The 561,615-nt window shown below is 42.9% G+C and overlaps 6 protein-coding genes across 23 annotated transcripts in view; 2 read left to right on the forward strand and 4 right to left on the reverse strand.

The window, feature by feature from the left end:
- Positions 1-70,678: 70,678 nt before the first annotated feature.
- WSB1 (WD repeat and SOCS box containing 1) lies at positions 70,679-87,290 on the reverse strand. Of its 5 annotated transcripts, none has more exons than XM_089900770.1 (10): positions 86,962-87,290; positions 81,392-81,636; positions 80,282-80,450; positions 79,176-79,444; positions 77,731-77,862; positions 76,316-76,416; positions 73,882-74,054; positions 73,262-73,375; positions 72,105-72,212; positions 70,679-71,834 (listed from the first exon to the last, which is right to left on the reverse strand). In XM_089900770.1, coding segments are annotated over exons 2-10 (1,227 nt in total). In that variant the 5' UTR covers positions 81,393-81,636; positions 86,962-87,290; the 3' UTR covers positions 70,679-71,674. The 5 variants fall into 5 exon arrangements, with proteins under 5 accessions (XP_089756896.1, XP_089756897.1, XP_089756898.1 ...); XM_089900771.1 differs by lacking the exon at positions 86,962-87,290 and adding an exon at positions 86,104-86,935; XM_089900772.1 differs by lacking the exon at positions 86,962-87,290 and adding an exon at positions 84,468-85,545.
- Positions 87,291-187,145: 99,855 nt separating this feature from the next.
- NF1 (neurofibromin 1) lies at positions 187,146-443,031 on the forward strand. Of its 9 annotated transcripts, XM_089900773.1 has the most exons (60): positions 187,146-187,685; positions 243,677-243,820; positions 245,572-245,655; positions 249,496-249,686; positions 254,392-254,498; positions 259,051-259,118; positions 259,363-259,438; positions 260,191-260,348; positions 277,347-277,520; positions 277,989-278,111; positions 278,368-278,442; positions 283,415-283,546; positions 291,059-291,193; positions 294,765-294,878; positions 305,204-305,283; positions 306,831-306,954; positions 308,579-308,740; positions 310,222-310,471; positions 311,023-311,096; positions 311,324-311,407; positions 317,486-317,926; positions 318,329-318,468; positions 318,732-318,854; positions 319,329-319,412; positions 320,150-320,266; positions 321,447-321,628; positions 321,748-321,959; positions 322,122-322,178; positions 325,094-325,255; positions 325,393-325,496; positions 331,266-331,401; positions 335,298-335,360; positions 339,976-340,134; positions 340,672-340,769; positions 342,015-342,161; positions 344,515-344,661; positions 347,338-347,448; positions 394,747-395,179; positions 395,766-396,106; positions 398,502-398,704; positions 407,710-407,903; positions 409,289-409,429; positions 409,585-409,864; positions 410,346-410,560; positions 410,799-410,860; positions 411,000-411,114; positions 411,648-411,749; positions 412,998-413,138; positions 416,125-416,251; positions 418,012-418,143; positions 419,156-419,291; positions 420,455-420,612; positions 423,860-423,982; positions 424,392-424,522; positions 424,681-424,781; positions 426,059-426,201; positions 426,552-426,598; positions 427,840-428,056; positions 432,935-433,000; positions 439,342-440,303. In XM_089900773.1, the coding sequence occupies exons 1-60, from the start codon at positions 187,161-187,163 to the stop codon at positions 439,482-439,484; spliced, it is 9,114 nt and encodes a 3,037-aa protein (XP_089756899.1). In that variant the 5' UTR covers positions 187,146-187,160; the 3' UTR covers positions 439,485-440,303. The 9 variants fall into 9 exon arrangements, with proteins under 9 accessions (XP_089756899.1, XP_089756904.1, XP_089756901.1 ...); XM_089900778.1 differs by lacking the exons at positions 322,122-322,178; positions 432,935-433,000 and adding an exon at positions 442,821-443,031 and having other exon boundaries at positions 439,342-439,458; XM_089900775.1 differs by lacking the exon at positions 432,935-433,000.
- Positions 370,065-376,809, reverse strand: OMG (oligodendrocyte myelin glycoprotein). Of its 2 annotated transcripts, none has more exons than XM_022595557.3 (2): positions 375,070-376,809; positions 370,065-371,760 (listed from the first exon to the last, which is right to left on the reverse strand). In XM_022595557.3, exon 2 carries the CDS (start codon positions 371,752-371,754, stop codon positions 370,429-370,431), a length of 1,326 nt encoding a protein of 441 aa, XP_022451265.1. In that variant the 5' UTR covers positions 371,755-371,760; positions 375,070-376,809; the 3' UTR covers positions 370,065-370,428. The 2 variants fall into 2 exon arrangements, with proteins under 2 accessions (XP_022451265.1, XP_022451264.1); XM_022595556.3 differs by lacking the exon at positions 375,070-376,809 and adding an exon at positions 372,606-374,198.
- Positions 376,924-385,589, reverse strand: EVI2B (ecotropic viral integration site 2B). The gene is made up of 2 exons (XM_022595555.3): positions 385,493-385,589; positions 376,924-378,681 (listed from the first exon to the last, which is right to left on the reverse strand). Exon 2 carries the CDS (start codon positions 378,664-378,666, stop codon positions 377,311-377,313), a length of 1,356 nt encoding a protein of 451 aa, XP_022451263.1. The 5' UTR covers positions 378,667-378,681; positions 385,493-385,589; the 3' UTR covers positions 376,924-377,310.
- Positions 388,194-392,237, reverse strand: EVI2A (ecotropic viral integration site 2A). Of its 4 annotated transcripts, none has more exons than XM_022595559.3 (3): positions 392,078-392,237; positions 391,552-391,606; positions 388,194-389,551 (listed from the first exon to the last, which is right to left on the reverse strand). In XM_022595559.3, exons 2-3 carry the CDS (start codon positions 391,552-391,554, stop codon positions 388,832-388,834), a joined length of 723 nt encoding a protein of 240 aa, XP_022451267.1. In that variant the 5' UTR covers positions 391,555-391,606; positions 392,078-392,237; the 3' UTR covers positions 388,194-388,831. The 4 variants fall into 4 exon arrangements, with proteins under 4 accessions (XP_022451267.1, XP_022451266.1, XP_022451268.1 ...); XM_022595558.3 differs by having other exon boundaries at positions 391,552-391,621; XM_022595560.3 differs by lacking the exon at positions 391,552-391,606 and having other exon boundaries at positions 392,078-392,236.
- Positions 443,032-529,640: 86,609 nt separating the features above from the next.
- Positions 529,641-561,615, forward strand: part of RAB11FIP4 (RAB11 family interacting protein 4) — a 38,729-nt gene continuing 6,754 nt past the window's right edge. The window contains exons 1-9 of one of the 2 annotated variants that reach the window (XM_089900781.1): positions 529,641-529,930; positions 535,300-535,380; positions 554,968-555,197; positions 556,915-557,109; positions 557,648-557,782; positions 558,058-558,093; positions 559,236-559,335; positions 559,571-559,674; positions 560,775-560,915. In XM_089900781.1, coding sequence (XP_089756907.1) covers positions 535,357-535,380; positions 554,968-555,197; positions 556,915-557,109; positions 557,648-557,782; positions 558,058-558,093; positions 559,236-559,335; positions 559,571-559,674; positions 560,775-560,915 — 965 coding nt within the window. In that variant the 5' untranslated portion in view covers positions 529,641-529,930; positions 535,300-535,356. The remainder of the gene's footprint in view (positions 529,931-535,299; positions 535,381-554,967; positions 555,198-556,914; positions 557,110-557,647; positions 557,783-558,057; positions 558,094-559,235; positions 559,336-559,570; positions 559,675-560,774; positions 560,916-561,615) is intronic. The other variant, XM_022596230.3, reaches the window with a different exon arrangement.

A 561,615-nucleotide genomic window follows, 5' to 3' on the forward strand; every position in this document is an offset into this window, starting at 1 on the left:
ATCCCTCCTCCGGGCTGGGGACTTCCCGCGACCCCCCGGATGGGGCGAGGTAGGAGCCGGCGGCCCGTTGGACGGGAGGGAGTTTCGCCTCCTGCAATTCCTCGACCGCAGCGGAACCCTGGAAGACAGAGACAGTGGAGGTTTCAGAATTACTGTGTGGATTTAGGGGCCGCCATCTAGTGGGAAGGGGCCTAAGGTACTTGTCCTGTAGGTGGTTCGCAAATTACTGGACTCCCGATTGTCTACGCCAGAGGAAAGGCACAGGCTTGGAAAGACGTAGGGCTTTCTTCTAGATGCTATTTACCCACCAATATAAGGGTCCCATCCCTCCGCCACCTCAACCTAGCAGGCCAGCCCAGACGCTTGGGGTGACCCCTTGATTTGTCGTGCGTTTGGGAGCGCTCTAGACGGGTTCAAACAGTCTCTACCACTGCCTAGCTGTGACTTTAGGCAAAGTTGGCTCACCTCTGAGTGTCTGAGTTTCCCCATCAGTCAAAATGGGGTGATAATAGTACCTATCTGATAGGGTTCACGTGAAGAATGAGTTAATGCGTGTACAGCACCTAGATTGATTACTGCCACGTGTAGGCACTAGGTAAAATGTTAGCAATTGTTACTATTCAACCTCAGACCTCCTAAGCATGCCTCCACACCTGAGCAGTGGGCATGGGCGAAATACTGCTCCTGGACTGGTAGTTGTCTGTGCCTTTTTGTGCCTCCTAACTCAGCATTCCATCCCCACCCCATCCCTCACCCTCCCCTCCCACCTCCTGCCACTTCCCCTGAGCTCTATTATCTGCCTAAACTGAATAGACAAGACTCTGATCAAAGGTCCCACACATCCATACTTCCAACATCTGCCAACCAGAAGAAATCTCTCTCCTAAGCCCCTTGGCTGCAGAAGCAGCTGGCTAATTTATCTTGGTATCCTCTTCACAGAGCCAAATACAGAGCATGGCACACAGCAGGGGCTCCATAAAGCTGTGCAATCCAATTCATGAGTTCTTAAGACAGGTCCTATGCCCTGAAAGAGAAACTGTGTAACAGTGGCTCTCAAACTTGAGAGTGGATCAAAATCTCCTGGAGGGCTTGTTCATCCACGGAATGATGAACCCCACTCACAGAGGTTCCCACTCAGTAGGTTGAGGATGAGGCTGGAGAATTTGCATTCTAACAGGTTCTCAGGTGATGCTGATGCTGCTGGTCTGGGGGCTGAACTTTGAGAATCTTTGGCACAGAGAGAGGTCACAGGACAGGAGAACTATCTCGAGGGACCATCCATAACGAGGCTGCAGCCTGGTTGGTTCAGAACCTCTGTTTGTTCAGCAGCCAGGGCCGCCAGGCTTGAGAGACTGGCTCACTCTATTCAATTCACAAGAGATTTCCTGCTAGACGCCTACTCTGCAGTTACGGCAAGCTTGTAACTGGGGCCTGGTCAACACATTTTTCTGCAGGGCCACTTTACGTGGAAGCCATATCCTGCGAAGGGCCACTGCCAGCCTGTGGCATCCACACCTACCCATGCCGTTACGGCAATGGTGTCAGGGCTGGAGACTGGACAAGCCCCAGATCCCTGGCTACTCTCCCGCCAGGGCATGCAGCCGGTCCCTCTTCTGTGGACAGAGTCTTCCTTCTGGTTGGTGGAGAGCATTCAGTAAGCTGCAGCTTGCCTTCCCACTTCATCTCAGATGCACTCCAGCCTTCTCAACTGGGTTTGGGTGGGCCACCCGTTCACAGAACTGCCTCTTAGAGATACAGAAAGCGAGGATTTTAAAATAATCCCTTCATTCATCCTTTTAACATCCCGTAAGTATTCATTAAGTGTCTACTTGAGTGGCAGGCCCTGTTTCGAGCTCTGGGAAACAGTAGTGAACAAAACAAAGATCCTTACCCTCCAGGAATTTATATTCTGGTGTGAGAAGACAGAAAATAAATAAAGAGAATGCACAGTGGGTTAGGTGGTAACAGGTGCTGTGCACAGCATAAAGCCTGGAAGGGGACCGGGAGGGTGACGTTTCAGAGCTGTTTTAGAGACTGGGGTTCTCAGCGTGGTCTCTGAATCACTGTATGACCTTGGGCAAGTCTGCTAACTCATAGCCCTGGTCCTCATTTGCAAGACGGAGATCATACGTTGTGAGGATGAACAGAGGTAGTTATGCAAATGATGGTCACAAAGTAAGGGTTCCACATACTTATTTTTATTTATTCAGTCAATAAGTTCATCATAAATTCCTTCCCCACCTTCCAGAGTGAGTCTCCTCTAGTGAGATGACTTCATCTCTCAGGTGATGATTCTTAGGTTTGGCTTCAGCTCTTGAGACTTTTTCTGTGACACCCTCAGTATAGAAAGTTCGCCTCTTCCCTCCTCCCTCCCCTCTGCTTCAGGCACCTCCGTTAGCATCACTGTAAGTTTCCCCAGCTTGGACTCCCCTACCTGCATCTCAACACCCCAGCAGCCATACAAGCACATTCATGAATAGACCCACAAACATGAGAAACCAAGTTTTTATTCGCGTGAAACAAATGTGAGAATGAAGACAGGTGACTAACAAGTTAACAGGTAGCAATACAAATATATTGCCAAAATAAATTCACAGAATGATAAGTGCCGTGAAGGGGGAGAAGAGCAAATAGTGATAGCAAATTCCCAGGGGATGAGGTGCTTCATTAGATGAAGTGGTCCAAGAAGGACTGTCTAACTGATCATTGAACTAAGATCTAAATAAAGAAAAGGAGCCGGCCATCTGGAGCTCTCGGAAAGGGGCATTCTAGGCAATGGGAACACCACGTGCAAAGGCCCTGAGGCAGGAGCAAGTTGGCACACTCCAGGAACAGAATGAAGGCCGGCCGGTGTTGCTACAGCGTGATGCAAGAGAAAAAACAGGGGTTGGAGATGACGTGGGAATGCTGGGCAGAGGCCAGATAAATTAGGACGTGGACAGGAAGTTTGGATTTTTCTCTAAGTCTTTGTTAGTCCTAATGTGGTCCAAGATTGCTGCGTCGCCCGGGAACTTGTTAGAAATGCAGTCTCAAGCCCCACCCCATATCAATTGAATCGCAACCTGGATTTTAGCAAGATCTCCACGTAACTTGAATGTATTTTAAATTTTTGGAAGCATAGCTCTCTAAGTACATGGAAAGAAAACCACATTCCTTGCAAAGTGTTTTAAAAGATTCCTCTGGGGAGTTCCCCGGTGGCCTAGTGATTGGGATTTCCCTGCCGTGGCCCGGGTTTAATCCCTGGTTGGGGAACTAAGATCCCGCAAGCCCTCGGTGCAGCCAAAAGAAATAAAAGATTCCTCTGGCCAACACAAGGAGAGTGGATATGGTGAAGAGGCAGGGTCAGAAGCAGAGATGCTAGATTTGAGACTGCTGCAGGGGCCCAGGTGAGGTGCAGGGGGAGGAGGGGGGATGGAGGACACGTTTTGGAGACAGAGTCAACAGCACAAGCCGATGGGCTGAATGTGAAAGGAGGAAAGAAATCATTTCGGCCGGCACTGAAGGGTGGGAGGAGCCCTACCCTTCAGTCAGGTGCGGCCACACCCTCACGTGCCACGCCCACTCTCCCTTCCCACCTCTACCCACAACTCAGGACTCAGGCAGTATTGTCTTAGAACCTAGAACAGTGCAGGGGGAACTTTGGATTCCTGGATTTCACCTTCAGTCAAATTGTCCAGGGAATTTGTGGAGTTGCCCTGGAGAGATGAACTCTGTTATTACATACTCCTGTGCTCTTATTCATTCAGCAACTATTTACTGAGCCCCCAATATGTGTTCAGCACTGTGCCAGACTCTGGGAATAGAGCAATAAACAGTACGTCCCTTTATCGGTTATAAAAGGACTTTGACTTGAGCTCATAGTAGCCTGTGTTATCTTCCTGAGGCCTGTCCCATGTTGGTCCCCATGGGCTGCTGATGACCTCAGAGCAAAGTATGAATTCCTGAAAGAAGTCCTATGAGGTCCTTTATTCCCAGGCCCTACAGACCTCTCCAAGCCCATCTGCTACCCAAGGCTTTTTCGAGTCAATGTCCCCCAACTTAAGAATCTGATGAAAATAAAATTGTCTCTCCAGAAAAGAGTAATGCAAGGGGACTTCCCTGGTGGTCCAGTGGTAAAGAATCCACCTTCCGATGCAGGGGACGTGGGTTCGATCCCTGACCAGGGAACTGAGATCCCACATGCCGCGGGGCAACTAAGCCTGCGTGCCACAACTGCAGAGCCCATGCACCACAACTAGAGAGAAGCCAGCGTGCCGCAACGAAAGATCCAGCATGCCACAACAAAGATCCCTTGCAACTAAGACCCGAAGCAGCCAAAAGTAAAAATAAATAAATAATTTTTTTAAAAAAAAGAGTGACACACGTCTACTCACAATTGTGATACAACTTCAGGAGGTTTGTGGGTCCCCCTAAGCGTATCCTTGAACCCCTGGGCTGCAGACAAGGTTAGAAACCCTGCTCAACTGCTGATACTTGCTGCCTTTACTCAATAATCTTGGGTCACACCGTGGAGAGTCATGTCACCGTGCCTTTGCTCAGGCTGGCACTAGTGCCCACAGTCCTTTCTCTCCATCTCCCCAGATACATTTCTGTTCATCGTGTAGATCTAGCTCACATGCCCCGCCACCCCCTCCCACAATAGGAGCAATCTTTCTAACTTCCGGATTCCCACCGAACTTTGCAACTTCACTTATCTTTGGTTCTTTCTCTGCCTGTTTCCCTGACTGGATAATGAGCCTTCTTGGGCTCAAATAGACTCTATATGACCTTGGGCAAGTTTTTCACCTCCCTGAGCTTTTATTTCCTCTTCTGCAAAGATGAGGATAATAATCTCTCCCTCCAGGGTGGCTGAGAGGGGTAGGTGAAATAAAGCAGATAGGCCTGGCACACAGCGGTGCTTCATATGTGTTCGAATAAACAAAGGATGGATTGCATTTTACAGGTGAAGAAACCAGGGCCTCTGTTGAGGGATACCGACCCCTGTGGTCTTAGGTGCTCATTCTAGGATACATCACCACCACCTGCGCCGTGTGGTCAGAACCAGCTCTGGGTCAGGTCACAGGAAGGAGCCAAGTTGACAAATGGCCGTCTCAGCCCTGAAACTGAAGACACCCAAGTTGTCATGGGCTTTTCAGGCCACCTGGCAGGAGAGGGCTGTTCCGGGAGATGCAGGGAGAAACCAGTCCAGGGAAGGCCCCGAGGTGATGTGGGTGCCCTCCTGGCCCCCAGTTACCTTGTCCAAGCCATTTATCCTCCTCTGCTTCCAATCCTTGTCCTTCTGAAGCCATCAGGGTCCACTGTGTGCTCCCCCACCTTGTGGCTTCTTGTACCAAAATCTCCCCATCACTTTAGGTCTTCTGTTGTGGGCCCCAGCTTCCTCTCCACCCCTATGCTTCAGCATAGCCCCCATCCATTCCCATGATCACCTTTTCCACTATCACCTGCTCATGGCCTTCCTTCCCCCCTTACCCCATGCAGATTCCACACTCTACCACGACTATTGCTCCCCAGCGAACCCCCTCCATAAACTGCCCTTCCCTTCCCACCATACGCACCTGGCCAAGTCCCAGCCCTCGTAAAGCCCCACCCTCCACTTTCTCCAGGCCTGTGCCAGAGCAGCTGACGGGTGCTGGGGAAAAGCACACAGCCTTGCTGACGGCTGCGCTTTAAATTCATGACCACAAACCTCAAATTGGCGCTCTTCATGCCTGGCAAGCCTACCAGCCTTTCCTAGAAAGTTCATTTTCCTGTTCTCAGAGGTGGCTATTCCATGCTTTCCTCTGCCTCCACAAACCACCCTGCACTCCTCGATGGATGTACTTGGTTCATCCTTCCTTGAGAAGCTGGAAGCCATCAGACCGAATCTACCAGCCCCTCTGCCCTGTGCCTATGCTCCCTGCCTCTCCTCCTGTAACCAGTCTAAGGCCAACCACCTTCTGCTTGGACTCTGCATCCATCGCCTCCAGCAGGCCTGTGGCCTCCACTCCAGGAAGTATACTGCTTTTCTCTGCATTAGCATCGTCTCCCTTTCTGCCCTGTTATTCTCTTTTGTACACAGACATGTTCTAGTAACTGACTTCATGAAAGACAGAGAGAGCGGGAGAGGGAGGGAGAGAGAGGTAGGGAAGAAAGGAGGGAAGGAAGGGAGGAAGGAAGGAAGGGAGGGAAGGAGGGAGGGAGGGCGGGAGGTGGGGGGGGGAGGGAGGGAGGGAGGGAGGGAGGTGGGGGGAGGGAGGTGGAGGAAGGGAGGGAAAGCACACCTCTGCTTCAGTTAGGGTTCTAGCAGGGAAACAGAATTCACGTAGATGATTCAACCGACCTCAATGAAAGGGCTACTTGCAAAGTTAAGGGAAAAAACAAGGATATTGGGTACCCAGAGACAAGCCAAGCTCGGTAGGGGTGATAACTCTTAGCTCAGAAAGGACCAAGGGAAGAAATAGTGTTCTGAGAGCCATGGGGGAGGGGCAGCCCAGAAGGACCTGCAGGCACAGGGGACAGAACTCCTGCCCGGAGACCAGGTGCGGAAGCAGGGAGGGGTTTGGGGCGAGGGACAGAACACAGACCTCCCTTACTTCCAGCCTTCGGCTCTCCTGCCTTTGCCTCCCCTGGGCTGACCCCACCTGGGCACATTCTAACAGGAGAGCCCAGGTGATGCAGTAGAGAAGGGCCACCCTCCCAGAACCCAGAGCAGAACATAGGCAGAGAAGGGATCTTGGATGGGAACTTGGCCAGCACACCCTCCCTTGACCCCAAACGCCCTTCCAGCTTCTGCCCCATTTCTCTGCCGACCTTCACAGCAAAAGAAAAGAGTTGTCTTCACTTCACATGCTTTCTCCAACTCCCTAGTCCACCTTTGTCTCCACTGTTCAGCCTGACAAACTTTCCACTGAAATTCCTCTTCGTGAGGTCACCAGTGGCCTCCACGTTCCCAAATCTGAGAGACAGCCTCTCCAGCACAGTTGCCACACCCTCCCTGTTGAAACAGTTCTCTTGGCTTCCCGGCCCCTGCTGCATCTCGTTTTCCTCCTCCCCTCAGGCTGCTCTTTCTTGGTCTTGCTTGCGGTCCCCTCATCCTCTACACTGGCTGGATCCAGAGCCCAGCCCTGGGCCTTTCCCTCTTCTCATGTGGACCGTCACCTTTGTGTCTGCTCTCTGGTCGACCAGATGCACAGGGCCTTCTCATCCTTCAGCTCTCAGCTCAGGTGCCGCCTCCCCAGAGAGGCTTTCCTTGACCAAACTCTCCAGAGCAGCCACTCCCTGCCCTGTCACTGTGTCATGCTGCCCTGTTTGCTTCTTTCATCAACTTTATCACCATTTGTCAACCTGGTTGGTTTAGGGATTTGTCTCCTTGTTTATATAGGCACTTGTTATCCAGAAGCCTTGCCCGTTCCTATATCCCTAGGACTTACTGCATGGTATACAGTAGTAAAACAGGAGGGAAGGGGGCAGGGCACAACATTTAAAAGAATGACATAGCCATAGGACATGAAAAAAACTGGTTAGAACTAACTAGATCCAAGATGGCGGAAGATTCAACTTCCAGTAGACCTTGAGCCTCATTTTATGCTCATTGTAATACACTAACATACTAAATGACACACCTACCAGTGCCATGAGAGTTCTGAGGCTAACCATAAAAGGCCAAAAGCCGGCAGTGGCCCCATTCCTGGAAATCCCCGCCCCTTCCCTGAAATAGTTGGAATAATCCTCCCACTCATTAGCCTATGAAATTACCCAGCCCATAAAAATTAACCACCCCATATTTCAGAGCCTCTCGCCTTCTGATATGGCCCACCCTCTGTCTACGGAGTGTGTTTCTGTCTAAATAAATCCACTTCTTACCTATCTCTTTTTCTCTCACTGAATTCTTTCTGTGATGAAACATCAAGAATCTGAGCTTCATTAAGTCCTGAGATCAGGTGTGTGGTCTCAGTTAAAAGACCATGGGTTCAAGTCCCAGTCTGGGTTGCACAGTTTCAGCAGGCACTAAATAAATCGTTGTTGAATGAATGGTCAGGAACCTTGCAAGTGTCACAGAGCAAGATAAAATCAGTAATTTAAGAACACTGTTTTGCTTTTGCAAGACTGAATGTCTTGATAGGCACTTAAATATTCTACTGGGTCATTTGAAAGAAACCTCCTTTCCTATTAAATTTATACTCACATACATCACATATAGGTGTAAAAGTAACCTGAGCAGAGAATCTGGCCATAGGGATTTGGAAGTAAATGAGGTACCATGTTAATGTCAGGTAATTTTGTTAAGTGAAGACTCCGAATGAGATCATCTCTCTGCCCGCTCTGGTTCTAGCCTCCAGGAGTCTAGCACAAGGAATGGTCAAGGGCCAGTGCTGTGGAGTGAGGCAGACCGGGTTTTAATTCCATTTCTAACCCTCATGCACAATGTGACCTCAATCAAGTCACTTTGTCTCTCTGCGGCTCAAGGTTTTCCTGAGTAAACTGCCCAGGTAGGGCTGTCAAAGGGATCAAGGGGACAATGCATAGAAAGTCTTTGACCTCTGAGCCTGGTACAGGACACTGTTTAGTATCAATAATTTCCAGAGCTATGATATGATTTTTTGATTCCAGAAGCTTCCAAATGATCACAGCCTGCAAAAGGGAGTGATGAACATAGTTAGGGAGTTGAGTTGAGGTTGAACTGTTTCTGGAAGGTTGTTTGGAAAGGGGTAAGAACTGACTAGAAATTTAAGATTTTGTACTATCCTTTCCAGGGTCAAAGCATTGAAAAAGATGATGGTGCCCATTCCCACAAACATGAATCAAAATCAAAATCAAAACCGTAAAACACAAAATCTGGATGTATGCTGAAATGAAAACAGCTTCTTTCTAGATTTTCTGATTGCATCATTCTAGATAAATTCATTGAAGCCAAACTCTTTCTTTTTCCAGCGCCCCTGCTGTGTTGCCTGCTTCCAGGTAACCAAGCACACATCTGATTCCAGGTTCAAAAATTCCTAGGATCTGAGGGCCAAGAGCTACTTCCCCCACCTCTAATATAATTAATGGTAATGAGAATGCATTGCATCTCTATTGTCCCATCATTCTTGAACTCTTCAGAGTTCTTTGACCTATGTTACTTTGCTTGAACTGCACATTTCCCGGATGTGGTTAGTAGCTCCATGGGTTTAAAACCAGAGAAATTAGGTGACTGTCAGGGGTCACCCACACATTCACAGAATAACCAGAAATGTAGCCTCAGTCCCTGGACCTATCAAATCACAAGCCAAACGACCTTCACCTTTATTCATGCGATCCAACTTACCACTCAGGACTCGGGTGCCACCTCCTCCTGGAAGCCCTCCCTCACCTCCTGACTGGCCCAGCTCACTTCCTCCAAGCTGCTAAAGTTCTCAGAACTTGCCCCTGGCATCTTAAGACATCCCTGGCTTGAAGCTCTTCATTTCCTCATCTGCCTCCTGCACTGGACCGGCCTCACAGCCCAGTGCTCCCAAAGTGTGTGATTCCTTGTTGAATTAAATGAGACAATTTAATTAATAGATAGATCTTTCTCAAGCTGGATTTAATATCCCGGGAGGACTTGCTTTACCGGAAGCAGAGACAGCACTGACCTAGTCCCAGGCAGAAGGCAAAGACTTGAAAAGGTTCCCCTGTGCCACCTCCATCCCATAAGCACAACCCACACCCTGATAACTGTGGGCCCTGAAATGCCACCATTTGAGAAGAGTTTATTGTCTTTTTCTACTGACATTCTTTTTTTTTAATATAAATTTATTTATTTATTTTATGGTTGGGTTGTGTATTCGTTGCTGCGCGTGGGCTTTCTCTAGTTGCGGCGAGCGGGGGCTGTTCTTTGTTGTGGTGCGCGGGCTTCTCATTGCGGTGGCTTCTCTTGTTATGGAGCACGGGCTCTAGGTGTGCGGGCTTCAGTAGTTGTGGCACACGGCCTCTAGAGCACAGGCTCAGTAGTTGTGGCACACGGGCTTAGTTGCTCTGCGGCATGTGGGATCTTCCTGGACCAAGGCTCGAACCTGTGTCCCCTGCATTGGCAGGCAGATTCTTAACCACTGCACCACCAGGGAAGTCCCTTTTTTAAAATATTTTTTTTAAGTTTTTTTTTTTTAAACTAATTATTTATTTATTTTCGGCTGTGTTGGGTCTTTGTTGCTGTGTGTGGGCTTTCACTGGTTGCGGCTACTCTTGGTTGTGGTGCACGGGCATCTCATTCTGGTGGCTTCTCTTTGTCACAGAGCAGCAGCTCTAGGCACTCAGGCTTCAGTAGACGTGGCACATGGGCTCAGTAGTTGTGGCTCGCATGCTCTAGAGCACAGACTTAGTAGTTGTGGCGCACGGGCTTAGTTGCTCCGTGGCATGTGGGATCTTCCCGGACCAGGGCTCGAACCCATGTCCCCGGCATTGGCAGGCAGATTTTTAACCACTGCACCACCAGGGAAGTCCTCTACTGACATTCTTATTCCCCTAGATGGTACTAGAGTGAGGCAGGTGAGGGGGTGAGTGCCTAAGAAGGGAGGGGGCTACTGAAAGGTACTAGTCCTTACACTTATTTACAGATCTGCAGCTATTTGTCCCATTTTATGGAGGCCGAAATGGAGCACACCTGCCTCTCTTCCCCTTGCCCTGGACCTCTGAGAGGGCTTCAGGGCTCAGGAGCAAAGAGCGAGGTCACATTTCTATTGAATAGCACAATTACAAGGACTTGAAATGCTCACCCTCCTTAATCACAGGCTTCAGCCAGGCCCTGTCCCTGGGGGTGTCCAGGCCTCCCCTTTGGGGGCCAAGCCTGTTGCACAAGCCCGCTGGCTTGGGGATGGGCCTCGGCTAGTCCTAGGTGCCAGGTGCCAGGACCGCCTGGTCTAGTAGGGCTCCAGCCCTCCCCGAGATGCTTTCACCTCACAACTAAGACCAGAAGTCAGGTTTAGCAATTTCTGAGGAGGGTCAGAGAAAAGGTGTTTATTTTTAGCTAAGATATACTTGCAGTGTCTTGAGCACTTTTACTGCGTCGTCCTAGAGCCTCACCCACCCTAGGAAGGAAGGGTAACTAACCACTAATGCCTAGTGATACAAGAAAACTGAAGTCGAGGATGACGGCTGAGCCTCCCTGGATACTCCTTTTGGGTCTCTTTGCTGGGCTTCCCTCATGGTCCAGTCTCCAACTGCAGAGGCCTGAGGCAGGCCTTGGTCCTCCCCTCCCCTCTGGACTCATCCAGGAGCTGACCTTGCCCTGACTTCCAAGTTCCACCTGCTTCTCTGCATATCCATGTGGATTTCTACCAGACAAATTCAAACTCAGTGTGTCCAAAACAGAGCTCCTGATCCCCCAAGCTCATATTAGACCATGCTACTCCCCCATATCAGACCATGGCAACATCACCCTGCCATCTGCGCAGCCAAAATCATTGGAATCGTTCTTGATTTCTCTCTTTCTTTTCCCCACATCCAATGCAGTCCTGTCAGCTACACTTAAAAGACATATATATATATATATATATATATATAACCCCTGCTAGCCATTCACCTCTGTGAAGGTGAGGCTGTGTCCATCTTGTTCACCAGCAGACCCCCAGCATCTAGCCCAGAGCTGGGGGCACAGCATGCACTAAAGAAGTATTGGTTGAAAGAGAGAGGGAGAGAGAAAGAGAGGAAGGAAGGAAGGGGAAAGTTCCATCCCTAAGAAATGCAGCATTCTTAAGATGATAGAACATGAAACTCAATTAATTAAATCAGGCACATAAATAGAGGTTCTATGTATGTTCATAGGTTCACATATGTCAAGGTTCTCTTTGTTCTGTGACAGCATAAAACCGGCACATTTTTCATCAAGATGGAAACAACAAACAAACACAAAACCACGTGCATCGGGCTTCCCTGGTGGCACAGTGGTTGGGAGTCTGCCTGCCGGTGCAGGGGACGCGGATTTGTGCCCCGGTCCAGGAAGATCCCACATGCCGCGGAGTGGCTGGGCCCATGAGCCATGGCCGCTGAGCCTGCGCGTCCAGAGCCTGTGCTCCACAACGGGAGAGGCCACAGCAGTGAGAGGCCCACGTACCGCAAAAAAAAAAAAAAAAAAAACAACCACGTGCATCATGTCCTGGTAAGAACTTCTGCCACTTGATCACAGTGAGCCCCTCTGTGAATTCAGTCCAGACAGGAGGACAGGGTGGGCCCCTAAGTACAGACAGACCTGGTCTGAGTTCAGGAGTTGGGACCCAGGAGCCTAGCTGGAGGTCAGGAACCAAAGGCAAGGAGATCAGACATAGATTAACTATCTCGTCTACAACAACTACCGGACTTGGTGGTTGGCTTGTTTCATACTCACAGCAAGTCTGTGAAGTAGGAACTGTTATCCCCATTTTATAGATGAGGAAATTGAGGAATTTGATTCATGTCACACAGTTCCATGCCCACAGTTTGGGGTACACAACTACACTTTGTTTTTAGTTTGTTTGTTCTCGGTTTGGTTTTGTTTTGGGCCGCACTGTGCGGCTTGCGGAATATTAGTTCCCCAAGCCGGGATGGAACCCAGGCCCCGGCAGTGAAAGCACCGAGTCTTACCCGCTGAACCACCAGGGAATTTCTCACAAATACAGTTTGTACTGAGATCCACCTGACCTCAACAGCCACGCTCATTTCTCCCTGTAGCTTCTCTGAAAAGAGGCAGAGGCACCACCAGCAACTGTGGGTACAGAACAGGCTTTGAAAGTCAAGGCATCGATGGGCCATATCTGCTGGTTTTGCCTGTCTGACAGCCCTCCTCCTTTCTGGCGACACGCCACTCTTTCTGGGAGGAAGTTCATTCTGTGAGGTTCTGGGGAGCTGACCCTGCCCCTTTGCTCACGCCAGCTCCCAAAGGTAGACATACACCCCATTAGAATACCCAACCCTACCTGCACAGCTAATGCTTCCGATCCAGGCATGTGATCAGGCAGGGTCAGTCAGAGGCCGCCCCTGGAGTTTTGTGCTGAATCTACTGGGAAAGGTGGTCTTTCCCACAGAGGTGTTAAGTGAGTAGGAAACAGAATTGGGGCTGCCATGGAACATCTTTCTTACTACATGAAGGTCAGCTGGGGACTATAAAAGGGCAGCAGAAAAGACAGAGAGTCCTAAGACCTTGTTTGAGCCTTGCCTGCCCTGCCCTTGGGCTTTCCAGATACACAAATTAATCAATTCTCTTTTTCACTAGAGCTGAAGAAAAGTAGGCACACCAGGATGGAGAAGATGAGAGGGTAGACCAGGAACTCAGCAAGGCCTGGAGCTATCAAAGCAGGACGGAGAGGGGCAGGGAGGGGAGGGGAAACAGAGTCTTCCAACTCAATTTGGTGCCATCCCTTACACCCACCCAGCAGCCTGCCATGTGACTTTGTAGCCGGGGGGTACTTCTCTGATCTCAGGCCTGCCATCTGCAGAGGGATGTACTAATTTGCAAAACCACACCAGAGGTGGCTTGTTCCTGGGAAACTGCAGAGAAATGAGAAATTTTCCAGTGAAATAAATGTAAAGAGATCTTTCCCAGTCCAGAGAGGGAGGAGGGACCACACATTTTCTAAGTCCCTAGTGCGTGTCAGACACAGCCAGGAGGTACCTTATCTGCTTACTTGTAAGCTACTAAACTGAAGGTGGGGACACAGTGCTTGATACTCAATGCATGTCACTCGCTCAAAAGGGAAATATTTTTGGAATGAATGAAACACTTATACCAATTACTCCTCATAAGAGTCCAAGGAGAAGAGAGCTAGAGACAAGGAAACTGACCCTCCAAGAGGGTCGGAAACTCCCTCAAAGCCACAGAGTTGGTAAGTGGCCAAAGCAGAATTCAATGCCCATCTTTCAGGCCTGAGAACTTGCATTCTTGCCATTACCCTAGCCAGAGAGAAAATATCACCTCTATAGGACATGCCCATGCAGGGCCTCCGGGAACTAGAACAGAGCAGTTAGAAAGAACAGGTTGAATTATATGACTTCCATAAGTAGGAGAGAAAACATTAGATGATGAAGCCTGTGTAATTGCTAAGATGGAGGAAAAAGCCACACGGAGTGTAGGGGGCACGGCGGCACCCAGTCAGGGCCCAGGAGGACTCTGGGAGGAGGTGGGGAGAAGCCAGCATTGAAACACAAAGTGATAGCGGGGAGAGGCTTGGAATGAAGGGTTTATCTGAAACCGCTGGCCTTGAGGATGGAGTTCTTATTTGGGGAAGGAGAGAGAAGCTGAGAGATGGCTGTGGTCAGGAGTGCCCGAGACTGCCAGAGGAGTGAGCGTCTCCGCCTAAGGCAGAGGAAGCAAAGCAAGAGGGACAGCAAGAGAGACCCAAGGTAGACAAGAGGAAGCTTCCTTCAGGGCAAGAGTGAGGGAGCCCTGGGCTGGCTGGATGAAAAGACTTAAGACAGGAAAGCCTGCTGGTTCAACATAAAACTCAAAGCTCTGGGGCCAGGCAGCCTGGGTTGGAATCCCAGCTCAGCCTGTCACTAACCGTGTGACCCTGCGTTACTTCCTTCTGAGCCTCCATTGGCATCTGAGAAGCAGTACAATCCTTTACCAAGCCTGGCACAGAAGTGGGTATAACAGGAAAATGGCAAATAGAAGAACTTAAACCTTACACCCCAGGGTTTGCCCCAGAGAGGGGGCAGTCTCTCCTACTCCTCTGCCTTCCCCCCAGGAGGGCTGGGCTTGTGGACACCTTTCCACGTGCAGAGATCCCTAGAGGGGAAAGGAGGGGAAGGGGGCCCGAAGCCCAGTGCTTTACCCTTGAGTCTTGTCTAAAACATTTATCTGAGACTTTTGAAACTTTTTCTTAGAGGAAAAGAAATATAAACTTCAAAGTTTCCTTGTTCTCTGTGTTGGGGAAGGAAATGTCTTAAATTAGACTTTGGGGCACCAGCCCCTCTTGTTTTTGGAAGAAACACTTCTATGGGCCTTGGCTGACCAGGGGTTACACCAGATCTTATCCTGGAGCGAATGTGCAAAGGTGGGGGCTTCCCTAAATGTTTGTTGTTTAAGCCATCCAATCCATGGTCTTTTTGTTGTAGCAGCCCTGATGGACTAAGACGTACGGCAGTGTGCAAAGAGCTTGCTGATCCTTCAGTACCATCTCAAGAGGGTTGGTTGAGTCAATTAAGTCCAAAGGAATGTCTAAAATAATTTTATATTAGATTTTATTTGATACGACAAAATCCCTGCGTTGGACCTGAAAGGCTCTTGGTGCCATAAGAAACTGGGGTTATTTGGGGGTAAGCGTCAATGGGGAATACACCATATGTATTTCTTTTTGCTTGTTTGCAAGTTCCTCAGGATGAAAGACTGTGGCCATGCAGTGGTCTGATTTCTCTGCAGCAAGTGGTTGCGGGGGGGGGGGGGTGCTGGAGCACGTGGAAATGTGCTGCAGTGGAGGAGACAGTGGAAAAGAGAATCTTAACTCCCCCACTTATGAGTGGAGAAATCCTGGGAAAAATACTCAACCTCTTGGAACCTCAGCTTCCTCATCTGTAAAATTAGGAGGAATCTTTCTCGTAAGGTGGTAGAGGGCAAATGAAACAAAGGAATGAATGAATGAATACCATACACAAGCCCCTAGGAGGAAGATAACTGCCGCATAGTCAATGCTCAACTAGCACTGGGTCCTCCCACCCACCTTGTTTCCAGATCACAGGTTGCAATGCTGCAGAGGACATTCTAGCCTTGTAGGAGGAGGGGTTGGCCCACAGAACCAGTCATCTGCATTGTACCTCTGAGATTCCTTATTCCCGGCCTCGGCAAGTCACAGGAGAGCGACATAGAGAGGATGGGCAGTTAGCATTCCTGCTAAGGGCCCCAAAGAGCCAGCCAGCTTCAAGCAAGCCTGGCTCAGCTCTGTGGGACTTTCTCAGCCACTGCTCCGGTGTTTCCTATCGTCCAGCTCCAAGTTTGTCTTCCCCTTCACCTCTGCCCTCATTGGCTCTGGCCATGGGAAGGCAAACACAGCTTAGACAATGAGGGAAGCTAAAGGCTGGACAAAATTACAGATGGGCAATTGGTACTTTTTCTGATGTTTCTGTTCTCCAACCAGGGATTTGTTTCTTTCACTGTCATCATTTTATCTTCCAAGCCCGGGCTTTACAGGAAGCTGGATAATCAACTTTGGGAGACAGAGTGTATGACAAGCATAACTTACCCAGGACAATTTATGTGTGAGACTCCATCAAATAGATTTCTATGTTCTACAAATTAATATCCACAGGGGAAAAAACTTTCCCCCTAGCTCACATCACATACAGAAATTAATTCAAGACAGATCACATACCGACATGTAAAAGATAAAACTGTAAAGCTTCTGGAAGAAAACATAGGAGAATATCTTCTTGACCTTGGGATTTCTTTAGGCAGGACACTAAAGGATTAAGTATTTTAAAAAATTGGTAAACTTGTCATGATCAAAATTAAAAACACCAAAAAACACACTTAGGGAAGTAAAAAAGCACACCACAGGCTGGGGGAAAATATTCACAACAGATAAATCTGACATAGGACTCACATTTAGAACATATAAAGAACTCTTACTAAATCAATTTTTTTAAAAAGATAAATACAAGAGTTAAACAGATATTTCTCAAAAGAAAACATGTGAGGGCTTCCCTGGTGGCGCAGTGGTTGAGAGTCCGCCTGCCGATGCAGGGGACACGGGTTCGTGCCCCGGTCCGGGAAGATCCCACATGCCGCGGAGCGGCTGGGCCCATGAGCCATGGCCGCTGAGCCTGCGCGTCCAGAGCCTGTGCTCTGCAACGGGTGAGGCCACAGCAGTGAGAGGCCCGCGTACCGCAAAAAAAAAAAAAAAAAAGAAAACATACGAATGTCCAGTAAGCAAATAAAAAGGTTGCTGGCATCTTTCATAATTAGGGAACTGAAATTAAAACCATGATGAGCTACCACTTCATATCCTTGAGAATGACTCAAAGTAAAAAGGCCAACAATTCCAGGTGTTGGGAAATGGACTACTGCTCACCCACGAAAAGGAATGAATTACAGATACATGTGACAACATGGATGAATCTCCCAAACATTTTATGCTGAGTAAAAGAAGCCTCACGCAAGAGCACACTCTGTATGAGTCCACTCCATTTACATGAAGTTCAAGAACTGGGAAAATTAATCTCTTAGTGATAGAAATCAGAACAATGGTTGCCTCTGGGAGTAGGATATTCACTGAAACAAGGGCACCAGGGAACTTTCTGGGGTGATGGAAATGTTCTTACCTTGATTCACATGATGGTTACATTGGATGGTACTTTAAAAATCTAGTTTTTTACTGTATGAAATATACCTCTTCAAAAATATACAAAAGTTTGAAAAGTTTGAAAGACTCCTAAGACAGATAAATGGAGAGATGCATCTGTTATGCACAGTGTTTAGCCATTTGCAGTACAATTGACCCTTGAACAACACAGGCTTGAACTGCATGGGTCCACTTATATGAGGATTTTTTTCCAATAAATATAGTCCCTGTATTTTCAATTTACAGATCTTTTTTTTAAAGCCTTTTTTCTTTTATTATTATTTTTTAATAAATTGATTTATTTATTTATGGCTGTGTTGGGTCTTCGTTGCTGCAGGCTGGCTTCCTCCAGGTGTGGCGAGCAAGGGCTACTCTTCGTTGTGGTGCAGGAGCTTCTCATTGCAGTGGCTTCTCTTGTTGTGGGGCACAGGCTCTAGGCTTGCGGGCTTCAGTAGTTGTGGCACGCAAGCTCAGTAGTTGTGGCTCACGGGCTCTAGAGCGCAGGCTCAGTAATTGTGGCACACGGGCTTAGTTGCTCCGCAGCATGTGGGATCTTCCTGGACCAGGGCTCGAACCCATGACCCCTGCATTGGCAGGCGGTTTCTTAACCACTGTGCCACCAGGGAAGTCCCCATTTTACAGATCTTTAAGTTAACTAAATGTAGGGAAAAGTTTGCTTTTGATTAGACATCACAATATGTGGAATCAAAAAAACTAGAGTTTGAGACCTGAAAACATCCAAACTGTTTCAGCTTCTCGCCTTTGAGTGAGTCATTTATCAATCCCTTTGTTTTTGAGACAGAGATAGCAGCACGAGGATATTCAAGTGCGTGTGGCAGCGGGGAGAGGAGTATTGGCGCCCCTAACCCCTGCGTGGTTCAAGGGTCAACTGTGCATTTTCGTATCCATGGTCCTAGTATTCGAAGTCCTGACTGGGGTCTCTATTTTCTCACCAATTTCCCCCCATAACGTTCACCCCCAAGTCGCTCTGCTCCAGCCCCAGTGACCACTAGTTCCTCAAAGAAGCCAGGCACATCCCCATCTCAGGGCCTTCTCACTTGCTGGTCTCTCTGTCTGGAATTCTCTCCTCCCAGAGTCCAGCTTGCTCCTTCACTTCCTCAGTTCTCTGCTCAAATATTCCCCTGTCTGGGAACAGCACACACATCCTCCGTTCTCTCTTTCCCCTCTGCTTCATTTTTCTTCATTACCCTTATCACTCCCTGACATTGTACACATTTACTTGCTTATTGTCTGTCTCCTCTGCTAGAATATCAGCTCCACGAGGCAGGGGCTTCGTCTTACTCACTGCTGTATTCTCAGGACCTGGAATAAAGTGCTCACTTCACATCTGTTGAGTATTTGCTCTTAGCGGGCACTTATAGCAATCCTGGGAGATTTTTTTAAAGATTGTAAAGTTTAAAAAAGGATACTAATTGTAAGCAGAAGGCCTGACACACGGTAGATTGTCAATACGTGTGAGTTCTTTTACCTCTCAAATTCTTCTCTAGGGTGTATAGGCAAGGATCCATCATCTTCCTTATTTAAAAAAAAAATTTATTTATTTATTTTTGGCTACATTGGGTCTTCGTTGCTGTGCACAGGCTTTCTCTAGTTGCGGAGAGCAGGGGCTACTCTTCATTGCGGTGTGCGGGCTTCTCATTGCGGTGGCTTCTCTTGTTGCGGAGCACAGGCTCTAGAGCGCAGGCTCAGTAGTTGTGGTGCACGGGCTTAGTTGCTCCGTGGCATGTGGGATCTTCCTGGACCAGGGCTCGAACCTGTGTCTCCTGCATTGGCAGGTGGATTATTAACCACTGCGCCACCAGGGAAGCCCCTTCCCCATTTTTTAAGTTAGGAAAATCAAGTTCTGAATGGTTTCGTGACTTCCCAAGGTCACTGCAAATGGCAGCTCTCAGTATGGAGTCAAGGCCTTAATGCAGAGAGCAGCCATCAGTTAAATGGCCAGATTATACAACGGAAGGCAGAGATATTAGCACATGGACTAATTTGCTGCCCACTAATGGATACTAGCTAGGTAACTCTCCCACTCCTCCAGTTTCACACCCTGGAGACATTGGCAGGATACATGTAACTCTCTATTAACTTCTTGAGGGAGGAGGGAGGCCTGGTGGTGCTGTAGGTAAGCAAAAGGTCACAGGCATTTGACACCTGACTATATCACTTAATCACTTATTTTCTTTTGACAGCAGGCTTACCTTCCCAATTACGTAGGATCTCAGTTACATTCACATGAATTTTCAGGTCAAGGCCATGTACTCCATGTTTGCAGAACATTTGAGTTTAGGGCAGTGGGATTAAGGGACATGAAAGAACTCAGTTGATTTAAGGCAGCCAACAGGAGAATAAGTGTGTGCCATCAACTCTAAAGTACATGCTCTCCAGAATGGAAAACAGCAAATCACTGTGAATGGAATAAGTGAAAGTTAACAGACCAACAGTACTTGGCCCTGTAAGTGCTAATATTGGACCCATCTCAGTGTCTGATTTGGTAGCACCTCTCATCTAGCCTCTCACTTCCTTTTATTACCCTCTTTTCTTTTTCTTTTTTTATTACCCTCTTAATTCGGAATCATTCGCCTTGGCCCATCTGACCTACTCCCCAAGTTCACTGGTGACTTCACTACCCACCAGATCGAATGCTCCAGACCTCTCTCCTCCGACAGTGCGGTTTCTTCAAACCAAAGCCTGACCCAGGTTCTGGGGATTACGCTCCCAGTGCTGATCTCGAGAGGGTATCTGATATTTAATAACAGAAACCCCAAAGCTAGGGAGGACTCTGCAATGCAAGCACAGGATGGTCATCTTTTCCTAAATCTGAGACGTGTAATTTTTAGCAAGAGTCACGAACCCCTTTGGGAATCTGATAAAACCTGTGAGCCATTTCCCCAGGGAAAAGCACATTCACCCAAGAATTCAGGGAGTCCTGTGTTCCATGAAGCCCATCCACGGCAACTGGGTTAGGCACATCTGCTTGAAGTATAAAAGCATCTATTTCTCAGAGCCTGTGTTATATTCCTTGAAACATTCCAATGATCTGCTGCTTTTCAACCTTAGGATGATCGGGGGTGTTTCCCCCCACTTAATTACGGAGGAGTTTGTGTTGGGAGAAGGCAGATCTAGTGGTAAATGAAGCTTAGGACTTGTCTGGGAGAATGAAGATGAAAAGAATAGCTCAAGTCTCGTGTTTTGGCAGAAGGAAAAGGAACAGGTCGTCCTCACGCTCAAGCCTTGTTCTAAACTTAGCCAGCTCCTGTGGTTCCAAGTTGGCAAAATGAGCTCCCACCGTTCTAATAAACACGCCATGGTGCAGTGACTCACGAGATAGCAGCCGGGCATGGGATTCGGCTGCTTCTAGCCAGCCAGACAAGGGACATGGTGGGCTAGACCCCCAACACAGCAAGGATGTCCAATGTAGGGGGGAGGACAACCTGGGCACCGGGCTGCCCTGAAGAGCCAAAGAGGCTTGCCAGTGGCAGAACCCAATTTATCAATGCACAGAAGAGCAGATGAAGGCCTGGGGGGTCTAGGGAGTGAAGGGGAGGACCTGGTGAGGTCACACAGTGAGAGAGGGAGCCATCCTGGGGGTGTCATCTGATAGGACTTCACACCCATCAGGGCATTGAACAAGGGAGACAGTGGTGCCACATGGGTACATCTAAGGAGGATGGCATTCCTAGATGCCAAGGGTATTCTGCTCCCTGTGACCTTACACGTCTAAGCATCAACAGAAGGTGGACTCTAGAAGGTAGATGGGTAATGCTCCTCTGCTCTGCCTGGCCCTGCTGTGGCCAGGCTGCCCTGGTTAGGCTGTGCTGGAGGCCTGTGCTCAGCTCAAAGTGCTGCACACCTGGGGAGGGTGGGCAGTTAGGAGGAGGTGGGTGAACTTGGGGTTCTCCACTGGATGGGAAGGGGAGCCGCCAAGGCATCATACAGCATCACCTGAGAGGTGATAGGAGGGTGGGACAGGTGGCCCAGACCAGGGAGGTAAGAGACAGGCTAGGGGCTGGAATGGAGCAGGACAATTGTCCTGAACAAGCAGGAATGGGCAAGTTTGCCCTGAGTGGGGAGTGGCCTCCTGGCACCAAGGGAGGTCTGAGGGCCCAATGACCTTTCACAGCTACTGAACAATGAAATGGGAGGTAGTGAGCTCCCTAGCACTGGAAGGCTTCAAGCAGGTCCACTTGGTGGGGAGAGGAGAGAGCAGATTCAAGCATCAGAGTCCCTTCCAACCTTAACAGTCTTCGGCTTGGATTCCCCCAGAAGACTTGTTGAGAGAGAAGAGCAGAAATTCATTTCTTCTTTTCCAAAGTGGGAAAGTTCAGACCCAGACTGAACACTGCACCCAAGGTCACACAGAATGGCAGCAGAATTGGGAACAAAACCCACATCTGCGTCTTCCCAAGCCCCAGACTTTCCCATCTGGTTTCCCAAATGGTGTCCCAGCCTGCGCTATTTTGGGCTGGCTTCCCCACTGGGACAGAGGTCGCCTATGGGACAGCATGGCCCTGCCTGCCGGCTCCCAGGTGAGGCTGGTAAACGAGCACCAAAGGTCCAGTCCTCTCTGCCCAGGTCCCAAAGGGAGATCAACCTTGGCTCTGTCCCTGCACCCTCAGGAGGGAATGAAAGGATGCAGGGCACTTATTCTGACTCTCGCTCTCTTCACAAAGAAAAACCATGTTGACTTCCTTTGGGGAATTTCCAAGATCCGCAGGTGAGGACTTCCCTGGTGGCGCAGTGGTTAAGAATCCACCTGCCAACGCAGGGGACACAGATTCCATCCCTGCCCTGAGAAGATCCCACTTGCCGTGGAGCAACTAAGCCCCAAGCCACAACTACTGAGCCTGCACTCCAGAGCCCATAAACCACAACTACTGAGCCCACGCGCCTACAGCCTGTGCTCTGCAACAAGAGAAGCCACCGCAATGAGAAACCCTCGCACCACAACGAAGAGTAGCCCCTGCTCGCCACAACTAGAGAAAGCCCACACGCACCAACAAAGACCCAACGCAGCCAAAAAAAAAAAAAAAGATCCGCAGGTGAACCTTGTCCTCCAGGCCACCAGGGGGACCCAGCTGGCCTGACTTAGACCTTTGTTTCCCAAGTAAGTTCCTTAGAACACCAGTCCTTCAAAAAGCTCCTTGAGGAAAGGCAGTTTTGTTTTTTGTGCTTTGGAACAGCTTTATTAAGATATAATTCATATGCCATACAATTCACACATTTAAGCTGTACAATTCTATGATTTTTAGTATATCCAAAGTTGTGCAACCATTGCCACAATCAATTTTTGAACATTTTCATCACTTCTAAAAGAAACTCCGCCCTGAGACTATCACCCTCTAATTCCCCACGTTCCCAAGCCCCAGGCATCCACTATTCTACTTTCTGTTCCTATAGGTTTTCCTATTCTGGGCATTTTACATAAACAGAGTCATATAATATGTGGTACTTTGTGTCTGGCTTCTGTAACCCGGCATAATATTTGCAGAGTCCAGCATGTTGTAGCATGCGTTGGTACTTCATTCCTTTTTATGCCTGAATAATATTCCATTGTGTGGATATCCCACATTTTGATGATGTATTCAGCAACTGGAGGACACTTGAGTTATTCCCACCTTTTGGCCAATATGATTGAGGAAAAGTCTGGTGTTCAAACAAATTAGAGAGTGATGCCAACTCTATGTCCCTCTTCGAGATTCACAGTGTCCCTTAGCATATTAAAGGCTCTGAGAAGTCCTGCAATAAAGGCAACTGTTCATCTTTACGTGACCTGGTGTAACCAGACTTTCTTCACAGTCCTTCACACAGAGAAATCCCAGGGATTGATGTGTCAAGGTATATACTTGGGAAGACAGAGACCAGACTGAAGAGAAGCTGCCAACCTGGAAGCTCAACTGAAAGGAAGTGAGCAATAGAAAGCATTCCAGCTCCTCCCACTACTGCCACTGGAGGGACTGTACTCCAAGCTGAAATGTCATGAATCCTGAGATATCCAGTTAAACTGGGAGACCTTGCCAGGCCAGTCCATTCATTTGCTCCTTTGGTCATTAAACATACACAGTTTGAGCAACTATGGGGCTAGAGCAGAGGCTTTCAAGAATTTCTGACTATGGGTGAGGGGTCTGGGAAGCAGTGGGGGACAGAGAAAGGACCTAGAGCATCTCATGTTTCTGCCTTAGCAACCCGGTGGACAACGGCGCCTTCAGAAAGCAGTCAGGATTGGGGAGGAAGAGGATGAGTTCAAGCTGTGACATCTTGAATCTGAGGGGCTGTGGGCCATCCTCAAAAATGTGGGGAGATTGGAGTTTTCCTTGGTCCAGGGCTCGGAAGAGAGATGTTGGGCTGAAGGCTGAGTCTTAGGGGTCTTGTTAAGGCTTGGGAGTGAATGAGAGACTTGGGGAGGGTGGGAAGTGTTGGGAAAGAAAGTGTGAACACAGTCTTGGAGAACACTAGTATTTTTTTTTCTAGCATCTTTATTGGAGTATAATTGCTTTACAGTGGTGTGTTAGTTTCTGCTTTATAACAAAGTGAATCAGCTATACATATATATATATATATATATATATATATCCCCATATCCCCTCCCTCTTGCGTCTCACTCCCTCCCACCCTATCCCACCCCTCTAGGTGGTCACAAAGTAAGTATTTAAGAGTGAGTACTTGGGGGGAATTCCCTGGCGGTCCAGTGGTTAAGACTCGGAGCTTTCACTTCCCGGGGCACAGGTTCAATCCCTAGTCGGGGAATTAAGATCCTGCAAGCCCCGAGGTGCGGCAAAAAGAAGAAAAAAAAAAGAGTGAGTACTTGGGAAGGGATGGAGAGAATGCAGCCAGTGAGATCTGAGGAAGACAGAAGGGTGGGGCGTTACAATAGTGATGACGTGGTCAGAAAGGCCAACCGCCACAGAGATCACAGGGGATGAAACCAGAGACAGGGGACAGGAGAGAAGGGTCAAGAACTCTACGGCAAGAGGTGAAAGGGCAATGATGAGGATGTGAAGCCAGGGTGTGTAGACACACTTTGGAAAAGCATGACTGAGAGAGGGGAGAAGGAGGGGTCCGTTCCCTAGGAAACAGGAGCCAGAGCGGGCAGAGGGCAGCAGAGCAGGTAAGGCGGCCTGGCTTCAGCCTCTCAGCACAAGCTTCCCTCACAAACCTTCTTGCTACTTGGAGAAGAAGCAGCCTCTTTTTGGCAACCGTTTTGCCCTTACTCATGCTTGGATTAAAAGCAAATTCTAATTTCCTGGCCGACTCATTTCCCACCCTTCAGGGAGCCTGGCAGGAGGCCCCGACTCTTTCCCTGCCCCTCTACTTCCAAGCAAGAGTGAGGCTAGGGGAGCTGCTGACCGTTCATCAAGGTCCCCCCCACCCCCGATTCCCCCTTCTGGGGGGATGAGTCAAAGCTAAGACCCGGAGAAGGGTCTGTGGTTTGCCCAAAGCCACAAAGCTGTCCCCACACCACTGCACAGACCCTCAGTGGCAGATGTCCCGGAAGGCTTGGGTGGGAAGGGGGTGCCCAGCCAGTCTGGAGGCCCCAGGGAACACCTCCCCACTCAACAGGAATGCTGATCCCTCCAGCTGAAAGCGCCTCGAGAAAAGGGAGAGATAATAAAACAACTCTCCCGTGACTGGTTGGCTGGTTGCCCTTGATTGCTTGAGTGGGGAGGGGCGGGCCCAGCCCTGGGCCTCCTGCCAGGCTCCCTGAAGGGTGGGAATGGAGTCTGGAAATCAGAATCCCCCGTTACCCTAGGCATGAGTAAGGACACAGGGGTTGCCAAAAAGAGGCTGCTTCTGCCCGGTGTAGCAAGAAGGTTTGTGAGGGAAACTGACACCAAGAGCCCAGAGCCAGACCCCGTTACCCACTCTGCTGCTGTGTGGCTCTGTGACCTTGAACCTGCTTAGCCTCTCAGGGCTTGGAAATGCCACCCATCACCTCTGGCAGACACATGTTCCTTTGCTCATTCATTCATTCATTCATCCAAAAAGCATTTCTCAGCATCTGTTCCCTTGGAAAGGGATGTGTCATGGGGAGAGCTAAGGATTCGGAGTCAGAGACCCAAATTCAAATCTCCACCTGCCACTTACTAGCCACGTGACTTTGGGCAAGTCGTTTAATCTCTGTGTGCCTCAGTTGCCTCATCTGCAAAATGGGGGTAAGACTACCTACCTCATAAGGTGGTTGTAAGAATTAAGTTAAACTAGACAGACAACAGTCTTTAATAAATGCTGAACACAGCAGCTGTACTTAGACAACAGTGGCAGCCAGGTGTTGCTACTGGCTGTGGTAGTGTAAATACTCTGTAAAGCCTAAGCCAGATCCTGAAGCATAAAAGATGCTCAAGAGATTTTAGTTTCTGTTATTGTGTTACTGTTGACATTAACAATCATAACACAATAATATCATTGTATGTACAGTGCTGAGCCATACTTCCCGATGTGGCAGCTACTCCAGAAGTGGTTGTTATTAATGCATTCATTTCGGCAATGGCATCATGATATGCCAGTGCCCAGCACCTAGCATGTACTCAATGTGTGAGTTCCCTTCTCATCAGCAGGGACCTTGGGGCATCCTTACCCTGATGAAGCGTCCATGGTCATCTAGGATGGAGTTAAGCACCGTTGGGTACCCAGAGCAGGGTGCACGTGAATCCCGGGGTCCTGCGGAGGCCTCCATCCTAGGGCCACTCAGGACCCAGATCTCTCTCACAGCTGTTGCTGGAGGACACAGATCTTTCCAGCAAACCTCAAGTCTGGTTCCAGACCAGCCACTGTCCCCCATCCCCACTCCATGTTTCTCAGACCAGGAGTGAGCTGGACTCTGCTCTCCCTGCCCAACATTTACATTCCCAGCTATTTATAACCCAGGCTTAGAGCAGCCATGGCTGGGGCTGAATGGGTAGTGAGAAATCTGGCTTCCCATCACGTGCGCAGCCCCAGAGGCCCCTGGCACCCATCAGAGCATTTCATTTTCCAAGCCATCTCTTTAGCTTTCTTTCTCCTTCCCTGGCTCTGGTCCAGCATCTCTGTAACTTGGGTGATTTGGTTCAAGAAGAGGTCATTTCAGCCCTCCCTGTAACTCTGCTTTGGAGTCACCTGGGCCAGGGGGTCCTGGCCTGTTTGTGGCCTGAAGGCGATGTGCTTCCCTTTCAAAGCCTCCCTAGCACCAGGGAGGAAGGCGGCCCTGACTGCCTGCTGGGAAGTGGAGGAGAAGATGAGAAGTAACGTCTAATAGCTTGGGGGGTCGGGATAGGAGGAGGGCACCGTGCTGTCTACAGCGCCAGGGAGAAGGGTGGGGGCACCAGAAGCCCCTGAAATGTGGTGAAGGGGCAGGAGCGCAGGTGCTGGAATCCCAGATCTGCTACTTCCTAGCTGTGTGCCCTTGGACAAGTTACTCAACCTCTCTGAGTCTCCATTTCTTACCCTGTAAAATATAAAGATAGTCCCACAACAGAGTCACTATCAGGACTGAGAAAATCTTTGAGGAGCTCCCACAGCACAGCGTCTGGCATGCAGTTGCCAGGTCTGTCTTCCTTTTACCTCCCCTCAAACACAGATTCCCTGGACCACTGAAGGCTAGAAGAGCTGAATCCATTGCACCTCATGGTTTCTAAGGTTTGCAACTGAAAAGGGCATCAGCTTGAAGAAGAGAGCCTTGGCCTCAGCTTCTGCTGACTGGGGTCTCCCCACCTAAACTGCCTGATTTGAAGCTGGCCTGTTGGTTGAGGGCAGCAGCCATTCTAGCTTGAGCCTGAGTGACCACAGACCCTCGGGCCTGGGAAGGAGGAGGGATGGAAGGGGGAGAGGGTGTCTGCATGAGGAACTCTGGAGGCTCGTGGGAGAAAAACGCGACCTCAGCTGAGAGTTGGGGCTCAGGCCTGATCCAAGAGTCTCTGGGTGGCTTTGTGACAACATCAAAACCCGGCATCCTGAAGGCGGATAGGTTCTCCCTACAGGGCTGAAGCAGGAGGAGAGAGACATGGTGGCCCAAGAGGCTAACGTGAGGCTCACATGAAGCTCACATGGGAAGAAATCCCCCAAATCCCTAAGGGGCAGAGCGCACAGAGCTGGAGGGCCTGCCATCACCCTAGGCTCCCTCCCCGGAATCCTGCTCACGGCCCTTATAGCGCCCCCTGGTGGCTGGGGAGAGATGCTTGGCCCAGGCTGAGAGCTAAAGTAGGTTAATATCCCATGCCACTCAAAGAACAGATGGACTCTGTGTGTGCGTGCGTGCACGTGTGTGTGTGTGCGCGTGTGTGTGTAAGTTGGCACTGGGGAGACTGGATTTAAAATTTACTCCAGATCACTCTGAGTCTCCTCAGGAACCGCACAAGCCTGCGAGCTCTGGGAGGGAAGGACCACCTCTAGCTTGCTCAGTGTGGTCTCCCCAGGGTCCAGTGCACAGCCTAGAACTCAAGAATGATGAATGGATGAGTAAATGATGTGAGAGAGTGGTTTTCAGGAAAAGCTGCCAGGACTTCCCTGGTGGCAAAGAATCCGCCTGCCAGTGCAAGGGACACGGGTTCAAGCCCTGATCCGGGAAGATTCCACATGCTGCAAAGCAACTAAGCCTGTGCGCCACAACTACTGAGCCTGTGCTCTACAGCCCGCAAGCCACAGCTACTGCGCCCGCGTGCCACAACTACTGAAGCCCGCGCAAGTAGAGCCCATGCTCCGCAACAAGAGAAGCCACCACAATGAGAAGCCCATGCACCGCAACGAAGAGTAGCCCCCGCTCGCCGCAACTAGAGAAAGCCTGCGCACAGCAACGAAGACCCAACCCAGCCAAAAATATATAAATAAATATTTAAAAAAAAAAAAAAAAGGAAGAGCCTGCCAGGTGTGGGCAGAGGAACAAGACCAAGAAGGCCTTGGTCTGTGGTCCCCGTCCCTCCTCACACCCAGCCGAGCCACAGCTCAGGATGGTAGAGGCAGCTGGTGGAGGCAAGGGGCATCCCAGCTCTATACCGACATGCTGGGTGGCGCCTCAGGCTCCTCCTTTAACCTCTCTGAGCCTCGTGATCCACATCTACAAAAAAGAGACCCCAAGTAGCTGTCTGGGCAGAGGTTTTTTGAAAATTAAGTAAGTTTGATGGATAAAACAGCATAGCGTGTTCAGGGCTCCGTGCACGGGCATTGCCCTGGCAAAGCAGGGATGGGTGGGCAGAGCCTCCCCCCTTCACCCAGCACCCTTCCCTGCTCTGTCTTCCTGTTGCATTGCAGTGCCAGCTCCCCAGGAGAGGCTGGCAACCGCTGCTCCGGCTGCTGCCTGCTGGCCTGTGTCCAGGCCCAAACCAGCCCCAGGTACAGCTGCTTGCTTTCTTCCTGCCCCTCTTCCCTTCCCACTCACCAGCCCCCACTCCCCCATCTGTGCCTTTCCTTCTTCCAGCAGCAATTTCCCCGCCTCTCTTTGTGTCCCTTCTAGACATGGCTCCAGCCCCCTCGCTGGAAAAGACTACAACGGAAACTCCTTCCTCAATTCTCCTATTGTGACAGCGCTCCCAGCCCCCTCCTCCTGGGCCCCTGGACTCCAAGAAGCCCTCCCACCCATGCACCCACCCCCTGCTCATGAGGCTCAGCCTGAGACGGGAGTGGGCACCTCACCAGAGTGGACACATCACTGATTTAGGGAGAGGAGCTCAGGGAGCTGCCCTGACCTCCCAGCTCTGCTACGATCTCAGGTGGCGGTGAAATCTTCCTAGGTTTGGGTGTCTTTTCCCACAAATGTGGACCCAATCACCCCACTCCAGGCTCGTGTGCCACCGAGGCTGAGGTGACAGAAGCCCTGCCCGACGAGGGAGGTCAGCAGCATCCTCTCAGGGGCCCAGGCCCTTACTGCACCATCTTCTGGGGAAACACCTCCTGTAGCATCCCACCGCGGCCACCACTACCTCAGGGTCGGAGAAAACTCTTGCGCGTCTCACAGATGAGCGCTCACTCTCTCTCAGGCACTGAGCTTTGACCTTCATATGAAGTATCTCATTTAACCTTCACCATTTGACCTTCATATGATGTATCTCATTTAACCTTCACCACAACCTTTTGAGGTCAATATTATCGTTTCCCCCATTTTACAGCTGAGGACACTGAAGGGATTGCCCAAGGTCACATGAAAGTCAGTGGCGGGATTTGAAGACAGCTCTAACTTCAAAGTTGACACACTTTGATCACAATTCTTTCTCTGGACAGAAAATGTACAAACCCAGAAACAAAAACAAAAAACCCCCAAACCCATATAAATAAAATCCCCTTCTTAACTGGAATCGATTTTATGCAAAGGAAAAGTCAGAGACTCTGCAAAGCCCCACCATTGTCACCTGAACATTAAGAAGTTCTGGGACTCAGTTGGCAAATAAGGGGTGGAAAACAGATCGTGTAATAAAAAGTACATACAGGGACTGGAGCAGGTTAGCCCAGGGTCTGAATGCTGATTCTCCAATTTGCTGCCTGCGTGGCCATGAGGTGGGAATGATACCTCTCTATGATTTGGTTTTGGGGTTTTCTCTTCCAGTGTAACCAAATGAGATCTTACTGAACTGACCCTCCCACAGATAACAACTGTTGACAACACACACACACACACACACACACGCACACACACACGCACACACACACACTCAAGGCATTGGAGAGTGAATAAAAGCAAGTAGACTCTGGAAAAAGGGAACAACAAGGGAGAATTTAACCATTTTTTATGGCTTTGAACTTGAGAGCAGACCATAGCCAGCACAGCACAGATAGAAAATCTGCAGTCTTTCTGGCTTGAAGAACCAAAGGACAAATTTCATATCAACCACAGGTACTAGAAAGTGAAGGCGTCAGCCTTAGCCAAAGAGGGAGAGCCTTGGGTCCTGTGCATAAACTTGGTCCAAACCTCCAGTTGATCCCTGAACCACACATGCATGGAAGTGACTTCAGCTAAGGGGGGAAAAAAAAATTGAATTGAGATTTGGGCTGCCATCCAAAGAGCAGAGTTTGAAGTTAATTGCTTAATAAAATATCAACACATTTTGAGAATATAACAGAATCCAGAGCCCCTACAATGAAACATGCACAATGCCCAAGATACAATCCTGTTCCTTTATAGTTATGTTCTCAGACCACAGTGGAATTAAACTAGAAATCAATAACAGGAAGATAGCTGGAAAATCCCAAAGTATTTGGAGATTAAACAACATACTTCTAAACAACACACAGGTCAAAGAGGAAGCCTTAGGAGAAATTTTAAAATATTTTGAACTATATGAAAATGAAAGTACAAAATACCAAAATTTATTTGACGCAGCAAACGCAGTGCTTTAAGGGAAATTTATAGCATTGAATACATGTAGTACAAAAAGAAAAGATCTAAAACCAATAATCTGGGCTTCCCTGGTGGCACAGTGGTTGAGAATCCGCCTGCCAATGCAGGGGACATGGGTTCGTGCCCCAGTCCGGGAAGATCCCACATGCCGCGGAGCGGCTGGGCCCGTGAGCCATGGCCGCTGAGCCTGCGCGTCCGGAGCCTGTGCTCCGCAATGGGAGAGGCCACAACAGTGAGAGGCCTGCGTACCACAAAAGAATAAAAATAAAAATAAAATCAATAATCTAAGTTTCTACTACAAGAAACCTTCCCATGACCTGTGGAAGAAACTAGAAGATGTTAAAACATGAAGAGTTTAAACAAGAAAACAATTCTATTTAAAATCGCATCAAAAAGAATAAAATACATAGGAATAAAGTTAACCAAGGAGGTGAAAGACCTATACTCTGAAAACTATAAAATATTAATGAAGGAAATTGAAGATGATTCAAAGAAATGGAAAGATAACCCATGCTCTTGGATTGGAAGAATTAATATTGTTAAAATGTCCATACTACCTAAAGCAATCTACAGATTTAATGCAATCCCTATTAAGTTTTATATATATATATAATGGGATATTACTCAGCCATAAAAAAGAGTGAAATTCTGCCATTTGCAACAATGTGGATGGACCCAAACGTATAATGCTTTGTGAAATGTCAGACAGAGAAAGGCAAATACTCCATGTTATCACTTATATGTAGAATCTAAAAATCAAAACAGGGAATTCCCTGGTGGTCCAGTGGTTAGCACTTTGCACTGTCACTGCCGTGGGCCCAGGTTCAATCCCCGGTGGAGGAAGTAAGATGCCACAAGCCACTGCAGTGTGGCCAAAAAAATCCAAATAAATTAAATAAAAAACAAAACAAACAAATGGATATAACAAAACAGAAACAAACTCATTGACGTGGAGAACAAACTAGGAGTTACCAGTGGGGGGAGGGGTGGGGGAAGCAGCAGGAGAGGGAATTTAGGCGCTACAAACTACTGTGTATAAAGTAAATAAGCGAGAAGGATGTATTGTACAGCCCAGGGAAGTATAACCATTATTTTGTAATAACTTTAAATGGAGTATAATCTATAAAAATCCTGAATCACTACGTTGTACACCTGAAACTAATATAAAACTGTAAATCAACTATACTTCAATAAAAAATCAAATCAAATTCCCCTGTAAATTAAAAAATAGATAAATAAAACATGAAGAGTTTTACAAGAAAAAGAAAACTTCAGGGCTAGGAAGGGCCTCAAACAGTGACTTTTCATGATGTCTCCACCATTTAATAGGTAAGAAAGCTGAGGTTAATAGCTAAAGAAAATGGGCTTTGAAAGTCAGGCAACTCAGGGTTAAATCCTGGCTGTGTCGTAGCAGAGGGTCACTCTGGGTGATGGGCGGCTTTCTCACTGATGGTCGGTCCTTTGGCCTCTTCATCATCTCCTCTAGTCATGGGGAGCTCATTACCTCTCCCAGCAGCCCCTGCCACTACTGGGCCAATCTCCTTGATAGAAGGTTCTTCCCTGACTCAGTCCTGCTCTTCCTCAGTTTCACTTCTCCCCTGAGGGTCCTGTCACACAGAATAGATGAGTGCCTTGTCCTCATGACAGCCTTCAAATGTTTAAAGACTGTATTCACCCTCCCCTCCCCTCCCCACCCCTGTCTTCTCTTCTCCCAGCCAAGAGCTCTAACAAGCTCCTAAACTTTACTGACAATCACTGTGTAGAAGTCCAGGCTCAGAGAGGTGAAGTAACAACCTTCCCAAGTTCACACAGCTAAAACGTAAACAACCGTTTCTCTGAACCCATGATTGTCTAGGTCTCTCTGTGGTTCTAAGCTACCAGTACCTTTTTGTTAACTCTCTCTCTCTACCCCATATTAGTTTCCTGTGGCTGCCATAACAAATTACCACAAACTGAGCGGCTTAAAACCACAGAAATTTATTCTCTCATAGCTCCAGAGGCTAGACGTCCAAAATCAAGGTGTTGGCAGGGCGCTGCTCTCTCTGAAGTCCCTGGTAGAGGGTCCTTCCAGCCTCTTCCTAGCTTCTGGTGGTTGTCAGCAACCCTCGGCATTCCTTGGCTTGCAGATGCATCACTCCAATCCCTGCCTCCGTCTTCACATGGCCAAACATCCTAATCAACTTAGATTAATAATATTCGTTTCAGCAGGTTACTGGAGGATTCAACAGAATTAGGCCCTCCGATTATGAGCTTTTTGAGGACAAGCTCTGTCATATCCATATGTGTGTTCCTAGTAGCTGACCCATAGCAGATGCTCAGATGTTTGTGGAATGAATAAATGTGCTTAAACGTCCCTAAAAGCTTATAAGATCCTTAATAAATGTTAGTTAATATCATTATCCCAGCAAAGATAATCTCATCATCTTTTCTTGTTCCTATTGCCCTACGTCTATGGCAATATGAAGAATGGCCGTGTTCTCCGCCAAGAATTAATTGGTTCCTCCAAATAATTAAATAATTAAGTTAGCAATATCTGTCGATGGCCTAGTATGTTCCAGGGTTGGCCAGTAAAAGTTCGGTGATGAACAAAAATGACACATAGAAACGGGCCTCGTGAAGTCCCAGCAACTATAAATTGTGTATGACAAGGTTACCATAGAGGTAAATTTAAGTGCCCAGGGGACACAGAGCAGGGACAGCTAACCCTGACTTGGAGGATTAGACAAGGCTTCTCAGAGGAAGCGTTGCTGGGGGCTGAAGGCTGAGGAGGGGTTACTATGGTAACGGGTGGGGTAGGAGAGTGCTCAGGGGAGAGGAACCAGCCAGTGCAGAAGCGAGGAGGTATTAGAGGAACTCAGACCAGCCTGGTTTGAGAGTGCTGAGCCTGGGCTGTATGGCATTGATGAGGCTGGAAGGATGCAGGAGGGGCTCCCACAAACCACACTAAAGGCTTTGGATATAGTCTTAGAGCAGAAGGAAGGCACTGAAGGGGTAAGAGGTGGGGTGGAGCATGTTCAGACTTGCAGTGTTGGAACACTGCTTGGCCGAAGTGTAAAGGATGGTGTTAAAGACCAAATGCTGGGACTTCCCTGTCTGTCCAGTGGTTAGGACTCCACACTTCCACCGCAGGGGCACGGGTTCCATCCCTGGTCGGGGAACTAAGGTCCCTCATGCTGCGCGTGTGGTCAAAAAAAACCCAAAAAACGACCAAATGTTTGTGTCCCCCCTCCCCCCAATTCATATATTGAAATCCTAACCCCCACTGTGATGGTATCAGGAGGTGGGGTCTTTGGCAGGTGATTAGTTCACGAGGGCACAGCCCTCATCAAAGGGATTAGTGCCCTTATGGAACAGATCCCAGAGAGCTCCCTCGCCCTTTCTACCATGTGAGGACACAGAATATGGTCATCCATGAACCAGGAAGCAGACCCTTACCAGGCACTGAATCTGCCAATGCCTTGATTCTGGACTTCCTAGACTCCAGAATGGTGAGAAATGAATTTCTGTTGTTTACAAGACACCCAGTCTCTGGTATTTTGTTACAGCAGCCGGAATGGACTGAGACGGATGGGTTGTCTGGGCAGTACACCCAAGGTGGTGCAGTGGTCCGAGGGAGATGCTGGTGGCCTGAACCCAGGGAGAAGCAAAGGGTGGAGAGAATTGGGCTGATTCCACAGTTGTTTGGAAGTGATGGAGAGGATGTTGGGAAAGAGGGAAAGGGAAGACTCAAAAGGCAGTTGGTAGAACCACGTGGCCGTTTCCTGTGAAAGATCTGGACAGGAGAAACAAGGATGGCCATTCACGATTGCCGATTCCTTCCACTGCCAAGGAGAGCTCTCTGGCTCAGCCCATATCCATCCTGGGCTTTAGGGATAAGCAGGGGAACTGCTGTGGTTTCCATGGAAAGAGCTGAGGTTGGGGGGGGGTGGACTGGAAGCCGCTGCCACACATGCAGGAACAAAAAGAGAGAGACGTAAAGAGGCACGTTCAGAAGGACAGAGAAAGAGAGAGACAGCTGGGGAAACAAGCTTTTAAAAGTTCTGCTGAATTATCACAGTAATTCCCTGTACTGGTTTCCCAGGGGCTGCCATAACAAATTGTCACAAGTCTGATGGCTCAAAACAACGGAAATGTGTCCTCTCATAGTGTCAGAGGCAAGAAGACAAGTCAAGGTGTTGCTGGGGTTATGTTCCCTCCAAAGTCTCTAGGGGAGAATCCTTCCTTGCTCCTTCCAGTTTCTGGTGGCCCCAGATGTTCCTGGGCTGCATATCATTCCAATCTCTGCCTCCATCTTCACGGCCTTCTCTTCTCTACCTATCTCTCCTCTGTGTGTCTCTTATTAGGATACTTGTCCTGGATTTAGGGCCCACCTGGATAATCCAGGATGATCTCATCTTTAGATGCTTAATTACATCTGCAAAGACCCTTTCTCCAAATCAGGTCACATTCACAGGTTCCAGGGGTTAGGATGTGGACATAGCATATGGGAGGGCCACCATTTAACCCACTAACTTCCCTTCTAGTCTTTTCTCAAGGAACAACAATGAAGGTTTCAAATCACTTTTTTATTATTTTTTGTATCAGCTTTATTGAGATATAATTCACATAACATACAATTCAACACATTTAAAGTGTACAATTCAATGGTTTTTAGTACATTCACAGAATTGTTCAATGGTCACCACAATTTAAGAACATTTTCACCATCCCCCAAATGGTTTATTTCCCTTTAGTTGTCACCCTCCATCTCCCCATCTCCCACAACCCTAGGAAACCACTATTCTATTTTCTGTCTCTAGGATTTGCCTATGCTGGACATTTCATATAAATGGAATCATATGTGTTCTTTTGTGACTGGTTACTTTCACTTAAGCATAATGTTTGCAAGATTCATCCATGTAGTGGCATGTTTCAGTATTTCATATAGGCAAATAATTTTTCATTGTATGGATAGACCGTATTTCGCTTATCCATTCGTCATGGACATCCTTGCAACGATGGACATTGCTCATCCATTCAATGATAGATATTGGAGTTGTTTCTACCTTTTGCCTATTATGAATAATGCTGCAATGAATAGTCATGTACAAGTTGCTGTATGGACATATGTTTACATTTCTCTTGGGTGTATGCTTAGGAGTGGAATTGCTGGATCAAGTGGGAACGCCGTGTTCAACTTTTCGATGAACTGCCACTTTGATTCCCAAAATGGCTGCACCATTTTACATTCCCACTAGAAGTATATGACTAACACTTGTTATATCACTAACACTTGTTATTATCTGTCTTTTCCATTACAGTCATCCTAGTGGCTGTGAAGTGGTACCTCATTGCAGTTTTGATTTGCATTTCCCTGATGACTAATGCAGTTGAGCATCTTTTCATGTTCTTCTTGGCCAATTGTATAGTGTCCTTGGAAAAATATTTCTTTAGGTCCATTTCCCATTTCTTAACTGGGTTACTTATCTTTTTATTATTGAGTTCTAAATGTTCTTCATGTATTCTACATACAAGCCCCTTATCAGATAAATGACTTGCAAATATTTTCCTCCCATTCTATGGGTTGTCTTTCACTCTCTCGATAGTATCCATCGAAACACAAAAGCTTTTAACCTTAATGAAGTCCAGTTTATCTATTTTTTTCCTTTGGTCTCTTGTACTTTGGGTGTCATGTCTAACCATTGCCAAATCCAAGGTCATGATTTACCCCATGTTTTCTTCTAAGAGTGTTATAGTTTTGGCTCTTATATTTAATTATTTTTATGCCTACTCAGTGTTTTGAATATAACACCTAAGAAGGATCCACAGGTGGCCGACCAAGTAAGCTGCAGCCATGCTTACTTGGGAAGGGCCCATGCAGGATTTGAAGAAAAGTTTCCTTATGCCTTTCCTCCGCCTTCCCATCCTCATGCCTGGTGGTCCACACTCTATGGGGTGATGTCATCTGAGGATGGAGTCCTCCTCATGGGAGAGAGTCCTGGAGCACAGCTGAGAAGCCTGGTATAGATCTGCAGGGGTAGACACGAGGTATAGATAAAAACTGCAGGACGAGAGTGGAGGACCGGAGAAGCTCGTTCTCCAGAATCCATCCCAAACTGAGAGAGCTGGAGCAGACAGCAGGTGAGATTGAGCCTGTGGTCAAAATGAAATACTCCACCCACCAGAATATCTGGACAAAGAAAGACAGGTAATGTCAAGCATCGGTGAGAATGTGGAGCAACTGAGACTCTCAAACCTTGCTGGTGGTGGTGACTATTGTCACCACCACTTTGGAAAATGGCAAGTCTCTCCTACGATAGAGCATACACCTTGCCTATGACCCAGCTACTCAACACCTAGGTAGATACCCAACATGAAGGTGCACACATGCTCCCCAGGACATGTACAAGAATGCTCATGAAAGCACTAGTCTGAATAGCCCCCAACTGGAAACAACCCAAATGTCCCTCAACAGCAGAATGAATAAATTATGGCATATTTGTGCCACAAAATCTATAGCAACAAGGATAACTAAACCACAACATGAATAAATCTCATAAATACAGCACTAAGTAAAAGAAACCAGACTCAAAAACTATATAATATATGATCATATTTATATAAAATACAAGGCAGGAAAATTAATGGTGAAAAAAGCCAGAATAATGGTGACCCTTGGGGGGGAGCAGTGCCTGGAAGAGGGCACAAGGAGGGCTGTTTATCTTCTCTTTCTTGATCTGGGTGCTACTGACATGCGTGTGTTCGCTTTGAAAATTTGCCTGACTGTACGTTGATTATTTGCATTTGGGGGCATGTAGGTTAGATCATGAAATTTACAACAAAAACAGTGAAAAACTAGAACAAGCAGAAACTGGGTATAATGCTCTGTTCAGGGATGGGGTGAGATGAATGTCAATTACAGCCGGCCCGGGACCAGATCCTCCTATGTGAGGACTGACACACTCCCAGCAGAGGGGGTGGACGCTGACAGCGGTGGGACCCTGCTAGGCAAATGTGTGGTAGGAAAAGGGCAAATTAACTAATAGTCTTCTTCTTTTTTTCCTTCTCTCCCTCCTTCCTTCCTTCATTTATTAATTCACTCTTTTATTACAATCTCAGGACCCATTTATTGAGTAACCACATCAGCTACACCCTAGGTACACAAGCTAAGTGATATACAGCCCTTGTCATCACGAAGCTCACAGTCCGATGTGGGAAGCAGATCATAAAGAAATCAATACAATCTAGAGGGAAAGGGGAACTGATAGGCATCTATCCAGGCAACAGCATGGCCAGATCAGGCTGACTGGGGACCACAGAAGGGCAGGGGGACAGTTAGGGAAGGCTTCTCAAAGGAGGTGATACAGAACCAGGGGCCTTAAGCAGGCTACAGAGAGAGGATGCTCCTGGCAGAGGAAAGAACCAGCCTGGCTCCCCTCCTGTTACACCAAAGTGGACATGAGTAGGAGGTGAGTATGAAAAATTGGGGGTGCAGGTCAAGAACCATAGAGAAGGGGCCTGGGGATAAGTCCATGGTAGAAGATCATACAGGCTACTGTGTTCTTAACCGCTGGCTGGATAGGAGCCCAGAGTGATCCTGGTAGCAAGAGGCTGTGATGATTTTCCAAGAAGTCATCTTCTTGCATTCGCATCTGGGAAGCACACAGATGGCCTACTCAGGGGTCCACGAAAACAAAGCAAAGGTGCTCACCTGGCTGGGTGTGAGGCCGTAGGGTGTGGTGGGGTCTGCAGACCTTGACTCTTCCGAACTATCCATAAGCATTCAGATTCTGTTGTTTTCAAAATGAGGTAAAGGACAAACGGAACAATCGGGTCCCTGAGTCCCATCCAGCATGTGGCTGCCAATTTGCAGCCTCTGGACAAACTTATTTCCAAGGTGCCTCCAGATTTAAAGGGTGATTTCAGTAATTTCATGTATGGGTGATGCAGTCGCACAAGGTAAAGCATCCTCTGAATCCCTTCGTCTCCTGACAGAGTCTCTCAGTAGACAGGGCCACCCTGGGAGCCTTTGTGCATCTTTCCTTGACTGTCAGGGGCAGAACACAGAGGGACAGGTTGGTTGGTTTGTTTTTAATATTTATTTATGTATTTGGTTGCACCGGGTCTTTGTTGCAGCAGGTGGGCTCCTTAGTTGCAGCTCGCCAGCTCCTTAGTTGTGGCATGCGAACTCTGTGCACGTGGGATCTAGCTCCCTGACCAGGGATCGAACCCGGGCCCCCTGCATTGGGAGTGCGGCATCTTATCCACTGTGCCACCAGGGAAGTCCCCAGAGGGGCTAGTTTTTAACTGTGGAAAAATACTGGCAATCATAATACTGGCAGATCTTGATCCAGGTTCTGGAAAATCCCAGAGGCCAAGAGCCTTGGATGCACAGTTGTCCCATGACCAGGGCAGGAAGAATTTTGGAATTTGTGGGACAAGTCATCTTCCTCTCTGGGAAGACCTATTTTGTGCCAATTATTGGGCTGGTCCCTAAGCCCATGTCATCTTTTTTTTTTTTTTCTGTACGCGGGCCTCTCACTGCCGTGGCCCCTTCCGTTGCAGAGCACAGGCTCCGGACACACAGGCTCAGCGGCCATGGCTCACGGGCCCAGCCGCTCCGCGGCATGTGGGATCTTCCCGGACCGGGACACGAACCCCCGTCCCCTGCATCTGCAGGCGGACTCTCAACCACTGCGCCACCAGGGAAGCCCCCATGTCATCTTTATAACAATGTCTTAGGCTGTTTATTATGATTATCCTCATTTAACAGAGGGGCAGAGAGGTTCAGTGACCTGCCCAAGGTCTCACCATGGCAAGCAGCAGAGCCATTGCAGCTAGAACTCCACACAGCCCCGAGCCCACTCTAAGACAACCACATCCGTGAGGATGAGCCTGTGTCTAGTCCAAGGCTCAGACAGGGGAGGTGACTCTTGTTTTTTGTTTTTTTTCTTTCCAGAGAAAGGAAATATCAAGGTATATTAATGCCAGGTGAGAATATGAAACCTGAAGCTATCCACAGATTTCTGATCAGATTCATGTCACACTTTTTTTTTTTTTACATCTTTATTGGAGTATGACTGCTTTACAATGGTGTGTTAGTTTCTGCTTTATAACAAAGTGAATCAACTATACATATACATATGTTCCCATATCGCTTCCCTCTTGCGTCTCCCTCCCTCCCACCCTCCCTATCTCACCCCTCTAGGTGGCCACAGAGGAGGTGACTCGTTTAATGCCACACAGCTGGCAAGTTAGTACATTATTATCACGCTCCATTTATTCTTTCAAAAAGTTTTCTTGAGGATCTGCTATTTATTCAATAAGTACTTTCTGAGCACCTGCCTGACACTGCTCTAGGCTCCGGGGACACAACAGGGAACACAACAGACAATAATCCCAGCCCTGGCGGAGCTTACATTCCGGAGGGGAAACAGTGAACAAATCCTGAAGTAAGTCAGGTGAGAGTCAGGGAAGATAGGCAGGGTGTGTAGGAGGTGTGAGCATTGCTGGGTTTAATAGGACTCACTTATTAAGCCAGGGCTCACGTCCTCACTTCCTTGGGTTTTATCTCAAAGGTCACCTTCTCAGTGGGGCCTTCCCTCACCTGCTTTTCATCTCACCTGGTGTGTGGAGACAAATGCTACAGAGCAGGGGCAGGGGGGCCAGTCAGCAGGCCATCTCACTGACCCAGGCAAGAGAAGACCAGACTCACCCACTCACCACAACTAGAGAAAGCCCACACGCAGCAACGAAGACTCAACACAGCCAAAAATAAATAAAAAATAATTAAAAAAAAAAAAGATGGGGCTCTGTCAGGGTGGCAGCAGCAGAGGTGCCGAGAAGTAGGTGGATCCCAGGCATATTTTGAAAGTAGAGCTAACAGGATTTGCTGATGGATTGGACATGGCAAATGAGACAGAGCAATGATGATATCAAAGTTTGGGGCCGAGGGACTTCCTTGGTGGTGCAGTGGTTAAGAATCCGCCTGCCAATCCAGGGGACACGTGTTCGATGCCTGGTCTGGGAGGATCCCACATGCCGCAGAGCAACTAAGCCCGTGCGCCACAACTACTGAGCCTGCGCTCTAGAGCCCACAAGCCACAACTACTGAAGCCCGCACGCTCTAGGGCCTGTGTGCTGCAACTACTGAAGCCCGCGTGCCTAGAGCCCATGCTCCGCAACGAGAGAAGCCATTGCAATGAGAAGCCTGCGTGCCGCAATGAAGAGTAGCCCCCGCTCACCACAACTAGAAAAAGTATGAGAGGAGATGGTTTGGGGAAAAGTCAGAAGTTCAGTGTTGGGCATGTTAGTTTGAGATACCTCCTGGATTTCCGAGTGGAGATGCTGAGGCAGCGTGGTGCTGGGGACTGTGGGGAGGAGTCAGGACATGGGAGGAGGTCCATGAACTTAAAGCGCTCTCCAGATAGTTGGGAAGGCCGGACACTCTGGTGAACCTCCCTGGGGCCTCTTGATTCCAGCAGCACCCTGACATCAGGACACTCTGATGTCCCTCATGGTGGCCTCCAAGATGGCCCCAGCGGTCCCCGCTTCCTGGTATTCACGCTCTTACCCATTCTCTTCCCACACAGAATAGGGCTGAACTGTAACAAATAAGAGATGGCAGAAATGATGGTTTATGATGACCAAGACTAGGTCATAAAAGAAATCGTGGCTTCTGCTTTGCTTTCTCTTGGGTCCCTTGCTCTGGGGAAGTAAGCTGACATGTCAGGAGGACACTCAAGCATGCCTATGGAGAGGTCCATATGGCAAGGAACTGAGGCCTCCTGCCAACAGCCATGAGAATGACCCATCTTAGAAGTGGGTCCTCCAGTCCCACTTCAGTTGTCTGCAGGTCTGGCTGATAGCTTGACTGTAACCTCATGAGGAATCCTGAGACAGAGCCACCCAGATAAGGTGTTGCCAGATTCCTGACCCACAGAAACTGTATAAAATAATGACCTTAGATTGTTTTAACCTGCTAGGTTTTGGGGTAATTTGTTACATAGCAATAGATAACTAATACAAAAAAAAATTTTTTTTAATGCCCAGAAGGGCAAGGCAGGCACTTTTGTAACTTACTCAAGTTATTAGTTATCTGCTGGCTGACCCTGATGAGCGAGGCAGCTGCCCAGCCTGCCACTGCCCAGCTGTCCCAAGACCATCCTGTGGCTTCTGAGACTCCTGGGTCAGGTTTGTGCTTAGCATCTCCACAAAGAATGTCAGCTTCTCCTGTAGGAAACCTCCATCATCAAGGTCAGAGGCAAGAAGAACTAGCACAGGTCTCAGTCCATCCTCTCAGGTTCCAGCTTATCCTCACCCTCCCCCACTTTACATCTGTCTTCTCTTCCCAAATGCCTGCCCTGTGGACATAAAGCTCCATCATCAGACACGAAGAGAGCAGCTTTACAGAGGCTGTTGACGCAATTAGTTATGTAATATCAAAGGCCATAACAAATCTCTTTACAGAGCTAAAGGTGGTTCCGCTGCTCTGACACAGCCCTTCAAGCCTCCGAGGGCACAGAGGCAGAATTCAGATTTGGGGAAGGTGAGTGCATGGGCCCAAGTGGGCCTTGTTCATATTCTTGTCCTGGTATCTGGTCTGAGCTCCACCCAGAAGAAGCACCAGACCTCTCTCCCCCATCCCCCAGCAGAGTGTCAGGATGCTAGAGTCCAGTGGCAATGGGTTTGGAGTCCTCAGGCCTGGGTCTAGAATCCCTACTTGACAGTTACTGGCTAAATGACTTTGAGTCACTTTACCCATCTAACCTCAGTTTCCTCAGCTGTAAAATGGGTATTTAATGCTGACTTAATGGGATTACCGACATTAGATAAGCTGTGTTGACCATCCATTAAATAGTGGTGATTATTATGGTTTGATCTCATGGCTCAAGGCCGGCTGGTTGGGGCTTGGACAGGGAAAACCCAGCACTTTTCATGTCCCTCCAGTTCCTTTTGGTGATATCAAGTGCCTAATCTTTTTTTTTTTTTTTTTTTTTTTTTTTTGCGGTACGCGGGCCTCTCACTGTTGTGGCCTCTCCCGTTGCAGAGCACAGGCTCCGGACACACAGGCTCAGCGGCCATGGCTCACGGGCCCAGCCGCTCCGCGGCATGTGGTATCTTCGCGGACCGGGGCACGAACCCGTGTCCCCTGCATCGGCAGGCGGACTCTCAACCACTGTGCCACCAGGGAAGCCCCAAGTGCCTAATCTTTATCGTTACCACCCCTCCTGGGGCTGTTGGGGGAACACAAATAAGCGTTTATGTGAGTAAATGTCTTAAAAGACGCTATCACAAAGGAGGGGTCTCCAATGATGCATGAGTGGTTTGAGCCACAAGGACCTCTCTTTCAGTATCTGCAGCTTCTTTGTGAGTAAGAACCATCTTTTACAGTCCTCAAACCTTGAATTTCACTGGCGCAGCCAGAGGAATTTGGGGTCGGAACTGGGAGGGGAGGAGGTTGGTGGACCAATTTTCAGAAGAAGTCTGGGAGGTATAGAAGGGAAGAGCTTGATCTAGCTGCTATCTCTATATCTATTTATGCACATATCTATTTATATATGTCTGTTTTAATCTATCTACATTTCTAGTTATTTAGTAAACATTTATACAGCACTTAACTATGTGCCAGACAGCACTTTATACAAATATTACCATTTATTAAGCACCTAGTGTATAAGTGCGAGCACCTGGCACACGTGTTCCCATTCAGCTCTCCCAGCAACCCTGCAAAGGAGCTATTATTGTCCTCATTCTGAGGTTAGCAAACAAAGCAAGCAAATGGGGAAGCTAGGATTCTGAGTTTTGTGAGATGCCAAAACCCACATCCTCCCACCACTCCTGACATGTTAGAAATCCAGGCAGGGTGGAAGCTGCCCGGGTGGAAAGATTCAGCTAGTTTGGAGAACTAAAGCTGAGATGGTTTACAAAGTTCTTCCACATCGAAGAATGTTGACAGGACCTGCTAGCAGGTGTTTGAGAATACCTTTCCCACTGTCTTCATATTAAAAGGGAATAAACTGGGACTGGAGAAGTCAAGGGAGTTGCCCAAGGACAGTTGTGTTCCAGCCACATACACTGTTAAAAAAGAGTTTTCAGATGGGCAGGGAAAAAGTGAAAGGCTTTTTATTAAAGTCATCTGTAGACCCTTTCAACATTCAGCATTCTTTTCAGGAATGTTCTCATCTCTTCCCAAGAGGGCACAGCCTGGCCACTGAACTAAAGCGAGTCAGAGAGAATGGATGTTCTTTCAGCTCTTACTCTGCACCAGGCATTGTATACACATCACCTTGCAACAATTCTAAGTAAATATTTTTATTCTCCTTTTATACCTGAAGAACCTGAGGTTCAGAGAAGTAAGAGGATTTGCTGAGGAAGTGGTGGAGGTGGGATCTGAACTCAGATCTGGTTGACTCCAGAGCCTGCGAGGCTCCTTCCACTGCCACTCACTTTCTCATCAGAGGGCAGCCAGGCCACCAGGCAGGACGGCAGGGTTAGGTCAGAGCTATCCCACCCCTCAGGAGGACATGCAGACCAGAAGGCTCAGGAGCATACTCCATTCCCCTGAGCCTCTGCTCTCAAGGCATCATGGCTGCAGGGCCAGGAATGGGCGGTCTCAGAGATGCCCTTTGCGTTGCTGTTCATGCCTCTGAGCAGCAACCTGAGGTCCACCTCGCCCAGGTTCCCGTCCTGAGGTAAACCCCCATTATGCCACCCGCCCAGGGTGCTAGTCCAGAACCTGCTTGAACACTCCCAGGGACAGCAAGCCCACTCCCCACTAGCTGTGTTAGCGCAAGCCCTCCAAGCCCTCATCAGTCCATTGATAGAAATAGGGCCACACATAACAGGAATCGGGCTTTCTCTGGCTCTGTCCCCAGCAGCTCCTGCGCACCTTCTGGGAATGCCCTGCAGGTGTCTCACAGGTGCTCCGCCTTTAGAGGTACGCTTCCCAGATATCAACCACCCACTTCAAAAATGCTGACTTATGGGGACTTCCCCAGCGGTCCAGTGGTTAAGAATCAGCCCTTCCAGTGCAGGGGGCATGGGTTCTATCCCTCCTTGGGGAACTAAGATCCCGAATGTCCTCGGTGCAGCACTCCCCAAAAAAATGCTGACTTTTTAAAAAAACAATCTTCAGTGTCCACAGGAGATATGAAGCCACCACACTGTCATAAAGCCACCACTGATCACCCTGCTTCCCAAGTGGAGCCCCAGCTGCCCTCCGCTCCTGCTGCTTGCAGGGGTGGCCTTGTTTCAGGGCCCACAAATGATCAGAATCTGGGAAATATTATTGTCTGCAAACTTTGCACGGGGTGGGGGGTAGGGGCGAGAGGGTAAAATTAATGCCCGCGGGTGTGTGGGGCGAGAGTGCTGAATTCCAGTCCCCCGCTTCCCAGGATGGGCTGCGCTGCCTTAGTCAAGGCACACGCCCTCCCCCAGGTCCCAGTTTCCCCATCCATGACCGTCAGGGATCTGATTCCGGGCAGAGGGCGGGGAAGAGCCGGGTCAGAGGCCTTGCTCGGCTTCTCCCGCTCCTCGCCGGCCGGGGGAGCTGAGTCCTGGCAGCCGAGGGAAGCCGGCTCGGCTCCGGCGCACGGGGAAGGCGCTGCGGGCTCGGGCACCCCCTGCGGGCCGAGAAGCGCCTCGCAGTGCCGGCGATCGAGGCCGGCGGGGAGGGTGCCGGGCCGCCGCCCGGGCCGGCTAAACTGGGCGCAGGACTATGTCACTGGGGAGAAGGGAAATGAGTCATCGCTCCCCGGGGCCGTGAGGAGGGCCCGGGCGAGTGCAGAGTCGCGGCTACAGGAAACCGGGACAATGGCAGGAAGTGAGAGGAATGTGGGCCTGGCTTCGGCAGCGGGGGCCGCCTCCGCCTCTGACGCTGGACCCTGCAGAGGGTCAGGCGACTAGGGGGAGAGGGGGTGATACGGTGCTGGGGTTGGGGGGTGTGGCTGGACGGATGGAGGTGGCCGGAGTGGGGAGGTGGACGTGGGGTGGCTGGAGGACGTAGGGGGCAGAGCCATGCCCGGGATGCCCCAACCTGAAGCACAGCCCAAGTCATCTTTCCATCAGCCTAGCCGGACCCCTCGGTGGCTCCTCAGTACCCTTGGAACAGCGCTCAAATTTGACCGAACGTGAGAATAATCCCAGGGGCTTGTTGAAGCCCAGATCCCGGGGCCCCAGCCCAGTGTAGGTCAGAGCTGAAGCAACAGGAGTGCATTTTTCACAAACTCCTAGTAGGGGATGCTGAGGCAGGGGTCCTGGGACCACTCCTTGAGTAGCTCCATCTTAGAATAGACTCCAAGCCACTTAGCTGGTCTATTGTTCCTCCAGCCTCACCTCTCCCCGCTTCCTACCCCCTGCACACATGTTCTAGCAAAACTCAACTACTTACTTTTTTCTGTTTCTTTCCTCTTTGTGTTTACACAGGCTGTTTCCTTTGACGGAAACAACTTCCTCTCGCTCCACTGCTGCCCAGACTGGCTGACTTCCACCAACCCTTTAAAATCTTCTCCATGGTGTACGTCAAAGGGCACAAGTAACACAGTGGAAAGGTAGCCCACAGAACCGGAGGAAATATTTGCAAACTCTATCCATGATAAGGGGTTTATATCCAGACTATATAAAGAACTCCTATGAATCAACAACGAAACAACACACAATATGATTTTCAAATGGGCAAAGGACTTAAATAGACATTGCTCCAAAGAAGATATAGGACTGGTCAATAAGCACAAGAAAACATACTCAATATCACTAATCATAAAAGAAATGCAAATCAAAACCACAGTGGAATACCACTTCACCCATTAGGATGGCTATTATCAAAAAACAAGAAGCGTTGAAAAGGATGTGGAGAAACTGGAACGCTTGTGCACTGTTGGTGGGGATGCAAAATGCTGTGGCTGCTGTCAAAAACAGTATGGTGGTCGGGACTTCCCTGGCGCTCCAGTGGTTAGGACTTGGCGCTTTCACTCACCGGCCCGGGTTCAATCCCTGGGCAGGGAACTGAGATCCTGCAAGCTGTGTGGTGCAGCCAAAAACAAAACAAACAAAAACCGTATGGTGCTTCCTCATTCGATCTGGGTGTCCGCCAGAAAGAACTGAAAGCAGATACTCAAAGAGATGTTTGTACCCCCGTGTTCATAGCGGCATTATTTTTTAAATAAATTTATTTATCTATTTTTGGCTGCGTTGGGTCTTCATTGCTGCGTGCGGGCTTTCTCTAGTTGCGGCAAGCGTGGCCTACTCTTCGTTGCCGTGCACGGGGTTCTCACTGCAGTGGCTTCTCTTGTTGCGGAGCACAGGCTCTGGGCGTCGGTCTTCGGTAGCTGTGGCTCGCGTAGAGCACAGGCTTAGTAGTTGTGGCTCACGGGCTTAGTTGCTCTGCGATATGTGAGATTTTCCCGGACCAGGATTCAAACCCGTGTCCCCTGCATTGGCAGGAGGATTCTTAACCACTGCACCAGGGAAGTCCCACAGCAGCATTATTCACAATAGCTAAAAGTTGGAAGCAATCCAAGTGTCCATCTGCAGGTGAATGAATAACAAAATGTGATATATACATACAGTGGAATATTATTCAGCCTTAAAAAGGAAGGAAATTCGGACACACACTACGACATGGATGAACCCTGAAGACATTCTGCTAAGTGAAATAAGCCAGTCACCAAAGGACAAATACTATAAGATTCCACTTACAGGAGGTACCCAGAGCAGTCAACTTCTCAGAGTTAGAAGAATTGCCAGGGACAGAGTGGGGGGGGCGGGGAATGGAGTTATTGTTTAATGGGTATAGAGTTTCAGTTTTACAAGCTGAAGAGTTCTGTGGATGGATGGTGGTGATATTTGCACAACAATGTGGGTGTACTTAGTGCCACTGAACTGTACACTTGAAAATGGTTAAATTCATAAATTTTAGGTTATGTGTATTTTCCCGTAACTAAAATTTAAAAATAAACAGTCTCTGTGGCAGCCTCTCTCCTTCTGGTCGGAGAGAGCTTGACCCCGTGGCCCTGCCCCACTGCACAGGATCAGGAGACACAGTCCTTTGCTGGGGAGCCAGGTTACATAGGGTCTGTAGGCCATCGTAGGACTTGGCTTGTACTCTGAGTGAGGGTTTTGAGCTCACAGTGACTTGATCTGATTCGTAAAATATCCCTCCAGCTGCTGTGTTGGCAAGGTTGAAGGAGGGGAGGAGGGAGAGGGCAAGAGCAGGGATCCGTCTGGATGAGCTGCTTTCTTGGCTTCCTCCTGCCCTCAGGTGGAGCTGACCTCTTCCTCCCTTGTTCCCTGAGCTTCCAGGACACTTCTCATAGTTGAAACACTAGCTGTTTGCTTATCAGTCTTCCTCCAGATCGATGTATACACAATCCCTGGCCCAGAACAGGTGCTCAGCAACAGATGTGGCAAGCAAGTTAGATGCAATTGAGATAACAGCTGGAACCTGGGATACTGGTCAGGGTTCTTCGATTGCAAGCAACAGAAACCAACTCTGGCTGTCTTACAGAAAAGAAAAGAAAACTTGGAAGGTCCCCAAAATCCATAAGAAGGCTGGAGAACTAGGCTTGGAAGAAGTATGGGAAGCTGAAGAGAAGTTCCTTGGCAGTTAGGTTATGCTGCTGGGGTGAGTATACCACTGTTTCTCCCAACCTTGTTTCAAAGTCCTGGAAAGGGGTCTGACTAGCAGGCCTTGGGCCGTGTCTCCAGGCTTTGGTCTCATTGGGGCAGAGAGAGGAACAGCTGTGGCTGAGAAAACCTCCAGACACCCCTTTGATTTCCACGAGGGGAGGGCAAGTTTCCCCTGATTCATTGTCTCAGCAAGGCTGTGCTTGTGGGGGGCAGGTCATGGGAAAGGAAACCAGAGAGCTGTTAGGGGAAATGAATGCTGAGTGGCCAAGGGCCAGCAAATGTCCACTACGATTTCCCAGGGCTAGAAAAGCACAGAGGCATGAACTGTGACCTGTGACCTATGACCTGTGGACTGTGAAGGAGATGCATCTTCCTTGCCTTTGCGTCCCCGGTGCTTAGCACAGCACCTGGTACCCAGTAGGTGCTCACCTAATGTTTATCCAGTGAGGGAATGGATGAAATGACCAGCTATGGAAGCCCAAGGGCTATTAGCGTTTCTTGAAACATCCATTTTATGAATAAAATGGGATGAGATAGCAGCAGCCTCAAAGAAGAGATCTGCCAAAAAGTAAAAACAGAAACAGTCTCAGGGGATAAATTATAGCCCTATTCCTTCTGGCCCTTCCCAAAGGCCCTGCCAATCTAGCTCTGAGCAGGATTAACGTTTATTTAAAGCAATTGGCCCCATGCAGCCTTGGCTGATTGCAGTGGATATAGTGGAGAGACTGGGCAGCGGGGGTGGGCCAGCCTCCAAACCCTCTCAGAAGCCCATAGATCTGGCCCTGACACGGTGTCCAGGCTTGGGGCCCGGCAGTCTCAAAGGAAGAGCAAAGCGGGAAGTTACGATTGCGTGTGCCATGAAGTTGATGTCTTCCAAGGAAATCCACTGGGCTGGGCACCAAGAAATGTCCCCATCCAGGTCTGGGCGCCTGACTGTAGAGCCGGCCTGGAGGCCATACAGACCAGATGGCTCCTGGGCCTGGGACATCACTAAAATGCCCCAGGTGCCCCCCCAGGGGGGAGGGGGAGGAGGCTGTACATGGAGCCTCCGACCAGTCACCTTCAACCAGAGCAGAAACACACTTTCAGGTTTCCCATGGAAGTTCTGTTTGCATAAAGAGTTCATCTGTGTGGGCTTCCCTGGTGGCGCAGTGGTTGAGCGTCTGCATGCCGACGCAGGGGACACAGGTTCGTGCCCCGGTCCGGGAAGATCCCACATGCCGCGGAGCGGCTGGGCCCGTGAGCCATGGCCACTGAGCCTGCGTGTCCGGAGCCTGTGCTCCGCAACGGGAGAGGCCACAACAGTGAGAGGCCTGCGTACCGCAAAAAATAAAAAAAAGAGTTCGTCCGTGTAACAACAAAGTTTAAGCTTTTGTTCGCTCAACTCGTGCACCCCTTTTCACAAAGTGGTTTGGGTATACAGGTGGAAAGGACACTTATTACTTACGTGACCTTATTAAGCCTTAGTTTCCTCATCCATAAAATGAGGATAGTATCAGGAGATTGTGGTGAGATTAAACAGGTTGTATATATTAATGTATGTGGCTCATGCAAGTGTTCGGGACACCTCGGCCAGAGCAGTGGGGAGAGGGCCCTGGTCCAGAACCAGAAGGAGGGTCCCGTGGCCTGAAGGAGAATGACAGAGGCCCCAGGAGGCAGTGGGAGCCTGGGGGGAATGGTTTGGGGATGCCCTTGGGCTGTGACAGTGACCCTGAGGAAGTAACAGGAAAACATCGGACCTGAAGGATGGGGGCCTGCAGACGGGGGCCTGCAGACGGGGCAGGAGAACCTCAGAAGTGACTTGGGAATTGTTTCACGAGAACCAAAACGCCATCCTCCTACCACGCATTATTGCATTAAGATCTCAGAACTAGGATATAGCTCCTGGAAGAAGTAATATATTTCCCCCCACCAGCCTGATGGAAAAGGAGTCAGAAATGAGGCACAGTTGTAGAAAATAAAGAAACTTCTATGTCTCCTCCCCACCCCTTGAGATGCCTGGCCACTGAGAGAAAACCCAGCCTGTGGATCTGAGGCCTGGAGCCCAGAGCGTGGACTGCGCATGCTCTCTCAGTCCCTCCCAACACTTTCCTCTAAGTCTCTGCACTTGGTGCTGGCCCCTCCCCAGGCCCCATCTGTTCTGTGGTTACTTCTCGATCTTGACTTTCTCTGGAGGGTGGAGCCACGTTTTATGACCCCCTGTAAAACACTGTGAGCTGTTTACTTCTTCCTCTGGGTTACTTAGATTCTTGCAGGAGCTGGGGAGAGGGCAGTGAGAAAGGAAGGGGCAGGCTGATCTTTCGAGGCTCCCCCCCAACTCCTCAACACAGCTGTCAACAGGGAGATGTGGCCCGATTCCAAGACTTGGCAAGACAACCACAGACATTTGCAAAGTGACAAAAGGGGAGGAGGGGCCTAAGAAGAAAACATCTTTCACACATGAAAAAGCCTGGAAAAGTTTTCCAGACTCATTATTCTTCTCTGGGGTGATTTTCAAGGCCAACAGAGCCTGGGGCCTACAGCTCCAGGAGGTGACTCAAGTGGCCCAGCAGACACACAGATGCTTCCTCTCTGCCGGGTGTGTGTGTGTGTCCATCGCAGGACAGGACACTCTCTAGATCTTTAGAGCCAGTAGGGCATTTAGCCATCCCCTAAATTCACTTCTTTTAGGGCATGTGGAAACCAGGGCCTCAGGGACATAACCCGCCTGAGGTCACACCATTCTCCAGAGATAAAGGAGGAAGCGGCCAGGGACTCTGAAACCATCTCACCTGTGCCCCAGCACTGGCTCCTCCAGCTTGGTGGAGGTCACTCTCTCACGATGGCACAGCCAGTAGATAAAGATAGCGTGGTTGGACTGCCCAGCATCGGTCCTCACCTAGGGCCAGGCCCTGTGCTTTTTTACATAGGTTACGTTGTTCCATGTACTCCTCACCCTCATCTTCCAAAAGAGGCATTTTAATCCACATTTCAGATGAGGAAACTGAAGCCAGGTGGGTTTTATTTCCCACAGCCCATGCCGGTCCTATTTATATTATCATGATTGACATTTCGAGCACATACCCTGTGCTAGGCACTATCTACACACTTCACACGTGTTAGTTCATTTCGTCCTCATCCTGGCAGGTACTAGGACTAGCCCTATGTTATAAATAGGTCCCTAAGGCACAGGGTTTGAGTAATTTGCTCCAGGTAAAAGACAAAACAAAAAACAAACACACAAAAAACAAGGGGAGGAGTCGGAAATCCAACATGCGGTGAAGGAGGGGAGGTGAGACAGGGAAGGGAGGAAGGCCCCTGAAATCTGCACTCATGAGGAAGTGACCACTGTGGGCAACTGGGGTCACTCCCACCGGGACCCTCTGAGGGGCTGCATAGAATACACATCAGGATATGGCAGAGGGGTAACGATGCTCCTCGTTGGTTGTGGGTCACAACCGGGGTATTGGCAATTCCTTGGTACTTCTGAGCTGCCCCTGTGTGGGCTCCATATCCAGGGTATGTCCTGAGGCAGAGATGCCAAAGCTACCTTCCTAAAGCTACTATTTGCAGGTGACTCCAGGTGGCCCAGGGGCAGCTTCTGCTACCAGCACAGTATTAGACCCGGCGCGTCGGTGCCCGACAAATGCTCATTCACTTCCCCACTCTCTACAGGTTTTGTTTTTTTTCATTCACTTCCCTACTCTCTACAGGGTTTGGATTTTTTTTTTCTTTTTTACCCAGGCATTCCTGGAAATCAATAAAATTGATATCATTCAATGTATGTCAAAATGTGATTTACGTTTACAACACCATGAAATTTTCGTATTAAAAAAGTCACAGATTAGAAAACCCGCTTTGTCAGATCGCTCCCCAATTATTACTTCATAAAAATCATCGTCTCTAAGAATGCTCATAGCACTATTCACAACAGTCAAAAAATGGAGGCAACCCAAAAGTCCATCAATGGAGGAACGGATAAGCAAATTATGGTATAGCCATACAATGGAATATTATTCAGCCATAAAAAGGAGCAAAGTACTGATACATGCTACAACATGGGTGAGCCTCAAAAACATTTCACTAAAAGTAAGAAGCCAGACACAGAAGGTCACATAATGTATGATTCCATTTATATTAAAAATCCACAATAGTTAAATCCACAGAGACAGCAGATTCATGGTTACCAGGCTGTGGGGAGAGAGGAATGGACAGTGATTGCTTAATGGATATGGGTCTGCTTTGGGGGTGATGAAAATATTTTGGAACTAGATGGAGGTGAGGGTTGCACAACACTGTGAGTACTAAATGCCAATGAACTGTTCGCTTAAATGGTTAATTTAATGTCAGGTGGATTTCACTTCAATTTAAAAAAATATCACGGTCACCTATCCATAAGGCGTAGAGAGAGGAGGCAAAGGCAGGTCTCAGGTGAACCTCAGGTGAGGAAACAGGTCAGCTGCCATCCCTGCCCAGGTGGTCCTGCTGAAAGGGTTTCCCCAGCAGCAAAGAACGGAAAATTAAGACAGAACAATGAAGGGGTATTTTTTTGTCTTTCAAATTGGGACCCGTTTTTTACAAATAATACTCAACCTTGGCATGAGTATAGGGAAAGGGCATTCTCATATTCTTCTGGTGGAATATAAATTAGTCTAGCCATTCTGGAGGAAGGCTTGGCATTTTGTATTATAAGAATTTAAAATGTTCTTGTACTTTTGTTGTTGTTCGTTTGTTTAATTTGGGCACACACTCGGCAGAGAAAGCACGGAGTCCTAACCACTGGCCTGCCAAGGAATTCCCCCAAATGTTCTTGTCCTTTTAAATGAAATATTTCCCATCCAGTTTTCATGTGCAGATGTCTCACTCAGGACTGCATTTTTAACTGGATCTTAAAGAATGTGAATATGTCCTAAATCCATGAGAAGTGGTCTAATACTTTTTTTTTTTTTTAAGAAGTCTATACGCTTTGACTTGTGTATAAGGGTCGGGGTCCTGGCCAGAAACGGGCCCAAGCATTTATTCTATAATCGAGGTGGTATTTCAAATCAGTAAGGAAATATTCTCCTAAAGGAGAAAGGCTGAATAATGGTATTTAGAAGTTAGCTAACCATTTGGAAAAAAATAAGCTTAGATCTTTACTTCACCCTTATAGCAAAATAAATTCCAGGATTTAAAAGCGAATGAAGGGACTTCTCTGGTGGTCCAGTGGTTAAGACTCCGCACTTCCAATGCAGCGGGCCCAGGTTTAATCCCTGGTCAGGGAACTAGGTCCCGCATGCTGCAACTAAGACCCGGGCGCAGCCAAGTAAGTAAATATTAAAAAAAAAAAAAAAAAAAGCTAATGAAGAAGGAGGAGCAGGAAAAAAAGGAGGAAGGTGGGGAGGGGAAGAAAAGAAACAAAAATCGAGCTGTAGAAGAAAATTAGGAAAATCTTTTGTCTGATACTCAGATGGAAACAGTCCTATAAGCAGAAAGCAAAGGGGGAAAGAATAAAGCAAAACATCAAAAGGTCCTCATAAAAATGTAACGTGTGTGTGTCAAAAATCGCTAAAAACAAAATCGAGGTAAACTCTAAGCTTAGAAAAATATTTGCAGCACGTGACAGACTCAACATGTCGGATAAAAATCAGTAAGAGAAAAAAATAAAAAATAGAAAAAATGGACAAGAGATATGAATAGGCCACTCACAAAAGGGGAACTGCAGATGTTCGCATCTATTTTTAAAATGCAGCAGACACGTGATTTCGGGGATGCGGAAAGCAGGAACCAAGCCAGGCTTTCACCAGAAAAAGACAGTGGCCCCGCCCCGCTCTGTAAAAGGGCTCCCCACGAGCGGGGGTCCGGGATGCCGGAGCTTGCCCTTTCCCCGAGCGCTGGACGAACAATTCCATCCTTTGTTGAGGCTTCACCCAGAACGCAGCCCACACCCTCGGGAAGGTGGTGACCCCTCCCTTTTCACGGGGGCGGACCGGGCTCCCGATCGCAGGGCCAGCAGGGCAAGAGCTGGGTGGGCTACGCCCCCGGGGCGCCGCGGCCGCCGGGGGGCGGTGCTGCCCAAGGGACGCGCCAGCCTCGGGCCAGCTCGGAGACCACAAAGGCCCCTTTCTTCTCCCGGAGATGAGTCACAGGAGTCACGGCCGGGGCCAAAGTCAGAAACACCGCCCGTCCAAGGCGATGGGAGAGGAGGGCAGCGGGGCCGCAGGGCGGCGCCTCGGAGTCACCCTGGACTCCTGCTCTGGCCTCATCTGCGGCTCCTCGGGCTTGGCTGGCACAGCGGGGAAACTGGGTCAGGCCGGTGGCCTTGTTTGCTGTTGAGCATCAGTGGCCCAGTGGCAGGATGTGAGTGGGAAGGGCATCTCCATTTCCTTCCTGGTGCACTCATGTGACAGATATCTGAGGAGTCCCTAAAGTGCCAGGCGGGTCAGGAGACACTCTTGACAGGCAGCTTCTAGGGAACTTCTAGAGCCACAGCCACAGGAGTTCAGAATGTGTGATCTCAGACCCTGGAGGCTGGGCTTGCCTGGGTGGGTCCCCAAATCACTGGTCTCCCCTTTGCATCTCAAGTTCAGCTGCCGGATTTGGGACACCTCATCCTGGCATTGGATTCCCTTGGGATCCACCTCTCTGACTGGCTCTGACACCCCCTCTCACTCTGTCACCCCCCTCCCACCATCCCACACACACCCCGCATCCAACCATTGGGGTCTGTGTTTGTATCCCAGGCTGCAGTGGCCACCGGTCTCCCATGCCCACTCAAGCCCATCCAGTCTTCCCTCTGCTTCTGAAACTGCCCTGGGATGTCTGCAGTCTGCATTTCTTTGTCCAAAATTCTCACTTTTTGCTGATAAAGAGGACACTTTTGTCGCTTGGTCCAAAGGTGTGAGCTACACAGTCTTCGGGAAGCTAGAAGCAGCCTGTCAGCCCAAGTCTGTTTAGCTGGAGATGGCTGGAGAGACCCAGGAAGACGGGACCTTGGAGAAGCTGGGGGCAGCGTCAGGGAAGGAAGCTCTGGGCCCAAGTGACATGAAGACCTCCCATGCCAGCAGGGAGGTCAGCGAGAGGGTCAGGTGGAGGAGGGTCTGAGTCCAGAAGAAACGAACTCTTCCTCTCCTCTCTCTCCTTCTCTCTTTCCTGCCTCCTTCCCCACCTTGAGCTTGAGTCTGACTCTGAATCCACATTGCCCTGGCCGTGAAGTCGGGCTGCTGCAAGGCCTCTCTTACACTGAGTTTTGCTAACACAGTGTCACCTCTGCCCGCATTACGTGTGGGCACAGAAGGGCTAAATTATGTGCCAGGAAACAGGCAGAATGGCAGAAAGGCTTAGCTCCCAAGCCCCCCATGCTCCCCACTGTAGAGAATGTGGCCAGAATAAAGGGGAAAGCAGCTTGGTGCTCTGCGCCCTTGCTGGGGTGACCTGTTCTCAGAATTGAAGGCAGAAATTTGTCTTTAGCATTTTTTAAATTGACTATTTATGTACTTATTAATTTAGGCCATGCTGTGCGGCTTGTAGGATCTTAGTTCCCGGACCAGGGATCGAATCCAGGCCCTCCGCAGTGAAAGCGTGGAGTCCTAACCACTGGACCACGAGGGAATTCCCTAAATTGGCTTTTTTTTTTTTTTTTGGCTGCGTTGGGTCTTCGTTGCTGCGCGTGGGCTTCCTCTAGTTGCGCTGAGCAGGGGCTACTCTTCACTGTAGTGTGTGGGCTTCTCATTGCGGTGGCTTCTCTTGTTGTGGAACACAGACTCTAGGCATGTGGGCTTCAGTAGTTGTGGCATGCTGGCTCAGTAGTTGTGGCTCGCGGACTCTAGAGCACAGGCTCAGTAGTTGTGGCGCACGGGCTTAGTTGCTCTGCAGCATGTGGGATCTTCCCGGACCAGGGCTCGAACACGTGTCCCCTGCATTGGCAGGCAGATTCTCAATCACTGCGCCACCAGGGAAGTCCTAAGTTGACTTTTAAAAAATGTTTGCTGTAAAATGTCCAAACAAGACAGAAGTATATAAAATCGAATCTGAATGAAAGTCTAATTCTCCCCCAACTGACATCTCACTGTTAACAGCTTGGTGTAAATCCTTCCAAGATTTTTCAACTATAAATTGAGCATACCATTCTAGAACTTGCTCTGTTCTCTTCCTACAGTTTTATTTCCTTTTGTACAGGCTCCTAACATCCCACAGACGGTTAACCCGGCCTTCTCAGATGGACAGTTAGGGAGTTTCCTGGTTTTACCTTTACAGTACACATCTGTGGTTTACTGCAGGCACATCTTCAGGGAATAACTTTCTAAAAGTGGAACTGTGATAGCAAAGGAAGTGCATGCTTCTGCTACTCTCTCTAAAAGCTTGTGATGGCAAAGGGCTGACAGGCGCAGGGCAGGCTGCACTGAGCCAACTCAAGGAGCAGTTCCAGATGTCAGCCTCCCCTGCTCCCTGGCCTGCCCCTCACCCTCCAGCCAGGAAGCAGCCCAGTCTAAAGTTTCTGCCTTTGTGCACATACCCTGGGGTCCTTCTGGCACACCTGACCTCCTCCCCCAAATTTCTTATTTGCCATCAAACACCTCCCTCTGGCCATCAGAACTGGTGGCCCCCACCATGGGGGGCCACCAGGGGCTCACAAAGCCTCCCTTTTGCAGCCTAGTGGCCCTGCCTACTAGCTTTGGTAACACATTTCCATTTCCCTCCTTTTAAGGAAGAGACAAAGATAGAGAAACAGTTTGTCTCCAAATGCAAATCAAACCTCCCCACTGCCACAGGGCTCTGCTGGGAGTGTGTCTGCCTATTGTCTTAATGCACGGTTCGCAGTCCACTCAGGTGGCTTTGAGTGACTGATGTGAGCTAATCAAGCTGCAGGGCTTCATGGAGCCCACTCAGCTCTGGGCCAAGCACTGGGGGTGAGAAAAGAAAAATAGAGAACACGAACCTGGGTCCACTTTCTCCCCAGTACTGTGTGTTCCCCAGATCCTGTCACAGCACATGATGGCTTTAAGGAGCTTTGCCTCCCTCCCGCCCATCCCCCTCCCCAACAAAAATGAGTGCAGGTGATTCTTCTTTCTCACAATGACTATACTGGGGCTTCCCTGGTGGTGCAGTGCTTAGAATCCGCCTGCCAATGCAGGGGACAGGGGTTCGATCCCTGGTCCGGGAAGATCCCACATGCTGCGGAGCAACTAAGCCCACGCGCCACAACTACTGAGCCTGTGCTCTAGAGCCCGCAAGGCGCAACTACTGAGCCCGTGCACCACAACTACTGAAGCCCATGCACCTAGAGCCCGTGCTCCATAACAAGAGAAGCCACTGCAATGAGAAGCCCGCCCACCGCAACGAAGAGTAGCCCCTGCTCGCTGCAACTAGAGAAAGCCCGCGCGCAGTAACAAAGACCCAACGCAGCCAAAAATAAATTAAAAAGAAAAAAAAAAAGACTATACCATGAGTGTTAGCAATCAGTATCATCTACGGCGGTGGGGAGTGGAAGCAGGGTGTTCAGAACAGTTTACAGAGCATTCTCAGAGAACCTTCTTTTGGGGTCCCTTGAGCCACTCACTGGGTATCACTGTCTACTCCCAGAAACTAGGTGGGAAAATGTCCCTGCCCTTAGGTCTAGCCTCACAGTCTGGTCACAAGACAGGAGCAGAAACAATCACAATACAATGAGATAGATGCAAGAGGAGGCGTGGGTAGGAGGTAGGTTGATGCCATTAGATGAAGGGGAATATTTACTCTTGGTGAAAATGTTTTGCGGGGAATGTGATATCTGTCCATCCACCTTCTTTTCTTTTCCACTTACATATTTTTGCTCGAGGTTATATGTTCTCTGCCTCTACCTCTTGCTCTTGAAATCCCATTATTGCCTCAAGGATACATTTTTATATTAGACAAAGGAAAAGACAGTAACATTCGCAGCCTAAAGGCAAAACCCCCCATGAGTCTGGCTCTCCTCACAGGTCTGCACGGGTCCTCTGTCTTCTCCATAAGCTAATAATCTTTCATGAGTTTTTCCTTTCATTCAGGGGTGCGGTGGGAATGCGGACCGCAGGAGGAAGCAGTTGTCTGTTGAACATGCTGGGTACCAAACATTTTGGGGACAAGATAACACCCAGTGCTGGTGAGGTTGCAGTGAAGTCATCATACCCACACACTTGCTGTTGCTGTGGTTTAAATGGAATCTACACTTTTGGAAAGCAAGCTGGCAGCATGCAAAAGAGCTGCAAAGTAAAACTTTTGACCCACTAGTCCATTTTCGGGATTATCAAAGCTTTGTTTTTCTGGGAGCTATTTTTAATAGGAGAAAAGAGGGAGCGAGCTTAAATATCTAACCAGAGGGAAATTGTTCGTTAGACTGAAAAGCTCCTTTGATACAGGGACTTCCTCCTATGCGTGAAGCCCAGGCTCAAAGAGGGCCCTCCGGAAAAGTCTGAGGGCCAGTGGAGCCAAGAGATGCAGCATAGTGGCTAGAGGTGCAGCTTCAAGAGCCAGCCTGCCCGATTCAAGTCCCAGCTCTGCCACTAACTAGCTGTGTGACCTACAGAAAGTCCTGTCCCTTCTCCATGCCTCAGTTTCCTCTTCTGTAAAATGAGGATGACGATTAGGGTTGGGCCATTCCCACAAGATTATTGTAAGAATTAAAGAAAGTTAAAAAAAATTTTGAAGAAAATAATTGTTTAAATTAGAAAAAAATAAAGAAAAATCTAAAAATGAAAAAACCAAGGGAATTCCCTGGTGGTCCAGTGGTTAGGATTCTGCACTTCCACTGCCAGGGCCCGGGTTCAATCCCTGGTTGGGGAAATAAGATTCTGCAAGCCGTGTGGAGCAGAGAATTAAAAAAAATTAAAACGAAACAACAACAACAAAAGAATTAAAGAAGGTAAAATATGTGAAGTATAAGTGAGCGTAAATGTTCTATTATTATTATCACGGAATAAGTCAAAACATTCTGAACTATCACGTAGTGATTATAAATGATAATAACTAATGCTACGTAGCAAAGTGGAAAAAATGTTAATGATGTCATCAGCTCCTCTCCACTCTCCCTGCCTCTTGCCTTGCCTCTCTGGTACCTTCTTCCTCAGCTGTCACATAGCTGACAAGCAGAATAACCCTGTAACTGCACTGCTGGGCTTTTACTGCTTCACTTCTCCTAAAATGCCTAGAAGCTGCTTCACACCTCTATATCTTTACTACCCCCCTCACCCAACCTGGTGAATGCTGACTCATCCTCCAAACTTTGCATTGCAGCTAGAGCCTTCCTTCTTTGAAACGCCTGACACTTTCTGAATCGTAACAATTGGATGGAGAGATGAACAGGCAACTGGCCCTGCCTGCCCTCCTGGTCTGGTCTCCAGCCATGTACACAAATACAGATGGTCTCTGACTTACACGGTTCAACTTTACGATGGTGTGAAAGCAATACAAATTCAGTAGAAACCATACTTGGAATTTTGAATTTTGACCTTTTCCCAGGCTAGCAATAGGTGGTCTGATGCTCTCTTATGATGCTGGGCAGGGCAGCCACACAGCTCCCGGTCAGCCACGCGATCACAAAGATGCACTTACAATCATTCTGGATCCAGACAACCATTCTGTTTTTCACTTTAAGGACAGTTCTCAATAAATTACCTGAGATATTCAACACTTTATTATAAAACAGGCTGTGTTAGATGATTTTGCCCAACTGTAGGCTAATATGTGTTTTGAGTACGTTTAAGGTGGGCTAGGTTCAGCTGTGATATCGATAGTTTAGGTGTATTAAATGCATTTTTTTCTTAGGATATTTTCAATTTATGATGTGTTTATTGGGAGGTAACCCCATCGTAAGTCGAAGAAGATCTGTGCCTTCACAGCCTTTCTGGCCCCTTGATCTCTCCCTTCCATCCTTCAGCTAAGGCTGAAGGCTGCTGTCCCAAGGCCTTGCTCTGACCACGAGCAGGCACTACTGCTGCCTAAGGAAGGAGCCCTGAAGAAGGGGGCCAGAGACTGTGCTTTGAACTAGAAGAGGCAGCCAGGTAAGGAGGCCATGGGAAGGATAGCAGCACCACCCCACGTGGTTTCCCAGCGTCCTCTTGGTTTCCCAGCATCCTCTCTGGTTTCCCAGCATCCTCTGTGGCTTCCCAGCATCCTCTCTGGTTTCTGGCGCTCTCCCCCATGGCCCCGCCTTTTGAGGGTCCCATTTGCTGTGAGGACCGCTGGGGCCATGGTTCCAACAGTAGGAGTGAAAGGAAACAACCCCTCACTTTCCCCGTCTGGGCTCTGCTGCTGACTTCGCCTTGTCTTGATGGAGTGGATTGACTTCAGTAAAATTAAGGGGTTTGAACCAGATCAGTGGTTTTCAACTGGGAACATACTTCTATGTGGCCTGTGTTGACTGAAAAAAAAGGCACAAGCTAAAAGTTGACAATTGTGTCTTATTCGGCAGACATACCGTGGACTTCAAGCCCAGGAGACAGGCCTCTCAGATCACGCTCCGAAGAGGTAACGGGGAAGCTAGGATATATAGGAGTTTTTGCAACAAAGACCAGGTAGTCAGAACTTTAAAAAATTACTGTTAATTAAAGAAAACCAGATATCTCAAGTTAAGGAATTTGGCACTTTTCTATGTATGGGGAGAGGCAAGAGTCTGGGCTCACTGAAATCATTCCTTTGATATGCACCTTAGCTCTCTAGGGCCAGTAGTCTGTGCTTTCTCCTCCTGAGTCTCCTCAGGGTGCACCATCGGGGTGGCTGCAGTGTCTGACTGCTAGATTGGCGGGCATCCTGTTTTCTCTTCTGAGCTCCTTCAGGGCTCACCCTCCGGGTGGCTGTAATGTGATAGCTTGGTAGCTGCAGCATCCTTTGTTTACTGATACGGCAGGCAACATTTTTTCATTGACATCTGGGTTGTGGTTCCAACTCAGAATGACCAGGGAAGGGGCCTGGCAGGTACTTTTTCCAAAATTCCACAAGTAACTCTTATGGTCAACATAGCTCATTCATTTTCTGGGGAGGGCCATGGGGCACGCTCACTGTGAGCTTGGGTGGGGTGGGTGTAGAACCCCATTGCTATACGAAAAACTTGCAGCGTCGTGAAGAAAACCGACTGAAACACACTGCTATATGTCAGGCTCTATTCCAGTCTTTTTCTTTTTTAGGTAAGAAGTGGATTTATTTAGAGAGAAACACACTCCACAGGCTGAGTGTGGGCTATCTCAGAAAGGGAGAGCAGACTCTATTCCAGTCTTAAATCCTTTAATCCTCATGACAACCCTATGAGGATGTAACTGAAACAGGAGGGAAGGGGGCAGGGGACAGGCTTTAAAAGAATGACATAACCCGAGGACACGACATAAACTGATTAGAACAAAATAGGTCCAAGATGGCGTACTAGTCGGCTTCCACTAGACCTTGAGCCTCAGTATATGCTCATCGTAACACATCAGCAAGATAAATGACACAACCGCAGGCAACATGACAGTTCCAAGGCTGACCATAAAGGTCAAAAAGTGGGCGGTGGCCCAATTCCTGGAAATCCCCACCCCTTCCCCAAAGTAGCTGGAATATTCCTCCCATTCATTAGCCTATGAAAGTACCCACCCCTATAAAAACTGACAACCCCATACCACGGCCGCTCTTGCCTCTGAGATGGCCCACACTCTGTGGAGTGTGTTTCTCTCTAAATAAATCCACTTCTTACCTGTCCCTTTGTCTCTCACTGAATTCTTTCTGTCATGAGACATCAAGAACCTGAGCTTCATTAAGTCCTGAGACCAGGTGTGTGATCTCAGTTAAAAGACCATGGGTTAGGGGCTTCCCTGCTAGCGCAGTGGTTGAGAGTCCGCCTGCCGATGCCGGCGACACGGGTTCGTGCCCCGGTCCGGGAAGATCCCACATGCCGCGGAGCGGCTGGGAACCGTGAGCCATGGCCACTGAGCCTGCGCGTCTGGAGCCTGTGCTCCGCAACGGGAGAGGCCACAACAATGAGAGGCCCGCGTACCACACACACAAAAAAAGACGGTGGGTTCAAGTTTCAATCTGGGTTCTGGCTGGTTCAAGTCCCAGTCTGAGATACACGGTTTCATAACTACTGTTATCCCCATTTGATAGCCAAACAGAGGCACAGAGAATCTCGGTTCCTGCCCGAGGTCCCACTGCTAGTTAGTAGAGAGCTGGGGTGCCTACCCTGGCAGTTTGGCTGCGGACTCTGCTGTCAACCGACTCTTTCTGTTGCTTCCAGTGATAAAGCCACTGAATAAGGCCGTGAAGCGTGATCCTGCCGATGGCCCATTAAAGCAGTTATGAGGTTTCTTTCCTTAGCTGTTTAGTTTGAAGATTTGTTCTCATCTGCTCTCGAGACTGCGATTCTTGGAGGGCAGGAACTGTCTTGGTATCCCCGGCACCAGCATGGTCAGGCATATGGCAAGTGCTCAGGATATGCTGAGTGAATAAAGGAAGGAAGGAAGGAAGGAAGACAAGAATGAATGAATGAGTTTGTGAATGACAGGTGCGGGGTTAGAAGGAGGCCCAGGATGTCGAGGAAGCCAGGGTAGGACAGCCACTGCCTGGGCAGAGGCAGGACTCAGGCCCAAGAGGGTGGTTCTGTGCCCTGATCAGTCCATACCCAAGGCAGCTAAACAATGTCCTCTGACAGTCTCTGCCCACAACCCAAGTACTGGTTCCAGCAAAACCCTCTGCCTCTTGGGGCTGCAGCCTCCCCACCGCCCTCCACCCCCACGCCCAGGCTCTGCCTTTTCCCCCAGTGGAAGGAGGCTCCTCCCAGGGTTCCAGGGCTTGTGTATTGGGGGCAGGAAGCCAAGCTCTACTTCTCTGCCTCCCAGCCCTCCCTGATCATCTGACTAGTCACATGAGGCCTGGAGTGGGGCGTGGCTGCTTTTAAGGCCTTTGGCATTTCTTTCAGGAAAAAAAAACAACTAAGAAAACTAAAAACAATGGCTCAACACGCTAAAAGAACATTTGATTTGCCTCAAATTTGCCTGGGGGAAGGGGATAATCAAAAACACCCAAGGCCCCTTCTTCTGTGGACTCTTAGGCATAATAACAGTTCCCTATCTTAGGCTAGGCCCCATGCTAAATGCTTTCAGGGCTTTTGGGGCTTGTTCTCGTATAATCCTGACAACCCTGGGTTTTAGGTACTAAGATGATTTCACAGGTGAGGAAGAGGAAGTTCAGAGAGGTCAAGGGACTTGCCCAAGGCCACACAATTTCGACGTATCAATAGTTAGAGCAAAGATTTTAAACCAAGTTATTTCTTGACTCTGAAGCTTATGATCTCATAGGTGTATAACCAGACTCTGCCTTGGCCTTGTCTGAGGATGTGTCAATGGCCTTTCAGTAATTATTTAGTGCCTAGAAAACAGGCCAAAGTGACCCACTTTCTCCAGAAAAGTTCCAGATGGACGCTCCACATCTCTCTCTCTCTGACCCCCGCCCCCCTCCCTCTCAATTATTGGACTGGCCAAAAAGTTCGTTCGATCTGATGGAAAAACCCGAACGAACTTTCTGGCCAACCCAATACAAAATGAGATACCAGGCATGGGATCTTCTTCTATGTCATTTCTAGGAGAAGAAATAGTATGCAGTTTTTGTCAACTTTGTAGTTTTCCATGTAGTTTGACGTGAAGAAATCACGAGCATTTGCCTTTCAAAACTGTGAAGTTATGAAGACATTACTTTAAAAGTACATGTGGAGGGGATTCCCTGGTGGCGCAGTGGTTAAGAATCCGCCTGCCAGTGCAGGGGACATGGGTTCGAGCCCTGGTCCGGGAAGATCCCACATGCCGCGGAGCAGCTAAACCCGTGAGCCACAAATACTGAGCCTGCGCTCTAGAGCCCACAAGCCACAACTACTGAGGCCCATGTGCCACAACTACTGAGCCTGCACTCTAGAGCCTGCGATCCACAACTACTGAAGCCCGTGTGCCTACAGCCTGTGCTCTGCAACAAGAGAAGCCACCGCAGTGAGAAGCCCGCACACCGCAACAAAGAGTAACCCCCGCTCACCGCAACTAGAGAAAGCCCGCGTGCAGCAATGAAGACCCAACGCAGCTAAAAATAAATAAATAAAATAAATCTAAAAAAAAAAAAAAAGTACATGTGGAGATTTATTTCTATTGAGCATATATTTACTTTTAGATCCTATTTTGCTCTGCCTGCCAGGAAGCTCGAAGTTGAACTTTGTGCTCAATTTGCACATTGAGTGTTTTACCTTCTTTTTGCCAGGACCTGGAGTCAGAAAGCCTGAGTTTGAATCCCGGCGCCACCATTTACTATCAGGTGGCTTTTTGGCAAGTTCGTTAACCCCGTTATTGCCTCAGTTTCTTCATTTATAAAATGGGGGTAAGAAAATCTCCTTCATTGGGTTGTTGCAAGGATCAAATTATGCAGCTTAAGCACTTAGGAAAATGCCTAGATCATAGCAAATGTCTATAAATGTTAGCTATTTTGCGATTTTAATAGATTTTTGTTAGCTGGATTTCATTGTCAAGCCATTTTTCAGGAAGGGCTAATGGATCCCTCTTCACTTGCCTCATCGAGTCTCACACTTCATTTACCATCTGCTTCTGGTATCTTCTACTCCTGACATTATCTATAACATCTCACGGATGTTTTACTTGTACGTAAATACCACTGACTTGTATTTCATCAAATCCTAGATGCCACTGATTATAATCTGTACCATCAGTGTGTACCACTTAAGAAAGAAAAAAATTTAAAGACAAGATCGATTTTAAAATACGTCCCAATTTCAGAGATGTTCAAAAGTGGAGGGATAAAAGTATAGCTTTCAATCCATGAATGGTAAGAATGATCTGATCCTTTATTCCTGACTTGGCCCCTCCCTGGCTGTGAACTGTCACTGCTCCTTCCATCGCATCTGGGTCAGTTGACCTGGATAACTCTTCCACATGGCCCAACGCCACTCTCATGGCTGGTATTCCCACTGGGTCAGCTCCAGGCAAGCATGTCTAACCTTGTGCACACAGCTGGTGCGAAGGGCTCAGGTTTCCCCTGGATGTGGTAATTTGTAACCTGACCTGGTGTTGATTGTTAAAGCCAGTAGTTTTAAGGTCAGCTGACTTTTTATATATAAATTTATTTATTTATTATTTTTATTTTTGGCTGCGTTGGGTCTTTGTTGCTGCGTGCGGGCTTTCTCTAGTTGTGGCGAGCGGGGGGCTACTCTTTGTTGCAGTGTACGGGCTTCTTATTGCAGTGGCTTCTCTTGTTGTGGAGCATGGGTTCTAGGCGCTTGGGCTTCGGTAATTGTGGCACGCAGGCTCTAGAGCGCAGGTTCAGTAGTTGTGGTACACGGGCTTAGTTGCTCCATGGCATGTGGGATCTTCCTGGACCAGGGCTCGAACCCGTGTCCTTGCATTGGCAGGTGGATTCTTAACCACTGAGCCACCAGGGAAGTCCCAAGGTCAGCTGACTTTCTCACCTTTAGTGACCGCTTTACTGCTTCCTGCTTTGGCCTGAGTTGGACTGTTCCCGTGGGCAATAAAAATGATTTGTTTGGGCTTCCCTGGTGGCGCAGTGGTTGAGAGTCTGCCTGCCAATGCAGGGAATGTGGGTTCGAGCCCTGGTCTGGGAGGATCCCGCATGCCGCGGAGCAACTGGGCCCGTGGGCCACAATTGCTGAGCCTGCGCGTCTGGAGCCTGTGCTCCGCAACAAGAGAGGCCGCGATAGTGAGAGGCCCGCGCACCGCGATGAAGAGTGGCCCCCACTCGCCGCAACTAGAGAAAGCCCTCTCACAGAAACGAAGACCCAACGCAGCCATAAATAAATAAATTTTAAAAAATGATTTGTTTGAGGTAAGTTCATAAGGAGAACAGTATGGGGAGAAAAACTAAACAACGTCCAGTGTAACTTCCCCAGGCAGTGGGCAAGGCACAGGGCTCAACAATCATTTTTCTTGTCTGCGTGGGTTTCAATCACCGAATTATATTTGGAGTCATTCCTTCTAGTTCATTTTTCCATGATCCAGGGAAAGGAGGAGTGTGTTGGGGGAGGTTAAGCCTGACCTCCGTGCTAACCCCAGGGGGTTGGCAGCACAGGCAGGGACTAACTTAGGAGTCTGAGGTTGACTGAGTGAGTGCCTTCCCTGAAGTCTAGCGTCTGTTCATGGCCAGTTTGGAGAGAGACAGGGCTGTGGAGGCAGAGTAACTGGAATTTAAATCCTGGATGTTGGGCTTCCCTGGTGCTGTAGTGGTTAAGAATCTGCTGCCAATGCAGGGGACCCGGGTTCGAGCCCTGGTGCGGGAAGATCCCACACGTTGCGGAGCAACTAAGCCCGTGCACCACAACTACTGAGCCTGTGTTCTAGAGCCCGTGACCACAACTACTGAGCCCGCGTGCTGCAACTACTGAAGCCTGCGTGCCTAGGGCCTGTGCTCTGCAACAAGAGAAGCCACAGCAATGAGAAGCCCGCGCACCGCAACGAAGAGTAGCACCTGCTCTCCACAACTAGAGAAAACCTGCGCGCAGCAACGAAGACCCAACCCAGCCAAAAATAAATAAATTTATTAAAATAAATAAATCCTGGATCTCATTTTTTAGCTGTATGACCTTGGGGAGTGAATTGGTCTCTCTGAACCTCCATAGCTATAAAACGGGGATAATAATACTTCAGAGTCATTGGGAAGCACCAAGAATAGCAATGAGCACACAGCCAACGCTCAACAAATGGTAGTAACACATGCCGAATGCCTACCGCATACCTGACACTGTGCGGAAAATAAAGCTAAACACCACTCATGGAGGAGAGGCACTATTACAGCATTTTTTAAATATCGAAACTCCGGAAGCTGCATACTATTTAGCAGTCAAGCCAGCAATCACCCAAGTCTTTCTTGAGATGCCGCCTTAGCCTGCCTGCACTTCTGCAAAGTCCTCTGGGCAGCTGGCCCTGGGGTGAGAAACTGGGCCAACGTACCATATGAACATCCTCCTGATCTGAGGCTGGATGCAGCCAAGCCTAGAAGGGCTGGGTCTTCGCCATGTGTTGAACATCATGCCCCAATCTGAGATAACTGCTTTCTCCACGCAGCACAAGCTGGATGGGCTGGTGCTCTGCCTCCCATCCCAACTCCCCGACCAGGGGTACTTCCATGACTGCTGATCAGGGGCCAGTCTCTCCTTTCCAAGGCACAAACAACCTGCCACTGTGACCCAAATGCCAGCCAGGGGCAGAGCCCTGTAGGAGAACGCTGAGAGCCCCGGCTAAGTTTGAGGCATTTCTAAACGGGGCACCAACCCCTAAGAAGAAGTAACCAGCAACAGGGCATGTCTGAAAGGCCAAGCAAATGGTGTGGAAATTAAGATGGATGGAATTCAAGAAACAAAGGGGCAAGACCACTCTGGGCTGGGGTAGCTTGTCTGTGACCACCAAAGAGAGACCGTCTAGGTCATAAACTCACATACCTACAAGATTTGGGCATGTCGTGAAATTGAGTGAAATAGGCTCGTGTCATAAAATAGGGGGTGGTGGGGACACCTCTGAACTGTGGGCTTGCAACACAGTTGGCCCACAGTTCCCATTTCTAAGCTAAACTGGTATCACTGAAGAGGGAGCTCAAAACCTACAGAATTCCTGCCACATCATCTTAGCAGGGGGGTCTTAGAGGCAAGGAGATAGTTGAGGAATACAAAGAAATGGGTATCTGTATGTTCACCTAGTGCAAATGTGTCTTTATGGCTTCCATTTTATACTAGCCTCATTCCTGGCTCTATTTTGTATCATTATCTTTCTCGGTTATCTTTGAATATTCATCATCCTTATTTTTTTTTTTCTGTAAGAACATTTCATTATTAATCAAAAATTGAGAAGCTTATACACAAAACTTACTGGAGTCGCCACTTCATCTATCTTTGTTGCAAGTCATTCATCTTATTCCTGACCCACACTTGATGATTTCTATGGTCCACACTTTGTTTTTGGAGAACAATTTTTAAAAAGAGCCATTAGTGCTTCAGCCTCTTTTAAAACAAAACAACAACAAAAATCACCATCATCACCGTATTATAGATTTTCCTAGACAAAGTTTAGGGTTTATTTTGAGACCAGAAGAGCAACTTCTCTGTGGTATTACAGGTAGAGAAAGTTCCTAGATTTCTATCGTATCTCTAAAAGAGAAACCACAAGGATAATCATAGTTGCAGTCTCTAAAAAGGAAAATAATGCTGTTCATCAAAATTGAATTAAATAATTTTTCCTTCCCCAATCCTAGCCTCATTCAATCTTTTTTTTATTTTCTGATTTCTCAACTGTTAAACCTTTAAGAATGCCATATCACAACCACACAAAGCTACCCAAACATCTATAATATAAATAGGTCATTTTATACTTGATTCAGACCAGACATTTTGCTTTTGGCTAAAGGCAAGCTTTACAGAGGAAAGAGCACGTTGAGATTGCTAACTGATCTTCATTCCTCCCAAGCATTTTACCATAAACATAAGCCATGGTAATGATCACCTTTCTCCTGGCTGCACTTTACTGTCACTACCAACAGCTCTCATTTCTCAGGGCAAAGGATTTATAATGTTTTAAATATTTATTTTTGGCTTAGTCAGGTCTTAGTTGCGGCACTCAGGATCTTTCGTTGTTGCGGCGCACGGGTTTCTCTCTAGTTGTGGTGCACAGGCTCCAGAGCGCACCGGGTCCTGGCGGCAGGTGGGATCTTAGTTCCCCCATCAGGGATCGAACCCGCGTGCCCTGCATTGGAAAGCGGATTCTTCACCACTGGACCACCAAAAAAACCAGTACTCCAAATGATGCTTTATCTATGATTTTGAAACCAACATACAATAGTAAACCCAAATATCACTCTACTGTAGATTTTTTTTTGACAGTCTAGGGTTGTATTTTTTTTTCTTCCTCTTCACTGCGGTGTGCAGGCTTCTCACTGCAGTGGCTTCTCTTGTGGAGCATGGGCTCTAGGCGCACGGGCTTCAGTAGTTGTGGCTTGCAGGCTCTGGAGCGCAAGCTCAGTAGTTGTGGCGCATGGGCTTAGTTGCTCTGCGGCATGTGGGATCTTCCCGGACCAGGGCTCGAACTTGTGTTCCCTGCATTGGCAGGTGGATTCTTAACCACTGCGAAACCAGGGAAGTCCCTCTACAGTCGATATTGCTTGTGTTTTATCTAAACATTCTATAGTTAAAATGCATTGTCTTAGGCCAGAGCTTGGTCAGAATTACTTGGACAAAACGTTTGTCACCCACAAACCATTCCGGTTTATCTGGAGATTGGATTCACCATCTCTATGATTTCTGGCTTATGAGACAATGTTTTACTTCTCATTCTTTGTATTTTCTTAGCCTTGCAATGGCTGGCCAACAGCCAAGTCCTCTGCACCAGTCAGATGCTGCTTCCACCCATAAGCATGCTACGGTTGCAGTCCAGCCTTTTTTGGTCTTGCTGCCCTGAAGACAGGGCAAACCAATCAAATCCAAATTTACCTCAATTGCAAGCAGGCAGGGAATTTCAAGGACCATACGTTTTTAAGATTTGCCAACCTCAGATCAAGTTACAGGTCATAAGTCATTTGAAGTTGTGAAAACATTGCTTGGCTACTGAGGGTGAGAGGCATTTTCCTATGTTCACAGGCACCCCTATGGGGTCCTAAAACAGGAAATGAAATCTGAACGTAAAGGCTCTCGTCAGTTCTCCAAATGACATGAGAGAAAGCAGCAGTACCATTTTAAAATTATGTAGCTAGAATCTGACCCATGTTAGTATCCCAATCATGTCTTCCCTACCTTCCTTTGGTCACTCAGTCTAAAGCATTACCATCCTGCTATTACTTCTTCCTGATAGACATACGGAAAATGTAAGCGTGTTTCTACTTATATTCTGCAATCTTCCTTTCATCTTGCACTATGGTTTTCATGGGGAGATGGCAAGCAATTCTGGCTTTCTCAGAGAATGTATCTTCCCAAAATGCTATTTTTACCTAATTGATTCTATTGGTTGGAGAGTAAATAATTTAATGGTGTGAAGGGTATTGGTATCTTACTGCTTTATAAAGTAGATGTATTAAAGTAAAATGAAAAAAAAATCACAACAGGTTTAAAGATAAGATACTTTTGTAAATACAGGTGATTCTCAAGAAGTAACTTGGGTAGATTTTCCACTGGCTTTTAAATTTATAAGCTACAACTATATACACCCCGAAAAGAGCAACTTGTAAGAACTTCAGAACAGTTTCTCAGTGGAGACAAGTCTTTAACGGTACGCATGGCTAATAAAAGTTTTCCTCATTTTGCCTCCTCAAAGGGCCCACACCACTAGATTTTTTTCTTATGGTTACTTTAGCCAGAAAGGTTTACTATAAGCCTATTAGGTCCCCTAAAAGATCATAATTTTCTTTTGCTCAGTAGTTATTTTAAAGTAAGCATTTCTGCAACAGTTCTCCAAGAACAAACCAAGTAAAAGTGGTTGCATTCATGAAGCATTAAGTCTCAAGCAGTGCCCTACAGTTGTGCTATTTCTTCATTACCCTTCTTATTTAATTTGCTTGTGGTGCTTCCAACATATTTAAGAAACATTTACGATAGTGGCTTTTTTGTTTTACAAGTCTTTAATTAAAAAACTCAACAAAAATATATAATCAAGCATTTTACATAATGCATACATTCTTAATATCTGCAGGTAAGATAAATAACAGAAGGCAAAAGCAGATATACTAATTGTATTGCTTCTCTTTGGCAAGTCACCAATATTATCCCCTGCAGAAACATAGGATAAAATGTGTAAAAAATAAACAAAAAGCAAAAAAACCCACCACGGTCTTAAAATAATTGTCCCTTAGTACAAACAACAAAATATTTAGCAATAATGCAGTAGATGGATTTTTCAAATTGACTAAAATTTATTATAATACTTTACTTATACCACAGGGGTTAAAGTAGCAAGCTGCTTTCCAAAATTAAGGCCCACAGCAGTAGTTAGGAAAAAAAAAAAAAGACACCCTTTTTTCCTGGTTGTATCCTGGCTATTTTTCATTTAATAATGTCACATTCAAATTCCACCTCTCAGATGCCACTCCTAAGGAAAACAAAATCCTTCCCTAGACTAAAACTGTTTTACTTGAAGGTCAGTTGTCTGACCACCCCCCAACCAAATACACATTTTGTTATGAGGCATTCAGCTTTCTTAAGTCAGTATTTACCATCTAACTCAATGTCCCAGAATAAAATTCCTTCCACTTTACAGCAAAGATACATATTGTGGCTCTACTAAAGCAATATATACATGTTGGAACTAAAAATAAGAAAAGCAAAAGGGTCCATTCAACACACAGCAGCTTATATCTAAATATATACATGTATGTATATGTTTTCACAGTTACATTTTAGAAAAAAATTTACATTTGATATGTTCAGAAATATTTCTCCTAAGGTCTATAAATAATATTTTAAAAGCTCAACTGATCAAAATGCAATACAAGAATGTATCAAATTAAATAAATCTCCTAAACCTTGAAGTCAGTAAAGCTTGGGGTTTGTGTAAAGTGTGTTGTCAGTCCCTAATACTAGGGAAGACAGCATCCTCTAAACGCGGTAGGAGAGGAACTCTAAAACTTTGGAAGGAATCGGCAGCTCCTGGACTTCTTGGGTGGGCATCACTCTCCGGATTGACATGCGACATAAATGTTGAAGGCTAGGGACTTGCCTTGGAGTGGCCCAAAAATACACACTTCCATCATGTGTCCTAAACAGAAGTAAACAAATCACAAGCTCAGTCACACAAATCCATGTATTTCATCATCCAAAAGCTCATACAACTACCACCGAGGCTGTGAATTAGAGCCACAGACTGCACATTAAAACCTAATTCAGGAGACCTGCCCAGTGATCTCCCTCTATGACAAATTAATAATATTATAAAAAGCCCTTATGGAAGATTTACTGACAATAAAATACAGGCTGCTTTGACTAAAAGCCACCTTAAATTGCCTCTTAAAAGAGAAAAATCACTCACCCAGCAGCTAAAACACTGCCATCAGTAGAAAAGGCACAGCAAAGACCATTGCTCAAAGGTGCAACTTGCACTGGATAATCCTCATCAATTCTCCAGAACCTCACCATTCTGGAAAGGAAATAAACCGTCCAGTGATTATCTAGTAGGAAATTTAAGGTAAAAGCACCTTTTAAAATTCAGAAAGAAATGCCACTCTGGGCTGAGTCACAAAATACACACACACACACACACACACACACACACACACATATCACTGGAGCAACGACTGGAACTTGCTTTATTAAAGATTTTATAGTTTATACCAATTGGTAATTTGGACTAATTCACACTAAGAGACTATAAAGCATGGCTGCCTTCACTTCCCAGTGTTCTGATCTGTAATATGCCCACAACCGGAAACTTTCTCCTTACTTCCTTACACTTAAAATATAATCGGTATCTGATCTGTTTGACTCTTTTCAAGAAGTTTATGAAACTTTTCACCTAGGTAGAGTGTGTCTAGGAATAGCAGACAACTGATAGTCAGGAACTAGCTGAACAAACAGGAAAACAATGGCTGCTGGCAAATAAAGAACTCTCCCCATACGTTTGCTAACATTCTAGAAAGATGGTAATGAGTCACTTTCTGAATGATGTGACCAAATTGCTTAATGCTATATCCATGCACATTGATAAAAGTATGAGAAAATGGAATGGCTACATCTAGTTTTTGCTTACCAATAAGCAGCAAATCTCACTCATGTGACATTTCATCTTTATAGTCTCAGTTTCAGTGGATACAAATGACTCTGTTTTAATCATTTATTTCACTTTGAAAATGTTCTTCTGTTTCAACCTTTATAAGATATTACTAAGAAAATCTGTCAGCTGAGCTAAAAAGCTAATTAAAAATGCACCCAGTTTGCCTGAACCAGTTAACAAACAAAGAACACAGGGAGAGGCACGCATTATCTTTAGTTTACATAAATACTGTGCAGGCCAATATTCTTTAAGACACATCAACATCTCCCAAGGTCTTGTCTAGAAAAAGGGCCATTAAAACCCAAACTGCAGAAAGGCCATATTTTTCATCCTTAAGAATGTTTTTTTATTAAGTAGAAGAATGAAAGGAAATCTTTACAGTAATAAACAGGTCAAGCTGTAATTCACACACTTACTTATCATCAGCGAGACTTGCAACATGCAGTCCGTCATGACTGAACGAGACAGACCGCACCCATCGGTCATTCGCTCCTCCAGCAAATATGGGAGTAGGTGGGGGAAACAGGTGCCTGAGGTCAAAGACATGTTTTCAGTGGAAATGAGAGTCACTTCAAGAAACAAAACTACCCAGGTACAGAGTACATCAGTCCTTGGAATAATGTTTAAAGTGGCCTTAACAAACACAACTGAGAAGACTGAGCAGAGCTAGTCTATCCACTTTAAACGAAGCGATTAAACCTAATTACTAATCGCCGTCTTACAGAGTGGTTTAAGACCAAGTCCAACTTTAGTTTTAACTATGTTTCCCAACAGGAAACTCTAAATATAATTACCACCTCGACAGAGTCATGTACTGTTAAGTAACAATAACAAGATCTGTATCAAGAAAGTCAAATTTATTTGTAGAATTTAGATGCATTATTAAAGGGCCTAAATGATACCGAAATTTTAAATTATGACAGAGTGCAATTTCAGATTTCACATGTTAATGATTCTAATCATCCCCATGACTTCTTAAAAGCTATACTGATAGTAGAGATGAATTACAGACTAAAATAATTCATGCTGTACCCACCCAAATTCCATCAGAATGTCTCCAGTGTGTGGATCCCAGATATAAACTCGAGTATCATAAGATGCCGTAGCCAGCAATGCTCCATCAGGAGAAAAGTCACAAGCTACAACATCATGGTGATGCCCTTCTAGTTTCCGTATCATGGTATATTTATCCATATTCCAAAGGAAAACCTGCAAAAAAGGCAAATGTTATAGCTTCATTCAGACATGCAGAGGACAAAATGGCACATCTTAAACTAAAACTGCTAAATTTAATTAAGATTACATTAAATTAAACATTATAAATTATGAATAATTATAAAAGAATATGCTCAGTGTCATAGTCAAAGATTAAAATCAGTTTTTAAGTTAATTAAAGTAAACATGCAAATTCTATTTCAAATGTTTCTGTTAAATGTTAATTTAAAAATAAGCCTAAACACAAAAAAGGCAATGCAATTTAACCACAAAGTTATACTGACATCCATTTATTCCAAAAACTAATTAACTAAAATATACAGAAATAAATAGGGTTAAGTACTACAAACCCCCTTCTTTTTTTTTTTTCCAGAAACTACCAAATTTTTAAAAAATATACAGACAGAAAATATAAGGTTAACAAATTGTTACTCCATTGGCATCTCCCTTTGAGATAATCACTTGTTTACAATAGGCTTGGGTCACCAACGTGAGCCTAGGAAGAGAAACAGATACTGCAAGCAAAGAGAATTTTTCACAGCCAAATGAAATTTCTTTGGCAAACAACAAGGATGTTAAACCACATTACAAAATGAAAATGCTAATTTACGAAAATAATACAATTAACAACATTTCTGTGAATCAAGATTTGCCAATCTTATTTTTCCCAAACCAACCACAATCATTAGTCATTTTAAGTATAAAACATTTAAATTACTTTAGTACAAGTTCACACATAGTTTTAGATTCTAAAGATCAGTAGTTATACTGTGCAGAATAGCTCTAAACAGGATTCTAATGTTTACTTCAATCTGTTATATTAAACATGAGCTTGGAGGTTTATTACCATCCTAATAAGACAAACTCTCCTCCTCTTGGAGTAAAGCAATCCTTTTTGCTACGTTTTTCTGCACAGACACAATATATTATTTCCAAAGAAAAATAAATACAAATTTTACATTGGATCAAAGACTTAAGGTATCTCTAGTATCTCAAAGAATTCCAAAAAATAGCACAGAGAAACCATTTGAAAGCCAACTACATTACATTAAATTGGTTTCACATGTTAGACTCCCAATTCCACCAGACTGGAAGATCAATTACATCGGAGGAGTCAGTTGGTTTCACTGTGGGGAAAATTATTTTTAAAAAGAAAAAAAGAAAGAAAGAAAAGCAGAAAGTGGACATCGACCAGCACCTGTGTACGTACAGTACACCTTGCAGCCGAATGCAAGGTTACTTCATCCTATGGTAAAGGTCGCCCCCAGCCCGGTAGCCAGAGATGCCACTCTTTCTGCCCAGCTAACACCATTGTGCGCCTGTGTGCGAGTGGTGCCAGCATAACCTCAATCACACCAATATTGCTGCCACCACCTGTGACAGGGAAAGCAAGAAGCATATGGAAAACACACAGCCTAAAATAGCAATGTCAACATCTAGCTTTGCTCTTCTTATGATTTTTAAAGAACTGAATATTTTTTTCTAAACTGCCAACATTTTCAACTATCATTTTAACACACTTCTTGGCTAAATAAAATGCATTTTAACCAGCCTCCCACCCCCCATTAATTCAAAGTGTATTGTGATCATCACATGTATTTGGACTTCAACCATTTTCATAAATACCTGAAGCTAATAAGATCTCTTTAACTATACTAACTCAGAGCTGGTAGACACTAACTAAAGGAGGGTTCATCAATAAGCATAACCCTCTTAAGCGTCACTTTATACTTAATCTGTCTACAGGTATGCTATGCAAGACAGATCATATCAAATTTAGATGAAATTCACTCCAGGACATACATGACTGTTATTTTTATTCTTATTAGATTTTTAAGTTACTTTTTTTCAGTTAAATGTCCAGGACCAGCTGGGACTTAAAACTTTAAACAGCAAACTGGACCAAAAAAAAAAAAGAACAACAGAGAAGAAAATAATTAGCAAGGGAATGTCTTAACATTTGGACTAAATCTCTTCTATAGCACATAAACTCTCCTAGATCTGAGAAAAAATAAAATTGACATACCCCTCATTTTATGAATATCATCTCTAACTAAAACAATCCAATTTCTCACTTTACAATCAATAACTATACTTATTTAATTTCCCTCATGCAAATTCTCCCCCACCATGGAATAACACATTTAAGATATTCAAGACACCGAGCACAGACTTAATAGGTTGCTTAGATTTAAAATGATTATGCACAATTACAATCCAATTCACAGTAAGTATACAAGAACTTTGACACATACTGCTTTACTGGCTCCCACTGAACACAGCATAGAAGAGTCAGGAGAGAATGCACAGCTGTACACCCAGTTCTGATGGCCCCTCAATACTTTCATCATGTTTCCTGAACAAAAGGAAAATACCTGGGTTAACCCTAGAATCTACTTCAAATAAGTAGCATTTCAAAAATGGCAGAATCACAGAATCACAAACTTCTACAGAGGCAGTGATTAATGTATTACAGGGGTTGGCAATATACAACAGTTTCTTATTTTTGTACCTAAGTTTTACTGGAACATGCCCATTGTTGTGACAGTAGAGTGGAGTAACTACTGCAGAGACAGCATGGTCCACAAGCCTAAAATATTCACCATCTGGCCCTTTAAGAAAAGGTCAGCTGACTTACAACTGAAAGTATGTTGAGAGAGCAAGTTCCATATGATATGCGAAAGAAAATAAAATTTAATTTTCAAATGTTTTAACTATTGGGATCCCTTCACCCCTCAATAGCTGAGCAATCAGAGAATTGATAAATGCAGAAGAGGTGCCACATAATTTGGTAATAGTATTAGTGTATTATTCTATCAGGCAATGGTTATTACCCATAAGCTGAAACAAGTCTCCAAATCTGAGGGGTTTGTTTTCTACTACATTCAATTTAAGCTACATTTCCCCAAACAAGCCTGTCAACTTCTAGCTTGAGGCTGGTAGAGCACTAGCAGATCTTAATTAAATATATGGTTTTAGTTAAAACTGTAAACTCTTTCATCAGAGGCTAAGAAGGGGGAAGAGATGCTCATCTCAGGCCTTCTCAAACAAGGTAGACAGACTCTCCAAAACTTTGTAAAAGGATCACAATTATCAATGTTTCCGAAAAAGCTAAAACTTGACACTGATATTCCTTTTACTATATTGGAGGGCAAATCTCTTACTTTTTATAATTCTTACTTAAACTATCCAACTTATTATTAGTAGTATTTACATCCTATAAATTCTGGTGTATAAATCATGTTGGAATTTACATTTTATTAATTACTAAGTTATATCTTTTGTTAGGTCAAGATCTACTTAAATTTTCACTAAGCAAATGACGGAAGTTAATAATCCTCCCCAATATAAAGGAAATAAAACACAGACCAGTTCAAATAAAACCCTAAGATTGATCCAGATTTTGTCCTCAAATAGTTGGTACAGATCTGTGTAGTTAGTTTCTGAGTAATATCAGATTGTTTACTTAGAGTAACTGCTGGCTCCTATTCTGGGTCACATTTATGGTTTTGTTTGATCTGCACAGGGAAAGGGACCAAAGGACTAAGCAGAGAAAAGGAAACTTTGATCATGTCACTTTTAATGTCAAATGCCCCAAGTGTTCGTAATACCTCTCAGTAGTAATATCCAGAAACTAATTCTTTTCCACAGCCTAGAAAGAAAGACATACCATCATCTTTCAGGTCCCACACTCTCAGAGTTTTGTCTCTTGAAGCTGACACCAGGATCAAGCTCCCATCTGGAGCAAAAGTTAAATCTCTGACTACTTCAGTATGATCTACCAAGTTAAGGAGGAGTTTTCCTAAATGCAATGGAAGGTGGGAAAGAGACAATGTTAATAATTTTAATCAGCTTCCATATTAAAAAAATAGGGTTGAGATCACCATTAAAAAAAAAAAGAATAGAAATATCTGGGTACCTCCTTAGTTTACCAAGTGTAAAATGACTTATTTACTAGTGCCTTTACTATTATCTTTAAAGATTCAGTATTTACATTGTTACAAAATAGATTATTTCCAAGATACCAAAGCCTAAATTAGAAAAATTAAAAGGGAATTCCTAAAATGTGAACAAACTCCTGGATCAAGTCAATTTAATATCAAGAAAATCTACATCATTTAAAAATCTTTGTATAGTATGATTTTAAAATACAAAATCAGAATTTTCCTTTTCTTTTACTTGGCTTAGACTACAAATGGACTGTCAAGCTCCCCCAAAGATACATGTTATTCTATAACAGCCTAAATTTTTAAACATAATCTCGATGAAAAAAAGGTACTTTATTCATCTAATATTATAGAGTTTTGTTCTTCTATGAAAAGCAATGTGCTTACTTTAAATGTTTTCCCAGAATTCAATCAAATTTACTGACTCATTATCCCCACTCAGTGTTAGTATCACTTGCTATATTCTAATGTACATAGTTTTAATGCTCATTTTAAAAAATCCTTTAAATTTTGGAGTACATACTATCAGCCAGAAACTTTTAGGTAGTGAACAACACATTTACTTTTTAAAAATTTATTTTATTTTACTTTATTTTGGCCGTGCTGCATGGCTTGCGGGATCTTAGTTTCTGACCGGGGATCGAACCCACGTCCCCTGCAGTCCTAACCACCGGACCGCCAGCGAATTCCTACAACACATTTACATTTAATTGCCCGAAGAATTTAACTTCTCAACCTATCTGGTTAAACTTTAGATAAAATGTCATTAAAATTTTCCAGAGGTTAGATAATGATTGTTGAAAACCAGATTTACCTTGAAAGCCTTTTAGCTATCAATCATTGAAAAAGTATTTAAGAAAACACCTTGCAATTTGAGTCATACACTAAATTACCAGTTTATAAGTGATAATTAACTAAACATTCCTTAGACACGCCCTTCCTACTATAATATTCTCTGAAGAGTGATTAAGCAATATGAACTCTATTTTCCTAAATTAAAACTGTGAGCTGAAGATGCTATTTAGGCCAAATATAAAGATACATTCATAGCATCAATTCTTGCTTCTCTGTGAGTTAAAATCCTCAAATTATGTATTCTTCCAGTGCCTATGAGCTATGCTTGCATCATAAGACAATCAGGTTTGCTTTCAAAACTATGACTCCATACCTGTATATACATCCCATATTTTGATACGCCCATTGTTTAACCCTGTGGCAAGGAGTAGCTGATCTTGTCCAAATCTGAATCGATGCCATTCTATGTTTACACAGCGACTCTGTTTTTCTGGAACTGAAGATCCAAAAGCAAGACTCCAGACTATATCGCCACAGTCTATAATATGTTCACGAGGCTTATTTTTTTGACCACCATCACTGTTTTGTCTTGACAATCTTAAACTGCTTGAATTGGTGATATTCTTGGTGCCATGCAAGAGACTGGGTAGAAAAAAAGGTCAGATTGAAATCTAGTTATTATTTACTCTGGACTCATGTGAATACTAAATAATGATAAGTGTTTGTTAAAATAACTTCAGTATTATTATAGTGATACTGAATAACAACAGAATCCTTATAGATGGGAAGCGGAAAAGTTGCTACAAGCTACATGGGCATGACCAAATAAATTCAGACTAAAAGAAATCCTCACTGTATGAGAAAAAGTTCAACAATAAAGCAATTTATAATTTATTCATTTCAAATTTTCAAATTTGTTTTAATATATCCTTATTGATATAGAAATCCTATCTCAACCAGGACTCCTTTAATTAACCCAAAAGTATAAACAAGCAAAAAACAAAAACAAAAAAATTCTGAGAACATTAAGATATTGTGAAGCTGACATCAGAAAACTACCTTAAACCCCATAATAAGTAGTTTCCCATACGTTCTAGACCTAATCTAATATGTAATAAGGATATTAATGACGAAAACCATAAAGGTGAACTAAACACAAAAAGGAGGGAAAGATTAAACTTAGTAGATACATTTTAGAAATTGCACTACCAAGGCACAATTAACTTGCCTTTTGATATATGGAAAAGAAAAATTTAAAAACACCAAAGTATCTGAGAAAGTATTCTATAATATATAAGGCCAGACAATTCTTCCCACAAATTTTCCAACAAATATATTCAGCTTATGAGTAAAATTCATTTACAACAGTCTCCAAAGGAAAAAACTTAAATATCGAAATAATCTTATTATTCCACACAGAGAAAAAAATAAAATCTAGAAACAGATAGATACAAAATACAAAAAAGAAAACAGTCTTACAAGTTCTTAAGGCACTGGGACCACGGAACAAGCTTTACTGCACGATGTCCTTGTGACCAAGCAAAGTATGAACCATCTGGAGCAAAAGCAACAGTCCAATTTTCACGACCACATTTCTTGTCAAAAGGAGCCGCAGGAGCTAAAAGTTCACCTATAGTACGTGATCTCACTAAAAGAAAAATAAAAAATATAGGATATCATATATAACCAACAATGAATTTGAGACAGCATCCATATTACTTTGGGATCCACTCAGCTCCACTGAGTTTTTCCTTTTTCTATGTAGACAAGGTACAATGAGTTCTGCATTCTACCCTTTGAGGGGAGATGTGTGGTGTGAAGACCCCGTAATGAGAATAAGCATCTTTAAGTTTTGATAAAGTGATCCTCCTAAAATTTCCCAAATCAAGAGCTTTTTAAGAAAGTTTCAAAAAAAAAAAAAATTGGTCAAATAACAGTAATGTAATGATCAATCAGGGCTAGCAATTATTGAAGTCCTGACTTTTGCACTGCCTTACGTTTTCCTCAAATTACTAACATTTAAAATGCAAGAAACTGAAGTTGCTCTGCAGGAAAAGTATCTTCCAAAAAGTTTGTAGCTTTCAAAAGCCATGAACCACTATAAAATAAAGTTTTATATCATTATTCAAAGGAAGCACTATAGGGACTTCCCTGGTGGCACAGTGGTTAAGAATCCAACTGCCAATGGGGGGGACAGGGGTTCGATCCCTGGTCCGGGAAGACCCCCACATGCAGCGGAGTAACTAAGCCCGTGCGCCACAACTACTGAGCCTGTGCTCTAGAGCCCGTGTGCCACACTGCTGAGGCCTGCGTGCCTAGAGCCTGTGCTCTGCAACAGGAGAGGCCATTGCAATTAGAAGCCTGCGCACTGCAACGAAGAGTAGCCCCCGCTGGCCGCAACTAGAGAAAGCCTGTGAGCAGCAACCAAGACCCAACACAGACAAAGATAAATTAAATTAAAAAAAAAAAAAAAAAGCACTATAAAATGGTCTAGTCAAAACATGAATTCAAACATGAATATTTTTATCTTTTTCAAGTCACAAAAAACACAAAATCCTCAGAAGTAGAAGGAACTTAAAGGTTACTTACTCTAGCCTCCCCAACCAGTGCTTTAAAATGCACTGTATTTGGGACTTCCCTGGCGGTCCAGTGGTTAAGACTCTGGGGTTCAACTGCAGCGGGCACGGGTTCGATTCCCAGTGGGGGAACTAACATCCCGCACGCTGCTCAGTGCCACCAAATAAATAAAATGCACTGTTATTTGTGATTCTCGAATAGTGGTCCTCAAGCGTCTTCCTAATGGGCCACAAACTGACCCCAAAATGGAAGTAATTCTTTTGGTTTTTAAGGACAAAAAAAAAAGAACAAGTTCATATATTTTAAATTTAGTTACCAGAACTTAAATTTAGCATTCATAACTAAAACTGGCATATTTGGGACTTCCCTGGTGATGCGGTGGTTAAGAATCCGCCTGCCAATGCAGGGGACACAGGTTCGAGCCCTGGTCTGGGAAGATCCCGCATGCCGTGGAGCAACTAAGCCCACGAGCCACAACTACTGAGCCCGCGCGCCTAGAGCCTGCCCGTGCTCCGCAACAACAGAGGCCACCGCAATGAGAAGCCCGCGCACTGCAACGAAGAGTAGTAGCCACAAATAAATAAATAAATATACTTTTAAAATAAAACTGGCATATTAAGAGTGTACAGAGAATTTTTCTTCTGCCTTTAACAAGAAAGATAATCAACAAGTTCCTATTGTACATGTGCACATGCAAACGCGGCTGCTATTTCCTCAATTCTGGAAAAGGATCTTTTTCTTTTTTGGCTGCATTGGGTCTTCGTTGCTGCGCACGGGCTTTCTCTAGTTGCGGTGAGCGGGGGCTACTCTGCGATGCGGTGTGCAGGCTTCTCCTTGTGGTGGCTTCTCTTGCAGAACACAGGCTCTAGGCGCGCGTGCTTCAGTAGTTGTGGCTCGCGGGCCCTAGAGCGCAGCCTTGGTAGTTGTGGCTCACGGGCTTAGTTTCTCCGCGGCATGTGGGATCTTCCAGGACCAGGGCTCGAACCCCTGTCCCCTGCATTGGCAGGCGGATTCTTAACCACTGTACCACCAGGGAAAGGATCTTAATCAGTCTATCACCACTGCTGTCTTGGGTCTGTCTTGATTTCAAATTTTGCTACTCTTCCTTTTTAGTTATAACTCACCTTCGGTTTAGTTTCCCTATTATCTATTTTGTGATCTGTTGCGTGTTCAACTCTATGGTCTATTTTTATGTTTTGGGCTTAAAGTTTCCAACAACTAAACATCAATATATTCTACGTACTGCAGTTCAAATGAGAACCACATATACTCCTATTGCAAGAGCAAATATATATATATATATATATATATATATATACACAAACCCCAACAATGTATTCGTTCAGTGACACTTCCAGGCTCCACGTGTGCTCCACCAACAGGGAGTGTAGCACCTGGCATGTGACAGGGGCTCAGAAAATATTTATTGAACGAATATGAAAGCATGTGTATAAGCTCCCATTCTTAAGCGATTTAAATATTTCCTCGGGATTTCCCTGGTGGCGCAGTGGATAAGACTCTGTGCTCCCAATGCAGGGGACCTGGGTTCGATCCTTGGTCAGGGAGCTAGATCCCACACGCATGCTGCAATTAAGAGTTCACATACCACTACTAAGGAGCTGGCAAGCTGCAACTAAGGAGACTGCCTGCTGCAACTAAGACCTGGTGCAATCAAATAAATAAAACAAAAATAAATATTTAAAACAATAATTAATAAATAAATATTTCCTTGCCCAATTCTTTGATACATTAACAATGAGATTATGGTTTCAAAAGTAAAACAAAGCAAAACTGAAATCTGTTTTCCTATGATATTCATAAATATAAATATGCACCTATTTTGGCACAGCTGAAATTATCGGAAAATTTCCTTTTGATGACTCAAAATCTTCCTCCGTGACACTCCACCCACTCAGTACTGGGTCTGATATAAAAGAATAAGCCTGATCCTGCTCTCACATGACATTCATATATTGAAGACGGCCATGACATCAGCAACTAAATCTGTTCACCAGGATAAAATCTGGTGAGTTTTCAATTACACGGTTTCAAGTCCATTCTCCACCTACACCTTCATACTTTTCTGGATAAACTCCAGTTAGTAATGGCCCTCAAAAAAGTGGAACTTTTTCAACCAAACACAATACTTCAAGTGTGGTTTAATCAAAGCAGAACCCCCCACCTACCCCTGCCCCACTTGTATCACATGACTTTAATACAAAATTCACAAACCGGTGACACTCTTATGCCTGTAGAATGATTTTTTTAAATATACAAATGAGGGAGTTCCCTGGTGGCCTAGTGGTTAGGATTCTGGGCTTTCACTACCGAGGGCCCGGGTTCAATCCCTGGTTGGGAAACTAGGATCCCACAAGCTGCACGGCGCAGCCAAAAAAAAACCAAAACAAAACCAAAACGCTCACACACAAATGATTTTTGAAAGGGCTGGCTGCTCCATGTCCCCTATATTCCTCCAAGCCCACAGTCTTTCATTTATGTGCCTGGGCCCTGAATTTGCAACCCCTGCCTAAATCTTTTTTTTTTTTTAAACATGGGTTTCTATAACCACATCTATCTTTTAAAATCCACAAATTTTAGGAGAAAAAGAAAATCAAAGTTCACAAATAAGGGAAGCAAGCTTTAAAATTCAACTGAAAAATGCAAGCATTATCTTAAAAAGAGAAAGCCCCTGATTAAACTAGATGAGTATACTTATATAACTTCCATCTCAAAAAACAGAGGACTGGCCCTTGCATTCAACTTCAAAAACATCTGGTAAATTAGACTAAAACTCATTTCTCCTTTGGCAAGCATAAGCAAGACTAACTTTCCTACAGAAGACTCATTTTTTAAAATCTGTATTTTAGGATCACTCTGTATTTTTCTTCTTTCACCTTGACCACAATCACAAAACTCCTCTTGTGTAAAGGGTGGTAATAAATTAACTAAAGAACTGGTTCAGATAACAAAGACCATGAAATAATAAGCTAATCTACTCTTGAATATATATATATATTTTTCAAGAAATAGGGCCACCCTAAAAAAATACTGCCAAATAAATACAAACAAGTACTGAATTAATAATTACCTTGTGTTTCTTTGCTTGTTAACAGGCATATAAAATGATCACTGCATTTTAATCAAATAATTTAAACACTCATTTAAATACTTACTGGTATACTATTATAAACTAGCACGAGGTTTATAATGAAGAAAAAATTTTAATTAAATCTTTATATACTACCTGCAACTGTTGAATGTAAGTATCCTAAGATACTATAATTTAATGACCTTGTATAAGGGAAAAGCTGCCTGCCATGGGAACTTGGCCATTGGATACAACACCACATTATTAATATCCGCACAGTAGTAACACATCATCTGAGTCACTGCTCAACCAAGCAAACCACATTCAGTTCCTTCTTCACATTCCTCCCTGCAATTTCATAACTAGAAAGGGAGGGTCTGTGGCAGAACCTTGTGAAAGAGGGCAGTAGCTCTAGGCAGTAACTCCCTGTCACAGAGACTTCTTTAATCATTCATGGAATCTTGCCTCCTCTTTCAGTACTTACTTGAGAAACCAAACAGCTATAATTAATACCCAAGAAAAAATGTTAGTCCTTACTGACAGATACAAAGCAACGCAGAGGTATTAGTGTTTAACTTTGTATTCAAATGATATTTTAAAAAAAGAAACAAAAACCTGGGTTTTAAAAAAAAAAACTTACAAAAGGCCAAAGTTCTTTTAAATATAGCAACTTTATACTATATAGTAACTTTATATAGTTATATAGTAACTTTATATTATATCCAGGAAATAACACTGAGACAAATATGCAAAAAAAATATATTTTTTAATTAAAAAAGCTATTTAGTGCATGGTTCTACCTTATGCAGGTATGCTAAGAACCTCTATCCATCCCTTAGAAGAGAGGATTGGTAAGTTTTCAAAATGATTCATCAAGATGAAATAAAATACAGATAAATGAAAGGCAGATCACTCATCCGCAATACTGCTGTGAGTAGGGAAAAAAATAGCACTGAATTGAGAATAAGAACTTTTGAGTTCTATGTTCCACAGTTAAAATAAAAATTGGACATGAATTTTGTTTTCTCTGTATGTTTAAAATAGTCATTAAAACCAGAGTTAAAGTCCCCTCCTAACCTGCCATTCAACCTTATCTCTAAGAGAACAGAAGTCCAGAACTCTAACACAGCTGTCTCTAGGTATAAAAATTCACCCACAAACAGGATACAGGGCCTTTTGGATACTTCAGCTTCTCCCTTTCTCTAGAAAACCTCCTCCAAGGATTCAATAAAGGCACACGTTTAGTTGAAGAACAAGAAAATGCAAAGGCTCTCTGCTCAGTAGCTACCTCCAATTTTCATTTAATTAACACACTGTATTGGGCTCTGGGGAGCGATGAGGAGATGCTAAATCTATTTTATTTTTTTAAATAAAAACTGTCTATCTATCTACTTATCTATATTTTTTTGTCCATGCCGCGCGGCTTGCGGGACCTTAGGTTCCCCGACCAGGGATCCAACCCGGGCACCCGCAGTGAAAGCGCCCAGTCCTCACCACTGCACCGCCAGGGAAGTCCCCAAAACTGTATGTATTTAAATAAGGTGTATAACATCACTTGATAAGTTCAGGGTTTACAAGCATAGCAATCAATGCACAGCACCCGCAACTCGCCCCAAAGTTCTTCCAGTTATATTACCTTGAGAGAGGATTTAAATAAAGTGAGGTGCTTTCTACTGAGTCAGTGGGTGGGTCCTGACGCAGGACCTTCAACATCTGTTGGCCTGTCTTCTGCTTGGCAGGGCTGGCCACTAAGCCAGTTTCTAGACTGCCTTTTCAGGAGTCTGCTCTTCCGTAGATCAGCTTTTCTCCGGTCACTCCACCCAACCACCCTGCTCCTCCCTGCTCCTCTGAGTGTGAGAGATAACCGAGTCTCCTCCCCAGAGCCGCTGCCTTTCTTAACGCCATGCCATTTTTTAAAATACTGCTTTTTCCAGGCTGATGGCACCTCTGCGGCTGCATTTCTCCTTATAATTGTTGGTATACACGAAGACCCATCCTTTCATAACAGCTCAGGTCACACAAGTTTACTTTTCCCCACTGGAAACTTTTTTAAGAGTCCTGGAGACTTGCCCAGCCCTCCCCTGCCCACTCGACGCCCCAGCCCCTTAGCCAGAAGAAATCCAGAAGAATGGCCCTGCCCGGACCTCCGATGAGAAAACTGTGGGGTGGGGGGGTTGGTCCCCGGGGAAGCGTGTCCATCTCCGGCCACACAATCATTGCAACCCTCGCCACTCGGCGCCCAGGTTCTCTTTGCCTCTAATATCCGCGCACCGCCTCCCTCCGTGCCAGGCGCACAACAGGCGCCGCATCAATGCACACCCCATTTACCCTCGGCGACACCCACTCGCAGGGCTGCTTCCTTTCTCTTCGCTCCAGGGCTTGGCCCCGGCTCACTGTTCTTCCTCAGACTCAGAGACGCTTCCTCCCGAACCTCTGCCTCTCCGCAGCCCCCGCGCGCTCACCAGCAACCCTCACCCATCTTCCCATTCCTCACCGATCTCTTTCTCGTTGACCCTCGGGGGAAAGCTGGCCATCTATGGGGCACCGTCTGATTCCGGGGGCGCGATGCGGACGCAACGACAGAGAAGGGAAAGGCGAGCGCCGAGGGGCGTGACGCGGGCTGGGTCCCTCCCGGTCCCGGGGACGGAGGGGAGGGGCGGGGCGGTCGCGACGGCTTCTGCCGACTGCCCCGGGAAAGCTCCGGGAGGCCTCGGACCAAACTACGGAGTCAAACACAGACAATAGATGCTGTTCCCTTCCTCACGCCTACGGACCAAGACGCTCCCCTCCGCACAACCAACTGCAAACGAGACACTGGAGACAAAATGGCGCGTGCCGCGGGGGATAGCAGGGCAGCGGGGGCGGGGCCTCGTGACGTCACAGGGTGATGGCCAGCCTCCCGACGTTCGGGACGTGACGGCCTCGGCTCGGCGCCCCGCCTTCTCTCCGGGTGCGCGCGGGCGTTGTCCTGGGGACGCGAAAGGGGAGCCGGAAGAGCGCCGGGGCGGAGGAGGAAGGGGAGGCTGCAGCCGCAGCCCAGCCCCAAACGCTGGGTTGGAACTTAAGGACTGTTCGTTTTAATTGTCTTAATTTCCCGGCCGGGAGGCCAGCATGGTATTTGTAAGTTGAAGAGCCTTTGAAAAGGCAAACACAGAATTGTATAATACATATTAGCGCACACCGTAAAGATTGCATGGAATTTAAACTGAACTGTAAAGAACAAAAAAGACGTTTCAGGTTTTAACTCGGTTTGGCCACCTCCCCGGCCCTCACGTGCCGGGGACTGGAGGTTGCAGTGATGAAAACAGAAGACAATGAACATCGCTATGCACCCACACGCCCGGCCGCGAACGTTCTGACGAGAGCCAGCCGGTTTTTGGAAGGGCCGAGGTGACCCGAATTCAGGAACAGGGAGACCCGGGCATGATGGCGTCCCGCCCCACCATGAGACCTCCCGGGGCTGTCTTTGTCCTGGCTGCTTCCTGCAGCTGGGCCTGCCTCGGGGCTGCAGCGAGGCTGGCGGTCAGCAGTGTCCCTGCCGCTGGCCAAAGCAGACCTCACTGTGTCTGCTGAGAAGCAGCCCTTCCTGCGCCCAAGGTCTAGGCCTCCGGGAGGCAGCTAACCATTCACACAGCAGAGCTGATAAACGTGTCAGTGACTGCCAGAAGCCAAGTTGGTACCCGTATACAGATGACATATTTGCATTTTAATTGGCTCTTCTGTGGACTGTAAACCTAGTTCCAAAGGAGGACAACTAAGGCTGGGAATTTCAAATATGCAGCAGATGCAGGTGGGAGAGGAGTTGCATAGCCAACCTCTTTTGAGAGCTCTCAAGTGACAGCACCTAGGCATGGCTACTTCATCTTTTTCTTTGCATAAGGATAATTCTTCCAATGGTGAGATGTTTAATACCAGGTACAAGAAATCATCCCCCCTCCTTTTTTTAAAAAAATCATTTTGTTACATTCAGTCAACATATTTATTGATGGCTTACTCTGTGCCAGATACTGGGGCTAGTTGTTGAATATTTATAGTAGAACAAAAGAAAAATTTTAATGCAGTCTTGTAGCTCAGATACCAATATTTCTATCAGTCCCTGCTAATTCTTCTAACGAACTGCTAGTACCTCTGTTTACATGTACTGTACCAAACAAATTCATGGAAAATACCAGTTCTTGAGTGTCTGTGAATTGTTTTGGTGACTTTTTCGTACAATTGTTTAATTCCACTCTAGTTTATTACTGCTAGTCAACAGACTTCCAGACCATTTCCTCAACTGGCAAAGTATGACAATGGAATGAAAAATAATTGTATGACTTGCATACTCATTAGTGATAATATGTACTATTTATTGGGTCCATGCTACATGTCAGGCACCGTGCCATGTAAGTGCTTTTGTGGATTAACCCATTTAATACCCACAGCAGTATGAGCAGCGTATTAATCATTTATATTTTACCAACAGTTAGTAACTTGACAATAGTTACAGAGCTCCGAAGTGATAAAGTGCTAGATTTGAACCCAAACTTGTCTACTGCCCTGCCCTACTTCCATGCTACCTTGTCTCTCGTAAATGAACCCTACCATGAGAAGTAAATACATACGTGGCATTTCATATTTATATTTGCTATGTCAATGTCAAATCCGAATGGCTCTCTTATCGCCTGCATATCCCATAAAGCTGAGATTCTCCAGAGTTTTATTCTTGTTCCACAGCTGTTTTTCTTCTTCCACACTCTCCCTGCGTTATGACAACCTCTCTTTGGGGTTTAATTACCAGCTCTGTGTGAAGACTCTCAAGTCCAGACCTGCCTTCTTTCTTGGGCTTCAGATTTACATATTCATATACTTACAATAAAGTCTGATATGTCACAACTGAGAACAATCTTCTCTCCCAAAGCTGCTCCATCTGTTATATTCCCTACCCTAGTGAGCATGTCTATCCAGTCACCCAAGCCAGAAGCTGGAGTGTTTTTAGACTCAGGCCCCTCTCCCCCAACCCCATGTGGCATGAATCAGTCCCCAAGCCCTGCCAGTATTTTCTCTTAAACGTTCTGGAGTCTGTCTTCTCTGTTCCAAAACAGCTGCCACTGTCTTAATTCAAGAGCTTGTCATGTCATCTCTCTTAACACTCCTTTATAACCCCACACCCTAAGAAACTGCCATCAATACCTTGGTGCATTTCCTCCTAGGCTTTTAAAATTTTACTAGCTGTGTGTCCTTGGGCAAATTTGTTAACCTCCCTATGCCTCAATCTTCTCATCTGTAAAATGGAGATGGTAATATTACCTACTTCACAGTTTTGAGAATTAAGTGAGTTAATATGAGAAAAACATTTAGAACAGGGTCTGGCAACAACAGAGTGTCAGATACTAAGAGTAAGATATAAGTGTTAGATACTATTTTTCTACATAATAATCCCAGCTACCTGCAAAAGTGAAAGATCAAAATCTCATAAAATATAAGGGATTGGCAAAGAGCCATAAAAATAACATCAAGTATATGTATAATCAAAATCATTAGTAAAAGTTCTGGAAAGCATTCACCTCCAAAACAAAGCTGATCCAACCACTAAAAACCCGTTTTCTTGAATCTCATTCTTGAGTTATTCAGAAAACATTGCTGCTGTGTGGTTATCTACTAAGGGTGATTTAGTCATGATTTTTTTATGTGGATATCATTTCTTTTAAAATTTTTGAACCAACATTTACTATCTTGAAATATAATTTTTTAAAAATTTACATCCTGTCTTATTCCATTTTCTCACCTCTCAGCAAAATGTTGCATTAACAGTTTGGCATTGGGAATTCCCTGGGGGTCCAGTGGTTAGGATTCCATGCTCTCACTGCTGAGGGTGTGGATTCAGTCCCTGGTCAGGGAACTAAGATCCAGCAAGCCACGCAGCTTGGCCAAAAAGAAACAAACAACAACAACAAAAACACAATTTGGCATTTTCATGTAGTTATATCTCTTAAGGATGTATTTTTCTACACTGTTTTCTTATACTGACAGAGAAGTACATAGCATTAGAGAGGGGAAGCAAAAATTATTACATTCTTTTGTTTAAGGACAATAAATATAACCATTTTATATGTAAATAATTAGAATTTTGGAGTAGAATACAATATAAAATTTTGTGTCATGCTTTTTTTCTTTCTCACGATAAAATAATAGTTTCGTATGTAGATAAACTTTTCACCACATCATTGTAGGTAATTTTAACTTCATTTGGAGGTGAGTTTTTTTCCTTTCCTTCTTCAGAATACATAATATTTAATAGTGCAGAAAGGTGGGCTTCTCCTGTAATTAAACTCTCATTACTCATATGGACAGTGTAGGTATATTCCCCTTGATGTTATGAATGTATCCAGTTCAAAATTGTGGCCTGTTTTGGGAGACTCCATATTCACCAAAAGTTAGAACAATTCAAGTGGGTTGTCTCTGAAGTTACAGACAAACCCCTAAATTAGCTTTAAATTGGGAAGGATTCTTGCAGGATCTTGTTTCTGAATATATATCCTGGTGAGAGTAGAAAGTAAGTGTTCCCTTCCTATAACTAAAGGGAAGCAATGTTTACTTAAAATAACAATCAAACATGACTTTAAAAAAAGAAACCCACTAATAATTGTACAACAGGAGTTTGAAGCCTACCACCACCAGAAAAACAAAACAAAACAAAACAAAAACAGAACAACAAACCAACATCCAAAATCCCGAATATTTTATTGTCCTCTAGTGTGGTTAAATCTCAAAGATGAAAAAGATCGCCATAGTCTTTTGACTCACTATTGACTGAGACCAAACAAAAAAAAGTTAAGAACAGCCTCATTGTTTAAGCAATAGGAAAGTTGCTTGTGTGCCTGTTTGTTTTGCTTTTTGGACCTTTTTGCTATTCTTGCTACAGCTCCCCCAGGCTAAGCCTAGGAATTCGCCCAAAGTTATTCAGTGCTTGGGTCCTAGAGCAGGAGTTTCGGATCTTGGGATTTGTGGAGTTAAGTCTGGGATCCTGGATTGAAGAGTGTGGAATTTGCTCAGAATTTAGCTGGACAAGCGTAATTTATACGCACAAACATGTGCATTAATAAACTGTAGTAGATACCTTGATAGTTGTAGAACATACCGAAAAAATAATAAAGCCCAGAGGAAAATTCTGGAGGCAACTCCTTTTGTCTGTGGTAGTCTTGCTGGGGATGAAGTGTCTAGAAATGCCCCTACTTTTACCCTGCTGTCTTATTTTTCACTTTTCCTCCTGGTTTCACATTTTTTGTGAGGTGTTTGACAGTGTGGTATGAGCAGAACGTTAGTATCAGGTTTTCAAAGATGTATAATTTGATCTTAGTTTACAACTATACCCAGAATGGCCGAAAGTGTGGAAAATGGTGTAGCCAGTCTAGATGTTTCTACATCTATGTCTGAGCCAGAACACTCCTGGCAGCCTATAGGAAATTATCGTATTATATCTACAAGGGTAAGCGGAGACCCTGTCTCCAGTGTTCTGTAGGATTCCCAGAGCTTGTTGCTGAGCTGACTCAGCTCCATCCCCTTCTCCTCTCCTTACCCACAAACTCAGGGCACCTACAGGCACGCAGGCTCAGTCCTTTAGCTCAGTCCTGGACCTTCAGGAGAAATCTGTATAAAATGGAATATTCCATGCAGTGATGGAGATTTTCCTCATATCAGTCATTTTTCTCTTCCTGTGATAGAGCTTTGCATTTTCATTTTTATAAATGTTCCTGCCTATGACCATCTGTAGAGATTATGAGGGAGAAGAAAATTATCTTTCACCGACTGCATGAAAGGCAAGGGTTTCTCTTACTTGTCCTCCCCTCTATTCTATGTTTGGGAAATGCTTCTGTACTCTTCTCAACTTCAGTTGCCTGACTTTGGGGGCAACTTTTTAAGTCAGCTGTTTCTTTCTCCCTTCTGTTGGAGGGTGCCAGCATTGGCTGGAATTTGAGTCCTTCTCCGGGGACCCAGAGAGTCCTGCGGACAGCTCACAAGCTATCTCTACTCGAGCTGCTGGCCCCAGCCAGTCTTGCCCTGGTGGAATGGATTTGAATGCAAGATCTTCCAACTGATACCTTTACTTGCTAACATATGGGTCATCGTTTCTTTTAGGCTGAGGAATTTCTGACTGATTTCCAACCCTCCTCCATATCGTTTCTTTTTAAGTTCTTTTTTAATCTTCCATATTGTTTTACTTTCTGAATTTGTTTTTTCCTTTCTATGAAATGAATTCTCTTGTTATAATGAAAATGTTTCATTTTCTCTACTTGGTTTTAGGTTCCTTGAGGGCCATGACTTTTCTTTATCTTGGAGTCATTTTTAGGATTTTGCACATAATTGATATTCAATAGATGTTTGTTGAATGGAATTGAATTGACTCTTTCATCTAACTTCCCACTAGGGTATTTGAGGTAAATTGAGAAAGGTGTTCCTATTACTGTCTTTACAAAAATCAAGAGAAATCAAATTCGAAAGTTTGCTAGTAGGAGAGTTCAAAGATTAAGGCAATTGTGATCGAAGCCAATAAAAAAAATTGTGTGATTTTGCTTATTATTTTTACCTGGAAAAATAAGTGTATTGAAGAAATAATCTCCAATGTATAGTTAGGAGTCTTCGAGACTAGCATTTAAACTAATTTCTCAGAGGCATAGAATCATTTTCAGATTCATAGCTGGAAGGGACCTTAGAGATAATACAGTGTAACCTTATTTTACAGGTGATGAAACTGATATTTGACTCTACAAATGAGTTTCTCATATTCATACAACTAGTTAGTAAAAGAAAGAAGATGGGGCACAGTTCTGCTCATGAGGAGCCTGGCACTTTTCACATTGCACTGTAGTTCTTTTACCATACTGTGGTTATTTGTATACATGTCATCTCCCCTCAAAGTGTCATTAGTTAATAGAAGACAGAAGCCATGTCTTTTTCATCTTGCTATTTATGGAAGATAAAAGGTATAATGCTTGGCAAATATGGCTGCCAAATGGTAGGTGCTCAATTAACTCCCTTTGAATTGATTAAATTCTTACCTGATGAAATGTGTTTCTTCTTGGCCTCATGTTCATGAGAAGCCACTTTTTATTTATTCATTAAATATTTATTGATTACCTACTATGTACCAAGTACAATGCTAGTATCAAAATGAGAGTTAAAATGAAGATCTCCTTGGGGAGTGGGGAAAAACAAATGAAGATCTCCTTTCAGCTCTGAGTCTATATTAAAATCATACTGTGGGGTATTAAATATCTCAGTTAGAAAGGAAAGGCAGTGAATTCTCAGCTGATCTACTTCCTTTTTATAGACTTGTTTGCATTTCATAGAATTTTAGTGCTAAAGAGAACTTAAGGTTACCTAAGATCACATTTTCAGTAAATGGCAAATTTGAGGACCAGAATGAATGTCATCTCCCTCAAAATCCAGTATTCTTTCCATTACAAAGAAGTCCTTCCTTTCTTTTGCATTTTTGGAACAACATATGCATTAGTTAAACTTATGAGTGTTAATAAAATGGAGATCCATATTTCTTTTCGATTAGGTATCGAATGCCTGAAGGGGGTTATGGAGAGAAAACAGGACAACTGATTCTTAACCAGAAAACAGAAAATGTCTTAATCACCTGCTTCAAATGATAGGATGCTAGAGCCGGAAGTTTCCTTAGGGACCAACTGAGCAAGCCCTGTTAGTTCCAGATGGAGATGCTGAGGCTCAGCTTCACCAAAGTCACATGGTAGGTTTCTACCAGAGGCAGGGCTAGAATACAGGTCCCTGGACTCCTCATCCATGAGGCCAGTGTTTCCCAAACTTCAGTCATTTGAAAACTACCTTTTCAATTTGTCCAAATCCACATATCATTTATGTTAGTATTTACTTAATATTTTTATTTGAATCAAGTTTTTTTCTTTTGTTTTGGTTTTTTTGGCCATGCCTTGCCACTTGTGGGATCTTAGTTCCCCAACCCAGGATTGAACCCGGGCCCTCAGTAGTGAGAGCACAGAGTCCTAACCTCTGGACCACCAGGGAATTCCCTATTTTTAAAATTAAAAATTTTCTAATATGTAATGTATTTTAAAACTTTCGGGCTTCCGTGGTGGTGCAGTGGTTAAGAAACCACCTGCCAATGCAGGGGACATGGGTTCGAGCCCTGGTCCGGGAAGATCCCACATGCCGCGGAGCAACTAAGCCCGTGTGCTACAACTACTGAGCCTGTGCTCTAGAGCACACGAGCCACAACTACTGAACCTGTGCGCCTAGAGCCCGTGCTCCACAACAAGAGAAGCTACCGCAATAAGGAGCCTGCCCACTGCAACGAAGAGTAGCCCCTGCTTCCCACAACTAGAGAAAGCCCACATGCAGCAACAAAGACCCAACACAGCCAAAAATAAATAAATTTATTTTTAAAAAAACTTCCATTTACTCTTAAGAAAAAAGGTTGCCATTATCATAAATGGGAAACCAGTGTTATTTGCTATAACTAGAAGACAAACATAAAAATTAAAACTTTGGAAATATTTCTAAATTCTCCTTAGTTCCTCCTCTTGCTGAAGGCATGGCTCCCAAGGTTTACTCTCTTTTTAAAGAGAGAAACAAGTATTAGAGACTCCAAATGAGAATTACTTCTGATGTAATTAAAGACAATTGAAAGGGAGTCACTTTCTCTCTACATATTTTTTGTCATTTTATGTGGCAGCCAAAAACTGTTTTGTATACCACCAGCAATTCAAACTCCACAATTTGGGAAACACTACCCTGACCTGTAATAGCATGTATTGAAAATGCATTTTGACCCTGTACTCTCATCCTTGGGTAACACTGTATTTTATAAACATTAATTGGTTCTTATCTAACCCGTGTCTTAAAGGCATAGATTGTATTTCTTCATCCCACAGAGGAATGAACTGAGTTCCAGAGAGGGTTGGAGAATTACCCCAGCACAGTGATAAGTTTGAGCCAGGGGCAAACAAGCCAGGTTTAAATTCCTGATAAAGATTTGGCCACCTTCCTTCCCTTGATGTGACCTGGGAATCTAGGAGTTGTGCAATCCTTGTGGCTTGCTCCACCTGTCAAGCAAAGGGCTGAGGAGGCTGGGGCAAAGACTGACTTTTAACTCAGTTTGGCCCTTGCCAGGTTAGCTCATTTAATCCTGCAGCAAATGTATCCCATTTCACAAAAGGAGAAACAGTTTCAAAGAGGCTAAGTAGCTTTCCTCAATTCTCACACTCCTAAGAGGCAGAGCCAGACTGTGAACTCCCCTTCCTACTTCTTAAGCTCATGTGCTTCACTGACACCATGAAATTATACATTTGGAGACCTGGGTTCTAGTTTGATTTTGCCACCGTTCAAAAAATCAAAGGATCCTGAGCCATTACTATCTCTGCCTGCTTTGCCCAGTCATGGGTTTCCTTAGTTTTCTCATCGCCTCACAAAGGGACACAAGTGGATTCGCGTTGTAGGCCCCTCGTTCCGTCTCTCTTCCCTGCATAAGTACCATTCGGCCCTTATTTTATTTTGCATCGTACTGTGACATGATTAGAGCAATGGCAAAGTTTGAGAAATTGGCTTAAAAAATTGAAGTTCCCAAATTAATGCTGCTAAGAATCAACATAAGCTAGACATGCTGAGAGAATTTATAAATCGACTTGGCTAGCTCCTAAATCTTACCAGGAAGGCCTTTGGTGAGGGGGTGGGGAGGTGAGCGGAGGCTGAGGGGGACCTGCTTGGAGGGAGACCATTAACGGGGAGATTGAAAGGGCCTAAAGTGAGGGGAGGGGGAGGAATCTTAATAAGCAGGAATTCAGAGGGACTTGGGATGAGGAGCAAAGCGAGGTGGGGATAGAGAGAGGGATGGTGGGGAGTGGGGAGACAGGAGACGATGTGGGAGGAGAGACAGAGACAGTTTTCTCCTTTCTTCAGCTCCTTAGCCTGACTGCTCTGCCTGCAGCAGCCCCTGTATATATCTTAGGGTCTTTTCCCATTCCTTGAGCTGGCAGTGCCCTCAGCCAAGTAGAAGATATAGACCTATTGCTCCTTTTTGCTCCCTTTGGGTAGCAGGTCCTCCAGCAGCCTGATGCCTTGGAGAATATCATCTTCTTTTCACATTTCAGCAGGTCATTCATAAACACTTCCTCCTTCAACTTCCATGGACGTCCCACCCTACAGTTCTCACACTGCCTCAGCCATGGTGCTGCCATCTCCATGGTCCATTGTATCATATATTTTAATGCATAAGTTTTGTAAAGTATCTGGGGAACACCTTCAAATGGGGAAATAAGTGTTCTGTCTTCCAATTTTATTTATCGAAATATAGCCAAAGGTTAATGGACCCATATCACATGAGGAGCTAGCAAGTGACATATCCTTCTTCTAAATTTGATAACATCACTAATTTTGGATAATTCATTTACCATTTCACCCCCAACACAGCCTATTACACACACACACACACACACACACACACACACAAATTCTAATCATTTTCTTTGTCAATAAATGTAAGGATTGTGGGTAGTAAATGATGTTTCAGAAGTTGGGACCCCATCTGATATCAATGCTTTAAAATATTTTTAAATTAGTCATTATCACCGGAGAGATTCCAATTTTATTGATAGGCAATTTGAAAGCACAAAGAAATTATTTTCAGAGTTGCAGAGCAGGGAATAGTGAAAGTCCTTGAGTCAATGAATAAGCCAACAGACAAAATCTCTCATTGTTTGCCAAGCTCTTGATTTCTTCTCTTGGAAAAAGTGATTTCAAACCAAAAGTGATTTCAAACAAACATCTCTCAAAGGGAATTAAAACTTGAGGTAGGTGAGAAGGAATTAAGAGTGTAGGTAGTCTCATAAAAGAGCTTGTCTTCAGGCCCAGACAATTCCCATCTCAGGAAAGAATCTGCAAATGTGACCATGACGCCAGGGTAGAAACTCTTTGATGAGAAGTCAGGAAGAACAGATGTTAACCGAATTTGTAACTAGTGGAGGATTTTTACCAGAGGGGTTGATAACAGAATGAAACTGACCTAGAGAAAGGTCTCTAGGAGGGATCCCTTGAACAGTCATCAATCAGAAGGAACCACAGTCTGGAAAGCACATCATTTGGATCTAGAGTGGTGCCAGAGTTCAGTGGAAAAAGTCCAGAACTTGAAGTCTGGAATTTGGGTCTCTCTTGCTGACAATTCACATGACTTAGGGTATGCAGCCTGCTGCTCCACTCTTAGAAATGCCTGCTGAGTAAAAGAGAAAGTATGTGTGAAATGCTTTATGTCTCTAGAAGGAAAAACTATGTATAAAGGCAGGATAGTAATGTAATACTTTTCATTCAGCTCTCAGGCTTCATTGGACTCATTAGAAATTTATGTAGCTGGAATTACCAAATGATTTAAGGAATAAGCTCTGAACGATGGAGGAGCAGGCAGTTCTAAAATGGATACAAGTGAATGAGTTAGATAAAACCTAACTATTTTATTGCTTTGAAATAGGACTAGTGAAGCTGCTGAATATACAATTTGTTTTTCTTCTGCCAGAGTAGAACCATTTTGCATGAACTTTTCTTTATGTCTTTCTTGTTGTTTTCCTCCCAACCTTATCTTTTTTCTCTTTAAAAAAACCTCTCATGCATTTACTCCTTTGGGGGAGGGCATTGTTAAGGGGTTAACTACCTAACTTTTTTCACCAATGCCTTGACTTAAATTAGTCCTGATATTCCCAAATTATGTTTCTATATGTGAACTTGGGTGGAAAATAATAAATGCTAAGGGAAAGGTCAAATTGAGGATGTGGAAGAATTGGCAAGAAGTTGAAATCCAAGGGCTTGAGTCATGAAAAGGAAATAAATGAGGCTAAAACATAATTAAGCTGTGAGAGGAATTAAAGTTTTTTCTTAAGTGAAAATTATTGTTTATGGCCGTCACTATACCAGTCCCAGAACTCAAGGCTCCTCAAGTCCATGAAACATGGCTCTGAAAGGAGCTGCTTCAATGTATTATCTTGTTTCAATAACTTCTTAAATTTTCATTCATTTAGCTCACAAGATACAGATAAGAGAAGGCAGAGAGCTGTGGAGGAGAGACACTTGTTGCCAAGATTTTCTTTTTGTAGCAAATGAGTCTTAAAGAAGGAAGAGCTCATCCTCTTATCCCTTGAAACCTTACTATTTCATATTCCTCCCCAAACTTGACCTTCCTTTCAACTTGTATTGGAACCTCTCCAGAACTAAATTCTACTGTCCAATTCAAACGATAACCTTTCCTATTTCCTTTCTCCTTCGTCTTCTTTTTTTTTTTTTTTTAATTAATTAATTTATTTGGCTGTGCCGGGTCTTAGTTGTGGCACGCAGGATCTTTGTTGCCATGTGTGGGATCTTTAGTTGCGGCATGTGAACTCTTAGTTGTGGCACGCAGGATCTATTTCCCTAACCAGGGATTGAACCCAGTCTCCCTGCGTTGGGAGCACAGAGGCTTAACCACTGGACCACCAGGGAAGTCCACTATTTCCTTTCTGTTTGCCTGCCCTATTACAAATAGGTGGCACAGAACTTGGCTTTTTATTAAAAATTTCTTGTAACAATGCTTATTTTTATCAAAATATTCCATTCAACTAGTTTAGGGAGTCAAATGATGCTTAAAAAGTCTTCTACCAAAAGCAGCATCTCCGGATGCCCTTATCATCACTTCCTGCCACCCAGAGGCAACTGGTCAACTGGTTAAATTGTTCTCTTCTGATGTCTACCTCCATATTTCTAAGAACAATGTGTATATTATCTCTTTTTATTTTGTCCCAGAGCAATTTTTATAAGTTACGCAATTGTGAAAAGCTGAAAGATGTGAACAAGCTGTTTATTTGATCAAGTTTATTGTTCTTCAAATTCAGGCATTGAGTTTAATTCGTCTTCAAAGTACAAAATGTACATAACCAACCTGCAGTACGCTATTCTGAATGATAAAGTGTTTGGAAGTGCAAACCCAAAGAAGATAATGCATTTACCCAACTATCATAAAATCAATGAAATACAATCAGCCAGGATCCAGTTGAAGCCTCAGAACCCACAGGAGCAGAAGGAGCAGAATGCACTAGGAGGTGCGTGTGTGTGTGTGTGTGTGTGGTGTGTGTGTGGTGTGTGTGTGTGTGTGTGGTGTGTGTGTGTGGTGTGTGTGTGTGTGCGGTGTGTGTGGTGTGTGTGTGGTGTGTGTGTCTGGTGTGTGTGTGGTGTGTGTGTGGTGTGTGTGTGTGTGTGGTGTGTGTGTGTGTGTGGTGTGGCGTGTGTGTGTTTGTGTGGTGTGTGTGGTGTGTATGTGGTGTGTGTGTGGTGTGTGTGTGTGTGTTTGTGTGGTGTGTGTGGTGTGTGTGTGGTGTGGTGTGTGTGTGGTGTGTGGTGTGTGTATGTGTGTGTGGTGTGTGTGGTGTGTGGTTGTGTGCGTGTGTGGTGTGTGGTGTGTGTGTGTGGTGTGTGGGTGGTGTGTGTGTGGTGTGTGTGTGTGGTATGTGATGTGTGTGTGTGGTGTGCTGTGTGTTGTGGTGTGTGTGTGGTGTGTGTGGTGTGTGTGTGTGGTGTGTGTGTGTGGTGTGTGTGTGTGGTATGTGGTGTGTGTGTGTGGTGTGTGTGTGGTGTGTGGTTGTGTGCGTGTGTGGTGTGTGTGTGTGGTGTGGTGGTGTGTGTATGTGTTTGTGTGGTGTGTGTGGTGTGTGGGTGGTGTGTGTGTGTGTGGTGTGTGTGTGTGGTGTGTGTGTGGTGTGTGTGTGTGTGGTGTGTGATGTGTGTGTGTGGTGTGCTGTGTGTGTGTGTGGTGTGTGTGTGGTGTGTGTGTGTGTGTGTGTGTGTATCATGTAAATCATATCTAATCTTATGCAATTGTGGGGCATCTTTAAGCAGTCTCTGTAAAGCTGTTGTGATCACACCTAATCCTGGAGCTTGAAGACTTCAGCAAAGACAGCCTGGAAGGGAAGATAGATATAAAGTAGGGAAAAGCAAGTACAACCTGGAACCTACAAGCTTGAGCTAAAACCCCAGGAGGACAGACTGAAACCATGTCACTTCTCACTGCCTCTAACCTTGATGGTATAGATAGCCTGTGGGAGAAGCTGTCCCCTTCATTATATATCTAACCCAGGAGCTGAAAAAGCTGGAGAATGATTCAGGGGAAGGTGGAGCAGTTGCAGGTCCAGCCACTGTCCCATGCCATCAAGATAAGCCAGCAGATAAGCAATAATGTTAGCTACAAAGTGGTTGCTTCTTGGGACTTCCCTTGTGGTACAGTGGTTAGGAATCCACCTGCCAATGCAGGGGACACAGATTCGAGCCCTGGTCTGGGAAGATCCCACATGCTGTGGAGCAACTAAGCCCATGTGCCACAACTACTGAAGCCCGTGCTCCACAATAAGAGAAGCCACTACAATGAGAAGTCTGCGCACCGCAACGAAGAGTTGCCCCCGCTCCCCACAACTAGAGAAAGCCCGCATGCAGCAACGAAGACCCAACACAGCCAAAAATAAATAAATACATAAATAAAATTTATAAAGAAAAAAAGTGGTTGCTTCTTTGCTTCGAAACCCCAGATCTGTGTAAAAATGTCTCTTGTAGTTCACCCTAGCCAGAAACATACAGGGAGGGAATTTTGAGTAATTATTATTATCATAATAAATAAATAGTTCAGGATTCAAGTATGCATCCTGCCCCCTTACCAAGAGAACAATGGAAAAGTCATCTAACAATCCTGGGACCATGTGTACTTTGGGAAAAATGACTTGCAAGAGGAAAAAAGGAATAGTGGTATTTCATTCCTGGAAATTACCTAGAAGTCCATCATCAGGGATATTTGCCCTGCTCCTTTTCTACTGCCCAAATTAAGATAACTGCTGGATAAACCGAGGTTTCTAAAATTGTATTCCCTAAATTTTTAATAAAAGATAGCAGAGCTAGGCTTTTACTTCAGAGCCTTTTCATTTTCAATCACCACCTTATTTAAAAGAAAACAAACAAAAGGCCTCCAAATGAATCATCTCTGTAGTAATCTGATTTATTTTCTTACCTCTTGGCATTTAGGTGAATTGTGGTTTTACTTTTTTTTAAAGTAGGTAGGCTTAAGTTTCTCTGTTATCACAGTGGAATTTAAGAATTGCTGTTTACACTGTTTAACAAGCAAGAACAATGCATACTGTTCAGTAGAGGGTAGGTGACACTGGACACGTATTAAATTTTGAGTATTAAGAAAAGTGCTACGGTGGAGCCAAGAAGTTAATGTTTTTAGATGAACAAACTGTTTCCATTTAGTATAACTCTCTCTCTCTCTCTCTCTTTTTTTTTTTTTCCCAGGGAAAGTCTTATAAAAGGAAGGACTATACCTAAATTTTAAATTTTAATTATAAATTAAGTTTAGGTCTCCCTTTTTTCTCCTAAGCTATTCATAGTGAAGTTCATCATTCTTTCCACTGTACGACATGGAATATAAGCAACAGAACAGAAAAAGCCCCCCCAAACAAAAACCATTGTATCTGTTTCTCCCAGCTTTCTCCATGTCAACAAAAGTTAGGAAACAAAAGATAGTCATAAAAATCTCCACTATGGGAAAACTCGTCCAAAATAAATTATGTCTTTTTTAATAAATTTATTTATGTTTTATTTATTTATTATTTTTGGCTGCATTGGGTCTTCGTTGCTGTGCGCAGGCTTTCTCTAGTTGCGGCGAGCAGGGGCTGCTCTTCTTTGCGGTACGTGGGCTTCTCATTGCAGTGGCTTCTCTTGTTGCGGAGCACGGGCTCTAGGTGGCGGGCTTTCAGTAGTTGTGGCTCGCAGGCTTCAGTAGTTGTGACTCGCGGGCTCTGGAGTGCAGGCTCAGTAGTTGTGGCGCAAGGGCTTAGTTGTTGCGCAGCATATGGGATCTTCCCGGACCAGGGCTCGAACCTGTGTCCCCTGCATTGGCAGGCGGATTCTTAACCACTGAGCCACCAGGGAAGCCCCATAAATTATGTCTTTATAAAAATGAACTTAGTAGACTAAGTTGATCATATCAAACACAAAAAGCAAGCAAAATTGTAAACCATATAAAGGAAATCAATCTAACATAAAATGGCATTCAACCAGTCCAATACTTTGTATAAAAATTGGATAACTTGAAGAATTACAGTGATTGTGTCACAAAGGTAGAGGTAAGATGTTTAAATTACAGGAAGTTTTAAAAATAATTTTTAAGTGTTTCTGCTTCGGACAAATAGGAGTTATCAAACCCCTTTCACAGACTTCTTTTCTCTGGATCCTAAGGTATGCCCCATTTTTCTTGCCTTCCTGGTTCTTGTGGGGTCCTGGCAGAGCTCAGCCTCATGGCTCAGTTTCTCAGTGAGCTCGTCTTACTGTGTTACGGGTATTGCCTCAGTCGTTCTGTGCCTCGGTCATTCTGCAGACCTCACATCTCTGAGAGTGTTTCTACTTTTTACAATGAATACCATAGGGCATTCGTCTTTGGTTGGGGGGGGCGGCGGTGGGGTCGTGGTGGTGGAGATTTCCTCCACCATTTCTTTACCATATGGGTTTTCTATATTCAGCAAGATTGTCATAAGAACCAATGTCTTCATTTATCCATGTACTGTACACGTTATGGAGTATGAGGCCCATTACCTGCAAAGATTTCTATAGACGCGTAGATTTAATGAGCTCACCTTCCAAAGGCACTGTATGTGCCCCTATTTGTTAAAAGTGGTTGAAAATTAGAAGTGTTTCTGTGATTGTTTTTTTATTTCGCAATGCCTCAAAGAGTGCATGTGAGTTTTTAAAAGCCAATTTTTAAAAATAAATTTATTTTATGTATTTATTTTTGGCTGTGTTGGGTCTTCGATGCTGCATGTGGGCTTTTCTCTAGTTGCGGCGAGCGGGAGCTACTCTTCGTTGCAGTGCGCGGGCTTCTCACTGCAGTGGCTTCTCTTGTTGCAGATCATGGGCTCTAGGTGCGTGGGCTTCAGTAGTTGTGGCACACGGGCTCAGTAGTGTGGCGCACGGGCTTAGTTGCTCTGCGGCATGTGGGACCTTCCTGGGCCCGGGCTTGAACCCGTTTCCCCTGCGTTGGCAGGCGGATTCGCAACCACTGCGCCACCAGGGAAGCCCTAAAAGCCAAATTTAATAAGCAAATTGGTGGTATTATTAAATAGCAAAGGATGCTATAATTTCACTGTGAACTATAAAACATCCACCAATAAAATTTCTGAATATCCCAGAAATATTTACATATAATCTTACAAATATCCTACAGAAGCTTAGCACGTCTCTCCATGACATCCAGGCTCTCAAAGATCAGAGCAGTTGCAGGTGGGGTCTCAGCAGCAAGATGTCAAGGTCACCTAGGGGATTAACACCCAGAGCTGGACTCCTAGGCTAGCTGGCCTGCCCTGCTTTGTTCAGGCAATAAAAGCCAAAATGATAGTCTCATTTAGTTGGGCTTCAGGGGAGGGAGGGAGAGTAGGGAAGCACTCAGGGAAAACCTACAAATTCTACCATAGCCAGAATTTCCATTTATCCCTACTTGGAAAAAAAAAAAAAAAGACAAAAGAGTAAAAAACACTTTCTCCATATGTTTCTCCATGGGTTCATTGTGCTCACTAAAACCAACTCTGTTTGCAATTCTGATCCAGGATGCAGTGAATCAGCAAATTGTTTTCTTTTTAATTTGTGGTATTACTCAGTTGCTTTGACATAAGCAGTGACATAACACTGACCATATTTCGCTGTGATACAAGCCAACATCTTTCTCTGCTCTGAAGCTTTAGACTTCCTGAGCTGACTTTTCTAATGCAAGATGTACTTCTCAAGGGGAACATGCTATGTAATCATGTTTAAATATTTGCACTGGCATCTTTAAAATCTGGTGCTGTCTTTGGGGCCTTTGTGGATGAAGCCTTGGAAAACCAAGACAACACCACTGTGGTGCTCACTCACTAGTATTCCCTTGTTATGATGAACAAAAGTTTCAATGTATAGAGCAAGGCATAGATACAAAGGTGAGCAAATTTGGGTGTCAATATTAAGTAAATTATTTAGGTAGTTGTGAAACGAGACCCTCTTTTTCTCCTCCATATTGCATTATTTTCAACGCATCTGAATTCCCAAGCTAAGAAACTATTGGCTAGAGATTGCCTCTGTTGCCACAGTCTTCCCAGTAAATACTGGTGAGAGCTAGGAACAAAACTTAATAAAAGCTTTCTTGTATGTTGTCTGCTGCCCTGGCATAGCATTAAATGGGTACGGATGGTCTTTCAACAATAGCCCACCCTGAAGCAAAAAGTAACCCTGAGCTAACCCCTTCTACTACTAGCTAACCCCATCCACTGCCTCAAAAAGCCACTAAAGAATATAACAAAAGAAACAAAAGGATGAAGATACTCACAGGAGTCACAACACCCTCTCCCCTGCAAGTTTAACAGTCCAACCTCCTCAACCAACCGCCAAGTTGGCTGTTATTTTGCAAAGTAGTCTGTGTTAGACCAACAGGTAATCCCTCTGTAGTTATTTCTGATTTAGGAAATAAGCATTTGTGTTTATTTTGTGGCCATAGTGAATCCTCAAGCTGTAGCCTCAAAGGTTAAAGCCAGATACAGCTGAAAGAAATGCTTTTAAAAGCTGTCCTTCAGGAGGCGGCCCTAGATCAGCTACATTTTGTAGGACAGCTTCCCCATGACCTCAATGAGAGTATCAGAAATCTTCTTAGTGCAATGCGATCTCTTCTGTGTGCAGTTGGCCCTTTGCTTTGTGGTTTGAGCTTCAGCAGAATTCCATGTGGCTGGTGGTAAAGCAGAGAAGAATCCCAGGAGGGCCAAGAAGAGGTGGATTCCTGTTGCCAAAAGCTGCCTAGCAGTTTCCAGTCCATTATGTTCATCAACATCTGAAAATCCCTGACAGCCAGCCATGGATATGTGGGAATGGCTGCTGCCCAGTCAACCAGGAATCCCTCAGCACAGAAGCTCTTGAAGGGGCAAAAAGCATATCAAAACACTTAAGTGGAAACACTTAAGTGGAAACTTAGGAGACTTAGGACTCTCGTTAAGGCCACAATGGCCAATGGTGGTATAATTTGACACAAACCTCTAACTAGGCAGAAGAACAACAGGAAAACTCTCTGAAAGAGACCTGGATTCCCTGTTACCTCATGCTCAAGATGGCAACTTGGCTCACATGTCTGGTACCTGGGCTGGCATGGCTGGAGCAGCTAGGCTCTGGGCAACGTGGCTGTCTCTCTCCACATGGCTCGCTCGGGTTTGCTCACAACATAGCTGTTTCAGGAGAGTTGGATTTCTTACATGGTGGCGGACTTGCCCCAGAGCAAGCATCTCAAGAGAAGTGCGCAGCTCCTTATGACCTGTCCTTGAAGATCCCAGACCTTCACTTCTGCCAAATTCTATTGTTTAAGAAGTCATGAAGACCAGCCCAGACTTAAGGGGAGAGGAATTCAAGAATGCCTCTTGAGGGGAGAGGAGCATGTGAGGTGGGAGGTATTGTGTAGCCATCTTTGAAAAACACCATCTTCTGCATCTCAGGACTCCAAATTTTCTAACAACTGTCTAGTATTAGTAATTCTAGTGCACTGTATTTCTGTAAGAAAAACCCTAAATTTTGCTCTTGGTAATGCTATTTGGACAAGTTGGAAATTTATTAAGCTTTTCAACTAGCCAAACTTCTGAATTTGAGTTTTAACCATATTTAAGTGTTACTATGATTTCAGAGAGGCTATTGATTCTGAAGTAGTGGACTTTGATTGAGTTGACTTAAAAAACAACACTATTTGGATCTTAACTGTGATATAGACATTATAGTAATAGATCATTGGTGTTCTACTGATTATTTCTATTCTTTTTTTTTTTTGGCTGCATTGGGTCTTCATTTCTGTGCACCTGCTTTCTCTAGTTGTGTCGAGCGGGGGCTACTCTTCGTTGTGGTATGCGGGCTTCTCATTGCGGTGGCTTCTCTTGTTGTGGAGCACAGGCTCTAGGTGCATGGGCTTCGGTAGTTGTGGCACACGGCCTCAGTAGTTGTGGCTCGCGGGCTTAGTTGCTCCACGGCAAGTGGGATCTTCCCAGAGCAGGGATCAAACCCGTGTCCCCTGCATTGGCCGGTGGATTCTCAACCACTGCGCCACCAGGGAAGTCCAACTATTTCTATTCTTGGGGACAAATTCAATGTATGCCATCATTAAAACTTAAAAAAAGAAATGAGGACAAGGTAAGTACAGACAAAGCAGCACCCAGAAAATCTTCTAAGAATAATTAGAGACAACTTCACTGAGACCCAATAAGACTCAATACGCTCAACATCCATTGTTGAACTTGGAAGGATGAGCCCAAGAGAAATCTAAGTTATTAGAGCCAATCTCCTTCTTGTCATCTTTTAGGATCCACTCAGCAGAATGGGACTTGCATCTAGAAATAAGCACAGTCACCAGTACAGAACAAAGACCAGGAGTAGGAGTGGATGGGTGGGGAGGAGCACTGAACCTTCTCTACACGAGCACAAATAGAGAAGGGTCAGTCTGGAGGGCAGTCATCAAATTATCAGGGTCGGGCTTCCCTGGTGGCGCAGTGGTTGAGAGTCCACCTGCCAATGCAGGGGACACGGGTTCGTGACCCTGGTCCGGGAGGATCCCACATGCCATGGAGCGGCTGGACCCGTGAGCCATGACCGCTGAGCCTGCGCGTCCGGAGCCTGTGCTCCGCAACGGGAGAGGCCACAGCAGTGAGAGGCCCGCGTACTGCAAAAAATAATAATAATAAAATATTATCAGGATCTCCCAGGAGACAGGTAATGCAAAACAATAGACCCCCTGGCTGGGACATAACAGGATGTCCATGAAAGCAGGCAAAAAACCAGTTAGACACTAAGGGGTCCCCGGACAGCAAGAACGCCACAAAGGCCCGAGATTCAGGAGTAGGGGTGGTGGTGCTTGTATTCCCGAGAGAGTAAACACACGAAAGCAAAGGACACAGTTCTTTGAAACAAAACAGAATCAATACCAGTTCTGTTCTCTTCTGCCTGAGGTTATGACTAGTCCTGGGAGCAGGGGCAGAGCTGAGGTGAAGATCAGCTGGTTAGATGTGGGAGTCCCCGGAAGCCTGTTTAAGGGGAGGAACTAAGCTTACTTGGTCAGAAATGAACACACTGACTCTCAAAGTTGAGTGTGTCTCAGAATAGCCTAATTGGGTTGTTAAAAGTCACCCTTTGAACTCCACTCCCAAAGACTGTGGGTCAATATGTTGGGGTGCATTTCAGGAATCTGCATTTTTATAACCACCCCAAGTGATTCTGCTGGCCCACATTCTGAGAATGACGGAAGTACAATCCTTTCCACTTGACCACAGGCTCAAGGATCACAAGGACAGCTGGGTTAAGGTTTTAGCCCACAAATAGCACAGTTAGAATTTGAGAGGACTTAAGAGGGCCTTCAACATAACCGAGCTTAGTGAATAATTTGTCAGAAATGATCCTATTTCAGAAGTTTTGCTTTTAAACAACTGCAGCAGAGCTGTAACTGCCACATCAGAGGTTTGAAATGTAGCTAGGAACATTTTGCATCATTAAAAAATGTCAAGCATTTGAGAAGTTTCCCGGCCTGATTTTAAAAGCTGCACGTTTGAAAATAAAGATACTTTTTCCCCTTAAAGTAAAAATAACCCTTGTTGATTGTAGAAACTTTAAAATTTAGATAAGCAAAAATAATATTTTTAAAGACCCATAATCCCACCACCCGGAGATAACCACAATTAACCCCTTTGTATGTATCTTTCCAGCCTTTTCCTAGACAAGTACACTCATATATGGGCTTGTTTTTCCTCCCCTTTGTTTTGATAAATGGGATAGTATTGTACTTTCCTGGGTAGTGGTGGTGGTTTTTAAAGTTTTTGTTTTAGAACCAGGCTCTGAGTTTACTCTCTAGCCCTTCTAGACCCTGTGGCCTTCCATCTCTACTTCCCTCCGTATCTTGGCTTCTTTCCTCTCTGTCTGTTGATCGGTTGTTACTTTGTGACCAAAACTGGGTGTTCTACAAATTACCGATAGATGGGGCAACATGCAGAAATCTCACAGGCGTTGTGCCAAATGGTAGAACCCAGGCGCAGAGGAATACGTGCTGTGTGATCCCTTTTGTACAGATGAGTTGGGAAAGGCCCAACTCATCTGTAGCGGCAGAAAATAGATGAGTGTTTGCCTAGGTATGGTTTGAAGGAGTTGATTACAAAGGGGCATGAGGGAACTTTGAGGGATAATTTAAATATTCTATATCTTGATTATGGTGGTAATTTCATGGGCGTGTACATTTGTCACAACTCTTTGAATTTAAGTTGGGTGTGTTTTATTGTACGTAAATTATGCCTCAACAAAGTTGATTGACCCTACACTAATTTATTATTCAAAATTCTAAGAGAGGGATTCTTACTGGCTCAGTTTGTGTCAGATATCCACTGTGAGTCCTATCAGCCAAGGGTGGAGGGCCACTGTAAGAGACAGAGATTGGGGTAGATTCCCAGCTCACAACAAGCTTCGCTTCTCCAAAAATAGCCCTGAGACTCAGGAGTGGACCCCAGTGGTCATGCCTGGGCTGTGGGACTCAGTCCACCTGTCACAGCTGGCTGATGCAGGGTGGGCACATGACACAAGTCAGGCTAGTCCTCCCGCAGGAGTTTTCAAATGGGAACTTAGGAGAGAGAACCAGCATCTGGCTGGTGGGGACCTCTTCGGATGTGAGGCCCAGGTGCTGCCAGTAAGCAGGTCTGCTATCTTAGAAAAGAGTCAACATGCAGAGAAGTGCAAGACAGAGCAAAGTACTGGTAGAAAGGATTTCTCTGCAGTCAAGTGGGTGTGGAATAGGAATAATTTCAAACAACAAAACTCTAAACGCACAGAGTCAACCACCCATTAGCTTCCCTCTTCCGGGACTAGAGAAAATTCCAGGGATGAGGCTTGATCTGAGTAGTTTATCAGAACTGCCAGAAGCAGGTATAAGAGGTATAAGCAGGTACAAAAGGGGAACCTCCACAGCCAGAGGAGCAAATGTAGGCATGTGATCTAAGCAACCAGTGGGAGATCAGACATAGGAGGGAGTTAAATTGTGCTTTCCATGCCTATTTACTGAGCACGGCTGTGTCCCCGAAACTGTTCTAGGCGCTGGCAATATAGCAGCGGATGAGCCAGATGAGGGCTCTGCTATCACGAAGCTTTCATTGTACTGGAGGGAGTAAGGCAATAAACAAACAAGAAACAGACACATGGAAATTCTAGATAGTGACACATTCAATGAAAACATAAACACAAGGAGATAATAGAAAGTGGCTTCAGGGGCTTCCCTGGTGGCGCAGTGGTTGAGGGTCCGCCTGCCGATGCAGGGGACAAGGGTTCGTGCCCCGGTCCGGGAAGATCCCACATGCCGCGGAGCGGCTGGGCCCGTGAGCCATGGCTACTGAGCCTGCGCGTCCGGAGCCTGTGCTCCGCAACAGGAGAGGCCACAACAGTGAGAGGCCCGCGTACCACCAAAAAAAAAAAAGAAAGTGGCTTCAGCAGAGAGCTAACCATCTTAGACAGAGGGGTCAAGAAAGGCTTAGCAATAGAGGTAGCATTTGAGTTGACAGAAGAAGGAGCCCCAAGCAGCAGGACCAGTTTCCACAAATGCTCTGAGGAGCTCAAAGGTGTTTGAGAAAGTCCACAGGGGTGGCGTGAAACCAGCAAGGAGAGCAGAAGCAGGTGATGTCTGATGGGGAGGGGCCAGACTACACGGGTGAGGGGTTTGGTTTATGCTAAGGATGACGGGAAGACCTTGGAATATTAAGAGAAAGTTTCCATTTGTAAAAGTTCCTGCTGGCTATTCTGCTGAACATGGAATGTAGGAGAGCAAAAATGGCAGTGGGGAGAACAGATAAGAGGTCACAATAGTAAGTCCTGTTGGACACAAGTAGACAAGTAAAGATTTGGGATATGCATGACATCAGGAGTTGAAAACAGCAACAACAAAAAACAGGTGTTGGGCAAGAGTTTAAAGTTGTAGACCAGTGGTCCCCAACCTTTTTGGCACCAGGGAGCAGTTTCGTGGAAGACAATTTTTCTATGGTCGGAGGGCGAGGGAGGATGGTTCAGGCAGTAATGCGAGCGATGGGGAGTGATGGGGAGCGGCAGAGGAAGCTCCGCTTGCTTACCTGCCGCTCACCACTCGCTGTGCGACCCAGTTCCTAACAGGCCACGGACCGGTACTGGTCCGAGGCCTGGGGGTTTGGGACCCCTGGTGTAGACTATGAACAAAGCAAGGTCATGTGACATGTAAGATCCAACTTAAAACAGAATGTAGCTCGCCCAGCAGGCTTGGGGTGTCTGAGTCATACTGCTGCCCTCAGTGCCCAGAGGCCCACGTGAGGCTCTGCTGCTGAAGTGGGGGAACCCCTCCACCATTTTTTGTCACATTTCAATGTCACCCAGACATCAAAACAATGAGGTTTGTGCCCTGATGTTTCAGATTTCTTAGGGACAACAGCTCTTTCAGCATCTTTGGAAGCCCCGCTCTCCCTAGCGCTCAGAGGGCAGTGTTGACTCCCCTCCCAAGACCCCCTCTGCTGGCATGGGCAAAGGTCATGCTCCTTCTTCAACAACTCTGTACAAATGGAGCCCCAAGAACAGACTCCTTCGGAGCCCCTACTTGCACTATCCCACCCCCATGGCCACATATGTCTAAATAACCCAGTGGTGGATACAGTTAGGTTCAAGCCAAGACTGCTACAGAAGTATTATTTTAATTCTCCCTAATGAATCTCCTCTAACATGTTCAAATATTAAGACCTTATTAACAAAAATGATATGGATAATCCAAGCTCAAAATAAGTACTTAACCAGCAATATCCCTAATCTGAGCTTTCTGTTGGACTTTTGAACATTCTCCTCCAATTTTGAAAAACAGAAAGACAAACCAAGTAACGGCAAATAAGACACGCTGTTGTAATCTCTAGACTACATGTGAGTACTAAACTGAGTGCCCAGACACCCAGATGTCAGTCCTCAGAGGTCAATCTCTTCCCACCAAGGTTCACTCTTTTCACTCTTTCCAATTTCTGAGCCAACTCTAATAGATGGATTATAGTTCAATAGCCTCAGCTTACTCAGGTTTAGACTATTAGGAATTAATTCACCTACTCTTCTAGTCAAGGGTCTGTTGGTTGCTAGAATCAGAGACTTATACCTGGAAAAACTAAACATGGGTTAGAGGAAGGGCAGCAACTGAGGCTGCTCTCTCACCTCCTTCTCTTTCTCAGCTGCCCCCCGCCCCCTTGCATGTGTGCATATCTCCTCCATTCCTCTCCCACTTTCTATTCTGGCCAACTTCCTCTGCTTAGTCAGTGTCTCCATTGCCTCATACTTTAGGCCTGCACATCGCCTGTTAGGGCCACCCAACCTTAATTCTTTATAACTTGCCAGAACGCCTACCTCCCCACCCTTAACCAACCTAAACCCTCCAGGGAGGAATCTGATGGCCTAGCTTATATATTCCAGCTAGGCCACAAGTCACGTCACTGACCAGACCATGAATTAGCTGCCTTTGGACCTGAGATGTATCTCTGATTATATGGGTTATAACCAGGGGGATCAGGATCACACGGTTTATGACATGATCACTCCAGTGCAACTGGATCTAGGGACAGCAGTCCCCCAGAAGAGAGGGTGCGTGGGCAGACATCCTAAAATGTCTTTTGGTACATCCCCCCCACTCTGGGGCCCAGTGGCCCAGTCATCACATTGGGTTCCTATGCTGCTACCCGAGTGCCCTTGCTGTCAGTGAAACCCAGGACAAAGTACTCCCATGGGTGTCCCTCCCCAAGCATCTAGCTGATCCGGTGTCACCATCCTCCCCCTCTCCCTCACCTTTGCTCTAATTGTCTCAGTCCAGAGTTAGAGAAGTTCTTCTCACACCCTAATGGGCATACCCATGAACTGGGGATTAAAATGCATACTCTTATTCAGTCAGTCTGGGGTGGGACCTGAGATTTTGCATTTCGAACAAGCTTCCAGGGAGCACCAATGCTTCTGCTCCCAGGACCTCACTTGAAATAGCAAGGTGTCATAGAACTCAGCCTGTTTCCAGCTCTTTAGTTCTTACTGGGTTTTTTTCTTAATTTGTTGTTTGGAAGGCCCCAGCCTTGGTTCAGTAGGAGAGCATCACACTGAAAAGGCAAATTATGTGACAGCTAGAACCTGATGGTCAAGAGACTTGAAATAAATCATCTTTTAGGTGTAAGGTGGTAGAAGAAATGATATTTCTTAGAATTCTAGAAGAACTCCTCCTCAAGAGATAAGCTGAGTGCAGAAGATCGCACCACGATCCCTGGGGAAGCGCTGATTAGAGTCACCCCTGACATTTGCAGGCCCTGGGACTAATGCACTCACAGAGGCCCACACACCCTATGCCTAAATGTTAAAAATCATAGATCAGGTGAACATACTGCTAAATAAAATGTGTTCCACTCTCCAGTCTTGACAACTGTATCTTTGAAATGACAATATTTAAAAATACATGTAAAGCTATAGTTTTATATGCCCAAATCAGTAAATTATCAAAGGTTACCAAGAATAGCTGTTGGAACTCTTGTCTTGCTGTTCAGTTGATGGGTCAGGGATGTTTGGGAGAGTAATGAAATAAAGCAAGCATACTTTGTAAGTTATTCTATATTTATTTCATGAAGTTTATTTTTTGTACTTTGTACCTTCATTTCAGCAAAGTTATAACAAAATTGTGATAATCAACATTTTTCACATAGTTGTGTTCTGTTGACAGTAATGACCTAAAGGATTAAAAAAATATGTTCTTATTGTATCCAAAGTGTAAAAAATTTGAATATAGTTTATCAAAATATAAATTAAGGGGAATTCCCTGGCAGTCCAATGGTTAGGGCTCTGTGTGCTTCCATTGCAGGGGGCACTGGTTCGATCCCTGGTCAGGGAATTAAGATCTCACATGCTGTGTGGCGTGGCCAAAAATAAAAAATAAAAATAAAATAAATAGATGAAGTATAAAATCAAAATAATTACTTTTCATAAACTTTCAAAGTTCTTATTTATTTATTTACTTTTGGCTGCGTTGGGTCTTCGTTGCGGTGTGTGGGCTTCTCATTGCCGTGGCTTCTCTTGTTGCAGAGTGTGGGCTCTAGGCACATGGGCTTCAGTCGTTGTGGCACGTGGGCTCAGTAGTCATGGCATGCGGGCTCAGTTGCTCCACGGCATGTGGGAATCTTCCTGGACCAGGGCTCGAACCCATGTCCCGGGCACTGGCAGGTGGATTCTTAACCACTGCGCCACCAGGGAAGTCCCTTATTTTACTTCTAAAATACTTAATGTTAGCTATTAGAATTAAAAGGCAATACAATTATATTTAATAAATATCAAAATTTTAAATGGAAATTACTTACATCAAGCTAAAATGTGTATTGGGTTTTGAAAATTTAGTTAAATCTTGTTAACTATTTTTATTTTTTAAATGAAGGGGGTCAATAGGTAAAATGAAAAATAATCTATGCATTTACCAAACAGATGGAACTTTTCCAAGTTCAAAATACCAATATGGTGCAAAGCCATCTCCAGGTCGATGTTCTGGCTGCAGTGCATCCCATCTAAAAGGTGCCTGCTACTTCTTCCTCTCCTTAGATTATTTTGCTTATTAGAGTCTGGTGTTCCCAGGGGATATAAGTGCTGGTGGGAACAAAAGCAAACAAGATGCCTTTGCAAACGTTCCCTGTTCCTTTGACCTTCGAGGGACCTGCTAGGAAATGGAAAGGCTTGCTCGGCTTCCTGAGAAAACTGTAGCAAAAGGAATTTTCAACTGGTTATTATTTTTGGGAACTGTTCAGATTTCTCTAAACCCATTTTTTTCCCCCTAACAGAACAGGAGTAAAGAAATCCAAAGATTATCTTGAAAATAGAGGCAATGCTACCCTGTCTCCCTGTGTGCTATAGCAGTTAGGTTTTGATAGTATATTTATTTGAGTAGGCCCTTTCTCCAGACATGGTCAAAACTCAAAATGTTATGAATATCTGATTTAAACTTAAAGAGCTTTTCTATGAATTAGAGAAAGAAAGAAAGAAATTATTAGTACTTTTGGATAAGATGGTGACTTTGAAGGCTAACATCTAATTCCATACCACCTTGCAACCCCAGTTCCTGAAAGAAAGGAATAAAACACGAGTAAGAGAGCATCAGTACCAGAGCTAGAAAAGGATATCATTGAAGAATTTCTACTGGATTACAGCAGGTAGTCTGCACTGAAGGAAAAACACCTTGACCTTGACTCTTTTTCCCTTCAGGAAGCAGAGTCCTGCACTAATTGGAGATCCTGGATCCCACTGACTCTCCTAATTAGAAGGAACAGAAAATGAAAGGTAAAAATTGGCCCTAAGTCATCACTCCACTTGCAATCTCTTTTACCTTTAAAAAAACAGTTGTGTGTGAGGCCCAAGGTTACAAGTGACTACCTCATAAAGAAGGTGGAGGGAGTGCCTTCCTGAGTTGGTGGCCACAGCAATAGGCTAGATTCTACCTGGGGCCTGGGGCTTGTCACACACCCATCAGAGAAAGCTGGCAGAGGTGCATCATCAAAAACCTAGAATCAAAATCTCTGCCCATCAGCTTATAGCCCTGGAGCCCTTCCTTCTACCCTTAGGCTGAGAATCAAAGAGGCTTTCAAATTAAGAGGAGCCTCAAAGCTGCATCTGGGAGAGGTGGGGAGGTGGGGGGAGAGAGTGATGGGATCCCAAGAGAATCACTTTACTCATTTCAGGGTCTTATAGGACATTTAGATAAATCTCTCAATTTTCAAAGCTCAAAAGGTAGAAAAAGCCCAACATGGGAACCATGAAAACCTCTTGTATGGTAAAGGGAAGGGAACATAGCACTCATGAGGAAAACCACGCTGTTGAGTGAGGTGAAGTGTAGTGTGCTGAGGAGAGCGGAATCTTCCCTTACGCGCTGAATACATAATTCCTCACAGGGAGTGAAATGTCTCTGTTCAAGAACATATCTCGCAGAGCATGTCTGGCTCTGAAGAGGAAGCCTTCTAGGCATAGCCAAGATGACTGGTGAACAAGAAGATGGAGAGATAAGAAAATGAACCTGAATTGGGAGGGGTTGGAGCAGATCAGAAGGGGCACGATGTGGGGAGAGTCTGAGGAGAAGGGCTAGAAGTTCAACAAGTTGAGGGGAAAGTAGGCCCTGAGCAGAGAAGAGAAATCTGGAGTAAAGTTTAGAAGACAACCCCATTTATGTCCCGATGTTGCAATCTGGAGCATCCTGACCCAGTAAGAAATGGGCATCTCTCTTAGCAAAAGAAAACTCTAAACTTGTCTCCCCAGAACTGTGTAGTCCAAGATGGTAGCCGCTAACCACACATGGCTATTTACATTTAAATTAAGTAAAATTTAATAAAATTAAAAATTCAATGCCTCAGTCACACCAGCCACATCTCAAGGACTCAATAGTCAGACATGGCTAGTGGCTTCCATATCGATGGCTTAGGTATGAAACATTTCCATCATCACAGAAAATTCTGCTGGGATAGCCGTGGTCTAGAAAATCCCTTATGCTCTCCCACCTAATAGAAATTAAAACAAAGGAAGCTAATTCTTTGGGTAAATATGATAGCCAGTGCAGAGATTATAAACATTCCTCTTCCTGGCGGGACACAGGGAAATTCCTTTGCCTTAAACTTTCTGTACTTAGTTGACTTTGGATGTTTAGGGGTTTTTCTTAGAACTTGTTTTAGGAAGGAAGACTAGAATTTTTTTTTTTAATCTTCTATTTGACTAAGTCGGAGAGAATTCTTTGCCAAAATTCTTTGCTACTTCCTTTTCTTTCTTTCATTTTTTGGACGTGCTGCGTTGTGAGGCATGCAGGATCTTAGTTCCCCTGACCAGGGGTTGTACGTGCACCCGCTGCGGTGGAAGCGCGGAGTCTTGACCACTGGACTGCCAGGGAAGTCCCCAATACTTCCAATTTTTAATCCAGTCTATTGTCTATTTGGAAATCCCAGGAGTTGATTTGATGGAGTTGTTTTCTGGGTCAGCAGGGGTCACAGTATTTTCTCAGGCCTTCTGCCTACTAGTTACTTCTCTAGGATGCCAAGAAGCTTGTTTCTTGTTTATTAGATACTGTATTTAACCTATCAGCTTGACAAAGATCAATAGCACACGTTATATGTTGATGTTGGAATTAAGTACAAATTGTTACAACCATTATAGAGAGTGATATGGTAATCTCTATCAAAATTACCAATGCACCTGCCCTTTGACTCAGCAATTCCCCTTCATGAATTTATCCTACAGATATATTCATGAAGCATAAAATGATATATGCCGCAGGTTATTCATTGTCATACTGTTTAGAAGCCTGGGAACAACCTAAATGTCTAAAAATAGAGGACTGCTTAAGTAGGTTATACTATCCATGTAACAGAATAGGATGAAAAAGCTCTTTATGTAGTAGTTGGGAACAATTTCCAAGATATATTGTTCGGTGGAAAATAACCTGCCATCATTTGCGTTCTTTAAAACAAAGGGGATGGAGTAGGGGAAGTATATGTGTAATTTCTATATGTGTATAGACTGTCTCTGGAAGATGAGGGAAATGAGGGGCTGCTGGGGAAGGGGATGGTGGGAAGGAAACTTTAATGTCCAAATAGACTAAATGTCCTATGGGACCTTTTGAGTGTTGTACTATGTGGACCAATTGCCTGTTAAAAATACACATTTTTAAAAAGAGAAAATTGAGTTTTCCAAAGGGCTCCTTCACCTTAAATCTTTCTTTCACAGTTTTTGTTAACCGATGAATATGAATTTAGAATTAGAAAAATAGCTTGTGTGTCTGGTAACATGGCAGACTAGCCAGCTACTGACTCTCCCACTGAGCAGTCAGTTACCACAATGAAATAGCAACAGTATCATCTGGAAGGTATCTGAAAGTGTCCAGAAAGCTAGAAATCCTCAGGCTAGGAGCAGAGAAGAGCAATGAAGGCAGCTTTGACCCTGAGGGCTTTGCCAGATCTGGTGAACTTGACTGACTTCATGACCTAGCGAGGCTCTGGGGCCTGCAGAATGTGAGGATTTTAGTAACAGAGCCCCTCACAAATACGGGGTTCCAAATGTGCACACCCTCATGGTAAAGATGAATTAAAGATGCCACCCTGCTCCCAGCAGTCTACAAGGAAAATAGCCTGTCTTAAATCTTGGCACTGAGGACAGTGGGGAACTCCTTCCCTAAGCCCACCCCCAAGAAATCTGAAACCCAAGCTGGTTCTCACCCAGGGATGCAGCCTGAACTTTAAAACCCCAAACTGAGGATGTACAGGGGTCTTTGGCAGACAGTGTTCTCCAGTGCCCGACAGAAACAAGCACAGATTCTTTCTGAAAAAATCCACTTTTAGGTTTGGGCTCAAAGAATTTCTCTAGATAAATTAGAAGAAAATTGAGAAAAATCAATAAACACATAAGGAAACAAGGCATCACAAATGGTAGCCTACAGGACACAAATGCAGAATCAGACTTGTAAAAACACCTGATATTGACATTATCAGAGCTGGGACGTTCAAACTGGCGCACTTAGAAGTCTGAGTAACAAGCAAGGGCTGTTGAAAATGAACAAAACAGAGCTTGTAGAAGTAAAATAGATTTACTTTATGCAGATAAAATCTCCAATGGAAGAGTTTGTCCTCCTCGAAAAACCTATAAAGCATGTGCAATGCCCACCAGAGACCTGTGTGTGGCAAGCATTGTTAATTGCTTACCCAACAGACCTCAGCTTTAATTGGGTATAAATAAGGTGGTGGTAGCTTCAAGGGAGGTTGGCCTCCTCTCAAGCCCCAGGGGCTGAATCCTGATTGGTCAGACTCTAAGCAAATCACAGTTGTCTGCTCCCTTTGCCTGTCATTGATAGGCAAGGGTATGTGAAGTCATTATAGGCATTAAGATGTGAGAGAAAGTCTGCTGGGGACTTTTGGGAAAGTCCTAAAAAAGAGGACTTTGCTCCTAAAGGGAGGTGAATGGCGAGAATTAGACGTTTTCTAATGCTAGGCATTGATATCTGCAGTGTGAAGCACAGAGCTGCAGCAGCCATCTTAGGACCATGAGGGGAGCTGACCTATGATATTGAAGGGGACAGGCCAGTACACTGAAGATGAAGTGGCAAGAACTTAAGTCCTTGATGACCCAACTTGACTGGTAAGTTCACCAACTCTGAAGCCACCCGACTTCCAGAATTCTTGTTCTGTGAATATACTTTTCATTATTGTTGAAGCAATTTTGAGTTGAGCTTTCAGTGACTTACATCAGGAAGCTTCCTGACCGACACACCAGGCTCTCACACTGCAGCACACACCTAGGGCAGCAGGTCAAATCCAGACAAGGGCAGCAGGGACTAAATTCACAGCCAGCTGGCAGCTCACCTGGAGCTTCTTGGAAAACTGTGATTGGCCTCCTACCAGCTTCCTGAGGACAAGGGTTCAGGGGCAATGGAATGTGTTTTGGCACTTAAGACTGAAGAAAAGTACCTGTTTTACACCAAGAGTCCAGCTTTGACGTCATTGATTTAGTTACTCATTATAAGTCTGTAGACACTAGGTTAGATATAAGGACAAACAGAGGTGTAGAACAAACACAGTGTGTCTTCTGAGTCCCCTCCCTTCCCCACTCACCAATCGCCTTTATGGTGCCATAGCCACCCCTCTCTGAGGTTAGAGGCACCCCTCCCTGACTTTTTCACAGGAGAGAGAATGATACTCCATCTGAGAGTTTGTGTATGGGCTGGATCCAACCCAGCTTGGACCTTAAAAACTAAGGAATCAGGCTGAACTCTCAGACAGCCCCATCCTGCACTGGGGTGAACTCTCTTCCCTAGCCTTATCCTTCTGTTCAACACGTCCACTCTGAACCTAAAGATGGGCTGGAATCAAACTCCCCTATAGGAATTCATGGATTCATCCAAAAGCCATTCATTATAAAGGCACAGGAGGAGTTCACCATGCTCTGCTATGCCTCTATGATCTTGCACATGCTATTAACTCTCCTTGTTCACCTGACAAGCTCATACTCACTCTTCAAGACCAGCTTGAACATCATCTCCTCCGTGAAGCTACCATAATTCCCAATCTCCCTTCTCACCAGTACCCCTTCTTGACGAAGGGAATTGCCCCTTCCTCCACACTCCCAGCATGCTTTGGACAATGTCTGTTCACTCAGTATTGAAAAATCTTTTGTTTGTGTCCATTTCTCTCTCTATGACTTATTCATCTTCGTATCTCTATTTGTGACATATAAGAAATCCTCATTAAACGTTTATTGAAATGAAATGAGAAGACCTGAAATAATGAAAGCTTTTCTAGATCGTGATGTCCGTTGCACGGTGGAATGTCCCATAGCCTCTATTCTGCTGTTGCCTGCAGAGTCATTTCCCCTTGGGGATGTGGACTTGAGGTAGTAGAACAGTTCTGTTTCCTTCCATTCAAGGAAGGCACAGAAACACACAAAGGAAATATCTTTACTGAGATTGAACAGATTCTTTTAAAGTCGCTATTTGGATCTCCTGGATTCCAGGGGTCTCTAGGGCTCCCATAATGTTGCACCAGGTTGCAAACACTTTAACATCCTGATAAACCCATCTATTTGTATTCTTTATTCAAACATGTTACTGCTCTAGTAAGTATGCATATGACTGAGAAAACAGTAATTTCAAAAAGATTAAAATAAGACCACCCCCACTAGAATATGTAATTAACTCTTACAATCTACAATAAAAAAAAAATACCCAATTAAAAGTGGATAGGGCTTCCCTGCTGGCGCAGTGGTTGAGAGTCCGCCTGCCGATGCAGGGGACACGGGTTCGTGCCCCGGTCCGGGAAGATCCCACATGCCACGGAGCGGCTGGGCCCGTGAGCCATGGCCACTGAGCCTGCGCGTCCGGAGCCTGTGCTCCACAACAGGAGAGGCCACAACAGTGAGAGGCCCGCGTACAACAACAACAACAACAACAACAACAAAAAAGTGGATAAAGGCTCTGAATAGACATTTCTCCAAAAAAGATATACAAATGGCTAATAAGATATACAAATGGCTAATAAGCTCATGAAAAGCTGCTCAACATTATTATTCGTCAAGGAAATGCAAATCAAAACTACAATGAGATACTATTTCATACTCACCAGGAGGGCTATAATAGAAAAAACAGATAATAACAAGTGTTGGTGAGGACGTGGAGAAATTGGAGCACTCATATACTATTGGAGGGAAAGTAAAATGGTGCAGCCACTTTGGAAAATAGTTTGGAATTCCTCCAAAAGCTAAACGTAGAGTTACCATATGAACCAGCAATTCCACTTCTAGATATATACCCAAGAGAAAGGAAAACATACGTCCACACAAAAACTTGTACATGAGTATTCATAGCAGCATTATTCATGATAGCCAAAAAGCAGAAACAGCCCCAAAGCCCATCAACTGATGAACGGATAAACAAAATGCAGTACATGCATAGAAAGGAATATTATTTGGCAATAAAGCAGTGATTCATGCTACAATATGGATGAACCTTGAAAACATCATGAAACTGCATATTATAGGATTCTATTTATATGAACGTTTTCAGAATAGACAAATTCATAGAGACAGGAAGTACATTAGCAGTTGCCTGGGACTGGAGGGGTGGGGATGGGAAGGGGAGAGTGACTTCTGGTGGGCACGGTGTTTCTTTTTTGGATGATGACATTGTTACAATGGTTGCACAATTTTTTTTTTTTTTTTGGCCATGCTTCGAAGCTTGCAGGATCTTAGTTCCCTGACCAGGGATCGAAACCAGGCCCTCAGCAGTGAAAGCACGTAATCCTAACCACTGGACCGCCAGGGAATTCCCCACAATTCTTGAATATAGTAAAAACCACTGAGTTGTACACCTCAAATGGGTGAATTGCATGGCATATGAATATGTCATTAAAGCTGTTTTATTTATTAGATAGATAGATAGATAGATGATAGATAGATAGGTGATAAACCAACCCCAAACAGAAGCAGCAGCCCGCCTTCTTCCTGTTTCCATGGCAGGGAGTCCTGACCAGTTTGTCTTTAATCCGTTTATCTCCCTGTTGACTGGGATCCACCCAGCCAGCAAACTCATGTTTGCTCTGCGGTAACATCCCTAGGATGTGCCAGGCCTCAGGCCTGACTTTTCTCTGCAGTCTAGGCTCCCTTGGACAGCATGCTGGAGTCATTTCTTCCAGTTGAACCTCCTGTTGCTGAGCCAGGAGGTGAAGCCAGATACCAGTGTGTGGGGCTGGAAATAGGAAAGCACTTCCCCAGGGCAGGGACAGGCTCTGGGGGCTCATTACAGTGAAAAGGAAGACAACACACACGACCAAGCACTGCCCAGTGAAGACTCTGTGCTATTTGCTTTACATACTGATATCATTTAATTCTTCCAATGACCCTGTGAGGTGTGAAGGAGGGACTTTTTAAATTCCTGCTTTACAAATGACGGAACTCAAGTTCAAAGAGGTTAAGTAACTTGACTAAAGTTGTATGACTAGAAGTATGTGAGCCAGGTTCTGCTCTTAAAAAAAAAAAAAAAAAGATTCCAACTAGCTTATACATCCCACGACAGTGGACTGGTTTAATTAATTATCCTTCATTTATACAGTGGGACACTATACAGATGTGAAAAAGAAGTAGGCTTGCAGGCTTCCCTGGTGGCGTAGTGGTTAAGAATCCGCCTGCCAATGCAGGGGACACAGGTTCGAACCCTGGTCCGGGAAGATCCCACATGCCGCGGAGCAGCTAAGGCCGTGCGCCACAACTACTGAGCCTATGTTCTAGAGCCTGCAAGCCACAACTACTGAGCCCGGGTGCCACAACTACCAAAGCCCACGCACCTAGAACCCATGCTCCGCAACAAGAGAAGCCACCCCAATGAGAAGCCCGCGCACCGCAACGAAGAGTAACCCCCCCGTCGCCACAACTAGAGAAAGCCCACGCTCAGCAACAAAGATTCAATGCAGCCAAAAATAAATACATTTATTAAAAAAAAGAGAAGTAGGCATGCATTAAATAATAATGTGGAATGATCACCATGATGTATTTTTAAGTGAGAAAAGCAAGGTACAGAATGGTATATGTAGTATTCTACCATTTGTCTAAAGGAGGGAAGCAAAGATACATATATTTATAATTGCTTATTTCTGAATAAAATAACTCTGAAAGGACCTATAAGAGGCTAGGGACATTGTTTGCTTCTGAGGAAGGTATGATTGTCAGGCTCCAAGATCCCCCCCAGATTTCTAGCCTTCTGAGAGTCACATCCTGTATGGGCTATTTTGGGCTGACTTGTTAGTCATACCAATAGGACATCACAGAAATGATGGTGTGTGACTTCCAAGGCTAGGGCATAAGACATTGTGGATTATGTCTTCTTCTCTCTTGGATAATTCATTGACATGTCATAAGGATACTCAAGCTGCCCTATGGAGAGGTCCAGGTAGAGAAGAACTGAGGCCTCCTGCCAACAACCATGGGAGTGACCCATCTTGGAAGAGGATCCTCCAGCTCCAGTCAGGCTTTCAGATGACTGCAGCCCCAGCTGACATTTGACTATGGCTTCATGAGAGACCCAGAGACAGAACCAGCAGCTAAGGTGTGCCCAAATTCCTGACCCACTGAAAGTACATGAACTAATAAATATTTACTGTTTTTTTTATAAGCTGCTAAGTTTTGGGTTAATTTGTTATGCAGCGTTAGATAACTAATATAGATTTTGGGGCTGCTATAACAAATATCTAAAAATGTGGAAGTGCTTTGGAACAGGGCGGTGGGCAGAAGCTGGAAGGACTTTGAGGGGAGAGTTTGTGAAAGCTCAAGATACCTTGAACAAGACTATTTATACAAACCCAGTGGTATTTGGAGAAAATGTGGACTTGTAGGAAAATGTTACTGGAAACTGGGGGATATGGAATACAGTTAGGGGACTGTAGGGCTAGGGGATGGGAGTGGGAAAGAGACTTTTCACTTTGAACCTTTTGAATATTTAATGTAGTACCTATATAAAAACATAAACTGATAATATTTAAATAATTGTTAAAATGAGGCTTAGAATGTGATCTCCATAATTCAGGGTGACTTCTAGGATCTCTGGTCACTGCTGCCCCTCTCCCTACTATGATGCACAGGCCACCACAGCTCTGAATGATCCCATTTTCAGGAGGACTAGAAAGGTCCAAGTGTCCCTGTCCCCAAAGGCCATGGTCAGTGTTCTCCTGGTGTACTTCAGGGGATGGAGGGAGCTTTGGGATATTTGGATTTGTTCCTTAAATGTCTTTTCTTTCCTCTTTTTCATCTCTTTTTTTTGTTGTTGTTCTACTTTCTGGAAGATTTCCTTGATTTCACTTCCAATTATTCTTTGGACTGTTTTATTTCTCCATCATATGGTCAATTTTCAAGGACTTTTACCTGTTCTCTGTTCCTTTTTTGGAGCTTCCTAATCTCATTGTATGATTATAAGATCTTCCCTTACCTAGCTGAGATATTAATTAAAACTTTTAATTATTGGTCTCTTTTCTGTGTTGTCTCTGTTCCTCAGAGATCCTTTTTTCTCTTTTTTCCCCTTCATTTTGTTTGCCTTTTCTCCTTTACAGCTTGAGGTGTCTAAAAACGTCTGGTGTGCACTGGTTCCCTGCTTATATTTTAAAATGATGCTTTAAAAGTCTCACTGGAAACTACATGTGGGAACAGGCTTTGTTCACTGAAGGTGGCTCCTTAGCCTGATGGGGAGGGAGATGATTTTTTTCTTACCAAGCTTCCTAATGTCCTCATATAAAGGGTTTTTCTCTGGGGTTTTTTGGTTTCCCAGAGGAAAATCCCTAATATACTACCTAAGATGTAACAACCCGGTTACAGGCGTTCTGGGAGCAGACAAGAATGGGAGAGAAGGGGAAGCTGAGGGTCCAACCTTTTGTCAAGTATTTGATCCCCCTGTGTCCAGTCCTATGCTTCTGTCTTTGCCCTCTCCTCTTCCTGGAGCCCTTTAAATTAATTTAGTCTACATTTTGGGGATGGGGGTGGTCTTACAGATTTTGCGTTAATTCCCCTGTCTTCACCCTCAGCCAGACCTTCCCTGTACTGCACCTTGTAGCCTTGACCTCTTAGGGGTTTAGGGGGAAATCCCCCTATTCTCACCAATCTCCCCTCTGCAAGCATTTTAGTTTCTATTTTCTTCTGCTCTGCTAGACCTTTTATCACTCTCCTGCCTTCCCCAAAACATCTTGAAATTTCTTATGTCTTCTCTCCTATTCTCTTTGTCCTAAGGCTTTTTAAAAAAAAAAAATTATTTACATATTTATTTAGGCTGCTCCAGGACTTAGTTGTGGCATGTGGGATCTAGTTACCTGACCAGGGATCGAACCCGGGCCCCCTGCTTTGGAAGCTCGGAGTTTTACCCACTGGACCACCAGGGAAGTCCTTTTTTATTTTTTAAAATTCCTTTACTAATGTTTAAGTTGTGTCTTTGTAAGAAGATAAAATCTCTTATAATCCATCTGCTCTGTTTAACTGGACATAGCTCACATTTTCCTAAAATGCAGTACAGACTCAACAAAACACACCTGTGCGCAGGATTCAGCTCATCACCAGTTTCAACCAAGATACTGCCAGTGTGGGCTCCAATAAGTGGGTCAAAGCTAGCTGCCAGCCAGATAAAGATCTTACCTGGATGGGGAGGCAGAGCCTAGGGATTTGGGGAAACCCTGAGGTAGAGCGATAACACCCTAAAAGGATTGACAATTGAACATTAAATTCAACTATGCTTATACGGCAACTGCCGTCTGATTGGGTTTATCTGGCGTCTGGTATTGACCTTAACTGGGTATGTAAATGTCCTTTCTTTTATCATTAAGAATATTTCTTGATTGGGAAAATAACTGGTAAGTATGGTGATTTGATTTCTGTGTAGATAAGCAGTTTCCTTTATACTAAGCACAGGAAGATGAGAATACCCAGGAAACTATAGCATTCATAAGGCATACTGATTGGACATTAGTTAAACTTTTTTTTTATTATTATTATTTTTAATTTATTTTTATTTTTAATTAATTAATTTATTTTTGGCTGTGTTGGGTCTTTGTTGCTGCATGCGGGCTTTCCTGTAGTTGCTGTGAGCGGGGGCTACTCTTTGTTGCAGTGGGCGTGCTTCTCATTGCGGTGGCTTCTCTTGTTGCAGAGCACGGGCTCTAGGTGCACAGGCTGTAGGTGCACAGGCTTCAGTAGTTGTGGTATGAGAGCTCAGCAGTTGTGGCTCACAGGCTCTAGAGCGCAGGTTCAGTAGTTGTGGCACATGGGCTTTGTTGCTCCGCAGCATGTGGGATCTTCCCAGACCAGGGCTCGAACCCGTGTCCCCTGCATTGGCAGGTGGATTCTTAACCACTGCGCCACAGGGAAGTCCAGCCATTTCCACTTTTTGACAGCTCTTCTACATTCAAAAATGAAGAAGTGCCAAAATAGAGATTGTCAGGCAGAAATGCTTTAGGCTACCAATTACCTAAAACCTGATTTATTGTTCAAGAAATGAGTTTGTTTCCTGGCATAGTAAGAAGTCCGGAGATGATGTTGGTATTGGTTCCACTGGACCCCAAGCAATTTCTATCTTTCTCATTCATCATCTCTAACAAGCTAGCTTTGGGACCCATGTACCACCTCTTACCCCTAAGATGGTCACTATAGTTCCAAGCATCATGGCCTCATTCAAGGTAAGAATGAGGGTGAATGGGGGTAGCACCAGCAGCTTTGGTCCCATTTGTCAAGGAAGCAAAAGTTTTCCCAGAAGCTCTCAGTGTTCTTCAGCTTCTACTTTATTGGCCAGAACTATGTCACGCAGCGCTCTCAGCTGCAAGGAATTCTGGGAAAGAGAGTATTTCCCCACCCAGACTATATGATGGAAGAGGCCAAGGAGAACGGAATTGGGAATTGGTATTAGATTAGTCAACCTGAAAGGTCTGATGCCTTAGCTTACAAAAATTGCAGCCTACTTTTTTTTTAAATTTTATTTATTTTTGGCTGCGTTGGGTCTTCGCTGCTGCACGCGGGCTCTCTCTAGTTGCGGTGAGCGGGGGCTACTCTTTGTTGTGGTGCGCGGGCTTCTTATTGTGGTGGCTTCTCTTGCTGCGGAGCATGGGCTGTAGGCATGCAGGCTTCAGTAGTTGTGGCGTGTGGGCTCAGTAGTTGCGTCACATGGGCTTAGCCGCTCCGCGGTGTGTGGGATCTTCCTGGACCAGGGATTGAACCCGTGTCCCCTGCACTGGCAGGCGGATTCCTAACCACTGTGACACCAGGGAAGCCCTGCAGCCTATTTTTAATGTTGCCATTTACCAAATTATTTTAGCTCTCTATACTGATACAGGTATACAGAAAATGAGCTATAATTGTGCCACGCTTGAAAGGCAATTAGAAATTTGTATTTTAAATACTTAATATGAAGTGCCTTGCTGGCAGTGTGGTCCAGAATGAGAAACAAATTTAAAGACTTCTTTCAACGCTATCAGTGAATTTCTGTGACTCTGTATAAATTGAATTCCAGAGAACTGACCAAGTCTAAAATCGAGGTATCTTGATTTAGTGATGTAGATTTAGGTGAACCAGGCAATGACCAACTTCCTAATACCATCCCCAGAATTAGACCACCGCCCACCCCACCGCATCCCCCCTGCCCCCCCACCCTCGCCACACCTGGTCAGAAATGCTGGAAGCCCTGTGCCTCGCTCCAGGGCTGGCTCCTTTACAGCTGTGCTTGCAGCTGGCCAGCTGGCCGGAGACCCCACTGGAAGCAAAGCAGGAGGCGAGGCTTAGGCAGCCCTGCACGGCCTGCCACCTCCTCCTTCTAAGAGAGGTTTGTGAGAGGGAGAGAAGCCAGGAGGGTGTGACAAGTGGAAAGGAGTCTTTCCCCGACCTCTCCCAACTTATCCAGATTGTACCATTTCCCTTTCTCCCTCGAAGTTGATACTCTTCTCCATATTACAGGAGATATGTCAGCTACAGTCCAGCTCCTGCCTGGCATTCAAAGAAGGCGAGTGTTTGTCATGCATTAGCCTCTTCCTCCTCCTCCCCCGTCAAATGATCTCTCAACCAAGCTTGGGAGAAATGAACCTTCCCTTCCTCCCAGAACATATTAAGGACTTCATTTCTCCTTGGGATTGCTCAATTTCCCTTCCTGTGTTTGCAATTTCCCCCAGCATGTGACTTGCATTTGGCAGCTCTTGTCCTGGCGTGTCGGGGACGGTGGAGTTACGCCTCTCACACCACGTTTCTGTACCACGAAGTCAAATTGCACTTTTTGGCTAGACCCGCCTGTCCGCTGTCCCTGCCGAGGGCTGTCCTCTGCCCAGCTGCCAGCTCCAGGACCTGTCTTCCTTGTGCACCAGCTCAAGTAGCTGGAGGACATTTCTCTCTCCCTCTCTCTCTCTCTGTCTCCTTTTTTTTTGGCCCCAGCACTTCCTATGTTTCAGTGGGGGAGAGTGTAGCAGATCTGGATTCCTGGTGTTGTGGGGGCATGGCACACATGAAGCTTCTATCTGGGGTGATGTTTCTGACTGTGTAGCTTTGAGCCTAGTTCTCAAACATCTGATGGTTCTGTGAACTGCCCATTAAGCTTTTGAGACATTTTCTGCTTAATTCAGTCATTCCATTTCTATGGATTCCAGCTGGGAACCATGACAGTCAGTAGTAGTTGAGTCCCTGACCTGACCTTCCAAGGCTGACTTTCTCATCAGTTCTCACTTGAAGTAAGAGAAGGGACCCAGACTGTCTGTCAGGGAAGGATATTAATGTACTCACATTGTTCTTTTGTGTTGGGGGAGGCCGTGCTGTGGACACTGCACTCAACCCAGAGTTGGAACCACATGCTTTAGTCTTCATTTTGTCAAAACTAACCCGGTGACCTTAGACAAGTCATTTTCCCTCCATGGGTTTCCTCATTTATCAGATGGTCTAAGTGAAGATGCAGATCAAAAGATGCCACATTTCCACATGGTTCCTGCTCTTGGAGCCTAAGTTTCATCACAGTGGCTCCACTTAATAGACTATTTTTGTTTTTCCTGTAATAACTTGTAACTATAGTTCAAGCAAAAAAGCTTGACGCATGGTTAATTTTATTGCCCCGTGCCAGTCCTGGTTTCCAACCCCAGATTCAGCTGTATCCCAGCTTTAAAAGCCCAAGAGCTGGAACTCTACAAAACAAGGATTAAAATATGTGTATTCAAGCTATTTATAGGGACTGGGTCTGGGAAGCGTGTCTTCATTCTACTTATGGGTGGCATGGTCTTTACTTACGGATGGTGACGGATTACGAAATCAGCCCGGGCTTGGGCCTTGAATCCTGGCTCTGAGTGGCCTTGAGTGAGGACCATACAGGTTCCCACATGCTGCTCCATGCTGCCAGCTAATGGGTTGGGACTGACTTACTGTCCCAAGAAGGCTGTGAGTTTCTCAGGAGCAGGAACCATGTCTTAAATGGATTTCATGTCCCCTCTTACCTCTCTCACTTCGACTTTTATATACCTATGTATATGTGGAACATCCCTGGAAAACCACCCAAGAAACTGACAGCAGTGGGGGCCTCAGGGAAGACTGGAGTCAGGAGGAAGTGAGAGATTAACTCTTCACTGTACACTCTTGAGTATTTGACCATGAACATAATGTAGTTACAGTATTTTTAAACTGCTTAATAGAGAAATAAGAAAACCCACATCTCCATTTTTATTTCATTTCACACAATAGTGTATTTGTTCAACCCCCAATTTGGGGGCATTCTGATTTCTCTCTCTGGTTAGGGGTTGTTGCTCACCTCTCTTCAACCTGGGAAGGCCTCCCAGAGGAGGTGGCTTCTGACGGATGAGTAGGAGCTAGTCAGGTGAGGGAAGGCATTCCAAGCAGACGGACCATTAATAAGGTGTGGGGCTTGTGAGAAAATGCAAGGAAGGTGGAATTGGTGGACATCAGCCTGAAGGGATGGGATAGGTCATTTAGGGCTCCTGAAGCATCCTGGCAACTTGAATCCCTGGACTTTATCCCCAACACAGTGAGAAGCCACTGAAAGGATTTTAGATTGGTGAGTGATACTGATCAACTGTATAGATCAGCAACTCAGATTATGAGCAGTTCCCATGGCTTGTTGGCAAGACAGCTGGATTCTCATCTCCTAAGACCGTCAGACTAATGGTGTGATCATGGGACCCTCACCAGAACATCAGGTTATACTACTTTTTGCGGGACTGTCAGTGTCTCTGCTACCTAGAGGCAGAGGGTCTTTAGAAGGTCAGTGTTACTGTCCTAGATGACATCTGGGGTGATGTTCACGGGGGATTTCATGGAATCAGATTTTTAGTGATGGGGAAAACTTAGGAATCCAATTCAGTTACAAATCCAAGTATTTTTGAGGAGCACTTGGGCTTCTGCAGTCATGTGTAACATTAAAACCTTCTTCTGATCCTAAATGCCTTGAAATAAGTTAAAGACCACCTGTGTAATCTTAGAAGCTCAGATTCTGAGACATTGTCAGAGGGATCCAGTTCTTCCTACAAATGTTCTCCGAGCACTGAGTCTATGGCAGCATGAAACCTGACAAGCAAATATCCCTGCCCTCTGTGAGGTCAGTCTAGCAAAATACAAGAGGATATGAGAGAAACGGGATAATTTAAAACAGGAAGTTTTACTGTTGAACTCTGATATTAAAGTGAGAACAGAGAAGGAAACATTTGTATATCTTCAAGTTCAAGCCAAGGTTTTTTTATATGTTAAGGATTTTACCAGTTTTCTCTGGGGCTAACATGGGTCTCACCAGTGATGGCCAACATTTCCTGAGGTATAAGTTGCATATCGTTTTCCCAGGCTTTAGCTGCAACACCATGACCATGGCCCTTATTTTCATTTGAGGGAGGCTGGGTAGATTAATTAATACTTACTTAGTTTCGCATTTAGTTTAGTAAAAGTTGGAATGAAATACATCTAATGCAAAAAGAAAAATGCAAAGGGTAATTTACAATTCAAACCAGAACACTTTCGAGAGTGAAAGGGATGCAATTTCGTAATTTCATCCTGAAAACAGGTATGAACTGAGGCTGTCCCAGGGAAAGCAGGCACCTTTGCTGTGTATCACTTAGCGAACTCACTCTGTTACCAAATTGGTTGACTGGACCTGCCCCGGGGTCCTAGCCTGGACCGAGACTCCTTGTCTTGACCAGGGAGGTTCTCTTTCCAAGTGGATTCGCGCAGCCAGTAACGAAACCCATGCTGAGACTGGAACAGCACAAGCTTTATTCAGTGGTCAAAGGACAGAGGAGAGGGAGCTTTGTTTGCAAATCAAAACTTCCCAACCCAAGTCAGGCAGAGACACCAAATATATAGGAGGGTTGAGGTAAAAGGGAGGGAACTGGAAAGAGTGGGAGGATTATTCATGACATCCGAGAACAGTGGTGTGGTTTGGCCCCGGAATTGATGCAGCACCCCTCTTCAGTCCTTGCTTGGGCTTTTCTGATTGTTGTCATGGCAACGGTCAACTGTCATGGCGCTGGTGGGTGTGTCATTTAGTTAATGTATTACAATGAGCTTATAATGAGGCTCGAGGTCTACTGGAAGTCAAATCTTCTGCCACCTTGGGCCTAGATGGTTATAACTAGTTCTTGTTTTTTTCTCTTTGCAGCTTCCTCCTGAAACTTAGATAAGAGCTGTTGGTTTCCATTTGAGGACAGGGCAGGGGTAGGATTCTGGGGCTACAGCCTTGGTAACAATTCTGCTTAGAACCAAAGAAAGGCTAACTATTAGTTTATTCATAAATAAAGGTTGGTTTATTCATAAATAAGGGTTGACCACGCCCCACCCCCATAAGCAGCCTGGAAGTGGGGTGTTGCTGGTGGCCCAGCGGTCCCAGAGTGCAAGGGTGGAAGGCTCTGATTCCCTTGGCCTTTCCCTCCAAGTGCCAAGATGACAGATCCAGCCACTGCAACCACGTTGGAAGAAGAAAAGGTGCAGTCCTGGGACCATGAAAGCTGAGGCTTTCCAGAAACCCTAGGGGACTTGTACTTATTCACCACTGGCCAGAGCTGTCTTGTAGCTTCCAAGTGCAAGGGAGGTGAGAAGGTGTGTTTTCAATGAAGGAGAAAGCCAAGGAAAGAGAAAGTTGGAAGGGCTTTGGGTCCAACTTACAGAGTGTCCGCCATGGGCTCCAAGTGGGAAACACACACAGAGCTGTGGGAGCAGAAGAGAACGCACCTAACTCTGCAAAGGTGATGAGGGTGATGGAAAGACTTCTGAGGCTGGAAACCCAGCCTCCGTTGACTCGATGGATGGAGAGCTCTGCACATGGATGCTGAGGGTGAGAAAGGGTGTCGTAGGCAGAGCTAACCACAGATAGCACAGGGCCAGGCTCAGGAAATTAGGCCCAGCAGGTAGGAAGGGGCCAGATGCTAATGAGTTTGATTTTCATTGGTTATGAAATCATCTGAGGGCTTCCAATGTAGATTTCAGGGTGTCCCCAGATCTACCTAATCAGAACCTCCAGGGGATGCCCGGCAAGTTTGGGAAAGCTGGCTCCAGTCTCGACCATGGGTTCTCAAAGTGTAGGTGCTGCCTAAAGCCACCCACAGCACCACCACCACCACCCCGCCCTACACACACACCAGGCATCAGAATGGCAGTCCTTCTGGTGAGGGAGCTGCTTGGTGAGGGGATGGTCACTGGGTCACTGCTGTCCTGTCAGGTTGGCTGGGCCAGGAATGAAGGTGGACCAGTTCTGCAGGTGGGGTGAAAACAAAACCCGGAAAACAGCCACAGAGTTATCCAGGTTCTTTCTGAATGTGACTGAGACCATTCCTGAACCGTCCCAGCCAGGGGCCCTCCTTCCCGGGGAGCCAGAGGGAACTGGGAGAAAGATGAGTCCTCAGTCTCTGGCTGGGGTTTCCAGTGGGGCTCACCCACGCTCAGGGCTCCCCCACCACCCCTCCCTCTTTAAGCTCTAACTCCTCACCTCTCCCACTGCGGAGTTAGCCTGGGGAAGATGGTTCAACAATAACTACTGGGCTGGAGGGAGGGAAGGAAGGAGGGAGAGGACCCAGATGCTGGTGCTTTACCCCCGGGCTAATTTGGAATTAACCTGCTATCAGCAACACTAGTTTTGCAGGTAAAGCACCATTCGTCTTGAGTCAGATATATATCCCCAATAAATCTCAGTGACCTCTGGGACTCTGGGCTGGCATTGGTATTGGTAGCTAGAGAAGACATAGGAGAAAACCACAGCACTAATTTACAATGTGTAGTGCTGGCCCTCAAAATGTGAGGTCGGTCACCTTCCCATCTCCCCTTTTATTTCATCAACAAACAATCCTTTGAGAACTTGCCATCTGCAAGAGGCTGTGATGGCCCTGAGGCCCCAAGAAGAAAGGCAAGCCCTTCAGTTTGGAGCAGAGGAGACAATAAAGGTGTGATAAATAAATAAGCAAAGGAGACTTCCCTGGTGGCACAGTGGTTAAGAATCTGCCTGCCAATGCAGGGGATGGGTTCGACCCCTGGTCCAGGAAGATTCCACATGCTGCAGAGCAACTAAGCCCACGTGCTGTAACTACCGAGCCTGTGTGCTGCAACTACTGAAGCCCGCGCGCCTAGAGCCCGTGCTCTGCAACAAGAGAAGCCACCGCAATGAGTAGTCTGTGCACCGCAACGAAGAGTAGCCCCCGCCCTCCGCAACAAGAGAAAGCCCAATACAGCCAAAAAAATTAAAAATAAGTAAGCAAAGAGCTGTGACAACACAACACTGGGGCCGTCAAGGAGGGGCATTAACCTGGAATAGAATAGGGGCAGGGGGTGGGGTGCAGGCAAGGAAGTCTGAGCCAGTCTTGAAAAGTCAGCTCTAGTTGACCAGCCAAAAGGAAGTTTTCTTTTCCCCCAGAGGGATCACATGGGGATTTCAGGGATAAAACAGGTGGTGTTTACAGACTTTTCTTCTCCCACCTTCACCCCCCACCCAACCCCAGAAACTTCACTTCCATGCCCAGTTAGACTAACTTTTAGTACTTTGTGATCCAGACATTGAGCAGAAAAGGCCCAAAGGGGAAAGTGTTTACTGAGGGTGGAGTGGGGGGGAGAGAGAGTCTTCTGATAAAGAGTGGAATGGGGAAGAGGGAGGGAGGCGGGTGTCACTCCTGGCTGTTGAACTGCTTCTGGAACTGGGCCCTGCTGTAAGTTAAATCAGTGGGCTTGGAGGTGGCTTTCCCTCAAATCTTGGCATCTAGAGCCCTATGGCTCTGCTCCGCCCATCAGCCACGCTAATCACAGTAGCCACCCATTCATTCACTCATTCATTGAGACAGAAGATACAGCCATGGGCAAAAGAAAACCTCTGACCTTATGGACTTCTGTCCCAGTGGGGAGACAGGCAAAGAACAATCAAACCAGTAAGGGATGAAGAGCAGCAAGAAAGAGAGGGGGAAAGGGAGGGGGAAAGGGAGGGGGAGAGGGAGGGGGAGAGGGAAAGGGAGAGGGAGGGGGAGAGGAGGTATACTAGTTTACTGTGTTGGGGGAAGGCCTCCTCTGTAATAAGGTGACAGGTTGGCAGAGACCTGAAGGAGTGATGGAGGAAGGAGCCGTGTAGATAGGTATCTGGGGGAATCACATTCCAGGTGGAGAGAGCAGTACCTGCAAAGGTCCTGAGGCAGGACTGTGGGGGGAACCCCAAGCTTGCCAGTGCTGCTGAAACAGGATGAGCAAAGCAGGGAGCTCCGTGTAAGAGAAGAGACCCAGAAGGAGTTTAAGAGCACCAGCTTTGCAGTCATGCATGCCTGGGACCTGCTGTTTAGTAGCTGTCTACACTTAGGCAAATTGCCTAATTCTCCCTACGGCTCATTCTCCTTGTCTATAAAATGGAAGGAACAGCGTTATTGCCCTTTTGGGGTTCCGGTTACTGAACCATACTTGGGTCTGCTTGCCCGAAGCGCAGCAAAGCCAATCCACTGACACTGGGTTGTGGTGAAGGAAAGCACAGTGTTTATTGCGTGGCGCCAAGCAAAGAGAACGATGTTCAAAAGACCCGAACTCCCCAGTAGCTTTCAGGGAAGGGGTTTTAGACAGTGTGATGGAATGCGCCACAGGATGCGTGATCAGCTCATGGACAGTTCTCTGATTGGTTGATGGTAAGGTAACAGGGTGATGTTTCAGGAATCTCAATTGTCAACCTTCTGGTCTGGGATCTACATCCTGGTGGCCAGCATGCAGTTAACTTCCTCCACCTGATGGGGGGGTTCAGTATCTTTAAGACAACTCAAGGTCATGGCTCAGATTATTATCTATAGCCTTTGAGGAGGAAGCAAAGGTCCTTTGTTTTTATGGCTAAACTATTATTATTTTGTCTTGCTTGACTGTTTTCCTTTGATTCTGCATGTTCTGACTTCTCTGATTAAATTTGCTCTTTAGAACTTGGGGAAGGCCTAGGAGGCTAAATCTTTTCCATCAGCAAAAGACGTGGGACAAGGGTTTGGGGCGGGGAGGTCTATCCCCGGGAAGGCCCCACAGGGTCCTGCTCAGTTTCATTCCACATACTTTTATTATAAGTACAATGTGTACATGTTCATTATTTACTTTAACATTTTCCCAAAGAGATTTTTCCAACAACACATGCTAAATTTTTTTCTTTTTTTCCAATGTTTTAAATTTGAATTTTATTTTATTTATTTATTTTATACAGCAGGTCTTTTTTAAAAAATTTTTTTGGTATGTTTTATTTTCATTTACTTCAACGTATTTTTTTTTAAAGATTTAATTTTACTTTTGGCTTCGTTGGGTCTTCATTGCTGCGTGCAGGCTTTCTCTGGTTGTGGCGAGTGGGGGCTACTCTTCATTGCAGTGTGCAGGCTTCTCATTGCAGTGGCTTCTCTTGTTGAGGACCACGGGCTCTAGGCGCGTGGACTTTAGTAGTTGTGGCACGTGGGCTCAGTAGTTGTGGCTCGCGGGCTCTAGAGTGCAGGCTCAGTAGTTGTGGCGCACGGGCTTAGTTGCTCCGCGGCATGTGGAATCGTCACGGACCAGGGCTCGATTCCGTGTCCCCTGCATTGGCAGGCGGATTCTTAACCACTGCACCACCAGGGAAGTCCCAGTATGTTCTTATTAGTTATCTATTATCCAATTTTTTTTTATTGCAGAAAAATATACATAACGTAAAATTGACCATCTTAACCACTTTTAAATTTGCAGTTCAGGAGTATATTCACGTGTTGGGCAGCCATCACCACCATCCACCCCCACAACTACTGTCATCTTGTAAAACGGAAACTCTCCATCCATTAAACTGTAACTCTACATACCTCCATCCCCCCAGCCCCTGGCTGCTACCATTCTACTTTCGATCTCTATGAATTTAACTACCCTAAGTATCTCATGTAAATGGAATTATATGGTATTTGTCCTTTCATGACTGGCTTATTACACTTTTTTTTTTTTTTTGGCCAAGCCACAAGGCATGTGGGATCTTAGTTCCCCGACCAGGGATGGAACCCGCTCCCCCCAGCAATGGAAGCGCAGTGTCTTAACCACCGGACCACCAAGGAAGTCCCTGGCTTATTTCACTTAGCATAATGTCTTCCAATTTCATCCACGTTGTAGCATGTGTCAGAATTTCCCTCCTTTTCAAGGCTGAATAATATTCCATTGTATGTCTATACCACATTTTGTTTATCTATTCATCCGTAGATGAACACACTTTGGCTGTTGTGAAGCATGCTGCTGTGAATGTGGGTGTACAAATATCTCTTCAAGACCCTGTTTTCAATTCTTTCAAGTATATAGCCCCAAGAGGAATTGCCACATCATATGGTAGTTCTATTTTTAATTTTTTGAGGAACCTCCCTACTGTTTTCTGCAACATCTGCACCCTTTTACAGTCCCACCGAAAGTGTTCCCGTTGCGGAGCACAGGCTCCGGACGCGCAGGCTCAGCGACCATGGCTCACGGGCCCAGCCGCTCCGCGGCATGTGGGATCTTCCCGGACCGGGGCACGAACCCGCGTCCCCTGCATCGGCAGGCGGACTCTCAACCACTGCGCCACCAGGGAAGCCCAGTATCTTTTTTTAGTTTTATAAAAACATCTTAAATCACATGACAACTGCGTGTCTCCCATGCTGTGTTTGAGGTACGTGGGCATCACGTACCAGCAATCACAAATTACTCTCACTGCTTCCCCCATTCTTCAAGGCGGGGGCTTGCCATTGTTACCCCGGAGCTCTGGTAACAGGCACCAAAAGCAAGGCCAGAGGAGTACAGAGCTTGGCTGGGTCTCAGCAAGACAGTTGCCAGAGTCAGGGTCAGGATTCAGTTATCTTCAGACAGAAGCAGAACATTTCTCTTTGAATCAGTACTTCCTCCCACTTTCTTTTCATTTTGAGTAAACAGAAACCCTAAGACTTAAAACCCTTTCCAAGGAGCTCTGAGCTACGGTCAGCGCAAGGAAGCAACTGTCTTGCTTTTAATCTTCAGTTTTGAACTGGAGTCATTGGGAGGTCCCTTGGCTACTGGTCCTTGGAATGGTCTCTGGAATGTGGGCAGATGGTAGCAAGTCCTGTCTCTGCCCATCCCTGTTTGACCCCTGTCTCCGCCAGGCATTGCACACCATATCTGGTCTGGAGGGTTCCGTGTAATCACGCCCCCTGCTCACCCCCTCTGAACTTCTCAGGAACCCACACCCTGCCCTGGCCCCGCTCACTGCACTGTTTGTACACTTCATCCTAGAAGCACAGCATGACACAGCTTCTCTCTCCTCAGGACATACCCCCGGCTCCCTGCTCTTCTCGGCCCCCTGCTCTTGGCTGTCCTCATAATGCAGTGCATCCTCCGTGGCTGGCCCACGGGTCTACGACGGTGGGAGAGACGGGCACAGGCCTCAACCTGGAGAAGCCTGGCATAGCAGGAGAAACATAGTAATGACAATCAGCAAATTGAGTGCTGCATTAAGGAAAAACTAAGTGCTGCATTAGATAAAAAGTAAAGGCCCCGAGGCCAAAGGTGGAGAATCGGGAGGAAGAGCTTGCCGCTGAGCCGGGAGCAAACGTCACCCTTGCAGGTGAGGCTTGGGAGGGGGGAAGGTCCCTGTCCGTAGGGAGAAGGTCTCCGACTGTTGCTGATGGGCTGGCAGGAAGTGTGATGGGCATCGGGCATCCAGTTTCCTCTGCTGGACTTCAGAGGTGCCCAAGACGGGGGTGGTGGTGCCAGTCGACGGGCCAGGTGACCAGGTCAGGGTCTGTCAGCTGCGATGGCTGCATTACACAGCAGACATTGAACCTAGTCTGGGATAGTCAAGATAAAAGGTTTAGAAAAAGCCATGGTTAAAAAAAAGTAAATGGAAAAACATTAAAAAAAAGAAAATAAAACAAGAAAAGAAAAAGGCATGTGATTTTCTTCCTTGTTTGTTTTTTTACTAAAAACAGTAACTCCTCACCAATAACATATGATGGCAATAGCTCTCTCCTAGTGATCACATGGTAGGTGGCAGATGCTTTGCTAAATTCTTAACATGTATTATCTCATTTAATCCTCGGAACAATCTTAGGAGGCTTTATCACTATCTTCACTTTATAGATAAGTCTACTGAGGAGTTTATCTCTTAGGGAGGTTAAGTAACTTTAACAAGGTTCAAACGTAGATCTGTTTTACCCAGAGCTCAAATCTTTAGCCACCTAATTCTGCCTAAGTATAGGCATTTTCTTTAAACAGCTGGGATGGGTTTGACCTGGCCGCAGGGCTTTCTTTAATTCCCAACTCCTTCGCCTCAATTCACATTTAAACCAGTCCACCAGTTTCTGCCTAAAACAGCAATGCTTATCATATTTAAATATTTACTAGAAGTCTCCATCTCTGTAATGGTGTATTTCCCGAATAATTTTTCTGATGGGGTCCAACCCCATTGTGAGAATTTTTCAGATTTTAACTATGAGAAGTGACGGTTGCATTAACTAATCTTATTGTGGTAATCATTTCTCACAGTATACATATATCAGTTCATTAAGTTGTACATCTTAAACTTACACAATGTTATCTGTCAATTATATCTCAATAAAGCTGGGGAAAAAAAGAAAAAATTTTGGGGAACTCCCTGGCGGTCCAGTAGTTAGGACGCAGCGCTTTCACTGCTGAGATTGTGGGTTGGATCCCTGGTGGGGGAACTAATATCCCACAGACTGCGTGGCCAAAGAAAACACACAGACACACACACACAAAAAAGGAAGAGTTTTGCTGAGGTAAATATTTTTCAAAGTAAATAGGTCATTAAGTAGGGTTAGGAATCCTTTGTTATAAAGAAAGATTTTTGATGAATGGAATTTTCTGTAGCAAGCTTACTGTTTATATTAACTCTAAGTATACCTTTGTATCACCTCTGTCAGGCAATTTACCTTTGCTCACCGTTTGGGAAATGGCTTTACATTTGATAAAGAGGCCCAAAACAGACAATGCATCTCTGCTTTAATCCTTTAAGAAAAATACCTGCCTTTATGTCTGGCCCAACCTTAAAGATCAGGTAAATAACAGAGAGTAGGGACTCCGTAAAACTGTCCCTAAAAAAATGGACAGAATGGGAAAAACTGTATTTACACTGGTAAATACTGTATTTACAGTAAAACTGTATTTACACTGGTAACTGGGATTAATGTAGACCTCAGAGCTTTTAGTGACTTCTTCTGACCTCTCCTGGACACATTTGGGATTGCATGGCTCTCAGGTCCTTTAAAGCAACCAGCAAGATTAGAATTAAAGAGTTGAAGTCCAAAGTGTTTCATCTAAATCCCTCATTTTTTGAGATAAAGAAAGTAAGGAGGGACTTCCCTGTTGGTGCAGTGGTTAAGAATCCATCTGCCAATGCAGGGGACACGGGTTTGAGCCCTGGTCCGGGAAGATCCCACATGCCACGGAACAACTAAGCCCACGTGCTACAACTACTGAACCTGTGCTCTAGAGCCCGCGAGCAACTACTGAGCCCGTGCACCACAACTACTGAAGCCCATGCACCTAGAGCCCGTGCTCTGCAACAAGTGAAGCCACTGCAATGAGAAGCCCGTGCACCACAATGAAGAGTAGTCCCCACTTGCCACAACTAGAGAAAGCCTGCGTGCAACAATGAAGACCCAACGCAGCCAAAATAAATAAATAAATAAATAAATAAATAAATAAATTAAAAAAAAAGGTAAAGCCCAATGAGTTTATGTGACTTATCCAAGGTCATTCAGTTACATGGTGGCATATGCAGGACCAGTACCTAGATATGTATTATCTCATTTAATGATAAAACACCAATGTGCAAATAGTGGTGAACTCCATTGGGATGAATACTCTTTGGATTATCTACAGAGAACCATCATTATTAGAAATGGGAACAACTGGCATAGACAAAGTGGTTGATAACCAAGAATTAAAAATTAGGATTGTTGGGACTTCCCTGGTAGACCAGTGGGTAAGACTGTGCGCTCCCAGTGCAGGGGGCCTGAGTTTGATTCCTGGTTGGGGAACTAGATCCCACATGCATGCCACAACTAAGAAGTCCACATGCCACAGCAGAGATCCTGCATGCTGCAACTAAGACCCGGTGCAGCCAAAATAATAAATAGATAAATAAATATTTTTTTTAATTAGGATTGTTTGAGGAAGGTCATAATTGTTTGAGGAAGGTCATGTCCCATATCCTATAATCCCACAATTATCTTCAGTTACTATTTGATGATATATGTAGAGTAACAGAGAAGGATTCAGAGAATTCATTTTCACAAAAAGCTCTTTTTAGTTGCAAATTCCTCTTCTTGATTATGGTTTATTAAAGTTAGTTTGCTTTCCCAGAGGAAATTTTAACTGACTATAGGGAAAGAAAATTGCCCAGGGTTAAAAGGATTGCTCTTTTTAAGAAATGACTCTGCTAGTGTCCCTGCAAAGGCATTTGGGACCCAAAAGAGGTGTCCAGAGGCTTCTGGTGCTTCTTCGGCCATGAGTTCCAGGTCTCCCCTTTGAGGCATATCTGGATTAGAAAGCTGAATGACCACAAATATAAAGTCAACTTATTCCACATTTTGAAAGGTCCAGATGCATAGCATTATCTAGATGAGTAGAATATCGTATTTGAAAGAATACAAGTTTGGAGCCATGCAGTTAGTGGCTACTTACTAGCTGTGTGAGCTTAGGTAGATTACTTAACCTCTCTGAGCCTCAGTGTCCTCAGCTATAAAGTAAGACTCAGAAATGGTACCTCCCCAGAGAGTTGTTTGAGAGTAAACCAAACTGTGTGTGCAAATTCTTAGGGGAGGGATATCCCCCAAGGGGAGGGATAGTGTTGAGTTTCTCACATGGTCCTAAATACACCAAATATTTTTTAAATTTTATTTTATTGAAGAATAGTTGATTTACAATGTTGTGTTAATTTCTGCTGTACAGCAAAGTGAATCAGTTATACATATACATACATTCTTTTTCATATTCTTTTCCATTATGGTTTATCACAGGATATTGACTATAGTTCCCTGCGCTATATAGTAGGATCTTATTGTTTATCCATTCTGTATATAATAGTTTGCATCTGCTAATCCCAATCTCCCAGTCTATCCCTCCCCCACCCTTGGCAACCACAAGTCGTTCTCTATATCTGCGAGTCTGTCTCTGTTTTGTAGATAAGTTCATTTGTGTCATATTTTAAATATTTATTTATTTATTTATTTATTTTAGCTGCACCAGGTCTCAGTTGCAGCATGTGGACTCTTAGTTGTGGCATGCATACAAGATCTAGTTCCCCGACCAGGGATAGAACCCGGGCCCCCTGTATTGCGAGCGCAGAGTCTTACCCACTGGACCACCAGGAAGTCTTATGTGTCATATTTTAGGTTCCACATATAAGTGATTTCATATGGTATTTGTCTTTTTCTGACTGACTTCATTTAGTATGGTATTCTCTAGGTCCATCAATGCTTGCTGTAAATGGCATTATTTCATTATTTTTTATGGCTGAGTAGTATTCCATTGTATATATGTACCACATCATTTTTTATTTAAGTATTTATTTAGTTAGTTAGGCTGCTCTGGGTCTTAGCTGCAGGTTGCAGACTCTTAGTTGTGGCACACAGACTTCTTAGTTGCGGCATGTGGACTCTTAGTTGTGGCATGCAACTTGGGGGCTCTAGTTCCCCGACCAGGGATCGAACCCGGGCCCCCTGCATTGGGAGCTCAGAGTCTTACCCACTGGAGCACCAGGGAAGTTCCCGTACCACGTCTCCTCTATCCATTCATCTGTCAGTAGGCATTTAGGTTGCTCCCGTGTCTTGGCTATTGTAAAGAGTGCTGCTGTGAACACTGGGGTGCACGTATCTTTTCAAATTAGAGTTTTGTTGGGATATATGCCCAGGAGTGGGACTGCTGGATCATTCTATTTTTAGCTTTTTGAGGAACCTCCATACTGTTCTCCATAGTGACTGCACCAACTTACATTCCCACCAACAGGGTAGAAGGGTTCCCTTTTCTCCACACCCTCTCCAGTATTGTAGACTTTTTAAATGATGGCTCTTCTGACTTGTGTGAGGTGGTACCTCATTGCAGTTTTGATTTGCATTTCTCTAATAATTAATTAGTGATGTTGAGCATTTTTTCATGTGCCCGTTGGCCATCTGTATGTTTTCTTTAGATAAATGTCTGTTTAGGTGTTCTGCCCAGTTTTCTTTCCTTTTTTTTTTTTCCAGCACCACGTGGCATGCGGGATCTTAGTTCCCTGACCAGGGATTGAACCTGTACCTTCTGCAGTGAAAGTGTGCAGTCCTAACCACTGGACTGCCAGGGAATTCCCATTCTGCCGTTTTGTTTTGTTTTTTTTTTGCGGTACACGGGCCTCTCACTGTTGTGGCCTCTCCCGTTGCGGAGCAACAGGCTCCGGACGCGCAGGCTCAGCGGCCATGGCTCACAGGCGCAGCCGTTCCGCAGCATGTGGGATCTTCCCGGACCAGGGCACGAATCCGTGTCCCCTGCATTGGCAGGCGGACTCTCAACCACTGCGCCACCAGGGAAGCCCCATTCTGCCCATTTCTTTTCGATTGGATTGTTTGTTTCTTTGTTGTTGAGTTGTATGAGCTGTTTGTATATCTTGGAAATTAAGCCCTTGTCAGTCGCATCATTTGCAAATATTTTTCTCCCAGTCCATAGGTTGTCTTTTCATTTTGCTTATGATTTCCTTTGCTGTACAAATGCTTGTACATTTGATCAGGTCTAGTTTGTTTATTTTTGCTTTTATTTCTATTGCCTTAGGAGACTGACCTAAGAAAACATTGGTACAATTTATGTCAGAGAATGTTTTGCCTATGTTCTCTTCTAGGAGATTTATGGTGTCATGTCTTTAAGTCTTTAAGCCATTTTGCATTTATTTTTGTGTATGGTGTGAGGGTGTGTTCTAACTTCATTGATTTACATACGGCAGTCCAGCTTTCCCAGCACCACTTGCTGAAGAAACTGTCTTTTTTCCATTGTAAATATAGAAGATCTTGGTGAAAGTTATACTTGTTTTGTTTTATCCACAAAACTACTAATTTATGTATTTATCATGAAGGAAGTTTCAATTCTATCCCTCAAAGACCTAATAAAATCATCTAAAATGGACAAGACATATGTTCACAGAGGCTTTCAAAAGAGTAGTACGACATCCCCACTCCAATACTTTTTTGTTGTTTGCTTTTTGTGATTTTGTTGTGTCTTCTCCACAATAAAGAGTGCTCTTAAAACTTGGCAGTTAAATTGACTGACTGCGTATGTGTGTGTGCGTGTGCGTGTGCGTGTGTGTTTAAACATTTCATAAGCATGTGCTTAGCACATTTCTTCAAGAGGAAACAAATCTTTGTCAATGAGAAACTGAAGGCATGATGCCTGCCTGAGTTAATGAAGTCAACCCAGCCTGTCTTTTGCTGCAATGAGAGAGGGGAAGTGTAATCCTTTCCCATTATATTAGAGCAGAAGTCACAGTGGGGTGCTACTGAGAAAGAGCTAAGGGGACAGGATTCTGGAGTTTTGAAATTCTTTAGCCAGAGCAGTGCTGCATTGATCAGTTTTGTGATTTATCTGCTCCCCTCAGGAAGATTTTGTTTACGCACAATTTTTTTGTGTGTGTGTGGCTGAAAAATATTTGAACAATAGAACACAGATCAAGTCCCATTTCCTAATTTTACGTATGAGGAAACTGAGGCTCATGGAAGTGAAATGACTTACCACTATGTTAGAAGTAGTGCCCAGGTTGTGTATTGGTCAGAGGTCGTGGTTGTCCATTATAGAAGCCAATTCTGGATAACTCAAGCAAAGGCTCACAGGGGCTGTCAGAATTCATGGGAATCTGAGAGTCAGACCTGGAAACATCAGCAACTAAGAGCCCTCTGGAGGGCCAAGAAGCTGGGCCGTGTTCACAGAAAGTCCAGAAATTGTTTCATAACCAGAGGAGCCTGTTCAAAATATTGATGCCTCTTCCGCCTCGACTGCAATGGATGGCGCCAACCTTTCTTTCTTAGTATCATGTCTTTTTTTAAAAATTTATTTTATTTTATTATTATTATTATTTTTTGGCTGTGTTGGGTCTTTGTTGCTCCGCACGGGCTTTCTCTACCTGCGGTGTGGGGGCTACTCTTCGTTGAGGTGAGCGGGCTTCCCATTGTGGTGGCTTCTCTTATTGAGGAGCACGGGCTCTAGATGTGTGGGCTTCATTAGTTGCAGCTCGGGGGCTCAGTAGCTGTGGCTCACGGGCTCTAGAGCACAGGCTCAGTAGTTGTGGCGCACGGGCTTAGTTGCTCCGTGGCATGTGGGATCTTCACAGACCAGGGCTCGAACCCGTGTCTCCTGCATTGGCAGGCGGATTCTTAACCACTGTGCCACCAGGGAAGCCCAGTATCATGTCATTTGCTCAAGATTCAAAGTCCTCAGGGAAAGTACCTGGTTGACTGAGCTGAAGCCATGCACTCTTGCTGCAGCTGAACTTGAGCCAGGAGAGGCAGATCTGGCCCCTTGAGTTCCCATAGGAGAGCAGCACCGCAATGACCCATGCACAATCAGGGAGGGATAATGCCCCAGAAGGAAATTTTGGATACAGTTTAGTGGGAATGGATGTGGGCAGCCCATGGGGCAACCACAGGGAGCCTGGTGGCATACAGCGGATTCTAACCACATGGATAGATTGCGCCAAACAGGAAGTGACACAGCAGGGAGGAAAGGATCCTTGTTGATGTTTAACCTGACTCTGACCTTTCCCAGGGTGAGCCTCTTTCCTGCTGTTACATCCTTGGTACGGTTGGGAAAACTCCACCAACTTATCACCGACATGAAACTAGTTATTTAATAATCCTGTACCCATTGCTGAACAATGGCTCTTTTCGAAAATTATTTCTTAAAATGTAGGTCTACGTCCAAGGTTAGGATAAAGAGCTGGTCGGGTCTTTAGGGAAGTAATGATGGTCTATCAGTCCAGAGAAACAAAACCAATAGGTTGTGTATATACAGGCAGACCTCAGAGATATTGAGAGTTCTGTTCTAGACCACCAAAATAAAGCGAATATTGCAATAAAGTGAGTCACATGAATTTTTTGGTTTCCCAGTGCATATAAAAGTTATGTTTACACTGTACTGTAGTCTATTAAGTGTGCTATAGCATTATGTCTTTTAAAAAGCAATGTAGAGACCTTAACTTAAAAATACTTTATTAGGGGCTTCCCTGGTGGCGCAGTGGTCAAGAATCCACCTGCCGATGCAGGGGACACGGCTTCGAGCCCTGGCCAGGGAAGATCCCACATGCCACAGAGCAACTAAGCCTGTGCGCCACAACTACTGAGCCCATGCGCTGCAACTACTGAAGCTCATGCACCTAGAGCCCGTGCTCTGCAACAAGAGAAGCCACCGCAATGAGAAGCCCGCGCACCACGTGGAGAGTAGCCGCCGCACGCTGCAACTAGAGAAAGCCCGCGATCAGCAATGAAGACCCAATGCAGCCCAAAATTTTTTTAAATAATTAATTAATTAATTTTAAAAAATCTTATTAAAAAAATACTTCATTGGGACTTCCCTGGTGGTCCAGTAGTTGAGACTCGGTGCTCCCGACGCAGGGGACCCTGATTCGATCCCTGGTCAGGCAACTAGAGCCCGCATGCATGCTGCAACTAAAGATCCCACGTGCCACAACTAAGACCTGGCACAGCCAAATAAACAAATAAATATTTTTTTAAAAATAAAAATACTTTATTGCTAAAACATGCAAACCAGCATCTGAGCCTTCAGTAAGTCGTAGTCCTTTGTTTTGTTCTGCTTTTTTATTGAAGTATTGTTGATTTACAATGTTTCAAGTGTATAGCAAAGTGATTCATTTATATGTATACATAAACATATATACATGTGTATATGCATATATTCCAGCGAATTGTAATTTTTTGCTGGTGGAGGGTCTTACCTTGATAATGGAGGCTGTAGCAATTTCTTAAAATAAGACAACAATGAAGTTTGCTGTATGGATTGACTCTTCCTTTCATGAATGATTTCTCTGTAACATGAAATGCAATTTGATAGCATTTTACCCACCATAGAACTTCTTTCAGAATTGGAGTCAGTCCTCTCAAACCCTGCTGCTGCTTACAAATTTTATGAAGTATTCTAAATCCGTTGTTGTCAGTTCAACAATCTTCACAGCATCTTCACCAGGAGTAGATTCCATCTCAAGAAACCAGTTTCCTTACACTCAGCTGCAGAGCAGCATCCTCATTCTTCTTTGTGGAATGTGTTGCTACAGACGTTCAATTTGTAAAAAGTGGCAGTATCTGCGAGGCGCCATGAAGTGCAGTACAACAAAACAAGGTATGCTGTATATGGAGAGAGGGATGTATTTTCAGGAATTGGCTCACTTGATTGTGGAGGCTGGTGAGTTCAAAATCTGCAGGGTAGGCGGGAGGCTGGAGACCCAGGGAAGCATTGCAGCTTGAGCCCATTGTGGTCTGCTGGCAGAATTTCCTCTTCTTCTGGAGAAGTTGGTCTTTGTTCTTTCTTTTTTTTTATTAATTAATTTTATCTTTATTTATTTTTGGATGTGTTGGGTCATCGTTACTGTGCACGGGCTTTCTCTAGTTGTGGCGAGCGGGGGCTACTCTTTGTTGCGGAGCACAGGCTTCTCATTGTGGTGGCTTCTCTTGTTGTGGAGCACGGTCTCTAGGCGCGCGGGCTTCAGTAGTTGTGGCACGTGGGCTCGGTAGTTGTGGCTCGCGGGCTGTAGAGCGCAGGCTCAGTAGTTGTGGCGCACGGGCTTTGTTGCTCTGCAGCATGTGGGATCTTCCCGGACCAGTGCTCGAACCCGTGGCCCCTGCATTGGCAGGCGGATTCTTTTTTTTTTTTTTTTTTCGGGACGCGGGCCTCTCACTGCTGCGGCCTCTTCCGTTGCGGAGCACAGGCTCCGGACGCGCAGGCTCAGCGACCATGGCTCACGGGCCCAGCCGCTCCGCGGCATGTGGGATCTTCCTGGACCGGGGCACGAACCCATGTCCCCTGCATCGGCAGGCGGACGCTCAACCACTGCGCCACCAGGGAAGCCCGGCAGGCGGATTCTTAACCAGTGTGCCAGGAGGGAAGCCTGAGTTGGTCTTTTTTCTATCAAGGGCTTCAACTGGTTGGATGAGGCCCACCCACATCATGGTCATCTGCTTTATTCAAAGTCTACTACTTTAAATGTTAATCTCTTCCTAAAAATACCTTCACAGAAACATCTAGAATGTTTGACCAATATCTGGGTACCATGGCCTAACCAAGTTGACACATGAAATTGACCATCACACGTCTCAGAAAAACAGCTGGGAAGGTTTAAAGGACTTTACAGCCAGCTGTAGCCACAGTTGACCTTGGGCAGCCACTTTTCTCTTTGGGTTTCAGTGTCCTTATTTGTAAGGTGAGGGGCTTGAGTTGGGTGATCTCTAACGGCTTGGGGGTAAAATAGGAAGGTGAGTATAAACACTGAATTTATCCCCTCCCAGATTCTCATGGGGAATTTCCAACAGAGTTTTAAATGGTGAGAACTTGCTTCAGACGTGGAAACCAGGTAGAGTCCTATTTATGGGTTTCCTACCCAGCCCCCATTCCCTCCTTCCCAGCAGCACCCCAGCTTTTATTCAGGTTCCCATCTTCCCTCACATAACTGTGTGCTTCCAGAAGAACTGACCTCATGCCCAGCACCAAGAGTTGGCCTGCTTGCCCTGAGAGGACTTTTATCCCCCTGCCATTTATTGGTTCAAGAACCCAGTCAATTAACACACACCGATTCTCTGGACATGGGAACAAGTTCACAAAGGGGTTGGTAACCAGATGCAGCCAATAAGGTGTAAAGAGAAGTTTGCTGTAAGCTTCTGAAAAAGTTACATCCTCCTGCTTGAGAGATACCTACCAGAAGAGGCCATTTGGCTTCCTCTGGATGTGGTCAGGTGAGGCTCTGAATTGTGGCAGCCATCCTGCTACTAGTGCAAGACAAATCCAACTCAGGAGAATCCCAAGAACCAAAGCTGAAGCCCTGGTTGTATCATATCCAACCACCCCTAGTGATGAACTTTTCCAGTTATGGGACCCAATAAATCCTTTTTTTTTTTTTAAGCCAGTTTGAGTGGGGTTTGGGTTACTTGTAACAAACAGAACCCTTACAGACACAACACTATAAAGGATGCCATTGAAATGCTTCTGGACTTGGTGCTAGGCTAATTCTGACAGTGGAGGGTGAGAACAGGCAGACACAGCAGGACGGAAGCCTGCACAGCAGGGCTTTCTCTCCAAGCAGACAGCTGCACCAGGCAGTACCTGCATCCAGTAGGGCTTTCCCCCAAAACAAACAAACGGGGAGACATCACCGTATCTATGAAAAGATTCTGCAAATCCAAAGAAGAGGACCACCCTGGAGAATAAGGAGGAATTCTCCAATTTGAAGTAAGTTTACGCAACATTTTAGAAAATGTATGAAGTGGATGTTATTGTTTAATCTGCTCAGCATCCCTCCCCCACCTCTTTTGACAATTGGCTTCATCCAATGGACACACGTCTGGGAATGGGACCCAGGGTAGACCGATAAGCCTATCCCCGAAATATTTCGTGAAGCCAGAAGAGAGGAATTCTATCGCCTCTTGGGTTACAGAGCTGAAAGGGTATGAATTTGGTGTTACTAGTGTTCTTGTTTCTAACCAGAGGGCAAAAATCCAACTGCAGTAGGAGAAAATGAAGCCAGTAAGGCTAAGCAAGGGGAGAGAGAGAGAGACAGAGAGAGACAGAGAGAGAGAGAGAGCCGGCACCGTGAAGACCCTGGTTTCAATCCCTCTCTGAGGTCCCTGGAGACATCCTCGTTTCTGAGACTCTGCCTTCATTCTGTCAGCTTCCCCAGTGTCTTTCCAATAAAGTCCCCGTTTCCCTCAAGCCACTTCCAGCTGGGTTTCTGTTTCTTGCATGTGAAAGGGCCCTGGCTCACAGAGCTTCTGCTTCATGTCCTTATCCAGCCAAATTGAAGGGAACATTGGCCAATACAGAGCAAGAAGTCGTAAGGAGGGATCCCTCTGAGATCCGGAAACATTTTCACGGAGAAGGAAACAACAAATGCCAAATGAAAAACTTCTTGGAGGCAGAGCTGCCAAAAATTAATTTAGTGAAGAAGATAAACTTAAGAAATTCACCTAGAGCTCAGGATGCATATGAAAATTACAAAACCAAAAGTGATGCCGAGGGCTTATTCAGGAGATCCAAGGTAGACATACAGGCTAACAGTTCTTTATTCAAAACCCCTGGAGTCAGATGCGCTTCTGGAGTCGGCATTTGGGGGGTTTTAGGGAGGTGACGTAGTGTATCCACGGATAATACATACATCCCTCATGGGGTCTAGGTCAGCACTCTGCAATCAAAAATATTACATTTCTGCAGTGAAACACTGAGGGAAATAAATAAAGACAATAAATAGTCTCATATCATGCCTGGGCAGGATTTACTGCCAAGTAAGTGTTGCCACCTCCTGAGAAAATTTTTGGTTTTCAGAGAATTTGAAGATTTTGGAATTCTGGCTAAAGGCAACTGTAATAGGAATCTCAAAAAAAGAGCACAGAACTGATAAAATAGGAGAAACATTCAAAGAATCAAGGGGCGGGAGGAGCATTCAAGAGCTGAAAATAGTGACCCTGAAGTTCAAAAGGTCAAAGAGTGTGAGGTAAAATTGATTTAAACAAGACCTAAATGCACTCTGGTCATGTTTTTAATTTGAAAGATGAAGAAAAAAATCTATAAGAATATAGAAAATTCTAATAAATAATTTATTGCATTGATTTAATGACTCTATACCAAATTTTTACCCTATACACGCTAAATATCTTTTGCTTCAAACACATATATTACATCTATATAAATTGATCATCTACTGGGCTACAAGGAAAAGCTCAGTTGATTCTGAAAAATAACTTGACCAAGGTCGCCCAGCTGTTAGGTGATGGAGGTGGGTATTCAATCCAGAGCTCCACCTCTTTACTTCTTCTAACATCTTAATATTCTCCATGGACAACAAGGGGGTAGTAATTCATTTCCAGGCACTTGATCACAGAGATAAGTATTAAACTTGAGGATAAAGTCTACAACTGGCTAAATGTTCAGAACCATGTAACTATTCAATAAATGTTAGTTGGTTAAATAAATGAGTGAATGAGCTAATAAAAACATGAAATAAAAAAAAGTTCACCAAGGAATTTTGTATTTTACGCGGGAGGTGCTCAAAGGCACCACTCTTTTTTAGAACACATCTGAGACACGGTTGGGGAGGGCAGCTGTTTCTTTATAAAGCAAGCGATGTAGCCACGCTGCTATTAGGCACCGTTAGAGGAAGCATTAAGACAAGGATGTGCATGCAACCAAATTGCAGTAAAACTTCCCTAGGGTGACAGGGATCAACGGGAGATGGGGCCTCGAGAGCCTTAATGGGCTTCACTTACTCCCCCTCAAAACTTTTTAAGGTTCCCCCATGGTGACCAACCCCAGAATAACACACATTTAATTCAGCTGCTAATGCAGGAAAATCAATAGCTCCACACCACAGATAGTTTATTACACATAATCTCAAGTTTAACACATAAATAAATAATATACACAAACCATGGCATTTAAAGAGTACAATTTGGGGCTCCTCTTTTTCCCACAAATCAAAATACTTCTTACATCTTACTAAATATTTCACGTTAAAAATGATAAAGATTTTTTTAAAAATCTAGGCTGGAATCACTTGGAAAATTTTTCCTTTAAAATAATCATTATGGGGCTTCCCTGGTGGCGCAGCGGTTAAGAATCCACCTGCCAATGCAGGGGACACGGGTTCGAGCCCTGGTCCGGAAAGATCCCACATGCTGCAGAGCAACTAAGCCCGTGTGCCACAACTACTGAGCCTGAGCTCTAGAGCCCGCGAGCCACAACTACTGAGCCCACGTGCCACAACTACTGAAGCCCGCGTGCCTAGAGCCTGTGCTCCACAACAAGAGAAACCACCGCAATGAGAAGCCTGCGCACCACAACGAAGAGAAGCCTCCACTCACCGCAACTAGAGAAAGCCCTCACACAGCAACGAAGATATAACGCAGCCAAAAATAAAATAAATAAATCAAAAAAAATAAAATAATCATTATGATGGCTTCTATTTTAATAATACTTTACAAGTTGTTTTCATATACATCTCCATATTTTGAGCTTCTCCTCAAATCCTTGTGAGTTAGATGGGACAAGTAAACCTATTTAGCAGATGAAGAAACTTGAGAGGTGAGGAGAAAAGTCCAGCTTATAAGACCTGGGAGTCTAACATCTAGCCAAAGGTATTTTTAGTCCTAACAGGGACTTGGTTCTGTTTGGAGCTGGTGGGGCTGGAAGCAGTTTCACCCTGAATTGTGTGTACCGCTGGAATTCGCACATGTCTGGACTTGGTAAATTAGGCTCACCAGAGTCTTAGTTTTCTGGAAGCTTGTTTTGTAGGTTTTTGGAGACCTCAGGTAGAGAGAGTTGAGTTAATCATACCCCTTAATTCATGGCACATCACCATCATCTTCTTCTTCAAGGAATTGCTCTTATTTTGTTCAATTATAGTTTTCCTTTTATGCCCCATCCCCACTCCTTTTATATAAAGTTCAAAACGGGCAAAGCTATTCTCTAGTTACCAGGGTTGGGGGGACCACTGGTGTTCCTGAGGTGGTGGTAATGCTTCAGTTTTTTATCTGTGTCATGGTTATATAGAGTAACTCACTTTGCAAAAATTCATTGTGTTATATACTTGTGATTGGTGTGGGGTTCTATATATATGTTACACTTCAATAAAATTTTACTTTAAAAAATCCTGCTGGCATTTTTAATGGAATTACATAAATGTATAGATTAATTTGGGAGAGAACTGACAACTTAGAATTGCTAAGTCAACTTATCCGTGACCATGTTGCTAAAATTTTATTGAGGGATATTTGTCACGAGGGATTAAAGTCTGTAGTTTTTTCTGTTGTTGTTGTTGCTGTTTTTCTTGCAGTGTCTGAATTTAGCATCAGGGTAATGTTGGCCTCATGGAATGGGTTGGGGAGTGTTCACTCCTTTTCATTTTTCTGGAAGAGTTTATCAAGAATTGGTATTATATCTTCCTTAAACATGTGAAAATTCACCAGTGAAGCTACCTGGGCCTGAAGTTTTCTCTGTGGGATGATTTTTAACTTCAGATTCTATTTCTTTAACAGATATAGGGCTATTCAGGTTATCTATTTCTTCTTGAGTGAGCTTTGGTGGTTTGTGCCTTTTAAGAAATTTGTCCAGGGAGTTCCCTGGTAGCCTAGTTGTTAGGATCCCTGGCTTTCACCGCCGTGGCCTGGATTCAGTCCCTGGTAGGAGAACTGAGATCCCTGGAAGCTGTGCAGCGTGGCCAAAAAAAAAAAAGAAAAAGAAAAAGAAATTTGTCCATTTCATCTAAGTTGTCAAATTCATTGGCATAAAGTTGAATTACCTTATTATCTCCTTAATATCTATAGAATCTGTAGGGATGTCAGCGCTCTCATCCCTGTTTTCTCACTTCTGTCTTCTCCTTTTTTGCTCATTAGTGTGGCTAAAGGTTTTTCAATTTTATTGATCTTTTCAGAGAACCAGCTTTTGGTTTCATTGATTTTTTTCTATTGTGTTTCTTTTTTCTAGTTTACTGATTTTCACTCTAGTCTTTATTATTTCCTTTTTTTCCGATTACTTTGGGTTTAATTTGCTCTTCTTTTTCTAAACCCTTAATGTGAAGCCAAGAAAACTGATATGAGACCAGTAGATCAATGGAATAGAATGGAGTCCAGAAACAGAGCTGCACATACATGAACAACTGATTTTTAATAAAAGTGAAAAGACAACTCAGTGGGGAAAAGATAGTCTTTTCAAGAAATGGTTCAAGGACAATTTAGATATCCATATGCAAAAAAAAGAATTTTGATTCCTATCTCACAACATATACAAAAATTAACTCAAACGTATCACAGACCTAATGTAAAACCTAAAACACTAACATTTCTAGAAGAAACCATAGGAGAAAAGATTTGTGATCTTGCAGTAGGCAAAAATTTCCTAGCTTCTGTCTGAAAAAGTTGTACATTCTATTTTTATTCTTCTGGGGTTTACTTCTCACACATTAATATGTATACTCACCTCCATTTAACTTCTTAATCTTATTAGTAACTACTTGTTTTCTCCCAAAGAGACACGGACCAGGTACTTTTCACTAGCTCTGGTCTTTTTTATTTCTGCTCTTGGTATTGTCTGGAGATTGGGTTATGGCTTATTCTTTTTCTTTTCTTTTTTTTTTAAAATTAATTAATTAATTAGTTTTTTCTTTTGGCTGTGTTGGGTCTTCATTTCTGTGCGAGGGCTTTCTCTAGTTGCGGCGAGCAGGGGCCACTCTTTTTTTTTGGGGGGGGGGACCACTCTTCATCGTGATGTGCGGGCCTCTCACTGTCAGGGCCTCTCTTGTTGCGGAGCACAGGCTCCAGACGCACAGGCTCAGTAGCTGTGGCTCACGGGCCCAGTTGCTCCGCGGCATGTGGGATCTTCCTAGACCAGGGCTCGAACCTGTGTTCCCTGCATTGGCAGGCAGATTCTCAACCACTGCGCCACCAGGGAAGCCCCTCTTTTTTGGTCATCATTTATTCAGCTAGCAAAGAACTTGACTAATTTATTTCCATGCCATATATTTCAAAACATTCTCTGGCTTTATTTTTCTCCTTGCCAGAGAACTCCCTCCAACAATGTCTTCAAATGAGGTCTTTGTGTGAGAAATCTTCTGAGGGTCTCCTAGAGCACCTGACACTATCTTCAATTCATTCCTTCACTCAAAAGATAGCTTAGCTTGATATAAAATTCTAGGGTCAAAATTCCTTTCTTTCAACATTTCAGAAGCATCTCTCTAGTGTCCTCTTGCGTCCTATCGAGGATTCTGACGTCAGCCTACTTCCTGTCCCATTAGAGATTATCTGCTTTTCTCTCTGGATAGCTCCATGAAAACGAGACCTCTGCTTTACTCACGGCTTCATGTTTAATGCCTAGATCAGTCCCCAACCCAGTCCTTCAGTCAGCATTTGCTGGATGAGTGAATGTTATACCATTCTGCCTCCAGGATTAGTGTTATTGGCAGTGGTGTGCTTACACTGGTGAGCAGGGTAGGCAGGTGTGGTGGGATTTGACAAGAAAGCCACATAGAAGCCTCAGCTATTCTTCCAATGCTTATAATGACCAGTTGAAATTATGGCCCCCTGGTTCAAAGTCAATGTCACATTCAAGAAGCAGAGGACAAGAATTAATTTAAAAGAAATTTTCTCCCCCTCTCTCCCTCCTCCACAGGGATTTATTATTCCAGCAACTCCTTCCCCTATGTCCTTTTTCTGTTTATTCTCCGTACCTGCTTCAAGAAAGTTGTCTCTGACCAAAGTGTACAGTGAGTAGAAGCTGGGGACATGGACAAAGGAAGCAAGAAGTTAGTCTGGCAGCTAGAGAATCGGAGGGGGACCTTCTGTAAAAACCCTCTTGTTCGTAATTTATATTCCTGAAACTCTCCCCTGGCATTAGGTGTCTGCTGAGTATTTCCTTCTAGCTGGAACACTTCCTTCTCAGTCTATTCAACATCTACTTGCCTACAGCTCAGATGTTACCTCCGTGGGGCCTGAGATAACAATTAGATACTCATCTACACATTATATTTGAGTCCCTACCTGCTTGGTAATAAAAATATGTTTCATTTCACACAGGTGATAACATGTAATGTTTGGAAGGGACTTCAGGGAAGGTGTGATCTGACCCCCAGCCAGTGCTGTCAGTTTCTCAGCCCTGCATAGTAGATTCAAACCCTAGACCAATGAGATCAGAATACCTGCAGGTTGGGCTCAGGCATCAGGAATTTGTAAAAGCTTCCCAGCTGAATGTATGTGCAGCCAGGATTGAGCATCACTGCTCCAGCATCCTGACTAGTGGATATCCCAGAGGCACCGTCGTGCACTGGAATACAGCACAAAATATAAGGACTTCGGGTTTTTAGTTTCAAACCAAAGTTCAGAGATTTTCTAGGTATATGATCATGGACAAATTAATATTTCTGTGCTTCAGTTTCCATATCTATAAAGTGGGAATTTGAAAATACACCATCAGATCTAACTGCAGAATATACGTGGACATCCACACTTCCATTAGGTAAATTTGAGAATACATAGGAAATTGCTTATACAATTTCTTATCTATCTATCTATCCACCTATCTATCTATCTGTCATCTTTACAACCTGTACGTATATTCTTTCTGTGATCAAGATTAAAGTAATTTGCGAGACTTCTCTGGTGGTCCAGTGGTAAAGAATCCACCTTACAATGCAGGGGACGCAGGGTTCTATCCCTGGTGGGGGAACTAAGATCCCACATGCCGCGGGGTAGCTAAGCATGCATGCCACAACTACTGAGCTCGCATGCCTCAATGAGAGAGCCCACGTGCCGCAAACTACAGAGCCCAGGCGCTCCTGAGCCTGCGGGCCACACTAAAGAGAGAAAACCCACACTCCACAACTAAAGAGAAGCCCATGCCACAACAAAAAGCCCGCACCCTGCAACGAAAGATCCCGCGTGCCGTAACAAAGACACGATGCAGCCAAAAAAATAATAATGATAATAAATAAACAAATAAATAAAATGTATTCTTGAAAAAAAAAGATTAATTTGAAAGCCAAAATTTTTTTAAATAAATAAAATAAAATGGAGATAATAAAACACGCCATCCTCTTAAGGTGGTTGTGAGGGTTACAGGAGAGAAGCAGTATAAAACACTTAGCATAATGCTGATACATTGCTAGTGGTAGCCAACCTTCAAGACGATCCCAAAGATTCTCGCCACCTAGTATTCATCCCTATGTGTAGTCTCTTCCCACGTGACAATTACAGAAATAACAGAGAGGGATGTCTAAGGCTAGGTTGGAAAAGACATTGCCCCTTCCTCCTTGCTCTCTTTCTCAAATCACTTGCTGTGGTGGAAGCCAGTTACTATATTATGAGGTTGAAACTCAGGTACTACATGGAGAGGCCCTCAGTGGGGGAACTGAGGCCTCCTGCCAGCAGCCAGGTCAGGGAACCACCTCGAAGCACATCCGCCAGCCCCAATTAAGCCTTCAGCTGACTGCAGCCCCTGCTGGGATCTTTGCAACCTCAGGAGAGATCCCACGCCAGAACCACTCCTCTAAGCCACTCCTAAATTCCTGACTCACATAACATGCATGAATTAACAAATGTTTATCCTTTTAGGCCACTATGTTTTGGAGTAACTTGTTATGCAGCAATAGATGAGCAAAACACCCAACAAATCTATCGTCATTATTATTATAAAGCACTTCCTAATTTTGAGCTGAAATCCATCTTCTCATAATCTCCACCCTCTCTTCCAGTTCCGTTTTTTTTTTTTCAAGCCACATAGAAAGAATGTCATCTTTCTTCCTCATGGTCAAAATGTTCAGTGACTGTCTTCATGCCCACAGTTTAATTTAATCACACCTTAGCTGAAGAACAGTCATTGTGCCAGGCACTAGGGTTGCAAAGAAGAGTAGGACAGGTTCACTGCTCAGCCAACATCCCTCCTTGTGAATGAAGGGACTTGGCTCCCAGGTGCAGGAAGAGGAAGTCCCAATGGAGGCATGACTGGTTCTACTTAGAGAAGTGAGGGAAGGCTTCTCAGAAGAAGTGGCAGGAGCTGAGGCCTAAGGGATGAATAGGAGTTCTCCAGGCAGATGAAGGAGAAGGCTTTCCAAGCAGAAGTTACAGGCAGCAGACCCCACACCTTCACCCCTCCACCTAAGCCCTTTCTCCTCCAGGGCACTCATCTCCTCCTCTTGTCCAACTTTTGGCACAGTTTTGAGTCCCTCCACTGCCCCATCCCCACCCCCAATCTGAGTAATTCCACTCAGGACACACCCTTTCCTCTCACATGACGGGGCATCCAGACAGAGCCAAGCCTCCTCCAGGGTGGTCTGACCAGTGTGGGGTAAATTCAGCCATTCCCTTTCTTTTTCTGGAAGTTCCACTGGGTCCAGAGCTGCCTGAGGTTTTCCTGGCACCCACATCCTCCTGCTGACTCATGGTGGGCCTACAGGCGTCTGGACTGCTAAGTCCCTTTTCACACGTGCGCCTGTTAAACCACATCTCACTCAGCTTTGTATTTCTGCTGTCGTCTTGTTTTTACAATTTTTCCTGGGTATTTTGAAGTTTGATAATTTCATCTATGCAAACTGCTAATCTCAGCTCCTGGTTGGCAGGGGCCACACGGAAGCAAACTGGACCACAAAAACTCACTTTAGAACACGCCCTGGAAACAGAAGCCTTCTGTCATTCTAAGGCCATTGTGGTTAGGGGTGATTCAGACTGACTGCAACTCCAACCAGCTTCAAAGATCTCACTGGATAAGAGGCTGTCTTGGATTTGGAGATGCCTTCGATGAGGGAAAGGACATGGTGGGGTGGGGTATGGGCTGTGATGCTTTACAGATGGAAGGGAATTGGAAGGGGATGTTTGTCTGGTTCCCCACGGTTCCCACCTTCCCCAGTCAGGGAGAATCGGGCCATTGTCTAGGTGGAATGCTTGGCTTGTTTATCTTCTTAGGCCCAGTTTGGTACGAGGTTTTCACTCAGTTTTTCTTCTACCCAAAAAACAACCACAGGAAGGGGCTGACCTGCCTTTGGCAAGTGTCCAATCCATGTTCTCCTTCTCCATTTCTCTGCCTCTTTCCTCTATCACCGGTTTCTAAGAGAAAATTAGAAGAGCAAGCTTCCCCTTTTGTCCCATCAAGGCAACATTTAATCATTCGTTCATTCAACTAGTGTTTATTGAGTACCTACTATGTGCCAGGCATTGTTCTGGGTGCTGGCAGTCCTAACGTGAAAGACACAGCCCCTGGCATCAAAAGGTCACAGTTCTGGGAGGAATCTCAGTAGTGTTAGAGGCAAACCAGAGGAGGTGAGAGCACATGGTAGAAGCACTTGAGCCAGCTTGGGAGGAATTAGAAAAGTGTTCCAGGAGAGGAGACACATAAGCTGATCTTTTTTTTTTTTTAACTTTTTATTTTATATTGGAGTATAGCCAATTAACAATGTTGTGATAGTTTCAGGTGCACAGCCAAGGGACTCAGCCATACATATACATGTATCCATTCTCCCCCAAACTCCCCTCCCATCCAGGCTGACATAGGCTGATCTTAAAGGTAGAGTTAAAGTTAGTCATAGAGAATAATCATTATTATCATAGCTTTTGTTAAACATCTTCTCTGTGCCAGGCACTGTGTTAAAATCTTTACCTATATATTATTTTATGTTAATCCTTGCAACACCACTAAGAGGTTGCTACTGTAATTATTCCAGCTTCATGAATGAGGAAAGTGAGGTTTAGAAAAGTCAATTTGCTCACGGTTTTACAAAGAATAAATAGCAGAAGTGAGATTTAGACTCAGATTTCTCTGACTCTGGAGCTCATTCTTTAACCCAGGGCTGCTGTGTATAGCTGTGCATGTTGCACACTGCACAACTCCAGGCATGGCCCTGCTCTTAATGATGCATTATGCATGGGAAGGATATCCAGGCAGAAGAATCTTCCTTTACAGAAATACGAGAAAGCAACCTAGATTTGGGAAACTGGCTCTGCAATGTAGCCGTGTCAGGAACTCCTTGAAGATGGGCAGCTCCTTTGCACCTCCTGTGATTGCTATTGGAACTAGCTATTAACATCTTGGGAGAGCTCCTGGAGCCTTGTATATGGTGAGGGACCCACTTCTTCCTTCTCACAGAGCAGTGGAACTCTCTCCCATAGGTGACATGGATGTGCCTAGTTCCCTTCTGAGCTGTTGGTCACACACACTTTCCAGTTCATAGGCTGCATGTGGTCCCAGGTTCATGAATTTCAAAACACCAGATGGAGGCGTTTGAATCTTTCTGCTGTGCTGTAATATTTTCAATAAACCTTGGACAACCATAATGACAACAACAACGAAAACTTTATTTACAAAAACGGGCAGCTGGCCTGCAGTCTGTAATTCACCAATTTGATTTTTTAAAATATTGCATTGAAATATCACTTCCCTTGAGTATTGAGTTTTCCAGTATCCCTTTCACTCACCTCATCCCAGCCCCTGCCCTGCTTAAGAGCACATGTGTCCCTTGACTGGATCCTAGTTCAGAAAAACCAGCATCTATAAAACTTTTGGGGAACAAACCAAAAAAAAAAAAAAATGTATAAGATGATATTGGGGAATATTGTTACTCTTTAGGTGATAACGGTTTTGTAGTTATGTAGAAGATGTCCTTATATTTTGGAGATGACTTTGGCAAAAAGTACACTATATATACATATATATATACACACACACACACACACATATATATACATACATATGTATATATATAAAAATAGAATAACAATTGGATTTTGGTGGTAGGTATATGGATGTTAATCGTACTCTTCTTCCAATTTTTCAATATGTTTGACACCTTTCATGATAAGTGGCTTTTACAAAATCTTATATAAGCCAAACTTTTACAATAATATAATAGACTGAAGACTGCCTGGAGGAGGATGATTGCCCCACGCTGGGGAGGGGGACAGAGACACCTCACTTGCTCTGAAACTAACCCAACCCTACTCCTTTCAGCGCCTCCCCACCCACCTTACCTGCTGCCTGTCCTTGCTCCAGACCCATGAGGAATGGGGGGTAATGGCACAATAAATTTTCAACTTAGGCTGAAATACAGAATTTCAAATGAAGAAGTTTCTAATTAATAAATAGCATTTCGCGCACTTCTGTGTTGTCTTCTTTCTCGTGGTATTTCCCAGGAGTGTGCAGTGTGAAACAGGCGGGCCCCATATCAGACCCAGGAAGGAAAGGAAAACAGGATCCATTTCTATTACATAAGGCAGAGGTTGTCACAAGCGGGCCTCTGACCATCAGCATTAGCGTCAGCTGGGACCTTGTCACAACTCCTGGCTGCCTACCTCAGACCTGCCAAAGCTGAAGCTGCGCTGCGGCCTGTTTTAAGAAGTCCTCCAGGTAATTCTGATACATTCTCAAGTTTGAAAACTACTAATACAAAGACATGCAAAAATACTTATGAATAGACTTCTTAAATTTGGTTCTCAGTAGACTTAATAGATTTTTTGTTTGGCTGGTTTTTGATTTTTGGTGTTCTGTTTTGTTTCGTTTTGGTCTTGGCCACGCCATGTGGCCTGCGGGATCCCAGGTCCCTGACCAGGGACTGAACCCGCACCCTCGGCAGTAAAAGCACGGAGTCCCAACCACTGGACCGCCAGGGAATTCCCCATATATACTCTGTTCTATTCCACAGTGATGGATATCCATTATAAATAGGTCTAGAGTGACATTCACCTGTGTATAATTCTGATGAGGAGGTTCCATTACAGTGTGCTCAGAACCTGTAGAAAGTGTTTTATTTTTTTGTTTCTTTTGCGGTACGCGGGCCTCTCACTGTTGTGGCCTCTCCCGTTGCGGAGCACAGGCTCTGGAAGCGCAGGCTCAGCGGCCATGGCTCACGGTCCCAGCCGCTCTGCAGCATGTGGGATCTTCCCGGACCGGGGCACGAACCCACGTCCCCTGCCTCAGCAGGCGGACTCTCAACCACTGCGCCACCAGGGAAGCCGTAGCAAGTGTTTTAGAAAACTGCCCGTGTCTCTTTCAGGAGCCGGTCTCAGGGCACGTGAACCCAAGACGGTGTTGCCGAGTCTGTGGTGTCTTTGGACCTTGAGTGTCTTTTTAAGCTTGGTCGTATATTTCAGAGAGTCGGGACAGCTATAATGTAGGTGTCTTATTACAGCCATTTTCAAGTTTTTCTGAGGCCTCAAACGATTTTATTAAAAAAAGAAACAGTCCGATGAGGATGTTGGGAGCAGGCTCTGGGGAGGGAGTGATGTACTATTTCATCACGTAGGGCTGCTAGTCGGCCCCTACTTCTACATCCAGATCCATGTCGGGGAGCCTATGACAGCCAGGGTCCTCTCTTCCTCCCCGATCCCCAGACCACTACAGCCTCCATTTGGCCTCAAAACATGGAGCTACCACTGTTCCCAGACACAGCTGGCCCAGCTGCACCGACATCCCCTCTTTGGGCCTTCCCATGATTTAGGCATAAAGTAAACACAGATGTGGCAGGTGAGCAGCCGGAAGGCCAGGTGCACTGAGATTTCATAGAGGCAGGAAGTGTCCATGTTGTGCGATATTATGATGATAGTTTACCTAACAACAATCGAAAGGCAATTCTTACCACTGGCTCTGGACACCCCACCCCGAAGCCCCACCCAGGTGGGAATGGTCCTCTTCAGCTTAAAGCCTGGGCACCTCATGAACGGGCTCCTTTAACCATGTGCAAGAGGCTGCAGGCTCCTGATTAGACAGCATCCCCGTGTCAGTCAGAGAATATCACATTCTAAAGCCAAAGTGAGTTTTGAATCATGTGTAAAAAGTATGCTAAGGGTGACATGTAAATGTGTTTCTGACATTTCTCTAATATCAGCAAGGGGGGACTTCCCTGGTGGTCCAGTGGTTAAGGTTCCGTGCTTCCACTGCAGGAGGCTCGGGTTCAATCCCTGGTTGGGATACTGAGATCCCGCATGCTGCACAGCGCGGCCAAGAAAAAGGAAAAAAAATGGTATCAGCAAGGGGACTAAAGTATAACATAAATTGTGATTCAATCATTGCAATGGGTCTGAGTTAATTCACCCATGGTGTGGAGGGCATTTGCCAATGTTTGTGTCTATGTGTCATCCAAGCCCTCCCTCTGTTTGGGGGAACTTCCCACTGCGTGAGTCAAAGTAAGCCTCATGCCCCACAGGGAAGCAGAAAGGTCTAGGGACTAATCTCTTCCCCCACGTGCTCTTCAAATAAGGGCAAATAACCTAGGATAGCCAATCAGACGCTCTCACCCTAAACTTTAAATTGTGAATAAACGAAGCAAAGATGAATGGAAAGTTAGGATACGTGTGCGTTGGAAGGACTGGTCTGAGGTATTCTGGTTGGATTGTTCCTGCTAAAAGATGAGTATCCTGTATTCTGCTCCTTAGGCCCTGGCCCTACCTCAATTTTTGCCTAGCCTCCAGCTTCTTGTAAGTTCTTTGTAGCCCTACAATCTCTTTTCTGTTTACAATAAACCAGAGTTGTTTTCTGCTGCTCACAACCAAGAATCGACTGTACACACATGTTTTGAATGCACAGTCCCAAGTGCATTTCCAGGTGTTCTAGGGATACCGAGATGACTACAGTCTGGAACGTGCTGCAAGCGGTGGATGAGAATACAGGCTCTGCAGTGACACAGGCTTGAGTTCCAATCTTGGCTCTGTTCCTTACTAGTTGGGTCATCTTCCACATGTTCCTTATCTTCTCCTGGCGTCATTTCTTCATCTATAAAACGAGGCTGCTGCTCACAAGGTTGTTATGAGGGTTAAATAAAATAAGAGTGGTAAAGGGCTCAGCATAGTGCCTGGTATGGAAAAGTACGTGATAAATGTTGGCTCTGATGATGATCTTTTTTTTTTTTTTTTGCTGTACGCGGGCCTCTCACTGCTGTGGCCTCTCCCGTTGCGGAGCACAGGCCCCGGACGCGCAGGCTCAGCGACCATGGCTCACGGGCCCAGCCGCTCCGCGGCACGTGGGGTCTTCCCAGACCAGGGCACGAACCCGTGTCCCCTGCATCGGCAGGCGGACTCTCAACCACTGTGCCACCAGGGAAGCCCGATCTTTTTTTTTTTTTTTTTTGGCATGGGGTGGAGGTGGGGATGATGATTCTTAACTTCAAGGAATTTGTAGTCTTGAGTCTGGCTCATAGTCACTAGTTCTTCCCAAACTTCCATGGTAGAGATACAGGGACAGATACTATCACGACAAAACGTAATTATCTGCATGGGGTCTAGAAAATAGAGAGGCGTAAGCACATTAGTCAGTCATTTAACCAATAAGATTGAGAGAGAGTTATTCGGGTCTTTATTGAGCTCCTATTATGTGCCATGGCCTTCACTAAGCATGGCTTCAATGGAGGAATAAAGCTATATTTGGAAAAAACACACACTCTTTAAGAGAGCCAGGTTAATTCTCCAGCCTAGAAGAAGTAAATTCCTCTCAAAACCATCCTCTTTCAAATGCACTTCTGAATATTAACTAGTTTACTTTTCCAGGGACTTTAAGGCCAGGAAGTAGATATCCTGTAAGTCTGGTTATTGTGAATCATTTCCCAGATTCTGGGCTTCCATGAAAAACTAAGTTTCTAAACTTGCAAAGATGAAAGCCCCGATCCACCACTGACATTTGACCCCACTAAGAAGCAGACAGCCTGTGAGACCTAGTCTGTGCAGAGACATGCACAACCCAAATATTTTTTGAGCATGTCCTGTATGCCAGCCACTGGGTGAGGCACACAGGAAATGCAACAGCAAATCAAAGAGGATGGCCCCTGTTCTCTTGGTGCTTACTCTGTGGTGGGGAAGGGAGCTATTTACCAAAGAATTACATAAATAGTCATGCCATGGCAAATTGTGATAAGTTCTCTGTAGGAAAAATGTAGGGACCTATGAGGTCATGTGGTAGGGGGCACTGACCAAGCCTAGATGTTGGGGAAGGTATTCATGGGTAAGATCCCATTTGAGCTATGATCTTAAGGATGTGTAGTGGTCAAAGTGAGGAAGGAAGGAAGGAGCAGGTTAGGCAGAAAGAACACAGATGAAGGTGCTGCAGTGGGAGGGAGCAAGGCCTAGGTATCTACCTCCTGAGTGGTTGGGGAAACATATGAGAAAATACCTGTAGTCTTCAATAAATATGAGCTGATTGAATAAAATAATAATGTTCATAAAAACTAACAATTATTAAGCCCTTATTATGTTGTAGGAACGTTTAAAGTGTATTAATAAGGTTAATTAACACTAGCTGCTATGGCACAGAAGTCCCAAATCTCTGTGGTTTAGCACAACAAAGATTCATTTCTTCCTCAGCTCACAGTGGGTTGGGCAGCTCTCCTGGGCAATCTCCTCCAAGTGGTGACTCAGGGATCCAGGCCTCTTCCACATTATAGCTCTATAACCCCCCAGGGCATCCTTAAAATTCTTCCTTAGATCTTTTCTATTACAACCACCCAACTAGTGAAGAGAGAGAGTATGGAAGATTGTGTGAGGTGTTTTGGGGCCAGGTTTGTAAGTGGCATACGTCACATCTGCCCTCATTCAGCTGGCTAGAACCCTGGCATATGGCCCTAATCTGACTGCCATGGAGGCCAGGAAATGCAGTTGCCTGTGTGCAGTGTGACTGCAAAACCTGCTCTCTTGACAATACATAATATTTGCTGATAAATCTTTATCAAGAGGCAGACCGAAGTGCTTGTTTGTACACTACTATTCTGGATGAAGCACTAACAGAATTAGATAGAGATGGTTACCAGATTTGGGAGTTTACACTCAAAAAGCCAGCTCTGGCCCGGAAACTCACAAGTATGGCACATTCTATTGAAGAAAACTGTTAAACCAGGCGGAGATTGTCAATTGCCGGGGAAGGGAGATGGGACCAGGGAAGAGATTTCAAATCTCTGTGGATGCTTGTGTACTTTGAATAAGAATATTCTAAGATGACCATTGTTTTAATGTGCTTTAGTTATGATCCATTTATTTTGAAATTTTGAATACAGTTGGGGTGGGGTGTGAAAAGGGATATTTATATTGTTCTAAGGGGATTTTGAGAAGCTGCCTAAGGATAGGAGTAATTTACAAGGGGCTGAATTTATGTGGGAAAGCAATAAAGGAATAGGCACAATTCCTTCCCTTCCTTCTTCTCCCAAGCTGACCACATTTTACATGTTCTAAACTGATGAAAATTTCCTATCCAGTCTAGACTTTGGCCTCTGGAGGGACAAGATTAGGGAAAGAGCAGACTAGGAATGAAGAATTGGAAGGAAAGAAGGAGAGGAGGCTCTTACATAACAGAAAGTTGCTTAAGAACATAGGGAAGGAGAAGAAGCCGTCAAAAGCCAAATGGAGTACTTAAAAACGGTAGCCAGACTACGTTTAGGTGTTAGAAAGTGTTCCTGGGTGGTTGGAGAGCCCAAAGGACTGAGTATCAAAGAAGGGAGAAATAGCTTGGTGACTTGAGGAGTGTGACGTTACTCTAGACAGGACTTCAAGATCTGAGGTGGTGAGAGTGATTGATGGATAACAAAGGTATATAAGGTACGTTGAGGGCTGCTACTCACACAGACTGTGACACGGAGTTTACCTGCTTTTACTTTACTATTTTATTTTACTTTACTTTTATTTTATTTTACCTGCTTTTAATCATCACAAGAGTCCTGTGGAACATGCACCCCTGTTGGTCCCATCTGCCAAAGGTCACATGGCTGGCAAGTGGCCAAGCTGGGGTTGGAACTGTCCTTCTGGCTCCAGAGTCCAGGCTAGAGTGGATGTGCCTGGGTTGCATGGAGGCTTAATTAAATGCTGGTGTTTATACAGTGGAAACACACACAGCACAGTCAGTTAATTACTTCTAACAGCCTGGGCATTAAATACTTTCTCCTTTACCTTTCCTCCAGGCTCCCACTTAGAGAATCTTTGCATCCTTAAGGACAATCTACTTGTTTCCACTTGGACAGCTTGATTAGGAAGAGAAGGAACTCCTGGAAAGCTCACTCTCACAGCCAAGAAGAGCCAAGTGAAAAGTTGGTTCCATTTTCCCCAGAGGGTAACAGTTTGTATAATTCCGGCAATAAACTGGCTCCAGGGAGAAAGGACTGTTTAAAGGTCTGTGTCAATTACACAGTGATTATGAAATTCATGATATGACTAATCCAGTGGCTGAACCTATGATTATCAGACATAATCCAAGAATATAAGTGTAACACACTCTTTTCCTCCCATTAAAGAGAAGTCAGTGCTACATTCCAGATGACTTCTCTCCTTTCCTAGATCTCTTCTCTCTATGAAAGAGTAAATGTTTATCAAATGGTTTCTGAATTAAACTCAGTGTCCTGGAAGCTATAAGGGCTATTTTTCTTGGATGGCTTAAGGTCTGGGAACTCCAGTATGTTGATTTATATAATTTGAAGTACCATAAATGCCTTTGACCTTGAAGACTTCCTTTTAATGATTTGCATATCCTTGCCAATGATTAGACTACAGGCCATCATGACAAGCCTGTAACTTCCTGGAGAACTCCTTCCTTATTTATTTTTGGACATTTTATAATTTTTTTTCTCTTAAGGCTTTGTAAATAGTAACCAAAACCCATTTGTAACAAGCACCTATAAACGTACTGGCTTTTAAAATCAGGAGGTAAAAAATTATTGCCCAAGCTCTGAGGTCATTGATTGTTTTTGGTGAGAAGTCTATGACAGTCTCTGAAAGCCTGCCACCTCTCAGCCCCTTTCAGAGAAAAATGTTTGTGGTTCCTACGCACTGGGGGCTATGTTTTGGGTCCTGTGGCCACGCTTCCTTGGCCAAAGCTGACTGGACCAAGGATTGGCACGTGATTCAAAAGTTGTCCTTTATAGGCTAGACAGCAGCCAGTGAGATGTCCTGATACAAGAGCTTGGCAGAAAAGGAGGACCTTCTGCAGGATGGTGTCTGGGTGACTTGGACTGTGAGAGATGCTGAGGTAATTAGTAAGAAAAAAGAGGAAGGAGAGACAGTCATGATATCGGTGGAAGTCTAGAGTCGCAAGCAAAAGACACCTGTTGTTGAGAGGCCAGCACGATAACCAGGTATCTGTGTTGTATCCCAAATGCCAGTTGGTTTTCTTCTCTCCTATTCTCTCACTTCTCCATGTAACTTTATAGTAAGCCCCCAGACTGAGGAAACATGATTAGAACTCTGTTTCTGGCCCCCATCCCATATGTCCATATCCTAACCCCCAGAACCTGTGAATGTTACTTTGTAGGGTAAAAGGGACTTTGAAGATGTGATGAAAGATTTTGAGATGGACAAACTGTCCTGGATTTTCCGGTTGGGCTCGGTGTAACCCCAAGTGTCCATATAAGAAGGAAGCAGGAGGGTCAGAGTCAGTAGTAGGGGTTGTGACCATGGAAACAAGAAGTTGAAGTGATGTGAGGAAGGGTCCAGGAGGCAAAGAATGCAGGCAGCCTGGAAAAGCTGAAAAAAGCAAGGAAACATATTGTCTCCTGAAACTTCCAGAAGGAACCAGTCCTCAGGACATTTGGCTAAATCCCAGTGAAACTGACTCCAGACTTCTGATGTCCAGAGCTATAAGATAATATCAATAAACCTGTGTTAAGTCACCAGGTTTGTGACAATTTATTACAGCAGCAATAGGAAACAAATACACCACCTGACTGACTAAGCCAGGGATCCAGCATTTTTGTGCTTTTTTTGAGAAAGACATAAAACAAGTAACTTAAGCACTTGACAGTTCTGCCTATTAGTTCAGTATTGTGGGACGTTCCCTGATCTGCTCTGAAGAGGTCATTTCATTTTGCCAGGAGGATAGAAAGGGAAAAAATGGGAAATTAGGTATTAAATGACAAGAGAATTGTCAGCGTGGCCACAGTCACTCAGAGAAGATGCCCTTAAGAGCAGTATTTGTAGGGGGAAAGAATTTTACCTTATGCTTTTAAGACAACAAGATCAAAAACAGATGAGAAGCCCAGTAAAACTGAAACCACACTTCACCCAGGACTATACCCATCACACTGTCATTTTTCATTAATTCAGAATCTGTCTGGAGATAGATCTCAGTGCCCTTGTTAATGTCTTTCCAGGCATTCTCATCATTGTATTTGGGTGCCATCCTAGAGGGGAGGACGTTAATGACCATATACAACACACTGAGCCAAGTACGAATACACATTAACTAGCTTTCCAGGACTCCTTTCTGCTCTCCCATTATAATTTATAGAGAACACTCAGCCCGTTAGGTTCACCTGTCATCCTCCATAAAGACCCAAATGAGCATTCTCTTCTGGAAAGCTTCAAGTTTAATCAGTTCCTTCGGCTAGTTGTTCACAAAAGGCTTTCTGCCGCTGAAGAAAATTAAGCCTTAAAAACAACAACAACAAAACAAGTTTCCATACATGTGGTATCTTCTAGGATGAATGCATTTTGAAGGCAAGGACAAGGTTTTTTATACATGCTGTTCTTGATCTCTTTAGGAGACAATATACTTAATAAAGAAAACTTTTTGACAGTGGTAATTAGGATTATTCTGATAATTACTGTACTGATCGTTTGATAACTACTGTGTCCTTAGTTGCAGGCAACAGAATCCACTCTAGCTTGTTTTAACAGAACAGGATTGGAGCAGAGTACTAGGTAGATTAGAGGACTTCCAACAGTGCCAGGGAAACAGGCTAGGATACCATACAGCCAGAACAGTCCCAGGAGAAATGCCCAACCATAAACGGGACTGTTCTCATGGAAACCCCATTGTGGCTGCTCACCACTCAATACCTATGATACTAGGGGCTGGACACTGGAACTTTCTTTTTCTTTTTTTTTTTGGCCACGCGGCATGCAGTATCTTAGTTCCCTGAACCAGGGATCCAGCCCAAGCCCCTGCAGTGGAAGCGCGGAATCTTAACCACTGGACCGCCAGGGAAGTCCTGGACACTGGAACTTTTACCAAAGCTTCTCCACCATTGTGCTTGCAAAAAGATGGATCCACCCATGTGCAACTGCCACTCCGTTTGAATCATGTTCACCTTCCGGGGGCACACGTGCATCTGCTTAGCAGAACCTGGGTCATGTGCAGGACCCTAGTTACGAAAGAGTTCAGGTGCTGGGAGTTTTAGAAAGGGTCAGAGTGGACGTTGTACAAGCCAATCTATGGAATCTGTCACAATGACCATATCTACTTCAGGTAACTTGTGTGACAGAATGGAGGTAATCATGAGGGTCACAATAAAAATAATAGCTAGCATTTTTTGGAGTGCTTTCTGTGTGTCCAGCACTGTGCTAAATATTTTATGTACATTATCTCATTTAATCCTCAAAGAAAAGCTATGAGGTTGGTACTATTTGTACCCTCGCATTAGAAGCGAAGACATTGAAGCACACAGAGTTAATGAACTTGCCCCAAGTCTCGCAGTCAGTAGAGTCAAGATTCAAACTCAGGTCTGTCTAAAACGAAAGTCTGTGCTTTCAGCTAGTGTAGTGATGATGCTTTATTTTTTACCATTTTTTTTAGTCCATCCATGAGGGCCAGCTTGACTAGCTAATCTGTGTTTCCCAAGTTTCTAGAAGACTTTTGCAAACACTGGGACTCTGATACTTGTGTAACTGGAAAAAAATATTAGATCTTCTGAATGTGAAATCCAAAGAAGGGGTACATCTGACCAGTCCTGGATTATATCACCTTTGTGTCAGATCTAAGGTGACCAGCCAATGATAAGAGATGCACTAAATGGAAAAAGCCAGCTAAACAAATTGACCTTTGAAGAGGATGGAAAAAGCATGACAATTCTATATCCTGTACAACCTATATAGGTTGCTTTATTTAAAGTGGGGGGAACCCTTAAAAAGACTAACCTTAACTCTAGGCAAAACTTAAATGATTTTCTTCTCTTCTTCATTTTGAAAGCCAGAGCCAGCCAGACAAGACAGGGCGTATACGGCTGCACAAAATCCTGCTGTATTTTGAGCCTCCAGGCTGAGGAGCAAATGCAATTAACATTCCAAGGTGTGAATTATTTCCTCACCATATGAAGCCCTGAAGCATCTTACTGTGATTACAAAGGCTGGACTAACCGCAACTTTCTTAATGTAAAGTGTACACAGTAAAGATATACAGAAAAGTTCTTAAAAGTTATAAACCCAAACATTGCATAGTGCTTAGAACTCGTTTAATCACAGAACAGGAGACAGTTTCTAAAGAGCTCGCAGTTCAGTGCCTTCCCACCTCCTCTTTCTAAGTTAAAACAAAACAGAACAAAAAACTAAGACTCAAACCAACTCCACTGGAATCATCCTTTAATCTCATTCTAAACTTGTGTCATCCTGTTGAATAGAGGCCCACAGGGAACAGGGCCCAGCAAATCCCTGGACCTCCTGGTCTCTGGTAAAGACACGGTTCCTGCCCTGAACTGGCTTCCTTAAAGCTAAGGTATTTTCTCTTTTGCACACAGAGCAGTATTTTCCAAAATGTACTGTGGAAATCACTGGAGGGGTCAGGGGGTGTGTACACACATGAACTTTAAGTGGTTTATGAACAAGTGTTTTTTAATTTTCACATTTTTTAGTTTAAATGTATATTGAGAAAAATATATAACATCAAATATGAGATTCATGGATATGATTGCTTATAACACGGCTAAGAGTTTAAAAAAAGGAGGGACTTCCCTGGTGGTGCAGTGGTTAAGAATCCGCCTGCCAATGCAGGGGACACGGGTTCGAGCCCTGGTCCAGGAAGATCCCACATGCCGCGAAGCAACTAAGCCCTTGCGCCATGACTACTGAGCCTGCGCTGTAGAGCCCGCGAGCCACAACTACTGAGCCCGGGCGCTTAGAGCCCGTGCTCCACAACAAGAGAAGCCACCGCAATGAGAAGCCTGCGAACTGCAACAAAGCAGCCGCCGCTCGCAGCAACGAAGACCCAACACAGCCAAAAATAAATAAGTAAATAAATAATTAATTAAAAAAGGAGGAATCACTGCAAGAAGTACATGCATTAACCAAGTAGCTGTTAAATAAACCAGTCAAATGCTACTTTAGTCAGCAAAACTGCAAATTGCTCAGGTGATAGAAGTGTGGGAAACTGTCAAAGGGGAGGGTGACCGGATTCTGGCACCTACTCTGTTATGTCCAGCTGGGGAGATCTTGTTTTAATTTTTATTTTTTAACACAATTTTAAAATATACTCCATTGGGCTTCCCTGGTGGCGCAGTGGTTGAGAGTCCGCCTGCCGATGCGGGGGACACGGGTTCGTGCCCTGGTCCGGGAAGATCCCACATGCCGCAGAGCGGCTGGGCCCGTGAGCCATGGCCGCTGAGCCTGCGCGTCCGGAACCTGTGCTCCGCAACGGGAGAGGCCACAACAGTGACAGGCCCGCGTACCGCAAAAAAAAAAAAAAAAAAAAAAAAAAAAAATATATATATATATACTCCATTTATAGTTATTACAAGATATTGGGTATATTCGCCTTGTTTTACAACACATCCTCGTAGCCTATCTTACATCCTGTAGTTTGTACCTCCCCCTCCCCCACCCAGCCGGGGAGATCGTGAACAAGTCACTTCCTCTGGTAAACTTCAGATTGTAAAATAAGAGGGATATTAGGGGAAATGTTAGAAAGTGGGGCTGTTCTTGTTCCAGGAGCCCAGGGCTCCCCAAGGTGTCTGAGGGGCTGGCTGAGGAAGAAGGATGAGGCCAGCTGTCTAGGCTCCAGCCCCCAGAGCAGCTTTCATTGGTTTTACATATCAGGCTTCTAACAGAAATTGGTTTGAAAACAGAGTTTCACTGATTTTTTAAAAGTCTGAAAATGTTCTTCTCAGCCTGAAAATATAATATTTTTATATTTTGCTTTTATAAACCATAACTAACCAAAAAGCTAACGATATTTAAATAAGCTCAAGAAGAGTGAGGCTTGTTTCAGGAATTTTGGCCAAATAATAACAGATAACATGTTTTGATCACATAGTATGTACCAGGCACTGTGCTATAGATTTTGTTTTGTTTTGACAGAACAAAACTGAAAACAAAACAAAACCACCACCATGAGGTAATTAACTCCATTTTATAGATGAGAACACTGAGGCTCAGAGAGGTTATGCGCTTGGCTTAGGTCACCCAGTTTGTTTCTAGTCAGGATATAACCCAGGCAGTGTGAATCCAAACCCTTCACCTGTATTGCTGTTTTTGCCCCTGGGAGGAGAGAGTGAGGTGCCCTAGTCTGAAGGCCAGTATCCTGGGGGTTGGAGATCTCCAGCAATATAACCATCCAGGTAATCCCACTTATCTCAACTTCACATACAGCTGCCCTGCACATTTCCAGTTACCCAGCATCCATGAGCCGATTTTCAAAGACTCTACCCATTCATCTAGTCGTTTGGCAGCTGTGGTCCAAGCATGCTGCTTTTGGCTAAATCATGGGTGATTTCTATGTCACTGTACAGTCTTTGGTGTGAGGGTTCACCTGTGTGTGGGCTCACCAGCCACTTGCAGTGGAGCTCCTCATGTTCTGAAAGCACTCTGGGTTCTCAGGCTAGATCCCTTGTTCATATTCATTTTCATTCTGTACCCCAGTGCTGGGCCTACCTACTGTCTGATCCACAATTACATTCCTGCTCCTGCCCTCACCTAGTTTCCCTTTTCCCAGACCCATGACTGACTTGAACACAATTTTTTCCTCTCTCTCCACCCAACCCCCATTCTGCTGCTCCTGGGGAAAAAGCAGAGAACCCCTTTGAGATTTCTAAAAGTTTTTTTTTTTTTTCTAGTAACAATGGAGGGGACATGATAATCATTTTTATTTAACAATCACTAATAGAGTGCTTACCTTATTACCAAACACCACTCTAAGTGCTTTACAATGAGTAACTCGTTGATTCCTTATAATGACCCTATGAGGTAGGTACTATCATTATCCTTGTTTTGTAGATGAGGAAACTGAGGCACGGAGAGATTAGGAAACTTGCCAAGGGTCTCTTAACAAATAAATGACAGATTTTATATTCAAAACCAAGATTGTGTAGCTCCAGCTGGTGGGCACCTGTTAGCCACCACGTGCTGATGCTTCCCAAAAGAAAAACGTTAACAAAAAGTAACAAGAGAAGGTCGGAAGTTGGAAGTCATCTTAATTCTTTTTTTTTAAATCGAAATATAGTTGATTTACAATCTTGTGTTAGTGTCTGGTATACAGCAAAGTGATTCAGTTTTACATATATATTCCTTTTCAGATTCTTTTCCATTATAGTTTATTACAAGATATTGAATATAGTTCCCTGTGCTATGCAGTAGGGCCTTGTTTATCTGTTTTATACATAGTATTACAGTTTGCAATTAGCAGATACATCTTAATTCTTTATGGTCCTCCAAGACTTTCAAATGCCTCTTACAACATTCCTTCATGGCTTGTGCTGCTGGGCTGTTGATTCCCTCTTCATCGTAGTGCCGGGCCCGGGTCTCAGTAAACGACCATTAGAGAGGGCAGGATACTGGGTCTCTGCTGAAATCCTCCCAGATCTTTTTTATCATTTTGGTCATTTCTCCCCAGCTTCAAGTGTGCTTTTGTTTACAACAGCCTAACCTGTGACTCTTCGGGAGCCCCTGTTCCCTCAAGGGCAAGGTTTTGGAAGTGCTGAGAAGTTTTCATTCTCCTGGGGTAGTCCTTAACAGGTGGCCACCGGTGGGGAGTGGGAATGCCTTGCCTTCGTTTGGAAGAGACACAGGTGTGACTTGCATTCCAGAGTCCCCTGCAGCATCAGGCCAAATGGCAGCCTTGCTGGTTTCTTCCCTTTCCCCTTTGTCCACTCCTTTACTGATTTCTCCTGGGAGCCCTTCCTTAATAAATCATGTGCCCACAGGTCCTCACCTCAAGCTTTTGTTCTGGGAAACCCAACCTAGAAAAAACTTTAAAAAAAGAAAAACACCTTAAATGTTAAAAGAAATGGTGCTCCCTGATTTCAGGATAATTTAATAGAGCCAGGCCTGTTCCTTCTTAGCATCCTGATGGATTTAATGCTCAACTGAGCATTTTATTTACATTTTCATTCATCTTTGTAAGAGTTAATAGTGCCCAATCTTTAGGTTGCTCTTTTATTTCTTTGAAAGGTTTCTGCAATTCTTCCTCTCTCTAGGGACTCACTGGAAAGGATTGACTTAAACAGGGGTTAAAAATTTGTGTTACCCCAAACCCCTACCACCTTTCAGGAAGCAGTATCTCAAGTCATTCTTTGTCCCCCAGGACATGCACACGTGAACAAGCACGCACACACACATACATACAGATATACTCACATATATGTGCACAAATCATGTGCTTACATGCATGCACCTGTAATGCACATACAAATACACATGCACGCACACAACACTCATATATATGCACACACAAACCATGCACACACATGCATGCACGCATACACACATACACATATATGTGCCACAGTTAGGATACAGATTTCTGCCCGTCTGTCTGCCTAAGCGGTTCTCTGAGGAATCTCCTGATGCTTCTTTTTACTTGTATAGCTTCCCAGAGGAGTATGAAGGACCCTGATGGCTGTCAACAGAGTGTCAAGTGTGGCTCTGAACCAAATGATGTAATTTTAAATGTAATGAGAAAAATAGAAGGCACTGAGGAAAAAAAGAAGGCAAATTATAAAATTTCTTTGGACAGCTTTTAAAACACAGCTGGCCTGTTCAATCATCCTAAAAGTTTTTTTAAAGTCTAAGGGGGCATACAAAATTACCTTTAATTGAATGTTTACTACAGCTTACATATTACTGTTAGGTCAAGTTTATAATACAGTAGATTCTGAACAGAGCTGTATTTATTACTATGTTGTGTGTATGTCGATTGTTATCTCAATGAAACTGGGGGTTGGGGGGAAGGACTATTAAAAAATATTTTCTGTAGAAGCTAAAAGAATCCCTGCCAGGTGACTTTCACATCAAAGAGGGGAATTTACATGTGATGAATGTTACAGAAGGAACTGGATCCTCTTGGGAGGTGTTGCTTCTCTCCTAGCCCATGAGAACCAACAATGAGGACTCCTCATGTATGAGGTACTGTGCTAAGTACCCTATGTGAGTTATCTCAATTACTTCTCACAGCGCTGCTGTGTGGGAGATAGCATTATTCAGTGAAAAAACGGAGGGTTACGTGAGGCGACCAGCAATTATCTGACAGGTCTGGATTCAAATCAAAATCTCTAGCACCAAAGCCCGTGGCCTTAAACAATAAAAGGAATGAGGGGGAAATACGAGTATATGTAAGTGAACACCTGGATACCCCTCTACCCTTGTGTGGCTCTGCCTGCCTAGACTTAAAGTCAGGCCAGAGCCTCCAAGGTATGTGGCCCAAAGGGACCATGTGAATTTCTTATACCTTAGGACAGGTCACTCAATGATCGTAGCTGATACTTACGAGTGTTTCCCAGGTGCCAAGCACTGGGAAGATCTTCACAAGCATTATCTCACTTAAACCTCAAAGTCCAAAGCTGTGAGGCAGGTAGTATAGTGACCTTGTTTTACAGATGAACATAGGCCCAGAGAGGCTGATTTCCTTGCCCATGGCCACACAGCTCAGAAACAGCAGACCTGGCCTTCAAACTCAGATCTGGTCTGAGTTCAAGCCACATAATTAACCCCCTCTCCTATACTGCCCTCCAAAGTACTAAGCATAAGACAAATTGAATAGTCTGGGTCTCAAATACGTCCTTAAAACCCTACCAGGTCTCTCAATTAAAACTGGAAAAAGATTAAAAAAATAGTCCTTTTTTCAGATATTTCCAAATTGTGATTTTTTTTTTTTTTTTTTGCCTATGCAGCACCTAAATCTCATTCCCTTTTAGTTGGAATTCCATTTTTGGAAGGTCTTGAAGGGAGGGTCCCTGCTGGCAGCGGAAGCTCAGAGAGGTCAGATAGACCCTGTCCTGCTTCCTGGCTCAGCCAACAGGATGCTCCAGCAGGGAAAGATGGCTATGGAGGGATGGTGATGCAAAGACACAGGAGCCCTTAGAGAGCACTCACAGCAGTGCCTGTGGCCGTGAGTAATATTCCTGTGTCACGTCTTTGGCTGGGTTTCCTGCTGACTCACTTCCATTGGTTCCTGCCTGTTTCCTGGGGCCTGTCACTCAGCCTCCGCACCCATTCTATGACCCACCAATATCTTTCCAGTACTCTCTCTTTCTGTTCAGGTAAACTGCAGGTTGCTTCTGATGTGTGCAACCAAGAACCTGACGAGTACGAAATTATTCCTGCATTTGGAATTATATAGGTAGAGGCGAAGATAAACCCTTATCTTAGACTTCCACAGATGATAAAGAATGTACTCTTTTCTGAGATCCAAGGCTAGGGACATAAGTACGTCTTTGTACTTGGGTAACAACAATCTTTTGTACATTGGGGCTATAAGGAGCTTTCCTGTGAAGGCCAGAGGCTGTCAGTAGTACTCTAAGTATTAAAAAACAGACACACACACACACACACACACCCCAACACACACATGCACTCACACAAGATAAAGGTGTTATCTGACAATGATGGCTAGAGAGACTAACTCCTTTCCTAAAGAAACATGCTATGGAGAGGGCATTTGGAAAGCAGATCTTTAACTATTTTGTAGTTATGTGGTTTGTTCCTAAAAAACATCAGTGTGCACTCACAAAAGTGCTCATAGCTGCACACTTTTAAATTTGGAAGTCAAAATTTCTAATTAAAGGTAAGAAGTTCATGTTTCAGGGGATTTTGAATCCATTTGTTAGTTTAGAAAAACAACTGACTGACCTCAGGGAAAATGGAAATACACTAACTGCACTACAAGAGTAGCAGCACCCTTGCAGAGTTAGTGACTAGGGCTGAAAAACTAATACCATTAGAGGAAACTTGTGAGGGTAGCCATTAAAGAAGTAACAAAATAAACTGACCTTTAGAGCCAGAACTTTGAAAAGATCAATAAATCAAGATACTGAAAAATAATGAAAAAAGTCCCATCACAATGCTCTCGGTAAAAATATTATGATAAAGAACATTCATAATATTTTATGTTTTATAATATATTATAACAGTATATTAAATATCATTAATAATATTGCTACTATTAGACATTTGAGTGAGAACAAAAAGTAATATATTATTAAATAAAACACAGAATAGTTTAGAATATGTGTAGAATGTTTAAGGAAATAAATAAACCTCTACTGGGTATGAGTGCTTAAATTTTTTTAGTGATAGAAATACGCCTTCAAAAAAGTTTGAGTACCATGGGCCTAAACTATTACATTATAAAGCAAAATGACCCTGTGAATTGACCTTAAGGGGCCATAGTGCATCGCGTTTCTCAAACTCCTCTAGTCATGGAACGTACGGAGAGATGAGGATTCCAAGAAGCCTTCTGTGGACAATGCTGTATGACGGTTAAGAGAGTGGCCCTGCATGGCAGTCAGAGCTGGATTTAACTACCAGCCTCATCACACACTAGCTGAGTGCCCCGAACATGTTACTAAATCTTTCTGACCTTCTGTTTCTTACCTGTAAAATGGGGCTAGGAATAGCACCTCATATGCTTGTATAAACTTTTAAAATGATACTGTATATAAGTGCCTAGTATTGTATATAAGTGCCTAGTATTATATATAAGTGCATAGTACCTGACATCTTGTAATCACTTCTGGAAAGGAAGCTTCTATTATTACATGATACTAGAAAGTTAGGATAATTGTTTAGAGAGCTGTCATCTTTCACAACTACACTTCCTCAGGGCAAGGGTTGAGTCATCTATTACAAGTCCTATTAACACATAGCTGCCATAGACATTCATGAATGAATGAAGAAATGAATGATAGAAGCAGAATTCTCTGAAATGAAAGTCTGGGAGACTAAGTATAAGCACCAAAGACTGAAGGAAAAACATTTCCTTCTTGGTTGTCTATAACTCACCTTTTAATGACTAGACCAGAACACTCATATAGGATGAGTATTCATAGTAGCTTTTGTTACCTAGACAGTTGATAACAATTAGCCAGTAATTAATTGTTTCCATCTGCTCCCCTTTGATTCATCATTCAAAACAAACTTATTATGGTTCTCCTGTGGTTTGGTATTGCTAGGAGCTAGAAGTGTAGCACAACCTGAGATGAAGACAAGATGACTACAAGTGCTTTAAAGGTCAAGGGAGTAAGGACTGGGGTGGCCAGGGAACGTTCAGCCATGGGGGCATAAGATAGGCTTCCCCCTCCCCCTCCAACTTTATTGAGGTATAATTGACAAATAAAATTGCAATATATTTAAAGTATATAATGTGATAATTTGCAATACTTATACATTGTGAAATGATTACCACAATCAAGTTAATTAACTCATCCATCAACTCAGCATTTTTTGTCTTTTTTGTTTTTGGTGAGAATGCTTAAGATCTACTCTCTTAGTAATTTCAAATACACAGTACAGTATTATTAATGACAGTCACCATGCTGTACATTAGATCCTCAGAACATATTCATCTTATAACTGAAAGTTTGTGCCCTTTGACCACCATCTCCCCTCTTCCCCCACTCCCCAGCCCCTGGCAACCATCAGTTTACTCTCTGTTTCTATGAGTTTGACTTTTTTTTTTAGATTCCACATGTAAGTGATACCACACAGTATTTGTCTTTCTCTGTCTGGCTCAGGTGGGTTTTAAAGGGTAAACAGAAGAAAAATTATTTCAGGCCCAGATAAAACGAGTGAAGACATAATAGAGTCAATTTCTATCTCTCATTTCCCTTTGTGGGCTCTTCCCCAGCCCCTGCTGTTCCTATTACAGTGTTTAAATAGTTCTAATGATATAACTGCTACTCCTGATGTCATATTTATTGATCAATAAATAACTCAAATAAGTCCTAGGCTTCACATGGCCCAGTTTTGGAGTGGTATTGTATTCAGAAAAAGAATCCAGAAACCAAAAGTGAAAGGTAATTCCTATGTACTTTCTTCAATTTACAACTCAAAGTAACACTTGAGAAAGTCACTCTCGGTCAATTCCCCTGGTCTCCAATCAGCAGCGGCTAAGCCCTCTCTCTTTCCATTTCTTTCCTTTTTTTTTTTTTTGTAAATTAATTAATTAATTTATATTTGGCTGCGTTGGGTCTTCGTTGCTGCGCGTGGGCTTTCTCTAGTTGCTGCGAGCCGGGGCTGCTCTTCGTTGCAGCGCGCGGGCTTCTCGTTGCAGTGGCTTCTCTTGTTGCGGAGCATGGGCCCTAGGTGCGGGGGCTCAGTAATCGTGGCACACGGACTTAGTTGCTCCGCAGCATGTGGGATCTTCCCGGACCAGGGCTCGAACCCGTGTCCCCTGCATTGGCAGGTGGATTGTTAACCACTGTGCCACCAGGGAAGCCCCTCTTTCCATTTCTTAATACCCACTGGTGTCAGTTGGGGTTGCATTCAACTGCATGTAATGACACCTGTACGCACCTGTGTAACTAAATGGAGGTTTTATTTTCCGTATGTAACCAGAATTCCAGGGGTAGGCAGTTCAGGGCTGGTATCACTGCTTGAGGAAGTGTCCGGGACCACAGTTCCCTTTAGTTTTCATCTTTTGCAAAGTGGTTGCTTCACCTCAAGGCTTTGAATCTGTGTTCTCAGCAGGAAGAAGGAGAGGAATGAAAAGCAAATGACAAAAGCTTCATGCATGCCAGCTGAGTCTGTCTTCTTATTTTTCTTTTTTCTTTAAATTCAGGAGAATAATAGTTTTTTAGAAACTCCACCCCTTGGAGTTCTGCTTATATCTCATTGGGAGTATTGGGTTAATTGGCTATCCATAGCAGAAAGAGAGTCTGGAAAGGTAAGGATTTTTGTTTGTTTGTTTTTTTAAAGTGGGCACATTGTCCCCTAAGAACAAAAATGGGGGAGAAAGGAAAGAATGATGGTTAGGCAGCTGGCGATGTGTGCTGTATTTCTCTCCACTGAAATGCTCCCTGAACCTCTGCTAACACACAGGTACACATATAAACTCCCCTCTCATCTCCCCCTCTCTTTCCACTACTATTCTCTTCTTTCTTCCAGGAGTCAAACTGGATCTTTTTTATTCCAGCTTTTTGGGGGCTCCTCTCCTCAACTGGGAAATACCTACTGGATGACAGGCACTGTGCCAAGCCCTTTATCATATTATTTAACTCTCATTACAGCCTACAAAGCAGGTACTTTTATTATCATCCCATGTGTAGATGTGGAAAGTGACGCTTAGGGTGATGAATTAACTTGCCAAGGTCACGTAGTTAGTAAGAGAGTAAGAGGTAGTGCTGTCATTTGAACTCTGATGACTCAGGTAGAAACTGACTTTGAGATGGAGATTTGTAGACAGGAAGTTCATTGTGAAGTGCCTTCAGGATTAATACCTGTCGGGGAGCGAGAAAGCGGGATTGGCCAGAAGAAGTGAAGCTAAGACATAGTTGCAACAAGGGGTTTGGCCAATCCCATGAGGAGCTTTGGAGTTGAGAAGGTCCATCAGTGTAATCCCACCTGGGGGCAAAGATCTCAAGGGCCAGGCCTTTAGAAGTGGGGGTCCCCTAAACTGGAAGTGGGTTCTCATAGGGAGGGGGTTTGACCTTGGGCAAGGTAGTTCTCTTCAACTGATGGTAATTTCTCTATAGGGTCTCGGACAGCCATCAGCTACTAACCCTCCCAGCAGCACGGGTAGGGGTGGGGAACGAGGGCTTCAGTCCTGAAGTGGATACCATGGCGTCCACTATTGTCAAACCCTTGCACTATTCAAATCCACTTTCTTCATATAAGTTCTGGGAATAGTTCCTACAGATTCTGGTTGGTCTCTTTTCTGGGGGAAATTTACAAGAGTATAGTTAGTAGGATGAATTATAGCCCTCACCGCTGTCACTGGTCTTAAGACCACACTGATCATCTCCCTTCCCTTGCCTTTCTGGAGCCCCCTGACCCTAAGGTAGCATCTATGCTACTCTCAGTGGCTTTCATGGTAGGATGACCCAAACACACATCCCTGAGAGGGTCTGAGCCCCTAGTCACCACATCCTTTTCAGATGTGGCTGCTGTAGTTGTCTATTTACCATCATAACTGAACAAGGGAATACCAAGAGATGTCCCTGTAGATTGCCAGACATATTCTACTCTGCCCCCTGTTGTGTAATAGGAGCTCTACCTCTTCCTCATGATCAGGGTCAATTATCCCTGAAGATGTGACTTCTTTCCTTGCCTGCTAGTGTCTTAGTACGAACAGCCCAAAGTGACTGGGAGGCAGGCATAGCTTGAAGTCTAATGGGACTATTGCTGGGTCCCCTGGTGGAAGTGTTCTCCCTTTGGGAACAAGGATCTCTAGTCTTACAGAGCCCAGAGTTGTGGGGATGGGAAAAACAAACTCCCCAAATGGATCACTAGGGTTGATGTGAAGCAGGACCACTCCTTCTACCCCTCAGCTCTCAGATCCACGAATCCTACCTATTGGGGACATAGCAGTACATAATGGTCTTTGATTAGGGTGCATTATTTGTCCTGGAGGATGGTGCCCCATCCTCTCAGTGTATCATCTCTAATCTGGACCTCAGTTGTGCCTTCAAATGGCCATTCCATTACTCTGTTGGACTGACATTTTCTGGCCAGTGGGGTATGTTATAGGACCGATAGATATATGATCATGTATCCACCGCTTTACATACCTCTTTTATTGTAGCAAGGTTTCTTTGGTCCACTGCTATGTTATGTAGGATCCTGTGTAAGTGGATCAAGTATTCTGTAGACCCTTAGACGGTGGTGCTGGCTAAAAACAAAGAAACCAACCAACCAACCTGAGGGCAGGAAAAGCAACATACCCGGAATGTGTATCTATTCTAGTCAAGATAAATTACTGTTCCTTCTAGGATGCAGGAAGTCAATTTGCCATCAACTGGCTGGTTGGTTTCCTTTGAGGGATGGTACCATAGTGGGGACTCAGTTTTGCTCTCTGTTGCTGGCAGGTTGGGCACTTGGAGGCATCAGTAGCGCAATCAGCCTTGGTGAGCAAGAGCCCGTGCTGTCGGACCCATGCATAGTCTCCATCTCTACCATTGTGGCTACTCTCTAAGTGCACTCTAATCTCTGCATTCCCCCAGGGGATGCAGGGTTTGGTTTTTTGTTTTTCTTTTTATTGAGAATCTTGGATAGATTGGTGCGGGGCAGTTTCAGAAGCTTCCACTTGGCTTTCCCCACTATAACTACTCATCCCACAGGCCAAGGAGCTAATGTGGGGCTTCTGCTAACTACCAAGTATGTCTATTCTAATTATACATTCAGGGAGGACCAGAGGGCTCATTACTATACGCACTTACTGGAAATCCAGTCTTCTTTAGTCATTAGGCTCTGGGTCTGCACATTGGCTGAGGTCCAGAAACCAGGTAGAGGACTGTGACTTTTTATTGCAGCAGCTTCCCTCAGCCTCCTCCTCATTCATCCTTGAGTTTTAAAAGGTGTACACAAAATTGGGGCAGCCACTATGCAAAACAGTATGTAGGTGCCTTAAAAAGCTAAAAATAGAGCTACCGTGTGATCCAGCAATCCCACTCCTGGGCATATACCTGGAAAATATGAAAACTCTAATTTGAGTGTTCATAGCAGCATTATTTACAATAGCCAAGATATGGAAGCAACCTAAATGTCCATTGACAGATGAATGGATAAAGAAGATGTGGTATATATAAATAAACACACACACACACACACACACACACACACACACACACACGGAATACTACTAAGCCATAAAAAAGAATGAAATATTGCCATTTGCAGCAACATGGATGGACCTAGAGAATATCATACTAAGTGAAGTAAGTCAGACAAAGACAAATATTATAACCACTTACACGTGGAATCTAAAAAATAATACAAATGAATCTATTTACAAAACAGAAACAGACTCACAGACATAGAAAACAAATTTAGGGACTTCCCTGGTGGCGCAGTGGTTAAGAATCTGCCTGCCAATGCAGGGGACACGGGTTCGAGCACTGGTCCAGGAGGATCCCACATGCCGTGGAGCAACTAAGCCTGTGTGCCACAACTACTAAGGCTGCACACGTAGAGCCTGTGCTCTGCAACAAGAGAAGCCACCGCAGTGAGAAGCCCGCGCACTGCAACGAACAGTAGCCCCCGCTCGCCTCAACTAGAGAAAGCCCACGCACAGCAATGAAGACCCAACGCAACCACACACACACAAAAGAAAAAAGAAAACAAACTTACGGTTACCAAAGAGGAAAGGGCTGGGAGAAGGATAAATTAGGAGTATGGGATGAACAGATACAGACCACTATGTATAAAATAAACAACAGGCATTACTGAATAACACAGGGAACGATATTCAATATCTTGTAATAACCTATAATGGAAAGTAATTTGAAAAAAATATATGTAACTGTATCACCTTTGCTGTATACCTGAAACTAACACAATATTGTAAATCAACTATACTTCAAAAAATAAAAAGTGTGCACAATGAAGCCCGGTTGGCTGCCCATCTCAGTTTCCTTTAGGTACACAGTGTCCTGTTAACTATCTCCATAGCTCTCTGCGGGTCATGTCCCCTTGGTTGCCACTCTTAACAATGCCACTTAGTTCTGTTGGTTAAGCGCTGCCACTTGGTCTCCATTTCTTCAGGATCCTGTCAGGCCTGTTGTTACCAGGAAGCCTAGCTCTGTAACAGTAGCTTCTGTCATCGGCCCAGGCCTGCAGAGAGGAGTGTAGTAGTGAGGCTGATGTCCCTTCCCCTAGTGCATTCCTTGTTGGCTTGTGCTAAGTGGCAGACCGTAGTCAGTTGGTGGGATGTACGCAGTATATCCCTCTAGCCTGCCCACTTCCCTGCGTCGTTTGCTCCCTTCTTCTGTCGTCTGCCATGACAGCTCCAGCCTTTCTGTTTCACCTAAGGTGGACCACTGCTTTCTCCAAGCTTCCTAGAACCATCCCAGCAACCTGTTAGCACTATCTCCTGGATTCCTTGCCAGGATGTAAATACTGTAGAACGGGAATATGCTCATGTCAGTAAATTCTGCTTTGTCTGGTGTTATGCTGTCCTCTTTCCTCCCCAATTCAGCACACTGGGGACTTGATCCCACACATATACTCCCAGCTTCTGCAAGTGTATATACGTTAGCTAGGTCCTTTAGCTCTTTCCGGTTGCATAGTACCTCTCCTCCTTTGGCAGGTCCAGCAATTCCTCAGTGGGGTTATTTTGTGACTTGGCTTTAGTTATTGGTCTGGTAGGAAATGTACAGGTAGATCCTGAGAGCCTTGCAGGGTAGAGACTTCATTTCCAAGCAGGGGGCAGGGCACTTCTACAAACCCAGCGCTCAGGGTGATGTGGGATTTTAAGGTGTCTCAGTGCCTTTACCCAGATACCCCATCCGAAGTGTCAGGACCCCTCTGCTTCCTGGCTACAGCCCTGATCTTGGCATAGCACACTTCCCAGAGCTGAGAAGTCAACCTTTTGGGAGTTCTCCTACGCTGCTAACTCAGTCCTGGGCCTGATCCCCCGCTTTTCTGCCTCCTCCCCCTCCCCCACCTCATTTATATGCTGCTAAGGAGGCACTCTAGCTTTCATCCTAAGCCTTTAGTTGGTGATTAATCACCCTCAACTTTGCATTGTCTTTTCCTGAAGCTTAGATTTACTCCATCGATAGCTATCCAATCCCGTAGTTCTTAAATTGCTATTTCCCCCATAGAGGGGTAGGATTCAGTAGAAAGAGAAGCTGGACTAAATGCAGTCACAGCTGAGGCCTCAGCTGACCCCTTGGGAGCTGATCCCTTAAGGGGACTCTGGAGTGGGAAGGGCCCTCCAGGGTGGTCTCACCCCGAGGCTGCATCTCCTGGTCATTTGTGCGGGCTCCCCTGGGCAACGGTGTGACCTGCTCCAGGTAGTTGTTTGAATGAGGGCAATTCCCGGAAAGGGGTTCTGTTGAGCGCTGTTGGCCACCAACAATTCCAGGGCTGGGGAAATGGGCGCCTCGGTCCTAAGAAGTTGCTTGCTCCTTGGCATGCTGGAGATGGGAGAGAGAAGAGAATAGAGGGGATGATCCTCTTGAAGAGCTCGAAGAAAAAGATTGGCAGATTGTTGCCTGACCAAGAAACAGAAGATGAAGGAAAGAGATGCATTTCAAACTATATCAAACACTAGTAGTTCCCCTAAACCCTCTTGTGCGGGACGGTGCAGAATGGGGGATGTTAGGACACAAAATTCTGTTTTACTCTGAAGGCCATGTCTTCCTACTAGACCAGAGCTAGTCAAACTGGTGCTCCATGGGCTAAGTTCAGATAGCAGACGTATTTTGTTTGGCTGCACAGTGTTTAAAAAACTGTGAATTGGCTGCCACTGTGTAAAAATTGGAAGAGTTTTATATGTAAGTTCAGAGCTCCTGTGAGTGATGGAAGATCTAGCAACACTGTGTCAACATTCCTGCAGGGCAGGAATTGACTGGAGTTGAGTGACAGCTGCTCCTTTACCTGAGGGGATGTGCTCCATAGTTCACCCGTCTCTATGTGTGAATTTCTGAACTTCTTTGGCATTTTTGTTTACAATTCCTGCTATACTGTGCATGATATATATAATAGGTGTCTGGGCACTTAATATTGGTTTAGTGGAATTGAATGAATTTGATTGGAGAGGAGGTTTGGAGTGACGTCTAGACCTCCAATTGTAATGAGAGGCTTGGCACTCAGGGGAGGCCCCGGGACAACAAGTGCTGATTAGGATAAATTAATGACATGCTGGCTGGAGCCTGCGTAAAGCAAGATGAGCAGAGGGCAAAGGCCTGAAGTTTGGGCGTTTTACCATAGAGTTAGAGAGGAATGGGGAATTAGGGGAACCAGAGAAGGAGAGGAAAGGGAAGCACAGAGGGACCTTGGCAATGAAATGTCACTGGAGGCAAGGGAGCCAAGAGTTTGGGCAGTTACATCCAGTCTAGCAAAAACGAGAGGAATGGACAGGCAAAAAGCCATGCCAACAGGGAAGTAATTAGGGACTTTCAGAGGAAGTATGAGAAAAGGAAAGATAGATTGTGGGTCTGGAAGTTCGGCCCCGAAGTAGAGGCCCTGGGATCCTTCGTGGGCATATGAATGAGAGCCTTTTGGGGGGGTCCTAATTGGGGAAGGCATAGATGGACATTGGTTTAATATTCATCCTTTTCTTCAATACTGTTAGCATCATTTCTGACATCATCTAAAAGAAATTAGTCAGTATTCATGTTGCATCCTTAAAGAATGGACAAAAGAACCATCCAGACTCTGTCCTCTTGTTCTATTGGAATGAAATATTAATTAACTTAATATGTATTTTGGACAATCACCAGCCGGCAGAGACTGGAAACTTCTCTCACAGATATATCTCTCTGTGTAAGTGCTATTGGCTTTGTGGGTTTTCTGTGGTAAAATTAAAATTCTGGTTTTGCTCTACCTTGTCACCCAGTTAGTGACCTACGTGGCCTCACTGGCTCTTAATTAGTATGTGCTCAGAATGTGTAAACTCACTTTAACATTAGCCTAAGTAAAGTGTATTGAGGAAGATGAAATTAAAAAGAACACATTCCAAAGTTCACGTTAGATATAGATAGATCATCCATTGTTTTGGATGTAAACCTGGAAAACCATCATGACCCAATTCCACACGAAATCATTTCAACTCTGGTATTGGGGGCACAGGGAACGCCTTTGTTTCAGAAGAGCCACAATCTGTCTCTATTGTCTTTGGGGTCAAACCACCTGGGTTTGCATCCTGACTCTGACACCTACCAACCAACTCTATGACTTCAGCCAAGTCACAGAACCTCTTGTGACCCAGCCTCATTACATGAGGGTAATGATGCCTATTGGAAAGCCTCGTTGAAAGAGTTAAATGAGAGGATGAATGTGTTGAATTAATAATGTATGCCAAGCCCTTAAAGGCTTTTTGAGGATGGTGAAACTTGAATCTTTCTATTATCAACTAAGCAAAAGTTTTATTAACTCGGGTGCCTATCAGTTCAGCAGAGGAAGTCGACTGGGATTCCGGAGTCTGAGTACTTTGCCATTGGGTCTAGCATTGGGATTTAAGAGAACGTTTAAAAAGAAAAAAATCACCGAATCTCCCTTGGCCTTACTTTTTCCTGTTACTCAGCAGGCTATAGTAGCTACGAAGAACCTGGAAACCTGAGGTTGTGTGCTTTATTTTTTGAGAGAGCTTAAGGCAGAGCATAGCTCTCCAGAAATCAGCGGCAGAGATCTGTGTGCAGGGAGAAATGCTAGCCTCAGGGCGCCCTAACTTCCAACCCGGGGAGCAATCCAAACTCGGAGGCTGGCGGGGGACGGGGAGTCTGAGGTGTTGGTGGGATGGGAGCGGATGCTCCCGGGTCAGCTCGGACTCTCTCCGGCTACAACCAGAGCCCGAGTCGAGGTGAGCCCGGCGGCGTAGAGGGACGCGCGCCTCGGGGCCCGGAGGAGTTAGGTGACGTCACCTCCAGGAGGACTCGCTTTTTCATTAATGAAACCGGCCGGAGCGGGCGCATGCGCTGCAGGCCCCCTTTCCTCTCGCTTCCCCCTCCCCTTTCCCAGCCGCGCTCTCAATCTCGAGCTCGCTCGCTCTCCCTCTCCCCGGGCCGTGGAAAGGATCCCACTTCCGGTGGGGTGTCATGGCGGCGTCTCGGACTGTGATGGCTGTGGGGAGACGGCGCTAGTGGGGAGAGCGACCAAGAGGCCCCCTCCCCTCCCCGAGTCCCCCTCCCCCGTCCCCCTCCCCCCAGCCTCCTCGCCAACGCCCCCTTCCCCTTTCCCCCTCCCGGCCGGGCGCCGGCCACCCATCCCCACCCCCGTGGGAACGTTCGGCGCCTGCACTCCTCAGACCCTGTCTTCGCCTCTCCCCTCACCTCAGCCCCCGCTCCCCGCCCTCCTCCCGGCCCTGGGCGCCGGCCGCCCGGTCCCTCCGCCGCCCCCCGGCCGCGGGGAGGACATGGCCGCGCACAGGCCGGTGGAATGGGTCCAGGCCGTGGTCAGCCGCTTCGACGAGCAGGTAACGGGCCCTTGGCCGGCGGGAGGTGGGAGCGGAGCGGGGGTGGGGACGGAGTGGGTGAGGGGAGGAAGGAGCGGCCGCCTCCCCCGCGGCCGCCTCCCCCGCGGCCGCCTCGGGCTCTAGAGGAAAGACTGGGGGGATAATTGGGGGTGGCCTAGGGGGGAGGTGCGGCAAGGAAGGGACAGCTGGTGGCTCGAGCTCCCCTTCCCTCCTAAGTCGGGGGTGGGGCCTTTTCCCTGACCACCCCTCCGACCCTCCATCCCCTTTATCCTAGCCCTTCCGCTTGCTAATAGGGATGAGTGACCTGGGGACGCTTCCAGGGGCTCTCCATGTGGATTTAATCATCCCCCCCCTTACTATTTTTTTGTGAACGGAGGTGGGTAACATTTAGGGGTTTCCTCTTGCCTCAGTGGATCTCCTAACTGAGGGTGAGTAACTGAAGGAACCCCCAAGGCCCGTCTTCTGTACCCCCAATGGGAGAACGATAACATCCCGCCCCTCCCCCAGTTTCTTCAGCTTCCTCTCTTGGAGGGGGAAGAGTGGAAGAAAGCAGGGAAAGCACAGGTTTTGTTACTTTCTGCTCCGTCGTCTCAGCCCGCCCCTAGAGCTCCGAGTGCACACACTCTGCACGTCTTTTTGATGCCCCACACGGGCGTCCCCCCATACCCTGATAAGACAAGACTGGCTTTTACATTGCCGTTTGCAGTGGAAACCATGGCTCTGGTTCCCTGCTGCTTCTGAAATATTTTTCTTTTTTTTTTTTCCCCTTCCTTGGTAGTTGCAGTTTCCCCCTTTATTTTCTGCCAGAGATCTGAGAATGTGAATGTTGCTTTCTATAGTGGGAGTCTTGGGGATTAAGGGGAGAAGAGTGAAAGGAAAGTGGGAAACTGCATCTGAGCCACTGACAACAGAGAGCAAAGACAGCTGGGAAGTGGTCCTGAAGCCGTTAATTCTGCTAGTGTTTTGTTGTTTTTTTAAACTCTCACCTCTTAGCTGACAGGAGAACTTTCATTGAGAATATTTGAGATGGAAAAAAAAAGTTTCATAGCTTGGAGAGGTGCCTTTTTATTCCCTGAGCTTCAGACTCTAAATCCTGGGGCTGATCTGAATGAATGCACCCGGAGCCTTTTGTCAGTAGGATTTAGTTTAACTTTGTGTTGCTGTAGGTAGTTGGGGATCGTTTAAAGGGATGCTTTTTGCAGCTGCAGTTCTACCATGGGCTTCCTGTGATGAGGGAACTGTTTGAGATTGAGTCAATCTATTTTGTGTACTGGATATAATCATAAAACTGATTATGGGAGCTGAATGGGGGGAGGGCTCCACTTTTATTTGATCCATAAACATTATTTTATGGGACTTATAGTGTTTCTGACCTATCTGAAAGATATTTGGGAATAGGCAGAGGAATTGAGAAGAAATTTGAGAAGAAACTACTTAGATAAAATAGAATTATGAAGCTGTCAGAGACTTCAAGTTCTTTCACACATCCTTATGCTTCCAGACCAAAAAGTATGTAAACGACTGTGCTACTAATCTGTTTGAGGAAGTGAAACGTTACTGCATATATTGGATTGTATTATTGATAGAGCCTTAGATTTAAAACTTGAAAGAAAAGACTTTCTCTGTGTAATTTAAAAAAAGGATTTAAAAGACCCACAGAAGAACCCCAAAGCTGATCTGTGTGGACAGTTTAATCTGGGTGCGGGAATTTGATAGATTCACACCACGACTGTAGTTTCCAGGTTTTTTTTAGTTAAAAATATTTTCCAGTTTTTAAACTTTATTTCTTCACTTCTTACCTGTTGATCTTTAGGCTTATCTGCCACATATGACAAACATAGTTTTCTATATTTTAAAAGAGGAATGATTTTGATTATATGCCCAGTAATGGCAAGTAAATTTTTCCTTCTTTTTGTCCCCAGAGTTAAAAGACCTTAGGCTTTGTTGTTTGCTTTGTTATGAATATTGTGGAATCAAACTCACCACCATCTGTTAAAAAGTAAGGATGTAAGAATTTTAAACAGAAGCATTAAAAAAATATATTCCTTAGGTTGTAATTAAGAGAAAGATCCTTAGGACAAATTATTCCTCACATTTTTCTCTTACAAGGTTAAAGCCCACTGACTTTGAGATGTAAAAGTATAAGAGTTTCGGTGTTTAACATAAGGCATTTATATACATTAACTTATTATAGAAGTAATAAACGTTTAATTCAAATTAGAGTTTACCTTGAGATTGGAAAGCAAGAAAATTAAGGCTCAGAGTGGTTAAATGACTTTCCAAGGTCACATAGCAGACCTAATAATAAGAGCCTCAGTATGAAAAGCATTGAATGCTGGACAATCAGGAATAATTTTTCTGATAAGTATCCCATAGGATTTGTTTTAATAACCCAAAAGTATAGTTAGGAGAGAAGAATTTACCTTTTTATTTAGGGGGGAAAACAACCTGCATGTAGTGAGAGATATTTGTATGAGAGTCTTAAGCATTTCGACTATGTCTAAAAGTTTTAAATTTTAGATATATTGACTGTAATTTGTTTCACTGGGTCCGGGGGGAGGTGGGCTGCGTCCTTTTATTATAGCTAAGGCATGTGTTGAGGCAGAGATCATGTGCATGTCTAAAGATGGCAGCTCTGTTTATGATTGAATTGATGTTTTGGTTGGACTTCTAATATTTGTGGTGATTAAAGTAGAAATGCATTACTAGCCGCTGTTGATTATGTGTTGTACTCTGATGGGTATTGCTCAGCAACTTGGTGCAGTAGACCCAGTTTAAGCAAGTGGTAGTGTTCCATCTTGACATTTTGAGCTCAAGTCCTTGTTTCCAAGTGGGTAAAATAAAATTCCTGTAACCTGCTGGTATTGCAACTAAACCTAATATTTATGGCCTAAGTTGAACAATTCTTAACAATTTGAAAAGTAAGTACTGGACTTCCCTGGCAGTCCAGTGGTTAAGACTCCCGTACTTCCACTGCAGGTCATGCGGGTTTGATCCCTGGTCAGGGAAGATCCCGCATGCACAAACAAACAAACAAAAAGTAAGTACTTCCTTGATTAGGGATGGGAGTTGTGAAGGTGGACAGCTAGAAAGCTGAATGGATAAGTTATATCTTCTGCTTCTTCTTAACCTGCCTTTATGGTGCTGAGTGGTAAGTTTCTGAATTGAAATTGGCAAATTTTAGGTGTGCAGCTTTAATTTGTGGCTCATTATCCAGGTTACTTACAATGAGAGGGAGAACCTTCTTACATGCCTCACCTAGCTCCATATGCCCCACCAGTCTCTGTAGGACTTTGTTCCTGGAAAGGAGTATAGGAAAACTGGTCATATGAAGGTTTTTGTTTTAAGAAATTGAGAGAAGATATCACCAAATGATTTGCTTAAGTTCACTTAAGCACTTACATTTTCCATATCTGGTCAAGTAAAAATGGTATATAAAAAGCCAAAAAATAACATTTTAAAGAACATATTAGAGAGTAAACCCTGATTTTTTATTTTTAATAGTAGCATATTTGTTGTTGTAAATTGAACGCTAATCGGAATGTCCTTCGAATATGTGGTAGAAAATTCACGTTATAAAATGATTGGCAAGTGTCTTTGAAGTTACAAGCTACATGTTAATTGGCCAGATACATTTGTAAAACTTTGAAGTCATTTTGGATTAAAAAAAAAATCTCCTTAGCTTTGTTCTTAAAGCTTGTTCTGCGTTTGTAAGGCCTTGTAAGTAGTTGAAAATGAATATTCTTTTGACAAGGGCTGTGTTATGGTGAGTGAGAAGAAAATGCTTATTCTTTATTCTGGAACCCATCTTTTAAAAACAATTTCCAACTGGTCCTCAATTAGTTCTCTGTGTTCCCTCACTCCCCCCACCTTATCTAGCATCTAATTCAGTCTTTATGTGAGCGCCTTCCTTTTCACCTTCAAACTTAGATTTTTTTTCTTTTAAACATTTACTTGGTCCTGTAGCTTTCTGTGTACAGATCAGTCTTCTTCTTCCTTTGTTGCCAGATACCTGCTGCCTCTACTGTTATCCACCTATATCCTTCAGAACTCTCTGAAAACTAGCTTTTGCCTCTGCTTTCCTTCTGGATTGCTTCTTTCCAGAAAGTGATTTCTTCTGGCAAAACAGTGGTTTTCTGATCAACTGTAATGCCTCTGTGGTGTTCCGTTACCCCTGGAAATCAGTGTTCTCGAATTCCCAAGACACAATACTGTCTTGTATGTACGCTTGCAGATCCTTATATGTTGATGTTCTCATCAATCCTTGTGCTTTCTCTATCATACCATGCTGCCCATTGTTGAACTGCGGTTCCTAAATGAGGGTCTGAGTTTTGTTCTGCTATTTACAGCCTCAGTCTTTATGCTAGCCATTAGATCTCTGTGGATCCTAGATTTCCTCATCTGTTGGAATTGACTAGAAAATCTGTACGATTTCTTTCTAGTTTAAATATTCGATGATTTTAATACTTTAACAGCATCTACCTGTGCCACAACAGTCTATCGGGAGCTGACCCCACTTAATTTACCTAATGTTTTCTCATTGTGCCTCAGTGTGCACCTGTGTTCGAGGCAAGCTGGCTTAGTCTCTTCTGTGTATGTCAAGCTTATTCCTGCTTCTCAGCCTTTGTTTACACCAGCCCCTGCCTAAATGCTTTAATTCCGCCTTTATCTTTTTTTTAATTCCTGTCCACACTTAAATGGGCAGCTCAAGCTTCATTTTTCCCACGAAGTCTTTTTAGACTAAACTCACTGCAGCCTCACTTCTTGGTGTGCTTGTCACCTGGGGTTCTACAGAACCCCCCTTTAACATGTCTCCCTTTGGGAGGGTAGGCTGAACATAGTTCAGCATTGTTTTCTTTTATCTTTTTATCAGATAGAGTATAAACTTTCTTAAAAGCAAGAAGCCATGGTTAGAATTCCCCTAATAGTCACCCCAGGGCCCAGCACAGTTAGAAGCACACAGTGAGCCATTGATGGAATGTTTTTCATATGATTCCTGGTTCAAAGGTAAACTGGCTAAAAAGAGTGGTAATTTTGGCTTTGTTTTAAATGTAAATAACTGAATTTTAATTTAGTGTTTATGGTAGCCTCGGTCTTATTAAGTTAAGTGATATTTTAACTAGGAATAGGTTTTTAAGAAAAGAGAGCTTTAAGGAGGAACTTGTATATATTTATATTTCCTCCAACAGAGCTAACATTTTAAAATCAAGTTTCAGATCCAATTAACTACCTTTGTGATCTTGAATTTGTCATTTACTTTTAGTGGCAAGTCTCTACATAAGGAAATTTTTTGCAGTGGTCTGATAGGATAATGAATGTGAAACACTTTGAAAAGACTAAAATTATTCAGATGTAAAACTGATACATTTTCTTCACTGCTGACTGATTATTATGTTTTCACTAAATAAAGGAGATTGACTAGTCTCTGGATATGCCCCTGTATGTACCTTGGCCAATATATACCTTACTTTAGCATTCACTGACGAATACTTAGGGTACTGAGAGGGTCCTTAGGATGACTATAATCGATCTGTTTTCTTGTTTATCATCTAATTTGTGGCATACATAATATACAGCTCTTCAAGTTTGGGAAGTGTAATAGAAAAATGTCATAAGGTGTGTGTGACTTGGGCCAGCAATATTGTTGTATTACATTTTAAATATTTCTACAGTTTTTGACATTTTTGACCAATAGGAAATTAGAATCTTAAATCTTTTTTTTTTTTTTTTTTTTTGTGGTACGCGGGCCTCTCACTGTTGTGGCCTCTCCTGTTGCGGAGCACAGGCTCCAGACACGCAGGCTCAGCGGCCATGGCTCACGGGCCTAGCCGCTCCGCGGCATGTGGGATCTTCCCGGACCGGGGCACGAACCCGTGTCCACTGCATCGGCAGGCGGACTCTCAACCACCGCGCCACCAGGGAAGCCCCTTTTTTTTTTTTTTTGGATGTAATTAGCATGGAGAATTTTGTCCTTAAAGAAAAGGTTAGAGATATACTATAATAGTAAGCATGCCTTAGTTTTGCATCTTTGTTCTCTAAATTACTCAGACTGCTGTGGGGCATTTTTGTTTTATTTTCATATATGTTGTTATGGTGTTCCATATAGACTCTCTGTTGTTGCATTATAACAACATACTTTTCAGGGTGAGCAGTGTATTAAAAATGTGTTTTGCACATGTGTTCACTAGGCCTCAGTCTACTCTTCATTGGGGGTTTTGTGTGTGTCTGTATGTATGTAAGACAAGGGATGGGAGTTATAGGAAGGCTCATTTTTTAAAGGAATTTTAAGGAGAATGTTCTATAGAAGAAGTAGAAGGGGAGATTTGTGGTCAGCTTAAACTGTTAAAAGGCTTAGAATCAATACTGAAGTAGAATATGGGCATCTTAAGCCCTTTGCTGAGGATTGACTTGGATTTATGAAAAGCATTGGCTTATTCCGTCTGACATCTTTTAGAATACCCCATTTTCTTGGGTGTGGAGAGGGAAGGATGAGACAAAGTCTGTTTTGACCTTGAAGAATAGAAAAGTTAAGGTGTTTTTACATTGTGGTGACTGTGAATTAAGTTCAAGTTTTCAGCAATTTGTAAATTTCTGTTTCATACTGTGTGGTAGCGCCTTTAGGAAAACAGAGCACACACAGAGGTTGTGCTGAAGAAAATTTTAATGTTGTAGAATATAAATAACTGGAATTGATAGTGCCTCCAATAAACTCTCTCCAGGTGCCTGCTGTCGATGGCATATTTGACCACTTCAAATGTTACATGCCTGAAATGTGTAGTTACCTCCTTTGGTTCTCTGAGTGGCTTTTGAGCCATTGATTATGTCATCAGAAGGGCTACTGTTAAGACAAGAAAGCCCCAAGCTCATATGGAATCCCATCCTGTTACGATGAAAAATTGGAATTATCCTCTAAACTTTACGTATTTTTGCTATAAATGGTACTAATCACTTTGCTGTAGCAATAACTTGAGGTGCAGACTTACAGATTGCGTATTTTCTTTAAACCACAGCCTGGCACTCTTCTGATTTGGCTTAGGGTTGCCACTACGGTCTACAAGCTGTTGCCTGCCCCTATTCATATTTTGTAGTTTGGAGTGTCTTATCCTGTTGGATTTCAGAGAACTTACTTAACTTTTTCTGGTGAAATCCTCACCCCCTCCGTTTCACATCCCCCAAAGCAGGGTGTTGTGTCTAGTGCAAGAGGCATGAAGTTAAGTTAGTAAATAGCAGGACTTTTAGAAATTTACTTTAAAGGACTTTTATGTAACTTATTTTAAATCATAGTTTTATATCCAGATAATGGCCTTGTGGGTAATTATGGCTATAAGAATCTCAAGCGACCCTTTTCTGTTTAATTGTTGGCAGCTTTCCTTGGATAGTCCTCATAGTCATTTGGGCATGAGAAAACCACTCTTACTGCCTCAAATTTGTGATGGCACATAGTATACTATGTAGTAAGAGAAAGAGCTTTTGACTGTGCAGTTTTCAGAGTGACCTTGGGTAAGTCAGCCTCTCTGAACTTCAGTTTTCTGTTTTCATCTGTAAAATGGGGCTAATATCTGCCTTACTTACGTCATGGGCTTGTTTAGTGTCTTAGGTGTGACTCTTTTATGTGAAAGGAAGCTGTAAATAATCATAAAAGTGTATTGCCATGATTATTATCCTGTGCAGTATTTTTTCTATCTTTATATCAATAGTTTGGTGATCATTATTATTTCTATAATGCATGAAAAGAAAACTAGAGAGGCAAAGTAACTTGTTCACAATCATATGACATGTAATTAATTGAGTTTAAACTAGAGTGTGGGTGTCTTAATCCTTAGAGCAGTAACTTTCAATAAATAGAGCTTTATAAAAAGGCCTAAATTTTGTGAACAGATAGCACAAATATGTAGAGTGAGGAAAGTATTATTGCTTCTTCACTCAAAAATGACATGTTACGTTTTACCTTTTATGTTCATAAGAGAGTATCTGGAAATCTTTTTCGATTGGTTATGGGTTAGACATAAGTTTTTTTTTTTACATCTTTATTGGAGTATAATTGCTTTACATGGTGTGCTAGTTTCTGCTTCAAAACAAAGTGAATCAGTCACACACACACATATGTTCCCATATCCCTTCCCCCTCGCGTCTTCCTCCCTCCCACCTTCCCTATCCCACCCCTCTAGGTGGTCACAAAGCACCGAGCAGATCTCCCCGAGCTATGCGGCTGCTTCCCACTACCTATCTATTTTATGTTTGGTATATATAGACATGTTTTAAGCATTATATACTGATTTCATTGTTTATCATTCTTCTTTTCACCTTATCACAGCTTCCCTTGGCTGTTAGAAGTTGTAACATTGTTCCCTTTTATTTAGTTTTATAACATTTTATAACTCACTGCAGATTTTTAGGGGAGGAGAGTTGAATTCTGAAGGTGAGAGAGTAGAATTTGTGAGCGTACCAACAGGAATGTATAATTATAAATATGAGATTATGTTTTTATTTCATTCTTTTATCTGACATTTTACAGTCAAGTTTTATAAAGTTGCTTTTCATACTCTAAGAACATTCCATTTAGGATTTGATTAAATTTGAGACAACCTTTTAAACTTTGGTAGTGTTTGAATGCCTTGTTCTGTTGGATTTCTGGGTCTTTCTTTTTGTCTGTGCCCGTCTGCTTTCCTTCCTTGTTTCCTTCCTTTGTCTACTTTTTCAGCTCCTTCCCGCTCCCATCCCCAATAACAACTTTCAAATCATTCATCTTGTCTTTTAGAGTATCTTTCCAAATCTCCTGTCTTTATCAGTGCCTTTCACTTCTGTCCCAGCTCAGGGCTGGGAAGATGTTTTAACTTTATGCTCCAGGCAGGTCTTCTTCCTTTTGGGTAATGGACTAAGGGGGAAAGAAAAGAAGCATTTGTATTTCCTGTTATGTTTCAGGTTTTGGTCTCTGATAACTGAATTTACAGTAGGGAATGGGAGCGATAGAAAGCATTGTTTTGGTTAAATGTTGGTAACAAAGATCAGTAAAGACCTGTGCTCTGGTTTCTGCCCTAACACGAACTACCTTTGCTATATTATGTAAATCTCTTCAATTCTGAGCTATTTCATTTACTGAATGTTAAACAGGAAAAATACAATCTGACAGTCCAAAGCTTTTATAATCCTTAAAATGGGTTGATGTTTGTTTCATTTTTTTTAGAGCCAGTTGTTTTGACTAAGAAAATAATTGCAGTCACTAATTGATTAGTGACAGATCCTTAGTTAGAAGGAATCTGAGCTTACTTAAATCCACTTCTGCAATAGCCCGGACAGAAAATTGTTCAACCTCTACTTGGACATTTATTAAAAAAAAAAAAAAATAGAGTGGTAATTCGTATTCATTGTAGGAATATGAAATGTAACAAAATCACAATAAATGAATAAAAGTCATTTATAATAGCACAACTCAGAGGAGAACCACAGTTAAAATTCTGAAATTAGACCCCTTGGGTTTGAGTTCTTGAGCTTGGGCTCTGCCATTGCTTACTAGTCCTTGGCCAGGTTATTTAGCTTCAGGCTTCAGTTTCTTCACTTGTAAAAAGGGGTCAATAATAGTACTTACTTCACAGAGACTGATGTGAGATTTATATTAGGAAATACATGTAGAGCACGTGGCATAGTTTCTGGCAGTAAATGTTAGATACTATTGCTTTTATTAGGTTGTTGGGATTGAATGAGATACACTGTCTTATAATCTGCTCTTTTAACATAATATAACGTGAGCATTTGCCCAGATGATTATACTTTCTTTTACATTATTTAAAAATTTAAGGTATTATATGTAATTGTTATTTTTTCTTAATATTTTAAGAATAAAATTTGAATTTTCTACACTGAATATGTATTTTTATAATCAGAAAAACAATCGGTAACAAAGCAAATAAATGTTACTTTATAAAATGTAACTGGAATGTATTAATGTAAAAAGAAATCTCAATTTTTAGCACTGTAAGGTTAACATAAGAGTAGGATCAGAATGAGGTGACTATAATAAAATTATTAAAGTACAAGAACTTGTTACAGTGCCTTCAGCTGTCCAGGTGAGAGGGGATCATGACCTGCCCACAAGAGAAGCCTTCTTGACAGGTCTATTGATTTCAGAGTTTTCAAGGATGGTTGTATGGTTGTACCTCACAAAATTTGACCAGTTCCTCTACAGACAATAGGATAAATCCTTTTTTTCCTATGTGTTACAAATAGTACTATGCTATGCAATCTTATTTTGCCCTTTGGGCAGCCAGGGGTACTACATCTCAAGGTAACACATTCCATTAGTAGAATTGTAATTGCTAGAAACTGTCCCTTAAATTGAGCCTCCTCTGTCTTATTTGATCACTAAACATTCAAGTTCCTATTATTTGTGGTAGATGCTGAGCACTGTGGTAAATGCTGCGGAAATAAAGACAAGACATGCTCTTGGTCTCAAGGAACCTAAAGTCTAGTAAGAGAGAAGGATGAAAAGAAAATTATGGTGAATGTTATGATGGATGCATAGGATACAATGGGAGTGTGTGAGAGGAGCACTTAATTTAGACTGGGCAGCCAGGGAGAGCTTGACAGAAAGTGAAGCCTGAACTAAGTTGTGAATCTTGTAGGTTCTTATATGCCATACTAAAATGTTTAAGCTCTCATTTGAAGATTTTGGGTGAATGTAATTTCATCTAATGGCTTATGCTTTGGTGGGAGAGGTTGAAAAATATAATAAAGGGAAATGTGGAATGAAGTACCATAGGAGGTAGAAGAAGATAGGGATCTAAATTCAGGTGGTGGATTTAGAGACTGAGATGGTAGAGAAGGAAAGAATGGGTTTGGTCTATAATAACTGTTGGGGTAAATGAGAGAGAAAGTGCAGTTTAAGGGCACTTAGCAATATTGGGCAGTATTAAGGACTCAGCTGAGTTTGGAGACAATGTCTTTGTTATGGTAATAGTCACTAGAATTGAAGGGATCAAGGAATGTTGAGGACCAGTTTTTGGATAGGTGGTCCACCTTGACATTGAAGTCACCTAGATTAGGGTTCCCAGATTTAGCAAATGGAAATATAGGATGCCCAGTTAAATGTGAATTTCAGATAAACAGTAAATGTTTAGTATAAGTATTTCCCAATTATTGCATGGGATATAGTTACACTAAAAATATTACTTATGTTTATCTGAAATTCAAATTTAATTGGGAGTCCTGTACTTTATCAGGCAACACTCACCTAGATGGTAATGGATGTGAGGTAGAGGAAAAACTGAGCCAGGAGTCAAATTGTTTTGATGATGAGGAAAATACCTAGAAAATTTGTAGGTGACTGTGACAAGGTTTGTTAGTGAGTAGCACATGAGTCATGAGCCTCAAGGAAGAGTGGGAAGAGTAGAAAAGTTTGGAATTTGGCCTCCTGGAGTCTTCTATTCATTGTTTCTAATTCTGTTCTCTATAACTCTTCAGAATGTTTGTCTTTTTACATAAAAAATGTTGGAAGACAGCTCTTAAGTATTCCTCAGGGTTGTCTCCCCGACCCCAAAATATATTATTCATTCAATTATTTATAGTATAAATTGTTAAGATATTTCACTATCATGGTTGTTTTTTCTCCTGGTGCAGTGGTGGTCAGTATTCAGGCATATCGTTTGTCATCCCTTTTCTAAGTATTTTTGTATATGAGGGTGTTACGTGAGACTTAAAAAAAAGGCTTACAAAATGCTGAACTTCAGGTACTCTGTATTTTGGGTATTCATCTGATTACTGGTACAGTTAACCTATCAAAGAACATGTGTGTGCATGTGTATTTGTTTTTAAGTTTTATTATGAAAAATTTTAACATATACAAAAATAGAGAGATGATTATATGTGAACCCCCATGTACCCATTACCCAGCTTCTACTTAGTTTTATTTCATCCATAGTCCTACCCCTTTCCTGCTCTGTGCGTTTTCATTATTTTGAAGCAATCCCAGTTATCATTTCCGTGTGACTTATTCTTAACTCATGCTGACCTTAAGAGCTGTGCGATATAAATACAGTACTCAGTGGGGAAGGCTTGAGTTTGAGTCATAATTGTCTACTGAGGAATGAGTTAACCTGGGCAAGTCAAGCTATCTGAGTATTTTGAAGAGTGTGTATGAGGGTTGGGGAGGAGACATGCTACCTGCTCTTTTTCACAAATCAAAGATACGAGGGAATGTATGTGAAGGTAGTTTGTAAACTTGCTTTACACGGGTAAGATTTCATCATTGTTAGTAAATAATGCTTCCTTCTGTAAGTGCTTAAAAGTCATGTGCATAATAATCAGTCCTAGAATTATTTGGGTGTTGACATTAAATTAAGTCCATAATCCTAAAATGACCTTTTCACCTTTAGCCGCACCTGCGTTTTGAGGTGCCGTTGTTTTCTCATTCCCAGTCTGGCGCCTTTCTGTTTTTTGTGAGTTCTCAGAGTTCACAGACAGCATTCCCCTTGTCACATTTCAAAATTTTCATCTGTCCCCTTGGATTAATTCATATATACTTGAATTCAGATAAGCAGGTAGTTGGGGTCTTTATGCATTATCTAAGTGTTCTGATGGCTGTCAACAATGCTCTTTTTCACATTTGAAGATAATTTTGTTTTCTGCTAAAACAATTAGAAATAAAATTGAATAGTTCTACTTTCAGTCTCCTATAGGTATTATACCATGTACTCTAACTAATGATTCTTGCCTTTCCTTCCTCCTCTTCTTGATCGTAATATATTTTTTGAAGGCTTTACATATTTATTTTAACATCTTATCGTTAAAGCCTTTAGTGATTCTGAACTTTTAACTTTTTATATTCATGTATCAGTTTATCTGTTGTATGTAGTGTGTGTTCTTTCTCTAATGGCCTTATCAATACCGAGCTGGGGATGGGGGACAGGAGGAACAGGCACGTTAGTTTCTTCCTTTCTTTTTTTTTTGGCCGCACCGGGCAGCTTGCGGGATCTCAGTTACCGGACCAGGGATTGAACCTGGGCCACGGCAGTGAAAGCCCGGAATCCTAACCACTAGGCCACCAGGGAACTCCCACATTAGTTTCTTTAGAAATGTCGCTTTACCAGATCACTTAAGACTCTTGTTAAAAGTACAGATTTCCTGGCCCCACTGAACATCTATGAGTTCTAGAGGTGTGGACAATGAGTTGTAGTTTAAAAACTCTCCCCAGGTCACTTTGATGTAAAGCTGGGTTTGGGAATCACTGTATGATATGCAGGGAGACTTAAGCTTCTGAGGAGCCTAGTCATCTGTATAGTACATAGTACAGCCATCTGTATCACTGCAGGGAGTAGTAAAATCATATTTTAAAAAATATTGGAGGCCTGTAGAAGTAACCACGACTAGATTAATTAAAATTCCAGTTACAGAAGAGCCCTCTGTAGGTGAGAAGAGGATTGCTGACATTTGCTGATTCTGGACACAGACTGAAGAAAAAGAATGAACCAGAGCTGAACTGAGTCTTACTGAAACTGCAGCGTAGCACTGACACATTTCAATTCGTGAATGGATTGAAATGATGAGCCTCTCTCATCCCTTTTGCCTAATAGAGCAGATAGAGAGTGCTCACTAGGAAGATATATTCTGGGGTCTCTGAGGCTCTTTCATTTCCAGTATCCAGCGTACAATGAACAATTTCTAAAAATTTGAAAAGGTGGAAAACTGTGATCCTTAATCAAGAAGAAAAATAAATGGTAGAAGTAAACCTACAGGTAACTGAAATGATCAGACAGGGACTTTAAAATAACTATGATATGATAAAGAAAATGTAGGAAAACGTGGACAAAATGGAAAGGTGGAGAATTTCTATAGAGAATTGGAATTCATGAAAAGGAATTAAATGGATATTCTAAGAATCAAAAACACATCAGTAGCTTAAGGTCTGTCATTTATATGTTACTGAGAAAACTTTGGTGCAGGACTCTAGGATCTCAGTCCACCCTTTGCCTTACTCTTCATTTATCTAAAAAAATGGGAAAACAGGTCAATCGAATATATACCATTTAAGTTCTGTGAGAGCAGGGACTGTGTCTGTCTTTTCACTGCTGTGGTCCCAGGGCTTAGTGCCTGACACATTAAAAATAAAACAAAAAACATGCAACAACAAGAAGCCCACAGTATCTGAAATTAATTATTTGTTGGGTGGATTTAATAGACTATACCAATAAAAGACAAGAGTACAGAACTTGTAGACAAGTCAATGGAAAATAATCCAGTTTGAAGCACAGGAAGGAAAAAACAATGGAAAAAGTAGGACAGGACAAAAGAGATATGTGTAGCTCTAGTAAAAAGTTGAATAACGTGTGGGACTTCCCTGGCGGTCCAGTGGTTAAGACACCATGCTCCCAATGCAGGGGGTGTGGGGTTGGATCCCTGGTTGGGGAACTAAGATCCCACATGCCACTCAGCGTGGCCCCCCCGAAAAAGAAAGAAAAAGTTGAATAATGTGTAATTGGAAACCCAGAAGTAGAGAAGGGAACTTAGTGTGGGAGCAAATATTTGAAGAGATAATGGTAAGACATTTTCCAAAACTGATGAAGGATATCAACCCATAGATTCAAGTAGTTTAGCAAACCCCAAGCAAGATAAATACAGAGAAAAATACACTTTCTAAATACACTCAGACATACCTTAATTGATCTGTTGAAAACTAGAGACAAACTCTTAAAAGCAACCAGATGGAAAAAAAATAAGATGTTACTTTCAAAGAAACTAATATAACTGATGGCTGAATTTTGAACGCAACGGTGGAAACTGGGAAATAATGGAATGACATTTTTTAAGTGTTGAACAAAAAAAGCCTGTCAGGTTAGAATTCTGTTCCCAGCAGAAGTATCCTTCAGAAATAAGGGTAAAATAAAGACATTTTTAGACAAACAAAAGCTGAGAGAATTAATCACCAGCAGACCTGCTCTGTAAGACTTACTAAAGGAAGTTCTTTAGGCAGAGGGGAAACATGTCAAGTGGAAGGATAAAACTATAGAAAATAATGAAGAGCACCCAATTGGGTGTAAAATTAGTAAATATACACCCAATATGAATAAATATACAAAACAGTGCCTTTTATTCCCCCCCATGTTCTTAGGAACTTTTTAGGAACTTTATTTTAGGAATTTCCGTTTTTTATTATTATAGAAATTCTAGAATAGGATTTCTACAGTTTCTAGAGTGATAGAAATTCTACAGTTTTATTAAGGCAAACTTGCCATACAATAAATAAATAAACTGCATATATTTAAAATGTACAATTTGATGACTTTTCCTGTATTTTTAAGCCTGTGTTAACACCACAATCAAGATAATGAATATATATATATCACCTGCAAAAGTTTCCTCCAGCCCCCATAATCCATTCTGTACCTCCATCCCGTTTCTGGGCACCTGCTGAGCTGTTTTTCTCAATATTTATTCATTCACCTGTTGGTAGACACTTGGGTTGCTCCAGTTTTTAGCTACTGCAAATGAAGTTATCCTGAAGATTCATGTATATGACTTTGTGTGGATGTATACATTCATTTCTCTTGAGTAAATACAAAGGAGTAGAATGGCTGGGTCATATGGTGGGTGTATATTTAACTTTTTAAGAAGCTGCCAATCATTGTTTTCCAAAGTGATTATGTCATTTTACAGGAGTATATGAGGATTCCAGTTGTTCCACATCCTTGCCAACATTTATTTGCTTAAAAAATTTTTTTTTGACTAAAAATTTTTTAAATTATAGCCATCCAGTGGGTGGGAAATGGTATATCATTCTGGTTTTGATTTGAATTTCCCTAATGACCAATGAGCATCTTTTCATGTACTTAATTTACCATCTGAATATCTTCTTTGATGAAGTGTATATTTGAATCTTTTGCCCATTTTTTAAAAATTGGGCTTTTTTATTATTGAATTATTGAGAGCTTGTAATATATGCTGAATACAAGTCTTTTACAAGATATGTGATTTGCAAATAGTTTCTCCCAGTTTCTGGCTTGTTTTGTTTTTTTGCTTTTGTTTTCTTCTCAAAGTCTTGAAAGCAGATGTTCTTAATTTTGCTGAAGTCCAAATTATCAGTTTTTCTTAAAAAAAAAAAGAGGATCATGTTATTGATGGTATATCTAAGAAACCTTTGCCTAACGCAAGGTCACAAAGATTTTTCTCCTATGTTTTCTTCTAGAAATCTTGTTTTAGATTTTACACTTAGGTCTATGACTCATTTTTAGTTAATTTTTGTACTTAGTGTGCTTCTATATGCCTATTTTGTCTTGCCAGTCGACAGTCTTGATTATTGTAGCTTTATAGTCATTTGAAATCAGGTATTGTAAATACTTCAAGTTTGTTGTTCTTTCTCAAGATTAAGTTAGTGTAGATATTTTGCAAAGAGGAAGAATCAAGTCCTTTGTCCTTCCTACAGTCTTTTTTTTTTTTAAAAAAAAGTATTTATTTATTTATTTGGCAGCGCCGGGTCTTAGTTGCGGCATGCAGGATCTTTTAGTTGCGGCATGTGGGCTCTTAGTTGTGGCGTGCGGGATCTAGTTCCCTGACCAGGGATCGAATCCGGGCCCTCTGCCTTGGGAGCTCGGAGTCTTAACCCCTGGACCACAAGGGAAGTCCCACCTCCTCCAGTCTTGACAGGATTTCTTTAGTGTCCCCTTGGCAGAGGCCTAACAAGGAGCCAGCTAGCGAAGGGAAATGTAGTTTGCGCAGTAGCCCAGCCATCAGAAAACAAGGTAGAGAAGGATAGGTGTGAAGATGAGAGGCAGCAACTTAGCAGTTGGCACAGTGCACTCCTTTGGCTACTCAGCAGCCATCCGTGCCTTTATGCAGATATTTGATCTTGTATACAGAAGACAAACACTATGCTTTTGCCTAAGAAGATGGAAGTCTTCTTTATAAAAATGAAGATGTCCTGGGACTTCCCTGGTGGCGCAGTGGTTAAGAGTCTGCCTGCCAATTCAGGGGACACAGGTTTGATCCCTGGTCTGGGAAGATCCCACATGCTGCGGAGCAACTAAGCCCGTGCGCCACAACTACTGAGCCTGTGCTCTTGAGCCCGTGAGCCACAACTACTGAAGCCCACACGTCTAGAGCCCATGCTCAGCAATAAGAGAAGCCACCGCAATGAGAGGCCTGTGCACCACAAAGAAGAGTGGCCCCCCCTCGCTGCAACGAGAGAAAGCCTGTGCGCAGCAACGAAGACCCTAAGCAGCCAAAAATAAATAAAATAAAATTAATTAAAAAAAAATTGAAGATATCCTTACCTTCTTCCCAAAATGGGAAGCAAGTCCCAATACTCATTGTATCCATATTTGGGTGACTTTCACACTATCCATTTTTAGGCTATGTTAATTATGTCTCAAATTCATAGTCCCATCTGAATATCATGCTACCTAAAGACTAAGTTGTAAAGTTAACCTTTACTAATAAAATTTGTATAACATATTGAGAAGGAGAAGAGAGAAGAAATTGGTTTATACGTTCACGCAAAATCTCCTGTAGTAAGCAAAGAAGAATATACCTGTAACTGCTGTAGTCTTTGCTTTTGTTAACTACTCTCTTCTACTGCTCATTCCATGTTTCCTTTGCCCTCATTCAGGGCCTCAGCTGGTGGGGTAACCCAAACCTTCATTAGTGAAGAATATGTGTCCTCACATATTCTTCACAACATCCTCATGTATTCTTCACACATTGCTTTGTGTGTGTGTATTTTCCATTAACTTTTACTATTACACACGTATAAGAGAGATTTCAGAGACTCCTTAGGGTTCCACGCAGAGTCCTCCCCTGTCTTTATGTAGCAGTAGTCCTTTATCTCCTAGGTAACCCAGATGAATTACAACAGCTAGTAGAATGACCCTCTACTTTGCCTCTTCATGATGATTCCAAGTTTATTTTGATCGTTAGCTTTCTTTTTTTTATGAATGAAATTCTCTTCCATTCAGCCTGATTTTAACAAATGGCCATTAGTACAGAAGCTTGGGCTTCTGGCGTGAACTAAGTAGTAAGCTAAGCACAGTGGCAGGTTCTTGAGCTCTGTTATTTGAAAAGCTCTCCTTTCCTGGAATGAGTTTAGGATCTTATTTATTTATTTATTTATTCATTCATTCATTTATAGCTGTGTTGGGTCTTCATTGCTGCGTGGGCTTTCTCTAGTTGCAGCAAGTGGGGGCCACTCTTCGTGGCGGTGCACGGGCTTCTCATTGCAGTGGCTTCTCTTGCTGTGGAACATGGGCTCTAGGCACGTGGGCTTCAGTAGTTGTGGCACGCAGGCTCAGTAGTTGTGGCTCGCCGGCTCTAGAGCGTAGGCTCAGTAGCTGTGGTGCATGGGCTTAGTTGCTCTGCGGCATGTGGGATCTTCCTGGACCAGGGCTTGAACCCTTGTCCCCTGCATTGGCAGGTGGATTCTTAACCACTGCGCCACCAGGGAAGTCCTTAGGATCGTTTTAAATGTCATGTTACAACCAGCAAACAGAATTTTTGCCATTCAAAAAATCTTTTCTCAGCCTCAGGAAAGAGGTGAAGCCTGGTTTGGACTCTTCACTGACTGTTCTGACTTTTCTTCTGAAATTTTAAATTTATTAAAATTTGCAATTTGTGAATTGTATGAGAATATTTTGTTAATATGTTCTTAAAAATTTGAATGCCAGAGGTAAACACCATAAACATTTAGTGTGCATATTTGGACGTCCGTTTTCATTTTTAACATCAACTGCATTATTTCTTTACATAACTAGAAAAACAGGATGATTTGAAAGTTTGGTTGCTGGCTTTTAAAAAACTGTATTAGAAAAATAATTTTCACAATTGAACATAATTTAAATACTAGATAAAATGATGACCTGGAGGCAGATTGTTTTGGTAGGTAAACACTACATTGGAATTCTGGGGCTGCCAACGCTACCTGTGTACTTTTAGAATTTTGAATAATTTAAAACTTATAGAAAAGTTGCAACAGTAGTATAAAACGTCCCATATATTCTTTACCCAGATTTACTAGCTGTTTATATTTTGCTCTTTGTTTTACGTTTTATTATTTATTCTCTCTTTCTCTCTGTCCATGTGTCTGTGCATGGGTATGTATATAATATAAACACACACACACATAATATTCATTTGTTGCATGTGGAGGAGGCATTTGACAGTAAGTTGTAGGCATCATGTTCCTTTATTCCTAAATACTTCAGTATGTCTTAATAAGTAAGGACTCCTCTTACTTAACTACAGTACAGTTACTGAAGTCAGGAAATTTAACTTTGATAACTATACTGTTCTCTTTAATACACGGTCCATACTCAAAGTTTGTCAGTAACAAATTCCCAAATAATTCACATACTTTAAAAATCTATTTTGTTTTTACCAGTTTCCTGTGTTTCCTGATTTTTGAAGTGGTATTTTTTTTTTCTTCTTTCACCTTTGGGTTTCAGATGTGAGATTAATCAATATTCAGTACTGTAGACTCTACAGAAATTGCATACTGTGTTTTTCATTCTTAGGCATATGTAACGTAAGTCCAAGTAGGTATGCTAGGCTCCAACTCTTAAGCATATTTTGGGTAGTCTTTTTGGAAGATGATTTTATTTAAATTTTTTTGAAAAAATTTGAACATTTAAACTAATATGGCTATTATGGAATAGAATGCAGAGTTTGCATCTCTTTTTAAGATAAAGCATGAGACATCAAAGAAGTAATTTACCTCCCAGTAATTGAGAATAAGAATCAAATTTGCTTGAGGTAGAGGAAGTATCTCCCATTAAGATTAGGCTACTGAAGCCTAGGCACTTGGCTATTTAAAGCAAAAAAATTAATGTTTGAAGTTCCTTGAGCAATAATTTGAGGAAGTAAATCACAATTTAAAAATAAAGAATAGTAATGATTTATTAAATGCTGTTTTAGTTATAGCTCACTCACCCAGAGTGTTTCTTGATTTTCCTGGTTTTCTTCTGGTTGGTAATTCCTATCTTAAGTGTTCTGTGGCCAGTGAATATGGTTTGTATGATACCAGTACTTTCAAATTTGAAGTTAGCTTTATGAGCTTGAGCACTGTATTAGTTATTTATTGTTATGTAACAAATTCCCCCAAATGTAGCAATATTGGACCAGAAACATTTATTATCTCATATAGCATTTCTGTGTGTTAGAAATCCAGTAGCAGCTTAACTAGGTGTTTCTGGCTCTCAGTCTTTCATGAGGTTCTAGTCAAGCTCTTGGCTGGACTGCAGTCATCTGAAGGCTTGACTGGGCCTGGAAGATTTAATTCCAACCTGATCATTTACACAGCTGTTGGCTGGAGGCCTCAGTTTTTTGCTAGCTGGTTCTTTTTTATTTTTTGACATTTTTTTTTTTAATTCAAACAGAAAGCCACAAAAATTATAATCATCCTCATCAGTTCACTCAGTCCCATGTAATTAATTTTTTTATCTTGATCTTTTGTTAGCACTTTTATGAATTCATCAGTTTTGCATTAGTTCTGAAAATGCTTATTCATTCAGTTCAGCAGTGTAGTCAGTTACCAGAAACCTGTACTTGTCAGAGTCTTTTCCTTGAATTCCTTGAAGATGAAACCCTTTCATAGGAACATTTTTGCAAAAGCATCAGAGTACACCCAGGACTGTCTGTAAATGACGAAAGACTTAAAAATGGCCACGGTTAAAGATTTGATGAAAGTCCATAATAATGCAGTTGACAAGGAAATTTAGTTATTTCTGAGATATACATTTTAAAGCAATAACTAGAATTATGACTTATTATACAAGAACATATAAGGTTTTTAGGAATTTCATGTAATGTCTGAAACATTTATATTAATATATTTCCATACAAATAACCCAAAGAAAGTTTAGTATTAGTTTTTTTTTGAATTTTATTTTTTTATACAGCAGGTTCTTATTAGTCATCAATTGTATATACATCAGTGTATACATGTCAATCCCAATCGCCCAATTCAGCACACCACCATCCCCACCCTCCTGTGGCTTTCCCCCCTTGGTGTCCATACATTTGTTCTCTCCATCTCTGTCTCAACTTCTGCCCTGCAAACCGGTTCATCTGTACCATTTTTCTAGGTTCCACATACATGCGTTAATATACGATATTTGTTTTTCTCTTTCTGACTTGACTTCACTCTGTATGACAGTCTCTAGATCCATCCACGTCTCAACAAATGACCCAATTTCGTTCCTTTTTATGGCTGAGTGATATTCCATTGTATATATGTATCACAACTTCTTTATCCATTCGTCTGTCGATGGGCATTTAGGTTGCTTCCATGACCTGGCTATTGTAAATAGTGCTGCAGTGAACATTGGGGTGCATGTGTCTTTTTGAATTATGGTTTTCTCTGGGTATATGCCCAGTAGTGGGATTGCTGGATCATATGGTAATTCTATTTTTAGTTTTTTAAGGAACCTCCATACTGTTCTCCATAGTGGCCATATCAATTTACATTCCCACCAACAGTGCAAGAGGGTTCCCTTTTCTCCACACCCTCTCCATCATCTGTTGTTTGTAGATTTTCTGATGATGCCCATTCTAACTGGTGTGAGGTGATACCTCATTGTAGTTTTGATTTGCATTTCTCTAAAAATTAGTGATGTTGAGCAGCTTTTCATGTGCTTCTTGGCCATCTGTATGTCTTCTTTGGAAAAATGTCTGTTTAGGTCTTCTGCCCATTTTTGGATTGGGTTGGTTGTTTCTTTAATATTGAGCTGCTGAGCTGTTTACATATTTTGGAGATTAATCGTTTGTCCGTTGATTCGTTTGCAAATATTTTCTCCCATTCTGAGGGTTCTCTTTGCGTCTTGTTTATGGTTTCCTTTGCTGTGCAAAAGCTTTTAAGTTTCATTAGGTCCCATTTGTTTATTTTTGTTCTTATGTCCATTACTCTAGGAGGATCAAAAAAGGATCAAAAAAGATCTTGCTGTGATTTATGTCAAAGAGTGTTCTTCCTATGTTTTTCTCTAAGAGTTTTAGAGTGTCCGGTCTTACATTTAGGTCTCGAATCCATTTTGTGTTTATTTTTGTGTATGGTGTTAGGGAGTGTTCTAATTTCATTCTTTTACATGTAGCTGTCCAGTTTTCCCAGCACCACTTATTGAAGAGACTGTCTTTTCTCCATTGTATATCCTTGTCTCCTTTGTCATAGATTAGTTGACCGTAGATGCGTGGGTTTATCTCTGGGCTTTCTATCTTGTTCCGTTGATCTGTGTTTCTGTTTTGTGCCAGTACCATATTGTCTTGATTACTGTAGTTTTGTAGTATAGTCTGAAGTCAGGGAGTCTGATTGCTCCAGCTCCATTTTTTTCCCTCAAGACTGCTTTGGCTATTCGGGGTCTTTTGTGTCTCCATACAAATTTTAAGATTTTTGTTCTAGTTCTGTAAAAAAATGACATTGGTAATTTGATAGGGATTGCATTGAATCTGTAGATTGCTTTGGGTAGTATAGTCATTTTCACAATATTGATTCTTCCAATCCAAGAACATGGTATATCTCTCCATCTGTTGGTATCATCTTTAATTTCTTTCATCAGTTTCTTATAGTTTTCTGCATACAGGTCTTTTGTCTCCCTAGGTAGGTTTATTCCTAGGTATTTGATTCTTTTTGTTGCAGTGGTAAATGGGAGTGTTTCCTTAATTTCTCTCAGATTTTTCATCATTAGTGTATAGGAATGCAAGAGATTTCTGTGCATTAATTTTGTATCCTGCAACTTTACCAAATTCATTGATTAGCTCTAGTAGTTTTCTGGTGGCATTTTTAGGATTCTCTGTGTATAGTGTCATGTCATCTGCAAACAGTGACAGTTTTTCTTTTCCAATTTGTATTCTTTTATTTCTTTATCTTCTCTGATTGCCGTGGCCAGGACTTCCAAAACTATGTAGAATAATAGTGGTGAGGGTGGACATCCTTGTCTTGTTCCTGATCTTAGAGGAAATGCTTTTAGTTTTTCACCATTGAGAATGATGTTTGCTCTGAGTTTGTCATATGTGGCCTTTATTATGTTGAGGTGGGTTCCCTCTATGCCCACTTGCTGGAGAGTTTTTATCATAAATGGGTGTTGACTTTTGTCAGAAGCTTTTTCTGCATCTATTGAGATGATCATATGGTTTTTATTCTTCAATTTGTTAATATGGTGTATCACATTGATTGATTTGCGTATATTGAAGAATCCTTGCATCCCTGGGATAAATCCCACTTGATCATGGTGTATGATCCTTTTAATGTGTTGTTGGATTCTGTTTGCTACTATTTTGTCGCAGAGTTTTGCATCTATATTCATCAGTGATATTGGTCTGTAATTTTCTTTTTTTGTGGTATCTTTGTCTGGTTTTGGTATCAGGGTGATGGTGGCCTCATAGAATGAGTTTGGGAGTGTTCCTTCCTCTGCAATTTTTTGTAAGAGTTTGAGAAGGATGGGTGTTAGCGCTTCTCTAAATGTTTGGTAGAATTCACCTGTGAAGCCATCAGGTCCTGGACTTTTGTTTGTTGGAAGATTTTTAATCACAGTTTCAGTTTCATTACTTGTGATTGGTCTGTTCATATTTTCTGTTTCTTCCTGGTTCAGTCTTGGAAGGTTATACCTTTCTAAGAATTTGTCCATTTCTTCCAGGTTGTCCATTTTATTGGCATAGAGTTGCTTGTAGTAGTCTCTTAGGATGCTTTGTATTTCTGCAGTGTCTGTTGTAACTTCTCCTTTTTCATTTCTAATTTCATTGATTTGAGCCCTCTCCCTCTTTTTCTTGATGAGTCTGACCAATGATTTATCAATTTTCTTTATCTTCTCAAAGAACCAGCTTTAGGTTTATTGATCTTTGCAATTGTTTTCTTTGTTTCTATTTCATTTATTTCTGCTCTGATCTTTATGATTTCTTTCCTTCTGCTAACTTTGGGTTTTGTTTGTTCTTCTTTCTCTACTTCCTTTAGGTGTAAGGTTAGATTGTTTATTTGAGATTTTTCTTGTTTCTTGAGGTAGGCTTGTATAGCTATAAACTTCCCTCTTAGAACTGCTTTTGCTGCATCCCATAGGTTTTGGATCGTCGTGTATTCATTGTCATTTTTCTCTAGGTATTTTTTGATTTCCTCTTTGGTTTCTTCAGTGATCCCTTAGTTATTTACTGATGTATTGTGCCTCCATGTGTTTGTGTTTTTTACGTTTTTCTCCCTGTAATTCATTTCTAATCTCCTAGTGTTGTGGTCAGAAAAGATGCTTGATATGATTTCAATTTTGTTAAATTTACTGAGGCTTGATTTGTGACTCAAGATGTGATCTATCCTGGAGAATGTTCCATGCGCACTTGAGAAGAAAGTGTAATCTGCTGTTTTTGAATGGAATGTCCTGTAAGTATCAATTAAATGTATCTGGTCTATTGTGTCATTTAAAGCTTCTGTTTCCTTATTTATTTTCATTTTGGTTGATCTGTCCATTGGTATAAGTGAGGTGTTAACGTCCCCCACTGTTATTGTGTTACTGTCCATTTGCTCTTTTATAGCTGTTAGCAGTTGCCTTATGTATTGAGGTGCTCCTATGTTGGGTGCATATATAATTGTCATGTCTTCTTTCTGGATTGATCCCTTGATCATTACGTAGTGTCCTTGTCTCTGTAACATTCTTTATTTTAAAGTCTATTTTATCTGATATGAGTATTGCTACTCCAGCTTTCTTTTGATTTCCATTTGCATGGAGTATCTTTTTCCATCCCCTCACTTTCAGTCTGTATGTGTCCCTAGGTCTAAAGTGGGTCTCTTGTAGACAGCATATGTATGGGTCTTGTTTTTGTATCCATTGAGCCTTCCTGTGTCTTTTGGTTGGAGCATTTAATCCATTCATGTGTAAGGTAATTATTGATATGTATGTTCCTATGACCATTTTCTTAATTGTTTTGGGTTTGTTTTTGTAGGTCCTTTTCTTCTGTTATGTTTCCCACTTAGAGAAGTTCCTTTAGCATTTATTGTACAGCTCGTTTGGTGGTGCTGAATTCTCTTAGCTTTTGCTTGTCTGTAAAGCTTTTGATTTCTCCGTCGAATCTGAATGAGATCCTTGCCGGGTAGAGTAATCTTGGTTGTAGGTTCTTCCCTTTCATCACTTTAAGTATATCATGCCACTTCCTTCTGGTTTGTAGAGTTTCTGCTGAGAAATCAGCTGTTAACCTTATGGGAGTTCCCTTGTATGTTATTTGTCCTTTTTCCCTTGCTGCTTTCAGTAATTTTTCTTTGTCTTTAATTTTTGCCATTTTGATTACTATGTGTCTCGGCGTGTTTCTTCTTGGGTTTATCCTATATGGGGTTCTCTGCGCTTCCTGGACTCGGGTGGCTATTTCCTGTCCCATGTTAGGAAAGTTTTCGACTATAATCTCTTCAAATATTTTCTCTTGTCCTTTCTGTCTCTCATCTCCTTCTGGGACCCCTATAATGCGAATGTTGTTGCGTTTAATGTTGTCCCAGAGGTCTCTTAGGCTGTCTTTTTTTCTTTATTCTGTTCTGCAGTGGTGAATTCCACCATTCTGTCTTCCAGGTCACTTATCCGTTCTTCTGCCTCAGTTATTCTGCTTTTGATTCCTTCTAGTGTATTTTTTATTTCAGTTATTGTATTGTTCATCTCTGTTTGTTCTTTAATTCTTCTAGGTCTTTGTTAAACATTTCTTGCATCTTCTCGATCTTTGCCTCCATTCTTTTTCCGAGGTCCTGGATCATCTTCACTATCATTCTGAATTCTTTTTCTGGAAGGTTGCCTATCTCCACTTCATTTAGTTGTTTTTCTGGTGTTTTATCTTGTTCCTTCATCTGGTACATAGCCCTCTTGCCTTTTCATCTTGTCTATCTTTCTGTGAATGTGGTTTTTGTTCCACAGGCTGCAGGATTGTAGTTCTTCTTGCTTCTCTGCTAGGTGATTCTTTTGCAGAGGGTCTCTTTGTAACTTACTTGTAGATGTGTCAGGTGTGTGTGTGTGTGTGTGTGTGTGTGTGAATTATTATTTTAAAGTAGAGATTTTAAAATGGTATCTTCCAGATGGTTTGAATCTTGTGTCATTATGTAGTGATTCTCTTTATTTCCAGTGCTTTTTGCTCTCATTTGCTCTAGTTTTCTTTTGTTTTATATTTGGTTGGTAGTCTTTTTCCACTCTTTGACCAGTAATCTTTCTGTGCCCTTATGTTAGTCCATCTCTTATAAACAGCACGTACGTAACCAGTCTGAATTTTTTTTCTTGTAAGTGGAGAGTTTGGCCCATTGATATTCATTGTGGTTACTTATGTATTTGGATTCACTTCTGACATTTTATTATATGCCTTTTATTTGTCCAACGTTTTCTTTTTTTTTTTTTTTTTTTTCCTGAATCTCAGGCTTTCTTTCTGGGCTCATTTCTCTTCTGCTTGAAGCATATTTTTTAGAATTTCCTTTGATGGGAATCTGTTGTGGTAATTGCTGTTTTCCTCTCATTCAATGTCTTTCAGTGTCAGTGTCTTTATTCCTCCTTATTCATGAATGGTAGTTTTACTGGGAAGATAGAATTCTAGGGATTTGTTTTTCTCTCAGTATGTTAAAGATACCATTTAAGTATCTTTTTGAGCTCTACCATTGCTGGTGAGAATTTAGCCATAATTGTCATTACCTTATGGGTGATATTTTCTCTCTGGCTGTTTTTTAGCTTTGTTCTTTGTTGCTCTGCAGTTTCACTGAAATGTTTGTAGATGTTTGTATTTCTTATTTATTATGGTTTGGATTTTTGGACTTCCTGGAGCTGAGGATTGTCATTGTATAAAGTTCTAAAAAATTGAAGCCATTACCTTCCCCCCCCCCCACAGTTGACCTTGGCCTTCTTTATTTTTTAGAGCAGTGTTAGGTTTACAGCAAAGTTGAGAGAAAGATACAGAGATTTCCTGTATACCTCCTTTCCCCATACACGCACAATCTCCCCCATTATCAACGTCACTCACTAGAATGGCACATCTTTTTAAATTAATTAATTAATTAATTGATTTTTGGCTGCATTGCGTCTTCGTTGCTGCGTGTGGGCTTTCTCTAGTTGTGGCGCGTGGGCTTCTCGTTGCGGTGGCTTCTCGTTGCGGAGCACGGGCTCTAGGCATGCCGGCTTCAATAGTTGTGGCATGTGGGCTCAGTAGTTGCGGCTCATGGGCTTAGTTGCTCTGTGGCATGTGAGATCTTCCTGGACTAGGGCTCGAACCCGTGTCCCCTGCATTGGCAGGTGGATTCTTAACCACTTCACCACCAGGGAAGTCCCAGGATGGTACATTTTTTACCAATGATGAACCTGCGTCAATACATCATAATCACCTAAAGTCCAAACTTTACCTTAGGGTTTGCTCTTGGTTTTGTATGTTCTGTGGGTTTAGACAAATCTATAATGACATCTCCATTATTATAATATCACACAGAGTATTTTCCCTGTCCCAGAAATCTTCTGCTCTGCCTGTTCATCTCCCCAACTCCACCCTGGCAACCGCTGATCTTTTTATTGTCTCATAGTTTTGCTTTTTTCAGAATGTCCTCGAGTTGGACTCATACAGTATGTAGCCTTTTCATATATGCTTCTTTCACTTAACATCATACTTTTAAGTTTCCTTGTCTTTTCATGGCTTGATAGTTTATTTCTTCTTAGTGCTGATTAACATTCCATGGTCTTGAGGTAACCATAGTTTATTAATCCATTCACCTACTGAAGGACATATTTTTTGCTTCCAAGTTTAGCAGTTATGAGCATAGCTGCTCTGAACCTCCATGGCAGACTTTGGTGTGGACGTATGTTTTCAACTCCTTTGGGTAAATACCAAGGAGCATGATTGCTGGATCACATGGAAGGTCATTACCTTTTCAAATATTGCCTCTTGCCTATTATCTCTATTAACCTCCTTCTGGGACTACCATTAGATGTTTATAATGTTGTTTGAGGCTGAGCCAGCTAGTGTACTGTGATTGTGTTTAATTTCTTGTACAGTGTTTTGTGCCTCTTCAAGTTGGTAACTGCCTCATTTTTTTTTTTCCATTTGCTTTGTTTTTGGTTTACCAGTTGTTAATTGTTCATAGTATTAACATGCTTTCAGTACTGTTTTTCATACAGGGTCAAGCCTATTAATCTATCCATTGAAGTTGTTTTCCCAGAGGACTTCTTCTCGTTCTCCTGTTTAAAGATGGCTCCTTGTTAGGCCAGGTGTGTAGCTATCAGCCTGAGGTTCTCCCTTCATTGTCATTTTGGAAATTCCCATTGCTTGTGTCCTGTGTTGATTTCCCTGTTTTTTAGATCCTATTAGTTTGTAGCACATCCTCCACAGCTTGCTGAACAAAAAGGTGGAGAAGAGATAAATTTTGAGACCCTGAATGTTTGAGAATATTTTTATTCTACCTTTCTGTTATTTGATAATTTGTCTGGGTATTAAGCTCTAGAAAGAAAATTTTTCTTAGAATTTTGAAAGCATTTCTTCATTGTCTACTAGTTTATCACTGAAATTATTGCTAAATCTAATGACATTCTGGTTCCTATAATGTTGTGAGCAGCTTCTTTTTAAATTTTTTCTTTTGTAGAAGCCCTTGGGACTTTTTCCTTTGTCCTTGCTATTGTGCAGTTCAGTAATAACAGTGGTCCCCAGCCTTTTTGGCACCAGGGACCAGTTTCGTGGATGACAGTTTTTCCTCGGACGCTGGTGGGGGGATGGTTCAGGCGGTAATGCGAGCTATGGGGAGCAGCAGATGAAGCTTTGCTCGCTTGCCCGCTGCTCACCTCCTGCTGTGCGGCCCGGTTCCTAACCGGCTTCGGACCGGTACCAGTCTGCGTCTTGGGGGTTGGGGACCCCTGAGTAATAACATACTTGGGTACTTAATGGGTCTTTTTCAGTTTGGAGACTCATATTCTTCAGATCTGAGATATTTCTTGTATTATTTCTTTGGTAATTTCTTCCTTCCATGTTCTTTTTTTCTCTGCCTTTTTTTTTTTTTTTCACATTTTGGGATTGATTCATCATGTGATTTTTAAAACCGTTTTCCTCTCATAGTGTTTTCTTTTGTTCTTTTTCCGGGAGAGGGTCTTGACTTTATCTTCCAACTCTTTAATTTTTTATTTTATCCATTTGTGCAGAGTTAACATAGCAGGCCTGAGACTGTTACCCTTAGAAAGGTCTGCTTGCAAGGTTGGCCCTTGCCTGGTGTCTGGGACCTTGGATTTTGGAAGGGTTCCCACCATTCCTCAATAAGAGTGGTTCAGTGTGCTTAAACTGTTCAAACATGATTTATGCTGAACACCTGCTTTCCATCTGGGTGTCTGTAACTTTGGTATGGCTAGGCAGAAGGTACCTCCAATAAAAACCCTGAGCAGGGACTTCCCTGGTGGTCCAGTGGTAAAGAATCCACCTTACTGTGCAGGGATCCCTGGTCAGGGAACTAAGATCCCACAAGCCGCAGGGCAACTAAGCTCGCGCGCCACAACTACTGAGCTCTTGTGCCTCAACTAGAGAGCTTGAGTGCGCAGACTACAGAGCCCACATGCTCTAGAGTCCACGTGCCACAACTACAGAGCCCACGCGCCCTGGAGCCTGCGTGCCACAACTAAAGGAGAAGAGAAAACCTGCACGCCACAACTAGAGAGAAGCCCGTGCACCACAACGAAGAGCCCCAATGTAAGATCCTGTGTGCCGCAACTGAGACCCGACGCAGCCAAGAATAAATAAAATAAATAAATAAATAAATCTTTAAAAAAAAGAAAACAACCTGAGCACTGGGTCTCTAATGAACTTACCTGGTAGACAGTATTTCACATATGTTGTCACAACCCATTGCTGGAGAAATTTAGCATCCCCCGGGGGTCTGACTCCCTTGGAAGCAGAAGACCCTTCGAAGCTTGTGTCTAGTTTCCTCTGGACTTTGTACGTTTTCCTTTTGCTGATTTTGCTTTGTATCCTTTTGCTCTAATAAATCATAGCTGTGAATGTGACTGTATGTCAAGTCCTATGAGTCCTTCTAGCATACTACCGAACCTGGGGGTGGTCTTGGGGGCTTATGACACACTGTCATATTTAACTTTCCCAATGTTCTTTATTTTTTATTCTCACTTGCTCTCTCTTTTAAAAATAGCATCCTTTAAAATCTTTCCTAATGTCTTTTAGGATGTTAGTAATTAACTTTTTTTATGTGTGAAATTTTCTTCTCATTCCCGAATTTTTTTTTTTTTTCTAAAAATTAATTTGTGTGTGTTTACTTGGTTCCCTTTCTTTCATGCTAACAAGGCTTCTTTGTGCCTGGTGATTCTAGGCTGTCTGTTCTCACTTTAAATATTTATTCTTAAATGTGAGACAATTGGAAGCTTATGCACATCGGCTTGACTATGGGGTGAGTTGGTGGTGATCTAGCTTCACTGTTGGAAGCCCTCCAAATGCAGCTATTTTCTTTGGACATTCAGTTTCTCCAGGAAAATACTACCCAGCTGCTTACCTGGGAAGATACATGTCTAGTCCCATATATGTCTAGTTCCAGGATTGTGAGAGCCACATGAACGGGGGCTGGTGGTTTATGGTGTGGAGGTTTTCATTCAACTAGGAAGTAATAGGATTATTGTGGAAATATTATTTTATGGTTCACATTTGTAAAATATAGATGAAGGAAATGGTTAATTGGGTTTCTTCCTCTGAAGTCCCCTAACTCTCTGTAGACTGGGTGATAGACTAGTAGGGACCATCTGTTGTTCCTGGATGTAGTCTGAAGAACACTGCATTAGGTAATAAAGAGGCTGTTGTTAAGGGAAATAAGAGTCGGTGTGACACACTAGCTCATTCTTTTATTCAGCAAGCATTTATTAATTACCTTTTAAAACCCCTGACCTCAGGAAATAAAGTAGGTTACAAGAAAGATACTTCCCTGCTCCCTTGGGACTTGCATTTTTGCATAAGGATGGACATTAAACAATTTATCATCTGGTTATTTAATTACAGTTGTTGGCAGCTCACAGAGCATTCATATATAGGAGACCTGCTCTGGGGTTCAGGGATGGCATCTCTGAAAGTATGAATCAGGAAAGTGGTGGGAAAATGAGAAGAGAGTGGCAAAGAATGAGACTAAAGATCTTATTCAGGATAATAATAATTGTGAGATTAAATGAGGTATAGAATGTGTTTAGTGCCTGGTACTTGTGCTCAATAAGTGTTAACTAGTAATTATATTATTTGTAGGAATATTATTATATTGGATGATCAAATAGAAGACATTTGATTTTTAGCATTTAATTTATAAAAATAAAAGTTTTGTGTTAACAGTACAATAAAACAATATATTCATAGAATCATTTATTACTAAAAAAAAAATCCTTTGTTGTATAGAAATTTTGGTATTTCAGAGTATTGCTAGAGCAGAGATTGTGCTTAACTTCTTAACAGTTATATCTCCAGCACCCAGCATAGTGTCTGACACATACAAAGTGCTTAGTCTTTTTTTTTTTTTTTAATTTATTTTTGGCTGCATTGTGTCTTCATTGCTGCACATGGGCAAGTGGGGGCTACTCTTTGTTGCAATGCATGGGCTTCTTATTGCTGTCGCAGAGCATGGGCTCTGTGTGCGGGGTTCAGTAGTTGTGGCTCGTGGGCTCTAGAGCGCAGGCTCAGTAGTTGTGGCGCACGGGCTTAGTTGCTCCACGGCATGTGGGATCTTCCCGAACCAGGGCTTGAACCCGTGTCCCGTGCATTGGCAGGCGGATTCTTTTTTTTTTTTAAAAGAAGATGTTAGGGGTAGGAGTTTATTAATTAATTAATTAATTTTTGCTGTGTTGGGTCTTCATTTCTGTGCGAGGGCTTTCTGTAGTGGCAAGCGGGGGCCACTCTTTATCGCAGTGCGCGGGCCTCTCACTATCGTGGCCTCTCTTGTTGCGGAGCACAGGCTCCAGACGCGCAGGCTCAGTAGTTGTGGCTCACAGGCCTAGTTGCTCCGCGGCATGTGGGATCCTCCCAGACCAGGGCTCGAACCTGTGTCCCCTGCATTAGCAGGTAGATTCTCAACCACTGCTCCACCAGGGAAGCCCGGCAGGCGGATTCTTAATGACTGCGCCACCAGGGAAGTCCCTCAGATTCTTTTTTTTAAGACTAAGCACTTCAGGGGACTTCCCTGGTGGCGCAGTGGTTAAGAATCTGCCTTCCAATGCACGGGACACGGGTTCGAGCCCTGGTTCAGGAAGATCCCACATGCCGTGGAGCAACTAAGCCCGTGCACCACAACTACTGAGCCTGCGCTCTAGAGCCTGTGCCTTGCAACAAGAGAAGCCACTGCAGTGAGAAGCCCGGGCACCGCAATGCAGAGGAACCCCCGCTCGCCGCAACTGGAGAAAGCCCGCGTGCAGCAATGAAGACCCAATGCAGTTAAATATAAATAAATAAATAAATTTATAAAAGAAAAAGAATCCAAAATGAGTACTAGAAATTCCGGGTTACCTAGAAGCTGGGAAGGATATGTGATTTCAGATACAAGAAATACTTTACTTTTTTCCTTACTACGGCATTTGTTTGGTCGTGTTCCTTCAAGGGAATTGCAAGTGGCCTTTTGATTAGAATTTAAATATTATCCTTTTCATATATATTCAATACCTTTTCTCTAGCCAGCAAGGATCTGTTAGGACAAAGTACTTTTCTTCTCTTGGGGGAGTGTAATTGTTGCTCTTTAGCCCTCCAGCACTCAGACCTATGATGTATTAATTATCTATTGCTGCAAAACAAATTACCTCAAAAAACAACAGACATTTATTATCTCACAGTTTCTGTGGGTCAGGAATATGAGAGTGGCTTAGCTGGGTGCCTCTGGTTCAGGGTCTCATTTGAAGTTGCAGTCAAGCTGTTGGCTGGGGTTGAAGGTATCTGAAAGATTCGTGGGAGGATGTGCTTCTAAGTTCACTTCTCTTATCGTTGGCAGGAAGCCTTAGTTCTTTGCCAAGTGGACCTCTCCATAGGCTGCCTGAGTGTCCTCGTGACATGGCTCTTGGCTTTCTCTAGAGCAAGTGATGAGGAAGAGGCAGGGATTGGGGGGTGGAGGGGCGGAGAAAACAAGCCAGTTGGAGATGAAATCCTCCGTCTTTGATAACCTAATATCAGAAGACAGACATCATCACGTCTGTTGTAGTCTAGCGATTAGAATGACCAACCCTGGTACAGTGTGGGAGGTGTGAATATCAGGAGGTGTGGCTCATTGGGAGCCATCTCAGAGACTGCCTGCCCCACACTCAATCAGTGGGATCAACTTCTTCCAGCCTAGTGTATCAAATATATTTAGAAGTATAGGTTAATTAAACTAGAGCTTGATTAATATTTGTACATTGTTTCTGTTGTAAATTGAGAGTTCCCACATTTCTGAGCCTGTTGGTTTGGCATTTTTGCTACTCTCTCTTTTTTTCTCTTTTCCCACTTTCCCTTCCTTGTCCTTTTTATATTTCTCAGATTTATTCAGAAAATTGTTCATTGTTTTCTACTTTCAACTTAACGTTGGGGGGTACTAGAGAAAATTGGGTTACATGCTTATAGCTTGTAGGTCCTGTTAGATTATAAATTTCAGTCTCTTACAATAATGCATGTAGATAAAAATTCAATTAACAATCAAGCTAAGAAGAAAAAAAAAAGAGAATTTTATTCAAGCCAAACTGAGGATTATAGCCCAGGAGACAAACTCTCAAGCTTTCTGAGGTTCTACCAGTTAGGAGCTAGAGATGCAGTGTTATGCATTTTTGAGACAATTATGGATCATATTATACATAAAGTTCATCAGAGATGTTTTGGTCAGGTATGTATGTTTAGAGCGAGCCTTTAGGTCAGTGTGACCCCCTATATAGGATGAGAAAGAAATATTAATCTTAAAATTACAATGTTGGTATCAGAAGAAAGGGACCATTTTTCTCAAAGGTTGATTATATCCTCCTGCCTAGAGGAGGTCTGGTTAATGTGTAATGCAGATACACATTGCACATTGGGAAAGGCCCATCACAGATGGGGGCGGGTTGGGGCATGTTCGTGTGCGATTCAATTCTGACTTAGTTTGGTTGTCCTGCTGTAGAGAAATTTATGATTTTCCTTATGTGTATAATAATAATACTAATTTTGTGGTTTTAAGTCTTCAAGGAAAAGTGAATAAAGTAAATAAAAGGTATTATTTGTAGGTATATTTGATTTGACTTGTATGTGGTTATTATATGTTTTATTAAAAAATAAATGATTGCTGGGCTTTAGCACTTATGGATAGAGAACATGGGCCTTCTCTATAAATTAAGAGCCAGGAGATTTTTTTTTTTTTTTTTGGCGGTACGCGGGCCTCTCACTGTTGTGGCCTCTCCCGTTGCGGAGCACAGGCTCCGGATGCGCAGGCTCAGCGGCCATGGCTCACGGGCCCAGCCGCTCCGCGGCATGTGGGATCCTCCCGGACCGGGGCATGAACCCGTGTCCCCTGCATCGGCAGGCAGACTCCCAGCCACTGCGCCACCAGGGAAGCCCGAGCCAGGAGATTTTTGTTTGAATTTAGGAACAAAATTATTTTGTAGCTTTCAGAGGTACTTTGCTTCCTAAATCGTGAGCTTGAGCATCAGATTTCGGAAAGCTGAATTATTACTGAGGGCACTACAGCCCTCAGCCTGTGAATAGGTTTTATGCTGACACTTCACTTGTTAAATCTGTGTGGAATTCAGATACTTGATCCCTATGGAAATGCTGTTTTAAATAGTATTAGGTTCTCTTCCTACCCTCTAAACTCCTCCCCCTCTAAAACCTGAAGATTAGCCTGTATTGAATCAGAGCTCAATCAGAATTTTTAAATCTTTTTTAAAAATCTTAAAGCAATCATAAACTTACAGAAAAGCTACGAGTAAAGCACAAAGAATTTTAATCCCAAACCATTTTAGTCGTAAGTTGATGATATGATGCCCTATCACCCCTGAATACTTCACTGCCTTTTCTACAAATTAAAATGTTACTGTGTTACCCATAACACACCTATTAAAATCAGGAAGTTAACATTGATGCCTTATTACTACCACCTAATTCTCAGGCCCCATTCAGGTTTTATATTTGTCCAATAATGTCCTTTATATCAGAAGGATGAAGTCCAGAATCATGTTATATTTAGTTCTTACGTCTTTTTTGTCTCTTTCATTCTGGAATGAAATGTATCATCTGGTTATTTTGTAGACTGTTCCTCAATTTGGATTTGTTAACATTTCCTCATGGTTAGGTTTATGTTATACATATTTGATAGGAATATCTCAGATGCAGTGCTGTGTCCTTATATCCTATCAGGTGACACAATTCAGACTGTCCAGCTATTGATGATGCTAACTTTGATAACTTGATTAAGATGATGAGCCAAACTTCTTCATTATAGAATTACTCTTTACATTGTATGGGCATGCTTAGAAACTGTGTAAATATCTCACACATGGATTTTTTTTAAATGGATTTTTAAATGGATTCTTTTTTTTTTAAATTTATTTATTTTATTTATTTATTTTTGGCTGTGTTGGGTCTTCGTTGCTGCGCGTGGGCTTCCTCTAGTTGAGGCGAGCGGGGGCTACTCTTTGTTGCGGTGCGTGGGCTTGTCATTTTGGTGGCTTCTCTTGTTGCAAAGCACCAGCTCTAGGCGCACGGGCTTCAGTAGTTGCGGCATGCGGGCTCAGTAGTTGTGGCTTGTGGGCTCTAGAGCACAGGTTCAGTAGTTGTGGCACACGGGCTTAGTTGCTCCGTGGTATGTGGAATCTTCCCAGACCAGGGCTTGAACCTGTGTCGCCTGCGTTGGCAGGCGGATTCTCAACCACTGCGCCACCAGGGAATCCCAATATCTCAGTCTTCATCAAGCTTTTAGTTTATTCAGGGATTCCTGAGAGTACAGACTAATTGTTTCTGTTATTCAATGGATGATATGTTTTATCGTTATTTATTTTTATGCTCAAATTATTCCAGATATGGCCAGTGAGAGCCCCCTTAGTCTTGCTTCTGTGTCCTTTTGACATGTCTCCATCATTCTTTGAGCATTTCCTTTTTTTCTGACATGACAAAATGTTCCAGACTTCTCTGGATCTTCCTTGTGTTTCAGAGCTGGAAATCATCAGCTGTTTCTCTAAGGAGCCCTGGTTCCTTTTAGAGGAGAATGGTTTTTAAAAACCAAGATACAGGGGCTAGGTAGACTCATTACTACTGAGTTGTCCTTGTTTCTAAGTCTTAGTGAACAGAGTTAGGGAATAGACGTAGTCCTATCCACACATTCCAGGTATGTGTGTGTATACATATTTATATCAATATTATTTCCATATCTATATATTGAAAGCTCTGTGTTTACACTGCCTCTAATTTTATATCAACACGAGGGTCCTTTGTAGTTTTCTCCCTTTCTTTATTTGTAACTTCTTTCTCTGACAGTAAGAAACCTGGCTGTCATTATTCTTAACATATTTACTTCTTTGATTATTCTCCCTTCATGTAACCAATCTCCCATCACTGTCATTCCCTGTCACCACTTGCTCCCAAGTGCAGATGCCCTCCTCACTCTGCTTGGGCTCCAACGCCCCTGATTTTTGAACCGCCACCCCCACCTTATGTGGGTGCCCTCCTTGCCTTGCTCAAGCTCGTATTCCTTACCCTGTGCTGCTTCCCTATGTGGACATCCCTCTCACCCTGTTCTGTGCCAGAACACCCTCTCCCTCGTCATGCAAATGCCCAACACAGTCCAACTGCCCTGGCTGGGCCCCACTCTCTTGTCTCTTAGTCTCGCTCAGGCTTTGAAACCCACCTTTGGGCTATCCTCCTTATGGACACCCTCCTTATCCCATTTCAGCTCTGACACCCTATGTGGCCTGCTCTCCCATGTAGATACCCTTCTCACCCTGCTTAGATTCTAATACCCCATGCCTGGCTGCCCTCTCAATGGGAGTCTTTCCTTACTCCATTCATGCTCTGACACCCTTTGCTGGGCTGCCTTCCACATGTGGACACCCTCTTCGCCCTGTTCATGCTCCATTTCTTCTACACAAATGCCTTACTCACCCTGCTCCGACTCCTGCATCTCCTCCCCGAAGCACACACAGATGCCTACCTTGCTCTACCCCTCTTAATGGCTTTTGTATTGAATTATTTACTGAAGGGAAGGGAGAGGAAGGGAAAGGAAGAGCCAGCATATTTTATGGGAACAGTGTGATCCAAGTTTATGTTTGACAGAAACAAATCTTCCCCTGCCGTGGTAGATATCTGGAGACAATGGAAAGGGCATTTGGGAAGCTGCTTTTGGAACTTCATTAGTATTTGGGACTACTGGTATAAATAGGTTCTTTATTTGTGAATCAGAGACTTCTATGTATGGAAAAACTTGGGTAGTTGGTAAGCTCAGAATAGTAGGAAGGGAATAAACTAAAAGCAAGAAGTGTTTAGGGAAGGATGATGTTTGAATTCACTTCTTGATAAAATTGGTTTGGCTCTATGTTAATATCCTTGTCTACAAGTGTCCATATAGTCTTACAGTGTCCATTAAAAAAAACAAGTTAATTATTTAATAACCTGTTTTATGAGCTCAGTATTAAATTTCAGAATGTTATTGCAGTATTTTCTTACCTTTAATCATTTATGTACTATTAGTTTAGCCATATCCTGTGTCCTTTACTTAGCTTAACTTGAAGTTGGCTTACCTTTTTCACTTAGCCTTGTCAAAGGAATAGTATCTTTGTAATCATAGTGCTAATTATATATTTTTTGTATCACATGTTAAAATGAATGTAAAACTTAAAATTTTTAGAGTTCATTAGGTGCCATATAAAGTCATATTACAACCCACTGGTGCAGAGTCCACTTTGGGAAATGTGTTAATATAACCAGTATAAATATTCGATACATTTTCCTGATTTGTGTTTGTTACTTGGTATCTAGAGCCTATTTGTCTTTTTTTTTTTCGTAGCATGATTTTTTCTAGGTGTCTTTTCCCCCAGTATGATTTTTTTCTTTGCTTTTTTTCTCATTTAGATGAAGACTTATATTAAGTGAATTTTAATGTCATTCGCAACCCCATCATGGTCTGAGGGCCTTTTAGAAATTGGTTAAAATGTACACAGAGGCAAAGATTTTAGCCTGTGACCTTTTCAAGAATTTTCTGAGTGCAACTAGGAACAAATTATCCATTGTTCACAGTGCTTTGCTCAATGTTATGCCTTCTCTTGCTAAATCCTCTTACTTGTTGAAGTCTTCTATCTTAAGTAGCTAACAGCTTAATACAGATCGTATTAAAAGGTTATTTTTCTTCCTGTAGTTTAGGCCCTTTACATTTCTGCAATAATATCCAAAGGTTTATATAAGGTAGCATGAAGTGTTCAAAAAGTTTTTTTCCCAATTGGGAAAGTAATACATGCCAATTGACAGTCAGAGAAACTCATAAGAGTAAAAGAGAGGAAAAAAATTAACTCATTTTTACCTCTCAGATACAATTTATCTTAAAAAATAACTTAAAAAAAATATACCCACTCCAGGCATAGTCATTTCTTTATTATGAGTTCCAGTAGGATTTAACTTTATTTTGGAAAACTGTAGAGTCGCAAAAATGGTTTCATTTTATTTTTCACTTTTAAAATTATTAGTGAAATGAGCACATTTTCATATATTTATTGACTACTCATCTTCTGTGAATTGCTTCGTATTTCTTCAGTTTTTGCATTAAATAGTCTTATTAATATATAATATAACCTGGGACTTCCCTGGTGGCACAGTGGTTGAGAATCTCCCTGCCAATGCACAGGACATGGGTTTGAGCCCTGGTCCTGGAGGATCTCACGTGCTGTGGATCAACTAAACCCGTGAGCCACAACTACTGAGCCTGTGCTCTAGAGCCTGTGAGCCACAACTACGGAGCCCATGTGCCACAACTACTGAAGCCCGTGTGACTAGAGCCCATGCTTCTCAACAGAAGCCACCAAAATGAGAAGCCCACGCATCGCAGCGAAGAGTGGCCCCCGCTCACTGCAACTAGAGGGAGCCCACGTGTAGTAACAAAGACCCAACACAGCCATAAATAAATAAACAGATAAATATAGTATAACCTTATACTATATTAGTATGTAAACCTTTTGGCCGCTAGTTGTTGCACATTCTTTTACTTCCTGTTACTTGTCTTTTTCTTTGTAAGTAGTGTCTTGTTTTTTTAAAGCAGGATTAAAACGTTTTTATGTAGGTAAATATATTGGTGTTTTTTTGTTAATGGCTTCTGGATTTTGTCTTGTTTAGGAAAATCTGTCCTACCCAAATATTATGAGATTATTCTTCAGTATTTTTCCTAGTAATTTTATGACTGTTTTTCTTTTTTTACGTTAGGTTCTTAATCTCTCTCTCTCTCTCTCTCTCTCTCTCACACACACACACACACACACACACACACACACACACACACACGCATGTATTTTAAAATGTTCTGTTGACAAATCATTCTTTTACCTCTGATTTGAAATATTAACTTTATCATGTTAACTTTCTATGTACATACTAATATCTGCTCTGTGACTATAATTAGTTTATCCTTATAATATATTGGTTTTGTTATAAAAGCTTAATATTGAATAGAATGTTTTAAGTACCTGATAATGCAAGTCTCCTCTGGTTCTTGTTTTTCAGAAAGTTATTTGGTATTCTCACAAATTTGTCCTTTCAAGTGAACTTCAGAATCAATTTGCCATTTTAAATAAGCCCCACATCTTCCAAATCCATTATAATATCTTCTTACTACTTCTCCTCTACTTTTTTTTTTTTAAGGACATACTTTTTAAAAAAAAATTAATTTGTATTTGGCTGCGTTGGGTCTTCGTTGCTGCGTGTGGGCTTTCTCTAGTTGCAGCAAGCAGGGGCTGCTCTTTGTTGCGGTGTGCAGGCTTCTCATGGCAGTGGCTTCTCGTTGCAGAGCATGGGCTCTAGGCCCATGGACTTCAGTAGTTGTGGCACATGGGCTCAGTAGTTGTGGCTCGTGGGCTCTAGAGCGCAGGCTCAGTAGTTGTGGCGCACGGGCTTAGTTGCTCTGCGGCATGTGGTATCTTCCCAAACCAGGGCTCGAACCCGTGTCCCCTGCATTGGTAGGCGGATTCTTAACCACTGCGACAGCAGGGAAGTCCCTCCTCTACTTTTATTAGCGTAATTTAAGCTACCATTTTTCTCTTGCCTAGACTATCTTCTAACATACAGCAGCAAGAAGACTCTTTTAACAATTTTTTTTAAGATTTTTTTTTTTGATGTGGACCATTTTTAAAGCCTTTATTGAATTCTGTTACAATATTGCTTCTGTTTTATGATTTGGGTTTTTGGCCGCGAGGCATGTGGGATCTTAGCTCCCCAACTAGGGATTGAACCCGCACCCCATGCATTGGAAGGTGAAGTCTTAACCACTGGACTGCCAGGGAAGTCCCAAGAAGACTCTTAAAAAACGTAAATCTGATCATGTTGCTCCCTTGTTTACATCCCTTCAATATCTTCTTTCCCTCTCTTTTTCATTACCTATTGCTGCATAACAAAGTACTACAAAGCTTTATAGCTTTAAATGGCCTGTTTATTTTGCTCACAATTTTGGGAGTCAGGAATTCATGACGGGTTCAACAATGTTCCACAAGGTTTTGGCTGGGGTGGCTGGGGCTGGAGAATCCCTCCCAGTACAACTTCTTCAGTCACATGTCTGGCACCTCAGTGCTTCTTGGCCTCTGTCTCCACATGGCATCTCATTCTTCACGATCTCTCCACGTGGCGTGGAGTTTTCACAGCATGGTGGTCTCAGAATAATCACACTTCTTACGTGCAGCTGGCTTCCAAGGAGGAGGGAAAGAAAAACTGTCAGACCAGTTAAGGGCTGTGCCTAGAGCTGGCACAGTGTCCCTTCTACCATATTTTATTGGTCAAAACAGTCACAGAACCTGCCTAGTTGCAAGAAAATGGAAAAATAGACTCCACTTTTTGATGTGGGAATGGCAAGATCTTATTACAGGAGAGCATGTGGGTTGAGAGATACCATGACTGTATTTGAAAAATATAATCTGCCACACCATCAAACTCAAAATAAATTCAAAGCTTTTAAAATGACCCACAAGGCTTTTCATGATCTGACCCATCCCTGCTTCTCTCTCTGACCTCATCCCCTGTATTTTCTTCTTTTGTTCCCTTTAGTTTAGCCACAATGGCCTCTTTGCTAGGCTTTGAATGTGCCACACTCGTTCCAGCGTCAGATGTATTTTACCTGCCTCTGCTGCCTTGAATGTTCTTCTTTAGACCTTTGCATAGGTCTTCCCATTCTCTTCATTTAGGTCTCTCCTCAAATGTCAGCTCTTCCTGACCACCTTATCTGATAGAATCTTGGTCACTTAGTACCCCTAATCTTGCTTTTTCTTCTACATAGATTTTAGGGCTGGTATGAGAGCCTGGGGGGCCTGCATATACTTTTCTTCCCTCTTTGTTTTCTGAACAAGTTTAGAAATAGAAGACCAAAGGTAAAGACCAAAATATATATGAAATATATAAATATTTGTGTGTATATGTATGTGTGTGTTCAGTGTGAAGTTGGAGACCCAGTGGGCCTGCTATCTAAACCTCAGAATTAGGCAGACTTACCCACCTAGTCTCAGGCAGTGTTGGTTACTCCCTTCTGCAGGGTGAGTCCCCTGATCAACTCTTGGAATGTTGATATAGAGGAAAATTCTTGTACTCTGTAACAAGCCTGTTCCCAAGTAAAGAAGGGTAGAGCTGAGTTGTGTGTACCTATTTATTATTCTCATTTTTATCAATCTGACTGACTAAAGGAGGATGAAAGGAGGGGAATAAAGGAAGTGTCAGAGATGACTCTCAGATCTGAGAAATTGGTGGATTGTGGTACTGTTTACTAAGATAGGAAATATGGTAGGAAGATTATAAATTAAATTTTAGAAACACTGACTTTGAAGTGTCTTAAGATACCCACGTGGAGATACCAAATAGGCATTTGGATGATACATTTGAACATAACAGATTTGGTAGTTGTATTAGTTTTCTATTGCTATGTAACAAACTACCAGAAACACAGTGGCTTAAAACAATACAAAATTATTATCTCACAGTTTCTGTGGGTCAGGAATCTGGGCACTGGTTAGCTGGGTTCTCTGCTCAGGTCCTCACCAGGATGAAATCAAGGTATTGGTCAGGGCTATGATCTCATCTGAGGCTTGGGGTCCTCTTCCAAGCTCACTGGTTGTTGATAGAATTTAGGTCCTTACAGTTGTAGGACTGAGGCCTTCAGCTCCAAGAGGCCTCTTGCTGTTCCCTGCCATGTGGCCTTCCCCACAGCATGGTAGATTGCTTCTTCAAGGCCAACAAAGTATTTTTGGTGCTTCATGTCTCTTTTTTGGCTTCCCTGGTTAGGACAGACTCATCTGAGATAATCTCCCATTTAAGTCAACTGATTAGGGACCTTAATTGCATCCTCAGAGTCCCTTTTGCCATGTAATGTAACAGTCATGAAAGGGATATCCCTTCATGCAAGTCCTTCTCACTCTTAAGGAAGAGAATTATACAGGGTGTGTCCACCAAGGAATGAGACTCTTGGGGCTTAGTCATTAGCAGTCATCATAGTAGTAATCAGTAGGATAGTCAGTGAATACACAAGATTGCCCAAGAGAAAGGGTGAACAGAAGAGAGATTAGGGGATAATGTCAGAATTATTGGTACCTTGAGGGTACATTTATTCATCTTTGTGTTTATAGCACCTACATTGCTATCTGGTACATAGCGGATATTCAATAAATGTTTGTTAGAATTCTTCCTTGATCTCAGATTTTGAAAAACTAATGTATAAATTTATATTATGTGTCCTTCCCTTTTATGTATATAGTCATTTTTTCTTTTTCTGTGTGTGGTAAAATACACATAAAACTTACCATCTTAATCATTTTTTTTTTTTTTTTTTTTTTGCAGTATGCGGGCCTCTCACTATTGTGGCCTCTCCCGTCGCGGAGCACAGGCTCCGGACGCGCAGGCTCAGCGGCCATGGCTCACGGGCCCAGCCGCTCCGCGGCATGTGGGATCTTCCCAGACCGGGGCACGAACCCATGTCCCCTGCATTGGCAGGCGGACTCTCAACCACTGCGCCACCAGGGAAGACCCCATCTTAATCATTTTTAAATGTACAGTTCGGTGGTATTAAATACGTTCACATTGTTGTGCAGCCATTACTACTATCCATCCCCATAATTTTTCATCTTATAAAACTGAAACTCTGTACCTATTAATCAGTAATTCCACATTCTCCCCTCCCTTTAGCTCCTGTCAACCACCATTATACTTTCTGTCTTTTGATTTTGACTACCTTAAGTATCTTGTATAAGTGGAATCATACAGTGTTTGTCTTTTTTGTGACTGGTTTAGTTCACTTAGCATAATGTCTTCAAGATTCATTCATGTTGTAGCATGCTGGAGAATACTTTCCTTTTGTTTTGTTTTGTTTTTTTTTTGCAGTATGTGGGCCTCTCACTGTTGTGGCCTCTCCTGTTCGGAGCACAGGCTCCGGACGCGCAGGCTCAGCGGCCATGGCTCACGGGCCCAGCTGCTCCGCGGCATATGGGATCTTCCCGGACCGGGGCACGAACCCATGTCCCCTGCATCGGCAGGCGGACTCTCAACCACTGTGCCACCAGGGAAGCCCTTCCTTTCCTTTTTAAGGCTGAATAATATTCCGTTGTATGTATATACCACATTTTGCTTATCCTTTCATCTGTCAGTGGACACTTGGGTTCCTTCCATGTTTTAGCTGTTATGAATAATACCGCTGTGAACGTGGGTATACACATATCTCTTTGAATCCTACTTTCACTCCTTTTGAGTATATACCCAGAAGTGGAATTGCTGGATCATATGGTAATTCTATTTTTAATTTTTTAGAGAAAATTTCATACTGTTTTCCACAGTGGCTGTACCATTTTATATTCCCATCAGCAGTGCACAAAGGTTCCAGTTTCTCCACATCCTCACCAACACTTGTTGGTTTTCTGTGTGTGTGTGTGTGTGTGTGTGTGTGTGTGTTTTGATATTAGCCGTCCTAATGGGTTTTGATTTGCATTTCCCTAATGATTAATGATGTTGAGCATCTTTTCATGTGCTTATTGGCCATTTGTTTATCTTCTCTGGAGAAATAACTATTCAAGTCCTTTGTCCATTTATGAATCAGGTTGTTTTTGTTATTGTTGAGTTTTAGGAGCTCTCTATATAGTCTGGGTATTAATCTCTTACCAGATACATGATTTGCAAATATTTTCTCCCATTCTTTGGTTTACCTTTTTGTTCTGTGGATAGTGTCTTTCTTTTTCTTTTTCTTTTTTTTTCAGCCTCACCGTGTGGCATGCGAGATCTTTAGTTCCCCAACCAGGTATTGAACCCCATGCTCCCTGCAGTGGAAGCATGGAGTCTTAACCACTGGACTGCCAGGGAAGTCCCTGGATAGTGTCTTTTGATGCACAAAATTTTAAAGTTTTCTTGAAGTCCAGTTTGTTTATTTTTTCCTTTGTAACCTGTGCCTTTGTTGTCATATCCAAGGTATCATTAAGAAATTCAGTGTCATGAAGTGTCCTATGTTTTCTTTTAAGAGTTTAATTGTTTTAGGTCTAACATTTAGGTCCTTGATCCACTTTGAGTTACTTTTTGTATGTGGTGTTAGGTAAGGGTCTAACTTCATTCCTTAGCATGTGGATACCCAGTTTTCCCAGTACCATTTGTTGAAAAGACTATCCTTTCTCCTTTAACTGGCCTTGGCACCCTTGTCAAAAATCATTTGATGATATACAAGAGGGTTTATTTCTGGGCTGTCTGTTCTGTTCCATTGGTCTACATGTCTGTCTTCATGCCAATACCATGCTGTTTTGATGACTGTAACTTTCTAATAAGTTTTGAAATCAAGAAGTGTGAATCTTCCAAGGTTGTTCATCTTTTTCAAGATTGTCTTGGCTATTCAGGGTCCCTTGAGATACATATGAATTTTAGAATGGGTTTTTCTATTTTTGCAAATATGTCTTTAGGATTTTTGATAGAGAATGCATTGACTCTGTAGATCATTTTGTGTAGTATTGACAACTGAGATAATCATGTGGGTTTTTTTTCCCTTGATTTTGTTGATGTGGTGTGTCACATTGATCAGTTTTCATATGTTGAACCATTCTTGCATTCCAGGAACAAATCCCACTTGGTCATGGTGTATAAATAATCCTTTTTTTTTTTTTGCTGTACGTGGGCCTCTCACCGCTGTGGCCTTTCCTGCTGCGGAGCACAGGCTCTGGATGCGCAGGCTCAGCGGCCATGCCCCACAGGCCCAGCTGCTCCGTGGCATGTGGGATCCTCCCGGACCGGGGACACGAACCCGTGTCCCCTGCATTGGCAGGCGGACTCCCAACCACTGCGCCACCAGGGAAGCACAGTCAATCCTTTTAATGTGATGCAGAATTCTGTTAGTATTTTGTTGAGAATTTTTGCATCAATGTTTATCAGGGATATTGGTCTATAATTTTCTTGTAGTGTCTTTGGCTTTGGTATCCGGGTTATGCTGGCCTTATAGAGTGAGTTAGAAGTGTTCTTTTAATTTTGGGGGAAAGCTTTAGAAGGGTTGGTATTAGTTTTTCTTTAAATGTTTGGTTGAATTCACTAGTGAAGTGATCAAGTACAGGATTTTTCTTTTTTGGGAGATTTTTTGATTACTGATTCAATCTCCTTAGTAGGTATAGGTCTCTTCAGGTTTTCTGTTTTTTTGTGATTTAGTCTTGGTAGGTTTTGTGTCTCTAGGAAGTTTCCCATTTTATCTAGGTTTTCCAGTCTTTGTGGCATACAGTTGTTAATAGTACTTTCTTTAAATCCTTTTTAGTTCTGTAGAATTGATAGTAATGTCCCCACTTCCATTTCTGATTTTAGTGCTTTGAGTGTTCTCTCTTTTCTTGGTCCATTGAGCTAAAGGTTTGTCAATTTTGTTGATCTTTTTGAGGAACCAACTCTTGATTTCATTGATTTTCCTCTGTTGTTTTACTATTTTGCTTACCTCTGCTCTCATCTTTATTTCTTTCCTTCTCCTAGATTTGGGTTTCCTTTGTTCTTCTTTTTCTAATTCCTTAAGTTGTAAAGTTAGGTTGTTGAGTTGAAAGTTTCCTTGTTTTTTGTTTTTTTTAGTTTCCTTTTTTTAATGTAAGCATTTATAGCTATAAATTTCCCCCTTAGCACTGCTTTCACTGCATCCCATAAGCTTTGGTTTGTTGTGTTTTCATTTTCATTCATCTCTAAGTATTTTCTAATGTCCCTTGTGAGTTCTTCTTTGAAACATTGGTTGTTTAAAAGTATAATGTTTAATTTCCACAGTTTTGTGAATTTTCCAGTTTTACTTTTGTTACTGATTTCCAACTTCATTCCATTGTGGTCAGAGAAGATACTTTGCATATCTATCCTTTAAAATCTATTGAGATGTTATTTGTGTCCTTACCTATGGTTTAACCTGTAAAATGTCCCATGTACACTTAAGATTGTATATTCTGTTGTTGGGTAGAGTGTTTTGTACATGTATATTAGGTCTAATTGTTTTATTGTGTCGAGTCCTCTATTTCCTGACTTATCTTCTGTCTGTTTGTTTTCTCTGTTATTGTGAGTGGAATGTTGAAGTCTCCAACTATTATTGTAGAACTCTCTGTTTCTCCCTTCAATTCTGTCAGTTTTTGCTTCACGTGTTTTTTTTTAAATTGTGACCATGTCACATATGAAGTTTTTTTTAAAAAATAATTAATTAATTTTTGGCTGTGTTGGGTCTTTGTTGCTGCACACAGGCTTTTTCTAGTTGTGGTGAGTAAGGGCTACTCTTCGTTGTGGTGTGTGGGCTTCTCATTGCGGTGGCTTCTCTTGTTGCGGAGCACGGGCTCTACGCACACAGGCTTCAGTAGTTGTGGCATGTGGGCTTCAGTAGTAGTGGCTCGCAGGCGCTAGAGTGCAGTCTCAGTAGTTGTTGTGGCACACGGGCTTATTTGCTCCGTGGCATGTGGGATCCTCCTAGACCAGGGCTCAAACCTGTGTCCCCTGCATTAGCAAGCAGATTCTTAACCACTGTGCCACCAAGGAAGTCCCTGCTTCATGTATTTTGATGGTCTATAATTAGCTGTGTAAATGCTTATAATCTATCTTCTTGCTGTATTGAACCTTGTATTAATTTATGATGTCCTCCTTTGTCTCATAACTTTTTTGATTTAAAGTCTATTTTGTCTTATATTAGTATAGCCTACTCTCTTTTGATTACTGTTTGCATGGAATAATTTTTTCCATTCCTTCTTCTTTAACCTGTTTGTGTCTTTGGATGTCGAGTGAGTCTCCTGTAGGCAACTTGTAGTTGGGTCATTCTGCCAAATCTGTCTTTTGATTGGCGGGTTTAATCTAATTATATTTTAAGTAATTACTGATAAGAGGGGACTTACTGCTGTCATCATGCTATTTGTTTTCTATATGCCCTATAGCTTTTTTTGGTCCCTCATTTCCTACATTACTGTCTTCTTTTGTGTTTACTTTTTGTAGTGGAATGTTTAAATTCCTTTCTCATTTCCTTTTTGTATATTCTACAGCTAGTTTCTTTGTGGTTACCAGAGGGATTACATTGAATGCCCTAATGTTATAACACTCTCACTTGAATTTATACTGCTTAACTCTGAGTTTTGACAAATACACACACATTCATGTAATCCTCACCATGATCAAGATATAGGAAGTTTCATTACCCCCCAAATTCCCTCGTACCTCTTTGGCCAGGAGGGGAGGTGGTGGCAAATCCTGAGGGGACATCTGTTGTCTTGCAGGGGAGAGGCCTATGAATTGTCTTCAGACAGGCGTGGCGAATGCTTGCTGTTAGTAACAGTAATGGGCCACTTCTGTAGACTTTGAGGGTTCAGGGCAATTTGGAGATAAAAGATTTTGGGGAGCACCAACCCAGATGTTTCCTTTACATGTGTCAGAGTCTTATTATTCTTTGCCAACCACAGCTCTCTGATCTTGGCGTAGCAGACCTGCCTTGTTTGGGAGTTTAACTTTTGGAACCTAGAAACTCTGATAATTCTGGTTCTTGTCCTTAGGTTTCTTTGCCTTCCTGCTGGAGGAGAGGAGAGCATCTTTGTGTGCTTCCAGAGAGGCCTTCTGGCTTTCATACTTAGCTTCTAATTGGCAGTCAGCTTTTTGTTCTCTTTTTTCGCAGAGCTCAAATAGTTTAGTAATATTCTTCAAATTCAGTTGTTTTTGAGGTTACTATTTCTCCTTCATTGCCAGCTTTAAATTCACATCTTAGCACCTGCTCCATCTGCCCTGAGAGCCTAGTGCAGGATGTTCATTAAGGTGTTCCCTTGGGATGCACACCTGAGAGAAGGGAGGATTGCAGATGCAGAATTCATGGTACAGTGCAGGCCCAGAATCAGGTTTGGCCAACCCCTTTGGGGAGCTCTGGAGCTAGAATGGCCCTTTTGAGTTTCCCAGAATTGGGCTGAGGTGTTCCGGCCTTTATATTGCCATTATCAATTGGTCATTGGATGTGGGCTGCCCAGGAAGGGTTTCACCTGGGCAGGATCATTCTCTTCAGGTGAGGGGCTGACTGACAGCACTCCAGCAGTTAAGTTCTTCCCTGAATGGGGAGCTGAGCAGTGCCTCAGCAGTGCCTACCAAAATTCCCCTGTATCCACTAGGAGTGACCAGTTTGTTTTTTTAGTATCATTAACTCATGGATTTAAATATGTATTATATAGAAAACTTGCCATTGACTTATAAGTATGGAAGGACTCACAAATGTATGTAAATATACAGCTCAATGAATGTTTGCCAAGTAAACACAGCAGTGTAACCAGTACAGAGATCAGGAAATAAAATAATGCTAGCAATCCAGGAGTTCCTCTTTCCCCTTCCTTTTCCTTCTGGTCATTACTTGCTCTTTCCAAGGGTCTCTGCTATCCTGACTTGAATTTAACATGTTTTTGAAATTTGTGTAACAATCATACAGTAAGGGATCTTTTGTTCTGACTTCTTTCACTCAGTATTATATTTATGAAATACAGTTTATAGCTGTAAGTCATTTATTCCCATTGCTGTAGAGTTTTTCTTGGTTTGAATATACGATTTTTAAAAACCATTTCTGCTGTTGATAGACATTTGGAGTGTACCCATTTCTCTTGGGTATATACCTAGTGAAGCTGCTAAGTACAGTTGGCCCTCTGTATCCGTGGGTTCCACACCTGTGGATTCAACCAATGCATATAAAAAAATAGTCGGAGAAAAAAAATTCCAGAAAGTTCCAAAAAGCAAAATTTGAATTTGCCAAGCAACTGGCAACTATTTAAGTAGCATTTGCATTGTATTTAAAACTGTTCATGGCATTTATATCCTATTAGGTATTATAAGTAATCTAGAGATGATTTAATGTATATGTAAGTATGTGCGTAGGTTATGTGCAAATATTATGCCATTTTATATAAGGGACTTGAGTATCACAAATTTTGGTATCCTCTGGGCTCCTGGAACCAGTGTCCTGCAGACTTGGAGGGACGACTGTATGTATATGTTCCATTTTAGCAGATAATGTCAGTCTTCCAAAGTAATTACTGATTTACACTCCTACTTGTAATGTACAAAAGTTCCATTTGCTGTGATTTGCCCGTTTATTTAGGATATTACTCTCCAGGCTGTACAATTAAGAACTGGGTTATTTACTAGGGTCCCTCTCTCTTTAGCAGGTTCTGTACTCTAATCTTTGTTTTCTGAGGCTGTGAGATTTTGAAATTCTGTTCTGCTTTTCAGAAGTTTTTGGCTTAGCTTTTTTACCATTTTCCACCCAATTATGCATTTGAGACTCCCTCATGTCTTCAATTGTGTCACTCCAGCTCTCAGTGACAACCAGAATCTCTGATGGTTCCTCTTTCCCTCAGCAGAGGTACTTTGCTTGGGAAAGGCATATTTCTGAGTCTTTTTTTTTTTTGGGGGGGGGGGCAGATTCTGCAAATGCCCCAGGGCGGGAGGAAACAGCTGCAGAAGATCGCCTTGCTTCTCCATAGTTCACCCTTTTTCTGAAACTTAGCCTCTCTAGTCCTCATTCCTTCAGTAGCTCTCTAAAATCTTTAAACAGTTGATTTTTGTATTTTTTTCTTTTTTGTGTGTGTGTGAGTTTGGGGGAGGGAGGTGTTGTTTTGCTGTGAATTACTCTACCTTGGAAGCAGAAGTATGGATTAAAACATATTTGATGTTTCAATAAATTAAAATTGTTGTCCTTAACAATGTTCAAATTATTCCATTTTTGGTCAGTGGGAGCCTCCTCAAAATTTATTCCTGAGTCTTTTTGACTCGACCCTTTGATAGCTTTCTTTGGCAGCTTTCTTGCTATCTGGTATGACAAAGTGTTCCAGGTTCATCATGTACCTTTTTGCCTCAGATGTGGAATCAGCCATTTTCTGAAGGAGTCCCAATTCCTTTTACCAGGAAATGGAATCTCAAGATCATTACTGCAGGGTTGGTCGTTGTTTTAGGCATTTTCAGCAAACAAAGGGAGAAAAATATATTTTATTTTCTTCATACAAGATAAAACTACATTAAGAATTGATATAGATACTTCCAGTTCCAATTCAAGACTACAGGGTTTTTACTTTGCTGTTCCTCTCCTGTTCTGAGAGTCGCAGTTTTTAATGACACCAGTAGTGACAGAATTAAAATATCACCGAATCACTCATTTCCATGATCCCACAATACATACAGGATCAAGATTTATCTTCATTTTTTTGTCCCTAGATATATTCCATTAGGAAGTCAACCTAATATGATTTAAAATAACTTAGAATAGTTCTTCTCTTTGTGACTATGCCATTAAAAATTTGGATACAAATTTCAGTTCATTTGTTTATTTTTGATTTCTATTTTATTTTTTAGAATTTTAATTTAATTGTATATTTACATAAATTACATTAATTTCAAAATAAAATCTACAAAAACCAGGGAATATAGATTCTATCCTCAACACCTCTCCTTTGTTTTCTTTCACTTCCTAAAGGTAACCACTTAAAAGTTTTTAAGTTTCATCCTTCTGCTTTTGTATGTGTGAAGAGGTGTATGTGTGTGTATTTATTTCTCCTCCTACTTCTTAGATGCATGGTAGCATACTGTATACTCTTTTCTTCACCCTGTTTTTTTAACTTAAAGATACATCCTGGAGACTGTTCCATAGTTTGATGAATTTGGACTCATTTCTGTCATATTTTTTACGTTACATTTATATTTATACAAGTCTTTTATTTTAAGTCATTTTTAATTGTGTGGTCTATGTTATTTGCTCTCCCAGCATATTTTTTGGTAGTTCAGAAGGTTTGTGTATTAGGGTTCAGTCAGGGAAGCTGATTGTGTAATGTGGGAAGGGACTTATTATGGAAATTAGACCATACACAATTTTGAGAGGACTCGTGGGGTGAAGATCTAGAAGGGGGAATTGGAGGATCAGAGAAGGAGTCACTAGTCAGATCCTCTAAATTAGTGACAATGGGTAGACAAGTTGGAGCTTTTAGGGAAATCTGAGAAGCCAACTATGTCCAGCCACTGAAGTGCGACTGTGAAGGAGAAGCTTGAAGAGAGCCACATGGGAAACTCTTGCTGTGTTTAGTTACCCCCTCTGTAGGTTTTCACCTAAGCATCTGGTGATGGGCTTGTGCCACTGCTCACCCAGCACAAACCAGCAGTTTGTATTTTTGTTCTGTTGGTTACTTTTATATTGATGCCTTTGTATAGTACTCTAATTTCCTCCCTTTCTTGGGAGGGCAAGTTGTTATATAGTGGTTTTCTTCTGTAAGCAATATTGAAACAGCTAGTAAATTATTCTCATCTCCTCAGCCAGCGTTTGGTTTAAAATAATACCCTTTTACTCTTAGTACCATAAGGTAATCAGGAAACATCCAACTTTTTGTATACTCTCACTACCCTCTCCCCATTTTTGATAATTGTACTGTATCTATACTGTCATTATACATAGCAATTACATAGTATGTTTTTTCTCTTACTCTCGTCATTTATTCTCAGTTCTTTTAATAAATGTGTATTTAATGGTCCTTAATGTGGATGTGTCTCCTGTTATTTTGGTTGACTGAAGTATATTCTCTAGTAGATTCCTCAGGAAAGGCTTAAGGGAACAATATTTCTTGGGTTCTTACAGTTCAGAACAGTTTGATTGTCACCATTGTACTTGGGTGTCAGTTTGCCTGCATATAAAATCCTTGGTTTACTTTATCTTCTCTTGAGAATATTAAAATATTATTTCATTTTCTATTAGCATATAGTATTGTCAAAGTCTGATGACAGTCTAATTTTTGTTCTTTGTGTAAGTGGCTTTCTCTTTCTGCCTGAATGTTCAAAGGATTTTTTTTTCTTTCTTGTTCACAGAAGGTCAATAGTTGTACTAAAATATGCCCTGGTATTGGTCATTCTGGGTCAGTTTTTCCAGGTATGTGGTATGCCCTTTAAACATATAGTTTCAAGTGTTTTTGAAAAATTTCAGCAACGTTTTCTTGAAGTCTAGTTTCTAATATTCATTCTACTCCATTGATTTGATTTCCTTCTTTGAGGACTCCTGTTATACATATGTTGGATCTTGTTTGCCTGTCTTCTCTGTCACTTTATTGCAAATCCCATCTCATTTTTCTTTTCTTTCTTTTTTTTTTGATATTAGAATTTTCCTCCTATTTACCTTCTTTTTCTCTTAAAGCATTATATATATATATATTTTTTTTTTAATAAATTTTAATTATGTATGTCTGGCTGCATTGGGTCTTCATTTCTGTGTGCGGGCTTTCTCTAGTTGCAGGCAGGCAGGGGCTATTCTTCACTGCGGTGCACGGGCTTCTCATTGTGGTGGCTTCTCTTGTTGTGGAGCATGGGTTCTAGGCGTGCAGGCTTCAGTAGTTTTGGCACGTGGGCTCAGTAGTTGTGGCTCGCGGGCTCTAGAGCACAGGCTTAGTAGTTGTGGTGCACGGGCTTAGCTGCTCCGCAGCTTGAGGGATCTTCCCGGACCAGGGCTTGAACCCATGTCCCCTGCATTGGCAGGCGCATTCTTAACCACTGTGCCACTAGGGAAGCCCTATATTTTGTTTTATTTACTCTTTAATATCTTCTGGTTAGTCTTCACTTCTGAAATGATTTTTCTTTTTTTTTCTAATTCTTTCCTGAGTTTTGTCAACTTATTTCTATTTGTAATTCTAATTTGTTATTTCATATCTTTAATCATTTAAAAAAATTTCTCTTGGCTCATTTTGAATTAATAATTTACAGTTTCATCTGTTGGTGATCATATCTTTTTGGCGTGTTTTCATTTTCTGTTGCAATGTTATTCTGTCTCTTATTCTTTTTTCTCAAAATAACTTCACATATGATTTGACTACAGTGTTTTCTGTTGCTCATTTTTATGTGAAATTAGTTTTCCTGAATTGGTAGGAGAGAAATGTGGGCCAGGATAATTTCTATCTTCATGGCTCTGGAGCTCTTCTATTGCTTTCATGAAATTAAACGAATACGTCATCTCATTCTTTGTGAGCTCTCTTGGCTTCCTTCCTCTCTTCCACCTTTATCTGGATCTTTTTCTTTTGCCCTGTTGTTCTTGTTTCAGTCTGGAATGAATCTCAGCAATTTCTTCTCAGCATGGGCTTCATCCTTGAAGGAAGTGTTTCTTTAGCTGGTTAGTTTAGAACTGTGCTGTCCAGTGGGTACAATGGCTACTTAAATTTAAGTAAAATAAATTAAAATAAAATTAAACATTTGATTCATCATTTGCATTAGCCACATAACAAGTGCTTAATAGCCATATATGGCTAGTGGCTACTGTAATGAGCATTGTTGATATAGTATAATATCCTAACCACAGAAAGTTCTATTAGACAGTGGTGGTTTAAAGTGTGCTTTCTTCTTTTCAGACTTTATTATAGACCTTTTGCACACATGTGCCAATTGCCATGTGTACAGAAACCCCTGTATTTTAGCTAAGCTTCTAAACTTGTCCTGCTGTACTTTTCACTGAGGATCTAATGCAGTTTGGGGATTTTCCTTGTCAGACCCATCAAACATTCTGCTTCCCTCTGCTGTCTCTTGCACAGATGCTTATACCACACCAGTTTTGTAGCTGTAAGTGGTTTGTTCGTATTTGCTGCTTGTATTTTGGTTATTGTGGGGTGCCTTGTCCCCTAGTTTTGATGTAGATATATGGTCCATGGGTTTTGCGATTCTAGCTTCTTTGCTATTTTATGAGGGGGTGTATTAGTCAGGGTTCTCTAAAGAAACAGAACCAATACAGGGGAGATAGAAGGGTCTGAGGGCCTGAGAACCAGGAACACTAAGGGCAGGAGATCAATGTCTCAGCTTAAGTAGTTAAGCAAAAGGGACCAATTCTTCCTCCTTCTGCCTTTTTTATTCTATTCAGGCCCTCAGTGGATTGGCTGATGCCCACCCACATTGGACGGGGTGCAAACTGCTTTACAGAGTCCACCTATTCAAATGCTAATTTCATCTGGAAACACCCTCAGAGACACACCCAGAAATAGTGTTCAGCCAAATATCTGTGTGCTCTATGATCCAATCAAGTTGACATGTAAAATGAACCCTCACAGAGGGATTTGGGGAGATTCACAAGCTACATTGCAGCCACTGCCATCTTTTCTCTGTCTCTGTTTTTAAGGATATTAACAATTCTTAATTTTCTTAATATCAAATGTAAAAGATCTTATGGGTATTTATTTGCATTTTTTTTTTGCATTTTTTAACAGTTTATTTTTTAGAGCAGTTTTAGGGTCACAGAAAAATTGAGTGGAAGGTAAAGAGTTTTCCCATATGCCGTGTGCCTCCACACATGCACAGACTCCTTTATTATCAGCATCTCCCACTAGAGTGGTACTTTGGTTACAATTGATGAACCCACGTTGACATGTCGTAATCACCCAAAGTCCACAGTTTACATTACAGTTTCCTCTTGGTGCAGCCACTGCCATCTTCTACAGTCCTCTTTTTTCGGTCTTTCAGATTTTTTTTCTCTCCATAATGTTGTAACATTATGTAATTCTGTAGCTTCTGTTCTGCCCTATCTTCTAAACCCTAAACATGCTTCCCCTCTTTTATTTAGAATTTCTTTACCATCAAATTAGTCACATTATTAACTGACTAAGCAAACTTGGGCATGCTGCTTGGTCTCTTTCCACCTTTTGTTGCACCATTTTAAAAATGAGGAAGCTGGACACAGGTTTGTTTCTTCACGGAGGAACCTTGTCAGTGTTCTGTATTAGTGTTAGCAGGATCTAATATTTAAACAGTAAATATATTCGTGATGCTTTCAATACAGAATGCTGCTCTTAAACAGGGTAGAGATGAACTTCCTGGTAGTGCCACTTAGTTCATTCTCAGATAAATATAGGTAAATATAAATATAATATCTCCCTTAAAAGATATTTTCTTTCCATGAGATTTATCTCTTTGTTGTTCTGTTACTCCCTCAGCTGTGTACCTGAGGGTGATTATCTTAGCTGAAGCAGTCTTACTATGTATATTCCAGGCTCTACAGTTGGTTTTCTTTTCTGCACAATCTGCCGTTACTTGCCATTATTGACTAGAGGTCTAAGGCATAGATTTTCTTGGTCTGTTGTTCTTTTAATGCTTGAGTTCAATATATAAAAGAAAAGATTGCATTTTATTGCAGACATTTTTCTCTGAAATAATTTTTAGCTACAAGGAAGTAGCTCTATTTCTGTGAGTCATCATTCTGTCTTACATAGTGCTGGGTAAAGATTTAATTTGGTAGATAGAGATTTATGACTTCTAGAAAGAAAGCTACAAAAATTGAAATTTCTAAAGAATTTTAGATTTGCTATAAATTCCTTTATATATTGAAAATTGGAGCTTGAGATACAAATATAGGTAATTGTGGTTGATAAAATTTTCCTAATATCTCATGATTTTCAATGAGAAATAGAGTTCTTGGTAGTCATTTTAAAATGTAAGCTAACATTTTTTTTTTTTTTCCTCAGCTTCCAATAAAAACAGGACAGCAGAACACACATACCAAAGTCAGTACCGAACACAACAAGGAATGTCTTATCAATATTTCCAAATACAAGTTTTCTTTGGTTATAAGCGGCCTCACCACTATCTTAAAGAATGTTAACAATATGGTGAGTGTTTGCATTACTGTTTTACGGGAGAATTCGGTTTGTTTTTGATTTTAAACTTTGGAACAGCATATTTTGAAATATGTAAAGTCATTTTCTGTGGACCCTGGATATAAACATTCATCTTAATTTATGGATGAGCACAGGTAACCTTTTAACTTTCTTTTTAGATTTTAATTCTTTTTCTTAGATACTTGTCTTATTTGTGACCCTGTATCTACTGATCCATTTTTTCTGGAATTAGGATTTCATACAGATTTTGTCATATTTAAATTGACCATAGTAATCTATTAAAATCTTTTCCTTAGCTTCTCATTTGAATATTTACATATCAGATTGTCCCAGTCTTAAGTAGATGCTAAATAAAATATGACTTTGTAGTCCTAAAATGTGAGATTGCTTTTGTGAAGATGCTGTTTTATTTCCTTCGTCCTGTAACCTGTGAAAGATTCCATGGTAGAGAACCTGTGTTGAAACAGTTTTCCTCAAATACTTCATCAAGTATTTCCACTGTCAAAAGCTCATAATTGCTTCTTATTTTCCTGTTTCATAAAATCTGTTTACATTCCCTAGACTTCAAGGTACTCCAACTATTTTCTCTCTGTACCTTTGAACATATTATTTCTCCTCTTGCTGTCTGGTGATTCTTTCCTCTGTGTCAGTTTCTCTCTAAAATCTCCTTCATACTCAGTCCAGAACAACCGATCTGGATATTTCTTGATTAACTCCAAACTGCTCTGCTTGTTTTGAGCACTTATAACCACAATTTATACTGTTTGCATTGAGCAGTGAAACTGATTTCTGGTTGTAGATTATGAAAATCAGTACCATTTTCATAGTCACATCATCTTTGGTGTGTTTTCTTTTGAAAAAGTTGATTGGAAGATACCCCAGGCTTACAAAATTGGTAAACTGGAGGAGTGGGCAATCATATTTTCTCTTTATGGAAAAAAATTAAGATTTTCTGAAAAAAGGACCTTTTATAAATATGTAAAGTGACTTACAGAAATACATTTAAGATTTTATGGAACGCTTCTGTTGCATAGTGTGTGGGTCATACAGATAGGACTTTGCTTTTATAGATAAGTGGCCATGTTCTCATATTGAAAATGTTTTAGTATTTGGACCCTTCTTTTAAAAACAAAAACAGTATTGAGATATTGGCATTCATTTAGTGCTTATTGAGTAAACTGAATTGTGGAAACCATAGTCTGCTGTTAATAGTGTAGTATTTGATTTAAAGATTGTGGATGCTTAAAACTCGCTTTAATTGGTGTTACAGCATTTTGTTGCTGTAAGAGTTAGGCTTTGATTATTTTGTGGCATCAAAGTGTGGTTAAATGTTCAGTTCAAGATTCTGGTAAAGATCTATATGTGTACCTAAATCCTACATATTTTTTTCTATATTGTTCAAATCTAAATTTTACTTAAAAAATAACAGAACATGGGATTTTCCTAATGTTACCATCTCTTTAATGCTGTTTGTTTCAAAGTGCATTTACTACATATTTTTTAAAGTATAACCCAGAGTATCTTTTACTGTGGCAGGCTGATGACAGATTGTTTGCCTGAGAATTTATTTTGTGTGAGCATTAGGATAAAATCAGAAATAATAGATTTAAATATAGTATAATCTGGGAGATACAATGATTATTGATTTTCTTGATCCTTAGTCCCTCACTTTTCAGATGTGTGCTGATTTGTAGTGGAGAGTAATAACCAACTTTTAGTGTTCTGAATATCTTTTCTTTTAGAGAATATTTGGAGAAGCTGCTGAAAAAAATTTATATCTCTCTCAGTTGATTATATTGGATACACTGGAAAAATGTCTTGCTGGGGTGAGTAAATCTATTCTTGAATAGGCAGGTTTTGTGCATTCAGTTTTGAGAATGATCTGATGTCCTGAAGCATAGGTGTGGACAAGGAGAAGAGTCATGGACTTTTTGTCTAAGACATGAAAATGAATTTTGTTAACAGAGCTGACTGGGTAGCATAGAGAAGTTTTCAAGAAAAAATTATATTCTTATCTTTTGTAAATTAAATAGATATTAAGATTACTTATAAAGTGTTAAGCTTGAGTCACATCTCTCTCTCTCTCAGGTTTTCTAGAAAAAATTTTGTGGAAAAGTCACTATTTCATTTAACTGATTTCTCCAGTTGGTTAGGCCTGTGGCATTGCTTAGCTATCAAAGAATGTGATGTTAAAGACCAAGAGGATCTTGTTTCCCCCTGTGTGAATCTGATTTTATATTTTACTTTTCAAATCTATGTAAAAGAGAACTTAGAAAATTAAAACTATTACTATTACTGTGATAGATTCTACCTTAAGAACACTTGTTATGTAAATATGAACATATAAAATAGATATGTGGAGGAGTAGTTGAGTACAAAACAATTGTTTCTCATGTTTCCTCTAAATAGTTATCTCAGAGTTTTCAACCATGACTTACTTAGAAATTTTTCAAGAATATTTCTGGTTATTTATTTATTTGGCTGCGTCGGGTCTTAGTTGCAGCATGCGGAATCTTCGTTGCGGTATGCAGGATCTTTCGTTGCGGTGCGCGGGCTCTTCATTGCGGCGTGCGGCCTTCTCTAGTTGTTGCAGGCGGGTTTCTCTCTAGTTGTTGCACACAGGCTTCTCTCTAGTTGTGGTGCGTGGGCTCCAGTGTGCGCGGTCTCAGTAGTTGCGGCGTGCAGGCTCAGTATTTGTGGTGCACGGGCTTAGTTGCCCCTCAGCATGTGGGATCTTAGTTCCCCGACCAGGGATTGAACCTGCGTCTCCTGCCTTGGAAGGTGGATTCTTAACCACTGGACCACCAGGGAAGTCCCCAAGAATGTTTCTGTTGTATAAAGCATAGTGCTTCTATACTTCAGTAGCTTTAATTCTTCCTGGAAAATGGTAGGAGTTTACATAAATATATAAATTTAATACCTCCATTTTAAAGATCTGTCTATTCAATATGTATTGGGGTTAACTTATTTCTTCTGAGATTATAATCTCTCTTCCTTTGACCCTTCTTTTGCTTTTATTCAGAATTGCTTCTCTCTTCCACATATGTTATAATTGTTCTTTATAGTAAAACTAGATGGGAAGGGACTTTGACATATGAGGACTGATCAGTTGAGAACAGAGAGAACAAAGTGTTTAAAGAAGGGGTAGCGTAGGGAGTTGGAAAAGGGGTAGGGTAGGGAATTGGAAAAAATAATTACATTCACACAATGATGTATCCTTAGGGAAGAGAAGTATAATATTTAAGACTATAGGCCACAAAACCTAAGCATAATGTTTTAAATTCTTTTATTGACCCTCATCCACATTCCAAAATTGTGCTACAATGCTTATAAGTTTTCTTCTTAAATTGTGGACAAGCTAGTTCTGTTTTAGTTTTGTGCTATGTATTAATTTGTGATGGGCTGTTCATTTGTAAAATAGAGTGAAAGAGCAAAAAAGCTGTTAAATAGGATGACAGAATTTTGAAGGTGGACAATTTTTCAACTTCTCTTGAATCAATTCTTTGTAGTGGTCTTATTACTTTGATTGTAGATGCCAATATATCAGTGACACCCATGTTTGAATGGGGGTAGGCTGGTTTATTGCCTCTTCAGTTCTACATCTTTTCTCCATTAACATTTATAATTGAGAGGTAGTGGTAAAGGTATTTTGGATAATGATCACTGATATCATTGACCCCTGTTTAATTTGATACTCTTTGGAGATAGCTTAATTGAAGCCCTACTAAGTGGGCATGGTACAACTTTTATAATACATAAAATATATATTAGCTTGCTCTGCTCTATTGAAAATGTATAAAATTTTAAATTAAATTTATAATTAAAAATAATACTATTCATATTATTGAACAGCTGTGTTTTTCTGGATTGCCTTCAATGACTTTATGGTTGTGTCCTGATTTTCCTTTTTACTTATTTATTTATTTTATTTTTTATTAAAAAATTTTTTTTTTACAGTAGGTCCTTGTTGGTTATTGGTTTTCCTTTTTAGATCAAAGTAAGTTGAGACAGTTTAAGAACTGAGCCCTATAGTACATATTTATCATATTAGTAGTTGAACTAGCTAAATGAAAGTGAACAAATACTTATCAATATCATGATTAAAACCAAAATTTTATGAGTAAAGTTTTGTAGAATTTGAGGAATCTTAAGTATTTTTGATCCTGTATATATGACCATTATTCAAAAGATTGAACACGTCTATAATTTTTATTTGTATATTAATTGGAGTTGGGTTCAACACCCGTATTGTCTGGTTAGCCTATAAATAAGAAAGAGCATTGTAACTCAAATTTTGCAGGTTTTTGTGATATCTGTTTATTTACTGTCCAGATATTTCAGTGTATTTGCATCTGAAAGCTTTTGGAATGCAATTACAGATTTGATCATAGCACACTTACAAAAATTTGTTCTTTGTCATTATGCTTGATATTATCAAAATTGTCCTTCATATAAGGATACTAAAGCCGTTAGGCAAAATACTGATGTGGAACAGTCTATTTTCAACTAAGGGTAGCTTATCCATTGGCTGTTTTGTTAATTGTAGAGATTTATTTTACAAAGTAGAAACCTCAGTGTTAACACCAAAGTTATCAAACTTGGTGTCATTAACAGAGAGACCACCTGGCATTATGTACTTCTGATGTGACGTAATACAAACTGTAGTGAATTCTACCTAGTGTTTAACTTAAATCTAATCAGACTGTTATATTTAGATTCCAGCTTAACAGAAAATATAACAACTAGAAGAACAAGTTTCACCACTAAGACATAATCAGATCAATAATATACAACATTTTGTAAGGCAACTGGTCTATTTTCTTTAAAAAAGTCAGTGTTATGGAAAATAAAAATGATCTATATGGTGTGTGAGGGGAAAATAGTTTTAGGATAAAGAGACTAAAGGAATGTTACAATCATGCTGCAATCTGTGAACCTTTTTTGGATCCTGGTTGAATAAAACAAGAACAGCTATGAAAGACATTTACGGGGCAGTTGGGGAAATTTGGATACGGCTTGGGTATTAGCTGATCTAAGGGAATTTTTTTTTTCTCCTTGGTGTGATGATTGCATTGAAGTTATATTGGAGAATTTTCTTATATTTTAGAGATGCCGAAGCAAGTTAGTAGTGAAGTAATGATGTTTGTAATTTACTTTGAAATGGTTAAACCAAAACAAAATTATTTGTAATAAGTAATATCTATCTGTTTTGGTCAGTCTGCCCAAAGGTAGATGTGATTGCTCACCCAGGAATTAATTTGGATGTTGAGACAGATGACACAGTGCACTCACCAGTGAATATGCGTAAAGTTTATTTAGGACTCACAGTAAGCTAGGGATTCCCAGGAAGGGAAGGGCTTATGTAGGGATTTGATGAACAGGGGAACAAGCAGAAATTGGGGTGCTGAGGAGGATGGATGGGGGTACCTGGACTTTTCTTGTGATTAAGAAGTGAAAGATGGAACCACCCTCTTTATTTTAAACTAATTGTAGATAGATAAAGCAAACATGATGAAATATTAACAATTGTGGAATCTAGGTGATGAGTATATGGGTGTTCGTTATTCTGTTTCATCTCTTATGTATGTTTGAAATTTTCCATAATAGAAAATATTTACACGTAAGTTTAAGAAAGTTTTAGAATTATGTGATTATTTCTGTTTTAGCAACCAAAGGACACGATGAGGTTAGATGAAACGATGCTGGTCAAACAGTTGCTGCCAGAAATCTGCCATTTTCTTCACACTTGTCGTGAGGGAAACCAACATGCAGCTGAACTTCGGAATTCTGCCTCTGGGGTTTTATTTTCTCTCAGCTGCAACAACTTCAATGCAGTCTTTAGTCGAATTTCTACCAGGTTAGTGTGTAAATTTACATAGGAATGTTGTAAGTAATATAAAATTCGTCTACGTAAAAGTAAAAAGTTGACAGAAATGAGTTTAACCTGGGCTTCTGTTGAAATTTTATACATTGATTTCTTTGAAATTTTTATTTTGTAATGTTGTGTTATTGGTGGGTACACTTAAATGTGAGTACTATGATAAACTTGAAAGTCTAAATTTTAGGAAAAAAATGTCACCCATGACCAGGCTTTTTTTTTTTTTTTTTAATACTATTGATAGATAAAATTTTGGGTTTGGCTTTTTAACGTATTATTCCTTGTAATGAAATTAGTCAATCAGAATAATTGGTGAGTAGTCAGAATTCTAATGATCTTAACGCTCTGATCCTTATCACAAGCTCCTAAGTTATCAAAAAACAAAACAAAACAAAAAAACCAAACCAGCAATGTGGAAGCACAAGGAAATGAGTAATTCTAGAAAGTGAACTGTATTTTAAGTGTATGAACTGTGAAATCTCCCATTTGTTGAGCATTTACAGCATGTGCTATGCTGTTTGATCTTCACAGTATCCCTGAAATGTAGGTGACACCCCATTTTATAGGTAAGCAAACTAATACTAAAGAAGTTATCAAGATGCTGTGCCAAGTAACAGAGGACCCAAAACTTCGAAGTCCGGCTGGCTTCAGAGTCTGTCTGTTTTATTGTGCCTGGCTGCTTCCTGGTACTGCTATGTTAGCTGCATTTTGATGAAATCCTTTTTATAATATCCACTGCTGTGCTTTAAAATTGTATGATAAGTATAATTTAAGCTTTTATTGATGCTTAGAAATCATCATGTGATCATTCATTGTGATAAAGCTAGAGATGGAGAAATGGGTATAGAACTGTAGCTGATGGTAGCAGGTAACTCTGGATCTTAATTTCATGCAGACGATTTGCCTTTCTCATGCAAGTAGAGTCAAATGGGTCCCTAATTAAGACCAAGTAGGAAGTATAACGTAAATCACCTAGTGATTCAGTGGATCAAAGACTAACGCAGAATGCTTAATGGCACCTGCATCTTTGGTTTGTCTGTGTTGTGTAAGGAGTGGACGTCCATTAGCTTAGTTCATTCTTATGTTGTTTTCCAACAGATGTGAATGAGAACATACATCATAGTTTGAGAATTTGTGCTGTGGTTTTTAGGCGGAATTGGCTAACTTCAAAATCCTGCAGTCTTTTTAATAAAAAATGGCATTTCTTTGATGGTGATGCTGGGCAAAAGTATTCTTCCAACCTCTCATCAGAATTGTGGTGCAAAGAAAATTAAAATTTTATCTAACGTTATAATATGACTGATAATGTAGGGTAATGGTTATACAATAGAACAATGGCTTCATGAAATCTCTTGAGTGTTAACATCTCATATTCTGAGTAAATAGTACGCTGGTTGAAGCAGCAAGGTAGCAAACACCTAGGTAATAGGATGCATTAAAATGATAAAAAACCAAACCAAACCCTTTCTTTGTTTAGGTGACTACTAGACCAGTCTTACTGTTTGAAATAATCTTACATTGAAGGTAGAAAATGATCAAAAGGGTAAAATGTTTTTTAGTCTATCCAAACATGAATTGCTTTAATAAAACACAGCAAATGTGCCACCTCTGAAAACTCTAAAAATCTTCTGGTCACCAAAGGTTTTATTTTGCAGCATTGGCACGTGTAAAACTAGACAACTTTTGGGTATTTCCTGAATCTAGTTCAGTGTTTGCAGAGTAGAAGTTAAATGTCTCCAGAATAAGCCAGTTTCTTTAGCTTTCAGGGGACAGACTGCTCAGAAATGGGATCTATGAAATTCATGTTTCAGACAACTACATTTGCTGTTTCATTTAGTTGGTGCCAGAAATAGGAGCTGATCTTATTAGAGGGTCACTTACCTAAAAGACCATTATGATGGTTTAATTGAGATGGGGTTATCCTGTGACACTGCTGTCGTAGCATTAGGTGACAAAATATGCAAGGAACTGGAATGGCAGTTCTTTCTGAAGATTGATTTTATACTTCGTATGTACTAGATGAATCAGTATCATGAAAATTTGTTGTGCTTGACCATTCTACCTGTCTATGGATGTTCCTCTTTTAGGATTAACATCAGCTTTTGATATTTCTGTCCTTTGCTTTTCTTCAAGGGAATAATATGAGTTATAGATCATAAGATAACTTTTTTATTCTGCTGAAGTATACCATGTTCTGTGGCTCATAGTACTCTTTTATGTAGAGCATTAGCTGCTTTCTCCACAAAATTATTATACAATGCACTGGATCTAATTGTTTTGTAGTTGGAGGGTCCTGAAAAATACCTAATTTGACATATACCAGAAGCAGAAGACTCAATGACTTTGAAAGTTCTGTTTGATTCTTTTACAAATCTGCTGTTTTTTTAAAATGGTTTCTTATTGTTTTTAATAGTTTAAAATTTCTTCGTGTATGTCTAATTATTTAAAACATACTTATTATATATTCTCTTTAAGATTGTTAAGTAATCTCATTTGTTTGTGTGTGCCAACTGTCATTCACAGTGAATTTTTTCTCTCTGTTTTGTAAACCTTTGATTGCAAATTTATCTTTAGTGCAGTCTGTATTTTCTTTGGGAATCTCTTGTAGCCTGGGACTGTGGGAGTATCCTAGTGATGGTTTTGCATTTGCTTTTGCCAAGTGCCCAGTTCTGGACCTATATTTTTGTTAATTTCTCAGCCCCAGATTGTATGGGTAGTACAAATGTGGGCCTCAAACCCTTGTAAGGTGACAGCCCTGGGTGATTTTTTCCCCTACCCAAAGCTTAGGCAGAGCAGACAGACTTCTTGTGCTGGTAGATTTTCCCCCCTCCCTCTCTTTTCTCTATGTCTCTGTCTCTCTTTCAGTGTCTCTTTCTTTTTTTAAGGAAGTGCGTAGCTCTTTCTAGCCATGTTTTATGCAGGTCCCTGGTTCTACTCTCTGCATTATGAGGGTACAGGACTTTGTATCCAGTCCCGTGTGGATGTTTTTAGCCCCAGACCCCTAGGTTAAGGAGAGAAAAAAAATCTGACTCTCACCCTTCTTTTGTTGGCTAGATCATGCCTTCAAAACCATCTCTGGTTTTCAGTTTCCTTTCCATTTCTGGACTTGGGTGGGTACTTAGTGTTTGTTTTGCTTTATTTCTATACATTTAAAATATCTTTTTGTTGTTGTTCAGTTTACCTAGTTTTTCTAGATGTTTTAGTTATAGGTTTTCCACTTCATTTCTTTTGCCAAGAATACGCTTTATTTGATTTCTCTGCCTTATAAATTCACAGAATGTTCCTTCCTTGTGGTAAAAACTGGACTATAAAACAACCACAACCACTCACAAACAACCACAAGAGTTAGCTTTTCAAAAGTTGGTGTTGCTGATTTATTAAGTTGTGTTTCTTAAGGAGTCATATTCCATATTTTTAGGCTCTTTGCAGCAGCTGTGGAATTTGTAGCATGTAAATCAGTTTTGAGGACCTTCTCATTCCCAGTGTGAACTGCTAAGCTTTTCTCACCCTGATGATAAGAAGAACATTAGTGTAAGTGCTTAGAATAATTTTAATGTTAGCTATACATCTATGGGCTAAAGTGAGTGAAAGAGGAATTTGAGAAGGAAGAAATAGCATTGATTTCATTTTTAGCAACTGAAGGTTTAGTGTGATGATTAATGTCAATTTTAAATTATACTGAAATGGTTATACTTTGAGCTAATATTTTGAATAAGGTCATGTACTATTTGTGCTTTTTCACACATCTCTCTCTGCATTTATGAAAATTAGTAATTTCATCCTATTGCTTACATTTTTGATATCTATTAATTGAAATAAGCAAGCTTCATTAGGAAGCACACAACAATAGATTAGCAGTACCAACTTTGAAAAGCTGACCTCTGTGGTTGTTAGTGAAAAAAAAAGAAGAAAACTTTAACCTCTTCTATTTATTAAGCTTAAGTGAATTTCTTAGCAGTTTAAACATCTATATATATATATTTTTTATATTTTTGTTAAGTGCTAAATTTTTCTACATTTTTGGTAACTTCATATTTAATAAGAGGGAAATTTGGGGTTTAGAAAGATTATTGTCATTACAAGCTTAAGTTCTGTGAGAGAGGGACACTAGTTAAATAATCACGTAAGCACACGTACAGACTGAAAAGCGCAGTGCATGAAGGCTTACTCATTTTTTTTAATACAAAGTAAATGTATCCTGTGAAAGTAGATAAAATGTCATTCATGTTTCTGAAGTCTAGTTGATGTGAATAGAGGTTAATAAAATTTATCTTTTTTTAACTTATAATTTGAAATTTGAATTTTATATTATAGAAAAAATTTTAAAATACACATAGCAGAGAGAAAGTATTTCAAATACCATCTCTTACTGTGCTTCAGCAGTTATCAGCATGCTGTGATTTTTATTTTTAATAAAAACTCTGTATATTAAATTCTGTATATTTTACAACATGGTGATTTGATGTACATTGTGAAGTTTACTGGATTATCACGGTTTCTTTTGTCACAGCCCCTGAATTAGTTATGTTCCTTTAGATTTTCATAAAAAATTTATTCTCTTATTTTTATATGTGTATTTTCTCTTATAAACTCATCATTAGGGTGAGAAGAGTCTGTTGAATTCAGAATTTCAGACTATCCTAAGACTTCAGTTGATAAATTATTTTTGGTTTTTACTTTTCAGGTTACAGGAATTGACTGTTTGTTCAGAAGACAATGTTGATGTTCATGATATAGAATTGTTACAGTATATCAATGTGGATTGTGCAAAATTAAAACGACTCCTGAAGGGTAAGTTTAAATGTATGATATATCTGAAATTAATCACTGTGGGTGAAAAACCAGTATGTTGAATGTACTAATTATACTAATTGTGTTGAGCTAGAACATCAAAGTGGATTTTATAGTGCAAATGTCCTTGAGAAATGGACAGTAATACTTTATGGTTCAGTAATTTTTGAACCTTTGAAAACAATACATTAGCAAAAATTAGTATCTTAAGTCTTGGCAATGGAAAGTTTTGTTCAACTACAATTTTTGCTTTTAATAAAGAGAATGTGAGGATGCTGTTATTTAATTTTTCTAGAATTTCACCTCTTGAGGGTAGCGAGTAGGTTATCGAAGTTATTTGTTTAGCTATTGGTAGTGCTAAAAGCAGATAGCTTAGCAGGATATAAAAGTTTCATTGCAGATGGAACCAGAAGATTGTGGTCTTACGGTGAGAGGAGAAATTGAGTCAGGAATCTCATTTCTGACATTCTGTTTTCAATTCTGTTATTGACTTACTGACTGACTTTATAGCATTACAAAGTCTTTTACTCTTTCAGTGCTTAGTTTTGCTTCCTTGTAGAACATGTCAATAGTAGTCACACATGGGAATGTTATAATGCCTAAAATGTGTGTTTTTAAAGCTTTGGAAAGTGCTTTCTATGATTATGTTGATTGAAATAAACTATCAGAAGGAATTGAGAGAATTTTTGTGGTAAGCAGGAATGTGTTAATATAAATCAAATATCATTGAGTATTATTAATAAACTGAGTATAAATACCTAAATTCATTTCACAAAAATTGTATTTTAATTTTATGTAATATTGGATCCTGGCTAATTTAAATGTAGAACCTTATAGTATATGATTCACATTAATTTTTATTTTACTTTGTATATTGATATAGGAATTGTCAGTAATGTTTTTTAATGTCTGACCTAAAAGGAAATTTAGTTATACTAACTTTGAAAACCTCAACAGTTCTACAGTGTGTAGTTTTCAAAATAACATGTTTAGTTTTCTTAACATTTGCTTTAAACTCAACAACTATTCACCAGAGATGTAAAAAGGCTGTACCTATATAGATGAATACTATAAGGCTGTGTTCCAGCTATATTACCTTGTTCAGAATTTGTGATTTTAGATCGTTACCATTATAAAACCAAGCAACAGTTAAATCACTTTTTAGTAACTTTAATAAAGGAAAAATGGATCATTTTAGCGATTATGTCAAGATACGGACAAGTGGGCAGCAATTATTTTAGATTATAATAAACTACCACTCAAGTAGTTGAAATTTCAAGGTTTTAATATTTATCATTAAACATTGAAAAGTTAAGGAAGTGAAGGTAATATTTAGAGATTTAATCTTTGTATAATATTTAAGAAATGTAAGTGGGGTTTTGTGATTTTTTCTTTTCATAACTGTTCAGTGACATTTGGGAAATCTAGTCCAGGGTGCCTGTGGATTTTGTTTGTTTGTTTAAAAGATCAGTTTTCTTAGAAATGTTTAATCCATAATAATTAATTGAGATGGTTCTCCATGCACAAATGAGAGAAACTAAGTGTGTGGATAAATTACTTTCTTTTTATTGTGGTAAGTTATCCCCATTGAATGCAGCTTCCTTATGATCATAAATTTAGAGTTTATACTGATAAATGTGAAATATAATGCTAATATTAGATAGACCAGCAAAAGATGGTTCTACATGATAATAATAATGGTGAAAGGAATGGAAGCTTCCTGTAATATGGAATAGTAAAAGTAGTGATGTGTTTTAAATTCGATTCAGCAGCCTTTGTTGGGAAACTGTATGTAAGGAACCATGCTAAGTGCCGGGCTTACAAAGATTAATAAAGTATTGAATCTCTCCCTTTGGAGCTCATGGCCTGATTTATGAGACAAATATATTATCAGATTATTTGCAAAGCAATGTGACAAAGCTAAATAGAGTGAGCATAAAGTGAGAGATTAAGTATCTATGGGTTTGGGGGTGGGAGACGTTAAGAGGAAAAGAGCAAGATATAGAGAGGTACAAGAGTAGGTCAGATCATATTAATAAAAACATAGTAACATTTGTTGCATTTTCAGTATATGCCAGATGTCACGCTGTGCTCTTCACATGCTTTTTCTCATCAATACTCACAGTAACCCTGTGAAACAGATATTATTATTATCATCCCCTATATTGATGAGGAAACTGAGGCTTAAGTAACACTTACAAGGTCATACAGCTATTGAGTGGCAGGGTCACATCTGTGTGTCTCTAGAACCAAAGTACCTAACTGCTGTACTGTTTTGCTTATGGGTTATTAGGCTTTATTTTAGTGGCCATGGGAAGTGATGCAGAGGCTTTTGGGTGGAAATTACCTTGATCAGTATTTTATTTTAGATATGCCACTTTGCTTGAAATTTGCAGGATGATTTGATAGAAAGTTAAATGAACTTCTGGGACTTGGTTGTATAGTAACGTGAGGTAGAAATGATAGTGGAGGCCTGGATGGAATGGGGTAGGGTGGGGACCAATTAGATATGGTATTTAGGAAGTAGAATACATTGCATAGCTTTTGGTGATTAATTTAGGTATGTGATGTTAAAGGGAAGTATCACCAAGTGTTACAGAGCAAGCTGGTTAAAGCAGAGAAGAAGGTGGCCAGGAAAATGATAAATTGAGTTTTAGATCTATTGAGTTTGAGGTATTGGTAGGGTATCCAGTCAGAAACTTGTAGAGCTGGAGTAATAAAATATTTATACATTGGAATTGAGAATAGACTACTGTGTATAACACATTTAAAGTGTCATAAAAGGGCTTCCCTGGTGGCGCAGTGGTTGAGAGTCCGCCTGATGATGCAGGGGACACGGGTTCGTGCCCCGGTCTGGGAAGATCCCATATGCTGTGGAGCGGCTGGGCCCTTGAGCCATGGCCACTGAGCCTGCGTGTCCAGAGCCAGTGCTCCGCAGCGGGAGAGGCCACAGCGGTGAGAGGCTCACGTACTGCAAAAAAAAAAAACAAAACAAATAAAGTGTCATAAAGGTAAAGTTGATGAACATAGGAAGGCAAAAAGACTCAAGAGCACTGTAAAGTGTAATGCCATTGTTTGGAAGTCAGAGGAGAGCAAGAGCAAAGAAGGTTGGAAGGGTATGTTTTAAAACTGACTTGGAGAGCAAGCTGCTCATTTCCAAGTCTAGGAAAAAAAGTGACTTTTAAAGGATTATTTAGACAATTTTATAACTTGTAGACTCATCTCTATCTTATAAAGATATTTATGTAATTGTATTAAGTACCTGCATCCCTTCATTAAAAGTCCATATGGGGAGTTCTCTGCCAAGAGACTGTTACCAGTAATATAGTTTATAGAAGGGTCATCTTTTCCAGATATAAATCTTTTTATAAATGTGGACAATACATTTATAGAAAAGGAAATTAAAATATCTAATATATTTATATGGAGAAATGTTTAGTCTTATTTTAAAAATGCATTCTACTGCTTTGAACAATCAAATTAGCAGAATAAAAGAAATGAACACATTTAATGATGGCAAGGATGTGATAAGGGCACTTTCATATGCTGCTTGGTGGGAGTGGCCTTTGGCCCAACCCTTCTGAAAATCAGGTTGGCAATATTTATCAAGAGGCTTAAAAATATTCATCTCTTTGGACAGTTCTTTTTCTAGGTATTTATGTGCCTTAAAGAAATAATCGGAATGTGGAAAAGACTTGGATATAAAAGTATTAATGTTACTTATAATAGTGCGGTATTGGAAATAAATATGCAACAATTGGAAAATATTTAAATAACCAGTGACTTAATACAGTGACTTAAATATTCTGAAAGACATCAAAGCATACTGAAAAGACTATGGCTTTGAAGCCCAATTCAATCATTTATTAGATCTGTAACCTCAGAAACACAGTTGGCTCATCTGTAATACCTGAAAGCATTAAGATTTTGAAAGAATTAAATATATTAGATTGAAAATACCTGGCATGTTGTAATTGTTCAAGTAATAGTTATTATTGTATATAGAGCCATCAAATATATGTATGAGAAATTTTTAATGATATGGAAAAAGTTGGGGATATGATGTGAAATGTAAAGAACAGGTTTGATATGAACAGGTTTTGTTCAGTTATGGTAAATGTATTTGTCTTATACATGCATAGGAAAAGGGAAGGGAGAAAATTCACCGAACTGTTAACTGTGATTGTCTCTGAATGGTAGAATCATAGATAATGTTTTAAATTTCCCTTAGATTGCTGTGTATTTTTTGAATTTTCTACAATGACCGTGTATTTTATCCATTTTTTAAAAATGTAGTTATTATTAGAAACAAAACAAAGGAAAAAATTCACAACAACCTTTGAAGTTCAAGGTTCAGTTTGGTCTTTAGTGGACATAACCAGTGAGGTTTTGGCTTATACTAATTATCTTTACCTTTACATTGCTTATAAATAATACTGGAATAACAGTTTGTATATAAAAGGAAAGTTATTTTTACCAGTAGCTCTGAGTTGTATTTGTGTTAACTAATTAAACTAGAGTTAATTGTAAAACTTTTTTTTTTTTTCTCCAGAAACAGCATTTAAATTTAAAGCCCTAAAGAAAGTTGCACAATTAGCGGTTATAAATAGCCTGGAAAAAGTAAGTAATAACCTCTTTGATATTAAAGTTTTGTTAATTTTTGGTTATAAGTGTTGCTGTCTTCAGTATTTTGAATCAAGGAGTTGTGACTTGAGTGATAATTTCACATTAATTTTTAGGAAGACTGCATTGCAATATTCTTCTGAAGGAAATTAGAATTTTGTGATATAATTGGAGGCATATGTCATTTTATTTACTATATTAAGAAAATATGACATAAAAACATATGTTTTGTTATTTGTAGGCATTTTGGAACTGGGTAGAAAATTATCCAGATGAATTTACAAAGTTATACCAGATTCCACAGACTGATATGGCTGGTAAGGATAAGATTGGTTTTTTTTGTTTGTTTGTTTTTGTCTTTTAAACTCTTACTTATGAGGTAAGAACCTATCATTTTCCAAGTTGTTTTTGTGATTATGGTGCTTTTAATCTTTTCAACTTGTGTCAAATAGGAAATATTATTTTTTTCTTATATTTCTAAATTAGCCTCAACCTTTTTCCTTTGAGCAAATGGATAAGGAAGTTTGAAATGAAGCTTTGATCTTTAATTAGAGTTGTAGATTGGATACTGATGGCTCTTTGGTGTAGAGAAGCACCTTTTTTCTGTGTGTGCTCTGAGGCTTTAGTTTGTATTTAGAGAGATGTGTGTAAAGTAGGAATATCCCCACTTGGAATTCTCAAGACACAACTGCAAGAAGGAGAATAGACTCCTGGAGAGCTTTGGTAATTCCCTTTGAGAAGCTATTCAGTCTTCGTTTCTTGGATACATCACACTTTGCATAAGGCCCTGCACATTGAGACTAAATACAAGTCTGGCTATTCTAAAATTTGGACTTTTCTAGGATGGATCAAGATAGCTGTTCTAATACATAGACAATATAACCTCTTCTAATACATAGACCATATAACATTGCTTGAATTGAATGAATTTGCTGAGTTAAGTGAACTTCCAAGTTTATCTTTTAAAAATGTGGCCTTTGGGTTTTTGGATAGCACCAGCTTTTAATTTAATGCCAGAGATCTTCTTCTCATCTAATTATATCATTTAATATTTATATTTTTCACGTAGAGTGTGCAGAAAAACTCTTTGACCTAGTGGATGGTTTTGCTGAAAGCACCAAACGTAAAGCAGCAGTTTGGCCACTACAAATCATTCTCCTTATCTTGTGTCCAGAAATAATCCAGGATATATCCAAGGATGTGGTTGATGAAAACAACATGAATAAGGTGAGGAGGGCAAAGTTGTTTCCATCATGTCCAGATGTGAAGCAGTTTTTGTTATTTTGTTTTTTTTTTTTTAAATTTGGCCACACTGTGCGGCCTGCAGGATCTTAGTTCCCCAACCGGGGTCGAATCCAGGTCCGGCAGTGAAAGCACCGAGTCCTAACCACTGGACCACCAGGGAATTCCCATGAAGCAATTTATTTTACTCAAGGTGTATATTACTTTAAGCTTAGCATTCTGTAAGCATGATATTTCAGGTGACCATTTCTAGTTGCATCATTGTAGGTTTTTTTGTTTCCTGTCCTTAGCAGAGACATACTTGGACGTAGATTTAGTTGGAGGAAAAATATGATATCAGTGATAACAGTCATTGATTAAAGACTTAAAATAATCCTGTAGTTGCATTCTTTTACCAGAAAGGACAGTATTAAACATAGTTTTTTAATAAATTTATTTAATTTATTTATTTGGCTGCGTTGGGTCTTTGTTCCTGCACGCGGGCTTTCTCTAGTTGCAGTGAGCGGGGGCTACTCTTCGTTACGGTGTGTGGGCTTCTCATTGCGATGGCTTCTCTTGTTGCAGAACACGGGCTCTAGGTGCACGGGCTTCAGTAGTTGCGGCACGCAGGCTCAGTAGTTGTGGCTCGTGGGCTCTAGAGCACAGGCTCAACAGTTGCGGTGCATGGGCTTAGTTGCTCCGCGGCATGTGGGATCTTCCCGGACCAGGGCTCGACCTGTGTCCCCTGCATTGTCAGGTGGATTCTTAGCCACCGCGCCACCAGGGAAGTCCCTAAGCATAGTTTTTTGTTTGTTTGTTTGTTTGTTTTTTTAACATCCTTATTGGAGTATAATTGCTTTACAGTGGTGTGTTAGTTTCTGCTTTATAACAAAGTGAATCAGTTATACATATACATGTATCTCCACATCTCTTCCCTTTTGCGTCTCCCTCCCTCCCACCCTCCCTATCCCACCCCTCTAGGCGGTCACAAAGCACGGAGCTGATCTCCCTGTGCTATGTGGCTGCTTCCCACTAGCTATCTGTTTTACATTTGGTAGTGTATATATGTCCATGCCACTCTCTCACTTTGGGCCAGCTTACCCTTCCCCCTCCCCACATCCTCAAGTCCATTCTCTAGTAGGTCTGCGTCTTTATTCCCGTCTTGCCCCTAGGTTCTTCATGACCATTTTTTTGTTTGTTTTTTAGACTCCATGTATATGTGTTAGCATACGGTATTTGTTTTTCTCTTTCTGACTCAGTTGACTCTGTATGTCAGACTCTAGGTCCATCCACCTCATTACAAATAACTCAGTTTTGGGTTTTTTTTATGGCTGAGTAATATTCCATTGTATATATGTGCCACATCGTCTTTATCCATTCATCCGATGATGGACACTTAGGTTGCTTCCATGTCCTGGCTATTGTAAATAGAGCTGCAATGAACATTGTGGTACATGACTCTTTTTGAGTTATGGTTTTCACAGGGTATATGCCCAGTAGTGGGATTGCTGGGTCGTATGGTAGTTCTAGTTTTAGTTTTTTAAGGAACCTCCATACTGTTCTCCATAGTGGCAGTATCAATTTACATTCCCACCAACAGTGTATGAGGGTTCCCTTTTCTCCACACCCTCTCCAGCATTTACTGTTTGTAGATTTTTTGATGATGGCCATTCTGACCGGTGTGAGGTGATACCTCATTGTAGTTTTGATTTGCATTTCTCTAATGATTAATAATGTTGAGCATTCTTTCATGTGTTTGTTGGCAATCTGTATATGTTCTCTGGAGAAATGTCTATTTAGGTCTTCTGCCCATTTTTGGATTCGGTTGTTCGTTTCTTTAATATTGAGCTGCATGAGCTGCTTGTAAATTTTGGGGATTAATCCTTTGTCAGTTGCTTCATTTGCAAATATTTTCTCCCATTCTGTGGGTTGTCTTTTTGTCTTGTTTATGGTTTCCTTTGCTGTGCAAAAGCTTTGAAGTTTCATTAGATCCCATTTCTTTATTTTTGTTTTTATTTCCATTTCTCTGAGAGGTGGGTCAAAAAGGATCTTGCTGTGATTTATGTCATAGAGTGTTCTGCCTGTGTTTTCCTCTAAGAGTTTGATAGTGTCTGGCCTAACATTTAGGTCTTTAATCCATTTTGAGTTTATTTTTGTATATGGTGTTAGGGAGTGTTCTAATTTTATTCTTTTACATGTAGCTGTCCAGTTTTCCCAGCACCACTTATTGAAGAGGCTGTCTTTTCTCCACTGTATATTCTTGCCTCCTTTATCAAAGATAGGGTGACCATATGTGCGTGGGTTTATCTCTGGGCTTTCTATCCTGTTCCATTGATCTATATTTCTGTTTTTGTGCCAGCACCATACTGTCTTGATTACTGTAGCTTTGTAGTATAGTCTGAAGTCAGGGAGCCTGATTCCTCCAGCTCCATTTTTTTCCTCAAGACTGCTTTGGCTATTTGGGGTCTTTTGTATTTCCGTACAAATTGTGAAATTTTTGTTCTAGTTCTGTGAAAAATGCCAGTGGTAGTTTGATAGGGATTGCAGTGAATCTGTAGATTGCTTTGGGTAGTATAGTCATTTTCACAGTGTTGATTTTTCCCATCCAAGAACATGGTATATCTCTCCATCTGTTTGTATCATCTTTAATTTCTTTCATCAGTGTCTTATGATTTTCTGCATACAGATCTTTTGTTCCTTAGGTAGGTTTATTCCTAGATATTTTATTCTTTTTGTTGCAATGGTAAATGGGAGTGTTTTCTTGATTTCACTTTCAGATTTTTCATCATTAGTATATAGGAATGCCAGAGATTTCTGTGCATTAATTTTGTATCCTGCAACTTTACCATATTCATTGATTAGCTCTAGTAGTTTTCTGGTAGCATCTTTAGGATTCTCTATGTATAGTGTGTCATCTGCAAACAGTGACAGCTTTACTTCTTTTCCGATTTGGATTCCTTTTATTTCTTTTTCTCCTCTGATTGCTGTGGTTAAAACTTCCAAAACTATGTTGAATAATAGTGGTGAGAGTGGGCAACCTTGTCTTGTTCCTGATCTTAGTGGAAAGGTTTCAGTTTTTCACCATTGAGGACGATGTTGACTGTGGGTTTGTCATATATGGCCTTTATTATGTTGAGGTAAGTTCCCTATATTCCTACTTTCTTGAGGGTTTTTATCATAGATGGTGTTGAATTTTGTCGAAACCTTTCTCTGCATCTACTGAGATGATCATATGGTTCTTCTCCTTTTTCTCCTTGTGTGTATTGAAGAATCTTTGCACCCCTGGGATAAATCCCACTTGATCATGGTGTATGATCCTTTTAATGTGTTGTTGGATTCTGTTTGCTACTATTTTGTCGCAGAGTTTTGCATCTATATTCATCAGTGATATTGGTCTGTAATTTTTTTTTTTTTTTTGTGGTATCTTTGTCTGGTTTTGGTATCAGCGTGATGGTGGCCTCATAGAATGAGTTTGGGAGTGTTCCTTCCACTGCAGTTTTTGGGAAGAGTTTGAGAAGGATGGGTGTTAGCTCTTCTCTAAATGTTTGATATAATTCACCTGTGAAGCCATCTGGTCCTGGACTTCTGTTTGTTGGAAGATTTTTAATCACAGTTTCAATATCATTACTTGTGACTGGTGTGTTCATTTTTTCTGTTTCTTCCTGGTTCAGTTTTGGAAGGTTATACCTTTCTAAGAATTTGTCCATTTCTTCCAGGTTGTCCACTTTATTGGCATAGAGTTACTTGTAGTAGTCTCTTAGGATGCTTTGTATTTCTGTGGTGTCTGTTGTAACTTCTCCTTTTTCATTTCTAATTTCATTGATTTGAGTCCTCTCCCTCTTTTTCTTGATGAGTCTGGCTAATGGTTTATCAATTTTGTTAATCTGCTCAAAGAACCAGCTTTTAGTTTTATTGATCTTTGCATTTGTTTTCTTTGTTTCTATTTCATTTATTTCTGCTCTGATCTTTATGAATTCTTTCCTTCTGCTAACTTTGGGTTTTGTTTGTTCTTCTTTCTCTACTTCCTTTAGGTGTAAGGTTAGATTGTTTATTTGAGATTTTTCTTGTTTCTTGAGGTAGGCTTGTATAGCTATAAACTTCCCTCTTAGAACTGCTTTTGCTGCATCCCATATGTTTTGGATTGTCTTGTATTCATTGTCATTTTTCTCTAGGTATTTTTTGATTTCCTCTTTGATTTCTTCAGTGATCCCTTGGTTATTTACTAACATTGTTTAGCCTCCATGTGTTTGTGTTCTTTACGTTTTTTTCCCTGTAATTCATTTCTAATCTCCTAACGTTGTGGTCAGAAAAGATGCTTGATATGATTTCAGTTTTCTTAAATTTACTGAGGCTTGATTTGTGACCCAAGAGGTGATCTATCCTGGAGAATGTTCTGTGTGCACTTGAGAAGAAAGTGTAATCTGCTGTTTTTGGATGGAATGGCCTATAAATATCAATTAAATCTATCTGGCCTGTTGTGTCATTTAAAGCTTCTGTTTTCCTTATTTATTTTCATTTTGGATGATCTGTCCACTGGTGTAAGTGAGGTGTTAAAGTCCCCCACTATTACTGTGTTAGTGTCGATTTCCTCTTTTATAGCTGTTAGCAGTTGCCTTATGTATTGAGGTGCTCCGATGTTGGGGGCATATATATTTATAATTGTTATAACTTCTTCTTGGATTGATCCCTTGATCATTATGTAGTGTCCTTCCTTGTCTCTTGTAACATTCTTTATTTTAAAGTCTAGTTTATCTGATATGAGTATTGCTACTCCAGCTTTCTTTTGATTTCCATTTGCATGGAATATCTTTTTCCATCCCCTCACTTTCAGTCTGTATGTGTCCCTAGGTCTGAAGTGGGTCTCTTGTAGACAGCATATATATGGGTCTTGTTTTTGTATCCATTGAGCCTTCCTGTGTCTTTTGGTTGGAGCATTTAATCCATTCATGTGTAAGGTAATTATTGATATGTATGTTCCTATGACCATTTTCTTAATTGTTTTGGGTTTGTTTTTGTAGGTCCTTTTCTTCTGTTATGTTTCCCACTTAGAGAAGTTCCTTTAGCATTTATTGTACAGCTGGTTTGGTGGTGCTGAATTCTCTTAGCTTTTGCTTGTCTGTAAAGCTTTTGATTTCTCCATCAAACCTGAATGAGATCCTTGCTGGGTAGAGTAGTCTTGGTTGTAGGTTCTTCCCTTTCATCACTTTAAGTATATCATGCCACTCCCTTCTGGCTTGTAGAGTTTCTGCTGAGAAATCAGCTGTTAACTTTATGGGAGTTCCCTTGTATGTTATTTGTCCTTTTTCCCTTGCTGCTTTCAGTAATTTTTCTTTGTCTTTAATTTTTGCCAATTTGATTACTATGTGTCTTGGTGTGTTTCTACTTGGGTTTATCCTGTATGGGACTCGTTGTGCTTCCTGGACTTGGGTGGCTATTTCCTTTCCCATGTTAGGGAAGTTTTCAACTGTAATCTCTTCAAATATTTTCTCTTGTCCTTTCTGTCTCTCTTCTCCTTCTTGGACCCCTATAATGCGAATGTTGTTGCATTTAATGTTGCCCCAGAGGTCTCTTAGGCTGTCTTCGTTTCTTTTCATTCTTTTTTCTGTATCCTGTTCCACAGCAGTGAATTCCACCATTTTGTCTTCCAGGTCACTTATCCGTTCTTCTGCCACAGTTACTCTGCTATTGATTACTTGTAGTGTATTTTTTATTTCAGTTATTGTATTGTTCATCTCTGTTTGTTTGTTCTTTAATTCTTCTAGGTGTTTGTTAAACATTTCTTGCATCTTTTCGATCTTTGCCTCCATTGTTTTTCCAAGATCCTGGATCATCTTCACTATCATTATTCTGAATTCTTTTTCTGGAAGGTTGCCTATCTCCACTTCATTTAGCTGTTTTTCAGGGGTTTTATCTTGTTCCTTCATCTGGTACATAGCCCTCTGCCTTTTCATCTTGTCCTTCTGTGAATGTGGTTTTTGTTCCACAGGCTGTCAGACTGTAGTTCTTCTTCCTTTTGCTGTCTGCCCTCTGGTGGATGAGGCTTTCCAAGAGGCTTGTGCAAGTTTCCTGATGGGAGGGACTAGTGGTGGGTAGAGCTTAATGAGACTTTTTGTTTATTAGGAGCAGTAATCCATTATTTTCAGTTGGTTGTAAATATTTTTTCCAGACCATCATTTCTTTTGACTATATTATCTTTTTTGGCAGAAATATTTGAAGTGTACAACGAATATAACAATGACCCATACTCATATTAACATTATGATATATTGCTTATCTTTTTTCTATTTACATATGATTTTAAAAATTGAACAAATAATAGTTGCATAAATTCTCCTTTAATTCCAGATAAAGCTCAAGTCCCCTTTGATTCCACTAATCCCATTTTCTTTCCTTTTTCCCTGGGAACAGCCACTGTCAAGGGTTGGTATATATCCTTCTAGTCTACTTTTTAAAATTTTTATGAGACAGAGAGATTGAGATCAAGATCTAGTTCAGTGCTTCTCAGAGTGTGGTCTTAAGAGCAGCAGCATCTGCATCACCTGGAAACTTCTTAGAAATGCAAATTGTTAGGTCCCCGCTCTAGGTCTGCTGAAACAGAAGCTCTAGGCGTGGGGTACAGCTAGCAACCTGTTTTCAGCAAACCCTCTAAGCGATTGTTGTGCACACTAAAGTTTAATAACCATTGTTCATTTTGTTATGAAACAATAACTCCCCATATTCCCCTCCCGCTAGCCCCTAACAGCCACCATTCTACTTTCTGTCTCAATGAATTTGACTACTCTAGATGCCTCATATAAGTGGAAATATAGAGTGTTTGTCTTTTTGTGGCTGTCTTATTTCACTTAGCATAATGTCCTCAAGGTTCATCCACTTTGTAACATGTGTCAGAATTTCCTTTCTTTAAGGCTGAGTAATATTCCATTGAATGTACATACTATATTTTGTTTATCCAATTTCATTTGTCCCTGGACTTTTGGGTTGCTTCCACCTTTTAGCTATTACAAATAATACTGCTGTGAACATGGGTATACAGATATCTCTTTGAGACTCTGCTTTCAATTCTTTTGTATATATACACAGAAGTGGTATGGTTGGATTGTATGTAAATTCTATTTTTAATTTTTTGAGGAAGTTTTGTCTCCTTTAAGGTTACTTTTGACAGTTTATTCTTTGCTAGGAAATATATTTTTCAATTTTATTGGCAAGGAGTTACGTATATCTACATATTTTATTTATAATATAGAAATATATAGACACAATGTTTATTTATAATACTTATATATTCTCTTCTAATTATTTTCCTCAATATCCATGTTTATAACTCTTTCCTCATTTCTAATATGTCTCATGTTTCCTCATTCTTGTTTACTAGGGTTTATCTATTCTATTGGTCTTTAAAACCTGGCTTTTTTTTTTTTGGCTGCATTGGGTCGTCGTTGCTGTGCGTGTGCCTTCTCTAGTTGCGGTGAGCGGGGGCTACTCTTCGTTGTGATGTGCGAGCTTCTCATTGCAGTGGCTTCTCTTGTTGCGAAGCATGGGCTCTAGGTGTGTGGGCTTCAGTAGTTGTGGCACATGGGCTTAGTTGTTCCACGGCATGTGGGATCTTCCTGGACCAGGGCTCAAATCCATGTCCCCTGCATTGGCAGGTGGATTCTTTTTTTTTTTTTTTTGCGGTACACGGGCCTCTCACTGCCGTGGCGTCTACCGTTGCGGAGCACAGGCTTCAGGCGCACAGGCTCAGCCGTTCTGTGGCATGTGGGATCTTCCCGGGCCGAGGCACGAACCCGCGTCCTCTGCATCGGCAGGCGGACTCTCAACCACTGCGCCACCAGGGAAGCCCGGCAGGTGGATTCTTAACCACTGCGCCACCAGGGAAGCCCAAAACCTGGCATTTTGACTTTATATTTTCTAACATTTATTTTCTGAGGTAATGGTTTAGTTCATCTATTTGCAATTTTTCAAAAATTGTAGAAGTATCTGGAAGGCTTTGGATTTTACTTTTTAGCAGCAGTCTTGGTTTTCAGATGAAGTTTCCTCAATTTTAGTAATTATCAATTTCTAATTTCTGTTACTTAATGATGCCATATTCGACTTAGAGGAATGTTTTATAGTTTCTAAATTGTTAGTTTTTTGTGATTAAAAAAATTAATTGTGGTACATATTTGTTTAAAAAGGTGTTTCATGGTCATCAGAGTAGAATGTGTATAATTTTAGTAGGACACAGAATTTAATGCAAATCTTTAATACTACTCTTAGAACTACCCTGTAGGTGGCTTGAGATAGTATGCTGTGAGAAATGCTTGGTTTAGCTGGCTGGGCTCCCACAGGTAGCCAATTGACTTTGGCAGTGTGGCAGAACTCCTTCCAGGCTTTGGTAATCATGCGTAGTGCTTTATTATAAAGCAAGCAAGGCAACAAACAACAAACAAATAGAACCCTAAACAGATTGGATCAGGCTTTCATTTACACCAATCCTAGACTGTAGACTGTGTATGGAAAGCAGTTCTATTTTTCAGTTTCTAAATTTTATTATTTTTAGTTGTATTACTATCTTACTGTATTAGGGTAGGTAGTATAACAGCTCAACCAAATAGAACTTTATTATACTTAATGAAATAGTATTGAGCAGCCGAACTGCAGGACAGTCCTCCTCTTTGTGGTTTCTTAGGACCTTGGCCAGCAACGACTGCCATTTTCCATACATGGCTTCTGTGGGAGTTGTTTCCATTCTGTGAGCCAGAGGGAAAAATATAACATAGAGAAAAAGCATGCTGAGGATTTTTATGGGTCAGGCCCTTAAATAGCGTGCATCTCTTTCATTCACATTTCATTAGTTGAACTCAGTCATATAGCCACATTTAACTGTAAGAGAGGCTGAGAAATATGGCTATATCTGCAGGAACAAGAGGTGGACATGGGAACCAAGGAATAAAGGAGCTAGAGGAGAGATCAGCAGTCAAGGATGGCTTAAGACTGCTGTCTCCCTAGAATTCCCGGTTATTTTTTTTAAAAATAAATAAATAATATATATATTTAGCTGTGTTGGGTCTTTGTTGCTGCATGCGGGCTTTCTCTAGTTGCAGCGAGTCGGGGCTGCTCTTCATTGCGGCGCGTGGGGTTCTCATTGCGGTGGCTTCTCTTGTTGCGGAGCACTGGCTCTAGGCGCACGTGGGCTCAGTAGTTGTGGCTCACAGGTTTAGTTGCTCCGCGGCATGTGAGATCTTCCCAGACCAGGGATCGAACCCGTGTTCCCTGCATTGGCAGGCGGATTCTTAACCACTGCGCCACCAGGGAAGTCCCCGTTATTCCTTTATGGATAAAAAGTTATTTATCAAGAGTACCTGTTTACTAGGATAATAATACAGGCTATATGTGCTGTAAGGATTCAGATGAAGCTTGGATAGTTAGGAAGGTTTTATGGAAGAGGTGTGGAACCTTAGTTGAACCTGAAATAAGAAAGGAATTTAGATTAGAGAAAGAAAGTGAGTGTTGTTCAAGCCAGGGTAATCAAGAAAATGGATATAAAAATGTTGAAGGTATGTTCAGAAAAGTTAGCTAGAGAGTGGAAGGTTCACACAGGCAGTTACAAGAAGTGAAGATGAAGAGCAGATGTGAGTAATCTGGAAGACACTGTGAGCCAGTTTGGATTTAAACTTTATTCTTTAGGCAATTAGGAGAAGTCTAAAGATTAGGGTTAGAGGTGAGATATGCAGAATAGTGTTTGAGACTGATCAAAAGGAAGTCCAAAGTGGGAGTTGGTTCAGAGGAAATATGAGTTTAGCTTTTAAATTTTTATTTACTTATTTATGTTGTGGTGAAGTAGCAAAAAATTTACCCTTTTAACTGTTTTTAAGTGTACAGTTCAGTGGTGTTGAGTACACTCACAGTGTTTTTGTGTTGTTGAGTTGTAGGAGTTCTTTAAATATTGTGGATATTAATCCCTTTTCAGATACATGATTTGCAAATATTTTCTTTCATTCTGCGGATTGTCATTTCACCTCAATGTCCTTTGATACACAAAAGTTTTTTGTTTTTTTTTTTTTAAACATCTTTATTGGGGTATAATTGCTTTACAATGGTGTGTTAGTTTCTGCTTTATAACAAAGTGAATCAGTTATACATATACGTATGTTCCCATATGTCTTCCCTCTTGCGTCTCCCTCCCTCCCACTCTCCCTATCCCACCCCTTCAGGCTGTCACAAAGCACCGAGCTAATATCCCTGTGCCTTGTGGCTGCTTCCCCCTAGCTATCTACCTTACTACGTTTGTTAGTGTGTATATGTCCATGACTCTTGCCCTGTCAAAGCTCACCCTTCCCCCTCCCCATATCCTCAAGTCCGTTCTCCAGTAGGTCTGCGTCTTTATTCCTGTCTTACCCCTAGGTTCTTCATGACATTTTTTTCCCTTAAATTCCATATATATGTGTTAGCATACGGTATTTGTCTTTTTCTTTCTGACTTACTTCACTCTGTATGACAGACTCTAGGTCTATCCATCTCATTACAAATAGCTCAATTTTATTTCTTTTTAAGGCTGAGTAATATTCCATTGTATATATGTGCCACATCTTCTTTATCCATTCATCCGATGATGGGCGCTTAGGTTGTTTCCATCTCCGGGCTATTGTAAATAGAGCTGCAATGAACATTTTGGTACATGACTCTTTTTGAATTTTGGTTTTCTCAGGGTATATGCCCAGTAGTGGGATTGCTGGGTCATATGGTAATTCTATTTGTAGTTTTTTAAGGAACCTCCATACTGTTCTCCATAGTGGCTGAACCAATTCACATTCCCACCAGCAGTGCAAGAGTGTTCCCTTTTCTCCACACCCTCTCCAGCATTTACTGTTTGTAGATTTTTTGATGATGGCCATTCTGACTGGTGTGAGATGATATCTCATTGTAGTTTTGATTTGCATTTCTCTAATGATTAATGATGTTGAGCATTCTTTCATGTGTTTGTTGGCATTCTGTATATCTTCTTTGGAGAAATGTCTATTTAGGTCTTCTGCCCATTTTTGGATTGGGTTGTTTGTTTTTTTGTTATTGAGCTGCATGAGCTGCTTGTAAATTTTGGAGATTAATCCTTTGTCAGTTGCTTCATTTGCAAATATTTTCTCCCATTCTGAGGGTTGTCTTTTGGTCTTGATTATGGTTTCCTTTGCTGTGCAAAAGCTTTGAAGTTTCATTAGGTCCCATTTGTTTATTTTTGTTTTTATTTCCATTACTCTAGGAGGTGGGTCAGAAAGGATCTTGCTGTGATTTATGTCATAGAGTGTTCTGCCTACGTTTTCCTCTAAGAGTTTGATCGTTTCTGGCCTTATATTTAGGTCTTTAATCCATTTTGAGCTTATTTTTGTGTATGGTGTTAGGGAGTGATCTACTCTCATACTTTTACATGTACCTGTCCAGTTTTCCCAGCACCATTTATTGAAGAGGCTGTCCTTTCTCCACTGTACATTCCTGCCACCTTTATCAAAGATAAGGTGTCCATATGTGCGTGGGTTTATCTCTGGGCTTTCTATCCTGTTCCATTGATCTATCTTTCTGTTTTTGTGCCAGTACCATACTGTCTTGATTGCTGTAGCTTTGTAGTATAGTCTGAAGTCAGGGAGCCTGATTCCTCCAGCTCCTTTTTTCATTCTCAAGACTGCTTTGGCTATTCGGGGTCTTTTGTGTTTCCATACAAATTGTGAACTTTTTTGTTCTAGTTCTGTGAGAAATGCCAGTGGTAGTTTGATAGGGATTGCAGTGAATCTGTAGATTGCTTTGGGTAGTATAGTCATTTTCACAGTGTTGATTTTTCCCATCCAAGAACATGGTATATCTCTCCATCTGTTTGTATCATCTTTAATTTCTTTCATCAGTGTCTTATGATTTTCTGCATACAGATCTTTTGTTCCTTAGGTAGGTTTATTCCTAGATATTTTATTCTTTTTGTTGCAATGGTAAATGGGAGTGTTTTCTTGATTTCACTTTCAGATTTTTCATCATTAGTATATAGGAATGCCAGAGGTTTCTGTGCATTAATTTTGTATCCTGCTACTTTACCAAATTCGTTGATTAGCTCTAGTAGTTTTCTGGTAGCATCTTTAGGATTCTCTATGTATAGTATCATGTCATCTGCAAACAGTGACAGCTTTACTTCTTCTTTTCCGATTTGGATTCCTTTTATTTCCTTTTCTTCTCTGATTGCTGTGGCTAAAACTTCCAAAACTATGTTGAATAAGAGTGGGCAACCTTGCCTTGTTCCTGATCTTAGTGGAAATGCTTTCAGTTTTTCACCATTGAGGATGATGTTTGCTGTGGGCTTGTCATATATGGCCTTTATTATGTTGAGGAAAGTTCCCTCTGTGCCTACTTTCTGCAGGGTTTTTATCATAAATGGGTGTTGAATTTTGTTGAAAGCTTTCTCTGCATCTATTGAGATGATCATATGGTTTTTCTCCTTCAGTTTGTTAATATGGTTTATCACATTGATAGATTTGCGTATATTGAAGAATCCTTGCATTCCTGGAATAAACCCCACTTGATCATGGTGTATGATCCTTTTAATGTGCTGTTGGATTCTGTTTGCTAGTATTTTGTTGAGGATTTTTGCATCTATGTTCATCAGTGATATTGGCCTGTAGTTTTCTTTCTTTGTGACATCCTTGTCTGGTTTTGGTATCAAGGTGATGGTGGCCTCGTAGAAGGAATTTGGGAGTGTTCCTCCCTCTGCTATATTTTGGAAGAGTTCGAGAAGGATAGGTGTTAGCTCTTCTCTAAACGTTTGATAGAATTCACCTGTGAAGCCATCTGGACCTGGGCTTTTGTTTGTTGGAAGATTTTTAATCACAGTTTCAATTTCAGTGCTTGTGATTGGTCTGTTCATATTTTCTATTTCTTCCTGATTCAGTCTTGGCAGGTTGTGCATTTCTAAGAATTTGTCCATTTCTTCCAGATTGTCCATTTTATTGGCATAGAGTTGCTTGTAGTAATCTCTCATGATTTTTTTTATTTCTGCAGTGTCAGTTGTTACTTCTCCTTTTTCATTTCTAATTCTATTGATTTGAGTCTTCTCCCTTTTTTTCTTGATGAGTCTGGCTAGTGGTTTATCTATTTTGTTTATCTTCTCAAAGAACCAGCTTTTAGTTTTATTGATCTTTGCTATCGTTTCCTTCATTTCTTTTTCATTTATTTCTGATCTGATTTTTATGATTTCTTTCCTTCTGCTAGCTTTGGGTTTTTTTTGTTCTTCTTTCTCTAATTGCTTGAGGTGCAAGGTTAGGTTGTTTATTCGAGATGTTTCCTGCTTCTTAAGGTGGGCTTTTATTGCTATAAACTTCCCCCTTAGAACTGCTTTTGCTGCATCCCATAGGTTTTGGGTTGTTGTGTCTCCATTGTCATTTGTTTCTAGGTATTTTTTTATTTCCTCTTTGATTTCTTCAGTGATCACTTCATTATTAAGTAGTGTATTGTTTAGCCTCCATGTGTTTGTATTTTTTACAGATCTTTTCCTGTAATTGATATCTAGTCTCATGGCGTTGTGGTCAGAAAAGATACTTGATACAATTTCAATTTTCTTAAATTTACCAAGGCTTGATTTGTGATCCAAGATATGATCTATCCTGGAAAACGTTCCATGAGCACTTGAGAAAAATGTGTATTCTGTTGTTTTTGGATGGAGTGTCCTATAAATATTAATTAAGTCCATCTTGTTTAATGTATCATTTAAAGCTTGTGTTTCCTTATTTATTTTCATTTTGGATGATCTGTCCATGGGTGAAAGTGGGGTGTTAAAGTCCCCTACTGTGAATGTGTTACTGTCGATCTCCCCTTTTATGGCTGTTAGTATTTGCTTTATGTATTGAGGTGCTCCTATGTTGGGTGCATAAATATTTACAATTGTTATATCTTCTTCTTGGATCGATCCCTTGATCATTATGTAGTGTCCTTCTTTGTCTCTTTCAATAGTCCTTATTTTAAAGTCTATTTTGTCTGATATGAGAATTGCTACTCCAGCTTTCTTTTGGTTTCCATTTGCATGGAATATCTTTTTCCATCCCCTTACTTTCAGTCTGTATGTGTCTCTAGGTCTAAAGTGGGTCTCTTGTAGACCACAAAAGTTTTTTAATTTTGATGAAGTCCAGTTTATTTTTTGTTGCTTGTGCTTTTTCTGGTATCATATCAAGAAATGATTGCCAAATTCGGTGTTGTAAAGATTGTCTTGTATATTCTCTTATAGGATTTTATAGCTTTAGTTGTTTAGATCTTTGATCCATTTTGAGTTCATTTTTGTATATAGAGTAAGGGAAGAATCTGACTTCATTCTTTTGCATGTGGACATCCAGTTTTTCCAGCTCTCTTTGTTGAAAAAAACTATACTTTCTCCACTGAATTTGATCATATATTTGAGGATATCTTTCTGCACTTTCTCCTCTATTCCAGTGGTCTATATGTCTGTCTTTATACCAGTATCACAGAGTTTTGATTACTGTAGCTTTGTAGTAAGTTTTGAAATCAGGAAGTTTGAGCCTTCCAACTTTGTTCTTCTTTTTCAAGATTGTTTTGGCTTTTTGGCTTCCTTTGAAATACCATATGAATTTTTGGGTGGGTTTTTCTATTTCTGCAAAAAACACTATTGGGGTTTTGATAAGGACTACATTGAATCTGTAGAGTGCTTTGGATAGTATTGCCATCTTAACAGTGTTACGTTTCCAATCCTTGAACATGGGATGTGCTTCCGTTTATATCTTCTTTGATTTCTTTCAGCACTGTTTTATAGCTTTCATTGTGCAAGTCTTTCATCTCTTTGGTTAATTCCTAAGTATTTTATTCTTTTTGATGCTTTCATAAGTGGAATTGTTTTCTTAATTTCCTTTTTAAATTGTTCATTGCTGGCGTATAGAAATGCAGTTGACTTTTGTGTGTTGATTTTGTATCCTACAACTTTGCTGAATTTGTTTACTAGCTCTAACAGGCTTTTTGTGTGTTTGTGTGTTATCTTCAAGGTTTTCTACATATAGATCATGTCATCTGAGAACAGAGATAACTTCTTCCTTTCCAGTTTGGATGGCTTTTATTTCTTTTTCTTTTCTCATTTCCTTTTCTTTTTCTAATTGCTCTGCGTAGAACTTCCACTAGTATGTTTAATAGAAGTGGCAAAAGCAGGCGTCCATATCTTGTTCCTAATATTAGACCAGTAGCTTTCAGCTGTTCACCATTAAGTATGATGTTCACTATGGGTTGTTCATATATAGCTTTTATCATGTTGAGGAAGCTTATTCAGTGTTTCTGTCGTGGGAGGGTGTTGAATTTTGCCAAATGCTTTTTCTGCATCAATGGTGATGATTTTTTTCCCTTCATTTTATTTATGTGATGTATTACGTTGATTGATTTTGTTGTTGAACCATTCATGTCCTCTAGGAATAAATCCCACTTGGTCATAGTATATAATCCTTTTACTATGCTGCTGGCTTTGGTTTGCTAATTCATGTTGAGGATTCTTTCATAGGTATTCTTAAGGGAAATTTGTCCATAGTTTTCTTGCATTGTCTTTGTTTGGCCTTCATATTAGAGTATTGCTAGCCTCATGGGATGAGTTAGGAAGTGTTCCTTCTCCTTTAATTTTCCAGAAGTGTTTGAGAAGGACTGGTGTTAATTCTTCTTTAAATACTTGATAGAGTATTCACCAGTGAAGCCGTCTGATCCTGGGCTTTTTCTTTGTAGGGAGGTTTTTTATTACTGATTTCATCTCCTTGCTAGTTATAGTTCTATTTAGATTTTCTGTTTCTTAATGAGTCAGTTTTGGTAGATTGTGTGCTTCTAGGAATTTGCCCATTTGTCTGGATTATCCTGTTTGTTGGTGTATAATTTTTCATAGTGTAATAATCTTTATTTCTGTAAAAACAGTAATGTCCTCATTTTCAATTCTGATCTTTAGTAATTTGAGTCTTCTTTTTTTCTTAATTTAGCTAAAGGTTTGTAAATTTCTTGACCTTTGCAAAGAGCCAACTTTTGATTTTGTTGATTTTTTCCCCGTTTTTCTATTCTCTATTTCATATTGATTTGAGAACTCCCTTCTTTTTTAATGTAAGAGTTTCCAGCTATAAAATTTCCACTTAGCACTGTTTTCTTTAATTTTTGGTATGTTGTATTTTTACTTTGATTTGTCTCAAGATATTTTCTAATTTTCTTTGTGGTTTTTTTCTTTGACCAAGGGTGTTGTTTAATTTTTACACATTTGTGAATTTTCCAGTTTTCCTTCTGCTGTTGATTTCTAGTTTCATTTCATTGTGATCAGAAAGATTATATTTATTATTTTAATCTCTTTAAATTTATTAAGACTTGTGGCCTAACATATGGTCCATCCTGGAAATTGTTGCTTGTGTGTTTGAGAAGAATGTATATTCTGCTGTTGTTGCGTGAGTTTACCTTTTGGCATGTTATATTTGAGAAGGTGTGTAAGTATAGATGTATTATTTTCAGTTAGGAGTAAGGCCAAAGGGAGAAATTTGTTAATGAGCTGTAGAGAGGGCTTGAGATCACAAGAATGCATAACTTTCTATGAGGAATGGAATTTAGAGCACTAGAACAGCCTTAGATATATCCTTAGTTAGAAGGCTGAAGCTTGAATATAGCCTGGAGTTTTAGATAAAGATGGAACAATTTGAGATAGACAATAAACAAGAAACTATAATATTTAGAAATTAAAGATAATATAAAAAAGAGAATTTGATCAGCTAAATTCAGGGTTGGGAAGTCAACTACATTGTTTGGGAAGGATGTTTTCTCATGTTCCTTTAATAATTCAACAAAGAAAGGGAAGAACAGGTTCCTTTTTTTGTATTCAAGAAACATTTAAATGATGACAGCTACTTAAATTATGAAATTTAAAACGACAAATATCAATTATATATTTCTAGAGTATAATTTTTAGAGGCTAATTTCCTACTTTATTAAGTAAGTCTGAAATCTAAGAAACTTCACATATTATCTAATTGCTGTATTTGAATTTTGTAGAAGTTGTTTCTGGACAGTCTACGAAAAGCACTTGCCGGCCACGGAGGAAGCAGGCAGCTGACTGAAAGCGCTGCAATCGCCTGTGTCAAACTGTGTAAAGCAAGTACTTACATCAATTGGGAAGATAACTCTGTCATCTTCTTACTAGTTCAGTCCATGGTGGTTGATCTTAAGGTAACATGTTTACTGTTTCTCTTATACAAACTTAAAAAACGTTAAATGAAGAATAAACTTGTAGTATAAATAGTATACTAGATCACTGTCAAAGATCATTGCAACACAGAAGTTCTGAGTCTTCTTTTATTAAGTTCTTAGGACCTGCTTTTGTTACTGTTCCTCTGGCTACATAAGGTGGCTTAGAATATGAAGAAAACACAGAATGAACCCGTTTTCTTAAATTAGCATAAATATTCAGACTTGTGTTTAAAATAATATAGAAATTTGGGCCTGAGAGGAACCATATATGGTATAGTAAGAATTTTGAATTTTGTCAGACTGATGAACCACAATATTAGTGCTTTGTGTTTTGTGTGGGAACTAAATGTTACTGCCATCTGTGTGGATGATGTGTTATTAAATACTAGTAGAAAAAATACTGCGTGACTGTTTAAAGGCTTTTGTTTTCTATTGGGATTTTCATAGAACCTGCTTTTTAATCCAAGTAAACCATTCTCAAGAGGCAGTCAGCCTGCAGATGTGGATCTAATGATTGACTGCCTTGTTTCTTGCTTTCGTATAAGCCCTCACAACAACCAACACTTTAAGGTGAGAGCATTGGTTTTGATCCAATTGTGTTTACTGATGCTGTTGATACTTTTAAATGTGAAAAGAGTAGAAAAATGAATAGATTACACCTTTATCAGTATTGCTCATTATTATATGTTAAAGTTAATTTAAAGACCTTAAAAATTTATTCTATTTAAAAAAAAACTTTCTTTTTGTTGTTCCTTTTGTCCTCATAATATATTACTATATATTTTTCTCATAGAAGTAATAATCATTTTTTTTCTTTCCTCTGTAGATCTGTCTGGCTCAGAATTCCCCTTCTACATTTCACTATGTGCTGGTAAATTCACTCCATCGAATCATCACCAATGTAAGTCCAAAAGGTATTGCTAAATTACTTAAAATTTTTTTTTCTTTACTCCTTTTTTATTTCTTTTTAAGAAACACGTTTTTGGTTTACAAAAGATTTTGAATTTAGATGTATGATATAGGAAGATTTCTCACACATGATTCTACCTAATAACTGATATACAATTGTATTTTTCATATTTAATCTTGACCTCAGGGCCCTTATTGAGGAAGATGGAGTTAGTAGGATCCTTTGGAAAGATTAAACTTAAAAGATATTTGGATCAGAAGCCCTTGAGAACAATGCCACTGAAAATATAATTTAACATTTTCATCCCAAAGCTCTTCACATATTATTTTAATACTCTTAGCCCTTTCCCAGCATTTGAAACGTTCTTACTTGTCACCTTACTGTTTAAGTTAAAAGTAGCAGTATTTATGTTGTAGCGCATTATGTATATTAAAAAAATGGTGAGACCATATTTGATTGCACTTTTTAGTCTTCCTTAAACAAATGAAACATTAACACTTAGAGGTGTTTACATGATGTAAAAGCATATCAGACAAAATAAGCAAACTTATTAAAAGGTACTTGTGAAACCTTCGACTCTGATGTGAGTACATCAAGTAGGACGATAGTAACTGTATTAGATTTGGACCATGGATTTAAAAAATTCTGTTTTTCTGATCATATTTTGAAGGTTTTCAAGTGTTATTTACCATAGCTCCACTTTTATCCATTTTTAGATATTCACACGTAAGTGTAAATTGTTCAACTTTTTCCTGTTTTCCTCCCTTAAAAAGGACTTTAATCATTGATAACTTAGGTATATTTGTCCTCTTTATAATCAAATTTCATTTTAAAAGAGTGTCTCTAGTGAGTTAAAAATATCCTTCTCACCTTCATTTGCCTTGGATGTATTGAACTATATCAAATTCTGCCACATTTTCTTTTATCCATTCCTGCAGAGGAATAATAACTACTAATAAAACTATGTAGTGACACATTTGGTTTTTCTCAGTGGGGTGCAAGTAGCATTTTTGGTCAGGACAATCTTTACAATGCAGGACTGCCTTGTGCATTGTAGGACATTGAGCATCCCTGGTCCTCATTTCATTAAATACCTTTTTTGCCACTTCCCTCCTCTCCCATCTCTGCCCGCAGACACTATGAATAACTAAAAATGCCTAAGGGAATGATTCCTCTCTCAGTTGAGGATCAGTTATAGGTAGAAGTAACATTAACTACAGTTTTTTGCAAAAGGGAAATTTTAATGAATCTGATATTGCAGATAAGGTATGTTTGTATTAAAAACTTAGAAAAATTTTTATTTTGCTTTTGCCAGTGTAATGAGCTAAGACATTGTACCCTTGTTTACTTTCAAGGCCATTAATTTAAAAACAATGATTTTTACCCTTCATGTTTATGTGTAATTCAGAAATAAAATATTATTACTTTTTTCTCCTTTGGTTTATAATACTAAAAACATTCTATTTATTAGAGTGGATGGTTTACATAAATGCTTAAAGCTTGTATTTAATAAACCCAAGTGTATACTTTTTTGATACTCTGTGGCTAGTTACTTTAATTGTGAAATATTTTTGTCTACAATTGAATATATAGAGCACTTTCAAGCATGGACTTGGCACTGCTGTAAGTGGCTGAGCTGCTCCTTTGTGGGTTTAAAGCATGCCTGGAGTGGTACTTCATGCATGCCTCAATGTATATGGTGAAGTGGTTGTGCATCCTTCTGTACTCTAATGAGTACTGCATGTGTGAAGGTGGAGTGTGTCTGTATCAGAGGCCACATAAATACGAAATCTATTTTTATAAAGAAAAACCTATATTGACTAACTTTTAAAATATTAAGTGTTAGTAACCTTTTAATGACTAGCTTGAAAAGGAACATAAATTTGAGTCTATAAAATATCTTTTATAATTGGACCTTAGATAATGATACTTTATTACAATAGATTGTTTGATAAATTGTTTCTTGTTAGGGTTTTTCTTTCCTTTGGTTTGAGGCTAAGAGATATTGAATCTGAAGTAATTTCTGATTGAAAAGGACTATGTATAAAGTAAATATGCTAATTTATGGAATTGACTATTATAGAATCTCACTTAATGTAGATATTATGGAAATATTCTGTCTTGAAATCACATAAAATTTTTCTTAGATATTTGGACTCCTAATCTTAAATTTATTTGTAGTATAAGATTTCCTTTTGGGCTTCCCTGGTGGCTTAGTGGTTGAGAGTCTGCCTGCTGATGCAGGGGACGCAGGTTCGTGCCCCGGTCCGGCAGGATCCCACATGCCGCGGAGCAGCTGGGCCTGTGGGCCATGGCTGCTGAGCCTGCGCGTCCGGAGCCTATGCTCCACGACGGGAGAGGCCACAGCGGTGAGAGGCCCACGTACCGCAAAAAAAAAAAAAAAAAAAAAGATTTCCTTTTAAATGATTCTTGGTTCAATACACCTCATAAGTTTTCTTCTTCCTTGCTTTTTCAGCCAGCTCACAGATTTTTTTAAAATTACCACAGTCTCAAATTAGATAAATGATGTGGTTTTGAGGGTGTATATAGAAGTAGTAATGATGTTTGCAGTTTTGCTTTCGTGAAACATACTCATGTTCAGTTCATAAGTACTGTGTTTAGGTCTGAAAGAGTCCACTGTTTCTTCTTAAGAAATCTGAAAATCCAGTCACTATTTGAATTTGATTATAATTTAAGCTTTTATCAGTTTCTAAAATGGTACGTTTAGTACCGTCACCTTTTTTTATTACGGAATGCCATAAGATATGAATTGTAGTTAAAAGATCTGTGTTATGTGCTTAATCTTTATACACTTCCTTTAGGTTAGATTAGATATGTTGTCATAATTGGGCAGTTAAAGAAATAATATATACATATATGAACCAAATATCTCTCCCATCAGTGGAACATGCTATAGCTGGTATAGTACTTAGTATTGTTTTTTCCTTATGGCAGTTGAGTGTAGTTTACTTATGGATAGTTCACATATTGAGAATGAGATGATCTCATTCTATTGAGTGGGTTTGGTTGAAGAAATTATTTCCAAGGCATGTGAAATTTATTGAAATAATCTTGAAGAATTGCCACATGGCTTGCTTATATTATGAAAGTATTGCCATTTGTTTGGCAATGAACTTAGAATTTTCAAGGACAAAAAAGAATAAGTCTACCTTAGTTGACTGGTTTCAGAAAGGACACATTTAATAACCGCTTGGAAAACTAAAATTTTTACCAACTACATAATGTCTAGGTTTTAGTGCGTATTTTATTTGAAAGTGTATCTTTAAATTTTACTTTAAAATGAATGATTTTATATATTATGAAAAACAGAAATTTTGAAAATAACTAAATCTTAAGTTAAAATCAAGTTATTTAATAGGGTATACTTGGTACCATGATACAATTTCAACAGCTATCAAAATGACATAGTAGTTTGGATAGGATGTTACATGGGACGCATATGTCTTTAGTTCAGCAGTTTCTGACAAGATATTATAGGGTCAGTAGAGTGAGGACTCTTATCTCAAAGCATTTTGTGATTATTCAGTCTTCGTTACTTTAAGCTGATTAACACAAGCTGTATAAATTAGTAGATATATGGAAATCAAGGTGTATTGATTGCTCTGTGCAAGTCAGGTGACCAAATTGACTAACATTTAAGGAATTCATTATATAATGAAACTAATAAAACTTGATCATTTGTTAGGAAGTAAATTAAGAGTTTGAGAGAAAAATAGAAACAATCATACTATCCAAGTAAAAGTATTTCTTCCCTCATAACTTAGGAGTTTTTTCATAAATGGAGTTCAGTATTGATTGTATTTTATAAATTGGTTTTATAGTATACTATCCAGTAAATAGAGTTTGTAATCCAGAATTTGGGGTTTAGGTAATATAACCTGATGCTACTGTAAATATTCTGAGAGTTATGGCTAAAAAAATTAAATGTTGAGAATTTAATTAGCTTAGTTTCAAATTAGAAGGAACTTGGGAATAGGATGTGAAGCTATCACATCCCCTTATCTAGTGTTTCAAATTGTTCTTTCAGGTATTTCTTATAGCAGGAGTATTATAAATTGGAAGCCTGTATTTTAAGTCATCCTATTCCTTGCATACTCTCTCTATATAGTGAAAATTCATCCAGTCATTTTTGTGTTCACTGATAGACAAACTTAACAGTTTTAGTGATTTTCATAATTGTCATTTTCCATAATATAGTAATTAATTCATTTAAAAGTAAAAGATACACTTTCAAATAAAATAGGCACTAAAAACTAGAATCAAAGCTAAATAAACAGATTAAACTGTAGAAAAATATTTACAAAAAATAATTACTTAAAAAATATTTAGCTATGATCATTTTGTCTTTGTGGTGATCGTTAGTCTTCTCATGTATTGTGCCATCATTGCATATCAATTTAAGATTATAGGTTTACTAATAGCTTTATCTCATTTACTAATTTCATGTTGTAATTATCATTGTTTGTCTGTGGGCATATAAGTAATGGTTTATCACATATTCCTTCAACACTGTGTTGAACCACTAATCTCTTTTAAAACTGATAATAGCATTCTTGCCTTGGGAAATATATACTATATATGCATATGTTTCTGAAATGTGTAAAACATTAAACTTATAAAAAAGAAAAAGATTGCCTACAGAATTAGCCCTCTAAAAACTTTGTTTTTCAGATTCACTAGATTATCAGTGAGAAAAGACAGTCTCAAATGCTCACGCTTACGTAGTGAGTGATTTGTTTCATGTTCATTATGATATTTTAAAATAGATGTATGGTTTGGTGTTTGAATTAAAGACATTACTTGAAGACTTTGGAAATCATAGTGTGTGTTTGCATGGTCTTAGGAAATTTCTCACAAAGTGATAAAACTACAGTGATTACCAGAGCATATAACTCATGCAAATTTGGACTTTTCCTTTCTTATGGTCTCTGTTTTTCTCCAGTCTGCATTGGATTGGTGGCCTAAGATTGATGCCGTATATTGTCACTCAGTTGAACTTCGAAATATGTTTGGTGAAACACTTCATAAAGCAGTCCAGGGTTGTGGAGCGCACCCAGCGATACGAATGGCACCGGTAAGATTAATCATGAATTTTGAATTCCACCTTCTTGCAGTTGCGTTTTCAGTGCCTTTATCCCATTCTTGCTGTTTTGATTTTTTTAGAAAATCAAATGAGACCTTTCTTTTCAGTAAGTATTGTGGTATGTTGAATACTGCAATATTGTTGCAATACTAGTTAATGATGTATGTTTTCCACTATTTCAGTGAGTTTAACTTACTTTTCTTAGAGAGATTTTCTAAAAAAATGCTGTTAAAATCTTAATGAATGTCACTTTTTCTTTCCTTTTTTAGTTTCTTTTTCCTTTAATCTTTCCTTATGAATCAAAATATTTTGATTAGCTCCTCATCTTTTGGGGGTGAGTAAGGGAAGCTGACTCCTGGGTTAGAGTGAATGTTCCTACTAATGCACAGTTTTGCCCATTGGATGCTGAATATTGCACACAGGAAATTACAAATAAAATTTAAAGTTTATATTTAAAATAAAAATATTTCATATTTCATTAAACATGCTTTGAACATTTAAAATGATAGGCACTTTGATATTAAAGTTTGACTCTGTTTAAACTTAATAAAAGTAGATATTTTCAAATAAGCATTCTCACAGATTAATACTCTTAATTTGGAAACTCATATAGAACCAATTTAAAAAGACAATTAGAAGATGGTAGAAGTCATTTCTTGGTATTCACGTATAGCTGGAGTTATACATGGCAACTCTTGACATCGATTGGTAGTGCTTTATCTTCTGCTTCTTATTTTCTATTCTTTTTGGCTACTGTCGCTCACATGGTCAGATGCCAACCAGTCACTGTTTTGCATGGCAGTGGGCAGTGGCTGTATGTATGACCATTGTAACTACCTCAGAAAAGTCTTTGGTTTCTTTGACTTTTCTGTGTATAGTTACCATTATAGTCACATCATGTCATTTCACATGAAAGTGTGGCATGTGGCATGTGGCATGTTTTCACCTATTGGTTTTAATAGTAAATTAGCCACTTCACACTTAAAAGATAATTTAAACAGCTTTCTTCCTGGCATACATCTCTTTTTCCAAGTTCCCTCAGTCAGTAAAATATTTTGGTTTTATACAGTTCTAGTTCACTCTGATCCAGTTGTCAGCCATTGTTTCTGAGGATTGTTTATCTTAGATGTTCAAATAGAGAAGTTTGCTACACCATATATTTTGGGATTATTTAGCCCAAAAAATTATAGCCAAAAGAGCATGGCAGTCATGTTTTATTAAATAAAATGCAAAGTTATCTTTAGTTTTTGTAATGCCAATTTCTTAATTTTTTAAAAAAATGAAAATTTCAATCCAAGTATAAATTAATTGGAGATAAACATAAATAATAGCTACTTAAATGTTATTAACTTGACATTCATTTTTAAAAAGTTTTAGAAAATGACTTAAACTTTAAAAATTATTTACTGACCTATTTATTCATTCCAAATATCCTCTGGGAAGTTAGAACTTTGACTTTTTAATTTAATTTAATTAATTAATTTATTTATTGGTTGTGTTGGGTCTTTGTTGCTGTGCACGGGCTTTCTCTAGTTGTGGAGAGTGGGGGCTACTCTTCGTTGTGGTGTGCGGGCTTCTCTTTGCGGTGGCTTCTCCTGTTGTGGAGCACAGGCTCTAGGCGCGTGGGCTCAGTAGTTGTGGCTCGCCGGCTTAGTTGCTCCGCAGCATGTGGGATCTTCCTGGACTAGGGATTGAGCACGTGTCCCCTGCATTGGCAGGCGGATTCTTTTTTTTTTAATTAATTAATTAATTTTTGGCTGTGTTGGGTCTTCGTTGCTGTGTGCGGGCTTTCTCTAGTTGCGGTGAGTGGGGGCTGCTCTTCGTTGCAGTGGGCGTGCTTCTCATTGCAGTGGCTTCTCGTTGCAGAGCACGGGCTGTAGGTGCGCAGGCTTCAGTAGTTGTGGCATGTGGGCTCAGTAGTTGTGGCTTGCGGGCTCTAGAACTCAGGCTCAGTAGTTGTGGCACATGGGCTTAGTTGCTCCACGGCACATGGGATCTTCCCGGGCCAGGGCTTGAACCTATGTCCCCTGCATTGGCAGGCAGATTCTTAACCACTGTGCCACCAGGGAAGCCCAGCAGGCAGATTCTTAACTACTGTGCCACCAGGGAAGTCTGTGAAATTTTATATGTATATGTATTTGTACATAATGGCCAAGGGACGGCTTCCTGGCTGATACTTTTTTTTTTTTTTTACTTTTTATTTTATATGGGAGTATAGCTGATTGACAATGTTGTGATAGTTTCAGGTGTACAACAAAGCAACTCAGCCATACATATACGTGTATCCATTCTCCCCCAAACTCCCCTCCCATCCAAGCTCTGGCTGATACTCTTATCAGGGAAAATAATCATCAAATCTACTATGAAATAATTTTTTAGGATAAGAAAATGCTTCAATTTGGATGATCCTTAAGGTGAATCTTATCTCTCTTAAGCCTGGTGAGTGAACAGTCTGACAACAAATATAGGAAGTATCGAATTTCCACTAGCTGCCAAGCACATTGTTAATGCCAGGGAAGCATGATGAGCTAAACAGTCACAGAGATGCCAGTCTTGTAGGTTTTGCTTGAAAACTTCTAATGAAGAGCCAACTACAGTGCCCATAAAGTCTGGAAACAGTCAAATATACATAATGAATGGTTTAGAGATACTTTACATCAGGGTTTTCCAACTTTGGCACTACTGACATTTTGGCATGGTTAATTCTTTGTTGTAGGGGACTGTCCTGTGCATTGTGGGATGTTTAACAGCATCTTTAGCGTCTACCGACTAGACACCAGCAGCATCTCTTGCCCCCCAGCCAGTCATGAAAAACAAAAATGTCTACAGACATTTTTCAGATATTCCCTGGGGAACAAAATTGCCCCCAGTTGAGAGCCACTGTATGACATGATATGTTCAGTGGGTTGTTCTTATTTGCATTGCCTCAGATAATTTGAGGCTCTGATAAACCTTAGCTTTCAGTTTGCTGCAGAATTAATCAAGGATTTCATTGTGTCAAGTTAAAATAATATGTGTTTCTAGGCTTTACAACTACTTTGTATTTTGGATATGGATAAATTTCTTTCTGTAAAGAGCCAAGTATTTAAAAATTTTTCTCCAACCAAGATCAACTCATGTCCCTATCACTCCCAGCTATCATAATCCTCTCTCTTTTTTTGGAGCTCTATAGAACCCTTCTGATTCTTCCATAAGACAGCACTGCGGGGGGGGTGGGATTAATTGGGAGGTTGGGATTGACATATATACACTATCGATACTATGTATAAAATAGATAACTAATGAGAACCTACTGTATAGCACAGGGAACTCTACTCAGTGCTCTGTGGTGACCTAAATGAGAAGGAACTCCAAAAAAGAGGGGATATATGTATATGTATAGCTGATTTCACTTTGCTGTACAGTATAAACTAACACAGTATTGTAAAGCAACTATACTCCAATCAAAAAAAAAAAAAGAAGTGGCACAGGAGATCAAACAAAGAAAGCAAGATCCATACACACACACGCACGCACACACAAAGACAGCCCTGCAGATACTTGAATAAAGTTATACTGTACTGCTAAGGGTGCTTCAGAAGTGTGTGTAGATATGCACTTTGTTTCCTCTGTTTTTACAGCTAAGGAAACTGAGGCACAAGCACTGTTAAATGAAAGACATATCACATGGTTAGTAAATAGTCAACATTCAGTCCCGTGTCTTTCCAGTTCTTCAGCTGTCTTCCCCTGCCCTTGTTTTAGCTTGATGAAAGCAGGAGCCTTGTCTGGCTTGTCCAGCACCCAGTTCCTGGTCCCTAGAGCAGTATCTGGCATGTCATAGGCATCTAGTACCTATTTGTTGAATTCCTTACTTGACCTGCTTTCAAAACCCCCCTCCATCTGGTATGCTTCTCTTCTGGAAAGAATCTTCATTGCTTTTTTTCAATGAAAATGACATATTAAGGTCTGAGTTTAGTGTTCGAGGTGTGGTATAATAATTGATGAAAACTGTTAACCTGCTGTGTCTGCATATGATGTTTCTACTAATGCAGTCAAGGATTGCATTATTTTAGATTAAGCTTTTAATCATTTAAACTCTTTAGCCTTTTCCATATGAACATTGAGCCATAGCTTCTCCATTTTGTACTTTTGTAGTATTTTTAAAAATTTGAGATATTTATCTCAGCACTAATCATTTATGTTTTAAAAATAAGATAGCCTGTTAATAATATGTGTAAATTCTGCACGAAAATTTTCCTTCTTAAAGGGGATCCTGGCTCAGCACATGCTTCCTACATGCCTATAATTCAGTCATGGCCTTAATTAACTTAACAGATGGTTTTGGCCCTTCATAAACACCTGAGCACTCTGATTCATGAATTTTTTCCTGGGCACGACTGCCTCTCCTCTTTGGCCAATGTGCGTATACCAGGTTGGATTCCTACTATTGTTTGCAATGTGGAAGATTAATTAATAAACTAATGCATGGTTTATTTTTCTTACATTTCTGGCCAAGAAATATCTTTCTTCTTTAGCATGTTATTTTTGACTTTAGGTAACCCACTAATGGTCACTAATTAAAAGGTGTTTGAATTGAAAAATTTATTTAAATTTTTCAAGTCTTTTCCCTCAGTTTTATTGAGATATAATTGACCCACAGCACTATATGAGTTTAAGATGTACTGCATAATAACTTAAGTTTCATATACTGTGAAATGATTACCACAATATGTTAGGTTAACATCCATCATTTCATATACATACCAAAAAAAAAGAAAAAAAGGTTTTTTCCTTGTGATGGGAACTCAGGATCTACTTTCTTAACAACTTTCCATACAGCAGTGTTAACTATAGTCATCATGTTGTACATCCCCAGTACTTATTTACCTTATAACTGAAAGTTTGTATATTTTGACCATTTCATCCAATTCTCCCAACCTCTACTCCCTGTGTCTGGTAACCAGAAATCTGAGCTCTTTTTCTATGAGTTTGTTTTTTGTTTTGTTTTGTTTTTAAGATACCACATATAAGTGAGATCATACAGTATTTGTCTTTCTCTGTCTGACTCATTTCACTTAGCATAATGCCCTCCAGGTCCACTCATGTTGTCCAAATGGCAGGATTTCCTTCTTTTTTATGGTTGAATATATATATATATATAAAATAATCCATTATGTGTGTGTGTGTGTGTGTGTGTGTGTGTACCACAGTTTCATGACACTTGTTTCCATGTCTTGGCTATTGTAAGTAATGCTGCAGTGAACATAGGGATACAGATATATCTTTGACATAGTGTTTTCATTTTCTTTGGACAAATACCCAAAAGTAGAATTGCTGGATCTTATGGTAATTCTATTGTTAATTTTTTGAGGAACCACCATACTGTTTTCCCTAGTGGCTGTACCAGTTAAATCCCACCAGTAGTGCACAAGGGTTCCCTTTTCTCCACATCTTCACCAGCATTTGTTATCTTTTGTCTTTTTGATGATAGTCATTGTCTCACAGGTGTGAGGTGATAGCTCATTGTGACTTTATTTTCCCTGATGGTTAGTGATTTGAGTACCTTTTCATGTGTCTGTATGTCTTCTTTGGAAAAATGTTTATTCGTGTCCTTTACCCCTTTTAAAATTGGATTATTTGGATTTTGCTGTTGAGATACGTGAATTCTTTACGTATCTTGGATATTAACCACTTACCAATTTATGATTTGCACATTTTTTTCCATTCCCTATGTTGTCTTTTCATTTTGTTAATCATTTCTTTTCCTGTGCAGAAGCTTTTTAGTTTGAAAAACAACACCCCACTTGTTATTTTGTTGTTGTGCTTTAGGTGTCATATACAAAAAAAATCATTGCCAAGACTCATGTCAAGGAGGTTTTTTTTTCTGTTTTCTTCTGGAAGTTTTATGGTTTCCAGTCTTACATTTAAGTCTTTAGTCTATTTCAAGTTAATAGTTGTGAGTGGTGTAGAATTTTTCAAGTTTTACATTTTGTATTAGGCAGCCATGCTGGAACAAAATTTGTATGCTGCTATCTGAGATTGATATGATATTATCAAACTATTATTTACTTTTTGGAAATGGTTAATAAGTGGATAATTTTTATATCTGCTAATTGTTCTCTGCTCCGTTTTCCTGTGCAATGGCTGCATCATGGAAGAACAGTTACATTTAGTGACATTTTAATAAATAAATTTGTTTAATGAAAGTTTTACCTTGATCTACAGTGTTACTTCGACTTAGAATGAAAAGAAGTTTAATGGGAGCAAACAGTAAAAACAGCATTTATTAAATATATTTGGTAGGACGTTTGTTGTGGGATTATAAATATAAAAGCAACTTGTATTAGTAAGTTTTGCTATTTATTTTCTGTAGTGACATTCCTGTAGTACATTAGATAGTTTTTCTTCCACACTGAGGACAAAAACCTTCAGTGTTCTTGGGCATAATAACAAATGCATTTCTCACATGTAAACATTGACAATAATTGCTGTATGTTATAGATATGCATCTCTACTTTTTACCTTTGAAGATCAGCCTTTTACAAGGACATTTTTATTATGAGTCCATAGATGCTGGATATTCTCCTGTGTATTTCCATATAAAAGCATACATGTCAAAAGCATACATTTTTGTTTCCTTTTAAAGGAAAAGGGGAAATGTTTTGTAAGAACAGATAGAAAGGTGGTATTGGATCCAAAATATAATTGTTGGATTTCCAGTTGAATAATATCCATAATTATAGTATTAACACAACATCTGCCATAGTATCTCTGTAATTGAAACACATTTTCCATGATTTAATTTTTCTCAAAGAATTCTTTCTCTGTTTTATCAATGTTCTTCAGGCAAAATACATGCATTCTGTAACTTGAGAGAGATGGAATACCATTAAAGGAAAAAGAAAATCTTACAGTTAAACTGTTAAAAACAGAGATTGCCTGTATAGCATATTTCATCAATTCTAAGAAGTACCTATTTAACATTTCTGAAATTGGGGTTCATCTTATTTGTATGATGTCTTACAGTTGACAGTGAGTTTTCATTCCTTGTGGTACATAAAATGATGATGCACCTTACAGTTGATAACGTCATTGATTCTATGAAATATTTGTGTATACCTGTATGAGATGTTTGGTTAAATGAGTTGCTTACTGTGTGTATCTGTGAGATCTATAGAATAAATATTTTATCTCTAATATTTTCACATTTGAAAAATTGTTTTTAACATAGGAGTCAACCTTATATTAAAGCTTTTAGTATCTTAGCAGATTTTCACTTAAACTTTATTAGATTATATAATAATGTTGCAAAAATAATTTTTATTTGCTTTTCAAGCTTAATTATATTAATCTTGTACTTTCTATTGAACGTTTCTACTAAGACTACACATTTGGTGGTGTAAAATATGTCCCTTTATTTTTCAAAGCTTTTTAAAAATAGATTTACTTGAAAAAGTTGAATAGCTATTATCCTGATTCTGATGTCTGATTCTTACAAGGTGAATGTCATGTTTTTGTTTTTAGAGTCTTACATTTAAAGAAAAAGTAACAAGCCTTAAATTTAAAGAAAAACCTACAGACCTGGAGACAAGAAGCTATAAGTATCTTCTCTTGTCCATGGTGAAACTAATTCATGCAGATCCAAAGCTCTTGCTTTGTGTAAGTATTTTTTATAAAATGCCTTGAAATTATCTAACTTAGTTTGGTTTAGCTGGAAAGCCAAAACCTTGAAGGTGATTGTTAGCTCAAGAACACTTACTGACCTTCCTGATCATACATGAAACCTAAGAGATCCCCAAGAAAACGAACTTACAGAGAATACTAATATAATTAGATCAGATTTCTTAACCTTTTGTCTTAATTTTTCTTATTATTAAACTAACATACTTTGGTAAGATCTTCTGTCCATACCCGGCTACCAGATTATATATTATTCAGGCATAATCCTGGGATGGGGTTTAGATGTAATGAAGCAACCATAAATTGAGTGCTTCCTATATCTACACAGTTGGTTTTTTAAGTCTGCAATTGCTATTGCCAAAAAATTGAGTTTTTCCATCCCCCTTTCTTCCTGTCATCAGCCTTTTAATATCACTGGCTTTGCCTATGTATACTGTATTGGGAGAAGAAGGAGTTAAAAATGGGTATGGTTAGGGCTTCCCTGGTGGCACAGTGGTTGAGAGTCTGCCTGCCGATGCAGGGGACACGGGTTCATGCCCTGGTCCGGGAAGATCCCACATGCCACGGAGTGGCTAGGCCCGTGAGCTATGGCCGCTGAGCCTGCACGTCCGGAGCCTGTGCTCCACAACGGGAGAGGCCACAACAGTGAGAGGCCCGCGTACCGCAAAAAAAAAGAAAGAAAGAAAAAGAAATGGGTATGGTTAGCGCTCAGTTATTGTGGCAACTCTGCTCTTAACAGCCTCAGATGGTATTAGATTCCTGAAAGCATCACTGTAGTACACAAGATAATTAGGAACTAACAAGTGAAAATGAGTGACAGTTATATGAAAGGATGAAAAACATGGGTTCTGGAGACATATTAGCTATGTGATTTGGGTGACTTAACCTCTCTGTGTTTAGTTTTCTTATCTGAAATATTGTGATGATAATAATAGTTCCTACCTTAGCTTGTTAAGCAGACTGAGATAGTACATGTCATGCTTTTAGGAACAATGCAAAATAAATGCATAATGAGCACTAAATAAATGTTATGTATTATTACTATTAATAAAATACAGTTAACATTAACACTAATATTATTAATGCCCCAAACATAACAGAAATATATTGTGAAGCTCATAGGACAGCATATTTAACCCCTGTGGAATTTCTTCAGTCCTTGGAGAGCAGCATACAGAACGATTTCCCATTGTTTTGTTCAGCAACAGGCTTTTTAAATGCTAAGGGTACTTTTAACTTTGATGGTATATTTTTCAAATTACTATACTATAGGAGTTCATAACTTGATGTCCATATTTTCAAGAGTTCTTTGAGTCCTCTGAATTTAAAGTATTTATGTAAATATTTTTTCTGGAGAGAAAAGAGATGAGAGAGAGAATTCCCAAAAGCATTAGTGACCCCCCAAAAAAGGCCTATGTTGTTTTGAACTCTTTGAAAAGCTCATCCAAATCTGGGAGTCTAATAGAATAAATTGTTAAAACTTTGGTGTGGAAAAAGTCCTAAAATCTATCATTAAGACTTTATAAAAGGAATGAAATAACTTTTTCCCCTTATTTCTTTGTTATGTAGCCCAGGTTACTTGTGGTGTTGTTTCATCATGCATGTCATATATTAGCACCACTCTGTTTGCATAGCTATAATTCGGAATCAGAGAATACATCAAAGTCACCAGTGCCTTCCGTGTTAAATATTTTATTGTCAAGGAACAAGAATTTAAGCAAAAAGTGCTGTTTTCCACGTTTAAAATTTAGCAAGCAGAAAAGGATCATTTAAAATAGAAGTTATTTTCTTTGCTGCCATCTAGTGGTTAAATAACTTTTCTCAGAGTAATCAAAGGTAAGCTAAAATAGTGAAAGATTCATTGTAAATATTCGATTATTTTATATTTTACCTATAAAAATCTAAATCTTAGTAAATAGGATAAATATAGGAATAACTATTAAGTGATTTCAGTCATGGTTTTTTAAAGTAATGTGATTTTATTGTCTTCTTTCTCTACCTCTCTATCCTAATTCATACTACTCTCAATTTTTCAAGCCTCCCAATTGCTCAGCTTGCATCATCTCTTGCTTCCTTTTAATCACTTCTCTGCACTAAAGTTACAGTGATATCTTAAAAAAGCAAATCTTATGCTTCCTGCCCAGCTTAAAACCTTTTAGTTGAGGTTGCTTTGGGAATAAAGCAAACTCCAAATAGACCTGCATGGTTTTGCAGCGTTTGTCTCCCACCTACCACCTCTGCAACATCTAGCATTATATTTGTCGTCTTTACGCTAGTCATGATGGCCTTTCACTCCCTCTTACTACATTCCTTCATGCCTATCCATGCACTTGCAGTTCCTCTGCCTACAGTATGCTTCCCTATCCTGTGTCCTCTTCACATAGTAATTCCTAATTCTGAGCTGTTATCACTGCCCTAAGGAAGCATCCCTGCCTATACCACATTTCCCTGTTACAAGTGCTCATAGCAGCATGTAACTTCATAATTCTTTCTCATTTGCAATTTAAACTTGTTGATCTAATTATTTTATTGATGTTTGTCTTTCCCACCAGACTACATGCTCCAAGAGGGTAGGAAACATGTCTTTTTTACTTGTTGTGTCTTTGGTGTTCAGTAAATGTTATTGGGTTATTAATGAATTAATACAAATATCAGAAAAATAGGCAGTTTTTGAATTATAGATACACTGGGGTGAGGGCTTACCTTAATTGTTGTAATGGGAAAGAGTGTGTAGTTAACAAAATAAAATATGGGCATTAATTGAATTGGCCTCACTTAAATGAACCATATATGCTTGAAGTGTAAATAGATTCTTACAAGTTACAGGAAGCATTTTAGTCTCTTTAAGTAGGTAGACATTCATATTTATATACTGCTTTGTTTTGTATACAATGTCTTTCCACAATGAAAAAGCCTGAGGTATGGGTATCTGGAGGTGTGGATTCTAGCCCTGTGTGGATTTGGGTAGGTCCTTATACTGGACAAGAGGGCTACACAGGATAATTGTGTAGTCCTCATCAAGCATGCACATTCTTTGCTTTTCATCACAAGTTTAAGATCCCAAACCAGAAGTTCCAAATCAGAGGTATATTATTTAGCCAATGTAGGGTTGCTGAAAAAAAATTATTTACTTCCATTATTGATGTAATTTCTTAACTGAAAAGCTAATACCTAGTTTTTGTTTTATTTTAATTAGGATTTTCTCTGGATATTATTCACGTTAATGAACAAGTATAGATGTAGATTGAGAATTCTTAACAAAAGCAGTTTTGATTTTTTAAAAAAAAACCCCACAGTTATTATTATTTTTGAGGTAAAATTCACGTACCATGAAGTTTTTACCTGTTTAAAGTGTACAGATCACTGGTTTTGGTATATTTACAAGGTTGTGTAGCCATCACCACTATCTAGGTCTAGAACATCTAGAACATTTTCATCACCTCAAAAATAAACCTAGAACCCATTAGCAGTCAGTCTCCATTACCTCTACCCTTCAGCCTCTGTCCATCCATTTTTTTTTTTTAATTGAAATTTGCTTTTTTCTTTGCAGAATCCGAGAAAACAGGGGCCTGAAACTCAAGGCAGTACCGCAGAATTAATTACAGGGCTCGTCCAACTGGTACCTCAGTCACACATGCCAGAGATTGCTCAGGAAGCAATGGAGGTAAGGGGAAAATGAATTCTAGGCTCTTGAAGGTAAAGTTGTAACTATGTACATTCCTTTTTTTAATCTATTCCTTTTAAATTTTTTCTTTAATTTTTATTTTATTAAAAAAATTTTTATCCAATTTTTAAAGGTTACTTTACAGTTACTACAAAATATTACCTATATTCCCCATGTTATGCAATATATTCTTGAGCCCATCTTACACCCAATAGTTTGTACCTTCCACTCCCCAGCCCCTGTATTGCCTGCCCCCCAAACTCCCTCCCACTGGTAACCACTAGTTTGGGCTCTGTATCTGTGAGTCTGCTTCTTTTTTGTTATATTGACTAGTTTGTTAGATTTTTTAGATTCCACATATAAGTGGTATCATATAGTATTTGTCTTTGTCTGACTTATTTCACTTAGCATAATGCCTGCCAAAGTCCATCCATGTTGCTGCAAATGGCAAAAGTTCTTTCTTTTTTATGGCTGAGTAGTATTCTGTTGTATATATATGTATTCATTACCACATCTTCTTTATCCATTCATCTGTTGGATGAATGGACACTTAGGTTGTTTCCATATCTTGGCAGTTGTAAATAATGCTACTATAAACATTGGGGTTATGTATCTTTTCTAATTAGTATTTTTGTTTTTTCCAATATGTACCCAGGAGTGGAATTGCTGGTCATATGGTAGTTCTATTTTTAGTTTTTTGAGAAAAAAACTGTTTTCCACAGTGGCTGCACCAGTTTACATCCCCGCCAACAATGTACAAGGGATCCCTTTTCTCCATATCCTCATCACCATTTGTTATTTGTGTTCTTTTGGTTCATTCTGACAGATGTGAGGTGGTGTCTCATTGTGGTTTTGATTTGCATTTCCCTGATGATTACTGATATTGAGTATCTTTTCATATGCCTGTTGGCCATCTGTATGTTTCTTTGGAAAAATGTGTATTCAGTTCTTTTGCCCATTTTTAAAATTGGGTTGTTTGTTTTTTTGATGTTGAGTTGTATGAGCTGTTTATATATGTTGAATATTAATCTCTTATCAGTCATATAGTTTGCAAATATTTTCTCCCATTCAGTAGGCTGTTTTTGTATTTTGTCAGTGGTTTCCTTTGTTGTGCAAAAGCTTTTAAGTTTAATTAGGTCCCATTTGTTTATTTTTGCTTTTATTTCCTTTGCTTCAGGAGACATCTAAAAAAATACTGCTACCATTTATACCAAAGAGTGTTCTGCTTATGTTTTCCTCTATAAGATTTATGGTTTCTGGCCTTATATTTAGGTCTTTAATCCATTTTGAGTTTATTTTTGTATATGGTGTTAGAGAATGTTCTAATTTCATTCTTTGACATGTAGCTGTCCAGTTTTCCCAGCACCACTTATTTTCTTCCATTGTTTTTTTTTTTAATTAATTAATTAATTAACTTATTTTTGGTTGCATTGGGTCTTTGTTGCTGTGCGCGAGCTTTTCTCTAGTTGCGGCAAGCCAGGGCTACTCTTCATTGCGGTGCATGGGCTTCTCATTGTGGTGGCTTCTCTTGTTGCGGAGCACGGGCTCTAGCCACATGGGCTTCGGTAGTTGTGGCACATGGGCTCAGTAGTTGTGGCTCATGGGTTTAGTTGCTCCCCAGCATGTGGGGTCTTCCTGGACCAGGGCTCAAACCCATGTCCCCCGCTTTGGCAGACGGTTTCTTAGCCACTGTGCCACCAGGGAAGGCCAGTATGGTCATTTTAACAGTATTGATTCTTCCAATCCAAGAACACGGTGTATCTTTCCATCTGTGTGTTGTCTTCAGTTTCTTTGATCAGTGTCTTATAGTTTTCGGAGTATAGGTCTTTTGCCTCCTTAAGTAAGTTTATTCCAGGGCATTTTATTTTATTTTATTTTTTTGATGTGATGGTAAATGGGAATTGTTTCCTTAATTTCTCATTCTGATAGTTCGTAGTTAGTGTATAGACATGCAACAGATTTCCGTGTATTAATTTTGCATCCTGCAACTTTACTGAATTCATTGATGAGCTCTAATAGTTTTTTGGTAGTGTCTTTAGGATTTTCTATGTATAGTGTCATGTCATCTGCAAACAGTGACAGTTTTACTTCTTCCTTTCCAATTTGGATTTCTTTTAGTTCTTTTTCTTCTCTGATTGCTGTGGCTAGGATTTCCAAAACTATGTCAAATAAAAGTGGCAAGAGTGGACATCCTTGTCTTGTTCCTGATCTTAGAAGGAAATGCTTTCAGCTTTTCACCATTGAGTATGATGTTAGCTGTGGGTTTGTCACATATGGCCTTTATTATGTCGAGGTATGTTCCTTCTGTGCCCACTTTCTGGAGAGTTATTATCATAAATGGATGTTGAATTTTATCAAAAGCCTTTTCTGCATCTATTGAGATGATCATAAGATTTTTATTCTTCAGTTTGATAATGTGGTGTATTACATTGATTGATTTGTGGATATAAAAAAAAATCCTTGTGTCCTTGGGATAAATCCCACTTGATCATGGTGTGTGATCTTTTAATGTATTGTTGAATTCATTTTGCTAATATTTGGTTGAGAATTTTTACATCTGTGTTCATCAATGATATTGGCCTGTCATTTTCTTCTTTGTCATAGCTTTGTCTCATTTTGGTATCAGGGTGATGGTGACCTCGTAGAATGAGTGAGGAAGCATTCCTTCCTGTGCAATGTTTTACAATAGCTTGAGAAGGATAGGTGTTAACTCTTCACTAAATGGTAAAATTTACCCTTGAAGCCATCTGGTCCTGAACTTTTGTTTGTTGAGAATTTTTTTTATTATTGATTCAGTTTCATTACTGGTAATTGGTCTGTTCATATTTTCTGTATCTTCTTGATTTAGTCTTGGAGACTGTACATTTCTAGGAATTTATTTTTTTCTCAGGTGTCCATTTTATTGGCATATGATTGTTCATAGTAATCTCTTATGATCATTTGTATTTCTGTGGTATCAGTTGTAACTTTTCCTTTTTCATTTCTGATTTTATTCTTTTAGGCCGTCTCCCTTTTTTTCTTAATGAGGCTGGCTAAAGGTTTATCAATTTTGTTTATCTTTTCAAAGAACTGCTCTTAGTTTCATTGATCTTTTCTATTGCTTTTATAGTCTCTGTTTCTCTTATTTCTGCTCTGATCTTTATGATTTTTCTTCTACTAACTTTGGGTTTTGTTTGTTCTTCTTTTTCTCGTCCCTTTAGGTGTAAGTTTAACTTGTTTATTTCAGATTTTTCTTGTTTCCTGAGCTAGGCTTCCTCTTAGAACTGAGGTAATCGTCTCTCTTAGAACTGCTTTTGCTGCATCTCATAGATTTTGATATGGATCGTCGTGTTTTCATTTTCATTTGTCTGCAGGTATCTTTATTTCCTCTTTGATTTCTTCAGTAACCCATTGGTTGTTTAGTAGCGTATTGTTTAGCCTCCATGTTTGTGTTTTTTGTAGTTTGTTTCTTGTAGTTGGTGTCTAGTCTTATAGTGTTGTGGTTGGAAAAGATGCTTAATATGATTTCAGTTTTCTTAAATTTACTGAGACTTGTTTTGTGGCCTAACATGTGATCTATCCTGGAGAATGTTCCATGTACACTTGGAAAAGAGTGTGTATTCTGCCGCTTTTGGATGGAATGTTTTCTGCATATCTGTTAGTTGATATAGACTAACGTGTTGTTTAAGGCCAGTGTTTCGTTACTGGTTTTCCGTCTGGATGATCTGTCCATTGATGTAAATGGTGTGTTAAAATCACCTACTATTATTATGTTACTGTCAGTTTCTCCCTTTATGTCTGCTAATATTTGCTTTTAGGTGGTCCTATGTTGGATGATAAAAAGAGACATCTCATTATTGCAAAGGGTTCTAATCCATCCAGAAAATAAAACTTTATGAGTCTGATAACAAAGATTTAAAATATATAAAGCAAAAACATAAAATTTCTAAATATATAAAAACATGTAAAGTAAAAGGAGAGATAGACAAATACAGTTATAGTGGGATACTTGAGCATACCTTTCTCAGTGTCTGGTAGAATAAGCAAGCAAACGAATAGTAAGGGTAGAAGATCTGAACAACATGGTTATCAGATTTGACCTATTTGACACTTACAGAGCACTGCATTCAATAAATGCATTTTCTTTTCAAGTACATGTGGAACATTTAGTATATCTTGAGCATAATGCAAGTCTCAACAAATTCTGAAGGATTGAAATTATCCAAAAATTTTTTTATGACTACATTGAAATTAAGCTAGATAGCAGATAACAAAAAGGTTTATGAAAGATCAAATGACTATACAGTTGACGCTTGAACAACATGGGTTTGAACTGTGCAGGTCCAGTTGTATGCAGATTTTTTCAAAAAATATGTTGGAAAACTTTTTGAATATTTACGACAATTTGAAAAAACTTGCCAATGAATTGCTAACCTAGAAATACCAAAAAAATTAAGAAAAAGGTATGTCATGACATAAAATATATATGGATACCAGTCTATATTATCATTTTTTGGGTCATTTATTTTATTACACTTTTTTACTTTTTTTAATTGAAATATAGTTGAGTTACAGTGTTGTGTTAATTTCTACTGTACAGCAAGGTGATTCAGTTATACATACGTACTTTTTTTAATATTCTTTTCCGTTATGTTTTAATCACAGAATATTGAATGTAGCTCCCTGTGCTATACAGTAAGACCTTGTTTATCCATATATTATCATTTATAAATCTATTACAAAAAGTTAAAATTTATCAAAACTTACACACACACTTACAGACTATACATGGCATCTTTCACAGTCAAAATAAATATAAAGAAATGTACAGATGCAGTATTAAATCATAACTGCATAAAATCAACTGTAGTACATACTGTACTACTGTAATGATTTCATAACTGCATTTTGTTACTATTTTGGTGAGCTCAATGTCATGAGTATCCATTTAAAATGCTATGTGAGGCTCATAGTCTCTGCATGAGCAGTTAATCTCATCAGTAAATTGTGTATCAGTAAAAAGCGATCTCTTGTGGTTCTCGTGTATTTTTCATCATTTTTAGTGCAGTAACATACCTTGAATAACACCATGTAACCCATATGAAGTGCCACTAGTGATGAACGCAGAAAGAAGTCATGACATTACAAGAATTGTTTGATATGTGCTATAGATTGTAGACAGCTGTGGTTGTCTGCCATTTGAAGATAAATGAATCCAACATAAGGACTATTGGTTGGGGGGGGAATGGAAATTCATGAGGCTGTTGCTGCAGATACTCCAGGTGGCATGAAACCTTGCACTTTTTGTGAAATATCTTTTTATCTTGTATTGAAAAGGCAGCTTTTATGTGGGTGCAGGATTGCTGTAAGAAAGGTATACCTATTGACTTCAGTATGATTCGAGAAAAAGTGAAGTCTTTATCTGACAATTTGAAGCAAAAGGAAAGTGAAGGATCTAAAAGCTGGAGAATTTAATGCCAGCAAAGGATCATTTGATACTTTTAGAAAGAGCTTTGGCTTTAAAAATGTCAAAAGGTAAAGGAGAAGCAGCTTCTGCTGACCAAGAGGCAGCAGATGAGTTCCCAGACGCCATTAAGAAAATCATTGAGGGGAAGGGATGTAAGCCTGAACAGGTTTATAATGCAGATGAACGTGTGCTACTCTAGAAAAAAATGCCACAAAGGACATTTACTAGTAAGAAGGAGAAGCAAGCACCAGGATTTGTGCAAATGCAGTTAGGTTTATGATCAGAACTGCCCTTATTTATAAAGCTTCTAACTTCCAAGCCTTGAAAGGAAAAGATAGATACCAGTTGCTAGCCTTTTGGTTGTACATCTAGAAAGCCTGCACAGTGAGAACCCTTTTTCTGGATTAGTTGCATCAATGCTTTGTCACTGAAATGAGGAAAGTACCTTGCCAGTAAGGGGCTACCTTTTAAAGTTCTTTTGATACTGGACTATGCCCCTGGCCACCCGGAACTCCATGAGTTTAACACTGAAGGTGTCAAAGTGGCCTGATTGCCCCAAACATGTCTCTAATTCAGCCTCTAGATCAGGGGTTCATAAGGACCTTTAAGGCTCATTACACTCGGTACCCTGTGAAAAGGATTGTCAACGCTATGGACGAGAACCCAAATAGAGAGAACATTACGAAAGTCTGGAAGGATTACACTATCGAAGATGCCATCATTGTTATAGAAAAAGCTGATTCATCTTGTAAACATGATGTAAACTTAACAGTATTGATAAATACAGTACAGTACTATAGATCTTTTTTCTTTATGATTTTTTAACAACATTTTCTTTTTACTAGCTTTACTGTAAGAATATAGTATATAATATATATGACATCCAAAATTTGTGTTGATTGACTATGGTATTGGTAAGGCTTCCAGTCAGCAGTAGGCTATTAGTAGTTAAGTTTTTAGAGAGTCAAAAATTATATGTGCATTTTTTACTGCATGGGGGGTCAGCACCCCTAACCTCATTGTTCAAGGATCAAACTGTGCTTTGTTTTTACTCATATCCTGCTCGTAAGAAAGTAAATTAGTACAACCATCATTAAAAATTGTTTTGCAATATATCTATAAAAGCTAAACATATGACTTAGCAATTCTCCTCCTAGGTATGTATCCAACAGAAAGGTATATGTATGTTTACCAGAAGACACATACAAAAATATTAATAGCAGCATAATTTGTAGTAGGCAAAAACGCTGGAAACAACTCAAATATATCAACATTATCATTCCACTTATTAAAGCAATGCAGAAAGAACAAGCTACCACTAAGTACAAAGCATGGTTGAATCTCACATACATAATATTGAGTGAAAACAGCCAAACACAAAGAGAACATGCTGTATGATTCCCTTTATTTATACAAAGTTCAGAAACAGGCAAAAATACCTATGGTGATAGAAGTCGGAACAGTGGCTACCTTTGTCAAGAGCTGATGACCGGAAGGGAATGTGAAAAAGGCTTCTGGGTGTTAATAATGTTGATCTGGGGAATGGTTATATGAGGTATATTCATTTGTGAAAATTCATTGAACTATATATTTAAGATTTGCTACTTCATTATTTATCATGCTTTATTTTACCAAAAGTGTTTCAGCACTCATTGTTACACTCATTGCCTGTATTTGTGTACATTGCTGTTGGTTCTATAAAACAGTATATACTTTGCATTCTTTTTGGAAGGCTATTTGACAGTATTTAGCAGGAGCTATACAGATGTCCATTTTTCTGTCCAAATAATTACATTCCTGTAATTTTTTAATCCTGTGAATATAAGTTAAAAGGAAAAAGCTACACACATATATGCTTACTGCTCTTATTTGTAATAGAACATTAGGAGAATTTTAAATATTCACTAGTAAGAGAATGTGTTAATATTCAATAACAAGAGAATGATATTTCAATTTGGTGAACTGATTGACATATATACACTAGTATGTATAAAATGGATAACTAATAAGAACCTGCTGTATAGAAAAAAAATAAAATTCAAAAAAAAATCCATTAAACCATGCAGATCACAAAGCAATATGGAAAAATATTTATGAAATGTCAAAGGAGTATACTGTGTTTACAGTTTTGTTAAAATATATGTGGAAAACTTAAAAATGGAAAGGAACATGGAAAGGAAAACATTCATATTAAGGCAGAGAAAAGGCTAACACATTTTCTTTGAATATTTCAAAAAAATGTTTTGTCAAACAAAAACGTTACAGAATTTGCCACTTTAAAGTGTCAGTAACTAAATTTTTGCACAATAGTAACAAAATTGAATGTTAATTTGGGCTGTTTTTCCTTGATATGAGAGGTATAACCTATATAATTTTTGAAGATTCTCACAACAAATTGCAGTTTTCACTAAACTTCTCAAAATAATTACAGTGAAAGTATTTGAAATAGAAAATATAGGTCTGATGTTTATATAATTTATAACTTTTGGAGTTACAAAGTTGAACAAGGTTAGAAATTTACTTATTTTTCCTAATGTGAGGCAGGTTATCATTGCAGCTGTATTTGCAGTTTATGCATTTAATTTGGTTTTAAGAGAAGAAATCAGATCTCATTATGTGTTCCAAACAGTGTTTCATTGGAATTTTAATAAAAGGCTTTAAAGAGGAGTAAAGAATGTCCAAATGTGCTGACCCAAGACTGAGAAGAATGTGCAGAGCTCAACAGTGTGCGTCCAGGGGAAACGTTGTGGAGCTGGAGTTAGGATAGGGCTGGTTTGAAGGAAGAGTCTAGTTTTACTCTTTATACCCTTGATGGCATTAATTTATTTAATAGTTTTTTTTATATTAGTTGCGTATTCCTGTTAATGTTCTGTGAGCCAAATCCAATTTCAATTCTGTGGTCAATTGAGGTATTTTACGATGAATAATCTGCTATGAAATACAAAATCTATTTTCCTCCCCCTCTCTCCTTTTTGAAAAATAATTTGTCCTGTCTGTTCCAAAAGAATTTGTGGCAAATAAGATAACTCCTACTTTATCTTATGGCCTAGAAGTAAAATTTTTTTTTTCAGACTTTATGGACTGACTTTATTTTTATTTTTTTAATTATTTTTTTTTCTTATTAGTCAACCATTTTACACACATCAGTGTATACATGTCAATCCCAGTCTGCCAGTTCATCACACCACAACCTGCACCCCACTCCGCTTTCCCCACTTGGTGTCCATACGTTTGTTCTCTACTTCCGTGTCTCAATTTCTGCTCTGCAAACCGGTTCATCTGTACCATTTTTCTAGGTTCCACGTACATGCGTTAATATGCGATATTTGTTTTTCTCTTTCTGACTTCACTCTGTATGACAGTCTCTAGATCCATCCATGTCTCTACAAATGACCCAGTTTCCTTTTTCTGGCTGAGTAATATTCCATTGTATATATGTACCACAGCTTCTTTATCCATTCGTCTGTCGATGGGCATTTAGGTTGCTTCCATGACCTGGCTATTGTAAATAATGCTGCAATGAACACTGGGGAGCATGTGTCTTTTTGAATTGTGCTTTTCTCTGGGTATATGCCCAGTAGTGGGATTGCTGGGTCATATGGTAATTCTATTTTTAGTTTTTTAAGGAACCTCCATACTGTTCTCCATAGTGGCTGTATCAATTTACATTCCCACCAGCAGTGCAAGAGGGTTTCCTTTTCTCCACACCCTCTCCAGCATTTGTTTGTAGGTTTTCTGATGATGCCCATTCTAACTGATGTGAGGTGGTGCTTCATTGTAGTTTTGATTTGCATTTCTCTAATAATTAGTGATGTTGAGCAGCTTTTCATGTGCCTCTTGGCCATCTGTATGTCTTCTTTGGAGAAATGTCTATTTAGGTCTTCTGCCCATTTTTGGATTGGGTTGGTTGTTTTTTTTAATATTGAGCTGCATGAGCTGTTTATATATTTTGGAGATTAATCCTTTGTCCATTGATTTGTTTGCAAATATTTTCTCCCAGTCTGAGGGTTGTCTTTTTGTCTGGTTTGTGGTTTCCTTTGCTTTGGAAAAGCTTTTAAGTTTCGTTAGGTCCCATTTGTTTATTTTTGTTCTTATGTCCATTACTCTAGGAGGTGGATCAAAAAAGATCTTGCTGTGATTTATGTCAAAGAGTGTTCTTCCTATGTTTTCTTCTAAGAGTTTTATAATGTCCGGTCTTACATTTAGGTCTCTAATCCATTTTGAGTTTAGTTTTGTGTATGGTGTTGGGGAGTGTTCTAATTTCATTCTTTTACATGTAGCTGTCCAGTTTTCCCAGCACCACTTATTGAAGAGACTGTCTTTTCTCCATTGTATATCCTCGCCTCCTTTGTCATAGATTAGTTGACCATAGGTGTGTGGGTTTATCTCTGGGCTTTCTATCCTGTCCCATTGATCTATATTTCTGTTTTTGTGCCAGTACCATATTGTCTTGAGGTAAAATATTTTTGTGTGTATTAGTTTTGGAGAGATCTCCTTACTTGGGGATTATTTTTATTTTCTATAGAGTTCTTTGATACTTATTGAAATTATTTTGTTTGTGTCTTAAAGCACTTTTTACACATGTATATTGCTATTCTGAATTCATCAGTATATGACTTATGTGTATATGCCATTTAAAGTAAGACTGATAGGAATAAAGTGACTTCATTTTTTATATATATATTATTATATATATATAATACATATAATCCCCTAGAGATTTTGGTTCTTCAGAGTTTTTCTGTTGTGCCCTATACTGTGTGTTGAGGCTACAATTAAGTAGCTCAATTAGTTAGCATTTGTAAAATAAATACTCCAGTGTTATGTTTACCAAAACTCTTTTGAATAAGTCTTCTCTTTCTCTTTTTTAAAAATTCAGGCTCTGTTGGTTCTTCATCAGTTAGATAGCATTGATTTGTGGAATCCTGATGCTCCTGTAGAAACATTTTGGGAAATCAGGTATATGCACTGTTATTTTTCAATTTAAAATTTTATTTTGTATTTTTTGTCTTTGAATATTAACTCTGTAGTACTTAGTTTATTATAAAACTTTATTCATTTATACCTCCAGAGGTTTTATGAGTTTGTATTTTATTTGACTTGAAATTATTAGATTATTTCTTGTTTTAACTGTAAGAACATTGTCACAGCAGTTTAGAAAATAAATTTTTAAAAATTGTGCTAAATTTCATTATCCAAACATAAGTACTGTTATTTGGTATGTTCTCTTCTATTTTGGATTTTTATGTGGTTACAACTGTGTTTTAAATTGATTTTTACAGTTATAAGCTTAGAGTATTAAAATTTTGTAATGTTAATAGTTTATTTCAGTTTTCTAAACTATGATCTTTCATACATTTTCGATAATACCAGTGTTTTTGGTGGATGAATTAATACAGAATATCTGCTTAGAAGGCAAAATATATATATATATTTTATAATTTATTTCCTTGGTTATATAAATTATTACCTTTCAGTGAGCACAGAGGTAACACATTGAGGAAAATGTAAGTGTGTAAGCCTCAGGTTTTGTCATTTTCTTATAGAAGTGGGTACACCAAGTCACTTGGCAGCTGAGTTAAATCCTAGACTCTGAAGCAATGCTTTTTGATAGTAATGTAATGTGAACCACATATGTAATTTAAAATTTTCTAGTTGCCACGTTCAGAAGTAAAAAGAAACAGGTAAAATTAATTTTAATAGTATATTTTTTAACCCAGTATATATACAATATTTTTCAACATGTAATTAATACAAAAGTTATTAATAAGATATTTTACATTCTTTTTTTAATAAAGTCTTCAGAATTTGTTATGTTTCATATTTACAGGACATCTTAATTTAGACGAGCCATATTTCAAGTGCTCAGCAGCCACATGTGGCTGGCTAGTGGCTCTTGTGTTGGACAGTGCAGCTCTAGAGTAGGAATAAGGAAGCTTTTTCTCTAAAGGGCCAGGTAGTCGATATTTTAGGCTTTGTGGGCCAGGTAGTGTCTTTTATAACTATTCAGTTCGGCTGTTGGGACCTGAAAGCAGCCATAGACAATATGTAAATGAATGAGTGGGGTGTGACCGTGTTCCACTAAAACTTTATTTACGAAGGCAAATGATGGACTGGATTTGGCCTGCAGGCAGTCGTTTGCAGACCCCTGCTCTAGAGCGTTAGGTTCACATACAGTCTGTGCTGTGCACCTGGTCTATAATTTTTTCTTGAGTCCTCTGCAAGGATGAGATGCATGGATAAAACACCTGGAAGTTGGGAGAGTAGGGGGCTTAGAAGTACTTGCTTTTTTTTTTTTTTTTTTTAACGTAATCCGTATACTTACATCATTTGATGATCATGCTGTTAACATTTTGATAATCATTTCTCTAAAACAAATCCTGGAAAGGAAAATAAGCTTCTCTAGACTTTGTCCATTATTAGAGAATGCCATTCTTATGGACTGATTTTATCTGCATTATGTTGTTTGTTGACAATGCTGGTAACCGTGAACTTTGTTTCTGCAGCTCACAAATGCTTTTTTACATCTGCAAGAAATTAACTAGCCATCAAATGCTTAGTAGCACAGAAATTCTCAAATGGTTGCGGGAAATTTTGATCTGCAGGAATAAATTTCTTCTTAAAAATAAGGTAAGCAAAGTGATATCTTTCAAAATGGAAGAATATTTGGAATGGTAATGAGGAGACATTAAGGAAGTGTTTATTAGCCAAATTAAGTCCTAATTCAGCTCCTCTCTCCTACAGTCTTCAAGGGAAATTTTGTGCAGAAGACAATGGCTGACAAATCAACTCTTTAAAAATTATTCTGAGCCTTTAGCCTTAAAGCCACAATCCTGATAAAGTCTAGCTGAGTTAATCAGGACTCTGTGGGGCAGTCCTAGGAGGAGTGGGGGCTGCTATAACCAAAGAAGATTGAGTAACAACATAGTCTATCTGTCCTCTCAAGTTCATACATAAGACTTGAATCCTATGGCTAGGCTAGCCCAGAGAATGTTATCTATCTGTATACGTAAAGAAGCTGAAGGGAAGAGATTGAGGGCCCTCAATCTAGGTTTATTTATATTTCTGCGAGAAAGCTTTTACCTCTTGAAAATATCAGGAGTCTTCTTCCTTGGGGTTGAGTGAAAAGTTTTGATCCTGAACTATTGGAGTATGGTGAGAAGGTTTTGGGGGCTAGAGAAGAGCCTTTATTTTTTTTTAACATAAAGTTTCTATAATTAGTCAATTAAAAAGTTCTTCTGTTACAGCATAGTTTTAGGAGTACTTGATTCAGTGAATTTTTATCCATTTCTAGAATGGATAAAATCTATGAGAAATCTTTTTTTTTTTTTTTTTTTTTTTTTTGCGGTACGCGGGCCTCTCACTGTTGTGGCCTCTCCCGTTGCGGAGCGCAGGCTCAGCGGCCATGGCTCACGGGCCCAGCTGCTCCGCGGCATGTGGGATCATCCCAGACCGGGGCGCGAACCCGTGTCCCCTGCATCGGCAGGCGGACTCTCAACCACTGCGCCACCAGGGAAGCCCGAGAAATCTTAAATGTATCAAACGCGTATGCTTTTCAGTGTACCATGCAGCTTGTTAAATTTTCTTTGTTTAGAAATGGGCTAATGGTAAGTTGGATCTATTTATATCTGGCTTATCTTAGTGTGTTAATAGAGTGGAATTTGGCATTATTCCAAAGATAAGGAAAAAGATGTTGCATGTTTCATGCCCTTGCCTATGGTATAATTCTCCAGAGTACAAGCATTAGTAATCCAGTAATGAATCTGTAGTCTTCTGGTCAGTGAAGTCACTCTTATCTGTGGCTTATATACCAGTGTTAATTCTGGTCCAGAGGAACTTAATCTCAAAAGAGTCAACTTCCAGTTATCCTGACCATGGCACAGGATATAAGTCTTTTGGGAGGCAATCTTAGTCGTTTTTAATTGACCGAGAAGTACATTATGTCTTTCATGTGGTAGCTTTATGTTGTTGATGTTTTACTTGTGTCTCTGTTAAACCTAGAAACGTTAATTTACATTTCTAGAATCTGTTGATTCTCATGATTTGAAGAGTGGAAAACTGAGAGGAGTTTCAGAGATATTGAGGAAACATTATTTGTACTATTGGGTTTCTAGTGAATGTTTTTCAATGTGAGGGGAACAGGAGATGGAAGGAGAGGTTTTCCAGGATAGTCTCAAACAGAAAGACAACTTATATTAAATATTTATTTCTCTTGGTTATCAGTACTTTGAAAAGGCTTATTTTTTCTTTCTAGCAGGCAGATAGAAGTTCCTGTCACTTTCTCTTCCTTTATGGAGTAGGATGTGATGTTCCTTCAAGTGGAAATACCAGTCAGGTGTCCATAGATCATGAAGAATTACTACGTACTTGTACTCCTGGAACCTCTCTCCGAAAGGGAAAAGGAAATTCATCCATGGTAAGGAGTTTCTTTTGTAGTTTTCTTGTATCATCATCTGTGCTCTGTATTTTTTTCTGAATGAACTTGGGTAAATTTCAGCTAGGTAATACAGCATAGTGAAGAACTGCTTAGCTTGTAGTTCTGTTACTGCTCTTTGTGGACCCTCAGGCAAATTCCTAACATCTCTGTGATTCAGTTCCTTGACTTTAAAATGGGGATAATAATAATTTCTGCCCCAGAATTGTTGTGAGGATTAAATGAGATTATGTGTAAACAGCACTTGATTTTTTGACACTTATAAGCTTTTTTTTTTTTTAAACATCTTTATTGGGGTATAATTGCTTTACAATGGTGTGTTAGTTTCTGCTTTATAACAAAGTGAATCAGCTATACATATACATATGTTCCCATGTCTTCCCTCTTGCGTCTCCCTCCCTCCCACTCTCCCTATCCCACCCCTCCAGGCTGTCACAAAGCACCGAGCTAATATCCCTGTGCCTTGCGGCTGCTTCCCCCTAGCTATCTACCTTACTACGTTTGTTAGTGTGTATATGTCCATGACTCTCTCTCGCCCTGTCAAAGCTCACCCTTCCCCCTCCCCATATCCTCAAGTGACACTTATAAGCTTTAACTGATAACTATAATTATTATAACTCTCTATCCCATAAGAAAGACCATTCATACCCCAGAAGTTTAAAAGTTCTGTCAACTAAGAAGAGCACAGATTTACTGGGAACAAAAGCATGTTGCTTGATGTTATGCGTAAGTGTTCTCATGACTTCTGTGTCCATAATTCCCTTTAAAAATAAATCATAATACCAGTGAAAATATCAAATTATTAGAGTTTCTTTTTCAGACCAAAGCTTTTTTTTAATCCATAATTTACAATATAATCTTCAGTTGAAGGAAAAAAAACCAACTACTAAGCAGTGTGGTATTTACTCTTGTCTTACCTGCAGAATTTGCATTCATTTTGTAAATGAGGATTTCTGTATTTCGTGTTTTGGGAATATGTTATCCAGAGCCCAATGTATCTTCTACAGTAATGTTTAGTTTTTATTCATGTCCTTAGTTAAGTCAGTTTTGCAGCATGATTATTTTATTTCTTCCCTCAGGGTGGATAGAATTTCACGTTACTTCCTCTTCCTTTGTCGTTTATGATTGACTGAGAAGTGTATTATATTTTTCATTGAGTAGATTTGTGTTGTGCATGTTTTATTTGTGTTCATATTAGACTTAATCTACATTTCTGGGATCTGGAAAGGATACCTATTCTAGTTGAAATTGAACAGATAGTAGTATTATGTTGGTACAAATAATCTGAGTTCTCATTCGGGTGAGATATTTTGAGGTTTGAAAATCCTATCATGGTTAAAGGGGAAAAGCTCTTGTGGGTTAGTGTATGCAGACATATCTGATACACAGCTTGTTGTATTATTGGGTTTTGTAAGTAAAATTACATAAGTTGCAAATACTTGCCTCCCACTCCTGACCCCCAGGATAGTGCAGCAGGGTACAGCGGAACGCCGCCAATATGCCGACAAGCCCAGACCAAACTAGAAGTGGCCCTGTACATGTTTCTGTGGAGCCCTGACACTGAAGCTGTTCTGGTTGCCATGTCCTGTTTTCGTCACCTCTGTGAGGAAGCGGATATCCGGTGTGGGGTGGATGAAGTGTCAGTGCACAACTTCTTGCCCAACTATAACACATTCATGGAGTTTGCCTCTGTCAGCAATATGATGTCAACAGGTAAATCATGGGTAATGTTTTTTTCACTCAGTCTGCCTTGAATCACGTGACGTCTGATTGCTCTAGGAACATAAGGATGTATCTAAGATTACTACTTTGTAAGTTTACAGGGCTAATTCAGATAGCTTACCTGAAATCCTTTTCTGCACAAGGTAAGGTGAAAGTAAATAGTATTTGAAATAAGCTGTTAATTTCTCACTGAGTTTTTAATATGCCATATACATTTGTTTAAAAACTGGCAGTATAAATTGCTTTCAGTTATAGATTATATAATTTACTCTGCCTGAACTGTATGTAGTGAAGTTTTATAAACATTGGCACATGTTATGAGTAAGTTTAGGTGGGAGTAGCTATTTTAGGCTGTGGACATTGTGGAGTCCCAGTTAAGTGCCCCTTTCCTGTGAGGCTGGTAAAAGGAAGTGTTCAGCTTTATCATTTGAAGTATTCCTTCCACTCCTCCTATTCTGCCTTTTGGATTGGACTTGCCAGGTTCTCCGTTGGCAAGCAGGGCTCTAAGTGCAGTAGGTTGATTTGTTGTTGTCTTTGCTTAGGAAGAGCAGCACTTCAGAAAAGAGTGATGGCATTACTACGGCGAATTGAGCATCCCACCGCAGGAAACACTGAGGTATGCCCTTGGCAACAGAAACATCCCTCTCAGGCCCCCACCCTCAATTTTAGAAGCCTGGTGTTATGCATATGTGACCAGGAATAGCTTTTGAAGCAAGTCTAAAATATGTGCATATTACAAGTAGGATATTATAATACGCACCAGGTTTGAGACCTGCCTATTACTGATTGATTTTTAGCTCTAGGTTTAAAGTTGCTTTCAAGTGGTAATTGCCTTCATTTCAGGCTTGGGAAGATACACATGCAAAGTGGGAACAAGCTACAAAACTAATCCTCAACTACCCAAAAGCCAAAATGGAAGATGGCCAGGTGAGTTTGTGAAGTTGATTTTGTCTATTGATTGATCTCCTAAACATACGTACTTTACTTCGTCTTTTGTGAGTGACCTCTTAGTATAATAAGTATGTAGATGTCTTCAGACTGATATTTAGTTGTGGTTCATCTAAACCTGCACTAATATGGTAGCCACTAGTCAAATTAAAGTTTGATTTAAAATTAAAAGCAATTAAAATTCAGTTTCTCTGTCATACAATAGCCACATGTGGAAGTTGACTACTCTATTGGACAGCATAGATATTAAATGTCTCCATCATTGCAGAAATATTGGACAGCTCTGAGCTAGAGATGATTTATGGTAGGACCATTTCTTTCCCCTCTTTTCTTTCTCTTTCTCCGTCAGAGTATTTCACAGAATTTTCAGGAAAGGAGCAACAAAGGTAGAGAAAAATAAATTAAAATTGAAACAATACATTTTACTATCTTATTAGGTATTCTAATTAAGGGATCTGGTGGCCAGAAGACTGAACCATAGGTTAAATGAAGTTTTAAAATGTGGGCATTTCATTCATCAACTGTTACCATGTTACCCTGGACATTTACAATTGATATTTCTGTATGTTTGATTTGTAATGGCCATATTGTTCTCATTATTAGGTGTTTTAGAAAAACTCATTAGTCTCCCATTGTTTTTTTCTTGTCATGCTTTTTAGAACAAGAAAAAAAGTTATGTTTTTGTGAAGCAAAAATCTGTACCTAATATCATTATTGGGAGAGGGACACGTGGCTTTAAAATGAAAGCTTTTTTTTTTTTGGTAGCTGTTTTGTTGAGATACAATTCACATACCATAAAATTCACCTGTTTAAAATGTGTGATTCAGTGGTTTTTAGTATATGCAGAGTTGTGCAGTCACCACCACAATTTAATAAAAACCCACACCCATTAGCTTTCATTCCCTAACGTTCCCCCGCACCTCTGCCGCCAGCCCTCAGCCCTAGGCAACCACTAAGCTACTTTCTGTGTGAGTAGACTTGCCAATTCTGGACATTTCATATAAATGGAATCATGCAACATGTGGTCTTTAGTGACTGGTTTCTTTCACTTGGCATAATGTTTGCAAGGTTCATTCATGTAAATCAAAGCTTTTTAAAAGAAATTTGATATCCTGTGTTGATTATATTAGTCTATGATAAAAATATTTTAGTGGCTCTTTAAAAATGTATATGATAATCTTAAGTTTGGGTTTTTTTACTTAAAAAAATTCTTTTTGCATCTTTGCATAGTTTTTTTAAATTGAAGTATACATTCAAAAATATGTGTAAATCAAAGTGACAGTGCAAAATATTAGGAGGTGAACATACCTGTGCAACCAGCACCCACATCAAGAAAGAAATCATTACCAGCATCCCAGAAGCTTTCATTGTGCCCCTTCCAGTCACTGATGACCGAGAGTAACCATTGTCCTGATTGAACGCAATCATTTTCTTGTTGTTAAACTTATATAAACAGAGCAATAGAAGTATACCCTAGTATCTGGCTTCTTTCACTTAACATAATGTTTGTGAGATTCAGCCACACTATTTCGTGCAGTTGTAGTTTATTATTATTGCAATATATTATTTTGTTTAACAGTCCTCAATTTTTCTTTTCTGTTCCTTTTTGGCATTGGATAGTTATACACCGACTAGTTACTTTGAATAGTGCTGCTCTGAACATTCTTGAACGTGTCTTTTGCTGACCTTATAGGTGTATTTCTGTAAGGCCCACACTTAACAGTGGAATTGCTGGGTCACAGGGTATGCAGATGCACATATGGGGAATATAAATGGATATAATCACGTTGAAAAACTGTTTGACAGTTTCACAAAAACTTGTAAAAGATAACTAACATTTTAAAGTGAACAGGCATAATATCTGTGGAAATGACCACATATCATCCAGCCATGGAAAGCATTCCTTTTAAAGAGTATATACAAAATGAGACAATTGATCCACTAACAGGGGTCTATTATTAGTGGTTTCTTATACCTGCACGAACAAGCAATTTTTCTTTTGGGATTGTTCAAATTATAACCCTTTAAAGACCAGAAGTAGGAAATAAAATATTGTACATACTTTTTCTAATTCAACTAGATAAATATTTTGAAGCACTTAAATATTCAATAAAATTAGACATTTATATCAGGCCTGGGCAGAGCTACTCTGAAAATATATGATATGATATGATGTAATATAATATATTCAGTTAATAACTGAATTCTCTATGTCAGAGAATGGGACAACATTATCAAAACAGTATAAGACAAGGGAAACCTGAAATTGTACCAGTGGAACAGAACTGAAAATCAAGAAACTTGTGGTAATCATTTGAGCCCCGAAGAAGTATATAAATATATAGCAGAATTCAAACTAGACAAGAAACACCAATCTAATTCTTTATGCACTATAAAAGTCAAGACACAAAAGATTCCCCAGATGAAAGGACAGTGTCATAATCAAAATGTTTATATTTCAGCTTCAGTTTAACGTCACGTCACTTATTTAGCTTCTTTTATATTTACTGTGACACAGTTTAAGAACATTTAACTGTAATTTGAAACCAGAGTAATCACCACTATGTTCCCAGAGTCAAGAAGAGAATAAGTATTACTATTACTCCTTTGTTTCTGTTGGAGATGATCTAATCAAGAAAAGTGCCGAAAAGTACTGATAAAAGCAAGACGATAAAATATTGGGTTGGCCAAAAAGTTCGGTGGGTTTTAAGGACATTTTTCATTTTCACCAAGAACTTTATTGAACAACATATTCATTAACCGAACGAACTTTTTGACCACCCCAATATGAACCCTGTAAGGGAAGTCTTTAAACCTAATATGAAAACCACAATTACTAAAAAATAGGTTGATAATGGTACGTTAAATGCTATGAATTCACCACACCTAGTTGATAAGAATACGCAAAATGAACTTTGACTACTGCATAAAAAATTTTTTAATTCCTATTTACCTGTTGTTTCCTATTTTCGAGGCAACCTTCAATAAATCTCATTCAGATCTATCTGTAAACCAACATACTAAGGAACGGAGAAGTTTCTCTGCTTCATTTATTAATCCTTCAGAAAGATTAACTGTATCATCATCTTGGACTGTATCCCACAACAAGGTGTTTCCTTTCTTGCAAACAATATCCAAATTAATGTCTGTCACGGAATTACTGTTGAATTGATGTTTATGAATTATAGGTTCTTGATTAAGATGTTCATGGTAAATAGATGCTACATTGGCAAGATGTTGTTAGAGATGAGATGGTAGCTCTGCCTGTGAAATGAATCTGAACTAGCTCCTCTTCACACCCAGATTCTTCACTATCAAAATCAGCCATGTTTTTCTCTGATTTTGCGCTGACCTGGGAGCTGCGGCAACGGACATCATCTGTACTTAGCTTATCCTCAGCCGTGTGCCCATCATGGTAGTGATGATGATGTGGTGGTGGTGGTAGTGATGCTGAATTTAGCGATGCTAAATTGCCGACAAGCAAATAATTCATTTCCAATCGTCTCCCAAGGAAGTCCCCAGTGCGTGTAATACTGCAAGATTCCTGAGATGCTTCTGCTATATGAGCAGCATTCATTTCCTCTGAAATATGTTCTGGGTCTTCAGCGTGTGAACAGGCATCCAGCATTTGTATTTGATTATCTACTGATGGCATCGGCTCAGGGTTAGAAAACAGGTCCTTTCCTGTTCCATTGCTTGCTGATGGGCCTTGGGAATCCTCTAAGCAAATGCCTGCTTGACTTTCTAACTTTCTGTTCCAAAGATCCGTACCACAACTACTTTTACGAGGATTATGACCATGATCTGCATCTTCTTGAAGGGCTTCAAATCTGCAGTGTCTTCTGACTGTCCCTCGTTACCAGAGCACTCAGCTGACTGGCTTGCATTAGTAGAATTCACCTCATTGCTAGATCCATTACTGTTGCTTCCAGGACCACTGCTTCCATCTTCACCACTGTTGGCAGTTTTGTCAGAACTTCATTGCTTGGATTTCTTTGTGTCTGAAAGTTGCTATTGCATCTGTTTCGTTCTATGTGTAAGTTGCTCATCCATTTCAATATCACTGCCTCCATTCTGATGAGTTTCACTGTTACTGCTGCTTTGAGGACTAACTGCAGGTGACGAAGGTGATGGAGCTGGTCTTCTGAGCTCTTCTTCCTCTTTCTTATTTTCAATGGGAAGATTAATAAAGATGCCAAATAACTGTTTAGGTAGCTGAGCCTTAGCTGCTAATACATTATTCCATAATGCGTTAATTAACATCAATGCCAAGTATAATGTCTGTTCAGCACGAACACTTGGCTGAAGAGCTGAAACCAGATTAAGAAGATGTCTAAGTGGTACTGGATCCAAATTCTTGATGAATAAAGGAAATAAATCATGCATATACCAACTACAGTGTTTTCAGCTGTGCTGCAGCCCAAATGTAGTCAATATGCTAAGTACTCAGTCATCCTGCTGCTGCTAAAAAAAATTCAGTCACTTGACAGTGTTTGATAATCTCAGTATGAAATTCAGTCCATATATTTGCTCTACCACATTGTTGCTTATAAGCCAGTCTGCAAGTTCTTTTGCGATGGACTTTCTATGTCTGATGCTAGTGACTCATTATTGCATATATCGTTGAAGGTGTGAGGTTGATTCATTATTTGACTGAGCCCAGTCAACCTCTTAGTCAAAATAGATCACGTAAAGGGCTTCCCTGGTGGCGCAGTGGTTGAGAGTCCGCCTGCCGATGCAGGGGACACGGGTTCGTGCCCCGGTCCGGGAAGATCCCACATGCCGCGGAGCGGCTGGGCCCGTGAGCCATGGCCGCTGAGCCTGCGCGTCCAGAGCCTGTGCTCCGCAACGGGAGAGGCCACAACAGTGAGAGGCCCGCGTACCGCAAAAAAAACAAAGCATAGCGTTGTATTCAATGGTTCTTTCACTGTGCTACACATTAAGTCATCCATATTGTGAGCCCCGCTCGGTCTTAACTCCTGATCAGGGAACTTGCATAAATACCTGATAATGTAGGTCCTAAAAGAGATAATGTGCTACATGACAGCAGAGATATGTAGCCATATTCTAATACTAGATACAACTGTAGTAAATCCATGTGCTGTAAGAAATGGCAAAGTTTTAAGAGTCCCATATTCAAAGCAGTCATTCATGAGAGGTCATTTTCCTCATAAAACAGACATACCTAATGAAACAAATGCAGTGGCACTTCTACATCATCCATGTCACAGATTGTCCCTAACATGTTGCTTTCTTAGGTTGATATATCCTCTATAGTAAGGTGAGTATTATGCTTGCAAGCAGTTGGGAAATTGAATCTGAAAATTTTTTGCTACACATAGTAAGTTTTTCTTTCTCATCTCTATTCCATAAATTAAAAGGACCAGAACTCCTGGAAGATTCCTCCTCTGTCACGTTACAAATTCTTGTAGAGTATTATTTTTTTCTATTGATTTTTAAATTTTTATGTACTCCTTCATTACACTCTTTTCTATGTTCAGTGGTTCTCCCACTTGGTTACTCTCATCTTGCCATGTGGGAATCTATAAGATCTTCTGCAAGAGCTTATGGAAAAATCCGAATGAACTTTTTGGCTAACCCAATATGTTAATAGTAGTACAATGTTTACAAAGCTGATCCCAGAGCACTTGAACTTCAGCAATCACTAAGTTATTAAGTGCACACAGTACTTGGTTAAAAATCTCCAAATGCTTATATTCCTTGAAGCAGCACAGATATGGCCTCTGTGTCCAGGAATTGATATAAGCAAATGTTTTGAAAGTATGTTCCTTCCTGAACTGCAGTCCATCACCACCTTCTGTATCTGATACTGGATATACGTGTATCACTACCTTCAATTCTGTAACTTAAGACTCATCCATCCTCAAGCAGTAAGGTACCTTGATGTGACTAGAAATTACAGAGTGAAGACTTGGATTTTTTAAATGTAAAAAATGTTCTTTTGTCATGGAAGAAATGTTGGACAAAAAGTAATTTGTCAAATCTCTCAACCAATTGAGGTTGAATTCATGCTTTCCATAAAAATTTTGTGTTTAGGCTGCTGAAAGCCTTCACAAGACCATCGTTAAGAGGCGAATGTCTCATGTGAGTGGAGGAGGATCCATAGATTTGTCTGACACAGACTCCCTACAAGAATGGATCAACATGACTGGCTTCCTTTGCGCCCTTGGGGGAGTGTGCCTGCAGCAGAGAAGCAATTCTGGCCTGGCAACCTATAGCCCACCCATGGGCCCAGTCAGTGAACGCAAGGGTTCCATGATTTCAGTGATGTCCTCAGAGGGAAACGCAGATACACCTGTCAGCAAATTTATGGATCGATTGCTATCCTTAATGGTCTGTAACCATGAGAAAGTGGGACTTCAGATACGGACCAATGTTAAGGATCTGGTGGGTCTAGAATTGAGTCCTGCTCTTTATCCAATGCTCTTTAACAAACTGAAGAATACCATCAGCAAGTTTTTTGACTCCCAAGGGCAGGTAAAGTGTTCTCTGTTTTATTTTTCACCCTTCCCTGTGAATAGAGTGACTCATTTGAAATAATGAAGCCTTTTCCTTTTAGATTATTTAATTCCGATACTGGCATGAACTTTCACTTATAATTTTAAAAAAATAGGTGAAAACATTGCAAAAAGAAGAATCGTCTAATGTAGGAGTCAATTTGCTTTTTAGGGACTCTAGTGCATGGGCGTGCCTGGGGTTAACAATGTCTTGGGTATGGATATGAGTGTCTGTGTGTATCTGTGTGCACATTTGGATATGTGCCCATGGTTGAATTTCTGCATGTGTATGACAGTTAGATCAGGCAGCTTCATCTCTCTGTGGTCTGTCTGCTGTGCATTGATTCCCAAATCAATTCCCAATGTTTTGTTCTTCGTGTAGGTTTTATTGACTGACACCAATACTCAGTTCGTGGAGCAAACCATAGCTATAATGAAGAACTTACTAGATAATCATACTGAAGGCAGCTCTGAACATCTGGGGCAAGCTAGCATTGAAACAATGATGTTAAACCTGGTCAGGTAAGCATTCTACTGAAGTGTAGCAGACGCATTGGTATCGGTAGTTAGTAGTGAAATAATTTGCTATCCTTTTCTCTGTTGCACCCAAATTAGGGTGTAATAATAAGGTAATTAGAAGTTATATATGTTCTCATATAAACAAAATGAAAATCTTATAGTTCTTATGGTTACATTTAATCATTTTACTTAGAGATGAAAGCATTTAGAAAATCTTCTCTTTTGTTTATATCGGATCTTTTTTTTTTTAATGCTTCTGTGTCTAGATATGTTCGTGTGCTTGGGAATATGGTCCATGCAATTCAAATAAAAACGAAACTGTGTCAGTTAGTGGAGGTAATGATGGCAAGGAGAGACGACCTCTCATTTTGTCAAGAGATGAAATTTAGGTGAGTTCTCAAAAGAGCAAAGTTAAGTCTTGTAAATCTTATTATGTTAAGTGAAGTACAGAAAAATAGTGTGCACCTGGTTATCATGGGAAGTGGGGAAGGTGAAAAAGGAGCATTTTATGTGTGTGTGGTTTTTTTTCTCTTCGTATCTTTTCAAATTTCCCAAACCTTTGTGCCCATGACAGTGCTCCCTTTTTCTAAAATTACACTACACTTGAGGCCAAGAATTTGATTCTGTATCCAAATGGATACCATAGCTAAGGGCTGATGTGGTGGATCGGTACCCAGGTTGCTCATGTTTGCGCCCTTCTCACTGTTAGATTTGTAATAGCAGTATCTCTTTTATGAAATTGTCACGTTGCTTGGGTGATTTGGAAAATTACTTGAACTATTAAAAATTCTCATATGACTAAAAGTGTATGTGTGGCTTTAAAAAAGCTGTGTCGTCTTGTCTTTTTCTCTGCCATTCTGTAGGAATAAGATGGTGGAGTACCTGACAGACTGGGTTATGGGCACATCAAACCAAGCAGCAGATGAGGATGTAAAATGTCTTACAAGGTAAAAAAAAAGACCTTAACCAAGTATCAGCAGGTTAACTCTAGGTGCTACTACTACTTCATTATAGTTTGTGTACATACATTTTATGTGTATTGAAATTGTTTTTTGGGATTTCAAGCTTTTGCATTTGAATTATATAAAGATACTAATCTTTATTATTTCTTTTTCTTTTTAACTAAAAGACTTTCAGTAAAAACAAATGTGAGAGAGTGTTACGTTTGGAAAGCTTGGGTTGTCTGTTTAGGGAGGATAGTCTACAGTTGGAAAATAAGGTATATAAAGCCTTAGATTGTTTTTAATTTTTGATTGGATAAAGATATTATTTGAGGAACTTAGTCCTTTTGAGTCTTTCTAAAATGTAATTGCTTAAGTTTGCTCTAAAGATAAACACTTACTGCAATGTATCAGAAATATTTAAACATTATGTATTACACAAAAACCATTCACATATATTTCTTTGGCCAGCCTTGGTTCCATAGTTTGTGCTTTTCATTTAAGGTAGTCATTTTGCCAAGATTACTTTGTAGAAAGTTATTATCACCCTCTCCCCAACTTGAAATGTCTTGGCATTCTGGGCTCTGCATATTAACTCAGATTATTTAGGTTTTCATAGTAATTTGTTTAATGAAATAGGTAGTTATTAAAGTTTGTATCTGTTAGGAAGAAGTTTATTTGAGGGGAAGGTGGAGTGGAAGAACCTGAAAGATTTGTGGCCTTTAAACTTTTTTTTTCTTCAGAGATTTGGACCAGGCAAGCATGGAAGCAGTAGTTTCACTCCTGGCTGGTCTTCCGCTGCAGCCTGAGGAAGGAGATGGTGTGGAATTGATGGAAGCCAAATCACAGTTATTTCTTAAGTAAATTTCAGTCACCAAAAATACAAAGCAAAAAACAAAGCCCCACACACAACAAAACAAAGCATAACCGAAGTAGCAAATGATTATATTTAGGAAATGGAACTCAGTTGCTTTGTTATTATGGCCATCAGCCGCTGTCTCACAAAATATAACATGTGCTCGAAGCAATATTATCCATGATAGGGCTTGTATAGGAAGCCCTATACCAGAGCCACCCATGTGATGCACATGTGTTTTGTGGTTTATTTTTTTTTTACTTTCTACTGAACACTCTGTATTTTTTTTTTCACACACACACACACACACACACACACACTGTATTTTATTTTTACAAGAGATAAATAAACTGACACCAAGCATTGTAAATGGATGACCACAACAAAAGCAACAGTGATTGCAATGACCAAACATGAAACACACTCATACTATGTCATAATATTGACATTCAGTCCAGTAATCCAGTGTTTCGTGGTTTTTAAAGAAAACAATTTGATTGGTGAATTTTAAAAATTTTATTTATTTATTTATTTTTGGCTGCATTGGGTCTTCGTTGCTAGGCGTGGGCTTTTTCTCGTTGCGGCGAGCGGGGGCTTCTCTTGTTGCGGAGCACGGGCTCTGGGAGTGCGGGCTTCAGTAGTTGTGGCACGCGGGCTCAGTAGTTGTGGCTCGCAGGCTCTAGAGTGCAGGCTCAGTAGTTGTGGCGCACAGGCTTAGTTGCTCTGCGGTATGTGGGATCTTCCCGGACCAGGGCTCGAACCTGTGTCCCCTGCATTGGCAGGCGGATTCTTAACCACTGAGTCACCAGGGAAGTCCGATTGGTGAAATTTTATTGGTAGTAAAACCCAGATCACCTCCTTAAGTCATTTAAAATGTCATTGTCTAAACTGTTTGGACCACTAATTTTTATATTCTAAACATTAAAAGTGATGCATTAGCCAGGAAACACTGCATGTATTTGGTGTTTATATTATGAAGTATGTACTGAGCTTTGTCAGGATAAAATCATATTCAACACAAAACACTTCATAATGAGCCATGCTGGCTGATTTCCCCAAGACTGGAGAGAAGCAGATACCCAGAGCCACTCATGTGATGCACATGTGATGGTTTCAGAATGTCTGATTCGCTGTCTGGTTGATGTGGCCTTCACTGGGTAAGGGTCAGTCTTTTTATTTCACAGGTATTTCACATTGTTTATGAACCTTTTGAACGACTGTAGTGAAGTTGAAGATGAAAATGCACAAACAGGTGGCAGGAAACGTGGCATGTCTCGGAGGCTGGCATCACTGAGGCACTGTACAGTCCTGGCAATGTCAAACTTACTCAATGCTAACGTGGACAGTGGCCTCATGCACTCCATAGGTGAGATAAAATGAAAGCTTCATTTAGAAATTTAAAACCTAGAGAACTGGCATGTAAGACAAGTGGAATTACTTCAGAAAGACCATGTTAGTAAATTTGCATCTGTCTGTCTATATCAGGCTTAGGTTATCACAAAGATCTTCAGACAAGAGCTACATTTATGGAAGTTCTGACAAAAATCCTTCAACAAGGCACAGAATTTGACACACTTGCAGAAACGGTGTTGGCAGATCGTTTTGAGAGACTGGTAGAGTTGGTCACAATGATGGGTGATCAAGGAGAGCTCCCAATAGCAATGGCTCTGGCCAATGTGGTCCCTTGTTCTCAGTGGGTAAGTTCATTGAGTAAGAGGAGAAGAACAGTGCCTGGCACATAGCAGAAGCTTCAAAATTCATTCATTCAATGAATTTTTTTTAAATTGAAATATAGTTGATTTACAGTGTTTCAGGTGTACAGCAAAGTGATTGAGTCATATATATATATTCTTTTTCAGATTCTTTTCCATTATAGGTTATTACAAGATACTGGATATAGTTCCCTGTGCTATACAGTAGGTCCTTGTTTATTTTCTATATAGTAGTGTGTATCAATGAATTGAATTAATTGCTAAAACTTTTAGAGCTGGAAGAAACTTCAGATATTATTTGAGTGATTCTCAGCTGTGGAAAGTGGTTGGCTCTTCTAGCCCTCACTAGATTTCTTAAATATGAGGATCTTATTTCACATATTTAAAGTAAAACTCAAACTCCTTACCTGACCCACTGAAAAATTCCATTTGAACACTCATCAAAAGAAAATTAAAACCCCTGATCTGGTCTGGTGTATTCATATATTAAATGAGATAATTAGGGTTAAATCTCATATTTAGTTGTTAGTAATGCTAGAACTAGAATTCAAGGCTTATGCCTGTTTACTATTGATATACCTCTAGTTCACAACTCTTTTTCTGTAATGCGTTATACAATTTTTTAAAAATTTAACCACTCTTATTTGCATTTGAAATTGTGACATTGCTTGTTTTAAATACAGAAGACATAATATGGCTATTTGGCATCTGTTAATAAAAAATTTCCTAGAACCATATCATTTTTGGTAACATATGCTAAACATTTGAGAAAGCTTGTCCCTTTCCATGTTAAAAAGCTGTTTAGTTTATACTGTACTGAAAATGATTTCATTTCATTTCATTTTAGTAAATTATATCTAATTTATAATTATATCTATAATTGTATCTAATTATATGTAATCTGTTGTTGCCTGTAGATGTGTTTCTGCTTAAAAGCTGTAGGATCTTATTCTTCATACTTACAATGAAACTCAAACTCTTTACCCTGGTCTACAGGGCTCTACCCAGCCTGGGCCCTGCCTCATCTCTGACATCATCTTATGCCGTTTTCCTTCTTGTTCACCAGACTGAAACCACACTGGCCATCAAACATGTTAGGCTTATTTCTACCCTTGAGCACCCTTGCAGCTGCTGCTGCCTAGAATACTTATTCCCTGGTCTCTTGTTATTCAAGTTTCAAGTCAGATATCACTTTCCTGGTGAGGTCTTTTCTGGCCATCCAATCAAAACCACACTCACAGTCATTTTATTCCATTCCTTGTTATATTTTCTTTGCAGCAGTTATTTACTATGTGAAATTATCTTGTTTATTTGATTGCTTGGTCTCCTTCCACCACAATGTGAGCTACATGAGAGCAGAGTATGTCTATGTTGTTTACTGCTGTAGTTCCAGGTCTTGAAGTACAACCTGGCATATAACAATGACTCAGTAAGTAATTGTTTAATGAATGAAGATGGAATCCTGCTTGTAGCTAGTGAGTTAGAAAAAGGAAATTGTTGAAATCCTCTTGAAGCCTAACATTAGTTCACAGATCTTCATATATTTTGAAAATGGAATTCTGAATTACCTTTTAGCACCTACCTATAATTAGCGCTAAAAATTATCAGTAATTTTTTCAATAAAATAGAATTAGTTAAGTCCAAGAGGCTTTAATCATTTTGTTTTCTTTCAGTAAATCATTTCTTATGTGTTTTATACTAAATGACTTTTTTTTACAGAAGGACTTTTATATTAGGCCAGATCTATTTGAACTGTATCTAAACAAAATACAAGATAACTTTAAAAATTTTAGTTCTATTTTGTAAATTTAAATTCTGGTGCTTATATGAAAATTCAACTACCATTTATAAAGCCAGACACTTTTAAAAAATGCAAAAATACAAAACAACACTACTCTTCACAGATTTTTGTTGTTGTTGTTTTGGAAAATATAATTATTTTTACCAAAACTATTGTTTATGCTAACATGTTATGGATTTATGATGTTATTTTTATTATGTTATTCTTAAATAAATTAAAATACTATAATAAATAAATAAATAAATAAATTCTGGTGCTTAAAGTTTTCAGAATTTTGCAGGGGAGGGATTAGAGTGGAAAAAACTAGCACAACAGTCTAAAAATAGTTTTATTTTGTAACTGAATTATCTCTCGTAATTACACTTGGCTTTAAAATGGAGGATAGAATTTTTATATCTAGTCAATTATGTATTATGTAACTGTAGGAAGTATAGCAGCGTATTGGGTCGTATTTGGCTTCAGTTATCTGTGGTTAGGATTGTTAAATTTTTTCCTTTATTCGAATAACAGATTATAATAATCCTGGGACCAGACAAGAATTAGAGGAGCTACAGGCCATGATCCTGGCTTTGTTGTCACTGATTGAAGTTTGGGCCATCTTATTATGGCTACCCCTGTTCTCTCTAAATCTCTTCCCAACATGTATGGTTAAACAGTGATTTACTATCACGTTCATTTTTCTTGAGTGTACCAAAAGATACTTTACTGTGGGGAATTATGAGGCTTATCGTTTAGGACCTAGATGGGAATTAGCCACCCATCCCCACTTTGTATGTAAATCTGGCTAATCTTTTGGTTCTGAATGCACAGCCTAGGTCTTTGTCCTGACTTGCTGCAAATCCTGTAGTTTTTCCATTTTTGTTGTTTCTTGCCTAGCCGTGTTCAGCGTTCACTGAGTTTCCCTGACCATATAAGAAGAGAGTAGAGCTCTGTGGTCACCGAAGTCTTATTTGCCCTCATTGATTTTCTAAGAAAATGATCTGTGCATATCAAACTCTTTGCCATCATCTTCTATTTCTGTTTTCTTTCATTTTGTCATAGAATTTGAACTGAATCCTGGATTTTTTTTGTCTTCTGGTAAAGCCTTGGCCTCTCTTACCTTTTATCATTTAATCCTTAGAGTTAGCAGCTACTGTAGTGTATAGAAATAGTCATCTGTCATAGACAGATATACACAGATAAATCCCAGGGGAAAACTTAATCATTCACCATATACCTCAGTTCAGCAGGTGGTTGTCAGCTTTGAATTTGCCTTTCAGTTTCCAGCTTAAGGAAAAATGGAACTGTTTACACTGACACAATTTTATTTTGTTCTCAGGATGAACTAGCTCGAGTTCTAGTGACTCTATTTGACTCTCGGCATTTACTCTACCAACTGCTCTGGAACATGTTTTCTAAGGAAGTAGAATTGGCAGACTCCATGCAGACTCTTTTCCGAGGCAACAGCTTGGCCAGTAAAATAATGACCTTCTGTTTCAAGGTTTGTATCCATTTATCTTTTTTTTTTTTTTGGTGCGGAGATATGCCAAACAGTGATTATGTACAGAGCAGAATGTCTTCTTTAATGCAAGATATTTGGAGCCGGCATAATAAATTCCTACTTGTGTATTTCTTTAGGTATATGGTGCTACCTACCTACAGAAACTCCTGGATCCTTTATTACGGATTGTGATCACATCCTCTGATTGGCAGCATGTTAGCTTTGAAGTAGATCCTACCAGGTGTGTCATCCTCTTATCTGCAACAGCTCTCCATTTTTTCATTTCCACTACATGAGGCAAGGCCCTCATAATTTCTCCCCTTGATTCTTAAGATTAGTCTTTAATTATAAAAGTTACACACAAATACATTTTTCTTTTCTTTTTTTTAAAAAAAATATTTATTTATTTGGTTGCGCTGGGTCTTAGTTGCAGCAGGCAGGCTCCCTAGTTGCAGCTCGCAGGCTCCTTAGTTGTGGCATGCATGTGGGATCTAGTTCCGTGACCAGGGATCAAACCCGGGCCCCCGACACTGGGAGCACAGAGTCCCAACCAGTGCACAACCAGGGAAGTCCCTCAAACACATTTTTCTTAAAGAAAGTTACAAATAACATTAAAGGTGTCTTTGACTGTCACCTCTAGAGACATAGCACTGTTACTAGTTAGGCCGTTCTTCTGTCCTTTTTCAATTCATTTGTATATACATATTTCTAGTGGTAGAAACTATATTATAATATGAGCACTTAATATAAATGGTAAGATATTATCAATATACACATGGTTTTGCAACTTTTTTTTTTTAACATAACCCTGTGTCTTAGATCATTCTTTGTCAGCATAGAAAGATAATGAACCGGATTCTTTTTAACTGCTGCATAATGTTTTGTGGTTTGGCAATATCATTATTTAGCCAATGCCATATCGATCCCATTGACTTTTAAAATAATTACTATTTGGCTGCATTGGGTCTTTGTTGCTCTGTGCGGGCCTTCTCTGGCTGTGGCGAGCAGGGGCTACTCTTTGTTGCGGTGCACGGGCTGTAGGCGTGCAAGCTTCAGTGGTTGCGGCACGTGGGCTTAGTTGCTCCGCGGCATGCAGGATCTTCCCGGACCAGGGCTTGAACCCGTGTCCCCTGCATTGGCAGGCGGATTCTTAATCACCGTGCTACCTAGGAAATCCCAATCCCATTGACTTTTGTAGTAGCTTTCTAATTATTGTCCTAGCATTATCTTTTTATTTGCAGATCATTTACTGCAGGAATTATTCTGAAACCTAAAATTTTTTGTCACTTTTTTTCTTAGAAACCATCAGTTGTTCCCCATTGACTGCAAGAAAAAAACTCATCTGACTATAATCCACATCACTACTTGTCATTCTTTCATGTGTTCTCTGTACTTTAACTCCAGTGAAATATGAGCATGTTGTACATTGTTAAAGTGGCTTGACAACATGGGGTTCATTGGGATTAGAGTTGCCTAATAAGTAATACCCATTTTCCCCCCACCAAGTTCAAAACCAAAAGGGCAGAGGGAGGGGAGGGATGGGAGTGAAGCACCCAGGAATCAGCTGTCTCCTTTATTTCTGATAAAAATGATTAAAGAGTGGGGCTTTAGATCCTGTGGGCATGTAGCATAGGCTTGCTAATACATCACCTTGAATTAGAATCATCTTCCCCATCCCTTGCACAGCTGGGTAAACTACAGGCTTCCATCACAGGGGCTGGCAAGCTTTTTATCACAAGTGGAGAGAAGACCAGATTATATCTTTTCTGCAGGCAGACATATCTAGAATGGAGAGGACGGCACTGAACTGAGCATGCTTGACTCTGTTTTTTTTTTAATCTATCTCGCTCTTCCTCCTATAATGTGGATTGACTAGGAGAAGGGAAAGAGGCCAAGGGGTAATGTAAGGTGCAGTTTAAAAACCACCATCTCCATGAAGCTTTCTACCTGTCCCCATGGTATCTGGCTTATAGTTGGCATTTCATAAATATTTGTTGAATGAAATTTTTAACACTTATGCTTGCTTTTTCTAAGCCACATCTCTTGTCTTTCAGTTAGGACCTTAACATTATTTTATTTTTTATTTTCAAGTTCAGAGCTTCTTGATGGTTTCTCTTCCTAAAAGTTTTATTTGGCAACTTCGTATCAGTTGGTATTTTTGGCTCTGCCTTTGCTGAAGTATCAACGGTAATATCTAATCAGAACTCTGGCACCTAAATTAACCAGTTATTGTTAAAATGGTTTAAAAGTTGTAGTTTAAACTTAAAAGCGACATTCTTTTAATGTCATCTTGTATTTTGTTACCATTTAGCAATTTCACTTTCTAAAGGGTAAAAATTACTTAGAGAGTGAACTACTGCCTGAAAGAAATCTACTGTACTAAGTACTTTGGCACAGAGAAGGGAACTAGATGACAAGCTACCTATATTCAGGTTACTTAAAATCAAGTTGACATCTTTTCTGACATGTAGAGGGCTTGGAAGTTGACACTGCTATGTTCATAACAAGAAAAAGCTGAAAACAGAAAATCAGCAACTCTTCTTAAATTCATCAGAGAATTGAAGGGCACCGCCCCCCCCCCCAAAAAAAAGGGAAAAAACTGGCATGACAGCCAAATTCAGAGAATCCCAGCTTACAGGGAGAAACAGCTGCTGGAGTCAGTAACTGGTAGGAACACTTAGGCTGTAATTGACAACTTGCTGGAGGTTGAGTGTGGATTAGCTTGAGAATGAAAGCTCCTGGGGGCCCTGTGTCAGGGGGACCCCCACACTTCTGTGAGTTTGACCTCTAGAAACCCTACCAGGTTCTCATGGTGAAGGTGGAAGAAAAGTCCCCTTGTGCTCTGGGCAGGGGAAGGGGAAGAGTAACCATTTTGTAATATGCCCATAGTGTTCTGTTCTCCCTTACAAAGGCCTGCCTTTAAGGATTACTATCAGAGCCTTATCTGACCTGGAGGATGGGCAGTTACCCAACTTCAGCCTCCTCTAGCCTTCCTGACTCACATAAGGGGAGAAAAAAGGCTAAGAAATTCTTTTGAAGGTCACAACCCAGCCACTCTGGCCCAGTAAAACAGTGGAGATATAAGCATAAGATTATAGACTGCTTCCCCTCCCCAGTACCTCACTACTACATCAACAGGACTCCAGTGTATTAAAAGTGGGTTACAGCAGAGAGCTTCAACACAGAGACCCTAAGAAGGAATTCCTAGGGAAAACTAGGGAATCCCAGACAACTAGGTAGACAAAAACAAGGACACCGGAAGAAATTGACACCTATAGCTACAGCAAACATTAAGCACAACCTAAGTTCTAGCCAGATTAACATAAAACCTTACACTAAAGACCTCTTTGTTTCTGTTCCTGCTACCCATTATGTCTTGGGTCTTTCAACAAAAAAATTACAGTCTCAAGAGACAAAGCAAGCATCAGAACTAGACTCAGGTGTGACAGATTTTGGAATTATCAGACAAGGATTAAAATAACTACAATTAATATGTTAAGGGCTCTATGGAAAAAAGTGGACAACATGCAACAACCGGTTGGTGATTTAAACAGAGGTGGAAACTCTAAGAAAGAATCAAAAGGAAATGCTAGAAATCAAAAACATTGTAACAGAAAGGAAAAATGCCTTTGGATGGGCTTATCAGTAGACTGGACACAAATGAGAAAAGAATTAGTGAACTTGAAGATATGTCAATAGACATTTCCAAAACTGAAATGCAAAGAAAAAGAAAAACTAAATGAAAATGAAAGTGCATCTTATCAGAATGTGTGGAATGTAGTGAAATATAGTATTTACAGCATTAAATGCATATATTAGAAAAGAAGAAAGATCTAAAATGAATGGCCTAAACTTTCACCTTAGAAAATTAGAGAAAGTTCAGTATAAACCTAAAGCAAGCAGAAGGAAAGAAATAAAAATTAGAAATCAATGAAATTAAAAACAGGAAAACAATAGGAAACAAAAACAAAAGCTGATTGAAAATCAGAGGGAAAAATTTTTATACACACAAACACTTAAATAATTGAACACAAAGCTTCATTATAGATCAGAATTAATGGAATAGCCAATAAGTTATCATTGGCATGTGGGAGGCATGAGGGATAGATGTATTAGAGGGACATCTGAAACAGACCAGCAGCACACCTGCTGCTGTGTTGACTCATTAAGAAAAAGTTCCCACAAAGTAGACAAGAACTGTCAAGGTTTCTAGAAATCTCTTCTAGCCCTGTTAAATATACTGTTAATATTTTCTTTCATACGCAAAGCTTCTATGCCCTCCATATCTCAGATTTGAGTTACTATTGTAGCTTCTTAAGTGATCTCCCTTCATAAAGCCCCCATGTTTAGACCAGTCTCTTTTTAGTTCCCCATATATCCCAAGTTCATTTTCTGCCTCTGACTTCCCGGCAACCAGTTGCCATGTGAATTAATCGTGTCTGTCTCTGGTTTGCTATTTTGTCTTTTATATCCTTGAATAATTGTACTCATTACTTAGTGTGTACTTCTCTCCCCTCTTTGAGAGGTTCAAAGGCCAATTATTGTTGAATCCTCAGCACCTGGCATTAAGATGGCAAATAGTAGATGCATGATAAATGTTTATCAGATTGAACTGTGTGCTTGTCCTGCCTTCTTCTTTCTGAAATGCCCTTACTTCTTTTTGCCTGTGCAGATTCTTTCCCTCCTTTAGAACTCATCTAGTCCATGAAATCTTTCCTGCCTGTCATCTGCATTAATTTCCAAACTCTTACTGTATCCATATGCTGCACCACATGGTGAGCTGCAAGGAATCTGGAGTGTCCCAAACTTTTATGTAATATGTAAATTAGTATAGAAAGAAAATTACTAGTTAAGAGATTGAAAACAAGTATTTATTCAATAATTGTTTTGGTAAGGTACTATGCTAGTTTTTAAGGGGTCAAAGATGAATACATCCTTCAAGGATCTTACAGTTTAGTAGGGGAGATAAGACGTATAACAAGTAGTTAAGTAGTGACTTTCATAGGGAATGTGTTTTGAGAGTTCGGTTGGGCAGCTCAAGTAAAGGTTTGTGGATTTGAGAGCCATTGGGTAAAATTTAAACCCCATAAAGTAGGCATTGTAATTATTCCTGTCTTATTGATGGAAAAAATGAGGCTCAGAGAAGTTAAGTATCTTGACCAAGGTCATAATGGTCAATAAGTGGTAAAGCTGAAATTTAAACCTAGTGAGTTTGCCTTCTGAATATCTGCCTTTAATCACAGCACCAAGACTTTAGAATCATACAGAAGAGGGGCTTCCCTGGCGGTCCAGTGGTTAAGACTCCGTGCTTCTACTGCAGGGGGCATGGGTTCAATCCCTGGTCAGGGAACTAAGATCCTGCATGCTGTGCAGCACGGCCAAATAAATAAATAAATACCTTAAAACAAAAAGAATCATACAGAAGAATTAGCAACAATAATTGAATGTGGGGAATAATGGAGTACTGCAGGCAAAGACGACATCAGAGGTCATCTGAATGACATGATTGAAACAGTGATGGTGCCGTTGACAACATGGGGAACACAGGATGAGACATACAAGTAGGAGGAAAAAAATCAGCTGATTTTGAACAAACTGAATTTTAGGTACTGGCAAGAGGGACACCTAGCAGTTAGAGATATTAAACTGGATATGAAGGGCAGTTGAAAATAGGGCCTGAATGGCCACAAAATATTGAAAGCATGTCTAACTTTACTGAAGTCATGGAAATAAAAGTTAAAAATGTGAGATGCAGTCTCCTACCTACTAGATGGACAAAAAAATAAAATCATATACTAAATTTGTGAAAATATAGAGGGAGAAGAATTTTTATACACAATTCTCAAAATTGCCTTTTTTGTAGTTGGTTTGTTTAAATCAGGTTCCCAACAAAGTCCAAATGTTGCATTTGGCTGAATGTCTCTTAAGGAGTCTCTTTTAAGGAGTATGTCTGTTTGTTTGTTTGTTTGTTTTTAATTGGTTTTGCTTTTTTTCTTTTTCCTCTCGATAGGTTAGAACAGTCAGAGAGCCTTGAGGAAAACCAGCGAAACCTCCTTCAGATGACCGAAAAGTTCTTCCATGCCATCATCAGTTCCTCCTCCGAATTTCCCCCTCAGCTACGAAGTGTGTGCCACTGTCTGTACCAGGTATGCTTAAGGTTAGAGATTACCATTATTAATCCACAGCTGAATTTTAAAAAATGCTTTACCAAAGAGGGATTTAGCTGCTAATAGTGGGTGGTTGATAATACTGAATCAGTTTGGATGAATAATACATTAAGAATTGTTTAAATTGGCTTTAAAAATATAAAGTAGTTTAAGGGGGTACTTTAAAAATAAGAAATTTTCCTTGCGTTGAGAACAAGCTTAAAATGCACCAAATCTACTGGGTATAATAGATGTGATTGAAATGAGATATATTACGGAATTTTTGTTGTTGTTTTTATCTTGTACCTAAATTACTCATAGGGTCTTTCACATATGAGGCTGGTCTACTCCTTGTTTTTTGTGTTGTGAAATGCTTGATCCATAATTTTGATTTTTTTATTAAGCTCTATTGTGTTTGTGTCAGGTTTTCCCAGGACAGGCTGATGTTTTATTTTATGTAGAATGCTACTTATAAAATATATTGCATCATCATTCATGTCAAATTTATTAGACTTTCCAACACCAGAACTGCAAGTAATGCTTCTGAGTTCAGATGTCCACAGTCATCCCCTACTTGCTAAGGAAATTGCACCTGTGTTCTTTTATGGCTTCCACTGTGTTTTTGATCGGCATATGCAGTTTCAGAAATGATTTAATCACTCCAAGGGAGATTAGTGCAAATCCACATTAGCCTGTTAAAACTGTGATTCTGGAAGAAACATTAGTGGGTCTGGAGTTTGGGACAGGGGCAGGTATAGGGGAAAAAATGTATGTATTTATCAAAACCCATGCCTTTTGTGTCTTTTTCTTTGCAGAGTTATCCCCAGCCATTTGTTTTTTAGCACAGGGCTTTGGTTGCTTAGAGACATTAGCAAGATCAGTGAAATTGTCATTTAAAAAAGCTGTTTCAGGCTGCTCTTTGTGAATTTTTCCCCCATTGCTATTTATAAAGATGTATCTGCTGTATCTATAAAAAAATGTTGCATCATGTTTGTAGATGATGAAGCATACTTAGCATTAAAACTCTCTTAATTTAATTTATCATGACTTTTCCTGCCTTTTCAAAATAGCTCAAGGAAGCTTAGGAGAGCCCCACATAATTTTTTCAGCTAGTTAAATCTGAGACCAGAGGGTGGTTTAGTTATAATATGAAATCTAATACAGTAAGGAATAGCTTAAGTCTGGGCATTATTCAGGTTTCTCTTCAAATCCAATTCAGTCCTTTCTGTTTATATAACTAGGCAGATAAGAAATGGTGAGCACCTATTAAAAATAGTCTGGACCAACTTCTTGGTTGGCCTAATAGTAACTGTTTTCAGAGAGCAAATGAATTTCTCAAGTGGCAGTGGCTTTGACTTTAGCTGGTTAGAAGTGAATGGGTACTAACTGCCTGGTTACATATATGGTCTCTAGTAGATTTTAGTAGAAATTCTTCATGTGGTTGTCTCCCTAAAAGAAAACAATTTTTGTATCATCAGCAAACTTGGAGTCCCACTTGATAAGGAAAAAGGAACTAAGTGCTTGGCACTTAGTAAGTACTTAGAAAATATTTAATGAAGAAATAAATAACCCCATTTCTCCCACCCAAGTAAACAAGATTCTTGTCAGCTTTCATAGTTAGGAAGGGAGGGAAGTGAAAATAATGCAGAAAATAATGCTAGTTGATAATTGGTGGCTTATTAACCACTATGTGTAGTGCTTTTTAAAACATTCCATAATACAATATCCCATATTACAACAGACCTGAATTATTGTATTAAAATTTCACATACAATCACTCCCTTTAATAATATTATTTAAATGTTAGTGCATTTTGGGGACGTATTGGATAAACTTATTGTTGGAATGTACAATACTGTAGAGGAAATATATGCTATGTTATTTATAAATAAAAGTTTATTTTTTGATAAGTGACTGATTACAGGAAATTTTACATTTACTAATTAAAAATGAAAAAAAAATAAACTTTGATCTCAAGATACTCTTTCATTGAGTCTCCTTCCAAATGTAGTTTTTCCCTTAGTTTGCTCTTTTATTTTTATTCATCTTCCCTCTTCTGGCTTTTCCTTGCCCTTTTGACTTTGGAAATAACATAATGGTCCGTTTGTACTTTTATGTTCTGCTGGGAGGGATAGTAGTCGATTGTTTTTTTCCCTCTAGTAAATATGTCTCCTGCTTTGGGACCTACTGGGGAAGATTTGAAAGCTGAGTATATTGCTAGCTAATAAATTTCTCTGAGCTTTAGGTCTTGAGTTAGTACTTTTGACTGTTAAGCCTTTTTAAAATCATGGTTTAACCATGTCTTTCATTTTATATGTCTCCTTACTTAGTGGACTGGGTTAAGATTATATAGGAATAGCCAACTGTGAACATGTGTTAGATTTATAACTGAGACATTTTCTCATGTATTTATTTCCACTTTTCCTCCTGATAGTTTTGGAATAATGAGAAAACAATTCCCAGATTGGATATTCTCCTAAGTTGTGGTGAGAGAATTCTGAGAAAGAGCTAAATATGATTCTAAATAAATGTCGTCTTTTCGTAGCAAATGTGCTTCTCCAAACAGAAGTCGTTTACACAAAAATTTTAAGGCTATAATTGATGGTTATATACCGTAATTGAAAATAAAAAGTGTATAAAACTGCATTTTGGGGATAAATTGGGTTACTAGTGCTTTTGTATATAGTCTAAAGTTTGAATCAAAGCTCCTTGAGAAAAGGACCGTGTCTTCTTATTTTATTGCTTTCTTCCAGTGCTTAGAATGGTATCTAGCACGTAGGTGCACAGTAACTACTTGGATGAATGGATGGATGGATGGATGAACAAATATCAAACTAATGCCAAGTTATTATGGGTTATGGTGTTGAATGCACAGAATTTTTAGAATAAAATGCCGTGTATGGTGGATTAAAGAATTCTAATTTGTTTTCAAGATATTTTAAAAATAATTATTGTGCCTAGTCTAGTCCAATCAGGAGTCTTTTAATTTTAACAGAGCTCTTTGGCCTAGGAGGAGCTCTGAGAGATGAAACCAATATGTCTCTGTGGGTTTTGGGGTTTTTTTTGTTTTTGTGTGTGTGTGTGTGTGTGTTTTGGAGACATTCTGATAAATGGTCAAATCTGTGAAAAATTTTAAGCAGGCTTACAGTTTTATTCTGTAATTTTCTCTGCAGTTTCTTCACTTTAATATTAATGCTTATTTCTAGTTGAGCTGATAACATTCTTTCCCCAAACGTTGCAGAGCTTTTAACCTCCTCTGATTAGAACTTTTTCAGGAAGTAGCCTGCAAACAAAAATAAGTGAAATTGTAAGAGTAATCTTTCTTAAAGAGAGAGAGACTAGCTCAGAATCTCTAAAGTGTATTTTTCTATTATATTTAGCCATTTAATGTTTATTTTTTTAATCAGTAGGATAGGAATTCAATGCTAGCTATTGGAAAAAGAACTTTTTAAGTCAATTGAAGGATACACAGAGAAGTATATATAAATATATGTATCAAGAAAAAATTATGTAGACGCATAGAAGTGTTTTTAGAGTATGATCTATTTGTAATGAACATTTTATATAAAATTTATCAAAAGCTAGGATTTAACTGAAATGTAAATATTAAATATCCTCACATTCACTTGAGGAGAGCTTTTCTGCGATTTATAGCCAGAAATAGTAGATATGATTGTCTCAGCATTTCTTGCTATTTATGCTTTGGCTTAAAAATGTAATAAAAATTAAAATCCAGAGATAAAATTCATCCCTCAAAATTAAGTTGATTCCTAATTTTTTGTTGATTCCATTTGTGTTACATTTTGATCATGTAATTTTATGTACAAGCCAACATTGTTTTTGTTGCTGTATGTAGTTGGTGCTGTGACTTGTTTGTGCTCATCTCTGTTCTGTAGGCAACTTGCCACTCCCTACTGAATAAAGCTACAGTAAAAGAAAAAAAGGAAAACAAAAAATCAGTAAGTTTGGAGAACTTTTTTTTAGCTGTTTCTTTCAAAGCAAAACAAAAATCTTTTGCTGTTTGTTAAGAACATCTTCACTTCAGCCTATTTGACCTTCACTGTAAAATCATTCTACTAATTCTGGCACAAAGTAGCTTTCATTTCAATTAACCCTGGAATTAAGTTACATTGAAACATTCTCTGTGTTCCTTTGGTTTGATTTATCCCAAAGGTATTTTGGGGGCATTTGTTGCATTGGATATCCCTGGTCTAATTTTATTATTTATTCTTTAAATTATAAATGAATGCCAAAGAAACTTAATTTCAAGGCCTTAGGAAATGCTGACTCTCTTCATTCTTGCTTCTTGTTTGCAGGTAATGTGAGTGATTTCTTTTCCTAGAGATGAAAGTTTTCCTTAATTGTTAGAAGTACATGGAAGGAAAGTGTCACTTTCTAATAAATCTTACCTAAAAGTAGCTAAAGTTTATTTTTTACTTCTTATATTTTTATCTAGACAGTCTCAGCCAGGATTTAGATAATTGTGCTTAGATTATAAAAATTCTAATGGTAAAACAAAACCACTTTTACCTTAGAGAAAATCATTATTAAACTATTGGGACTGAGAATTATAGTACTTCTGAAATAAAAGTGAGTCCATATTTATAGAGAAACACCTTATTTGCAAACATGATATGCATATACTTACCTGCTTCTATGAACTTGCCCTAATTTAAAAGGAAGAAAATTATGGTAGTCATAATTATTTTCTTCCTGTGAGTGACATTTGTCCAAAATATTAACGTGCATTCATTTTAAATTTGCCATTATCTGTCAGTATGACTGATCTTTATCAGGCTCAGTACTACCTTTGTTCATACAATCCAAATAAATTTAGAGAAAGATGTAAAGAAAAGCTTTAGGAGTCACGTAGGTAGTTTACTTTAAAAGGTAAAATTTAGTGTATTCATCTGGTTTCATCTTTCATTTCTCATCTGAGCTTTACATATAATAAATTTCTATTTTAAATTCAGAACTAAATTAAAATTTAGAGACATGCTTTTATGTCCATTCTAGAGATTCCTTTTTGGATACGTTAAGTAAATTTGGTCAGCTGTGAGCAAACGGATTGGATTGGATGGCCATCTTACTTAATAAAAACATTTCTTTCTAATGCTTCAGCCTTCTATTTCTCAGCATATGTGGATTTAACATAATATACACCATCACTGTTGAAATTAATTTACTATTTCTAACACTCTTGTTTGGTGTTTTACTAATACCATTGTGTAGTATATCACATAAATTAAAATTCAGGCTTTCTCTTTTTCTCTAGAGCATGTTTTTTAGCCTTCCTAACATTGCTTTATTTATTAAGATTTTGTCTAAAATTGTTCCTTGAAATGTTTTTTTCTAGTGTTATTTTCAGATTTAAAAAAAAAATGTTTCTGGGTAACACTAAGTTTTGGAATGTATTTCTCAGCACAAGTGATATGAGGTCCTTGTGGAAACAAAGGAAATCTAATTGGCAATTTAAGATATTTTAGAACACATTCCAAAGTATGAAGACAGTATAGTTACTATAAATTTAAAATGTTGGTTTATGGAGTTGTTGGCTTAACAGAATCTACTGATCTAAAAAGCAAGTTAACTTTCTTTTGGGGTGTATGTACCATGGATTGTAATGTGTAAAATATGGAGAGAAGGTTCTGGCTTCTGGTATATAGCTGTGTAATCATATTATAGATAATTCTCTTTATCATACTCAAACATATACTGTAAATTAGATTTCCTTTGAGAAGTTGTCAACCTAACTCAGGTAATTAAGGATAGATGGGTTGTGATTCTCTTGATGATGTACAGTGTATGACTGCCTTTATTTGTAACCTGTAGTTCAGCTTTTATGGGGGGGTGGGCGGGGAGGTAAGTAAACGGGACATTTGACTGATAATTGGTTTCAGCATTCAGACTGGCCCTACTTTGACCTTTTATGCAGAATGTCTTTTGGATACAAATTAGATTTTTGCAGATTAAAAATAAAAACAACTTGAGTATGTGTATATTATGAGGTAAAATTACACTGATGTTAATTTGTGGTGAAAGGAAAAGAAGTATTTTAATAAATTAACCATAAAATTTGTTGTTGAGCATTTTTATGGGTATTGATTGTTTTATCAGGTTTTAGTTCCAAAAATATACTGTTATTGGTGAGATACATAATTATATGATACATGAAACAATATGTGTTCTTGTAGTGTGGATACTTCTGAGTTTTGACATGAATTATTTTTGAAGATGTGGAAGTTAGTGAAGGTGTAGTACCTTTCATAATTTTTACAATAATCCGTTAGGGAAATAATTCACTCAGATATTCATGAAATTCTGAGATTGAGTTTAAATCAGGTATAAATGTGCATCACACTTTAAAAGCTTTTCTGTCCTAGAGAAAACCAGGAAATAGCTACTCTAAAAATGCATTTTAAAAGACTTCTCTGTGTGCATATAAGTAATTGATTTTTTTGAGACACTTTCCCAGCAGGTTAGTATTTTACAATTAACCAGTTCTTTGGAAACCAAACTCTTAACTTTTACTTCTTTAAAAACCATTTCAGGATTTTAATGGATTAAACTGAATATATGCGATTCTTTTAAAACAACCTATTTGCAATTATAAATATAAAGCAGTTTTTAATCCCGTTCCTTCTTGCTAACTCACTCCTTAAAGGCTTTAAAAATTTGTAGGTTTGTTGAGGTGTTTCTTATCTTTTAAGATTAAAATTTGTGAGTTCTAAAAGAAACAAGCAGTAGCAATGGTGGTCTGTGAACATTCTAAAATTTATGAAGAGTTTTGTCTGTGCGAAAGTAAACGTTCATTTTTCTGTTCCTACTCCCCGAAAGGTTAAACACTGTACTAGAGTAGTAAAAGCACTTGTGTTTTCTTCTTAATTCTGTTTCCAAAACTGTATTTCAGCTAAAAATAACTAAAACAGTATTTAGGTTTTAAAGCCATTCTTCTAAGACTGCTGTGTTTAGCCACCTTCACCAGTTTCCTCTTACTGAGGTGTAAGGTTGTCCTTCATGCAATAGCACTCCAAGTACTGTAACACCAAGAAAGCTTCCTGAGCTATGCAGTATACACGAAGGTGAGAATATATTAGTTATAACTCACCCCGTTATCACCTCTCAGAAAGATTTTCTCAGCTTAAAAAGTCATTCTCTAAAGTCTTATTTTTACTAACTTCCTATCATATATAGTTGAAAATTATTTTGAGATTTTAGGCAGTGAATAACAACACATTTAAAATGTATACCACATGAAGCACTGAAGGAAATAGAATGAAGTGAAATGATTCTTATTCTTTCCAGAGTTAATCTTGAGTCAGTCAGCCATGAGAATTCATGACAAGAAGTATTATTTTTTTGAGGCATTGTGAAGAAAACTAGAGCTATGTGAGATTCTGCATATAAATCCTGTTTTCTCATTTTCCCCCAGTAGCCTTTGAAATGCAGGTTTATCCTTGGAATCCCAGAACATTGAGTGGAGTACTGCGGCCTTGCCGTTAGTCAGCATGGCTTTCAGCAGCAGTTAGCCACGCTAAGCATGAATAGTTGTAGAGATTTAAATGTTATATGAGTGTTCTTTAAAAATAAATATGTGTGTTATCTGTAACAAATGTAAATTTCAGAAAACTATAATTTTCATGTGTTAATTTAAAACAGGACATGCTAGGAAAAGATGGGAGCTGAGCCAGCTTCATAGCACTTTCCCAGTCTAATTTACCTTCAAAGTGGAATGTTTTATAAAGAGAAAAAGAGAAAATAAATCCATTTAAAATGTTGAGCTCACATTGTTTTTCAGCGTGGGCAACGATTTCTTGTATCTTTAACTTTTTTTATTTGACAGAATTACAAATTGAGGTACACATAGGGGTTCTCTCTTTTGCTGGTGGGATCCTGTTTTCTTTTAGGTCCCCAAGAATTCCCATTCCTCCATGGTTTAAATAATAAGTAGGCCCTTATAAAGCATTCTGATGAAGAAAAAGAACTGGCAATAATGTTACTTGTAAGTAAGTTTTTTCTCTCGATAGGAATCAAAGAAAACTAAGTTTTGTTTTGTATATGGCAAGCATTTTGCTCAAGAAATTTAATTGTACCTGGTATACAGCAAAATGTAAGTATTTACCATTAGGTATTGGATGTTTCAGGTGTATGCTGTTGAAAACTTATTTAGCTTTGCCTTACAAGAGTTGACCACACTCTCATGTCTTGTAATCTTAGTAAAATATGATAATCTTTGTGTGAAAATTTGTTCTGCTTTCGTTGCTCATCAAATCTGCAGTATAAACAGTGATGATAAAATTAAGATCTTTTTTCAGATCTCTTCTACACAACTCATCTATGAGACTTCTCTTTTTTTCTTAGATGCCTTTATTGTGCTTTTAAATGATAGAGGGCAAGAATTGAGGATAAATTTTTGTTTACTGATGTTTTGGGAGTAGGAAAAATTAGGCATGTGTTGTTCACAAGGATTGGTCTTTCAGCATTTTTGTGCAAAGTTTGACTTTCAAGCCCTTTCTTCCCATTTCCTTGTTTTAACTCAAACCATATACTGAATTCTCAACTCCTTGTTTTTAGGTGGTTAGCCAGCGTTTCCCTCAGAACAGCATCGGTGCAGTGGGAAGTGCCATGTTTCTCAGATTTATCAATCCTGCCATTGTCTCACCATATGAAGCAGGGATTCTAGATAAAAAGCCACCACCTAGAATCGAAAGAGGCTTGAAGTTAATGTCAAAGGTGAAGAATCATTTTGATAATATAGCTATTCAAAATTTCTCTTCCATAAATTTTCAGTTTTTTGTATTCACTGTACTTTCTCTTAATTTTTGAAATGCCCTGTGGTTTTCACTTATATGCTTTTGTTTTATTTTTGTTTATATCACAAAGAAATTCATTAGACTGATACCGATGGACCTTATTATCATTTGAAAATATTTTAGCAAATGTCTTCTGAAGATGGTTTTCTATGTAATCATTATGGAAATTCTGAAATGGAAACCAAAATGTATACTATATGATTTTTAAATTAAAAAATACATTAAAATTTTAATTTGTATTTTATATATGTAAATATATACGTGTTTATATAATTATATTCATATTTGGGAAAGCATAGAAACAAAACCAAGTATTTATTGAATGAGCAATAATTGATTTTTAACTACCAGTAGAAATTGTATCAGTGAGAAAATTAATATTTTTTAAAGAATATATGAATGTGTAGCTTTCATAAATAAACAATCAGATCCTTTATAACCCTATTTTATTGTTTAGGTACTTCAGAGTATTGCCAATCATGTCCTTTTCACAAAAGAAGAGCACATGCGGCCTTTTAATGATTTTGTGAAAAGCAACTTCGATGCAGCACGAAGGTGAGCAGCCTGATACTTAGCCAGTTGCTCTGTTTGAATCAAATATTTTCAATTTCACTCAAGTCTATGTACTTGATCTACATGAAGGTCCTGTGTAGGTTGTTTTCTTTTTTCTCTCTTGGTCAAGAACATAATCTTATTTTATTCCACTATAAAAGACAGTAATGAAATAAAATGATATTCTTTATAATCTGGTAGTGATTTCCATATTTAAAAACCAGGAGGGGTTTTTGACATATCTCCTAAAATAAAGGATTTGAGTTTGACACAATATGGAGGAGAGGAAGAAGGAAAAAGATTTCTTTCAGTAAAAACTAAAACCAAACTGGTACAGATAATGCATTATAGTGTATAATCACAGGTTTTTTTGATGTTAGAATATTTTTGATACTTTAATTTGGATATGTATGTAAACTAAAAAGCTACTCTTTAAACCACGTGATGCAAATGCATAAGATTTTGTTCATGAGTAACTGGATAACTGTTGAAGTTTTATGATTTTAGAAAACTTGAGTTCTGCTAGGTTCCCATAACTAGCTAGTTGCTTCTCTTTCTCTGAGTTGCTGGTTTATCTGTAGAGTAGGTATAACACTATGTTTGCCTGTGAGTTGATTTTAGAGAAGCAAATGACATAACTTACGAGAAAGCGCTTTGTAAATGTAAGTTGACATCAAGAATTCTACTTTTCATACAGTGTGAATCTAATTGTTTTGGCTCACAGCCTAAGCTATACTTGTACAACACTCTCTTCCAGTTTTTCATTATAGTTCCTGCGAACTTCTGTCTAATTGGAGTTTAAAAGGTGTACTGTTGGACTGCAACTCACATTGGAAAGGAAGTGAATGTCAGCATAGGATTTATATTCTGGCAGATTGACTACCCATAGAAAGTTAAAAGAACAAAGGTTCTGATCCTGGCTTTGACCTAAGAGGCTGTACAGACCTTTGGGGAGGTCTTTTGTCTTGTCTGGGCCTCCATTTCCTTATCTGTAAAGTACTGGCTTCTCTACAAAGTCTCATCTGTTTAAATTTCGTTGTCTGACCTCAGAGCCTGCTCTGAAGCTGTAACCAGGTATCAGAAATGGAAGACCAACTTTCTCCTTGTCTCTTCTTGTTTCGTTTAATGATAAAACCTCCATATTTGTAATAGCAGTAATTTCACAAAGTTACTTCACATAGATTTAATTCAAGCATAGATATGAGTATATCTGGTTTTTGAAATTCTAATAACTTTGCATTTTTGAAGGTTTTTCCTTGATATAGCATCCGATTGTCCTACAAGTGATGCAGTAAATCATAGTCTTTCCTTCATCAGTGATGGCAATGTGCTTGCTTTACATCGTCTGCTCTGGAACAATCAAGAGAAAATTGGCCAGTATCTTTCCAGCAACAGGTAAAATTTCCCTGTCATGGGGATATTGAAAAGTCTCAGCTTAAATTTTTTTTTTTTTAGTATTTATTTATTTGTAATAAATTTTTGGCTGTGCTGGGTCTTAGTTGCAGCATGTGGGATCTTCGTTGGGGCATGTGGGATCTTTATTTGTGACATGCGGACTTCTTAGTTGCAGCATGCATGTGGGATCTAGTTCTCTGACCAGGGATCGAATCCGGGCCCACTGCACTGGGCATGTGGAGTCTTACCCACTGGGCCACCAGGGAAGGCCCAGTTTAAATTCATACCAATAAAATTATTGGTCATGAATGCTTTTTACTTTGCATCTTCTTAGATAAGAATTATGATTTGGAAAGAGAAATGTAGACTCTTTTTAAAAGTATATAGGCAACAGGTTAAGTCATATTAAATGATCAACCAACCTACATCAGTGCTACAGACTTTTTTAAAAATATTAAGCTAAGAGGGAATTAATCCTCTCGTGGTCCAGTGGTTAGGACTCGGCGCTTTCACTGGGTTTGATCCTTGGTGGGGGAACTAAGAATCCTACAAGCCGTGCGGCACAGCCAAAAAAAAAAAAAAAAAAAATTAAGCTAAGAATTCACAAACTAGCCTTTTGGGTTTTTTCTGGGTTGCAAACATAATGTACAACAAGACATAGAGAAATTTAAATATACTAGAAGTTCAAGTGAGTATTGGCATCTGAATCTGAAGAGCAGCCTAATTCTTAGGAATTTAATAATTAAAACATTGCTATTCTATTGCAATCCTATGATAATCCCATTTGTGATACTCTAAGTATATGCAAATGGCTTTATATAGACAATACTTAATAATTGAAAATTATTAATTTGGGAATTGTTTCATTTGCTGTTTTTAGTTAAAGTCTCTTGTAGCCTGAATCATTTGCTGTCCTTTCTAGTTATGTATGTTTATAAAGGGCCCAAATTCCTATGTATGAGTTCTCTTACAAAGGTAAAATGAGTCCAGATTACTTTTAAATGGCAATAAAAATGGTTTGCTCATTCATGGGAAAAATAGAAGACCATAAAGCTAAGGCTAGCAACCAATTAGGAAATGGGAGTTTAAAAGAGAGAGCATTTTAATCCTTTAAGAGTTGTTAATGGCTTGAAGTAGACATGGGTATGACTAATATGTGCCTAAGATAGAAAGAGGAAGATACTTTCTGTATCTGTGTGGCACTTAAACTGTGGAACTTTTAAATGCAAGCGTTCTTTTAAATGCATTTTTTAAGCACAAACTCTTATATAACTTACAATCATATTCATGTAGTTTAATACTAGAGAGTTTTTCTTCAATTTGGTTTTTTAAAAAAAGACACATTCCAAACATAAAAAGAAGTATAGACCATAATGTAACGGAGACCCATGTCTACCACCTAGCTTTAACATTATTTATTTTTCTGTAATTACTTCAGATCTTTATAACATTTTATTTCTTGGGGAAGAAAAGGTATTACTTCTCTCTTGTGTAACTGACAAGAAAAAGGGAATTACAGGTATAACATAGGTACATATAATATAGTTTTGTGTGGTTTAAAATTTTGCAGCAGTGATACACTGAGTATAGTCTCTTCACACAATATTCTATTTGAGATTTATCATTTATTTAACTTAGTATTTCATTGAATGACTATATCACAGTTTATTTTTGCACTTCCTAAATGATGGATATTTAGGGTTTCCTGTTTTTTATTATTTTAAATAGTGATGTAATAAATATTCTTCATGTTTGTCTCCTTGTGTATTACCTAAATGTGTAATTGCCGAGTTCTGGGGTATACCCAGCCTCAACTTTACTAGATATTGCCACATTGCTTTTCACAGTGTACATGCTTATTTACACTTTGACAGCACTGTGTGAGAGTACCTCTTTATACACATCCTCATCAAAATTGGCATTAGCAAACTTCATAATTTTTTTGCCAGTTTGATGTTTGTGAAGTAATGTCGTTATCTTTAAACGTTTAATAGTTGTTGAAAATTCATATTTACCCTGATTAAGCAGAAATCTGATATCAGGGACAGTATGTCCACTTCCTAAAAAGTGGATCAGAATGTTATATTTACTTGCTGATTGCCCATTTAATGGTAATGGATTAATGCTAGAACAAAATCAATTTTTATGTGAATTTTGTAGTTTGGGGAGTGGTCATATTTCTAAGACATCTCAGTGTAAACTTAAAACCCCTGAGCTCTTTTGGATTCTGTTTACAAATTAACAGGAACCACCAGCTGACAGTAAAAAGAAAAGCAGCCAGTGACAATCTAAAGAAATGTGTTCTGCTAAATGTGAACTGCTACCTTTTTCCTAAGTAGTTTGCTATATCTAGGGATCACAAAGCTGTTGGAAGGCGACCTTTTGATAAGATGGCAACGCTTCTTGCATACCTGGGTCCTCCAGAGCACAAACCTGTGGCAGATACACACTGGTCCAGCCTTAACCTTACCAGTTCAAAGTTTGAGGAATTTATGACTAGGTAAAGTATCACCTTGAAATGATGATTGCTTTCTTTTTCGATGAGATGCAAGGTTTACCACCAGGCCACTTGTTAGATATGCTTGTATATTTGATAGAGAATTACTAGGAAGGATGTACTTAATGACCACATTGCCATGTTTTGGAATCCCACTTTTCTCTTACCCTATATATTGTTGAAATATGCTTTGTTTCATAGTTGATTTTCTTATAAAAATAATAGCATCTTATTGAATAGTACTTTGTCATATTGTTTTGAGGTGTTTTTGCATTTAATAGTTAAAAGGGAGGGTAGATAACATTATTTTCATATTATAATTAGGGAAAACAGAGTTCAAAGTGAATAATTAATTTGCCTAAGATTCCATACCTGATTCATAGGTCCTTTTGTTCAAAGTGCAGAACTCTTTCTACTACACTGTAACATTTTTTAGAACCCTCCTGAAAATTAATGATACTAGCTTCTTTTAGATTGAGGCTCAGAAAATATAGTATACTTTAATATTGCTATAAAATTTCTGTAGACATTTGTTTTGAATCTCATTTAGATGGATTTAGTTTGGATCCTCATTGTTAGACATTCACCACTATGATGTTACAGTGAAGATAGTTTGCTGAATTCTTTAGTCTTTATAAAGTACCTTTCATACTACTTTACACTTAGTCACTTAGTGTTTCATAGTGAGCGTGGGTTAAGTGTTTTGTTCATGGTGTGTGCCAGAGGCAGAGAGAAAAAAGCAGAATATGACATTCTGAAGTTAATTCACATTAACGATTTGCACATAATGTCCCAGGCATTGTAAGTGCCTGGTATTAATCATATTACATACAGGCCATAGTTTTGTACACATGACTCCCATATTTTGATACTGTTAAAAGAATGTATGAATGTGTAACAATCTCCTTTCAAACTTAATTTTTATCTTTAGCTCTGTTACTTAATTTTTATCTTTTTAGCTCTGTTACGTTTTTCTGTGTAACAAATGTTTATTCCTATGTAATTAAAGGAATATTTTCCATACAAAATTTTCATGTTACCTAGCTGAAAATTGTGCAGTCCAAAAATGTAAAACTATTTTTTATGCAACATTACTAAGGATGTCCTTGCCATTTTTCCATCTTTCAGAGAAAACCTCTTTATTAGTCCTTTTACCTAAGACCCTACCTTCCTTACAAAACAACCTTCTGTCCTTTTGAACACTAAATGATGTAATATGTGTAAGGTACTTAGAACAATGTCTGGTGTATATATAAAGTGTTTAATAAATATTAGGTGATATTTTTGTTCTAAGTTCCCACTGATGCTGAGACTCACTTTTCTTTTAAAAAAAATGGAAATAGCTTTATAATGTTGTCAACCATAAAAATAAAAATTGTTAAATTATTCAAAACATAGAAATCTAAAAAAGAAAGTAAAAAGTTTTCAGTTATTTCATCCCTTAGAGATAATTTAGTTAACATTCGGCAGATAGCCTCCCAGTCATTTACCTATACACATGTGCACCTATTTCCCTTATCAAGTGATATCTATGTTGTTTCCATTAATATTAAACAAATGCTGACCTGGCACAAGCAATATGATGAACGGAGGTAATACAGCCTCTCCTCCCACCCCCAAGACACATAGAAAAACTAGGTAAAAGAAAATGTATTTTAATAATAAAGTAGCACAGGGAGATCAGCTCGTTGCTTTGTGACAACCTAGAGGGGTGGGAGAGAGGCTCAAGAGGGAGGGGGATATGAGGATATATGTATATATATAGCTGATTCACTTTGTTGTACAGGAGAAACTAACACAACATTGTAAAGCAATTATACTCCAATAAAGATATTTTGAAAAATAATAAATGCATACATAGCTGGAAGAGAATTTTGGAGCAAATTACCTAGTATACAGTCAGTACAGAGAGATAAAGAAATGGAAAATATGAAAGAGTTTAAGAGATACAAGTGAGAATGAGAAGGTCCAGCATATCTAATAAATAGAGCTTAAAGAGAATAGTGAAGAGGTAATATATGAAAGACAACAAATGAGAGTTTTCCAGGGTTGTTGACTGACATAAATCTTCAGGTTAAAGACACACACTGAGTACTGAGCAGAATATATAAAAATTAAACCATGCCTTTTTTGGAAGTATATTTAAATATATATAAGAGTATAATTATAAAAGTGATATTCAGAATCAGGGAGATTAGAATGGACTTTTAATAAATTGTGTTGGTCCACCTATACCAGTAAGTAACCATCTGGAAAAAGATAACGCTATTTGTGAGGATAAATTCCTATAAAGAAGAACATGTGGGCCTTTCTCACTCATTCAGAATCAGTAAGCCAGGAAAGAAAAGGTTGATAAACTGAACTCTTAAAAAACAAACAAGTAAGTAAAAACTCAAAAGTTTATGTCTAGAAAGAAAAATGATTAAAAACAATTCTATGGTTAATATCCCTGTCCAGTAGTTTTCTTAGCATTTTCCTAAGAACCACTGTTTGTGGTTCAAAGAACAACACCTTAAATTTTTTGGTACATGTTAACCACATTGCCCTTCAGAAAGCGTGTTGCTTTTAAAATATTTTGTCTCTTTGTATAATTTATCATTGGTGCAGTTGTGGATTTTTGTAGATATTCAGTGGACAATGTAAAGCCTATGAGTTACTCTGTTCTTTTTTTTCTTTCAGGCATCAAGTACATGAAAAAGAAGAGTTCAAAGCTTTGAAAACTTTGAGTATTTTCTACCAAGCTGGGACTTCCAAAGCTGGGAATCCTATATTTTATTATGTTGCACGGAGGTAAGAAACACTATGTTTTATCTTACCAGAGCTTTTAAAATGATATCAAATGTAGAGAGACAGGAAGTTTGGTTTTTCCCATTTGATTTTACTAGAATTGGAGACAAGCTTTTCTGGGAGAATGTAGCTGGGTAAACAGCCATCTTGTCCCTAAATGATGCTCAGTACATTAGAAATTGCTTTTCAGACTACCTGTTTCGTATTGGCTTCTCTTTGTTACATCAATTTTTTTATACCACGTTACAGTGAATTAATTACCAAGAGTAAAAAAAAAATCACAACTTTTTATTTTCTGGTGTATTCTGATTAAATACTACCCATCACATGATACTCAGAAAGTTTTTTTTAAACGGAAAGAGTCTTAGAACTTTTAGTAATATGCTGTGTAAGACAACATCAGGGTGATTTAACAAATAATTCAGAGACACTATGGGAAATTTCTATAAAGATATGGCACAGGTGACAGCCTGAAAAATTGATTGTGTTTGTTCATGCTGTCTTTCAGTCCAGGCTAGTTCCTAGAAAACCTTTCTGGCAGTGCTCCTCCTTCACAATAGGTATAATGCTTGCATTGCTTTCCCTGCCATTGTCTTTTCTTTCTTGCCTCATTCTGCCTTCCTTTTGAGAACTTGTCTGTGACGTTAGTCAGTTTTACTTCTTCTCATTTAGTGGGACATAAACTCATGGTAATTGAACCTTAGGGACAGTGTGATATAATAGAGAGACCACTGGCTTTGAAATCTCAAGGACTATGTTTACTCTTGTTCTGCTGTTCCACTAGGCTCTGGGAATTAATCTTTCTGAATTACCTCAATTTAACATAAATTGAGGAATTATGTCAGTAGACTTAATGGTCATGAATGGCAAAAAATTGGCAGTGTATTGGAAATAAATGGAGGTTGAGAAGTAGTGGCAGAGGAGTGAAAAAAGGAAGGTGGGAGGTGGGAAACTCAGTTAATTGGGTAATTCAGATAGCGTTAACACCAAGAAGTCCTAAGAACTGGGGTGTTAGGGAATCAAGAGGGCATAGAAACTTGCATTTATCCTTGGCCCTTCTCTTTAACAACTCTGAGTAACATCTCTTCACCTTCCCATGAAAGTCTTCTACCTTTTATCTCAGATGCTGTTTCTAAGTTGCCTAAGATGATTTTAATTTTCTTTTGCATTTGAGATGAACCGTATTTGTATTCCATCCCCAATCTTTAACACCACCAGTGTATTTTTTTTTTTTTTTTTTTTTTTCGGTACGCGGGCCTCTCACTGTTGCGGCCTCTCCCGTTGCGGAGCACAGGCTCCGGACGCGCAGGCTCAGCGGCCATGGCTCACGGGCCCAGTCGCTCCGCGGCATGTGGGATCTTCCCGGACCGGGGCACGAACCCGTGTCCCCTGCATCGGCAGGCGGACTCTCAACCACTGCGCCACCAGGGAAGCCTCACCAGTGTATTTTGATTTTCCCTATTTTGTCGAAGTAATTAACAGTGAGACATTGGTAAGAGAGGTAGATAGACATGTGTCTCTCCCCCGCCCCTTTAAATTCTTGTTAGTTTACAAGTCAGAAAGATTTCTGGAAAACCTCAAAACTGAGTTTTTTCTTCAGGATCAGAGTGTAAGATTGTGTTCGTTCTCTGCAGTGGTCTGTACTATACAGGCCAAAAGGAAAGTAGCATGGGCCTGATGCAGACACCCTCTGTGGTATTAAATCAGTGGGATTTCCAAGAAACGTGTATAATATGGTGACTTGAGAGTGCTAAGGATTCCCGGCTCTGCTGCTTCTTAGATAAGTTAATTTTTACGAATCTGTTTCTTCATATGTTAAAGAGGGGGAGGTGCTTATAAAAACTATCCTGCCTACATCTCCCATAAAGTATTTTGTGACCTATAAAGTTCTGTGCAGAGTATATTTGAGGTTTTCTTTTTTGGTTGTTTTTGTTTTGGGATATGACTTTACTAATTTCAGACTTTCAGATGTTTCAGTTTCTTACTTAGACCTACGAGAGTGCCTCCTGGCCTTCATTGTCACCTGGTGTGAAGCTTCAGGTCCAGGACAGATAAGCACGTAATAGCTCAGAGTAGAGAGAGGCCCAGTTCCTCCACTGTATACAAAAGCAGGGGAAGGTAGTAACTCAGCCAACTTTGTCGGAGAACACTTAGGTTTGACTTTTTGATGTTCCTTTGTTTTTGTGGCTTAGACTACCATGTATTAGTTTATGTCTTTTGAGCTGTGGATTCCAGTCTCCTTACAGATACTCCACAGAGATTTCACACTTGAAATGTCCAAAATTTAATTCAGTGTATATTCAAATCAACTTCTTCTTCACAGCATATTCTCTTTCTCAGTAGCATCACCATCCCTTCTCACTCTAGAAACCCTAATCATTTAAAATTCTTCCCTCTTTCTTTTATCCTCCTCACTATCAATCACCATGTCTGATTTTAGTTGTGTGATCTAGGCTCATCAGTTAGGCTGTTTTAGTCAGGACCCTGTTATTACAAAGAAGGCATTCTTACTTTCTCAAGAAGATAGGCCTCAGGAAAAACATGAATTAGAGCAGGGCCTGCCCAGATGTAGACAGAGCTTAGATGTCTGTCAGTCCTGGAACCAGCTTGCGCTAATTCTCTCTTGGCTTCACGTTCAAGTCTACCTCATAATTTTTCTCTTTCTGTATTTCTTCAGTTTTAGCCCCAGCTAGTCAGTCCCTCAACACTGCACACTTCAAATTCCAGAAGGAGAACATGTTCAGCTAAAAATACCTGTTTGGCAAAGCCCTTAATGCTATATGCTGGCCAGCCAGTAGATTTCTGGCTGCCCCTAAGTCAAGTACTTGTTCCTAGCCTAGCGGTCGTGTGATTCAGAATAACCTCCTAGTGCTATTCCTTTATCAGGGGCTTTCCTGTGTTTTATTTTTTTTTGAATTGAGTCTTAATGGTTTAATATTGGTTTTCGGTACTTTGGAAATGTCTTTTGAATTCATTTCCCTCCCACTGCCATTAGTGAGACTCTCTTACTAGCTTTAACCTGTACTAATGCAGCATTATTCTCCTACTCCCTAAACCCCACATAACTACTTCCAGGTCATCTTTTTATTTATTTATTTATTTATTTATTCATTCATTCATGGTTGCATTGGGTCTTCGTTGCTGCGCACAGGCTTTCTCTAGTTGCAGTGAGCAGGGGCTACTCTTCATTGTGGTGCGCAGGCTTCTCACTGCAGTGGCTTCTCGTTGCAGAGCACGGGCTCTAGGCGCACAGGCTTCAGTAGTTGTGGCACGCAGGCTTCGGTAGTTGTGGCTAGCGGGCTCTAGAGCCCAGGCTCAGTAGTTGTGGCACACGGGCTTAGTTGCTCCGTGGCATGTGGGATCTTCCTGGGCCAGGGCTTGAACCCGTGTCCCCTGCATTGACAGGCTACTTCCAGGTCATCTGAACGTTGCTTCTGGAGGCAGTTTCCAGTTCAGATCTAATCTTGTCTCTCTCCATTTGTTAAATAGAGTCCCCATATAAAGTCCAGGTTCATATAAAGTCAGGCATGCTGGGTGCTCCATAATTTTGACCTAATTTAGTTTCTAATCTTTTCCTGCTATTGCCTCCTATACACTTTTGCTCCTAGCCTGTAATAGTTAAAGTACCATAAATATAAGGACAGTTGTTGCAGCATTGTTTATAGTGGCAAAAAACTGAAAATAATATAACTGTGTATCAAAAGGAAATTGTTGAATAAATAATGATACATCTCTATTATGGAATAATATGCAATGTGTTAAGTCTAGTTTGCTTGTTACAAGTGATAGAAATGAAATTTAAACTTGTGTGAACCAGGAAAGATATCAATTGCCACATGTACCCAAGAAGATCAAGAGACGGACTGGCTTCTTGCATGACTACGTGCAGAGCTTTGAACAGTGTCATCTGGAGAACATCTGTCTTCTCTGTCTTGACTCTACTTTCTTTGTGTTGATTTTATTCCCAGGCAGCTCTTCCTAAGCTATAGCCAGTGATGGTTTGTGTTCTCCCAGCTTAACAACCCAGTGGAAAAACACTTCTTTCCCAGTAGTAACAGCAGAAGTACTTGTCTCATTGGCCTGAGTCACCTGCCAATTTCTGAGGCAAGGGGAATGGAATTTCTTGGTTGTCTGTGCCCGAATTATGTGCCCATCCCTGGAGCTCAGTGGTGAAGCCAGCTTGAACTGCATGAACTAAAACGGGTGGGGGGATGGGAGCAGGGCTTCCCAAAGGGAAATTGGACTGCCGATATCAGAATGAGGAAAAATGGATTCTGAGCAGGAGAAAGTAACAGAAATCCTCTAATGCACCTTTAAAAAGATCCGGAAGGATGGCTCTGACATTTATCACGCAAGGTGCAGAGGAATATGGGTGTGTATGTGCACAGGCATACGGTATGTATAGACTGTGAAGTGTGTGAAAGTATACATATTAAACTGTTCACATTGCTTATCTCAGGGGAGTGTGATTGGAGCAGGTAGAGGATCAATTATAGTATTTCTATTATATATCTCTGCTGTTTGACTTGTTGCCAGGAGCACATGTTATTTTTGTCAGAGTAATTGAAAATATAAAACCTGAAAGTACAATGAAGAGTTTTCCTCTTAGGAATAGTGTGATGCCTGGCAGTCGCTCTTTGGGTGTCAGTAGTAGCTAAAACTTACTGAGTGCTTTCTCTGCGTCAGGCAAACTGTGCATATTATATACTTTTTCACTTAACCCTTAAAGTAACCTGCTGAGCTATTATTATTACCAGTGATTGACTTGTGTGTAAACTGAAATTTAGAGAAATTGTTAGTCATTCACAAATGCAGGTATCAGTCAGAATGACCTGGGAAATTAAAGCAAGCAAATGTATATATCCCAAGGCCCTACCTGGGCTGCCAAATCAGCATTTCAGGGTAGAGCCTAATCTGTATATCTAACAGACACCCCAAGTGATTCATTCATAGTCAGTTTATAACTGGTTTGTTTGGGAGTCTCACTGGTCAGGTGTTTAATTCATGGTGGTACAACTAGTAAGAATCAGAGTTGGGTTTCAAACCTTAACAACTGCACTATTAATAACATGGTTATTAAAAAGATAACATGTTTATTATCACTGTTAAAATTATACACTAGGTTTTTAGGTTAAATCAGTCTTTGTAGACCAGCATGAAAATCTTACCAGTAGTTATGGGACATATTTCTGTAGGGAAGAATTCTGAATTCTAGGCATCAGATTTACAAATGACCTTTTGCAATAAAGGACAAAAGTTTACTCTAAAATAATTTTGTCATTGGAGCAGCTGTAGTCTGCATTCCAAAGGTTAGCCGAATTGGAACCTTTTTTACTGTAACAACGTATTACTATTACACATTCATGGAATATGGTGGCACAGATAGATGTATTGTTTTGTACAGCAGCGGGCACCAGGGACCGGTTTTGTGGAAGAACAGTTTTTCCGCAGACCCGGCGGGGGTGGGGAGGAGGAATGGTTCAGGCGGTAATGTGAGCGATGGTTCAGGCAGTAATGTGGGTGATGGGGAGCGGCAGATGAAGCTTCCCTCGCTTGCCTACCACTCACCTCCTGCTGTGCGGCCCGGTTCCTAACAGGCCTAGGGGTTGGGGACCCCTGTTGTAGAGCACTGTAGTTTATCCTTTTGTCTATTTAATAAAAAATAAGATAAATACAAAAACAACACACGCCACTCCTCAGTCCCCATCCCCAACCCCCTATCCGTTACACACACACACACACACACACACACACACACACACACAAGCATACTTTGGTTAAACGTTGCCAACATAATTTCTTCTGTTACACCTTTAATGTAAAAACCTGAGTTTCAACTCAGTTTTCCAAACATTTAAAAGGCAAACATGTGGTATTTTGCCTTTTTTAGCATTTATAAGGAAGGAAACCATCATATTAAGGTAATAATTAAGCTTACACAATTAAAATTTGCAAACAACCAGATTGAACTAGGATATGATAATTAACTCAGAAGTAAGTTGAAATAAATTTAATTTTCCTAGTGTGCTTCTCATTCAGCAGATATAATGAACTGAGATAGCAATGCAAACAGTCCAAGTCCACTTCAGCCTGAGTGTACACAAAACATCAAAAATATTACATAGAAAAGAAAGTGAGTGCTGTCCATTGCATTCAGTATGGTGCCACCACTTTCGTGTTCATGGTTGTGGCTATCTTTGAGGTCATTTCTATATTCTTAGTTGTCTTGAGATTTGAAGTTGTCTTGGGATTTGAAGTTGTCTTGGGATTTGAAGTTGTCTTGGGATCCAGATGGAGCTCTGGAGTTGTCTTGGAATTTGGGGTTGTCTCAGAATTTGTGCTGATCTGCTTAGAAGCTGTCATAGAATTTGAGGTCGTCAGTGCTGGAGTTAACTGCAAAGTGTCACCAACCAACAGGAGGAGCAGACTGAGTAATAGCTTGAACATCATTTTCCTGTTTCAAAATAATTATGGAAAATTAATCTAACACTTGGATCACAAGCAAATCTAAGAACTTGCTTTTTTAAAAGTGGTGGTGAGGGGGCAGGGGGAATGAAGGAAACCTTATCTCAGCACTGAGGAAATGCCAACCTTGGTTTAACAAATTTCATAGTTTTTAAGATAAAAGGAAATTCAGAAGAGATCGATATCAACTCCTCTATTTTACAGATGGGCTCAGACAAAGGCAAAAGGATGCATATCTAAAAATGACCAGAACTAGAACCTGAATCTGAGCCTTAGTCTAGTGTTCTTTAGTAGATGGGGACTATGACATAGGCATAGTATAGACATATCCCAAAAGTTTACTAGTAAACCATTTTTAAAGTAAGGCTAATTTTTTTTAATCATATATTCAAATCTAGTGGTTTGCCACATTTGAGATAAAGCAGCTAGCCCATGTTGAACACGGATAGCTATTCTTTTTTTTAACTTAAAGCTCAAACTTTAATTTTAGAAATCTAATATATGCTAAAATTTACATTTGGTTCTAATGTATAATTGAGAAAATTTCAAATTAGTATTAGCTTTTGATGTTTTTTCTTTGAAGATTAAAACTTCAGGCTTTCTCCAGTGTCCCGTGGGGGATCTAATTTCTCACTCACTGTGTGCTGTTTAAATAAAATTAGTAAGTCACGTGTTATAAACCTGACCTGCTATTTGCTCTTTGGAAATAACCTATTGAGTGCTTTCCAAACTGGTGCAAACAGATGGACTGTGGCAGAAATCAAGGAATTCAAATAAAGTTCCTCTAAAATCTAGTGTCTTATTTAAAGAACCCTGTGAATACCACTTTGTTATTCCTCTTATCCATGTGTATATTAGTGAATGTCTTCATTGGATTAACACTAACTGGAGGAATATACTCTTTGCCTGCTGTGATTATCATGACTTAAAATCAAGTAAGTATATTAGAGATAGATTTTTTTTTTCTTAAAGCATCTTGTATATATGTTTAGAGGGTAGGTAGTTTTTGGCTAGGATTATTTTGAAGTTTTAAAAATAATTCAAGAATATAGCATTCTAGGAGTTTAATTTCTAGTAAATAATTATTCTATTAGAAGAGAAGTTAAACTTTATTAACATAAAGCTAAATAAGAAAAGAATTGCATATGAAAGTGATACTTTTCACATTGAGTTTGCAAAGATTTTTTTTAGTACATTAAATCACCCACATTGAAGCACATTAAGTGAATTCTTTAAAGGAATTTAATCTTTCGGTCACTCCTTTTCTTTGATAAGTGGTATACAGGGAAGTTGGGTTGTATTGTGCTAATGTTTTCATCACATTAGCCGGCTCTTTTAAGAAATTGCAGGGCTGTGAACAATGGTATTGACATACAAGGAAATGGCTACCTAAGTGGCAGAAGCACAAGTCAGTACATGTTCCTGACTTGGTTTACTTTGCTATGTAGGTTTCTTTTTCCTCCTGAGTGAAGAGAACCAGTGCTTGCTAAATCTTATTTATATTAGGTACATATTGTATAGAACCTAACTTAACTGGAGATTTGTGTGATCAGACCTAAGAAGTAAATATAAAAACCCTCAGAGTAGATATTGTAAGTCAGAGTACTAAGATAACGCACAGATAACTTTTTATTGCTGCTTCAAACACCTCAATCTCAACTTATTTAAAATTTTAAATTCAGCATTTTCCCCTTCCTATTCTTATACCCAGATATGTTGGGTTGGCTAAAATGTTCGTTTGGGTTTTTTGGTAAGATTTTATGGAAAAAGCCGAAAGAGCTTTTTGGCCAATACATATTTTTCTCACAATCTCTTTCTCGGTTAACTGCGTCATTACCCAGCCAAATGGCTCTCCAACCTTGAATTTCTTATTGTCTTCTTATTGATCTTAAGCTGCCCAAGCCTCTCGGTGATAATTAAGTAAAATTAAAAATTCTGAACACTCCCCACTTAAATGTTTCCCCGCCCCCCAAAAAACCATTTTCAATTATTTAGGTCTTTAAATACCTCCCACTTCTTTATCTTTGCGCAGCTTTCCCCATCTGCCCAAAGTATTTCTTCCTCATTCAAAATTGCATTCTTCCTTCAAGGTCTAACTCTGATGGCAGCACCTTTTTTGAGAGCCTTCCTTAATTCTATACTTCAGAATCAGACATTTTAGGACTTCGTACTTCTAGAGCACTTATCAGAGTCTGTTTTTTTACTATAGATGTATCCTCAGTCTTTGTTCAACCAAATTCTGGCTTCCTTGTGATCAGGTACTACTTCTTTTTTTTTTAACATCTTTATTGGAGTATAATTGCTTTACAGTGGTGTGTTAGTTTCTGCTTTATAACAAAGTGAATCAGCTATACATATACATATGTTCCCATATCTCTTCCCTCTTGCGTCTCCCTCCCTCCTACCCTCCCTATCCCACCCCTCTAGGTGGTCAGGTACTACTTCTTATTCTTTGTACCTGCTAGCACAGTGAGTACTTGTACATAATAGGGTACAACAAACACTGGAATTTGCTGAAACACCTCTTTGTTTCTTCACGTCTGAGGGCTGATATCATTAGTGATGTCTAAAATAATAGACATTTGGTCATTTGCAGTTTTCCCTGCATTATAAAGTCCTATTTCTACTTTCTGGCAGCTGTTTTGAGAGGATTTCTTTATTTGTATGATGTGGATCGTAATGTACATTCATATCCTTTACCTGTGTTACTTAACAAAAATTCAACCGAGTAAATTTTAAAGATCTAATTGGCTTTATTTGAACAATTCATGAATCGGACAGCATCCCATCTAACAAGTAGAGAGGAGCTCCAAAGAATTATGGAGAGGGAAAGTTTTTGTTTTTGTTTTCCACATCTTTATTGGAGTATAATTGCTTTACAATGTTGTGTTAGTTTCTGCTGTACAGCAAAGTGAATCAGCTATATGTGTAAGGTCAGATCTTAACAAACGGCACCACGAAACAGAGGAAAGCTTCAAGTGAGCTTTATTAGGGAGCGCTCCCGGGCGAGGTTCACTGGTCCGAGAGAAAGGGGGCCAGAGAAGTCGCACCCGGGCGAGGGTTGGGCAAGATTTTATAGAGGAAGAAGGGAAAGGGGTGTGGTGAATCTGGGAGGGCGCAGGGTATTCCTTATTTGGTGGTCTTTTTTTTTTCGGGTATCCTGGGGGACCGTTAGTCCCGCCCCTCGAAAGGTGGGAAGGCTGGGCTGGGTTCAAAGTCCCCAGGTCAGTGTCTGGAACTGGGTGGTCAGGAATGTCGCCAGGGCAGTTTCTGGAACTGGGTGGTCCGGAGAATTTTGGTCTGATGCAACCTGTGAATCTGATTGTGTTCCCCTGCCTCGGGCCAGTTGGCCTTACAATATGTATACATATATCCCCATATCTCTTCCCTCTTGCGTCTCCCTCCCACCCTCCCTGTCCCACCCCTCTAGGTTGTCACAAAGCATCGAGTTGATCTCCCTGTGCTATTCAGCAGCTTCCCACTAGCCACCCGTTTTACATTTGGTAGTGTATATATGTCCGTGCTACTCTCTCACGTCATCCCAGCTCCCCCTTCCCCCGCTGTGTCTGTCTGTGTCTTTACTCCTGCCCTGCCACTAGGTTCATCAGTACCGTTTTTTTTAGATTTATGGAAAGTTTTTAAAGGCAAGACAAGGAAGTCATAAACAGAAGTTATTTCAGGCTTAAGTAACCTACCATGGGGGATGGACAGGGTCTGTCTATGTGGCAGATTATCTCGTCTTCCTTTTGGTGCTGACCAGAAAATTTCACTCTGACTGGTTAGGATTACATTCCTGGAGAAGGTTGTAACTGCAGTTAGTTTAGGTATTAAGTCTCCATTTTAGCACAAGTGACTCCATTTGGTGCTTGTTGTTTCTTTCTTTTTTTTTTTCAATAGTATGTAGTAGCAAGTGGCTCTTCAGTGTGGACAGTTAGGTTTCAAAAATCTTTTTGGAAGCTTCCTGAGAAAGTGGATATGCAGATGTGCAAAAACAGGCTATTGTTATGTTAGACTTAAATGTGAGTACCTTTTAGAATTGTACATAAGCAGTTTTACAGTAAAATTTCAGCCTCTTCATTGTAGGAATCTAATACAGGAAAAAGAACACATTTCTCCTTAGTGGCAAAATACATGTTCTGAGGGGAAATGTCTGTCTTTGAACAAGTTTGTCTTCCAGTATTATTACAGTATAATACCGTAAGCCTGTTATCTAATCTTGGCTTGTTATTTATTCTTGTTTTTCATTATAAATGAAGAAAAGTGATTTAATTTTAAAAAGAGGCTTTTCTGTTTCCTTCTCTTGGATAATGGTATCTTCATCCACCTTGAGTTTTAAATGGAAGGCTAAAGATCAATCTTCATTTCTCTTAACCACATACATCTGATTAATCACTAAGTCCTGTTGATTCTGCCTCAAAAAATTTTTTATACTTTATCCTTACATTACAGACTCAGTTTGTAGCTTTATCAGTTGTCTAAGCTGGGGTTAGCAAACTTGTTTGTCAAAGGAGCAGTAGTAAATATTTTAGGCTTTATAAACCACATAAAGTTTTTCTTTTTTTCTTGTTTTGTTTGGCTTTTGGTTTTTATCTGCTCTTTAAAAATATAAGAGCCATTTTTAGCTTGCAGGTCATACAAAAACAGGCCACAAGTAGCATGTGGGCAGGATATCGCCAGTGAACCATAGTTTGCTGCACTCTGTTCTAGGCTGTTGAAATAACTTCCTATTTGGATTCTTTGTCACCGGTATGTTACCCCATCCCCTCCTTCTTCCACATTACTGCCAGAATGATCTCTCTAAAATATGACTGTGTGACTTTTAGATAAAACCTTTTATGTGCTCTATTAACTAAGTTTTTATACTTAAGGCATTCATATACCACCTCTGGGGTTTTTGCGTTTCTTCGTAAGATCTATCCTATTAGTTACTCAATATTTTTTATTGACTTTTCTTAAGGGAAATTTTGTATTATACCATAAACAGAAAACCAGTATTGATAGCCATAACTAGAAAACCAGCAAACAAAAGATAACAGTAAAAAAGAAATATGGAATTATTAAATGACTGTTTCATATACCACCCCATCATATAGGTACCACACTTCAAAAAACCACTGACTTATAAGATAAACCTTTTTTCCTTAGCGTCATACAAGTCTCTTCATAATCTTTTACGCTGTTCACAGTAGTTGCAAGATTGCTGAACTAAAGCAGGAGATTGAAAGTCATTTTGGTAAGAGGCTAGCGATGCTGGCCTTATTCTGGAAATCTCATGATGCTGTCGTCATTGATGTGGTTCCAAGTAAGCCTTGTATGCTTTCTGGGCTGTTCTCAGGAAAGTGTGCTCATGACATATTGCTGAGGGTATCTTTAAGGGCAGTTGTGAAGAAGACTCTAGGAGCTGGCAAAGCCACAAAGTCTGCCCAGAGAGCTCAGAATGCCAAATGAGCATTCTGCACATTACTTCCTCTGTTGGTTAATAAAGTCTTAAAATAACTTTCTCAATTGGTCATTTAAGTTTAATAATAGAAGACTAGTCATCACAGTGTGTAGTAACAGCTGTAGAAAGATGTCTCGCCTTTGCTTCGGCAACACTGACCATCTCACCATTTTCCTACTCTGGCATGCCTCTGTGATTTTGCATAGGCTTACCATTGGCTTTGAGTGCCCTTAACAGAGGGCAGACTCCTACTTTTGATTCAAGACCCATCTCAGTAACCTGACTCTCACTCCTCTAGGCAAGTTAAGAAAAAAAAACAGCTTTACTGAGATATAATTCACATAAAGTTTACCCTTTTAAAAGTGTACAATTTAGTGGTTTTTAGTATATTCACACAGTTGGGCAATTATCACCACTACGTAATTTTAAACATTTCGTCACCGCAAAAAGAAACCCCATAGTCATCAGCAGTCACTCCCCATTCTCCCTCCCCTCAACCCGCTTAGCCCCTGGGAACCATCGTGTGTGTGTGTGTGTGTGTGTGTGTACGTACATGTATACACCACACTTTCTTTTTTTGCTATTAAATATATATATTTTTTTCTTTTATAATAAAGCCTTTTTTTTTAATAACTTCAAACTTACAGAAAAGTTTCAAATATATAGTACGGAGAGTTCACACATACCCTTCACTCAGATTCCCATAATGTTTATAATTTTCAAAACCACAGTACAACGATCAAACCAGGAAATTAATATTAGTATACTCCTGTCAGCCGAACTAAAGACTTCTTCAAATTCTAGTTTCCCCCTTATATCCCGTTTCAGTTCCACAATCCAGTTAGGATCCCACATTACATATAGTTGCTGTGTCCTTCGTCTTCTCCAAGCTGTGACAGTTCCTGAGTCTTTCCATATCTTTCGCTACTTGATAATTTTCATACTCGTGGTCTTAAATATATTTTTATATGCACAGATTTTTCAGCATGAAGAGCCTTCTCTGGTGGGTAACCCATCTCTTGAATCACTTTCAGTCATTAAGGAGAAATGACTGTGGCATTGTGATTTGCTGAAGCGGAGCCTCATACAAGTGTTAGGCTGTTCAGAATGCATCACTTTTATTTTTATTTATTTATTTATTTATTTTTCTTAACATTTTTATTGGAGTATAATTGCTTTACAGTGGTGTGTTAGTTTCTGCTTTATAACAAAGTGAGTCAGTTATACATATACATATATCCCCATATCTCTTCCCTCTTGCATCTCCCTCCCTCCCACCCTCTGTATCCCACCCTTCTAGCTGGTCACAAAGCACCGAGCTAATCTCCCTGTGCTGTGCGACTGCTTCCCACTAGCTATCTATTTTACATTTGGTAGTGTATATATGGCCATATATACACTACCACTCTCTCACTTTGTCCCAGCTTACCCTTCCCCCTCCCCGTGTCCTCAAGTCCATTCTCTAGTAGGTCTGCCTCTTTATTCCCATCTTGCCCCTAGGTTCTTCATGACCTTTTTTTTTTAGATTCCATATATATGTGTTAGCATCCAGTATTTGTTTTTCTCCTTCTGACTTAGTTCACTCTGTATGACAGACTCTAGGCCCATCCACCTCACTACAAATAGCTCAATTTCATTTCTTTTTATGGCTGAATAATATTCCATTGTATATATGTGCCACATCTTCTTTATCCATTCATCTGTAGATGGACACTTAGGTTGCTTCCGTGTCCTGGCTATTGTAAATAGAGCTGCAGTGAACACTGTGGTACATGACTCTTTTTGAATTACGGTTTTCTCAGGTTATATGCCCAGTAGTGGTATTGCTGGGTCATATGGTAGTTCTATTTTTAGTTTTTTACGGAACCTCCATACTGTTCTCCATAGTGGCTGTATCAATTTACATTCCCACCAACAGTGTATGAGGGTTCCCTTTTCTCCACACCCTCTCCAGCATTTATTGTTTGTAGGTTTTTTGATGATGGCCATTCCGACTGGTGTGAGATGATATCTCATTGTAGTTTTGATTTACATTTCTCTAATGATTAGTGATGTTGAGCATTCTTTCATGTGTTTGTTGGCAGTCTGTATATCTTCTTTGGAGAAATGTCTGTTTAGGTCTTCTGCCCGTTTTTGGATTGGGTTGTTTGTTTTTTTCATATTGAGCTGCATGAGCTGCTTGTAAATTTTGGAGATTAATCCTTTGTCAGTTGCTTCATTTGCAAATATTTTCTCCCATTCTGAGGATTGTCTTTTCATCTTGTTTATGGTTTCCTTTGCTGTGCAAAGGCTTTTAAGTTTCACTAGGTCCCATTTGTTTATTTTTTGTTTTTATTTCCATTTCTCTGAGAGCTGGGTCAAAAAGGATCTTGCTGTGATTTATGTCATAGAGTGTTCTGCCTATGTTTTCCTCTCAGAGTTTGATAGTGTCTGGCCTTACATTTAGGTCTTTGATCCATTTTGAGTTTATTTTTGTGTATGGTGTTAGGGAGTGTTCTAATTTCATTCTTTTACATATAGCTGTCCAGTTTTCCCAGCACCACTTATTGAAGAGGCTGTCTTTTCTCCACTGTATATTCTTGCCTCCTTTATCAAAGATAAGGTGACCATATGTGCATGGGTTTATCTCTGGGCTTTCTATCCTGTTCCATTGATCTATATTTCTGGGGTTTTTTTTGCCAGTACCATAGTGTCTTGATTACTGTAGCTTTGTAGTATAGTCTGAAGTCCGGGAGCCTGATTCCTCCAGCTCCGTTTTTGTTTCTCAAGATTGCTTTGGCTCTTCGGGGTCTTTTTACACCACAGTTTCTTTATCCGTTTGCCCATTGATGGATACTTAGGTTGTTTCCACATCTTGGCTATTTTTAATAATGTTGCAATAGACATGTGGGTACATAGGATATTATTTTCCTGTTCATCTATTGGACTTTTAGCTCCTAGATCTTAGATGTCTTTATCTGGATACACAGAGGATCTAGCAGAGCATGTGGCATTTCATAGAACACTTAATAAATGAACTTAGCTTTTAATGATTATATGTATGTAATCATTCAGTGCTAGTGTTAAGACTAATCGCCAGTTTTAATTATGGACACACATGACTCTAGTTTAAAGGAAGAAGACTTGATTTAGTAACAGTGATTAGAGTTGGAGTCCTGAATTGAAGCAAAAGGTTACTCAAGTGGTTTTGTTTTCTGTGATTCTTGGTTTATAGAAGTATAGTGGCCTTGGCTGTTAGTGAAACAAGGCTTTGGTTTACTCATCAAGGATGATTTAGTGATTTATGACTAGACAGTACTTAAAAAGAAACAGTGGCTGCAATCCATCTATTTTTATGAAAACACAGTTTTTTTTTTGAATCAACTGTGGTTCACCTCTTTTAGTGTAAATATATAATCCTTGAAAGGCAATAATCCTGAGATGTATTTATGAGGTTTGATTTTATGAAACAATAGGGAAAAATTCTAAAACAAGCATCTAAGGGTAAATACATCCAAGTGAATATTGCTCCCTTCAGAAGAGCCGCTGTTGGAGGTGATGTACTTACTTCAAACCCTGATGCCTTTGAGTACACATTTTTAGGGAAATACATTTTTGGACGTGTTGTCAAAGTCTAAAACATGTTCTTTTTAAATGTGGTGGGGAAATCTTCATATTTGAAATTTTTAATGATGCAAAATGTCATTTAGTAATATATTTGTTTAAGATGAGTTTTTTCTTGTGTGACATATAAACTGGCTCTTAGTAATATTTGAAAGGAGGGGCCCCAAAGGTGTTTTCACTAATGACAGCCTCATTGGAATAAGAGTTTAAAGACTCAAACATAACTGCTTTGAAGAAAAATGTAAAGAAATTTAGATATGTGACATTTATGTTTAAAATTTAAATCAGTTTATAGTCAACTCATTGTTAATATATGAAGATATTTTACTAGTTTCAGGTGACTCCTTCATCCTTTGATTACTTTTACTATGTTTTAAAGAGACTAGCCTTTACAGTGTGTTTCTAAGTTTATATTTAATGTCCTGCAGCTTTTTTTTTATAATTTAGTGTCAGGGCAAGAGACTCGTAACACTTCATCAAAGTATACTTTGTTAAGCAAGAAAGATTTCATTTACTCAATTGTAGAAAAGCCATACCATGAGGAAATACTAGAGCCTGTAGATAGATGAAATTATTTTTAAACATTTATTGGCTTTCTTTATTTGTCATTGGTATGAGGAAATGCAGCTGAGTATCTGATGCTAAGTGATAGAACTGGTAAATGGGTGCGGCTGTGTGCCAGTTACTCTTACACTATACAGTGTCTCAGGTGCAGTTGTGGTCACCGAGGCTCTGGGTGGCAAGGAAGGGCCTTCCAGTGGTTTTTGTGGTGTATGGCATCTTTATTTTTCCTTAGTGGTTTTTTGTTCTTTTATTTCTTGATGAAAAGCCATTAAATCTTAGTTTATTTTCTGTTGAGGCAAGCATTTGACAGGCATTTGAACTCCCTCAGCCTTCCAGAAGTGTTCACTTTGTTTTTTTGAGCTGTGACTGTGGGCAACAAAATAGCACAAAGTAAAGAACTACATTTCCTGGTATTGAGTATTTCATCAGATTTATTTGATACTTGGCCTTGAGATACCCATTTGAAATATTCAGATATCTAATTTTTTACTGATAAATCATATTTTCCATGGAATAAATAAATAACAAACCTTGTAAATTAGTTATTTGAAGTGTAACTAAAGAAGACAGATACATGGGGAATTATGTACCACTATGGGTTCAGTTATCTCCATTTCTGATCTTTTTAATTACCGAGAATCTCTTATACAAGACATAGGAGTAATATTTACAATATTTATGTAGCACCTACAAAGTGCTTTAATATACATGTTTTATCTGTTCTTTAAAATACCCATGTGGAACACGTGTTCTTAACAAGATTTTTACCAGAGGACACGTTTAATCGTTTACCCAAGATAACAACACAGGCTTTTGGTGACAGTCTTATCTCACGCTCTTTCTATTAAATCCCAGTGTACTTTAAATACTCTTCGAATTGTTTTGATCAGAAAAAACTACAGTTTTGCTGCTTTTATTGTGTGTTTGTGTGTGTATGTTTAATTTCTGTACTTAGATTTCATCAATAACTTCCAACAAATTCAGAATATCAGGCCATGGTTTATTGAAAAGATAAATGGGTGTATTGGGCATATTTCTCAACTGGTTCCTGAACGTGTTTAACAGAGTTGGGGCCGTTGAACCAAAGTGACATTTCGTAAAACATGAGCTTCTTAAGAGCCTCACTTGTATCACAGTTTTCTTGTTTTGGTTTGGTTTTTTGGCGGTACACGGGCCTCTCACTGTTGTGGCCTCTCCCGTTGCAGAGCACAGGCTCCGGGCGCGCAGGCTCAGCGGGCATGGCTCACGGGCCCAGCCGCTCCGCGGCATGCGGGATCTTCCCGGACCGGGGCACGAACCCGTGTCCCCTGCATCGGCAGGCGGACTCTCAACCACTGCGCCACCAGGGAAGCCCCAATGTATCACGGTTTTTAAAGTGTGGAGCAGACTAATCTGCTTAACACATTATTAACACATTGAGGCGGCTTTTTTTTTTGTTTCCTTGATTTCCCTTGAGCAATCTACGTGTACTAAATTGTTCACAGGTATCAGAATTAACCGTTCTCTGAAATTGTTCCAAATTGTTCCCACTGCCCAGAACTAATTTCTTATATGACAAGTAGCAGCCTAGCCAAATCCCCTTCATTCATAACTTTTCTTTCATCTCTCTTTTTCCCTGGACTATGAAGCTAAGACTTTGACCTATTGGAAGAAACTTAAGCTCTAGAATAAGAAAGACTTGAGGTTTGACTTGGTCTGTCTTAAGTAGGTTATTATTAGCGCACCAGTCATATCTTTGATCTGTATTAATTCATCCTTTTATTTAATAAATTCAGATCAAGCTGGCCCCTCTTCCCACCCCGCCCTGAAAAAAGACCTCCTAGCAGGAGGTGATAATCTACACAGAGATAAAAAGGATGAATAAAGGTTTGCCAGGGGAAGAAGAGGGAAAGGAGTGTAGTGGTGAGGACGTGAAGAATCTCTGAGAGCCTGATGGCAGGAGGGAGCATGGTGAATTACAGGGACAGAAAGATGTTTTGTTTGAACTATACAGTGTGAGGGAGCTGGAAAATCTTATGATGATACTGTAAAGGGTGGCAAGGGCCCGATCATATAGTAAGCCATATTGAGAATTTAGATTTTATTCTGAGACATGGGAAATTATTGAAAGTTTTTTGGAGGGGTTTTTGTTGTTGTTGTTCATTTGCTTTGTTATTAGGAGAGAAAAGAGCTTGTCTGGTTAGATTTGTTGGAGAACAGTCCTGACAGCAGTTAACCGTGTAGAGCTAACGTAAGCTAATATAATAAGTATGTGCTTCCAAGAAATCTGATCGTGCATCTCTGTCTCTGATCTTTATTCCATGATACCCTCTAGTTTCTTAACCACCCCTCCCTATTCACAGTTCATTTTGCATCATCTCATTTTCTTACTCAGCCTAGAGCCCTTGGACAGCTGTTTCAATAGTTCTTTTCTAAGATCTCTTGCATTTTTCAAAGACAAAGCAGGTGATAAAACACACTTGGTATACATATTAGCATTTTGGTATATTTATCTTTTTTGTTGTTTTTATACATAGTTCTATAACATACATGTTTATATATCCTATAGTTTTCGCTTATCTTTCTAGTATATGCATTTTCCACTTTTCAAACTTAAAAAAAACCTCTACATAAATATTTGTATTGGACACGTAATATTCTGGCCCGTGGGTCATCATGTACTTGACCAGTTTCCTAATGGTAGATATTTAGCATTCTGTTTTTCTTGCTATTAGAAAGAATGCTGGTATTTACCTAGAATTTACTAGGTTAAAGGTTGAAATATTTTAGGTTTTTGATCATTGCTGTGTTGCCCTCCCGCGTAATTGGTATATTAATTTAAAGATATGCAGATTATGACTTGTTGAATGAGGAGGCACAAGCCACCCACTTGGGGTTGGCAAGTAGCTCCCTCAATTTTCAAGGGAAGTGAAAACCCCTGGGGTCATTTTGATTGAAGGCTCAGTTTCAATACACTCAGAAAAAGGAAGCAAAGTCACAAGATTTATTATTTAGAGATCCCAGAAACGTCTCCGGGGGCTGGGGGTGTGCACAGTGAGCTGGGGGAAGAGCAGTCCTCTTCCCCAGTTCAAGAGATACAGTACAGGGTAGGAAGCACCTCTTGTAAGGTGGTTGGGATGACAGTCACTTAAATTTTTACAGGCTCGACTCTAAGTGCTTATTTTAAAAGGTGCCCCAGGAAAAGCAAAGTGGGAACTTCTGGTGGTAATCCTAATTTGAGTCCTTATCTAAATGTCCAGACTCTGGGTCTGTGTAGGGTTGTCATACTGTAAAATGCTTAGGCAGCAACTCAGAATAGCTATTTTCTCATCGCAATTGCCAATTGCTGTCCCAAAGAGTTGTACCAGTATGTGAATGTGACTATTTCCTAATGTCTTCCCCAGCATTGATTTTTTTTTTTTTTTACTTTTTAAAAAATTGCTTGCTGTTTCAGTAATAAGCGTGGTATCACATTTTGTTTTTATTTCTCAGTTATTATGTGGTTTGCCATATTCCCATATACTTATCAATCCCCATGCTTCCTATCTTTTAAACATTCTGTTTGTGTCCTTTACCCACTTATCCATTGGGAAATCTAAGTATTTTTCTTATCAATTTTATGAGCATTTGATTAACAATCTCCTTTACGTTTTTCTCTTTGAGTATTTGTGTGTGTGTGTGTGTGTGTGTGTGTGTGTGTGTGTGGTACGTGGGCCTCTCACTGCTGTGGCCTCTCCCGTTGCGGAGCACAGGCTCAGCGGCCATGGCTCACTGGCCCAGCCGCTCCGCGGCATGTGGGATCTTCCCGGACTGGGGCACAAACCCGTGTCCCCTGCATCGGCAGGCGGACTCTCAACCACTGCACCACGAGGGAAGCCCTATGTCTGTTGTTTTTTATTCTGGAATAATGTTTAAAAGATTGATGGTAATGGGCATTGTTGTTTTGATTCTGATTTTAGTAGAAATATAATATTTCACTTTTAAGCATGACATTTACAGTACATGGTATCATTCCTTATCTAGTTCTTACAATGTATTTCATAAGGAATAATCTTATAAAGGTTTTAAACTGACTTTTGTGTGACATTTTTGGTGTAAAGGAATTTGCTGTTGCTTCAGAACGTTGTTATGGAAGGTTATTGAATAGCACATATTTGTCATCTTTTAAGTTAGGCATAGAAGACATTTTCTCATTCTGCTGTGATAAGAGAATGTTTCTCTTTCTTCTGGGTCTCCGTCTCACTAACATCTGAACCTGAATCCTGGAGGGTGAAGGATCAGGGACTGAAGCAAAAAATATACTATTTCATTTTCTTGCTCTTAGAGTGTGGCGCTTGGGTGTTTACATATGTGGGAATTTCTCAGAGCATGGGTTTGGACACAAACATATAATAATACTAACAGCAAAATTACTGCATGTAGAATGTGGGGAGCCAAGACACTGTGATAAGACTGTATATGAATTATGCCATTTATTCCTCAGGAAAAAATACCCACTATGAATAAGTTCTGCCAGCCCATATGACTTAGGGCATTGGTAACTTGCCCAGGGTTGTACAGTTGAGAAGCAGCAGAGACAGGATTTAGGCCTAGAACATTTGACACCAGAGCACAATACCCTTCACCGCTATTTTATCCCTTATTGCATTTGCTTTTGTGTTTGTGCTCTTATTTGAATTCTCTTGACTGGGGAGAAACAAAAGTTACTTGTAAAATGAAATCAAACCTTAGGGATGGATGGATGGATATATAACTTACGAGCTTGAGAGATAGACACTGAGGATAATACATTTTGAAATGTTTATGGAGCCCAATAATAAGGTAGTTCTTGTTTGAGTGGCAAATACTGCTCCCTACTCCATCAGTAATGATAAGAACACAATTTCCTTAGAAGGAAGTGTGTAATTACTATAAGGCTAGATAATACTTCTTTCTGAGGACTTAAGAGCCTGTGTGGTTGACATATGTTGTACTTGTAAATTTACTGCCTTTTTTTCTCTGCATTTTGCAGACACATCAGTAAGATTGGCATAATGTATAGGTGCTGCTAATGCTATAATACATAATTTCACTTTCTGGTCACTTTTCCTCATAGGATTTCTAAGACAGCATTGAATTTTTGGCACCCTCAGAGTGAAAGACAGTTACTTTTAAGAAACCTACTTTCTGTGCAATTCTGTGTGTGGTTTTTTAAAACAAGATGCAAGTATGTGGTAGATTAGGAAACATCTAAGCAATTAGCCTCTACCATTGATGGTGAAGATACTAGATTGTTGATTGGGAGGGAGGAGAAACAGCTTGCCCATTTTCAAATCATTTAGGGACTATTTCATATAATTTCTTTTCTTCATGGTGAGATTCCCTCCTGACAATAGTGAGCCAGTTAGGTTTGCCAGGGCAGAAAAATGTTCAGGAGTCACTGCACTAAGTCAGTATAGGAGAGGAACTGCTTCATTGAAGCTTAGAAGTAATTTTTCCATAAGCCTGCCCCTTAAAAAGAAAGAAAGAAAGAAAAAAGAAAGAGCACATTAGAAGGTTGTTACTTTTCTCTGTCTCTGAATAGAAATGCTTCCAAATGTGGAAAGAAATCTTAGTTTTAAAATTCCTTAGGAAGGAGCCCAAAAATTTCTATCTGTAGTCTTTTACCAACTCTAAGAATACTTGAAATAGATTCTTCCTTATGTCTCACAAATTAAATTCCTCATTTGTGGCTCACCCATTTCAGTTATGCTGTCTTGCATTTTAATCTAGCTGTGTTGCTGGGCCTCTTTTTCTGACTCTTGGCTATTACTTATGTGTTTCTCTGATTCAAAAGATGGCTTACTTGTATTTTTGTAGAAAATTCTCAGTTTCCTTCTAGTTGAAGTCCCAGTGCAGTCTGGAGTGTCAGGATCTGTCCCATGCCCAGCTGTATTCCTATTGTCTCTTTTATTGGGTTCATCACCTGGTCGTAGCACCAGATGAATCCCAGCCTTCTTTCCCTTTCTCCTTTCCTTTTCCTCCCCTTCCTTAGTACTGCCCATATTTGTTAGATCCCCATGATTTTATCCTGAAACTAATCTTATTTTTAACTTAGGTAAGTCAGATTCTAACTTCCAATGTGCAAAAGATAAATTTCCCTCTCCTGCACATAGGAGGCTTTTAACTTTTTAAATATTTTAACATGTCTTTAAGCTTGAAAGTTTTATTACATTTTTAATACTTTCCTTAAATACAAAAAATGCCATTAAACTTTACTTATTAAAATGCAAAGCCTAGTGTCTTCTAGCTTTTTGAAGAGCTTTTTTGTCCATTATATAATCTGTAAAGTAGCCAAGAGTTCCTCAGAAGCAGGACATCATTTAGATTTAAAACAATCATGGCTTGTGTGCAAAATAATGATGTGACATAACCATTCATAGGGAGGCAACCACAGTTTTACTTTATGTGGTGACAGAACTGTTGGATACCTCCAATATTACATTTGCCATAAAGACTTTACCAAGGTACCCTAGAACAAAAAAAGGTTAAGTCATTTTGATTCTACCAAGTAGATTAAGTTGGTATGACTAGAAAGCCAGTGACACAGTTATGAGCATAGACCTTTTATTTTTTCCCAGATGTTTGACAGTGTAAACATACATAAAATACATATTAAAGTTGAGATGCTTTATATTTTGTGCAGTAAATTGAAGCCTTAAAAAGAAAACATTTCATTTAAAAAAAAGAAACTCATTAGTTTTACTTCATTAAGACAGTAAAGTAGCAGCAAGTACCGAGACATTGTGCACTCTTCATTAAGACAAGTTGCTTCATTCACATCAGAGTCGGAAATGTGAGACTGGCTTTCTTGAATACATAATATAGCTTGAGTCACGGGTTAGATAGGGGCATATCTTCCCAACTATACATCAGGGAGGAGTTCTTTCATTAATTTCAGAAAATGCAGACCCTTAGCCAGCCAGCATGACCACAGCATTGAGCATTAAGAGAAACGAAGCATTTACTTTCCAAGCACTTGCCACAGAAGAAGGTAAGCGAGTCTTTACATTTGTGGTTGTCTCTTCCCTCCGTAAGTTAAGGGTTGTGCTTTGTTGAGGCATTTCAGAGAAATTATTTGGCATGCCACTAGTAATGCTTAGGGTCATGGGTGTTGGGGATGATTTTGTTGAGCTAGTGAGGCTTGCGTTTGTAACCATTCCATCTTGGAGGTGAATAGTTAGAGTTGCAGCTGCTGCTTCATGTGGATTGATCGTTTCTGTGGATGTATCTTCTGGATAGGGCGCAAAAGCCTTGTCAGTGCTAGTGAAGGTGGTGCCTTTGCTTAGAGTGGCACCGAACGTTGTTTCCTTGGTTCGATATTGTTTGGGTATTTTGGTCACTTTGGATTGAGTTACCATACTCAGAGAGTTAATGGTGTCCACTGTCTGCATCCCACTTACAGTGAACAAGCTTGAGGTAAATCCAGAAGGTGTGGGGTGTGTGTTATGTTCCTTCAAAGGTGATATCTGGCTAGAACAGGGAGTCCCTATTACATGGGCTTTTGTTTCCATCATCCACTTAAGTAAGTAAGTAATGTTTTGTTTATGGTCACATGACCACCTGTTATTGTAAAGGGTTATCTCTTGCAACTGAAAGAGTTGGTCAAAAGCTTGATCTGGAATGAATGTGAACTTATTGTTGTGCAGGTAAAGGTGTGTGAGATTTGTCAGGTTTATTAATGTTCCTGGAAGGATTTGTGTCAAGGAATTGTTAGACAGGTCCACAGTATGTAGTTTGGAGGGCATGTTGGTTGGAACTGTCCAGAGTTTGTTACTACTGAGGTTGAGAACCTCAAGACTTCTTAGTGTATTTTTAATGAGGACAACCTTTTCCAGCATATTCTTAGAAACATCCAGATATTTAAGGTTCCATTGATAAGCAGTATCAGATTTTTCAAGCAGTTTAATGTTGTTGTTAGCAGCAGACATGTTCCAGAGGGACCGAGGTAACTGAGCAGGCAAGCTCTCAAGCCTGTTGTTTGAAATGTCCAGGGTCCTCAGATTGGTGTACTGGGTTAACTGGTTATGCAGATCAGTAAAGTGGTTATAAGACAGATTTAAATGGATAATATTCTCTTGCAGTCCAGATGGTAATGTAGTCAAGTTTCTGCCTGAGCAGTCCACATGCCTGTGCCTCTCGGTGCATATACATTGGAGAGGGCAAATGCATAAAATACCAGGTGTGAGAGACAGAAGGATGAACAGGCTGGGAGACATTTTCAATATCTGATATTCCATCAAAGCCTGGAAACAAACAGATACACCCTTCTTTTAATATGCAAATACAATTAGGCATCTGCATGGGTCAGTTAGCATTAGGCAAAATTTTCAATAAACCTCGTTGTTGTTGAGTTCTTTTATAATTGTTCCAGTGATTAAACTAACAAAGCTCCCCTTCATTTATAGTCCAAATGCTTAATCCTTCAATTGGGGCTATGTGATAGAGACTCTCTCCCCCTACTGTCTTCTGCATTTTCTCATTTATTTTCTCCCTTCTTTTACCATAGTCTTTCTTATTTATCTTCCCAGAATGTTGATATTATAAAACGGCATTCTCGGCAAATAAAGAGTCGGAATCTTAAGCTATTACTATTTTTCATAATATTCTTCCTTACTCAGATGGGAAAAAAATGGCTGTCGTGTCTGTTTTGGTTGTTTATTTTTGGTTTTTTGTTTTCTTCAGATCTCTGCAGTAATAAAATAGTCAATGTGTATGTAGGATGAGATTTTATTTAGATATTAAGACAATACTTTGCAATGCATCTTTGTCTTTTCAGGATAAATATATCCTTGCAAAACATTTTAAGGCACTTGAAAAATCTGACCAACACCATACCTTTAAATCTCACATTTTATAAAGTGATTTCTTTTCTGTATATTTCAGTGCCGATTCTAAAGGAAAACAATGTGTATATTTACAAAGTGAATGAATATTAGAAAGAAATCCCTCAACTGACACTGCAGCAAATTTCTGGTGCATGCACTTGCTATTGAATATATATTGAATCCTAACGTTGACTTTCTCTTAAGAAAAGGAAAAAGAAAAAAATTCCGAAGTCGATTTTTTACTGATTTAAATAACAGCTTACCATAGTGTTGTCTTCTACATCAGCATCTCATTTTCTCCGGGAAACTTAAGCTTAAAGGTCGCCTTGTTCTGGAAAGTAGGAACCGCTTCTGGCTGTGGGCTGTGCTTGCCTGCTCAGCTGCATTGTGTTGCTGTGAGCTGAAGCTCTGCAACCACCTGATCAGTACCACATAGGAGGACTGCAGAGCTGTCATTGGTGCTGACTCAAATTTATTGCAAGAGGTGCACACGCAACAGAATGGACCAAAAGAAATTTTTTTTTAATTTAGTGTTGAGTGTACCCATATATCTCAGATTTGCTGTAGGATGGAAAACCTCGTGCACATTAGACCTGGCCTTTACCCATTTCCGTGATTTGAGCTTAGGCTCCACATTTTAACATTCACCTCGTGAAGAATCTGTGGTTCTTTTTATTGCGCCTACTGTTCATTCATTTTATACATTGAAAAATGTTGAAAATGAATTTGACCTTCCTTGTGGATGGTTTTCTAAGATATTTAACTATTTTTAACTCTGCCTTTTTATTTTTTCTAAAATGGTACAATTGTCTTATCACTTTTTAAAATAACATATTATGATCTGTTTGATTTTTTTATGTACCCCCCCCACCAAATATGGTGATCATTATATACAATCAGGTTTTCAAATTTATCAAACACCTAACTGTTCATCTTTTGGAGAAGTACATAAGTACTTAAATATGATTATTTTGTTTTTATCTTTCTGATACAAAGGATTGTTTGACCCAGGCTATGCACAAACGAGGCTGCATTTTTTTAATGAGCATCTAATTCTTTTAATTATCAGTTCATGTAGTAAAGTAAATGCATTTTATTTGATATCTTTTGGGTTAAGGATTTTTTTCTTCATGAAATTACTTTGGTCAGTGGATATGAATATTGTTGTCTCCAGAGACATCTTTGGTACTATATGAATGACCATTTATTTGATTTTATGTTTTAAAAATAATAGCATAGCGGCTTCCCTGGTGGCGCAGTGGTTGAGAGTCTGCCTGCCAATGCAGGGTACACGGGTTTGTGACCCGGTCCGGGAAGATCCCACATGCCACGGAGCGGCTGGGCCCGTGAGCCATGGCCGCTGAGCCTGCGCGTCGGAAGCCTGTGCTCCGCAACGGGAGAGGCCGCAATAGTGAGAGGCCCGCGTACCGCAAAAAAAAAAAATAATAATAATAATAGCGTAAATTTTAGTTGATTTCTTCAGAACGTTTCACATTTTATCTTACTGAGAAAACAATTTACATTGTTTTTAAATTACATGAAATAATGTAAAAGGGAAAACTTTCATTAGGGGCTTTATAAAATAAGACCAGATTTATGACAACTTCTGCTCCACTTTTTTTTTTTTTTTTTTTTTTTTGCGGTACGCAGCCTTCTCACTGTCGTGGCCTCTCCCTTTTGGATTTATTTCCATCTGATGGGTAATAGTATCTCAGTTCAATTTTAAATACATCTTGCTTATTATAAGAAAAGTTGTATACTTTATATATGTTTTTAAGGATCATTTAAATTTTTCTTCTGTGACTATCTTTTACATGTTTTGCATGTTTTTTCTAGTGTGTTGTGGGTATCCGCCCCCCCCCCCCGCCCCCCGCAGTCTGTATTTAAGTTTTTTAAACTTTAGGGATATTAGCCCTTTGTCTTAACTTAAGTTGCACATTTTTTCCCCAGTTTGTCCTTTGTCTTTTGACAAAGGTATGTTTTTTTCTTTTTTAATAGTGTTTGTTTTACATTTAAAAGTTTTATGTAATTGGACTTCCTTTTTTTTTTTAATTAATGCTTCTGGATTTTGAGTCTCAACTAGGAAAGTTTATCCCACTTTCAGATTATAAAGGAATTCACTCATATTTCTTCTGTTTTTTATATAATTTTATATAATTTCATGTTTTATATTTATATCTCTGATTTATTTGGTGTTTATTCTAATGTAGTATGAATCCAGTTTCATCTTTTTCAAGTACCTATCCAGTTGTCCCAATACTGATTTGAGATTTGAGTCTGTTTCTGGACTTTCCATTCTGTACCATTGATCTGTCTAATCATGTACTAATATCGCAGTGTTTTACTTATAGGTGCCCATATATTTTGCTACTTTACTTTTTGTTCAGAACTAGGTAATAACAACAATTAGAGTCACTCTCATCTAATTCATGGTGTTGCCCACCACCAACACCAAATGGAATACATGTGTGATAAATGTATGTTGCGATGTGTGAGGTAGGTGCTCTTTGGTCCTATGTTAGTGAAAAGAATGCTGAACCAGGAGTCAGGTAACAAACTCAGCTTTCACTACCACTTCTAAGCAAGTCACTTACTCTCTCTGGGCCTGTTTTCTCAGCATTTAACAAATAAAAGGAGCTGAACTAGATGGTCTTGAGGGTTGTTCTGAATCTGGTTACTGGGATCTGGTAAGAGCACCACTGGTGTGTAGTATGTAGTTCAGTCTACCTTTTATTCCCCTGTGCCTTGTCCTTTTGCCGTAGTCATGAAATAAACTTTCTCTTCTGAATCCTGCTTCTTTAGTCTTTCCTGTAGGTTTTCCTTTGTTCCAGCGTTTTCTCTTCTGCTGCGTTTCTTCCTGCTGATTAGGCAAAGGATTGCCGCTGTTTGGCTGCTCAGCTTCCACTGACCTCAGTGGGGAAAATTGCATTCAGTAAATAGGAATTACTTTCCCCCTGGCAGAGAATTTCTTAAAAAACAAAAAGAAGCTGCTGACAGGAGTCTGTTCTTCCATTGTGCAAAGAACAGAAGGAGAAAAGCTGCCTCTGTAGTGTTTGAAGAAATCAGACACGACTATGACCAGGTCATCAGCTCTTTGATTTGTCTATGAGGGTTGGTATTTCCCAATACTTCTCCTTCAAGAGGTCAGGAAAAGAAAGTGATGAAAAAGAAGAACAAAAGTATGGGAAGAGCCCGTTAGGTAACAATCCTATATGCAAAGCAAGAAAGGTTATGGTGATTTAAGGCATGTCAAAGTCTTGACCAAATATAAAAACTTTATACTTTATTTACCCTAACTAGAATACTTAAAATTCAAACGAATAAGCAGAAATTCTTAACCTCCTAATTGTTGCTAAATAAATTAACCTCAAAAATGGTAAGTTTGCAAAATACATGAAAGAACTTTTTAATGTGGAAGACAGGAAAACCAATGTAATATGACAATAAACATCATGCTTATTCGAGAAAAGAAGTGCAAAGGAAGTGTGTCTGCAGATAAAAAGTTTTTTAAGAGTCAGTAAGGTACGCTTTAAAAGATTTAAAGAGAAACATTGTATATAAAATTTCAGTGTCCAAAAGTCTGCTAGTTTTTATTAAGATGGAGCTTTATTGGTTTCTTGAACACCAGTGCTGCCAGTAAATACTGTATTTTATTCTGAAAAATCCCAGAGCTATGAGAGGTTCTCCAAGGGTAGGTTACCACTGTGGCCTCCGTCTTTCATTCTAAGTGACTGTCCCCCGAGTTCGGGTGGGGTAAGGCGGGAGAATGTGCGCTTTTGGGCAGAGGAGCACTTCTGCAGGCATGGGCTGGCATCTCCACGAGGCTCAGCCAGTGGACTCTCTCCGTCTTAACTTTGACAAAGATTGGGCCCACCCCTACTCTGATAACTCATATTTATCACTTGTCAGGTAATGAATAAAAGATGAAATTCTGTGTAAGAAAAGTAGTTAAGAGTTTTTTAAAGTTGAGAACCATCTGTATTTTGATACAATCCTTTTTTTCTGAAAAAAGTCATCCGAATTTGGAATGAAGCCATAGAGGTTTGGTGTGTTTTTTGGGTTTTTTTGTTTTTTTTTTCTTTTATAAGATTTCATTTTTTGGGGGTGCTTGAGGCATATAAAGAAACTTTGGGAATTTCCTGGCAGTCCAATGGTTAGGACTCCACACTTTCACTGCTGAGGGCCTGGGTTCAATCTCTGGTCATGGAACTAAGATTCCGCAAGCTGTGCAGCACAGCCAAAAAAAAAGAAGAAGAAACTTTTTAAAGTGGTTAGTTCTAAAATTTGTGTTCCCCCAACAAGATAAGAAAAATGTCTACGTTTTATGGTGTGTGCTCGTATTTTTTTCAGAGTAAATGTCCCCAACTCAGCCCCTTAATTTGATGCTTTAATATGTTTGTCTGACAGTTTCCAATGAGAGCTAAAAGGAAATTTATTCTCCAATAGACATGCATTTTAATCTCTCATCCCTACAAACTTGGAATATTTATTTAATACCCGAGGTATTAATTTAAAACTTAGAGTTTTGTTTAAAACTTGGAGTATATATTTAAATTCTCTCACACACACACTCCCTCAAACTTTGAAATGGAAAAATAAAATTTTATTTATTCAAGGTAACTTTATACACAGCTTTTCAGGAAAAAAATATCTATTGGGTAATAATAAGCATATGTAGATTGCTTATTTCCAAAATGGCTAAGTTATTGATACACATACCATCCACATATGTAAAATGTACTGTACATTCAAGTTAGGGCCTATAGCCAGTAAATAGACCACTGTTATATAATTTTTTTTTTTAAAGTTCCACCTATGCACATAGGCTTTGAGCAGATTTCAGGTAGTTCCTGAATAAAAATCAAAATTGGCTACCAATTGCCATTTAATGTATTTCATCACATGAAGAAAAACAAAAGATTGGAGTCCTTTGAGAAGAACAGAAATCAGCTAAAAAGCAAGTAGTAGTTATAACAGTTCTGCAGGTGGGGGTGGCAGGGATTCATTGAGATTTTGATCAGAGTCAGGAGGACTAGGGAACTGCTGACACTGGATCTCCTGGTTTTTCATAAAATCTCCTGGAGGCAGGGTCAAGTTAAGTGAGTCAGGGGGAGGTGGAAATGACTGTTTGAACTCAGAACCATGATCTTCACAGACTTGATTGGGGCAGTCCAGAGGTGGTGGGAGATTGGTGGAATCATTTGGAAGAGGAGATACAGTTGTCACTGTGGGTCTGTCAGATTGGTTACTCGCCTGTCCTTCCAAATCAAGAGGGGGAGGAGGCGGTGGAGGCGGATCTGCATCATCTGAAGAGGAAACAGCAGTGCCAATTGTTGATCCGTCAGCACTGTCTTCTGATGTGCCATTTGCTTGATCTTTTATTTCCTCTGTTTTGGGAGTGTTAGAATCGTCAACGTTTTCGTTTGATTCAAACAACTTAATTTCTAAGTCATCTGCTAAAAGTGTGCTTTTGCTTGGTTTCCAGGCCCTAAGTGAAACAATTGATGTACGTTTTGGAAACACTTCATTTTCTCTAATGTTATCCAGACATACGTCAGGGGTTTCACCATCAGCAAATGGAGACCTACCTGCCCAATTTTGATCATGTAACACTGGTTTTCGCAAGCATTTCCACAATACAATCATGATTATAGCTACCACCATAGAAGTCAGAATTAAACCAATTAATATGGCCGCTGTTGAATTAGAATTGGTTTTCTGTGGGCTCTTGATTTTAGTGGTAGTTTCTAGGTTGAATCCTGGTGTACTCCTAGGTGAACTTCTGACAGTTGGTGTTGGTTGTATGGATAGATGATGAGCAGTTGGTGGTATTGATTTTCTAGAGGAGGTGTGGATAGATGATGGTTGTTGAGTGGGAGTACGGACAGATGGTGGTGGTTGTCTGGTAGAAGAATGGGCAGGTGTTGATCGTTGTCTGGCAGAGGTGAACACAGGTAGTGCTGTCCCTTGGGAGGAGGTGTTGGCCATTGGTATTGGTTGTCTGGTGACATTATAGGCAAGTGGTTGTCCAGCAGAAGTATGTGCTGCTGGTTTCCCAGAAGACACATAGACAGCTGGTGTTGGTTGTCCAGCAGCAACTTCGGCAGTTGTTATTGGTTGTCCAGAAGAAAGGTTGTTGAATTGTGTTGGTTGACCCAAAGGATTCTCTGTTGTGCTTTGAGAATTAGTTGAGACATATGACCTTGATGTTCTAAATATAGGAGACTGTGGTTGCTTCTCTGTTGTAGCTGCTTCTGTCTCTGAGAAACAAGTATCGTTCAGATGTCCACAAAACAAAATTATGGTGAAATATTTGGGATCCATTTCAGAATGTTTCCTCTTTACCAGTAGTTTTATAATAAAAGAAAGAAAGACAATTAGGTATCGTTTACTATCTGGCATAAAGTAGGTAGGTATTTGATAAGTATTTATCTTCCTAATTTAGACTTGATACACTATAGGCTAATGTGACCAACTCTTAAATATACTCTAATTTATCATATAACATTTGGAATTCATAGGCAGTGATCTCTCTTCTTTCATAAGATCTGTACTTGGCCCTGCTGCCCCTGTAGGTTTATTACATTACAGTCCTTCGTTTCACAGTCATACGTCTCAAATGCATAGGCTCTGTATTCTGGTACCATGTGCATGCTACTTTTTCCTCTGTTTACTGCTAGAAATACTTTGATCCTGCTGCCTCGAAGGACACCAGTAACCGTCTATTACCTAATCCAGTGGTCTTTTCTTTCTCTTTTTTTCCTCTCTTGATCACATTTGACACTGTTGATTACTCCTTCACTGCTATTTGAGTAGCTCTTCGTAGTCATCTTTCTTTCATGCTCATCTCACTAACTCCTGTCTTTCTCTTGCGTGCTAAATATGGTACTTGATAACTTGATATGTACTCTGTCCTCACTCTTAACTACTTTTCTTAATCCTGAATCTGTAAGGTTTCAGCTCTTACCTTTATGCTCTAACTCCCAAACCTGTGTATCCAGCCTCAATTTCCTTAATTCTTGTTCCATCTGTGTGACTTCTTGGTGGACATTTCCATTATATATATCACTATCAGCAAGTTGAACATATTAAGAACAGAATTCATCTTCATCTCGATAGTGACTCCTGTCCTAACTTCTCTATTTTTGTTAATGGTACTTAGCTTTGTGAGTTTCTCACGCACAGAATCTATTGTATTGAGTAATCTTTGCAGCAGCATCAGTGTCCAGCACAGTGTCTTTATATTAGGACCTCATATTTTTAAAGGATTTGATTCAACTCATTGTCCTAGGCTCAAAATCCTCAAGTGCTCAGTGAATCTGGTTGAGTAAGTAGTCTTGCTGCTGCTTTCACTTATTAATTGATAAACACCACCATTGTGTCAGGCCCTGTTCTGGTTTAGGAGATACCCCCCACATTTTTTTTTAAGTTTCTATTGGTAGAAACAATAAATAAATAAATAAATATAATAATTTGATAAGTTTTCTCACAAAGGTTTGCAGAAGATGCACAGAGGAACTAAGCTAGCCTGGGAGGGCTTCAGGGAAGGTTTCTCAGAGAAGTAAAACTTGAACTGAATCTTGAAAGGTCTGTAAGAATTAATTAAGCAAATAAAATATTCCAGCCAGGGGAACAACATAAAAGAAAAGAAGGCACGTCTGTAAGTCTGTGGGATGTGGCAGATGCTAAAACTTGAAGAGCTTTAAGTTCCAGTTCTACTTCTACCACCTAACTACCTATCTAACCATGAGAACTAGTCACTTAATCTCTCCTGTTCTCAAATGCCTTATCTCTCAAGTGAGGATGCTTTTCAGCTCCGTGTGTAATATACTTGTTTTGCACATCATTAAACATAATGGTAACTATTTGGCTATTTCTTAACATTAGGGAAAGGAAAATCTCAAGGGTTTTAGATCCTGGTCTGTATGATTTGAAACTATAGTTTTTCTCTGATTTTTAGGCAATCTGAGAGAGATTTGGTGGTCTGTGCAAGATACAGTAATAGAAGAAGAACTCCCTCAAGTTTTGCAAATAGATTTTTCAGTATATTTGAGTAGTTTTCATTGCTTACTCCTCTGCCACTCGGTACACAGTAGAAGAAAAGACGTAATTTTTTTTCCTGTACAGTCTCTTTATTTTCTCTGTAATACTTAAAGCCTAAATTTTAAAATATTTCTCCTTTAAACCCCCTGCACACTGCTGGTGAATTAGTCTTCTTACAAGCATGTATGATCAGGTTACTGTTCCCTTGCTTGAGAGTTCCCCATTGCTGTCAAGATAAAAATTCTAAACTGAATTTTCTTCCACCTGGCTCAAGTTTACCAGTCCAGATTCATATCTCATGACTGAAACTTCTCATTCCTTATCTTACATACTTCCTAAACACACACTTTTTTTTTTTTCCTAAACAGACACTTTTCATTATGCTATTTTTCACCCTCTGAGAGTGTGTTCTTTCTTCCAAACCCAGCCTCTTCTTCCCCCTCTGGCTGCCTAACTGAACCTGTCCTCGTCTGTCAGACCTCAGCTTAAATCCCCTTCTTAGACCAAATTCTCTGTGACTGACCACAGCCCAAAGAGCTCAGCCATTCCCTGAATCCCCGAAGTTCTTGTTATCTTTATAGTTCCTTAGATAAGTCTTCATGTGTGTACCTCACTCACACTTCTTTTCTCTTAAATAATTGTGTTTTTTAAATTACTTTTCACATTTTCTTTTTATTATCCCACCCCCTCAAACAAGATTTTAAAGAACCTTGAAGAAGGCAGAAAGAAACAAAGAAAATTCCTTATCTGGAACATCCTAGGTGTTGCACCGTCTCAGGTGTTTTACATACTTCATTTCATTTAACCTTTAAATAACTCTGAGAAAGATGGAGTAATCCTTGATTTATAGATAAAGAGACAAATTCAAATGCTTTAAGCAATTTGCCGAATGTTATATCATTATTAGTGGCAGACTGGGAATTTATACCCAGGACCATCTGATTCCAAAGCATATGCTCTATTCTACCACCCCCAAGCTGCCTCATGTCTTTATATTTTGATTCCTTTACAGCAGAGTGCTGTATATGTCAGCAGCTCAGTAAACGCTTAACCTATATTGGGCTTCTTGGTTCTTTTCCATGTCAATTTTTCACTGTTTATTAATACTTCTACCAGAATGTAAGCAGAGAAGGTAAAATCTGAGTTATTAAATTATGCTTTATATCAACTTTGCAAAAGGTTTAATAAGGAAACAAATGGAAACTTTTGGCGTAAATATAGGAATTTAAATCATCTCTAGTTGGCTATCATCCATGCAATTCCTACCTCCTCCTATTCTTACAGATTACCCCTTCCCCCAAAAAAGGCCTCATTGGAAAGTGTTATTCTTTAGAGTTTCACTTTAGTTTTCAAAAAATGCCATCCAAAGCAACAGAGAACATAGGCCATGAATTGTCTTCACCAAAAAAATGTTTCTTCTTTTGTGACTTTTCTTAAATTTTTTTAAAAAACCCACACAGTTCCTTTTTTCAGTTAGCTGAAAAAGGCATTAAAGAAGGAAAGAACCCAAATAGGAATATAATTATCAGCCCAGTTTAGTCTGTAAGATCAGTTTTGATAGGTTCATAGCCTCTTTTGTCAATAGGAACGTCGTAGACCTTCAGTGTATGAGATTTGCCACTTGTCATTTAAGGGTTACAGCAATATTAAAACCAAATTCTATTTTTTACCTATCCTACTCCTTTCTCCAACTCCTCAGTTAGCTATCTAACCTCCTAGGGTCTGCTACGTCAGAATACTAGAATGTCTTAGAATTCTACTACAGCAATTCAGAATAGTCCAGAAAAAAGGAACAGGATTTTAAAAAAGAATAAATAGGGGGTATACTAGTGAAGAAACTGGCTTTTTTTTTCTAGTTCAGAGACAGTGAGGCCAGTGTTTCTACCAATGCAGAAAGTTATTTAACATATGTATTTTAAATATATATATAAGCCATGTATACCTGAAATACCAACATTGCTTCTGCAGGGGAAGAGGGTAGAAAGAAAGAACCATATGGGGCAGGGGAGTAAAAAGGAGGAGAAAATGTTGGATAAGATGAAATGAAAAAGGAATACAAAGAAATACAAAATAACACAAAGGAGAAAAATAAAGCAAAACTTAGAGTAAGCAGCAAATACATGGAAAAGGGGAAGGTAAGTGGATTAGAGAAGGTATTGAAGAAAAGTTAATAAAAAAGCTGAAGAATAAATAGTGATTATGCATTTAGCCAGAAGTTAGGGTAGAAGGTTAAAGTGAACAAAATTAGACGTTGGGGGAGAAGATTGAAGTAGAAGAAAGAAGGAACCACAAAATGCTGCTCTCCGCCTTTGCGGATACAGGGAACCAGCAAAGAGGAACGATCTTCCCAAAATGGAGGACAGGACTTAAATCACCCACCTTCTCAAACTCACTTACCTTTCATTTCAGGCTCTCCTATCTGTTCTAAGTATCCTTAAGATTCCCCACCTCCCTTTTTTTTCCTGGCACTACCCAGAAGCATACTTGTTAATTACTCTAAATAACCTATGCACAATCTATATAGCATTTTTCTAGAAATCCCTTAGTCTGCTGCTCAGGGAAACCCTGAATTTGTCTACTTTTACACGGCAGTATTTTGCTCATTATTTTAGTTTTGGACTTTGAGGTTTAAGTCTGTGATTTTGGTCCTTTGTTTTTCCTGAATATAGAACATTTTTTAAAAAGAAGAAAAAAATCAGCTGTTTAAGCTGTTTAAAGGCAGTTATAGTGAAGTAGGAGTCCCCATATATTAGACATGTTCTCATAAATATAATGCATAAGTACATAAAGGATTTAGCATTTAAAATTGATGCTAAGTTGGATATGATAAGAGAGATGTCATTGTCTTTTAAGGGGAATCAAGGAGATTTGGATAGCATATCCTAGACAAGGCAAGTGTAGGTAGCAGTATCAAAAATATCATTTGAATTTCGGTTACTTTGATATAATGTTATAATATAATAGATTAAAATTCAGTGTACCTAAATTTTATTGTATCTCCAACTAGTAATGTTATGAAACCAGAAAAGGAAGAACACAGCAGTTCCATATCTTGAGGAAAGGCAGAAAGGGAAATTCACTTTGAACTATGATAGGAATTATTTGATGACTATTTTTTATCAGTAGTAATAGCTACCATTTACTGAGTACATGCCAAATGTTCAGCACTATCCTATTTTAATGAGCAAGGTGATGTTATCATCATCTTACAGATAAAGCTGAGGCACAGAGAAGTTGGGTAACTTGCCAAAGTGTCACAGCTCTAAACAGTGGCACTGATACGGAAACCAGTCAGTCCTGTACTAGAGCTCTTTCCTTCTGTTACATTCGTAGTAAAATTATGAAATAGGAATGCTTTATGAGGGGAGGAGATGTGAGCTCTCTGGGAACAGATATGTTAGTAACTTTTGGAGTTAGTCTTGTATAAAAGGTTGGACAAGAACTACCAGGAAACCATTTTAGTCCTGTGACTATGAAAACAGCTATGGGAGTTTTGAATGGTTAGCCTATAAGCTGTCATACTTGAGGTGATTTTTAAAGATTGGACATTGACAGGCATCAGATTTATATTTAACAGTTTCAGACTTATTCAGAATTCATAATTTCCTTCTGAGTAGAATTATATAGGCATTAGTTGAAAAACACAAGCACTATTAAACTCTACATTTGAGACTGACCCTTTAAAAATATATAGACAGGATGTCCCTGGTGCAGTGGTTAAGAATCCGCCTGCCAATGCAGGGGACATGGGTTTGAGCCCTGGTCCGGGAAGATGCCACATGCTGCGGAGCAGCTGAGCCCGTGCACCACAACTACTGAGCCTGCACTCTAGAGCCTGTGAGCCACAAATACTGAGCCCACATGCCACAAATACTGAGCCTGCGTGTCACAACTACTGAAGCCCACATGCCTAGAGCCTGTGCTCCGCAACAAGAGAAGCCACCGCAATGAGAAGTCCGAGCACTGCACCGAAGAGTAGCCCCTGCTCGCCACAACTAGAGAAAGCCTGCACGCAGCAACAAAGACCCAACGCAGCCAAAAATAAATAAATTAATTAATTATTTTAAAAATATATGTATATATATAGACAAGTCTTGCCAAAAAAAAAGAGATACAAATCTTTATTTTTTTAACTTCTGTAATAGTTACTTAGAAGAAATCCAAAGTGGACTTATATGAGGGAAAGTCATAAGTATTTAATGAAATGTTGAAATAGGATATCACCACCCACTTTATAACTGTTATATTACAAGTCTATGTAAACTCTTTGCAGTTTTTATTTTGGAGGATGTTCACTTTGTAATTGTCCAGCTTACTTACAGAATAAGCATCTTCTCTCCATATTAACAACTTTCTATTCTGTGGGTATTTTTTTCTATATCTATTTTACACTGTTTACTAAAGACTCAGATTATAATACATGACATAAATATGTAGATGATATGAGTATATATATACACATTTTATCATAGCAGTTTTCTCTTAGCTGTAAAAATGAAGGATAATATTTTCATGTCATTATTACTTAAATTTAAAATTCTATTTGTGTGAAAAATAAAGCATATATGATGATAACTGAATATCTCATCTAATCACCTTTGGGTTTTTTTTTTTTAATTAGGTGAAGGTGACCATTCTTACCATGGAAACTAAAGGGGATTAAAAAGTAAAAATAATTTAGGTCTATGGATTATGCTTATATACAGGAGAATTTTATGGACAGCAAATCAGAACTTTTAGCAATCGGTATTTTGGGGTTGTAAATTCAGTCATATCCCCATGAATTCTAGTTTTATTTCCAACCCTTAGTGTTTTCTGTCATGGCTATAGATTTATTTCTTTTAATTACAGAGCTAAGGTCAACAAACATAGTGAACCAATAAACTTTAAAGGGTTAACATTATAGAAACCTAGGTGAAAATTTTTCTCCAAGGCAGGCTCAACACTGAATTTTTAAAATTCCATGCAACAAAACCACAATACCTGTTATAGACATCTTTAGACTCTCAGACTTTAAGTTTAAAACAATAATGAAATTTTAGTTTTAAAAATAAATTCTGTATAAAGCAAAGATCAAACCAGATTGCCAGTGTGAAAATTGTCTTACCTCAGCTGTTAACTTGTTTTGCAGAATGCTGAATTCTTGTTCTAACTGGACATTTTGGTCATTTGGCTAAGAAAGCAAAAGGGGTGGTTCAGTTCAGATTAAAAATGGTCCTTTAGCAAACTGAAATGGTTTCTGTAGAAAAAGAGGAAGTTTATCAATAGTTGGTTCCGGAAGTGCAGTAAGCCACAAAATGACTAAGAAATGTACTACTTTAACAGAATTTATTTTGAAACAGTTTGGAGCTACATGATTTGAGTGCTTTTAATTAACATTTATAGGTAAACATTTGAGACTCTCTAGTAATGTGATTATATAGTTTAGTTATTTAAAATAGAACCTTGGAGAGAAAATTATATGTTGTAAGGAAAAACTGCCAGTCAGGTTATTACCCATAGTGAGATTTCTTTTCATAACAAGTGAATGATGTGTCCTGTTTTCTTGTATGACCTTAGGCAAGTCGCTGCACTTCTGAGTCACCGTTTCCTCCTCCGGAGGAATATTTCTATTATTGAGTTTTGTGAGGATTAAGTAAGATAACATAACATGTGTAAATGCCTTACACACAGTAGATAGCCAGTAAATGTTAATGTTATTTCCTCATACATAATTTAGGCTAAGCCCAGGTAAAAGTGTGATTAATTTTTGACCAGATACTTTCCTAAATGATTTTTGAGTTCAAGTCCACAGCTCTTTGGTTACCCACAAAGTAAGTGTCGGTGCAAGGTAAAATAAATTGGGAATCATTTTTTAAATAAGTTAACTAATAAGCAAAGTATGTTGAGAAGAGTATGAGTCAGTCTGAATACAGATTTCTTTGGGCATGTCACCTTCTAGCCTCTTTCCTCATCTGAAAAATGGAGATCATAATTCTTAATTTATAAATGTATTATGGAATTAGATAAATGTAAAGTGCCTAGCATAGCACCTATTATAGTAGATACAGTAAGCATTAAACCATGCCCCGCTTTCCCCTGGTCACTGCAGAGGAACACAGATTGTTAAGACCTAGTTCTTAACTTCAAGGCACTTAAAACTTGGTACAAAAAGAATAGTTTTTTTTTAATATGCTATAAACTTATTTTATATAATATAATTTGCTATATATATAGTATACAATATGCTATAAACTTTAAAAATATGGTATAAACTTTTGTTTCACTATTTCTAAATCCCTGAATTAATAAGCATGTGGACCATAGCACCCCAAGGGTAGAAAACAAAAGTGTCTTAGTTCAAAAATAACTTTTAAATTTTGAATTCAAAACATATCTTAACCTATCATCTTTAAACACTGGTCAAGTTGGGAAAGGAGCCACTTTTCATGAGCTGCCATTGGATACTGTCAATCTGAGGATTTGTGTTTAATAGCCAAGATAGTGAGTGACGAATCTTAAAGATTCCTGCAATAGCTTTCTGTTTCGTGAGAAAATGTATGTTGAATAGGAAAGTAGTTGTCTAGTTAATTTCTTCTTTTTAAAAAGACACTAATTTGTTTCAGTTTACTGACAAGTATTTATATATGACACTTGATTCAAGGACTGCTTTGTGTTGTCACTGTTTGTTCTAGTACACAATCTCAGATTTTTTTTTTGCACAGAATGGGAGCTCTGCCCAGCCAGTGTCCTTTCAAGTCTGATCCTTTTTACCCCTCAAAAGATAACCTGATGCACCACAATCGGCATGAGTATTCTCTTGCTTTCCTTTTTCCTTTGTTGATGTTTACCTTTTTCTGAAATAATGTGGTTATGATTTGTTATTTAGGAAATGGATTTTTTATAAATTGGTAATAAATTGATAATAAAATTGATGCTTTTTTTTCCCCCTCTCATTTTAAGAGGTAACCTTAAAAAAAATGTAACCTAGATCTTTAGAGCTGTGGAAATTTTAAGAATTGAATTCGATGACCAAGAGCAGTGACCTAGGGAATTATGCAAAAATTATCAATGCCTGGAGCTCGAGCTCACCCCATTCTAATTAAATCAGAAGGAAGGGGTGTGACTTGGGCACTGGTGAGTTAAACTCTTCAGGTGATTCTGATTTGCAGTCGGGATGAGAATCACTAACCTAGAAGGGAGGGTAAGATGGTGGTAATACTTGGAAAAAATATATAAAATATTTTCTTAAATGTCTAGCATATTGCCCAAAATAAATGCTCAGTAAGGGATGAGATTTTTTAAATGTGGTCTGATCTTTAATTAAGTATGCCCTGTGTCAGTTTCAATGGACATTTGGAAAGTCTCTCAAAACAGTTTTTGTAATATATTGAATTGATGACGGAAGTCTTGACCTAAATGTAAGTCATTATTTTACTTGAACCCAGTTCCTTTAAAGGTTAAAGAATTACCTGAAGTATCCTGTTTTCCAAATTAGAATAAACACACACACACACACACACACACACACACACACACACGTCTTTCCTTTGCTTATGTCATATTGGATAATAAATAAAATTGGTCATTTATTAGTCCACTTGGCATTCTCAAAGTCCAAAAAATAATCAGCCTTTGGATATTTGCTATAAATAATCCAATAAGCAATATTTATGGAGTAGAGTTATGTTACACTTAAACGGTAAGATATGCTTTACATTTACACTCAGCCTTCTGTTGTGGCTATAAATCTCATCTGTTTCAGTTGTGCTCTATTTCTTATTGATCTTGACAGTGTATTCTCTAAAATAATAAAGTGAATGAAAATGTACGTAGTCACTTTTATTATAACAAGTCTTAATTTATTATACAAAATTTAAAGTTTTAATTAAATATTTAGAGTAGAAAACCACTTTCTTATGTGTGCCGTATACAAAGATGAAAACATCTAGCATAACATTAGCTGTGTTGATAGATGAGCTGGTATGGATTCTGTCACATTCAGCAAAGAAAGTACCACGTAACTATACAGTTCAACTCTACGCATTAAGAATGTGACTTCTGTTAGATGTTAAAGCATATACTTGCCTCTAACGACACACTAAAACTCTTCAAATTTAATAACATTCGGACAAAGATCATTTAACTACTCTTGCTGAACAGGAAATATTTAATTGCCCCTTTCTACCTGTATTAGTCAGTTCCTTCAGCTTGTCTTTAAAACCTTCCTCAGATGCTTGGTGGTTTTATTTTTGCTCTTTAAAATAGTGTCAGACACAGTTTAAGTAATTAAGTAAGCAGGCATACTTCCCCCCTTCTCACCTGCTTGATTCTAAATTGCACAGCCTGCCATGTTAAATTTTAGACCATCAGAACAACACCTTGGCATTAAATATCAAACTGACTTCATTTTTACTCCAGAAACTTTCTCATTGCTACTTTGCATTTTTCTTCACTAAAGCATCTGTTAGTTGGTGAGTTTTTCAGTTCCTTCTTCATCTTTTCTTTCCCTTGTAGCTGTGAGCACTCCAGTAGATTGCATCATTAGGTTAGGCCCTGTGAGCTGTTTTGCTCTTTTCCAAGTGTCTGATTCAGCAGGCCATAGACCACTGCTTGCCAGAAAATCGCCATTGCTTCTAGGCTGACGCTTGCCTACTTGTTTTGATCGTCTGAGAGATGAGACTTTGTTTGCCAGAACCACAGTTGATAGAAATAAAATTGTACAGATAAGAAAAAGCACCACAATTATAATTAAGCAAACTAGCATAGCCATTTTGTTGTTGTTTTCCTCGCAGACACCTTTTTTGAAAATTTCGCTGTGACTTTTGCTTGTGTTTTCAACGCTATGTACTGCTGGAGAACTGTTCCTGACAACGGAAGATATGTAAAGCTCCAGTTCAGATTTAGGAGTTAAAGATGCCATGTGAGATGATGTTGCTATTTCAGGCATTTTTGTAGAAATAACTTTTTTATCTACTTCAGGAGTTGTAGGGTTTGTGTTAATGTTGTCATTTTGGCTTCTGCCCATCTTATTTTGAATATCTGGATCCAAGACAGTAGTATTATTAGCCCACAGATGGGTATAGTTTGCTTTTGTTCCAGGAGACAAAGAAAAAACTGTTGTCATCAGAAAGGCAAGATGCAGGTAATGTCCTGTGTGTTCCATGTCCGTGAGTATACTGGTAATCTGTTGGGATAGCAATAAAATTTGTTAACTTGTGAAAGAATAACGGTTCCTCGTTTTGGTAATTGTAGTTAAAAGATAGACAGCTGATAATGTTATAAATTAGCTGTAAGCTCATGCCTAACATTTGCTATCCTGTTTGAATTCCTTCTGAACTGATTTTTTTTTTCTGTTAGGCTACATATAAAGAAACAGTTTAATTTCTATTAATTGTTTAAATGCTAAAAGGTAGCATTACATTTAATTTAATAGAAATTAAAACAGTTTAATTTCTATTAATTGTTTAAATGCTAAAAGGTAGCATACCTACTAATCGTTGTAAACTGAATACCGTGGTTTTATAGTTTTCTCCCTCTTAAGCATGCTAGACTTCAGCTTTGAGTCAGATACTTCGGCTTTTACTTTTTTGATTCCTCCTTTTTTTTTTTCCTGACCATTTAAGGAAACTCCTTGTAGAAACTCCCCATCCTCTAACAAATGAGTCACCAATCTTTATAGTAAAGGAGAAATGGGACATTTTGCTTCATGTATGAAAAGAAAATGCAAATGGCTTTGTGGTGATGGGAGGGGGGGCAGTTCAGGAACAGGGAAGTGTGGTAGCAACCAAAAGAAAACGGACTTCAAGTAGGAATTCAAGATGTTCTTTTTTCTTCTTGAGTGTTTATCTTGAAGCTTAGAATAAAGCTGGTACTTAGAAATATATTCCTAGTAGTTGTGAAAGCAGTTCTATGGTGGTGGGTCTCCCTTCACCTCTACATCCCCCGACTTATTGTGGCTTTCTGAAAGCAAAGGCATGCGACTTTTCTCATCCTAAACATTTGGCATTAACAGAGAAAAAGAGGCAAGTTTCTTTTGAATAATCTCAAAAGTTCAACAAAAATTATTGACTTTTTTCATTATTATTTATGCTTAGAATTTTTCTGTGAATATTTTGACATAATTTTTAAAAATAAATTATACAATAAAATATTTAATAGAAATAAAGACAACATCAAGATCAAGGGGATTTTGACTCAATTGGGAAGTCAAGGCAGATCATGAGTCTCAACCTGTAAAGGAAAAAGTGGAATTTCAGTTTTGGCTCTGAGCTCTCTGGAAGCCAGTCCACAAAGGGGACAAAGTCTGATCCTGATTTTCATTATTCACTGTAAGATTGAAGATTTAAATACAACTAGCATATCTGTTCCAGGCACTGGTAAACAAGCAGGAAAGATTTATTACCATTATTGAGCTATCTCTCAAAATAGTATTCCAGTCTGAGCCACTTTTGTAAGAGTATTTTATTGTTAGCATTTATATGAATAGGGAAGTAGAAGCAAAAACTAGATTATTCTCCTGAGATGTACTAAATAAAATTGCCATTTAAGAACTTTATTTTATATAAGTTCTTCTCAAAAAATGTACATGGGAGTTTGTTGTTTGTTTTTTTTTTTAATGCAAATTTATTCCATAGGTCTAAGAGGGACCTAAGATTTCTAACCCACACTCAGGTGACACAGATACTGCTGCTACTCATGCTTCTTCTTCTTCTTCTTTTTTAATTGAAGTATAGTTGACTTAAGAATAACAAATGTGATATATTGTTATACAAACAAAATTAGCATATAGTAAACAATGCTAACTGGAAACTAACCTCTGAAGTAATATTTTCTATTGATAATAGGGAGGGAAAGAAACCTTTCATATGTGTTCTAGAAGTAAGATTACTTTTTGGATTATGATCTTTAATAGACAGTTAAAGATATTGTGCACTGACTTGTATCTAGTAGTGTCCAGCTTCAATTTTTAAGTTGAATGACATAAATCTTTGGCTACTTTATGATTCTTCCACAAAGAGAAATACTTTAAATTGGGTTCGCAAGTAATTTCCATCCTTTTAAACTAGACTGGACTTCTGCATTAGATGCTAAAATGATTTAAAGCGGGTTATTATTCTTGTCACATTAGTTCATTAACAATGTAATATGCATCATAGTATTCGTACACATTTTAACAGTGCTCACCATGGGATAGATAATAGGCCCGCTGTTGATTGTCTTCAGCCAGATGTACTGTCATCTCCAAATAAACAAACTGTTAACAAAATGAGACTTTCTCTTACCCTTACAAATGCCTAAGAATAGAGAGCTGTCTCTACATCCCAGATTTATGCAGTGGAGGCCAGGTTGTTATCAAAAGTTTTCTTTATCTCTGGTCATTTTCAATAAAATTTATAATGCCTAAGCGTTAGTAATGAGAAATTTATTTTTTAAACTTATTTTAATAACAAATAAAACTGTGCAATTCACTCTGGAGTCTAAGCTCAGATCCTTCTTAATCCTAATTTAAAGCTCTATGTTGATGGTAAATCTTTCCATTTCTTACTTAAATTTTACTTAATAGGAGAGAAAAAAAGAGCACACGTTTTCCATTACTAAATCTACTTTGTTAGTAAGATACTTAAGTACTGCTTGAAAGCACTTCCTCAAACACTAATCTGTATGAAGTTATAAGTGAAAAGGCATAAGAAAAGCCATATATATGACCTACCTTACAAAATGCTTGGTCAAAATCTTATTATAACCTGATTTTAATAAGCCACTTCTTTTCTTGTCTTGAAGCACAGCTTCCAAGTAATTTAAGGCAGAATAGACTTGAAGAATCTGAGCCTAAAAGTAAATCTGCAGTTAAAAAGGATATGTACAGCTAGCTTTCCACTAACCACAGATGACACATTTCCTTTCCACTGCAACTAAAGCACATGTCACAGGGGAAAAAAAGAAAAAAACTCCAACTTGTCTAGTTGGCCACTGGCATAACAGGAGCCTTTGTAGAACAAGTCCCCGCCTCCAGGGCAGGGAGGGTTTTCTGCTTAATGCCTTTTGACCTTACATTTATTATGTATGCCTGCTGTATGCTCTTGAATGATACGTTAGTATCATTAAAATGAAGAGAGAATAGCATTTTCCCTGAGATTGAGCATTAAAATCATCTCTAAAAATTGTATTTGTATACCACAGACTGATTTGATAACATGAGTTTGGAGACCCGGGGTATTGGTCAGATAATAGAAACAGTAATGTATATAACCAACATCTCAAAGTGTGGAACTGCAACAATAATTTGGAGAGAATATCTGATCACTTAGATTATAAGGGACAGAAGATGCTTTTGTGTGGTTTAGTGTACACACACACACACACACACACACACACTCCCCTAGAACGTCCTGTCATCACTTCATATTCAGTCTAAAATGGACTTCATTTTTCCCCCAAGTGGCTGCCCCTCATGATCTCTGTTTTTGTTCATGGTAGCAACATTCTTTGTAATGACAGAGCCTTGGTATACAGCAAGTCCTTTTAATTCAAGTCCTTTCTTTCAGCGCTGATCAGACCTTGGATCATGTCGGTCCTTTCTTCATATTTCTGAGTCAGTTTCTTCTTTCACTGTCACTTATTTTCACCGTAACCCTAGTATTTTAGATGCTTATTAAACCATACCTAGACTACTACAACATCTTTTTTTACTAGCCCCGACTCCTTCATATATGTTGTATATATCACTTCCTGTGATCATAACACCCCTTTCTTTTAAAAAATGTGGTTGAATAACTCCCTAACACCTACAGCAGCAATTCAGAAATGTTTATGCACATAAATATCAGATGAGAAGGTTGTTTCAAAACAATGAAAATTCCCAGGCTTCACTGCATAAATTCGTATATAGTAGGTCTGGGCTGGGACAGGAAACTGCATTTTTATCAAGCACCACAGTTGATTCTGATGCTGGTGCTTCACAGAACATCCTCTGAGAAATGCCAGGCTTCTAGGAGAAAACCTGAGCCCCTTAGTTGAACAGTTCTGGTCCATTCACAATTTAGCTATTCTGTATTTTTCCATCTTTATCTCTTAAAACTTCTCTACGTGAATCTCCCATTCTAGCTAAACTAGCTGATTCTTAGCTCAACACATCTGGTTACCTATTTTTCTCCTTTCCCTCTCTCCATGAGGCCTGCCCATCCCCCTTCTTGTTGAGTTTGAAATTCCTCCTGCCGCTTCAGCATCTTTTATGTAGTTTTCACTGGTTACCCAGTTTGTGTTGATTTCTCCACTCCTTTGAACTTAACAAAAGTATTTTTCTCTGCAATTTCTTTGACAAGTGATTCCATACTACCTCACATCTTTCCTTTGTTCTTGAAATATTTTTCTTTTATTTTGAAATCATTTGACTTGTCATAGTTTTGTCTTATTTTCTCCCAGTAAGATTTAAAACTCTTAGGAAAGGATGTTTATCTTAGCCTACTTCGTAGTACCACCTGAGTCATCAAGTATAGAACACTGGTGGTTTTGATTTGAAATTCCCGTACTATAATTTGTGGGCTTTCTGATGGTCCTTATTTTGACTCCTCACGTTGATTCGCATTCTTTTGAGTGTAAGCAACATATGACCTAATACAGCTTAATCAAAAAGTGGAATTTATTGGCTCACACAACTGAGTCGTACAGGGATAAATGTGATCCCAGGAGAGGGGCTTTATCTAGGACTCAGATGAAATGGCCAGGGCCCCAGTTTCGCTCTTCATTTCTCTGCTCCATTTCTTCAGTTTTTAGACAGGCTCTTCCTTCATATCTCAAGATATAAGCTAACAGCTGCCAGAGATATATGGTCCCTCATTTATAAACATCAGGAAAGAAAAAGGTCTCGATTCCCAACGGTTTAAGCTGAAGTCTTTGAATTGGGCCTCTTTGGCCCTGGTTGTTCTGCTTTGAGTCATGTGATCGTTGTTGAACCATTCTCTCTGGTCACGATGGGATAAAGGAATTGATTATAAGTCATTCAGTTTACTCCAGGACTCCAAGTAGGTCATTCCCACCCAGACTGTTCACCTGGGAACTTGGATGGGCCTAGAAGCAACCAACCAAGGTCCATTGACTTCCTCCTTGCTTGACTGGTGGGCAGGTTTGTTGTTGTTATTGTTGCTCAAAGTTATTGATCTGGGGATTTGTCTCTTCCATTTTACTTCGGCCTTACTTCTCAGTGTCTTAAGAACAAGTGATTTAAAAAATGGATTCAGACTTTGTGCAATTGTTTAATATTATAGTTAGTTTTCTCTAGAAGACTAGTCAGAATATAAGGGAATAAAATAGATTAGTAGCATCTGTATATCCATTCAGAACTTTGTTAATGATCTGTGTACTTTTTTTCATCTTCCTTAGGTTCAAAACTGGTCAAATCAATGGCGATTTGCTGATATACCACGTCTTACTTACTTTAAAGCCATATTATGCAAAGCCATATGAAATTGTCGTGGACCTTACCCATACTGGGCCTAGCAATCGCTTTAAAACAGACTTTCTCTCCAAGTGGTTTGTTGTTTTTCCTGGCTTTGCTTATGATAATGTCTCTGCAGTCTATATCTATAACTGTAACTCCTGGGTCAGGGAATACACCAAGTATCACGAGCGGCTGCTGACTGGCCTCAAAGGCAGCAAAAGACTCGTTTTCATAGACTGTCCTGGGAAACTGGCCGAGCACATTGAGCATGAACAACAGAAACTACCCGCTGCCACCTTGGCTTTAGAAGAGGACCTGAAGGTATTCCACAATGCTCTCAAGCTAGCTCACAAAGACACCAAGGTTTCTATTAAAGTAAGTTTCACTCCCTGTTAGGTAAGTGATTCATTGCCTTTCTTGACTAACCTGACTATATACTGGACTCCCCAGGGTCCCGGTAGTAATGTGTCAAACGTAAAGTCCAGATGGAGGAAAACCAAGCTTTCTGTATCTTCATGGAGGTCCTGCAGAAAACTGGAGAGGTGTACCCTTAATAATATTCCAGGTTGGATTGGAGGCAGGAGAGTGTTGTAGAATGGGCAGTTTGCTGTGTATCCGTCTTACAGTAGGAATATGTGAACAGTGGAAAATTACCTATTGAGAGTTCTTCTGATTATTACATGCTTTTTGCAGAGTAAGGAAGGTGAACCTTCAAGATAAAACCTGTAATTATCCATAGGATTCTTGACCTTTTAAAAAATAACTTTTTTCTGCTGTTTTCAGTCACTTTTGACAGCATTTATGACAATAATTATTGAACCTATTTGAATACATAATGGTGGTAACTCTTCTTTAAATGGTTAACATGGTATTTTGTTTGGTTGATTTTCGAAACCTCTCAGAATTCTACGTAATGAAATTTAATTCTTTTCCGCTCTACCCTCTTGCTACCATTTTTCAGGTTGGTTCTACTGCTGTTCAAGTAACCTCAGCAGAGCGAACAAAAGTCCTGGGGCAGTCAGTCTTTCTAAATGATATCTATTATGCTTCGGAAATTGAAGAGATCTGCCTAGTGGATGAGAACCAGTTCACCTTAACTATTGCAAACCAGGGCACACCACTGACCTTCATGCACCAAGAGTGTGAAGCCATTGTTCAGTCTATCATTCACATCCGGACACGTTGGGAGCTGTCGCAGCCTGACTCCATCCCCCAGCACACCAAGATTCGCCCAAAAGATGTCCCTGGGACACTGCTCAATATCGCATTACTTAATTTAGGCAGTTCAGACCCTAGTTTACGGTAGGTTTGTAAAAAACTCATTTCAATCTTATTCAAGGTTTGTTGGTTTTAAAATGAGACCAACTAATAAACTTTTAAAGCAGCTTCTACCTTAATACTGTAAATTGGCTGGTATTCTATATTAGTTAACCAGTATGACCTCATCCAGTTCGCATGAACTGTGGAATTGTGAATAGGGCGATTCACACTAAACCAATGTATGTTCTTTCAACTTGCAGCTGAAACATACAGCATAGCAGTGTTGGTGGGGTTTTTTGTTCGTTTGGTTTTTTTAAAAAAAAAGTCTTTTTTTTTTCCCTAAAAGTCTATTTCTAAATTAAGTTTCTCCTTTCCTAAGTTCTCTAAATTTTTCCCATGTTCAAAAGTACATCACTATTAAGTTTCCTCGCGGTCAAATTAGATTATCATTGTTTGAAAAGGAGGGCTTATAACTTTAGCATTTTAACTGAAAAAAGAAAGAAAGAAAAGAAAAGGAGGGCTTAATGTTCAGTAACTCAGTAACATAGCATAGTTTCCACCTGTGTAACTTTAACAAAATTCTTGAAAGAAAGCTTAAGACAAATACAGATGTCAGATGAGCAGAGTATAATTGGTTCTGGTTAGGCTTAGTAATCAAAACATGAATGAGGAAAGGGCAGGGTCTGTAGAGTCAGTAGATTAGGTTTAAATCTCGATCTGCTTCTCTGTATGACTTTGGGCAAGGTACTGAAGTTCTCTGAGCTCTAGTTGCCTCATTTTTAAAATAAAGGTAACGTTGCCTTCCTCATAAACCTACAAAAGTTTAATAAATGTGTGGTAGTATAGTATAGCATCTAGCAAATAGTTCGTGCTTAGCAAATACTATTTCCTCCCAACTTGCACCCACCCTTTCTTCTCTCTGCCATCGTCTCTTTGCACCACTTCCCTCTTCTGTCCCTCTCTTTTTCATGTTAAGATAATTTTTTGTTCCAGGTACCTTGGGACTGTCAAATTTTTACAGATATAAATTCTTAGCTTCAGAAAATCTTCCCTTGGGTATAATATAACCCAGGTTTATAAATGGGCTTTTTAGAATTCCAAATTTTCCCTTATTTGAGAGGAAAAAAAATCAGCAAGATTTCTTTACCTGGATGGGCCTCATGGGGTTCATGAACTCCCACAAAGTATACACAAAACTTCATGTATGCTTAGCTTTCATTATCTCAGAGGAGCCTGTGACACCTACTACCAGTTTGAGGAATCCCAGTTCTTTGTAGCTGTTGAAATATACAGAGTGAAAGTCACTGTCAAAATAGTATCACTCAGAATTACTAGGAGTTTGCAAAAGATAAACTTAGAAACAATAATATTAATATTTCCATTTTAGGAAAATGGAACTATAAGTCTGTCTTGAATTTCTAATTCAAAATTCCTTATAGAAGAATGCTAGCAAACTTCCAACAATTATTAGCTTGAATGAGCCTCTATTCTCTTGTGAAATAAAGCGAGCTGACAGCTTCTGCTTTTTGCTGAAGCATGTTGTCGCAGAGAAAAAGCCTTGAGGCAAACTTATAATTTCAGTGGCTTTTTCCCCCCATATAGTTGTTGCATAAATATATTAGCATGATGAAAGTTCAGAGGTAAGGAAAACCTGAAATTTACTTAGCAAACCATTTCTTTTGTGGATAGGGGAGAAAAATCAATCTAAACATTGAGTTTTTTGAGCTGTTTCCTAAGTTGTTTAAGTGTATTTTTAGACATTTATAAGGGAGCTTTTAGTTCTCATGGAACCTGGATATATATTATGGTTTGGGTTTTGTTTTTTTTTTTAATTTAGTGCTTATGTATAATAGTAGGAATTCATAAAAGAAAAAAATGGCAGGGGGGACTTAATTATATTTAAAAAATGTTTAACCTCTAGTTTGTATTATAACTTGTAGTACGCCTAGAAAGAAATTCAGTAGATGCTGATGAAAGATTTTAACAATCTAATTTGATGAGGGCCATCTTATTTCTCATTATCCCAGTTTTAACTGGATGTAGTGGGAGCGGGAGCCACAATTTGAGTTTTGGCCTCACTGAAAATATGATATGCCTTATTCTGACTTTCTTTATATTGATCCATCTTAAGACCATAAAATTCTCATATTTTATATCCCAATGAAATGTCTTTTAGAAAGGCCTTATATTCGCTGTCTCGGGAGCCTCACAGTTCTCTTCTGGTTATGTGAAGATTTCCCTTTTAAAAAAAATCCCTAAATGATAAAGGGGTATTTTGGGTTTACCATAGAATCACAAAATCTTATCTCTAATTGATCATAAAATTTAAAAATAGTTGATCTATGCTTGGTAATAGAATCGTAAGTTGTATGTTATGAAAAAATTTTGGAATTATAAGAATAGGTTTTAAAACAACTTAATTTGTGTTTTCTCCTAGGTCAGCTGCCTATAATCTTCTGTGTGCCTTAACTTGTACCTTTAATTTAAAAATCGAGGGCCAGTTACTAGAGACATCAGGTTTATGTATCCCAGCCAACAACACCCTATTTATTGTCTCTATTAGCAAGACACTGGCAGCCAATGAGCCACACCTCACCTTAGAATTTTTGGAAGAGTGTATTTCTGGATTTAGCAAATCTAGTAAGTAATGATAATTTTCTTTGATACTAACAATGATTCTAAGAAGATTCAGAGACAACCGTTTCATTTCAGAATTTGCCAGTGAAATCTTTAGTATAGTTCCACTTCTTTACTTCTGTTTTTTCGTCTGACTGAAGAAACTTCATGGTAGACCACATTGAGAAATCCACCAAAATTCTGGCAATACAAGCAAGGTGGCAAGATTTTGATACCATCTATGTCTCTGGGCAACTTACAAAGCATTTTTCGTACTATTTCAGTTTAATTAGCTTTAGTATTTCTCTTCTTAGCAGGTTATTCCCAATGAGTAAAGTATCCACTTCCTTGATTTTAGGGAAGTAGCCATTTCCTCTTTTCTTCAGGTTGACTTTGAACTGTGATTTTATTGTTCATGTACACTTCATGGAGAATGCAATGGCACAAAATACAGGGTCCAGAGTCAACTCCTGACTTGGCTTTGATAAGTGTCATAAATTTAACATCTACTCTTTATGTCTGTCTGTCTTCAGATCCTATAGTAGTATAAATGTTATTCTTCTCCCAGCTTATTTCCTGACATTTTCTTTTTTTTAATTTATCAATGTCATGAATAATATCTTATAGTTTTTTTAAAATTATTTATTTATTTATTTATGGCTACGTTGGGTCTTCGTTGCTGCACGCGGGCTTTCTCTAGTTGCAGCGAGCAGGGACTACTCTTCGTTGCAGTCCATGGGCTTCTCACTGTGGTGGCTTGCCTTGTTACAGAGCACAGGCTCTAGGCACGTGGGCTTCAGTAGTTGTGGCACGCGAGCTAGGTAGTCGTGGCCCACAGGCTCTAGAGTGCAGGCTCAGTAGTTGCACAAGGGCTTAGTTGCTCTGCGGCATGTGGGATCTTCCCAGACCAGGGCTCGAACACGTGTCTCCTGCATTCAGGCGGATTCTTAACCACTGTGCTACCAGGGAAGTCCCTCCTGACGTTTTCTTCCCTTCCCTTTCTCTCTCCATAATACATAAAACTTTTTTTTATGCATTCAAACACATTTCTTGATTTTTCTGTATTAAGTAATTGAAAGCTTTGAAAATTCCGTGAGACCAGATCACTATATATTTTTACAGTTAAGAAATGTAAGAATATAACCCTAAAAAGAAAATGTGTAAGACTGACAAAACAAGAAAAGTATAAAGCTTTATTGAAACATATTAATATGAAAAAAAAGATTTGAGTGAATGGACACAGGTATTGTGTTCCTGGATGAACAGTTCTTCCCAGATTATTACAATATCAATGTAATTCCTTTAAAATATCTGTGAGATTTGAGGATTAAGAATGAGGTAGAGGGCTTCCTTGGTGGCGCAGTGGTTGAGAGTCCACCTGCCAATGCAGGGGAAACAGGTTCGTGCCCCAGTCCGGGAAGATCCCACATGCCGCGGAGCGGCTGGGCCAGTGAGCCATGGCCACTGAGGCTGCACGTCCGGAGCCTGTGCTCCGCAACGGGAGAGGCCACAACACTGAGAGGCCTGCATATCGCAAAAAAAAAAAAAGAATGAGGTAGAACTTTAAATGATTGTACATTTCACTAGAAAGTACAATAGCTAAGAAAATATTATAAGGAAAGAAAACTGAGAGGGGCTTGAATTAACAGATATGTTAACACATAACAACAGTGCAGTAATTTAAACGGGTGTTCAAAAATCAGCAGTCACATCACTTTAAGAGAAACAGATTGATAAAGAAGTATCACAGACTAATAGAAGAATGAGTAAATCATTTAAGAAATGAGGCTGGGAAATGAATTAAGTTGGGTCTTCATCTTAATGCCAAACCACAAGATGCCAAAATAAGTTCTAACTATCAACATATTTAAGAGTTGAGAGGAAACTTGCACAAGCCTCTTAGATAGCCTCATCCACCAGAGGGCAGACAGCAGAAGCAAGAAGAACTACAGTCCTGCAGCCTGTAGAACAAAAACCACATTCACAGAAAGATAGACAAGATGAAAAGGCAGAGGGCTATGTACCAGATGAAGGAACAAAATAAAACCCCAGAGAAACAACTAAATGAAGTGGAGATAGGCAACCTTCCAGAAAAAGAATTCAGAATAATGATAGTGAAGATGATCCAGGACCTCGGAAAAAGAATGGAGGCAAAGATTGAGCAGATGCAAGAAATGTTTAACAAAGACCTAGAAGAATTAAAGAACAAACAAACAGAGATGAACAATACAATAACTGAAATAAAAAATACACTAGAAAGAATCAATAGCAGAATAACTGAGGCAGAAGAACGGATAAGTGACCTGGAAGACAGAATGGTGGAATTCACTGCTGTGGAACAGAATAAAGAAAAAAGAATGAAAAGAAATGAAGACAGCCTAAGAGACCTCTGGGACAACATTAAACACAACAACATTCGCGTTATAGGGGTCCCAGAAGGAGAAGAGAGAGAGAAAGGACCTGAGAAAATATTTGAAGAGATTATAGTCGAAAACTTCCCTAGCATGGGAAAGGAAATAGCCACCCAGGTTCAGGAAGCACAGAGAGCCCCATACAGGATAAACCCAAGGAGAAACATGCCGAAACACATAGTAATCAAATTGGCAAAAATTAAAAACAAAGAAAAATTAATTGAAAGCAGCAAGGGAAGAACAACAAATAACATACAAGGGAACTCCCATAAGGTTAACAGCTGATTTCTCAGCAGAAAGTCTACAGGCCACAAGGGAGTGGCATGACATATTTAAAGTGATGAAAGGGAAGAATCTACAACCAAGATTACTCTACATGGCAAGGATCTCATTCAGCTTCAATGGAGAAATCAAAAGCTTTACAGACAAGCAAAAGCTAAGAGAATTCAGCACCACCAAACAACAAATGCTAAAGGAACTTCTCTAAGTGGGAAACATGAGAAGAAAAGAACCTACAAAAACAAACCCAAAACAATTAAGAAAATGGTCATAGGAACATACGTGTCGATAATTACCTTAAACGTGAATGAGTTAAATGCTCCAACCAAAAGACACAGGCTTGCTGAATGGATACAAAAACAAGACCCATATATATGCTGTCTACAAGAGACCCACTTCAGACCTAGGGACACATACAGACTGAAAGTGAGGGGATGGAAAAAGATATTCCATGCAAATGGAAATCAAAAGAAAGCTGGAGTAGCAATACTCATATCAGACAAAATAGACTTTAAAATAAAGAATGTTACAAGAGACAAGGAAGGACACTACATAATGATCAAGGGATCAATCCAAGAAGAAGATATAACAATTATAAATATATATGCACCCAACATAGGAGCACGTCAATACATAAGGCCACTGCTAACAGCTTTTATAAAAGAGGAAATCGACAGTAACACAGTAATAGTGGGGGACTTTAACACCTCACTTACACCAATCGACAGATCATCCAAAATGAAAATAAATAAGGAAAACAGAAGCTTTAAATGACACAACAGGCCAGATAGATTTAATTGATATTTATAGGACATTCCATCCAAAAACAGCAGATTACACTTTCTTCTCGAGTGCACACGGAACATTCTCCAGGATAGATCACCTCTTGGGTCACAAATCAAGCCTCAGTAAATTTAAGAAAACTGAAATCATATCAAGCATCTTTTCTGACCACAATGCCATGAGATTAGAAATCAGTTACAGGGAAAAAAATGTAAACACAAACATATGGAGGCTAAACAATATGTTACTACATAACCAAGGGATCACTGAAGAAATCAAAGAGGAAATCAAAAGATACTTAGAGACAAATGACAATGAAAACATGACAATCCAAAACCTATGGGATGCAGCAAAAGCAGTTCTAAGAGGGAAGTTTATAGCTATACAAGCCTACCTCAAGAAACAAGAAAAATCTCAAATAAACAATCTAACCTTACACCTAAAGGAACTAGAGAAAGAAGAACAAACAAAACCCAAAGTTAGCAGAAGGAAAGAAATCATAAATATCAGAGCAGAAATAAGTGAAATAGAAACAAAGAAAACAATAGCAAATATCAATAAAACTAAAAGCTGGTTCTTTGAGAAGATAAACAAAATTGATAAACCATTAGCCAGACTCATCAAGAAAAGGAGGAGGAGGACTCAATAAAATTAGAAATAAAGGAGAAGTTACAACAGACACTGCAGAAATACAAAGCATCCTAAGAGACTACTACAAGCAACTCTATGCCAATAAAATGTACAACCTGGAAGAAATGGACAAATTCTTAGAAAGGTATAACCTTCCAAGACTGAACCAGGAAGAAATAATGAACAGATCAATCACAAATAATGAAATTGAAACTGTGATTAAAAATCTTCCAACAAACAAAAGTCCAGGACCAGATGGCTTCACAGGTGAATTCTATCAAACATTTAGAGAAGAGCTAACACTCTTCCTTCTCAAACTCGTACAAAAAATTGCAGAGGAAGGAACACTCTCAAATTCATTCTATGAGGCCATCATCACCTGATACCAAAACCAGAAAAAGATACTACAAAAAAAGAAAATTACAGACCAATATCACTGATGAATATAGATGCAAAAATCCTCAGCAAAATAGTAGCAAACAGAATCCAACAACACATTAAAAGGATCATACACCATGATCAAGTGGGATTTATCCCAGGGATGCAAGGATTCTTCAGTATACGCAAATCAATCAATGTGATACACCATATTAACAAATTGAAGAATAAAAACTATATGATCATCTCAATAGATGCAGAAAAAGCTTTCGACAAAATTCAACACCCATTTATGATAAAAACTCTCCAGAAAGTGGCCATAGAGGGAACCTACCTCAACATAATAAAGGCCGTATATGACAAACCCACAGCAAACATCATTCCCAGTGGTGAAAAACTGAAATCATTTCTTCTAAGATCAGGAACAAGACAAGGTTGTCCATTCTCACCACTATTATTCAGCATAATTTTGGAGGTCCTAGCCATGGCAATCAGAGAAGAAGAAGAAATAAAAGGAATACAGATTGGAAAAGAAGAAGTAAAACTGTCACTGCAGATGGCATGATACTATACATAGAGAATCCTAAAGATGCCACCAGAAAACTACTAGAGCTAATCAATGAATTTGGTAAAGTTGGAGGATACAAAATTAATGCACAGAAATCTCTTGCATTCCTATACACTAATGATGAAAAATCTGAAAGAGAAATTAAGGAAACACTCCCATTTACCATTACAACAAAAAGAATAAAATACCTAGGAATAAACCTTCCTAGGGAGACAAAAGACCTGTATGCAGAAAACTATAAGACACTGATGAAAGAAATTAAAGATGATACAAACAGATGGAGAGATATACCATGTTCTTGGATTGGAAGTATCAACATTGTGAACATGACTATACTACACAAAGCAATCTACAGATTCAATCCCTATCAAATTACCAGTGATATCTTTTACAGAACTAGAACAAAAAATCTTAAAATTTGTATGGAGACACAAAAGACCCCGAATAGCCAAAGCAGTCTTGAGGGGAAAAAAATGGAGCTGGAGGAATCAGACTCCCTGACTGCAGACTATACTACAAAGCTACAGTAATCAAGACAATATGGTACTGGCACAAAAACAGAAATATAGATCAATGGAACAGGATAGAAAGCCCAGAGATAAACCCACGCACCTATGGTCAACTAATCTATGACAAAGGAGGCAAGGATATACAATGGAGAAAAGACAGTCTCTTCAGAAAGTGGTGCTGGGAAAACTGGACAGCTACATGTAAAAGAATGAAATTAGAACACTCCCTAACACGATACACAAAAACTCAAAATGGATTAGAGACTTAAATGTTAAGACCAGACACTATAAAACTCTTAGAGGAAAACATAGGAAGAGCACTCTTTGACCTAAATCACAGCAAGATCTTTTTTGATCCACCTCCTAGAATAATGGAAATAAAAACAAAAATAAACAAAGGAGACCTAATGAAACTTAAAACCTTTTACAAAACAAAGGAAACTACATACAAGATGAAATGACAACCCACAGATTGGGAGAAAATATTTGCAAACAAATCAATGGACAAAGGATTAATCTCCAAAATATATAAACAGCTCATGCAGCTCAGTATTAAAAAAAGACAACCAACCCAATCCAAAAATGGGCAGAAGACCTAAACAGACATTTCTCCAAAGAAGACATACAGATGGCCAAGAAGCACATGAAAAGCTGCTCAACATCACTAATTATTAGAGAAATGCAAATCAAAACTACTATGAGGTATCACCTCACACCGGTTAGAATGGGCATCATCAGAAAACCTACAAACAACAAATGCTGGAGAGGGTGTGGAGAAAAGGAAACCCTCTTGCACTGTTGGTGGGAATGTAAGTTGATACAGCCACTATGGAGAACAGTATGGAGGTTCCTTAAAAAAGTAAAAATAGAATTACTGTATGACCCAGCAATCCCACTACTGGACATATATCCAGAGGAAAGCATAATTCACAAAGACACATGCACCCCAGTGTTCACTGCAGCCACATTTACAATAGCCGGGACACGGAAGCAACCTAAATGCCCATCGACAGATGAATGGATAAAGAAGATGTGGTACATATATACAATGGAATATTACTCAGCCATAAAAAGGAACGAAATTGGGTCGTTTTTAGAGACGTGGTTGGACCTAGAGACTGTTAAACAGAGTGAAGTAAGTCAGAAAGAGAAAAACAAATATTGTATATTAATGCATATATGTGGAACCTAGAAAAATGGTACAGATGAACTGGTTTGCAGGGCAGAAATTGAGACACAGATGTAGAGAACAAACGTATGGACACCAAGGGGGGAAAGCGGCGGGGGGAGGGTGGGTGGTGGTGTGATGAATTGGGAGATTGGGATTGATGTATATACACTAATATGTATAAAATGGATAACTAATAAGAACCTGCTGTATAAAAAAGATAAATAAAATTCAAAAAAAATATAAAAACTGGGACCATTTAAAAAAGAAAAGGAAGAATAATATCTAGTTGCTTTGTGAGTAAGGACTTACGAAGCAAAAAAGTTACAGATGGAAACAAAGGAAATGGTGAACAGTTTTGACCATGTAAAACTTCAAAATCTCTACTTAAAAAAAAAAAGTAAAAGGTAGATTTAAAAATAACTTAAGTATGCTTGCAGCAGATATGAGAAAAGCGTAATATCTTTATCATGAAAAATGCTTACGGATTAATAAGAAAAATGGATCAACAGTAACATGCCGGTCATACTAAGAAAGAATATGTTTTTAAGAGTTCACTAATAAATTCAAAGAAGTTCAAACTGAAAGAATAGTAAGATAATATATTCAACTATCAAATTGGCAAAGATATTTTTTTAAAAATTCAGTGTCGATGTCTTTGGAATTGTGAACAGGGCAGCTTTTCTAGAAAGCAGTTTTGACATGGATATCAATCACCTTATGGATGTTTATAGCTTTTGGAATCATAATTCCACTTTTTAGAATTTATCCTAAGGAATTAATATTCATATGTTTATCATAGCATTATTTTTTATTTAGGTTTTTTTAATTCAGGTATATCTTATCAATAAAGTGCCCAAATTTTAAATGAACAGCTTGATTAAGTTTTACATGTGCATACACCACAAAACCATCTCCCAGGTCAAGATACAGGACATTTCCAGCATCCGGAAGGCTCCTCTCAGTCAGTACCTGTCCTCACCAAGAGTAACCAGTATTATGACCTCTGTTGCCGTAGATCTGTTTTGAACTTCACATAGCATTATTTATAATAGCAAAAAATTGAAACAGTCTAAAAGTAGATAATGAAGAACTGACTACTTTGTTGGATCTCCATGTGATGAAATAATATGAAGCCATTAAAAACGTTTTTGGTATGGAATTTCAGTTTGGGAAGGTGAAAAAGTCCTGGAGATGGATGGTGGCGATGGTTGCACAACACTGTGAATGTACTTAATGCCACTGAACTGTAAACCTTAAAATGGCAGATTTTACATTATGTGTATTTTAACATAATTAAAAAATGTTTTGGGTGCTCTAGGTGAAGTTATATAGAGGAATTTTTGCATTATTTTTGTATGTTTTTGTAAGTCTGAAGTTATTTCAAAATAAAAAGTTATAAAATGTCTTTGGAGAATTTTTATTGAGTAAATCTCAGTATAATATATAGTGAAAAAAATATTCAGATCATACTACATATATAGCGTAACCCTAATTTTTTGTGGAGGAGTTGGGATGGGTTATGTGTGTGTATACACACATGTGAATATACATTATCTTTGCATAGATTTGAAAGCCTATGGAGAGATCAAGTGATACACCAATATATTGATATCGGTTTCATTATTGTGGTGATACTTTCCTTTTACCAAACTTCCTGTGATTACCCACATATTCCTTTTACAATTAGAATAAAGCAAGAAAAATTTTAACTAGAAGTTATTAAAAGGGAGAAAAATAAGGACTTCCCTGGTGGTGCAGTGGTTAAGAATCCACCTGCCAATGCACGGGACACTGGTTCGAGCCCTGATCTGGGAAGATCCCACATGCCGCGGAGCAGCTAAGCCTGTGCGCCACAACTACTGAGCCCACGTGCCACAACTACTGAGGCCCGTGCGCCTAGAGCCCATGCTCCACAACAAGAGAAGCCACCGCAATGAGAAGCCCACGCACCGCAACCAAGAGTAGCCCCTGCTCGCCACAACCAGAGAAAAGCCCGCGCACAGCAACAAAGACCCAACACAGCCCAAAAAAATAAAATAAATTTATTTTTTTTTAAATGGGAGAAAAATAAAACTTTTCAAAAATTGGCTTAATGACTTTGAAGATTACTTTCTTTAAGGGTTGTTCTCTTTCTTCATCTCTATCTTCGGTCATATATTTGCCAAGTCTCTTTTCTCCAGGTCTGATTCTAGGTAATGGTCTTTATCTTTTACCGTTTTTCCCCCAATCTTTTATTTTAAAATAATTGTTGATGTAATTTTCATGGACCATCTGTGCTAATAGTGTATTTTTTTCCCCAGGTATTGAATTGAAACACCTTTGTTTGGAATACATGACTCCGTGGCTGTCAAATCTAGTACGTTTTTGTAAGCACAATGATGATGCCAAAAGACAAAGAGTTACTGCGATTCTTGATAAGCTGATAACAATGACTATAAACGAGAAACAGATGTATCCATCTATTCAAGCAAAAATATGGGGGAGCCTTGGGCAGGTATTGAGTTTGCTCAAATATTTATCTAGTACCTCCTTGGTGGAGATATTTATCTGATACCCACGTTGTACAAAGCACTAAGCTAGGGATATAGCTGTATAAAAGACAGTCCCCTCTTTCAAAAAGCATGCAGACACCCACCTAATTCTTGATCTGCTTCAGAATTGTTCAAGTCTAATGCATGTCTCAGAGCCAGAGAAACACTAATTATTTTAGCACTCTTCTCCATGGCATAATTACAGTCATCCCACAGAATTCTCAGTGTGTAGAACCCACAGGTGCTGAGGGCCAGCTGTACTATGCCATTTTTTATGTAAGGGACTTGAGCATCCCGGGAATCTGGTATCTGCAGGGAGTCCTGGAACTAATCTCCAGGGATACCAAGGGATGGCCGCATGTAGAATTTAACTGTAAAAATCTGATGTTGTTTTTAATAAATAGTGCATTAGAGTGTATTCTAGTACCCTATATACCATAGGTGTCAGTAAATGTTTGCTAATGATGTTATTTGGGCCACCTGCTCTCACTTATAGTACCAGCATAAGAATGCCAATATTAAAATAGTATAATGTAACTATGTTTTATCTGACAAGATTTATGCTACCATTTCTTCAAGATAATCATTGAAGGAGGCGATACCCTTACTCAATGCTGTGAATCCTCCAAATAATTTTAAATGACCTTGGAGCCATTTTTGTAGCTCTACAAAACATCTCAGTACTTGATGTCATTCCTGTATTTTAAAATAATTGTACTTTATACTGCTCGTACATACTGTCTTAGAAGAGAACAGAGGTGCTTTAAGAGTGAGTGAAAATAGGACTTCCCTGGTGGCGCAGTGGTTAAGAATCCGCCTGCCAATGCAGGGGACACGGGTTCGATTCCTGGTCTGGGAAGATCCCACATGCCGTGGAGCAGCTAAGCCTGTGCACCACAACTACTGAGCCTGCGCACCTAGATGCCGTGTTCCGCAAGAGAAGCCACCGCAATGAGAAGCCCGCACACTGCAACGAAGAGTGGCCCCCGCTCACCGCAACTAGAGAAAGCCTGCCTGTGCGCAGCAGCGAAGACCCGACACAGCCAAATTAATTAATTAATTAAATAAAATAGTAAAAAAAAAAAAAGAGTGAAAATAATATATGTAGAGATTTTAAATTTTTGAATGCCAGTCTCTGAAGGAATTGAGGGAATATTCTCATCCTTTCCTGGATATTTTATGATAAATTATATTTATTGACAGGTCTCTAAATAAAGCCTAGTATTTTGGAGGCCTCAGGTAAAATAGAATTTTCATGTTGATTGGGCTACTCCTTGAACTATTTTTAAGTTAAAAATTAAGTTGGCAGAATGGCTAAAACATGAGTTATCTTTCCCTCTTCCACTAGATTACAGACCTCCTTGATGTTGTCCTAGACAGTTTCATCAAAACCAGTGCAACGGGTGGCTTGGGATCAATAAAAGCTGAGGTGATGGCAGATACTGCTGTAGCTTTGGCTTCTGGAAATGTGAAATTGGTTTCAAGCAAGGTAATCCCTTTTCCTTTGCCTTCTGGGCTATGGCTTGATGTGTCTATTTTTATTATCAGGAGGTTTTCTGTTTTATAACGAGTCATTTTAAACTGAAATTTTTTGTGATAAAACTTTTTAACTCCCATGTTTTTTATAATTCTTCTTCTTTACAGGTTATTGGAAGGATGTGCAAAATAATTGACAAGACATGCTTATCTCCAACTCCTACTTTAGAGCAACATCTCATGTGGGACGATATTGCTATTCTAGCCCGCTACATGCTGATGCTGTCCTTCAACAATTCCCTGGATGTGGCAGCTCATCTCCCCTACCTCTTCCACGTCGTTACTTTCTTAGTAGCCACAGGGCCACTCTCCCTGAGAGCTTCCACACATGGACTGGTCATTAATATCATTCACTCTCTGTGCACTTGTTCTCAGCTTCATTTTAGTGGTAAGTTCCAGGAAAGCCCTTTGCGTTTCACCAGTTCCTTTCTCCATTTTACACCACTTGACTGGCATAGATTACCTTATTATTTATTACGGTACCTTAATACCAAGCTGCTTAATCAAGCCTATGTTAATGATATGAAATATAATCAAATCAAAAAGAAAAAGAATGAATTACTTGCATTCCATCTCAAGCCATGACAAAGATATTCTGTGCACGTTTGTCATGTAGACTCTAGTAGTTATCACATAAGCTAAAGGCTCAGCACTGGTTGACAGTGTTGCTTTACTAGCACAAATTTGTACATAAAGGGAGTTAAGTAATGAGCATTAAGCTCATGTATCCAGAAGGTTGGTTTAGGGCGCATTGTTATGTAATTTTGATATGATATTCAAATTATCTAAATTCAAAATGAAATATGGCGCTTTAGAATTAAAAAAATTGTATCTTTAAAGTCTTTACTTGTTCCTTTTTTCTTTTACAGAAGAGACCAAGCAAGTTTTGAGACTCAGTTTGACAGAGTTCTCATTACCCAAATTTTACCTGCTGTTTGGCATTAGCAAAGTCAAGTCAGCTGCTGTCATTGCCTTCCGCTCCAGCTACCGGGACAGGTCATTCTCTCCTGGCTCCTATGAGAGGGAGACTTTTGCTTTGACATCCTTGGAAACAGTCACAGAAGCTTTGTTGGAGATCATGGAGGTATAGAAGGCAAAATGATAAGAAACTAAGCTCATTTTTAAAAATCCACTGGTACTGTATAGAAGAAATACTGGTTTATTCTGCCGTTTTGCACTTAATGCTTAAATAAAAACACTCCCATGGAATGTGTTTATTGGTAATATATATGTCACTTGTTTAGTGCCATTATAATAAACATTTTTTAATGTTTCTATAAACATTTATATACATAAATATATTCAGAGTATCTTTTTTTTAGGCATGTATGAGAGATATTCCAACATGCAAGTGGCTGGACCAGTGGACAGAACTAGCTCAAAGGTACGTCCCAAGTAAATTTAAGTTGCAAAAGTACGTGTACTGTTGAAAAGATAGATACTATTGCATAATCAGTATTTTAATTATTTAATATATATAAACACAAAGGTTTTCATAAGCTCTTTGGATCTTTAAATTGCAGATTTGCATTCCAATATAATCCATCCCTGCAACCAAGAGCTCTTGTTGTCTTTGGCTGTATTAGCAAACGAGTGTCTCATGGGCAGATAAAGCAGATTATCCGTATTCTCAGCAAGGTACCTCCTCCTCTCCTCCCAACTATTTGTTGCTCCCAAGTTGTAAAGTATATCTTGAATTTTTCTAAGGGACATTTAAATTTGAATTTAATAAAATATCTTGTATGTTGCTTATTGAATCTTTAAAAAATGGGTTTTGATTATTTTTTTATTGTAATTCTTTGAAGTGAAGAAACCTCTCTCTAGAGAACATATCTTAAAAAGAAAATTAAGTATTTCTTTTGGTAGAAGGTACTCTTAATATTTTATTATAAGCATTTAACTAGATGGTAAGACTAGCCTTATATAAAATTATATAATTTGTAATTACCTGTAATAATGCCTGATTTCTTATATTAGAATATAATATAGAAATATTTTAAAATAAGAACCCAAATGTGCTTTGAGCTAGCTACCAAAATCACCATAGCACTGGAAATAATCCTCACACTTATTAAATAAGGAATTGTTCCTGAAATAATTCTGAGATTCAGTTTAGGAGTTAATGTTTTATTTCAATGAAAGTAAAATAAAGAATTCTGTTTCCCTAAAAGGCGCTTGAGAGTTGCTTAAAAGGACCTGATACTTACAACAGTCAAGTTCTGATAGAAGCTACAGTAATAGCACTAACCAAGTTACAACCACTTCTTAATAAGGTAATTACTGTGTAGAAAATGAGTGCATTCATTTTGGGTGTCAGTGTTAAATGTTATTTTCTTTCAGAATTCAGAAAATAAGATGGATTGAGAAGTTACAAAGAAAGAGCTATAGTTAAAGTAGAACTTCCTGCCTTAAAATTTAGTTGTTTGAAGTATTTACGTTAGAGGAAGAATAAGTATGGGCAGTACGTTCTCAAATGCTTGTGTGTTGTCTCATCAGTGCTAAAGGACAGATGGGTATATATTCTTAATTCTTTTATCCAGTAAGTAATAATTGGGCATCTGCTATGTGCCAAGTACTGTTTTAGGTACTAGAGATATATAGCTGAACATAGCCAATAAAATTATCTGCCTTCATGGAACTTTCATTCTAGGGTGAATGTGGAAGTTGAGGAGTGGCTAGATAATAAAGTAATTAAAATACATGATATATTAATCGGTGACCATTATTGTGAAGAAATGTAAAGCTGGGTAAAGTATACCTGATAATCAAAAGTTTGGGTGCTAAATGAAGGTAATGTTTAAAAGGAATAAGATGATACTAGCCACTGTTTTAGGGTGGTCTGAGATCATCTCAGCTTTGTGACCTCAAGCGGATCATTTAACATCTGGACATCATGTTTCCACATTGATAAAATGAGTAAAATGGACTAGATGACGGCCTAGTATTATCTTCCAACTCGGAAGTCATATTCTGTGAATTAAGTACAAAGATATGCCAGATTTCAGAGAGATTACTGAGAAATAAATACTTGTATATTCCTGGTATTGAGTTATATGTTCTACAAACATTCTAATCCTAACTTATACAAAATGGTTCTCTCGTCTTCACTGTGAGGGTGAAGGTCATTCTGGCGGTCGTGTGCACAGTGGATTGGAGCAGGGGGAAACTGGAGGCAGAAAGAATCTGCATTTAGAATAAAGAAGGTTGGCACGGCACAGTGTCATTAGCAATAAACAGGCACAAAAGGGACTACGTTGGAAGCATCAACAAAACTTGGTGACCAGGTTTTAGAATCCAAGAATACAGAGCAATCAAAGGAGATGCCAAGGTTCTCAGCCTGGTAACAGTGTCTTTAGTTACACACGTGGAATAGAGGAAGAACTTACTGATATATTTACCTTATCCAGAAGAGAAAACATGCATAATTTGTGGGATAACATGATCTGTTTTGTACTGCAGTGTGTTTTGATGAGGCTGTTTGTGGTTCATCTTGCTAACCTGTAGTGCGTCTCCCTTGCCAGGACTCCCCTCTGCATAAAGCCCTCTTTTGGGTAGCTGTGGCCGTGCTGCAGCTCGATGAAGTCAACTTGTATTCAGCGGGCACCGCACTTCTGGAACAAAACCTGCACACCTTAGACAGTCTCCGGATATTCAATGACAAGGTGAATAAGCTTCCACTTGGTATTCCTAAATGCCAAGCACATTAGAGCTCCTCCCTCTCTTCTTGTTGTTATCTTTTAAAATCAGAAGAGGTCCGTAACTTAAATATGAATTTCTGTAATGCAACTTATTATGAGTATAGTTCCTTACCAGCTCATAAAAACTGTTTAAACTTTGCATATTTTTAATATAAAAATAGCAGAAAACAGTATTTGCCCAATATTAGTAAACAGAATAGGTATAAAAATAGTAATAACAGTAGCTACCATGCTAGGCCCTATGCTGTCCAATGCACTCTACACTCAGTTGTAATTTCATAACCCAAAGGTAAAGGTTAGCCTTCCCCACCCCCATTTCACTTCACAAAGAAATAATCTGAAAATTAGCTTACTTTTATTGAATTATGGTACTTAATGGAAAATAGGTATAATTAGAAGCAGATAAGGAATTTGGAGAGTCTAAAGGAAGCTTTTGGATACTTAATTGTACTAGTTTTTTGTTTGCTTAATCCCACTTTAAAACATACCATCACCACCCCTCTTAACATTTATCAGCCTTGATTGAGGTTGGATTTTGGTTCACAGAGGATAGTGGAAGGAATATAACAGTAAGAAATTGTATTCCTTTTGTCTTTGGAGAAAAGAAATGGGACGAGTCTAGGAGAAAAGAGAGGAATTTTAAGATAGATGTGTGTATATAACAAGAGATTTGCTTGAAGTTAAATTAACAGAGCTTGTGGGTAGAAAGAAACAGAACCAGAGCACGGTTTTAAGTGTGAAGGTACCTCATCTAAAAATTATTTGTTCAGTCTTATGTAGACCCAGAACAGCTGGGGCTCTGGGAAGTATGGAAACAAAATTATAGAGATAGAAGCTACCTTGAAGTTTATCAGTCAGACCTCCATTTTACAAGATAGAAAAGAACAAAGAAGTCAAGTAACTTGTTCGTGTTTGTACATCTGATGTGGGACTAGAACCTCTCTTTCCTAATCCCCATTGCCGTTTTCTGGGGTGGTCTTGGGACAGTGGTGGTCAGAGAGATAGCTAGCTATTGGCCATTTCTGTGAATATAAGAATAGTCGTAAGTGAAGTGTTTGTCTAGGAATATCTGCCTTGGCATTTTCATTGCCAGAATAGCCCATTAGCAGAAGCTAATATTGCCTCCAGTGCCCCAGGATACTAGGAATCAGAGATAATAAAGCCTGTTAAAAGTCACCAGAATGAACGATGAATAAGGTCTGAGAATCTGTTGTATAACCTGGTGACTGTAGTTGATAACACTGTAGTGTATAATTGAAATTTGCTAAGAGAATAGAACTTAAATGTTCTCACCAAAACGGGGGATGGGATATGAATATGTGAGGTGATGGATGTGTTTATTAACTTAATGCGGGGAATCCTTTCACAACATGTATGTGAAAGGGTATATATTCATCATTCAAATCATCACATTGCACACTTTAAATATCTTACAATTTTATTTGTCAGTTATACCTCAATAAAGCTGAAAATATATATATAAATTGAACATATAGTAGGTTAATACTTTATGTAATATTTATGATATTCTGCAATTTGTTTTTTTATTTAACAATATAAAGTGAACATCTTTCTAAGCATGTATCTATGCACACACACACATAAATGTGTGTGTATATATATACATTTGTATGTGTGTGTATAATTCTTTCTCATGGCTGCAGAGTATTTTACAGTATGCATGAAGCACAATTTATTCAACCATTTGCCCATTAATGAACATTTGATTTGTTTGTCATCTTTTCTATTATAAAAAATGCTCGAAACATCTCTCTACATTTATTTTATAGACTCATGCTTTTCTTTCTTTGAGATAGAAATCTAGACAGACCTGAACATGACCCTAAATACCTTCAGTTTTTGCTTTAAAAAAATCTCTGTGCATAAGGAAATCACAGGGCTTCTTTTTTTAAAATGCAAATTCCCGGTCCTTATCACCTCTCATGATTCTGAGATGGAACCCAGTACTTTCCACCTTTAAACAAGCATCATCAGTGACTTTAAAGCAGGTATTCCTGGTACCACACGTTAGGAAACATTGACGTATGTGCACTGCCATATGTAAAACCGATAGCTGGTGGGAACCTGCTGTATAGTGCAGGGACCTCAGCTCCGTGCTCTGTTTCGACATAGATGGGTGGGATGGGGGTGGGGGTGGGGAGGTCCAAGAGGGAGGGGATATATGTATACATATAGCTGATTCACTTCCTTGTACAGCAGAAACTAAAACACTGTAAAGCAACTATACCTCAATTTTTAAAAAATCTTAATTTAGAGGTCAAGTTACACAGTATTTTTGAGTTTCAATTTCCTTGTTTTCCCACACTAGAATGTCACATCCACCAGGGCGAGTAGTTTCTGTCTGTTTAGTTCACTGACGTACTTGCAGAGCCTAGAACCATGCCTGGCACATCAAAACATATAATGAGTATTTGATAAGTAAAAGAATGAATGAATGAATCTGTCAATCTGTAAAGTAGAGCTAATACCTATTACATAGAATTGCTTTAAGGTTTCAATACAATAATGTATCTAACACTTGTATACAGCAGGCGCTCAGTAAATATGAACTCTCTTCATTCTCTTGAATTTCCAGTCATCATAGTACACGAAGTGCCAGCTACAGTTCAGTGCATGGTCTTATTTAAAATAACAATAATTTTAGTTTTTAAAAAGTCACCAGGATATAAATTGACAGTCACTTACTTTGCATTGTAAATCAAAGCTGTTTTATCTTCCATCACCTTATTATTTGTATGCTTAACTATCTTGCACGAATTTATTTGCAGTACCTTAAATGTTCTGTGGTTTTCTGTAGTCACCTGAAAATAATTTCTCTCAACCTGAAAGGAGTATTTACCTTGTCACAGCTGTTGAACACAAACAAAAACCAATAAGTGATCCTTCCTGTGTGGACCCCGTCAACCATCTCATGATTATTTTTTAATAGAGTCCAGAGGAAGTATTCATGGCGATCCGGAATCCTCTGGAATGGCACTGCAAACAAATGGATCATTTTGTTGGACTCAATTTCAACTCTAACTTTAACTTCGCACTGGTTGGACACCTCTTAAAAGGTAGAGGCCTTATGTCAGAATATTTTTATGAAATGGTGTCGGGAAGCCAGAAGTAACTGAAATGATTGAGTGCTTGAAATAATTTGGCTCATGTGTCTCACTTTATACGCAACTGTATGTCTTACTGAGTTATGTTTTGTTCAGTATATATTTCAATAGAGCCTAATTTCCACATCACGTATCAAATTTCCTTTAAAAAGCAAAGGAGTTGATTCTTATAAAATTTCTAAGTACTTTCTAATAGCTGTTTTATTAATTAATGCTACTTATTGATAAGTATCTTTTTGATTATCAAAATAAGATAGACTGCAAATCAATAAATGTTATTTGAGTAACTTCATGTTAGAAAATGTTATGTTAGAGATTTGACCACAGATTTTCTTAACTTGTTACTAATTTACTGTTGATCAGTCCGATTATCACATACCGTAGACCCTCACCCTTCTGGTGCCCCATCCTCCCACCTCCGCATTTCTGTACTGCTTACAGCAGCGACCTCCAGCTCTTCCTCAGAGCCAGCTTATTCACTCCCTCACCTGACTTTACTCCCTACTGGTGACTTCGCTGAGTGTTAGTTTTGGTTTATCAGTGTGGGGCAGTCATGGCCCAAGACTGCAGTTAACAGGAATAGCAAATGGGGTGAGTCAGAAGCAAAAACAGTGTAAAATATGACCTGGGATAAGGAGCTGGCATGAGTTGCTGGCTTTAGATTTGGCCAAAATTAGAGACTCAAACTAGAGCTTGAATCTGCAGTTTTGTATCAATTTAAATGATTGTTAAGCTTGAGGGATCATAGAGGTTCCCCCAGTTTTTAACCAAATATATATATATATACACCTACCATTGTGAATGTATACATTTGATTTCACCACCTTATGAAATTTCTGCAAAAAACATTGACAGTTTTAATCTCTTAAGTGAATAGGCATTGCTCAAAAGATATTACATTTACCACAGGATACCAAGAAGATGGATTGCAACTAGGCTGATAAAATGCTTGTTTATTCTGTATTTCTAAAAGAATACCAAATAATTTCAATGTACAAATCCCCTATTTTAAATGGAGTAGCATTAGTGATTAAAAGTTGTCCAGAGATCAAGCTTACCCTCTAATCAACCAGATTCTTTGGGCTCTGAGAGCTTATACTCCCTATATCATAAGGCTTTTTTCTTTAATTAAAAAGAAAATTTAAGGGCTTCCCTGGTGGCGCAGTGGTTGAGAGTCCGCCTGCCGATGCAGGGGACGTGGGCTCGTGCCCCGGTCCGGGAAGATCCCACATGCCACGGAGCGGCTGGGGCCGTGAGCCATGGCCGCTGAGCCTGCGCGTCCGGAGCCTGTGCTCCCCAACGGGAGAGGCCACAGCAGTGAGAGGCCCGCGTACTGCAAAAAAAAAAAAAATTTAAGTGATAGAACCCTATTTTCAAAGCATATCGTAAGGCAAACTATACTAAATAGGTTTTTAAAAATTCCTTGTGCTGCTTTAGGGAATAGAAGATCTGAAAACGCCATCATCTTCTAATTTCCCTCCCCCTGAGGTACCTTTGAGTTCCAGGGAACATTATTCTATTCTATACATTTTTGGTGCTTAATCCTATATGTAATTAATTAACTATTAACATATGTATATATTTTACCTTCCCAAATGGCTATTCCCCTTACATACTTCCTTTCCTTGCAGAGTTGCTAGTCACAGAAAAAGAACTCAACAGATACTTGTTGAAAGAATGAATTAACTTCGTGTTTGTTTTATTTTTTGTAGGATACAGGCACCCTTCACCTGCCATTGTTGCAAGAACAGTCAGAATTTTGCATACACTACTAGCTCTGGTTAATAAACATAGAAATTGTGACAAATTTGAGGTGAATGCACAGAGCGTGGCTTACTTGGCAGGTAAAAACAGAAAATAGACAAAATTAATCTTACCACAGTTATATCTAAGGACCATGAAAAAGGTACAGACACCTCTGGGTCCTTCTGCTGGTTGCTTGGCAGGGTAAAGAGCTCACATTTCAGTCCTGTGGTGTTGGTCAAAATTTGGAACGTTTTGCCAAAACATTTTTCCTTAGAAAAGAATTTGCATTAATGTGTGAAATGTGTTCCCTTAGTCATCTTTGGTTCAAGACACCACGTGGCTCCCTGTTGTCTGTCGTAAAATCTAAAAGCCTCAGCCTAGCATCCTGGGCCCTTAAGCAGCCCTCCTGATTCTGTCCTCTTTCTCTAATTTCATAGGCCTCATTTTTTATTACCTCTCCAAATGGATGGGCTATTTTAAGCTAATCTACTTGCCATCTCCTGGAAGTGCCTTTGTGCTTCTTTAATATTCATTTCTGATGCCCTTTGTTTTACCTAGACTCTCTGCCCATCCCCACCATTCCATTATACCATCCCTATCTGCTCTTACCTGATTTGTGATTCTCCTCTCAACAGCACTTAGCACTTATGTATAACACAGTTTTTGAACATCGTTGTTTGTTGGAAAGTGCTGATTCCCAGTTTAGCAGACTTCAGTGTGTGGCAACTTTTTTGTTTGAATTATTTGACCTTGGGCAAATCATTTAACATTTCTCAGAGTATTTTTCTTTATCTAAGAAATGGACCTTATAGTCCTGCCCTGCCTACATTTTGTGTTTGTTGAGGTCCAGTGTTTATTAAAGCACTTGACTAATATAAGGTGCTATTTGACTCTCTTTGTAAGTTTCGTGTTTACATGCAGTCTTCCAAAACAGACTGTAAACGCTTTAACATAAACAAGTCTGTCCTAAGTGTTTTATATCCTTAAACTTCATACTCTCATGTTTAATAGCGGTTACTCTCTTCAGGAGGTTGTAAGAAGTATAACCTAATTTAAGTCACACACTTGTGATTTATTAAATTTTAAAATCTTCCTTCTTTTTCCTTTTAGCTTTACTTACAGTGTCTGAGGAGGTTCGAAGTCGCTGTAGCCTAAAACATAGAAAGTCTCTTCTTCTTACTGATATTTCAATGGAAAATATTCCTATGGATACATATCCCATTCATCATGGTGACCCTAGCTATAGGTAAATGGACTTCTTCTCCCACAATTACATAATTACAATCAGGTTTCAGTATTCCATGCCAATGGAGGCAAGCGGGCAGAGTAATCCAGAAGGTAATATAGGAGGGACTCTAAAGATAACCTAGGAAGAGTGTGTAAATCAAAACGCATTTTATAAATGTACAGTATTTTTATGTGTGTTAGTTGAAGGAAAGTTCTTCTAATTGTGCTAATTAGTTAACAATAGTTTGCCTCTTTCTAAGCACAAATCAGTTGAATAATGAAAAGAGATGATCTTGAAAGTATCAGATTCCTAGGAAAAGGCCTAGGAAAACCTAATGTGAAATATAAGCAACATTACATGCTTAATGATAGAAAACTAAGCTATACAGATTTGTAAAAAGATACACATGCCAACATATTTATTGTATTTACCCATATCACACTAACGTTACTAAAAAGTTTTCTATAGTACAGATTTAGATGTTAAGATAATCAAATTATATCCTGTTGTATGTTGCTTTGAGTGGTATATTTTTCACTAAAACAGAGAGAAATTACATGAAAATAGCATCATTTGGAGTTTTTTTATATTTTCAATTCAACAAAGATACCTTTAAGTTTTAGGTACAGTGTTGAACATGGGAAAATAATCTTGTATTTGTAGTGCTTATATCATTAAATTTATCAACATCCCACTTTTTGATAAAAAGCCCTCAGCAATTTCCAGCTGAGATGTTAACAATGTATGCAAAAGCTTTCCAGGCATACTTGGCTTTCAGTAGTCTTACTCTTCAGTCATTCCTATGATTATATTTCTTTGAGATATGCCCTTTTTTGTTATGAAAAGGAGAAAGGGAGTTTGACTGTGTTCCCCCTTGGTTTTTAAACCAGGGATACAATTGCTTATTTAGACTTGATTCTCCCTGATTAAAAAAATCAATGCAGTACAGTTCAGTTGAGCATTTGTTGAGTACCTACTGTGTATAAGATGTCATGGCAAGAAAGTGGATACTTCCTGGGGATAGATTAAGAGTTTGTACCCTAAAGAGCGAGCTTTAAAGTACAGTTTTAAAATTACTTGATCGCTGCCATTGGGAAATATAGTAGCCAATTAGAAGGGCCAGCAGTGGTTGTATTTGTCATCATGTTTATTGATTCTTCTCAATTGTTTTAATCTCTCAGGACACTAAAGGAGAATCAGCCATGGTCCTCTCCCAAAGGTTCTGAAGGGTACCTTGCAGCCAGCTATCCACCTGCGGGCCAGACCAGTCCCCGAGCCAGGAAATCCATGAGTTTGGACATGGGGCAGCCTTCTCAGGCCAACACGAAGAAGTTGCTTGGTTAGTTTATCTAAATTATGTAGAAAGTTTTAGAATTCTTTTCAAAAATGGTCAGATACTTTCACTCCTGGAAAATTATTTGAAGCTGTTCAAGATGATCAAAATCTCCTGTTTTTGATGTAGGAAAGTTTTTGATGCCAATTATGAGAGAGTTTGATAGATCAGTTAAGCCATATCAGTTAAGATAGAGGAATGAGAATGAGATCTTGAAACAGTTTTGGAGGGATTCTTAGACTAAATATTGTGGCTCTACTTGTTTTACTCTGCCTTGGCCAGGCAGAAGGGAAATGCGAGTAAGAGAGACATTAGATACTCACAGAAAAGGAAGAGTCTTGCAGCATTCAGATGCAGGGCCTTTAACAATGTATTTCCCAAAATTACCCTCTGAGGACAGAATACATAAATATGCTATGAAGCTATAATAATACTATTTGCCATCTTTTCTTTAAAAAAACAAAAAGGTAAGAGTTTTTGATTACTGTATTTTTTTATTACTGTAAGAAGATAGGGTTCTTGGAAGTTAAAATTGCTCGGTTATATCAACATTTGACCATGAGAAATATACCTGAAATGCTGTGAGACACTTTTTCCCTTTTCAAAAACTGAAGTAAATAATGAGAGAGCCCACTGATCCCACCTCACCACAGATTGAATGCAAAGGTGCTCTTACACAGCTTTGGCTAAAGAAGTATAAAATAAATAACCTGCCAATAAACCATGAGAGAAGTTGAAACCATGAGTGTTAATCACTATTACTAGTCACATAGGACTGTTATCTTTTGTTTATTTATTTATTTTTGGCTGCATTGGGTCTTTGTTGCTGTTCACAGCCTTTCTCTAGTTGTGGTGAGCGGGGGCTACTCTTCGTTGTTGTGCACAGGCTTCTCATTGCGGTGGCTTCTCTTGTTGCGGAGCACGGGCTCTAGGTGCACGGGCTTCAGTAGTTGCAGCACATGGGCTCAGTAGTTGTGGCACACGGACTTAGTTGCTCCGCAGCATGTGGGATCTTCCTGGACCAGGGCTCGAACCCGTGTCCCCTGCATTGGCAGGCGGATTCTTAACCACTGCACCACCAGGGAAGTCCCAAGGACTGTTACCTTTTGTTTGAGTTCCTTTCTCTTTATACTTTTCCATAAATAATGTTATAGGAGTTTCCTGGTTACTTTGTGTTTTGTGATTCTGAGTTTTCATGCCAAGGAAGTTGTAAATGAAAAACTAACTTCAGAGAAAATGCAATATTGAATTCATTCAACCCATGTGATAGACGAAAAAGTTACAGTCTTTGCCCTGGAGGAGCTCATAGTTTGGTGGCTAAGACTTAAAATCAGACAATTGCAACAGCATCCCCAGGTGCCATTAAAGTAAGGAAACTAGGAAAAGCTACAGAGAGGAGGTAACATTTGAACCAGACCTTGAAAATTTAATACATGCTTGCCCAGTAGGCACAGGATAAGGAAGGCATGTATTCAAGAGAGGGGGGAAATAGCATGAATAAAGCAAAGTCAGGAAAAGCACTTGGGTACGAAATGAGGCTAGAGAAGAATTGCAACTAGTTTGTGGGAGACTTTGTGCCATGTTAAGAGATTTAGCCTTATCATGTATCCAGCAGGGATCTTTAAGTAGGGGAGAGACGTTACAAAATTTTATTCTTAGGAAAGGTTTTTGGCTACAATATGGAGAAATAGGAAGAGCTTTTTCGCAAGGGAATCATTTAAGAGATCGTTACAGCAGTCCAAGCAAAAAATGGTGTAGGCCTGCACTAAGGCAGGAGCAGTGGGACAATGGAGAAAAGGAGTCAGGTGTGGGACTTAGTGCCTGGCTGTTTGGGCCAGGTGGGGAGGGAGAAGGCAGTGAAGGATGTCAGAAATTTCTGGCTTCAAAAACTGGCTGGATAGTGATTCCATTCACAGAGATCAAGGCTAGTATATTTATAGTACAAGATAAACTTAGGTTGGTTGATATTATATTTGAGATCCCTTCAGGATTCTTGGCGTGTATATGTAAGAGATAAATGAAAATATACATCTGGAGTTCAGGAAGAGAGAAGCGGACAAGTGGCACATTTAGAATTGATTAGTTCATTATACCACTGAAGCTATGGTAGTGGAAGGAGATTTCCCAGGAAGAATGCAGAGTGTAAAGTAAAAAAGGAAGAATGAGAAAAGTAAGAAAACTAAACGTAGGGAGTGGTGTCCTGATCTCATGCAGTATGAAAGCACGAATTGGTTTTTAGGAAATTTGATATTTTACGTCTGGTCACTAACTGGATGCCTAGCCTTGCGACTTCCGGCTAACCTCGTAACTGCTCATGGCTTCCTCAGTTTACAGGTACAGGAAATGAAGAGGTTGGACTAGATTCTTTTGAGCTGTTAAATTATTTGACCTTGATTTTTATGACTATTGTGAATAATTATTAGTATTAAAACTTGAGGTTAATAGAACATTAAATTTCTCAAGTGTTCAATTGTCATATGTAATTATAGTGGCTTCAGTTCTGGCTTTTAAAAAATAATATGGTCAAAAGTATTCCAGATTTGCTCTTAGAGCTGTACCAAGAAGAATAAGAGAAGTTCTTGGAATATAAAGAACAGAAATATATAAGTTCCAAATAATCCAGTTTCAATACTTTTACTTTAAGGGAAAGGTATTTAACATTGATATAATACATGATTAGAGAAGCTCAAAGCCAAGTGGGAAACGGTACTGCTTGCTATTTTTGAAGCATCTCCCAGTGTATCTATTATTTAGTACTTTGAGGCATGCACATCCTTTTTTCAAAGCCTGAAGAAGTAAAACCAAACTTTGATTTTGTCTACTTTTAGAAATTCTTCATAGGTTAATGACTCATTCTTGGCACCAGCAGAATGCCTTAAATTGAACAAAGGCTGTTCAGACATAGTTGATCTTTGCTACTAAACAGCACATATCTCTGTATTTATTATCAAATATTGTACTTGTTGGTGGAGTTTGGTTTACCTCCAGTGTAGTGCATGTAATCTCAATTTAATTTGGACCAATAAGGCACATCCTGTCCTGAAACAGAACAGCTGTGTGGCCAAAATTCCTTGAGAAGATGGAAAAAAACAGGAAAGGAGAGGAACTCTGCCCCAGGGATATGTTTGAGCTTTCTTTGGGTCCATAAGTGAAAACTTAAACACTTTATGCCCAAACATTTTCTTTTTAGTATATTCCTATTCACAGACACTGTGGTTAATGAACTTCCATATTCTGTAACTTTTGTTTATAGGAACAAGGAAAAGTTTTGATCACTTGATATCAGACACAAAGGCTCCTAAAAGGCAAGAAATGGAATCAGGGATCACAACACCCCCCAAAATGAGGAGAGTAGCAGAAACTGATTATGAAATGGGTGAGAAACAAAGTTAATAATTAATCTAGATCATTGAAAGTAAGGAGGGAGAGTACATTAAAGCCATATTTGCTTTCCAGACATTTCTTAGTATCATTAGGATAAAATATAGAAACATTTGCTCTTTTTCAAAAGACAAAGACAAACTATACAGTCCTTAAAATGACAGATATCCTGAAACCTGTGTAGAAAGTAATCATACATATGATATACAACATTGTATACAGCTAGCCAGAACTTCTGTATAGGTGAATAGTAATTTTGTATGATATTTATGTTGATATTTTAAGTGTCTGTTAAAAAGCTATCAAATTTTAGAAGTGACATTAAAATCTGTTAGGTGAAGTAGTATCTAGTGTGTTATATTTGATTAATATAGCTGATTGTGTTAATCCATATCTTACCACAGAAACTCAAAGGATTTCCTCATCACAACAGCACCCACATTTACGTAAAGTTTCAGTGTCTGAATCAAATGTTCTCTTAGATGAAGAAGTACTTACCGATCCGAAGATCCAAGCACTTCTTCTTACTGTTCTGGTAATATTTTTTGCTTTTCGTGGGGTTTTTTTTTCCAGTCTACTCTTAGAAGGCCCTTAAATATTAAAAACATGAAAGGAAGGCCATATTCTGCTTCTCACCAAAACAGGTAACAATTCAGCCACAAAATAAAATGGTTTTTGTTTACTTTTTTGCAGGCTACGCTGGTGAAATACACCACGGATGAGTTTGATCAACGAATTCTTTATGAATACTTAGCAGAAGCTAGTGTTGTTTTCCCCAAAGTTTTTCCTGTTGTGTAAGTATCTCCACTTGTGTTTAACTTTTGTACCTGTCTTGAAGTCAGATGTTCATAAAAGCTTAGGGAAAGTGTCACCCAGTAGTGTTCACTGGTTGTGGAGAGGGGAACGTGAAGTAGTGGGATAGTGATTTTTAGCTTAGAGACAGTGGGTTTAATGGGACCTAGGACTAGTTTTGGCCTGTCGATCGGGAAAAACATTTTTTTTTTTTAAATTCAAACAGAAAGTCACAAAAACTATACTCATCCTCGTCAGTTCACTCAGCCCCATGTAATTAATTTTTTTTATCTTGATCTTTTGTGAGCAGTTTTATGAATTCATCAGTTTTGCATTAGTTCTGAAAATGCTTATTCATTCAGTTCAGCAGTGTAGTCAGTTACCAGAAACCTGTACTTGTCAGAGTGGGAAAAACATTTTTTTATCTTGTGATTTTCTTACGTTGTTCATTGTGATGAGCACTGTTTATTTCCTCACTTAGGAGAAAGCTGTTAGATTGCTATATTTAAATCAGCATACCTGTTCTGTTTTCTTTTTCAGTAAAGCTTTTGTTTTTAATCCACAGCTGAGTGAAAACAAAATTGACTTCTTATTTGGGAGATGACTTTTATTCTCTCTTAAGGGCTAAAATCATATTAGCCTCAAAGTGTTCAAATCTAGATAACCCAAAGAAACTTGGGAAACTCTATTCCTAATCTAGGCCTTCTATGTAGTATCATTATTTCTTTGTTTTTGTTTAATCTTATTTATAAATTTCAGAATTTTATATACGTGGCTCTTGGTTATTTTTATTAATGGGGCATAGCTGGGTTAGAAATAGTTAATTTCCTCAGAAGTTTGAATTTGATCATATATTCCACCCCCTCCAAGCTAATTTTGCTTTCCTCATTCGATCTGATTCAGCATTTATTAAACACTGATTAATATTAAATTTAGTTTTAACTCCTGGGTGCATATCAATAATCAGCAGAAAGAGATGGTCCTAAAGCACGCTAAGTGGCAGACAGAAGCCAACCTTGTCTTGAGCAAATAGTCACCATATATAGTTAAGCATGGTTATATGACAGTGCTAGTTAGGTGCTTTTACCATATTTTCCTAATGACTTAAACACAAAAGACAAAACAAAAAAGCAGATACACACGTTCATTAGAGAAAAATTGGAAAAGCACTCATCACCCTTCATTTTTATCATACTGTTCTAGGGAAAAATATTTTCCAGTATATATTTTCACTTAATTTTCCTTTAAAATGTTCCTCTGTTGACTTTTATTTTTTTAGGCACAATTTGTTGGACTCTAAGATCAACACCCTGTTGTCATTGTGCCAAGATCCAAATTTGTTAAATCCAATCCATGGGATTGTGCAAAGTGTGGTGTACCATGAAGAATCCCCACCACAGTACCAAACATCTTACCTGCAAAGTAAATAAACGTATCGGGAGGAGGATGGTTGATGAACTTCAAACATGTGTGCTATTAAAGGATGCACTGGCTGAAGAATTCCTTATGAGGAATAGGCTCGTTCACACCTCTCTAATATGCCATTTTCTGACTTTTAATTATGTGTTCAGTACAATAAGTGGTTGACAACTTTTTAACTAAAATATGGTTTTATACTGGGTATATTTTCAGTGAGTTTTAGTCTACTCTGACATTCTAAAAAAAAAATGTTTTCACTGTGTGTGTGGGTTTTATGTATCATCAACTATATAATTTCTGTTAAGACTGAAAGAGTGTCATGCTTGCTATAAGTAACATTTGATTTGTTGCAGGTTTTGGTTTTAATGGCCTATGGCGGTTTGCAGGACCCTTTTCAAAGGTAAGAAAATATCTTTTTCTCTATTGACAAAATGAAAGTTTTATTTATATTACTGTGCCTGCTTTAAGACAATATGTTGAAAACCAGAATGATTCACAAAAAACACATATGTTATTTTTATTAGAAGTTTTCTACCACAAGATTCTTTCCAAGAGGCAGCACCTTTAATATGTTTATATACTAGCTTTTACCAAAAAAAAAAAAAATTCAACTAAATTTATGCTTGACTTTTCAGAAACGTATGATAAACCTCTGTAAACTTTCTGCCCTCGGTCCCTCATGTAGTTGATGATCTTAATGCACACATTTAGGTATCTTGTGATTAGGAAGGAGCATTACGTATGTTTAAAATCTACCTCATGACCTGAACTTAATATAATGTTATATGTCAGTTAAACCTCAATTTTAAAAATTACATAATGAAAAAGAAATTTACCTCAAGAAAACATTCTTCCTTCCAACCTGCTGCATTAGATTCACTCTTCCCTGAATGTATCCTCATTTGCTCCATTCAGTTTGTTCTTTGATTGGCGTTAGTTGATATAGTGCTACATAAATGTGTATTTAATTATTCTCTCTGTATATGGTCTCTCTCCAAATTGATTGAGGTTCCTTGAAGGCAGGACTTCTTTTTCTTCCCCTAGTGCAGTGTTCTAGAGATAGCGGTGCTAAATCAATACGAATTGCATAAACCTTGTTCTAATTTTAACAATTGAGTACTTAGTTTTGTTTTGTTTAGTTATTACTGCATATCTCTTGATATGCAAAGGCTGTCATTTAAGAAATGGGCCTGAAGTCACAGAAATAAGTTTAATGCGGGAACTTTCGTAGTTTGAGTGCCAGTAACCCTCCGAGCCCTTCACAGTATTTAGTTAGTTGAATCTCTAAATGGCAGCTGGAATGATGCTCTGCTCATTTTCTCAGTTTTGGAAAGTAGACTAGACATCATTCCTGATGATTGGATTCTCTCAGAATTAATTCAGTCTTTGTGCATGGCCTTCGGTAATCACAGGTTCATCTGGAAGCTGTAAGTGTTAGCTGAATAAAATTCCCAGTTGTAAGTCCCATGGTAGTCTACATATTATTCCACCCCCCTTTTTTAATGACCTGTAGTACAAAGGAAGAAAAATAGTAAATTAAGCCCAAAACAAAAATTGAATTTATCTTTTTTGGCTTCAAGGGGGATTTACAAAAAAAGAAAAAAGAACAGAGCTAAAATAATGTCCTATTTTCCATTACAGCAAACACAAATCCCAGACTATGCTGAGCTTATTGTTAAGTTTCTTGATGCCTTGATTGACACGTATTTGCCTGGAATTGATGAAGAAACCAGTGAGGAGTCCCTCCTGACACCCACATCTCCTTATCCTCCTGCAGTGCAGAGCCAGCTTAGTATTACTGCTAACCTTAACCTTTCTAATTCCATGACCTCACTTGCAACTTCCCAGCATTCCCCAGGTCAGTAAATGCAATCTTTATATAAATTTGAGCAATAATATTACTATACCAACATTAGGAATTCCCTTGTTACCAGTTTATAGCAGATTTTGCTCCTTTTTATCATGAAATTCATCTTACATTTCTTCTTTACCTTGTAGCTGATTTGAATTTTGGTTTCTGTAAAGCTGTCTACTTTCAAACAGTTATACAAAGATAGTGAAATGTTTAGAGTGTTCCAAGGTTGATAAGTTTTTAGAGTTTAGGCAGGAAGAGTAACCTAAGGTATATAACCCTGTAAGTGAACAGAATTATAATTCCCTTACTAGATATACTAACCTTGCCCTAGTGTTTCTGTGTCTCTGATACAGCATACTGTATCCCAAAAATATACAAAATATAGTAGTGTCCCTTTTCCCTGCTGCCAGCAACAACCTGAAAGTCTAGGAGTAAATAAACAACCAGACAAAAATGCCAGCTCATAAAAATAACATCTTAAAGCCCATAAGCATATTCCTGACTCTGGAGTCACTCTTAGGTCCAAGTGGGGAAAGTATGCCCATTCAACATGCAACTAAGAGGCCGATAAACTGAGCAATAACAGCTAATAGCTCGGGTGGGGCTGAGATAAACAAGATGGCAGAAATGGCAAACGTACAGAACTCTGGGCTTATTCAGTGACAAAGCGGATGATTTCTTATGAGTCTGGTCAAACCCTGGAGGTGTATTCAATTCATTACAGAACTGACGCCATTGTGTATTTATGATGACCGTGGGTAATGAAGGAAAGCTTCCGTTGTGGTCATGTATTCTATTCAGAAAGATATCTTTCTAAAATGGTTAAAATTAAAAAGGTTTTGTGTTTAAAGTTTCATTATCTGAAAAATTTACTTATGAAACACCTCATGCTATAAGGAAAAGTTATTAATATTAGACGTAGTTAAGTGTTAGCATGGATTTTCTTTTAAAAAACCAAATGATGTATTATAACTATTTTGTCACGTTCAAGATCCATAAGTAGAATTCCCAGTTAATAATCTCAGTTTTGCATGAATGTTTAAACATATATAGTTTTGAAGGTTCTGAAGAACTTGGCAAATCTAATACCCAATTCATATTATAAACCATTGTATTAAATAACTATATTCATCTATTAAGCTTTGGTCAACAACAAAGCCTTGGTCAGCAGAGGAAACAAATTGTTTGATCCAGCATTTACTTATCAATCACCTTACTGCACCTAGTCAGGTTTTCTCCCCTCCCAAGAAATAAGAGAAATCTGGCCAACTTTTTTTCCCCATATAACTGTGTTTATTTGGCCTCTGTCACCTGTTCCCTAGAACAGTGTTTCTGCAAGTGTGGTCCCAGACCAGCAGCCTCAGCATCATTTAGGAGCTTATTAGAAATGCAAACGCTAGAATCCCACCCCAGACCTCCTGCACAAGAGACTCCAAGAGTGGGGCCCAGCCGGCAATCTGTGTTTAATAAACACCCAGGTGATTCTTATGCACTAGAGTGTGCCTATGATCTTGCCCCATTATCAGCATTTCAACTGTTAAAGCCAGGGCAAACCTTTAAGTTTACTTTCTTCTAGATACTGCAGCCACTGAATTCTTTCCCTCATCACCACTACCACCTGCCTCCCGCCATAAAATCTCAGCATTTTGGAGCTAGGGGGTACTATAGAGGTAATTTAGTTCTAGGCTCACAATGTTGTGTGTGAAGGGGAGACTGAGTTTAGAAGAGCTAAGTGAATTGCTTTATCACACAGTTCTTACCCAGAACCAAGGCCAGTGCTCTTTCTACCACATTCATTGCCTTCCGTATCTGTCATCTTTCTTCCTTCCCTTCCTCTTTTTGTTTCATTTATTTCTGTCTCATTACTTCCATCTGCCTTACCTTAAGTCCACTGCTCCTTTTCTTCTGTAGAGCTCTCAATCGTCTGGGTTAGTCAACCACTGAAGTTAATCACAATTAGAAAATTCGTAGACTGTCTATATTGATCCTCTTGTTTTGAAAGTTTGGTTCATTTTGACCAGTCTTTTGCCTCTTGGGCTACTAAAGTGATGTTAAAGCTGTCAAAATGTTTAGTTGTTTTTGCATTGACTTTTTTTTTTAACCCAAACTAATTGTCAGGGGTATTTCTGCCCATCTTTGCCCACTGATGGAGACAATAAAATAATCAGATTAAGAATAAAGGTACCAGTACAAGTTCTTCTGCTAGTTGATTAACTGTTCATGTCCTGTGTTGATTGGACATTAGCCATATCATTTGCTTAGAAAAGTAGTCCTACTCTGTAACCTCTTATTTAGAATTGTTTAGAGAAATCAAAGAATAGCGTACGTGGTTTTGGTTACAGTTTTAAACCTACTGTGTCACCTCCAGTAGTTCTCCAAAGATGGCTGCTTGAATAGATTATAACACCCTGGAAACCTCTGACTGTTCTCAAAAGAAACTGAAGCTTTAAAAGAGTACAATTAATTAAGTAGAATAACGGTGTTTTTCTGTCTCTAAATTGTATGTCCTTTGGTTCACCAGATTATTTTACTACATGTTACTAGAGAAAGAGTTTACCTTTTCATTAGTAACTTTACTCTTCGATGAAACCCATTTGTATCTCTAAACTGTGGGCTCATCTCCATGAAAGGATCCTGATTTATTTGTTTACCTAATTATTGTGTTTTTGTCATTTGCTCTTAGGGAATACCTCTTACAAGAGTTAATACTTTGTAACTAGGTATGCTGTTTTATATCTTTAGCTCCTTGTAATCTTACATCCCTATCTCCTCAATTCTTTGTGGATCTGAGTTTGCTGATAACAAAGGGCTAAAAGAAGTGATGAATCTAATCCAGATTCATAACTCACTCCAGCATTTCGGCTTCGCTATTTGGTTGTATAGAAACCAGAATATTTCCCTGTCTCCACTTCCGTCAGCCAAGTCTTAAGCAGAAGTATTTAAAGAAGCCCTGTGTCACTCCCTGAAATGGAGCATAAGTGTGGCTTGCCATCAAATTACCCAACATCAACCTGCGCTAGTCTACTGAATTTTAAACAGGTGAAAGCTCTGTTTCTTTATGTCAAAAAGCAAAAGTTGCTGATCTGCACACAGCTCAAGGCTTTGCTTCAAACTTTCTCTGTCAGTGCAAGACTTTGCTTTCTAGATCTTTGGTACTTAGCAGGATCTGCCACTAAGCTGTATCTTCTTTTGGTCTCCAATATTCTCTACTGTCAAATTAGCTAGATAAGAAATTCATGAACCCCCTCGCCCTCCCCCATGAAACACTAAACCTTACTTAGGTAAAAATTTCGGTGATAATTCATCAGTCACCAGCTTTTGAGGAAGTAGCGGTCATTTACATAAAGCAGTTGTCTCTGAAAATCCATTCTTGACAGATGATCATAGCCCACTTGTCTATCCCCTTAGCACAAGAAGGATTGTTTTATAACTCCGTGTATAAAATTACATAAATGACTGTCTTCTGACCCCACTCCTAGTAGAAATTGACTTGGTATCAGTGGAGCCAATGGACTGTACTCAGAGTTCAGTGCATATGAAATTGTGTTAACTGTGGTCCTTTTAGCCAAATGGACATAAAACTTTGTCTCTTCAGATTTTCCCACATGCCACTATGAGAATCTTGAAGAGAATCCATAATATTTACTCTCTGATAAATAAGAATATTTCAAATTTGATATTGCGATCCATTCTTAGGTCCAGTGTAGCTGAGCTGGACATGAATTGAAGAACCAGGATTAGAACTAGAAAATAAAACCTATCTACTAAAAATGCTACATATGGGACTTTCTCGTGCTTAAGGCCAAGCCATAAAAGGCTCTCATACAGGATGAGCAAAGAAGCCTTTTTAAAAGCCATATTGTGAGTGCTTTATAACCATTTCAAGTATGCATTCCAAATAGTCTTCCTGTATCCTCTTTAGATATTAAGGAGCAAGTATACTACAAATAAAAATCCAGATGGAATTATATGGATTTTAGTATACTCATTAGAAAGAAATTAAATCGGTTCATTTCCAATGTATTAAAATGTAATTTATACTCTACCGAGACCTCCTGATATTTTTCACACTGTAATTTAATTCAGTAAACATTCGGACACCTATTTTGTAGGTATACACTAGGTACTCTGGAACATTTAAAGATGAGAGAGACCCTGGTCCCCAGACACTTGACAGTTTTTGCCTATGGATCTCAGTATTCGGTTTCAGCTAAAGTTGTTATTTCCTTCTGAGTCATGTTGTTTAACAAGTTCTTTGTGTACACAAGTTCTTTGATTTTTAGGTACGAGATTAATACTACAATGCTCTGAAGAAAATAACCCGATATCCAGATTTTATCTTGAATTATCCCAGATATTCATTGTTTACTACATGCAAGGCACTCTGTTAGACCCAAGGGAGTGGCGGGGGCTACTAGGACATGAGACCTGCCCTCAAATAGATTTCAGAACAGTAAGAGTGGCAAAGTATACACAGATAACTATTTTGCCCTCTTTCGTGATCTCTTTTGTACTTATGTTGTACCTTATACTATAAACTATTCTGATCATTCAAAGGGACATCTGTTCGGAAAAATCAAGTAATAATTATGGCAAAAGTTTTATAATATATCTTTGACCTCAAAAATATGTGAGGTCACATATTTTATAATTTTTTAACAAAAATAAGCCTGTGATCTATTTTAAATGTCTTTTCACTTGGAAAAAAAAACTTTCATTTTTTTCTTTGATCACCTTATTTTACTGTTAGTATTAGAGTATGGATTTTTTAGAGCAAGGACCTATTTAGTTGAACTTTATTTTAAATTCACTTCTTTCACTTTATTTTGGGGCTATGTCCAGGCCTGTCAGTTATTCAGTCACTTTGCTTCTGTAATGCAGACCTCCCTCCCAGGAAGCCGGGTGGATCGGCTAGCCCAGTAGTGCTGACAGCTGTGTGCAGAAAAGGTTAGTTTATCAAAACCATTTCTCCAAAGGGTAGACTTAGTCACACTTCTGCTGTGTTTACCAGGTTTAAAACGTCTCCCTCTTAGAAGAAACTTAGAGGCCTCTATTTTGAGACTACTTAAAATCTCCAAAACAATTTTAATGTTTTAGGGAACTGCTTACCGTATCCCAGACCTTTATTTGGTATATTCTTGATTTAGTTTTCCCTCTTTTTTCTTTGTTATTACACCGTATTTAAGGGAGAAAAATAATTTTAAGCTGAGCAATTGCTTGGTGTAATTTCTGCTAATTTTCCATTTCATTTTTTATTGTAATTCTTGATTTACACTAAAATTCTTACTTCTAATAAAGGTGGTAAAAACACATCTATCTGTAAAATTGTAAGTTCGGCCATTTATTTAGAGATTGTAACGTTTGGGAAATTAATGGTCAGACTTCAGTAATTAAAACAAGAATCCTCCTGAAAACCAAGGAAAATAATAATTATCCAGTATCTAATCATATTTCAGCCTTTAAAAATCTTACAGATATCACTCACTTTTGTTTTTTCTTCCATTCTGTGTCTGTGAAGCTTCTCTGCCTTGCTCTAAATCAGCAGTTTTCATGCAGCTGTTGCCTCATCAAGGTACTCTTTACTTTTGTCATCTTTGCACGAAATACTGCTTACCCTGCGCTCATCCTGGGCACATGGCATGAGACTTCATTCACCAATCCCTGTAAGCAGAGTCTGGTTCAGGCACCTAAAGAATCTGTAAGGCCATTACTGTAAGGTCTGGATGCTTACGGTGCCACAGGGCTGAGACTTGTCTCGATGAAAGAGCTGTTCATGCTCCCCCTGAACACTGAAGATGCAGTCCCAGCCCTGGACTAACACAGGCAGGTTAACAAGAAACTCCAGGGAGAGTTAATAGAGAAAGGAGGGTATGTGGTTTGGGGAAGAGTTTTTAGCTTAGGAAGTAGTTATTTTCCCCAAATATAAATACAAAGCCAACCCCAGCATTTCTGTAGAAATTAAAGCTGGCTGTCCACTCTTGTCACCCGTGTTCAAAAGAAAGGAATATGGGGCTGCCCTGGTGGCGCAGTGGTTGAGAGTCCGCCTGCCAATGCCGGGGACACGGGTTCGTGCCCCGGTCTGGGAAGATCCCACATGCCGCGGAGCGGCTGGGCCCGTGAGCCATGGCCGCTGAGCCTGCGTGTCCGGAGCCTGTGCTCCGCAACGGGAGAGGCCACAGCAGTGAGAGGCCTGTGTACCGCAAAAAAAAAAAAAAAAAAAAAAGAGAGAAAGGAATGTGGTCCTTAGTTAGCTCAAAGGACTAAGAAGAAAAAAATGTGATACACTTATGTCTAATTTATAAAAGATGCCTTTTCTTTCTTTTACTTTTCGGTGATTAGTATACAGAAAGATTAGACCTGTATAGAAAAAGAGGTGTTAGCAATTGATGAAAGACCATTACAAATATTTTTTAAATTCTTATAGTTACTCTTTTGTATATCTAGCTCAAAATATGAATTTTCTAAATATATATTTAACACATTCCCATCAATGTATTACTATAGCATAAGAACAAGCTATAGTTATCTTTCCTTCTAAGAAGACATATTTCTTGCTTATTTACATTAGCGTCAGTAATTTTACAAATTCTAGTATAAAATTCGAGTCCTTTGCGTTTGTTCTACAATTCCTTTCAGTACTTCACTTGGTCTTTTTTTTTTTTTCAGGTATTAGGAGCATCTTAATTTATGCTGTAATTATCTGTGTGCAAAAAGTCTTCACCTAGCCTATCTGATTCTTCTAACAATCCTTTGAAATAGGCACGTCTACTGTTATTTTTAATTGCCAGATTAAGAACTGAAACCAAATAAGAGTTCTGATCCAAACAGACTGGAACCTGGGTCTTCTGATGTGCCTCACTGTATGTGTAACAAATGAGCCTTCTGACAGCTTTGTCTTCTCATAGATGCAATCAGAGTTTTCCGACAGGTTTGCCATATGATATATGTGATAAACTAAGCAATGCAGATTCAGGGAACTTACTGTCGCCTTGTGCAGGTGGTGGGAGGTTTGGATTATTATATGTTTCATTTTTGTTGAATAACTTCTCACAAATCACCTAACCCATTTTTCCTCAGCTTCTCAAGAGCTAAAAGGGATTCGATCCTTTTATTATTTCATGAAAATATTAGGTTCCAGTTTGAGAAATCATTTTGGTGTTTAAAAAAATAGGTGACTTTTTAAAAATTATTTGTCAGCCTGGAACTATATCCCTAGTTGTCAAAATAAACCCTGATACCTGCCTTCAAGGAACTCATGTTTGAGCAGAGGAGATAGACATATAATAGATATGTAAGTTATTTATATATGTTATTTAACTATAGTGTAATCTAATAATTTTTTTCCCTCTTAATTCACTGAATTTTGGCCAGTAACACCTTTTATTTAGGATTTTATCTTTATCTGGAACCACCACAGTTCACTGAAGCACAGTGCTTATTCATACACTGCTGTAGAGAACCTTCAGCTGCTTCTGCCCTGCATGTTGTTTGTAACTGGCTGCATGCTTAACCACAGCATATCTAAAGGAACTTAAACTAGCAAGTCAGGACCACAGAGGTTTTTACCTTTATTTCGCTTGGGTGGTGGCCTTTGGATTTCTGTCACCTCATGGATTTCTGCTTTTGTGCCCACTGAGAGTCAGAAGGGAAAGCCAGTGCTTAGGGGCATAAGAGAGACCAGGATGCAAAGCCTCCAAGCGGCCTTGATGAGCAGGAGTGCAGCACCAAGGTCTGCTCACCAATTTAAAATATAGTATATGTACCAAAGCAAGATGGATCTGTCTCCAATTGGGCAGTCAGGCTGATAATCTGAGAGTTTTTCCTATAGAATGTTGAGACCAAACCCTTCACTACATTCTAAAAAGGTTTCTAGATTTATTTTCAGAGGGTTAAAAAGAAGAATGCTGCCAAAATTCTCAAAAGTGAGAATTATGCTTAGAAACCAGGATACTGGCATCATTCTGTTTCATACTAACCTGGCTTTTTTCAAGGTGCTATTTCTTGGTATAAATATAATGCTTTTTTAAAAAACCTCCAAGATTTTTATGTCAGCTTCTCCTTAGATCCTTAAATAAAACACCTTTGCTGTGAAGTTGAACTTAGGAATCACCATCATGCCACATTTACCTGTGTGTGACTTGTAGGGTTGGGTCACTAAGTAGGAAGAAAACATATACACAAAAACAGGTAATGAATTGAGATGAAAACTGAGTAAAAGTGGGACATCAGCCTCTCACATAGCATTGAAGCTTTGGGTTATCAGTGACAGTCCTGGTTACTTGCTTAACAAAACAGGAAATGGAATATTCTTAGTATGTCTTTGAAGAAAAACCTTCACCCTAGTGACTTACTCTGATTATAATTTATATAATTTTAATTCTTAAGAATTAAACTGAACAGGCCCTTGTCCTCAGATAGTAGCTTTGCCACCTTGCAGTGTGATGACTGCTCTGCCCCCCCACCCCCAGAATGAGCCATAGTCCAGCAGTGGCAAGGCTGCACCAAAGGTGGTCACACAAGAAAGAGCCCCGGAGTGGCAGATTGCTGGCAGAGGGCCACTGGCCCTCCAGTGGTCATCAACACTGTGTCCCTCCTGGTGACCGTCCCCTGGTTGTTTCAAACCCTTATCTTTAAAGTTCTAGTTTTGCCCGAATCTTATTTCCTATTAAGGAAATAAACTTAGATAAGGAACTATTGGACTTGAACTTTTAGGCCACATGCAAATTTGAGGAAATGGAAAGTCAAATACTCAGACAAGTTCATGATCACTTCAGATGGAAGAAGCTAAAAAAAACTGTCTTTTCCAATAAAAATATGGCGCCACCCCACTGGAGATCAGAGGTTGCATGCTTTTTGGCTCTGAATTGCAGCCATCACATTTAAAAATGGAAACATCGGTTCAACCAATGTTTGTTGAAAAAGACGTCAACTAGATCTTATAGGAAAATAAAAATGCATGATAAACGATCTTTGCCCTTCTAGTTGCTTTTATTCTAGTAGAGAAAATATGACATATACACAAGTTGTGATAATATAGGCAAAATATAAATGCCATATAAAAACAGGCAGAAGGGGCTTCCCTGGTGGCGCACTGGTTGAGAGTCCACCTGCCGATGCAGGGGACACGGATTCGTGCCCCGGTCCGGGAAGATCCCACATGCCGCGGAGCGGCTGGGCCCATGAGCCGTGGCCGCTGGGCCTGCGCGTCCGGAGCCTGTACTCCGCAACAGGAGAGGCCACGGCAGTGAGAGGCCCGTGTACCGCAAAAAAAAAAAAAAAAAGAAAAAATACGGGTTGCATTTTATCTTGTAGAGATTGGTAAAGCAATTGAAAGAGCTACACAGATACACATTACAGAGTTCAAGGCACATTCAAGGGATGATGAGCAGTCTCCTTTCAATTTTGTTATTTCTTTTCTAAATAGCTCTGGAGAAGATGCAAATAAATATGCAGAAGAGAATAAAAATCATCCAGAATTCTGCTACCCAGAGAAAAGTTCTTTGAACATCACAGTGTACTTTCTTCCGTTTATCTTTCTACCCGTAGGATTAGATTGGAACAGATTCAAGAGTGGGTTCACTATGCTTGCCTCCTGGAGAGGTGTTGCTGACATTTTTAATGACGCACTCACACTCCCAGCCCAGTGCACTTTGTCATATGCCAGTGTTCCTTTGATAAGCTCAAGACAGCAAACCTCTGTGGAGCCTGTGTAAACCAGACCATGTGCCTGTAGATGCCTCATACGCTGAGTTGAATTCAAGGCTGAATCCAAACAAAGATGTGTGGCTCCTAGAAGGAGGTCATCACAGATCCATTTCCTGTTCAAGAACCAACAAACAAATAGATGTGTGGGTCTATGTACATCTTCAGTAACGTAAATACTTTTTGACTTGACGTACTATTTTTTGTCCAAAAATAGAAATTTTTCCATTGTCAAATTTACTATTTTAAAATTCAGATGGTACAGATAAGAATAAAGCAGGGAATTCCCTGGTGGTCCAGTGGTTAGGACTCCACGCTTCCGTTGCAAGGGGCATGGGTTCAGGGAACTAATGTTCTGCAAGGCGTGTGGCTCAGCCAAAAAAAAAAAAAAAAAAAGAATAAAGTAAAAATTACCTGAAATCACACCATCCAGAGATAACATTTTTTGGCAAATGTTTTCCCAGCCTTTTTGTTTATTTTCCCCTGTATGTGGATTTTTTTCCCCCTAATCCAAAATTATGGTCATTTTTCTGTATCTGTAAATATCAATCAGTACTTTACATTTTGATACAAATTGCTAAAATACTTTTTGTTTTCCTACCAGTAGTTATGTCAAAGGTGGGTATAATCGGTCTAATTATTTTAGTAAATTTTATTCAAGTATGGCAGAAAAGCACACAGATTATAAATTTACAACCTAATGAACTTTTAAGAAGTAAACATACTTAAAAATCCAGATCAAGAAACAACATCGCCAGCACCCCAAGAAACCATCCTCATGCCCCCTTCCAGTCACTTCTTCCCCAGAGGTAACCACTATTCTGTTACCTGTCGAATTTGTAATCTTTACTAATCTGATGAGTAAAAAATAGCTTGTTTTTGCTTCTAGTTACTTTTATGAAGTTACTAATTAGATGATTTATAAAAATACATTGTAGGGCCCAGTTTGGGGGGGTTTAATCTCCTCCATGAGAGAAATAAATGGCATCTGTTTACGGTACAGAACAAAAAATGACTTGCCAGAGTTAAAAAGAAGATCAAAGCAGAAATTCTACAGTATGACCTTTTTGATATATTATTTTCTCAGTAAATATTTGAGTTCCTTTGGGGTAGGCACTATGATTTAAAAAATAAAAAGCATCTGCCTTTCTTTGAAATGATGAATTTCTGTACCTTCTGCAACTGCAGAATGTATTCTGTGTTTAAAACACCAGTAAGGCTACGTGGCTAGAAGCTGACCTCTGCTGGAAGCTTCTGTTTTGATTTGGAGGAAGGCGTTCTAGTCTTTGGTGGCTGCTAGCCTTTCATTCAGCTCAATCCTGCCTGCCTCTAGCTTTTCCTTGCAACTTCTCTGTTTTGTTTTTTTCTTTTCCTTATGCTATTTTTCTGCCATGATAGCAAATTTTGCTTAACAAAGTGTGAGGTTTTCTGTGTGACAAGATCTTTGTAAACACTCTAGCAACTGACTATTAAAATGAATGCAAAAACAATACACCAGCTTGTATCTCGTATACAAATCGTGAGATTCAGTCCTGGAGCTCAACACCACAGGAGAGGGGGTAACTGGCTGCTCTGTTTCTCTCCAGGAATCGACAAGGAGAATGTTGAACTCTCCCCTACCACTGGGCACTGTAACAGTGGGCGAACTCGTCATGGATCCGCAAGCCAGGTGCAGAAGCAAAGAAGCGCTGGCAGTTTCAAACGTAATAGCATTAAGAAGATCGTGTGAAGCTTTCTTTCTTTCCGTTTTCAAACAGACTTAACTTATACGGGCTCTTCACTAGTGACCCCTCACCACCGTGCTGTGATGCTGCACTTCATGTTTTATAATGAGCCCATCCAGTCTGCCATGTTGCCAGATGATCAACTCTTGGAAGCGTTGCCTAAATTTAATGCTGCTTTTTTCTTTAACTTTTTTTTCTTCTACTTTTGGTTTGTCTGGTTTAAGCAAGTGTTCAGAACAACTGCAAAGAAAGTGGGAGGTCAGGACACTTGAACTGAGAACATCCCAATTGTGAGAGAGGATGATTTCTTGAATACTGCTACTACTGGCCAGCTATGAAAGCCATTTGCACAGAGCTCTGCCTTCTATGTTTTCCCCTTCTTCAACATACAAAGTAAAGTGTTAGTCTTATTTACACACTTTTCAAGATAGAAGTTAATGGGAGAAATAATAATATAACCCCAGTATGTTTAATCTGACTTTTAGCTGTGGACTTTTTTTTACCTTACAAAACTGAAGAACCATAGAGGTCAAGCCTCAGCGACTTCATACCATAAAGCCACAGGCGAGGTACTTTGGGGGGTGGGGGAGGAGGGATTTAGTATTTTGTAGTGGGTTCTTAAGAAGTACTAACACTTGAGTATTAGCAATAATTACAGGAAAATAAGCGTAACCACATGTATCTTAACATTACTGAATTAAAGAGATGAGTTCTGAGGCCTTATCCAAACTCAGTCATCCAAACTAGTTTATATTTTTCTCCAGTTGATTATCTTTTAATCTTTAACTATGCTAAAAGTCGTTTTTTGTTTTTGTAAGCCAAAACTATACTAAGTATAGTAATTATACATTTTTCCCCTCCTCTTCTTCTTTCCTAAATAATTCCGAGCAGGGTAATCAGTGAACAGAGTGTTGCAAATTGTTCCTAGGAGGTAATTTCCGTAGATGGTTGCATTAGCTCCATACAAAATGGAATGGTACGTGACTATTAGAGTAGACGATGCTTTTATCTTGTTTAATAATTTTCCCAGAAACATAGAGTGTGGTGTATATTATCAAAAATTTTTTGATGAGATGTATTTTAAATGTCTTGTAATCTTTCCTCTCCCCTCCAAAAAAGTCAGGAATCTCTTTAGCAAAAACATTTGGGCTCTATATGATAGAATTGCATTTAATCACTGTGAAAAGACTGGTCAACCTGCATTATTATGACAATAGGGGACCTTAAGAGTTGCTGCTATACTGAATGGTATGGATTATCATGGCATTGGAATTTCCATAGTAATGCAGATCCAATTTCTTTGTGGTACCTGCAGTGTGCAAAATAATTTGACTTCAGTGAATATATTAGTATCTGGATGTTCCAATTTAGGACTAAACCATATTTATTACAAGAAGATATTATCCCCCTATTCCTGGGTTCCCTTTATATGTTAAGGTGTAATGGCTTTGGGAGAGAAGAAGAAACCTAGGGGAGGGGGAGTTTCCTGAAGTGCTATTTCATGAGTGGATTTCAGTAAATTAAATTCCACAGCTAAATCAATGGTACATTTAAATGTTCTGATTTTAATAATATAACACATTTCACATTTATCCACACAGTAACAATGTAATATGTTAATGTAAATAAAATTGCTTTTGATATTCAGAAATAACAAGAATTTAATTTTTTTAATTTGTTTACAGTCCTGGGAAAAGTAAGAACCGTTAGCCAAAATGAAAAAAACTTTAGTGTTAATAGTTATTTTGACACTGAATTGTTGGAAAATATTGAAGACAGGTGCAATTAACTAAACTTTTGTTTTTAACTATTGTAGACGCTTCATTAGAATAGAATGTTTATAATAACAGAGCAACTGAGACGATAAGGAATTAAGACTAGAGCTGAGTTTAGAAACAGATCATTAACAGCCCGGTGCCAAGGATGCCAAGCTGCTGGTAAGGTCCACGTTCCCCCACACCCCAGAGCTTCTGGGATGGGCATCACAACTTCCTGGCTCCTGGAATAAAAGGCAGATGCGAGCCTTTAATCATTTTGGTTCCATGTTTTTCCCTCTTTGTTGTTGGTTTGGTGCAATGACAGTGGGTAGTGTTATGCTATTTTGCTTCTCCTATCAAAATAGAGGAACTTCCAAAGGTTTACCGTTAAAAATACTGATCTTTCCATAAACAAGTTTTCCAAGGTATGCTATGTCTTAAATTTATTCATTATTTCCCTCTAGTGTAATGAATGGATGAATTCACTTGAAGTACCTCATGAAATTAATGATCTGCATTGCACAAATCAAAATTGAGCCTTCTTTGAATTGCAAAAATACTTTTTACCAGTATATCCTGGGAATTTGAAAACTTATTAAGGTTTAAGATTTACCTTGTTTGAAGAACTTCTGCCTTTTGAGGAAAATCCAGCTTTCCAAGAAACTGAAATGCACATGAGATAAATCTCTCACCAGTATGCTTCCTCTGAGAAATGAAACTGTTTTTTAGGCCTCATACTTATAACCTGCACAAGAAATTCTGACGTTCATAGTAGGTTGCCTATTTTGCATAATTGGATGTAAGTTCTATAAAGTAATTTGTTTGGGGTTTGTGGGTGTTTCCCCTGACTTTTTAAAAAGGAAAACATTAACTCACCGTGTTTTTTGGCATGCATGATCTCCCTGTTTTATCACTGCCCTGTCCCAGGGGTGTGCCCTTGTTTGCCAGCACCGAGACCCAGTTCACTAGCTTTGGGGGGAAGTGGCAAGTGCTCTGTCCTGCATCCACTCAGCACCTGTCCGTTAACTGGGTGCCGGCTCTGTGCAGGTCCTGGGCCAGGGCTGAGGGCACCACAGAGAACAGCCGGCTGCCACCGCCATGAACGGATGTCCTGGGGGAGACAGAATGTAAGCCGGCAACCCTCCCTGCTCAGTGGGTTTTAGGGGTTTTCAGTTTTCTTTTGGCTTTTCTGGTTTTTTTGGTTTTGTTTTTACATCCCACCCCCAACCCAGGCATAATGAGGCATGTCTTATTCAATGTTATGCAATGGACTTATACAAAAATTCACTCCTAGTGTCAGCCACACAGTTTTTTTTAATGCAGTATATTCACCTGTAAATAGTTTGTGTAAAATTTGACAGAAAAGTATATTTACTACACTGTAAATACCTGTGATGATATATTGTATTATTTTGCTTTTTTGTAAAGCAGTTAGTTGCTGTACATGGATAACAAACAAAAATTTGATTATTCTCGTGTTAGTACTGTTAACTTCTTCCTGCGACTGCGTTACATCATTTAAAGAAAATGCTGTGTATTGTAAACTTACATTGTGTATGATAACTTCCTCTCTTTTCCATTCAGGCCCAAACTTTGGCAGTTCCCTTGTCTACAACCTCGTTAATATTGTAAGCAGTTGTACGCCAGCAGGAGAAATACTGCCCAACAGACAAAATCTACCATTGTAGGGGAAACTGTAGAAATCCATTTCAGATCATTGTTGTTCCCGTCCCATTTTCCTCCCTGTGTATGTACTCCTCCCCTTTTTTTTAAGTAAAATGTAAATTCAATCTGCTCTAAGATGTGGGGAGTTATTTCTTCACATGCATCAGCTCTGTTTTCTCACTTCCCCGCACTCCTCCCTGATCTTTTGGAACATTAAGGCCATTTCCTTTCTTTTAAGGATGTCTTAGGTTCTCCTCAAACCACCATCACTACCCCCGCACCATGGGAAGGACCTTTCTATTTCCAGAACCTCTCTAAACAAAAGGTAAAATAATTTTGGTGAAATGTGTAGGGGAGAAAAAAGTTTCCCTTGAGCCTCCTAGGGTCTCTGGCTGAGTCTGAAAATTAAACTGATAAATTAATAGGAGAAAAGCACACACATTTATTTAATACAAATTTTACATGACACAGGAGCCTTCAAAAAGAGATGAGAAGACCCCAAAAATCAGTTAGGCCTGAGTATTTCTATCCTAGGTTTGATGAAGAGTGAGCATTTGTGTAAAAATCTGATAGGCCAAAGACTATGAGGTAAGTGTGGTGAAGTGGGGGAAACCTAGCAAGGCCTGTTCCAATTTTCGAAGTCCCTCTGTCTTGTCTTCAGAGATAAGGATGCTCCTTTCCTCCGGGGTTAGGGAGGGCGCCTCTCAAGTGAAGGTTTTATGACCTGTTTTCAGGAGACGATGGCAGGGGAAAGGTCAGAGAAACCTTCCTGCTTCTGCCATTTCCTCAAGCTCCTTCAAGGTGCCATATTTTGAGGTCATATGTCCCGAACCCCATCAAATACTTCTTTAGGGCCTGCCAAACTGAGGGGTGACTCTGTTCTCTGGGTTAAGGTGACTTCAGTTCTTTTAAAATGAGCAGTCAGAAATGCCAGGACACCCCGAGATCAACCAAAGGGCATATATTAGGAGCCCACAATTCTCTCCAGCTCTCAGCTCTCCCCAACAGAACCTTCCCGGGCACGGCATGTGTAAACACTGTCAGACGCTTTCCATGGCTCCACTGCTGGGAGTTTTACCATTTTCTTTACCCCATTATGTGGGCAGCTCCCAGATGGAGAAAGAATGCAGCCTAGACCCTGTGGGCAGGACAGAGCTGATGCCTACGAGGGCAACAGCGTCTGGTATGTTAGACAAAGGGCTAAAAACCATGAAGCAGACACCTGCAGGGCTGAGGCAAGTGCTGGTCTGTTTACGGAAAGACTGAGAAAGCAGAGGAAACTCACCTGGAGAGCTTGTCAGCACTCTGGGCTCTGGGCCAGACCTCCGAGGCAGAGCGTGCATACTCTCCAGGGGTGGGGTCCTGGGAGGGAGGGAAAGAGCGAGCCTGTGGGGGGGTGTTGGTGTGGCTGTAAAGCTTCAGGGGAGTTCTCTGGGCACCAGACTTAAAGACCGCTGAAAATTCAAGTACAGTTGACCTTTGAACAGTGGAGTTTGAACTGCAAGGGTCCACTTACACACAGATGTTTTTCAGTAGTAAATAATACAGTGCTTCACGGTCCGTGGTTGGTTGAATTCAGGGATGCAGAGGGGACCGACTATAAATTATACACCACCTTGTTCAAGGGTCACCTATACTGCAAATAGCTATCTTTTCCCTCCAGGCTAAAGTATCATAAAGTAGGGGTGCCTTTGGGTGATCACCTCTCCATCTCTGGACAGTGAGCGAGCTCCTTGAGAACACTGACAATATCACCCACTTTACAGGCCCCTGTGCCCATTTTTGCCTGCACAGTTTTGCTTTCTGGGACAGTCCAGGCTAGTCTGGCAATTTTGAACTGTCTGGCCAGAAAAGTTTATTCCCAAGGGGGTTTGGGTAGGGCGGAAACATGCTGGAAGAATAGTAAAAACTTAACCTACAACAAAGAGGTAGCCTCGCAGTGTTCCTTTTTCCAGAAAAAAGCAGCCCATCCCTCACCCCCATGCCCCAAGTGGTGGCCAGCATCTGTAACACTTGCCCTCACCGCCTCGTTCTCCCTTGATTTCTATCCGTGAGACTTAGCCTGCACGCTGCACGCCAGAACGCACAGCGGCATCCAAACTCCCTCGAGGGCAGTTGCCCCGAGTAACATGCCAGGCCTGTCTTCATTAGAGAGTCAGTCTTCTTACTGAAGTAAGTTCCACTTAAGACCCTTTTAGCTGCCAATTGAAAAGAAGCCGTTTCACAATGTTGATTATGTTTCTGTAAATATTAGGCCACACTACAGCAACGTAGTCCCCGTTTGTTTGACTCTCTCACACTTTGTTCTTTTAAAAGTACTCGCTAATGGTAAGTGGATATTTCATAATGTTAATGTGGAATTGTAATTTTAGTAGATTTGGCTTTTTTTAAAGTACCTTCTAAAAATCCATTTATATCTTGTAATATGTACATGTGTACATACACCACATGTATGTATATATGCATATTTAAAATTTCCAAAGACGCATCATATATTTAAATGGGGCCAAACTTTTCTAGGTCCTTTACCATGTGTTTATGCTGTGAGTCAAGCTAGTCACGATAAAGAGAATCCTGTGGGGTTACAGAGTTCAGAACATCCCCCATGGGGGCCACTTCCTCCATATAAAATAGGAAAGTCACATCGGAATCTTAATAGGGCCCCTTCCTGATCAGAGGTTCAGAGAGCGTTCCCCAACTTAAATATGTTTACACAAAGAAAATGTCAACAGAGGTAACCTCATCTGATTCATTTGTTCAAAGAAATGTTTTCAGTTACTATAATTGTGCCAAGCCCTTTGCCAGGCATTGCAGATGCCAAAAAAGAAGAAAGCTTGGTCTCTGCCCTACGCGAGATCACAGTTTAGTGGGGGAAACAGCCACGTAACCAGTGAGCACAGTGTCCAAGGTGCGGACCAGTGACTGGCAGCTTCGATGCCTGAGGAGTTGGGTCCTGAAAAATGACCAAGAAGTGTGTCCAGATGGGTATGTCCACTGAGCAGTTGAAAATAGGATTATGGAGTCTTGAATGTATAGGGGGTACCTGAGGCTGGGGGTGACCTGGCCCAGAGAGCACATGTAGCATCCAGGCAGAAATGCATCCGGGCAGAAAGCAGTGTACCAGAGAGGAAACTGGCTCGTTCTGTTCTTATTTTCCTCCTTTCGTCCCACTTTGGGAAATGTGCCCTGATTTTGTACATTTAAAAACTCCATGAAGAAAAAAAAAAAAAAAAACTCCATGAAGGCATGCCTTAGCCCCAGAGAGCAAAAATAAGGGTACTCTCTATCTTTGAGTCTGGCCCAAAGGCAAAAGAGGATGAGAAATAGATGGCGAGGGATGCTCCCTCACCAACTTGATAATTTGCGGATGGAAGGCAGAAAGGAATTAGGTCGTGTATGCCTTAAGCAAAAACAGTACCACCACTCGCCATATACTCATGTCTAGGATTCTACAGGAGGCCAAAAAAAATTTTTTTTCATTAAAATACTCAGTCTTGGGCTTCTGTGGTGGCGCAGTGGTTGAGAGTCCGCCTGCCAATGCAGGGGACACGGGTTCGTGCCCCGGTCTGGGAAGATCCCACATGCCGTGGAGCGGCTGGGCCCGTGAGCCATGGCCACTGAGCCTGCGCGTCCGGAGCCTGTGCTCCGCAACGGGAGAGGCCACAACAGTGAGAGGCCCGCGTACCGCAAAAAAAAAAAAAAAGTCTTTTTAAGCTTACAGCAGTCATTCATTCATCCATCAGACATTTATTGGGCCCCTTGTTTTCAGTGAACTCCAGCTTCAGCACCTCTTGGAAATGCTCTCTGTTCTCCCATGGGCTGCACTGAGAGCCTTTCTCTTGGTCCTGTAACAGCTCGTTACAAGGTTGTGATCATCAACTGTTCCTGTCTCCCTGGTTAGACTCTGGGCCTCCAAATACAGGGACTATGCCTTGTTCAAGGAGCTGGATAGATGGTTGTTGAATAACACCTAAGGCTCTATGCTATCAGGAAAACTATACAAATAGAATAGAAAAAAAAGACCCCGTTCACAACATCAAAAATCCCTACCAAAATGGAGATGGCCTGTGTAATAAAGACCTGTTGAAAACGAATCCAGACTTTGAGATTTCACACATCAGGAAAGTTTCGAAAATGTATTTTGTCAATTTATGCATATAGAAAACAAAAAAATTCCAGGAACAGTCTTTTTATAATAGGGCATCTCAACCCCAAAAAGAGTAGGGCAAGAGGGGCTCACCGGAGGAGAAATAGTTCTTGAAGAGGACTTAGTTTTGCTTTATGGAAGGTCACCGTGTTGTCCCTACTTTCTTCCCGTTGCTGCTGATTCAGTCTGCACAGCGTCACTCAGCAAACAGGCATGTGAGGGAGGCGGGCTGTAAGGAGAGGAGTAAATGGAGAGACAGCCCACGGAGCTGGATGGGAAGAAGCAGAGTGCCAGTTGCTCCCAAACTAATCACTGAGTCCACACAATTCCAATCAAGACCCCTACAAGAAGAGAGTGTGTATCCAAAGAAAATGATCGTAGGGTTTACCTTACAAAATAGACAAGAGAGCATGGCTAAGGAAAAAAAAAGAGCATACATAGGAACTTTCCTTACTAGATAATAAAACATAGACATTTTTAAATATTTAAAACTGTGATGATGGTAATTAGACTAGGTAAATAGAATGGAAAAGACAAAAAGTTCCGGATTATGTTATGGTGTCAAAAAAAAAAAAAGCACCAGTAGCCCCCAAATTTCATTGGCTTAAAAGCCACAAAAGCTTTCTCACCCCGCTACATGTCCATCACTGGTTGGCAGGGGGACTCTGCTCACCGCAGTTTCTCGGGCCCCAGAGACTGATCAGCCACCGTAGCAAATGACAGAGGGAAGGAGAGCTGAGACAGCGCCACCCAGTTGCCTCTGGAGTGATGGAGACGTTCCATAGCTGAACGGTCCCATACATGGCCACAGCCACACGGGGCTGTCAGACCCTTGAAATGTGGGTACTGAGACTGAGGAGCTGACTTTTAAATTTTAAATTAGAGGTAAATAGTTACAGGCGGCTAGTGGCTACCAGATTGAGCAGCCCAGAATCTGGAGGGTCTCAGATGAGCAGTTAAAAGCTGGAGAGCAGATGTGCAGTCACTTCTCACAGTCACAGCCAGAACTTGTCACACAGCTCCACAGAATCACAAGGGTCAGAAAGAGCTATCCTCTTCCAAAAGGAGGAGAGCTGGAAATGTTGGCCAAGAACATTTACTCCCACAACAGGGAAGGACTTTGTACGCCTAAAAGCAGTGGAAGAAATCCTAAAGATTACGCTTGACTACCTAATCCATAAAATATCCCCATGTCCAAAAAAAAAAAAACACACCCAAATTTAAAGGCCAAATAACAGAGAGATTGTTCTAATTATAGGGTTCATAAGAATCGATTTTAAGAAAAGACCCAAGTAGAAAAGAAAAATGGGCAAAGGACATGAACGGCTAATCCACAGAAATGAAATACTGTACCACTTGCTAATTACTATATGATGCAAAAGGTCATCACGCTCAGTAGTAAACAACAACAACAACAAAAATGCAAACTTGAAACAGTGAAATACCATCTTCATCTGTAAAGTTAGCAAAGATGTACTTAGTACTCGGTGCTGGTCCAGAGTGTGGTGTGATGGACTTGCTCCTGCACTTGACCTCATCCTTCTGTATCATTAGCCTTAAACATGTCCACACCATTTGCCCCAATAATATTATGTGCAGGGATCTAGTCTAGAGAAATAAGTGATCAGAGAGCTTAGACTTTCATCAAAGCATTATTTATAATATCAAAACACCTGGAGACAACCAAAACATCTGGAGACAACACCTGGATGATTTTTTGGCTAAATCATCTATATTCATCCAGCACTTTCTGGAAGCTAACAGGGCTTCCTTATGCACCCTTTAAAAATGAGTTTAAAGAATAATACTTAAATTTGGGAGGAAACTGCCAATAGAACCAAGGGATTAAGAACTGTATCTGAGGGTAGATCCCCAATCATGTAAAATATCTATGTATTTTACACATAAGAAACTATAGTTATACATAGGAAAAAGATGAATATGTATGGTTAATTTTTGTTTATTTGTCTATATTTTATTACCTTTTTACATTGAGCATTATTTAAAAACAAAAGTTGTTTTTAAGAGGCAAAGATGATGCTGACTTTCAGTTCTACTAAAAAGGTATTCGTAATCATGGAACTTATTCAGGCATTAAATTAACAACTACCATCCCTTCGACGCTTTTTACCTTAGTCTTTTTCCTTTTATCAAAAGGTAGCTTTTAACTAATTCAGATTCCAGGGAGCTGGGTTTGTTTTCTTTCTCCAGGGGCATATTTTTGTACCTGGTTTAGAGCAGTTCTGGGGACACACCTGCTGGCTCCATGGACCCCAAGAGAGCACACTGGCCACCACCAGCCCTTCACTATGACTTTATTACTTCTGCTCACAGCTTACAATCTTTCGCAGTTAACAAGGCTGATTGGAAATGGTCCTGGAGCTCACGAAGCTCTCGGGCTATTGAGGGGCCTATAAATTTGCTTAGTTGTGTGCACTGCATCACCACTTCACCTCCTTCCTCCCCTCCAGATCTGGATAGCCAACCACTTAATGGCAGCTCTTCACCTCTGCACAGGATTTCCAATGCACTTCCTCCTGGGCCCCTGCCTTGGCCAATGGCACCACCATCCCCGACGATGCACCTGAGCTTGAACACTGGGAATTATCCTGAATTCCTCCCCACTCACCACCCATCCCCACCACCACACTGGATGGTCACCAAATTATACTGATTGTGCCCTCTGAAATTCCTTCACCATCCCCATTACCTCCCTGCCCATTCAGGGGCCCAGCTCATTGGCCTGTTTACAAGGGTCTCTAGCATGACCCACTGTCCCCGGTGTACCACATTCTAACCCATCATAGGTGCAGCCAGGACATACTTCAAAGGCTTCCTTCTCACCACCAACACACAAAGTCCAAAGTCCTCACCAGGATATGCAAGGCCATCATTTGACCCCTACCTGTCTTTTCAAGCCCATCTCCTGCTCCAACCCACTCTAGCTCCAGCCATTCCAAGCTCCTCAGCTGGGAGAGCAAGCACTGAGATGACGGACCGTTACACATGTAACCTAAATATCACCGGTCCCCTCCTTCCTCTGCTCTTGTTTTCAACCCGAACTCACCCTGAAACATGGCCTGGCATCTCCTACCCACTGAAGAATCCACTTGCACAAAACTTTACTGAAGGCTTTACAGGGAGGTACAGAGGGGGTTTTCAGCCCACAGTCAGCACCTTACAGATCCTCCTAGAGACATGGCACCTTCAGGGCCCATCACTGCCTGGTGGGAGGGATTTCTTCTTTATTGGCCTCTGCGCATGCGCAGTGGCTTTTCTCATGGTGATTCAGATTTGTTCCAGTTTCTCCCCTCAACATGAGTCCTGAGAATGGGATGTTTTGCTTCCTTGGATCTCGCGGTGCTCTTGTGTGTGGGGCCTATGCAGACATCATTTCCTCCCGGGGGAGCCTACCTTGTCTTCCAAGAGACACCCCCCTTCCTCCCGCCCCGAAAGACCATCTCCAGCAAGACTTTCTTGTTGGGCCATTCCCCCTGCTCCCTCGGCAGCTTACATCTGTCCTGGGGGGTTGAGCACTGTGGGTTGTTGGCTGGCTCCTTATTAATCTCACCCCAGGTCCCTAGACTCCTGGGGGAGTCTGTGTGACAACTTATGTCCCTGGTGCCTTGCCGTGGGCCTGGCTCTTATGGAGTCTTCAAATCCAGGTGGCATTAGTTAATAAGTCCTGTCGAAACATTATGTGCCAGAAAAAAAAAAAAAAATCTCTACCATTTACATCCAGGATGGCGCTCGGAAGAGGCCTAGAATTTCCTTGGGAATTCCCCAGAACCCACAAGAAAATGAGCTCGGTGAAGGGAGAGAAGTTTTCCATCTTGTTCACTGATGTATCCCCAGAGCCTAGAACAGGGCTTGGCACGTAGTAGACGCTCAATACCTATTTGTCAAGAGAATGAGTCTAGGAAAGAAATGCTGCTTCTAAGGAGTGATCTTAAATTTTAAAACCTCCCTTGAACAGCAGGGGGCGCGGGAGAATCGGGCCTGTCCCGGGGGAGGAGGATCGACGGAGTCGCGGCGCCCTCCCTCTCTGAGGCTTTGCTTCCTCGGGCTGGCGCCCTGCTGGAGACCACTCTAAACACTGCACCTCAGTTTGTTTCTGAGAATTCTGTGGAGGGCTTCACCCCAAGGTCACCAAGCCGTGCACCCGTGCGTTGTCCTTGTTGGAGAGGTTCCCAGGAGGAAGACCTTGGCCTCTACACTAATCTCAGTGATCCTGGCTTGTTCGGCCCAGCTGGCACCGCAGTCCCCAGCCCCTGTTCCCTCCCAGATGTGTATTCAGCTGGACTGGACGCCCCGGCTTTCTGTTGTCTTTCGTTTTTAAGCTTTTCAGGTGGGGATGGCAGAATAGGTAGCTGGGGCTTTAGTCCAGCAATTCTACTCCAGGACCTTCTGCTCCAAAGCTTCTGTGCAGAAAGGAGCATTGATGGGGGTCAGGAGGCCACTTAGGCCGTGGTCCTAATTCTGCCACCAAAAAGCTTTGTGATCTTGGAGGAGTGGGGGTTGGGAGGAAGGTGTCTCCCATCCTGACAGTCTTTGGCTCTCTGAATGTCAGGCCTTCCGTGGAAACCAGGATCCCTCCTCCTGTATCAGTCAGGGTGAGGCCGGTTACCTTTCAGTAAAAAATGGCCCCTACCCCACCCCAATCTTCCCACTCTCCCCTTTATTCCACGCAGTCTGTAACTGAGGACTCCCGCGTTTCTTTCCGGCAGAAGGGGCAGCAGAGAAGGCCGGGAGCAGGGAACGTGCTGATCCGAGAGGACTTCCGTTAGGTGAGCCTGGAGGACTTCCGGTAGGTGAGCCTGGAGGACTTCCGGTAGGTGAGACGCGGGCAGGAGGCCGCTTCCTAAACCGCGAGCCGCCCCAGCCACAAGTCACTTCTAGGAGCCATTTCTGAGGCTGTTGAAAGGATGTGGAACCTAGTTGGGTAGAATAAGTATGGTTTTGTCATTCTTCTTAGAATCCTGGAAGGAACGCTAGCAATCAGATGGACCTACTCCCTTCTGAGGGTCAGAGAAACTTGTGGGTGGCCACCCAGGGTGAGTGAAACCCCAGCCCGGGCACCCCTCCCAACAAGGAAGGACAGGGTCTTGAGACACCCTGCTCACCCCGGACTCACCCCAGTCCTACCAGGGTCCTCGGCCCCCCAGGCAGTGCTGCTGCTGCTTCTGCCTCAGACCCCGCATGCTGGAGGACAGGTGAAAAAGGCCCAGGCATTCCCACACCCTTCCTTTCCACCAGAGCGATATTTATTCATGGTTCAAAAAAAAAACCCAGCAGGTTGTGAGCAGCAAGAAACTGAATCCTGTCCCATTTCCATACAACATGGACGCTGAATTCAAGGCCTGGAGGTGAAAATCAGAAATGCTTCCCCCGTTCAGACTGGTTCTCAACCTCTCCATGCCAACACGCATCATAATCACCACGGGCCAGGTACATGCCAGGCACTGTGCCAGCCACGTTACATTCATTTTCTCATGTGAAACCTGCAGGACTTCTGTAGGTAGGAACTACTATCCTCACTTTACAGACAGGGACACTGAGGTTCAGAGAAGTTAACTCGTCCAGAGTCAAACGGCTAAATGAGTAGCAGCCCTTGGTGCCTGGCTCAGCTGTTTTAGATTCCAAAGCCTGGCTCTTAATCTGTAATAACTTCCCCATGATATTTATACCATATATATTGGTTTCCTGTGGCTGCTATAACAAAGTACCACCAACTTGGAGGCTTAAAACAACAAGAAATTCATTGTGTCACAGTTCTGGAGGCCAGAAGCCCAAGATCAAGGTGTGGGCAGGGCCATGCTCCCTCCAGAGGCTCTAGGAATGATTCACACCCTCACCTCTTCCAGCTTCGGGTGGCTGCTGGCATTCTTGCCTTATGGCTAAATCCCTCCGCTCTCTGCCCCGTGTGGCCACATCGCCTTCTCTTCTGTTTGTGTTAAATCGGCCTCTGCCTCCCTCTTATGAGAATACTGTGATTGCACTTAGAACCCATCTGGCTACCCCAGGAGATTCTCCCCATCTCCAGAGCCTTAACTTCATCACACCTGCAAAGAATCTTTTTCCAATAAGGTAATTTTCCAGCTCCCAGGGATCAGCATGTGGGTATCTTTTGAGAGGCCATGTTTCTGTTTACCACACCATATGTGTGCCCGTTCCTTCCCTAATTTATTCCTTCATAGACCTTAATTGTGTGTATTGGTCATTGTGCTAAGAGCCTGGAGCTAGAAAATCAAAAGAGAAATGACACAGTCCCTGCCCTCATGGACCTCATGGTCACTGTGTGAACTTTGAAACCTACTTCCCAGATGTTCTTGTGGTAACAGGAGTGAGAGACCTCAGGACACAATAGTTGGCACTTACTACCTGGAACACTCTTCTGACACTTACACATATTAAATCACTTGACCCTCATGGCCTTATCCCCAGCTGTAGGGTGGTTCCACAGTGTATACTTGTCACCTCCCCGCACAGAATGCTACACGAGCACAGGGGAGAGGCAGTCAAGGTGAGCAAGGGTGTGGTCAGGGAAGGCTTCTTGCAGGAAATACCACTTCCATGGAATCTGGAAGGATGGGAGTTGGCCAGAGAAAGTGGGATGGGGAGAGGGTAGGAGTGAGGAGGTGCCGCAGGAAGAGGGAGGCAGGAGGGAGCTGAGATGCTCCTAGATATGGGTGAGGAGAGACAGGGGTCAGGAAGGGCTCCTGTCTTTTGGGAGAACCACTAATCTGGTGTGGGCTTCAAGCTTGGTTCACCTGGGATTTGTTCATGCTCAGGTCTGAGGCCCCCACCTCTGCCAGCTGAGGTCTTTCAGCCTCCCTGGTCTCTTCTTTTGGGGGATTTGATGCAGGGAGAGCTCTGAGAGCCGTTTCTACAGCTCCCCAACGGGGATAACTCAGCCCTGCCCATCTCCCTTCTGTCCTGAGCCTCTTGGGTGGGAGAATCAGAGAAGCCACATGGCAGCCCCTGAGCAGGATATATTCACAGTTGAGCAGGAAGACCACAGAGGGGGAAACTGAGGTCCAGGGAAGAGAAGCCACACAGCTCATGTGCAGAACTGGGCCCCACCCCAGCCTCTCTGTCTGGGTCCCTACACTGCTCTTGGCTCCTGCACATGATGGGGCAGGGCCCCATCTCCTCTAGGCAGGGGCTTCCTCTGCACCCATCCTTGAATGGAGGTCAGGGACAAGAAGTGACTAAGATACATCCTGCCCTGGAGGGTTTCCCACCATGCTGGGGGAGATGGGCAGCCCACCAAAGAACTGTAGAACTAAGTAGGTATCTGGAGGAAGGGACCAGAAATCAGACTAACAGGCAAGATGGAGTGCCATCAGGGAAGGCTTCCTGGAGGAGGAAACCTCTGAACTGAGCTGGGAAGCATAAGTGGGGGTGGGCTCAGCCAAGACCTGTATTTGGGTTGGGTGCAACTGGTGCCACAAGGGCCTGGCATGCTGAGCAACCAGGAAGGAGGAGAGCAGAGTCAGGCCAGGTTCTGCAGAGCCCCGGGCGAGGCTGGGAGTCAGAGGAGCTGGGGTGGAGGCTCAGCTGAGCACGACTGGGAGGAGGCTAAGGTCCAGGCCTGGAGGCTGCCACCAGCTCCCAGGGCCAAGACTCTTGTCCTGGGCTCTCAGCTTGAAGCCCAGGGCTGCAAGGGCTGAGAGCGGGAACCCAGGGGAAGGGAAGGAACCTCCCCAAGGCGCTGGGTGGCCCCCGGCCCTGCAACAGGCAGGCCTGATGGGTGGCCCTTGCTTTTCCTTCCTCTTGCCTGTTCTGGTCTCCTCTTTCGCTCTCCTGTCCCAGGGTCTCTGCTCCCTCTCTCTGCACCCTTTCCCAGCCCAGAGCTGGCCCAGAGTTCTGTTGGGGAGGCCTGTGTGGACCTAAGCCTGGAAACTGTTCTTTAAAAGGCAGCACAGAGAAGGGTAAGAATAGGGAGTCTAGGTCCATCCAGCTCCAGACTGGCTAGGAATCCTGACCCGGGCTCCCAGAGGCTGTGTGACCTAGGGTAAGTAGTTCAACCTCTCTGAGCCTCAGCTTCCTCGGAGATGAGTGTAACAATCCAACGCGCTAATGTAGGAAACCCCTAGGACATACTGAGCTCTCGACACTGCTGGGTACGCACACAGGACGCGGTGAACGGAGACGGCCTGGCCTTGGGGTTGGGGGTCTGAGGTTGGAAGCGAGGCTGTTGGACCCCGGCGCGGCTGGTCCGGGGACTCGGGCCTCCTCTCTGACTCCTCCAAGCAGGGGCGGGGCCTTCGGGCAGCCCTGGGTTTCCAGGCGCCTGTCGCACACCCACCCTCCCGGTTTCCCAGGGGACGGGACGAGCTCGGAGCCGCCGAGGGACACCGAGTCTGGGGGAGGCGGCGGGGCCACGAGGGCGGCCGCCCTCGGGGGCGCGCGGCCTCTTTTGTCTGCAGCCTCCCCCTCCCCCGCCCGCCCCGAGCCGCGGGGCTGCGGCGCCGCTGCTGACACGGCTCGGCGGCCGCCGCCGCCACCGGGCGGAGGCTGCGCGTCGCAGCGCCGGGCGGAGGGCGCGCGGCGATGGCGGCGGCGGCGGCGGCGGCGGCGCGGGGCGGGCGGGCGCGGCGGGCGCGGGGCTCGGGCTAGCCGCGGGGCCGGGCCGGATGGCGGGCGGCGCGGGCTGGGCAGGCGCCCCCGCGGCTCTGCTGCGCTCGGTGCGCCGCCTGCGCGAGGTGTTCGAGGTGTGCGGCCGCGACCCCGACGGCTTCCTGCGCGTGGAGCGCGTCGCGGCGCTCGGACTGCGCTTCGGCCAAGGCGAGGAGGTAAGGGCCCGCGGCGGGGGCGTCCGCGCCCCAATCTCCCACCCGCGGCTTTCCCGCCGTTTCACCGGCCCGCTCCCGGCCGGGCCCCCGGGCATCCCCACCCTGTCGGACCCTCGCTTTCCACCATTAGCGCCGGCGCTGCGAGAGTCACGCATCACGCCCGGGGTGGGGGCTTCTCAGCCTATCTTCCCTACCCCGGGCCCTTGCGGGCCCCTCTGACCGCTCTGCAGCCCACTCGGGGTTTGGGGGGGTGGGAGGAAGGAGCCGTCAGATCCTGGTCCCGGGACCCCCGCCCCTTCCTACCCTGCGGAGACCGAGACGCAGAGGTCCGTGTGCGGGAATCCCAGGACGCCGTATGGGGTGGGGTGGGGGAGGGAGGCACGCGCCCCACTGGGCCTGGCCGAGGGAGCGAGAGGACAACTAGGGGCGCTCTGCTGTCTCGGCTCCTTGACTGCACCCAGCCGACCTAGAACACAGCGGGAGGTGTCTGCTTGCGACCTTCCTGGATTCTCGGCCCAGCGCCCGATGACCCCCCATGCGGGCTCCCATGGGCAGGCCTGGCTGGCAGCTGGCTGTGTCGGCTGCGGCAGACCTCCCAGAGCCAAGATGGGGAGCGGCAGCTGAGCAGTGTTTGCAGCAAGGGGGGGGGGGGCGGGCCGCGTCGATTTAGGGAAAGTAGGAACGGCGTTGGTTGTAGCAGGGCTGGGATCGGAGGGTGGGTGCTGCCAGTGGGGTGGGCAGAGACAGGTGTACTCTCATGCTATGGGCACAGGGACAGGTGGCTATGTCTGGGGGAGGGGGTACGGCAAGGCACCCACCTGGCGGGAGAGCATCCCCACCCTTCTGCTACTGCCCACTCTGAAATGGTCAGGAGACGAAGCCCTGAGTAGTGAGTTTCCAAGGCCACCTGAGGCCGCAGGCTCTTGCATGGGCACTGGCTGGCATTCTGTTCTGGGGACAGCTGGGGCCTAGCATTCCAGAACATAAGAGAAGCCAGGGCATGCCTGGGTTGGATCCATGCCTTCCTGTCACCTGGCAAGGGGGAGATGATAGGTAATCATCTCTGCATGGCCATTGGGCATGGCTGGGACCTGGGAGTCCCTGAGACCAGTAAGTGAAAGAGGGTGAGGCAAGTGTCAAGTTCGAGAACTCAGGCACCCCATCCCAGGAGGCTCACTGCTACAGCCCCTTTGGAGCCCACCCTCTCCCTCTGCTGGGATTTGTTCAGGACCGTTTCCTGTAGCCACCCGGTCCTTCTCCTTCCCAAAGGCTGGTCAAGCCTCTCCCCTCATTGAGGCAGGCTGAGCAGACCCCAAGCTTGGGGAGAGCCCCAGTCCTTCCTCTCAGGACACAGGCTGCAGGGGAGACGTCTGGCTCTGGGTGGAACTGGAGTTCCAGAACCGCAGTCTCACTGGTGGGAAGAGCTTCCCAGCAGGCTCTGGCAGGAGGCCACAAGGGCTCAGTGGTGAGCCCCTAACAAGCCCCAGCCTTATCCCTGATCTGGACAGCTCCTCTTCTTAGAGCTTCTTCCTCATACACGCTGGAGCCAAACCTGCTTGTCACTTAGTCATCGTGGTTCTGGACGGGGACCCACGTGGGTCTCTCTTCTACGTGGCAGCCTTTAAATATTTGGAAACAGCACTCCTGTCCCCTTCCCACTCACTTCCTACCATCCTCCCTTCTCCAGGCCAAATACCCCCTGTTCTTGAAGCCCCAGACCATTTCCGTACAATCTGGCAGGGACCAAACCTCTGGCTTCCAGCCCTGAAGCCACCATCGACTAATTGTGTGACGGAGTTCTCCTAGTAATGACATGGAGGGGCTGGACCAGGAGACTCCAGGACTGTTCCGGCCCCAGCACCTCTCACACACACAGGTGGCTCAGGGCGAGGGTGCCTTTTGAGTGGTGCAGTCACGTTAAGTTTCTGGCCACTGAAACCCCCAGGGATCTTTCTTAGCAGCCTCTGCCAAGCCAAGATTCCCCTCCATCCTGGAGGAGGGTCAGTGATTTTTCTTTTTAAAGCATAATCTTATATCATTACAGAATCAGTGTATATGCTCTGCGGGAAGTTAGAAATATGGACAAGCAAAAATAAAATATGTTCCCATCTCCCAGGGAGCCTACCTGTGACACCTTGGTCACATCCTTCCAGAGCTGTTTCTATGCTTATATGTAGATTTTCTCCATAAAATGAGGTCATGCTGTGCATACTGTCTTGTAACCTGATTTTTTTCCAGTAAATGATCAGCACTTTCCTGCTTCAATAAATTCTCATCCCATTTAACATGCACACCTTATCCAGATTTCCCTATTTGGCCCCAAAACATCAATCTTTGCTGTTTTGTTCAAACCAGTTTTCTCGCCAGGACTGTGCAATGCATCCGGTTATTCTGATCTCTTACTTTAATGCAATTCTTTTTTTTTTTTTTTTAATTTGAATAACCCTGACTTGTTGAAGAGATCAGGTCTGTTGTCTGTGTCAGTACTTTCTTAAATCTAAACCTGTAACTTGGACCTTATCCCTGTTAAATTTCACCTTGTTCATTTCCTCCCATTGTAACAGACAATAGAGAGAATTTACAATCCTACCTTTGTCACTCCGATGCTGGGCTGCCTTCAGGCTGGAGAAGTGGGTGCTTTATGTCTCAATCTGCCAGGCTGGTGTAAACCCAGGGCAGGACCACGGACAGAGCCTCGTAGGGGTGGTTCTGTTCACACTGTGTTACTGACCGAGACCCACAGAAATACATTTTTCAGCCCTGCTCACTGCGCACCACATGCACTACAGAATAGGGGTGTCATTTCCCCTTCAAAATGCTACGTTTTCTGGCAGTTTCTATTTCATTTGTTTAAAAATCACATAGAGACCTTGATTTCCCACCCCGTACCCGCCGCCAGTGCTCTAGGGTGGATAACTCTCATTCATTAGATACGGAATTCAGTGAATTTATCAGAGCTGATTATCCATATTTTATCAACTACACCCAGAATGCCAGGGACACCAGAATCAAATGCTTTGCAAAAATCAAAATATACTAGGTTGCAAAGTGTAAAACAAATATCCATGAGGCCACACTAATATCAATAAATGATTTAATATTAATAAATAAATACTAGGAGAGTCTCCCATACAGAACAAATTAATTTATGTAGATAATTCCCTATCAAGGAGGTGCAGCACAACCCCCCACGCTGTAAGCGTCAGGTATGCATAATGACTGCCTTCTAAAGAGGACACTGTGGAAAGGGGGGAAAGGGCAGCTTTACGGTGGAGAAGCCTGACACGCACTGCCTCAGCCGGGTCACCAGGATCAACAACAGCAGTGATAAGTCACGTAGGTAGTATGTACCCTTCATACGATGTGATGGGAGAGGCACCTTACCACTGTGATCCCCCACCCAAACCCATCACCCCAGTCCAGTCATGAGAAAACATCACAAAAATCTCAACAGAGAGACATTATTCTACAAAACACCTGCTTAGTGCTCCTCGCCTTTGTCCAGGTCATCAAAACCAAGGGAAGTCTGAGAAACTGTCCTGGCCAAGTGACGCCTAAGGAGACGTGACAACTAAATGTAATGTGGTGTCCTGGGTGGGGTCCTGGAACAAGAAGAGGACATCAGGCAAAAACTAAGGAAGTCTGAATAAAGTACAGACTTCAGTTAATAATAATGTTATGGGGCTTCCCTGGTGGCGCAGTGGTTGAGAGTCCGCCTGCCGATGCAGGGGACACGGGTTCGTGTCCCGGTCCGGGAAGATCCCACATCCGCGGCTGGGCCCGTGAGCCATGGCCACTGAGCCTGTGCTCCGCAACGGGAGAGGCCACACAGTGAGAGGCCCGCGTACCACAAAAAAAAAAAAATAATGTTATGTATGTATCAGGTTGGCCTCCGATATTCCCCTAATTTATTGACTTGGGAATCATAGTAGAAAAGAGAAGACAAGGAAATTCGATGAAAACATGAGTCGTGTGTGAGAACACAGGTTGACGTTTCAAAGCATGTGAGGTCGCTGTCCCAGCCCTGAAAGCCTTAATAAGTAGGAGCAAGACCACGGTGACAAGGACGAGAAATGATGGCCCAGTGTCCTGAACCCATGTTGACCTCTGATAGCTTGCTTTTGTGTCTAACCTCTCTAGGGCTTTGTTTACTCATCCATAAAATGGGGGTGATAACAGTTCTCATTTCATAGCGTTATTGTGGGGCTTGAACACGTTAATACACGTAAAGTGTTCAGTATCGGGACGGGGTAGGCCCGCTATCAGAATTGCTGCTGCTCTTACTATTGGTGTTTTTGGTAAACATTTGTAAGCATCTTTGGGAGGCTGTTCTAGGCTGGGGCGTTCTTGGGGGTTGAGGTCCAGATCTTCGAACAGTCCCTGGTGTCCTCGGCCCACCCTCCTTGTCAGCTCTGAGCTTCCAGCCCTCCCGCATCTGTGAGTGGAAGGCATTGGGAGCGCCAGAGATATCTTGGGCCACGTCCCTGGTAAATATATTCTTCTCCCTTTTCCAGTTTGAAAACCATCCTTCTTGCTAGAAGAATGGACTCAAAAGTAGTTGAGTGGTGTCTCTGCCATTTGTTAACCCAGTACCATCTCCTCTGAGCAGTGGCCAGTCCTTCCTGCTGGGAAGGGTGGTGTTAATTATTTGGGGGCAGTGACTCAGCTTTAGCCCACCTGGGACTAGTCTATAATTTCCCCGCTTCTTTGCAGGTGCCAGAAGCAACTGGGGCATCGTGCCTCCTTGTTCATATTGAGCAGGAGATGAAATAAGGGGTCAGACTGGGCTCCCTTAGTCCCCAAGTCCCCTCTGGATGAAGGACTGCCGCAAGGGAGATGCTGGTGCTGGCTGGCTTCAGCCTGGGTGTCTGAACCGGCAAAGGGGTTGGGGTTCTAGGTGGGCCGAGACTTATCAGGAGACAGTCCTGGGGCTGCCAGGGGAGGGAGAGCCCTGAAGTAAAGCTGGGTCTGCTCAGGAGAGGAGGGGACAGGATGCTGGGGAAGAAGCAGCTGTATCCCTACATCTGTGGCTGGAGGTGGGAGGTGATAGGAGGAGGGGCTAGAGGGGAGGGCGGGGCCAGATCAGGAAAGCCCCAGTCGTTCCCTGTGGATGGTGGGAAGGTCCAGGCAGCAGGGTCAGAGGTGTGCTCGAGAACAGGGGCTGGATCCAGGAGGGGAATGTGACAATTGGCCTGAGAGGAAGAGGGTCCTGACTTGGGCAGTGGCAGCGGGTGCAGAACCGACAGGGGTCCAAAAGGCCTGCAGAGCCCAACACGCCACTCCTGGAGGGAAGAATCTAAGGCTCTTTTGGAGAACAGGCCCCCTCTAAGTGCCCCACCCTAATGGGGACATGGTAGGGATGACAGAGCTGGCAAAACAGAAGGAAGGCCCAGGTTCTCCGAGCCTCGAAGGAAAGGTCGGGGTGCCTGTGACCCATGAGTGGGGAGCAGGACAGGAGTGGGGCCCAGAAAGACCTTCTCTTTCCTGTGTTTGTGCCTCACCCGGGTGCAGCCGGTGCCCCTGAGCTTGGAGGTCACTGTGGAAGCCAGGCTGAGGCTGCGGTCCCTCGCGAGGCATAGGGAGTGAGCGCGAGGCACCAGGCTCCGGGGGCGGGCTGGGAGGGGCCAAGCCCCAGATAGGATGCCCAGTGCTCTTAGCCCACTTTGGCTGTGCTGGGAGGAGGGGCGTGAGAAGAGCGTCCGGGGGACACAGCCTGACACAGCCTGAATCCATGTGGCAAAACCTCTCTGGGCTATAGCTTCATTCCCAAGATACCGGGATGTAGAGCAGGAAGAAGCTCCAGGTCGTGGAGGGCTTGGTGGAGGGCGGTGTGGCCCGTGCCTCCCTTGTTGAGATCTGAATGGAGAAGTGGGGTAGAATCAGGCCTTCCAAATAGCAGGACACGCCCTCGGCCCGGTTGCGGTGGGTGGAGACTCTCAAAGCCCAGACAAGCCCCAGCATGGGTATCGGCCATTCACCCTGTGAAGAAGAACTTACCCCTTTTCCCAGGTGGATGGTGAAGGGTCACCAGGCTGGGCAGGCGGAGCGGCTGTCAGATCCAGCCTTGACTCTGAGGCCCGGGAGCTTTCCCCTGCACCTGGAAGACAAGCAGAGGTGCGAAGAAGGAGAAGGGAGATGGGGAGGTGTGGGAGCGGGGCAGAGGGAGGAGTGCCTCCCCTGTGGCTGGCGGCTGAGGAGACAGAGCCAGGAGGGAGGCTGCACCTCCGGTTTCCCTAGCACGGGGAACCCAGGACCCCGCTGGGTGGTGGATGGATGGCTGAGGACCCGCTCCTCCTTCCCTGGGCCAGGGCTCCGCTGCCACAGCCTGAGGGGGCAGTGCGGATTGGGGGCTAATGCAGCCACCACGTGCCTGGCGGGTCCCACCCAGGTGCCCCACTCCGAGCACCCGTGTTCACGGGTCCATTTGTAGGGGTTTGGGAGGGGGGCTCTGCCCCAGCCCTGGACTGTGTGTGTGTGAGTCGGGGCTCGTGGGGTGGAGAGGGGCTGCTCCTTTGTCTCGTGCTGCAGCGGCCCCTTTGGCCCACCCCGCATCCGTCCCCACCCCGGGCCTAGAGCAGGCCCCTCAGGTGGAGCACAGAAGGGGAGGCTGACAGCTGGCTGCGGTGGACAGTTAGAGCTGGGTGAACCAGATCTGGGGTGGGATGGAGGGGAAATGCCCTCTGGCCAGGAAACAGTGAATGTCATGCCTGGGTGAACTGCTGTCCTCCCCCGACCTCACATGATTGGGTGAATGCCCTGAAATTTTTACAGAGTAGCCTTAATGGAAATACCTTTTGCATTGGTGGTTGGTGGTTGTCTTAATACATGTTTCCAGGATTTTTTTTTCTTTTTCTTTTTTTTTTTTTTTGCGGTACGCGGGCCTCTCACCACTGCGGCCTCTCCCGTTGCGGAGCACAGGCCCCGGACGCGCAGGCTCAGCGGCCATGGCTCACCGGCCCAGCCGCTTCGTGGCATGTGGGATCTTCCCGGACCGGGGCACGAACCCGCGTCCCCTGCATCGGCAGGCGGACTCTCAACCACTGCGCCACCAGGGAAGCCCTGTTTCCAGGATTTAAAAAGGTTTTTTTTCGATTAATATCTTGCATACCTACTCTATGCCAAAACTCTTCCAGGCCCTGGGAATCAGGAGTGGCCCGGAGCTTCCATGGGGGAGGGGCTGGAAAAGAAACTGACAAAGGAACGACAATTACTGTTGGGTGGAGGAAGGTACAGGACTAGGAAGAAACAGAAAATACTGAGACAAAAAGATTTTTGCCCTTAGAATGACCACGGATGGCCTCTCTGTCACAGATGAACATTTAAGTAGGGCCTGGAATGAAGTGGGGGTCTGCGCCTTGCAGAGATCTGGGGGCAACTGATCCAGGCAGAGGCAGGAGGGGGCCTGGGGGTTAGAGGTATGGCAAGAGGACTTAAGGGAGAGGGCAGGGGCTGGGCAGGAAGACCAGTGGGGAGGCTGTCACTCCATGCAGGTGAGACTTGCTGGAGGCACAGAGCAGGGGTGTAGCTGCGGAGATGCGGCTGGCTTTGGATAACTAGAGCCCATTGGAAGTGGGTGTGAAAGGAGAGAATTTGGAGAACTCAGAGGCTGCCATTTGCTGGATGGAGAAGACTGAGGCAGGAGGCAGGTTGGGCAAGGAGCCAAGGAGTTCCACGCTGGCCTGTGAAACCTGAGATGCACCTGGCGTCCCAGTGGGGCTGTGGAGCCGGCAGTGGACAGATCCCAGGAATGTGCCTCAGCCCTGCTCCTCCTGGCAGACCCTTGCCTCTTTCTACCCTGGCCCTTAGGTCTCCCTGCCCATGACAGAGAAATGAGGGAAGAACACAGAACCTGATAAGGTGGGATTCAGCCCCCTTTAAAAGCCAGGCTTGAGTTTGGGGGTCCAAGGACTCAGCTGGACTGGCTTGGGGCATCTCATCTTCCAGACCAGAAGGCATCTTCTAGGCAAGATGCTACCCGTCTTGGGATGCTGACTGCCTGTCTGCCCAGCCTCTCAGCCTGAGAGCTGCCCTTGCCTCCTCGCACAGAGTAAGAACTGGCTAGAGCCGTAATTCACTGCTTGAATGTGCTGCTGGTGTGATCACTGGCCCTCTCCAGTGGGTCAGTTGGAGCCACCCCCCAACTAGACTTGGGCTCTTTGCACCCTTCTGCCCCTCCCTGTCTTCTGCATTCCCAGCATCTTCTGATTCCTGGAGGCCCCCCAGGAGCCATAGCTTAGGGCCACCAATTCTTTGCAGACTACCACTCCTGGGGTCACTGCTGAGGGACCCATTGTCCATAGTTGCACGCTCTTGGGGACAGGGAGAGCAAAGCAGCTCAGAGTCCAGAAGTGTGTATACCGTCGTGATCAAGAGGAGAGTGGGCCTCCTGGTCACCACAGCCCAAACTATAGCTGTAAGGATCTCTAAGTTCCCTTTAGACCTGAGACCTTGAGTCTGACCCACACCTCACTTGCTATGGCACAAAACTCAGAGAAGATTGCCAGCTTCCTCCAAAAGCATTTGTTGATTGCACATAGGCCTCTAGTGGGCACTAGAGGAGAGATCCCAAGTCTGAGGCTAGTACCTGGACAGGGTAGTCAAAGGGTTGATTTACACGCAAACAAAAACCGAAAGGGGAGTAGAGGTCCATTCAGTGCTTGTGTTGCTCTAGAACAGCCCTGCCAAGAGATGGGGACTCACTGCCTGCCGAGGCAAGGCCATTTCATCTTGACAAGGCTCTGGCTGAGTTCTCTTTCATACAGTGAACTAAGGTACATCTCCTAGAACTGCTGCTCTTCATTCCCTCTACCCATCCATCCAACTACCTACCTGCCCATTCAATAATGCATCCATTTATACATTCACTTATCCATCTGTCTACACATTCATCATCCCCTCCATCCATCCATCTCTCCATCCATCCATCCATCCATCCATCCATCCACCCAGCCATCTATCTACCTGCCCATCCATCCATCCAGCCAGCCAGCCAGCCAGCCAGCCATCAACCCATCTACTTATCCATTCATTACCCATCCATCTGTTGGTCCATCCATCTGTTCACGCACCCTTCCACCAGCCTCCCTAGCCTCCCCATCTGTCCATCCACCACCCAACATTTATTGAGTATCTACATGCGCAAAGCCTAAGCCCAGATCCAGGGATGGGGACTGGCATTTTCAGGGAGTGACAAGTGGCTCCGCATGGTGAAGGCACAGGAAGGGCAGGAGGGTGAGAGCTCAGGCTGGAGCAAGGGGTCAGCTTGACCTTAGGGAGGGCTCAGGGGCTGGGGCTGTGAGACTGGCTCAGATGAGTTCTGGACAGGCAGCAATACGCTAGCACCTGCCTACCCTCACTGGAGTTAGCTGTCTTTATGATTTCTCACTTCCCACACAGGCCATTGGGTCTGGCAAGGGCTGAAGCCTTTCTGAAAAAAGAGAAAGCCCAGGTTATTTAAAAGGGGCTTATGATGGATGGACGTCAGTTTCCTTCTCTGTAAAATGGTGGTCAGAACCCCTATTTGTGGGACTGTTTTGAGGAAAGGAGATAATACATTAAGGCCGGCCATGACGCCTGTTGGCATGGTCTCTGCAGCCCACCTACTCCATGACCCCTGTTGCCACCCCCTGCTGCTCTCAGCCCCAGGAGTGCACCTCTGGCCCCTTTCCTCCACCTGGTACTTTTCTAGGCCTGACCTCCCTTGTTCAAGGGCCAGAATTTCTCCTGCGGCCACTGGTGGCTCTGTGGACAGCGGAGGTGAGGGAAGGATTGGTGCTGACTCCCTTCGTGTTTCTTATTCCCTTCATCCTCGCAATAGCCCTGAGAATCTGAGAGGTGATGGGAGTTGTCCAGGGTCCCACAGTAACTGGAGGAGCTGGGATGTGAACCCAGGTCTGTCTGATTCTAAAGCTGCCTCCTTAGCTGCCTGCCGTTGGAGGGTTCCAGGTTCCAGTGCCAGGGGAGGGGGAAAATGATCAGATCTGAGTTTCAGAAATTTGACATAGAAACTTCCAATCTGAGGCTTCCTCTGGTTTTCTAAATCTGGGGTGGTCTGGCTTCCAAGGGTGGAGCAGCACCAGGCAGGGGCTGTAAGTAGAAGTAGATTTGGAATCTGCAGGGTGGGCAGGCACTGCCTGTAGGTGGGGCTGCGGGCAGTGTGCCACCCAGAAGATGCTGTGAAAGGTGGCAGGGGGCAGCAGGAGCTGACTTTTCAGAGCAGAGAGGCTGCCTGCAACCACGCCCTGAATTATGCATCACCACCACTTCCTGTGCAAATGGTGATTAAAGAGCCCCGGGAGGCCAGCATTTCTCTGGCTGCTCCGGTTTCCTGCCTGGCGCCCTTCCGCAACCCTCTGCAGTCCCAGACGGGTTTGTAGCAGGGGCAGGGCCCGGGCTCTCAATCCTGACACCCCGCCGGCACCCAGTCCGCATTCTCCAGGCTCCTCCATCTTCTAGGCTGGCGCTGCTGTCTCCTCCCAGCCACAGAGGCCCTGTGGCCCCAGCTGGCCTTGACCCCTCGTGCTCCCCATCTCCTCCACCTCCCTCCAGTGTCTCTGTTCAGGCCAGGTCAGCTTTAACTTTCTCTCTGTGCTACAGAGAAGAGCTTGGGAGCCGGGGCCCTGGCATCAGGCTCACCTGGTTTGAGACCCGGCTCTGCCACTTTCTAGCTGTGTGACCCTGAGAAGTTAGTTAACCTCTCTGTGCCTCAGTCTCCTCATCTATAAAGTGGGGATAATGTTAGCCATGTGTGTTTGCTAATGTGACCGTTAACCACCACTGACTCTAGGTTTTCTGGGTGGGCTATCCATTTCCATTCTTTTACAGATCTTTCTGAGCACCTGCTCTGTGTCAAGTCTGGTGCTGTCAAACCAAACTTGGGTCCACTCGCCCGATCTCGGTAAAGCCAATCTACTGACACCGGGTTGTGGTGAAGGGAAGTGCAGCATTTACTGCAGGCACCAAGGATGGAGTCCAGGCAGCTAACACTCAAAAGGCCTGAACTCCCCAATGGCTTTCAGGGAAAGGTTTTTAAAGACAGAGTGAGGGAGGGAGTTGCAGGGGACAAGATCAGCTCGTGGACATTCTTCTGATCGGTTGGTGGTGAGGTCATCAGGAGTCAACGTCATCAACCTTCTGGGTCCAGCTGGTCTGGGGTCTACATGCTCGTGGTCAGCATGCACTTAACTCCTTCCACTTGGTGGGGTTTCAGTATCTGCATAATAGCCCAAGGCTGTGGCCCAGAATATTCTCTCTAGCCCTTGAGGAGGAACTAAAGGCCCTTGACTGTGTTTAGTGGCTAAATTATTGTTATTTTGTCTTGCTTGACTGTTTTCCTTTGTTTCTGCCTTCTCCCACTTCTCTAATAAGTGTGCTCTTTGGAACTCGGGGAAAGCCTCGGAGGCTCAAGTTTTTCTACAAGTAAGAGGCAGGTGAGGACATGGGGGTGCTCTGTCCTGGGAAGGCCCCATGGGGTCCTCCTCAGTTACAGTGTGAGAGGATACGCAGATGGAGAGGTTAGGACTCCTCCCCTGAGGGAGCTCGCTTCTGCGTGGGAGGGGCCTCTAAGATAGAAACCTTGGTCCACCTGTGAGAAGGGCAGGGCTGGAGGCCCATTTAGGTGTAGTGGGGTGTGAAGACAGCAGATTCGCTCTGCCCGGAGATGGAAAAGCCTTCCCAGAGGTGATGCTGGGCCTGAGTCTTGAACACCAGGGTCCACCAGGGCAGAAAGGAAGGATGGCTGTGCCAGAGGAGAAACATACCTGGCAGGAGGCAGACAGGTGAGAGAGGGGAAGGGCTGACCAGGCAGGTGGAGGCACAATGGAGAGGACAGGGTGGATTTCATCCTGAAGGTTGAAGCTGAGGGTGACATGTCTCTGTTGTGTTTTAGACAAGCCCATCTGGAATCATGTGGGGCGGGGGAAAGCAGGCCGAGCTGGGAGGCCTCTGCTCCGGTCCAGGGACAAGGAGAGGGGCGTTTGAGCTGCTGGAGGGAAGAGGAGGGTCAGAGGGCGGCTGCCAGGCCGTCTGCAGGACCTCACAGCACGGCGCTGGGACAAACAGGACAGAGCATCCTTTCATGAGTCCTTTGTGACCCCACCTAGGTCACTGGGTGATGGGGCCCGAGCCCAGGTGCGGCGGGTACCTGCCAGCTCGAGGACGCTCACACACCTGGGCAGCTCCTGGGGCTCCCCGGCCTGCCCTCGCTCTCAGGAATCCTCCCGAGAGCAGCTGCTCTTTATTTTTAAAACAAAAAAGGTCCAAATATTGTTGTCATTTTATAAACAACTCGAGAGGACAAGAAAGCGAACTAGCGTTAAGCTGTATTTTTAGACCTCAAAATCTATGTCCTGCCCTTAGCGGTCACCCACAGGCGGTCGTGACCAGTGTATATGAGCTCTTTTGGCCCCTTTCCGCCTAATATTTCCTGTGTCTGAGTCCCAGACAGAGCCGTGTCACCTCTCTGCTTAAACCTGGTCCAGGATTGACCATCCCATCAGTCACTACTAATGTCCCCACTGCGTTCCATTCTGCCGGGTACACCTGGAGGGGAACCTGGGCGGGCCCGTCAACCCCTGGCTCGCCAGCAGCCTCTGCGGGGCCCAGCCCCTGAGCTGGTACGGGCGGGGTGGAGCCCAAAGAGAGCAGTTCTTCCAAAGAGTGGACGTGGCAGGTGAGGAGGGAAGGATCCTGGGCACCCCCAAGCCTGCACTGCACACTGGGCTGGACCTCCCTCAGTACCACTGGCCATCCCCTGGGTCCCAGCCTGCTTGGCCTCCTCCCAGCCCAGTGCTTGGCTGCCAGCCAGAGGACTGGCCTCTGGTGTGGGTTTCTCAAAACCCCTGACCCCAAGTGGGCACTGCTAGGGGGCACCTGCTCCCATGTTCTAGACACTGAGTGGGTGGAATCGAGAGGCTGTTTGCCCACTCATGTGGACACAGCCATTTTGGGCTTCTGGCCGCGCCTTCTGGGGCCGTGGATGGTCTTTGTTTCTCCTTCAGTCTCCTCCCCTTTCTCCCTCCTGCCTCCTGTTTGGCCGAATATCTGACCTTGCCCGAAGCATGAGGATGCCCGCTTCTCCCATCTACACTGAGTATTATTTCAGATTTGTTTCTCCAGTTTAATGAATGTATAATAGTATTTCAAACTTGTTTAAATTTTCATTTTTAATTGCTAACGAGACCACATTTTTTCCATGTTGCTGTTTATTCTTGGTATTTCCTTCTGCATAAACTGTTATGTCCACCTCTGTTGAGCGCTTATCAAGGGGAATTTTTATTTTGATCTTTATAATTTTATTTTTTTATAAATTTATTTATAAATTTATTTATTTATTTTCGTCTGCTTTGGGTCTTCGTTGCTGCGCGTGGCCTTTCTCCAGTTGCGGTGAGTGGGGGCTGCTCTTTGTTGCGGTGCACGGGCTTCTCATTGCAGTCGCCTCTCCCGTTGCGGAGCTCGGGCTCTAGCGCGTGGGCTTCAGTAGTTGTGGCTCGCGGGCTCTAGAGCGCAGGCTCAGTAGCTGTGGCACACGGGCCTCGTTGCTCCGCGGCATGTGGGATCTTCCCGGACCAGGGCGTGTCCCCTGCATTGGCAGGCGGATTCTTAACCACTGCGCCACCAGAGAAGTCCTGGATTACATTTTATTACTCAAAAGTTCTACATTTGAATATTTCTTTTTCCAGTTATATCATATCTGCATTATTTCTAAGCATATCTATCACTTTTTAGTAGTTAGGAACTTATTTCCCATCTCTAGCAAGAATAAATAAGCTATTTTGTTAAAACCCCCAATTTGTAAAAATATTCGACTTTTACCCATTTGGAATTTATTATGAGGTTCATCCAACATTTGGTTCTATTCATAGTTTGAATTTATTTCTCAACTAGAACTGAATTACACTGATTCTTTTTTCTATTTTTTTCTCATGCTTTATTTTGAAAATGTTCGAACAGAAAAGTTGAAAGAAGGATGTGATGAATACCCAGATACTCTTCACCTAGAGTCACTGTTAACACTTTGTCACAACTGCTTTTTCTTTCTTTCATTTTGCCACTGATAATCTATCATCTTGTCTCCTTTAATGTTGCTTTGCAGAAGCATTTTAAGTCAATGAAGACATCTTGACATTTTCCCCAAGAACACTTCAGAGTGTAGGGACAAGGAGAGTCTCCTGTCTGAAAAAGTGCCACCATCACACTTAAGACTGAATGCTAACTCAACAGTCATGTAATATTCAGTCCATGTTCAAATTCCCCCAGTTGTCCTCAAAATGTCCTTCCTAGCTTCTTTTTGTTTTGATCTAGGATCGAGTCAAGGACCACATATGGCATCTAGTTTGTCATTTTCCTGTTTCATCTCCTCGAAGTTAGAACTATCTCTGATTTTCTTTGCTTCTGTAACCAACACTGACATTTTCTTCCAAGCCTGGGCCGGTTGTCCTTTAGGCTGCCCGATCGCCTGGCTATGTCTGATTGTTTCCTCCCACTTTTGGCAAGGAGAGGTGATGGTGTGCACTCCTCAGAGCATCACATAAGGAGCCACATGATATCGGTTCGTCCCATTATGGGTGATGCTGAGTTTGATCAGTTGGTTAAACCCACGTCTGCTTGATCTTGTCCATATAATGGTACTTTTTCCCCTTTATAGTTAATAAGTAGTCTGTGGGATGGTACCTTAGACAGTGTAAATATTTGGTTCTCAAATAGCTTCTCACACAATGGTTTTAGCCTCCCTTGATGCTCCTTGCCCGCGTAAATTACACTGGTGGTTGCAAAATGGTGATTTTTCTTTCATTCCTTCTAGAGATAGAGGTTGTTCTGTATAGAAGATCTTTCCTTCACCACCTCTCCTGAGTGTCGCTATGGACTCATGGATTCTTTTCTTGCCCATGCGTTACCGTTACCATCGTTATTCCTTTTTGATGCTCTAAGATTTTTTTGGTCTTGTTTTCTATGCAACATTATAAATTTTGATCATTATTACTTGGTATATTTTTAAATTGATAAAAGTCAGCCATCATTACCTTTAAAAAAAAAAGCTCTCTCTGATTCTTCACCGTTTATGGATTTTTAAGTATGTAAACACATTTTCAAGTTCTTTAATTGGTATTGCATTAAACTTATTAAATTAGAGAGTATTACCATCTTTATTATTTAGTTCTCCCAGTAGGAACAAAATATTAACATTAAAAATAAATTTCTTACAATTAAGCTAAACTAGTGTTTGGTATTTAATGTGTTTGGTTACTACTGAGAATGAAACTTTTTTTCCACTGATTTTTTTTTTTCTAGCTGCATGTCACTAGCATATAGGAATGCAATTGATTTTTGTAAGTTTATCGCATATCTCCCCACTGGTATGAACTCATTTATTACTTGTAATTTATCTGGTTGATTTCTTGAGATTTTCTAGGTAAGCAATCATGTCCTCTTCAAAAAGTAATAATTTCATTATGTCTTCTTTTCTTATGAGTCTAATGACTTTTCCTTTTTTATTAATTAATTTATTTTTGGCTGAGTTGGGTCTTCGTTGCTGCACGGGGGCTTTCTCTAGTTGTGGCGCGTGGGGGCTACTCTTCATTGCGGTGCGCGGGCTTCTCATTGCGGTGGCTTCTCTTGTTGTGGAGCACGGCCTCTAGGCGCATGGGCTTCAGTAGTTGCAGCATGTAGGCTCAGTAGTTGCGGCGCGCGGGCTCTAGAGCGCAGGCTCAGTAGTTGTGGCGCACGGGCTTAGCTGCTCTGCGGTATGTAGGATCTTCCCGGACCAGGGCTCGAACCCGTGTCCCCTGCATTGGCAGGCAGATTCTTAACCACTGTGCCACCAGGGAAGTCCCAACTTTTCCTTCTGAGATGGGACTCACACGCATTTCTAAAACTAGTTGGTTGTTTTATTATTTTATTTTTATTTTTAATTTTATTTATTTATTTATTTATCTTTACCTCACCATGTGGCATGTGGCATCTCAGTTTCCTGACCTGGGATCAAACCCACGTCCCCTGCAGTGGAAGCTCAGAGTCTTAACCACTAGACCACCAGGGAAGTACCTAAAACTAGTTGGTTGTAAATCAACCATATTTCAATAAAAATCTTTAAAAAGGAAATTGTATAATATGAAACAGAATTTTTTTAATAAAACTAGTTGGAACCTGGGTGGGTACTGGAGACATGGCCCTGACTTAGGAGGGTTCGGGAGTGAGGCATGCTGGGACGCTGGCCAGATGGCTAAGTTGCAAGTTAAGGAAAACAGGCCAGGGTAGGTGCCTGAGCTGCAGCTGCCCTGGGTGCTCTCACAGACAGTGTCCCAAAGGCAGTGCTGCCGAGGCCGGTGTTGCTGCGGGAGGGGGTCTAATGCAGAGGGAAGAGGCTGGCAAGAGGTAGTCGTGCGTCTTGACTGGGGGTCAGGGGAGGACGCCAGCCTCCGAAGGCAGGGAGACGAGACAGCAGCAGCACAGCAGGGGGATGGACAGACTGAAACTTGCTGGGCACAGATGACTGCAGAGCTGGTGTCGGGCAGCCAGAAGTGGCTGGAGGGCTGAGGTTGTTCCCTGCCCTCTGCTCTGGCCCTGGACTAGTTGGTGGAGCCAGTAGGTATAAGGGTTGGTGGCAGAAGCAGACCGCCATCATCCCTTTCTTATTAGGTTTTAAAATGGAGTGACTGTTGCTTACTACCATTGAGTGTAATGTTGGTACCTGGGTTTAGGTTTATCACCTTCAGCGCGTTAATGAAGACCACACCCTCCTTGCCCCATTCTCCTTTTGTTAGAATGTTATCCAAGACCAGATGGTACATTGTACCACATGTCTTCCCAACATCTATTAAACGTTTTAATGATGTTTGCTCTTTTCCCAGTTGAGGCAAAGAATTGTGCTTGGAAGCGGGGAATCGCTGACAGGCCAGGCCTGGTCAGGTGCCCATCCCCAGAGGCGGGCCACCCAAACTCTCTGGAATGGGGAGGGGTAGTTCCCCAAAGGAAACCAGGGTGCACCTGCCAACGTGACGTTGGGCAGAGAGAAACAGCAGGTAGTGGGACCACGCGTGAGGAGCGTTTGTTTCTGTGGTTCTCTTGGGAGACAGAATGCGAGGACCAGAGCTGGGTTCGTGCACTGCTCTGTCCCCAGCACCCAGCCCAGCATGTGGCCCGTAACAAGGGCACAGTGAGTGTTACCTGAACGACTGAGGGAGTGAATAAAGGAAGTGCAAGGGGAGGGGGCCGGCCCAGTGGCCAGGAGCTCCGGCTCCTCCTGAGCTCCTCGCTGAAATCGTGTGACTTGGAAGCAAGGCTGCCTGATGAGGGTTTGCGGGGCAGGAGGATTTTGTGGTCAAGGACTCAGGTTCTGGGCTGGATAGGCCAGAGGTCAGCTCCCAGCTTTCCGACTTGCTGGCTCTATGACCTGGGCTAGGTCTCTGAGCTTTTTAGCCTCATCTGGGAAATGGGGGTGCAGTGATGCTGTCCTCATAGGGGTATTGTGAGCAGGGAATGAAAGAATGAGGCAGAGCTCTGAGTGCCTGCTGTATCCTAAGCCCTTTATACAGGGAGGTTATTACTATGGACCCTCTGTAGCTTTAGGGACATTTAGAAGAGGAAGCATGGCACTGGGTTTAACCACTGCACCACCAGGGAAGTCCCCAATTCATTAAAAATATTCAACCAATTAAAGAATGTGGCAAGAAGAGGTGAAAGGACTGCCGTCCCAGCGGAAGGAGGTAACCTGTGTGTACAGCTTCATGACCAGCCTCCGGGCACAGTGTGCCTGGCACACACCCATTTATCTAGAGTTTGCCCTGTGCCAGGTTCCAGGCTAGGTCTCGATGTTTTTCCCTGTAAATCCTAACATCCCGTGAGGCAGATGCTGTTGCTCAGAGAGGCTGAGTCAGTCACCCTTGGTCACACAGCTGGTAAATGGAGGAGGTGACATTAGACTGCCCCTGGGCTTGTGGCAGTGTTAACAGTCATCTACACACTTTTGTGCTGTTCCCTAGGCTATTTTTATTTCACTCAAAAATATATCAGGACAGCTGTCCCTTTCCTGGGAGCCTCCTGGGAGCTGGTCTGTCTCCCCACAGGACAGTCGGGTTGGGGAGCCGCGGAGACATTTGCTGAAGGAATGGACAGAGGGACAGACGGATGCACAGGCCAGTTTACCTCAGAGACCACCTGGGCTTCTAACCCTTTCATTCCTATGCAGACACCAAACAAAGCCCTCTTGGGTGGCCTAAGGGGCTCTGGTCAGCAGAAGCCAGGCTGTGGATGAGGGGCCGCCTGGTGACAGTGGGACACACTGGAGGTCTCATAAAGGAGGGCATTTTCAGCCCTGGAGGTGGTGGCCTGGGTACCATGTGACTGGCCCTCCTGGCCACCTGGCCAGAGGCACCCCAACCCCATGGCCCCTCTCGGTTGTGCGCTGAGCGCTTCGCTCACGCAGCCACCCTCCCACCACCGCCTTTAAACCCTGCTGCTCCTAAACGAGGGGTCCTTCATCTGTCAGCACCCCCCCCCGCCCGAGCCCACCGCTTTAAGAACCAGGAACCAATGCAAAATGGCTTATATGCTGAGGAAATGTATTCTTTGTCCAAACAGTTGGGCCCAGTGTTAGGGCAGCTCCAGGGCTAGTTCCTTCAGAGCCTCAGAGGCATCATCCAGGACCCAGCCCCATTCCATCAGCTCCCACAGGGAGGCCCAGGGTGGTGTCTCCTCTCCAAGAGGTCAAGGGCGGGGAGCCCTTCCCGTGAGTTGTCTTTTCTTTTTCCCATCATCAAAGAAAACCTCTCTCAGAAGCCTCCTGCAGATGTTTCCTCATGTCTCATTGGCCAGAAATGTACAACATGCTTTTGCCTAAACCAATCACTGGCAAGGGGGCTGAGCCCACCTGACTGGCTTGGTCCAATAAGGACTTGTGCCCTGGGGTTGAGGCGCCCCAAGGCAATTGTTCTCCGCCACATCAGGGCTGCCCAAAGGGGAGGGAGAGGAGGAGGGGCAGCATAGAGGTGGCCAACGAGGTCTGCTTCAGTCCTTGTCATAATTTCTGTTTTCTTTTTTTAAATTATTTTATTTTATTTTTGGCTGTGTTTTGTCTTCGTTGCTGCGTGTGGACTTTCTCTAGTTGTGGCGAGCGGGGACTACTCTTCATTGCGGTGCGCAGGCTTCTCATTGCGGTGGCTTTTGTTGTGGAGCTCGGGTTCTAGGCGCGCGGGCTTCAGTAGCTGTGGCTCGCAGGCTCTAGAGCACAGGCTCAGTAGTTGTGGCGCACGGGCTTAGTTGCTCCGCGGCATGTGGAATCTTCCCAGACCAGGGCTCGAACCCTTGTCCCCTGCACTGGCAGGTGGATTCTTAACCACTGTGCCTCCAGGGAAGCGCCTTGTCATAATTTCTTGACTTTATAGAAGAGGGGAAGTAAAAGGGTCAGAGCAGTTGAGAAATCCCCCAGGGGCACACTCCAGGGTTCCCACGCCATTTATTTACCGGGTCCCTCGTGAAGCTGCGTTGGATGGAGACATTTGCTCCCAGCCCTTTACTTCATCTAGTTCTCTGATTTTCTTCTCTTTATCCGCCTAACCCCTTGCCCACCCCCAGTCTTCCCTGGGAAAACATTACAATCCTACAGACTTCAGAGCGGAAGAGACCTTCAATATTAATGGCTCCAATGCCCTCATTTTCCAAATGGGGAAACTGAGGCCCAGAGAAGGAGGGGTCTCTCCAAGACCACTCTGTGAGGTCATTGATGGCAGAGCTAGTACGGGACTGAGGGCCAGGGAAGCACAGCATCCCTGAGACTCACAAAGGGGCTTGGAGCCGCCCTACTTTACCACCTTAACCCTCACTGCAAGGCCACCCCTCAGCCTCCCTGCTGCTGCTAGGGTGGAGGCTCACCGCCACGCCCCTCTTTATGCCCCTCTGCACGGGACACTTCCATGGCGCTCTACACTCTATTGGGTCCTTTTCTGAGCCACAGTCTCGCTCGAGCCTCACAATAGTCCTGTGGGCTGGTCAGGAGTGCACTGTAGACGTGCAAGCTGAGGCCTCAAGGTCACACCATGGGGACGTACTGAAGCCCCAGCGGAGCCGGCTTTACTGACGGGTGACCTGTGCAGTCACTCGGGGTTTAATGCCCTGCGGTCACCATCTTGAAATTGCAAATGAATTTTGAACGAGGGGCCTGGTGTCTCCATTTGCACTGGCCCCACGAACTACAGAGCTGACCCTAAGCCCCCAGCTCCTGACTCCTCAGGATGCTTCGTACAAGGCGCTTTTCCCCACCCACCTGTGGCCCAGTCAGGGCAAGTCTGGCGGGTTGCGTGCGACAGCCTTTCCCCGGGGGCAGAGTGGGCTTCTGGAGGCTGGGGGTGGTCTGCAGCTGGGTCCAGAGAAGCAGGGCCTGGCAGGACCACTTGGGAAGCCCTCCCTGTCCTTGTCTCCAGCTGGTTTTGCTGAAACTCTGGCCTGACTTCCCTCCCCTCCCTCCCCCGCTCCTGAGAATTAATGCAGAGGGCGGGTGGCTGCCTCCCCTCCCCGTGTGCCCTTTGTCCCTTGGGGACGGGGGTAGGGGCTCCAGAATACAGGGCCCCATTGTGCGCCCTGACTGTCAGGCAGCTGGGCCGCCTGGGAAAGTGGATAAACAAGCAGCCCTGAGCGCGTGGCCCTGAGGCCAGGAGGGGAGGACAGGAGCCCCTGGGGTGGTGGGAAGGAGCTGGAAGTGACCCAGCTCTTTCTCTCCCGACGCCTGACACCTAGGAAGCGCTCCTCAGCTGGGAGCTGCGTACTTGTGACTGTCACTGCTGTGTCTGTGCCTCCAGACCTCGGGCGTGAAGTGTAGCCTCCTGGGCGTGGCTTCCAAGCCCTTCTCCTTCAGACCCTGTTCCCTCTCTCCCTGGCCTCATTCTTGATGACACCCCGCTTCCCATATGCTCACCCCACCTTGCCTCCCACACGCCAGAACTCGCCTTGACTGGAACCGCTCTCTCCACTCTGCTCCCTTTGCAGCCGGCCACGTCCTTCCCCACCAGCCCCCTCCCAGCGGAATACTGTCCAGCTAATCCTGGGATTCAGGATGCCCCCGTCCATGTTCCTTACCCCGGTGGGTCTCAGCTCCACCAGCTGCCTCAGCCCCTCCAGGGGGCCTCCTCCCCAGAAGCACTTTGAAGGCAGTCTAAGCTCTGTGTGGGACACAGGATTCCCAGTGGTGGTCGCAGGGCTCCTGCCAGAACTTAAAGCACTTCCTGGCCTGGCCCAGGGAGTCTCAAGGAACCCTGACCCTCCAGGGGCCTGCGCCTCCTCTCTTTACCTGCCTGCCTTCCTTTGCAGCTGCTTTTTTATGCTGGGGAGTATCAACTCTGCCCTCCCCCAAGCCCATCCCTGGAACTCCTTTTGCTGGTGCAGAAAACTTCAGGGGCTCAGCCCAGCTCGGGGTCCCCCTAGGGCAGCAGGACTTCCCAGGATGCCCACGGGCCCAGGAGGGGAAGCAGCCTGGGGGGTGGGGGGGACTAGGGGTGGGAACTTGGGGTTTGGAGGTTACTGTGGCATACTGGGGAGCAGAGCAGAGGCTTGTCTAAAGAGCATGCTCTAACACAAATGTGACCCATTGTTGCTGTGGGGAAGTGTTTCCAAATCTTCAAGAAAAGCCAGATACCCCCCTCTGTGTGTGCAGTTTCCTTGATTAAAAAATGTGTATATATTTTAGGACTTCCCTGGTGGCGCAGTGGTTAAGAACCTGCCTGCCAATTCAGGGGACACGGGTTCGAGCCCTGGCCCAGGAAGATCCCACATGCCGTGGAGCTACTATGCCCATGCTACTGAGCCTGTGCTCTAGAGCCCGTGCGCCACAACTACTGAGCCCACGAGCCACAGCTACTGAAGCCCACGTGCCTAGACCCCTTTCTCCGCAACAAGAGAAGCCACTGCAATGAGAAGCCCGCGCACTGCAAGGAAGAGTAGCCCCTGCTCGCTGCAACTAGAGAAAGCCCGCACGCAGCAACGAAGACCCAATGCAGCCAAAAATAAATAAATTTATTAAAATATATATATATATTTTAGGACATCCCTGGCGGTCCAGTGATTAAGACTTTGCCTTCCAGTGAAGGGGTGCAGTTTTGATCCCTGGTCGAGGAACTAAGATCCCACATGCCGTGCGGTGCAGCCAAAAAATAAAAAATAAAAAAGTAAATTAAATTTAAAACATTTTAGCTTTACAAATAGTAAATTTCACTTTTTGTTGGGGGAGGGGACATATGATTCCATGATTTTTAATATTTGCGTGGATTCCTGTAACCACCACCACAATCAGGGTACAGGACAGTTCACCCCCCAGATTCCCTGGTGCTGCCCCTTTGTATTCAAACTCTCCCCTCCTTCTTGCCCGTGGCAGCCACTGACCTGTTCTCAGTCTATAGTTTTGCCTTTCTGCGTCAGTGGAATCGTCATATGTAACCTTTTGAGACTGGCGTCTTTGGCCCAGCATAATGCGTTTGAGATTCATGCATCTGTTATCAGTTGTTCCTTTTTATTACAGGGCAGTTTGCTTATCCATTCACTATCGGAGGACATTTGAGATATTTCCAGGTTTTGGCGGTTGTGTATAATGCTGTCATAGACATTTGTGTATAGTTTTTCGTGTGTGAACATCAGTTTTCCTTCCTCTGGAATAAGGAAGGTCCCTTCTATTCTGAGTTGGCTGAGAGTTTTTATCATGAATGGATGTCAGATTTGTCAGTTGCTCCGTCTGCATCGATTGAAATGATCGTATGGTTTTTTTCTTTAGTCATCTTTCGATTCCATCGGTTGACGTTCAAATGTTGAACCAGCCTTGGGGGATAAACCCCACTTGGTTGTGGCTGTGTTGTATCATTCATATATAAATAAATTTACTTATATATATAAATAATATACAAATATATATTGTATATTCTGCGGGTTTGCACAAACGTGTAATGACATATGTCCATCATTAAACAGTGGTCCCTCAGTATATCCGTGGGGGATTGGTTCTAGGACCCGCGTGGATACCAAACTCCTCAGATGCTCAAGTCCCGCAGTTGGCCCTCCGTATCCGTGTCGCCTCTGTATTTGTGGTTCTGCATCCACAGATTCAACTAACCACAGATCATACAGTACTGTATGTAATTTATTGAAAAAAAAATCCACATATAAGTGGACCCATGCTGTTCAAACCCGTGTTGTTCAAGGGTCAACTGTAATATCATACAGAGTATTTTCACTCCCCTAAAAATCCTCTGTACTTATTAACCTATTAATTTTAAAAGCTGTAAGATGGAGAGGTTTGGGCCAAGGTGGCAGAGTAGGGAGACCCTGAGCTTACCTCCTCCCATGGGCACACCAAAATCACAACTATTTACAGAGCAACTATCAATAAGAATGACCTGAAAACTAGCAGAAAAGATCTACTACTGAAGATATAAAGAAGGAACCACAGCAAGATGGATAGGAGGGGTGGAGACGCAGTAGAGTCAAAACCCACACTCCCGTGTAGGTGGCCCACAAACAGGAGGATAATCATAATTGCAGAGGTTCTGCCCAAGGATCGAGGGGTCTGAGCCCACATTGGGCTCCCCAGCCTGTGGGTCCTGCATCTGAAAGATGAGCCCCCAGAATGTTTGGCTTTGAAGGGTAGCAGGGCTTGCTTATAGGAGAGCCAGACGGCTGTAGGAAATAGAGACTCCGCCCTTAAGGGCGCACACAAAACCTTACACTCCAAGACCCCCGACGGAAGCAGTCATTTGAAAGGAGACTGGGTCAGACCCACTTGCTGATCTTGGGGAACCTCCCAGAGAGGCAGGAGGCAACTGGGACTCACCCTGGGGACACAGACACTGGCAGCAGCCATCTTTGGGAGCTCATTCTACCATGTGGACACTGGTGCTGACAGGTGCCATGCTGGAGTCCTCCCTCCAGCTTGTTAGCCCTGAGAGCCGGCCACGCCCACCAGCTGGTCAGCACCAGTCCTGGGACCACCCTAGGCTAAGCAGGTAGCTGAGCGGGGGACACAGCCCTACCCACCAGCAGGCTAGCTGCTGTAGGCACCCTGAGCCTCCCAGGCACCCTGGGACCTGGCCCTCCCCACCAGTAGGCTAGCAGTAGCCCTAGGACCTCCAGGACCCCAAAGCTAGTTGCAGGGACCCAGCCCTGCCCACCAGCAGACTGATACCAGCTCCAGGACTCCTGGCCCCCCACCAATGACCCCAGGACCTGGCTCCACCAACCAGTGGGCTGGTACTAGCCCATAACCCTGTGCTCTGCATCCAGCCATGCCCACCAGTGGCCAGCAGCCTCCACACTAGGTAGGGCCTGGCAACCAATTGGAGTGGAAGCCAGCCATACCTACCAGGTGTACACAGTAGTCAGCCCACCACAATAGAAGGGACTGTGCAGCCCACACAGGGGGCACCCCTAGAGTATACAGCTGTGGTGACCAGAGGGGAGTGCACTGCTGGGCCCCATAAGACATCTACATAAAGCTAGTTCTCCAAGGTCAGGAAATGTAACTGACCTACCTAGTACATAGAAATAAAAAGAGAATTAGGCAAAATAAGGCAACTGAGGAATATATTCCAAATGAAGGAACAAGATAAAATCCCAGAAGAAGAACCAAGTGAAGTGGAGATAAGCAGTCTACCTGATAAAGAGTTCAAGGTGATAGGCATAAAGATGCTCGATGCATGTATTGAGTATGTGCTCAATATGGTCAGAGCACACACTTTATATGATTTCAGTTCTTTTAAATTTGTTAAGTTTTGTTTAATGGCCCCAGGATTTGATCTATCTTGGTGAATGTTCCATGCGCACATGAAAATAATATGTATTCTACTGTTATTAACTGAGAGTTCTATAAATGTCAATTAGGTTAAACTGGTTAATGGTGTTGTTCAGTTCTTTTATATCCTTGTTGATTTTCAATCTAACTAGTTTTATTGATGACTGAAGAGAAGTGCTAAAGTCTCCAATGATAATTGTCAATTTGTCTGTTTCTCTTTTCATTTCTGTTAGTTGTTGCTTCATGTGTTTTGAAGCTCTGTTGTTAGGTACGTGCACATTTAGGATTGTTATATCTTCTTAGTGAGTTGACCCTCTTATATAACGTTCCTCTTAATCTTTGGTAATTTTCCTTGCTCAGATTAGATCATTTCTACTGCACTGTTTTCAAGTTCACCAACTGTTTTTTCTGTCATCTCCATTCTGCTACTGATCCCATCTAGTGAATTTTAAATATTTGTTATTGTATTTTTGCATTCCAAAATTTCCATTCAGTTCTTTTTCATAGCTTCTATTTTTCTGCTGAGAATTTCTATATTTCCATTTGTTTTAAGAGTGTTCACCCTTCCTTCATGGAATATGGTTATAATTGCTTTAAAGTCTCTATCTACTAAATGGTAACATCTGGGTCGTCTTGGAGTTGGTATTTATTATCTTTTCTCTTGTGCATTGCTGAGGTTTTCCTGTCTCTTTGCACGTCGAGTAATCTTGGATTGTGTCCTGGACATTCTGAATATTATGAGACTCTGGGTCCTGTTAAAAATACTCTGAAGAATATTAATTTTTGTTTCTTTGTTTTTAATCAGGAAATCAACCCAGTTAGGTTGAAACCTCAGATCCCTACCTGCCCTCTGAGCTGCTCAGTCAGTTTAGTTCTCAAAGCTTTTGAAGTGCTATTTGGGTCCACCTCAAGTGTGCACTCTCCTGGGGCCGGTCTGTTCACTGTCTACTCTGTAGTTCAGTTCTCAAAGCCTTTGGCATACTATTTTGGGTTAGTTCCATGTATATGCAGCTCAGGAGTAGGCCCAGGACTTCAAGTACAACTTATCGGATCTTAATCTCAAACTCTCTCTTCTCTGTGATCCTCGCCCCCCATAAGCTCCCAGGAGCCCCTTTTCCTGGTCCTTTGGTTAGAAATCTGAGGTCTTGGCCACCCTGTGCTGTTTCACACCTTCCATGACTGGTCTATCTGCAGGATGCATTGGTGAGAGGAAGAAGAGAGAAACGTGTAACAGGAATTCCCCCTCCTCATTTTGACCACAGGGACCGTTTTTCCAAGTGTCTCATTCCACAGAGAAAGACTTTCCTCCTCTCCAAGTTTTAGGTGCCTTCCTGGCTGCTGTAGCTGCTGCTGCCACCCACCTCTGAGACTGCAGCTTGGGGTAGGGCTGGAAAAGGGAATTAAAAACAAAAACAGAAACAAAAACGGCATTTCTCCCACTCTCTCTGTCCCAAAAGGGCTCCCTTCCCTGACTTCTCATCAAAAAGAGAGAGTTTCGGGGAATTCCCTAGCGGTCCAGTGGTCAGGACTCCGCATTTCCACTGCAGGGGCCATGGGTTCGATCCCTAGTCGGGAAACTAAGATCCTGCATGTTGCGCAGTGAGGCCAAAAAATAAAAAAAAAAAAAAAAACTAAAAGAGAGGGTTTCTTTTGGAGCTTTTTCTGTTCGTATCTGCTGCGCAGTTCTGCGGTTTGAGCTACCTGAGTCTAGGCTGGAAAATATGTGAGAAAAAATAAATCAGGGGACTTACCACCGTATTCATCTTACTTCAAGGTTTTTGGTTTGGTTTTGGGTTTTGTTGTTGTTGTTTACTTCAAGTTTTAATTTTTCTCCCAGTTTGCCTGCTGTGATTTACTTTGCAGAGTGCTTGTATAGTTGCCTTATGTTTCCTGTCCAGAGTTTTTAGCTATAATCAGTGAAAGAGATAGAGTGTAGTGTTACTGACTCCATCTTAACCTGCACCAGAAGCTTTTTGGATCTTGGCAGTTCATTTTCAATATTTAAGCCTGTCTACAAGCCTCATTTGGGATGCTAGTTGGAGACTTGAGCTTTAGCAACACAGCATTTGAAATTACACTTTTTCCTTTAAACATTCAAATTTTTTTGCCACTGCGCTAAAAAACCTTTCTTTTTTTTTTGTTGGCTGCGCTGCGTGGCTTCTGGGTTCTTAGTTCCCAAACCAAGGATTGAACCCGGGCCCACGGCAGTGAAAGCGTGGAGTCCTAACCCCTGGATTGCCAGGGAATTCCCTAAATATTCAAATTCTTAAACAAAGGCTCTTTGGACTCAGTTTTTCTAGGTGAAAAGACAGCAGAATTGGGAATTCCCTGGTTAAGGCTCTGCACTTTCACTACTGTGGGCCTGGGTTCGATCCCTGGTTGGGGAACTAAGATCCCATACACCAGGTGGCACAGGCAGAAAAACAGAGAGAGAGCAGAATACAAATTTATCCTTTCTCTGGTCAGAGCAAGCCCCAAACTTGTGATAATAATAGTGATTATGATTATATTAGTAGAAATAATAGTAATTATTGGTTAAGAGCACAAACTCTGGAGCCAGGCAGCCTGTGTTCAAATCCCAGCTCTGCCTCTTACTAGCTGTGTGACCTTGACCCTGAATGACTGGGCCTTCCTGAGCATCAGTGCCCTCACCTGTACAATGGGAATAATAATGGTATCTTCTTCTGAGGTGGTGGTGAGGCTTCGTTGAGTTTGTATGTATACAATGCTTAGAGCAGGCCTGGCATCAAAGAGGAGTTACTAAGCATTTGTTTGATTAATAATTTAATGGCTAACGTTTATTAGACCTGCAGACTGAGCCAGCTTATCTCCCTTGTTCAGGTAATAGCTCACTTGAGTCCGTCTGGCTTGCACGTGTCAAAATTGGGGAGGCGGGGACTTCCCTAGTGGCGCAGTGGTTAAAAATCCACCTGCCAGTGCAGGGGGCACGGGTTCGAGCCCTGGTCCAGGAAGATGCCACATGCCACAGAGCAGCTAAGCCGGTGCGCCACTACTGCTGAGCCTGCGCTCTAGAGCCCGCGAGCCACAACTACTGAAGCCCGCGCGCCTAGAGCCCGTGCTCCGCAACAAGAGAAGCCACCGCAATGAGAAGCCCGCGCACCGCAACGAAGAGTAGCCCCCGCTCACCGCAACTAGAGAAAGCCCACGCACCGGAACGAAGACCCGACGCAGCCAAAAATAAATAAATAAAAATTAGAAAAAAAAAAAAAAAATTGGAGAGGCGTGGGTGGCCGGGCCCACACTCAGGGAGGATCTGGCTGGTGATCAATCAGAGGGCAGTGGCCGTGAAGCTCTGAACATCATCTGGTCTGAGCTAGAAGGGGTGTGACCTCGGGGGAATGAGTGGGGGGGAAAAAATCAGCCTGAAGAGAAAGGCAACCGAAATAGAAGGGGAAGCCTGCTAATTGTGTGGCCTGAAAAAGGAGGATCAATATTTTACTGCCAGGGAAACAACCAGTTTCCCTGGCAGCCAGGTCAGCGGCCCAGCTGTGTGAGCTCCAGCAACAACAGCTGCTTCCGCCGCCCCTGGCAGGCCCAGTGCGCCCAGCCCTCCCGCCTGGGAGCCCGGCGCGCCCCCAGCGCAGCCCAGCCGTGCATGGTGTGTGCGCCCCGCTCCCCCAGCCCGCGGGCAGGCCCCCAGCATCTGGGGCCCCGGTTCACCACGAAGACCACCTGTGGGTGGTTATTTGCTGTTCTCACCGTGTGACCTTGAGCAAGCCCCTCCCCCTCCCCTCGACTTGGCTTCCCCGTCTGCCGAATCAAGGGCTGCGTCAGCTGAGCGCACCCCTGCCCTCGGGGGTACCAGCAGAAGTTTATCTAGTGTCCAGGAAGGTTGACGCTCTTGGTGATCAAGGTGAGGGGTTCCAGCCCTAGGGGGTACTGCTCCTCCATACACAAGAGGACGGAGCGGGGCGGGGATTGAAACATACTTTGGTGCAACCTGGCAAGAGCCTGCCTCTGTGGAAGGCAGGAGGGTGCAGAGACTCGGGTCAGCGGGGCTTGGGGGTCAAGGAAGAGTTACCACTACAGGGATTCTCTGAGTCAGGGGTCCCCAACCCCCGGTCCGCGGACCAGTACCAGACCGCGCAGCAGGAGGCCAGCCAGCGAAGCTTCTTCTACCTCTCCCCGTCGCTCCCCATCGGTCACATTACTGCCTGTATACCCATCCCCCAGACCCGTCCGTTGGAAAAATTGTCTTCCACGATACCGGTCCCTGGTGCCGAAAAGTTTGGGGACCACTGCTCTAAGTGTCGTAACCTCTCTAAATGTCTGAGCCTCAGTTTCCTCAACTGTAAAGTAGCTGCTATTAAGGCTGGTGTGAGGATCAGATGAGATGAGTCCAGGGACTTGCCTGGCGGTCCAGTGTTAGGACTCCGCACTTTCATTGCCGAGGGCCCAGGTTCAGTCCCTGGTTGGGGAACTGAGATCCTGCAAGCTGCCTGGCGCGGACCAAAAAAAGAAAAAAAATGAGGCTAGTCCAGCCAGAGTTCATGGCGAGCCCTCGGTGAACCCTGCCTGTTTCCTACAGAGCTGTATAATGGTTGGTGTGGCACCTTCATACCCACTGCTTTCTTGGACTTTCACTCTTTGAAGAGCCCTGTGGCAGCCCTGGACCCACCGCTCAGCGGTGTTCCAGGGACTTTGCATTGGTCCCCAGGACCCCATCTATCTGCCTGTCATCGACCACCCTGGCACCTCTGCTCCAGGCTGGCTTTCCCTGGAGGCAGGGGGACAGATAGCCTGGCCCCACCCGTGTCTCCCAGCCCTGGGGAGCTACGGACTCCATGGATTACAGAATCTGAATCTGAATCCACAGCCTGCTGCCCCTTTCGTGGATCTGAGGTTGGGCCTCCACATCAGCCATTCAACGCTCGGTGACGACTCTGCCCTTGCCTCACATCAGAGATAATTAAAGCATAACCCCAACCTTGGAGAGGATTGTAGGGGTGAGCACCGGGAGCCCCAGCCCATCCCTGCATTCATAGACCCCCTAGAATGCCACTGATTAGAGGGCAGGAGGAGAGGAGACGGGGCACCAGCTGGGAGGGTGGGTGGGTTCCCCACGGCCCTGAAGGTGGCACCTGGGCATTTCTATTCTCAGAAGCCACATCATTGCCTGGCAGTGTCAGAGGCTGCCTGGCTGGGAGTGTGGGGACAGCTGCAATGCTGAGGAGGCGCCGACCAGGGCGGGAGCTGGCAGAAAGCCACCTTCCTCCTTCTCTGGAATTCTTCCAGCCTTTTCCAAGGGCCTGCTAGGTGCCAGGTTCAGGGGGGTCACAGAGAGACGATGCACAGCCTCTGCCCACCCCTCACCCCCAGAGTCACACCCGAGTGGAAAAGCAGGGTCAGCTGGGACAGAGGTACAAGCTCAGGGCCACCAAGGTCAGGGAGGGAGGAGGGCTGCTTGTATGGGGTCTTCCCTTGCTCACTCAGCTTCCAAACCCCACTGGGTGTGTCCCCATAATTGGAGCGGTCTTCAGACCCCTGCAGCTGCCGCACTAGAAAAGTGTACTGTGGGCGTGCAAGAAACGTGGTCCTTGTGGATAGGTGAATCCCCCAGGATGGCTTGGGCTTCGGAGAATGTGGTGGGCGGTATGGTGGGCTGGAGGGTGTCTGCCGTGACAGTATTAACAATAACAGCAGTGACGGTAATCCTTTCCCTACATGCTATGTCTACAGTTTCCAAAGTGCTTTCATACCCTCCACCTGCAACCCAGCCCCAAAGGAGTCTGGGAAAGAACTCATCCTTGCCCGACTGTGCTTTAGATACTGATGGTGATTACGGGGGGGAGGGGAAAGGTGCCTGGCCACCAGCATGTGAGAGTGCGTGCACGTGTGTGTCCACGTGACCGTGTGTGATTAGCCAGAGGGGCCAGCAGCTACCATCACCCCCCAGCAGAGTGCCCGGCTCATAGGCGGCGGTACCCAGTCGTCCTTATTGAATAAGAAGTAAACAAATGCTTGCAGGTGTGCTGTAGAGGGGCTGCCACTAAATTACAGGTTGATTTAGAAGTGGGCTTCTGGAAGAAATATCAAGAGGCTGCATTTCAGGTATTGGAACTCTCAGGGGGAAAAAACGGGTTCTGACAAAATCAGCCATTGACAAAAACTAGGAAAAAATACCCAGAGCTCACAAGTTTGAAGTCAGATGCTCTGATCAAAGACCAAATTGAGACATCCTTACAGAGAACAATTTGGCAGCTGTTATCAAAAGGCTTAAAAACTTAGATGTCTTGTAGAACCATTTATTTTCATTTATTCAACAAATATTTATGAAGCTTCTATTACATGCCAGTAATGGTGGGAGCTACAAGGTATACAGTGGTGATCAAAATAAACATGATCCTTGATCTCAAGGAGCTTTCTAGAGGGGTAGGGGGGAAGCTACAAATTAATAAAATTATCACATAAACATATAATTACATATTGCAACAAATGGTTCTGAAAGAAAAGTACAGGGTGCTACAAGGCAGGGTAACAGTGGGGTAGGCCCTAATTAGATGGACAGGACAGGCTTGTCCGGGAGGAACATTTCATAGAGGTATAAATGGAGACCTGTGGGATAAACGACATGGCCAGATGATGAGTGGGGAGGACAAGCGTTTGAGATATAGAGAACAGTATGTGCAAAGGCCCTGAGGCAGAAAAGAGCTTGGCTTGCTTGAGGAGCTGACTGAAGGCCAGTGTGGCTAGAATGCAGTGAGCGACAGAAACAGTGGGAGGGGATTTGGCTGGAGGGGCCAGAAAACATACGGTGTTGTAGGCCATGTTGAGGAGTTCGGTGGGAAGGGAGGAAGTATGCAGTCAGGGAGTAGGACATTTGAGTGAGTGATGGTGGAGGAGGGACAAGCAACGGTGATGCCTGGGTCCTCTCTGTGGCCAAGGGGCCTGGGTGGCTGAGGTGGGATATGGAACAACAGGAAGTCAAGGTTCTAAAAGGCCAGGCAGTCCACTGTTCATTCGCACAGCTGTAGAACCCCCCAAAGATGAGTTGTAACAGCAAAAAGTTGGAAATGACCACAATGCCCAGCTATTATGGGTGGTTAATAAGTAAATTATGGTATAGCTACTGGGCAGAATATTTATAACCACTAAAAATGTGAGTGGTACCCACTGGGCAGGGAGGGGAGGTGTTTCTGATATACTGTTAAGTAGGGGAGAAACTTCCCAACATCAGGAATGGCAGATTCCTTTGGGCTACACCTATTTACAAATTTATTTTTTTAACACTTTTTAATGAAGTATAAGGTACAAATAGGACAGAAAAGTACACCTGCCACAAGCGGACAGCTCAGTGAGTTTTCACTGTGTAACCAGACCCTAGATCAAGACAGAGAGACGACCCTGGTGTCTTCCTCCTGCACAGTTCCGCAGATGTAACTGCTATCTTGACCATAATTGGCTTTGCCTTAAATCTTGATTTGTAATTTTTAAATAATGGATACGTACGTCACATAATTATTTCCTCCCTGTAGATCAAGGGTGTCTCAGAACTAGAAAAAAAAAAAAAAGTGGTTAGAACTATGTGTTTTAAAGAAAAGTGGGAAAGGGGAGGGTTTTCGTTTTTGTTTTCAATTCATTAATTTATTTGTTTTTATTTTTGGCTGCATTGGGTCTTCATTCCTGTGCGCGGGCTTTCTCTAGTTGCTGTGAGTGGGGGCTACTCTTCATTGTGGTGCGTGGGCTTCTCGTGGTCGTGGCTTCTCTTGCTGCACAGCACGGGGTCTAGGTGCGTGGGCTTCAGTAGTTGTGGCTTCAGTAGTTGTGGCTCGCGGGCTGTAGAGCACAGGCTCAGTAGCTGTGGTGCACGGGCTTAGTTGCTCCGCAGCATGTGGGATCTTCCCGGACCAGGCCTCCAACCCGTGTCCCCTGCACTGGCAGGCCGATTCTTAACCACTGCGCCACCAGGGAAGCCCAAGGGGAGGGTTTTGATACATTGTCTTTTCTAGAGTTTCTGCAGTGAATTTGTATTATTTTTGTATGAAAGAAACTGCTAAGTTAAAAAAAATCAGTGTTTGTTTTCCACATGCTAGTCTTAGAGAAATAACTTGGAGACGGAAGCTCAGGCCAAACAAACCCGGGTTCTGAGCACTGCGGTGATGGATGTGATTTTCCTCACTCGTGTCTGTCGACCTCAGAATAAAGTGGCCCCACCGCTGTCTGGGGCTGGCGCTGACCCCGCCGAGGGGGACAGGGCTAGGAAGGGGACTGCTGGCATCCCCTTGGTTCAAGTGACAAACCCTCCCTCCCTCCCGGCCTCCCTGGCCAGCCTCAGGCCAGCTCTGTGAACTCTCTGGGGGCATTTCTGGGAGCCTCACACCTGTCCCTCCTTCCTTTCCACAGGTGGAAAAACTGGTGAAGTATTTGGATCCCAACGACCTGGGGAGAATCAACTTCAAGGACTTTTGCCGAGGGGTGTTCGCCATGAAAGGTGAGGTCTTCTGGGGGGAGGGGGGTCCTAGGGTCTCCCAGGATCCTGTCTGGCTGGGGAGACAGGCTTGGGTTTCAGCTCAGATTCCCCCCTACGGGGGTCCCAGGAGCCCAGGATGGGTTCCAGAAGTAGGCTCTGCCTTTGACTCCCCCAGGGGGGCCAAGGGGAAGGGACTTGGGCTCCCACAGCTGTGCCCGCTGGTGAGGGGCTGTGGGTGTCACTGAACCTCTGTCATGTGGTCCCACACCTGCAGCCAGGCATTTCTACCCTTCCCGTTGTCTGTCCCCTTCCCGAGAACGGCCCGCTTTCCTTCCCTTCCATCCCCTCCTCTCCCCTCCCCTCCCCTCCCCTCCTCTCCCCTCCCCTCCTCTCCCCTCCCCTCCTCTCCCCTCCCCTCCTCTCCCCTCCCCTCCTCTCCCCTCCCCTCCTCTCCCCTCCCCTCCTCTCCCCTCCCCTCCTCTCCCCTCCCCTCCCCTCCCCTCCTCTCCTCTCCCCTCCCCTCCCCTCCTCTCCCCTCCCCTCCCCTCCCCTCCTCTCCTCTCCCCTCCTCTCCCCTCCTCTCCCCTCCCCTCCCCCTCCTCTCCTCTCCCCTCCCCTCCCCTCCTCTCCCCTCCCCTCCCCTCCCCTCCTCTCCCCTCCCCTCCCCTCCCCTCTCCTCCCCTCCCCTCTCCTCCCCTCCCCTCCCCTCCTCTCCCCTCCCCTCCTCTCCCCTCTCCTCCTCTCCCCTCTCCTCCTCTCCCCTCTTCCTCTCCCCTCCCCTCCTCTCCCCTCCCCTCCTCTCCCCTCCCCTCCTCTCCTCTCTCCCCCTCCCTCTCCTGAGGGAAGTCATCTCCCTCAAGGATGATCGGACTCCTGAGGAGTTTCCCAAAACACAGGCTTCAGTTTTGAACGAGGACAGTTCAGAGCTGGTCCCCTCACCTCCCTGCCTCTGTTCTGAATTTCCTTCATTTGTTTCCTCCCCACTCCCTCTTTCTAACTCCTCCAAATTCCTTCCTGTCTTCCCTTTAGGGGGGAATATAAAAATCCCTCTCGTTTTCCCCCCACTCAAAGGCAGTTATGAGACGCCTGCAGGAATCAGAGTGTGGCCACTCGCTACTGAAGTGTTCATCTGGAGAGAGTGGTCCAGCTCACCAGCCTGTGAGGAGAACACAGTTTACGTCTGGAAGTCCCCGGGCCTTGCTGTTATCTGTGGAGGATGCCATGTTTCCCTGTCTGTGTGGCTCAGGGCAGCACGGAGCCTTCCCTGTGGGCTCCCTCAGAGTCTGGGAGGGTGGGAAGGAAGCAGAAATTCCTTGCATAGAAGTGAGGGGCGAAAGGAAGTGAGCAGAGAGGTTGGGGGGACTGTGCACGGCAGCCCCAGGAAAGGTTTCTGAATGGGGTTGCTTGACTCAGTAGGGCCGCCACTAACTGTGCCCGGCATGTCCCTGTGCTGGCGCTCTGCAGGTCTGACCTCCTGTTTGCTGTTCTGAGACCAGTTCCAATGTGTGGAGGTGAGGGGTTCCTTCCATGCCAACAAACAATTTTCTCACACCAGCAGGGTGTCCGAGGAGAATTCAGCTCAATTCTGACACCGTCTACCTGGAGGTAGCGTCAGATTCCACAGGTTAAGGGCTCAGTCCCATAAGACTGTTTCCCCACCCCCATTTCAGAAGCCCATCACAAGCCCAGGCTGTTACCTATGCTTCTGACCAACCGGCTGTAAGTCAGAGGTTCCCACGACCCCCTCCTTGGGTTGGATTAATTTGCTAGAGTGACTCACAGAACTCAGAGAAACATTTTACTCACTAGATTACTGGCTTATTGCAAAAGGATACGACTCAGGAACAGGCAGATGGAAGCGGTGCGTGGGGCAAGGTGTGGGGAAAGGTGCAGGTCAGCCATGCTCTCTCGGAGGGCACCACTCTCCCCAAATCTCCATGTGTTCACCAACCCAGAAGCTCTCTGAACCTGGTCCTTTTGGGTTTCTGTGGCGCCTTCATCATAGTCGTGATCAATTAAATCACTGGACATTGGCGATTGATCCAACCTCCAGGCCCTCACTGCTCCCTGGAGGTCAGAGGTCAGAGGTTGGGACTGAAAGGTCCAGCCCTCTAATCACCTGGTTGGTTCTCTTGGCAACCAGCCCCCATCCTTAGGTGGGTCCACAAGTCACCTCCTTAACATAAAAAGATACCTTTGTCACTCTCAACACTTAGGAAATTCTGAGGGTTTTGGGAGCTGTGAGTTACAAACTGTGAATGAAGGCCAAATACCTATTTTCTTATAAATCACAATATCACACCTCCTTTGTCCATTACGATTTGGGGGCATTTGTTCAGGGGAGGGAAGCCAGCTGTGTAATGAGTCTGCAGCAAGTAGCGCCATCCTGAAGGTGGCCTTCCATGTTCTGGAGTTGCAGGGTTGCAGAGGGCCTCAGCCTCGCAGCCCTGGACTGTGTGTGTTTGGAGTCCCTGTGAGCCAGGCAGGGAGTATGTTCTTATATCCCCTCCTCCAGGAAGGCCTCCTGGATTCTCTTTGCCCCAGCCTCCCCTCCGCAACTGGGAGTCTGTCTTCTGTGTGTTCCCTGATGCTGTTAGTCCCAGTGGAAGAACGTCTGGAGGGCAAGGACCTGTCTCGGCTCCCTCTGCCTGGCCCTGGACTGGCTTCTCTGTGGACTGGGTGCCCCATCTCTGGCCCTGAATGATCAGCTGGTCTCTTGGAGACTCGGGGCCGTTGCCTCCCTGCAGCCCTACCCAGCCAAGGCTTACTCATCAGAAGCAAAGCTGCCCAGGGAATTCCCTGGCAGTCCAGTGGTTAAGAAGACTCTGTGCGTTCACTGCCAAGGGCCCAAGTTCGATCCCTGGTCAGGGAACTAAGATCCTGCAAAAAAAAAAAAGAAGCAAAGCTGCCGGGCTGGGCTGAGGCTCTGACCCTCCACTGTCTGTCTGTCCATCCACAGGCTGTGAGGAGCTGCTGAAGGATGTGCTGGCCGTGGAGAGCGCTGGGACACTGCCCTGCGCGCTGGAGATCCCAGACTGCGTGCAGGTGAGAGGGGCGGCCACCGCGGAAGGGATGGGGAGCCTCCAGCCGCCCGCCTTACCCTGCTTGGTCTTCCGTCTTCTTGCCTTTGCTTCACCTTTTTGGTGTCAGGGAGACCCCAGAGCCCCCTCTGAGGGCCCTTTGGCTTCAAAGTCAAGAAAGAGATTTTGGAACTGGAGCAGTGCAGACCCTTGGGAAGCCACAGCAGAGGGTGTAGGGTCTGGGAGTCCTCACAGGGCACCTTCCCCCGCTCTGAGGTCCCAAGGAGAAGCTGAGCTCCAGAGGGAAGGTGGCAGGCTCGAGGTCAACAGCAGGCAGGGAGACAATTTTTCTCTTTTCTCCAACACCAGCTGGATGTCCAGCAATCCAATCCACTCCTGACACTAACTGCCCAGAGGTGGTGGTGCAGGCCCCAGGGCCAGAGCCTTAGCCCCGCTTGGGAGCAGCCACAGACGGGGCACCCAGGCTACCTGCACTTCTGCTGGGGCCAGCTACAAATGCAGGGTTCTCGCAACCCCCCTCAGGTTCCGTAGTTCACTAGAACAGCTCACAGAACTCAGGAAAGCACTCTGTTTATGATTATTGCTTTATTATAAGGGATACAATTCAGGAAAGACGCACGGGGCAAGGTATGTGGCCGGGAGGCGGGGGCACTCTCCAGGGGCACCACGTCCCTGCACGGCAGTGTGTCACCAACCCGGAAGCTCCGGGTCTCATTGCTCTAGAGTTTGTATGACCCCATCTGCAGCCCTCTCACCTCCTGTAGGTGGGCGTGGGTGGGGCTTAAAGTTCCCCACTTCAAATCACCAGTTTGGTCTTTGTGGTGTGACCAGCCCCATCCTGTGGCTCTCTGGGGATCCCACCTGAGTCACCTCATTAGCATGAACTCAGGTGGGGTTGAAAGGGACTCCTTATGAATAATAAAAGTCACTCCTATCGCTCAGGAAGTTCCAAGGGTTTTAGGAGCTCTGTTCCAGGAAGTGGGGCAAGGACCACAGTCCCCATGGCTCTGTCTGTCATCATCACCTGATGGTTTGTTTATTATGAAACTTTCATCGTTTTCCCAAACGCTTGCAGAGTCATCTCACAGACGAATACAGTTCACGATGCCTGTACTGACAGTCCCTAGGGTCCCTTCTGGCGGAGACAGCCCGCCAGAAGGGCTGGAAGAGGATCGTCTTGGTTTGTCATCCAGGCTTAGCTCCAAAACCTCTTCTCCACCCTCTGGTTGGTGCCTCATCTGACCCCAGACATGAGTCTTTTCTATAGCTGAAGGAGGCCCAGGACCCCAGAGGTCACTTTGGCCAATGGCATACTTCTTGGGATCCGGCTGGGTGGTGGGCTCAGGGCTGGGACTGGGGGAGGGGGTCCCTACAGGGGGCTGTGGACGAAGAATGTAGGTTGCCATATCAGTAACAAAGGATGTTGTGGCCATGAAGCCATCAGCCACTGCAGCTGCTGCCCCCACCCTCAAACGGTGCCCCCTGAGGGGATTCAGGATGGAGAAAACAGGGTACTGGCCCTAGAGAGCTAAGGTGCATAAAGGAATGATTTCAGTGAGCCCAGACTCTTGCATCTTCCCGTACAGAGAAAAGTGCTAAATTCATTAACTTGAGATGTCTGTTTTTCTTAAATTAATAGTAAGCTTTTGATGTTTTGACTACCTGGTTTTTTTTGCAAAACTCCTGTATATCCTGGCTCCTTCCTTACGTCTTAGGAACAGTACCTTAGAGCTATCTGCCTGGGCGTAAGTCCTCAGTAAGTCTGCCAAATAAAACATAATTCTTGGGACTTCCCTGGAGGTCCAGTGGTTAAGACTCCGTGCTTCCACTGCAGGGAGCGCAGGTTTGATCCCTGGTCTTGGAACTAAGATCCCACATGCCATGCCATCGCGCAGCCAAAAAAACCCATAATTCTTGACTTTTAGGTTGTGCTTTTTTTTTTTTTTTTCCGCTTGACAGGGCCCTAATGCCCAGAGCTGCCCAGCAAAATGGTGTTACAGAAAGCCAAGCCTCAAAGGTGGCAGAGACCCAAGCCGGGTACCAGGGCCTCCAAGATAGGTCTCAGGTGGTTGGACCCCAGGGTGCTGTGCCCTCAGGGATGAGTGAAGAGAGCTGGGCTCCAAGAGGTGCAGAGGCCAGCAGTGAGGGCTCCAGGCCTGCCTCAAAGGGCAGCAGATGTGGGGTGAAGATGCATTTGGGCCTGACTGATGGGACCAGGACCAGAGCAGAGGACCCCAATGCAGGACGAACACTGAGAGTGTCCTGGGAGTCTTGGAGCGGGGCCCTCGTGGACTGAACAGGAAATGGGGTAACGAGGTGGGCTGTGGGACCATTCAGAACTGGGTCCATACCCCGCTTTGGCCACTGATGAGCCCTGCAAACCCAGGCACGTTACTCTCAACTCCTCAGAGCCTGTAAAACAGGGCTCGCCATACCCGTCTTGTGAAAATTCAGTGAGAAAACAGGCTGCTAATATGTGAGAATCCCCTTCCTCCCAGTGCCGTGTCTTAGAGATTCGTGTGAGAAATGGTGCTGATAGCTGTGGCGCACGGGCTTAGTTGCTCCGCGGCATGTGGGATCTTCCCGGACCAGGGCTCGAACCCGTGTCCCCTGCACTGGCAGGCGGATTCTTAACCACTGCGCCACCAAGGAAGTCCCAAGAGTGCTCTTCTTTTAAAGCAATATTGTTTTCTCCACAATACAACATGTGGAGGTTACAGAAAAGCAGAAAGATCAGGTCGGTCGAATCCCAGCAACCCCAGTGCCCCCCTCATCTCCTGTCTCAGGACTTTAGGTGTAAGCCCCTCCTTGTGAACTCTTTTCTGCCCCCGACCTGTCTGGCCCTTACAGGTGGCTCGGGTGGTCGGAGCCCAGCGAGGTGGCTGTTGATCCCTGGACACGCTGGGCAGCCTTGTCCGTGAGCGCCCGGTGGGCAGCGTGGGGGGCCGGGGCTCTGTTCCTCACGACGGGCTCCTCGGTGCTGGGAGGGCTGAGGGGGCAGAGCGCAAATCCAGCCTGCCAGACCAGTGGGCTCCCACAGTGAGGGGCTGAAAAGGCCTGGGGGCCCCGTGGTGTGAATGAATCCCTCCCTGCTCAGGCTCCTGCACCGTCTGGGCAGCTCTGGGCAGCTTTGGGTTCCATTTGGCTAAAGGCCACGAGGGGCGAGACCATAGCTCCTCAGGTTGCGGGGAGCTGAGGGGGCCTGCCTGGGGCACGTACTCATCCTGCAGGCTCAGCCCTCAGGGTCCTGCTGTGTCCCAGCTGTCCCCTAGGGGTCAGCTTGAGACCAGCCAAGCAGAGGGAGCCTGGATCATTACTTGGGCTTCCCAGGTGCTGCTAGGGGAGGAGTGGTTTGGGACCAAGCAAGGATGACGCCGGATGGGACCACAGGAGCATGCCTCCCCCCACCCCCAGGGTGGGGCAGGGACCTCTGACGTCAACACTTGACGAGAGGGTCATAGTTAAAGTAGTGAAGTAATGAAACACTCCGCGGTGCTGGTTAGTAAACAGATGCAAACCCGGCAGCCTGAGGGCACCCACCCCATTCACCCCTCTTCCAGGCCCCTGGAACCCAAACCCCCACAAACCAGCTATCACCACAGGCGCTCTGGGCCTGCTCTCCAGACTGCAAGTCTGGGTAGGTGGACCTGCATCCCACCAGCTCTTTTTTTTCTAATTGAAGGATAGTTGATTTACAATGTTGTGTTCCCTGCTGTACAGCAAAGTGACTCAGTTCTACATATATATACTCTTTTTCATTTCTTTTCCGTTCTGGTTTATCACAGGATATTGAATATGGTTCCCTGTGCTCTACAGTAGGACCTTGTTGTTTATCCTTCCTATATGTAATAGTTTGCATCTGCTAATCCCAAACTCCCACTCCATCCCTCCCCCGCCTCACCTCCCCCTTGGCAACCGCAACTCTGTTCTCTATGTCTGTGAGTTTGTTACTGTTTCATAGCTAGGTTCATTTGTGTCATATTTTAGATTCCACATATAAGTGATATCATATGGTACTTGTCTTTCTCTTTCTGACTTCCTTCACGTAGAAGGATAATCTCTAGGTCCATGTGTGTTGCTGCAAATGGCATTATTTCATTCTTTTTCTGGCTAAGTAGTATTCCATTGTTTATATATGCCACATCTACTTTATCCATTTATCTGTTGATGGACATTTAGGTGGCTTCCATGTCTTGGCTATTGTAAATAGTGCTGCTGTGAACATAGGGGTGCATGTATCTTTCCGAATTATAGTTTTGTCTGGGTATATGCCCAGAAGTGGGATTGCTGGATCATATGGCAACTCTATGTTTAGTTTTTTGAGGAACCTCCATACTGTTCTCCATAGTGGCTGTACTGATTTACATTCCCACCAACAGTGTAGGAGGGTTCCCTTTTCTCCACACCTTCTCCAGCATTTATCATTTGTAGACTTTTTAATGATGGCCATTCTGACCAGTGTGAGGTGGTACCTCACTGTAGTTTTATTTATTTATTTATTTATTTATTTATTTATGGCTGTGTTGGGTCTTCATTTCTGTGCGAGGGCTTTCTCTAGTTGCGGCGAGCGGGGGCCACTCTTCATTGCGGTGCGCGGGCCTCTCACCATCGCGGCCTCTCGTTGCAGAGCACAGGCTCCAGATGCGCAGGCTCAGTAGTTGTGGCTCACGGGCCCAGTTGCTCCACGGCATGTGGGATCCTCCCAGACCAGGGCTCAAACCCGTGTCCCCTGCATCGGCAGGCAGACTCTCAACCACTGCGCCACCAGGGAGGCCCTCACTGTACTTTTGATTTGCATTTCTCGAATACTTAGCAATGATGAGCATCTTTTCGTGCCTATTGGCCATCTGCCCCACCATCCCACCAGCTCTTGAACTCACTGGATGTCACCCTGCCTGTGTCCTTAGAGCCTGCAGCGCCCTGGCGCAAAAAGGGCTTGGTAAACCCAACTGTTGGCAAGTTTTCTGATGCAGGTGGATTTGAGTTTGGTCGGGGGGTGCTGGGTGTCGCAGGGGTCCATGGGTTGGCATCCCAAGGCTGAGGTCTCAGGAAACGCCCTGGGAGTCCATCGTGAGGCTGGCCCACTTAGCGGGCTGCTACTGCGCTCCCTTTGTGCAGCTCCCAGACCTTATGGTGTAGAGGTCTCTGTAGGGTGGGGACATGGGCAGTCACAGAGAGCCCCACCCTCGGGCCTTAAAGGCAAGGGGGCAGTGGGATGAAATCTGACTCATAAGCCCTCATGTGAGATCCTGGGTCGTCCTCCCACGTGGGCTGGTTAATAGGGAACCCCATAAAATGAATAGGGTGTCAGGCCACCTGGTCCTCCTCCTGTGTAACCACCATCCCAGCGAATGGTGTCACCATCATCCAGCCCCTAAGGCAGAAAGTCATCCTTGATGCCCCACATCCAGCCAGCCTGAGTCCTCTGGTCCCCACTCACCCCTCGTCCCTCTCCCTCTGCTGACTCCTGGCCCCTCATCGTGCCCAGCCCTTCTCTCTCCAGACCCACATCCCACAGTCGCCTCAGGATCTTCCTAAGGAGTGTCACCACTCCCACTTCGGTGGCCCCCTCATCACCAGTGGGATAAAATCCACCACTTCTCCAGCCTCACCTCTCACTGCCACACTTCTCACACCCCGAAATTGGTGACACCCAGTTGCTCCTTATTTACTGAAAAGACCCTGTTCTCTCTTGCCTCCCAGACTTTGCACAAGTTCTTCTTTCTCCTGGGATGGCCTCCCACCCACTGTCCCTGGGATAACTTCTGCTCATCGTTTAAGCAGAGGTACTTAAGTAGGTACCTCCTCCTCCAGGAAGCCTTCTCTAGTTCCCTCTGCCCCCAGCCTGGAGTGGGGCCTGTGCCGAGCTTCTCTGGGGCCCTGTGCCCTCTGTCATCCCTGCCTTAACCTCACCCTCCAGGACAGCTCCATGTTCCCCACACGGCGACACCATTTTCACCTGGTGGTGGCAGAGCTCGAGCTGAGTTCATCTCCTTCGCACCCAGCACAGTGCCCATAGCGAACATCCTTATCCACGCGCCATAGATCGTTTCTCTGAGTATTTCTAGGATTTGAAATCTAGAAATGGAATTGCTCTATCGAAGGGTATGCAGATTTTATTTTTTAATCGATGGGGCCAAATTTTTCTTCCAAAAAGACGGTACCAATTGTATCATCCAACAGTAGATGAGAGAGTGCCCGGATTCTCAGCCCTTTGCCAGTCCTGGAAGTCCTCCATCTACCTACAGGCCCCGTCAGTCTATGCATTTTGCTTATATTTTAATTTTGGTTTGGGTGTCTTTTATTGCACAGAATTTTAAAGTTCGGATGTCGTCATTATCAGTCCTTTTATGCCATTTACGTTTTGTGTATTATGTGGTGCCTTCTTTACCTCAAGGTTATAAACATACTATTCTCCTGTATATGTTTTTCAAATACTTTTAGACAAAAAGTGTTTATGTTTAGCTCTTTGACCCACCAGAAGCTTATTTTTGGTTTTGGTGAGGATAATATCTGGCATTTTTATGTTCCAAATGTTGCCAGCTGTTCACATTCCTGCTGTGGAATAGTCCCTCGTTCTCCACTTATTTGAAATCTCACCCCTTTATCGTGAGCTAAATTGCCGTATAACGTGGGTCTCTTTCTGGACTCTGGTCTGTTGTATTGATCTCTTTGTCTACCTGTTTCTAAGCCAGTTTCAGTTACCCTTGCTTTACCGTGTGATATCTGATAGAGAAAGCCTCCCTCATCATTCTTTATTTTTAAAAATTTTTTTGTTATCCTTACATATTTTCTCTTCCAGAATACTCTTTTTTGTCGAAATTCATTTAAAATCCTGCTAGGGATTTTGTTTGAAATTTGTACATCAGTGGAAGGGAACTGGCTTTTTTACAGTGTTGAATTCTCTCATCCGAGAACATAGTAAATCTCTTCATCTTTTCTGGCCTTCTTTTATGCCCTTCAGGAAAGTGTTATGATTTTCTCAAATAGGTTTTGCACATTTCTTCATAGGATGACTCTATTTTAGAATTTCTGTTGCTGTTACATGTAGAATCTTTTTGCCATGATATTTTCTAATTCGTTATGGCTAAGTGTCTAGGAGACGTTTTGATTTTTGGTGTTGATCTTGTCATGACGACCTTACTAAACTCCCTTATTAGTTCTAATAGTTCAATTACAAACTATTTTCTAGCCTGCTTAATCTATATAACAATGCAGCCATATTCTTTTTTTCTGCATAAATTTAAATAGCTGCATGATATTTCATTGCAAGAAGACAACCACATTTATTTACCAGTTCCTTATTATTGGTCATATATATATGTAATTTTTTTTTTTCTTAACCTACTTTGGGGGATTAACAAAAGCAGTGTTTTAAACACTCTTGTAGCTAAATTGTTCCCCACAGAAGCACTTATTGTTTTAGAGCAAGCCAGAGGTTGGCAAACGACAGTTCCCATGGGCCAAATCTAGCAGCTTGTTTTTGTAAATAAAGTTTTATTGGAACATGGCCACGCCCATCTGCTCACCCTTGTGTGTCTGCTTTCCCATCACAGTGGCAGAGTTGAGTGGCTGCCACAGAGCCTAAACTGTTTACTATCTGCCCTTTACGGAAAAGGTTTGCCAACCTTTAAGATAAATTCCGATAGGTGGAAACCGTTTTATCAAAAGGATACAAATCTTAAAATTTCTACTACATCTGTCAAATTCCTTTCCAGAAAAGTTGTCTCAATTAATCTTTCATCAGGATCGTGTCAGATTCCTCCTACCCTTTGTTTACTGGCTGTTCTGCTTTCTCAAATCTTTCTCATTGACAGGCTAAAATTAGGATTGCTCCTTTGAATTATAATATGGTTGAACTTCTTAAATTGCCTTTATTGGTCACCAGGAGTTCTTTCTTCATTAATTGCCCGCCCACATCCTTCACCCTCATTTCCATAGATGTATTCATTCCCATTGATGTAAAACAACTAGAAATAATAACTTTTGGACATACCTCACAAATATTTTTTCAGCTTGTCATTTCTTTTTAACTTTGTTTATGACAGCAAATCTAAAAGGTTTTTAGAGCCAACTCAATCTTTTCCGTTGCGGCTTCTGCCTTTGGTGTACTGCATAGAAAACTTTCCTACCCAAGGCTGTGACACTATATTCTGTTTTATTTTTATTTTATGTATTTGGTTTTCATGTTTAAAGCTTTGATCCACAGAGTGAATTTTGATGTCTGTGGTGAGATAAGGATCCAGTTTTCCTTTTTCCCCTCAGCCCCTCTTACCCTCCCTCCTGCCCAACTCACCTCGCGGGAACCAGAAGCTCTTGACAAGGTTATGCTTAAGGGGTCCCCGGAGGCCAAAACAAACCGGGGTTTGCTGGGAATGAGGGCATCAGCCTGAGCCCAACCTGGCTCTTCTGCTCATAATCAGAAGGAGCTTGGTCAACCTCCAGTCTTGCCAGAACAGTTTTTAAAAATCTGCCCTGAGCTTCTCTCCAGAGCTGGCCTGGGGGTATGTAGGGCCTGAAGGTCCAAGTCCACCATTGCTTAATTTCATCCATTTTGAAGCAAGCATTTCTAAAACCCCTTTTGCAACAATGATACTTTTAAATTCTAAAAATACTTTTCTTGACAGCCTCTGATTCAGCTGTGCTGGTGAAGGTGTAGGTGGTGGCACCATGCTTATGCTGGTAAGGGGAGGGGGGAGGGTGTTTCCTAGCTCAGGGAGGGGCCTTACTTGATCCTTTCCTCTCATATATGGCCCCAGTTTTTTGGGTTTTTTTATTTCTGTTCCAACACCTTCCTCCTTCCAAACGAAAGAATAATTTACTTATCCGAAGCCCGAGAATTTCTGTAAGAATAAAAAGATCCTTAAGTCATATCTTTGAGAAGTAATTAAACTCTGATTAAACACCAAAGGTGGCTGGGACAGAAGCAGAGCCGATGTTGATGGTTGCCTTGGTCTGTCCTGGACCATCTGTCCCCCATCTTCTGCCCCTGACCATCCCGACCCTAGGAAGGCTGGGTTCAGCTGGCCCACTGAGACCAACTTCCAGGACACTCTTTTTTTTTTTTTTTGCGGTACGCGGGCCTCTCACTGTTGTGGCCTCTCCTATTGCGGAGCACAGGCTCCGGACGCGCAGGCTCAGCGGCCATGGCTCACGGGCCCAGCCGCTCCACGGCACGTGGGATCCTCCCGGACCGGGGCACGAACCCGCGTCCCCCGCATCGGCAGGTGGACTCTCAACCACTGCGCCACCAGGGGAGCCCCACTCATCTATTTTTAAAAGCTCCCCAAGTAACTTGAATGTACACCCAACGTTGCAAGCCAAGGATCTGAGCTAGGAATGCTCAGACTTTGCGGCATATTAGAATTCTCTGGGAGCTTTTAAGATTCTGGGTGCCCAGCTGTCCCTCAGACCAATGAACCCGGAACCTCTAGGGGTGGGACCCAGGCATCAGCACTTTTTAAAGCTCCTCACGGGATTCCACGAAGCCATGACCCGTACAACGTCCTGGATTCTGGTCAGTTTACATCAACACTTCTTTTCCCTGAGGATGGAACGCAGAGGCTCGGGGTGGGGGAGAAGAGTCTTATACCTTGACAATGGCCAATGGCTGGCACAGCATGTGTGTTCAAATGTCGGCTGCCCTTGGCACATGGCCCCGGAAGTATCCTCTGGGGAGAGTGGCTCGGGACTACGGGGCCCTGGCTGGAGGTGTCCGTCCCCCGTAGAACTGGGCCGCCTGGGTTCTCAGGCCCGGGCAGGGAGCATTCTTGGTGGCCAGTGAGCCATGACTGCTCTCCCAGAGGGAGGCCTAGCAAGGGCCCACGGGGACTCTGGGTCAGCAGGGCGGGGGCTCCATGTGTCAGAGCCCAAACAGGAATCTCATTTAGAGAGTTCCTCGTCTGCCACCCAGTTCTGAACACTTCTGAGAGCTCAGGCTGCCCTGCAAAGAACGGAGAGTAGATCACACTGACTTCACAAAGACCCACCAAATGTACTTTTCCTCCAACCTGCAGGAAAGTTGTAAGAGCAGTGCAACGAGCACCCATAGACCTGCCACCCTAGGCTCACCGGTTGTTAACACGCTGGCAATTTGCGTTCTCTGCATTTGTGTGTGTCTCTGTATACACACTTCTTTGGGGGGGAGGGGGGCTGGACCACTTGAAAGTTAGTTGCAGACATTATGACACTTCATCCTTAAATACTTGACCCTTCCTAGGAGCAAGGATATCCTCCTGGATAACCGCAACACGCTCATCACCTGTGGCTGATATAGCAATGTATTATCTGATATAAACTCCATATGCAGGGTTTCCTAATATTTTTATAGCTTTTCTGTCTGATCTCGGATCCAGTCCAGGATGACACATTACATTTAGTTGTCGTGTCTCTTTAGTCTCCGTTAATCCGGAATAGTTTATCCACCTCTTGCTCTATGTGCACCATCACCTGAGGGCCCCAAGAGGTTGTCGGCCCACTGATTTGGCCTTTGGCTTCGGACTCTCGTATGGAGCCACAGCGCCCTCTGCATTAATTGTACTAACGCCTAGCGGGCGTTTCGCACCTGTCTGGCCCAAAGCGCTTGGATGCTGCCCCATCCTCCTAGCTCTCGGAAAGGCTCCCCATCTCAGGAGCTGGTACCGCCACCCACCTGTCCGCTCGGACCAAGAACTGAGTTGTGCTTAATGTCTCTCCTTCCTCCCATAGCCAACCCGTCCGCAAGGCCTGTTGGTTTTATCTGCAGGATCCATCCCGAGGTGTCCCCTTCACCCACCTCCACGTTACACCCCGTCAGAGCTTCACACCATCCCCCTACCTGGTCACCCGTGCTCTCTCTTCCCTTCCTCCTTACAAGAGCCAGAGTGTCCTTTCAAACTCTTAAACCAGGTCCTAGAACTCCCCCACTTAAGATGTTCTAATCACTTGTCCTCTTAGGGTAAAATCCTAAACCCCAACTTCTCACTGTGACCTACCAGCTTTCACTTTTGCCTGAACCTTTGACCTGGTCCCATCCCATCTTCCCCATAATCCTCGCTGTTCCAGCCACACTGGCCTGTTTTCTGTTCCTCAAACCCCCGAAGCTAGTTTCTAATCTTTGCCTGGCTGTTCCTTCTACCTAGAACCCTCGTCCTCAAGTCTTTGAACAGCTGCCCTTGCATCATTCAAGTTTCAGCACAAGCGTCACCTCCTCAGAGAAGTCTTCCCTTCCCACTCATCTCAAGGAACCCCTCTACAGCGGTCCCCTGTCACTGTCATAACACCCTGCTCATTTCCTTTAGAGCCTGCGCCACTGTGTGCCACACTCTTAACTGTCTACGTGTGTCCTGCCTGTCTCCTCCACGTGGGTGGAGGGCTGTGCCTGCCTCTCTCACTGCTGTGCTCTCCATGCCAAGCACAGTGCCGGCACGGAGCAGCTGGCGGTACATGTTGGAGGGATGCATCTCTGCCGTGCAAGTTCAGCTCTGCCGGGGAGGAGAGGGCTAGGTTTCCTCCCGCCTGGGAGCAGTTGAGGGGTGCCCCCTTCAGGTCAAAGGCTGTAAAACCACACTCAGTGCTGGGTGGGGAGGAGGGGGGAGGGCATAGGAAGGAGCTGAAAGGGGGATGACTCTTTGCTCTGACTCTGCACCTGGGCTCTGAAACCTTAATGTGTGTACGACTCATTCGGGGGCTTAACACAAGGCAGGCTCTGATCCAGTAGGTCTGGGGTCGCCTGACTGCACCTCCTACAAGCGCCTTCAGTGCCGTGGGAAGATGTGGAAAGAGCCTGGGGGTGCTCCCGTTGCTTCTGCCCCTCCCACCCTCTGCCAGGAAGTGTTGTTTCTAGCAGTCGCTGTCACCTCCGCATGTGGTGAGCCCCTCGTGGTTTTCCGTCTCCACATGCCTGCAACCGTGACAGACAAGACATTCCCTCCCAGGAATCGTGCTCCGCCGCCTGCTCTGTCACTGCTGTGTTTTCTCTCCTCCGCACTCCTTTCCTTAAGCAGACTCGTCGGGGGCGTGGTGTCTGGGGGAAGTCAGGCCGGGCTCACTGCCCCGGTGCAGGACAGGACAGCTGACCAGGCTGGGAACTGGGAAGCTGAGGGGCTCCCACGGGCTTTGGTTCAGAGTGTAGGCACTTACGGGCAGAGCCAGCCCCAGAGGCAAAGGGCTGATTTAAACTTGGGCAGAGGGCTTCCTTGGTGGCGCAGTGGTTGAGGGTCTGCCTGCCGAGGCAAGGGACACGGGTTCGTGCCCCGGTCCGCGAAGATCCCACATGCCGCGGAGCGGCTGGGCCCGTGAGCCATGGCCGCTGAGCCTGTGCGTCTGGAGCCTGTGCTCCGCAGCGGGAGAGGCCACAGCAGTGAGAGGCCCACGTACCGCAAAAAAAAAAAAAAAAAAAAAAAACCAAAAAACTTGGGCAGAGCGTTGGCTTTGGGGTCTGAGGGTCCTGGATTTGACTCCTGACCGTGTCGCTTACTAGTGGACCACCCTGAGCAAGTTACTTAACCTCTCTGAGCCTGACTTTCTTCCCTTGCTAAACAGAGGTTGTAATTGGTGTCTTCTGCATAGGGTTATCATAAAAAACGAGAAACGAGAATACAAGCAAAGCACTCAGTACACTGCCTAGAAAATGCTGGAATCTCTCAGCCCACAAGGCACAGATTGTGAGACTTGAATACTTTTTGCCCCAGGGCTGCTGACAAGGGACTGACAGGCAATGTCTATGTCCCAGGCTTCCTTCTACACCTGCATCCCACAGCCCTACTGCCCCGCTGGCTGGTCCTGCACAGCTAGGAGGTTCACCCCCGGGGCATTCCTCAGAATTGGGCCTACTCCTGTGTCAGACCCATCTCCCAGGGTAGGCAGGGCCTGAGGGCATGAAAACCACACCCACTGAGCCTGAGGGAAAGTGCCCAAACATTTTATAAGAGGGATAAACAGCTGTTCCCATCCTGACCAGGGCAGTAAAAATGACTGGAAATAACATGAGACACGGCAAGAAGTCTGATTCTTGAGGGGAACTTTCTGTGGGCTCTGTGAGTGTCCCAGGTTTTTGACCCTCCCCAAGCCTCTTTGATTATCAGCACAGGGCGGATGGGCAGGAGGGACACTGCACAAGTCCCTGCCTCAGAGCCTGGCCCAGCCCCTGCTTTGTACACACTCGCTGTACCTAGATGGAAAGAGAGGGCTCCTTTGACCCTGGGGGCTGGGAAGCTGAGCACCTTCTCAATACCGATGCCAAGACTTTACATCCAGAACCCGTTTCAGAACAGCTGCCTTTACCACACCCTGCCTGGGCTTCTTCCTGTGCTGTGACTTGGAATATTCTTGCTTTCCTCAAGGGAATTTTTAATCCAGGCTGAAAGGACCCCTGAGCTGGGTGAGGGGTTGGGCACCCAGGCAGAGGCTCGTCAGGACCTTTATCTGCTCTAGTAAACATCAGCTGAGTCCTGGAAAGGGGCTGAATTTAGAGGCAGAAACTCAGCTTGGAAGAGTGATATGGGAGAAAGTATTCCTGAGGACACACTAACCCCCATTCCTTTAGATTTTCCATTCCTGGTATCCAGTTCCATGTCAGAAAGCACTGTTTCATCTTACCTTATTGCAAAAACCTCTTCACGGATGTACATTTTGTTTTTATTCCCTTGGCTCAGTGTAAGGCCAAACAGAATATTTCCTCAGCCTCATTAAAATTGCTGCTGGAAACCTTATCCAATTTGCCGTTTTGCACGCTTTGATCTAATACATTCCTTTTAGGATTTTGCACCAGAAAAAAAAGTCTTTCCTGATGAAATGATTTCCTTCTCTCATCGGATAATAAGAATTGCGTTATAACTAACCTTGCTTTCCCATTTTTGTCTTGGTAGTTAGAAAACTTAGAGCTAATGGTGAATCAACTTTCAATTTACTCATTTACCTGCTTTTTCTGTCGGGCTTATTTTTTATTTTATTAGTCCAACTATGAATGTCTTTTATTGTAAATAATTTCACAGATGTCCACAACCACAAAAAATGAGTTCGGTGGCGGGGGCGGAGGGCGTGGGGGGAGTTCGAATTTAATAAGGAGAGACTAATTGAAAAGATTATTCCAAGCTGGCCGGTGAGGGGAGAAACTCTTGAAATAGGAGGAGGGGGCCATGGCAGTACGGAGGAAGCTCTCACGGTAAGATCTCCAAGCATCTCAAGGGTGAGGCAAGAGGGGGTTTCTTTGCAGGAGGAATAAACAAAGGAAGAACCACCGGTGTGGGGAGGGGGGCACAGGGTGGCTTGGCTATTGGGAGTGGATCAGGGAATGTTTACCCTGAGTCCAGCCTGTGTTTGGAGGGCTGTTGGGAAGGGGCTGTGTGCTGACTCAGCAGGGGTGGCAGAATTCACAGAACTGGGGGAAGAAGGGAAGCTTCATCAAAATTTGGATAGCAAGCATTTTGTTCTGGTTGGTCACTAGGACCAGCAGTTCAAGAATGGGAGTTTGGAGGGTGGGCCCCAGTGGCTTCCACGTTTCCCTCTGTCTAGACTGTTCTCTCCCAGGGGCAGGGACCAGCCTCACTGCTCGCTCTGCCCAGCCCAGTCCTGGGCCTGAGTGAGTTACTTGGTCAGTGTTCGCGGACTGGCTGAATGAGGGCCTTCCTGGAGTCAGGAGCTCGCCTCTCTGGCAGGTATAGGAACAAGCAGGCCGCACCCCCGCCCCTCCCTGAGGGACCCCAGCTCTGGGCCATGACCCCTGCCCCCTCCCTGAGGCGTACCTAGCCCCCCCCCCCCGCCGCTTCCCCTCCTCTAGAGGGTGCCCAATTCCGGGCGGCACTGCCAGTTCCCGCACCCCACTTTCTGGGGGGCAGGTTGAAGGAGAGGGTGGGAAGGCGGAGGAGGGAGACAGACCCAGAGGGAGCAGCACGGTGCCCCCAACACACACACCACCCCCCCACCCCCCACCAGGACCCCTTCTCTCTTAACTTGTTTTTCTGTCTCTCTGCCTGTGCGCTCTCTCTTTCTCTGTCCCCTCTCTCTTTCTCTGTCCCTGTCTATCCAATCTTTCTCTATCCAGCCCATCTCTCTCTGGCCCTCAGATATCTCCAGTCCCAGCACCAGGAGGCCCTTCCAGTTGGCCCCAGGTCTCAGCATGAATCAGGCGCAAGACAGGGCTGGGGATGGACAGATGGAATGTCAGCCCTGCTCAGGCAGTTTACGTATCTAATCTCTCATCACCACCACACCCCTGTCTTGTTTACTCAGACCAACCCTGCCAAGTAGGTACCATTAGACCCATTTTACTGGTAAGGAAGCTGAGGCTCAGACAGCAATTAAGTCGCTTGCCCAAGGTCTCAGGACTGCAGGGTGCAGAGCCAGGACTTTAATCTGCACCTATCTGACCCCAGATACCACAGAGAGCAGCTCTGCATCCACTTTTCCTGAGGCTTCTCAAGTTTCCCGGGCCTCTCTTCACTTTCCTCCCCCACCCCCGCAACCTGGGAGAAAGGACCAGAGGGACTCATTTGCCCTGAGGGGTTTGCCTAGAATCAAAGGCAACTCACCTGGAGGATCTGCATTGCTGGAGGACAATCTTTTACAGAAAGAAAGGAAACTAAGTATTCCAGGAGCTGAGATGAGGCCTGGGCTGGGGAGAGAAGGCAGAAGAATTCCCCCAGCCCATTCCTACTACTTTTGGAGCCTGAACGTGGCCTCTGACCTGCACAAAGAGGGTCCTAAAGCCTTTTGCTTGGTGAAGGAGGCTGGCCACACCCAGCCTCCCTGTGCAGGGCTGTGCCAGGATTGCTAAAATGTGCTCCAGAGAAAGACAAATACCGTATAATATCGCTTATATGTGGAATCTAGAAAAATGGTACAGATGAACTTGTTTGCAAAGCAGAAATAGAGTCACAGATGTAGAGAACAAACTTATGGTTACCAAGGAGGGAAGGAGGGGTGGTGGGACGAACTGGGAGATTGGGATTGACATATATACACTGCTATGTATAAAAAGGATAACCAGTGAGAAGCTACTGTATAGCACAGGGAGCTCTACTCAGTGCTCTGTGGTGACCTAAATGGGAAGGAAGTCCAAAAAAGAGGGGATATATGTATACCTACGGCTGATTCACTTTGCTGTACAGCAGAAACTAACACAACATTGTAAAGCAACCATACTCCAGTAAAAATTAATTAAAAAAAAAAAAAGAAAGAAAGGGGGCTCCTCTGAGAGGGAGTCTGGGAAACTCATCAAGGAAAGATGAGCAGCTTCTTGGCTGCAGGACTTCTGAGAGCCTTCCGAATGCTCACGTGGGACCCCGGCAGGAGGTGAAGGCACTTGCCAGCCTTCTTTGCTCTGGGAACCCTTCATGCACCAGCATCTTTGTTACAGAAATGCGGAACTGGTGGGCCCTGTGGGTAGCCCAGAGTGTGGTGCGAAATGTGTTTGAAGTGTGTTTGGGGCATAGCTGCCACTGCTTCCCCAGAGGAAGCAGAATGTGGCCTTGTGATAACAGTGTGGGTTTGGTCAGCAACTGTTACGCAGGGACCAAAAGGCTCGTGGCAACATACACCATCATGTGTGAGTCTGGTCCCTCTATCTACTAGGAGGGTCCCTGTGCTACACAACTTCTGGGAGGACTAAGCTCTCTGTAGTCCATGGGAATGGCGCCTCTGGGAGTTGTGCAGTGCACAACCTGTGCAGCTGAACATGACAGTCCTGGTCCTGGCCCTCATCCTGGTCGTCTGACTGTTGCAACAGCCTCTCTGTTGACTTCCTGTGTCCAATCTACCACCTCTGGTGTCTCCTGCCCCCCTCCTCTGTGTCACCTCTTCAGTCCTACCCTCCTCCAAGTCCCTGCTCCCCAAAGCCAGCTGCCAGAGGTCTACAAGTACCCTCCGGCTGTGCAGGACCCTGGGAGAGGAGTCCTGCCTCTGAGATGGATGGGCTGTATCGTCTTGGGCTTAACCTCTTTGGGGCCAGTGTCTCCATTAGTAAAATGAGGATAAAATGCTTGGCTTATAGTTTTTTTATCATTAGATTCTGAGCTTCAGGAGGCCAAAGGCTGTCTGTCATTCATCCCTGTCCCCTGGCGTCTGGCACCTCCTAGGTCCTGGTGAATGTTTGGTCACTTTGACCGAAACCTTTCTGCCCTTCCCCCTCTCATGCTTGATTGATTTGCCCAGTATTTCTGGAACACTGCCTGCCCTCCCTACTCCTAGGTTTGCCTATGCCGTTCTTTCCCCTAGAATTCCCTTCTGCTCTATCTGCAGCACTAACCATTTTGGGGAGAGCTCAGTTGCCACGCCTGAACCCTTTCCCAGCCCTCTCCCCCAAACCCCACTGGAAACAGCCTCCCCCTTCCACACCAACCCCGCCCCCATGGCAGGGAAGGTTCCTTCTGTCCCAGCCAGGCTCCTCTGTTCTAGGCAGAGGAGGGGTTGGCACTTCACTGCACCCGCTTGGGGTGCCCAGAGCCTGCATGGTGCCAGGTACAGAGCAAGGCTCTGGATGGAAGGGCCCAGAGTGGACTGGAACATGGTGGCAGCTTCCTCCCCCAGGAGGGAGGAAATCCTGGGCAGGATGGTTGCCGGCCGCCTTCCCAGAACAGGCCCAGGCTGGGCTGGGGCAGACTGGTGTGCTAATGCCGGCTCGGGGCATGGGGTGGAACACTTCAAGTTCGGCTTTGGGGTCCAAAGCAGTCTTGGGGCTTCCCTGGCGGTCTGGTGGTTAGGACTCCATGCTTCTAGTGCAGGGGACACGGGTTCGATCCCTGGTGGGGGAACTAAGATCCTGCAAAACATGTGGCACGGCCAAAAAAAAAAAAAAAAAAAAAAGAAAAAGTAGTCTTTGGGTCTGGTGGAAGAGTAAGCGCATTGGAGACTCATGTTTGGTGTCTTGGCTTATTGGGCTCTCTGTTGTTTAAAAAAAAAAAGTTATTTAAAATGCTTAATTTAGGACCCGGCCTGTGGTAAGTGGTCAGTGTCTGCTGTCCGTGGAAGGAGTGTGGAGCTTCACGTTGAGAGCATGGACGTTGGGGTCAGAAAGACCTGGGTCTGAATCCCGGCTCAACCCCTTCCTAGTGAGACTTTGGGCATGTCCTGTCACGTCTCTGGACCTCAGTTTCCTTGTCTGTGAACTGGGCACGAGCCTGGTGCTCTCTTCATCAGGCTCGGTGTGAGGATTCGGGGAGACCAAGTCAAAGCCCGTGGCATTAGTTAGGATGTGGTGGAGGCTGACAGAAAGCAGAGCGCTAGAAACATTGGTGGCTATAAATATTACTACTTCACTTCTCTTTTCTGGCAAAGAACCATGAATTTCTTGGACCTCTTCATTTTTTCTCGCTTTCCATGACTGGCAGTAGCAGGTGGCTTTCTCTCCGGGACTGTTTTTTCACGGAAGCAAAATCGCGTATGTTTTTTTTTATCACTTCACAGGAGGGAGCACACACGACTCGTGAAGAACAGCTCTGCTGTAAACCCAGTGCTGAGCCCTCACTGCCCACGGCTCCCCACCCAAGACCCCACACACCCGTGGTCCCTACCCACGCACCCCCATCCACTGCAGCCCGGGTAACCCCCGGCAGCTCCCTCACCCACCTCATGCACCCCACCATCCCCAGCTCCCCAGCCCCACCTGTCTGAGCAGTACCCTAAGGCCATTTGCCACAGAGGAGCAGGTGTGGAAGTGAGGCAGAAGGACCGCTCCACACACACAAGCCTAGGCCTGGCCTTTGACTCAGATCACTGTCTGCACCTCCATCCTCTCCACAGAGCCCTCAGCCGGTCCCTAAGATGCACTGATAACACCCACTGATGAGAACCGCCACCAGGATGCCCGGCACTGCCGTGAGCCACCCAACCAATCAGATATAAATGGGTGTAAGATGCCTCAGTTTGATACACTGATGTCCCTCGGGACTGTCAAAGAGGGTGATGTGACTTGGCCAGGGAACCCTGTCTTCCCCTCAGGAGCAAACTGTGTCACCAACACTCCAGGTCCTTTCTGTTGGTAGTGTGGTCCAGGGATGGCACCTGGGAGCCTGTTAGAACTGCAGGCTCTGAGGCTGAACCCAGACCAGCTGAGTCAGAATCTGCATTTTTAACAAGACAGCAGTGGCTCATTCACATGCTCTTTTGAAGTCTGAGGTGCGCGCCTGCCGGTCACTGGGGCTCGAGCTCGGCTGCGAGCGAGAATCACCTGGGGACTTTAAAATGTGCTGGTGCCTGGGTCCCATGCCCAGATCCAGATTCCACTGGCCTGAAGTTTGGCCTGGACGTGGAGAGTTTTAAATGCTCCTCAGGTGATTTTAATGTGCAGAGAAGTTTGGGAATCACCCTTCTCAGTCTTATCACTGGACCCATAAGCTGCTTTATTGCTTGTGTTTGTAAGTAAGACTTGGTGAGAGGAAGGGCATAAGGTTCAGGTGGCCCTGGCCGGTGTGTGGGTGGGTGTACATTAGAGAGGGTCTGGGGTTAGTGGCTTGGAAATGTGCAGGGAAGCATTTAAGGCCTTGGAACCGCCCCAGTGAGGCACAGGGGAGAAGGGCACTGTCCCAAGGTCCCAGAGCTGGCTGGTTGCAAAGCCTGACCCAACACTTAGTTCCCTGACGCCAACTCCCAGTTGATGCCTGGGCATTTCGAGGTGCTACCCCCACACCTTGGTCCTTGAACCAAAACCTCAGCTGGGCTTTGATCAGTAAGCCTGCCTCTGCTCTGCTCTTACTTTGCTGAGTGCTAGCTCCGGATTCCAGCAAACCGTCCTTGAAGCCAAGAAAGCTAAACCCACCAAAGCTGGAGGCGCAAGCACATTGGGGCCTCATCCCGTTGTGTGATGAACACCCACTGAGAAGCAGCTCAGCTTCGTGGAGAGCGAGGGACTCCAGGTGGGCGGGGTCTGAGCCCCAGCCCTGCCACTTGTCAGCTGTGCTGCCTCACACTGACCCTGCAGCCTCTCTGGCCTCAGTTCCCTTATCTGTAAAGTGGGCACAGTGGCACTCCCCGGCTTCAGGGGGTGTGCAGGTTGAGTGGGATGAAGGGGACAGAGCCGCAGGCTGGGCCTGGCAGGTGTGGGTACAGGATCAGAGTGAGTCGGGGTCACTGAGGGCTCAGCGTCACGTGGCATGGCCTCAGGAGTCTCCGGAACACCAGCCTAGGTCCCCAGCAGGCACATCCTGAACCTGCAGGGCCGGGGGCTGCTGACACGTACCTCTCTCCTCCTCTACCAGACACACGGGCTCAATGGCCGTGCCACGTGTGTGTTTGGTGGCTTTGGGGAGAACTGTGCCGCAGCATGGGGACTCCCTAGCCTTCCCGGCCTCATCAAGCAGCAGAAGTTGGCCACGGTTGGTGGCGCTCTTCCCCCCGTGTGGGCCCACTCGGGACAGAGCAGCTGTCACTGTCATGGTTATTTTATTTTTATTCCTCCCTCTGGGAGCCCAGAATCAAAAGGAAACTTTAGCGCTGCAGCCTCGTTACGGAGAGTAGAGAAACGGGGTGGGGTGGGCGAGTTTGGATCTTCTCAGCCAGGGCCCCATAGGCTCAGAACTGCAGCATTTCAGAGGGCAGAGCCCATGGAGACTGTCTGGTGCGATGCTTTCATCTCACAGCAGATGGGGAAACAGACCACACAGGGTCCTGGATTTCCCCAGTGGTGAGTTGGGGCCAGGCTGGAACATGGTTCTCCTGACTCTGGGGTCTGAGGTCTTTCCCCTGCCACCTATGACCGCTGCAGCCAGGGAGGAATTAAGGGTAGTTCTCCAGAGACCTCACCCCTCAGCCAGTGTTTCCACGTGAAGTGCAGATCCCTGGGCCCTGGTGCCTGACTCAGGAGCTGGGGTGGACCCGGGGGTCTGCACCCTCAGCAAGGTCATCTGACCAAAGTTTGGAAACATTGCTGTGGACTCTCCCCATTGGGCCAAAAGCCCCAGCCCTGTGCTCTGCACCTCTCCTGCATCAAAATCCCAGCCCCTGGGGCTTCCCTGGTGGCGCAGTGGTTGAGAGTCCGCCTGCCGATGCAGGGGACACGGGTTCGCGCCCTGGTCCGGGAAGATCCCACATGCCGTGGAGCGGCTGGGCCTGTGAGCCATGGCCGCTGAGCCTGCGCGTCCGGAGCCTGTGCTCCGCAACGGGAGAGGCCACAGCAGTGAGAGGCCCACGTATCGCAAAAAAAATAAAATAATAAAATAAAATTTTAAAAATCCCAGCCCCTGACTCATCTGCTTTCACTGAAAGCATCACTTATGAGGCACACCTGACACCAGTAGGTCCCAGGTGAAGGGGACATAGGCAGGATCGTGTCATGGATAAGCACATGCACCCTGGACCCAGGCAGCCTGGGATCCAATCCTGCATCTGCAAGTTTTGGCTCCTCGACATGTTTCTTCACCAGCTGGTGCCTTTGTTTCCTCACCTGTAGGTTGAGGAAGCCAGGCTTCCTTCCTGAGGTGTTGTGAGGGTTCGATGCGTTAATACAGATGAAGTGCTTCATCTGTATGTGCTTCATTAGGATCTGGCACATAGTAAGGTCTATAGACATGTCCACTATGATTATGCACATTTTACAGGCTGAGAAAATTATGCTGAGAGGTTAAGAGACTGTCCTAAGGTCGCACAGCCACCAAGCAGCAAAACTGGTTGGGCTTCAACCCTTGTCCCACATAGTCCCTGCCTGGGAGTCTACAGCCTTCCCAGCCCTGCCTGCTAACTGCAGCTCTGCTGGTGGATTACGGATTGGCCAGGAAGGACTGCTCCCCATGCCTCCAACTGCTCACTCACACACTCTGGGTTCGGATAGATTATCAATTCCTTTAGCCAGGAACGCAGAGTCTCTAGAAACCAAGTGGCCGTACAGAGCCACCTTTGTCCCAGAAGTCCCTCACGGGGACAGAGGCTTCTGGGGACACGAACACCCTCAATCTCGAAAGCTCAGTTTTGGTTATGGCAATGCCCATCTGTACTCAGAGCTTACTTTCAATTTCTGGTGGAAGAAATTGCACTTAAAACCTCTGCATTTTGGTCTAAGAGAATGTTTTCCTGGTCCTTGTGCCACTTCCTTGTCTGGGAAAGAAAGTAAAGTCCAGGTGTCCTTAAAAGAACCTCTGCCTCGAGCTTTCTGGTGTTTGGAAAGTGGTTTCTTCCCAGCGTTCCCCTTCCCCACTGCCACCCTCAGTCTTTCTCTGACAGTTCTCATCTGAGTGGTTCTGATTGAATTGGGAAGTTTGGCCCAGCATCCGGCTGGTGCCCACCTTCAGAAACGGCTCTGCAGTACCTCTCTGGTTGCCCTGAGGACTCAGGAACTGAGCAAGGCCATTCAAGCCTTTGGAGGGCCTGGCCTCGGGCCTGGCAGGCACTGGGCCCCCCTCTTTCCACCACCCACCCCTCTCCCTCTCAGTGGCCAGGGGAAAGGCAGCTCCATTACCACTCTTTTTCTCTTCTTTCATCCCTGCTGTGATAGAATCTGCCCTGAGCGGTCAGTGCCCGGCCAGCTCTCAGGGCCCATTCTAATGAAGGTAACTGAATGCCCGGGCAGCTGAAACCGGCCCTTTGCAAAACAGCCAGGGGAGGCCTGCCCTCGAGGGCAGAACGTACCAGCTCTTGTTTGCCTTAGCCTGGCATTAGAGACGGGCTGGGCCCTGCCGTGTGGATGGAGGGGCCCAGAAAGGGGAAGGGGACAGAGAGCAGGTTTATTTGGGGTGAGCTGGGCCGGTTCATTGCAGTTTGCTCTCAGTGCTTTCAGGAGTTGCAAAAGCAAACAGTAGATTTGGGTCACAAGGGGGTGGGTAGAGGAGATGGTAGGATTAACAAGGATTCTGCCGCCAAGTGCTGGGGCTCAGGGCTCTGGGCTCTGGACTTGGGACCCTTCTGATCAGAGCTTCTGTTTCCCTCCTTCCTTCCATCCCTCCCTCCCTCTGCTCAGAACCCACAGCTGCGAAGCTGCCCTTGGGCAGACACATGTCACCACTGTCCAGGGCTCCGTTTCCTAGACTCGAGAGGCCTGCAGCAGAGTGGAAGGGCTTGAGAGGCAGGCAGGCAGGCAGGCCTGCATCCAAATCCTGGCTCTGAATGTCCTTGGGCAGGTCACTTAATTGTTTTGAACCTCAGTTTTCTCATCTGTGAAATGGGAAGAGTAGTGCCTCTGCTCTGGAGCATCCAGATTTTGTGGGGCCTGAAGCTCTTACAATGTGTGGAGTCATCCTTAAGGTGAAGGATCTTGTTGTAGCTTCCTTTTGCACACTTTACAAAGCACATGACCGTCTGAACACACTGGCAGGGCCCCTCCGGAGCACATAAGTGTCCTAGACGTTTGTTTCATTAGCTTCACGTGTACACATCTACCTGGTAGGACTATGAAGGATCAAATGAGCTAATATGTGTGGAACTCCTAGAACAGTGCCTGGCCCAGAGTAAGGCCCTCGTAAGTGTTTTTCTGATTTTTTTTTCTTTAATTAATTAATTTATTTTGATCTGCATCGGGTCTTAGTTGCAGCATGCGGGCTCTTTGTTGCAGCAAGCAGGCTTCTCTCTAGTTGTGGCGTGCGGGTTTTCTCTCGTTGTGGCGCATGGGCTCCAGGGCGCATGGGCTCTGTAGTTTGCGGCACACAGGCTCTCTCGTTGAGGTGCACGAGCTCAGTAGTTGTGGCACACAGGCTTAGTTGCCCCATGGCATGTGGGATCTTCGTTCCGCAACCAGGGATCAAGCCCACATTCCCTGCACTGGAAGGTGGATTCTTTACCACGGGACCACCAGGGAAGTCCCCCTCATAAGTGTTAACTTTTAGTCTTATTACCTCTCAGGGTTGTCGTGAACATTAGGTGTGTACAGTGTTATGCTTGCGGCACCATGCTCGGTACTGGCAGATGTGTTCATTCACTAGCTCACCTAATAGTGCACACGATGGGCCGGGTCCGTGTTGAGGTCTGGGGTCAAATGGTCCCTCCTGGCGCTTTCAGTCTGGGAGGGGTAATAAGGCCATCAGTTAATTACACAAATACGCAATTCCAAATGGAATGGTGATGGTGTGAGAAGGTTAAGATGTGCTAGGCGATCTCTAGGGGAGAGAAAAATGAAATCATTTGACTTGGGATATAAGGAAAGGCCTTTCTTGATACATTAAACGAAGGAAAGGATTCTTATTACTTTAATTTCAGCACGTCCATCATGAAGGCAGTCTGGCACAGTGACCAGGTCCAACTAGAAGCTAAACAAATGTTATCTTGTTTGATCCCCTAGACAACTCTGAGACGAGAGAATGGAGACCAGGTGGGAGAGGTGGTCTTACCTGAGCTGACATATGTACTCAGTGGTAGAGCTGGGATTCAAACCTCCACCCAACTGCCTTCCTGCTCTTTCAGCTACACCACATGGCTGACACAAACGCACAGATGCCCTTGTAGGCTCATGTGACCTCAAGACGTTCTCAGAGGTCACACTACCACTACTTCCAAAGTGGCTGTGACCTCCCTGGGGTATCAGACTCCAAGAGCAGCCAGTCTCCCTGATGCTCTTTCACTTGTTACCTTGGAGGCCTGGAGGTGCTCACAGCGTGAGGTACGAGATGCACTCAAACCATAAGACAGAGATCAGAGTTCAAAAAACAAGTAGGGAAGCAGGAGGAGCCCAAGTATTGGGCCCAGAAAACCACAGCAGGGGAATAAGCTTCTTCCTGGGTTTGACAGGCGTGGCAGAAGGGGGGATAGGAAACATAGCGCCCATGATCCAATGGAGGGAAGCAGGTAGGCAGGCGCGGGGCAGGATGGGGCCAACATTCCTTAAGCACCTACAATGTGCCACCCACTCTGCTAGGTGCTAGAAACCTGTCATTGAGAGATCCTCTTAGCAATCTTGGGGTAGGTACTTTTACCTCCATTTCTCAGATGTGAACACTAAGGCCCAGAGTGTCAGATTTCTATTAGCCCGCGTTAAAAGCTGAAGCAAATGTGTTAAAATTATGTGTGACAAGAGTATGTCTGTGGGAGATGAGACTTTTTAAAAAGTGTCCAGGGTTGTAATATTTGTGCACGAAACTCAATGCCAGGGTAGTAATGACAAGCACACTCATATTGAGGTCGTGGGAAGCAAGCGCTTTAGAGGCCTTACCGCACGAGACAGATACAATTTTATTCCCATTTTACAGCTAATGGGACTGAGGCTCCGCTGTTAAACAGGTTGGCTGAGGTCTCCCAACTGGGAAGTGGTGGATTTGGGACCCACAGTCAGGTCTGTTGGAGAGGAGAGAGGCAGCCGTGTCCTAGTCTTGCCCTGAGCGGGTTCTGACAGGAGCCGGGGAGCTGACGGACCGAGCTGAGGTCTGGGCGACAGAAGCAGTGCCAGGTGTGAAGATGAGAGTTGCCACCCGGTTACCGTCCAGCTGGCCGGCCCCTCGCCTGGCACCTGAGACGGCAGGCAGTGCGCCCTGCTGGCTGGGTCCAGACTTGTGTCCGAAAGCAGTTGGCTGTGCCAGGTGGTGGGGCTCCTTGGCTTAAGCCCTCAAACGCTGAGTCACAAAGCAGGAAAAAGTCCACTCACCGGAGGTCGAGTCCCCAGACCTTGGCTGAGAGCTGCCCTGGGGCGGGCTGGTGGAGAGACAACCCAGTCCATCCTGGAGGAGCTCAGCCTACGAGGATGTAAAGACCCACAGCGATGCATGCTCCAGCTGTACCCCAGGAGGGGGCAGCGGATTCCGCCCTGGGGGGCGGGGGGCAAGCACAGGGGACTGGCTGCACCAGGCTGGGCTTTGAAGGCCGAGTCCTGCTAATCGTCCCAAGAGCTTCCCTGACACCTCCACTGTGTGCACCCAACCGTCTCCACCTCTAGGCCTCCCACCCACCCCGGATGGGTCCCGTTTCCTGACAAGGCTCAGCCATGCACTCATTCCAAGCTGTGTGTGGGGCACTGGAGATCCAACTGGTCCCTGCCTCCAAGAGCTTTATTCTAAGGGGAGAAGGCAAGACCATACCAAGGAAAATTGTCAGTAATGTAAATGCAGCCAAAGAGAAGTGCCTTGACGGGACTTCCCTGGCGGTCCAGTGGGTAGGACTTCGCGCTCCCAGTGCAGGGGGCCTAGGTTCGATCCCTGGTCGGGGAACTAGACCCCACATGCATGCTGCAACGGAGTTCACATGCCGCAGCTGGGAAGCCTGCGTGCCGCGGCTAGGACCCGGCACAGCCTAAATAAATACGTACTTTTAAAAAAAGAGAGAGAAGTGCTTCGAAGAAATTACAGAGAGTGAAGGGGACGGAGTGATGGGGGGGTGGTCATCTCTAGAGGTGACTGGAGACATAAGGGATGGAGGCGGGTGAAGCTGGGGGGGAGGGGGCCAAAAGCAGGGAAGTGTAAAGGTCCTGAGGCAGGAAAGAGCTTGGTTGATTTGAGAGCTGGCAAGAAGGCCACCGTGGCCGGCGATGGAGACGGGGGGGACTGGAAGGTGGATGGGGCAGAGGCGCCTGAGAGGAAGGGGCCGGGAGGGATGGGGTGGGGGAGTATAGGGTTTATCCTGGGTGTCGTGGAGTCCAGGTGAAGGTTTTCCCTTGGGAAGTGACAAGACCTACTTGGTGTTTTAAAGAGATACCCGGGGGTGGGCGGAGGGGGGCGGGTGTCAAGACAGCGCTGGCATCAAGGTGGCCAGTAAAGTGGCTGTGTGTTCGTCCAGGGAAGAGGTGGTGGCAGCTTGGCCAAGGACGCTGACAGGCAGGTGGGTTGGGTGGTGAGAAGAAGTGAGCTTGGCTGATGTTGCAGGGAGGAAGGAGTCTTGAAGGACCAGCCTGCGGTCCTCACCTGGGCTCCCGGGTGGATGCTGGTGCCCTGTGCTGAGCTGGGCTGCAGGGTTGGGAGGGGGATTGAGGGAGGCAGTGGGTTCGGAGGGAAATTCAGCAGTTGGTTGTGGATATGTGACTCGAGATGCCCACTGGAGGGTGAGTTGAAGACGTTCACATGCAGCGATGTGCGTCCAGATCCCCTTTAGGTCAGAGCCCCTCCCTCGTTCTCCCATCTGCCAGGAGCGCCGGCCGCAGCAGGCCCTCCCCAGGCTGCGGCCAAGGCCCAAGATTACAGACCCTTCCTGGGGGCATCCTGCATCCCACGACTGGTCCATGTGGGGATGCGAGGGTTTCGTCCCCTTGCCTTTTTGGGGGGACAGCTCTGAAGGGCCATCCCAGCGCCAGAGCAGCTGTGGGGTCGTCTGAGACCTCATTAACAACCGCATTGCTGTCCGCCTCTCCCTCTGCCCCGTCCTGCTTCCCTTGCTGCGTTGATCCCTAACTCCCTCCTCGGTATACTTCCTCCACGGACGATTGGATACAATAGTTGGGACCTCAGAGGAGAGGTCCAGGCTGGACATAAACCTTTGGGAGCCCTAGGAAAAAGAGAAATCACTCCTTGGGGAAGAGACCAGGAGGGCCGGCATCCTAGAAGCCAGGCTGAAAAAGTGAAGGGGACAGGTCCACTGGGTCAAGTGCTGCAGTGAGGTGAGGACCCACGTGGCTCTGGTTTATTTAGTTCCACCCTGTGGGGTTTAGGGAGGGATTTTCAAAGCCAGGGCATAATCTGGTATGGAGATGAACTAGTGGAGAAAGGGACATTGGTGATGCAGAGCGGCTGGGCGTGAGGTGGCCGCAGGGACAGAGAACCTTCAAGGGGGCGGCGCCCAGGATCTGAGGAACGGGGTCCATCTGGGAACCACGTACTGCAGCGGTCAGAAGGCAGTTAAGGCACCTGCACAGGTGGGTGTGCAGCCCTGTGGAGGGGACAGGAGGCGGGTCTCTTCCGGTCGCTTCTATTAAGCACAGTGTCAGCTGCGTGTGAGCAGTGGGGAGGCAGTGCTGGATGGAAAGGGGGAGAACCGACTTAGCCTGACGGCTCCCAACTAGCAAACGGCAAAGGTGTGATTCAAACCCAGCCGGGAACTAACTTAAAAAGCCTGGGCTCTGGGCTTCCCTAGCTGGAAAAAGCACAAGGGACAGCAAAGGTGTCAGTTACCCGGTCGGCAGGTGATAGAGGTAGCAGCAATACAGATAGGTATGGAGCTATCACGGTGCTAAGTACTTTTGTGAATCGCCGTCAGATGCATGCTCTGCTGTGCCGCTGGCCTACATCTGTAAGTGCTCTTCACGAGTTATTTCATCAACACTCAGCTCCCACCCTGTCCCTCAGTCAGCCCGTAACACAGATACAGTTGATCCTCATTTTTTGCAGATTCCATATTTGCGAATTTGCTTACTTGCTAAAATGTATTTGTAACCCCCGAATTAATACTCACAGCGTTTTCGTGCTCATTTGCACACATGCTCAGAGATGAAAATTTGAGTCGCCCAACTGAGGTCGAGCAAGATGTGACTCTACTTTTTAGCTCATTCTGTAAACAAGTGTCCCTTTAACAGTCTTTTTAGTGCCATGTTTTTTGCATTTTTGTGGGTGTTTTTTGGGGGGTGGATTTCGCTGTTTAAAATGACTCCCAGATGTAGTACTGAAGTACCGTCTAGTTTTCCCAAGTGCAGCGGGGCTATGATGTACCTTATGGAGAAAATACGTGTTAGGGAAGCTTTGTTTAAGCATGAATTATAACGCTTTTGGCTGTGAGTTCAACGTTAATGAATCAACAACATCTAATAACGTGTGTCTTTAAACAAACACGCATAAAACAAAGTTATGCATTGATTGGTTGACGAAAATGTTGTGATCAGAGGCTGGCAGGAATTGACTTGAACGCCAGCTAAGGGAAGCAGAGCTGAAGCTTGAGCCTGGCTGGCCGGGCGCTCGAGCACTTCCCGGCCATGAATGTGGCCTTGTGGTCCAGTGAGACAGCAGGGGGCCCGGCCTGGAAGAAAGGTTTCTTTCTCAGGGCAGCCCGTCCCTCCCCTGCGCTGGCCTCCTCTGGGCTCGGCCTCACCAGTGTCTGTACCTGAACACAGCGGCTCCTTCAATCCATCTGGCTGCAGCCACTGAGCCCTTCCAGGTTGCGGTTTTCCCCTAAGTGGGAGAAACACTGACTCAGTGTCCTGGGGCCAGGGCCTTTGGTTTCCCGTTGCCGAGCCCGGCCCCAGGAGGGAAGGCACAAACGAGGTGTGTGTGCCTGAGAGGGAGGCCAGCTCCAGCCTCCAGATGAGCCCAACCCGCCAGTTTATTCAGGGGCAGCCTGGCCCTCCCCAGCCCCCTTCACTCATGGCCTCTCATTGTGAAGAGCCCACAGCCCTACTTTTGTCATTTATGGGGCGGCTTGTTTGTTGTGGGTTTGGGGTGTTTTTTTAATCTCCAGATAATGTAGGAGAAAATTGTGGGGGACTGTGATTTCCAAGTAGAATTACAGGCCCTTCAGGATATGTCCTTGCGACCTTAAAAAAGATGTAAGGTTGTGTGCATCCACTCCCAGCCTTTTCTAAGTTTTTCTCCTCTCAGGAGCCGGCTAAATTCCCGAGATTAATAACCTTCACCCTGGAGCATCCCTGGTGCAGGTCCTAAGTGCCGGCTGAGAACAGAGATGCAGGGAGAGCTCACAGGACTGTGAAGAGGGGCCGTGACCATGGAGAGGGGGGCTCAGAGGGCCTCGGGGCCCCACCCTGCCAGAGAACAGATGAGGGCAGGCGGTGGGCAGGCTACGGCCCAGATCAGCTCTGGGCAGGGTCGCGGTGACCCAACAGAGAGTGCAGCCTGGCTGCCAAGCTGTAAAACCGAGAAAGGAGCCTGGGCTTGTGTTTGGGACTCATTTTAAACAGCCTCCGCACTCCTGTGGGGAGTGGAAAGAGCTGGTACAGAATCCCACAACCCTCCCTGAGCCTTTGTATACAGAAACTGCCGCTCAGGGACACAGCTGTCACAGCAGCCGAGGCAGCGTTTAGACCCCAGCATCTCAAGAGTGCGGGGCTTCTCTGATGACTCACACAACCAGCACACACATGTGTGCACATGTGCCGGTGCCTGGCAGGGCACCCTCACCCCTCTTAGTGCACAGCCCTGGGTGTCCAGTGGTGCTGGGGGGAGGGGGGAGGGCGGCGCTCTGCATCCCCTTCTTATATTTCCAGGTGGCTGGCCTGTGGTTTCTGCTCAGTGAATGTTGTTTGAATAAATGAATAAACGAGTGAATGCATGAATGAATGGCCTTGGTTCCACTGTGGTTGCTTTGGGGAAGTTATTTTACAAATCTGAGCCGCCCTTTCTTTGGTGCATCAGTCTCTGGGATCAGCTCCCTGGGTCTGAAGCCTGGCTCTCCACTTATTGGCTTTATGTCTTTGAGTAACCTCTTTGAGCCTTAGTTTCCCCATCTGTAAAATGGGGATAATACCTGCCTCATAGGCTTGTTGTGAAAGTTAAATGAGTTAATGTCACGTGAAGCACTTAGAACAGAACCTCACGCACAGTAAGTGTCCTGTAGGTGTTTGCTATTCGTATCTTTAAAATGAAGATAATAACATCATGTTGTTGTGTGTGTGTGAGTGTATGTTGGGAGCCTGGTGCATTGTTTTCCCAAGTGTGTTCCTTACAACACCGAGTCCTTTTGTTGTTAGAAGTTAAATGAGAAGAAGAGATCCCGTCCAAAGCTGGACAGCCTTGAGAAAACCCCAGGTTCAAACAAAGCGAGGAAGGTCTCTCTCCTGCTCATGTGCTCTGTGACGTCCCCAAGGGGGAACCAAGAGTTTCGCCTGCTGATTCGACCACAGAGCCCATTTTTGCTTTCACAGTAGGATGGGGGCTCCACAAAATACATTTTTGGAAGCAATAAATATTTCTTTTTCTTTTTCTTTTTTTTTTTGCGGTACGCGAGCCTCTCACTGTTGTGGCCTCTCCCGTTGCGGAGCACAGGGTCCAGACGCGCTGGTTCAGCGGCCATGGCTCACGGGCCCAGCCGCTCCGCGGCATGTGGGACCTTCCCGGACCGGGGCACAAACCCACGTCCCCTGCATCGGCAGGCGGACTCTCAACCACTGCGCCACCAGGGAAGCCCAATATTTCTTTTCTTTTAAATTTTATTTCTTTTTTATACAGCAGATTCGTATTAGTTATCCATTTTATACATATTAGTGTATACATGTCAATTCCACTCTCCCAATTCATCCCACTACCACCACCACCCCCGCCCCGCTTTCCCCCCTTGGTGTCCATACGTTTGTTCTCTACATCTGTGTCTCTATTTCTGCCTTGCAAACCGGTTCATCTGTACCATTTTTCTAGATTCCACATATATGAGTTAATGTACGATATTTGTTTTTCTCTTTCTGACTTACTTCACTCTGTATGAGACAGTCTCTAGGTCCAACCACGTCTCTACAAATGACCCAATTTTGTTCCTTTTTATGGCTGAGTAATAGTCCATTGTATATATGGAATTGCATACAGTACAGTAGGGAGCCTGACAGGAGGCCAATCCCGACAATACATTGTGTTCCTCACAGCAGCATAATTTGTGTTTGAGGCATGGAGATCATGAAGCCAAGGAGACATTTACTCTCAATGAAGGAGAGGGGAAGACTTCACATGGCAGTTCACACCTGAGTGGGGTTTTGAAGGATGAATAGGAGTTTGCCTAATGGACAGAGGAGGCAAAATGTTTGATACTCAAACAGCATCCCCAGTCTACTCTCAACCACCACCCCTTTCTGGGGTCAGTGTGGACCCTTCTGCCATTAGTAAGCTTTGTGACTGTAAGTCATTTCTTCTCTCTAGGCATAAGTTTTCCATTTGTAAAATGGGATCCCTTCCAGCTTTAATGTGCTGTGATTTCATGTCTATATCGGCCTAGATGATATTAATTTCTAAAGAGTTCCCTTATTTGCAAAACACTTTGCAAAAGTTTTTGACATTCTTTTAATGCACAGCCCAGCCTTACAAAGTTGTACTCTCTCCATTTGACTGAAGAGGAAAGTGAGGCTTGGTGAGCTAAAGTGACTTGCCCTTTGCCTATAAGTGGCAGAGCCAAGCCTCAAATCCAGGTCCTCGGACTCTGAGTTTGGGGTTCCACACGACCTCTAACTCAATTCATAAGCCTAAAATCCATCTGTGGGTTGCACATAAATGATCCTTGGTGGATCACTGGCCTCGCACAGGCCCTGTGTCTGATATTACTGCTGACAAAGGGGGAGAAGGAGTGGAGACCATTGTGCGCCGAGGATGCCAGGCTCCACCTAAAGAAATAGCTTAAGGGAAAGAGGTAAGCAGGGTGCCCTGTGAGGGGTGGAAGGCAGGACCTTGAGGACTGATTGTCAAGGGAAAGCTGTTTTAGCCAGACAGCAGGGTAAAGTCCAGGACAGCAGGCAGGGGCTCAGCTGCTCTTTCCAAAGCAAAAATTGGTGCCTAAATCCAGGGTGAAAATAATCCCCTGCCCCCAAAGTCTTTCTGTCCTGCTTCGGTTTCCTTCATAGCACGTGTCATGGACATCGTCCATTCATTTATTTGTTCATTGTCTGACTTCCCCCACTAGAAAGCAAGGGCCACAAGAACTGAGACTATTGATTACAACTATATCTCCAGCTGGAACAGGGTCTGACCCATGGAAGATCGTGATTAAATATGTGTGAATGAATGAATTAATGAACGATGCCTTGCCCTGCGATCGCTCCAACTCCTGATGTAGTCAGCAAGCCTTTGGCAAAGTATTCAATTGTTCCCAAACTTTGCTGCATTGCAGTCACCTGGGGATCTTTAAAAACGGCTGGTGGCGGGTGGGGGGCTGGGGGGCTGGGGGGGTGGGGGGGAACTTCCCTGGCGGTCCAGTGGTTAAGACTCCACGCTTCCACTGCAGGGGGTGCACGTTCGATCCCTGGTCGGGGAACCAAGATCCCACATGCCACGTGGCACGGCCAAAAAAACAATAACAAAAACAAAAACGTCTAACGCCTGGCTTCCACCCCAGCCACTTGGATTCATTTGCTCTTGGTGTGACCTGGGCATTGACTTTTTTACGCTCCCCAAGTGAGGCTAGTGTGCAGTGCAGTTGTGGAACTGTGGCTTTACTGTTCACTCCTAAAATCAGCGATGTGGGCTGCCAGGTCTGGGAGGTGGTAGGGAGGGTGGGGGGAGGCATTTGAAACAGAGGGGACTTGTTTATGCTCTCAAGGGTCTGCAGTCACCTGATGTTACCGAGAGTACAGGAAAGGGAAGTTTTCCCTCCTTGTCCTCTCCCGATGCAAGTCAAAGAAGACCTTGTTCCATTTCCTCCTCACCTGCCACCACCTCCTCTTAGATGATTGGATGAGTCAGAGGAAACGAGGTTCTCTCACCATTTTCCCCTCTTATTGGGTTTGTGTGAGTAAGAAAACCCATTGTTTACGTCTGCACAGGTTGACAAAAATAGAGCTCAGCCTTTCTGAACACTCAACCCAGTTCTAGAGTCAGTAAGACCTGGTCCTGCCCCGTCTGCTCCATGTCCAGCCAGACATCACGCAGGACCCCAGCCCCCAGGGCAGACTGCTGAAGGCATCCTGGCCAAAGGACAGCCACCAACCCCGAGGTGTTTGCCAGTGGAAGGGGGCTCATGTTTCTGGGGCTCACGCCTGGTCCAATATATGCTCCTGGGAGAGCGTGTAGCTGTAGGATGGGAAGTAATGTGCTGTCCAAACCGCAGCTTTCCAGAGGAAGGGATGGTCCCAGATGCCTTCTGTTCCCTGCACAGTGCAGACCCCCTGGACAGGCCCCTGCTGGAGTGGAAGGGCTCTGTTTGTTGCAAGCAGCAGATTGGGAACGACTGGGAGTCGTTGTTTGGCTAATGTCAACACTGGGTAATGCTCAGAGAGCTCTTTCCTGTTACAGTGACGCCCTTTATGCTTAGCCTGGCCTTCCATATGGCCCCAAACACGTACAAAACGTTGCCTCTTTACACCCTCTGATGCTGAGCTAACTCCTGCGTGGTGACAGCAGAAGGAAAGTAGACATAGGTAGATGGCCGGGGTACAGAGAGAATTTACTAATCTCTTCCCTCACCTGGATCACCCAGATGACCATATGTTTTCCGCCCCCGTAAGTTTCTGGAGGATCGTTAACTCCTGCTTGTCAGCGTTCTGTTGGCTTTTCTCTGGCTTTGGCATTCAGCGTCATGGGAGTATTCTTGTATCAACAATGGCAGAATCAGTTTCCTGACATAAAAAGAATTAATCAGAGGGACTTGCAGTCTAAAAATTACTCTTGGATACATTCCCTGGGAGAGGGTTTCTGATTTTTTTTTTAAGCCTTTATTTATTTTTAAAATATTCCTTTATTTTGGCTGTGCCAGGTCTTAGTTGCGGCATGCGGGATCTAGTTCCCCGACCAGGGATCGAACCCAGGCCCCCTGCATTGGGAGAGCGCAGTCCTACCCACTGGACCACCAGGGAAGTCCTGGGTTTCTGATTTTAATGAGATTGTTCTTTCTCTTGATAAGACAAGTCAGACCCCTTAGGAGACTCACAGCACCAGGCAAGCACTGTGAGGGAGTAACCTCCCTGCCACTCCCCACCCCCAGCCTGTCTGACCCCATCAGTAGGAAGGAGAGGGTCCGGCACTGGCAGTCAGGAGATTGAGTTTCAGTCCCTGTTTATCTGGTATCTCACTGTGTGGCTTTGGACAAATTCCCAGCCTTCTCCGAGCCACTGTCTTACCATTCATAGCATGGGGGACAAGTACTTTTGATACTTACCCAGAGAGTCTTCCTAGCTTAACATGGTTAGAGTCTATGACATCTAAAACACAGCTATGCTAAGGGACCAGAGTAGCTAACTCAAGACCCTCCTTGTCCCAGCCTCGTAGGTGGGGCTGTCTCAGAGACAGAACTATATTGCTTAATAACTGTGTCTCAGGCCCCTCTTGATCAGATGACACTGAGTCCTCCATGTGCCCCAGTCTGGGCTGGAGCCCCTAGTTCCCACATTCCATTTCAGAAACAGTAGTTCCCCACACCCCCTCCCGCCCGCCCCCAAACTATCACTGCTTCCCTGAATACTATGGAAGATGACAGGGCCTCTCCAGAAAGTCAGTGGCCTCAGTTCTCCTGAGAATTCTAATCCTCCTGAGGTTCTAATCCTCCGCCTAGTTCCTCACCAGCTTCTTGCCATATGGTAATTGATAATGGCTACTGTATATTGAGCACCTGCTATGAGCCAGGCCCTGTTCTAAGTATTTTATGGGTCCTGATTATCTTCATCTTCACACCAATCCTAAAGTATGTATCACTATTATCTCCCACTTACAGATGAGGAAACTGAGACACTGGGAATTAAACCTGTGTGGAGTCATCCAGCTACAATGTGGTAAAGCCAAGAAATGACCCTCAGTTCTGGCTCCAGAGCTCTTGCACCTAATCACTGGGTCAGACTTGGGCTCATTCATGCCACTGGGAGTAACTCGCAGCTGGTATTTATTGAGTGCTTGCAGCTCAGGAGGCATTATAATAGCTACTTTTGTTTTTGTTTTTTTTTGGCTGCGCGGCATATGGATCTTAGTTCCCTGACCAGGGATCAAACCCACGCCTGCTACATTGGCAGCGCGGAGTCTTAACCACTGGACCGCCAGGGAAGTCCCCTAGGCACTACTTCTACCATTCCATTTACACCTCACAACTGGAAGAGGAAAGGTCTTGTTTCCATTTTATAAAGTTGGAAAACTGAGGCTCTGAAACATTACATGACTTCCCCATGGCAAATTGTAGAACTGGCAGGCTTCAACTCAGTGTGTCCGATGCTAATGTCTTGTGACACTCCTCTCTGTCATGCTACTTTTCAGGACAAATACCTAGAGATGCTCCCCACCCCCCCAGTTTGGGGAAAAATAAAGAGGGACCACTAGCAGCCCCCATCCATGGAGCTCTGGACCGTGTCCATCACGCTCCCCCCTGGTGGGGGTAGGGAAGCCAGGTCTGACTCTCCACTGACCTTCTCTGGGAGAAAGCCAATGATCACCTTAGGTTTCTGCTTCTCTTCCCCGGTTCTGCGTGACCCTGTCGCGTGACCTGCTTTCTGGAGCCCCACACTGCTTAGGGGCAACATGAGATGCGGAAGGGTAAAGGGGAAGCCGAGATAGAAACCCTGAATTCAGCCCCACCCTAAAACCTCACCTAAGGCAGCTGAGCTAAGGCCTTAGGTTGGAGCTGGGAAGGCAGAAAGAGCAGGCCCAGGGTGCATGGGCTCATTCACACACCACACCTTTGATGAATGCCTAAGATCAAGTGTACCCACTGGGCCAGGGTGCAAAACAACCCATGAGGTAGACTGTGCCATTCCCATTTTACAGATGAAGACACTGAGTCTGAGACGTTATATGACTTGTCCTAAGACTGACAGCTGGCAAATAGGATTCAAACCCAGGTCTGTCCGATTCCAAAGCCAGTGCTCTTTCTGGTACGCCACAGCGCTCCTGGGTGTTTAGGGACTGTGGGGGTGGACACAAACTAGGGTGAGAAACAACAGCCTGTGGCCTGCGCACATAGATCTCTGAACTGCAGGGCATAAACAGGGAGGAGAGGGCCAGCTGTGATGGAGTCTCCACCTCACCCACACTACCCCAGCCTCCCCCCCCCCCACCTTTAGCCCTTGCCAGGAGGCCCCCCTCTGACTAATACTGTCCTTTTTGGAGAGTCCGCAGCAGGTCTGGGAACCCCAGTGGGATGCTTTGCCTCAGAGACAGGCCCTGGTAAACAGAAAGGTAGCTGGGAATTTATTTGCAAGGGAGATACTGGGGAGAAGGAAGTTGAGAGCAGAGAGCCAGAGACAAGGGGGCTGAAAAGCTGTGTGTGTGTGTGTGTGTGTGTGTGTGTGTGTGTGTGTGTGAATTGGTGTTGTACGAAAGGGCCCTGCCCATACCAAAATGCCACCTTGTTGGTCAGTGAGGACTCAAGGACAGCAAAGGTGGCTTCATACGAGCCTGAACCAGACAATTAGGAAGATAAATCCGCTCCGCACCCTCCCCCAGTTACACAATACAACGTCAAGTCAAAGGGAAACCACACTTGCAAAATTTGCTGGTTTACAGTTTTCCTTCTTTTAATCCGGAGCATAATGAAGAGTTATGAGGGGGCACATTTTGGACTTAAATTATATTTACTAGGATCCAACAGAAGGAGTCCGTTCCTTCTTTTGTTTTTTAGTTCTTGTTGCCGCTTGGTTCTTTGTATTCCCGTACTGGTTATAAAGACAGTTTTGACTTTACACGAAAAGATTGGGAAAGTTGTGGGTGGGATTCAGGATGAGAATCAATTTAGGAGTCACCAGACTCAGGCTGCTGGTGGTGGCGGGCTGTTGGCCGGTCTTCGTTCGCGTCCGCAGATGTGAACCAGGAAGCGGGGACAGCAAACTGAGAGTAGCCTGGAACGGGCAGCGGCGGCCACAGCGCCCGCCCGAGAAGCGCTTGAATTTACAAACTTCGTCTCCCGTAATCCCAAGGTCCCGGCCGCCCAAATCCCTGCGGCAGTAACCTTGCTGCGCGGGCTCGACAGGGACCCTGGCGAGCTCCACCTCCGGAGGCGCCCCCTGGGGCCCGGTGAGGGGTGCAGTGGCCTGGGCCCGCCCCGCGGCCACGCGGCCAATGGTCGGCGCCGCCCCAGCCACCTGCCCCTACCTTAGGGGGCGGGGTTACCTGGGCCCCGCCCCCCGCGGCTCGGATTCCCTGGCCGCGCTTCCTCCTCCTCTAGCCCCGCCCCCAGCGCGAGGCCCCGCCCCTTCGAACCCTGAGCCCGGGCGCCTTGTGATGTCACGGCAGCTTTGATACAAAGAGCCCTTCGGCCCACGCGGGTCTCCCGGCAACGGGCGCGGGTGGGGGCGGGGCCGGCGCCTTCAACTGGTGCCGAACCCGGCAAGCAGCCGCGGCTCGAACCGGACTGTTTCTGCGCCCTCCGCTCGGCCGGCCGCATCCCCGTCGGCCCCGCCGACCCGCGCCCGCCCACTTCTCGCCCTTCGGCAGCACACCGACCCGCGGCCGGACTGGGGATGCGCACCCCGCCGGTCCCCGGGGGCCAGGTAAGCGGCGGCCGGGAGGCTCGGGGTCGCGGGGCTCCGGCGACACGCACCTGGCCCGGCCCGCGGCCCCGCCACCGGGGAAGTTGCCGGAGCGCGGAACTTCGCCCGCCCCGGCAGGGTCCGCCCTGTCGGCCCTGGCCGGGGAGGTCGGGTTACCTGCCCCCGGCTTGCTGGGCCACAGCGGGGAAGTCGCCCCCCCGCCTCCCCCTCCGACCCTCTGCCGGCGCCCAGGTGCGAGGTTGGGCAGCACTAGCCCTGGGGCGCGGGGAGACGAGGCCAATTCTCTCCTCGGCGCCGTTTCAGAAAGTGTTTTTAGGGGGACCCAGTTGGCCGGGAAAGAGGCTCGTTTGCCCAGACGCCTCCCTTGGGACATCCCGCGTCCTCGCGTCCCACCTCGGCTCCCAGCGTGCCTGCCCCTCCGGGACCAGTGTTGCCCCAGCTCCCTTCCCTTGGTCCCGCCGAGTCCCGAAGCGGGCTCTGCACGGCCGAAGATTTCCCGTAGCTTTTGGAGGCAGCACCGTTCCCGGGCTTCCCTCGTTTCCGAGGGCCCCTGCCAGGCAAGAGGGAGGACCAGCCTAGTTCGGGGTTTGGGGACAGGGCCCTGCTCCTTCCCAGCCGAGAGGCTGCGGAGGCCGGAGGTGCGCGCGGGCTCCCAGCTCGTAGCTCTCTGGGCCGCAAGAGCCGGCAGGTCCGCCCCGGTAGTAGTTGCTGTTGTCACAGCCGCTTCTCTGCGGGCGACAAGCGTCTCTGAGGTCTTGGGGGAGCAGCCTCTGGAGAACAGTGTGTGTGCTGCAGGAACCCTCCCCAGCCCCAGACTTTATTTCTTCTCATCCGTGCACGCTCCAGTGTTCGTCTTTCCACATTTCCCCTTCTTGCTAGCCCTGCTCTCCCACAGATGGCTGGAGGTGACACATCTTTCAGCCCCGAGGGACATGCCAGTGTTCCTTGACTGATGGATAGGCCGCCTCCTCAAAGGAGTGTAAGGGGGCCGAGTTCCTGCACTCAGCCTATAGGACTTGGGTGGGAGCCCTCTGGTCTGGTTTCTGTGGATCCACCAAACCTCTGGCTTCCCTGCCTGGAGGCGGGTGCTAATCGCAGGGGCTCCTGGGAAGGGGCACCCCCAGGTCCTTTCCCTGGTGCAGTGTGGTTACAGTGATTGCCAGGGGGCGGGGGGAGGGTACCAGCTGTGTGTGTCTCAGACCTCTGCAGTAGAGTTCTCTGTCTCTCTCTCTCCCTCCCTCCCTCCCTCCCTGTAACCGTGTAACCCAGCCTTTGTGGAGTCCTTGAGTCACTGCCATTGACTGGGGTCTTGCCACCCACCTGGCACCAGCTTACTCAGATAGACTGGCCCAAACCTTACCCTGCTGGCCTGGCGTTTGTGAAATGCTGATTACGTGCCCAAGGGCTATGACATGCAGATACTTCCCTCCCCTCAAGGTGTTTGAAGGCTGGTGGGAGACTGATAAACTGGGTCTAATCGCTCCCTGCCCAACACTGTCTCCCCAGCCCTCAGGCAAAGTTGATCTGGGTTGTCTCTGAGGTCCCCATGACTAGGCGTGTGTGTCCCCTGTGGGATTCTTGAGTAGCAGGCAGTTGCTTGGGCACATGCTTGCTGGGGAGCAGCTTTGTAATTTGGTGACTCCGGCTTTGCTGGAGGGGTGGGGTGGATGACTAAGGCGGGCTGGAGATAAGACAGTGCTCAGGGGAGGGACCGGACTGAGCAGGCCAGGTGAGCAGGCAGGAGGCGAGACCTTTGCCCCAAGGAAGACCAGTAAGAGAGACTATCCGGAGCCTGTGCGGGGAAAGGACTTTCAGTCCAGCAAGGGCAGGAAGGAGGAGAAATTAGGGTGCCTGGAGCAGCCTGCACTGGGGAGGCACTGGGCTGCAGCTTGAGAGCTTGCTGGTGGGTGTTCTCCTGGCCCCCACTCTCCTTCCCTGCTGGCCTCTCTTCAGAGCATTTGGACCCTCCCCAAAGCACACTGGCCCCTTCATGGCCTCTCCTAGCCCCCTCCCCTCCTGGTGGGTCCAGCTACCCTCACACCCAGGGCTGTCTCTTCAGCTGCTTACGGGGACCTTCACGGCTCTCACCTTCCAGCACCCTCCCCACCCCACATCAGAGTGGCTGGAAACTTCCTTTCCTAGGGCTGCGTTCTCTCCTCTGAGGTGGCCTGTTACGCCAAGGGATGTTTTCACAGCTGATTCTGCTCTAAGGGACTTCACAGTTTCACTTCACTTCTCATATTTTAGGTGTGGATAGGGAGGAGGCGCAGGGGAGCAGGGGGGAGGCTCCCAATAAATAGCAGGTGAGCAAGTCCTGGAAGCAGGCGCCTCAGGGACTCAGGACCTTAGGTGGGGGAGGGACAGCCTGGGCAGATGGAGCCCACCCTCTGGCCCTGTGCCCTGGCCCTGTGCCCTGGCCCTGTCCCCCGGCGCAAGGCTTATTGCCTTTGGAAGAGGAAGCATCTGTCTGATCTGCCTGCTGTCCGGTGTTGGCAGTGGGCACAGTGCCCTGGTCTTGCTGGGCGTGCAGGATCCCTGGGGTTGGGCTGGGGTCCTCTGTGTCTTGACTCAGCACCTGAGCGTTGATGGCATCAAGTCATTGGCCCCTCGAATGAGGAGGACTGCTCAGGTCTTCCTACTGCCCAGTCCTGCAGCTGGATAATGTGCCCACGGCCAGCCGGGCATGGGACAGGCGTGTGGACTGGGCACATCCACCTGGCATCCTTCTGGACGTTGTGCGAACGTGTCTCCTGGCTGTGGTACACAGTCCCCTCCATCAGGTGGCTTCCAGGGCACAGATCCTTCCCCATGTCTGTTCACCCAGCCCCCACGAGGCACATTGCCCAGTACAGGCAATTCATTCAGCAGTATTTGAGCGTCTAATTCGTGTTGGATTCTGTGCTGGGCACTGGAGACACAGCCGTGAACCCAACCGGCAGCAATGCCTGCCTTCACGGAGCTCGCATGGTAGCACAGGGCAGGCAAGCAGGTAAAACCTGCAGCGTGAGAGGCGGCAGGAGAGAACGCGGGGTCCTGGGGAGCGCTGGGCGAGGAGTTGTGGTTTTAAACGGAGTTGGCAGGGCAGTCCTCGCTGAGAAGGTGGCCTCTGACCAAAGAGGCCCAGGCAGGGGAAGCAGCAACCGCAAAGGCCCTGAGGTGGGACCACGGCCGGCGAGGTGCATCCACAGACCTGCAGGGAGGCCGCTGTGATTGGAGAGTGAGCCAGGGGACGGGACAGAGAGGCCAGGGGGCGCCTGATGCTGCTAGGCAACAGCCGGAATCCCAGGAGGAGAACGGTAGCAAGGCTGAGATTAGAAATTCCCGGGCACAGAATGCATTTCAGTGCTCTGTCCTCTTTAGACCCTTGCTGTTGAGGGGTTTGGGCCTGAAGGTGTTCCTTGGGAAGAGGTGCCTGCATGTGGCCATTGCTGCATGGACTTCCTGCCCTTAGCGCGGGTCGGGTCAGATGAGCCTGTCTGAGTGGATATGGAAACCGTCCTTGCCAGACTGTTGATACGAGCCAAAACCACCGGGGTGCTGTCCGTACAGCTGTCTAAGCAGGCAGATCACGGTCGGGGCTGTCCCCGTCCCCACGGGCCAGTGCTATGGGGGTGCAGCAGGTGCAGCGCTCAAGACTCACGAGGTAGCAGGCAGCCCCCGCTGGTCCGCGCTCTGGCCAGCCACTCCCAGGGCTCTGCTTCCTCGTCTCCTTCTTGGGCTCCCTCTTTACTCCCTCTACTCATGGCCAGGTGCCAGCCGAGGTGCTCATCAGTGCCTCCTCCGAGGGGCACGTGGAGGTCTGAGGAGGTAGCTCGGTGGTCCAGAGCCGGGGGCTCCGGGTGACCTCAGCCCAGCTTCGTCTGGCAGGCGGTACGAGTAATACCGACTTTTCTACCCCCCCTTCTTGACTTCCTTCAGGAAAGGGGAAGTTGCCCGACTCTTGGGCATTGTTTTCATTGATTCAACCTGCTTCATCTTCCCAGACTAGTGGGTTCTTTCCCAGCAATGTAAACACGACTCAAACGAAAGCAAAGCTCCGTAGCAGTTATTATTAATATCTGAGGCTCTGCTCGTGGGCGCTTTTCTCTTGTAAGGGATCCAGAAGAGGAAGGCCTGAGCAGAGCTGGAGTGTGGGAGAGCGGGTGGGAACCCTCTCGCTCTTGAGTCATCTTTTGTCGCCCCGACCCTCCTGCGCTCTGCAGGCCTAATTACCATAAAAAGGGGTCTCACGTGTGTCACGTGGCCAGTGCTGTTTGCAGTGGACCCGGGGTAAGAGAGCTGAGAGGGCTCTGCTCTCAGTACCAGACTTCAGTCTCCCTGTTAGGATAGGAGAGACACAGGAGCAAGTTTCTCCTTCCGGCACACCGGTTTTCCTGGGAGAAACACCTGCCTCAAAACACAGGTGCTGGGCTTCCCTCGTGACGCAGTGGTTGAGAGTCCGCCTGCCAATGCAGGGGACACGGGTTCGTGCCCCGGACCGGGAAGATCCCACATGCCGCGGAGCGGCTGGGCCCGTGAGCCATGGCCGCTGAGCCTGCGCGTCCGGGGCTTGTGCTCCGCAACGGGAGAGGCCACAACAGTGAGGGGCCCGCGTACCGCAAAAAGAAAAAAAAAAAAAAAACACAAGTGCCTTCATCTCGTGCTCGGTAACCCAATGCCTGTTTTCTTAAAATAGAAAAAAAGTGTCAGAGCCAGGAAGCACCTGGGTCTAGGTCCTGGCCCTGCCGCTTGCTAGCTGTGGGACTTTGGGCAAGCTACCTTGCCTTCCTGAGCCTCAGTTTCCCCACTCCCAGAATGAGAGTGATAATAGTATCCACCTCAGAGGGTGATGATGCAGGTATAGTGAACTGCTGTGACCTAGAATACCCGGAGCGGGTTCTGACACTTGCTTGGCCGGGGCCTGGTGGACGGTTAGGTAGCTAGAAGCAGGATAGTGTGGTCCCTGAGAGCCTGGGCTCCGGAGTCGGGCTGTCTGGGTTCAGGTCCTGGTTCTGCCAGTTGCTGTGTGTGGAATCTTAGGCAAATCATTTAACCTCTCTCTGCCTCTGTTTCCTTGTCTGTGAAAAGAGAATGATGCTATTACCTCTCTCATAAGGTTGTTACGTGGATCAAATATGTAAAGGTATGAAAAGCACTTAAGACAATGCTTGGCTTACAAGCGAGCCGTTATTTTTAGTTCCTTCAGGCTTCTGCTGGTTTGATTCTTGTGACTGATAACCTTCGCTCCTAACAGAAGTTCTTGCAGGGAAGATGTCAGCCCCAAAACAGGAAGGTGGCAGGGGAAAAACTCGGCTACCCGAGGACAGGAGGAGCAAGATTCCACTTCCTCAACTTCTGTGCTTTTAAAGAAACCAACTTGGCCTTTGCAGATGCAGACTCTGCGGCTGGGTGAAGCGACTGGCGCCTGCCCGAGAGGCAGTCTGTGAATGAGATGCAAAGCACGTTCCCAGGTGACGGCCGTCTCCCCGGGGCTTGGTGTGGAACTGTGCCGGGTCCTTCCTCCCAGAGGCCGCCTGCTCTGCCGGCCGTGGCCCCTCTACCCAGGAGAGTGGGTCCGCACCTCTGCCCACTGCCCTTCGCCTCCAGCCGGGACCTGCCTCTCTGTCCACCTGTCCTCAGCTGGAAAAGCCAGCTTGGAGCAGGGCTGCCCGTCTGCCATTGCCAACACAGTCCCTGCCTTATTGAAGCACTGTGGGTCTGGCTGGCTGCAGGCCCCAGGAGATCTGGAGAGGGGCCAGGTAGAAAGGTGTGGGCTCTGCAGCCACCCGGCCATGTCGAGTGACTGCCCTTGGTAGTTTTCCAAGGAGCAGACCTGCCTGTCTGTCTCGCTTGGCTGCTCAGAGGTCTGCAGCTCCACTGAGGCGAGGCTGGCCGGGCTGACTGGTCAGGTGGGTGGTGGTGAGGACAGCCTCTGGTTGACGGTGTTGAGTAACCTTGAATTGATGGCCTCCTGGTGACATGAGGGTTCTTGTTGACAAGGCAGGTCTGGCCAGCACATTGTTGTGTGATTATCTGCAAGAGTTATTAGCAAAGAAGGAGCCCACAGCAGCAGGTGTGTGCGTGTGCGCGCGCAGACGTGCGTGCACGGAGTTGTCATTACCCTTCGGTGTACGCGCGCGCACACACAGTCAAAGGAACTGACTGAATCCCCGTTCCCCACCAATAGTCACACTGTATTTTATAGATTCTAAGACATAACTTTTTCCTCACATTTTAACATCTCAGATTGCTATGTGTCATACATTTGCTGGTATGTTATAATTTAATTGACAGTGCCGTTTCTTGGTACACTCGAAATAACAGTGCATCTTAAAATCAAAGACATCTTGGATTTGATGAAACACAGAAACTAGGTAACCACTAGAGAATTTACGTAATTTGCCCAGTTTCTTTGAGGAAGGAAGTGGAGCCATCTTGTAATGGTGGGAGGATTTATAAAGCAACACTCTGATGTGGTTCAAGGGAATGAGCTTGGATACTGGGCAGACCTGGGCTCAGTTTCCAGCTTTACAGCTCAGAAGCTGTGTCACCTTGGGAAAGTAAAGCAACCTCTCTGAGCCTTGGGTTGTTCCTCTACCAGATGCGGGTCATGGCTCCACAGTCATCAGGATTGTGTGCGAGGCACCTTTCCCTGTTTCTCTCTTGCTGGGTACTGTCTGAGGTCATACTGCTCCCTTCCACCTGGGTTGAAAGGGAAAATGAAGGCAGGGAGTGGGTCCTTGGCCTTCCCAAGGTAGCAGAGGGAAACTGACCTTCATATCTTGGCTTCCTGACTCAGTTGACAATCCTTAAACATCATCTTTTCCTTCCTTCCCTCCTCCTCCCACTTTGTCTGAGTTTTCATTTTCACATGTTTCCCTTTAGCAATTGTCTTTCAAATCGCTCTCCTCTCCCTTTCTGTAAAATCTTCCCACATGTAGCCTGTTTGAAGCTCCCTGTGGTGGGAAAGGGGAGGGGGCTATGCCCTGTGGCCAGGGTGGCACAAGCCCCGGGAGCCTCAGCTGACAGCAGTCAGTGGTCTAGTGTGCTGTGGTCCCTGCAACCTTCAGCTCAAGTCCAAGTTCTGGTGCCACCAGCCCAGCTAATTCCTGTGCCCGTGGCCTGCAGGGCTCAGCCTGAGAGGCTGCTCCAATGCTGAGTGTTGGACCCTGCCATCTCCAGGTGTGTTTAGCATTCCTGCACCTTCCTTGCTGCATTGAAATCAGACCTTGTTCAAACCCTAGTCCAGCTAGCTCTGTGACCTTTTCAAATTGGTTAACCTCTCTGAGCCCCAGTTTTCGCATCTGCACGATGGCTGACGCACAGAAACACCCAGAACATGCTAGGTGCCTAATAGATGCATTCTTTCCTGGTCTTCCTCAAATGTTTAAGACCCCCCCTGTGTTTCTTTAGCTGGGTGCCAAGGGCTCAGGGAGTGCCAGCTGACAGTGTCGCTCCAAGCAAATGCCCTGAGACAGATGGAGGAGTTCAGGGCAGGGAATAGCACGGGTGAAGGCATGGGGACCTGCCTGTATAAGCGGGATGTGGTGGGTGGCCTGGCTGGGCTGCAGGGGGAGGGAATGGGGTGAGCAGTCAGTGCCTTGGCACCTGTGGGGGGTGAGATTGACAAGGGGGGCTGCTCCCTAAGGGAGGAGCAGGGCTGGGGGAGCCGCAGGCTGAAGGCTCAGTGAGAGATGGTGGCTGGAGGGAGACCCTTCAGAGTGGGCAGTGATCTTAAAGCTTATTTTTGTCAGAGGTCTCCTCTCTGCGTCTCAAGATGCTGATGAAAGCCAGTAGCCCTACTTCCTTAGTTTTGTGTATAGTGTCGGGTTGGCAGCCCAATTTTTTTTTTTTAATACATTTATTTTATTTATTTATTTACTTTTGGCTCCGTTGGGGCTTCGTTGCTGCGTGTGGGCTTTTTCTAGTTGTGTTGAGCAGGGGTTGCTCTTTGTTCTGGTGCGTGGGCTTCTCATTGCGGTGGCTTCTCTTGTTGCAGAGCACGGGCTCCAGGCACGTGGGCTTCAGTAGTTGTGGCTCGTGAGCTCTAGAGCGCAGGCTCAGTAGTTGTGGTGCACGGGCTTAGTTGCTCCGCGGCATGTGGGATCTTCCCGGATCAGGGCTCGAACCTGTGTCCCCTGCATTGGCAGGCGGATTCTTAACCACTGAGCCACCAGGGAAGCCCTCGCAGCCCCCCTTTGATGAGGTGGTGTTGGGTCTCTGGCATAAAGGTGGACCTCTGTCCTTTGGGTGTACCAAGGGGTGTAATGAATTAAACCAGCCCTAAGAGAAACAGAGCTGCAGGTGGGGCAGAACTTTGCTTTCAAAGAGCCTATAATACCTGGTGCAGTGGCCCCTGTGGGACCCCCAGGAGGCAAGGCTACCACACAGCTCCTGGCTGGGGACAGGGGGAGCCAGTGGGTTAGCTGTGCCAAGGCTGGGATGGAAAAGCTTCCCCCTTCTCTCCTTAAAATGGTACATGAGGGGCGGGGGAGGTGAGGATGAGGACCCAGCCTGGCGTGTGCCTCCTTACCCGGCGCCCCAGGGAGAGTCACGGGCAGAGACAGGGCTCACCGGAGGGAGGGTGCCCAGAGATGGCTGGAGGGCTCTAGAAGCTCAGTTCTGGGCCTGGGGGTGAGGGGCATAGGTGGAGGGTGGATGGAGGGCGTTGGCCTCCCAGATACAGTGACTTTCTAACTGGGGCTTGTTTAGGGACAGGCATGTGTGACCCAGGGAGGAATTGTGTTTCACGCATAAGGGATATCACGTGCCAGGGCTTGGGGGCTGGGGGGTGAAGCTGGACAGGAGCTTGGGGCCGTGTCCTGAGGCCGAGACTGCCGCGGGGCCTGTGTGTGCTGCCTGCAGAGTCAGGACCTGGTTCCATGGCCAGTGGGGAGCCCACAGGCTCTTTGAGGGGGTCTTGAGGGACTTCAGTACTCTAGGACTCCCTGGGGGCCTCCCACCTCTGAGCCCCAAGCTATGGCTGCTGGCGGGACCTAGTGTTCTCCCCGTCCCCACTGCGGGGGGCACCTGGGAAGGGACCTGAGCCCTGGCCAGCTGTGCGCTGGTGGCCCCAGTGCAGGGCTGCATCCCTGGAACCGGCAGCTTGGATAGCTGGACCTGGCAAAGGCTGCAGGACAAAAAGGGACACCTCGACTGAGCCTGCCGGGAGCACTGCCGGGGACTCTGGGCTGATGGAAGGTGCCGGAAGGTTATAAAAGCAGAGAGCCTGGCAAGGGGGCTCTGTGGGGTGTGGAGGAGGAGAGTCGCCGCCGTGTCGTTGGCCGGCCTGATCCCACCCTGTCCACTCCAGGAGGACGGGTCAGAAGGAGCCTTGGCCGTCAGCTGTGGGTAAACCCTGGCACCTGCTTGGCCTTTCAAGGCCCGAGACTTCCTGTGGCAGAGGGGGGCTGGGGTGGGCACCCAGCCTAGCTCTGGACTGTCAGCTCGGCCCACGTGTGCCCCCTAGGAGGTTATATCACATCGTTTGAGGGTGCCCTGCTGAAGGAGTGCGGCTGGGCCCACCTGTTGGGCTCTCGGGGGCGGAGGACTGGCCCCTGATATCCCTTCCCCAGCCTTCACTTTAAACTCCTCTTATCAGGATGGTAACACAGGGAACCCCCAAGACAAGCCCCACAGACTCTTGGCTGTGTGAGTAATTAAGCCCTCACTTCAGACGGCCACATCTTTCAAAGCTATAATTTGTAGCCCCAAATGGTTCCCTGTTCAGAGAGCCAGCAGAGCCCTTGATGGGCCCCCCTTTCAATGTGCGGCCTGTGGATTCGCTTTTGACGTTTGAGTTGCTCTCCACCTGGCCCGTGGTTTCCTCAGGAAGAGCCGTAGATATGATGGCTGGTGGGAACTGGGGCTTCCCAGAGGGTACTCGGGGAATCTTTTTTTGAGAATTTAGAGGGGGCAATGGAAGTTAAGGTTCCTGATTCAGGTTCCCATGGCTCCACCTTTCTGTGTGATGACAAATGGGCATGGACAGAAAAATCACAGACAGCATCACTTCAGGGCAGAGTGGATTAAATTCTCTGGACACAGGGTCCTCATCTGTAGGGAGGAGACAGTGCTTACTTGCAGGATTTTTAGGGGAGGAAAACGAGACCCTCCCCAGTGAAGCACGGAGCAGACGCTGGCCGCGTGGTCAGCGCTCCCGTGTGTTACCTTCCTTTCCTGGCTTCCTCTCAGGTGTGGCTCCACCTGGCCTCTTGCAGACAGATCTTGCGTGTGGATTCGGTGAGGTGGATGGGGGGTACTCGGCCAAAAGGAAACACCTCCCTTGACCTGCAGCCTCTCCGGGCTGACATGCCTGGAATTCTTGGGGCTGGCTGCTGGGTTTGGTTTCCAGATGTGGAAGCAGTTTAAGTTTTGTTTTCATAATCCCCAACAGTTTGCCTCCAAAGTCCATGTTCTCTTTTGAAAATCAAGACCTTTGGCTCTACTTCAGGGGCAGTGGGGGAGACTAGCTGGCCTGTTGGAATCCTTTGTGTTCGGGGGTAGATTTACCAGGGCACTCAGATCTGGGACCCTGGGCTTTGTTGGGATGGTTAGACCCCATCAAGGGCTTGATGCCCGTGGGAGCAAAAGTGGACCCTGGGGCCACCTCCCCCGTGGGTTTTCCTTGGAGGTGGGTCACTTAGCCAAATTCAGCTGCAGTATCTACCTGGCCTCTTGGTCACCATCACTGACCCTAGACAGACAGCCTTGGGGCGGGGGAGGGGACTCTGGTTCTGGCAGTGTCAGGGGGAGGCTGGCATCACAGCCGAGGAGGGTGCCCACGTGTCCCAGGAGTGGTAGATCGCCCTCCTTCCTAAATTGACCACAACAGAGGGAAGAAGTCTGCCCTAGATTTCAAGTAGCCAGAAATACTGCCTGGCATGGAGAAACTGGTAATATCTTGCTCAATTACTAGGCACTGCTGGCCACAGAGGTGGCCTGGCCCAGGGTCAGAGGCTCTGTGGTTCCGGGGCTAACTGCTGATCTCTCGTCAACCAGCCACTATTTAGGCAAAATAACTTTTATATTTGTACTATAACTACACTGTGTACAGCTCTGGGCAAACAAAAATTGGCTTTGCAATTTTAAGTGCCCGTGATTGAACTGCACACACGCATCTCTGCAACGAAACTATAATACCTATGCTATTGAGAGAACACAAGAAATGGAAATAATTTACTTAGATCCGTGTATAAAGTGCTTATGAAACATTGTCCTGAAAATCATAGATCCACCAGGCTTCAGTGTCAGCAAGATACAGTCTCTTTAGAAGCAGCGATATCTCAAAATGATCGTGGAAGGGAAGCCAACAATTCCTTTGACCAAAAAAAAAAAATCCCAAGTTTCTTGACAAGGTTCTGGAGATTCAATAGTTAGTTCTCTATGGAGGTTGAATTGAATTGACCTTGAAGGAATTTGCTCTTATTATCCGGGTGGGAAGGTGGGTGGAAAACACAGACCTAGCTGAGGGGTCTCCACACAGCCTTCCTAGAGAAGGAGGAAAGAGTATTAGTTTGCTAGGGCTACCCTAACAGTACTCCCTGGTCGTGTGTGCGTGCCTGTGTCTGTCCACGTCGTAATTTCCCAATAAGGACGCTGGTCACACTGGATTAGGGCCACCCTTATAACCTCATTTTAATTTAATTACCTCTTTGAAGACCCTGTCTCCAAACACAGTTACATTCTAAGAGACTGCTGGTTGGGGGGCGAGGGGGACACAATTCTGCCCATAACAGAAAGGTTCTCCGGAATCATCCTCCGAGGGGGGAGGGGGAGCGGGAGGGGGAGCGGAGCCTGGCACCCAGGGAGAGCCCAAGAGGAGGGGAGGTAGCTGTGCCTTCAGGCAAAGGCCCGCCACTGATGAGGGGCCCTTCACATTCTTACAGCTTGAGCCGCCCCTGCCTCTTGATCTAGTCATTTGTAACCTAGACTGCTCACCCTTCAGCTCTTATCCTCAAGCGCTGGTTTTACCCAAGGATGTTGTGCTGGTCCTCTGAGCTCCCTCTTTCCGCTGACTCTACCTTTAGGATAGCATTTTTTATTATATTTTATTTTTTTGTGGTACGCGGGCCTGTCACTGTTGTGGCCTCTCCCGTTGCGGAGCACAGGCTCCGGACGCGCAGGCTCAGCGGCCGTGGCTCACAGGCCCAGCCGCTCCGCGGCATGTGGGGTCTTCCCGGACCGGGGCACGAACCCGTGTCCCCTGCATCGGCAGGCGGACTCTCAACCACTGCGCCACCAGGGGAGCCCTAGGTTAGCATTCTTAAAGGGTGGCTGCCCCTTTTCATAGTTCTTTTATTTTTAAAAACTTTTAAAAAGTCTATTCAGATCCTTCATGCATTTTATTTATTTTATTTTATTAATTGATTAATTAATTTGGCTGCACCACACAGCATTCAGGATCCTAGTTCCCTGACTAGGGATCGAACCCGCACCGCCCTCCTCCCCCCCCCCCCCCGCCGCCAGTGGAAGCGCGGAGTCTTAACCACTGGACCACCAGGGATGTCCCCCCATATTCCTTTTAAATGGAGCTAAGTTTATGAGAGATTTTACACTTTTCCTTAACCAGTTCAGCAAGTTTGGGGCAACTGTCTTTCACACTCTATGTATGTAAGGTTCACTTCTGACGTGTTGAAAAAAATGAGACCTGTAAGAACTGATTATGGGAGGCCACTGCGGGTGGGATTGGCCGCCATTCTCGGCCACCACCCTGCATGACTCCCATAGGTTTTGCCGTAAGCAGTGCCCTGCAGTGGCTCACAGCACCTGCTCCCCAGCCCTCGTGGCTCCAGAGCCCACCATACAGCCCCTGCAATAGCCGTGCCTCCATCACCACACAAGGGAACCCCACAGTGTTTCACGGGGAGTCCAGATCAGCCCCTGCAGCCAGGACAGACCATCAGGGAGCTGGTCACGGAGGAAGACTGCACCGTTAAGGATTCTCATGCCCGGGTGCTCCCCGGTGCTGCTACCATATTTGCTTTATGTCTGTGTGGGAGATTGTTTTCTGAGCCATTTGAAATAAAATTCGGCAAGATGTTATTAAAACTAAGGGCATTTCTCCTTCATAACTAGATACGGTTAACACACCTAGCAAACTCGAGCATCATTCCCTAATATCACCCAGTATATACTCCATATTCCAGTTTCCCTACTTGTCCCCAAAAGATCTTTTACAGCTAGGTGGTGGTTTGCTTGCTTGCTTGCTTGCTTGCTTGCTTGCTTGAACCAGGATCTAATCAAAGATAACATTCGGTTTTTATATCTCTTGGGTAATTGAAAACAGCAGTTCTCCCAGTGTGGCCCTGGGACCAGTAGCATCAGCATAACCTGACAACTTGTTAGAAATGCACTTAAAAAAAAAAACAAAACCTATTTCAACCTATTGAAATGCACATTTTCAGACATCACCCCAAACCTACTAAATCAGAAACTGATTCAATCTGAGTTTTAACAACCCACCGCACTCTCCAAAAGAACCACTCGTCTAGAAGAATCCCCCTCCCTTTTTTTTTTTAACATCTTTATTGGAGTATAATTGCTTTACAATGGTGTGTTAGTTTCTGCTTTATAACAAAGTGAATCAGTTATACGTATACATATGTCCCCATATCTCTTGCGTCTCCCACCCTCCCTATCCCAGCCCTCTAGGTGGTCACAAACCACCGAGCTGATCTCCCTGTGCTATGCGGCTGCTTCCCACTAGCTCTCTGTTTTACGTTTGGTAGTGTGTATATGTCCATGCCACTCTCTCACTTTGACCTAGCTTACCCTTCCCCGTCCCCATATCCTCAAGTCCATTCTCTAGTAGGTCTGTGTCTTTATTCCTGTCTTGCCCCTAGGTTCTTCATGACGTTTTTTTTTTTTGGATTCCATATACATGTGTTAGCATACGGTATTTGTTTTTCTCTTTCTGACTTACTTCACTCTGTACAACAAACTCTAGGTCCATCCACCTCACTACAAATAACTCAATTTCGTTTCTTTTTATGGCTGAGTAATATTCCATTGTATATATGTGCCACATCTTTGTCCATTCATCCGATGATGGGCACTTAGGTTGTTTCCATCTCCGGGCTATTGTAAATAGAGCTGCAATGAACATTGGGGTATATGTCTCTTTTTGAATTATGGTTTTCTCAGGGTATATGCCCAGTAGTGGGATTGCTGGGTCGTATGGTAGTTCTCTTTTTAGTTTTTTAAGGAACCTCCATACTGTTCTCCATAGTGGCTGTATCAATTCACATTCCCACCAACAGTGCAAGAGGGTTCCCTTTTCTCCACACCCTCTCCAGCATTTACTGTTTCTAGATTTTTTGATGATGGCCATTCTGACCGGTGTGAGATGATATCTCATTGTAGTTTTGATTTGCATTTCTCTAACGGTTAATGATGTTGAACATTCTTCCATGTGTTTGTTGGCAATCTGTGTATCTTCTTTGGAGAAATGTCTGTTTAGGTCTTCTGCCCATTTTTGGATTGGGTTGTTTGGTTTTTTGATATTGAGCTGCATGAGCTGCTTGTAAATTTTGGCGATTAATCCTTTGTCAGTTGCTTCATTTGCAAATATTTTCTCCCATTCTGAGGGTTGTCTTTTCGTCTTCTTTATGGTTTCCTTTGCTGTGCAAAAGCTTTTAAGTTTCATTAGGTCCCATTTGTTTTTGTTTTTATTTCCATTTCTCTAGGAGGTGGGTCAGAAAGGATCTTGCTGTGATTTATGTCATAGAGTGTTCTGCCTGTGTTTTCCTCTAAGAGTTTTATAGTGTCTGGCCTTACATTTATGTCTTTAATCCATTTTGAGTTTATTTTTGTGTATGGTGTTAGGGAGTGTTCTAATTTCATTCTTTTCATATAGCTGTCCAGTTTTCCCAGCACCACTATTGAAGAGGCTGTCTTTTCTCCACTGTATATTCTTGCCTCCTTTATCAAAGATAAGGTGACCATATGTACATGGGTTTATCTCTGGGCTTTCTATCCTGTTCCATTGATCTATATTTCTGTTTTTGTGCCAGTACCATACTGTCTTGACTACTGTAGCTTTGTAGTATAGTCTGAAGTCAGGGACCCTCCCTCTTCTTTATGACTTTCTGTTTTGGAAAAGACCAGGCTGGTTGTCTTAGAAGGTGCCACATTCTTTCTGTCCGATTGTTTCCCTGTGGTGATGTGTAACTTGTTCCTCTGTCCCCTGCTTTCCCATTTAGTAGAGGTTAGGTTTTAAGGCTTGATTAGAATTAAATGTTTTGTAAAGACTCTATGATAGGTGATGCTGTGTCCTTCGTAATGGAACACATCAGGAAGCCAGTGTGTGATTGGTCCTAATTAGCGGTGCCAGGTTTGATCACTGCATTAAAATGACAGTAGCCTGTTTATTCCATGGTAGTGGTACTGGGGGTGGGGTCAGGGGGTTGCAGTAATCCGTAGGGTGACTCTTTGGTATTGTGCCAGTATCCAAATGCTCATCAGCCTTTGATCTGATGGCTTTATTCTACAGCTGTTGGGTGTAATGTTATATTTGTGTCCTGTCAAGCTTGTGTTCACACCTTCTGTCTCCCTTCTCATTATCTCGTTTGTGTGCTTTATCATTTACTGAGAGAGATGAGTTAAGTTTTGCTCTGTATATTTGGAAACCATGTTATTAGATGCATAAATGCTTAGGAGTGTTACATCTTGTTAAATTGATTTTTATCGTTTTTTTAATGTCTCTCTGTCTCTTGTCTGATATTAATATAGCCCCTCCAACTTTTAGTTGGTGTTTGCGTGGTGTATCTTTTTTTATTTCCCACCTACATGTGTCCTTATGCTTAAATTGTGTCTCTTGTAAATGACATGTAGTTTTTGTTTTTTTGCGGTACGCGGGCCTCTCACTGTGGTGGCCTCTGCCGTTGCGGAGCACAGGCTCCGGACGCGCAGGCTCAGCGGCCGTGGCTCACGGGCCCAGCCGCTCCGCGGCACGTGGGATCTTCCCGGACCGGGGCACGAACCCGTGTCCCCTGCATCGGCAGGCGGACTCTCAACCACTGCGCCACCAGGGAAGCCCAGCGTGTAGTTTTTTTAATCTAGTCTGACAATATTTCTCTTTTAATAGGATGGTTTATTCAATTTTCATTTAATGAATTACTGATATGGTTGAGCTCTTTATTATGTGTCTTTTTGTTTGTTCCAATCTGATCTTTGATTCTCTTTTCCTCCCTTTTCCTGAATCCTTTTGGATGACTTAAGTATTCTCCTCTTCCATTTTCTTCTCCATTAGATTTTTAGCAACACATTTTTATTTTTATTTTTTAACTGATACCTTTTGACGTGCTCAAATGTGTTATTGGAACAGAAGTGGGGACAGAGGGCTCAGAGTGTCTCCTGGGTGGGGCTATGGCCCTGGTGTGAGTGGCATTTCCAGTGGGGTCCAGGGTCTGACCCCGTTGCCCAATGGGCTTGGAAAGCAGATCTTGTTGGCCCTTCCCATACCCCTGGGACTCGAGTGCCACTTATGCCCCCAGATTGTCCCTCCTTGAACGCACAGAGCCAAAACTCCAGCTGATTCATTCTCAGTGAACATTGCACTCCGGCAGCGAGCTCGGGCAGCCCTCCTCTCATTGTCACCAGGCTCATCGGAAGCTCGTCCTGATCCGAAGGGTGGTGGGTGAACTTGGACCCCGGGGAGCTGGTTAGAAGGTCTGAATGGGCATGGAGTGGTCTCCAGCTCTGGTGCCAGTTCAGCGAGACCCCACAGCCTTTAGGGCGGACTGGACATTCAGGTCAACCGGACAGAAGACCCCTGGCCGGTGCCTGGGTGGTCGCTGCCAGGATCTGCCTCAGAATCTCGCCCCAACCCTTAAGACTTCCAGCCCCTCTGTTCTGCTGCCCCGCAGGGGATTCACCCACCTCTGGCCTTAGTTTGGCTGCCAGGAGGCCAATCCAGCATCCCTCATTTCTACAGTTTTTCTGGGAGCTACGTCATGCCCTCCTTTCCCGTGCACTCCTGGGGCACTACCTTAGCAGCAGCGTGTGTGCTGCGGGGAGGGTGTGGAGGTCAGGCAGAGAGACAGTTGAGGAGTTGCCGTTAAAACACTGAAAAAAGGCAGTGCGGGCTCCCACACGCCTCCCGCACGCCTCCCGTGGTTGGCGGTGGTATGTGCAACTGCAGCCTGACTCATCTGACCACCTTGGCTGTATGTAAGTGGGGCTTCTTGAGAAACATGAGCATGACTTTCTCTTCCGTCCATTACCAGCTTGAGGTTCCACGGCTGGTGGAGGCCAGATCCTGGACTGAACCCAGCCTGCCCAAGTGCCTCAGCCTCCCCATCTGCAAAACGGGCTGGTTTAGTACCTCCCTCCGGGGGGTGATGGGAGAATCAAACCCTCTTAGTATTTCCCACTTGAGGCTAATAGTAAGCTCCTGAGGAACTCCTGTTGTCACCATTGTCCCCCTCCTGGGGTCTGCGGGTCTACTTTATGATGAAAGTAGTGTAGCTGCTAGGGCGTCTACACTGAGATCCACTCCTGGGTGGGAACCCAGTCAAGGGTAGTCTTGAGCTGCCGGTGGTGCCCTCCCTGAAGTGAGGGTTCAGGAGGTGGATCCTGGAGCCCCTGGCTGGGAGGAGACAGCCTGAAAGCTGCTCTGGGTGCCCCACCCCTGGGAGGGAGCTTAACTAGAGGGGATTCTGCTCTAGCCTTGGGGGTGGCAATCTGTCTGTTTGCCTGACCTTGGCCTCCCCATCAGAGTGGGAAGCTTGGGCTGCAGAGCTTTGATCTCACAGTGTGAGGTCAGTCCCCAGGGCTGGCTGAGACGGGTGATAACCTCTAATAGTTTGGTGACCTGGTGCTCCCAGGTTTGCCCTTGGCCCTGTTGTGGGCAAGCTGAGGCCTCGTATCTGAGTGAAGGTTGCTTTTGTTCCGAAGGCAAGGCTGAGGCACCCGCCCCTCTGTGTGGACCCTGAAATCCCTCTTATTCCCACCCTCACCCCTCGACTGGCACCCGGGCGACCCTCTGCTGAAAAGTCTCCTATGAGCCATTGATGAGCGCCAACCGCCTGCAGAGCGAGGCCTGGCTTCAGGACGGGAGCTGGGGACAGCCTGCATGGCTGCTAATCTCTACTGCCACCATCTTTGCTTGATGAGAGCTGCTGAGCCACATTGGTGTGTAGTGCGTCCTGGCCCAGGTAACCCCATCCCCTCCCTGTGCACCTGGGCCGTTGGCACCAACAAGTTAGCTCCTTAACCTGAATCGTCTGCTACCTGGGGAAAGACGCAGCGAGACCCTGACCGGGCCTATCACTGTTCCTGGGCTGTTGGCTGGCTGGGAGGGTGGATGAGGGCTTTGACTCCCCACACCCCCAGGCCCCTCAAGCCTGCTCAGCCTCGCCAGGCGGCAGGCTGGCCTCTCCCCGGCCCTGGGCTTAGTTTGTGTCCATCGCTCCCCCCCATACCTTCCCTGCAGTGGGTTCCACGTGTGCCCACTGGTGCCTGGCAGCACGGGAAGCTGGGATGTGCCCGCCCGAGCTATTTTTACCCAGCTCTGTCCCCATGGAGCTGTTCTTTGGCTCCACATTACTGCCTGGGGAGCAGAGCCATTGCCAGGGCTGGGGGTGGATAGCCAGAGCCTGGGAGCCTCACGGACTCCCTCACCCAGGCAGCATCTCATCCCAACACTTAATAAAGGCTATAATAAATGCACAGAGAGACCTTCCAAGACAGTGGGCAGAAGACAGCCCTGGCGGGGAGAAAAGAGGCACCTGGCCTGTTTGGAGGGCTGGCTTTGCACCATGGGGTGTCTGGCTTCCAGAAGCTGCACCCAGCCTACCTTCACACCGTGTGCCACCGGGGTCAGAGGGATAGGATCCCGGGGGCTGGAGAGAGACCACTAGGCCAGCATGCACCCCTGGCTGTCTTTTCTCAATACAACGAAGATAATAATAGCTCAGGTTTGAGCACTTTCTGCTTAGAATATGTACCAACTCGTTTAATGCTAATAGGTAACCCCGTTCCCTAGATGGGGAAACTGAGGCACTGAAGTTCAGTAAACCTAAGCGCGCAGAGCTGGTAGCGCAGTGCAGGTGGACTGACCAGGATTTGAGCCGGTCAGTCCGCCTGCAGAGCTTTTGCTTCTAACGCCACCCTGCCCCCCGCTCTTTGCCGTGTTTCCAAGCATCCGTGAGGTGTGAGGCATTATTATTCTCCAGGGCAATATTGCCAGGTAGGTATCTCCATCCCTGTTTTTAGATGAGGCTCAGAAATCCAACAGCTGGGGCACAGCCAGCCAGCGACCAAGCGGGGACCAGCGCCCAGGCCTCAGGCTTCCCGCGCTGGGCTCTCGCCAGCTAACCATCAGCGGCGCAGTTTGGGCCCCGTTGCTGATCACCTGCCCTGTGCTCCCTGTGACGCTGACCGTGGGGTTCAGATGCGGACGTCCTCACGTTTACCCCTTTAGGGGCTTCCCTCTCCCCGGGAATGTGGAAATGGGGTCACCTGGAGTCAGCTGCCAGGAAAATGGGCCAGGTGGGGTAGGAGGAGGACCAAAGGAAGCGGTCGAGTCTGGGCCGTGCCGCACCCCCTCCGAGGGTGTGGCCAGTGGGGCGTTGTTGGCCCCTCCGAGGCCTGGAAGGGCCCCACGGGTACTGATGGTTGGCCTTCGCACCAGCCATTGAATTCAGCTCGTGCCGACTTGCTACAGAGGAAGACGTGACTTTGGGGCCTGCTGGCGGGTGAGGGCTGCTCCTGAGACAGGAGAAGGAAGCCCCACGGGCAGGCTTGTGCCTCCAGGCTCCCACTTCCAGCCCTGGCCGGCGGCATCCAGCCCCAGCCAGAGACGGGGGTGGGGGGCTGGAGAACCTGCCCTGCCGGAGCAGCTGGCTGGGGCATGTTTGCCCAGCCTTGGGCCTCAGAACTCTCCAGAAACCCTCTTGAGGATGACCTGCCTCCTGGCCTCCTGTCTGTCCAGGATCTCACCGGTTGACTAGCCAGGGACCCATAGGCTGCAGGGGCAGCTCGGCTTCTGCAACACGCAGCCCCTAAGGAGGCCGGATCAGGATTTAATGCTTCCACAGCTGCCAGCTCTTTGGTACCCGTGAAAATTGTCACGTGTGGTCCTTAGAGTAGCCTCTGAGGTAGGAGTAACTGTCCCCATTCTGTAGGTAAGGAGTCAGGAGCTCAGAGGTCACGTGCCCAAGGTCACACTGCTTGTGAGTGGCCGGGCCAGCCAGGACTAAACACCCAGTCTGCCAGGCTGCAGAGCAGCACTGCCACCCAGCCCCACTCACAGGGGTGTCCTGGGGCCCCTCCAGGTGCCCTGGAGTGCGCTGGACGTATGCCAGCTACGCCCATGTGGCCTTGGCGGCACAGGGAGCTCCATGTGCAGGACTGGCTCTGGGTCCTGAGGAACAGAGCCCTGGGGACGTGGGTCACCCACAGATGTTGCCTGGAGCTACCTGCTGAGGACACGGTCCCTTCCCTAAAGGCCCCCCCAAAAACTCAGGCACCCCCTTTTCTGTGAAATCCCATTACCCACTCCTCTGATCCTGCCACCCCTCCAGAGCAGGCCTAGGATCCGGGACCACCGGGCGTCTTCTGACGCCCGAGGAGCTCGCTGCTGCGGAGGGAGGTCTGGATGTGGACCAGGGGGCCTGGGGCGGGCTGGCAGCTCTCGGGGCTCTCGGCCTAGAAGTACCCACGAGCAGGAGGTGCCCCGTGGAGCGATGTCCTCCTTCTCCCCCCACCTTCCCCCAGCTCCATCCCGGGGCTGCCGCAGCCCAGTTTCCTGCTGTCCGGAATCGGCCAGGGGTTTGTCTGGGAACTCTGGAACCTTGCAGCGACAGGAGAATCTGCCTCACCACGCCCAGGCCAGGCAGATTACTCTTTAGCTCTTGCACATTCCCCAGAGTTCTTCCTCTTCACGGCAGCACATGTGACACGGGGGCTCCGTGGGGGCCCCGACCAGCCCAGGGCCCTGACTGGAGGGTAACTGGGCCTCAGGAAGCCCCTGCTGTCAGGTGCAGCATCTTCCCAGGCCTCCTGGAAACCCCGTGAGGACGGTACTTTTATTATGGATGAGTTCTTCCTCTTCCTCTGTAACTTTATCTAAAAAATATAAAAGAAACTGGCTCAGAAGGGTTTCTGTTGTGACTTTGGTTCTCCCAGCCAGGGAATGATGGCTCCAGGTGGAGTGAGAGGTTGCCTTCCAGCACCTTCCAGCAGCCATCCCTGCTTGCCTCCCTTCCTGAGCTGTCTGGGATCAGAGCAGGCTGTCCCCCAACCTCAGCAGCGCTGCCTCCCCACCCCACCCCATGCTACACTCAGCCCTTCCCTGGCGGGCCAGGGAGAGTGGAAGCTGGGCTGGGACCCAGGCCCCCAGGAAGGAGCACGGGTGACAGGGCCACTTTTGTCCAGGAAAAAAGCCAAAGTGGTACCATCCCAGACTAACCAAGGTATACAGTTAGTTACTTTTCTTATAGCTGTCTTTATATTATTTAAATTGGGGGGGGGGAAACTACAGATCTTAGTGGGATGTAACCCTGTTGTATCGATAAGTGGAAAATGCATTTAATACACCTAACCTACCAAACATAACTTCGCCTAGAATACCTTAAACAGAATTACCCAGCACAAAGCCTATTTTTAAATTAAGTGTTGAACAGCTCACGTAATTGATTGAACGCTGCACCAAAAGTGAAAAACAATGGTTGTAAGCACATCAGTGGTTCACCCTCGTGATCGGGTGGCGACGGGGAGCTGCGGCCGCCCAGCATCAGGAGAGTGTCAGACCACACATCGCTAGCCGGGGAAAAGAGCAAAATTCCAACTTTGAAGTACAGTTTCTACTGAATGCCTATCACTTTCACTCCATTGTAAAGTCAAAAAATCGTAGGTCGAGGGCTTCCCTGGTGGCGCAGTGGCTGAGAGTCCGCCTGCCTATGCAGGGGACACAGGTTCGTGCCCCGGTCCGGGAAGATCCCACATGTCGCGGAGCGGCTGGGCCCGTGAGCCATGGCCGCTGAGCCTGCGCGTCCGGAGCCTGTGCTCTGCGGCAGGAGAGGCCACAACAGTAAGAAGCCCGCGTACCGCAAAAAAAAAAAAATCGTAGGTCGAGCCACTGTAAGTTGGAGGACCGTCTGCACTAGAAATGGTTTTGAAGTTGTAGTTAAAATTTCCACTTGCCTTGGGCAACCAGTTGTGGCTTGAATGAAGAGATGCAGACGTAGGGAGAGCAGCCGTTTTTTAAGAGAAAAAAGGCTGGCATGTCGAGAGCGTGTGTGCATACGTGTGTAGCAGAGGGGGGGTGTCGGGGTGAGTGAGGGGCTGGGACTTGGCGCGTCGGGAGCCTGGCTCCAGGTCTCAGGTCCCTCTGTAGCCGGGAAGTTCCAGGCAGTCCCCTCCCTCTCCGAGTCTCATTTTCCCTGAGTGTCAGATGGAGAAGATGAATCCTTCATCCTGCCCTGTACACTCCCCGGAGCTCTCCCAGGGCTGCTGTGAGAGCTGAACGGTGTGTGTGGGAGACAGACAGGATGCTTTGTCAAGTGTGAAGGGCCGGGCAGGTGTGGACTCTGCTTAGTCAGAGGGTAAAAATATGCCCAGGAGGTGTTGGTCTAGTTGGGAGGGAGGGACCCCTGTGGGGTGTCTGACCCCTCCTGCTGCCCCTGCTGTGGCTGAGATAGGCCACTCGAGACCACTCTTTCCACCCTGGGCAGGGCCTTGGGCCAGGTGTCAGGAGTTATGGGTATGTCGCTGTGGGACCTCAGGTGAGGGGGTTGGTCCCCACCTGTGTACCATGGGTTGGGTGTTGGGACAGAGTGCCTGGCAGAAACGCGGCCTCCGTATCTCAGTGTCCAGTGAGGCAGACGTGAGTTGGCCAGAAGCCAAGCCAGATGCTTAATCACAGGTGCTGGGCTCCACTTGGCCCCCTGCCTGCCTTCTGGGGGCAGGGTGGGTGGCAGCCTCTTGCGGACCCCTGCTGACGCGGTTCCGGGGGAAAGCATGGGCGTTGGTGACTCACAGGCCAGTCCCAGCCCTGCCACTGACTCCCACGTGGCCCCAAGCAAGTCACTTCACCTCCCTACACAGAGGGGGAAGGAGACTCACCTCTCAGGGCTGTGAAGAGGAGAAGAAACACCCACTTGCAAAGTGACCAAGCCCTCTTGTGAGCCACAGAGCAGGGACTCTCAGCCAGTGCTGCCTTTGCCCTGCCGTGTGTCTGGGAGGGCGAAAAGCTACAGGTGGAGGAACAGAGCACACGCCTTGCTTCTCCACGAGCCCCAGCTCTCCATGGAGGGCCTCTCTCCGGGTCACCACCCACTAGCCCGGACATTCCCTGCTGGGGGCAGGAAGGGAGCGGCACGTGGAAGTCGCAGCATTAGGCGGAGCGCCTGGGCTTCATAGTTAGTAATGTGTTCCTGTGATGTGTCTCTCCTCATGGTCACCATGGGGTTTGAAAATCCGTGAAGCGTGGGTTGCGTCAGTGATAAATGGAACCAAGCCAGCGGTGGCCAGAGGCAGGTGGGACCCTCTGCCTACTGGCCAGTGGACTTCTGGCAGGTAACTCTCTGAGCCTTGACTTCCTCGTTAGTAAAATAGGGATGGGAATCCCTGTCCTGAAGGGTCATGAAGCCCAAATAGGGTAGTATATTAACCCTTAGCTCGGTCTCCAGAACTCGGTGGTGGTTCTGTAAATGTTGGTTTCCCTTTCTTTTCTACTGGGACAATTTCGGGCTTGTAGACAAGAGCTCGCTTAGGACACAAGATTTGATAAGGTTGGGAGCTGTGTGGGATTGATTAGTGCCATGTAGGTGCAAAGGGCCGCGTGGACACTAGGGGGGAGTTTAATTACACAGCCCCTCGGCCTCCACAGTCAGAGGCTCCTGGCTGCCTGCTGCCGGCTTTATTGGTCCATCTGGTGCTCAGCCCGAGTCATGGCACAGGCAGGAGCCAAGCTCATTAACCGCCGTCTATTCTTAGCGCTGGCGTGTGTCTTGGTGGGGACAGACCCCCTGGACAGCTGCACACGTCTGGGTGGGCACAGCCAAGCCGCTCGCTGACCACCTTCCTTGGATGTCCCTGATCCTGTTCTTGTCTGAGATGCCCCGAGGCTTTTCACAGCCCTTGTTACTGTTACTCTTCTTGTGGTCCTGGGGCTGGAGGACGCACCTTTAACGGGGACCCTGCCAGCCCTAGCTAAGGAGCACGCTGAAGAACCTGGGGAATAGTTGACATCTCCGGTGGGAGCAGGTGGAGGCTGTCACCTCCAAGGTTCCCACCTCCTCAGGGGCAAAGCAGCCCCGAGAAATGGTTTGTAGAGATATGCCTCTCTCGGACTAGGTAAACCCTGAATAAAGCCAGAGCTCTTCTCCTGTAAGATGGTTTTAGCAAAAGGTTTGGGCAAATCTTTATGGTGCGCTGACATTGCCGGGCAGGGTGCTAGGCACCGAGGACCAGTCCAAAGCTCAGACTTGAAAGACCTAGAATTCTTGCTCCCCAGCTTGGCTGTGACAGGGCCGGGGCAGATCTGTGGCCTAGACTTATCCACTGAGGTCCTGCTGTGACACAGAGATCCCTCTGTAAGATTCCATCGCCATTCTCAACTTACAGAACTGAGGTTCAGAGATGCTATTTGACATGCCCAGAACCGTGGGGGGCAGACCCCATGGTGGGCAGTCCCCGTATCATGCCGCATCAAGCTCTGCTAGGCCAGAGTCATTGTCATTGTCATTAGAAAGGGGCTGTGCCCCAAGAAGCTTCCCCGGGGTCACTTGGCTTCCTGTGCAGACTCTGTGTTGGGGACCCTGCCAAGCGGCCCAGGTGCCCTGGATGGTGCAGCTGGCCTGGCTGTGGCCCTTCTCCACGGAAGGCTGTCCCGGAGCTTCCCACCCCTCACTGGCCTTGCACGAGAGGTCCCCGAGGTGAATCATCTGCTAGGGTCTCACACCCGAGGTTTCCGTGTCTGGGCTTCCCGGCACCGCCGTCCCCGCCGTCCCCGCCGTCCCCGGCCCTGCTGGCGTCCTTGCGGTCTGAGGAGCGGTGCTGCGCCTCGGGGAGCCAGGCTCACTCGCGCTGCCCCCCTCTGTCTTCCCCAGGGCAGCGAGGTGCCAGACCCCACCTTTGCTGATGGCGAGCTCCTCCCCAGGGAGTCCGGCTTCTTTCCTGTGGATGAGGACGAGGCCATGACGCTGGCCCCGCCCGAGGGCCCCCAGGAGTCGGACATGGACGGCCCCACGGAGAACAGCCGGAGCCTGGAGGGGCCGGTCGGGATTCCCGCCGAGGAGAAGGAGGCAGGGCTCGGGGGCCTGTTCCTTCCAGAGGACAAGTGAGTTAAAACTGCCTGGAGCTCCACTTGTCGGGAGAAGGTGACGGTCACGGCCGGAGATTTGGAGAGGGAGGAGAGGGCTTCCGGTGTCAATCTTACCGTACGAAATTGTCGATTTTTAATCATGTTCGACCTTCAAGAAAAAGGCAAGTTCATATGTTTCAGCCTAGTATATTTCCTCAGTGCAGGGGTTCGCAAACCCAAGGGTCTCTGGGAATCCCACTGTCGAGGAGGGGCCCTTTGGAGCTGTTCATCCGTGTTGCTTCCCGGGGGCGGTCCCTCCGCTGCACTGGCGGCCAGCCAGGCCAAGGACAGCTGGTCATATGGCTGATCACCTGCCACCTGATGGTTGCCGTTGTTGCCTGGGGCCAGTCACCAGGAGGCCGCCAGCGGCGGTGCCGAGAGGTTTAGTGAAATTTACAGGAGAAAGCAGCGAGGAATGTGACTAATTCAACCCGAGGTGCTAAGGAGCCCAAGGACAGATAAATAAGTGAATAAATAAAATAAGGTGGAGATGCCCAGAGCCTTGATCTTCAGCCCCTATCGTTAACGCTGTGATTCTTAGATGGAAACCAGGGTTCCTCAGGGGCACAGTTTGAAAATCACTGTTTCCCATTCTTTGAGTGCACAGGCTTGTCAGCAGGTTGGAGAGATCCCAGTTTACGAGTAAGGATACACAGAAGCTGCTGGGCAGCCACTCGAGGGAAGATATGTTTTGGCAGGTGATGAGTTAGTTAGTTGTACTTCTTTGTTCTTAGGTTTTAGACAGGGTTCAGCCAGCCACTGACTCTGTCCCAGGCCACACTGGGTCACCCGTGAGAGGCCTGGGGTCTCTGACCTGTGTTCTGTGGCCTTAGGCTTCTTTGGACTAGAAATCCGCTCTGTGCATTAGGAGAAGCATCCTGCCTACTGGCTCATTGTTGTTTTTTTGTTTTCGTTTTTGTTTTGTTTTTGCGGTAAGCGGGCCTCTCACTGCTGCGGCCTCTCCCGTTGCGGAGCACAGGCTCCGGACGCGCAGGCTCAGCGGCCATGGCTCATGGGCCCAGCCGCTCCGCGGCATGTGGGATCTTCCCGGACCAGGGCACGAACCCGTGTCCCCTGCATCGGCAGGCGGACTCTCAACCACTGCGTCACCAGGGAAGCCCCATTTAAATATTTTTATTTCCTGCTTTACCTTCTTCTGTGTAGACCCTTTACATGCTTAGACTTGTTATGTCTAAAATTTTATATCTAACTTTTAGTTTAATTTTTAAAACTTCAAAATAATTTTTTTAAGTTTCGTTTTAATTTTTAGAACGTTTTTCAATCAAAAAAAACTTTCGCTTTTAATTTTTCCACATTACTGCCAGCGTTTTTTACAAACCTATCCACAGTGATTTGAGAGTCCATAATTTATGTGACCGTTTCATTTACTGACATACAGTATAATTTAACAGCTAGTTCAGTGTAGCTGTCCATACACCATTAAGTTGTAAGCAATGTTTGGCTGCTCTAGGGCAGCGTCGGTTTGAACATCTCTCGCGCAGAGACCTTTTCTGTGGTGAGGTGTTTCCCTTAGGATAAGGTCCCTGGAGTGTGCTGACCAGGCCAAGAAGTACAGGCTTCATCAGGCTCCTGGTATCTTGGCGCCCATGGACCTCCTGGAAGGTGTGGCCAGTTTGGGCCCCGCAGGCTCTGGTGGCGCCTCGTTCACAGCCGACCCTTGTCTTACGCTCAGGTCCCTGGGCCACACTCCGTCCGTGACCACGTCGGACCTCTCCACGCACTCCAGCACGTCACTCATCAGCAACGAGGAGCAGTTCGAGGATTACGGGGAGGCGGACGACGTGGACTGTGCCCCCGGCAGCCCCTGCCCCGACGACGAGACCAGGACCAACGTCTACTCGGACCTGGGGTCGTCGGTGTCCTCCAGGTGGCCCCTTGGTCTGGAGTGGCATTCGGGGTCCAGGAAAAGTGGCAGAACCGGTCCAGCCTCGTCCTAGCGGGGGTTCAGCTGGCGGAGTCCTGAGCTAACTGGGCTCTGCTCCTGTACTGGGCGGGGGGGGGGGTGGGGGGAGACGGGGGGGTGGGGTTCTGCCTTTGCACTCTGATTGGGGGTCTGGAATTCCTCCTTCCATCTGTCTTGGGGAAGAAACACAACCAACCTGGAAGGCCGAAGGCTCCAAGTGGCATATTGGTACCGTTCCGCGCAGCTGAGTCATTACTCTGACCTTAGCTCTCAGTTGCCTTCTCTGTGAAATGGGTGCAGCTCATTGGCTTCCTCTCTTTGAGAGCGCTGGAGGAGGGAGATCTATTGCTGTACTTCCACTCCCCACCCCCCCACCCCCAAACACACACACACACAAGGCTCACAGGTCTTGGAGAATCTAGTCATAAGCTCGGCAGGACGGGGCAGGGCACCAGACTGGACAGCAGTTCAGAAGGTGATTTCTTTCCCTCTCATGACCCAGCGCGGGGCAGACGCCTAGGAAGATGCGGCACGCGTACAACAGCGAATTGCTGGATGTTTACTGCTCTCAGTGCTGCAAGAAAATCAACCTGCTCAATGATTTGGAAGCCCGGCTGAAAAACCTGAAGGCCAACAGGTGAGGCCCCGGGGCCCAGCATAGGGGCGGGGGGGGTGGGGACCAGAGGGAGAAGCAGCGGGGAAGGTGGCCCCGCTCTGTCCTGGCAGGTGATCGGGGGCTGCTTCTCAGGGCCAAGCTGATTAGTGAGGGCAGGAAGAAGCCTCGCCCGCACTGTGATCTCTTGCAGCCGGGGCAGAGGAAGGAGTGGGCTAAAGGCCTCTCTGTTCAACCATCCTTTCCTCTCTCTCCCCGTCTCTCCCCCTCTCTCCCCCCACCCCACTCTCTCTCTCTAGCCCCAACCGGAAGATCTCTAGCACAGCCTTTGGACGGTAAGGCCTCCCTCGGGGTAGCGCGGGTTGAACGCTGTCCCCTTTCACCGTACTCCTGCTGACAGGGTGGCCGACTCCGTGCCAGCAGCCCAGACCCAGCCAGTGCCCTGCGTGCGTCTGCACGTGCAGAGCGGGTGAGGCGTCCCAGGCAGGGCAGGCAGAGGAAGCTCCACTTGCGAGAAAGCGGGGCCGGCCTCCTTGCCACCCCCATCCCTCGTCCCTTCTGCCCCTTCTGGCAGCGGGCGGCCTCTCCAAGCCCTCCGTTGCCCCCGCCTCAGGCAGGCACACCAGGGGTGCCCTGAGAGACACAGCTGCCCTCACGGCTGCCGGTGCCTTTCCCTGGGCTCCGGAGCAGGCAGCTCTACCAGCAGAGGCCCTGGGCTTCCCGCTGGCAGGGATGGGGCGTGAGTGTCCCCACTGGAGCTGGTCCCTCTGCTCCAGGTTAAATCCTGCACAGCTGACCTCCTGGGCCTGCCAGGGTCCCGCGCCCGCTCTCCTGCAGACTCGCCCCAGTTCCACACCCGGGGCTCTGGGAGCTGCCAGCAAAGTGTCCAGGAACTGTGGTGGGACAGTCTCTTGGCTGAGACCCTGGCTGCTGGCTGGGAGGGGGAAGCGGCTGGGTTCTGCCTCAGGCAAGAGTTACCTGGACAGCAGTGCCCGTTTCCAGTCCCAGCCACCGACCCACCGTCCTACCGTCCTGCAAAGCCTGGGAGGGTCTCCCTCCCCCTGCCCACCACCTGGGTCCCCAGAGATGTAGCGGGAGCCGGCTGGGTGGTCTCAGGCGGCCCAGGCCCTCTGCCGGGGCTGTGGTACCAGGCTGCCTGCACGGGGCGGTTTTCCGGGTGGAAGGGGCCAGGGGTGGGGGGGCTCCTCCACCAGCTCTGGTCTGTGGCAGCTGCTGGCTGGAACACCGGTGTGCACAGCGTACTGACGCAGCAGGAAAGGGCTCTGATGGATCGGCCATGTCTGCTGGGGCTCAGGAGCCCCGTCTGCCGTCCTCAGAGCAGAATGATCTCTTGAGTTCAGAAGTCAGGCCACTCTGCTCCCCTGACTGGGTGAGGGCACCCTCCCTGGGGTCCCGGGCGCTCCCCCAGCCCGTAGCCCGAGTCTGCAGCCAGACATGCCTCCCCCACCGTGCGCAGGCAGCTCATGCACAGCAGCAACTTCAGCAGCAGCAACGGCAGCACCGAGGACCTGTTCCGGGACAGCATCGACTCCTGCGACAACGACATCACCGAGAAGGTGGGCCTGGGCGGGCCCCGGGGGTGGGGGGAGGGGCTCCTGACGGCTGCCTGGGGACTTGGGAGACCCTGTCCCTGCCCAGGAGTCGGGGACAGGTGGCCCCGATCACACGGGCACGTCCCGGCACGACTCTTCACTCATGGTCATGCGGGGCCCCTAGCCGTCAGTCCCACTAAGTTCTCAGTCCTGTGGGCTTAGAGGTTTCCTCCACGCCACCCCTGCCCCCCTACGGTAGGTGAGTTTTCTGGAAAAGAAGGTGACAGAGCTGGAGAATGACAGCCTGAGCAACGGGGACCTGAAGAGCAAGCTGAAGCAGGAGAACACACAGCTGGTGCACAGGTGAGGCCCGGCCTTGGCTGGGACGCGGGCGCGGAGGGTGGGCCGTGTGCTGAGCCCCCAGGAGAAGCTGGGAGGAGTGAGGTGTGGGGGGGGGGTAACCTGCAGGTCCTTGTAGCTCTGAGGGTCTGTGATACGTCAGCCCCTGGCTGTGGGCCCTGCCCACGCTGGGCGCCCAGGAGGACAGGTCTTTGGGGACAGGGAGACAGGCAGAGCTTGACCTCGGCCCCCCAGGTCTGCAGCCCCAGCTCGGGTGAAAGGGAAGAATTGGGATCCATTTCCTGTCTCTCTCTGTCCCACAACGATGAGAGCCTGACCTCCCTTCTGGGGGACAAGCTCTGCAGAGGGAGAGGCTGGTGCGAGTTGGGGGTTCACACCTGCCACCGGTGGGGAAGGGTCCAGGCATTGCTGCGCCCTCCGCCCAACAGAGGCCCACTGAACGTGACTCAGTGCGGTGGTGCGTGTATGGTGTAGTCCTCACAGGACGGCATAAAACTTGGTAAACTGATCCCCGTCCAGGGTCTGGTCCTCAACCTCGTAGGGCCCAAAGATGAGTCCTCTTGTACACCCCAGAAGTTCAGCTCCATGGAGGGGCTGTTGCCAGTGAAAGGTGCCCCACACTGATATACCGACCAGGCCGCCAGTAGTGGGTTACGATGTCCACAGTGGGGCCTGGCCTTACCCGGCTCTGGCAGGCTCACCACCAGCCAGGATGTGCCTGTCTTTGCGGTCAGGGTGCCCAGCGAGCTGAGCTGTTGATCAGGGGGGGACCAGCCGGGAAGGAAGGGAGCAAAAGGAGTAGGTGAGGCCTGAGGGCTGTTTGATCCACTGTGGTGAGGCCGCCCCTCTCTGTGCCCACCCTGGCAGAACCCCTTCAACTGCCAGGGCCGCCCGCTCCCAGCTCCGGTGGCGGGTGTGGCTGGCACACCTCTCCTTAGTTGCTGTGGGGTCCCTCGTTCATCTGTCAGCAAAGCTGCCGGCCCACAGTCGGGGTGTCAGGGTCTTGGGGTCCGGGGCTCCCGGTGGTCGCAGCCTGGGTTGGGGGGAGGGGAGTCAGGCCACAGGAGCTTGCCCTGCACTGGAGTCCTTGCCCCTCTCCTCAGGGTGCATGAACTGGAGGAGATGGTGAAGGATCAGGAGACCACGGCCGAGCAGGCCCTGGAGGAGGAGGTTCGGCGCCACCGTGAGGCCTACAGCAAGCTGGAACGGGAGCGCAGCACGGAGATCGAGCTGCTGAACACCAGGTGGGCCCGCGGGATGGCCCAGTGCCCTCCGCCCTCTGATGCGCCCTCACGCCCAGCTCTTGCCCTGTGGGCGGGTGCCGTTCCCATTGTATGGATGGGAAAACTGAGCCCCAAGGGGAAGCCTCCTGTAAATCTACTTTTGATACTTGAACACATGGATGTGTTCTCTAGGAAGCAGGTAAAAGAATGTTCATAGTAGGTACAACTGGAAACGACGCATGTCTATCAATAGGAGAGTAGGTTAAAAAAAACACACACACAGTGGTCTTGCCCTGAGTCCTGTACTGGGTCTGATGTCCAGGCTTGGAGCGCCCCCTGCTGTCAGATTCTTCCCGACCCTGAACACTGGGGCGCACTGACCCCAGGCCCCAGGGACCAGGGATAAGCAGGGCTGCTCCTGGGCCTGGGGTATGGCTGTTGGAACCTGCAGCAGGCAGGGAGAGGACGGGCCTGGGAGTCTGGCTTGGTCACGCGTTAGCTCCATGGTGTTGGACATACTCGGTCACTCTCTGGGCCTCAGTATCCATCTGTCAGCCCTCCCTGGAGAGTGACCAGGAAGGCAGGTCGGCTGATGCATGTCAGAACACTGCACACAGGTGAGGGCTCTGATGATGCCAAGGCCCTCCCCCGACACAGGCCAGGGAGGCCACCTGGGCCCCTGGCAGAGAGGATGGCTACCCCTGCTCTTCTCAGGCCCCCT

The sequence above is a fragment of the Delphinapterus leucas genome, chromosome 19 (assembly GCF_059928025.1).
Source record: "Delphinapterus leucas isolate spDelLeu-1000000601 "Yukka" chromosome 19, BTC_Dleu_Yukka2, whole genome shotgun sequence".
NCBI lineage: Eukaryota > Metazoa > Chordata > Mammalia > Artiodactyla > Monodontidae > Delphinapterus > Delphinapterus leucas.

What these genes read in the sequence shown, in the direction of transcription:
- EVI2B (XM_022595555.3), bottom strand. Translation starts at nt 378,666, where the DNA reads ATGGATCCCAAATATTTCACCATAATTTTGTTTTGTGGACATCTGAAC.
- NF1 (XM_089900773.1), top strand. Translation starts at nt 187,161, where the DNA reads ATGAAACCGGCCGGAGCGGGCGCATGCGCTGCAGGCCCCCTTTCCTCT. An exon ending in ATTAAAACGACTCCTGAAGG is followed by an intron (nt 254,499 to 259,050) that starts GTAAGTTTAAAT and finishes TTTTTTCTCCAG; the next exon opens with AAACAGCATTTAAATTTAAA. An exon ending in TGGTCCCTTGTTCTCAGTGG is followed by an intron (nt 321,960 to 322,121) that starts GTAAGTTCATTG and finishes ATTCTTTTTCAG; the next exon opens with ATTCTTTTCCATTATAGGTT.
- WSB1 (XM_022595543.3), bottom strand. Translation starts at nt 87,001, where the DNA reads ATGGCCAGCTTTCCCCCGAGGGTCAACGAGAAAGAGATCG. An exon ending in GTGGGACCTGAAAGATGATG is followed by an intron (nt 76,417 to 77,730) that starts GTATGTCTTTCT and finishes CCTTTTGTTCAG; the next exon opens with GAAACATGATGAAAGTATTG. An exon ending in GGCAGTGTTTTAGCTGCTGG is followed by an intron (nt 71,835 to 72,104) that starts GTGAGTGATTTT and finishes ACTTCTGTTTAG; the next exon opens with GACACATGATGGAAGTGTGT.